Here is a 576,716-nt window from a genome sequence, read left to right as displayed (position 1 = left end):
TAGTTTCCATTACATCGCAAGGAAGGGCCGTTTACTTTCATGATCTCATCTGATTCTCACAACATCTCTGTGAAGTAGTTTCAAATTATGTCACAGCTACTTACTAGCTGTGTGACCCTGGGCAAGTCACTTAACACTTCTATCCTCACCTATAAAATGAAGAGTTGGAATAGAAGGCTTCTAAGGTCACTTCCCACCCTGAATCCATGTCCTTTTGAACTATTATCATCCTCATTTTACAGATGAAGAAACAGAAATTCAGAAAAAGGTTAAAGGACTTGGAAAATGAGCATCTTTCTCATTTTCTAGATGAGGAAATTGAGGCTCATAGAGTTTAAATGACTTCTCCAAGTGTACAAAGCTCATGCGCCACAGAACCAGAACAGAAACCCAATTTGGATCACTTTCTACTAGTTATCAAACGAACTCGCTGTGCTGCCTGCTGAAATAAGAGTGGGCTCTGTCCAGGCTCCAGCTGGACCACCTCAAGGAGCCCCCTATTCTCCTAACAAGGCTGATTCTAAGGGAGAGACAAGCTACCAGTCACCAAAACCATTTGCTGCTTTCCTGCCCTAGTTCTGGGAGAGAATGGCCCCCTCAGATTGCAGGAGGATGGAGTTGGAACTTCGGAGATCCTTTTTTTTTTTAAACAGATGCTTAACTTGTGATTTTAATAAAGAAAATTCAAACTGCACTAAAATTAAATGAACATAACTCCACTCACACTGAGATTATTAAAAAAAAAAAACAAATCTGAGAATGAAGGTAGTGGTAAAATTATTGCTTTCAAAGTTCAGAGTCGGCACAAATCACACAGAGTATGTTCACACAAAAAGAACCTCAGAAAGTTACAAACTAACTCCTTATCTTTTCCTTTTGAAACTCTTATGTTTTCAAAGCTACTATTTCATAGGCTTTACATCCAAAGTGACATCACGTTGTTTGGATTTCTCAATTTTTATGTACAATGCTAAGGCAAAAATCCAAAGGATACTGGCATAGACACACAGGTATGACTTAAAGCTTGCAAGATAAATAGTTGGGAGACCATTTAGTCCAACCCCCTCATTTTTCAGGGGAGAAAACTGAGGCTCAGAGGGGAAAAGGGACTTGCCCAACATTACACAGCTCAAAGACCCAAGCTGGGACTTAAATCCAACCAAGTCTTCCCACTTAAAGACAAGTTTTATTTCCACTGTATCAGATCATAAGCAGGAAATCAGGGCTTTTTGGCCCTTGGAGAACCCTAGCCTGTGATAAGGTAATGGGTCTTGATAACTAACTGGAAAGTATATTTAAAGTAGTGGAGAGAAGCAAAGAAAAACAAGGAAATCCACACTTCTGGCCAACCTACACAATTCAGCCACTCCAGGGAATTTCCTTAACGACTTCCTCCAGGCAGCCCCTAGTGCATAGAGCTAGGAGACAAAGCCAAGAAGTAGACTTCCTCTTTTGTCTTTGCTTCCGTCACTGTCACGGTGATAGTGGGAATATCCTTCAGATATCCCTAAGGTTCTCGGGCACAGAAAATTTGCTGGCCATAGAACATAGGATCTAGGGCTGAGAGGTGCCTTAAAGATGGTCTAGTAAAGGGGTTCTTAACCCCTTAACTTTTTGTCATGGACTGCTCTTGCAGTCTGGTGAAGCACATGGACCCCTCCTCAGAATCACGTTATTAAATGAATAAAATAAAATGCATAGGATTACAAAGGAAACTAATTATATTGAAATACAGTTATCAAAGTATTTTTTTTAAATTGACAGACCCCCCCCCAAGTTAAGACTCTTCCCTCCTCAACCCTCTTGCCCCCATCTAGACCAACCTTCTTATCTTACAAGTAAGGAAACTGAACAGACCTAGGATTCAAATTCAGACTCTCTGACTCAAATCCACTGGTTCTTGTTAATACAATTGCCCCTACATGGAATGCTCTTTCCTACCATGATGGCTGCTTCCCAGTTATCTAATTCCTACCCATTCATCAAAGCCCAGGTCAAGTCTCACGCCTTCCAAGACCTCTCTGATGTCTCCAGCCCACACTGATCATCTCCTTTAGCATCTGAGTTTGAGCCTGGATCATTCATATGGCTCTTATAGGTGCTACCTTCTTAGCACAGAATCTTAGAGCTGTAAGATTTCCTAGAAGGCTCCAGTCCAATCTATACCTGAAGCAATAATCTCTGCCACAGCAAGCGGTTGTCTGTCTTCTACTTGAACAACTCCAATGATAGAGAACGCCTTGATCTAGCTTCCATTTGAATACCTCCAGTAATTGGAGAGGTCACTACGTACTAACACAACCCAGTCTATATTTCAAAGGGAAGCCAGGTGTGATTCAGGGGTGGGGAACCAACGGCCTTGAGGCCACATGTGGCCCTCTAGGTCCTCAAGTGGGGCCCTTTGACGTAATCCAAACTTCAAGAACAAATCTCCTTAACGAAAGGATTTGTTCTGTAACATTTGAATTCAGTCAAAAGGCTGCACTCAAGGACCTAGAAGGCCGCAGGCTTCCCACCCCTATGTGCCACCACTGAACTCACTATGTGTCCTTGGCCAAATCACCAGTTCTCCAAGTTTCAACTTCACCCTCTTGGAATCCTCCCATCCAGTCAAGTCTCAGCTCAAGTATCGTGGCCTACATGCAGCCCTCCCTGATCCCCTAGTTAGTGCTCTCTCCCCTTCCCCCCAAATTATTTTGTGTTTGCTTTGTATCGATCTTGTATTTACTTTTCTTTATACGTGTTGTTTTCCACCAATAAAATATAAAATCCTTGAGTTCAGTACCTTTTGATTCTTGTCTTTATATCAGGGAGTTAGGTATGGCAGTGGATAGAATGCTAGAGCTGGAATTAGGACAACTGAATTAAAATCCAGCACCTCCTACTTATATGCCCCTGGGCAAGTCACTTAACCTCTGTCCGCCTCAGTTTCTTCATCTGTAAAAGGAGGATAATAATGGCATCTCCCTCCCAAGTCTGTGGTGAAGATTAAATGAGATGATATTTGTATAGGACTTTATAAATCTTAAAAGTACAATAAAAATGCTAGCCATTATCATATCACGAGGGCAGCTAGGTGGCACGGTGGATAGAGTGCTAGACTGGGAGTCTGGAAGACCTACGTTCAAATTCGACCTCAGACACTTACTAGCTGTGTGACCCTGGGCAAGTCACTTAACCCTGTTTGCCTCAGTTTCCTCATCTGTATAATGAGCTGGAGAAGGAAATGGCAAACCACTCCAGTACCTTTGCCCAGAAAACCCCAAATGGGGTCACGAAGAGTCAGACACAACTGAAAAACAACTAAACAACATTATATCACCAGGACCCCAAATAGTTCCTGGCATATAGGGAACAGCTGCCTGTTGTACTGAATTGAAATGTTTCCCTTGGAGACTTGTTGTAAGGACACTGAAGGTGTTAGAGGAATGTGAGGTATAGTATTATTTTTTTTTTTAGTGAGGCAATTTTTTAAGTGACTTGCCCAGAGTCACACAACTAGGAATTATTATGTCTCTGAGGTCAGATTTGAACTCAGGTCCTCCTGACTCCAGGGCTGATGCTCTATCCACTGCGCCAACTAGCTGCCCCTACAGTATTATTATATTGGGCAGCCTTGATCCCAAAGCTCTTTCCCTACAACTTATTCCCATTGGTCCTTGTTTGGTTTTCTGGGGCCACACAGAACAAATCTGCTCCCTCTGTCCTATGACAATCCTTCTGTTATTGAAGACAGATTAAACATTTCTGTTCTTTAGTATGAATGTCCCTGGTTCCTTCGTCTAATGCTTACATACTGGGGTTTCCAATCTCTTCATCATCATTATACTCCATCTTGTTAATGTGGCCTTGGAACCAAAGTCAATAATCCATATGTGGCCTGACTAGGGCAGGTGCCAGTCTAGACACTTCTGTTAACGAAGTCTAAAATGTACTTAGCTTATTTTTGTTGTCATGTCAAACCGTTGACCCCCAAACTAGATTATCACTTTCTCGAGACGAAGAGCTCTGTCGTATGCTTACATATGTATGTCTGTATGTATCCTAGTTCCTAGCACACACTTACTCTTCTCCTCATACACATTATTAGTGGTGTTTGCTTTTCTCCTCATATACATCGTAAGTGAAGTCCTTTAGGCCACTTCTTGAACAAAAGTCACTGCTGGCACAACACTGTATGTACCCACCATACACCTTTCCATTGGCTTATAGGTCATCTGCAATTGGTATTCTTCCCAGATTAGGGTACCTTGAGATTCATAGCCATGTATTATCACAACACTGAGGAGAGGTATTTCTTTGTTCTATATTCTACAGCCCCTTCCAACTCTGACATTCCGTATTTGGTGTTCCAGTGTCCCTTCTAACTCCAACATTTTGTATTTTATGTTCAAAAATGCCTTCCACCTCTGACATTTTTTTACTATGTACTAAGGTTCCTTGAGACTCAGGCATTCTATGTCTGAATGTGTTTTCCAGCTTTAACATTCTATGGTCTAGGGTCCCTTCTGTCTCTGACATTTTATGCCCTATGTTCTAAGGTCCTTGCCAGATTTTATGTTCTGTGTTCTTCTTCTAAGGGCCACTCATTCTAATTATGGCATCCTGTGTTTTAAAGTCTCTTCCAGCTCTGACATTCAGTGTTCTATATCCTACACTCTTTTACAATGATGGCATTCCACATTCTATGCTCTAATGTCCCTTTCAACTGTGTTCTATGTTCAACAGTCCCATTTGACTCTGAGACTCTTTGCTTTATATTCTAAGATCTCTGCTCTGATATTCGGTTTTGTAAGGTTTATTCCCACTCTGGCGTTCTGGTTCTGTATTCCTTCCAGCTTCTGGATTCTATGTCCAATTTGCTAATGTCCCTTCCCACCTTGTCTTCCTAGATTCTAAGTTCTAAGTTCCTTTCCAGACCTGATATATTCTATGTTCTAAGATTCCTTCTAACTCTGATTTTCTATGTTTCATATTCTAACATCCCCTGCAGCACTGACACCTGCGTTCTAAGACCCTGCCAGCTCTAACATTCTATAGACTATATTCTAAGGCTATTCTATATCCTTTCTAGCTTTGTGTTTTAGGACTCTAAGGGTCTCTTTCCAACTTATCTTTATCTTCCCCAATTGCTCCTGCTTTTGGCCAGGGGCTCCTCCAGGGAGAACAAAGATCCCTTGTGACCTAAGTGCCATAGTGTTTAGGGAACATATCTCGAAGTTTCTCACGGTTCTCCAAATGGTGGCAAGGTGCCCACAGGCAGGCAAGGTATTGCTCATAATTGAAAAGAAAAAAAAAGGCAATGTCCGCTCCAGCGTGTAATCTCCCGTTGGCAGCTGGATTTTAAAATCCCTTTGTTTTTTTCTTTCTGCTCACGTCGCCCCTGGCGGATCTGAGCAAGAGGGCTGGATGACGGGCATTTCATTTTTCATTTTTATTTTAGGGAAGGAGCTCGGAAGCATTTGTTTTGGCAACATGTAAGTATATAAATGTTCTTTGTCCTCCTCAACTCTACTCCTCCCCCCCTTCCCTCCACTTTGCTTAATTTAGACTCCTAACCTCTCTCTCATGGCCAGAAGCATCAGTGTCCTTCCTGACCCCCAACTTCCTTCTTCCTCCCTGGTGAAGGGGGCTATTAGCCCCCACCTGTGCAGCCTTCCCAGAAGGTCATCCTGGCCTTGACCTCTCCCCTGCCAGATCCTCATTCAAGGTTTAATCACTTCCCCTCCTAACTCCCCATCCTGCTCTCCTTGGCCCTATTTCTGAATTTATCCTGCCTCCCTCCGGGGACCCTAGGACACATGAATGAAGTCTGAACTCTGAAAGCAGGGGGAGTGGATGGTAGCAGGTAGTGGGCTGACACCATGACTTCCAATAAAAAAACAACAGGGAAAAGAGACCCTTCCTCAGAAGGCATGTGACAGAGTAGAAAAAGGGATAGATTTGGAATCAAGAGGGCTGAAGTTGGAATTCTATCTCTGCTACTTATTTTACTGCCCTGTAACTTTCAGCTTATCCCTTCCTCTCTCAAAGTCTCAGTTTCCTCATCTAGGAGAATCTCAAGAGCTAGTGCTCAAGCTCCCACTCCCACTGGCAGCCAGGTCCCCTCAGTGTAGTTTGACAACTACCAAAGTGTCTAGGGGTAACCCTGGGGGGCTGGCTTTCTCATCCTGTCACTCATGAACCCCCACTAGTACCCTTGGCCTTGACAGTTGGCAAGAAATAATTAGATGTTAGAAAGGACATTCACCAAGATAGTATAATAAAAAGAGTTTGCACAAAACATTTCCCCCAAAGAGTCTAGGGACAGCAACACAAGTGTACACAAAATCCAGGGGAAGAGCAGGCTTAAATGTGGAGCATCTGATGGCAGTAAGGCGCACCTATAGAGAAGATGTGTGGCCAAAGGATAAATTCACAACTCTTGGTTACTGGAAGTCCTTTCTTTTTGTTTTTGGTTGGGTTTTTTTGGGCTAGACAATGGGGATAAGTGACTTACCCAGGGTCACACAGCTAGTGAGTGTTATACGTCTGAGGCCAAATTTGAACTCAGGTCCTCCTGACTCCAGGGCCAGTGTTCTATCTACTGTGCCACTTAGCTGCCCTGGAAGTCCTTTCTTGAGTCCACGGCTGGCATTCTTCTCTTGTAGAAGGGATGGCATTCCTTAAAGCTGTTTCTTCCCTTGGATGGCTATCTTTCTATATCTGTCTTCGTTTTGCTTGTCCTCAGTGAGGCTCTCTTTGCTCCCAGGAATAGCCTTTCTTTTTTTGGAACTGTTTGCCCTGGTATGGGTTTTGGTTCTCATCTAGATGCCTTGTCTCCTACTGACTCTTCTTTCCAATGACATGGTCAATGGAGGGTGAGGAAAGAAAGAAAAAGAAATTTTCTCTTCCCTTCTCCCAAGAATAATTCCTTCTTAGAGTTCTGAACCTGGAGTCCTTCATCAATGGACTGCTAAAATTTTTCACATTATTTAAAATCTCTAGGGGCATAAATTAGCCTTTTTGATTAGCCAAAACTGACTTCTCCTCACCCCAATTAAAGAGAAATCTACACCTGATAAAGGGACCACAGAGTATAGGTATATTGGTGTTCGGTGTTTCAATCCTGTCCAACTTTTTTGGAAAAGATACTCATTTGCCATTTCCTCATCCAGCTCATTTTACAGATGAGGAAACTGAGGCAAACAGGGCTAAGTAACTTGCCCAGGGTCATACAGCTAGTAAGTATCTAAGACTGGATTTGAATTCAGGAAGGTGTCTTCCTGACTCCAGGTCCTATGCTGTATCCACTGTACCACCTAGCTACTTTAGTATGGATATAGAGACATATAAAAAAAATTTGTCAATTGATGGATTGAGGCAGGGGTGTTGAATCTTCTCTTTTATGTAAGAACCACAAATCATAATACTTTATGTTACAGTGACCAAGATGCTAAATGATCTAGAAGGCTGAGGTGGGCAAAATGGGCCTGAGGAAGATCTGGCTCAGGTCCCAGCACATAAAACAGGTTATAATTATATCAGATTACCTACCAACTCAGGGAGGCTGGAGGGGAAGGAGGAACAGAATTTGAATCTCAAAACTTTTTTTAAAATGTTTAAAATTGTTTTTACACGTAATTGGGGGAAATAAAATATTATTTTTTAAATTAATTTATGTTGATTTATCAACAATCACTTCCATATGTTTGAGTCTAAAATTTTTCTCCCCCTCCCTCTCCACCTTCCTCCCCAAGATGGCGCATAATAAAATAGTATTTAAAACAAAAAAAGTCAGATTATACAGCTGGTATAGGGTGTTTAAGGGAAGCGGAGAGGATATTCTCTCCTCTCTCCTACACTGACTATTAGGAGATATAAGATTCATTTCTGAGTATCAGAGACTAGGACAGACTAGACATAGCCATGGTAAAGTCCTGGCTAAAACAGATTTGGATAAAGGGATGGTAATTAGAGGAATCATACGTACTGCTGAGAGATAAAAGGAAATTAGACTCTAGAGGAGAGGGGAGAGAAGAGAGGAAGTATATACTCTGCCACTCAGCTCACAAGGAGGGGCCTGGTAGGGATTTAGGAGCTGGAGCAACAACAGAAGATGCACCAGCAAAGCCAGAGCAGGACTATAGGAAATGGAAAAGTGGGAGCAAAAGAAGCTTCAGCACGGAGGGAGAGACCCAGACTTTCCCAAATGTGAATTGGGATGATAGAATGGAATGCTCTGGCATTCTAAGGGATGGAATACACTGATTAAGTTAGATGCTTTGCCCAGGGAGAATGTTCCCCCATGAACACGCAGCTGTTGGAACTGAACTTTAACCGGTCTGGTTATTTTCAAGATGGCCTAAAGTTATGACTTTGGTCAGTAGCTGCCATGCCTTAGGAACATAAAATTTTAGAAAAATAGAATTTCAGAGCATGGAATCTTAGAGCGTTGGAATTTTAGAATCACAGATCTTTATGTAACAAGTATGCTGTGGCTCCCTCTCCCAGAGCCAAGCATGCTGCCTACATCTGGCCCTCAAGGTTCTTAACTGGGCAAATCCCTCCCACAGGGTCTCACCCCTTCTCTGCCCCACCACCAACACCCCCTGCCCATCCCATTCCTGCCTCAGGAACTTTTACTTTCTGTTGGTTACAGGTGAATTATTGGTTTGCATCAAAGATTTCCACATTGAGCACCCCTATACCCTGTGATCGAGTGACAGATCCAGAACCCACTATAGCCCCACCCTGCCAAAAAAAATCTGCAAAATGCAATCGTGGATAGGGCTTTAGACTTAAAGTAAGGAAATGAGTTCTTATTAAGTACCTACTATGTACCAGACACTATGCTAAGTGCTTTACAAATATTATCTCACTTGATACTTACAACAACAGTTGAGGAAACTGAGGCAGATAGCGACTAGGTGACTTGCCCAGGGTCACACAGTTAGGAAGTATCTGAGGCTAGATCTGAACTCCTCAAGTCTCCTGACTCTACTCCCAGAGCTTTATCATTGTGCTGCCTAGATGCCTCTGACCTGGGTTCAAATTCTGCTTCAAACACTAATTGTTTGATTTCACTAGGGAAGTCACCTAATCTCTTTGCTTTAGTTTCCAAATCCATAAAATGAAGGAGTTGAGCTCTATGGCTTCCAAGATCCTTCCCACCTCTAAAACTATGACTCTATGATCCATTGTTACTCACGTGGCCATGAGTCATGGAACACTCTGAAGTCTTGAAACTGAGGATCACTCAAAAGGTAGTGGATAGGTGACTTGCAGAAATGGCATAAAGCGTATAATCAAAGAAATACATGAATGAAAAAGAAGAGCTAGTTACATAGTGAGGGTAAAAGATAACCAATGGATAGCCCATGAGCCCCATTAGTGTCCTGATAATATCAAGACAAAACAAAGAAGTCCCCAGAATGGTGGGCACGCTTCCTGCTTAGAGGAGTAAATGGTTTTTTAATTCATTGAATTCCACCTTGTTAAAGGCTATGACATGTTTCTTTAGCAGTTTTCTGTCAATAGTTTTAAAGTTTATAATAAAAAATTTAAGGTCCTGAGGTCAGAGATTGGGTCACAACCAGAACTCTAACTGACATTCACAAGAACACCTTAAGGTTTGCAAAACACTTTTCCAAACATTGCCTCATTTGATGCTCACAACAGCCCACAGAGGTAGGTGCTATAGAATTATTATCCTGATTTTATATGTGAGAAAATATACTCAGACATTAAACAACTGGGCCAGTGTCACACAACTCTCAGACAGTTTAGGTGGGTAGAATTTGGACTTGGAGTCAGGAAGACCCGAGTTCAAATACAACTTCTGACCTTTTCTAGCTTTATGACCCTAGGTAAGTCACTTAACTTTTGTCTGCCTCAGTTCCCTTATCTGTAAAATAGGAATAATAAAGCACCTACCTCCCAGGATTGCTGTGAGGATCAAATGAGATAATATTTCCAAAGCATTTCAGTAGCCTTAAAGTGCTATATAAATGCTATCTATAATAAATATACATAATTATTATTAATATTATTAACATATAAATATTATTAATACCAAACCATACATATATATTATATGTAAATGTTGTAAGTCAGAGGCAGGATTTGAATCCAGGCCTTTTTCAATTCCAAGCCAGAATGATATTCCCCTATGCCAAGCTGCTTCTTAATGGGTATGAACATGGAAGACAGACACATAGAAAATATGCTTGTCTCAAGCTAAAGCATCTCATGCCTCTGGCCTTGCTGAGCAATTGATGTCCTCTGGTGATGCCGTCAAGTAAACTGTTACCTCTGCTAAATGTGAATCTATCTACTTGCACTTATCTGTCCATAGGGAGCTTCCACTGCTGGATATTTCTTCTATGCAGGTCTGGGCAATTTTCCATCGTGCCTTCCAAAAACAGAAAGAGAGCCATCTTCAAGACCTTAACCCTTTCATGTCTGAAACTCCTACCCTGGGGCCCTGTTGTCTTAAGTGACAGTTGTTTCATTCCTCCATATCATTTAGGCCTACAATCCAGCCATGCCTCACTTTCTAGATGTTTACACATTAACACAATACTTGGCACACAGTAGACACTTACATGTTTTTTCACTTATTCTAAGATGACAAGTTTCAGAACAGCTCCCTACTTGTGCTGGTGAAGTGAGTTTGTACTCACCAGAAGTAGTTGCTTATACCAAAGAAATCATAGGCCCTAGGACTTCCCCTTCTGCCTACTAAATGAGGATAATAATACTGACACTACCCAGAGTTTTACTGAGAGAAGTCAACTTTGTGAGGTGGTAGTCCAAAGAACTAATGATTAGTGATGCCACCTTCAAAAAAGGCACAATATTTATGGGGGGAGGGGAAAGGGTAGGTAATAGCTCTGCCGTGGTCTGTTCTGGCCGTTTCATACCTGATACATTGTGTCTAGGAACCACATTTTAGGAAGGACATTGATAAGACAGTGAATGTCCAGCAGACCAGGATGGTGAAAGGCCTTGACATTATACCATATAAGGATCAAGTCACAGAGGCATAGAGTGGGAGCTGGAATTGGAAGGGTTTAGCCTGGAGGAGACAAGACTTAGGGAGGCCATGACAACTGGCTTCAATTATTGGAAGGGCTGTCCTGCGGAAGAGGGATGCAGCGGTGGAGAACCTGTGGCCTCAAGGTCACAAGTGGGTTATTCTAGGTGATGCAGCAGATAAGAGGCACTGGGCCTGGACTCAGAAAGACTTGAATTCAAATCCAGCTTTAGATACTTATAAGCTATGTGAGCCTAAGGAAGTCGCTTAACCTTAGGTCTGTCTCAGTTTCTTCATTTGTAAAATGGAGCTAATAATAATTCTTGCTTCTCCAGGTTGTTAGGAGATATTCGTAAAGTGCAAACCTTAAAGCGCTATGTGAATGTTATTATTAGTTGTTATTATTATCATTATTACTGTGAGTCAATATACCCAGAGTATATAGAAAGCTAGCTTCGGAGTCAGGAAGACTTAGGTGCAAGTCCAATCTCTGACATGCCATGGTCAGGTCATTTTGCCTCAATGCCCCAGAGCAACTCCCTAAGACTACAAGCTGCAGAGACGGTCCTGGTCCTCCTTGGCAGAGGGAGTTTCTGGTCTGGAGCTCCCTACAACAATGAAATAATAAGTCTGATTAAAATAAATTATTATTGTTGTCATCCACATAGGCAGGGGTGTGATGCAGGGACCTGCCGGAGTCCTTTCAGACTGGCTGGCTCTAATTGTTCAGTTTTTAATGGGAGCATTCACATCGCAGAAATTGGCAAACACTGCACACCAGGGTTTGACTGATTGTTTTGTTAATTGTCGAGATTTAAGAGAGCAATGGGGAGAATGTCAATGATGCAGATTAAAGTTAAAAGTGTTGCATGAATACCGTTTTTCTTTTCTGGAAAGCCAGTGGTTAAACACTGACCAGCACATTGGTCTCACTTGCTCCTCAAAACAACTCTGTGAGGTGTGTCAATCATCTTCATCATCATTATTAAAATTATTATCATCCCTTCTTATATATGAGGAATTTGAAGCTAAGAGAGGTTCAATCATTCTCGCAGGGCCACACCGCTAAGGCAGGATTTGAACACCTCATTCTGAGAATCATAGTTTACCCACATACCCCTGGACTGTGATATAAGAAAAAGAACATTACATGAGGTAGGAGACAATGGGTGTGGAAAATACAATTATTTTTCATAAAAACATGTTATTTATGTTGACATGCAATGGGTTTATTATTATGCTAACTAATTCCTAAATAAATATTTTTTAAAATATATTAGTTTTCATTTCTAACATGGTACAATAGATATAACCCACATATGAAACTCTTTGGGGTCCTCAATAACTTTTTTTCAAGGCAGTTAGGGTTAAGTGACTTGCCCAGGGTCATACAGCTAGTAAGTATTGTGTCTGAGGCTGAATTTGAACTCAGGTCCTCCTGACTCTACAGCTGGTGCTCTATCCATTGTGCCACCTAGCTGCCCTCTTCAATAACTTTTAAGAGTGTGAAAGGGTCCTCGTCTCATATGAAAAAATTCAAATCCTCATGCCCTTCAGAAGCAGTAAATAGACCACTCAAGGTCAAATGCCTTGAAATTCCTTTTTAAAAAATTTTTAATAAAATTAAATTGTTTTCGATCAGCAAAAATTCATTATCCACTCCAACTGAAAAAGAAAGAAAAATAAACCCCCTGATACACATATATGTAGTCAAGCAAAATAAATTTCTGCTATGCCTAAGGGCTATAAAAATGTGCATGCGCTTTGACCCAGCAATAGCACTGCTAGGTATGTATCCCAAAGAGATTATAAAAATGGGAAAAGAACTCACATATACAAAAATATTCATAGCAGCTCTTTTTGTGGTGGCAAAGAATTGGAAATTGAGAGGATGCCCATCAATTGGGGAATGGCTGAACAAGTTGTGATATATGAATGTAATGGAATACTATTGGGCTATAAATTGATGAGCAAGTGGACTTCAGAAAAACCTGGAAAGACTTGTATGGATTGATGATGAGTGAAGTGAGCAGAACCAGGAGAACATTGTGCAATGACTAATGTTGATAGACTTAGCCTTTCTCAGCAAAGCAAGGATCTAAGACATCTCCAAAGGTCTCGTGATAGAAAATGCTATCCATATCCAAAGAAGGAACTATGGAGTTTGAATGCAGATCAAAGCATACTATTTGCTCTTTTTTTTTCCTTCTGTTTTGGTTTGTTTCCTCTTTCTTGTGGTTCCCTCTATTGGTTCTAATTCTTCATTACAACATCACTAATGTGAAAATATGTTTGACAGGAATGTATATGTAGAGCCTATATCAGATTGCATGCTGTCTTAGGGAGGGAAGCAGGGAAGAAGGGGGAGAAAAATTTAAAACTCAAAAGCTTATGGAAGTGATTGTTGATAAATCAAAATAAATTAATAAAAATAAATAAATAAATTTCTGCATTGGGCCAAGTCCAAAAAATTATGCCTCATTCTGCATTCCTAGTCTTTCACCTTTGTATAAGAAGATTAGTAGCATGTTTCATCATTAGTCCTCTGGAATCATGGAATCATCATTACACTGGTCAGAGTTAATAATATTGTCATTACATAAATTGTTCTCCTGGTTCTGCTCACCTCTGAATCAGTTCATACAGGTCTTCCCAGGTTTCCCTGAAGCCGTATCCTACATCATTTCTTATAGCACAATAATATTCCAACACATTTATATACTATACTTGTCAGGTATTTCTAAATTGGTGGAGACTCCCTCGGTTTCTAACTCTTTGTCACCACATAAAGATCACTGAATATTTTTGCACATCCTCAGAGTTTGTTTTCTTAGGACTAATACCTTCCTTACTATGGCCACCTTCTAATCCCTGCTTCTCCTTTTTCCTCTTTCCCTCCTATTTCTCTGTTAAGCAAAACCTGTTGCTAGGCCCAATTCTGTGTGTGTTTTTCTCCCCTTTGACCAGATGAGATGAGAATGAGATTCCAGTGTCAGCTACCTCCCCCGCCCCTTCTTTCTTGTTTGTGTAGATTTCTAATTGTATACCTGAATTATGCGAAATAATCTTTTCCATAATTTTCTTCTTCCTTTCCTTCCCTAGTTATTTTCTTTCTCCCCTCCCTTTCTGTCCTTCTATTAAGATCATTACTTGATCAGTCAGTCAATAAATATTTATTAAACTCCTACTATGTCCCATGTACTGTGCTAAGCACTGGGGATATAAAAAGAGGCAAAACAGAGTCCTTCCCTTCAAGGAGCTCACAATCTAGTGGGGAGAAAATAAGCTACATACAGGATAAATAAGAAATAATTAATGCAAGGAAGGCACTAGAACTACAAACAGTTGGGAAAGACGTCCTATAAAAGATGAGATTTTAGTTGGAACTTGAAGGAAGCCAATGAGGTGAAGATGAGGAGGGAGAGCACTCCAGGCATGGGTGGATGGCCAGAGAAAATGCCTTGAGCTAAAAGATGGAGTGTCTTGTTCTTGGAATGGCCAGCAGGCCAGAGTCACTGGATTGAAGAAAATACAGCAATGGGGAAGGTGTAAGAATACTGCAAAAGTAGGGGAGGGTTAGGTTTTAAATGCCAAACTGAAGGTTTTATATTTGATCCTGGAGGCAATAGGCAGATATTAGAGTTTATTGGGGGTGGGAGGAAGGAGAGAAGTAACATTGGGGAGTGACATCTCTTGAATCCTGTGTTTGTACTTCAATTTTCCATCAGGAATGTTTGGAAGTCCTCTATTTCATTAAACATTTATTTTTTCCCTTACAGGATTATATTCAGCTTGTCATTGCCTTCTGGAACACTGTATTCCAAGGTCTTTCCTCCTACATAACGATTGGTGCTAAGTCATTTATGAGGGCAGGTAGGTGGTTAGAGTGCTAGGTCTGAAATCAGGAAGACTCATCTTCCTGAGTTCAAATCTAGATTCAGATAATTACTAGGTTTCTGATCCTGAGCAAGTCACTTAACCTGGTTTGTCTCAGTTTCCTCTTCTGTACAATGAGCTGGAGAACAAAATGGCAAATCAGGCTAGTATTCTTGCCAAGAAAACTCCAAATGGGGTTACAAAGAATTGCGTGTGACTGAAATGACTTAATAACAACAACAACAACAACAACAACAATAAAGTCATGTATAATACTGATTGTGACACCTCAGTACTAGATTCTTTTTTTCAGGCTACTTGCAGTATTTTTTTTTCTTTGACCTAGAAGCTCTACATTTTGACTATAGTCTTTCTGACAGATTAAATTTTGGAGATTCTTTGAGGTGACTGACTGATGGATTCTTTCTATTTCTACTTTGTCCTCTAGTTCTAAGAGATCTGAGCAGGTTTCTTTATTGAAATTTAGTATTTCTTGATTTCATTTCTTGAAATAAGATGTCTAGGCTTTTGTTTGGTTTTTTTTTGGTCATGGCTTTAAGGTAGTCCCATGATTCTTAATTTCTTCTTCTCAATCTATTTTCCAAGTCAGTTGTTTTTATTATTAAATGTCTTACATTTTCTTCTGTTCCTTCAGTCTTTTGACTTTGTTTTTAATATTTCATGCTGTCTCCATTGAGCCATTAGTTCTATTTAGTTCATTCTAATTTTTAGGAAGTTTGTTGCCTGGGCAAATTTCTATAGCTCTTGTGCCAAGCTATTATTTCCCTTTGTAATTCTTTCTTTCATAGCTTGGATTTTTTTTCCAATTTTTTTCCTCTAGTGCTCTCAAAAAAAATGTTTAATTCTTTCTTTTAAACTCTTGCTTCTAAACTCTTGCTTCATCCTCTCCAGGAATTCTAGTTGAATTTGTGGCCAACTTTATTTTGAAGTCATATACTTTTTTCTAGATTTGTTTCTTGAGCACCCCATCAGCATACTAGCTTTTTGTGGCAGGATTCTTTTCGTATTTACTATTCTTCCAGCTTACTTCCTGACTTTAGATTGTGTTAGGGCCAGGCTCTCCACACTTATGAAGAAAATATATGAGCTCGTCTGGATACTGTTTTCTTTAACCCTTGAATGTTGCATTGTTCTAAGATCTTAGGGATAGTTCAGGCTGGGAACCTATAAGTTTTCAGTGCTCCCGAAGTAGTTAGATCCAGGGCAAAATCTAATTCTTCCCTTTCCCAATGAGATCTCTGCTAGTTCCTGACCTGGTTCAGGGCCGAGCAATATGCTTAGCCTGTTTGAACTTCCAGTAGACTGCTGCTGAATTCAGCTACTATCTGCCAGCTGGAAAGCTCTGCTGATTCAGAAGGACAGAAATGCAGGTTCACTTTTGGTCTGGAATTCCTGCCCTGGTTATTCCACTACAGGGTTCTTTACCCTGGAATGCCACCCATAGGCACAGGTCTCCTCCTTAGTTTTCCTGGGATCTGTGACCCAGAACTGGGCAGTGAGCAACAGAATTGTCAGTTGACACATGTGCCTGCTCCAAGTGCAATTTTAAGCCCTTCTGTGCCACATCTGGGACCTCCTGTCACCCTGGTGCACAGTCTCTTCCCATGCTGAATTGCTCCTCGTGGAGGCCCCTGGCCAGATTCAATCTCTAGTGTCTTCAGACCTCTTTCGCTATGCTGCCTTGGGCTGGAAAAATGACTCATTGTGATTTTTTTTCTTGGATTTCCTGATCAGGATTTTGTCTGGTTAATTTTCTATATTGGTTTAGAGGAGTTACTTTATTTTTAGAGGAAAGCTCACTGTACTTCCTCCACCATCTTGACTCTGCCCCCTCCCCCCCAATGCCTTGTGATTTCAACAAGTGGACTGGGAGATTCAATTGAATTGGGTTATCCTAATCAACATCCTCCTCCAACCTACTACAATTGAAACTAACCTTGGAGTCTATATTCCCTCTCTGTTGGCTTTTTTTTTAAGTTGTGATTTCATCTGCGTGAGAAATTTCTGCTGTGGAAACTCCCTATGTATATCAGCAACTTATTTGTAATTTAGACTTGTAAATTATCTGCGGACACTGAGAGATTAAGTTATTGCTTATGGTCACAAAGCTAGTATTCCTCAAAGGTAGAACTCGAACCCAAACCCTTCCTGATCCACAGAACAGCACTCCCCTCACTACATCCTGATGTCTTATTCTGGCTTTCTGAAACTTGGAAAACAACAAGGGGAAGAGAAGAGGAGGAAATGTTTTGGAAAAAGCAAAAAATTTGTCTGGCTGACTATGTGAGCTAGTCTGAATGATTTGGTTGAATTTAATTGTTTGTCAAATTGAAGCACCATATGTACCAATCTAGTAGTAACCATTTAATTATCTGAAGAAAATTAGAACTAGGAATGGAGGTAAGTTCTATGTTTTTGTGACCAGGAAGGGCTGGACCTACTTTATGAAGAGGTCAAAGTTGAAAAATGACCTATGAAGAGGGGAAAATGTATGTAGAAATCTGGCAGTTTCACATCTGGTGATCCACTAACTAAGTCATACAACAAATATGAAAAAGTGTGCATTAATCATCAGCCATTTGGAGCTACGAAGGAAGTGAGTTTAGTAGGGGTTTTATAGGCCTATTTAGATATAGAAAAGGTTATTAGAGCTGTATAAAGAGAAATATGCTGATTTTCAAGTGGGAACAGAAAACAAGGCTTTGAAAATAGAAATAAATATAATTTTGAAACAAAAGTATAAAGTTAAAAAGTTATCAGTCACCTACTGAAAACAAAATGAAATATGAAAACACTAAGAAAGATTGACTGACTTGCAACAGAGCCAGTATAAGTTGCAAAAAAAAAAAATTGCAACAATTGGAGATTCAAAAAACTGAATGGGAAAACCAAATCAGTTAATGAAAACAGAATAGAAGGACTTGAATTAGCAAGCAAGCAAGCATTTATTAAGCTCCCACTGTGTGCTTACATACAATGTCCAGGCACTGAGCTAGGTATTGGATGAAACAATCCCTTCTTCCAGTGAGCTTGTATTCTAACAGGGATGACAAGTACATATAAAAATATATGCAGCATAAACACAAAGTTGACAGATACAAATAGATACAAAGGTATGAGATACAAGACAGTTTGGGAGAGAGGGTACTAGCAGTAAGGATGGAATGGGGTTTAGGATAGACTTTGTATAAAAGATGGTACTTGAGCACAGCATGGACTATTTTGGGGATGATAGTGCGGGTGGGGGGGAAGGTTGGATTAGAAAAGTCCAGAATTAATTTGATGAGCTCCCTAAGCAACCTGAGATTATAGGGTGGGAGTCTTTGTTTGGAGGCAGCTGAGGGGCACCTCCCCATGGATTGGGGGGCATACACCATGACAGCACATAGGGATCTCTGGAGGACTGGCTGACTGGAACCTCTCAATGGTCCATAAAAGGGCAGCATCCGCGCTTCTCTAATATGTTCTTGCATTAGCAAGTAGGGCTCCCAGAAGGCCAAATGCTACTGCTACTCTTAGGGTTTCAGAAGTAATCCTTAGGGGCTGGGTTTCCAGTATGATTCCTCCCTTTCCACACTGGCATGTCCCTATTAACAATTAGTCAGACTACATTAGCTTTTAGAGAAGGGATTTATTGAGAAGGTACAAGATCAAAGGGTACAAAGCTGGAGTGTAAGCTCTCCTTACACACACACACACACACACACACACACACACACACACACACACACACACACGAAGTTCCTAGGTAGAATGGGTTCACCCCTAACATTCCTATTAGTGAGGCACATGTTTTAAGAATACCTGTGGCAAAGGGTACCTCCTGCTTCCTGGGCTTCGAAATCTCTTTCCCCTTTCTTTAGAGTCCTCATAAAGTTTCTCTTGCTGACACAGCAAACGGAGAACCAGCCCTGCAGTCAGGAAGACCTGAGTTCAAATCGAGTCTCAGACACTTAATAGCTGTGTGACTCTGGGCAAGTTACTTAAACCCCTGTTTGCCTCAGTTTCCTCTTCTGTGAAGTGGGGGTAATAATAGCATCTACTTCCCAGAGTTGTTGTAAGGATCAGATGAGACAATATCTGTGAAGTACTTCGTGAACCTTAAAGTTCTAGTTTTTAATTATCACATTAATTATTAAAAAGCACTTAGTACAGTGACTGGCATAGAGTAAGTAGTATGATGATATAGCTCTTGCTGGACAGGTAGCCCAGCTGAGCTCTAAGGGTTTGCATTTCAGGTAAGAGTTGGCACTGCTCTCCATTCTATCCAAGTGTAGACACTGTCATAAGCCACTATCACTTTGGAGGATACTTTAGCTGCCATTCAGCTTTAATTGCTTAGCAGAGTGCATGGCACATAGTAGAAGCTTAATAAATGCTCGTTAACTGATTGACTGACCATTAATGGAACCTCTGGATTTCCCAAATGTACTCCATTTCTTAGGATACTTGCTTGCTTAAGATCAGAAAGCAATACAGGTGGGAGCAAGGCAACCAGCCCTCCCCTACTTAGGAGGTAGACCAAAGTAGCCCTCTCTCATCAAAGGCAAAAAGGAAAGATTGAGGAAGGGGAAGGTCACCTCCTTGAGTACACCAAGTTCCAGGTAAGCAGCCAAGTACAGCTGTCTCAGCAATATGTCATCCATGGCCGACAGGAAACAGTCTCTACCTAAGCTTCTTCTCATAGTTGAACTGGAAGCAGGCAGAGAATATTTGCACATATTAGACCAGTTCACCTCCGTTATATAAACAAGCTGATGAACTAGCTCATTCTTGTTCTTCCTCTTGCCTTCCTCAGTTAGAAGCCCAAGCTAAAGCTCATGGCCCTGGAACCTCAAGATGCTGAACTCACATGAACTAGATCTTATTTTGGGATCTACAGGGTCTCAAAGTCCTTTTGCTCTTTGTAGAGACCTCATAAAGTTCATTGATGATCACAGCATCTGTGCTTACCCTACCTAGTAAGTACCTCACAGGGCATGGCATCTCTGCTGGACAGATCTATCCACTGAAATCCCTGGACTTGTTCCCCAATAGGCAGCTATTGTTTCTTCTACTTCCATCTTCCGGTTCAGTTAAAATCTTTGGCTGGGCTATTGCTACAACCTTTCAGAAAGAATGAAGATTTAGCCTAGGAACAGAAGAAGCCTCTCTAGTTCTGCTTCTGTTAAGGACTTGGCTCTGAGACTTCATATATCCCAGGTAGGAGGTAGGAGTGGAGAAATACAGCCTTTCCTTTGGACAAGGCTTCCTGATTCAGGACTGGATCCCTGTCAGTAAGAGATCTGGCACTAAGTTATGGTGACCACCTGCGACATTGTCTAAATCTTCAGCTTTGATGGCTAGACCAAAATCAGGTGATAGTCACTTGCCCAAAAATCACTGAGCACTAGCTAATATATACAAACACTAGATATTATCATAAAGATCATCATTACTATTAGATCAACAGGTCTGGGGTTCAAGTTTCTCTTGTTTATTTCTACATAGAACTTTAAGGTTTGTGAAGTGTTTTACACATATTAAATCATTCGATAATAGTATTTGAGCACTGAATATTAGGTATATTTGTCTGAGGGGTTCAGTATCATTCTGGCAAATGAGTAATTTGATTTTATATTTGCCATTTTATGTTCGATCAATTTAAATTCTAATTTGAAATAGATTATATATACTAATCTAATTGGATCTACTTGAAAATGTATCTAGTTTGTAATATTAGTTGGGGACAATTCCTATCCTTGCCATTTTTGATCTTTGCTGAGGTTGGTCATTGGTATGCAGTGATGCCACCCATACCTTTGAAGCTGTGCATTAATGTGGATACCCATTTGACTGTGAGCTCTTTGAGGGCAGGAACTGTCTTTTACCTTTCTTTGTATCCCTGATGCTTAGCACAGAGTATGGTACATAGTAGGTGCTTAATAAATGTTTATTGATTAACTTTGGTGTGGTTTCTGAATGCAACCAACACAGCATACTAAAACTGGGAGATACAGGCATAGAGTGTTTTAACTAGATAATTTGGAGATGTATTCAGCTGTTTTCCTAAAAATAAATTGTTAGGAACAAGCTTTTGCTTTGTAATCAAATAAAAATGATAGCACTAAGTAAATCTTTAAAATTTAAGAAGGCTACCTCTAGAGATGATGTCACACAGATCATGAAGAACCACGGGGCTAGACTGTGCACAGACACAGTAAAATTCTCAAGGATTTGTGTTTCTCATGGCCTTAAAAAGAACTCCCACCCAGGATTTACATGAGTCCAAGAGGAAAAGAAGATGGAAGGAGCATGGTTCTGAGAGTCCACACTTGCAGGGATTTGAGAGGTGGGAGATGAAATAATGATGGGTGCTGTCCCACTTTGGGGTTACAACCAGGAGACAGTGAGAACAGAGAGAGCAGACAGACATGAGGTGCTGATCAGACAAAAAGCAAAGAGCAGGCAAGATTCAACAGCAGACTCACTGACTCAGGCTGGTCTGTTACCTCAGGTTTGAGATTAGAATGAAATAAGACCCCCTTGGAACATCTGACAGTTAACAAAAGGTACTCAACCCTAACAGGGAAAGGATATTCAGCAAGGATTCAGCACCGATTCAGCTGAATACAGGTTGCCTGAGCTGAAGTTGATCATACTTCTGGTCTGCTGGAGGTCAGAAGCCTGAGGAAGGAGCCAGGCAGCTACTCAAGCCCTGGCTTTTGTATTTAGAGCACCAGGGATCTATGTCAACTGTCCTGAGCCAATTAGTCTTAAGTATACTTTCAGAAGCTTTTTAAAAAAAGACATTCATTGTTCCCTCCCACCATATGGTGTGATGATCAGAATAGAAATGGAAAGTGTGTCCAGGACTGGATCAGAATGCATCCACAATTGTTGGTGAGAGAGACACAGAGCGAAATCTGGTCCATAGCTCCTTTCACCGCCTTCTTTTCCAGAGATAGTGATGGGGAAGTTTTCACACAGAATTTAAATTCCAATCCCCTTTCTTCAATACTCCCCTCAGACTGGCTAGGAGAAGGTATAAAGAGCAAAGAAAAAAATTCAATCCCAGCTATACTCTCTATAGCTAGCCATTGTTTTAATGTCTGTTTGCATTTTCTGTGTTCTTTGATACTGCTAATAAATAATACAGCCATTAATATTGATTTGTATATTCCCCTAAATTTGAGGGTTTGAGATAAAGAAAGGGGAAGCAAAAAGTGGGAGCTAATGTCAAGGGGAGAGAGAGAGGGGGAGAGAGACAGGGGGGGAAAGAGAGAGAGAGAGAGAGAGAGAGAGAGAGAAGAGAGAGAGAGGGAGAGAGAGAGAGAGAGGAGAGAGAGAATTATATTTTATGGGCTAACTTCTGATACAGATTCCAGAGCATACCCACTAGAATGCCTCTGAACTTAGAGAAAAAGCTAGCAAGGAGCCTATGAGAGAATGGTGTGTTTATTTATGAGTGTATCTTTTCCACAGAGCTATTAGCTCAGGATCAAGCAACTCCCTGTACCCTATACATATGTCCACAGAGCCCTCTGTATAAATCTATGTAAATATAAGCCATTGTTGTTATTATCGTACTCCGCTTTAATCATTTCATTTTGGTGCTTCACTTATAAGTTCTTGGCATTATAGTTTGGGGGAAAATATCACAAAGCTAAACTATTCATGTTTGGGAAAGGATAGTAACTGGTGATATCAGAAATGTGAAATCCATCCTACATACTTGGGATGGGATCTTCTCAGAGGATCTGAGTGCTATGATTGCTGTTTTAATGGCAGTAATATTACAGATTTTAAGAATTTGTCTCGAATTGATATAGACCATGCAAGAGCTATAGGCTTTTACAGTCTTGGTTTCTGACTAATGAAGCTACAATAAATTTATATTGGAAACCCAAGGGAAGTTATGCATTCAATTTATTTATATATTGTGCCCTGATTCTTGGAACATGTTCTGGCATTAATGGAATTGTTTAAACTAGAAGATGCTACAATGGCTATTCCTTTTTCTAAGACTGACTTGTTTGTTATCTGTTTGGATTTTGTGCCTGTTTGTATCAAATTTGAATTGCGGTATTCTTTGGATAAAATAGACTAATAAGAAATGAGAGATAGTAATTCTCTCCTACTTTGAACTTGGAGGCTGAGGAGGGCAGCCTTGTAGGACACTCCTGAATAAGGAGACCCTTAGTTCTTCTTAGTGCATTACTACAAGAATGTTCTCAAAGACGCAGTTGATAGAGAAGAAACTGGGCATCTGGATAAATTTCTAAAGGACTACTTAAAAATTGAGACTGTTGTAATGTACTATTTGTAACATCTTGTTAAGAACACTACCAGTGAAGGAAATCAGGTAGTATAATGGATACAGTGCTGGGCCTAAAGTCAGGAAGACATCTTCCTGAGTTCAAATCCAGCCTCAGATACTTACTAGCTATGTTACCCTAGACAAGCCATTTAACCCTGTTTGCCTCAATTTCCTCATCTGCAAAATGAGGTGGAGTAGGAAATAGCAAACCACTCCAATATCTTTGCCAAGAAAATCCCAAATAGGGTCACAAGGAGTTTGCACACTGACTGAAAAATTGCTAAACAGCAACATCAGAGTCTGAAGCCAGTGTGATCTGGGACTACTTGGAGGTAGCATTGGGGGTAACAGGAAGACAGACAGAGAAGAAGTTTCTAGGCAACCTCCCTCTCCCTAACCCACCCCCAAAAACCAGTGGGATCTGTGGACCTTGCCAAAGTCCCAGTAGGAGACAAGCTAGTTCCTAGCACAGAAATGTCCAAAGAGATGCAGTTGAGACAGAAGCACTCCATTGCGTAGAGTGAAGGTAGAAATGTCCCTCAAGAGAGCAAAGGTGATAAAAGTTGTCATACTGGACCAAGTACATAGAGAGGAGGTTAGTGTTGCAGTTAAAACAATTGTGAAGTCATGGAAAGATATACAAAGTATCTGAAGGAAGGAAAGATAGAAAAGACATGGAAATTTTTTTCAGACCTTATGAATACATCCATCTTAACCAAATTTAAAATAGTGCATCAAGTCCTGTGATTATCTCCCATTAAACATAGGTCCAGTTCCTACATAGTTGTTTGCATGTTGTCTCCTCCATCAGAAGGGAGCTCATTGAGAGCAAGGACTGTTTTTGCCTTTCTTTGTATCCCCCTGTGCCTGGCAACACAGGAGGTGCTTAAAAAATGCTTATTGAATTGACTTAATTGATCTATGTGTCTTCTCTCTCCAGTACAAATTTTTATGAGGGTTGTCTACACATTAATCAAAAGCATCCATTGATAAGGGTGTTTGTTAGTAGAAAACAAAGCAGGCTTTTTCATAAGCAATATTAAAGAGGTAGTTAGGGAGCACAGTGGGTACAGTGCTGGACCTGGAGTCAAGGAAGACCTGAGTTTGAATTCTGCTCCAGATCTGTATTGGCTGTGTGACCCTGGGTAAGTCACTTCACCACTCTGTGCCTCAGTTTCCTCATCTGTAAAATGGGGATAATAGCACCTACCTCCTGGGTTTGTTGTGAGGATCAAATGAGATAATATTTGTAAAGTGTTTTAGAAACCTTAAAGTGCTATGGAAGTTCCATTCGGATAACACTCTTTATTAATTTCAATAGCTAATTATCCATAACTTCAAGATGAGGAAGGTCCTAGGTAGCACTTTCTCACAGCAGTCTTAGAGAGGTGCATAGAGCCCGGGGGGGGGGGGGGCAGGGGCGGTCCCCAAACCGGCTGGGGTCAGAAGCGGCACTTCAACCCAGCTCTTGGCGGCTCCCCATCCGCTAAGCCACACTGGCCTTCCTCTACCATAGGACGAGACTCCTAAGACCTTAGCATTGCAAAGATGCCGGGATGCTCCATCTCCGGAAGTCCCTGCGCTAGAGCAGGGAGCGGGGCGAGGCGGGCTCGCGCTGGGCGGGGCGGGGCTCCCGAGAGTCCCGCCCACTCCTCCCCGCGGGGGCCCGCGGGCCGGGAGCGGCGCCTGGACAAGGACCCGGAATCGGAACCAGGATCCGGAGCCGGAGTGCAGCCGGAGCCGGAGCGCAGCCGGAGCCGGAGCGGAGCGGGCTATGGGGCCGCGCGTGCTGCTGGTGCGCATGGGCCGGCTACCCTACGCCGAGGCGCTGGGCCTGCAGGAGCGTTGGCTGCGGCGGCTGCAGGCGGCACGGGGGCCCGGCGCCGAGGCGGGCGCGCTGCTGCTCGGGGAGCCCGCGGGGCCCGCCTACACGGCCGGCCTGCGGGGCGGGCTGGAGCCCGGCGAGGAGGCGCGGCTGCGGGCGCTGGGCGCCGACGTGCGGCGCACGGGCCGCGGCGGCCTCGCTACCTTCCACGGACCCGGCCAGCTGCTGGCCCATCCGGTGCTGGACCTGCGGCCCCTGGGCCTCCGCCTGCGCACGCACGTGGCGGCGCTGGAGGCCTGCGCCGTGGGCCTGTGCCGCCGCCTTGGCCTCCCGGCCGCCTTCGCCCGGCCCCCGCCCTACACCGGCGTCTGGCTGGGGGACCGCAAAATCTGTGCCATCGGTGGGTGACCCGGGAGGGGAGCCGTGCGGGGGGAGGGGAGGGTGGTGCGGGTGCGGGGACCCTGCGGGAGGAGGGGGCGTGGAGGAGCGATCACCCACCTTCACTTTTACATAGAAGGAAACTGAGGGCCAGAAACGTGGAGTGGACCTCCTTTAGGTCACTGAGGCCCAAAGTAGCAGAGACCAGGGATTTGAACCCAGGTTGTTAACGCATCCGGCGTTTTTGTACCACACTGCATAGGGACTGGCGGCCTGGAACCGAGGCACGTTGGGAGCAGACCCTTGGGACTCTTGGAAAGACGGAGGGGATGTCATGGGGCAGGGTGTGCAGGACAGGCCCGGGGCAAGGACCAGGTGGAGGGGCCTCCTGGGCCCCTCGTCACCTTGGGATTACCTGCTTCAGTGAGCAGAGGACTGGGGAACTAAAACCTCCTTCCTGATCTCCTCTGTTGTGAGTACTTAATCCTCAATTTATTGCAGCTTGGGTCACTGGATAGAGAGTTGGCCTTTGAACCTGGAAGACCGGTTTTCAGGTCCCCAAGGTGACACGTGGGGCAGCTAGGTGTCACAGTGTATAGAGCACCAGCCCTGGAGTCAGGAGGACCTGAGTTCAAAATTGACCTCAAACACTAGCTGTATAGAAGTTTCCTCATCTGAGAGTTCCTATACCAGTGAAATATCAGTCCCTGTTCTTATCACTTTGTAGAGACTGAGGCTGAAAGAGATTGAGTGACTGGCCAGATCATAAGTGTCTTGAGGCAGAATCTGAACTCAAGATTTCAAGTCTCACTCCATCTACTTTGCCATGATGCAAGATTTGGCAGCTTGTACATGTCGAGAGTAAGGGAAAGAGTTGTAAACATTCTTTTGCAAGTCAGGTATTCAGCATTGTGGTCATATTTTCCCCCAGAAATGATGATATGTAAAAACTAAAGACTTTGTTAGCCTACAATTCACTTGAGCTAAAGCATTACTAGTATTGTCAAGAGCACATATTGAGGAGTCAAGACCTGGGTTTTAGCCTCCACTCTTATCGTTGGTGAGTGTTGTGACCTTGGATAAGTCAAATTCCCTCTCTGTGCCTCTGTGACCTCTTCACTGAAATGGGTAGATCAAGTTTGAAATAAGAAGGGATACATTTCACCCTCTTCCATAGGGATTAGGGTCCAGAGTAGATACCATTAAGCACCCGGAAACTTGTTAACTCTCTTCATCTGCCTAGGAGACCCAAAGAACCAGAAAGGACCTTAGAGCATCGGTGTCAGATCTGGAAACGAATACTACACAGGACTCTTCTGTACAGGGATGTTATGTCTATGATTAGCTTCCTGTGGCCTAAGAGAAGAATATGGTTTCCTTTTCTCCTTCACTTCCTGATATACCCATATATCTGAAGCTGAGAGGGTTTACTAATATGCAGGATAACAGAATCTAAAAGCTTTCCACTGACTGGAACATCAGTCCAAAGGTAACAGGACAAAACTTAATAGACATCAGTGTAAAGTCCTGTACTTGGGTTCAAGAAATCAATTGCAAAAATAGAAGATGGGCAAAGAAAGGCTCAATAAGAGTTCATATGAAGAGGACCTGGGGGTTTTCATAGTCTTCAAGCCTAATAAGAGTTAACACAGAGATGTGGCAGCCCAAGGGACATATGAATAGAGACATGGTATCCAAGATGAGGGAGGTGATCAGTGACCATTCCACCATCCTCCACCCTGGTCAAATTCCAAATAGAGTATTTTTTGTTGTTGTTCTCGGCATCACATTTTAGGAAGGAAATTTGCAAACTCTGAAGCAGGGTGACCAGGAAGGAACTAGGGATCGTGCCATACAAGGATTGGTTGACAGAACTGAGGGTGTTTGCCCTGGAAAAGGGAAGGTGAGGGTCACCAAGTGGGTAAGGGATTGTACTTGTTCTTGTCCTCAGAAAACAGATCCACTGACAGTGAGCTTAAGGTGAGGAAGGGCAGATATCTGCTTAAAACAAGGAAAACCTTCCTGAACACTAGAGCTATCCTAAAATGGAATGGGCTACTTTGGGAGGTAGTGAATTTACTGTCATTAGAGAAGCTGAATCATCAGTTGTTGGAGAGGCCAATGAGAGCGTTTCTATATTAGCTGGGGTATTAAAACCTGATAATCTGCGAAGCCTTAATGAAAGCTTGGATTCTCTGATTTCAGGGGTCCGATGTGGAAGGCACATTACATCCCATGGTCTGGCTCTGAACTGCTCCACAGATCTGACGTGGTTTGAGCACATTGTCCCCTGTGGCCTGATGGGAATGGGAGTCACCTCCCTCACTGAAGAACTCCAGAGGCAGGTCACTGTGGAGGAGGCCACAGACCCCTTTCTGGAAGCCTTTGAAGAGGCTTTCCAGTGCACACTGACATTGCACAACGAAGATAGTGATTGACAGACCTTTCCGAAGGGGCCAGTCCCAGGAATCCAGCATCAGTCTAACTGCTGGCCAGCCTGAGAGGTGGCCTAGGAATGGACAGAGATTATTTGTAACGAGCACTGGACTTGGGAGTCAGAAGGCCAAGATTCAGATCTGGGCACTGACATTTAACCAGCTGTATCACTTTCTCTCTCTGGGCCTTAGTTTCCCCATCTGTAAAATAGGGGAAAGTCATATTTGCACTGCCTACCTCACAAGGCTGTTGTGAGGAATGAGTTTTATTTTAGAGGAAGGAACTGAGAGAGATGGTTTCATATCCCTGCTCTGACCCAGTAGGCATACTTATGGGTTAGGTGCTTCATCTGTGAGCATTTGTTCCCTTGAAAGAGGGTAATAATGGTTGTACTGCCTACCTCACCAGATTACTGTGAAGAAAGTGCTTTGTAAGTCTTAAAGGGCTATAAAATGAGGTAATATATATTTAAAACCTTATTAAAGCTATATAAAAGTGAGAGATTTTCATTTAATGACCTCATGCTGGCATATGTCATACTAATAAGGGAAGACAGAGCATTAAGTAGAGTTAGAAAGGGGGGGATGGGTACGCCTCACACCCACCTGGGGTCAAGGTAGCTGGTGGGAGGATGGAGTAATCCAGTGTTTAATAAGTGGGTCTTAATTGATTAGAATAATGGGAGGAAGCTGGAAGAGATCTTAGAAATCAAGTAGTCCTGGTCTCTTCTTTTTACAGATGGGGAAACCTAAGCCCAGATAGATTGAGGGACTTTTCCAAAGATACACAATTAGTCAGTGGGAGATCTGGAGCTTAGTAACAGTTTCCCCCAATTTCCATTTCAGGGATTTATCTTTCCTGTTTCTTAGCACCAACTTCAAGTATCCAACACAGTGCCTTGCTCAGTAAGTATTTGTTGCCTGAATGATAGTGGGTGAACTAAGGGCATATCCCCTGGGCCATAGCTTCCTCATCTAAAGAGCTAGTACCATTCCCCTACCTCATGGAGCTGCTTATCATGTCATGGATGCATAGCCAAAAAAACAAATTCACCGAATCCTGAAATTGTAAGGGCCTTTGGAGGTCATCTAATCCTCCCCCCAATTCCAGGACTATTCAGGGGTGCTCATCGTAACCCTTTGGTTCCTGTCAGAAATTCAGTATTTGGCCCCTCCAACGCAGTAGCTGTCTCCTGTAAAATGAAGGGTTTGGATTAGATATTTAAAATTCACTCCAGCTCCCAGCCTTTGTTCTCTAGTTTACGTGGGCCTCTGACTCTCTGTGATCTGTGCTGTAAAGGCTTTATCCTTCATAAAGTTCAGGGCCTGGTGCCTGAGTTCTTTTAGCTCAGGGATTTACTTTTACCAGCTAAGGGGTATAAAGGCCTCATAGCTGATTGGCACACTGAAGTGACTAAAGCAATTCGAATGAAAGTCATCGAGAAATAAGAGGCATTTGGGAAAGAGAGCTGGCCTTGGGAGTCAGAAAGACCTTAGCTCAAGTCCTGTATAGTATGACCTGAGACAAATCACTTAATCCCTCAGTCCCTTCATAGAATACAATTTGAAGATCAGTTTCTGATCTTAATTGGTAGATCTGATTTCCTCAGAGGTTCCCTATATCAATCAATCAGTTGCAGAACAGTGGCTGATCTTAATTAGCAGATAGAGTTTCTCCCTCAAGAGTTCCTTCCTTATGTCAATCAATCAACAAGGCATTAGTAAGCATCTACTGTGTGCCAGGCACTGTGCTACATCAGCAGAAAACAGGTTCTGTCCCTTCCCCTTTAAAAAAAAAAAAAGCATTGACCTACCATTCAGAAGACCCAGGCCCAGCTACAACACCTACCAGCAATGCAAACACTCTGGGCAAGTCATTATCTCTTCTTTTACTGATTTGTGAACTGAGGATTGTGTGCCACACTCTCCACCTCACGGTCTGGTTGAGGACAAGTTTGAGAGAAGGTCAGTAACAATAAAAGACACCGTGGGCTAGCATGTGACTAAGTGCCCAGTGTCTGGGAGACAGTTGGTGAACCCTAGAATCCCAGGGTATCTGAGCTGAAAAGGAAGTCGGACACTGTGCTTCCTTAGACTTCAGTGCCCATCTTTGTAGGGCTTTGCAACCCAAAGAGCTCAGAGCTTCAGTGACTCACAAGTTCCTAAGATTTAGACGGGGAAAGGGCCCTTAGAAATCTCATCCAAATCTCATTCACTTTCATCTTGCAGAAGCGCAGAGAAGAAAAAGAACCTCATAATGTTGGTACCTAAGGGACCGTGCATCAAGTCTACCCCATACTTGAACATTGCCCCCAGCCCAAGAGTGCATTCCCCTCTAAATTATCTTGTATTCACTTTTTATAGGCTCTCCCTCTCCACCCCTCTCTGTATAACTTGTGTAATATATGTTTCATATATTTATATACACGTACATCCCTAATACCCCGCCCCCACCAATAGAACATAAGCTGTTTAAGGGTAGACAGAGTCTCTTTAATCTTTGTATCCTTAGCACCTAACCTGGTACATAGTAGTTACTTAACAGATAATTGTTGATTGATTAAATAAGCATATTTACTACCCAACAAGTGCCCTTTCAAGCTGGAAGAACTTGGTAAGGGGAAACCCATTAGGAGGCAGCTGGGTGGTGCAATGAATATAAGGATGGGATTTAAAAGTCAGAAAGACCTAAGTTCAAATTCTGCCTCAGACACATTTTATCTGTGTGACTCTAAGAAAAGGAAACAGGCTGGAAAGTTAAATGTAAAATGGAGATAATAATCTAGGCTTCTAGATGGCTCAGTGCATTGAGCACTGAGCCTTGGACATAGGAAAACCTGAGTTCAAATTTGGCCTCAGACACTTACTAGCTTTGTGATCCTGGGCAAGTCACTTAACCTTTGATTGCCTTAATACACTGGAGAAGGAAATGGCAAACCATTCCAGTATCTTTGCGGAGAAAACCTTGTGTACAGTATCGGTGTGCTATGGTCCACAATGTCGTGAAGAATCAGCCACAACTGAAGGGCAATGACAAAGTTGTAAGAATCCAATGAGATAACACGTAGGGTGCTTTGCAAACCTGAAAGTGCTTTGTAAATGCTAGTTATCGTTATTATTGTTACACATGGGAACCCTAGACTTGGGTCCTACCCAATGCAGGAACCTTCTCTGACTGCCGCCCCATGACTGAGGATCTTGCAATCTCTATTCTAACACTCAGAGTAAGGGTCTCACTGCCTCCTGAAGCAGCCTCTTTCACTGTGGGATAGCTCTGATTGTTAAGAAATCCTTACACTGAGACAAAAATGTGCCTCACACGTCTGCCCCACCCTCAAAAAAAAGAATCAGTTGGAGATTAACCAATCCACCTATACTTACTAATACCTATATTTGTGCTGGGCACTGTGCTAGGTCCTGTGAATACAATGTTGAAAACCCCAGGAGCTTGGAGGGGAGACAACAAAAATATGGTGGTTTCTTATATGAAATGGGAGAGGAATCTTTTTCCTCCCCACTCTTCCAGCTAATAAAGGCTGCAATGAAATAAATACTCAGTCATTTCTATTTGGGAACATAGTCACAAGTTCCTAATCTAAAAGGGAGGTAGTCCTTGCCTTTGGGACAAAATACATGGCATCAATCAGTTGAAAATGCTGGGCATCAGAGGATCTGAGTTCAAATCCTGACTCTGGCACTTGTAATTGGACTAGGTGACCTCCAAAGTCCTTTCCAGATCTAAGTCTGTGAACCAGCTTAGGTCATGCTGAGGGGATGGTCCCGCAAGAGAAGGTCAGTGATTTTGAGCAACCTTGAATTTCCAGCAGTGCTGATCCAAAGCAGGACTCCTTATCCCTCAACACTGAGAAATCCTGGCTAATGTCCTACTGGATAATCTGTCATTCCCATCAGTACCAATGTCAGCCCCAGGCGCCCTGCTATCACTGGGAAGAATTATGGGAGGCTACATTCCTTTCCAGAAAGGAAATGTCCCCCATCAAAGACACCCGGATTAATGGCTCAGTTTCCAAACCTTTGTTGACTTTGGCAGGCTCAGAATTTGGGCTCAGCTCCGCTAAATGGCTTTTGTTGACTCACTCTCAGACCATCATAGCCAGAAGGGCTCTTTGAACCCAGAACGTGGTATGTTAGAGCCAGGAGGGACCTTAGGACAGAGAATGTTTGAACAGGGAGTGGAGACCACATAGTCACAGATTTTAAGCGTGCGTAGATCTACAGCTAGAAGGGACCAAACCTCTCATGCTTCAAATTATGAACTGAGAAAGCATTGTTAAACAAGATCATTCCCATATGTAAAGGCCAGAAGAAAGGATTGTTTGAGAAAACATGAGTACATTAGATACAGTTTGGTATAAGTAGCTGTGCATGTATGTGTATGTTATGTATAGGGATCATATATGAAAACAAATCTTATACACAGCTTCATATATACGTATATGGATTATATATGAACACCTGAGTCTATTGTGTGTGTGTGTGTGTATGAAAATAATCACAGGAGGGAATGAGCATTTATTAATCACCTGCTACATGCCAGGCGCTGTGCTAAGCACTTAAAGAATATCATTCATTTCTCATAATAAGGTAGGTGCTATGATGATTTCCATTCTATAGTTGCGGAAACTGAGATAGACAAAGGTTAAGTGGCTTGCCCAGGACGGTGTCTGAGTCCAAATTAGAACTCATGTCTTCCTGACTCGAGGCCCAGCAAACTATCTACAGTACCACCTAGCTGCCACACACACATGTTTATACACGTATGTGTGTGCGTGTGTTACATGTACATGCGTGTTTATCAATTTAACTTGATAATAGTAGTGCTCTGTGTGACTGTACCTTTCTGAATTTCCCTCTTCTGTGTATTTTTCAAATGTTTCATTCATGCTTTTTTCTTTCTTTACTGCCCCATATGTGGCCACATACACACAAATAAACACACCTCTCGTAACAGCTATGGTTGAGCAGAACAACATGTGTTGTATTGGTAGTACCTGAGAAATGTGTGTCTCATTTTGCACCTACAGTCCATCGCTTCATCCTCATCGGTCTTCTGGAATCCATACAGTTACGGCATTGATTAGATTTCTTAAATCTTTCAAAGGTGTTTTGTGGTCATTGTGTAAAGGGTCCTGGTTCTCAGTTCACTGTATCACTTCGTAGAATAATAATACTTCCTACGAAGGTGGCTGCCCAGGTGGGAGGCCAACTGCCTACCTCCCACACATCCATCTGTTGCAGCAAAAGCCTGATGTTCACAGTCAACTGAAAACTGATCAGGAAATCCAATGAGAAACTACAAGATCTGACTTCTTCCACCCCAGGATTTCTACAAAAAGGCAGCCAGAATCCCATAGGCAAAAGGAAAAGGGTCACCTCCAACCAATCCAGCCCCAAAGTAGGGTGGTCTCCCTGCTTGACCAGATCCTGCAGAGCTCTGAGGCCGAGACAGCAGGAGTGGAGGGTTCCCCTGAGAAAGCCCCACCATGGGGAACTCAGAATCCCTGGAGAGTGACAGTGGGAAGGACAATGATCAGACCAGCCAAGGTGTAGGAGCTCTGAGGTCCCTAACACTTTCCTAAGAGTCCAGAGAGGGCCCTGAGGATCCAGCACTCCCAACTTGAAAGATCCGGGGAGAGTGGGACCTAACTGTGTAAGGTGGAGGTCAGTGAAAGAAGCTAGGGGACCTCTCAGAATGAAGATTGACAACTCCACCAAAAGTGCAGCAGGGAATAGAGCCTGGCTCCAGCACAAAGCCCCAGTTCAGAAGCTAAAGCAATGCTGGTCAATATCAAAAACCATTGAAAACCTAGAGCTCCCCAGTAACAATAACTTGCATTTCCATCGCGTGTTAAGGTTTGCAAAGCTCTTTACGTGTCATCCCTTACAACAAAACTCTGTCAAGTGGGTGCTATTATTTTCTCCACTTTACAGATGAGGTAACAGTCAGGTTAAAGTAGTCACTTAACTAGGAAGTATCTGAGGCAGTATTTGAACTCAGGACTATCTGGACTCCAAGTCTGGCACTTAGTTTACTATGCCTGCCTCTAATACAATTAACACTCTCATTTTACAAATGAAAAAACTGAAGCCCAGATAGGAGAGTAAGAGACATAAGGGGGCAGGAATAGTAAGAGAACTATGGAAACAGTAGAGTAAGAACAAGAGAGTAGAGAGATTGAGAGGCAGAGGTTGGTGAGTGTGAAAGAACAGAGTGAAAAGATAGGGGAAATCGGAAGGAAGGAATCAGATGGGAAAATGAGAGACTGAGCAGGATAAGAGACAGATGAGGGAGAATGAGAGATGAGAATAAAAAATGGAAAATAAAAGATAGGCTAGTGAGAAACAGATGGATCTGGGGGAATGAGAGAGATGTGAAAGGCAGTGGTGGAAGGATGTAGTATAGCAGACAAAGGGAGTAAGAGCCAAGACTCAGGGGAGAATAAGAGAGAGAGAAGAATCAAAGAGATAGGGGTAGGGGAAGGAGAGAATGAGAGACAAAGTCAGAGGGCCATAGAAGCAGGAGAATAAAGAAATGGTTGATGCTCATAGACCACGCTCAAGATGGGCTTAGACTGGGTGACCAGTAGAAACTAGAAGGCTGTGGACTCCCACTGAGTTACAGTTAAAAATAAACAGACTTGGCCCTGCTACTTCCTCCCATGACTCATTTTTCACCTCCTGGGAAGAGCTAGGCTGAAGTCTCCAATCCCAGTAGCTCCTTACTCAGGCGTCACTTGCAATGGACCAACTGTCCTTCTAGACCTAATTTCAACCCACACCCATCCCCCCCCTGCCCTTATCATGGTGCCTTAGCACCTGTACAAACATACCTTGAAGCATTTGATGGTATTCAGTTTTAATCTCAGCCTCCCCCTTCATAATGACAGTTCCCCCCTTTAGAATAACCCACATTTACATGTCTTCTGGCTTTCTTGCTGTTCCTCATATATACTCCCATCTCCCTTCTCAGTGCCTCTATACTGACTGACTCCCATTCCTAGAAAGTACTGCCTTCCCCTCTGCCTCTTATAATCACTTGTTTCCTTCCAAGCTCAGCTCAAGCCTCACTTTCTACACTGAGGTCTTTCCTGACTCCCTAGCTTCCAGTGCCTGCCCTAACTCAATGATCTTGTATTTTTGTGATTATTTTGTATATTCTTCTACATATATAGACATACATATGTGTGTGTATGTATACATCTTATCTTCCCCAGTGAAATGTAAACTCCTTGAGGCCAGGGACTTTCTTTTTTGTCTTTATATCTCCAGTGTCTAAAACAGTGCCAGACGTAAATTAGATGCTTAATAAAAGTGTGTTGATTGATTTAATCCCAGTTTTACAGAGGAAGAAACTGAGGTTCAGAAAAGGCAAGCAAACTAATAAACTGAAGGGCAGGGATTCATTCCCCAATATTTTGCTGACATTTTTTCCCCTATACTGTCCTTTCTCCCTGGTGACGAGGTTGGTTGCAAAGACTAGGTTGGTAGCAGATTCTTATTGCATTCCAATGTTAGTAAAAGGTTCCCATCTTTTGCCGTCCCTGGCTGAAGATCTGCCTCCCACACCACCGTATGACCACAAGTCCGTTCTGCCAATGGAATGAGATGGTAAGGATGGAGCAGGGGTGTGCTGGAAGCAGCTCAAACCACCTCTCCAGAGTCCATTGTTAAATTTTTAATGTGAGCATTTCTACCTCAGATTCAGCAAACTCTACAAACCAGGGCTCGATTTATTATTTTATTGTCTAGACTTTAGAAAGTGATGGAGAAAATGTTAATAATGCAGATTAAACTTAAAAGTGCCTTGCATATATTTTTTTTAGAGAGCTAGGTGTTAAATATTTACCAGCATACCCCTGGAGGAAAGACGACTAATCCTGCCACCCCCTTAAATACTCACCATTCCAGGATCCCTGTATCCTCCCCACCCTCTCAGTCTAATAGTACTTACTTAGGAAGAAAAATAGATTAAGATAGAAAAGTTCATCAATTTAAGACCTTAGAGACTTTTTAGTCCAATTCCTTTATTTTGCCCAATGAGGAAACAGAGGAACAGAAAGGCTAAGTGACTTGCCCAACATCCCACAGCTAATAAATAGCAGAGCCAAGATTTGAACTGAGGTCATGTGACTCTAAATCAAGTACACTTTCCACTGTACTGTGCCCCTTCTCAGCCAAACTCCTACAACAGCTTGGCTGAATTCTCTGCCTTGGGCTTCTCCTCTGCCTGTTCACTTCTCAACCTCCAACACTGCCCACTGTCCAAGATTACTAATGGACTTTTTTTCCCAATTTTGAATTCTCTTCCTCCAATCCTTCCTCCACCCACTGAGAAGGCGAAAAATATGATGCCAGTTATTCATATGAAGTCACACAAGCCATTTCCACATCAGCCATGGGAGAGGGGGCAGAGCAAGAAAAATAGTAAGAGAGAAAGAATCTATACTTGGAGTACATCTGGGTATCCTTTCTATTTCCACTTCTTTGCCACCACAAAAAGAACTGCTATAATTTGGGTCCTTTTCCTTTTTCTTTGATCTGTTTAAGATATAGACCTAGTAGTGGTAGGTCACAGGACATGCACAGTTTTATAGCATTTGGGGACATAGTTCCAAAATACTTTCCAGAATGTTTGGACTAGTTAACAATTCCACCAACAGTGCATTGGTGTACCTATTTTCGCAATCCTCTCTAGTAGTTGTCATTTTCCTTTTCACCTTAGCCAATTTGATGGCTGTGAGGTGGTACATCAGAGTTGTTTTAATTTGCATTTCTCTAATTCTTAGCCATTTAGAGGATTTTTTTTCCAAATAACTATTGATAGCTTTGATTTCTTCTTCTCAAAACTAACTGTTGATATCCTTTGACCATTTATCAATTGGAGAATGGCTCTTATTTTTATAAGTTTGGCTCAATTCCCTATATATTTGAGAAATGAGACCATTATCAGAAAAACTTGCTGTAAAATTTCCCCCCAGTTTCTTGTTTCCATTCTAATTTTGGCTGCACTGGTTTTGTTTGTGCAAAACCTTTTTAATTTAATGTAATCAAAATTAACCTCTTTACCTCCCAGAATATTCTCTGTCTCTTATTTGGTCATGAACTCTTCCCCTAACCATAGATCTGACAGGTAATTTTTTCCATGCTACCCTTATTTGCTCATGATATCACCCTTTATGTCTAAATCATGTACCCGTTTTGAGTTTTCCTTAGTATATGGTGTGAGATGTGGGCATATGCCTAGTTTCTGCCAGACTGCTTTCTAGTTTTCCCAGAAATTTTTGTCAAATAATGAGTTCTTGCCCCAATATCTGTGATCTTTGGGTTTACAAACACCAGGACACTATGCTCTAAATTGTGTATTATGTTCCTAGTCTATTCCATTGATCAACCACTCTCTTTCTTATCCAGTACTAAATTGTTTTGATGATTACCATTTTGCCAATAGGCTCTTTTTAAAAAATTTATTTCATGTTTAATTTATGAAGTAAAAGAAGCATTTCTATAACATAGTATAATTAAAAAAAAAAGATGATTACACATGAAACTGCAAATCTACTATCCATGACTTGCTATTCCTTTCAAACATACAACAAAATTAATACATAAATTTCTTTTTTCCTTTTTTTCTTCCCTCCCCACCCTCGTCCTAGAAATGGCTACCATTAGACGCAAATAGGTGTGTGTGTATATATGTGTATATATATATATATATATATATATATATATATATATATATGTGTGTGTGTGTGTGTGTGTGTGTATATATATATACACATATATATACATATATATAATATGTAAAATTATTCTATATATACTTCTGTTTATCCATTCTTTCTCTAGATATAGATAATGTTTTTCTCATATGTCCCTTATAGTTAATTTAGGTATTTATAATAAGCAAAATAACTTATTTGCTCAAATTCTTTCTTGAATCAATATTGCTGTTACTGTAATCAATGTTCTCTTGGTTCTGCTCATTTCACTCTTCATTATTTCATTCAAGTTTTTCCATGTTTTTCTAAAATCGTTGAGCTCAAGACTCACCATGGAAAATGCTATCCACATCCAGAGAAAGGACTATGGAGTCTGAATGCAGACTGAAGCATACTATTTGATCTCTTTTTTTCTTTTGTTGTTTTGTTTTGTTTCTTCTTTCTTGTGGTTCCTCCCATCAGTTCTAATACTTCTTTTCAACATGACTAATGTGAAAAAAAAAAATCTCATCTTCAGCAGAGGTGCTGAAGCCGTTCCTGGTTCCCTTCAATGCTAATGTCTTCCTTCTGAAATTAGCTCCAATTTATCCTGGATGTATCTTGTTTGTATATAGTTTTTTGTTTGTTGCTTCTCCCATGTATACCTTTCTTTGTATGAGGTGCTTAGTATATGATTTTTTTTGTTATCTTTACTTAAATAAATAAATAAAATCATTGAGCTCATATTTCCTATAGCACAGTAGTATTCCATCATAATTAGATGCCACAACTTGTTCAGCCATTTTTTTTATCAATAGGCTCTTTTTAAGAAAAAAAAATTTGTTTATGTCTTTTGTTATCACATCACCAACATTTCTCAACACGTCCCACTTTTTCCTCCCTTAAAGAACCATATCTTATAACAAAGAAGAAAAAGAGGAAGAAAAAAAAGACCCAGTTCAGCAAAACTAAACAACGTATAATATACACTTATACTTTGTTCCATACCCATAGTTCCCTGCCAGTGAGGTGGCTGAGTGGATAGAGCACAAGACTTGGAATCAGGAAGACATGAGTTCAAATCCCTTTTCAGACATTCAAAATCCCTTAACTTCTCTATCTGCCTAAATTTCCTTATCTGTAAAATGAAGATGATAATAATAGCACCTATGTCCTGGGGTTATTGTGAATATAAAATGAGATGAAAACCTGTAAGTGCCAGTTATTGTTACTACCTCTGGTAGGTGCCTTCTTATGTCAATGAACTCCTAATTGCCAAATCCAATAGCTTTTTAAAAAAATTACCTTAATTTTTTTCAATCTGTAACAATCCATTTTCTCTCCCTCCCACCTCACCCCACCCCACCCCCAATTGAAAAAGAAAGAGAAACAAAATCCGTGTTACAAAAATGTATAGCAAAGCAAAACTAATTTCCTGTTTGGTCATGTCCAAAATAAAGTCTCATTCTAAACTGAGTCCTTCACCTCTCTCTTGGGCAGCATGTTTCGTAATTAGTCCTCTGGAACCATGTTTGGTCACTGCATGAGAGTCCCCAAGTCATTCAGTCCAGTGGCTCCTTGTCAGACTTCATCCTTCTTGACTTCTCTGCAGTTTTCGTCAGTTCTGAATGTTCCCTCCACCCTCACCTTTCCAAACAGCTATCGCACCTGTCCTCCTCCAAGGCTGACAGCTCTTTCTCCATCTGTGATCATCTGTAATTGGCCATGTCCTAACCCCTGGGCATAGATGTATCCCAGAGAGCCCTGGGTTCTCTTACCTTCCCTTTCTATATCCTTTCTACTGGGAGTCACATCAACTCCCACACATTCAATTTTTGCAAATGACTGCCATCCCTAAACCCTTTCCTGAAGCCACAATAGGAATGTCCCCATACACATCTCAGACTCCACGTTTCCAAACTAAACTCCTCACTTCACCCCCACACTCACTCTGTCTCCATGCTTCCTTGTTTCTGTTGAAGGCAACACCCATCTTCCAGTAACCCAAGATCACGACAAAAACTGTCATCCTCTACTCTTCTCTTTTCTTCACCGGCCCCCGTATCCAGATGTCGGAGTTTTATTGATTCTACCTCCTTAACAATCCCATACCCATCCCCCTGTCTGCATTCACACAGCTACCACCCTTGGGCAGATCCCCTTTATTTCTTTCCTGGATAATTTTTAAAGCCTCATGACCAGTGTCCTAGCTCTTAGTATCTCTTCTTTCCAACCCTCAAACCTCCAATCAAAACTATCTCCTCCTTCCAGCATCACATAGCACTTAGTTCTTGTTTAACCCTCTCATAGTCTTTTCTGTTCTACAATTATTTAGCTAGTGTGAGCTTTAAAGTTTGTAAAGTGCTTTACTTATATCTCATTTGATCCTGACAATCTTCCTTCTGAGAGAAATTAAGCAGCTTGGCCAGCCTCACGTACCTAGCGTCTGAAGCATCATTGGAACTCAGGGCTTTCTAACTCCAAGTCCATGCTCTGGATACTATGCTACCAAGGCTGCCTGCTCCGTTGGTCATTCCACACACTTTCCCCCACCCCTCAACACCTCCAGACCGTAAGCTCTAGGAAGGCAGGGGCTGTGTCATATCTAAACTTGGGATCCTAACCTCTGAACCACGTAGCTATCTAATGTGGTTGTTGAATGAATGATGAAACACATTTGCAAACAGTCTTGAACTGTTTTGACATTTGTGCCTGTTTATAAATCATGCCTCCTCAATGTGATTCTAAGTTCCTTCAAAGACAGAAATTTGGTCTTCCCTCAGTGCCCCTACAGGAATCCCGTCTCCCCTTACCACATCTAGCACAGGGATGGCTACACAGGTGGTGTTCTATAAAGGCTTGCTGGACTGAGTTGAAATGTCCAATAGAAGACAGAAGAAGTCAGGAACTGGAAATGAAAAAAGGTTCATATTGAGCTCTTCAGGAAGCCAAATACTCAACCAGATTCATTACAAGAACTGAAGGACAGCTAGGTGGCACAGTGGATAGAGTACCAGTCCTGGAGTCAGGAGGGCCTGAGTTCAAATTCAGCCTCAGACACAAAACATTCACTAGCTGTGTGAGCCTGGGCAAGTCACTTAACCCCATTGCCTAGCCAAAAAGGAAAAAAAAAAAAAGAACTGAAGAAACATGGAAGGAAAAACCTAAAGGAAGGGCCAAAGGACCCTGGCTTTCTCAGCCCGAAGAAGAAAAGACTGAGTAATGATGGTAATGATCTCTCTGTCTATAAGGGACGAAAGAGACAGAGGAAGGAGGTGTTACTAGGTACACTGTAATAGTATACAAAAAAAAATTGGTTCGTTTGAATTAACCATGTCGTCTGCTTGGACTGGGGACTGCTTGAGAGTGACACCTGGGGACACCTAGCTCTCCTGAGAGGAGAGAACTGTTTCCCCTCAAGGCAAGGGACTCATTGAGGTCAGGAATTCATTATCCTCACTATTTCCACCTAGGAGGCGCTCAGCACAGGACTCTGCCCCACGCTTGCTCTGTTCATATCCCTGACTGGGTTTCTTTCTCTGCTGAGTTTCTCTTCTTGGACTTTGGTGATTAGGATCTCCAGCATGTTAGGTATTAGGAAAAAGGCCTTCCTCCACATTGGTCTATTTAAGCCTGTTCTTAATGACAATGAAAAAGGCATGTTCCTGAGTGAACCATGGAGGGATTGAAGGTTTAATCATTACCAGCACTGGACAATTTCTACACAGCTTCCCTCTCCTGCCTGCTTCTGGCTTCCTGACCCAGTCTCCCCAGGGCCCCCTGGATATCCCAGATGCCCCAGTCCCTGAAGCCAAGCCGAATGAGAGTGAGACTGACTTTTCAACCTCTAAAAAGTTATTCTGAGCAAGATCCTGACCTGGCTGACCCCCCCCCCCCACCTCCAGACAGGAGCATGGAAAATTATAGCAGGGAGCCATATCCAGATGGAACATAGAATGTCAGAGCCGGCAGGGACTTTGCTGATCATCTAATCCAACCAACTCATTGTTATGTAGATGGAGAAACTAGAACTTGCCCAAGGTCAAAGACTGAGACAAGTTAGGACTCAAGTCTTCTGACTTTTGTACCTCCACCTTGGCCTGGGATTCAGGTTTTGGGGCAACAGAAAGCATTTGAGTTAGATCTCCTCTTAATAGTATTTTATTTTTTCCAATTATATGTAAAGATAGTTTTCAACATTCACTTTTAAGATTTTGAACTCCAAATCTTTTCTTCTCTCCCCTTCCCCCTCCCCAAGATGGCATGCAATCTGATATAGGCTATACATGTACTAAACATTTATACATGTATCAAACATTTCCACATTAGTCATGTTGTGAAAGAAGAATCAGAACAAAAGGGGGAAAACTACGAGAAAAAAAAAAGTAAAAATACTATGTTTCAATCTGTATTCAGATTCCATAGTTCTTTCTCTGGATGTGGATAGCATTTTCCATCATGAGTTGTTTGGAATTGTCTTAGATCATTGCATTGAGAAGAGCTAAGTCTATCAAAGTTGATCATCTCATAATGTTGCTGTTATTGTATACCATGTTTTCTTGGATCTGCTCACTTCACTCAGCATCAGTTCATGTAAGTCTTTCCAGGTTTTTCTGAGGTCCACCTGCTCATCATTTCCTATGGAACAATAGTACTCCATTACATTCATATACTGCAACTTATTCAGCCATTCCTCAGTTGATGGGCATCTCCTCAGTTTCCAATTCTTTGTCACCACTATAAATATTTTTGCACATGTGGGTCCTTTTCCACTTTTTTATGATCTCTTTGGGATACAGACCTAGTAGTAGTATTGATGAATCAAAGAGTTTACACAGATTTATAGCCCTTTGGGCATAATTCCAAATTGCTCTCCAGAATGGTTGGATCAATTCATAACTCCAATGCTTTAGTGTTTCAATTTTCCCGCATCTTCTCCAACATTTATCATTTTCCTTTTTTGTCATAGTAGTCAATCTGCTAGGTGAGAGGTGATACCTCAGAGTTGTTTTAATTTGTATTTCTCTGATCAGTAATGATTTAGAGCCTTTTTTCATATGACTATAGATAACTTTAATTTCTTCATCTGAAAATTGGCTGTTCATATCCTTTGACCATTTATCAGTTGGGAAATGACTTGAATTCTTATAAATTTTTCTCAGTTCTCTATATAATTGAGAAATTGGGCCTTTATCAGAAATTGGTAGTAAATTGTTTTTACTACAGTAAAAATTGTTTCTCAGCTTTCTGCTTTCCTTCTAATCTTGGTTGCACTTGGCTTTGTTTGTGCAAATTTTAAAAAAATTTAATGTAATAAAAATTATCCATTTTGCTTTTCATAATATTCTCTATCTTTTGTTCGGTCACAAAGTCTTCCCTTCTCCATAGAACTGACAAGTAAACTATTCCTTGCTCTCCTAATTTGCTTATGGTATTTCCCTTTATGTCTAAATCATGTACCTGTTTTGACTTTATCAGGAAGGACTCTTGAATGAGGAAGATTGGCAGGTATTGGAGAGGGGTGAGCCTTTGGGAATCTGAAAAACCTAATATGATCTTGGGCTTCATTAAGGAAAGCATAGAGGGAGTTGCTGGCCACTTGGCAACCCATCAGCACATGTTAATTAAACTTTTTATCTTGCCAAAAAAAAAAGGCATAATATCCAGAACAAAGGAGGTAGATTTAAAACCAGTGGTCAGTGGAAAGAGTGATTTTGAGTCAAAGAGCCTAATTCTAAATTCAAACTTTGCAACTTACTAGTTGTGTGACATTGGATAAATTAATGTTGGAGTTAGACTAAATATTTGAGGTCCAGCCCCAAATCTTCCATCCTATGTTAATTCCACCGTCCACTGCCCTGATCAGAAAACATCTGGAGTATTGTGTGCTGCTCTGTTTTTGGTTTGGGTTTTTTTGTTGTTTTGTTTTGTTTTTTAAGGCAGTTGGGGTTAAGTGACTTGCCCAAGGTCACACAGCTAGTAAGTGTCAAGTGTTTGGTCTGAGGTCAGATTTGAACTCAGGTCTTCCTGAGTTCAGGGCCAGTACTCTATCCACTGCGCCGCCTAGCTGCCCTTGTGTGCTGCTTTGGGGACACATTTTGCCACATTTTAGGAAAGGCATTGACAAACTGGGAGTGTATCCAAAAGGGTGTGAATGAGATGGTGAGAAGACATGAGGCCACACCATAAAAGGATAGGAATGAGGATATTTATCCTTGAGAAGAGAAGATTTAGGGGAAACATGATAGTATTTGAAGTATTTGAAGACTGCCTTGGAGAAAAGAGATTAGACTTGTTTTGCTTGGCCCCAGAGGCTAGAAATAGGAACCCTGAGTGAAGGGTGCCAGGGCAGATTTCAGTTGGATGTAAGAAAGTTCCTCCTAAAGGTAATGGGCTGCCTTGGGAAGTAGTGGTGTCCTGCTAGTGAAGAGCTTCCAGAAGAGGCTGGAGGACTTGTCAGGGATTTTGTAGAGTGGAATCCTGACCAGCTGCTATGGGGAGGGGGTGGAAAGGAAGGGAACAAGCTTTTATTAAGTGCCTACTATGTGCCAGGCATGGTACTAAGCACTTTATATGTGTTGTCTCATTTGGTTCTCTCAACAACCCTGGGATTAACCCCATTGTTGAAGAAACTGAGGCAGAGGTTAAGTAATTTTTCCTGGAAGAGTTATGAGCTCAGGACTCTCCTAGACTTTCTCTACAATGTCCCAGAAACCTCTTCACCCTGGAAGCTTGCTCCACTCCTGTACTTCACAAAAGTACCCCTCTCCCCTGTTGACTCTCCATCTGATTAGCTGTTTCTTCCTGAACCTTCATTGAAGGTCCTGACCTGCTGGGGGGGGGGGTGGAATTAAGTCACCTGGTTGCCAATAAAAAAAAAACAACAACCCTGAATTAAGTTCTAATCCAGGCTCTGATGCAGATTTCCTAAAGGAACTTCTGAAAATAATTTCCCCTGTATTTATCTTCAGTTTCCTTATTTGTAAAATTGAAATAGATTATTTCATATAGAGATTATGATAGATAAATAGACAGAGATGGAGATAGATAGATAGATAGATAGATAGATAGATAGATAGATAGATAGATAGATAGATAGATAGATAGATGGATGGATGGATGGATGGATGGATGGATGGAAGGTTCCCTTCTAGCTCTTAAAGGCCACAATTTCTAACTCTGGGGAGTGTTCCCTACCCTCTCCCATCCTAACCCCAAACTGGCCTCCAGGTCACATGAGGTGGGAGGTGGCAGGGGAGGGAAGGAAGGGGAGGGCCAGGGATTCCTAACTCTACTGTTACCCTAGAAATGTCTAAGGAAGCTGAGGCCCAGATGAGAGGGTAAGAAGGGAGTTGATTGAGTGCTAAGCTTTCTGGCTCTGGCCAGAAAACAAGCCCAGCCCTGCACTTCCCCACCACCCACCCACCCTAACAAACCCATTGAAATGGGCGCTGGTTCTCTTTGAGATTGGCATAGGGAACCAGCGGGCATCTTGGAGGGAGGAGGGTGTGAGCAATGGGCTCAGCGGGATGGGACGGGGCGGGACGGGGCGAGACGGGGCGGGGCGGTCAAGAAACCAGAGGAGAAAAAAGACGTTCTGAAGAGTCTTGAGCGCAGAGCAGCTGTGGGTGAAGCTGGGGAACTCAGAGGATGCAGAGAAAATACCTAGAGGTGCTCTTGGAAAGAACTCTGAGGAAATTGCAGTGAAAGAGCCACGAGGGGCGCTCAGGAAGAAAGAAGGCTGGCTTAAAGAGATCGATCCCGGCCCAAGAGTTCTAGAGGAGACGCTTGCTGGGAGGAGATTGGGGATCCAATGCAGAGAGAGCCCCGAGGGCAATCACGGCGGCAGAGAACCCCAGCGTGGGGAGCGGATCGAGCGAGGAAATAGATAGCTGAGCGGAGATCTACCTATCAGAGACCCACCCCCCACCCCCCCAGCGATGGATCACACTGGAGAGACCCTGGAGGGCGATCACTTGGAGCTAACCCTGAGGAGTATGGCACGAGGAGAACTCTGAAGGCGATCACTGAGGGACAGGGACGCTTTCCTAACACTGGGGGACTTGGAGGGGGTGGAAGAGAGAATCTCGTGGAGAGCACTTACAAGGGCTTCGCGCGGGGTCGAACTTGGTTTGGGAAAGCGTGGGGTCCCCGAGGGCAGCGCTGGCACAGAGCACCTCTCGCTGAGCAGCAGCGAAGAAGGAGGAGGAAACAGGAGGCTGACCCACGTGGGCCGGGGGGCACAGGTAAGGCAGCAGTCTGAACGACCAGGGGCGTGAGCCTGGCTCCCGGACTCACAGTATGCGGCCACGCGACTCCTCTCCGAATTCTGGTCAGCTCCCGCAGGTGTGAGGTCAGGCGAGGTCAGGAGCTGGGGACCTAGGCACAGGCACACTGATGGGCGCAGAAACAGGGAAAACAGAGCGAGGTTGCTCTAGAGAAGCCTGTCCTGATTTCTGCCTCCCCCTTCCCTTTCTCTGTCCTCTACTGCAAGCACAGGCTGGAGGCTCGGGATGGTTTCCCCTCTCCTTGCTGTGGTAGAAGAGATCTGGGCTAGAAGCCAGGAGACCTAGGTTCCTCCACTAATTTGCTCTATGATCTTGAGTAAGTTACTCAAACCCGCTCTTCCTCTTTGAGGAGAAGGAGTGGGGGGGTGGGGAGAATAGGGGAAATAGGCATTTACATAGAGCCTACTATGTGCCGGGCATTATGCTAAGCCTTTTTACAAATACTGCTTCCTTTGCTCCTTGCAACGACCCCATGAGGAAGGTGTATATCCCCACTTTAGAGCTGAGGAAACTGAAGCAGCCGTTAAGTGGCTTGTTTGCCCACATCCAGTGTCAGACGCTAGCAGTGTAACCCAGGTCAAGTCATAGCCTCAGTTTCCTCAGTTGTAAAATGAGGATAAAAATAGTGCCTACCTCCCAGAGTTGTTGTGAGGATCAAATAAGATAATACTCGTTAAAAGCTTAGCACAGTGCCTGGCACATAGTAGGCACTATATAAAGACTTATTCCCTTCCCCCTTATTAGTTATATGACTAATAAGTGTCTGAGGCTGAATTTAAAATGTCTTCCTGTCTCCAGGCTCAATGTTCTATCCACCTAGCTACTCTTTGAATACCTTTCTCCTTCCTTCCCAAGACAGGAAAAAAAGGATTCCCAATTCTGCCTTGTTTCCTGGGAGGAAGAATGTGAAGAGAAAGCAGGTATTGAGTATCTACTAGGAGAAATCACAGAACGGTAAGTCACAGCTAGAAGGGACCTTAGAGCATATCTAGTCCCTACTTCTCCCCACATCCTCATTACACAAATGGAGAAACCGAGGCGCTAAAATGGAAAATGTCTTATCCCAGGTTACACAGCAAGCCAGTGACAATCAGGATTTAGAACCCAGGTTTCCTGACAGCCAGTCCAGGCCACTAACACTGTCTGCACTGGGATGTTTAAACTCATTAAATCACCAGCTAAATTCTTCAGCATCCCTGTCCTTTTGTCACACCCTTACCCCACCTCATAGGACTCCATCCAGTCTGAATGCCTTTGAAAGAGGAAAGAACTTTAAAAAAAAAAAGGGAGAGGGAGGTGTTGACTGACAGGAGCAAACACCTTGAGATTCTCTGGGCCTCTTTCACTTGGGCAGATATTTCTACTCCTCAAAGCTCTTTCCCAATACCTCCTCTTGTTTGATTTTCACCACAGCCCCCTACATTACTGCCTCTCTTAAGTTAACAAGTCATTTAATGTCTCAGAGCCTCAGTTTTCTCAAGAAGGGAGGCTGATAAGAACTTGGGCTCAGTGTCATTGAATGACTTGCCCAAGGTCACAAACTCATTAAGTGGCACAGCTAAGTCTTAAACCCAGATCTTTTGACTCAAAGTCCAGCTCAGAACTCTTTCCACTACACACCTTGCTGTTCCTCAAAATTAACTGTCCCCATTTTACAGGTAAGGAAATTGTGTTAGAGGGGGACCATAGTGCCTGAGAGTTGGAAGGCCCACAGGGGTTTCCAGTCCAAACCCCTAGATTAACAAGACAAGTCACTCAGCTGCCCCTTGAAGTGCTTTGCCTAAAGTCCTACACACACACACACACACACACACACACACACACACACACACGCACCCCAAGTCACTTGGCAGAACTAAGGTTAGGACCCAAGTTTTCTGACTTTAAGACCCTTTCCACTGAACCAGGTTACATGAGGAATATGACTATATGACAATATAAAGAATATGAAGAGGAAAACAGATGCTGTCACTTGGGGAGGATAGAGTCCGAGGCCCTTTCTTGATTGGGAAGGAAAGGGGGAAAAAAGATTGAAGGGAGCTCAGGACAGAAGATGAAAATGTGGAAATTAACCTGAGAAAGGAGAAAACATGGTACGAAAGGAAGACCATAGGCTCTCTGTTAAAGAGTGGCTTGAGGTAGATGGGTGAGTGTGCCTGCCCAACCCCCAGTCCTTAGGCACACACTAGAGGGTGTTACTAGTAACTTGGACCCAGAATGTTTACCTTTTGCATTAAATGTCTGAAGCACATTATTACCCTGCTGAGCCCCAAAAGCCACTTAAAAATTCACTTCCTGGGATTAACCCTACCCTCTGAGCAGCTCTTTACCTTTTTTTCGGATATCTCACTAACTTTTCCTGATATCCATCAACCAATCAGCAAGCAATTATTAAACACCTACTCTGAGCCAGGCATGTAGAGCACTGGACAAAGACCAAAACAGCTTGCTGTCAAGGAAAACACACACACACACACACACACACACACACATACACACACCCCTATACATATATAATGTGTGTGTGCGTGCCTTATATATTTAAACACTTTGTTGTTCAGCCATATCTGACTCTTCATGACCCCATTTGGGATTTTCTTGGCAGAGATACCAGAGTGGTTTGCCATTTCCTTCACCAGCTCATTTTACAGACAAGGAAACAGAGGCAAACAGGGTTAAGTGACTTGCCCAGTGTCTGAGGCTGGATTTGAACTGGGGTCTTCCTGACTCTTGGCCTGGTATTCTATTCACTGTGCCACCTAGTTGCCCCAATTTTTGAACAAACATGTATGCATACACATTTGTGTATATAAACATATACACACATATTTATTTATACACGTTTGTGTGTAACTGGACCTGGAATTCCATTGGCATAGGGAACTCCCAGGCGAGGAAACTCCCTCTACCAATGTAGATAGGCATCTTCTTTATAATGTATAGGCCTAGGAAATTTCCTAGGGAACTAAGAGGTTAAGGCTTTTGCCCAGGGTCACACAAGCAGTATGTCAAAGGCAGGACTTGCACCCAGGGCTTCCTGACTCTAAAGTCAACTTTTTTTTCTTTTTTCTTTTTGAATTCAATTTTATTTTATTTTCAGTTCCAGATGTTTTCCCTCTCCCACCTATTGAGAAATCAAGAAATATAAAACCATGAAATTGTGTAAAGCAAATTTCTGCACTATCCATTTTTTTTTAAATGAAAGAAAGAGAAAAAAGTATGCTCCAATCAAATTATAAGTCCATCAGTTCTCTTTCTGGAGGTGGATTGCATTTTTCATCATGAGCCCCTTTGGAACTGTGGTGGGTCATTGTAATTAATGATCAGGATCACTAAGTCTTTCACAGTTGATTATCTTTACAATATTGCTGTTCCTGTATAAATTGTTCTCCTGGTTCTGTTCACATCACTTTGCATCAATTCATATAAATCTTCCCCAGTTTTTCTGAAACCTTCTCCATCATTTCTTATGGCACAATAGTATCCCATTGAAATCTTATACCACAACTTGTCCAGCCATTCTCCAGTCAATAGGCATTCCTTCAGTTTCCAATTCTTTGCCACCACAAAAAGAGCTGCTATAAATATTTGTATGTATACGTTCTTTTTCTTTTTCTTTGATCTCTTTGGGGGTACATATACCTAACAGCAGAATCACTAGATTAAAAGAATGTACAGTTTAGTAACTTTGGGGGCATAGTTCCGAATTGCCCACCAACCCTGCATTAGTGCACCTATTTTCCCACATTCCCCTCCAGTATTTGCCATTTTCCTTTTCTATCACCTCAGTCAATTTGATGGCTGTGAGGTGGTACCTCAAAATTGTTTTAATTTTAATTTCTCTGATTATTAATGACAGAGCAATTTTTCATATGACGATTGAGAACTTTGATTTTTTTTCCTCTGAAACTGTGAGTTCATATGCTTTGACCATTTATCAATTGGGGAATGGCTCTTATTCTTATAAATTTGGCTCTGTTCCCTATATATTTGAGAAATCAGATTTTTATCAGAGAAACTTCCTGCAAGGATTTTCCCCCAATTTCCTACTTTTATTCTAATTTTAGCTGCACTGCTTTTGTTTGTGTAAAAAAAATTTCCACTTTATATAATCAAAATTATTTTACTTCCTATAACCTTTTCTATCTTTTAAGGTCAACTTTCTTCTTTTTTTTTAGGCAAGGGGGGTTAAGTGACTTGCCCAGGGTCACACAGCTAATAAGTGACCAGTGTTTGGTCTGAGGCAGAATTTGAACTCAGGTCCTCCTGACTTCAGGGCTGGTGCTCTATCCACTGTGCCACCTAGCTGCCCCTCAACTTTTTATTTACTATTTCACCACTACAATCTGGCTCCTACCTCTAAAATTAGATACTATATAGTACAGTTACCACTGCCCAATCTACCAGTAACTACTTACATTGATTAAGTACAAACGGATTAAATGGTGAGTTCTGTGGAGCCTCCAAATGACCTGGAGTTTTCTCCCTTTCCATGCCTTTTCTCTAAGCATGAATTGCCTTCCTTCCCCCTGTTTCCCTGTTGAATTCCTTCTAGTCCTTTAAACCTCAGCTCATGAGCTACCTCCTCCAGGAAGCCTTCTCTGTCCTCCCTAGTTAGTGATGACCTTTCTCTTTCTTGGATCTCTTCGCACCTCCCCAACATGCTTATCCTGCATAATGCTTTACCTATGTTTATGTTTGATTCCATAGGACAGACTGAGCTCCATTAGGACAGAGATTTCACCTTATTAAAACTTCCGCCTCCCTAGCCCATAGGCTGCTTGGTTGTCTTCCTACCTCAAATCTCTTCCCAATCTAGTCCATCCTCCACTCAGCTCCCAGATTGCTCTTCTAAAATGGAGGTCTGACTATGTCACCTCCCCTATTCAGTAAATTCCAGTGGCTCCCTATTACCTCCAGAATAAAAAATGAAATCCTCTGTTTGGCTTTTAAAGCTCTTCAAAACCTGGCCCTTCTACCTTTCCAGTCTTCTTATAATTTTGTTGTCGAGTCATTTCAATCATGTCCAACTCCTAGTTACCCTATTTAAGTGAAGTGGTTTGCCATTTCCTTTTTACAGATTCATTTTACAGATGAGAAACTGAGGCAAACAGGGTTCATTTTACAGATGAGGAAACTGAGGCAAATAGGGTTCAGTGACTTGCCTAGGATCACATAGCTAGTAGTGTCTGTGGGTTGAGTTTGAACTCAGGTCTTCCTGACTCCAGGCCCAGTGCTCTATCCACTGTGCCACCTAGCTTCCTTCATACTTTTACCCTCCTCCACACACATTCTTAGATCCAATGACACTGACCTCTTTGCTTTTCCTTACACCAGGCACTCCATACTGTCTCCCTCCTTGTCTTTGCCTCCTCGTTTCCCTAGTTTCCTTCGAGTTTTAGCTAAAATCCCACCTCCTGCAAGAAGCCTTTCCTAGTCCTCCTTAATCTTAGTCCATTCCCTTTAAGATTACTCCCTGTGTACTCAGTATAGTCCTCGTTTGTACTAAGTTGCTTGCATATTGCCCCCCACCCGTTAGACTATAAGCTCCTTGAGGGCAGGGACTGTATTTTGCCTTTTTTGTATCCCTGGTGTTTGGCACAGTTCCTGGCACATAGTAGGTGCTTAATAAATGCTAGTTGCCTGCTAGCCCAATGCTTTGTACACAGTAAGTACATAGTAAGTGTCTGATTGAATGGGTTCAGACAGTTTATTTGGTAGGCACTCAAACAGAGAGGAAGGAGAAGCAGAGGGGGATATAGTGGAAAGAACCCAGGACTTGGAAGTCAGAAGACCTCAGTTTGGTATTGACTTGTTGGGTGACCCTAGGCATATTCCTTCCCCTGGCTGGCCCTCACTTTCCCCATTTGTAAAAGGAGGGGTCTGGATTAGATATGATCCTAGGATGAGATAGAACTGGATTAGATCTTGAAAGCTGTTGAGGCTTTGGATATAGTGTCAGGAGAGGGAAAGACACCCCCCCCGAAGTCACTCCGGGAATGGGGCACTTTGTGAGCAAAGCAACTACAGTGACCGTGGGATGTTTAGGGGATGGTGAATAGGGGTGTAGCAATAGGGAGGAAGGGAAAGGGAGAAGTGTTGGTTCCTTCATGTTAGATCAAGACTGGAAAGAAGCCACAGAAAAGGGAAGTAGCAATGGGGTGAGAGGCCTTGTGGAGGATCACAGGGCTCCTTCCTTCCTGACACTGGACGAAGTTGTTGTTGGGCCCCCAGCAGTGGGGCAGGGCAGCAAATCCCTGATGCTGCACAGAGAGCTGTGGGGCTGGACACACAGTGCGTGTGGCCCTGCCTTTAAATAGGACACCCCAAATCAATGACCTCTTCCAAGAAGACTTTCCAGACTAATTCTGTGAGGCTCCATAGTTTTTCTCCCTGGAGTCTGGCTGTCATAGGAATCCTCTTTAGAAGGCTTGGTAATTCTTTCCACCTTCATGCTTATTATATGTCTCCTTCAGGTTAGGGCAGAAACTGACTCCCCAAGATGGGGAGTGGGGCTCCTCAAGGACCATGTGTTCCCCCTCCAACCCTCAGATTCTCTGAGGGTAGAGGTTATCTCCCTGTTCATACAGGGGTTTCCTGAAGGCAAAATCTGTGTCTTTCTCCAAGACAGCAGGGAGAGGAAGGTCCCTATCAGCAAGAGAGTGTGAAAGAAAAGGAACCTGTCTTTAGAGAGGTAGCCTTCGCTGCCCAGCTGAACTGTGCAGTGAGTAGAGTGCTTCACCGGAGTCAGCAAGGTCTGAGTTCAACGCCTGCCTCAGATACTTCCTAGCTATGTAACCCCGGGAGTCACTTTACCTGTCTCAGCCTCAGTTTCCTCATTTGCAAAAGGGAGCTACTAATAGTGCTGACTTCACAGGGTGGTTGTGAAGCTCAAATGAGATGGGGCAACTAGGTGGCACAGTGGATAGAGCGCCGGCCCTGAGTTCAAATTCAACCTTAGACACTTGACACTAGCTGTCTGACCCTAGGCGGGTCACTTAATTGCCTTACCAAAAAAAAAAAATCAAATGAGATAACGTGTAAAGTACTATACAAATGCTAGCTATTGCTACTGCAGTATCATTGAGGTTGGGTTCTCAGTGTACACCCTCCCCCTGCCACCACCACAGTTCTTTATTCTTTCTGTCATTCAATAACGAAGTCAGGTTCTGTCATTTTAACCTCTACTAATTGGGGGTCACAAACACGCCTGTCTGGCTGAATAGAGAGGTTCTAACATCTCAGAGCTGGTGGGGGGGGGAGAGAGGGAGAGAGAGGGAGAGAGAGGGAGAGAGAGACAGAGAGAGAGAGAGAGAGAGAGAGAGAGAGAGAGAGAGAGAGAGAGAGAGAGAGAGAGAGAGAGAGCCCACAGGTATGAAAACAGGGCCCAGAACCAGTCTGAAGTGACTGAGCTGGAGTTGGGTTTCATAGACAGATCATCTAGACTACCCTTTTGTTTTACAGAGGAAGAAACTGAGGCCCAGCACAGGGAAGGGACTTGCTCAAGGCCACCAAAACTTGTAAGTATCCTATAGGGCACTTTAACATAATAATAGCTAGCACTGATACAGCCTTTAAGGCCTGCAAAAATCTCCATGTGTTAACTCATTTGATTCTCACTAGGACCCTGGGAGGTAAGTGCTCTTATTATCCTCATTTCACAGATGAGAAAACCAAGGCAAATAGAAATTAAATGACATATCCAGGGTTACACAGCTATTAAGTGTCTGAGGTGGGATTCCAACTGAGGTCTTCCAAACTCCCAACATCTATACTTTATCTTATACCACCTAGTTGCCTCCCCTTCGACCTAGATCTCCTCATATGGAGGCCGGTGCTCTTTGCATTCTGATACCCTGCTACCTGGGCCTGGGGTGGAAGGGAACTTTAGAGATACCTCCCCAGGACTCTTCACAGAGCCCCCATCCCTCCTCAGTCTTCATCCCTCTGTTTGCCCCATGGCCTGATCTTCTCTGGACTTTCCTTCAGCATTCTTCTCTCCTTCTGCCCACCTCTGTTCCTGTTTAGGTCAGGCCTTTCTAGAACCCAGTTCTTCCAAGTACCATTCCTTGAAGACTACACTCAGCCCTCATACCTCCTCCACAGCCTCTCACAGTCTTAGAACACATAGAACTACAGAACAGGGGTCATCCCTTGCCCTAGGGCATAGAACATGAAAGCAGACAGAATGTTTCTGGACCCCAGAAGGTCAGAGCTGGGAGAGACCTTAGAGCACAGAATGGCAGAACTAGGAGGGACCCTAGAACACAGAATGTCAGAGCTGAGAGGGACCTTAGATCATAGAATATCAGAGCTGGAACAGAGCTTAGAACACAAAATGTCTGATCTGGAAAGGCCCTTAGAACACAGAACATTAGGAGTTGAAGAGAATATAGAACAATGAATTCAGAGCTGAGAGGGCTCTTCAGATCTAATACAAACTCTCATTTTACCAAGAAGGGAATTGAGGCGACAAGATTTGTATGGAGGACTCCTGAACTTCTAGCTCAAAGGTCTTCCAGTTGCTTCTCTCCCCTTCCTCACAAGGTCCATGGTCTCTTGTTGCCATTACAATTTTATTCCTCTTATTCTTCTTAAAGACTTGTTCTTGACTTCATGAGTTCCCCATGAAACCACAAATACCCCCAGAAAATTGGATTGCCTTTTAAAGTGTTATCTCATTTGATCCTCACAACAACCTGGGGAGGTGGGTACTATTATTATCCCCACTTTACAGTTGAGGAAACTGAGGCAGACAGATTAAGTCACTTGCCCTGGGTCACACAGCTAGTAAGTGTCTGAGATTGGATTTGAATCCGGGTCTTCCTAATTCCAGAAACAGCACTCTAGCTACTGCACCACCCAGCAGCCTCCAGAGAAGAGAAATCTAAGGAATAGGGTCTGGGAAGGGTTTCTAAAGAGTCAAGGGGAGTGAGAGGGTGCCAGATATATACTGCTTTGTTTTTAATAGTTCATTTCTGGGACCTGTCTAGGTTCTTCCAGCACCAAATTGATTCAGCCGAGCCCATGTAAGGAAGTAGGGTAGCAGAAATGGCAAAGCCCATAGCCTGGGGCAACTGTGACCCAGTCAAGGCTCTGACACTTGGTGTGTGACCTTGGACAAAGTCCTCTCCCCTCCCTAGCCCTTAGCTTCCCCAACTACAAAATGAGGGAATTCATCTGAATGACTTCTGAGGTCCTTTCCAGCCCTGAAATTCTGTGATTCTAGCAAAGCCCTGGAGGTGCTGACATTCTGTGTTGTAATAAGGTCTTTTCCATCCCTAGCATCTTTGATTTTATGAAATCCTCTGCTATACCAGCCTGGGTTTGAGGCTATGGTCTGTGTTTTGGTGTTTTGGGTTCCCACCCCCATCATTTTTCTGTCTTTTCCCTCTCCACCCTCCCTCCTCTCTCCCTGCTAGGCTTTATAAATACTAGCTACTATTATTAGGAGACTGAGACTCAGAAAAGGGAAGTGAATTGTAAATTTGCACAGCTAGTTAAATGTGGAATCTGGAACTCAAACTCTGGTCTCGTGGTTCCAAATCAAGCACACTCAGCTTAGCTCCTATCTTTTCTTCCTGCAGCCCAGCCAAAGTGGTATACCAACTATAGGGTGCCGACTTTGAAGGACTATGTCAGTTGTGATTGAAGGAGGAAATAATCTAGTCTGGCATCTGATAGGACCCTATAATGTGGCCCTAATTGGGTTGCTCCCAACTTCGTACTTGGAAGCAGGGGATGTGAAGGAAGGGTTCATCAGTATTTATGGAAGATGAGGACAGTTTTGACCTGTAGCTTTGCTAGAGAATATGCCTTTGGCTTAATACATTTGGGATTATGTGGCTTCAGCTAATCAGTAGCACTAACACTCCAGAGTAGAAGGCTCCCCCATCTTTCCTTCCTACCTAAATGACAGCCAGGAGGTTATAAGAATATAGTCTGTGGAGGCACCCTTGGCAGGTGGGGAAGGAGCCGCCTATGGCTCCTGCCGCTGGGGACTCCCTAATCTTAGAAAAAGCCCCTGCTCTTAGGAGACTTCCTGGTCTGAGGGGGAGACAAGGGCTATGTTCCCTTGGACTTGGGGAACTGCTGGTTGGAAAGGGAAGACAGGACATGCCAGGGTCCTGAGAACTCTGACACAGATTATTGTTGTTTAGTCATTATCTGTCCTGTCCAACTCTTTGTGACCCCATGTGGGGTTTTCTTGGCAAAGATACTGGGGTGCTTTGCCATTCCCTTCTCTAGCTCATTTTATAGATGAGGAAACTGAAGCAAACAGGGTTAAGTGACTTGCCCAGGGTCACATAGCTCGTAAGTGTCTAAGGACAGATTTGAACTCACCAAGAATAGTCTTCCTGACTCCAGGCTAGCTCTCTATCCACTGTGCCACCTAGCTACCCATTCTAGCACAGTTATACCCAAGTGAAGAGAGAAGGGCTCAGAACTGATTACCAGGGATGCAGTCTTTCTTACCCTGTAACAGCACCTAACAAGGTCTCAGGCAGCTTACTGCACAACCTGAGGCTGAAGACTTTTCCCAGGGACACACTCAGCTCTGGGAGAGGATGGCAGACATACTCTGGAACCAGGATCTCTGGCACCCCAATATTTTGCCACAAAGAGGGTCCCCCTAGCTTTTTTTGGCTTTCAAGTACCATTCCTTGAAGACTACACTCAGCCCTCATACCTCCTCCACAGCCTCTCAAAGTCATAGAACACAAAGAACCGAAGACAAGGGTCATCCCTTGCCCTAGAACATAGAACATGAAAGCAGACAGAATGCTTCTGGACCACAGAAGGTCAGAGCTGGGAGGGATCTTAGAGCATAGAATAGCAGAACCAGGAGGGACCCTAGAACACAGAATGTCAGAGCTGAGAGGGACCTTAGATCATAGAATATCAGAGCTGGAACAGAGCTTGGAACAGAAATGAGGAAACTGAGGCCCATACAGGAAGAAAGTTTTGCCCAAGGTCACACAAACCTCAGACTGACCAAAGTCTAGAAACTAATATTAATCCTTTTTGAAATACTATATTCCCCTCAATTTAAAAAGTTGTAAATATTGTACATTGTAAATGTTAACCAGAATTAAGAATATGCCATAATCAATACCTTGCCCCTAATCAATCTGTCAATCAGTCTTTTTTTAATTCCCCCAGGGTGGCCAGCCCCTTTCTTGGCTACCTCGGAGAAGACGGAGTAAAAAGAGACACAGATACTAATTCGGGGCAGTTTCCAGTACTTTGCTGGGTCTCAGAGAAGACTCACATAACTGAAACAGAATACACTAGGTACAATACTGTGGGGTTCAGACTCTAGCAAGGGTTCTTAACCTGGAATGGTTGAATTTGTTTGAAAAAATATTCTTATACCCACATTTCAATAGAATTGATTTCCTTTGGGACTACACAGGATTCTATGTATTTTATTTTAGCTTTTTAAAGCATGGTGATGCAGAGAAGGGGTCCATAGAATTTATCAGACTGCTCAAGGTATCTGGACAGAGACGTCAACAAGCATTTTATTAAGTGCTTACTGTATCCCCATGGGACACTTTGAACTAAGTGTATCACACACATCCCTAACTCAGTTTGTCCAAGACAGAACTCATTATCTTTCCCCCAAAAGCCACCAGACCTCAGAACTTCCCTATTTCTGTCTAGGAAACTACCCTAGTTTACCATGGAAAGTCAACCCCCCCCCCCAATCCCAAGAGCCAGCACAGTCAACAAGTCAAGTCAATAAGCATTGATAAAGAGTTTTCCAGTGCCAGGCTTTTGCTAAACACTGGAAATACAAGCAGATAGATAGTCTCTGCCCTCAAGATGTTTGCATTCTAAGGGGGGGAAAGCCACTTATAAAAAGAAACAGAAAATTGGAGCGGTTTGAGGAGGGTGAAAGTAGGTAATTTCAAGGTCCTTGTAGAGGCCAAAGTGGATCCCAAAGAGGAATGAAGGAGGGAACATGGCTGGTCTGGGCAAGTTCCTTAAAATGGAGGTTCTCAGAGAAACAAAACAAAGTTAACAACTTCCAACCTGGGGGCTGTAGAAGGCGATGAAAGGAGAGAGCTCTGTGGGTTAGAAAGGCTTCCTGGAAGAGGTGGGACTGAATTTGGACCTTTAAGGAAGGGGGAAGGGAACGAATGTTTATCAGTACCTACTATGTGCCAGGCACTCTACTAAGCACTTTACCTATATTATCTCATTTGATCCTCACTACAACCCTGGGAGGTAGGTGCTATTATTATCTCCATTTTACAGTTGGAGAAACTGAGGTGGACAAAAGTTAAGTGACTTGCTCAGGGTCACACAGCTAGGAAGTATCTGAGGCTAGAACTGAATTCTGTTCTTCCTGATGACAAGTCCAGTGCTCTATTCACTGAGCCACCCAGGTAAGGTTAGGTATGGTTTCAAATAAAGAAGAGAAAGAAATCTCTCTCTCTCTCTCTCTCTCTCATCAGTTGGTGAGCTCAGCATCCTCTTCCTACCCTGCTGCTGAGGCCTCCTAGGACCATGGAGACTCCCAATGGGACAGAGCCTTGGTATGAGAGCCTGCAGGCCGTTCTGAGAGCCCTGAATGCCACACTACACAGGAGCCTTCCTTGTCGGCCGGGACCAGGCCCAGGACCCCTGCTGGGTAACCAGACCCAAGCTCCCCAGACTGGCCGAGATGACCATTCCTACATGTACATCCTCTTTGTCATGTTTCTCTTTGCTGCCACAGTCGGCAGCCTCATCCTGGGCTACACACGCTCCCGCAAGGTGGACAAGCGCAGCGATCCCTATCATGTCTACATCAAGAATCGAGTGTCAATGATCTGATGCTGTGGGGATGGCAAGGAGGTGGACCCAGGCCCGCTGAGACTGGCTAAGTCCTGAGGCCCCAGCTGGCAAGTGGGATGCCAACGTTCCAGCCGTTCAGATTCTGAGGTTGAATCTGGCTGTACCAAAGATCATCCTAGGATTTAGAGCTAGGTCTACAACAGCTCCAACCCCCTCACTTTACGGATTGTGGAAACTGAAGCCCAGAGAGGGAAAGTGGTTTACCTTAGATCACACAAGTGACTCAGTCCCTCAGTGCTCCCATGTGTAATTCAGTTCACCAAACACTTACTGCTCTGTTCACAGTGCTGTGGTAAGACACAGCAAAGAATACAACGCAGTCCGTGTTGCCTTGTACCTTATACTCTGGTGAAAGAGACATGTGCACAGATAATCATAATACAAAGTAGAATATGCTAAGGACCATAATGAAAGTACAGACACAGGGCTGGATGGGCAGAGGTGCTCAAAAGGAGAGAACATTTCTCACTAGGTGGTGATCAACGTTGACATCTGGGTGGAGGAGGGGTGGGGGGTGGAGGACCAGGGAAGACTTCCTGGAAGAAGAGGCAGCATTTGAAATGTGTGTGTGTGTGTGTGTGTGTGTGTGTGTGTGTGTGTGTGTTTGTGTGTGTGTATCAGGCAAAGCAATCATAGAAAGTGACGTCTGGCCCACAAAAGGAAGCCATGCCATGATGCTGCAGCATAGGAGACTCAGGAAAACCAGTTGAAAGACCTGATAGCAGTCTACTCTGGGAGTCAACTGCTGCGATCAAGCATTTTCCTAGCAACAATGAGCAAAAAGGAGTGTATGAAAGAGAGTGATCTCGAGGGCAGCCAAATCTTCACTGGGAAGCCCAGAGTATGATTGAGATGAATTGTGGACATAAGAGATAGAAACAAGGCTGAGGAATTTGGGGATCTCTCCCAGCAGTGGCTGCCTTAGGCTCTGGGGTCAGCATTTCCTCATTGTGAGTTAATGTTCATTCCTTGTTAACTTCCGTGAGTTTCACAGCTCAAAGTTTGGATACCATCTGGATGTCCCAGGAAGATAGGGGTGCCTGATTAGCTCTATTTGTCTGTATCTGGGTAGCAAAAGTGAGCCAGGGGCATGGCACATACTGTTCTAATGACAATAAATGACCTCTGCTGATTTAGCTGGTCCTAAGAATGTCAGTCTGAAGCTCTCCCTCTCCTTCATGATTAAAGATTAATTTAAAGGAAGAGCCTGGCATTTGTAGAGGATTTCAAAACAGAGCTATTGAGAGAGGTGAAGGAAGTTCAGGTAAAGGGAACAGTTGGTAAGCAGGGCACAGAAAAGGGAAAGGATGAAACTTTGGTTCACCCCATCTGGTTAAGACGTAGAGTATATGACGGGGAGCAGTACAAGAAAGCACTGATAAGATAGGTCAGACTTCAAGGCTCAAAAGACTTTGAATGCCACAGTAAAGAGTCTGAACTTTGCCCTGTGGGCTATTTGGAGCTACAGGAGAGAGATGGGTTCTTAAAAGCTGTACTTTGGGAAGATGAGCATCAGGGTGTGAAAGAAGAGAAGGACAATAGACAATCATATACCTCACTCCAGAGTTTTAGAAATCCCAGCATGGGCCTCAAGAGCAAGTAGCTGAGATAACCAGTAGGCACACTGAGCCAGATGCCTTGGCCACCACCTCCACTGTTCCATCCTCGGGAATGGAAAGGGCATGTTCCTACCCACCAGGCTTCCAGATGTCGCCTTTGACCATCCAGCAAGAAATCGGTCAGAAGGATAGGGGACTGATGCCTGGGGGATGGACTGAGTCAATGGAAAAGAGAAGATCGGGGGGCACAAGGGGAGGCAGAGAGGAGAGAGTCAGTGGACTGGGCTCCTGGAATATCTTCTTCCATTGAAAATAATAACAATCCCTCAAGTCTGTGTAATGCTTCATTCTTTTCAAATCTATTTTCATGCGCCTTATCACTGGATCCATAGAAACTCCCTGCAAGTAAGTAGTGCGCAGGGGGTTATTCATCCTATTTGATAGATAGACAAACTAAGTCAAAGTGAGTACCCAAGATATTTTCCCAAGAATATACTAGGATTAGAATGTGGGTCACCTGACTCCTCGGTAGAGTTTAGGCTGCATAAATAGAAGCCCAGTTTCATGCTCAAGGAGGTAGTAGTTTCATTGTCTTCTGTCCAGCTCAAGACCCCATTCTGATGTATTGTTTTCAGTTTCAGGCCACCTTTAAGGACATTGGCAAACTGGAGCATATGCAGAGAAGGGTGACCATGGAAAAGGAGTCAGAGACTGTACCTTTTGAGTATTGGTGGAAGAAACCAGGGATGGTTCTGCAAGAAGCAATGTGCTATGGAAAATAAAGCACAAAATCTGGAGTTGGCAAGACCTGGGTTCAAATCCTGCCTCTGATACCCACTTAGCTGTGTGACATCTCTCCTCAGTTTTTAAAATCTTGATTTTTCTTATCTGTAAAATAGGGAATCATCACTGGGTTGTCATAAAACTCAAGTGAGATGTCTGTACAGCACCTTACAAATTTTAAAACACTATATATGGTGTCTAAAAAAATCTTAATGCAATTGAGGTTTTAAATTACACTAAGATATTTTAGGACACCCCGTATAAATGTGAGTTCACAGGATCATAGAGTGAAGGTTGGCAGGAACTTTGAACAGCATCTAGTCCAAGCCCCTCATGTTGTAGATGAAGAACTGAGACTCAGAAATAGCAAGTAATTATATTCAGCCTAGAGAAGAGTTAGGGGAACATGATAACTGTCTTCAGTGCTTAACACTGTCTTATACATACAAGGCACTTGAGACATGCTTTCTGATTTGACTTCGGGTATTTGAGAAATTATCACAGGGCAGGGGAAGCAATCCTGTTCTATACAGTCCCAGAGAGCAGAACTTGGGGCTGTTGGGAGGAGAGCTACAGGGAGAGAAATTTCTACTCCCGGGCAAGTGGAGCTGCTAGACCACCACCACCCACACACCTTCAGCTCCTGTCACTCCCCATACACCGGCATGCATGTGTAGCTACATATTCAGAAAGTTGCCAGTTCACATTTTCATAGCATTTTAAGGCTTGCAAAGCACTTTCCTCATAATATCCCAATGAGGGAGTGAAACTGCTTACTAAGCCCATTTTGCAGAAGTTAAATGACCTCACCCAAGATCACATGCCTAATAAATGGCGGAACTGGAATTCAAAGCTTAAAGATTTCTTGAAGCTAAGTCTAGTGTTCCTATGCTTTGTTCAATGATAAGATTTAGAGCTAGCAGGGACCTTAAAATCATCTAATTCAACCCCCTCATTTCACTGATGAGGAAACTGATGCCCAGAGAATAATAATAGCTAGCAGTTATGTAGCACTTTACCTATGTTAACTCATTTTATCTTCACTACCACCCTGGAAGGTAGCTGCTATTATTATCCCCATTGTACAGTTGAAGAAACTGAGGCATACAGAAGTGAAATGATTTGCCCAAGCTCTCGCTGCTGGTAAGTACCTGAGGCTGAACTCGTTTCCAGACCCAGCACTCTGCACTATGGCGCCATCTAGTAGCCAGAGAGATTGCATGACTTCTCCAAGGCTACACAGGTAAATAGAACATCCAGGATTCAAACTTGGGATATATATATATATATATATATATATAGATAGATATATATAGATAGATAGATAGATAGATAGATAGATAGATAGATAGATAGATATAGATATAGATATAGATATATATATAGATATATATATAGATATATGAACAAAAGTTATTTCCCAATAAGGAAAAGGTCAAAGGTTATAAACAGTTTTCCAAATAAAAATTGCAAACTATTAGCAATCATATGAAAGAATGATCCGACTCAATAATAGAAGTGCAAATCGAAACAATACTGAGGTTTCACCTCACAACCTTCAAATTGGCAAAGATGACAAAAATTGGGAAGGGTATGGGAAGTATGGAAAGATTGGCTCACAAATCCATTGTCTGAGCTGTGAATCAGTACAACCATTTTGGAAATCAATTTGGAATCATGCAAATAAAGTGAATAAAATGCCCTTTGACCCAGAGATTTCACTACTAGGCTTATACCCCAAAGAAGCCATTGGTAAGAAGAAAGTCCCCACATACACCAAAATATTTATAGCAGCACTTTTTTGTGATAGCAAAGAATTAGAAACAAAGTAAATGCCCAATGACTAGGGCATAGCTAAACAAATTGTGGTACATGAATGTAATGGAATATTACTATGCTGTAAGAAATATGATGAATACAGAGAAGTATGGAAAGATCTTTATGAATTGATGCAAAGTGAAGTAAGCAGAGCCAGGAAAACAATATACACAATGATTACAACAATGTACATGGAAAGAACAACCACAAAATAATCTAAAGTGAATATTACAAAATTACAAAAAAAAGCATGGTTCAAAAGAAAAGATGAGAAACCCCCATCTTACTCTTTTGTAGAAGTGGAAGGTCTATGAGTATGGTACATATTTTCAGACTTTTTCAATCTATTGATTAGTTTTGCTGTGTTTTTTTGTTTTAAAAAATATTATTTCTTATATGGAATGGCTCCCTGGGAGATCGAGGGGAGAGATACTGGGGGAAATTTTGGTAATGTAAAAAAAAACATCAATTAAATGTTTTTAATTTTTAAAATGGTATCTCAATGAAAAAAAAAAATACAGGATTTTATATTTGATCCTGGAGGTAAAAGGGAGCCACTAAACTTTATTGAGGAGGAAGTGGAGGGGAGGGAGCAGGGTGAGGGGGGCACATTTTGACCTAGTCAAAACTGCCCTTTGAGAAATTCACTTTTACTCATGATGGAAAATGCTATCCACATCCAGAGAAAGAGCCATGGAGTCTGAATGCAGATGGAAGCATACTATTTTCTCTTTATTTCTTTTTTTTGTTTTTTTCTTTCTCATGGTTTTTCCCTTTTGTACTGATTCTTCTTTCACAACATGACTAATATGTAAATATGTTTAATATGATTGTACATATATAGCCTATATCAGATTGCATGCCATCTTGGGGAGGGGAGAGGGGAGGGAAAGGGAAAAATTTAGAACTCAAACACTTATAAAAGTGAATGCTAAAAACTAAGAAGAAAGAAAGAAATTTTAAAAAAAGAAATTCACTTTTTTGATGGAGCAGAGAGACCAAACAGAAAGCTATTGAAATAATCCAGGCCAATGGTAGCCAGCCTTCTGGTGATGTGCCTCTCAATTTTAGCCCAAGCACTAAATCTCTTGCTGGACTTGTATGTGAAGCCCTTCCAGTCTGAGAGGACTGGCCAGCACTTGTGCTCTGCTGACATAACCTACAGGAGTGTAGGGCAGGCTTCGGGTGCCAAGGGAGCATCTGTATTACTGTTAGGTTCAAAATAAAATTGATCTGACACATAGGGAAGTGGAGCTGAAAGACCATCACTACACATAGTCCTGCAGCCCAGCCATGACACATATCCACGTCCCCTAATATTTTTACAAATCACTTTTATATTATTTAACACCATTAGTCATCAATATTAGCTCAGCAGTAGTACCTTCTTCTGGAAGATAAAGAGCAATTCTAATTTGGGGGGAAGGGTAGAAAGTGGGGGCAGGGGTGGGGCTGGGAAAAGAGAAGAAAAGACCTAGAATGAGGTATGTGCTGGAACCAGCTAGAACTGGCTCATTAGAGCCAATTGTTAAGTTTTCAGTGTGAGCATTTACACCTTGGAAATCAGCCAAGGCTACAAGTGAGGGCTTGATTTACTGTTTTGTTGATTTCTAGACTGAAAAAAAGTGATGGTGACAAAGATGATTTTAATTAGACCCCTATTTTTCTCCAATCAGTGTTAATTAGTTCAGTGTGATTCCATAGGGGTAATGATTGTTAGCAATTATTAGTGATATACTTATCTAGTAATATACATTTGGTCAATTTAGTCAACTAATATTAATATAAGAATAATATGTATTAATGCATACTTTACATATATAATGTAGAGATAATTAGATTCTTTCTTATAGTAGACCTCAAACTTTAAAACCTATGAATCCACCATTCACAATTTACTTAGCAGTTATGAAGTCATTTGCCTAACCACAAGATGGGTAATGACCAAACTGAGTGTGGATTAGATGTCTTGATGTGATATGGAAAGTCCCCCAACTTATTTTTGTATATCCAGACCACCCTCTCTTACCCAATGTGAGCAGGGGACCATCTTATGTCCACTTAGTCAGTGGAGATGACCCTTGCCTTGCCCATCCTGTAACCACCCATGTTGGTGCACCATTTCTGGCCCTTCTGGAGGGTCAAAAACAGTCTATCAACCAATTAGACTTTGCATTTTACTTTGCCTCTTCTAAATGTCTGGGTATCAAGATCTACAAAGGTTAGGCTCCAGGGGAAGGAGGTATCTCAGATGGTGAGGAAAATCTGAGGTGTCACTCATTGAAGGGGTCCAGTCCCTTTAATAAATGGTTAATGGCTTGGCGCTCTGCCTCAATGGTTTTTCTTGCAAATTGTACAATTTTGAACCCCACAATGGAGAAAATGTTAATAATGCAGGTTAAATTGAAAAGTGTGTCAAACATGCATGTTTTTCAGAAAGCCTGTTAAACTTTTACCAACACACACCTGCCTATAATCCCAGCCAGCACTGGTAAAGTAGCTAAGATGTTACTGAATTAGCTTCACAAAACTCGGCATGTCCAAACTGGAACTCATCCCTCGTCTTGCTCATCTTTCCAACTTCCTTATTTCTGTTGATAACCCCAGCATATCTCCAGTCCTCCACACTCAGAAATTGTGATTTCTCTCATTCCCTTCCTACCTTCATCCAACCAGTCACCAAGTCTTGGAGATTCTACAGTTTGTCTTGTCAGAGATAGGTTCTCTAACCAGTAAGCCAAACATCTCACAATTTAACCAACTTTTAATAGTTGAAATGAGTGAAGGGCAGCAATCTGGTGTAGTGGATAGAGAATAGACATTGGACTTAGCAAGCCCTGAATTGAAGTCCTGTCTCTGATACATGGTAAACCATGTGACCCTTAAGTAAGTTACTAAACTTCTGTTTTTTAGGTAACTGTTTAAGATGACAAGTTACAGACCACTTGCTGGTCTACCTAGGTGGGAGAGTTTCCACACAGATTCCTCACACTGATGAAATCATAAGTTTAGACAAAAAAGAAGAAGAAGAAGAAGAAGAAGAAGAAGAAGAAGAAGAAGAAGAAGAAGAAGAAGAAGAAGGAGAAGAAGAAAGAAAAGAAAAGAAAACTAACATGATCAGATAATGTTATATAGTCAAAAGAGTAACTGAGTTTGAAGTCAAAAGACCTGTGCTATAATCTTGGCTCTGCCACATGTGAGCAAGGCACCTAATATTTCTGTCTTTAGAAGGTTGGACTAGTTCACGGTTTTTTGGGTCACGGATCCCTTTGTCTGTACTGTGAAGTCTATGGATCCCTTCTCAGAATCATGCTTTTAAGTGTATAAAATAAAGTATGGAGGATTGCAAAAGAAACCAATTATATTGAAATAGTTATAAAAAAAATTTTAATCCAAGTTAAAGACCTTTGATTTAGATGATCTCTATTGCTTACAAAAAATCCTTTTCCACACAACTTTATGAAGTAGGTACCGCAAATATTATTAATCAAATCAATAAATAAACATTTATTAAGTGCCTACTATGAAGCAAGCACTATACTAAGAATGGGGATACAAAAAGAGGCAAGAAGACAGTCCCTGCCCTCAGGGAATTTATAATTTAATGTTACAATCTAAACTTATTATCCCCATTTTAGGAGAAAACTGAGACTTGTCAAAGCTGAAAGGACAGAGTTGGAATGAGAGAAATCACAGCTGACTTCTGAACATGAAGGGTTGGAGATATGCTGGGGCTATCTACAGAAATAAGGAAGACAAAAAGATGAGCAAGAAGGGAGACAGTGATCCATGAACCCAGGTTTTTCTGGCACTAAGTCTAGTGTTCCTTCCCTTATGCCACACTGCTGACTATGGTCAGGACCCTGTGAGTAGGGTCCTGAGTTCATTGAACATTTAGGGAAGGGGTGAAACACCCATATGCCCTCATTCTCCTATCTGGGTTCAGGAAATGTGGACTCATTATTCCCCTCTTCCTTTTTCTTCATTCCTAAACTCTGTTCAAAACGACTGGTCTTTTTGTCTGATGTCAGAGTGCCCTCTTCTGGTCTATCCCAGGAACGTGGTTAATGGGGCTTAGGAGCTAGAGAGGGTCAGGAGGCAGGCAGGCCAGAGTTATCCTTTACGGGCCAGGGTGAGTCTGTGCCCTTAAAGGATGAGTTGAAGGAGCTAGATATGTTTAGCCTGGATTAGAAACAATTTAGAAGGGTTCAGATCACAGTAACCTGGAGAAGACTCAAGGTTGACATAGTAGTTGTCTTCAGGTATTTGAAGGGCTATTATGCAGAGGGTTTGGAATCGAGGTCCCATTTTTAAAATCCTGGCTCTGTCACTTTCCATCCATGTGACTTTGGGGAAGTCACTCAACCACACTGGGCCTGTTTATTCATCTGTAAAATAAAAGTGTTGGACTAGATGTTCTCTGAGGGCATGTCTCCCCCATTAGAATGTGTTGCCTGCAGCAAGTGAGGCATATCAAAGGGGAGCGCATGAAATGAAGAGATGTGGGCCAGGCGAGTCAGTGAAGACTGAGCCGTTTATTCGTCTGAGAGTCACAGTTTAAATAGTAAAAGCTGCAGAGTTACTAACAATCACCCCCGAGGCCTTCCCAAGATCTTCCCCTAGCCCTCCTGCATGACATCTATTGTGCACACCTGCTTGTTATCAAGGTTCAAGGATCGGTCAGAATGTTCTGAGATCTCCCTATGCGTGGAAGAATGGTGAGCCAAACATCCTGAGTAGTGAGCCCTTAAGGGTAGGAAAAGGAAAGAGTCAAACTCTGACCTAAATTCCTTATCCCATTTTAGACTCCTCAGATCTGACCCTCTACAAGAATGTAAACTCCTTGAGGGCAGGGATTGTGGTTTTGCACTTCTTTTTATCCCCAGTGCAGTGCCTGGCATGTAGTAAGTGCTTAATAAATGTTTGTAGGTGGTTGACTGACAGTTGACTCTAAAGTCAAGGCCACTTCCAGCCCTAAATTCATGATCCCACAATCTATGATTAGAATTGTTCCATTTGAAAAAAAAAAATTTAAAGAATTGTTCATTTGGCCCCATAAGGCAGAATTAGAAGCAAAGAAGAGAAATTGCAAGAGGCAAATTTTGGCTCAATGACAATAAAAACTCCCTAACAATTAGAGCTATCTAATAGTGCAATGAGATGCCTGAAGAGGTGGTGAGGTCCCTTCCTTGGAGGTCTCCAAGTTGACCACTTGTTGATTATGTTATAGTGGGGATTCCTTTCATATATATATATATATATATATATATATATACATATATATGGGTGGGACTAGATGGACACTAGTGTCCTTTCCAAGTCTCAAATTCTGTTCTCAAAGTGTGTGAAGGTCTATCATATGAATGTGGGATTAACCTTTATTCATTCATTTATTCATTTATTTATTTATTTTGCTTGTTCTCCTTGAAGGCAGGACTAGGAGTGACAGGTGAAAGTTACAGAGGCAGATGCCTTCTCAGTGCAAGAAAGAACTTTGTACCAGGGAGAGCTATCCAAAAGTAGGGTGGGATTCATCGAGAGGCAGTACATACTTCTTCGATGTAGGGCCATCTACAAAGGGAGGAAGAGATGACCACTTGCTGGAAATAGTAATGGAGTGGACTTCATTTTTAGTAGGGGTTGGACTAGTTGGCCTCTTGTGATTCTGTGATATTCATTTCTCTAAGAGAAGCCTGGGAATCTTTCTAACCCTAAAGAGAACTTGTTTTTCATTGGAGGTATTCAAGCAGCAGACCAGAGACTTTGAGAACTAGAAGGACCATCTAGTCCCTGCATTTTACAGATGAGGAAGCTAAGGCCTAGAAAAAGGGAAGTTCTTGCCCAAAGTCACACAGGTGTTACCTGTGCATGGTAGGCCTGGGACTTAAACCCAGTTCTTCAGGCTCCAAATCCAGGCATGGCTCCCTAAAAGGGAGACTACAGAGAGGATTCCGAAAGTGAGAGGGAGGTTGAGAATGCTCTAGGACATCTCTGACATTCTTGGGTTACATGAGTCCATTCAGTCTGCAGACATTTACCAGAGCCCCTACTTGCCCAACCCAAGACTTGGTGCTATCATTGGGAAGATAGGAGAAGACTCAGGCTCTGACCTCCAGGAAGTTACTTCTGAGATGAGTCCAACCAGGTGTAGCAGTCCTACAAGGAAGCCCCTCCTCCACACATTCAGTAGTACCTTCACATGGACTTTGAGGAGAAGAAATGGAGATGCCAAATGGCCTGCAGGACATAGGCAGAGGCGAATACAAAGCCTGGTAGGGGAACATATTCACAGAAGGCATGGCATTTGTAAGAGATATTAAAATGGGGCAGCTAAGTGGCACAGTGGATAGAGCACCAGCCCTGAAGTCAGGAGGACCTGAGTTCAAATCTGGCCTCAGACCAAACACTTGACACTTACTAGCTGTGTGACCCTGGGCAAGTCACTTAACCCAAATTGCCTAAAAAAAAGAATTTAAAAAAAGAGATATTAAAATGATAACAGAGCTTCAACAGGGAAGAACAAACCCATAGATGTTGCTATTGCTAGTTTAGCATTGACGAACCACCGCAAGGTCCAAAGAAGCTAGAACCCTTTCCCCTCCACATCCTATATATACTCAGGTATTCATTTTGGAGTAGGTTTAGTACCTTCTTCCCCAGCCAACATGAGGTAGGCCTAGGATGAAGCTGGCCCTTAGACATGATTGACCTCAGCTTTCCTGATGCAGGTTCCTGGTCATCTAGGGGCAGAAAAATCTTAGCTACTTGGAGTCTAGACCTCTTAGACTTGGAGAGTACCTAATTCTACATGGAGCAGCAAGGTGATGCAGTAGATAGAGCATCTAGCCTGCGATCAGGAAGACTTGAGTTCAAATCCACATTTACTAGCCTAAAAACACTACAGTGACCCTGGGCAAGTGACTTAACCCTGTGTTTGTTTCCTCATCTGTAAAATGAGCTGGAAAAAGAAATGGCAAACCATTCCAGTATCTTTGCTAAAAAGAAAAACAAAACCCAAATGGGGTCACAAAGCATCAGATATGATTGAAATAACTGAACAACAACTACAGCAAAAAAGACTACATGAATCACCACACCCTGAAGATTTGCTGATTAGACACTTTTCTGTGAGTAGGGAACAAGGCTGTGTTCGGCAAAGCTTAAGATAAATATCACTGCATCCTTAAAGCATAAGCTTGCTGTGTTGGGGCAAAGTAAACCTCCGTTGTTAAATGTTCAATTGCTTGAGGGTCTCATTTTGTCCCCAAAATCAAACCTGAACTGAGAGTGTTGGTATTAGAGCTGTAGCTCCAATACCCCTATACTAGTAATTTGGGGGGAAATTGCTTAAGATTCAGGTTATGTTTAGGGTCTCGTTCTCCCCAAACTGAGAATTAAGGAGATTGTCATTGCACAATATGAATCAGGGTAGGGGGCAGGTAAATTATTTATCTACACAAAGAAATACTAAGTGTTAAAGAATCAGCAACTTCTAACTATCATCACAATCTGCTGGAAGGCAGATATTTAAACCTCACCAGAAGGTAAAGCAATTTTTGGATTGCTAATCATCCATTTTACATTTTATTTCAGTACTTGCACTGTCCAAACAATTCCTGGTATATCTGCTAGTAAATCTTCCTGCTGCACGGGTTTGGGCCAGTCCTCTTCTTGTCTGTGGTCTTCCTCTCCAAGAGCACTGGAGTAGTTCGTTTCGAGGGACAACTTCCTGCCTCCATTCAGCTCCAAATTCCAACCATTCAAACTTATAAAATCACCTCCAATCCTGTACATGTTCAACTCATTCTTCAAACACGAAAGAAGCAAAGAAAGCCAAGGGTCTTGGCAAAATCTCAGCCTAGTTGAAGCCCCCTGCTCTACCTGCCTTGTGGGTGAGGTTGCCATACCAGGGTGGAGAAGGACCTGTCCTTCCCCACCCTTCTTTGGAGTCATATGATGCTACCCAGAGAGTCACAGTCAAAAAGGTCCCATCTGAAAGCTGCCTTTCTTTTAACTGCTGTAGCACCTCACACCTATGCCATTCACAATGTAGGAGGACTGCTTTATTTGGCCTCACAGATTGACTTAAGCAAAGACCTGGGTGAGGAAACTTGCAAGAAATTGGTACTTGAGAAACTAGTACAAACAAGACCTTTATTATTGTATAGCATAACAAGCAGGCAAAAAAAGCATATACATGTATATTATACGGCAATATAGATAGACAGGCTAGGTACTGACCTGGGCAGCCCCCGGCATATATCCATCATCAACATGGAGAGGAGTCATAAAATGAGTAATAGAGAAATATAAGGATAAAAGGTTGAAACACCAAAGATTTCAAGAGGAAGAAAATTCAGTTAAAAACCTAGAGCACAAACAGATAAATCAACAGATGGGAACAGACAGAGAAAATGACCAAAGTCTGGAGATGGAGAGTCTTGTGAGAGGAACAACGAGGAGGCCAGTGCCCAGTGGGTCTAATCTGGAGGAGAAGCATGTACTAGGAAGAAATTTTCTCAAAAGAAGGGAAATAGGAGCTCCTGGAGACAGCTGGTACCAGAAAGGTTGAGGGGGTGGGGGGATGAACCAAGAGGTCAGATGCCATAGCTAATGGGAAGAATGATCCTGGTCAGAGTAGGGGCTAGAATTGGCTAGCATAATTTGGCATATTATATACTTTTTATCATGGGACACTGTTTCTATCCATATGACTGCTTTCATGCATTGATAATGTGAGCGAGACAGAACAGAGAAGAAAGTTGAGGGGATGATGGGACAAGATCTATATAGGCAATAGAAGTTTGTAGAAGAGAAAACTCAAAATTGGTACTTGGGAAGCTTTAATTCCATGAGAAATATAAAGAGATTATAGAAAGAATAAATAAGGATATAGACTACAAATCAGAGAATAAAAGTTCAGATGACAAAAAGGGAAGAAAATTAATGAAGAGAAAAAAGCAAAGAAATTCTTCTGCAAATAGGTACAAAACCACACACAACACACACACACACACCCCTAACAAACAAACCAAGTTGAAACCCAAGTCAAAATCTCTCAATTTCCAGTCCACTGCTCTTTCTGTTACACCACCTGCTTTCTTTCTTTTTCTTTCTTCTAACCAACCCCCTGCCCCACCTCCTACCCATCCCACCCAGAAAGGCTCTCAGGTAGCTACATTGACTCATATTTCAGTCTCTATTGTACACTTTTCAGAAAGAAGTTTGTCCTGGGCTCTCCAAGGCCCTGTAGTAACCCTATCATCCCATCAAACTCTACCTTCCCTGCCTTCAGTGGAAGAATTGGTAGAAGAACCTAGATTTCCAGATTCCAAAGTCAGTACTCTTCCAAAATCACACTACCACACAGGATTGCTTACAGGGTCTAGGATGTTGAACTGGGAGAAGAGAAGACTGTCTTAAAGGGAACATAGTAGGTATTTTCAAGTATTTAAAGCATTATCCTTAGACAGAGGAAGCAGATTATTCTATGTGAGCCCAGAGGGCAGAACTAGAACTAATATAAGCTCAGTATGAGAAATGATTCCTTAATAACCCAATCTTGGAAAAACTAATGTCATCTTATATTACATTAAGAGAGATATAGCATCTAGGACTAGGGAGGGAGGTCATTGGCCACTGTACTTGGCCATATATGGAATATCGTGTTCAGTTCTGGCCACCACATTTTAGGAAGGATGCCAGCAAGCTGTAGAGTATCCAGAGAAGTACAACCCAAACAATACAAAGTCTTCAGATTTATGCTATATGAAGATAAGTTGAAGGAACTGAGGATGTTCAGTCAGAAGAAAAGAAGAGTGAGTGATAAAATAGTCTGGAATTATGTGAGAAAAGTCACTAAGCTGTTCAGACCGTCTGACTCTGTGATCCAACTACTGCACATACATGTCAAAGAGGACAAAGATAGAAAGAAAGGTACCACACATCACAAAACAGTCATAGTTTGTGACAGCACAAAACTAGAAATAAAGTTGGTGTCCTTCATCGGTGAATGGCTAAACAAGTTGTGATATAATGGAACACTATTGGGCCCTAAGCAATGATGAATATGAAGAATTTGGAGATGTTTGGAAGGATTTGTGTGACTTGATGCACGATGAAAGGAGCAGAACCAAGAAAACAGTTTATGCAATAAGCACACTAATGAAAAGAAAAAAAAATCTAAAGACACCAAAATTCAGATCAAAGCAATGATCAATCTTTATTCTAAAGGACCAATGATGCAACATACATCTCTCTTCTCAGTAGAGAGGTGATAGACCACAGATGTGGAAGGAGCCACATGCCATTTGATATAGTTAATGTATTGGTTTGTTTTGCTTAACTGTAATTCTTTGTTATGAAAGAGAGTCTATGAGAGTGAGAGAGAGTTTGGAAATGAAAGCTATACTTTATTTTTAAGTATCAGTAAGACTCTTTTTAATTTCAGGGGAGGGAGGGGAGATATAACTGGTGTCCACTGCTACGTGGAGGGAGGCTGAAACATTCTATTTGGCCTCAGAAGGCAGAACCAAGAGCAGTGGGTAGGAGGTGCAGAGAGGTAGTCTAGGTTGGAGAAGGAAATGGCAAACCACTCCAGTATTTTGGCCAAGAAAACTCCATGAACAGTATTGACATGCTATGGTCCATCAGTTCATAAAGAGTTGGACACAAGTGAATGATTGAACACCACCAACAAGTTCAGATTTGAAGTAAGGAAAGACTTCCTAACAGAGCTACCCAAATATGAAATGGGCTGCCTTTGGAGAGATTGAGTCCTCTGTCACTGTAGGTGTTTAAGCAACAGCTGGATGGCCGCTTGCTGGGTATGTGGTAGAGAATCCTTGCTCAGGTAAAGATTATCCTTAGACAGAGGAAGCAGATTATTCTATGTGACCCCAGAGGGCAGAACTAGGACTAATATAAGCTCAGTATGAGGAATGATTCCTTAATAACCCAATCTTGGAAGTACCTTCCAACGCGGAGATTCTGTGGTTCTGCATCCCACAACGGAATGGGATACTCCCCCATCACTAGAGGTGCCCAAGCAGAGCCTGGATGATCTTTGATATGGGAAGTTATAGAGTGGATTCCTATATTAGAAGGAAAATTGGACCAAATGCTCTCTAACGTCCCTTTCAGCCCAGGGATTCTGGGATTCTCTGACTCCCACGGTCAGGCAGTGAACTAGTGGTAGAACTGAGATAAGGTAGAGCCTCCTATTTCCTGGTCCAGAACCCTTTGCACTGTTCCGAATATACCTTGAAAAGAGTTGTGAGTCTATCACCATGTAAAAACTTGATATGAAGGTATGACTATGGGTGGGGCCAACCTAAGGGCCCTTGAGAGTAAGGAGAGTCCTGCCCTAGGGGAAGCTTGTATGCAATCCAGAAGCTGGTCAAATAAGCCCAATAAAAACTGTCCAAATGAACTATGAGAATATTTATGTGATGTACAGTCCACATCTATCACTTCCAAAAAGTTCTCCCTAATTAATAATTAATCTCCCTGTTTTTTCTTCTTTTCCCTGAGCCCTGTCTTATGCACAAGATCCCCAGATCATTGCTTTTTTTTCTATAGAAATAGACAGAAATCTCATCTCTTCAATTCTATTACCAGCCACACATGGGAAGGGTCTTGTGTCTTTTCTCTGTTCCCCAGCAGAGCTAGAAGAATAGTTGGCCATGAATATAATATGATATAATGAGCCCCACAAATCTTCCCCTACACACACACACACACACACACACACACACACACACACACACACACACACACCATTCCTCTCCCACCTCTCATGGCTACAGTTACTCCTTGGAGTTAAGGCATGAAAGGATTTAAGATTGTGGGCTCTGTAACCAGGAGATGATAGATGCATATTACCAAAATTGAGATGGAAAGAATTAAAGTCAACTTATCTAATAGACTGTTATAACTTAGTTGGGTAGTGGATAGAATGCTGTACCTGAAGTCAGGAAGTCTTGAGTTTGAATCTGGTCTCATGTACTTACTAGCTATGTGACCCTAAGCGAGTCACTTAACCTCTGCTTCCTTTAGTTTCCTCATCTGTAAAATAGAGATAATACTAACACCTACTACATATGTTTGTCTCGAGGATGGAATGAGATATTTGTAAAGTACCCTGAAAACCTTAAAGCCCTATATAAATGCTAGCTATCATCATTATCATCATCATCATCATTATTATAGTCCTATAGGAAACCTGGGTTCAAAGTCCCTAGGTCCACACAGACCTCTCTCAAGTGGGCTTGGACACAATTTGTTCCTAATTTTCTTGTCTATGATAATAGCTTTAAAAACACATTCCTATGGAATCATCTTGCAAGGAAGAGAATGGAAGAATGAAAGTATCAGCTTTGTTAGTCAGTTGTATCTGACTTTGTGATCCCATTTGGGATTTTCTTGGCAAAGATACTGGAATGGTTTGCCATTTCCTTCTCCAGATCATTTGACAGATGAGGAAACTGAGGCAAACAGGGTTAAATGACTTGCTCAGAGTCACACAAGTAGTAAGAGTCTGAGGTGAGATTTGAACTCAGAAAGATGAGTCTTCCTGACTCCAGGCGTGGCATTCTGTGCACTGCACCACTTAGCTAGTGAAATGATCAGCACAGAGATCCAAATGAATTGACAAAGAGTGATAGACATAGGCTGTGATGGAGAAAAGGGGTGATGGGTCAGGAGAGTGCTGGAGCCAGATGTACTAGTTCAGGAGATCTCATTGTTCAATTTTCAGTGTGAGTATTTATACCTCCAAAATCGGCTAATGCTACAAGTCAGGGTTTGATTTATTATTTTGTTGATTGCCTAGACTTAAGAAAGTGATAGAGAAAATGTTAATAAGGTAGTTAAACTTAAATGTGTAAACATTCCCCCTCCCAAAAGCCAGTTGTTAAACATTTACCAGAATACCACTAATGAAAAATCATACAGAAACTCAGAATCATAGAATTCAGATCATAGAATCATAGATTCATAGGTGAAAGGAATCTTAGAGGTTGTCTAGTCCATCCCCCCAACCCATTTTACAGATGAGAAACCTGAGGCCCAAAGAAGTGAAGGCCATCCAGCCTCTGTTGAAGATCTCCAGTAATGGGAAGCTCATCACTCCCTTTCCACAATTCCTACTCCAATCATCCTATTCTACTTTCGGACAGCTACAAGCTTTCAGATTGGGCCTCAGACACTTACTAGCTTTGTGACCCTGGGCAAGTGACTTTACTCGGTTTGCCTCAGTTTTCTCATCTGTAAAATGAGCTGGAGAAGGAAATGGCAAACCACTCCAGTACTTTTGCCAAGAAAACCCCAAGTGGGGTCACAGAGAGTCAGACATGATTGAAAACAACTGAACAACAACACAAAAACTGTTAGAAAAACTTTTCCTTACATTGATCCTAAATCTGCCTCTCTGTAGCTTTCCCACAACGTTCTTAGTTCTGCCCTCTGGGGCTAAGAAGAACGAGCCTAAGTCTTCTTCACAGCCTGCCCTCACCCCCAGTGTTTTCTTTAGGAGAAATATCCCTGGATCATTTGACCTATTCTCACAGTCCAGTTTTTCCATGTTCTTTCCCAAGATCTAGGAATCTCAGAGGTGGATGGAACCTCAGAGGGCGTCTAGTCCAACCTATGAACCTGAATCCCCACATTGTATCCCCACATGGTCATCCAACCTTCCATTGAACATGTGCAGTGATGAGGAGTCCACCAGCTCCGGAGGCAGCCCACTGGAGTGCTCTCTGGGGAAGCTCTGATGCTTAGAAAAGTTTTTTTTTTTTTCCCCAGCATTTAGTCAGTGTGATAAAGACCAGGAACCACACAGACAAGGGTAAGACATTCCCCACCCCCACCCCCACTCTCAGTAAAGCCAGACTTTCTCCAACGTCCAGTGAGTACATGTGGCCACTAGAGGGCACAATGGTACAAGTCTCTAGCCCTGGACGTCAGCTTCAGACTCCTCAAGGCTGAGCATCTTGTTCCATTGGTAGTGAAACTGTCAATTCAGAGTAGGCTTCCAAGTGCCCCATTGTTTTGGGCTACTGGTCTCCACTTGTTTGTTTCTCTCGAGCTGAATATGACCAAAATAGAACTCATTATCTCTACCCCCAAACTCACCCCTCTTCTAAATTTTATTGATTTTGTCAAAGATGCCACCATCCTCCCAGTCACCCACATTCACAGCCTTGGTGCCATCACTTTCCTTTGTCCATCACATCCAGCCGATTGATGAATCACATCCATTCTACCTCCACACCACGTCTCATATTGGTCACCTCTCACTCATACAGCTCTAGGTGAGCCCTTCCTCACCTGTCACCTCGACTATTGCGACAGCTTTTTAATTGGTCTTCCTGTCTCAAGTATTTCATCACTCTAATCCATCCTACACATTGCTTCCAAAGTAATTTTCCTTAAGTGCAGAACTGACAAAGATAATCCCCTACTGTGTGCCAGACACTGTGTAGGTTCTAGAATAAAAAAAAAACAACAACAAATGAAATCGTCTCTGCCTTCAAAGAGTTGGCATTCAAATAAGGGAGATAACATGCATGTAAGTGCGTGTATAATACCTGTATATATATATATATGTATATATATATGTGTGTGTGTGTGTGTGTGTATACACACACATATATATATATACATACATACACACACACACAAATAAATTCATGGTAATTAGGGGGGTGGGAGTGGGATCAAGGAAGACTTCATATAGAAGGTGGCATTTGAGTTGAGCCTCGGAGGAAATTGGACATTCTAAGAGGCAGAGGTGATAAGGGTATGAATTCCAAGCATGGGAGACAACAGAGATGAGAGATGGAATTCCATTTGTGAAGAACAGCAAGAAGGGCAGTTGCCTGAACAGTATGGCTCATGAAACATAAAAATATATAATAAAGCCAAACAGGTAGGTTGGTCCCAGGTTGATTCTTAATAAGTGATTATTGATTGCTTGTCTTTATTCCTTCCTGTCTCTATCACCACTTGTCAACACCACCTATTTCCTGGTCTTGCTTACTGCTTATTTCTATCGCTACCTGTCTCCATATGACTCAGTCATCTTGTCTTCTTGTTCTGTTGCCACCTGTCTTTCTGGCTTTGTCATTACTTCTCTATCACTGCCTAGGGGCAGCTAGGTGGTGGATTGGATAGCACACTTGGCCTGGAGTCAGAAAAACCTGAGTTCAAAGCCAGCCTCAGACACTTACTAGCTGTGTGGTTCTGGGCAAATCACTTAACTCTCTATCTGCTTCAGTTTCCTAATTTATAAAATGGGGATAATAACACTACCTACCTCAAAAGATTGTTGTGAGAATCAAATGAGATAATAATTATAAAGTGCTTAGCACAGTGCCTGGCATACAATAAGTACATATAAATGTTAGTTATTGTTATTATTATTTCTTTGTCCCCACCGGTCTCTGTCAGTGCACAACTTCACCAAACATCTCAATAACTACATTGTCCTGGGAACCTCCCTGGCTTGGCACCATTTTACCATTGATACCATTACAAATGGACCTTTAAGCCCATCATTCTTCTAGTTTCTGGACATTTGCCCTTGACCTAGAACTGGAATAGATTAGTGGAAAGAAGGAAGAAGACTGGTGTCATGGCCAGACTCCAGGAACTTCAGGAATTCTGGGTAAACTCCCTTGGACAACAGGTGCGCTCTCTCCCCCCAAGTTTCTTGAGTTACTGCCCCCTGTAGATGGGGCCAAAAGGCAAGTCACACTCTTTGTCCATGGCTAGGTGACTCCTCAAAGCTATTTCTCAGTGGAAGGTGAAACCCTACACTAAATGTCTGGGAAATTTAGTTACTTAGATGCCTTAGGGATGATTCCCTGCCCAAACACAGACTCATCCTACAAAGCAAACAACTGTCAATTATTAAACTGTTTAGAGTGATCTGATTTTGGTGCTTCAATTTTCTTAAAATAGGAACCACCCACAATATCATCCCTGTCCTTCTAGGCTCAGCTCAAGTTTTGCCTCATAGAAACTTTGCTTAATCCCATCAGCCCACAGGGATCTCACAGAATTCTTATTATCTGGGCCTCCTAATCTTAGGTTTCTGTTTCAGATGTATATATGTCATAATATATACATATGTGTGTATATATGTATGTGTGTATATACACATATATATGTATATACACACATACATATATGCATATACATACCTGTACATATATACATGTGTGTGTGTATCTATGTCATATCCTCTCTTCCTCATTGGTAGACAGCCTATTTCGTATCTATTACTGTCTCTATAGGCCCAGGACAAGAACTTGTGTGCAGAGTCTTTACTACTTTTGGGTCAATAGAGCACTTTTCCCATGTACTGGCCATGTCTTTAGGGCTTCATTTCCCATGATTCTTGGGGCTGAGGAAGTATTACTCATAGGACTACATTTCCCAGAGGGATATGCATTTGGCCATCACATGGTGACATCACCAATTGAAGCCTCCATGTCCTGTGCCAAGAATGATTTTAACTACTTGATTCTTTTATTTATACTATTTCAAGTTCTCATGCATTTCATGATTTTGCTATTTTATTCATGTATTTTCTGTTTCTATAGAAGGCAGCATGGTCTAGTAGAAAGAGCTCTGGATCTAAAGTCAACATAGTCCTGGGTTTGGAACCTGATCTAGTCTTTACTAACTGTGTAACTATAAGCAAGTCACTTAATATTTCTGAGCCTTAATTTCCTCATTCGTAAAAGGGGAGGAGTAGTATTTACCTCCTCATGGGGCTGTCATGAGGTCAAACAAAATAATTTATGTCAGTCATGCCCTTTGTAAACCTAAAGGGGCTACAGAAAGGTCAGCTGTTATTATATGCTTTGATCAACTGGAAACCACAAAAGGTTCAGGAGTGACTCATGAATGTAGTGTTTAAGGGTCATTTAATATATAACAGCCTATATGAGATGGCATCAATCCCACAGCTTCTCTGCTAGAATGAAGATGCCCTACTATACTATGAAGTGCCTACTATGTGCCAGGTACTGTGCTAAGCACTTTACAAATATGATCTCATTTTACTCACAGGACTCAGATGCCCCACACATGAATTAGGAGAAACAATGAGAGCTTAGTAGAGCCTTCACACGTTGGCTTAGAGAACAATCTTTTTCAAGACCATCATTATCCCTCTTCTTTTTTCTGCTTTGTCTTGATGAATCTGAGGCTTAGCAACATCCCTTCCTCACCCTCAAGGCCTCAGCTTGACCAAGGTTTATACTTCCCCTTCCAGTGACTGAGGCCCATTAGCATCCTTGGCTCCAAATTCTCCATACTCACATCCTACACTTGGGCATTCCGTCTTGGGCTTTGAATCTTCCCACGTGTGAGTTAAAGTACAACATAATAAAGGCCTTCTTGATCAGGCAGGCCAGTAACATATAAAACGTGAAGGTCCCCTTCTTATGAATGAATGAATGAATGAATGAAGACTCTTCAAGTCTACCTACCCACAAAATTTTAATCATCTTCTCCTTAGGGAGAACCCAGCCTGAGGAAAGAGACATGAAGCCCTACATCTCAAAGAAAGAAGAGACAAGGCCCATGCCCTTTAAACAGGGTCCTATAATGAGAGTTTAGACATTGAAACAGAAACAGTCTCTTTCGCCTGACTAAAAGGGCTCTTGAGAGCTCTCTGAAGACCTTGAACTTGATCTGGCAACCAAGCTGGGTGGCCCTAGGGCCAACTCCACCCTTCCCCTCCCCTATCCTTTTCCTGCCAAGGCACTGGTAGAGTTGAGCAGCTGAACACCTGTTCAGGCTTCTGGATGAAGTTCAAAAGTCTTAGCAGGGGAGGAGGGGAGCATGAGCAAGGAGAGGAAAAAAGGATAGGGAAGGGAGGAGAAATGAGAATGGAAGTTCAGCACCTGTAATCCATCCAGGAACCTACAGATAAACCAAATTGTAGAAAGTCAGAGTTGGAAGGGGCCTTAGAACATAGAATACAAGGCTAGGGAGGGTGCAGGGAACACAAAACATGGACTATCAGAGGTAGAAGATCATCTAGTCTAACCCCCTCATTTTACCTATGGGGAAACTGAGGCCCAGTTTCTAAGATTCCATAATATTACAGATAGATACTGCTTGACCAGGGCTGAGGATCACAGAACCACTGTCTCCTTTGTTCTGCACACCATGACAGTCAAAGCAGCTTAGCTTTTTTTTGGCTGCCATGTCTTAATGTAGACTCAAGGGGGCATCTAGGTGACACAGAGCACCAGCCCTGGAGTCAGGAGGATCTGAGTTCAAATCTAACCTCAGACACTTGACACTTACTAGATGTGTGACCCTGAGCAAATCACTTAACCCTATTACCTAGCCAAAAAAACAAAAACAAAAAAACCTTAATATGGACTCATTTGGAGCTGGCAGTCCACAGAACCCCCCAGATCTTTTTTCATAGGAATCAATGTCTAGCCAAACCTTTCTCTTTTGTTTTTCTGAAATTGATTTCTAAAAACTAAGTGTTAAACTTTATATTTACTCTTTTTTTTTCTTTGGCCCTCCCTCCCTTCTTCTTTCTTCTTTCTTTTTCTTTTCTTCCCCCCTCCTTCCTCTCTTTTTTCTTTTTCACTCTTCTTCTTTTTCTTTCCTTCCTTCCTATGTGTCTCCCTATCTTTCTCAAATTGGAAGTGCAGGGGCTATTCACAGACCAGTGACTGGCATGGGAAATTTGACCTGCCCCACTTCTCAGACCTTCCAGCTTGCTTTTCCTTAGGCAACCTGGTACCCATCACCTGCCAGTCCTGGGGGCTCACTATGCCAAATGTAGAACATATACCCAATTTGTTTAGTCTATTGCAGCTGAGAACTCAAGAAATCCACCAGCATCAGCCTCCTCAGAAGCTAAGATTATTGGTACGTGTCACCACACTCAGGCCTCCAACATGTTTCAAAGATCACCAACAGGGACTCAACAATCACATTTGCCAATTCATTCAATATCACATGATTTAATTCTTCTGGGCCTAGTGAGCTCATCGAATGTAGCCAAATGTTCCCTGGCCATCTCCTCAGTTATTTGGGTTTCTATTTTTTTAATTTGTCCTTTGTAGTCCAAAGATGTTTCTTCTTGGAAAAGGAAAGAATGGGGTTAGGAACTGGACTAGAGTACTCCCAGATAAGGAAACTCCCTCCACCAATGCAGGTTAGCACTTTCTTTATAATTTATAAATTTGGAGAGGTGCCTAAAACACTGAGGAATTAAATGATTTTTTCAGGGTCACCCAGCCAGTATGTCGGTCTTAAACTCAGGCCTTCCAACTCCATTTGTCTACACATACTTCCTCTTTTCTCTCAGAAAAAAAAATGTATAAGCACAATAAGAGTTTAGTAGTTCCCTCTCCTCACTATCTTCCTTTATTGTCATGCCACCTACCCTAGGAGTGGTCCTAGCCCTTTTTGGATATTTTGGATATTTGGATAATTAAGAAAAAACTGTTTTTGTTTTCCTTAGCATCTACCACTAACTTCAGTTAAGGCCCATAGAGCAGCTTTACTCCTGCAGAATTTTTATAGAGTTGTGTTACTCTTTTATAGTATCTTTTGTATTCAGACAATTTGGGGGGGTTAGGCAATGGGGTTAAGTGACTTGCCTAGGGTCACACAGCTAGTGAGTACTATGTGTCTGAGGCCTGATTTGAACTCAGGTCCTCCTGAATCCAGTGCCGGTGCTCTATCCACTGTGCCACCTAGCTGCCCCCAGTATTCAGACAATTTGATGATATATTAATTTCTATATTCATCCTCAGCAACTAGGTGGCATAGTGCATAGAGTACTGGCCTGGAGTCAGGAAAACTCATCTTCCTGAGTTCAAATCCGACCTCAGACACTTATTAGCTGTGTAACCCTGGGCAACCCCGTTTGCCTCAGTTTCTTCATCTGTAAAACGAGCTGCAGAAGGAAATGACAAACCACTCCAGTATTTTTGTCAAAAAAAAAAAGCCCAAATGGAGTCACAAACAGTCAGACATGACTCAACAAATTTATCAACTGTTTAAATTTGGCTGGGAGGGGCGGTGCTAGGCAATGGGGCTAAGTGACTTGCCTAGGGTCATGCAGCTAGTAAGTGTTATGTGTCTGAGGCTGGAATTGAATTCAAGTACTCCTGAATCCAGGGCTGGTGCGCTATCCACTGCGCCACCTAGCTGCCCCTCAACTGCTTAAATTTTAACAAAGAGAAAGGGCCAGAAAATGTCTGGATTGTTAAAGCCATCAGGATAATAGCAGGATGCTACCATGGTTCTGTACCTGATTTGTTCTCATCTAATTCCTCCTTCTGGTCAATTCCTCTATAATCCAACACTACAACAATATTGCTTCGGTTTCTACCTCCCATTAGTCTTTACCCAAATGTTCTCTACCATGTTTTCCCCCTCAGGATCTTGGATTTCCTCACATGAGTATATATTCTTAAATACAGTCCTATGCTACCTCTCTTTAAGTATGTGTGTGTGTGTGTGTGTGTGTGTGTGTGTGCGCGCGCGCATGTATATGTATAAAATGATTTTGTTATTTTTAAACATTGCATACCCTTCCAGAAGTAAATTAAAGTTGAATCTAATCCCACCAAGTCTGACTGAGTGACAAGATCAAAGCTGTCTTCTTGTATTAGGATGACCCTATTTGTTACCTGGGCAGCGAGGTGGTACAGTGGACAGAATGCCAGGCTGGAGTCAGGAATTCAAATTTGACCTCAGATAATTACTAGCTGTGTGACTCTGGGCAGGTCACTTAATTTTATTTGCCTCAATCCCTTGTCTCTAAAATGGGGTACCCTGGAGAAGAAAATGGCAAACCACTCTAGTATTTTTGCCAAGAAAACCTCATAGATAGTGTGGTGCGTGGGGTCACACAGAGTCAGACACCACTGAATGATTGAACAACAATTTGTTGCCTATATTTTGTATATTTGTATATAGACATCTGAGGACATGAGTTTAATTAACCACTTTTTCCCTGGATGATGTCTGCCATGAATTTCTGGTCCTGTCTTCTGCTACTATATCTCCTGTGTTGGATCTGCTATAATCTATGGTATTAAACTTGTTAGATTTACACAGACGGGTTTCTTCTTTCCTCTTTTCTTTTTCAGTTTAAAGTTCCCTTCCCTTTTCTTCTCTTCTCTTCTTTCTCTCTCTATCTCTCTCTTTCCTCTTTTTGTCTCTGTCTCTCCGTTTCTAATTCTTTGTCTCTGTCTCTGTTTCTGTCTGTCTAGCTGTCGGTCTGTCTGTCTCCCTTTTTCTCCCACCCCCAAACTGGGATTCCCTTAACTCTGCCAGGCTAGAAGTGAAGTGGCTATTCAGAGGCCAATCATACTACTGATGGGCATGGGAACTACTCCATTTCCAACGTGGGCCTGCTCACTCCTCCTTAGGTATCCTGGTAGCCCTCTACACTCATGGGCTCACCATATTGGTACTAGACTTAGTGTGGACATCCAATCAGCTTAGTGTGCTGCAATGCAGAGCTCCCAAGCTCAAATAATCCACCAGTATCGCCCATCTGGTAGCAGGGATTGCAAGTATGAGGCCCACCATGCCCAACTAAAACTCTCTTAATTAGATGTCTAAGACTCCAGGCAAATATGTTTTTTAAACCAGCTCTTGTTAGGTACCTTATTGCCAAGAGCCCATATTTAGTATATTTTAAGCCACAATTCAGAAATCAAAATCCTATTCTCAGATGCCACCTTTAAAAAAAAAGTTATTTTAATTCTTTTTTTTTAAATCACAAAAAAAATCAGTCATTTTTCATGATGCTTCCCCTACAATGAATCTTCCTTTGTAATGAAGAAAAAAAGAATGAAGTAAAACTAACGGATAGTTACTGTATCTGACAACATATGCAACATTCTGCACCCTTAGTTCCTCACCGCTCTACTGAGAAGAGGAAAGTATGTCTCATTATGCATACTCTGGGATTACTACTGGCCTTTACCATTACCCAGAGCTCAGCTCTGTCTTAGTATTCTTTTCACTTACATCACTGTAGTCACCTCGTATCTTGTTCTCCTGGCTCTACTCACTGCATCAGTTCGTCCAAGTCTTCCCAGGACCCTCTGATTTTCTACTCATCAGATTCCATTTTAGCCAACTGTTCAGTCCTCCCCCCCCCGCCCCTTTTATTTATTTATTTATTTTGCTTTTCTCTTCTGAATTCCCCATTGTTAATCAACCTTGTCCACTTAATCAACATTCCATCATATCCCAAACATATGTCCTGAGAAGTCAGCAGAACTCTCTGTTATTTAGGTCAGGGGAATAAACAGCTACCTCAATGTCTCTCAGCTGGGAGTCACCAACCACTAATACTCTCCATTCCTTCCTCTAGCCTTTATTAGATGATATCTCTATTGACACGCTCTGGGGAGCCACCAAAAAAAAAACCCGTTCCTTGGAGCTCAAGAAGTTGCTTCTTCATGAAATGGTCTAATAGTCCACACTTCTTTAGGAAGAGTTTCATACCCTCACCCTCTGATGCCAACTCCCATGCTCTTGCCACTACTCACCCTGTCCTCCCCAAACACAATAAAACTTCCCATTAATCACTTGGAGGGATGCCTTGAGGTAAGGGAAGGTCTATATTGACATGACAGGCCAGGGAAGGAAAGCTTTCTAGAGCAAGTTTGAGTTGGACGTTAAAGGAGAAAACTAAATTCGAAAGGTGGAGGGGGAGGTACAGGAAACAGGGTGGGCAAAGGAATGGAGATGGGAGAGTGAATGATGAGTCCAGGGGACAGAAAGTGAGCAGCTTCAGTGGAGATCTGATCAGAAAGGTAGGGCAAGGCTAGAATGACGGGGAAAGTAGATGGAACTTGACTCAGTAGGTAATAGGGAACCAATGAAAGGTTTTGAGCAGAGGCCAGAGGAGTCTGATTTGTGAGTAAAAAGGATTATTCTGTCAGCAGCATTAAGATGAGAAGGGAAAGAGAATGGAGGTGAGAACAGGGGTTCTTAGGAAGCCGTTTAGGAAGCTAGCGGTAAATAGGGCTCGTGTTAGAGTAAAGGCAGTTGGAATAGAGAGGGAAGTTGGGTCTGAGAGATATGGAGATATAGTGTACAGGATTTAAGAACAGCCTGCGTCTGAGAGGGGAGCGAGAGAGAACTGTCAGAGCTTGCCCCAAGAATGAAGGAGGGCTATATGGCATGCTCTGATTCTGGGGTAGTGACACACGTATCCCACTGCGTGTTGGTGAATAAGAGGGATGGAATGTGGTGGAAGGAGGGAAAGAAGACCTACCTAAAACTCTCCAGTCAGTCAACAAGCATTAATTAAGCACCTACTATGTGCCAGACACTATGCTAAGCGCTAGGAACACAAGAATGGCAAAAGATAGTCCCTGTTCTCAAGGAGCTCACAGTCTAATGGGAGAGAAAACATGCAAACAACTAGGTGCATTGAAGATATACCCAGGATAAAGTGGAAAAAACTAACAGCTCTGGCACTGGCACCTCCAGGAGTTTTGTGTGCTCTGATGCTCCGCGGCCAGGGCCTTTCCCACCCTACCAAGGCTGCATCTTGTCTCACAAAGCCTAGGATTCTGTGAACGACAAGCTGAAGGCTCCAGCTTCCTCGAGCGCAGGAACTACGTCGGAAAAATTCACAGAGCATTCTAGGGAGCTGGGCGCGTGAAAAGAGGGTGACGTCATGAGCAGCCAATCAGGAGGAAGCTCTGCAGTCCCTAAGCCATTTGATCCCGGCTCTTCCTCAGAGGGAGAAAGGATCAGGTTTATGCGTCTCTGCATCTGAACTGAGGACTGTGGCTGCCCCAGGCCAGCCTACTAACGGCTAGCTTGTTACTGCTTGGAGTCCCAGGAGGATTGAATTACTAGAATGGTTAGAGAGAAAGCTCAGAGGAGAGGGAAAAGGTTGCCTCCCAGGAGAGCCCCGAGGGCTAAATAAATAATGTCCGAGAACCTGATGAGGAGATACAACCTATTCAGTTAGTGACCATTCACTTTCCCTCCCTGGGCTCCCCTTTCCTTTTCGGACAAATGATAAGAGGTTCCCTGAGGGGGAGAGGCGGAATAACATGGGGAGTTAAAGAACTGGCTTTGAAGGCAGTGAGATATGGGTTCAAAATCTGGGTGTGTCTCTAATATATACTGCCTGTGTGAACTTGGGCAAATCCTGTAAACTCCCAGTGCCCTAGGTAGCTCTGTAAGAATACAAATTTCAGAGGAACTATCACTTTGTCCTCTTAGAGGAAATTTCCTAACCCGAGAGTTCCCTATACCAGTGAAATCACAGCCTTAAGTCTAGTTCCTATCACTATTGCTATTACCACTAAGGGGAGTAACAATGGAAAGACGAAGTCTGGATTTTCCTCAGCCTAGCTCAGAGGGTACTGCAGGCCTGTTTGGAACCCTATCGTGAGTAGCTGTGGGGCTATCTTACTACTCGTGTAACCTTGGCTAAGTCTCTTCACCATTTGGGCCCCAGTAGCGTCATTTATAAAATAGGGATAAAGATATGTTACCTGTCCAAAAGAATGGACAGGGCTGGACCAAATAATCTCTTAAAGTGTGTCCAACTTTAAAAGAAGCAAAAAAAGCAAAGGATTTGAACAATCCCAGCCCTGCTACTTGCTACTTGGCCCTTTGAATCTCTAAGGTCCCTTCAGGTTTAAATCCTGAGATCTGTGACTTTTGAAAAACAAATGTGTCAGTCTCTGTATTTATTCATCTCCAGGACCTAACACTATGCCTGACACATTAGTAGACACCAAATAAACATTCATGGAATTGAATAGTAATGCTCATATATCTGAAGTGCTTTAAGGGTTACTTAAGGCATAGGGGGGTGAAGGGACTTGCCCAAAGTCACAGAGCTGGTATCTGACAGAGAAGGGATCTGTACCCTAGCACATTGAGTTCTAGCAGTTTTCTCTGCTGTGAGTCTATTCTTCCTCATTTACCTGTCTCTGTTAATGGCCCTACCACTCTCTAACTGCAAAGGCTTCAAACCGTGACAAACCACCTCTTACTCATTTTTTTTTTCACTCTTCCCTTATTTCTTATGTTTCCTTGAGTATCCGACATGCCCCAACTTGGTAGCACTCAACCAATCAATGTTGAAAGAAGGAAGAAAGGAAATAATGAAGAAATGAGTAAACAAGAGCATTGAATCCCTGAAGGAAAGCATGGGTAGAATGGGGAAGTAGTAGCATGGCACTGACAGGAAGAAAGAGAACAAAGACAAACCACCTGGAAACACAGGATTCCATTCAAGGAACCCAGAAGACAGAAAAGCTTATGGGGCTAGACATAGTGGAAAAAGCAGAGACCGTTAGAGCAAGAAGGGATCTCAGGCAAAGAAGGATGGTCAGAGCAGAAAGGGGACTGAATATATACACTATTAAAGCTAGAAGGGACCTTAGAACATAGATTGTTGCTGGGCATGGTGGTATATGCCTGCAATCCCTGCTACTGGAAAAGCTGAGATTGGTGGATCTCCTGGGCTCAGGAGTTCTGAGTTGCTTTAGGACTAAGGCTGATTGGATATTTGCACTGTCTGGCACTCATCTGATTGTGTGCCTGGGATGGGAATGGGGGCAACAGATTGATTAGGAGGGGATAACAGACCCCAGGCTGGAAACAAAATAGATCAAAGCTGGGGCAGCTAAGTGGCGCAGTGAATAGAGCACTGGCCTTGAATTCAGAAAGACCTGAGTTCAAATGTGCCCTCAGACACTTGACACTTACTAACTATGTGACCCTGAGCAAGTCACTTCACCTCATTGCCTGCCAGAAAAAAAGTCAAAGCTCCAGTGCTAGGATCAAGCCATGGGCTGCCAATACACTTCCAGCCTGGGTGAGAAAAGATCCACTTTCAGGCAAAAAGCAGACAAACAAAAAACACAGAAACATCAGACCTAGGAGGGGCCCTAAAACATAGAATCAGAGTTGGGAGAGGCCCTGGAACTCCGAATGTCAGAGCCTGAAAGGATCCTAGAGGTCATCTACTCTAACATCCCACTTAGGATAGGAAACCTTTCTTCATTTCAAGACTATTATGCAAGGGATGAGAGGAAAGAAATTCATGTTGAAAATATGAATTTTCAGGATTTGTACAAGAGAGTCAAGTAACAAAATCAGATGCTTTCGTTTCCAGGAATATTTTGTGTCTCTATATTTGCCTGAGAAAGGGTGAAAAAGAACTGAAATTCATTACATTAACCCTACTTAAAAACCAAACCAAAGCAAATCTCACCCTGCCCCTGTTTTGAATAATCGTTAAATATAATCATTATAGATGGAGTGTGATGTTTGTATATGTGCATACGGTATGTATATGTGGACATACAAACATGTACATGCAAAAATGTGTGTCTGTAAGTGTATATGAATGTGCATGTGTATGTTAATGCACATGTGCATTGTGTGTATGTATACATATGTGTGTGAATATGCGTATGTATGTGTATATGTATATCTTCTGTGATATTATATGTCAGCTCAATGGGTTCAAGGGGAAAAGCCCAGAATGCAAAGCTAAAGGGTTAAGATTAAGAAATACCTGTGAGGTGCATTATAAACTATAAAGTGTCATAGAAAAACTATTGATATTCCTGGAGTGGTGCTTTAGTTCTCCATCGAAGGGTAGAGGGGACCCTTGGTTCTCACAGGCTATATATGAGCAGAGTCTATGCTCTGGAAGGCCCTTCCAAGCTCTAAAGACTTCCTGGATAGACCTTGAAATAAGGTCTAGGAGGTAGCCTGGATAAGGATACTCATCCCTAGAAATGTGACCACCAGGAAATGACTTTTATTTTTAAAGACAGACCAACATGACTAATGTGGAAATATGTTTAATACGATTGTACATGTGTAACCTATATCAGATTGCGTGCCGTCTTGGGGGGGAGGGGAAAAATTTGGAACTCAAAATCTTATAAAAGTGAATGTTGAAAACTAAAAATTAATTAATTTTTTAAAAGAGCAACTCATAAAGCCATTTCCTAAAGAAGCCATGATCTGTATTAGTGAAGCAAGGACACACCTTGATGAAATTGAGGATCTTTTAAAGTACTGTTATTGTGAATGTTTAAAATACTGTTGTTGTGATGTTAGTAATACTAACATCATACATCTGCCTGCTAATCTCCCTCCACCTTGCAGCCAACCCCATAGAGCCTTTCCTCTGCTCGGGACAGTAAGTGCCTTCTTCATCAATAATAACTACATCTAATGCTTGCTTAAATAGGGGAGAGGGGTCTTTGGCTTAATCTTCCAGCAGATTCCATGAGGTAGATTTTACTTCCCTTTCACACTCTGTCTCTGGCAGCAGCAGCTCCTGGGGAGCCACACCTATGCAGCCTTTCTGGCAGATTTGTGTTGAATTACCAAAGCATCCCCTTCCCCCAGTCTTCTGTGACACTGAGTTATAGTCTTTTTGAGGTGGAAAGGCCGGTAGTACAGAGAATACAGAATATCAGAGCTGACAACACAGCATCCCTGGCCATTCTCTCCAGCACTTTCTGCATCTTCACCCATTCCCTCCGAGTTACTGGTTGAAGTGGGGGAGTTGGAATTCTCCTTGCTCTGGGTCCTTATTCTAGACATCCCCATCTCTCAGTAATTTCTCCTCCATTGAAGTTCTTTCAATCCATATCTACCACCCAATCAAAATTCTAGTAGCTGTGGTCTACCAAACTTCAGGATACTCCCCTTTTTCCCTCAATGAGTTCAGTGCCTGGCTCACAATAAATCTCTCCTCCCAACTCCTGCCAGGAGACTTCAACATACATATTGATACTCCCACAAACAACCTAACCTCCCAAATCCTCAGTTTACTCATTTCACATAACCTACTCCTCCACCCCACTTCAGCCACGCACTGAGATGGTCACACTCTTGATTTTGCCATCACCCACAAATGAACCACTTCGGTGTTTATGAACTCTAAAATTCTCTCATTTTAACATAGTCTATTGTCTTTCCATCTCTCTCTGCCTTGCCATCCCAAATCTTTTTTTTTGTGTGTGCTTAATGTGACTTAAATCCCTCAAACTCTTAGTTCTGTCCCAGGTCATCACCCTTCTTTTTCTCCATCTTCATCTCTCATCATTCAGATGTCTTCTGCTACTATCTCCAAGTGATTCCATTCCATCCCATCTTCTCTAGCAGATTGCTCCCTCTAATCCCCACTCTCACCTTCAAACTATCCCTGTCTACTGACTGCTTCCTTACAGCCTACAAACATACCCACATCCTCCACTCCTATCTTCAAAAATATCCTTCCATGACCTGTCTGTCCCTGCCAACTATCATCCTGTATCTCTCCTCCTTTTTGTGACTAAACTCCTTGAGAACCTCATCTTCCATAGGAGCCTCCACTTCCTTTCCTCTCATCCTTTTCTTAACTCTTTACAATCTGGCTTCCAACTTCATTATTCAACTGAAACTTCTCTCTCAGAAGTTACCAGTGATATCTTAACTGTCAAATCTGTGGGCCTTTTCACGATCCTCATTCTCCTTGACCTCTCTGCAGCCTTTGACATTCCTTGGAGTATCCAAGGAGAGTTCGACGCTCTGGAGTCTTCTTTCTTAGATCCTGTGACACTTTTTTAATTTGGTTCTCCTTTTACCTATCTGACCACTCCTCCTTAGTCTCCTTTGCTGGATCTTCATCCAGGTCGCACCCAGTAACAATGGGTGTCCCCCAGAGCTCTATCCTTGGCCCTCTACTCTCCCTATATATTATTTCCCTTGGTGATCTCATTAACTAGATTCAATTATCATCTCTATGTTGATGATTTTCAGATCAACTTATCCAGCCCTACTCTCTCTCCTAACTTCCAGACTCTTATCTCCAACTGCCTATTGGATGTCTCGAACAGAATGTCCTTTTCAAAGTCCTTCATGCCCTAGCCTTCTCCCACCTTTCCAGTACTTACATCTTACTAATTCCCAAGTACACTGTGATCTGGTGACACTGTCCTCCTTGCTATTCACACAATATTCTCTATCTTTTGATGCCAATATTTTTATTGGTTGTCTGCCATGCTTAGAATTCTCTCCTTTCTCATCCCTGTCTCCTGGCATCCCTGGCTTCCCTCAAGTGCTGGCTAAAATCCCACCTCTTACAAGAAGTCTTTCTTTATTACTTAATGCTAGTGCCTTCTCTCTATTGATTGTCTCCAATTTATCCTGCATATATAATACATGTATATGTATGTGTATATATATATAATGTGTGTGAGTGTGTGTATATATATATATCTATATACATATGTATGTATATGTATATGTATATGTGTGTATATATATATCATACATATGTATGTATATGTATATGTATATGTGTGTATATATATCTTATTTGTACATAGCTGTTTTCACATTAGACTGTGAGTCCCTTGAGGGCAGGGACTGTCTGTTTATCTTTCTTTGTATCTCCAGCACTCAAGAGCTTGGTAAATGTTTGTTGATTTGACTTGACTTGAAAGAAACCTAGAATGTAGAATATCAGAGCTTGAACAGATTTTGGAATATAGGATGTCAGAGGAGGAAAGGGCCTTAGATCATAAAATAAATGCTGTCAGAGCTTAAAGAGACATTAGAGCTCATCTAGTACAATTTCCTCAGGCCTACAAACCCTTCTTGCTACTAATCAAATGCAGAAACAAACCTGACCCCACCAGACAGTCATCATCTCTAATCCAGCCCTGGTCCAAAAGTGGTTTCTAGTAATAGGAGTAGGCTCTGTCTATTAATTTCAATGGAGTAGAGACTCACAAGTTAGTGAGCTTAGGTGGAATATAGACTTGGAAAATATCTTCATCTGAAGGGACCATAGCATTCAATTAGTCTAGTCTTCTCATTTTGCAGATGGCGAACTGAGACTCATTGAAGAAAACGGATTTGCCAGAAGTCAAACAGTTAAGTCAGCAAAAGATTGAGGACCCCAGTTCAGATCTCATAATTCCCAATCCAAGTCTCCTTCTCTCATGTCTCACTGCCATATGCTCTGGATTCAATTTGTAATGAGAATTTTAAAAATTTTATTTCTTTTTATTAATTTTTATTATTTGGGAGCCATTTCTCTTGCAACTTATGGTCAACTAAAAGCCTATATTGTATCAATATTGACCTTACCTGACCAAAACCTGTCCCAGGAGATGTGAAAATTTACTTAAGACCTTAAACATACTTAGACAAGGAGTCTGAGGAAGAATCTCAACTATCCCTGGCTCTTTGGCAATATGTAAATCTTTCTCCTTAATTGACCTATTTGTTTAATCAGTAGTCTTAGTCTACCTAGGTTTGTTTATGTATGAGATTAGCACTGTTGGTTCAACTTTTATGACATTGAAGGACTCATAGGATTATGTATCTGTCTTTTCCTAAATGTTTATGGTTTAAGAGGTGTGTATAAGATTGTAACATATAAAAGAATTATTTCTCTGTCATTCTGATGTAATTTTGCCTAGAAGAGGTCTTGTTAGAACCCTAAAGATTGTTCAATTTTATTGCTTTCTCCAGGGCCTGAACCTATACTTGAGCATAATAATAAAACCTAGGTTTTTATCTCTATAATTTCTGCATTGTGGTAAATACATTTTGGTGCAGTTACTTACTACATGAGCTCAGAGAGGGGATAATCCTTCCATAATAGATTCTCTTCCCTCCTCCCTTTCCTCTTCCCTCTCTCTAAATAAACATTAACCTTCTGAGCCCCTGTTGCCTCCACTAGAAAAATGAAATACTGGGCTGGCACACCACTTCCCTCCCAGGATTATTGTTAGAATCAATAGCCAAAGCTCATATCTCCATAGCACTTCATAGTTTACAAAATGCTTGCCTCAGAACAGCACTGTGGGGAAGGGAACATATAGTTATTATTATCACTTTCAAGTAGATGAGGGAAACTGAGGCTCAGAGAGGTTTCATAACTTGTCCAGGGTCAATAATAATAATAATAATAATAATAATAATAATAATAGCATTTATAGAGTGCTAGAAGGTTTACAAAGCACTTTTATCAATATTATCTCATTTTTTCTTTGCAACAACCCTGGAAGTGAAGTACTATTATTATCTTTATTTTACAGATGAGGAAACTGAAGCTGACAATGGTCAAATGATTTGCCTATGGTCACACAGCTGGTAAGTGTCTAAAGCCAGATTTGAACTGGGGTCTTCATGACTCCAGGTCTACTGGGTCTAGCTACTGTGCCTCCTAACTGCCTCTAAAAGTTAGTAGTAAAGCTAGTGACTGGCTGTGACAGGATCTGAACCCAGTTCTCTTAACTCTAAATTCAACACACCATGCCCTGCTTCAGTAAACTTTAAAGCAGCATAGAAATGTGACTTGTTATCATCATCGTTATAATTATATGTTTAATATTAACACCATGGGGAAGCGAGTTTTTGCTGTTTTGGGAGGGTGCCAGTGGCAGATGTCAGCTTTCCCTTTCCCCCCTCGGGGGTGTTCATTGCTTTCTTGAGGCTTCTCTCCGAACCTCAGAGCAATGTTCATGTTTTGGCTCCAGTTAGAGGGAAGAGATGATGGGAGATGGAAAGGTGGGATAGAAAGCCATCTGTTTTCCTCTAGTCTTGAAAGGACTCTGAGAGAAATGCCAACTGAGGGGGATGGACCACCTTGCTTGAGTACTGAAATTAGGAAAGGGAATGGAATTCAATAGTTCTGCCTTAAGTCTAAGGAGGAGAGGAGGTAAGAGATAGCTGGTGAGATGGTTGAGAAAGGAAGCCTCCATTTACCCTGGAGGAACACCTTTCCATTGAAGATGTGGCTGTGGGAGCTTGACTAAGAAAAGACCTGGAAATGAGTTAACTTGCCCAGAGGCACGTTGGGCTGAGCCAGGACTTGGTAGGAGAAATGTGATGCTTCCCCTCGGATGGAAAAGAGGAGACAGAAGAAATTAGAAACAATGACAGAACCAGAGGCATCAAGAAGGACACTGTCAGTTGGTCAACAAACGTTTATTAAGCACCTAAGCTGTGCTGAGCTCTGGGGATACAAAGAAAGGCAAAAGACAGCCTCAAGGTGTTTACTGTCTAATAGGAGAAAACATGCAACCAACTGTGTATAAACACTCTGTGTACAGCATAAAGGAAAAACTGACGAAGAGAAGGTGCTAGAATTAAGGGGGATCAGAAAAGACTTCCTGTAGAAGAGGGGATTTTAACCAGGATTTAAAGAAGCCAGGAGGTGGAGATGAGGAGAGAGAGCAGTCTGGATATGGGGGATGGCCCATAAAAATGCCTGGAGTTGGGAGATTGAGCATCTGCTATGAAAAGATTTGAACTCAGGTCTCTTAATACAACACACCATGCCCTACTTCAGCGAACTTTAAAGCAGCATAGATATATGATGTATTATCACCATAATATCATATCAATATGCTTGATATGAACACAATGAGGATGTGAGTTTTTGCTGTTATGGGAGTTTTTGCTGTGTGGGAGGTACAAGTAACAGCAATGAAACTCACTGGGGAGGGGAATGGAGTTGTTAAGGTGTAAGAAAACCAGAAAAGTGAGGGTGGGGTGGGAAGGACAGCAGGTTATGAAGGGCTTTGAATGGTAAACAGAGATTTTATAAGTGGTCTTGGAGGTGACAGGGAACTTTATTGAGTTGGGGGGTGACATGGTCAGACTCGCCCTTTAGGAAGATCCCTTTGACATCTAAGCAGAGAATGGACTGGAGTGGGGCAGGGAAACAAACCACCAGGCATGAAGTGATAGGGGCCTAGGCCAGGGTGGGAATAGTGTTGGAGGAGAGGTGTGGGAATATGCAGGAGATGCTGTCATTGTTGCTTCAGGCATTGTACAGTCGTTCAGTCATGCCCAGCTCTTGGTTACAAGTCCATGGGGTTTTCTCGGCAAAGATACTGGAATGGTTTGCCATTTTCTTCTCCAGTGTTTCCTCATTTTACAGATGAGGAACTGAGGCAAATAGAGATTAAATGAGTTGCCCAGGGTCACACAGCTAGTAAGTGTCTGAAGCAAATATTAGGAAGATAAAAATGACAGACCTTGACAACAGATTGGATGGGGAGGGGTGAGAGAGAGGAGAGTTGAGGGAGCTTCCTATCTTATTTAATTACTTATACTTTACAGTTACTGCTATTGTCTTAGTAGACCAAAATGCACCCTAAAAAAGTTCCTTCAACATGCAAGATTTCTGATTATTCATGTCAAGTGAAGCATGAAGCAAAGAGCTGTAGGCTCACTAGTGTGAGGGAGGTGGGCTGCTCCCAGAGGGAGGGAAGGACATAAATGATACTGAAACTCCACCTGGATTAAAGATACTGAAATTGCACTTGCAAATGGGTCCTGTGATTTCCCTCAGGAGGTAAGAATTTTGTCAAGTACAGCATCATGACAAACCTGAGGGGAGGCAAATGGGACTCGTTGGTAGGACTCTCCTATTGTTTTGCTAAGGATTCAAATAGAAGTCTTTTCTGCGTATATTATTGTCTTTAATAAATATGTTCTGTATTTAATGTCTTTATTAACATCTTGAATACTTGCTGGGGAACTGAGGTCCCTTTTGGGGGAAGTAAAACAAGTCAGATTCTAATGTTCCCAGAGGAAATCCTGGATGGGGACATAAGCCATTGAGATCATGATGGAGAGGGCATCAAGACTATACTTGGGCCTATCTTGCCCAAGGACAGCACCTAATACTTGGGTTATATTAATGGTCTTCTCTTCTTGCATGGCAAAAGTAGGATAATTTTCTGGAATGACTTTCTATTTCCATCCATGACTTTAGCGGTGTCTCAGCTGATGGGCAGCAATAAAAATTCAGATCTATATAACACTTAGTGATTTCAAAGGGCTCTGAATACATTATCTCATTTTATAGATTTGGAAATCAAGCCCTAGAGACTTGGCTGAGAGGCAACTGATTTGGTATAAGAAGAAAAAAAAACTTCTTAACAATCAGAGTTGTCCAAAAACCTTGAGAAGAAGTAAGTTCCCCATCTTCTAGATGACTAGCTAGTTAGCTGTTGTCTTTTGTTCTCAAAGAGGACCAAAATGACATCACTATGTTAGACTCAAGTTACAGTGTGTTCAACTGTGACTGATCAGACCAACATGAGCTCTGAATGCTCTACCACAGGTCGGGCACAAGTAGTCCATGTGAACACTTGGGGTGAATTCTCTAAATTCGTGCATCTTGTGTTTCTTTTGAGCTACTTCAATTCTGCTTTGCTATTAGAGCACAGAACCTTCTGTGATGTGGGCATGTCATGCTGAGTGGTCCTGTGCCAGTCTTTCCCATGTCACACTTGTTAGGGGAAACATATAGATGGGATTCCTTTCCAGGTACAGATTAGACTGGACAAACCCAGAAAGTCATTTTCAGCTCTGATAGTCTACAAAAGTCATGCAGCTAATGAAAGAGCTGGAACTCAAATTCAGGTCTTTGGATTTCACATAGGGTGGTCTTTTCAGTCTATGGCATTTTGTCTTGTTTAATTCCTTATTACTTTTCAGGGAGGATGGTGAAGAGTAAGTGTTATTATTGTTGCTGTTTTTGTCTTAGTAAAACACAATGCACTCTTAAAAGACCTCCTTCAACATACATAAAGACATAAAGACTCTGGTGATGTCTGATTATTCTCATTAAGAGAAGTCTAAAAAGAAGAGAGGTAGGCTTATCACTATGTTCATCGCTGTCAGGGAGGTTGTCCTGCATAAGGCCCAAATGGAAGGATTCCCTATAGGTGGTGAGGTCTTCTACACATGCCTATTTTTGGACAGCATTTGTGCTGTGTGCAGCAAACCCCAGAGTTTCCATGGCCTCCTCAGAAAAGAAAGTAACAAGCATTTATTAAGTATCTACCATGGTAAGCACTTTACTTTTTTATGTTATTTTATTTTGCTTTTTAGGCAATTGGGGTTAAGTGACTTGCCCAAGGTCACACAGCTAGTAAGTGCCAAGTGTTTGGTCTGAGGCCAGATTTGAACTCAGGTCCTCCTGACTTCAGGGCTGGTGCTCTATCCACTGCGCCACTTAGCTGCCCCTAAGCACTTTACAAATATTATCAGGTAGTTAGGTGGTACAGAGGATAGAGTACCAGGCCTGAGTTCAAATTTGACTTCAGACACTTACTAGCTATGTGACCCTGGACAAGTCCCTTAACCCTGTTTGCCTCAGTTTCCTCATCTGTAAAATGAGCTGGAGAAGGAAATAGCAAACCACTCCAGGATCTTTGCCAAGAAAATCCCAAATTGGGTCATGAAGAGTCACATATGATTGAAACGTTATCTCAACTGATCTTCACAACAGCCCTGGGAGGCAGGTAGTATTGTTATCCCCATTTTATAGTTGAAGAAACTGAGGCAAACAGGTTAAGTGATTTACCCAGGGTCACATGGCTCCTAAGTATCTGAGGCTGATTTTGCTCAAGTCTTCCTGACTCCAGGCCCAGCACTCCATCCACTGTGCCACCTAGCTCCCTCTAGGTGAGGCAACAAGATTCATGATTCTTCCAAATGGCCTAACCATAGGATCGTAGAAGGAGAGCTGGAAAGGACTTTAGAGGTCACAAAGTCCAACCATCAGGTTTTACAGATGAGAAAAGTGAGACCAGAGAAGCAAAGTGACTTGCCTAGAGTCTAGAGCAGAATTTGAACCCAGGCCTTCCTGATTTCAGGTCTAGCACTGTCTCCAGCATCCTTATTGTCCAGACTGTGACATGCAGTGGGCTGGCTAGTCCATTCAGTTGGCTGTTAGTACCACATATCCGGGACAGGGATTACCAGCGAACAGGCTGCTGTATCCAGGATGTAACAGAAGGAAGAAAGCAGGCTGGATTACATTTGAGAAATACCACAGTGCTTTGAATTATTTTAGGCCGCCCCTCTGCCAAGCCTCTGATAATAACAATAATGGCTAGCATTTATATAGCACTTTAAGGTTTACTTTACACATAGCAATATACATATATAACCTCCTTTGATCCTCACAACAGCCCTGTGACGTACGGTAGATGCTATTATTATCCTCATTTTACTAATGAAACAGCCAAGGCTGTTTGAACTCAGGTCCTACTGACTCTGAGTCTAGTGTTTAAAAAACAAAACCCCTCATTTTTTACAGTAATATTCTTCCTCTATGGTAAAAAAAAAAAAACCTTCAATGCCACATCTCTGAGCCCAAAGAGGAATGGACAAATGCTTGGTGGAAGTAAGTAGGCCACAGCACATCTCCAAGATTGACCTATCCTCTGGAAGTAGCATAAGACAAGTAATCAAGAAAATGTATCATTAGGAAAGCACGTGGGCTGATCGTGTGGTAAAGGTAAAGGTTAGCAAATGCTGTGCTTGTAGGTAACCCACAGGTACCCATCTAATGTGAAAAGATAGAGCAATGGTTCTTAACCCAAGGTCTGCCAGCTTTTTAAAAAAATATATATTTTAATAAGTATATTTCAATATGATTAACCTGCTTTGAAATCTATTTTATTTTATATATTAAAAAGATGATCCTCAGAAGGGGTCCATAGGCTTCACCAGACTTACCAGTGGAGTCTATGACACAAAAGAAGATGAAGAATTCCTAGGCTAAAGGATGGGTCTCAGAACATTGAGTAGATCCCACATGAAAAGCTGGGCATAGGTTTGGTACAAAGAGTGGAGAAAATACTCAGATCAGTTAGGTCACAAATCTTCTGAATTTTTGAAGGGTAGCTCTTGCTTTTACTTCTCTCTAGGTCAGTATTTTTCAGGGTATGGAATCTCCAACCCCCTGGGTAGAGGAGGGGAAATAGGGAGACTCTTGGGAGACATTGAGTCCTGGACAGGATATTGGCAAAACCTTCTTAAGCCAGACACACACACCCCCATCACCTTCTTCATTGTCCTCATTATTCCTCTCCACAGTTAGTTCATGCTGATCAGTTATATTTACAAGAGCCCCACATGGAATGATAAAAGAAATGATTTTTCTCCCTTGTATTAATAACTAATCATTGTATTGAGGCCAAGGTTTTTCTCTTTTTTTTTACTTCCTCAACCAGAAATCAACTTGTGTGGGAAATCTTTCAGAAAGATTTATCCAGCCAGGATGGCTGAGATCTAATCAGAGGCAGTAAAAGATTCTAAATTTAGGCTAATAAGCGCATCTCTGCTCATTGTGTTTGTTCAGACAGGTCTGGGAATATATTGATCCTCCATTTTTTCAGATACATGCTATGGAAATTGATAAAGTCTCTTTGACTAAGACTTGGGTGATCCAAGACCCTCATTGTCGTATTCATTCTCTCATTAACTGTTAACCAATCAGAGTTGATGGCCACCCTCAGGAACACCTACTCTTCCAAGGGCATATAAAGCTGTGAGCCCATGAGGGGTCTTTGGTCTAAGAAAGATGGCCAGATGATCATCCTTTGTTAATAAACATGCTGGCCTTTTTAATAAAATAATTAAATTACCCAGAAATTACGTCTCTTGAATTTTTTAAATGCCACAGTCGACAGCTAATAAACCCCATTGGTTTATCAATCATTGTCCTTTGCTCAGTTGAGGTCTGGCTGTCTTCCTCTTCCTTTACTTGTCAGAGGAAAGCCCATTTCTGTGCTCTGTCCTCTACTAACATGTATATGCAGGTGAAATCTGATCAGAATGGCCATCCTGACCAGGCCTGAGCAGTACAAACAAGTTTCAGCATTGCTGACAAAAGGAGAGAGAACTGTTGTTTGAACTTGTTAGAAATGGAGGAGTGGCATGTTCAGAGAATATCAGAGGTAGCATAAACTTGCAGCAGCATCAATTCAGAGCTAACCCCTTCATTTTAAAGATGTAGAAACTGAAGCCAACAGAGGTAAAGGCATTTGCCAAGAGTCGCAAAGACATTAAGTAACTGAGTCAGGACCTGAACCTGATCTTCTAGCTCTCAGTTCAGAAGCACTTCCACTTCACCACGATGAAAGGACCTTAGAAATCATTTTGTCCAACCCCCTTATTTGCAGATAAGGAAACAGACCCAGAGAGTTCATAGGACCTAGGCAGCTAGTGAATTGAGCACTAGACTTGGAGTCAGGAAGACCCGAATTCCAATCCTGCCTGAGATATATTTACTAGCTGGGTAACCTTAGATAAGTCACTTGTCTTTTCTCAGCCTCAGTTTCTTCTTTTATAAAATGCAAATAATAATGGTACCTGCCTCACAGGCTTGTTGTGAGAATCAAATGAGGTGACATTTATAAAGAGTTATGAAAATGTTAGCTATAATTAGTACTTCCACTAAGGCCCTTTCCAACTGTAGAATTCTGTGAAACCCCCAGAAGCCCATGTTCAGGCAGTTATAGAAACAGTCTCAGGGGTGGGGAACCTGCTGCCTCGAGACCACATGTGGCCCTGTAGGTCCTCCAATGCGGCCCTTTGACTGAATCCAAACCTCATAGAACAGTAATTTGGATTCACTCAAAGGGCCACACTGGAGGACCTGGAGGGCCTCATGTGGCCTCAAGGCCACAGGTTCCCCACCCCTGGTCTTGGTCATGCACTTTTCAGGACATATAGGAAGCTCTCAGGAAATGATGGACATGAGGAGGGGGTTTTCTGTGTGTTTTACTCTTCTATAAAGGAGGGGCGCCTAAGACAGTAGATGGTATCCCTGCAACAATGGAGGCCAGAGAAGGATAAAATGGAATTGAATGGCATGTAGATATAATGACTAAGCTCTGTCAGGGAAGAGAGGTGGAGAATTCTGGGTGTGGAATGCTGCGTTTGTTCTCAGACACAGTTAATAAATAGCTAGTTTTTTGAGAGGGAATTTTTTCTTTAATCATTGTTGCAAAGGATGATTTCCTGGGAAAGGGGGTTGGGAGGGATATATTTGGAAAATGAATGTGGTGTAAAAACAAAAGGCATCCATAAAACGTTAAGAAAAACAACATCGCTGGGCCTGGTGTCAGCTGCTTAGAAATGTGGATGCCATCCAACCTCTGGCTCTCAGGAGCCCACAGGAAGGAGAATACCCTAATGGAAGAGAACATCAGAAACCTTTAGGGAGGATATTAACAATTTAGCACTTCTGGGTCAGGTGGGAATGTTCATTTCATTCACAGAAGAGAGCAGGGCCATCTCAGAGGTGCCAAGCTGGAGATTAATCACTACTGGATCCAGCTGGGAGGGATGCTGCTGTCTGGCAGGCAGCTTGCTCTATACTTCTTATTTGGTGCCTCAGGTAAGCAAGGAAGGGATTATCATCCCCATTTTACAGATGAAAAAGTGAGGCTCTGAAAGGTTTAAGCTTAGTGATTGTTGGAGTTGGGACTCTGACCCAGGTTTCTTGGTCCTATGTTCTGGCCTCTTTTCCATTTTACTGCAGACATTCTAATATTCCATAATCCTAGGAAACTAGAAAGAAAAATGCAGGTATTTCTCAATTGATATGACAGATTTGTTCCATAAAATCCATCAAAAACATTTATTAAACACTGACTATATTCCAGGCACTGTTTTAGGTGTTGGGGATACAAAGACAAAAGCAAAACAGTCCCTGACCTCAAGGAGCCTACATTCTTCAATCTAGGGAGACAATATACACATATATAGCTATATACAAAACATGTACAAAGCAGAGGTCACTTTAGAGGAGAAGGCTCTAAAAGCTGGGAGACCAGGAAAGACCTTATATGGAAGGTGATACTTCAGTTGATTCTTGAAGGAAACCAGGGGTTTGAAGAGGTAGAGGAAAAGCTTCCTAGGCATGGGAAACAGCCTGTACAAAGGCGTGGAAATGGGAGATTTAGTGTCATAGATGAGAAATAGCAAATAAGACTAGATTGGCTAAACCATAGAGTGCATAGAAGGCAGTAATGGATAGGAAGGTTGGAAGGCAAAAATGAGGCCATGTTGTGAAGAGCTTTAAATGCCAATTAGCAGAATTTATATTTGCCCTTAGAGTCACTTTATTAAGTAGTGGGGTGAGGTGATATGGTCGGATCTGTGCTTTGAATAAAATAAAATCAGTTTATATATACTGGATTGTACTTTGAATTAAATACAAGGGCTGGAATCCTCTAGATACAGCATGGGCTAGTAGAAAGGGTTTAGGACTTGGTGTCCATACACCCAGACTATATTAGTGGTTCTATCATTGACTCAATCTATGACCATAAACAAGCCATTTAACTCTTCAGAGCCATTTGTATCCTAAATGAAATTAATAATACCCTCCCAGTCTCTCAGAGATCAAATAAGACTGTAAAGTTCTAAAAATGTTTTGAAAAATATAAAGCATTCTCTCTCTCTCTTTCTCTCTGTCTCTCTCTCTCCAACATGGCTAATATGGAAATTCTTCACATATATGATGGATATCACATTGTTTGCCTTCTCAAAGGGTAGGGGAGGGACTTGAGGAAGGGATAAGATTTGGAATTAAATTTTTTTTTAAAAGTGAATGTTTAAAGCATAGGAAAGAAAATACAAAGCTCAGTGCAAATATAAGGTATTTTGTGTTAGATTAAAAGAATCCCAGAAGTTGGAAGAACCTCAGTAGGTTTCCAGTCTAATCTGTCTCTAAGCAGGAATCTCTTCCATCATCTTCCTGACTTGTGATTGTCCATTCAGTTTGAAGACCTCCAGACACAAAGGCAGGATGGGGTACTGGCAAGAATCCTGGCCTGAAGGCCTAGACATTAGGGTTTGTTCAAAGTCCCTACTCTGCCATTAACTAACTGTGAGCTTGGGCAGTGCCTTTCCTTTCTCTGGTTCTCATTTTCCTGATCTGTAAAACAAGGGGTTTAGACTAGATGCTCTTCAATGTCCCTTCCAGCTCTGACATTGTAAGTATGGCTAAAATCAAATTATTAGAATACTCCATCAGGTGCCTAATACCTGCCTCATTCTGTAACTAGATAAGTGAAAAAAAAAATACGTTAGGTATTTACTACGTGCCAAGCACTGTGTTAAGTGACAGGGATACAAATACATAAATGAAACTGTCTCTCCCCTCAAGGAGCTTATATCCTAATAATCAATAAATAAACATTTATTAAGCACCTACTCTGTGCCAGGCACTGTGCTAGGTCCTTATTCTCAAGGAGCTCACAGTCTAATGAGGGACACAACGTGCATATAACTGTGTAAAAATAGGCTACATGCAGAACAAATTGGAGATAATCAAATGAGGGGTGTAGAGAGCACAAACTGGTCATGGTGGCCAGAGTGAAAGGGTGTTTTGGTGAGGGAAGCCAAAGGAAATGCGTGATCATGCCCTTTCTAGAAGCAATAGCAGTGTTGATTTGATGTTCTCAGGGCAAGATATGGAAGGAGGAAGAGGGGGGGAAGAGGGTGGGGGAGGGGTGGGGTGATGTAATGGCATAGCAGGAACAGGCCTAGAAAGAATGGTTGGGTCAGGGATCCAGAGTTGGCTAAATATATTGGGCCCTGTAAGGCACTCACTAATTAATCCAATGCAGCCCTAGAGCCCGAAGTAACTCATCTCTTCCAGGATGTGGTCTCTGGCGATCTTAGGATGAGACAGAGACAATGGTCTCCGAGTTTTCTTCCAGCTCTGAAAACACACTCTAGTTTGATGAACTATGTATGATATATGCAGGTAGGTGACACAAGCTGTGGTAAGATGGGGCCTCATTCTCAGAATTCAAAAAAAACCAGCCATGGGGCAGTCATAGAGAAATAGAGGATTGACCTGGGAGTCAGAAGACCAGTATTAGTCACTTCCACTCCGTTGGCCTTAGTTTCCCCCAATGCAAAATAAGAGAATGAGACTAAATGCTTTCCCAGGGTTTCTTCTACCTTGTACACACTTTGTTCTAATGGCCCTTCCAGCTATGACCACTTATGATTCAAGCGGCCCGTTCTGGTGATGGGAATCCTCTTCCATTGAAAAGAATCTGCCTCCTTGGAATTTCTGCATATCATAGGCAAAGCATCCTATTATGAATTCTTTTTGCAAAGCAAATAAGTCCTCATCTAATATATCCTTTAGACTCAGCTATGTCTTCATTCTCCTATTTTCCTTAGAGATATTCCCCATGTATCAGAGGTGAGAAACTCATGAAACTACAGTCTCAGAGAGGGAGAAGGAACCTCAGAGGTCATCTAATCCAACCTCTATCTGAACTTCATGTATCTGAACCTATACCCCTCTTCACAATCCAGGCAAGTGATTACTGAGCCTCTGACTGAAGCTCTTAGGGATGGAGAACTAGAGTATTGTATCTACCTTCTAACTCAGGAGTCCTTAATCTGGACTCCACAGGAAGTAGGAGGGGTATACATCTTTTTTTTTTTAAGGCAATTGGGGTTAAGTGACTTGCCCAGGGTAACACAGCTAGTAAGTGTCAAGTGTTTGGTCTGGGGCTGGATTTGAACTCAGGGCCGGTGCTCTATCCACTGTGCCATCTAGCTGCCCCAAAAAAAATACATCTTTATTTTCACTAATCTTCTACTGAAATTTAGCATTTCCTTCAATTATGAATATAAACAACAAATATTATTCTAGTAGACTTCTCCAAACTGCCAGAAAGATCCATGATACAAAAAAGGTTCAGAATTACTGTTCAAATTACTCCTCGGGACTCCTGTCTCTTCCTCTTCAATCCATCCTCCCCATCCCTGCCCAAGTAATTCTTAATTCACTCTTACAATCATCTCACTCCTCCACACAAAAAACCTTCAATGATTACTTGAATAGAGCTCCCAGCTCTGGCACTCAAGGCTGTTCAAAGCTGTCAGTAATCCCTCTCTGACCTCTGCATTCAGCCCTAGGTCTTACTAGTAGTTCTTCATGGAGTCTGTTTCTGACAAACTGGAGCACTCTCCATTCCTATCATGCCCTCTATTACCTCTGTGTCTTTGCTCGTGTCTTATTTTACCTATTCTATCTCCTCTCTTCCTCCCTCCTCTGCCCATTTTAATCTGTTGAAACCCTGTCCTTCCTTCAAGGCCCAGATCAAATTTATATCATGAAGCTTTTTTCATTTCAGGTGAAAACAAATTTAAGGGCCCGACTCAAATTTCTTCAATTTTTTTTGTTTATTGCAAATGTAATCAATCAACACAAACATTTGAAAATACACACACACACATACAAAAGAAAAGATTGTGTGAACAGCAATTTGCTTGAACTTCTTAGCACTTATCTAATCTTCTTTGTTTTTTTCCCATTACCAGATTGTGGAGGGGTAGCTAGGGTAACAGAGCTGGAGTCAGGAGAGTCTAGCAACAAATCCCTAATTTGGACATAACAGCTGCATGATCTGGAGCAAGGCACTTAATGACCACAACTATAATAATAGCCTACTTTAATATAGCCCTTTATGAACAGCTTCAGGTAACTCCCTGAGACAACTACTAAATTATAGACTCGTTGGCTTAACGACATTGTAGATTGTTAGTAGTCCCTTTGATGGAGGGAAAGGCAGGCAGGCAGCTTTCTATTGCTTCCCCAGGAAGGCGTGCAAAGTATCCATATGAAATGAATTACTTCCTCCTAAAGCAGCCTCTGGCATGGGGGGGACAGCTTTTATTGTTAGGAAGGAGGGATAGGGAAGTGATCAATCCCAACCCTCTACCCACTGTTTCAGAAATGTCAGGCCACAGAGGAGAAGCTGCTTCTGAACACACAGCCTGCCTGCCAGTCCCATCCAACCTCCTTATGCTCCCAGTGAGTGAATGCTGGCCCAGCTTGCATCAGGGAGATAGCCTGACCGCACCTCTATCTCTCCCACGTGATCATGATTTCAAAGGGCACACTCCTACTTCCCCTCAGTTGTCCTACTTCTTTAAACCTCAGGGCAGATGATTTTATGATGATTGCAGTCAATTCAGTTTCATTAAATAAGCATTTGTGATTCTCTTCCTATTGGCCAGGCAATATGCTCAGTGCACAAAAAACGAAAGGTCCAGAACTCCAGGAACTTACATTTTGTTGAAAAGAGCTTACAATCGACTTCTTGGTTGCAGTTCCCCTTGGACTTGGATAATCCCAAAGTCAAAAATATAAAAAACAAAACAGGCAATACACACAGTGGTTATAAGTGCAGCTGCGGCTTCATCTTCCTGTGGATGAAAGACCAAAGTGGCAGGCTAGATATCACATTATAACTAAGTCAGGGCAGTCTGGGTTTTGCCTCATGGTGCTGAACTTAGAGAGCACTAAAATGAGAGGGAGCTGTCAGCAGTGTGGAATCGATGGAATTTAGAATCTAGTTAGCAAGAAGAAGGGGTTAAAATAAAAAGCCTCTGAATGGGATAAATGTCTATTTAGCCCTGTCCTTCTCTTCCCACAGCAGAGGTCTTCCTAGCAGCAGATCTTCTGTTGATGTGAACTAGAAACCAGAATCTCTATCTCTCTTCCCTGTTTCTCCTTTCTGCTAAGGGTATGTGCTTTGGGGCACTTGCCTCAGGTTCAAAAATCCCTAGTTATTGTTCTATACAGTGTGATTTATGTAACATAGTCTACCTATCTGTCATTCTGTCTATTGTTCTATCATTATATTATTCTACCTATATTATTATTTATATTATTCTACCTATCTGCCTATCTCTCTCTCTACCATCTAGAGCTATCTATCTATCTATCGTCTATCTTTTTGTAAGGGGTATGTTACCCACGTAAAATGTGTATGTCAACATGAGCTGCTTAAAAGTAGCTCATGGGGAAACATAGATAGGTATCTCTGGAATTTTACCCATCCCTCTCCAGGGAGACTTTAATTCCTGCCTAGAGAAGAGCAGGAGAAGGGTCAACAGGCTGACCTGATCAAGAGTGGCCACTGATCAAGAGGCTGCTCTGTCTTCCTCTGAGAGAGAAGAACTGGTTAGAATTATATTATTTTTTTAATTTTAAATTTATTTATTTTTACTTTTCAACATTTACTTCCACAAGATTTTGAGTTTCAAATTTTCACCCCATCTTGCCCTTCCCCCCACCCCCAAGATGGCATGCATTCTGAATATCTCTTCCCCTAGTCTGCCCTCCCTTCTATCTCTCCCCCCCCTTCTCTTATCCCCCTCCCCTTCCACTTTCCTATAGGGCAGGATAGATTTCTGTACCCCATTTCTTGTATTTCTTATTTCTCAGTTGCATGTGAAAACATTTTTTTAAACATGTGTTTTTAAAACTTTGGGTTCCAAATGTTCTCCCTTCCTCCCTCCCCACCCACACTCTCATTGAAAAGGCAAGCAACTCAATATAGGTTATACATGTGCAATTATGCAAAACACTTCCATAGTAGTCATGTTGCACTATTTCCCTTAATCCGATCCCACCCCCTCCATTTATTCTATTCTTTCTTTTGACCCTGTCCCTCCTCAGAAGTGTTTGCTTCTGATTACCCCCTTTCACAATCTGCCCTCTTCTCCATCATTCCTCTGCTCTCTCATCCCTTTCTCCCCCTATTTTCCTGTAGGATAAGACATATTTCCATACCCAAGTGAGTGTGTATGTTATTCCCTCCTTAAGCCAAATCCTATAAGAATAAGATTTACTCATTCCCTCTTGCCTTTCCCTCTCTCCCCTCCACTGTAAGAGCCTTTCCTTTTCTGTTTTTTTTGTGAAATAAATTAGCCCATTCTACCTCTCCCTTTCTCCTTCTCCCAGTATAATCCTCTTTCACCCCTTAATTTTATTATCCAGATATGACCCTTTCATCTTCAACTCACCCTGTGCCCTCTATCTATATCTATATATGGGTGTATATATATATATATATATATATATATATATATATATATATATACATATATATATATATGTATATAGGTATATATATGTATATATATATATATATATATATATATATATATATACATGCATATATATAATTTTTCCCTCTGAAGAGGTCTAGGACTTTGGGGCCCTATCTTAAAGAATTCAACTCAAATCTTCTTCAGCCAGAGGAAAAGTTTATTAGTGATAAAACATATGGGCCAGGTGACACCCATAAAGACGAGTGGGCATGAGAGGTTCTCAGCCTTTTGAGTATGAGATTCTCAGCCCCCGAATGAGGGCCAGGGTAGATCTTATATACTTTTGGTGACCAGGGAAGGGTCTGGGAAAATGGTCTGGGTGAGAATTCTCAGAGATTGGAATGTCTAAGAGATTGAATAGACAATGGGACTAGATAATGAAGGAACTGAAAGGTATCTGAATGACATTAAAAGGTAGTCTAAGGCTTTCAAAGGGAGATGAGGGGCTTGGGTCTGTAGACAAAGGGGAGCCAGATTTCCTTTGGTGCAAGGGGCAAAGACTTCAGCTTGGGCCACACCCCCATCACCTCCAATTACCCTAATACTGACAAAGCTCTTATGAGTTATAAATATCATCTTTCCATGCAGGAATGTAAACAGTTCAACCTTAATAAGTCTCTTATGATTTCTCTTTCCTGTTTACCTCTTCATGTTCCACTTGAGTCTTGTATTTGAAAGCCAAATTTTCTATTCAGCTCTGGTCTTTTCATCAAGAATGCTTGAAAGTCCCCTATTTCACTGAATGACAATTTTTTCCCCTGAAGGATTATACTCAGTTTTGCTGGGTAGGTGATTCTTGGTTGTAATCCTATCTCCTTTGCCCTCCGGAATATTATATTCCATGCCCTCCGGTTCCTTAATGTAGAAGTTACTAAATCTTGTGTTATCCTGATTGTGTTTCCACCATACTTGAATTGTTTCTTTCTGGGTGCTTGCAATATTTTCTCCTTGACCTGGGAACTCTGGAATTTGGCTACAATATTCCTAGGGGTTTTCCTTTGGGGATCTCTTTCAGGGGGAGATCTGTGGATTCTTTCCATTTCTATTTTGCCCTCTGGTTCTAAAATATCAGGGCATTTTTCCTTGATAATTTCTTGAAAGATGATGTCTAGGCTCTTTTTTTGATCATGGCTTTCAGATAGTCTGATAATTTTAAAATTCTCTCTCCTGGATCTATTTTCCAGGTCAATTGTTTTTCCAATGAGATATTTCACATTGTTTTCTAATTTTTCATTCTTTTGGATTTGTTTTATAGTGTCTTGATTTCTCATAAAGTCACTATCTTCCAATTGCTCTATTCTAATTTTTAAGGAAGAATTTTCTTTAGTAAGCTTTTAGACTTCCTTTTCCATTTGGCCAATTTTGCTTTTTAGGGCATTCTTCTCCTCATTGGCTTTTTGGACCTCTTTTGCCATTTGGGTTAGGCTATTTTTTAAGGTGTTATTTTCTTCAGTATTTTTGGGGTCTCCTTTAGCAAGCTGTTGACTTGGTTTTCATGATTTTCTTGCATCACTCTCATTTCTCTTCCCAGCTTTTCCTCTACTTCTCTTACTTGCTTCTCAAAATCCCCTTTGAATTCTTCCAAGGCCTGGGACTGATTCATATTTTTCTTGGAGGCTTTGCATGTAGGAGCTTTGACTTTGTTGTCTTCTTCTGGTTGCATGTTTTAATCTTCTTTGTTACCAAAAAAAGATTCTGTGGTCTGACACTTCTTGTGAGGTTTGCTTATGATCCCAGCCAATTACTTGAGTTTTAAACTCTTTACTAAACGTAGAGGTCTGCTTCCAATGTGCAGAGTATACTGTCCCAAGCTTTGGGAGTTTGTACAGCTGTTTTCAGAGATACTTCTAGGGACCTGTAAATTTTCAGTTCTTCCAAGGTGGTATGATAAGGGGTGAGGTGTTTACTCCTTTCCTGGCCTGTGCTCTGGTCTATGAGTGACCACAAGCAGTCTTTTCTATCATGGAACTGTGAGGAGAATTTTCTCTGCACCACCACTACAAGCTCTACCACACTAGCACTCTTCCTTGCCCCAGGACCGCCACCCAGAACTGTGACCCAGATCCAAGCATGGGCAAAGCAAGAGATTCCTGCTTCAGCACTGGCAAAGAGATCCCTGCAATTGCCCTCTGATCAGCCACTCAATTCCCCCTCAGTCTGCAGGCATGAAGCTCAGGAAGTAACTGCTGTACACTTAGGATCTGGGGGGCTGAAACCTAGCTTCTCTCTCACCGCAGAAACAGACTTTTCCCACTGACCTTTTAAGTTGTCTTTGGCATTCATGGGTTAAGAGGTCTGGAAACCGCCACAGCTGCCCATGATTCAGCCCTCTGAGGCCTGCTTCAGGTTTGCTGTGGCCTGGGCGCCTACGCCAAACTGCACTCTTCTCCCACCCCAGCATGATATACCTTTCCAATCAACCATCCAGGTTGTCTTGGGCTGGAAATTTGTTTCATTCCATCTTTTTGTGGGTTCTGCTGCTTTAGAATTTATTTAGAGCCATTTTTTATAGGTATTTGGAGGGTTTTGGGGGGAGAGCTCAAGCAAGTCACTGCTTTCACTCTGCCATCTTGGCTCTGCCTCCCCTAGAATTATATTATTTGTACCCTACCAGTTCTACTCCTGATTTCTTCAACAGCTTCTGCTACTGTCTCATCCTAGAACTTTCCTCAGCACTTAGGGACTCCTTGACCTAGGGAAACAATGCACTGTTGGTGAAGAATAATTTGGAATCATGCCCAAAGGGCTATAAAACCATACATACCCTTGGACCCAACAATACTATTAGGGTTATACCCCCAAAGAGATAAAAGGAAAAGGAAAATGACCCTTATATACAAAAACATTATAGCAGCTCTTTTTTTTTGTGGTAGCAAAGAATTAGAAAATGGGGTGATGTCCGTTAATTAGGGAATTGCTGAACAAGTTATGGTATATGTATGTAATGGAATACTATTGTGCCAAAAATGATGAAGGGGACAGTTGCAGAAAAACATGAGAAAACTTATATGTACTGATGCAAAGTGAAATGAACACAACACAATAGTAACAGCAATAGTAACAGATATGTTTTTACTTATTTCATTAAATATTTCCCAATTACATGTAAAAAAAATGTTTTAACATTCATTTTCTAACATTTTGCATTGCAAATTCTCTTCCTCCCTCCCATCACCATCCTTGAGAAAGTAAGCAATTTGATATCAGTTACACATGTGACATCACACAAAACCTATTTCCATATTAGTCATGTTACAAAAAATAAAAAAAAAACCACTGTGAATAAAATGAAAAATAAAGAAAGTAAAAAAGTACACTTCAATCTGCACTTAAGGGTCCATCAATTCTCTCTAGAAGTGGTAGCATTTTTCATCATGGGTCCTTTAGAATTGTCTTGGATCATTGTCTTGATCAGAGTAGCTAAGTCTTTCATAGTTGATTATTGTTACAAATTTCTTTTATGGTGTACATTGTTCTTTTTTTTTTTTAAACGTGGCTGATGTGGAAATAGGTTTTCCATGCCTTCCTGTGTATAATGAATATCATATTTCTTGCCTTCTCAATGGGTAGGGGAGGGCATATAGGGAGAAAAGGAATCAGGAACTGAAAAGAAAAAAATGAAATTAAAAATATATTATATATATAAACCCCTTGAGGACAGAGACTGGTTTTGCTTATATTTGTATCCCCACCTCTTGGCACAGTATCCAGCACTTAATAAATATTTGTTTCTTTTCTTCTTTCCCATAAATATTACTGATTTAGAGTCACTATTTTTAGGTTAAAAATCAATAAAGCTGCCAATTTCTCTAGTCACTGTCACTTAAAGGAAGAGGAGACTCCAAGGTAACAAGACAAGCTTGACTCCTTCCCATCAAATACTAGTTACACAAAATACCATCACAAATAATGAGTAGTGAATAAGCCCATTTATCCAAGCAGATAGCAAACAGAAATTAGAGAAATTATACAGATTAGAATATAATAGACAATAAATGAGAGTGAATAAATTCTTTAGATGGGAATGAACTGAGATCTTGCCCAGTCAAGAGAAAGGTCCCAATTGTACCCAAGGGGAAATTCTCTGAAGTTTCTAGAGAGGCAAACTGGAAATCAGGGGCATGTTGAGATGCCAGTCCTCTACAGGTCTGCCTTCCAAAGTTTGTCTCTCTTAAAGCAGAAGTGAAGAATGTCCCTTATCTCTCACACAAACTCTTCCCCTCACACAGTCATGTAGCACTGACTCATCATTTGCTCCACCACTTAGGAAGGTCTTACATGCCAAATGCTGTAGGCTTGAAACCTGGGTTACATTTCTAAGTCTCCACCTAGACTGTAATCTTCATGGGGTAGGGATGGCTTATCCAAACTTCACAGTATTTCTCAATGCCCAGTAAGTAGTGGATAGAGTACTAGAATTGGAGTTAAGATACCAGAACTGGAATGCCACTTGCTAGTCAGAAGTTACTTTCTCTCTCTGGAATTTAGTTTCCTCACCTGAAACTGGTAGAGCTAGTAATAGTATCCCAATTTTACAAGCAGGGAAACTGGGAATCAGAGAGAAGTTCTGCCTTACCCAAGGTCACACAGCTAGTGAGTGCCAGAGCCAGAACTCTGATCTCACTTATGATTCAAAATTCAAGGCTCTGATTCATGTCAACCATGAGCAGAACACTGTGCTCGGGACTGGAGAAGACAACAGAGAAAAGCAAGGCAAGGTCACTGACCCAATGGACCTTAGAAGAGAAGACCTCAGCAGGGAACCCGATACATAGAGACAACTACAATACAAAATAGAGCATGATAAGTATGTGTGGAGTGGTACAAATATCCTCCCAAAAAAGGTCATATCAGCTACCAGCTTTGCCACCAACTGTATGACTTGGGGTGGGGAAGAGGCAAGTTGGGTGGTGCAGTAGATAGAGCACTAGGCTGGGAATCAGGAGTACATGGTAGATTTGCAGTTTCATGCACAATCATCTTTTTTATTGTACTGTGTCATAGAAATGCTTGTTTTGTTCCATGAAATGAAAATAAAATAAATTTTTAAAAAAGACTCATCTCTGTGAGTTCAAATTTGGCTTCAGACACTTACTAGCTGTGTGATCCTAGGCAAGTCACTTAACCATGGTTGCCTCAGTTTTCGCATCTGTAACATAAGCTGGAGAGGGAAATGGCAAACCACTCCAGTATCTTTGCCAAGAAAACCTGAAGTGAGGTCAGGACGAGTCCAACATGACTGAACAGCAACAGCAACAGCATGTGATTTTGGGCTGGGCATTTCCTGTCTCTGAGGCTCTGTTTCCTCTACTGGTGGGAGGAGGAGGTGGTGAGGTGCATTCTGTGGTCTCTTCTGCCTCTAAGATCCCACATCTTTCTACCTATCCATAGCTCACCCATCCTTCAAGAACTAGCTCAAGTCCTGCCTCCTTCAAGAAGGCTTTTTGATGTCTACAATTTTTTGAGAGAGAGCATGGGGTTGTGAAAGGAACCCTGGGCACACAGAACTGAGAGACTCAGAGTTGGTATTTTACCTCTGACATTAATCAGCTGTTTGACCACAGGAGAGTCAGTCAGTCAGTCCATAAACACTAATTAAGCACCTACTATGTGCCAGGCACTGTGCTAAGTGCTGGGTATACCAACACCAACATCACCAACAACAAGATAGTCTGTGTGCTCAAGGTGCAGTCTGAAAGGGGAAGACAAACCATGAAAGGAACCTGGAAAGGGGTGAGGGGAGAGGGAGGAGAATGGACCCTGCACAGGGCATGTTGGAAGGTTCTAGAGAGCAGTGCAGCTGGTGGAAAACAGGGAGACAAACTACACTGCCAGCTCTTAACTTTTCTGAGCAAGACGAACTTGTTATTCACAATTTACTGTCATGTTACAATATCAATTAATGCACAATTAACTGAAATGTATGTATTAATGTTAACAAGAGACTAATCAAAACTCTATTTATTTCTGTGAGCCTTTCTGGACTCTTTTCTTTGGCGTTTTATATTGGATTTTGTTTTGGCCACAAATCTTCACGTGACATCATCTTTAGGAAGAGACTGAAACATTATTTCCACTCATCCAGGGAGACAGAGCCAAATGCGCCAGGCATTTTCACAGCTACAGTGGAGCACAAGCGGAGCTGTATCCATGGCAACTGTGGTGGGTACCCTAGATACGCAGTCACAGAATCACAGAATTGGAAGGAATGTCAGAGAGCAACACATTCATCCCATATTTTAACAAGAGTCCTCTCTACGCACACCCTACAAGTAGTCCATTCAGTCTGTACTTAAAGACCCTTCAACATGGAGAACCCATTACCTCCTGAGGCAGCCCAATCTATTTATGGATGGCTCTAGTTCTATCAATCAGTTAGCAAGTATTTAAATGCCTATTGTGAGCCAAGAACTGGGTTAGGTCCCACAAATACAAATACAAAAATTGTTAGGAAGGTTACCCTTACATTAGGGGTTCTTAACCAGGGCTCTTAACTAAGACCTTGTTGTATTTTTTTTAAAAATTCAAACATTTTGATAATGACTATTTCATTATAATTTGATTCCTTAACAATTCTATGTATATTATTTTATGCATTTAAAAAACATGATTCTCAAAGGGGTCCATAGGCTTCACCAGACTGCTGCCAAAAGGGTTTGCTTGGGGGCAGCTAGGTGGCACAGTGGCTAGAGCACCGGCCCTGGATTCAGGAGGACGTGAGTTGAAATCCAGCCTCAGACAAATCACACTAGCTGCGTGACCCTGGGCAAGTCACTTAACCCCCATTGCCTAACCCAAAACAAACAAACAAAAAAGGTTTGTTCTCTCTCTGTCCGAACCGAATAAGTCTAATCTTTCTTTCATGTATGGAAGCATATTGAAACTCCTTTTTAGTTCCTCTAGAACTATTAAGAAATATCATTTAGCCAGCCCAAAACCTTTTGCAGGCTTTTCCCTTTAGGAAAGCGGGAAGAACAAAAGCTTTCCTTTGAAATGGAATAAAGGTGGTAAATCAAACTTAATACTTATCTTGATAAAATTATTGCCTTCCCACCACTGAAGTGAATGACTCTCTAGCTCACTTAAATCTAGTGTCTTTTCTTTTGATTTTTTTTTTTAGGCAATTGGGGTTAAGTGACTTGCCCAGGGTCACACAGCTAGTAAGTGTCAAGTGTTTGGTCTGAGGCCTGATTTGAACTCAGGTCCTCCTGAATGTAGGGCCGGTGCTCTATCCATTGCATGACCTAGCTGCCCCTTTTTCTTTTGAAATTTAAGGTTAATTATGATTACAGGAAGGAGTTTTTTGCTCCTTAAGAGTAGTCCAAGAAGGAAATGAGTAGTTCTGGAATGTTAAGCTAAAACTGTATTTTAACATACTATGACCTTTTCCTTTTTCTTCTAAGGAGTTTGTGTTCTTCACTTGGTAGGCCTTATGTGGTAACATGTACTTAACCATACTGAAGGAAAATTAGCCTGACAGTGTAAGAAGGATGGATTGGAGGAGGGAAAGAGGAGAGGCGGGAAGACTTGTTAGGAGGCTCTTGCAGTAGTCCAGGCAGGTCATAGAATCACAGGTTTAGAGCTAGAAGAAGACCTTAGAGGTCCACTAGATCAACTCCTTCATTAAAAAAAAAAATTTGTTGATATCTTTTGTTTGTTTTTTACGTAGTCTAATTTTCCCTCTGTATTCCTCTATGTTGTGCTTGAAAGGGATGGCGGAAAAAGCCTGGTCCTTAAAGAACAAGCTATGGTAAATATGATTAGGATGGGGCGATGGGAGGATGAAGGCAATTAGCCCAGCATGGCCGGCGGACAGCATGAGGACCTCTGGCTGGATACGAAGAAAAGAAATAAAGATAAACTACAGCCCATTCATTATTCTGCCTGACACAGTATGTAAAGTTAACTCGCCTCAGGCCCCTTTCCTGATAAGGATTTGCCAAATAGTTTACGTATGCCTAAAGCAAAAGATCAGGATGGTAAAAGAGGACAGAAAACAAAGCCAGCTGAATCTCCCAAAGGCACAATCCTAGAGGAATATATTCATTATGTAAGAAGCCTTAAAGGCTATTAACGGGTCAACAACACACATGAAATCACATGTAGCCAGCCACAAGTAAACAGAGAATTATAATGAAATGAGTGGAAGTCAGGAATATTATCTAGCCCGACATGCCTGTCCACATCTGTTTGACCATGGAGGGGCCTCAGGGCTCTTTCCCTGGCCCTATTCTGTCCAACATTTTTATCAGTGGCTTCATTGAAAGCATAGATGCCACTCTTACCACTTTTGCAGATAGAGTGATAAGTAGCATTCTGTGTAAGAGGTGGTGTAATGTGGATAGGGGATAAAGGCCTGGATTTGGCGTCAGAGGACCTGGGTTTGAATCTCCATTCTGTCTCTTGCTACCTGGGCCTCAGTTTCCTCATCAGTTAAATGAGGGGTCTAGATTAGATGGTCTCTAAATTCTAACATCCTGTGATCCTGAAAATTGAGAAAGATGGAAGGGAAGAGGAGAATAAACACTTATATAGCACCTACTATGTGCCAGGCACTGTGGTAAGTGCTTTTTACAGGAATTACTTCATTGGATCCTCACGACAACTCTGTGACGTAGGTTCTATTATTATTCCCATTTTGTAGCATAGGAAACTGAGGCAAACAGAGGTTAAGTGACTTGCCCAGGGTCACACAGCTAGGAAGTGTCAGAAGTCAAATTTGAACTCAGGTCTTTCTGACTTTAGGCCCAGTGCTAGAGAATAATAACAGCAACAACAATAATATTGTAGTGTCTGCTATGTGCCAGGCACTTAACAAATATACAATTTTATTCTCACAATAAACCTAGGAGGTAGATACTATTATCTTCATTTTATAGTTAAGGATTTTGAGGCAGACAAAGCTTAAGTGACTTGCCCAGTGTCACACTGCTAGTAAGTATCTAAGGCTGTGCTGGAATTCAGATCTTCCTTATTCCAGGCCCAGTGCTTATCTAAACTAGCTGCCTAAACTAGACTTGGATTGAGGGAAGGGGTTCAGATTATGGCTCTGATATTTGTTAGTTGTATGACTCTGGGTAAATCACTTACTTTTTTTCCCTCACTTGTAAAGTGAGACTTAGGGAGAATAGGATAAAAGGTCATAGGGCTTAGAATTGGATTTTTTCTTTTTGACCCCCAAGGGGAAAACATAGGGTTGTGCTGATAAATGTTTAATAATCAACTCTCTGGAGGAAATCAATGTACCCATGACACACTTTTCGAACTAATCTGCATTATTCACATTTTTCCATCACTTCCTCAAGTTTAGACAATCAACAAAACAATAATTCAAGCTTTGACTGGTAGCATTTGCTGATTTCTGGGTATAAATCACTCTGAAAATTTAATGATCAGCTCTCACCATCTATTCAAGCTTGTTCTAGCACGCCCCCGAAAGAATCAGGACCTATGTGGACAAATCATAAGGAGAGAGATTTCAGCTCATCCTAAGGAAAAACATCCTGACAGTCAGAGATGTCAGAATGGAGTAGGGTACCCCTAAAGAACATGGGTACCTCATGAGAGATGTTTAAGCAGAGACCGGATGACCACTTGTTGATTGCACAGTGGGGAAAAGCACTGGACCTGGGAAGATCTGAGTAAAATCCCACCTCAGATACTTGCTGTGTGACCCTAGGCAAGTCACTTAACCCTTGTCTGCCTCAGTTTCCTCATCTATAAAATAGGATTAATAATAGCACCCACCTCACAGGATTGTTGTAAGGATCAAATGAGATAACATGTGTACAGCACTTTACAAACCTTAAAGTGCTATAAAAATGCTAGATAACTACTATTGTTGTTATTAAGATTGTTTCGTTGTTGTAGTATCTGAGGTTCCAATTCCTGGATTCTGGAATTATATGAAAACATAGAGACAAAGTCAAGAGTTTAAGCAGGATGGCATTTTGTCCAATTCATAATGAAATTAAGATGCTGGAGGGTCAAAGGACATCCTAAATTTAGGTCAACTCCTAAATTTGACTGGTAGAAATTCTTTATTATAGGATATGATTCAGTATTTTTAAAAGAATAGTCATTTTCCTGATCGAATTAGATTCTAAAAACATTTGCTGAAGCCTGCATACTTTTAGAATACAACGTCCCTAGCATATTTATCTCTCACCAAAACAATCTTTTAAAAAAAAGGATTGTTGAGACAGCTGGGTGGCTCCATGGATAGAGCACTGGGCCTGGAGTCAGGAAGACCAGAATTCAAATTCTGCCTCCAATACTTACCAGCTATATAACTCTGGGCAAGTTATTTAACCTCTGTCTACCTTAATTTCCTCAACTATAAAATAGAAATAATAATAAGCACCTACCTCCCAGGGTTGATGTGAATATCAAATGTGATAATATTTGTAAAGTACTTAGTACAATGTCTGGCAAACAGTAGGAGGTCCTATGCCAAATGCATATAGAAATTCTGTTTCATTCAACTAATTATCCATGTCTCAGCTGTCTTCAGATGACTGGAAGTCAGAACAAATGGCTAATAAAGGACTAAGAAAAGTGATTTGAGCCAAAAAGCAATAAAAGAATCCTAAAAAAAAAAAACCAAAACCTCATGTTCGAGTCAGCAGAAGGCACCTTGCTGCTGAAACAATGGCAGAAGTTGGAGTTGATCGATGGAGAGTTGTTCTGGACTATGGCTGATCCCATTCAGAGAACCAGGAAGTAGCTAGTGCTACCCAGAGCTTACTGCCCAATAGTTACCAATGCCTTATATAATAACTTTAGACGTAAGGGTCAGAAAAAAGACCCTGGAACTGGTAAGAAATGCATTTACAAGCCTAGGATGTCCCTGAGATGTCTAATGTCACTGAGAAGTCTGAAATTTGTGCCAGATGCATATAATGAGAAGCATTACCCATTCTGCATATCCAGAGAATGTAAATGCCAGCAAATATTTGGAACTTCTCTGTATTGATTTCCCAATTCTGGAAGAAAATAGTAAAAATCTAAGTCATACCTTAGTGGTGATTGACCATTTCATCATCTATGCCCAAGCAAACCCAACCAGAAACCAGAAAGCATCTACCATTAGCAAAGCTTTGTGGGAAAAGAGATTCCCTGCCAGGATCTACTCTGACCAAAGTAAAGATTTGAGAGCAAGCTACTCAAGGAAATATACAGTCTGAACATTTTTTTTTTTTTATATGATTTTCTTTTATTATTATTATTATTATTTCTTTTTTAAATTTTCTTTTTTTATATAAATTTATTTATTTTTAGTTTTCAACATTCCCTTCCACAAGTTTTTGAGTTCCAAATTTTCACCCCATCTCCCCCCTCCCCCCACCCCAAGATGTCATGCATTGTGAATATCCCTTCCCCTACTCTGTCCTCTCTTCTATCTCTCTCCCCTTCTCTTATCCCCTTCCCCTTCTATTTTCCTGTAGGGCAGGATAGACTTCTGTACCCCATTTCCTATATTTCCCAGTAGTATGTGAAAACATTTTTTTTAAACATATGTTTTTAAAACTTTAGGTTTCAAATTTTCTCTCTTCCTCCCTCCCCACCCACCCTCATTGAAAAGGCAAGCAACTCAATATAAGTTGTACATGTGCAGTTATGCAAAATGCGTCCATAGTAGACATGTTGTGAAAAACTAACTCTATTTCCCTTAATCCTATCCTGCCCTCCCATTTATTCTATTCTTTCTTTTGACCTTGTCTCTCCTCAGAAGTATTTACTTCTGATTAACCCCTTTCCCAATCTGCCCTCCTCTCTATCATCCCCCTGCTCTCTTGTCCCCTTTCCCCCCTATTTTCCTGTAGGGTAAGACAGATTTCCATACCCAATTGAATGTGTATGTTATTCCCTCCTTAAGCCAAATCCTATGAGAATAAGATTCACTCATTCCCTCTCACCTTCCCCTGTTTCCCCTTCCACTGTAAGAGACTTTTCTGGGTTTTTTTGTGGGATAATTTACCCCATTCTACCTCACCCTTTCTTCTTCTCCAAGTATAATCCTCTCTCATCCTTTAATTTTATTCTCCAGATATAACCCCTTAATCTTCAGCTCACCCTGTGCCCTCTATCTATCTATCTACATATACATACATATAATTTTTTTCCTCCAACTACCCTGATACTGACAAAGGTCTCATGAGTTATAAATATCATCTTTCCATGCACGAATGTAAACAGTTCTTAATAAGTCTCTTATGATTTCTCTTTCCTGTTTACCTCTTCATGTTCCACTTGAGTCCTGTATTTGAAAGTCAAATTTTCTATTCAGCTCTGGTCTTTTCATCAAGAATGCTTGAAAGTCCTCTATTTCACTGAATGACCATTTTTTCCCCTGAAGGATTGTACTCAGTTTTGCTGGGTGATTCTTGGTTGTAATCCTATCTCCTTTGCTCTCTGGAATATTATATTCCATGCCCTATGGTCCCTTAATGTAGAAGCTGCTAAATCTTGTGTTATCCTGATTGTGTTTCCACCATACTTGAACTGTTTCCTTCTGGCAGCTTGTATTTTCTCCTTGACCTGGGAACTCTGGAATTTGGCTACAATATTCCTAGGAGTTTTCCTTTGGGGATCTCTTTCAGGAGGAGATCTGTGGATTCTTTCCATTTCTATTTTGCCCTCTGGTTCTACTATATCAGGGCATTTTTCCTTGATAATTTCTTGAAAGATGATGTCTAGGCTCTTCTTTTGATCATGGCTTTCAGAGAGTCCAATAATTTTTAAATTCTCTCTCCTGGATCTATTTTCCAGGTCAGTTGTTTTTCCAATGAGATATTTCACACTGTTTTCTAATTTTTCATTCTTTTGGATTTGTTCTACTGTGTCATGATTTCTCATAAAGTCACTATCTTCCAGTTGCTCTATTCTAATTTTTAAGGAAGTATTTTCTTCAGTAAGCTTTTGGACTTCCTTTTCCATCTGGCCAATTTTTCTTTTTAGGGCATTTTTCTCCTCATTGGCTTTTTGGACCTCTTTTGCCATTTGGGTTAGGCTATTTTTTAAGGTGTTATTTTCTTCAGTATTTTTTTGGGTCTCCTTTAGCATCACTCTCAGTTTTTCCTCTACTTCTCTAACTTGCTTCTCAAAATCCCTTTTGAGCTCTTCCAAGGCCTGGGACTCATTCATATTTTTCTTGGAGGCTTTGGATGTAGGGGCTTTGACTTTGTTGTCTTCTTCTGGTTGTATATTTTGGTCTTCTTTTTCACCAAAGTAAGATAATATAGTCTGACTCTTTTTGCGCTGCTTGCTCATGATCCCAGCCAATTACTTGAGTTTTAAACTCTTTGTTAAGCTACAAATCTGCTTCCAATGTGGAGAGTGTACTGTCCCAAGCTTCGGGGTTTGTACAGCTGTTTTCAGAGATACTTGTAGGGACCTGTAAATTTTCAGTTCTTCCAAGGTGGTATGATAAGGGGTGAGGTGTTTACTCCTTTCCTGGCCTGTGACCACAAGTACTTCTTTCTGTCGTGTAACTGTGAGGAGGGGTTTCTCTCCAAAGTCACTACAAGCTCCACCATGCCAGCGCTCCTCCTCACCCCAGCACCACTGCCCAGAACTGTGACCCAGATCCAAACATGGGCAAAGCAAGAGATTCCTGCCTCAGCACTGGCAAAGAGATCCCTGCAATCCCTCTCTGATCAGCCACTGGATTCCCCCTCAGTCTGTGGGCCGGAAGCTCAGGAAGCAGTAGCCCCCCCCCCCGGGCCACGCTCTTGGGGAATGGAGCTAAAACCCCGCCTTCCTTTCTCAGGCACCGACAGAAACAGACTTTTCCTACTGACCTTCTAATTTGTCTTTGGCATTGGTGGATTGAGGAGTCTGGAAACCTCCACAGATGCCCGAGATTCAGTCCTTTGAGGCCTGCTCCAGGTTTGCTGCAGCCTGCGCACCCACGCTGAGGCCTGTGCACCCACGAGGCGCTGCGCTGCGCTCCCAGCCCGGCACAATACACCTTTCTGATCAATCATCCAGGTTGTCTTGGGCTGGAAATTTGTTTCACTCTGTCTTTTTGTGGGTTCTGCTGCTTCAGAATTTGTTAAGAGCCATTTTTTATGAGTATTTGGAGGGGTTTGGAGGAGAGCTCAAGCAAGTCACTGCTTTCACTCCGCCATCTTGGCTCAACCTCTCTGAACATTTCGAATACATGCTGTTAACCATGTTGCGAACCCTGAGACCGGAACAAAAAGCTTACAGTCATTTCTGGTACAGGCATACAATTCCACCAGCCTTTATTTATTTGCTCGTGTTTGGGCAAGAACCATGTCTACCTATTAATGTATTTTAGAACTTGAGGTGACGCAAATTCAAGCATTTGATACTTCTCTCAGGTGAGGAAGATGAAAGAAGCCTACCAACTAGTCATAGTTTCGTCTCTGAAGAGCCATGACCGAAACAAAAGATGTTATGATGTTAGAATATATTGTTAAGACCTTCACCAAGGAGATAGAATTCTGTTGAGAAACCTTGGCATTTGAAGGTCACATGACCTAGAATTCAAAATTAGCTAACCAATGAAAAGCCAATCCACATAAAGTTATTGAGAGATATGCCTATTTATAAAATTGCCCCAGAGAATGAAGGAAACTCTATTAAGACCATTCACTGAAATCATTTCTTACTCATTGGAGAGTTAGTTGGACTTTCTGATGAGCAGGTGCAAAAAAAAAAAAAAAAGAGACTGTCCACCAATTTATAGAGACTATCTGAATCAGATGGGTTACTGAAAGTGATGTCTCCCATAAAAGAAGCTATGTGTATTATTATAGGCTAGATAGATATGTGTATTATTATAGGGCTAGAGGACGGAAGCCCAAGGCAACTCCTTTCTTGCCTAGAATTGCTACAGAGATTCCTAGAATGTAGATAAAAACCACAGAGCACAAACATACTGATAGACAACTGGTTCCTGCAGTCAGTCAGCCCAGGTAGGATAAACAAGTCTGTACTTATCCTGATGGTTCCCGGCATCCCATATCACCTACAAGATCGGGTTTAGGAGCAGATAGATAAGCTGGTCATAAGGGAACTAGAACCATCAAACCAGTCACCTGACTAACTTATGATGTTAATGGTGACTCTGAAGAAATTGTCACACATGTATGCAAATGACAATACTGATTGACCACGTGAAGTGTGCTTTGCGTGTATTTGCATATATTTACTGGTATACATGTTACTTACTGCACACTGAGTGTGCTTGTTTATCATTTTGCTTTGATATCCGTGCTATTGCAGTATGTTAAGTTGCTTTGTTGTTCTTGTATATATGCTAATCCTTATAGTTGAGCTGAATTTTTTGTAGACCCAGCGCTTAGTGTTATTATTGCAGCTTGCTGGCTTTGGTTTGTTAGATATGTTCTGCTCTGTTGTTTGGGATTGATTACTGGGTACTGTGGACATGCAGGAGCTGGGCATATACTATGTCCTGCGTGTAACTTAGGCATATTGTCACTGCAGTATCTTAAGGGGTCATTTATTAGTACCTTGTCTATTAGACGAATTCTTAATACACATTTGTTTTCTTTTGTTTTCAAAGGTAACACAAGTTGGTTCCCAGGAAACAATTCTGAAATTAATCAGGAAAATAATCACCCTTTTTGTTTTAAAGCACTGCTATTTGTGTTTATGCTGTTTAGTTATAGGTTTCAAGATCACCTGGACCGATTTTTGTAAGGGACTGTGAGGGTTGGGGAGGGGGGGGGCCGGGGCAACAACAACAACCGTTCAGCCTGGGGAGGAACAGAACACTTCCACCTGCCTGAGTTGGACAGTTCCCTTAAGGACAGCCCTGTGAAGCTCCATGCTACATGTCTGGGACAGAGGGACACATGACTCTTGGTTGGCTGAGAGACCTGACTTGATAATGCTGCATACCTGTATGGAGGCAAATGCTTTGTAAGAGGAGTTGGAGAGAGGCAATCATGAGATTTAAGTTTGAACCTTTGAATGGTGAATGGGATATCAACTCAGAGCTACAGACATGGTGGAAAGGTAGCCCCCAACATGTCCTTCGACTTCCAGTGCCTGCCACTCTAGAGACTGCTAAAAGCCGATTCTCTCCTAGTGAGATTGTTCTCTGTCATTAGGAGATGAGATCTTATCTCACTTCTTCTTCTTTTTTTTGGGGGGGGCAATTGGGGTTAAGTGACTTGCCCAGGGTCACACAGCTAGTAAGTGTCAAGTGTTTGGTCTGAGGCCAGATTTGAACTCAGGTCCTCCTGACTTCAGGGCTGATGCTCTATCCACTGGGCCACATAGCTGCCCCCTTATCTCACTTCTAAAGAGCTCATCTTCCCCTGTGTATTCTTTCACCTACTATAATAACAGCAATAACAACGACAATAAGAGCTCTAGTATTTACATAGTGCTTTAAGATTTGCAAAGCAAATTTGATCCTCACAGTAATCCTGTGAGGTGGGTGCTATCATTACCACAGTTCTACAGTAAGGTAACTGAGACCTAGAGAGGTTTACTGACTTTCCCGGGTTCATATAGCTAGGAATGGATCGAGGCAGGATTTGAATTTGGGTCTTCCTGGATGGACGTGGTCAAGCATGCTATTTATTGCATCACATACTTATGATTTGTATAATATTTATGGTTTCTGTTTACTATTTACTTTGATAAGGAGGTCCACTAGCTATTCATGATGTCTTTATTGAACCAATGTTTGACAGAAGGAAGCTAAGATAGTAAGAGTAAGTTGACTGTTACCCTCTTCTTGAGAGCAATCAGGGAAAGCAGCTTTTATTTTGAACCCCTATTGTGCCCCTACACTACAGATATCTGATGTGTGGTAGACAGATATAATTCTAGTCTGATACCCCTTTTGGAGATAGGAGAATAAAAGTGAGATCACTCAGTCATGTTGATCCTGGATCCTATCTGCCCTTCCTGCTAGGTTTCTGGCAATGCTCTGATCTTATAATCTGCAAAGTTGGAAACTGTATTTTTCCCTTGGGGATGGATGGACCAAATCCAAGATTGAATATCTATTTATAACATACATGGACCAGGAATATGCATGTATATTAGATGCCTACCTACACACATATACATATGTATAAGCTCAGTTGGCATATATATATATACATACATATATATATATATATATATATATATATACACACACACATATATATATATATATTACACACATGTATACACACACACACCTCTATCCCTTCTTCTCTGTGATTATGCCAACTGAACTATGGATGGGTAGAATTAAATCCCTACCATTGCAGATAAATTAGAGAGTAATGGAAAGATTCATTTTATTAACTGATGAAGAGTTAAGTAAGCAGAACCAGAAAACACTATGTGTGATGACTGCAACAAAGTACAAAGAAACAAAACAAAACTGACCACTCTTGATTCTAGAAAAGAGGTAAGAATATGCACTTCCCTTCCTTCTCTGCAGAACTGGAGGTTCATGAGCATGGAATATATACGTGTGTGTGTGTGTGTGTGTGTGTGTATCAGATATGATGTACTATTTTAAACTATTTTATTAATGTTTTATCTTCACGTTACATTTATTTCTCAATATCACCCTCCCCAGAGAACCATCCTTTGTAATAAATAAAAAAGAAAGAAAAGAAAAAGCAGTTCCATAAAACCAATCAATTTTTAAAAAGTTGCTGTGGCCAAAAAAAAAAATCAGTCAAGAAGCATTTATTAAATAATTATTATGTGCCAGACGCTGTGCTGAGTGCTGGGGATATGAGGAAAGGCAAAAAATAAAGTCACCTCAAGGAGCTCACATTCTAATGGGAGAGCAGTATGCAAAGAACCATGTACAAATAGACATATGCAGAATAAATTAGAAATAATCAACAGACCAAAGATACTAGAATTAAGGGGTATCTGGAAAGGCTTCTTGTAGAAGAAGCTGAGAATTGAAGGAAGCTCACAGAGAGGTGAGGAAGGAAAGGGTCCCAGGCATAGAGGACAGCCAGTGAAAATGCCGGGAGATGGAGTGTTTTGTGTAAGGAGCAAGGAGGCCAGTGTCACTGGATCTTAAGTATGTGGAGGAGAGTACACTTATCCCTTCCACGTCATGACTTTTCCCATTGAGATTTCAATATATTGTGGGTCAGCATAAAAAATTAAACGGGAATTTTGGGGGAGTTTTGCAGAAACCTCATACCAAGGCTAGCAGATGACACAGAAAAAGTTTAGAAACTCAGAAATGCATAAGGTATATGTATAGTATTGTATAATATCAACATATTTTATCTTTTAATACCATAATAATTCAGACTTCTTCTCTGATACAAAGGGGTACAAAAATTTTACACGGATTTTCCAGATTTGGCGATAATTGTGAAGTGTAAGAAGACTGGAAAGGTAGGAAAGGACTAGGTTACAAATGGAATTAAAAGCAAAACAGTTGATTTTACGTTTGATCCTGGAGTTTATCCCTCATGACAGTTCCTAAAATTTTATAAAGCTGACTATTCAGAGCTTCCAGTCTACATCACAAATATACTCATAAATTCAGAGGGAAATAAATTATTGATGTTGCAATTTACTGACTTTGTCTGTTGTCCACTAATAATCTCCTCTTCCTCATGATGTAGGTAAACAGTTGATTCTTGTCTGACTTAAGGCTTGCTAGCAAGGCAGTGGAGGAAAAGCAGCAGTCAGGCAGACAATAAACTTTTATCAAGTGCCTGCTATGTGCCAGAGACTGTGCTAAGCCATGGGGATACAAAGAAAGACAAAAGACATTCCCTACCCTCAAGGAGTTCACAATCCAGTGGGGGAGATATCAAGCAAACAACACATCAGCTATATACAGGATAAATAAGAAATAATTAACAGAAGGAAGGAAGGCAGATTGGGAAAGGCTTCTTGTACAAGGTGGGGTTTTGGTGGTGGTGGTGGTGGTGGTGGTGGTATCCATCCTTCCTTCTCGAAGAGGACCAGTGATGTTGAGAGGGCTTGGGAGCTAATTGGATTTAAGAGAGGCAGGGCTGTGCACAGTCATCAGCCTCACTCTCTCCTCCAGAGTCACTGAAGTCCAGTGGCAAAACAAAATCAAGACAAGTGGCCAGTGCCCAAGATGCCAGGTGGGGTTTTGGCTAGGACTTGAAGGAAGCCAGGGAAGCCAGGAGGTAGAAATGAAGAGGGATAATATTCTAGGCATGGGGGTCAGCCAGAGAAAATGCCCAGAGTCAAGAGATGAGTGTCTTGTTCATGGAACAGTAAGGAGGCCAGTATCACTGGGTTGAAGAAAATGTGTGACAGGGTTATAATGTGTAGGAACTTTGGAAATGTGTGCGAGGGGGTAGGTTACGAGGGACTTTGAATGTCAAACGGAGGATTTTGCATTTGATTCTGGAGGTGATGAGTCACTGCAGTTTATTGAGTAGGGGGGTGATACAGTCAGACCTGCATTCTAGGAAGATCACATTGGTGGCTGGATGGAAGAGAGATTAGAGTGGGGAGACACTTTTGTCGGGCAGATCACCCAGCCATTTATTGCAATAGTCCAGGTGTGAGGTGATAAGGGCCTGTGCCAGAGTGATGGTAGTATCAGAGGACAAAACAGGGAGATAGGTATATTTGAGAGACATTGCAAAAATGAAATCAACAGGCCTTTGCAACATCTTTCAAATATACCTACCTGCCTTTGCAACAGATTGGATTTGAGGGGTGAGAGATAGTGGGAGTCAAGGATGACACCTAGGTTGTGAGGCTGGGAGCCTGGCAGAATGGTGGTGCCCTCTACAATACAAGAGAAGTTTGGGATAGGGGAGAATTTAGAGGCCTTTTTGGAGGGATTTCCACCTTCTTCCACAGAGAGTGACTGACTTCCCCAGGGTCATGTCGCTACTCGGTGTCAGAGGTGGAATTTGAACACAGGTCTTGCTGATTTCATATTCAACCCTCTCTATTCACTGTACCAGACTCCTTCATGCAAACAATAAGATAACAGACCCCATCTTCATAGAGCTCATGCTTATCAGGAATCTAAGATAGACACACATAACTGTGAGACACAATACTGTGTACGTGCATTAGAGAGATACATAGCCAAGGGCTACATGAGGTCTAAGGGGAAAGAGTCATTTCCAACAAAGTACAAATATGGGAAGCACAGAGTCAGGTGCAAAGAAAGTGCTTGATAAATGCTCTTCCTTTCTTCCTTCCTCCTTTCCTACCTCCCTCCTTTCCTACTTCCTTCCTTCTTTCCTCCCTTACCTCAAGTCATTTCCCACTCCAATCCATCCTCCATTTAGCCGCCAAAGTGATTTTCCTAAAGAGTAGGTCTGACCATATCAACCCCCTACTCAATAAACTCCAGTGGTTCCCTATTAACTCAAATACAAATTGATCAGGGATTCAAATCAAATACAAAACTCTCTGTTTGGTGCTGATTTCCAAGACCCCTTCTAACACTAACATTCTTTATGTTAAATTTTTTTTCAGCTCTAAAAATCTATGATTCTATCATGCCCTAGGTCAGTCAGTCAGTCAGTCAACAAGCCTTTATTAAGTGCTTACCAAGTGCCAGGAACTGTGCTGAGCACTGGGGATACAAAGAAAGGCAAGTGACAGCCCCTGGCATCAAGGAACCCAAGTTGTCATTTAAATAAAGGACTCAGTCTCTTGTAAATTGATAAGTACGTATAAGATAGTAACAGAAGAGATGGAAGAAACTGTGAAGATGCCAGCAGCGGGGAGGGGTGAGGAGAGGGGGACTGGGAAAGTCCTACTGCAGAAGGTGAGATTTGTACTGACGCTTGAAGGAAACCAGGGAAATCTGAGCATCTTCCTTCAGCATCAACCTGCCTACTCCAGACTCCCAAAGTAATTCTTCCAGCTCTCTATCCCTAGCTAGAAGTTCTATAGCCATGCCCCCCACCCCGAAGCTCTCCATCCAACCTCTGCCCTCTCTCTCTGGGCAGCCGCCAAAGTAATTGCTTCTCCTCATGGGTTTTCTCGTTGCCATGGTAACCAAGGCAGGCCCAGAGAGAGGCCAAACAGGTGCAAAATCCGAGTTGGCTGCAGAAGCTTTACTGGCCTCGTTGATTCCTTTTCATCTTGAATGCCTATAATAAATAGGCTACAGTTGTTGCAGTTGGGAATAATTGCTTGTTTGACCTGATTAGTGGAAGAAAGGGGAAAAAATGGGCTCAGCTACTCTTGAGGAGGCTCATGGCCAGTCTTGAAGATCACTTCTCTTTTTCACTGATTTAGTTTTTTAAAACGACAAAACACAATCACAGAAAAGTCAGAGTTGTGTTCTTAGAACACAAAATGTCAGAGAGGGGAAGGGCCTTAGAACACAGAATGTCAGAGCTGGGAGGGCTCTTGGAACACAGAATGTCAGAGCTGGGAGGTTCTTTAGAACACAGAATGTCTGAAATGGGAGGGATCTTAGAACACAAGATGTCTAAAATAGGAGGGATCTTAGAACACAGAATGTCAGAAAGTGGAGGGTCCTTAGGATACAGAATATCAGAGCTGGAAAGAGCCTTAGAACATAATATCCCATACTTTCTAGCACCTTAAAATTTACAAAGGACTTCCCTCAAATAACTCTTTAAGGCAAGTTATGTAATAAGTATTATCCCCATTTTATAGATGCGGAAACAGGTTTAGGGAGATAAATGTCTTGTTTATGGTAACAGAGGGAGTAACTATGTCAGAGCAATGATTCAAACCAGGCTTTTCTTGATTCCACATCCTGTTTTCTTTCTATCATGAAGCCTCTGCCACAAGGACATTTTTTTTTCTCCCTCTACCAGTGCACCTCTCTCCCCCAACTTATAGCCTCAGAGAGAGCTGCCTGGGGCACTGGGGCTTAAGTACCTTGCCTAGGAGCGGATAATCCATATGTGTCAGAAGTGAGACTTGAATCTAGGTCTGCCTGACTTCCAGGCTGGCTCTTTATTAACTATTCCAACAGTATCTCTCCAAGAGATTTAAAACAGTGGATAATGTTAGATCAGAATGATTCCTTAGAGATTACCTATTTCATGGGCTCTTAACCTGGAATCTATCAACATGGGGGGTTTTTATATTAGTTTTTAAATTTAATTTTTTTAAAAATTGTGGTAACTTTCAAAATAATTTGTTTCCTTTGAAATCCTATGTATTTTATGTATTTAAAGCGTTAATCAGAATGAGTACGCAGGCTTCATCAGACATTTGCCAAAGGGGTCTATCTCACACACACACACACACACACACACACACAGCTCAGAGCCCCCCATCAAGTACAAACCCCTTCATTTTTTAAGGGGAGAAAATGAAGCTCGAGCAGGAGAATGAAACTTCTCCAAAGTCCCACAGCTAGTCAAAGGCAGGACTCATAATCGAAGCCCAAATGTCTGACTCCAGATCTAGCTTTTCCCAGTGCGATAAAAGACATCACAAGTGGGCTCTTAGGGAATTCAATACAATTCCACCCTTTAGAATCTTTAGACACAGGGACTCCATTTCCCTAATGGCAGGGTTGAATTAAGATAAGAGCTGGAAGCCTCTCCCCACCTCCCTACACAGACAGATCCCTCATTCTGCTGAGTCATTTAGAGCCGGCTATGGACACACTATACCATTTCTCCTCTTGCATAGTGAGTAAATTTCACAGGCATGAGGAAAGTAAAGGCCTTTGTCTCTAGGATTCTAAAAGGGAGACCATATGAGCATGGCATATCATTTCTCTGAAAAGCTTAGATCTCAGAAGGAAGTCAAAAGGATAAATTGTTGAAAATACCTCAGCAGCACAACTCCCAGATCTCTCTTACGCACCCTAGCATATAAGCTGCTTCAACAGGCTACACACATTTCTGTCTCTGCACATTTACTTACATCACTTGCCTGCTCCCCACGCCCCAAATGTTCCTCCTCTTCCTCATTGCCTGCTTATTGCCTGTTTCTAGTGAGGTAGGGAAGTAGCACAAAAGGTATCAAGCTCCCTGTGGGTAGAGGTATGCAACACAGCTTGGACAACCAGGGAGGATAGAGGGTAAGTATATCAGAGGAGAATTCATTCTTCAGGTAAGAGATGTACTGGGTAGCCTTTGAGATACTTCCTACCATTAGGATCCTATACTTTTTTTAAAAAATTAAAAAATAAAAGATTCTATACTTTCTGTCAAAAGACTAGCTCGAGCACCATTCTTCCATGAAGGGCTTCTTTGACCATACTATCCATAGCCATCTCTGCTTCCTCAACTCACAACAGTCGCTGACAAAATGCTTGTTGACTGAGTGATTGATCGTATCATTCCCACCCCACCCCTCCTTCAGAAGCACAGAAAACTGATCACTGTCTTTTACTGTGTACATCTTGAAGTGCTTTTCAATTTCTTGCTTCACAGAAAACATTAACTATACTTAGCTTAACACATATGTTGTAACATATTTAGGCCTTGCTGCTTAAATAAAAGAAATCATTTCAACAGTTTATCTAGGAGGCCGTTTCATCTGATGTCCTCCAAGCACTACAGATGAATGTGATAGAGAGATTACTCCCCTCCCATTTATACCTTCATTGATCAACATTCAGTAGTATCCTTTCTTCAGTCCAAGGTCAGCTACACATTTCTTTATTTCTTTTTTTAAATAGTATTTTATTTTTTCCAATTACCTGTAAAGATAGTTTTCAACATTCATTTTTTATAAGATTTTGAGTTTCAATTTTTTCTCCCTCCCTCCCATCCCCCTCCCCAAGACAGCAAGCAACCTGATACAGATTATAATGTGCAATCATGCAAACATATTTCCACATCAGTCATATCGTGAAAGAAGAAACAGAACAAAAGGGAAAAGCCACAAAAAAAGTGAAAAGAGTGTTCAACTGCACATTTCTTGCCAACAATCATCAAGTGTCCAAGATGATTTTCATCATCCTGTTGCTATAGATATCTGCATAATGGGTTTCTTAGTTATCACCAGAAAATGAGTTGGGGCTTGTGGGCAATCATCATGGAAAGCAAGCCACAGGTCATCCTCCAACATAATTTTGGCTGGGATTTCCTTTACAAGTTGTGTCTCTCCCTGGCTGGACAATCTGAGCTTTGATGATCTTATCTGCCATCACAGCCCCTCTCCCCACCACCCCACCTGTAGCAGCTCCACTTCCTCTCATCTACTGCCTTTTGACATCTCTGGTTTTGTCTTATATGAGCTCCATAAGGGCAGAGGCCATGTCTTATCATTGGGTTTTAGAGCAGAAAGGGACTTAAGAGATCATCTAGTCCAATCCTTTCATTTACAAACAGAGAAACTGAGACTCAGAGGAAGGGAAATGACTTTCCCAAGTCATCTACAGAACCGTAACTGTAGCTGAACTGAGACTCGAATCTGTGTCTCCTGAATTGAGATTCAGCCCTTTCCCCACTATAGTTAACATTTTTTATCTCCTCTAGCACAGTGGTGCAGGGTTTGATACATAGTAGTATTGTTGAATTTAATCCTTTAATGGTTATTTTGCTATGTAGGTCTATTTTTTTTCTCTCACAACAGTATATCTCAGGTAGTGAGTAAGAGCCCATGGTCAAACCCAGTTCCAAATATAGTGGTTGTATCACTGATTCTAAGAAGCTTAGGGGCAGCTAGATGGTACACTGAATAGAATACTGAGCCTGAAGATAGGAAGACTTGAGTTCAAATCCAGCCTCAGATACTTACTAGCTGTGTGACCCTGAACAAGTCACTTCACTCTGCCTCAGTTTCTTCATCTGTAAAATGAAATGGAGAAAGAAATGGCAAACCACTCCAGGATCTTTGCCAAGAAAACCCCAAATGGGGTCCATAAAGAGTTAGACATGACTGAAAAACAAGGTTCTAAGCTTCTTGACTACAGTGACCTTGTTATTAAATACTTTTTTTAATCACCCATAGATCCTGGTCTTATGCTACATACATAGTAGGCAGTCAAATATTTGCTATATAAAATAGCTGTTATTGTTTGGCACCTTTGCAAGATAAGATGCTATCTGATTATTTTTAAAGTTTTATTGATATGTTTTGTTATTATATTACAAACATCTACAGATTACTGGCATTCTATAAATCTCTCATAACAAAGTAAAACAATTAAATAAAGCCAACAGTATGATGACTTCATCTGAAAGCGCATGCAGCATTCTAAACCTTCAGCCCCTTCCCCAACTTCTCTATTTTTAATTGTTTTTTAATGAACAGAAATCTATTTCCTCTCCCTCCCACCTCCCACCCTATTGAAAAAAAGGAGAAAAGAAAAGCAAATTCTTTGTATAAAAAACACATAGTTGAGCAAAATACATTCCCTCATTGGCTGTATGCAAAAGTAGGCATGATCCATCTTGCATTCTAAAACTATTACCTCTCCCAGCAGGTGGAGGGCATGTTTCATCATTGGTCCTCTGGAATCATGGATGGTCATGGTATTGATTATATTGCTTTTCAAAGCTGTATATAGTTACAATGTTGTTTTTGTTGTAAACATTATTCTCCTGGTTCTGCTCATTTCACTCTGATTAGTAAAATACATGACTGTGGGCAGTTAGTTGCTAGAACAGATCTTAGTTGCTAGAAGAGACCACGTAGCCCAATGTGGTGAATCTACTGAATAACAAATTGAGGCTTAGAAAGGGGAGGGGATTTGTTTGAGGTCACACAGCTTTTATTGCCACAGAGCTAGGACTGGAACCCAGATCTCTAAAGTCCTAGGTCAGGAATCTTCCTATGATGACGCTCTGCTTTTGCAAGAGTATATTTATCAGGTTCTGAACAACATCAGTTGCCAGTCTTTGGCTGTTTCCCTAATCATCAATATCTCCAACTGGTCTTTGGCAAGGAAATTCAAACAGGAAGAAACAGAAATAAACTTAGTTCATTTCTCATTACTCATTCTGACACATGAGGAAAGAATTCACATTTGTTAGCTAAAATTAGGATTTGGGAATATCTGTGCATTTCATTATATGTGTTATAACTGTCATCTTGCACTATTATTATGGAAAATTGAAATTTAGAGGTCAAGAGGGATAGAGATGGCTAGATTGATGGAGATAACAATAATATTACCTAATAGCACTTTAAGGTTTATTAAATTATTTTCATAAAACACAGAAAAGTGGGTAGAGAAGATCCTGGAGCATTGTAAACAGCACCAGGTTTGGATTCAAATGTCCTAGGTTTTAATCTAATATCTGCTACTCAGATAACTTCTCCAGGCCTCTGTCTTCTCATTTGCAAAATTAGAAAATTGGACTAGAATCTCTAAGACCGCTTTCAGCTCTAAATCTGTGATCTAGTGCAGCTATTGACTTCATTTTACGAATGAAGAAATTGAGGCTCAGAAAAGCTAAGTGGTTTGTCAAAGGTCACATAAAGGAGGATGATAGATAGGAGATAGACAGATAAATAGATAGATAGATAGATAGATAGATAGATAGATAGATAGATAGATAGATAGATAGATAGATAGGTGGGAAATGGATAAATAGGAGAGAGAGACAGAAAAGACAGAGACAGAGAGAGAGAGAGAGAGAGAGAGAGAGAGAGAGAGAGAGAGAGAGAGAGAGAGAGAAACAGAGACACGGATAGAGAGGAAAGGAAGGTAACATGGTGTAACTATTGGACCTGGTTTGAATACGGGCTGTTACTCACTAGCTGAGATATACCTTTAGGCATGTCACTTCTACTCTTCTGAGCCTCATATAAGATTGAGGCTCAATAAGATTGAGCTAAATAATCTCTGAATATCCCTTCTAGCTCCTATAAAATAGCTAGACAGACCTTCTGATCCAAGAACATAGCCCGTTCCAAGTTCATACCAATTGTGAAAACTAGTCCTTTTTCTATGACAAAGTTCAAAGGAAAACATGTTTTATTAGATTAAATCCTTGCCTTTCAAGATGGCATGTTTCTTCTTTAAAAAAATACACGAAACAGAGCAGAAGGGAATTCAGAAGAGGACATAGACAATTGGGACAGTTTTATTACTATCATGTTAAATTTAATATTCACTTACAAAAAAAGTTCACAAAGTTGCAAAATAGTTCACAGTTTCATATGTATTCATGTTTTTCTGTTTGTTATATATTAAAGTGCTCGTGGTTATTGATATTTAAGTCTTGATGAAAAAAAAAAGAGAAATGTGGTATTTGTAATGATCTTCTTCCCATGGCTTAGAGTCCAGAGTGAGTCACTTGCTTCTGATTCTAGTGGCACCTCCTGGAGGCACCAGGCTGGAGACATCACATCACCATTACAAACCATGGCATCCCTCCAAGAGCCCAGAGATGGCTTCTGTGGATTCTGTTTTCCTTTGTCCATAACTCAGTACCCTGGCTACATAATCTCCTGGAGGGAAAACATTGCCTTTCAACAGGAGAGATATCTATTAAATCTTGAGCTTCAAGGGGGTGGAGTAAGTAGAATAATACTCAGGATAAAGAATAGAATAAGGAGTAAAGCTTTGAACCAGGCTGCTTTATTCTCTTATGGACAGTGAGGCTGCATGTTAATTAACAGAAGATTCACAAAATTGAAAGACTATTATTCTAAAACCCAAACTTTCTCCAAAGTTCTTTCTGTCCTTTGAGATTATGAAGCCTAATCTGCTGAATTAGCAGAGAAACAAATTGAAACTCACAAAGGATTGCTTTAGGTCCCGAAGCTTTTTTTCAAGAGAGCTGGGACATATCCCTTCCAGTACTCTACATTCCAGCCAAAAATATCCCATGAATATGCCCCATATTGTCTTTCCTCCTTTGCCTTTGCTCAGGCTATTTTCTAGGCCTGGAATAGCCATTTTCTTCATCTTTACCTGTTGAATTCCTCCCCATTTTTAAAACCCAACTCAAACACCACGTCTTCCAGGAACTCTTCCTTAATCCTCTAGTCAGAAACAACCTTTTCTTGGGATGTTGTGTAGAACTCTGGTTGTACCTCTCTAATGTATTTATCATGTAATAGGATATACTAGTCATGGTCTTTATGTCTTAGTCATTCCTAGACTACAAATTCCATGATGGTAAAGAGTCCAAGGGTGTGCTGGAGCCAGGTCTAGATGGATCTAGAGAATGGACTGTAAATTTTCTTTGTGAACATTTATACTTTGGAAATCAGCAGAAGCTAGAAATCAACAAATTTATTGTTTTGTTGATTGATTAGACAAGAAAGTGATGGAGAAAATGTTGGTAGTACAAGTAAAACTTGACAGTATGTCATGTGTACATTTTCTTCCCAAATGTTAAAAAATTACCAGCATACTCTTAATAAAGATAGTTGCTCACCTAACCTTTGAATGTCTAATCTAAACTTTGAATTTCCACTGCCCTCCACTAATACAATAAATAACATGCTCTGTATAGAGCAAATATTTACTGCTTGTTGAAAGAAAGTCCTGCCATAGAAGGCTAATATGAATTGATGCAGAGTGAAATAAACAGAGCCAGAATAAGGTATCTGCAATGTTTAAAATGATATACATGGAAGGAACAACTGCAAAAGTGAAACTAGAGGGGCAGCTAGGTGGTGCAGTAGATAGAGAACCGGCCTTGGAGTCAGGAGGACCTGAGTTCAAATCTGGCCTCAGATACATAACACTTACTAGCTGTGTGACCGTGGGCAAGTCACTTAACCCCATTGCCTAGCCAAAAAAAAAAAGTGAAATTGTATTTTATATAATTATAATGGGCAAGCTTGGTCTCCAAGAAGGAGAGAAAATGTATCTTCCTTTCTGTCTTTGCAGAGGTGGGAGAGTATGGGTGTGGACTTTGGAATACTCCGTCAGATATTGTTGATGGGGTGTTTAGTTCGGATAAACTCTTTTTTTAAAAAAATTCTTTGTTAAAAGGGATGGCTTTCCAAAATGGATAATTTTGATTATATTGAATTGAAAAGTTTTTGCACAAACAAAGCCAATGCAACTAAGATTAGAAGGAAGGTAGAAAACTGGGAAATAATTTTTACAACCAGTCTCTCTGATAAAGGCCTCATTTCTAAAATATATAGAGAATTAAGACAAATTTATAAGAACACAAGTCATTCCCCAATTGATAAATGGTCAAAGGATATGAACAGACAGTTCTCAGATGAAGAAATTAAAGCCATCTATAGTTATATGAAAAAATGCTCTAAATCATTATTGATTAGAGAAATGCAAATCAAAACAACTTTGAGGTACCACATCACACCTATCAGATTGGCCAACGTGACAAAACAGGAAAATGATAAATGTTGGAGAAGATGTGGGAAAATTGGAACACTAATGCATTGTTGGTGGAGTTGTGAAATGATCCAGCCATTTTAAAATGGAGAACAATTTGGAACTATGCCCAAAGGGCTACAAAAATGTGCATACCCTTTGATCTAGCAATAGCACTTCTAGGGCTATATCCCAAAGAGATCATAGAGATGGGAAAGGGACACACATGTACAAAAATATTCATAGCAGCTCTTTTTGGGGTGGCAAAGAATTGGAAATTGAGAGGATGCCCATCCATTGGGGAATGGCTGAGCAAGTTGTGGTATATGAATGTAATGGAATACTATTGTGCTATAAGAAATGATGAACAGGCTGACTTCAGAAAAACCTGGAAAGACTTGTATGGTCTGATGCTGAGTGAAGTGAGCAGAACCAAGAGGACTTTGTACACAATAACAGCCACGTTATGCAATGACTAAGATTGTTAAACTGAACCCTTCTCAGCATTATGAGGATCTAAGACATCTCCAGAGGCCTCGGGATGGAAAATGCTGTCCACATCCAAAGAAAGACCTATGGAAGTCGAATTGCTCTCACTTATTTTTACCTTCTGTTGAGTTTCGTTTCATCTTTCTGATGGTTCCTCGTATTGGTTTTAATTTTTACTTACAACTTCACTAATGTGAAAATATGTTTAATGGGTATGTAAATGTAAAGCCTAATATCAGATTGTGCACCCATCTCGGGGGGGGGGGGATGTGGGGAGGAAAGGGGAGAAAAATTTTCAACTCAAAAGCACATGGAAGTGATTGTTGATAAATCAAAATAAATTAATTTTTTAAAAAAGGGATGGCTTTCTCAGTAGGGAAGGGGTTAAAATTAGAATCTATTCAGGGGATAAATGCAGAAATAAAGATCATATAGAAACAAAAGACATACATTTTTTAAAAATTTCAAGTCTCACCATGATGTTTCTTTATTACAAATCTGTTAAAAGTCACATATGCTTATACCCATCTCTGCCACACTCCAGGAATATCTTCTCAAAAGGAAGTAGGAAGAGCTTTGAAACATGATTCAGACAAGTTATGTGAGAAAATCTGCCTGTGGCCTCTCCTCCCAGCTCTATCCATGCTGGTTTTATCCCTAGGAAGGGAGGGGGCGTTGGAGCCCAGGCCTCTGCTTTACCCCAGGATGCCTTTTTTCTCAGGTCAGGTCTCACTGGTCAGCCAGCAATTACCACCACTTCATCTGCCCATGACTCAGGTGCCTCTTTCACAGACACACTCACTGAATCCTGTCACTCTGAATTCACCCATTGACTTTCTCTAAGTTGCCTTTATCATTGCATTCCCACTATCCTGTTCCGTATACATGCTGACTCTCACTCACACTCCTGTTCCCTCTATCTATATACCACTTCTGTCTAATATTAAACTCCAGATCTTAGGACACAAGCCTTCCTCTATCAGCACACCCAGGCTGGTGTGTAAGCACCAAGAACAAACAGCAGCTCTAAGGCTTTTTCCCTGGTGTTTTTGCATAGGAAGTACTGGAAGCCTTGTGTCCCTACAACCTCTGGCTCAACAGCTCTTCCTCCTTTCCCTGTATCCTCAATGTCTGATGCTTTTACAGCAAGGAAATAATAATGGATTTTTTTTTTGGCTAGGCAATGGGGTTAAGTGACTTGCCCAGGGTCACACAGCTGGTACATGTTAAGTGTCTGAGGCTGCATTTGAACTCAGGTCCTCCTGACTCCAGGGCCAGTGCTTTATCCACTGCACCACCTAGCTGCCCCTGATGATCCTGGTTGGTTTTTTTTAATTATTTATTTTTAGTTTTCAACATTTACTTCCACAAGATTTTGAGTTTCAAATTTTCACCCCATCTCGCCCCTCCCCCCACCCCAAGATGGCATGCATTCTGAATGTTCCTTCCGCTAGTCTGCCCTCCCTTCTATCTCTCCCCCCCTTCTCTTATCCCCTTCCCCTTCTACTTTCCTGTAGGGCAGGATAGATTTCTGTACCCCATTTCCTGTATTTCTTATTTCCCAGGTGCATCTGATAACTTTTTTTTGAAACATGTATTTTTAAAACTTTGGGTTACAAATTTTCTCCCTTCCTCCCTCCCCACCCACCCTCACTGAAAAGGCAAGCAATTCAATATAGGTTATACATGTGCAATTATGCAAAACTTTTCCATAGTAGTCATGTTGTGAAAAACTAGCTCCATTTCCCTTAATCCTATGCTGCCCTCCCATTTATTCTATTCTTTTTTTTGACCCTGTCCCTCCTCAGAAGTGTTTGCTTCTGATTACCCCCTTTCACAATCTGCCCTTCTGTCTATCATTCCCTTGCTCTCTTGTCCCCTTCTCCCCCTATTTTCCTGTAGGGTAAGAAAGATTTCCATACCCAACTGAGTGTGTATATTATTCCCTCCTTAAGCCAAATCCTATGAGAATAAGATTCACTTATTCCCTCTCACCTTCCACTGTTTCCCCTCCACTGTAAGAGCCTTTTCTTTTCTGTTTTTCGTGAGATAATTTACCCCATTCTACCTCTCCCTTTCTCCTTCTCCCAGGATAATCCTCTCTCACCCCTTAATTTTATTCTCCAGATATGACCTGTTCATCTTCAACTCACCCTGTGCCCTCTATCTATGTATCTGTCTATATATCTACCTATGTATCTATGTATCTATCTATACATATAATTTTTTCCCTCCAACTATCCTAATACTGACAAAGGTCTCATGAGTTATAAATATCATCTTTCCATGCAGGAATGTAAATAGTTCAACCTTAATAAGTCTGTTATGATTTCTCTTTCCTGTTTATCTCTTCACATTCCTCTTGAGTCTTGTATTTGAAAGTCAAATTTTCTATTCAGCTCTGATCTTTTCATCAAGAATGCTTGAAAGTCCTCTATTTCACTGAATGACAATTTTTTTCCCCTGAAGGATTATACTCAGTTTTGCTGGGTAGGTGATTCTTGGTTGTAATCCTATCTCCTTTGCTCTCTGGAATATTATATTCCATGCCCTATGGTCCCTTAATGTAGAAGCTGCTAAATCTTTTGTTATCCTGATCGTGTTTCCACAATACTTGAATTGTTTCTTTCTGTCTGCTTGTAATATTTTCTCCTTGACCTGGGAACTCTGGAATTTGGCTACAATATTCCTAGGAGTTACCCTTTGGGGATCTCTTTTTTTTTTTTTAGTTTATTTATTTATTTTTAAGCATGGGTTTTTAAAACTTTGAGCTCCAAATTTTCTCCCTTCGTCCCTCCCCACCCACCCTCATTGAAAAGACAAGCAACTCAATATAGGTTGTACATGTGCAGTTATGCAAAACACTTCCTTAGTAGACATGCTGTGAAAAACTAACTCTATTTCCCTTAATCCTATCCTGCCCTCCCATCTATTCTATTCTTTCTTTTGACCCTGTTCCTCCTCAGAAGTATTTACTTCTGATTACCCCCTTTCCCAATCTGCCCTCCTCTCTATCATCCCCCTGCTCTCTTGTCCCCTTCTCCCCCTATTTTCCTGTGGGGTAAGACAGATTTCCATACCCAATTGAATGTGTATGTTATTCCCTCCTTAAGCCAAATCCTATGAGAATAAGATTCACTCATTCCATCTTACCTTCCCCTGTTTCCCCTCCACTGTGAGAGACTTTTCTGGGTTTTTTTTTTTGTGAGATAATTTACCCCATTCTACCTCTCCCTTTCTTCTCTGAGTATCATCCTCTCTCATCCCTTAATTTTATTCTCCACATATGACCCCTTAATCTTCAACTCACCCTGTGCCCTCTATCAATCTGTCTATATATACATACATACAATTTTTTTCCTGCAACTACCCTAATACTGACAAAGTTACATGAGTTACAAATATCATCTTTCCATGCAGGAATGTAAACAGTTCAATCTTAATAAGTCTCTTATGATTTCTCTTTCCTGTGCACCTCTTCATGCTCCACTTGAGTCCTGTATTTGAAAGTCAAATTTTCTGTTTAGCTCTGGTCTTTTCATCAAGAATGCTTGAAAGTCCTCTATTTCACTGAATGACCATTTTTTCCCCTGAAGGATTATACTCGGTTTTGCTGGGTAGGTGATTCTTGGTTGTAATCCTATCTCCTTTGCCCTCCAGAATATTATATTCCATGCCCTGTGGTCCTTTAATGTAGAAGTTGCTAAATCTTGTGTTATCCTGATCGTGTTTCCACAGTACTTGAATTGTTTCCTTCTGGCAGCTTGTAATACTTTCTCCTTGACCTGGGAACTCTGGAATTTGGCTACAATATTCCTAGGAGTTTTCCTTTGGGGATCTCTTTCAGGAGGAGATCTGTGGATTCTTTCCATTTCTATTTTGCCCTCTGGTTCTACTATATCAGGGCAGTTTCCTTGATAATTTCTTGAAAGATGATGTCCAGGCTCTTTTTTTTGATCATGGCTTTCAGATAGTCCAGTAATTTTAAAATTATCTCTCCTGGATCTATTTTCCAGGTCAGTTGTTTTTCCAATGAGATATTTCACATTGTTTTCTAATTTTTCATTCTTTTGGATTTGTTTTTATAGTGTCTTGATTTCTCATAAAGTCACTAGCTCCCAATTGCTGTATTCTAATTGTTATAAATATCTTTTTTCCATGCAGGAATGTAAACAGTTCAGCCTTAATAAGTCTGTTATGATTTCTCTTTCCTGTTTACCTCTTCATGTTCCACTTGAGTCTTGTATTTGAAAGCCAAATTTTCTATTCAGCTCTGGTCTTTTCATCAAGAATGCTTGAAAGTCCTCTATTTCACTGAATGACAATTTTTTCCCCTGAAGGATTATACTCAGTTTTGCTGGGTAGGTGATTCTTGGTTGTAATCCTATCTCCTTTGCTCTCTGGAATATTATATTCCATGCCCTCCGGTTCCTTAATGTAGAAGCTACTAAATCTTGTATTATCCTGATTGTGTTTCCACCATACTTGAACTGTTTCTTTCTGAGTGCTTGCAATATTTTCTCCTTGACCTGGGAACTCTGGAATTTGGCTACAATATTCCTAGGGGTTTTCCTTTGGGGATCTCTTTCAGGGGGAGATCTGTGGATTCTTTCCATTTCTATTTTGCCCTCTGGTTCTAAAATATCAGGGCATTTTTCCTTGATAATTTCTTGAAAGATGATGTCTAGGCTCTTTTTTTGATCATGGCTTTCAGATAGTCTGATAATTTTAAAATTCTCTCTCCTGGATCTATTTTCCAGGTCAATTGTTTTTCCAGTGAGATATTTCACATTGTTTTCTAATTTTTCATTCTTTTGGATTTGTTTTATAGTGTCTTGATTTCTCATAAAGTCACTATCTTCCAATTGCTCTATTCTAATTTTTAAGGAAGAATTTTCTTTAGTAAGCTTTTGGACTTCCTTTTCCATTTGGCCAATTTTGCTTTTTAGGGCATTCTTCTCCTCATCGGCTTTTTGGACCTCTTTTGCCATTTGGGTTAGGCTATTTTTAAGGTATTATTTTCTTCAGTATTTTTGGGGTCTCCTTTAGCAAGCTGTTGACTTGGTTTTCATGATTTTCTTCCATCACTCTCATTTCTCTTCCCAGCTTTTCCTCTACTTCTCTTACTTGCTTCTCAAAATCCCCTTTGAATTCTTCCAAGGCCTGGGACTGATTCATATTTTTCTTGGAGGCTTTGCATGTAGGAGCTTTGACTTTGTTGTCTTCTTCTGGTTGTATGTTTTAATCTTCTTTGTTACCAAAAAAAGATTCTATGGTCTGACACTTCTTGTGAGGTTTGCTTATGATCCCAGCCAATTACTTGAGTTTTAAACTCTTTACTAAACGTAGAGGTCTGCTTCCAATGTGCAGAGTGTACTGTCCCAAGCTTTGGGAGTTTGTACAGCTGTTTTCAGAGATACTTCTAGGGACCTGTAAGTTTTCAGTTCTTCCAAGGTGGTATGATAAGGGGTGAGGTGTTTACTCCTTTCCTGGCCTGTGCTCTGGTCTATGAGTGACCACAAGCAGTCTTTTCTATCTTGGAACTGTGAAGAAGGTTTTCTCTGTACTGCCACTACAAGCTTCACCATGCCAGCACTCCTCCTCGCACTGGGACTGCAGCCTAGAACTGTGACCCAGATCCAAGCATGGGCAAAGCAAGCGATTCCTGCCTCAGCTCTGGCAAAGAGATCCCTGCAATCCCCCTCTGATCAGCCACCCAACTCCCACTCAGTCTATGGGCTGGGAGCTCAGGAGGCTGCACTTGGGAACTGAGGTTGAGACCTAGCTTCTCTCTTCCCGCAAAAACAGACTTTTCCCACTGACCTTCTAAGTTGTCTTTGCCATTCATGGGTGGAGAGGTCTGGAAACCCCCACAGCTCCCTGTGATTCAGCCCTCTGAGGCCTGCTCCAAGTTCTCTGAGGCTTGTGCGCCCACACCAAATTGCGCTCTTCTCCCAGCCTGGCATGATATATCTTTCCAATCAACCATCCAGGTTGTCTTGGGCTGGAAATTTGTTTCATTCTTTCTTTTTGTAGATTCTGCTGCTTTAGAATTTGTACAGAGTCATTTTTTATAGGTATTTGGAGAGGTTTGGGGGGAGAGCTCAAGCAAGTCACTGCTTTCACTCTGCCATCTTGGCTCTGCTCCCTGATCCTGGATTTTTAATGACCATGCCAGATTCCTACCAAGCTGCAAAAGCCTTATAAAGTCTCAGCAACTGACTATTATCCAAAGATCACCCAATAGAGGTGGAGAGGGGCTCATCTCTAGCAGAATGGCCCTTGAGCAATAGATTGGCCACAACCATTTGTAAGTACCATCTATTAAGGAACAAGGGGCTACAATCTGGGTTAGTGGAGGGATATGGAGTGTATCTGTGCCTAGCAGCAAGAAGATCAGTTTAGAGGTATTTTGAATCAGATTACTTAAAAACCACAGCAAGCCAGCAAAGCTCACTAAAGTATTTTTGTTGTTTTTGTTGTTACAAATTGGAATACCAGAATACACACAATTAAGAATTATACCTTCCTTAGAATAACCCTGTGGAGGAGGTAACATAATGGCTATCACTCCCATTTTATATATGAGAAACTCGAAGCTGAAGGAGGATGAAGCACCTGCTCGAGGTTGTACACAGCTAGTAAATAGCAGAACTGGGATTCAAATCCAGGTCTTTTGACCAGAGATCCAGTATTCTTCCTGCTCTGCCTTTGTTTATCATCTTTTATTTTTCTTAGTTGTCTTTTCTTAAAGCCTTCCAGATAAAAGCCCTGAAGTGGTAATTTGCACTTGACAATAACAGAGATCTCACCTTACTCAGCACCTGATGGGTGCAGATCATTCCCAAACATATATATCAACTCAAGCGACCTTCACAGTAATGCTATGGAGGAGAGAGTCCAAGGGTTTTTTGTTTGTTTACTTGTTTGCTTTGTCCAGACCTATGATTTCACTGCTGTACCTAACAGTCTTAGAAAGATGCTTGGGATTCTGAGAAGTAAAGTACTTCCCCATGGTCAAAGAGCCAGCAATACCAGAGGAGGGCTCAAATTCAGGCCTGACTCCAAGGGTGGCCCTCTTTCCTTCATGTCATGCTGAGCACAAGGATTATTATCCCTATTTTGCAGATGTAGAAACCAAAGCTCAGAACGTGAAGTGACTACTCAGCTATTAAATAAAAAGACTAGGACCTCAAAGTCAGTGCTTCCTCCAGTCTAACACTACCCCACCCCCACTCAGATCCTGATTGGGGGGGGAGAAAGAGAATAGGGAGGAAAATTTGAACTTCAAATTCAACAAATTTTGGTGTCTACTGGGTGTGCTCCAATCTGGGGGATGTATATCATTTAGATAATACAGAGTCCCTGCTTTTATGCTGTTTATAGTCCAATAGAAGAAGCCTTCTCTGTATCATTGTTAAGACAAGGCCTTACTAACAGAAATGGCAGGGATTTGGGTGGGGCAGGAGTGGGAAGAAAAGAGAGCAAACTGCAAGTATTAAAACTGTAGCTGGCCATATTAAAAGCTAATTTTATTCTTTTTGGAAGCTGACCAGAGGGTGCTGGATCACAGAAAAAGAGGCTAGGGTAAGTAGTTTCCATCTTGAAAAGCTTTGTCATAACTATGTACATCCATAGAGAGTTAGAAGGATGGAGTAGTCAGTAGTTACTAAATACTTATTAAGCATCTACAATGTGCCAGGCATTTGAAAAAAAAACCTATAAAAGCATTTGTTAAATAAGATATTAAAGTTATTCCTCATTTTCTTTTGGTGGTTTTTTCATGCATTTTTATGATTTTTAGGCAATTAGGGTTAAGCGACTTGCCCAGGGTCACACAGCTATTAAGTGTCAAATGTTTGGTCTGAGGGTGGATTTGAATGCAGGTTCTGACTTTGGGGCCAGTGCTCTAGCCACTGTACCACCTAGCTGCCCCTTTTTCATGCATTTTTTAAAATGACTTGGGGCTATAAAAGTTGAAAGTGACTCCATAATGCACCAGGGGGTAATGGAAAGAACATTAAACCTGAAAGTAGGAGAACTGGCTTTAAATCTCAGCACTGACATTTAAAAAGCTGTGCTACTTCGGACTAGTTCCCCATCTATCCAACAATGCTTATAGCCTCTAAGTAACACACCTGTGGTGAGGAAAGTCCTTCCTAAGCCTTAAAATGCTATCAAAATAGGAGCTATGGCAATTTCCCCCTCAATTTTCCATAATAAATGTGGTCCCCCCAAAGGTTATGTACCACTCAAATACAAATTCTGTTCAAGTCTTTTTGTAATGTGCAGAAATCATTCCTGTTTTTCCTCGGTTTTGCAAATTTGGTTTTGCATAGCTAGAATCAGAACTATAACTGTCAGCCTTTGTGGCCAGGATAAATGTAAGTTAAAGCACTCTAGTATCAGTTGGGGGACAAGAACTACACAGGCCAGCAAAGCTCACCCAGTTTTTGGCTGCTGGTGGGGAGGAAGCCATCTTATACATTGTTTTTGTTCAGTTGTTTCCAGCTGTGTCTGACTCTCTGTGACCCCATTTGAGTTTTCTTGGCAAAGATACTGGAGTGGTTTGATATTTCCTTCTCCAGCTCATTTTACAGATGAGGAAACTGAGGCAAACAGGGTGAAGTGACTTGCCCAGGGTCACACAGCTAGTAGTTTGTGATTTCCTTCTCCAGCCCATTTTACAAATGAGGAAACTGAGGCAAATAGGGTAAAGTGATTTGCCCAGGGTCACCCTATATATAGTCACTCATTATTTTAACTAAGTATTCTTGCTGTTTACGCAATGTAGTTGTTTCTTTGCTGCTGAAGGCCTGAAAGTGCTGCTCTCAGTATCCCTCTAAATTTTAGAGAGATGGGGTAAAGCCTTAGGCACTCCTTGATGATCTAGCTGTGGTTTTCTTCAAGTAGAACATATCCGTAATTAAAGTAACATGTTCTTGCCTGAGGTGAAATCCCATTTCCTTCTGCGAATTTTCTCAGGAAGGGCTTACCCAATGCTTCCAAACCACTTTTTATTTTTATTTTTTTCTATTAGCAACCAGTCATCTGACATTAAACAACTTTAACCTTACTAAAGATAGAAATTTTTAAAACATTAATATAGTTTTATTTCATTAAGTACTTCCCAATTACATTAAAATTTTTTAATTCACTTTTTAAAATTTTGAGTACCAATTCAGTCCCTCCCTCTCTCCCCTCTCCTATCCCATGAGAAAGCAAGCAATATATTGAGTATACATGTGAAGTCATGCAAAATATATTTCCACATTACCCATGCTGTAAAAGAAAACACTAAAAAAATAAAAGAAAGAAAGAAAGAAAAAAATCCTTCAATCTGTACAACAGTTGTCCTCTGGAGAGAATAGTATGTTTCATCATGGGTCCTTTGGAATTGTCTTGGATCACTGTCTTCATCAGAGTAACTAAGTTAATGATATATAAAACAACCAAATAACTTTAGTCTTTTTTTTACTCTCACTTAACAGTTTCACTCTCTTCTTAGAGTTATCAATACTGCCTCTACTCTTTTCCCTCAGCAAACCTAACTTCACAAGATCCTCATTTATTTTTTCTAATGCACCACCACTTAGTTCACGTCACTCCCCTACTCAAAAACCTTCGATGAATCTCGATGACCGAATGATAAAGTGGAGAGTCCTGTTCTTAGCAGGCAAGGCTTTCTAGGAGCTATCTCTGACCTCCCACACCAGTTTTATCTCTCTAATGTAGATTCCTTTCCTTGTATTCTATATTTTCTGAGCCATATTCTTATCCTGTTCTCTCCTGTTTCTGTCACTGCCCTTCTGGCATATATGCCTAGTATGGATTCCTCTCTCCCCATGCCCCAACTCTGCCCCGTACTACTTGAATCATGGGATCATAGAATTATAGGCAGCTAAGTGGCACAGTGGATGCAGTGCTTGACCCAAGTTCAAAACCTTCCTCAGACACTCACTGGTTGTGTCACACTGGGCAAGTCACTGAACCAGCCTCAGTTTCTTAATCTATAAAATGGGAATAGTAACAGCACCGATTTCCCAAGGTTTTTGTGAGGATCAAATAAGATAATATTTGTAAAGTGTTTTGCAAACCCTTAAAGGTCTGTATAAATGACAGCTATTATTGTGTAAAGTTGGAAAGAACCTTAAAAATCATCCAGTCCGAGCTCTTTGTTTTACAAAGCAGTAAACTGAGGCCAAGAAAGTTTAAGTGGCTTTCTCACATTCTTACATCTAGTATGTAACAGAATGGGATTCGAATTCACCCCTCCCTTTTCTATCTATTGATGCCTTTCTCTTCCTTCAAGGACCAACTCAGGTGTCACGACACCCTTATTGATTCTCCCTGCTGAAAGTGATCTCTCCCTCCTCAGATGTCTTATAATATTTTTCCTGGATCCCACCTTTGTGTTTATGCTCCCTGGATAACACTTTTTTTTCATATACACAGAATTAGATTGTCAGCTCCTTGAGAGGAGGGTCTGTCTTATATGTTCTGGCTCACCTGACCTACTTACTCTGTCCCAAATTCTACAATCTCTCTCCCGATTTTGTTCAGGATGTTCCCTCTGTCTGGAATGCATTCCTTCTTCATCTCCTCCTATCAGAATCCTTAACTTTCCTTCAAGGCTCAACTCAGCTTCCATCTCCTACCCTAAACCTTTCCTGATCTTCTTCCTCAAATTATCTGGTGTTAAATGTCTGACCATATAACACATATCTGCAGAAATGCTTTATATCTATCTACATAATTTATATGTATAACTATATCAGCAATATATATATATGTATTATATATATGCATAAATGCTTGATTCCACCCCGATCCCAACCCATAAATTAAAAATTTTATGAGAGTGTAGACTATGCTATGTTTGTCTTTGTAACCCAATGCTATCTACATAACAGATACTTAATAAATGTTTATTAAACTGAATCTTTACATTTCTAAGGCCAAGAGGACAAGGTCTTACATATCATAGGAGTTTAATAAATGTAAACTGAATTGAATATGATGATTACTTGCAAGTATTTCCTGGTGCTAGAATCCACTCTAAACCTCCAGATTTTTAAAAAAAAATCTTTCAGAAAATTCCAGGAGAAATTCAACCTTCCTCGATATTGGCAAGAACCCTCACAACACTCCCTCTTCTGGATATCTTTAGACAGTTTGTACTTGGCTCTGAGAAGCTCTGGGTCCCTTTGGCTGCATTCCAGTTCTTAAACAATAGCTCCTTGCTCCTGGGCAGAGCCTTGTTACTTAGCATGCTTTGAGATCTTGCTGATAGGAGAGTAAAGGCTGTTCTTTTCCATCAGGGATAAATCAAGGTTGGCTTTTTCCCCATTCCACGAACAGGCGTGCTTTATAGGGTCCCACCTCCAAATGTTGGCTTAAGTTCCTTGGGCAGTAGTTCCAGAACTGAAAGGGATAAATCTCTTCTGATCCATAAGAGACAGCACAAGGTGGCAGGTATTTTAGAAAGTTGGAAGGTATTTTAGAAAGTGCCCAATTCATCCTTCTCTCTGGGAAGAGTTTAAAATGTGGCACAGAGAGGTGAAGGGACACAGAGGAAGGTCACAGAGCTAGTAAAAGGCACTCAGACAGTGCCTCAGACCCAGCTGGGTCTTCTGACTCAAAATCCATTGCTTTTCCCTCCAAGATTGCCTTTTTCTAGGAGATAGATGAGTGCTCCAGACCTTTTGTGATAATGATTTGTTTTCTTAAACTCTCTGAGGTAACAGAAGGACTCTTATTTTAAAATATGTTTACTAGATAATGAGGGGGGAATGGAGAAGAGGAAAGAATACCGAATTTCAAGTCAGGAGAAACCTGACTTGAAAATCCCACCTGTGACACTCTCTGTTACTCAGTTTCCTTATCCACAATATGGTTATAATATAATACTCCCCTTACAGGGTTACTATAATGACCATATGAGGTTTGAACTTTGCCAACTTCAAAATGCTTTGTGAATTCCAATTATTATTAATAAAAACAAAATGAGGCAGATTTTTGCTTCTGTATAAGAAAATATTTTCTAATAATTAGAGGAGGACTGCCACAGGAAATATCAAATTCTCTGTCACTGGAAGTGTTGGATGACCATTTGTCAAAGACATAGTGAAGGATATTTCTGTATCAGGTATGGGAGCTTGAACTATATGACCTGTAAGGTTCCTTCTTATTCTGAGATTCTGCATTCAAGTGAAAGGCATTGATTCCCAAGATTGCATTTTGTATCTCTCAGGTACTAGCCATATGTTTCTTTCCATATGCTAGCAGTTCGGAAGTTATTATGGTAAATAGCACTTTAAAGAGAAATATAATAATACTTGGCACTTATATAGTACCTTTCATCTATGAACCTCAAAGCCTTCTAAAACCATTTATTAAGGTTCCCCACAGGAAGAACCATTACTATGGTCACTCAGAACAGAATGATGATTAGGATAGGATTGGAAAGGATGTAGCCAAATTCACAAAGCCTTTCTTAAGGACTAACTCAAAAGAAAAGACTTCCCCTCCATATCTATCAGTTCTGTTCCATCTCAATTAAACAAACATTAAGTACTTACTATGTACAGAGTGCTGCACTCTACCTGGTGCTGAAAGACATGCAACAAAGATTAAAACCAATATTCCTGCCCTTAAAGTCTGGTAGGGATATCACATATGTAAATAAATATATTTAGGTACTTAGATGGGTGTGTGATCACCTATGTGTGTGTAAACATTTCACATGTGTGAATTATATTCCTTTTTACCCTATCATTCCTTACTGTGTCCATCTACAAATCTTCCCTAGGGAATTCACCCAATACTCTGATAATCTTGCTTTCGTTCTTTCGATTTCTTGAGAGGGACTAATGTAATATTTAGTTGATTTGTTGTCTTTCCTTCTTGATGCACCTCCAGCAGCATGGCATGGTGAGAATATTGATGGATTTGGAATCGGAGGACTTGGGTTTGAATGCTGGCAAAGTCACTTGGGTAATCTTGGATAACTTATTTAAACTCACTAGACCTCCTTTTCTCGCTTATAAAATGAAGGGGTGTGGGCAGCTAGGTGGCACAGTGGATAGAACATCAGCCCTGAAGTCAGGAGTACCCGAGTTCAAATCCGGCCTCAGACCAAACACTTACTTAGCTGTGTGACCCTGGGCAAGTCACTTAACTCCAATTACCTTAAAAAAAATTAAATAAAAGGAAGGGGAATTGGACTGGATGGTTTGTCTCATGATCCTTTTCCAATCACACATCTTTTTGAAGTGGCATCACTTCTTAAAGGAAGCCATCTCTAGTAACATACCACTGCCCACTGCCATTTGACTCACTTGTAATTTGGATTCTTCGGATGTCATGTGGCTATCTAGTGCCATTGGGAGAATATTAGTGTTAAGATGGGCTTTTACAGCAGTGAGTAACTTAGATTTGCTAAAAAACAAACACACACATACAAAAAAAAAGAAAAAACCCTAAACACAAACCTATCATTTCCCACAATGCACTGCAGCTTGATTTCTTCCTCTTATACTCAGTCGAGTTCATTGTCTTCAGTGCTTGTCAAAGATACATGTAACAATGTCCTCTTAACAGGCCTCCTAACCGCTGTGCTTTCCCCTCTAATTCACCTTTCATACCCCAGTCAGAGTAATCTTTCTTGCGCATAGATCTTTTCATGTCATTCCTTTGCTTAGAAATCTTCAGCAGCTCTCTACAGTTGACCAACTAAAATTCAGATTCTTTTGTGTGGCATTCGAAGCCCTTCATGATCTGGCAGGCCGGGTGTCTAGTCTTCTCTGTTATTGCTCTGCTCTATGCTCCAGTCAGAGATGTTAAACATGTGGCTCCTGAGCAGCATGTAGCTGGCAACATTCCCACATGTGGTCCCAAACCAGATTAAAATGTAATTGGGATACAGTTAACAAAATACATAAAAATATAATAAATCATAGATAATGTTATTGTGTGATTTCCTAAGTCAATATGTGACCACAGGGATCTTTATGTATGGTTTAGGGCCCCTCCCCACCATTTCTATTTGAGTTTGACATCACTGCATCTAGCCCACCCGGAAGACTTTCTGTCGCCAGAATATGCAAAGATTTCTGATTCTCTACTTATGTTCTCCCTATTCCCTAGGCCTGGAATGTCTTTCCTCCCTTTCTTGGCCTATTTCATTCCTGACATTCTTTAAAGCCCAACTGAAATGCTCCATCTGCAAGGAAGCCTCCCCAAACTTCCATTTTAGTAACTTCCTTTCCTCATCTCATCCCATAGAGCAATTTGCCCTTCTCTAATGCACTTAGCACGGAGGCACTTACCATGTCAGACTATAGATTAGAGCTGTCTCTGTTTATGTCTTTGCCTGCTTCTGGCCTATAAACTCCATGAGAGATAGGAAAGGGCTGCAGATTGCACCCATGACTTCACTGGTAGTGGTATTCATCAGGTGAGGAGACTTCCTGTCCCGATGAAGGTGGCATCTTCACTGCAACGTGCAGTCTTAGAGATTTGCCTGGAGCAGTGCTTCTTAAACTTTTTCCACTCATGACCCCTTTTCCTGTTTCCACAGTGTTCATTGGTGTTGCATGGCCTGAGGACACGGGCAGTGCAAAGTGCCATGTTGTGCGTTCAGAAAAGGCTGCAGTGAAGTTGCTCAATGCAACACAGGCAAGTGCTGCCACAAACACCTGGGATTCATTACGAGTTTGATTTTGAATTAATTTTTGGTCGTTGCATGTCCGGAAACTGTTGCCAAATGGGGTCGTGACCCACAGTTTAAGAAGTGCTGGCTTAGAACACTGAGGAGCCGCCGAATGACTTGCCTAAGGGCACGTGGTTGGTATGTGTTAGAGGCAAGGCTTACTCCCACCTCCCAGTTTCAAAGCCAGTTCTCTAACCATTACTGCAAGCTGCCTCTCATGAGGGTAGGAACCAAGTCATATCAATTGGATTTTCCCTTGTTCCTAGCATAGTGTTTTGCACACACTACGGATAGGTTCTTAAGAAATATCTGATGAATGAATGAGTGCATGGACTAATTCAATGGATTCCCTGTTCAAGTGCCTAATGTGGGCAGTATTTGGTTTTTGTATGCTTTGTCTTTCCAGCATAAAGGGATTGTGGTCTAGTTGGAAGGGCACTAGATTTGGAGTTAAATTACCCGAGTTTCAGTCTAGGCTCAGCTATTTACTGCTTGTCTGATCTTGGAAATCCTCTCTTCCCTCTGGACCTCAATTTCCCCTTCTGTAAAGTGATAGGGTTGGATTATATCATATCTTTGATCCCTTCCAGCTCTGATGTTCTGTTTTAAGGTTTCTACAATTTTGGCATTCTATGACTGATAATTACAGATTTCACTGAGGACTTTCTCTCGCTGTCTAATCCTGTCTTAATGCTTGTATTATGTCATTTGTTAATAATAATAATAATAATAATACCATTTCTATTTTTGCTTTAAAGTTTATAAGACACTTTACATATATTATCTTATTTGGTCTTCACAACAACCGTGTGAGGTATTAATATTATTGTCCCCATTCTACAGATGAAGAAATTGAGGCCAAGAGTAGTTAAGGGACTTGCCCTTAGTAAGTGCTAGTAAGTGATGGAAGGCAGAATTTAGACTTCAGTGTAATGGATTCCAAGTTTGGCATGGCATGCTAACCCACCTAACTGCTCCTAAGAGCAGATCCATTAGTACAAAATAATAAATAAGAAGGGAATGAAGAGAAGCAGTGTGGAGTAGTGGATGGAGCCTTAGAGTCAGAAAGACTTGGGGTTAAGTGCTGCCAATGCAAACTGAGGAATATAGATCAAGTCGCTTCAGCTCTTCTTTCCCCTAGGCAAATCTCAAACTATAAATTACAGATAAATTCTACATTAGTGGAAGGAGTTTTCACAACCTGTAGAGCTGCACTCAGGTCCAGGATTGATCCAAAGTGCACTCCCCCCAATCCCAGCTGAGGCTATCTCTGGGGAATGCTCCAGGTTGTTGGATTTAAAACAAACAAACATGTTTCATTACATATATTTGTGCGTATATTACCTAAGGGCAGCTAGAGCCAGAAGACCTGGGTTCAAGTGCCTTCTCCGATTCATACTGACCGCGCAATCATTTAACCTTCCTCTCAGGGCCCCAAGCAACTCTCTAAGATGTAGAACAGTTGTCGATCTTCATTGGAAGACGAACTTTCTTTATAGGAAGCTCCCTCCAGTGAACAAAAATTTCCCCTCTCCAATTTCCACTCCCCCCCCAAAAAAAAACCCCACACTCTGTCTAGGCATATTTACATGTACTGGAATGTAAACTCTTTGAGGGCAGAAACTGATTCGTTCTGGTTTTGCTTCTTTTTGCATCTCCAGCACCTAGCACAGTCCCTGGACAAAAAAAAAAAACCGGAGCTTAGAAAATTTTTATTGAATTGCACTGAAAGGAAGCCGAGGTAAGGGACGAAGGGAGGTCGCAACCCCGGCTCTAGCCCGCTTCGTCTACCTCGCACCAGGCGTGGCCCGGGAGGGAACCCGCTTCCACCACACTGCAACTGCACGCGACTCGGAATTGGAGCCCAGAAGGAGAAGCAGAGGCTGCCGGGAGTGGTAGTCCCTCTGGCCGTGCCTGAAGCGGCTTCCACCAAGGCCAGGGAAGAAAAAGAACGACATTTCCCATGAGACCTTGGGAGGCCTCTCCCTCTCCCCCAGCTCCTCCCCAGGCTCGTGCCCCGAAATCGGAGCTCGACGGGTGCCCTCGAATAGCGGGTCACGACCGGGTGCGGGAGGCAATCTCCTCCTGGGCGAAAGGAAGCGGAGAGACACAGGACGGGTCGGAGCGAGGGGAGGGCAGGAACCCTCTCCTTAACGACTCCTCTTCTCCCCCTCTCTGCTCCCTCGAGCACCGCGAAGGGAATCGAGGACGCGACTCGTTGCGGAGGCGCCGGGGGCGCGGGCGCGTGTCCGCGCGAGGGGGCGGGGTTGGGCCGGAGGTGGCGCGCGCGGGTGGGCGGGGCCTGGGCTGCGCGTGCGGCGGTACGACCCAGACATCTGAGGCCCGCTGTTGTTCCCGGCTCACGCCGCAGCCTCCGCGGCCACCGCCCCCGCCCCGACAGTTCGTCAGTGGGTCAGTCCGGGAGGGAGAGAGGGAGGAAGAGGAGCTGGGGAGCGGCCGGTGTCGCCGCGTCAGTTCCCCGAGCTCTGCCGCTGCGGCAGGTGCCCCAGCCGCCCGCTGCCGGGTGCCCTGCGGGGAGGCAGGGGCGCCCGCAGCCCGCTGAGCAGCCGCGCCGCCGCTCCCGCCGCTCCCTCCGCCCGCTCCGCCTCTGCAGTTGCAGCCATGGGGGACGGCGCCGGGGGGAGACATGAACTCTAACCTGCCTTGTGCCCCCTACCTCACCGGGGACCCGCAGCTGGACACGGCCGTGGGCCAGTGGCTCCGCTGGGACAAGGTGGGTATCGGCACGCCCCGCCTCTGCTCTTCCTCCTCCGACCCCCTCCAAAATACCCTCTGTTGCCCCCTCCCCCGCTGTACCTCCTAGTGCCCACCTCCTCTCACGTACCTCCTACCGCCCCTTCCTCGACTCTCAGGTACCCCACATCATCCCCTCCCGACCCCCAGGTACCCTCCATCGTCCCCCCCACGTAGCTCCTGTTAATTCCTTCTAGACTTTGTTACCCTTAGCATTTTCTGCCGACCCCCAAGTGCGCTCCATTGTGCCTCCCTTCCCGCGTTATCTCCTACCGCCCCTTTCTCGACTCTCGGTGCCTTCATGATCTCCTCCCGGCTCCTAGGTATTCTCCATTGCCACCTTCCATCTCTCTCCCAGGTATTGTCCTCCTCCTGACTCTCAGGTAACCCCCGTTTTCGCCTCCTCCCTCTTATGTACTCCTGATGCCCCCCTTCCCGACTTCCAAGTACCCCCATTTCCCGCTCCTGACTCCCAGGAACCTCTATTGCCCCTACCTCCTCACTCTGAGGTATCTCCTATTCCTACCCTTCCAATCCCCCATGTGTCTCCTATTTATTGCACCCCACTTCCCCGTTCACAAATACCCCTCGTCTCCCTTCCCGACTCCCAGGTATTCCCCATTAACTCCCTCCTACGGTCTCCCAAGGACCCCTCAATGTCCCCTCCTAACTCCCAAGGACCCCTGTTGCATCCTTCCTCTCGACTACCAAATAACCCTCTTTCTCTTGTTCCCTTTCCGAGTCTCAAATATCCTCCTATTCCATTTTAATACCCTCTTCTTTCTCTTGTCCTTATCCTCCGGCTTATTTCTCCTTGAATAAGACCCCACCCCACCCCACCCTCCTAGTTGTTCGCGTGGGGGTAGGGCGGAGGGCACAGTGGGCTGCAGAGAATAGAGGACACGCCTTTTGCCCCTCTGCGTGGGACATCTGCAGTCTCTCTCTTCGCAGTGCAGTGGATTAAAAAAAAAATCCTGTCATCCCTTACCAAAACATTCATTCTAAACCGTGTCCCTCATTCTATGATGCCTTTTCTACTTCTTTCTTCCACTGTATTTTCCCCAGTAACATTGAAAGTATTTTTGTGTGTGTGTTTAAGTGGGGGTGGGGGGAAGGTCCTTTGGGAAGAGACTGAAGGAGGCACATTTTTGGACAATTCTAACCGCTATTCCAGCTTAGTTCTCTTATCTTGTGTTACCATGTTTCATCACCAGGTAGTTCTTAATCTCTACTCCTCAGCCTCAGGTCCAGTTCTGTCAATAGTGTGAGTTTTCCTCATTCTTTTTCCTCTCTCCCTGGCTAGCAAATATTTATCAGACAGTATATTCACATTAACCTAAAAATATTACCATTCCCGGTTGGGGGGGTGGTGGTGACGCTTCTTATTCTAAGTATCCCTCCCTTGTTTTGAAGGGACCAGAATCAGGTTACAGAGAAATATATGGGATCCAGTATGTGAGAAAGCTATCATGTTAATTTGCAGATATTTCACATGTGGTCAGTGTTTCTCTAATTGAATTGAGCTTGGAAGAGGCTGATGATAGACCTAAAGCAGGATGTAAAGATCAGTAGACAGTGAGCTAGGACTAAGAGAAAAATTAATATTCTAGTAATCACTTTTGTTAGATAACTGAAAAGATTTTTTAAAAGGATTAGTCCAGATTACTTGGAATTGTTAACACCTAGCACCTAGTGCTTCAGTAAATGAAGAAAATGGGGAAAGTGTATCTGCTTTGTGTACTTTCACAAGGTCAAATGCTTTTGGGAAGTTTTATTCCTGTCTTCTAAGCATCTTCAGTTGTCCTGAATCAGAGCTAGCAAATCTGGTTCTTTCCTGTTGCCTAATGTGATCAGGCTTATGGATCATTTTTGGTGAAGTTAGGTGTGTGAAATTTGTGGGATGAAGTAATTGTGTAGAAAAACTTGCTTATTTCAAGCAGCTAGGTGGGGTGTAGTGGATAGAGTGCCAGACTCCAAGTCAGGGAGTCTTCAAGTCAACAAGGATTTATTAAGCACCCACTGTATGCCAGGCACTGAATTGAAATCTTGCCTCAAACACTTACCAGCTTTGTACAAATTATTTAACCTGTCTAATCCTCAGCTTCCCCATCTGTAAAATTGGGATAATAATAGCAACCACTTCACAGAATTGCTGGGAGGATGAAATGAGATGATAATATGTTAAGTGCTTTGCAAATCTTAAAATTACTTTATGAAGATTAGCAGTTATTATTACTATTATTATTATCTCAGGAAGGCTTAAGTGACTTAAATGTAATTTTCACCAGCATTTATTAAATGTTTATTGTGCAAGGTACTATGGCAGGCTACAAATGAAATGAAAATGACTAACGTTAAAGCACTTACAGTCTAAATGAGAGGAAAGGATCACGTAACAGATCTAAGATGTTACAGTGCAAACTATTAAAATATAGATATAAGAAAAAAACAATGACCAGTTCTTGAGTTGCTTCTTTTTTTGCATATCTTCTTGGCCAGTTACTTAATTGTAAGCAAAGACTAATGCTTGGTTAAAGTTGTAACCTTAGGGAAAGTGAGTTTGTAGCTTTGGGGTATGGAATTCAAACAGATTAATTTATTCATGAATATAATTAAGGAAAAAGGTTTTACCAAACAGTTAGCCTACTATATCACTCTTTTAAACAACTGAGTGTGAAATGTGTAATTAAGTACATATTGAGTACATCCTGTATGCAAGGCACTGTGCTGGGCTGTGTAAGAAATACAAAGATTTATAAGCATCTGTCTTCTAGAAATTTAATATTTAATTTTGGAGACAAGTGGTATACATGTAAAAAGTTCACCAATAACTGATCTTTAGGAGGGTTTTTCCTTTTTTTTCCTTTTTTTTTTACCTCGAAAGAGCCTTTAGAGACCATCTAGTCGTAGAAGAAATTAAAGCTTTGTTGTTGTTGAGCCATTTCAGTCACATCTGATTCTTCTTGATCTCGTTTGGGATTTTCTTGACAGAGATACTGGAGCAGTTTGTCATTTCCTTCTCCAGCTCCTTTTACAGATGAGCAACTGAGACAAATTCAGGAGTAAGTGACTTGCCCAGGGTCAAACAGCCAGTAAGTGTCTGAGGCTGGATTTGAACTCAGGAAGATGATTCTTCCTGACCCCAGGTCCAGCACTCTATCCACTATGCCACCTAGCTGCCCCAGTGAAAGCTTAGAAAGATTTTAAAAAACAACAAATTTAACCACGGTCATACAACTATTAAGTGGAAGAACTGGAATCTCTTTTTTTTTATTCTAGGCCAGGGTTCTTTGCACCAAGCCAAGAATTATCTAAAATTGTTCTCCTAAATTGGTCAGACTTTTTTATTTACCTGTTCTTGGCATTCAGGCAGTAAACTATAAGGACTGAGCGGAAAGAATATTCAGTTCAATGCAGTAGTTGTCTCAGTATCCTTGGCAACAATTTTTAAAAATAATTTTCTTTTTTCTAAAAAATAAAGTACACAAACATTTTATGAACCTTTTGTGAACTGATATTTTCTTTTTACAGAAGAAAAATGGAATTCTTTCTTTCAAAAATTCTTGGGGCAGAGATCCGGTCTTAGAGGTGGAAGGACCTGAGTTCAAATGTGGCCTCAGACACTTGACACTTAACCCCAATTGCCTCACTAAAAAAGAAGGCAAAAAAATTAAAAAAAAATTCTGTTCCTTCCATTTCTTCATCCTTTTATACTTTATAAGTCACTTTTTGTATCTCCAGGGCTTAGCACTGTACCTGGCAAATAATAATAATCATAAATAATAAAATAGGCACTTAATAAATGTTTATTGACTGACCTTTTATTTGAAAATCTTCTCTTTGAGAGGCATCATGGTGTCAAGAACTAGCACTTGGTATCAGAAGATTTGAGCTCAAGACAGTCTATGACATTAGCTTTTGTGATTTTGAGCAAGTCACATAACTTCTGTCAGTATTATTTTGCTCATGTGTGAAGTAAAGGTTACACTTGTGCCGCTTACATCACAATGTTGTGAGGCAAATGGCTTATAAACTTTAAAGTGCTGTGTAACTTGAGCTGATTTTATAAAGAGATGAAACTGTATCGATTTGCAACTATATGGTTTCAGCAGTTCCCTCGTCTCCCTCACCAGTTGCAAGGTAAAAGTACCAGTATCCTTGTGTCTTTTCTGTTTTGGGTATTTTTGACCCCTTGTTTCCTTTCCCAAAGCTTTTTGATTTTCCCCCAAACCCACCCCTGATTCCTTCCCTCACCTCTCTTGGATTTGTCTTACTGTCTCTTTGATCTAGAGTATAGATCTTCACTTGGGGTCTGTGAACTTCTTTTTAAACATAGATAGATAGATATAGACATAGCTGGAGAGTAGAGACTGAGAACTACCTGGTGAAAATCTTAGTAATGGAGAGCTACGTATTTCAGTATAATACATTTTCTTAGTAATCTTAATAATTGTGTTTTATGCATTGAAAAACATGATTTTGACAAGAAGTCCACAGGCTTTACCAGTCTGCCACGGCACAAAAGGACCATGATGTAAAAGAGATTAAGAACCCCTGGTCTAGAGGATTATTTTCCCTATTCTCGATATGCCTTTATTTTTAAAAAATCTATTTCAGGGGAGTAACTAATAAAACTTTATTTAGTATATACAGTATCTATATTTTTTGGTATCACAAAAGTGACTGTGGGATTACTACACAACAGTGTTAAGGATCTTCAGTTAATTTAGCTTTATCCTTCCTTGTGGGGAAGGTGCTTCTTTATTTTTCATGTAGATTTTCCAAGTCTAGTCTCAATTTTTGTTAGAGAAATTTTTCCTAAGTAGTTTGTTACATAGTTAGTAGCTGTCAACATTAACTGCTAATTAGTACTGAGGTTGCTGCCCTCTGGTTGAGAGTTACTGAACTGAATAGAGCAAATGATTAATGCTGTAGACCAAGTGCACACCAAAAAGATACTGTATTAAATCCTCTACTAGTGCTTTTAAGAAAACAAAAAATCTTTAAAATGTTCTTACCAACAGTGAAAAACTGGGACCAGTAATAACCATTGCCTTAAGAATATGTGAAAATTACCTTGCTGGGTCAATTCCCGTTATTCTCAGCTATTAAACTGCTGTAACTGTCTTTGAGCTTTCTAAGTAGAAAATATATTTCATTTGAATTGTTACAGCTCCTTCAGAAATTTTTCAACGAATACTTATTTTTCTTGATATATTTCTCAAGTTCTTAAGAGCAAAAGCTGAAGATTCTTTTTGTTTCTGAAGGAGAACTGAAGTGTATATTCATAGGATCATAGGTCTTAGAACTGGAAGGGACCTTGAGGTCATTAAGTCCAACTCCCTGCTTTCAGGCATGTAAAGTATTATTTTAATTTTACAGATGAAGCATCTTAACCAGAGAAGTTAAATAACTTTGCTAAGGTCACGCAGTAGTGTTTTTAAACACATACACACCCAAGAAATAGCTCACTTAGGTATACATTCTGGGGAGAAGAAGGTTAGCTCATTGATCACTTGATTTATTTTTTTAAAATTATTTAAATTTTAAAGATGTATTTTATTGATACTTTTGTGTTTACATTACATTAATTTCTGAATATATTCTTCCTCCCCCTCACTGAGCAAAATTCCTTGTAACAAAGATTTAAAAGAAGAAGAAAAGCAGGTCAGCAAAACCAACCAGCATATCAGCCATATCTGACAGTATGTGCAGTGGGCTACACCCTTAGTGGCCCTCACCTGCACATAAGGGAGGGAGGTGCATTTTCTCAATTCTTCCCCTGGGGCTGTTTGGTTATTAAAATTACCTTTCAGTTTCCTTTTTCGGTCCTCCATTTATGTTGTTCTAAATCATTATATATATTGTTTTTCCTGGCGTGGCTTACTTTACTTTATATCAGTCTATAAAAGCCTCTCCATACTTCTCTAAATTCTTCACATTTGTCATTTATTGCAGCAGTAATAATAAATACATTCATATATATGGGAAAGAGAAGAGAATAAGCAATTAGTAACTACCTAGTATATGCCAGCATTGTGCTAAGCACTTTACAAATATTATTTCATTTGATCCTCATAACAGTCCTTTGAAGTAGTTGTTATTATTTTCCTCATTTTACAGTTGAGGAAACTGAGGCAGACAGAGGTTAAGTGACAGGGTCACTTGACCAAGGTCACATGGCCAGTAAGTGTCTGAGTTCACATTTGAACTCCAGTCTTCCCAATCCCAGGCCTGATGCTTTGTACACACGACAAACAGCCTACAATACTACAATTTGTTTAATTATTCTCCATTTGGTGGGCAGCTGCTTTGTTTCCAGGTCTTTGCTTTCATAAAAAGTACTGCTGTGATTATTTTGGTGCATATGAGACTTTTCTTTTTGTCATTGTACTTTTTGTAGACAGTAATTCAGTTTTACAACCATTCAAGCACTTACAATTTGCCAAGGGACTATTCTAAATACTAGGGATACAGTGACAAAAACAAACCAAAAAATCCCATTCTGTCTTTAAGGAACTTACCTTCTACTGGAGGATCCAACATTCAAACAGATAAATGTAAATTAAAGAAGAAAGGATAGCTAACAACTGGGAAATAGGAGAGTCTTCCCATACATAGGCTGTGGGAGTCTTGAATTCAGTTGAATTCAGTTCAACAAGCCTCTATTTAAGCACCTCCAATTTCTAAGGAACTGTGCTAGGCACTGAGGGTATGAAGATAAACACATCTGACCTTAAGGAGTTTGTATTTTAATCCAAGACAACATGTTCATAGATAAGTAAATATAAAATACATTTCAGCTAGTGGGGCAGACTACTGCAACAAGGTCTAGGGGAGATCTGGAAAGGTAGCATTTGAGCTGAACCTTGAAGAAATTAATCATCCTAAGGCAAAAGTGAGGAGAAGGATGTTTTCCATATATGAGGGACAGCATAGGTAAAGACATGGATGTGGCAGTTAAGATGTCTTAAACAGAGGACAGAATGTGGGACAGTTAAAAAATAAATTTAAATAAAAAATATGGGACAGGTTTTTTGGGAGGCCTGAAATGATTCTTTAAAAAATTTTATTTTCAACTCCAGATTCTCTCACTCCACCCCCTTCCCACTCATTGAGAAGGCAAGAAATATGATATCCATTATAGAAATTGTCACGTAAAACATTTCCACATTAGCCATGTTGTAAAATAAAGAAGCAAGAAAAATAAAGAGAAAAAAATTATGCTTCAGTCTGCACTCAGAATCCATCAGTTTTCTGTCTGGAGGCAAATAGTATTTTTCATCATGAGTCCTTTGGAATTGTTGTGGAACATTGTATTGATCAGATAACTAAGTCTTTTACAGTTGAACATTGTTACAATATTGCTGTTGTTGAATACAGTGTCTTGGTTCTACTAACTTCACTGCATCAGTTCATACGTCTTCCCAGGTTTTTCTGAAACCATCCTGTTCGTTATTTATTATAGCACAATACTATTTCGTCACATTCATATACTATAATTTGTTCAGCCAAACATAGGGCAGTTTGGCTGGACCACAGAATATGTGAGTGTATAATAATGTGAAATCAGTCTGGGAAAGAGACTGAAACCAGGTTGTGAAGGGCTGTATTTGTTATATAGTGGAGTTGATGTTTTATCCTAGATCCAGTAGGGAGCTACTGCAGCTTCTTCAGAAGAGAAGTGACATAGATCCCTGCTTGAGCATTTAGCAGCTGTGTTGAGGCTGGATTGGGGAAGAGGAAAGGAATAAAGCAGGGAGACCAATTAGCAGGCTGGTGAAAAGTGATGAGAGCCTGAATTATAGTAGTGGCTTTGTTAGTTGAGATAGTAGGAGGGATGTGAGAGATGTTATGGAGGTACAATCAGCATGAGTTAGGCGTAAGTGGAGTAAGGAACATTAAAGGAATTGAGGATGACTGAAGTTTCAAACCCGGGTGACTGGAAGCATAAGGGTACCCTGTTATAGAAATAGGAGAATGAGGAAGAAGGGTGGGTTTGGGGAATAAGATGAATCACAGAAATTGAGTTGGAAGGACCTCAGAGGCCATCTAGTCCAACCCATACCTGAAAGGAATCCCAAAATGAGTTCCATTTTGGGTATGTGGAGCTTGAAATGCTTATGGGACATCTGAGTGGAGCTATCCAGCAGGCACGTGGTGATGCAGAATGAGTTCAGGAGAGAGACTAAGGCTGAACATACAGATCTAGGTGCCATCTTCACAAATTATATTTGAAGGGGAAACTGAGCATTTTTAGAGGCACAAAATAGGAGGGAATACATTTCCATCATAATGAAGCAGCTATAAAGGCTTGGGATGAAATGAAAAATTCAGTAAGTATGCCATTTTGGCTAGGACATATGGAGTGTGTGAAGGGAATAATAATAATAATAATAATAATAATAATAAGGTGAAAAGAGTCCAGAAAAATAGGCTTGTGCTAGATTGAAAAGGACTTTAAATATCAAGCTAAAGAGTTTGTATTTTTACCTAGAGTCAGTAGAGAGACACTGAAAATTTTGAGCAGAGGACTGACATGGTCAGAGATAATGGATTTATCAGTGGAGGACCTAGATTGGAGTTCCAGCTCTACCACTTACCACTCATGACAGTCAGTCCACAAGTATTTATTAAGCACTTACTTTGTGCCAGGCACTGTACTAAGCAAGCTTTGGGGATACAAAGAAGGGTAAAAGACACTCCCTAAGTCAAGGAGTTCACAGTCTAATGGGGGAGAGTATGTAAACAGCTAAGTCCTGGCAAACTGTGTACAAGATAAATTGGAAATAATCAACAGAAGGAAGGCAATAGAATTAAGAGAGATTAGGAAAGGCTTCCTGTGGAAGATGGGACTTTAGCTGGGGCTTGAAGGAGGCCAGGGAAGCCAGGCATCAGATATAAGGTGAGAGAGCCTTCCAGGCCTGGGGGACAACCAAAGAAAAAGCCCAAAGCTGAGAGAATGGAGTGCCCTGTTCTTGGAAGAGTCAGGAAGGCCAGTGCCTCTGGTTCTCAGGCTAAGTGGTATGGTGTGAGGTGTAAGAAGACTGCATGCAGGAGGCAGCTAATGAAGGATTTTGAATGCCAAGTGGGGAATTTGATATTTGATCCTGGAGGTGAGGAGACGCTAGAGTTTATTGAATGAGTAGGGGGCAGGAAGACATGGTCAACAGAGACAAGTTCCTGAACCTCTCTGGACCTCACTTTATTCTTTTGTAAAATGAGGCAATTGGAGTAGATTATATCTTAGCACCAAGCTCAAAATCTATGATCCTGTGATTCATACTTCTCTGAATTCCTTATATTGATTGTTTCTCTCTTTCTTTTTCTGTCTCTCTTCTTTCTTTTCTTTTTTTCCTTTTCTTTCCATCAGATGTGTAATTTCTTTGATGTAGGGAACTCCTTGAGCTTCCTGTTCCTGTACAAATGCAGATCAGGACTGACTGAAATTTGTAGTTATAGAGAAGTGCCTGGAGCACTGAGGTTAAGTGATTTGCCCAAAGTCACACAGCCCATGTGTATGTGTTAGAGGCAGTTCTTTAACCCACATCTTCTCAATTCTAAGGCCAACTCTTTATCTACTATGCCATTGCTGCCTCTTCATTATTTCTTATTTTTTGGTAAATAATTTTTCTTTAAATACTTTGTTGGTACATTTTCTACATTTTTCAGTATATTCCTCATCACTACTTGTTTGTATCCCTTAAAACAAAGAATAAAAAAGAGGAGAAAAAAAGTTTAGCAAAACTAGTCCATGTTAAAAATAAATCTGACACTATATAGAACCTTCTGTACTCATAATCCCCCACTTTGATAGAATTCCTTTTTTTACCATTTTGTTATTCTGGTAGTTGTGTATGTTGTTTTCCTGGTTCTGCTTACTTTGCATCATTTCATGTGAATCTTACCATGCTTCTCTGTTTTCACCATAGCCATTGTTCCTTACAATGCAACTAGTGGGCATCTTACTTTGTTTCTAGTTTTTGCTACTGTAAAAAAAATGCTGCTTTGAAGATTTTTTTTTTGCTTTGAAAGACCTTGGCATATATGCCTAATGAATCTTTTATATTTCAAATTCCTATGTAGGTATTTAATAAAATTTGTTGAATTGCATAGAAGGAAAAATAACAGGATTTGTGACCGATTGAATGTAAAGGATGAAAGAGAAGGGTCAGTCAGTTATTTTAAGAATAGAAATGATTTGAAAAGAGCCAATTAGGAGATTAATAGGAGGGGGGGGTGTTTGGTTTTAGATGTTATTTAACACTGTGACTTCCTAGGGTTGCTGTTGTTCAGTCATTTTTCAGTCATGTCCAACTCTTCAGGACTCCATTTAGGGATTTTCTTTGAAAAGATACTGGAGTGGTTTGCCATTTCCTTCTCCAGCTCATTTTACAGATGAGGAAACTGAGGCAAACAGGGTTAAAAGACTTGCCTGTAGTCACAGAGCTAGTCTGAGCCCAGATTCGAATTTGGGAAGATGAGTCTTCCCAACCCCAGGACCAGCACTATCCCCTGTGCCACCTAGCTGCCCCATCCTAGTAGAAATGCCTTAATTCCAAATTCATTTAAGAGTTCCTTCTTCACTTTTATAATGGCATTTATAGTTTCACATCCAGACTCAAGCATAATTAATATTTCAAGGGTCTCTTTTCTCAGTATGGGTACCCTGTCCACCAAAACAGATTGAATTCTTTTTTTCTCAGATGGGCTTAGTGAGTTGTTGTAACTGGAAAAAAAATTGCCTTGTAACCTGGTAATGAACTTCTCTACACTTTACTAGGGTGTTTCTCAGACAACATACACAGTCTGTTGGCAGACCTGCTTTCCTTAAAAATTTGCTTCATTCAAGTCCATGTGAGAAGTTTCCTGGATTATCCTAATAGCTTTATTACTGTTCTTCCTGGCTTTAGTCTCTTTCTAAATCATAACTCTGAGCCTGCCATTTACTTGCTCAAAAACAGAATCATAGAATCTCAGAGCTGGTGGAGAGCATGGAAGCTGAACCCTTTCCTCAACGTGACTCACTTCTGCAACATCCCTGACAACTTTCAATGGTTTTCCATTCCTTCTCAAATTCCAGACTCGTTAACCTGGCATTTAAGATTCTCTAACCTGATTCCAGCTTTCTCTCACATTATACCCTTTCCTTCTACTATCCCGCCAAAAAGTACTAATTGTCGTTTCTGGTTTTGTCCAGCTCTTTCTTGTCTCAGGGCATTTACTCATATTGTTCCTTGGCCTTGGAGTATGCACTATTCTTCTTCTCCCTCAAATATGACACATAACTCCCCATTTCTGCCTAGTGATCTTCAAAAGCCTAGCTCTAATGCTGTTGACCTTGCAGAAAGAAGGCTGGATTTGAACTCTGAAGACTTGGTACTCAGTCCTACCTTGCCTACTTGTTCAAGTTACATACTGTCTTAGAGCCTGTTTCTATAGCCATAAAATGGAGTTAATTTCACTGTTTCCCACACAAGGTTGTTATGAGGAAATAATTTGTAAAGCTTAAAGTGAGCAGTTGGTACTGACTAGGAAGCTAGTATTTCCTTTCCCTCAAACTGCAGTGTCTTACTGCCTGGATCTTGTATTCCTCCCAAGTACTTATTTTGTATTCTATTTTTGTGTGTCTTATCTCCTCTACTAGTTTATAAGCTGGCACCATGTTGTAATTGTATCAGCTAGTATGGTTCCTTGAACATAGGGCAGATGGTTAATAAACGTTTAGATCGAATTATCTGTGTTGTGACTATTTCCTTATTAAGCCTTTCTCTTTTAAAATAGGAAGTATTTTCCTATCAATTTCCATTTCAGATCAGAAATTGAAGTTGAAAATAAGAACATGGAAACTTAAAATACCAGAAATCATAATAATGTATGTGTGATATAGCAGGTGTCCTAAGAAGGATATGGGAGACAGAGAGAAGAATATTGGGTTCATTTGTTTCCTCTTATGCTTCATCATCTTGATTATTCAGACTCCATCTCTCACAGAGGAACAAGAAGGCTTTTCTCCTTAAGTGTTTCTTTTTTGTATGTGAGACCAGTATGGTACAATGGAAACAGAGCAGGATTTGTTGTAAGAACTATGCTTGAATCCCAACTCAGGTACTTACCTACCTCTGTGACCTTGGACAAGTCACTTAACATTTCTGGTCCCTAGCTTCCTTAACTATCAAATGAGGGGACTGGACTAGATGACCTCTAAGGTTACTTTCTGCTTTAAACTATAATCCTACAAAGAGTATTTTTAAAAAAATATTTTAATTAAGCCTTCATATATCATCCAGCTTTCTGCATTTTAAAAGTCAGTCCCAGAACTGTGACTATGTCAGTTGACCTCATATTCAATGAAGGTACAGTAACATTTGTCATTGCTGGACAAAGATAAGAATACAGGTGTTCCTTAGAAGTATTTATTAAGTAAGTAGACTTATCTGTTTAACAAGGCTTTTTTGCTTAAGTTATTAAAGTAGGTTTGAATTCCCTTGTTGTACTCCAACAAATAGGAGAGATAGTGGTAAAGAATGGTCAGCCTGAAATTGAAATTTTCCTATGTATAATTAAGAAATCATTGTTTATTTGTATAATGAAAATCATAAAATCTTCCAACTGGAATACTTCATCCTAATCCATACTTGAGGTATAAAGCTCCTTATAAATCGCCAATAAGTTTTTCTGTAGTTTCTTTTTGAGACACCTACATTGTGTAATATCTACCCGAGTGGGGAACTTGCACCCTTGCAGTCCACATGTGGCCCTCTGCGCCCTAAGTGCGACCCTTTGACTGAATCCAAACTTCACAGAACAAATCCCCTTAATAAAAACTTGGACACAATCAAAACCCAAAAACCTCGAAGGCCACAGGATCACCGCCCCTGGATGCTGGACTTAGAATTAGGGAGACTTGAATTCAAATTCTGCCTCAGACATTTATTAAATGTGTGACCCAAAGCAAGGTCATTTAACCCCTCTGTCTTCAGGTTAGATAATCACTTGTTAAGGGTGATTTAAAAGGAATTCTTATCCAGATACTAGTTGTACTAGATGGCCTCCAAGTTCCCTTCTCATTTTCTGATTCTGTAGATAGTCTACTAAGACAGATGTTAAAACTATTCAGATTAACATTCGTTCCCTAAGGGAAAAGACTTCTGAAATGTCCATCTTAAATCTCCAAAGTCAACTTTTGTGACTTAGAAAAAGTGAAGCTTGAGCTTCGCAAAAGAATTTTAATTTAAAAAAGGGTGCAGACCATACATATTTCTGTCAAAGAAATGTGTTAACGTTATTATGTCACCACAAATTACAGGTTATAAATGTTAGTCCGTGTGACAAGAGTTCTTTATGGCATGTACTCATCTGAAGCAATCAGCAAAAACAGAACGTATCTGGATAACAGATTCCTTTTATAAAAAAAGCCATTTTTGGTGATAGGCTGTCAAGCACATTAATATGTAATATACTTTAAAATTCTTCAATATAAATCTTTTCAGAATGTGCTTGGGTCAGAATAGACTCTTTGGAAGTAATCTCTGAAGGGTACTCCCTAGAATGATTCCCTCTTGATCACTATAAACCTTGCCAGTTCTAGGTATCCAACTTGTTTCTTTTCCTCTAGCCTTGGGAATCCCAGAGGCTCAAGAATAAATGTGAGACAGTTTGTCTAGGTTCGAACTGGGCAAGAGTTGGGGTGGGGAAGAGAAGTGGCGTTGTCTGCTGTTTGATGGAGTTTTGTCTCCTGGGAAAAACATGTTGTTTTGTTGAGTCACTTGTCCAGGAAAATCCTACCCCTAGACCTCTTGAAAAATATAGCCTGAGCATAAATCTACTGAAAGAAGAAAGGAAATGGTTAGGGAAAATAGGCTAAATGTATAGAATGTCTAAAACTGAACTAATGTTATTTTTCCCCTAAACTTGTTTTTCATCAATAGTATCGCCATTCAACTAGTAATTCATGCTTGGTAACCTCTGAGCTTCTCCTTTTTGTATCTATTTAGTTACTGACTTCTGTTCTGGCCATGCAGAAGTAAGATTAACAGTATCTCTAGTATCTCTTTAATCTGTTCCCTCTTTACCTTTCATATTGACCTTGTGGTAATTCAGACCCTCATTAACTTTACCCTGGACTATCATAATCTTCTGTCTGATCTCTGCTTCTAATCTTTGCCTTCTCTGTTCCACTTAATACTTTGCAGCCAGATTAATTTTCCTAAGACATAGTTCTGCACATCATTCCACATCTCATAAACCTTCAGAGGCTCCTCCTTCGCTTCCAACAGAAAGTCTGAATTACTTAAACATAGTCAGAGTCCTCTGTAGACTGGCTCCAACCTACCCTTCCAGCCTTTTCATATCATTTCCTTTTGTGTACATTTTCAGGGTCCAAATAAATTGAGACTACTTACAGCCCCTTGAACATATCCTGTGCTTTTCTACCTCTTAATGTTTTTGTTCATGCTATTCCCTATGTGTAAATTGTCCTCCCATTCTATCTCTGGTTGCTGATGGTTCAAATGAAACCTTCCTTGACTCCTTTTTTCCTCCAACCTGCAACTGGATGTGAACTCTTTCTCTCATCAATCAGATAGTGAATGTGAATTTACTAAGCACCTACTATGTGCAAAGAAAAAAAAATGAACCTATCCTTGCCCTCAAGCAGCTTATAGTCTTTTGAATTCAGACTATAGACTTCTCATTCTAATGTGTATTATTGTATTACACACACACACACACACACACACACACATATACACATACACATATAGGTTTTATCAATCTATAAAATCCTTGTATTTATCCTTGTATCTTCCCTAGGGCCCAGCCCAGCATATAGCACATAGAAAATACTTAATAAACGTTTGCTTGACTATTTAAGTCAATATTTCAAGACAATATGAAAATTAATTCCATTTAAAAAAATTATGTCACCAAACAGTAAAGAATTGTATCTTGCCCTTCCGCATCTAAGACAGCTATAATCAGCTACTAAATTGCAAAGAAGAAATGTATCCACAGTATTATAAGCATAAAATTCAAGCCATATGCCGTGAATGTTTTAGCTTTCATGATGGGAGAGGGCAGGGGACAGAATCAGGTTATTCTTTTGTTGTTGTTGTTGTTGTTTTTTAATATAAATTTATTTATTTTTAGTTTTCAATATTCACTTCCACAAGTTTTTGAGTTCCAAATTTCTCACCCCATCTCCCCACCCCAAGATGGCATGCATTCTGAACACCCCTTCCCCTGGTCTGCCTTCTCTTCTATCTCTCCCCCCTCCCTTCTCTTATCCCCTTCCCCAGGTTATTCTTCTTGACATTAGCATGGTACCATCATAAAAATTTTTTTTTTGAAAATGTGAGTTCTTGGTTCTTTGCTAATTATTATATGACATTAAACAAATTTAGAACCTTACCATTGGAAAGAAATTTAGAGGACATTTAGTTCACTTTCTCACCCAAAACATAAATCTCCCTTACAGCATCACTTTTAAGTTTTTCTTTTTGATTATGGACTTAACAATTATCAATAAGCACAAACATTATAACATACAAGAACATACCTAATTCCTCAACCAGATAAGGATAAAGCACAAAAAGAGAACTATAAATTGATTTTCACTAACATTGATTAAATTTTTTTAAAGTAAAATTCTGTCAAACAGATTATAGCAATTCATCCAAGGAATTCATTAATACCAAAATGGATTTATAACAGGGAGATGGCAAAGTTGTCTAAACAGTAGGAAGACAGTCAATATAATGAATCATATTAAAAATAAAAACCATCCAAAACCACGTGATTATCTCAATGGATGCAGAAAAGGCCTTTGATAAAATACACTACTCATTTGTGCTAAAAAACCCTACAAAGCATAGGCGTAGAGGGATATATCTGTCTAAAACAAGAAAATAAGAATTATATGTACGGGGGATATACTAGAACCTTTCCCAGTAAGTACTAGAGTAAGGATGAGTAATGAAGTGATAAAACTATCTTAATTTTGCTGGTAACATGACAGTTTACTTAGAAAGTCCTAGGAAAAATCAATAAGGATACTGATTGAAACAATATTTTCAGTAAAGTTGTAGGCTACAAAGTAAATGCTCAAAAATCAATAGCATTTCTGTATGATAGTAACAATCTAAGAGACAGTAATAGAAAGGTAGATCCCATTTAAAATAACTACACAATGTGTAAAATACTTGGATATCTACCTACCAAAGCACACAAAATACTTGGATAGCTACAATTACAAAGTGCCCCTTAAAAAACCTGAAAAGACTTATATGGTCTGATGCTGAGTGAAGTGAGCAGAACCAAGAGGACTTTGTACACAATAACAGCCACGTTATGCAATAACTAAGATTGTTAAACTGAACCTTTCTCAGCATTATGAGGATCTAAGACATTTCCAGAGGCCTTGGGATGGATAATGCTGTTCACATTCAAAGAAAGAACTACGGAAGTCGAATTGCTATCACTTATTTTTACCTTCTGTTGAGTTTTGTTTCATCTTTCTGATGGTTCCTCGTATTGATTTTAATTTTTGCTTACAACTTCACTAATGTGAAAATATGTTTAATGGGTAAGTAAATGTAAAGCCTATATCAGATTGTGCACCGTCTTGGGGAAGGTGGCGGGGGGGAGGAAAAGGGAGAAAAATTTTCAACTCAAAAGCATATGGAAAAAATTTTAAAAAATTTAAATTAAAAAAATAGTAATAAAAAACAAAAAACAAACAAACAAAAAAAAACAAAGTGCCCCTTAAAAAAATAAAGAGCAATTTAAATAGCTGAAGGAATATTCAGTGCATGTGGCTAGGCTGTACCAATATAATAAAAATGACAATATTGCCAAAGGTAATTTACACTTTTTCATGGTAACCTACTAGATCACTTTACTTTGTGTAGCACTAACTCTGAAGCATCAACTTCCCTTAAAATTTAGTATTTGCTAAATAATTATTCAGTTTTTCCTAAAATATAAAAATAGGTAAGTCCTTATTCACAGGCTATATATCTTAACTGCTTCCTTGATCTTACCTCAAGTTCATATATAAAATCTTATTTATAAGAGGGTCCAGCTTTTAACATAGTAAGATGAATTGAGTGGTTGATGGTGAAATTCTGGTCACTTTGAGCTGTAGAGGTTTATATAATCAATAATTGGTACTCATTGTGTTTTTAATTTTTCTAAGGACTTATGTTTTCTAAATATTTTATCAATGCTTTTGTTTTTTACATAAGTCATTGCCCTCCCCCCTGCCATATTATGCACTCCCTTGTGTTCATTATTGTTGCTGACTAACAACAATATAAAGTATGTTTAAGGATTTATTGTGTGTCAGGCTCTGGCTTGGACTGGGGATACAAATACAAATAAGCAAGGTAGCCCCTGGCCTCATAAATCCTATGTTCTAATGAGTGAGGACAGCCCTTAAAGGGTATCTGGGAAGAAAATGGGGGTGCCAGGAAGTGTCTTGGAGTCCTGGTTCCAAGCAAAATAAGAGGAAAGCTCCCCTATCTGAGCCAAGGAACCAAGGAGCAGAGTTATGATTTTGGAGGAGAAAAGGATGATGGTCAGAGTGTAGGCATTGTCTTGAGGATATGCATTTATTAAGAGCTTATCTGCACCATGCTAAGCCCTGGAATTACAAAGAGAAAGTATTCACATTAGTCATTTCTTGCTGCATAATAATCTTCCATTTCATTTATGTCCTGCCTCTGATGCATCATGGCTGTGTGATTCTAAGTTATATAACATCTCAGTGCTCAAGGCTAGTCTTTAAGACTATGGATTGTTAAGGAGGTGCTATTGACCTGTATTGGGAGTTTGCTATATCAGTTAAATCAGAGGTATCGTTGTCATCATCATCATCCTAGTAATGACATTCGTATGGCACTCTAAGGTTTGCAAAGTGTTTTACATATGTGTGTGTTATTATATTGGGTCCTCACAACAGCCCTGAGTTAGGTTTTCTCATTATCCCCATTTTACAGATAAGATAACTGAGGCTGAGAGAGGTTAAGTGACTTGTCCAGGGTCACATAGTTTCTGAGGTGGGATTTGAACTCGGGTTTTCCTGATCTATATTAAGCACTCTTATCTACTGTGCCATCTATTCCTGGCTTACATGTATATATGAGTTTTGCAGTTAAAATGTCCAAATATCCTATTTTTATATTTATAATGAACTAGGTATCATGGTAGTACCTTTAGAAGGATTTACCAGTTTATCATTCTGCTCATGTTTTTTCACACAGATTAAATTTTATGTGTTTTTTTATAGAATCCCAAGACAAAAGAACAGATTGAAAATCTGTTACGGAACGGAATGAACAAGGAGCTAAGAGATCGCCTTTGCTGCAGGATGACTTTTGGCACTGCTGGGCTACGTTCTGCCATGGGAGCAGGATTTTGCTATATTAATGACCTTACAGTGATCCAGTCAACACAGGTGTGCATTTAAATATCTCATGTACACAGATTTTTTCAAATTCCTTTATTTTTTAATTTTTTTTGCTTAATACATCAGATGGTGATTATCTGTTCATTTTCTTTATTTGAAGGAAGGTCTTCTACAGTATGAATTACATATGAACTTGTGACCTTTGGGCATTCCTGCGGCTCTTTTTGGAAGCCGTCTGTGTACCTTAAAGGTCACAGTCTGGCTCTACATATGGGTATCCTTCTGGTTATTCTGAGAGGGTAATAGCTCAGTTACTTAGCAACCATATGTGGGTTGAAGACAGGAAGTGAATTATTGTGTTTTAAATTAATACAAAGGGAGTGAGAAAGTATCCAAGTTGGCATCTGGTTAGTAGTTAAAAAATCAGACCCCAGGGATCTGACAGATTTGATGCTTTATCACTTTCCCAAGGGAACCAAAATATTGTATCCTGCCAGTAAAGTATTCAGGGATCATATGATCATAGATTTAGAGCTGAAAGGGATCTTGGAGGTCAACTAGTACCTACAAATGAGGTAATTGAGACCCAGAAGGGAAGGATGAATAAATTGCCTTGTGACGCCAAAGAGATGGTAGCCTTAAAGTAGTAGGGGAGGAAGACTGGACAAACACCAGCCCTCTTCCTCTGTCCTTTCGAATCTTCTCAGAGCTTTCAGCCTTATTTTGTATAGTACTTACTGTTGATAGTATATGATTAACATAGACAAAGTATTAGGGACTTCTGAACTGTAACTGATTTTATAATATTCTTTGCTACCCCAAAAGGCAGCTCCGTATTAATGGTTTTATAAATAACATAGCTTTTGTAGTAATAGTTTTTGCAAGTGTGATATGGTATTTTCCTCCACTTAAGACTCATAATTACAAATGAGTAGGAAAATAATCTTATAGGATTAAATAACTTTTTTTTTCAGTTACTTGATTAGAAGATGAGGATCATCTCTCTCCCACCTACCCCCATGGCTATCTAGCAGATAAAACAGTGGGGCTAATACCTTATTGGGGCATGGATCTGATCCATGGCTCTTAAAGGATAGATCAGTGGAATATAAATTTTGATATCTTTCTACCAACCTGTAAAAGTTTAGACTATTACCTCACTGATAGATTGATTTAAGAACTAGCTTTACTAAATTCAGAAAAGCTCATTACTGGGTGATAAATTTTTTTAGCCACTGTAAATCAGAAATAGTCTACTAAGGCATGGAGGTGTTGTAATCTGTGTTGGCTGAGGAAATAGTCACATAAAAATATTATGGATACTTAAAATAAATACTGAAAAGTATGCCATAAACTTGTAAACTATAAAGTGCTTTCCCTATAAGGCTTAAGTAGTATAAGGGTTTTTATCCTCATTTTATGGATGGAGAAACTCAGAGAGAGAAATTTCCTTATAATCGTTCATATATATATACGTGCACACACACACACACATACACATATAAGTGTTGAAGACTAGACTCAAACTCAGGTGGTCTGACCCCAAGTTCAGTTCTTTCCATTGTATAACTTTGCTACTTTTCCAAATTTCAGTTAATCAATTATTTATTAAATTTCTCTCATGTGCCTACCTAGTACCTACCTAAATGTCTATCTTGTCCCAAAGAAGTTACAAAGGACGCACTATATTTTTAATAGTGTTTTATAGTTTTATAGTACTTTCTTGTCCATTGTCTCGTTTGAGACAGAGAACAAACCTGTGAGAAAGATAGTAGTGCTGGACTTTAAATTAGAGGACTTGGGTTCAAATCCCAAATCTTCTACTTATTTCCTTTGTGACCTTGGGCCAGACATTTAATCTTCTTGGGCCTCTATTTCCTCATCTGTAAAATGGTGTCGAACTAGATGAGCTCTGAGTCTATGATTCTGTGATATCATTTTTACTTTACAAGCCAGGGAACTGAGGTTGAGAGAGGTTATGACTAGACCAAGATCGTGTAGCTGTTACATGATAAATCCAAAATTAGGTCCTCTGGGCCCAATCAGGTTTCCTGATTTTTGTCCCATAATTTTTTTCTTCTAGTCCAGTGTTCTTCTGACGCCCAGTCCAATGCTTTTCCCACTATGCTTTCTAACCTCCTAAGCCACTGAGCTCTGGGTAAGGAATGGTCTTCACATTTACAGTCTACTTGCGAGATGAGACATATACATTATAGACAGTACAAGACTGTAGATAACCAAGTATGTAATCATGTGTTATGGACTACAGGAGTCAGAGTAAAGAACAATGACTAAGGTGGGTTTGTTAGGAAGGCTTCATGGAAGAGGCAGAACTTGAGTTGGACCTTGAAGACAGAGTAAGATTTGGGCATTTAGGAAGGGCCCTTGAAGCTGAGGAAGATTTGGGGGGATTATTAGGAAGCCAGACTAGGTGGAGCATAGGCAACCTAATTGTTGCTGTGGATCTTGTTAAGGAGCGTTGAAGTTGGGCAAAGTCCTATGACTAAGACTTGAATGCTTGGATGCTGAGTATGCACTGAGTCTTTCAGGCACTAGCAAGCCATTGAATGTTTTAAGTAGGGAAGCAGTAGATGCAATTTTAGGATGGCAGATCTGGCAGAGTTGGGCAACAGTTTGGTTGTTGCAACAATGTCAACCTAAGGTGATGGCAATAGAGATGTAGAGGAAACGATAGATGCCAGAAACATATCTTAAAGGAAGAATTGATAGAGAACAGACTAGTATACATAGAGGGATTTTAAAAAAGGGGATGACTCTCCTTTTAACTCAGAGGACCAGAAAAGTGGTGGTGTCATTGGAAATAGGAAGGTTGTTAGAAAGATTTGCAGGGAATGTCCAAGTTTGAACATTTTGACCCTCTATAAGTAGAGAAGGGAATAATTGGAGAGAGGGTAGCAGTTGGGAACTAATTAACTGGTTTTAACTTTTGCTGTGAATTACTTTAGCTTTTAATTACATTTATACTTTTTTAAACCCCTGTTTTCCTATTTTGTGAGGTTTTAAATTAATAGGCTATAAATTGGATCTGTATTTTTTTATGAAGAAATTTTATGTATTTTGTTAGATGCTTTCTTAACATCTGTTTTTTGCCATTACGTGTGTGGAAAGCTAAAGGTAGTAAATGAATCATCACCTTGCCTCTGTATATCAAATAATAGCCTCTTTAGGGGTACTGAAGTTAAAGAGGGAAGCTGGTTCCCTGGAAACACACAAATTGGAAACCAAATACACCAGTAATTGAATTGAAGTCTGTGAAGTGAAGGCATTAGCTATGAGCTAACCTTTTAATGCTTTATCTGCTCTAGGGGATGTACAAATACCTTGAGAGATGTTTTTCAGACTTAAAGCAGAGAGGCTTTGTTGTCGGCTATGACACCAGGGGTCAGGTGACCAGCAGCTGCAGCAGTCAAAGGTACACCATACATACTTCGAAAAATATAAATGTCGAGCTGGATTAAGATGGAAAACAATATAACATTTATCCAGCTGCATGAATGATCTTAAGTAGGATCCCTGAAACATGAGATTATTAAAAATATGATCATGAGTTGCTGAACTGTATTTAAGAGTCAAGAATTCCAGAGCAAACATAACAAGAAACTAACTTTTGTAACTGCAATAAGTTTGTTAAAAGTAACAATTTTTATAATTTTATAGTTTACATTGTATTGGTCTCATTTTAACTTTAGGTTAAGGGTGTCAGAGCTGGAGAAAATAAGCCAGTTCTACATTTTACCCTATTTAACTTTGCTGTGGTGTGTTAATGAAAGACTTGTATGTAGACTAATCTTTTAATTTAATTTTATTTATTATTATTATTTTTATTTTTATTTTTTTTGGTGAGGCAGTTGGGGTTAAGTGACTTGCCCAGAGTCACACAGCTAGTGAGTGTAATGTGTCTGAGGCTGGATTTGAATTCAGGTCCTCCTGACTCCAGGGCTGGAGTCCACTGCGCCACCTAGTTGCCCCTAGATTAATCTTTTTGTGGTCTGCTGTGAAGTCTTAATTTTTAAGAGGCAAATTATATAGATTTTGTATTCTCTACATCTTTTGTTTTGTCTTCTTGGTTTTTCTTGTCCTTTGGCCACTTCATTGACTTTTAGAATCATTAGCTGAAAGAGAGAAAAGAGTATGTTCTCCTACTAGGTTAGCAGTGTTGGATTTTTTTTTTAATATGAAAGTTAAATTGGATTTTGTGGCCTAGATAATCAGCTACTGATTTTTAAAAATTGGCTGCTTGATACTGTGTATTACCTTGTACATTTTAATGCAAAGTAGCATGTATATTCTTCAAAAGTTAAGTCTCTGAAAAGAATAGCAAAATAGGAGACTAAATGCAATATTTTCTTTGCAGACTTGCAAAATTAACTGCCGCAGTTTTGCTGTCCAAAGGAGTGCCTGTATATTTGTTTTCAAGATATGTTCCTACACCTTTTGTGGTAAGTGTGCTGTGTAAATAGCTGCACAGTTTGATTGTCTTCTTAACCTCATCAACAAATATTCAAATACTTGAGTTATTCTTTTATTTATAATATTGTGTTAGGTGCTGTGGGAAATATGACATAACAGATTGTAGCTTGGAAAAGTTTCTTACAACTAACTAAAAGTCCAAAAATAGAATAGACTACAACTCATTTGATACTTAGTATATCATAACATGTTGCTTGTGATTTTTAAATAGCCAATTCAGTTTTCAACCCACGTTCTAAGATTAGTAGGTCCAGAAATCATGTTTGTCATTTTACTTGGCATTTCTTAGTTCCAGAATAGTTGCTTATTGACTGCCAGATGGCACGCAAAATCCTTTCATCTCAGCCCCCAGCACCTGAGTGGTGTGACTGGTCTCTCTGGGTCTGATAAGTTAGTGAAGATTTTTAGAAAAATTTACAGATCATAGAATTTTTAGAGCTGAAAAGAGACCTGGAAGATCATTAGCATAGTGAAATGTCAAGGGGGTTAGCAATAGGTTAGCAATAGCAAGTAGGGTGAGGACAATGTTTAGGTAGCTAATGGGGAGAGTTTTCCCTGAAGGAAGTTTGATGAACTCAGTGAATTGGGCAGGAGGGTCTGTGATTGCAGATCATGGTAAGGGTAAACTGGAGAGTCAGAAGAGTGACAGGGGCAACTGGGTGGTGCAGTGGATAGAGCACCAGCCCTGAATTCGGAAGGACCTGAGTTCAAATGTGGGCTCAGACTCTTGACACTTAATAGCTGCGTGACCCTGGGCAGGTCACTTAACCCCATTGCAGCCAAAAAAGAAGAAAAGTGACATATAAAGAAGCTGTGGTCAGAAAGGTAAACATTAAATATAACCTCTTAGAAAAAGATCAGAGCTGAGGTGAAGTGGAAATGAAAATCAGTGGAGTCACAGATTAGAAAAAACAGGGTGGTGTTCTGTGGGTCATCATTTTGGATTTTGAAATCAGCAAGAATTATAACAGGTATGGAGAAGAAAAGGTAGAAATGGGTCCTGGACTGAGTTAGATGATGGTGTCAGCCCTGAAAACAGATGACCAAAGAGCCAAGCAGCTCTGCAACTGCTGCTGACTGAAAAAACAAAGCCAGAGAGCGCACACGGGTTATCAGAACCATAGTTAACTCTAACAATAAAATACAACAAAGTAAAACCAAAGAGCTAACAGCGGTTCTAAGCAAAAAGCTTTCTTTATTCCTTTGGAGGAGGGAAACTAGACACATGTGCAAGGGTCTCCTCTAGTAGGAGATCCACTTTAGTGTGGGCAAATCTCAACACTTATACCAGTGTATAAGTAATTGAATTGAAGTCTGGCTATGCAGTGAACTGTAACCCTGACTGTGGAGGGGTAACAGCAACAGTGAGACGTTTGATTCATAGCAGGACTTCATGACTGGAACATGGGTATTACAGGTCCTTGTCCTAACTCAGGGACCGCCTGATGCTGGTGAGGTACAATTCTGGGATTTTGCTGTGACTGAGATCACCCAAAGGGTGAGCACAGAGGGTTGTTGTTATGCCAAGCTCAGGACACAGCTTGCTTGCTGGGCCTTAGCTCTGGAAAACAGGGTGTCTCCTTATAGTAAAAAGAGAGGAGTTATCTTGGCATGGGGATCCTGACAGTGGTGACAAGGATTTGGAAAGGATGATGTTATTGAATGGTATATACTTTAAATGTTGAAAATCAAAATGGTGGGGCCTAAGGGTCTCAAAGGAAGGCTGTGAGGATAAAGGAACAGACCAAATTGTCTTTTATTTTCATGGAGAGAAGAGGAAGTTTGTGAAGCATGACATGAGCAGCAGGGGGTTCAAGAAAGACTTCATGTAAACTTTGATGCTTGAGCTGAGCCTCGAAGGGACTTTAAGAGGTGGAGATGAGGAGGAGTGCATTTCAGGCGTGGGGGACAGCCAGGACAAAAGCACAGCGGTGGGAAGTGGAGTGTCATATGTCAGGAACACTGAGAACATCAGTTTGGCCATACTGTAGAGCTTGTGAAAGGGAGTAATATGCAGTAAGACTGAAAGTTATGTTGGGGTCAGATTGTGAAGGACTTTGAATGCCAAATAGAGAAGCTGACGCTTTATCCTAGAAGCAATAGGAAACCATGAGAATTTATCGAGTAGTGAGGTAAACAGTCAGGTCTGTGCTTAAGGAAAATCCCTTTGGCAAGTGGATGGAGAGGAGAGTAAATTGGAGAAGTGAAAGACTTGAAGCAGGGAGACCAATTAAGAGGATATTGCAGGGTCTTACCTCTCTCAACTCTCACCTGTGGCTCCAAGAAGCTGTAGCATATGCAGCAGCTACACTCTGGTAAAACTGTCTCAACAGATAAATTAAAGCAGGTTGAGGGTGACTGACAGGCCTCAAACCCATTAGTGAGTTAGGGGGAGTGTCTACCCCAAGCATATGAAGACCTCCCCCCAGTGGAATGAGCAGATGAGCACAGTTTGTCCCACTGGCCATGAAGGCGCCTGAAACAGGTGCAGTGGAGTGCTTAGAGCTTGGGGAGACATCAGAGATGCCAGAGTCACCCGCTGCATCCGCCATGCCAGTCATCTTGACTTTTGTCCTGCTGCTGGACTTTGATGACTCCCGAAGAGAGAGTGAGGCTGACAACTTTGGGCAACTCTGCCTCACACACAAGTCAAGACATCACCCCAGGATGTCACTGGTCCTCTTGGAAAATAAAAGATAAGCAGCAACAACAACGACGACGACAGCTCAGCTCGGTAGTAGCTCTTGTTGCTTCTCGTCTCTCCGCAGTGACCCTCGTGCCCCAGTAACCATGTGAAAAGGACCCACGGGTTGCATTGCTCTTGCTACCGCTCATTCCTGTATCGGAGTCTTCCAGCATGGAAAAGCTGACAATTAGGGACAGAGGGCCCTCTCAAACTATGTTGCCTTCACCAGCAAAAGCATTTAATAAGTGATGCCTCAGAGAATCAAGTTGCAGTGAGCCCCACCATTGCAGTTTTTCATGCAGGAATTTAATTGATTGCAGATTGGTGATGCATTTGTATAGTCAGATATGAAGCATTGTCCTTTCATGGGCAGGCAGGTCCACGTAGAGCATAAAGGGGAAACTAAAAACTTGTATCCAGAAGTATCTTCTGTGCCAAGGTAAAAGAAATTGCCAAGTTTTACCTTGGAAAGAATGTTACAAATGCTTTGGTCTTGGTAGCACCCACTTCAGTGACTTCCTAACCCCAGGCCACCAGAGGTGCTGGGAATATTGTTGTCTCGTTGTGCTTCAGACCATCAGTGAGCCAGTTGCTGCTGCTGTTGCTGTGGCTTGGACAGAAAGGTTGGTGCCAAGATAAATATGTTGGTCTTTGACCTTGGAGGTAATTGAAGTCGAGTCCACAGCTTGGGACATCCATTTAGGTGGACAGAACTTTGATAACCGCTTTCTCAACTATTTCATTGTTTGGTTCAGGCACAGGCATATCAGTGAGAACAAGAGGGCTGTCTGCCAGCTGTACAATGCTTATGAATGTACATAGTGCACCCTCTCTTCCAGTACTCAAACAAGGTCTGAGATTGATACCCACTGTGAATGCCTCGACTTCTGTACCTCTGTCATCCGTGCCTATTTTGAAGAACTGAATGCTGACCTCTTGTGTGGCACACTGGACCCCACGAAAAAAGCCTTAAGGGATGCCAAAGTAGACAGGTCAGAGATCCTTGTTATCATCTAGGTTCATGGTTCCATTAGCAACCTCAAGATCCAGAAACTTCTGCAGGATTTTTTTTAATAACAATGAGCTGAACAAGAGTGTCTCTCTTTTACCATTTGGCCTGTTCTATTTTTTAAGGTGTTATTTTCTTCAGTATTTTTTATGCCTCTTTTATCAAGCTGTTGACTCTTTTTTTAAATGATTTTCTTTCATCATTGTCATTTCTTTTTCCAATTTTTCATCTGCCTCTCTTATTTGGTTTTTAAAATCCTTTTTGAGCCCTTTCAGGAATTCTTTTTGGGCCTGAGACCAATTCACATATGTATTTGAGGCTTTGGATTTAGTAGTTTTTGACTTTCTTGTCTTCTGAGTTTGTGTTTTGATCTTCCCTGTCACCATAATAACTTTCTATGGTCAGGATCTTTTTTGTTGTTTGCTCATTTTTCCAGCCTATTTCTTGACTTTTAGCTTTATATTAAAATTGGATTCTGTTCCTGGGGAGTAGTTGGCATCATCCCAAGCTTCAAGTTGTTTGTACACCTGTTTCAGAGCTAGTTCTGGAGGTTTGTAAGCTTTCAGTTCTTCCAAGGTGTCATGATCTAAAAAGAGATATGTTAACTACTCTCTTGGCTTTTGCTCTGGTCTGTGAGCAATTACAAGCATTCTTTTAGCCTGTGAACTGTGATCAGGGCTGGTGTGCTAGTGCTCCTCTTCACCCTGGGGCAATGACCTGAATCTGGATCTGAATCTGTGTGATATAACAGAGTCCTGCACCCAGTGACAGCAAAGGGACTCTTATGATCTCCTTTTAACAAGTTTTTGACCTTACCATACCTTACCAGAGACAAGAGCTCCGGAGGCAGCCAATGCAGCCACTGACTCAGTCACCCCGTAGGCCTGCTGCTGGTTTGCTAGGGCAAAGCCTGTGCTGGAGTGTGCTTTACTCTCACCCTGTGTGATAGAATTTTATTGCAGCCTTCTAAGTTGTCTTGGGCTGGAAAATTGTTTCACCTTGTCCTTTTGTAGGGTCTGCTGCTCCAAAATTTGTTTTGAGGCATCATTTAAAGTTGTTTGGAGGAGAATTTGGGAGAGCTCAGGTGAGTCTCTGCCTTTTTGCCATTATCTTGGCTCCACCCTCTAATTTTTTTCAGTGAACAAAAATCTTTTTTCTCTCCTTCCTTTGGAAAGAAAAGGAAAGGGAAAAAACCCTCATAACAAATTTGCATAGTCAAACAAACCAAGTTCTCACATTGGCCATTTCCAAAATGTATATGTCTCAGTCTTCATCTTGAGCACATCACCTCTATCAGAAGATAGATAGTTAGCATCATCTGGAATTGTGATTCGTCATTGCATTGATCAGAGATCTTAAGTCTTTCAAAGTTATCTTTACAATGTTGAAGTTACTATGTAACTTGCTTTCCTGGTTTTGCTTACTTCACTCCATAGCAGTTCATAATATCTTCCTAAGTTTCTGTGAAGCTGTCCCTTTCATAATTTCTTATAGCACAATAGTATTTCATTATATTTATATACCATACTTGCTTTGTTCAGCCATGTCCCAATTGATGGAAATTCCCTCCCCCTTAATTTCCAATTCTTTGCCACCACAAAAAGGCTCTACAAATATTTTGGTACACACGGATAAAATAGACTTTGATATGTAGCATCACATTTATTGGACTTTCATATGCCGTGCTTACTTGGGCAGTCTTCTCTACTTTGGATTTTGCCCCTGAAACCACCCTGTACTCTGTACCAGGTCCGAGCCTCCACCACATTTCCAGGCCATTTAAATTACATGTCACCATGCACTTATCCCACTTAACCTCTCCTTTACTTGTTTTTTTTCCCCCCATTAGAATGCAAACTCTGGCTGTTGCTACTACAGGTTGCACATGGTCTTGGTGGCAGCAGGAACAGGGAGGAGGAAGAGGAAGGGGAGAGAATAGCCACTTGCATATATTCAACCCACACAGCCATGTAGGCACACACCATAGGCACTTTGGCTTTATGCATTGAGGGTGGTATTGGTCTTCTCAGCACCCTTAAGTCAGTCCAGACGCTTGACTCTTTTCTCAGTCCAGACACTTAACTCTTTCTTTAGACCTCTGCTTCTGTTCCACCCTGCTTTCATCCTTGCCCTCCTTCAACCCTATCTACTCCATGCAGCCAGATACCAAGAGAAAAATGAATATGGACAGTCAGTGTATGAGCAGAGCTAAGATGATGGAGTAGCAGGAAGATATATAGTTGAGATTTCCACTACACTTCCTCCATACAGATCTGGAAAGTGCACCAGATCCAGTCTTAATTGGTAAATTTTTAAAAATCACAGTTATTTTTCTAGCACAGTTCATTAAAGGAAGATATATGGAGAGGTCCATGGACACTTGTCTAGTCAGGAACAGCAGTCCAGAGCATGCTAGTACAGGGAGGAGCCAAGCATTAGGGCAGGAAGAAATCTCAGACCCATACAAAGCAGGGTGACCTTGTGCAGTGTACAGGGACAGATATCAACTGGCAGCTTTTTCTCTCAATGTCTGCCCAGTTCTGTGTCACAGATCCGAGGTAGACTGAGGAGGGGATCTGTACGTAGGGGTGGCATTCTAGGGTGAAGTGCAGTCAAGGGCCCTAGGCTGTGTACTGAGTGAGGAACACAGATAGAAAAATGCAGCTGCTATGCAGTTCTAACCCCATGATAAAAAGTAGATGTGTCTCAGTTGCAGGCTCTATCCCAGTCGAAAGCCTGCAGTGAAATAACCAAGGCAGGAAGCCCAGACAAAAGGGGAATCTGCAGTTCTGCCACTAAACCAGCAGAGCTTTCCACCTGGCTGGTAGTAGTTGAGTCCAGCTGCAGTCCACTGCAGTGATTTTCAAAATTTTGGTCTCAGGACCCCTTTACATTATTTTTTAAAAGAATAATATTTTATTTTTTCCAATCACATGTAAAAACAATTTTTGACATTCATTAAATGGCAAGCAATTTGATCTGGGTTATTACATGTGTAATCGTGCAAAGCATATTTCCATATTAGTCATGTTGTGAAAGAAAACACAGACCAAAAGAAAGAAAGAAAAGGCTTTGATCTGTATTCAGATTCCATCAGTTCTCTTTTTGGAGATGGATAGCATTTTTCATCATGAGTCCTTTGAAATTGTTTTGGATCATTGTATTACCGAGAATAGCTAAGTCATTCATAGTTGATCGTCATACAAAATTGCTATTATTGTTTACAGTGTTCTTCTGTCTCTGCTCCCTTCACTTTGCATCAGTTCATGTAAATCTTTACAAGTTTTTCTGGAAGCATCCTGCTCATCATTTCTTGTATCACAATGGCGTTCCATCACAATCATATACCACAGTTTGTTCAGCTGTTCCCCAATTGATAGGTATCCTTTCAATTTCAAATTCTTCGCCAGAAAGAGCTCCTGTAAATATTTTTGTACAAATGGGTTCTTTTTCCTTTTTTTATATACATACATACATATATGTATATGTATACACACACACACATATCTCTTTGATACAGACCTAGTATTGGTATTGCTGTGTCACTGGCATAGTTCCAAATTACTTTCCAGAATGATTGGATCAGTTTACAGTTCCACCAACAGTGCATTAGTGTCTCAGTTTTCCCCCATGCCCTCCAACATTTATCATTTTCCTTTTCTGTTATATGAGCCCATCTGATAGGTGTGAGGTGGTACCTCAGAGTTGTTTTAATTTGAATTTCTCTGATCAGTAGTGATTTTTCATATGACTATAGATATCTTTGATTTCTTCCTCTGAAAACTGCCTGTTCATATATGTCCTTTGATATCAACTGGGGAATGACTTGTATTCTTATAAAGTTGAATCAGTTCTCTGTATATTTGAAAAATGAGGCATTTATTAGAGACACTTGCTGTAAAAATTGCCTTTAAGCTTTTTGCTTTCTTTCTAATCTTGGTTGCATTAGTTTCATTTGTGCAAAAAAGTTTTTAATTTAATATAATCAAAAATAATTTATGTCTCCTAATGCTCTCTATCTCATGTTTAGACTGACATTTTCCCCTTATCCACATATTTGATGACTAAACTGTTACATGCTCTCCTAATTTGCTTATGGTATCACTCTTTATATCTAAATCATGTACCCATTTTGACCTTATCTTGGTATATGGTGAGATGTTGGCCTATACCTGGTTTCTGCCAAACTGTTTTCCAGTTTTCCCAGCAGTTTTTGTCAAATAGTGAGTTCTTGTCCCAAAAGCTTGGATCTTTGGTTTTATGAAATACTAGATCACTATAGTAATTTACTTCTGTGTATTGTGTACCTAATTTATTACATTGATCCACAACTCTTATTTTTTAGCAAGTATCAGATTGTTTTGATGATTAGTGTTTTATAATACAATTTGAAGTCTGGTGTGGCTAGGCCACCTTCCTTCACACTTTTTTTTTTCGTCAATTCCTTTGGTATTCTTGACCTTTTGTTCTTCTAGATGAATTTTGTTATTATTTTTTCTAGCTGTATAAAATACTTATTTGGAAGTTTGATTGGTATGGCACTGAATAAATAAATAAATTTTGATAAAATTGACATTTTTATTATGTTGGCTTGGCCTAGCTGTGAGCAATTAATATTTTCCCAGTTGTTCAGATCTGACTTTGTGTGAAAAGTTTTATAATTGTGTTCATATAGATCTTGGGTTTGTCTGGACAGGTAGACTCCCAACTATTTTATATTTTCTACAGTTATTTAAAATGGAATTTCTCTATCTCTTGCTGCTGGGCTTTGTTGGTCAAATAAAGAAATGTTGATGATTTATGTGGCTTTATTTTATATCCTGCAACTTTGCTAAAGTTGTTAATTGTTGCAGCTAGTTTTTTAGTTGATTCTTTAAATTATTCTGTCGTATTGCAAAGAGTGATAGTTTTCTTTCCTTGTTGCATATTCTAATTCCTTCAGTTTCTGTTTTTATTGCTATAGCTAGCATATCTAGTACAATATTGAATAATAGTGGTGACAATGGACATCCTTACTTTATCCCTGATCCTATTGGGAAGCCTTCTAGCTTATCCCTGTCATAAATAATGCTTGCTGATGGTTTTAGATAGATACTACATATTTTAAGGAAAGCTCCATTTGTTCCTATGCTTTCTAGTGTTTTTAATATGAATGGGTACTGTATTTTGTCAAAAACTTTTTCTGTATCTATTGAAATAATCATATGATTTCTGTTGGTTTTGTTATTGATTTGGTCAGTTATGCTCATTGTTTTTCTGATATTGAACCACCCTGCATTCCTGTATAAATCCCATCTGGTCATAGTGCATGATCTTTGTGATACTAGTATTTTATTTAAAATTTTTGCATCAATATTCATTAGGGAAATTGGTCTATAGTTTTCTTTCTCTGTTTTTGCTCCTCCTGATTTAGGTATTAGCACCACATTTGTGTCATAAAAGGTATTTGGCAGGACTCCTTCTTTGCCTGTTTTTACAAATAGTTTATATAGTATTGGAATTAATTGTTCTTTAAATGTTTGGTACAATTCACTTGTGAATCTGTCTGGTCTTTGGGATTTTTTTTAGGGAGCTCATTGATGGCTTGTTCAATTTCTTTTTCTTATATAGGATTATTTAAGTATTGTATTTCCTCTTCTGTTAATCTGGGCAATTTATGTTTTTGTAAATATTCATCCGTTTCACTTAGGTAGTTATATTGGCATATAATTGAGCAAAATAGCTCTAATAATTGCTTTAATTTCATCTTTACTGATGGTGAATTCACCCTTTTTATTTTTTGATATTTGTAATTTGGTTTTCTTTTTTTTAAATTAAATTAAACACTCCTTTACATTCTTAAAAATTATTGAGAATACCAAAGAATTTTGTTAATGTAGGTTATATTTATCATGTATTAAAATTAAAATATCTTAGTGTTATTACGAAAATAAAGTAATTTTGATCTCACAGATCTCCTGACTGGGCTTAGGGGCCCCCAGGATTGCCCAGACCACACTTTGAGAGCTGCTGCTCTGCTGGAACCACAGCAAGGGGCGATCCCATGGATGTACTGCTCAGACCCAAACTCAGGTCAGGAACTTGCAGATCTCAGATCAGGAAGTCAAAAATCAGAGTTTGCCCTGAATCAGACAACTCTGGGAGCACCTGAAAGCCTTCAGGTTCTCACGTTGAGCTGTCCCTGAGATCCTGGAGTAACCTAACACTCAGAACCCTCAAGAAAGCAGTGCAAGGACCCAGGAGGACAAAAACTCAGCTCAGATATTCCCTCCAGAATGTACAGAGCCCAGCCCTGATTTGTGAAATCAGGACATAGGCAGTAAGATTGAGGAAACAAACAAAAAGAATCTTACCATAAAGAGCTATTGTGGTGATAGGTATACTCAAGACACAAAACCAGAAGAAGAGAATAGCTCCAAAATATCTGCAAGCAAAGCCTGAACTCAAAAGATAATGTGGGCACAAGTTCAACTAGAATTCCTGGAAGAGATTAAAACAAGACTTTTTTTAGAGAAGAGTTTTAATTTTTTTTTAAATAAATGAAATAAGAACTAGAAGAAAAGAATTAGAAAAGAAATGAGCATCATGAAAGAAAGAATTAAAAATGGATCTAACATATTGGCACAAGATGTACAAAAGCTTGTCCAAACGACAAACTCTCTGAAAATTAGACATATAGAAATTAATGATTTTATGAGGCAATAAGAAATATTAAAGGCAAAAAAACTAAAAAAAAAAATTAGAAGAAAATGTAATGTATCTCATAGCATAAACAGTTGACCTAGAATTAATTGATAGATTGAGAAGAAATTTAAGAATAGTACACCAGAAAGAGAGTCTAGAAATCATTTCAAAAAATCATGAAAGAAAACTGCCTAGATCCCTTAGAAACAAAGGGCAAAATGGCAATAGAAATATTAGAGCCAAAATTCAGAGTTTCGAGGTCAAAGAAAAAATACTGCAGGCAACCAGAAAGAAAGAATTCAAGTACTGAAGAGCCAGTCAGGATCACACATGATTTAGCAGCCACCATCTTAAAGGAGTGGAGAGCTTGGAATACAGTGTTCCAGAAGGCAAAGCATATAGACTTAACAACAAAGAATAACTTACGCAGCAAAATTGGGTAAAATCCTATAGGGGGAAAAAATGGACCTTTAATGAAACAGGGGACTTCCAAGAATTCTTGATGAAAAGACCAGAAACTTTGAAGCTGAAACACCGGAGTCAAGAGAAACATTAAAAGGTAAACATGAGTGAACATCATAAAGGATTAAATAAGGATAAACTGGGCATGTTCTAATGTGAGGAGATGATATATGTATCTCCTTAGAACCCTATCATCAGGGATTGTAATGGAAGTCTAATTAAGCAGAAGATCTGGGAGTGGTTTTGTTATGTTTTGATGATCTTAAAAGAATGATGGAAGGAGAGGGGAAGAGGAATACATTGGGGGAAGGGGAAACAGGAGAGGGAGGGAGGGTGGGGAAAATTAACTCATATAATTGAGTAGAAATTTATGTAAAAAGTATTTGTATAAAAAATAGAAATCTATATAAACAAGGACAAAAGTGGGGAGGGAGTGAGCAGCACTTTAACCTTACCCTTATCTGAACTGGTTAAAGGGAAGAATACATACATACCTACACACAGTCAGGGACAGAAATACATTTCACTCAACAGAGAAAAGGAGGGGAAGGAAAGATGGAGATAAGAGGGAAAGCAGATCAAAGGAGGGGTTCATTCTAAGGAAAACAAACTCTTCAGTATGTACAAAAATAGTTAAAACAGCTTTTTTTGTTGTGGCAAAGACTGCCCATCAGGTGGGTATAGCTGAACATGAAAGTGATAGAATGCTATTGTTGCATGAGAAATGATTAAGGGCATGGTTTCAGAGAAACTTGGAAAGACTTGAACAGATGCTGAGTGTAGTGAAGTGAGCAGAACAAGTGGAACAGATTATACAATAACAGTTTTGTAAAAGCAAACAACTTTGAAAGGCTTTTGAATTCCGATCAAAGAAATAACCAGCCACAATTTCAAATGACAAATGCTGAGGCATGCTGTCTACCTTCTACTGAAAGAGATGATGAACTCAGAGTACATTTTTTTTAACCTGGCCAACAAAGGATTTTGTTTTGTTTGTCAATGTATATATGTAACAAGGTTTTTTTTTCCTCGATAGAGAAAGACAGAGGTGGGAGGAGATAAGGTAGATTTTCTTTGATTAAAAAAAATAAGATTTAATTAAAGAAAAAGGAATATTAGCTCCTTGAGGGTAGGTACTATCTTGTTTGCTTGCATTTATTTGCCCAGTGCTTAGTAGAGTGCCTAGAACGTATTAAGTGCTTAATAAGTGCTTTATCAATTATCTTGTATTTGTACTGTCATCACATTTATTGGTGTTAAAATTTTCACATTCACTCGGTCATTTAAGTTTTTTATGAGTCAATGTCTTTTATTTATTGTATCATTTTTACTACTCTTTTTAATGCATTTTGATATGTAATATAAAGTGTCTAGAGTACTGAGCCTAGAATCAGGAAGACCTGTTTTCAAATGTGGCCTCAGACATTTGTTTCCTGTGTGACCTTGGGCAAGTCACTTAACCTCTGTCTGCTTCAATTTCCTCATCTGCAAAATGGGGAGAATAATAGTACCTCCCTTCTAGGGTTGTTATTATTGTTATTGTTGTTTTTGGAGGCAGTTGGGGTTAAGTGACTTGCCCAGGATCACACAGCTACTAAGTGTCAAGTGTTTGAGGCAGGATTTGAACTCAGGTCCTCCTGACTCCAGGGCCCAGGGTTGTGAGAGTAAAATTCGATAATATCTGTAAAACACTTTACAAATCTTAAAGGTGTCTGTAAATGCTAGTAATTTTTATTATTAGCTATTATTATAGTATATAATAAGTCAGCGGGTATTTATTAAGCACCTGTTATGTGCTTAATACACTGCAGATACCAAGACAATAAAAACATTCCAAATTATTCTTAAATCAAAATTTAATAACAAAATAATTAATTTGACTTAAGATTGTTTCTTTTTCAGCCCTATGCTGTTCAAGAACTGAAAGCAGTTGCAGGTGTGATGATTACTGCCTCCCATAACCGTAAGGAAGATAATGGATACAAGGTAAACCTTGGGGATCCAGACATTTTTAACATAATTAATGTGATGTGTGATGCAATCAAGATCCTAATGATCTTGATATTATAGAGTGTTGAGCTAAAACCAGTAGGATGACATTTAACAGGAATGGTATAAAGGCCTGCATTTAAGTTTACAACTTAAACATCCAAATAGAGGATGAGGAAGATCCAGCTGGATAGCAGTTATAAAGCAAAAATGATGGTGAGGTGAAAGGAAAAAAATGTAAAAACAACATTAAAAAGGATAATACAGATCCTAGATAGATAGATAGATAGATAGATAGATAGATAGATAGATAGATAGATAGATAGATAGACAGACTAGACTAATTAGAGCACACCAAGAGTATATTTTTGGGCACCATATTGTAGAAGAGACATTGACAAATTAGTGAGTGCTCAGAGGATAGTAAAAGCCATGTCCTATTTTTGCAAAAGGCCATGGGTCACTTAAAGGTCACCTAAAGAATTTCTGGCTGCTAAATAGATCATAAACCCTTGTTTCTACCTCAAGAACTGCACAGATATGGTTTTCATTAAATAGGAAATAAGACGATAATAAAAGAAAATCTAACTACCCTTAATGAATTCAAGTCTTCTGGCCCAGATGAACTACATCTTTGGTTATTGACAGAATTGGCTGATGTGATTGCTAAGCCACAGTCCGTCATATTTGAAAGATTGTGCAGAATAGGAGAGATGCCACAGTACTAGCAAAGGATAAAAGGAAGAAGAAAAAGGGGGAGGAGGAGGATGACTATAAGCCAATTTTCCTGGGAAAGTTCTAGAACAGATTATTAAGAGATAATTAGTAAATATTTAGAAAATCAGGGTTCCAAAGATTCAGCAAGTAGTCATACTAGACTAATTTCCTTTTTTGACAGGCTTATTAAACTGGTATGTTGGAAGATTGTTGTACCTATACTTTACGTAGATTTTAGAAACACATTTAGTAAAGTTTCTCATACTTTTCTTTTGGAAAGGATGGAAAGATTTGGGTTAGACAGTAGTATAGTTTGATAGATTCAGAATGGTTGAAATGCTTGATTTAGAGTGGTGGTGTGGTGGCTACTTGTCAGGAGTTCTTCAGTGGAATGCCACAGGGATCTCTGTTTGACCCTGTACCATTTAACATTTTTACCTATATTTTATCAGTGATTTTGATTAAGGCATATAACTCAAAGCTGAAGAGAGCTAACACTCTTGATGACAGTTTACGAAAAGACCTTCATAGGCTAGAGCATTGGGCTGAATCTGATAAGAGGAAATTCATTTGGAATAAATGTAAAATCTTATACTTCACAAGTATAAGACAAGGGAGGAATGCTTAGAAAAGAAGACCTGAGTGTAGTAGATTATAAACTCAAACTGAGTCAGCAGTGTGATGTGGAGGACAAATGAGGACTCAAGGGCAGGCTCAGGCTGAATTAAGAGGCAGAGCTTCCCAGGTAGAAACCCTTTACTCTTGCCCTGCTCACAGTACATTTGGAATATTGTGTTCAACTCTGTATGTAACAGTTTAGAAAGCATATTGATAAGCCACTTCCAGAGGATGGGAACTAGAATGTTGAAAGGCACTGAGTCAATTCAGATAAGAATTGGTTGAAGGAAAGGGGGTTATTTGGCCTGCAGAGGAGAAGCTTTGAGAGTACACAGATGCTGTGCTCAAATACTTGAAGGGCTGTCATGTACAAAAGGATTAAACTTACTTTGGCAGCAAAGGGCAAAACCCAGAGTAGTGAATGGAGATTGCAGAGAGGTAAATTTAGGTTTAGGCAGCTAGGTACAGTGGATAGAGTGTGGGGCATGGAGTCAGGAAGACTTGAAATCAAATCTGGCCCCAGACACTTCCTAACTGTTTGATCCTGGCCAAGTCAGTTACCCCTGTTTGCCTCAGTTTCCTCATCTGTGAAATGAGCGGGGAAGGAAACAGCAAACCACTCCATTATCTTTGCTAAGAAAACCCCAAATAGGGTCACGAAGAGTTGGACACGACTGAAACAACTAAGTAACAACAAAATTCAGATTTGGTGTCAGGAGAGATTACTAAGAGTTAGAACTATCCAAAAATGGAATAGAATGCTTTGGGAAGTATTGGGTTTCCTCTCACTGTTGTTCTTCAGAGAAAAGCTGGATAACCACTTGTCTAGTATGTCATAATGTTGATTCATTTTTGACTGGGGTCTCATCTAAACCTGACATTTTGTTTTTTTCGTTTTGAACTTTGTCAGTTGAAAAACAGTTGAAAAGTTATGAATGTTTAGCCTGGAAAAGAGAAGATTAAAAAGAAACTAAAAAGGATTGATTGAATTAATTCAGGCAATCACCTTGTATTTATTGTGTGTTTACTGTGTGCCAGTCACTGTACTAAGTTCTAGGAATAGAAGTGTGTGGGACAGAGACCACCTACCCAAATTAAAAACCAGAGTCTTGACAAAAGTTTGCAAGAAGGAGAAATCTCTTTATTGACTTTCTGAAGAAAGGGCACCCCCTTACTGCCTAAGTTGCCCCAAGAGTGCAGGTGCTCTTTGTTTAAGGCAAGATTATATAGACCCTAATGCAGCAGCCCACCCTAACCCCCTTCCCGTCGGCTCATTGGCTGAGCCTCAGGTGTACAATCTATTCGTGTAAAAACTACCCCAGTAACAGAGAGAACAAAGAGGTATAGAAATTATGTTAGCGTGTTCCCCTTTTCAGGGCCTCACAGTTTCAGCAGCCTTTTGCCCAAGGTCATATAACTAGCTAGAGGATAAGATAGACAGGATGTTCTTATGGCTCAGGAATTTCTGCTAACACTATCTAAGAGTAGGGGAGGGAGAAGGCTAGGGGAGGGGGTCTTGTATTCTGAGGGGTCTTCACTTAGTGTTGGTACACGTGTACCACTCAAAAGCAACAATACCAGAACCATTAACAGGAACTAATGACCCTTTGAGGAGGCTTCACTTCTGAGAGATCATCTCTCACAGAAAGAAAGGCAAAAATTATTCAAAATTATTGCTAATGATTAAGTATTTAGTATGCAGAGCCTTCTGGTAGGCACTGGATAAAGGTACAAAGTTTAGATAATACATGGCCCCTGCTTTTTATGGAGCTTAGTGTTGGGTGACAAGGGGGGCAGTGCCACCCATACACAAATAAGTGTGAATAATACATAAGTGCATGAGAGATGTGTTACGTAAGTTCCAAGGATAGAGTTCATTCCTGACTGAGGAGATGAAGAAAACTTTGTAGAGAAAGGGGAGGCTTTGAGTTGGGCTTTAAAGCAGAGGTTGGCCAACCTCTGGCCTCAGGGCCAATTTTTGTATGGCCTCAGAGCTAAGAATGATTTTTTTAGAGTTTTAGATACAGTAAAGCCAGTGGTTAGGAATTCACCAACCAAAGAGGAGGGCAGAGCAACTGGCAAAAAGTAGGAGTTCCATGTACTGGGTACCACAGGAACAAAAGCACTATTGCTGTGGTAAACTTGTATAGGAGTCCTGGGATCAGCTCTGTAGAGCTGGGAAGCACTTTCTGAGAAGGACCATTTAGTCTCACCATAGTCTTTGGCTATGAGTCTTAGAAAATTGAGACCCAGAGAAGTTCAGTGACTTACCCAAGGTCCCTGAATGGCAGTCAGGATTCACACTCAGGCTCCATGTTCAGGATCTTTGCTTAGAGAAAATACAAATGTATGGGAATTCCTCTTGTACTGGGAAATCTCTTTTTGATACAAACCCTTTTGGAGTTTCAGTTTATTGTATTTCCAAATAAACACACAATTCCACAATCAGCATCTCCAGAGCTTAGACTAAAATTCATGGAACAGTTGTGATTCATCACTTAGCTTTTGGTACATCCTGTAGACTTCTTTGCCTAAACTAATCATTCTCTTCCAGGATGAAGATAGGTAATGACTTTTATTAGATTCATGTGTTTCCAATCTAATTCTGGTTGCCACTTGTATCCATTTTTCGAGAGCTTTGAGTTCCTTCTTAAGTTGCCCCAGTTTTCTCTCAGGCTTTTTGTAAGAATAACATAAAAAGATTTTGGTGCAAGACATTGTTTGGGAATTAATAGTTAAAGAAGGATTTTTTCATTCAAATTAGACCAAGGAATTTAGACTAAAATACTTTTTTAATACTGTTTTGTAATGTGTTGCCTATAGAGGAAATGGGAAGCATCAGTATGCCTCCACATGGAGTGAGAAATGAGTCAGTGGTAAGATAGAAAAGGGGGGAAGAAGTCTCAAGGAAGAAAGTCTGAAAATTAGATGATCACTATATTTGTCAAGCAGAAAGAAGTACAGGCTTGTTTTGTGATGTTTCAAATGAAAGAATTAGAACCAATGAATAGAAGTTACAGGTATCCAAACAAACTCAAGAAACTAAAGGGCTGAACGTGAAATGATGTGTTTCTTGCAGGTATTCAAATAATTATATGTGTTCAAGAAGACCTGTATGTGATCACCTGTTAGGAGTTCTGTAGTGGGGATTCCTACATAGGAAGTTTAACTAAATGAATTAGAAGAGATGTTAGAGATAATCTTATTTAACACCTTTCTTCCCTAGCCTTATGTGTGTAGAATTGAGTGTCTGAAGATGTGACTTGATTTGTGGTGATGAATTGTTTTTAATTGTTTTCCTGTAGATTCTACTTTTGTAAAAGAATGGTCATTGCTGTAATCAGCGTTTATTGGAATGATCCCATGTGAAAGGTCACCTAATAGTCTGTTAGCTCAGTATATTTTTATATAAAGCTAAATTCCCATTGTAACTAATGAAAGGACCCTTTAGGTAAATCAGATAATAATTATAATTATGTTCTCCATCACATAAGGCTTAACCTTAGCGTTTAATGCTCTCCAGTCTGGTTCAGGCCTATCTTTCTAGCCTTAATTTACATACTCCACTTTCTAGCCAAATTGGACTACCAGTTGTCCTTAATTTCATCCAGCTTCCAATTTTAAATTCTGTGATTCTTGTTTCTTATATCTCCATTTGGGTTTATTGTCCCCCATTCCCAAAGTTGTATATCTTATCTGTTGAAATCCTTATCAAAAATAGGAGCTTCCTCCTCCCTGGAAACTTACCCCAAGCCTCCTAGCTAAAAATAATGTTACCTTCCTTAACTTTTCTTAGCATACTTCTCTCATCTTGATTCTTTATCATAGATCATACTAATTTATGTAAATGCCACATCTACCCATTTGATTTTTAAGCTCCCTGGGGAAAGATACATATTTTTTTTTATTTTGTAGCCCTATGCTTTGCACATAGTAGGTTTTTTAATGAATGTTTATTGAATTGTTCTTAACTCATCTAGGTATACTGGGAAACAGGTGCTCAGATTACATCTCCTCATGATAAAGAGATCCTGAAATGTATAGAAGAAAGTGTTGAGCCCTGGATTGATTCCTGGAATGAAAATCTGGTGGATACTAGCCCCCTGAAGCAAGATCCTCTGCAGGATATTTGTACGCGTTACATGGAAGATCTGAAAAAGATTTGTTTTCACAGGTACTTTCTTAGGAAAATGTGATAACCTCACTTTAAGGCAGGGCAGAAGAAATATGGGTAGGTTGAGCAGTAACAGAATCAACCTTAGGCAGAGCCAAAGAGAGAAAACGGACACAATCTGTGTTGGGGGAGGTAAGGCAGGAGCACAGCAGGGAGGAGACAGGTAATAAAACAGGAAAAAAGAGGGGGGGAAAAATCAAGAGTACTTCCTCCTACCTTCCTCAAGCTTCCTTTTTGACATGAAAAACAGAGGAGTTCATTGCCACTCCCAAGGCAGCTGGTGTGTTGTGCAAACTTGGGCAAGTTATTCTCTAGATGTTTGTAGTCTGGCAATTTTGTAGTCATTCTTCTGTGTCTTTTTGCTGGGAGGGGAGTAGGGCACAGGCTCGTATGTATTTGTTATACTGAAATCATTTTTAAAGGGTAGGTAGTCTATATAAGATGAAATTTTCTTTTATAATTATTGCTATTAAAATTGGTTTTTCAGCTATCACTGAAAATCACTGAGAAGCTACCTTTTTTGGGGGCAGCATACATTTTTCATTTTCCCCAGTTCCCCAAAGAGCTCCCTACAAAGTAGAGTTTTAAAAGTATTATTCTTGTTTCATTTTCTCTTATTTCTCCCCAGCAAGCTATTATATGTTATCTGTTGTTATTTTTAATAAACGTTTTTTCCTTTGCTAAACAAGGTCTCAAATAATCATCTCTTTTGAAATGAAATTAAATTAGTTGAATACCAGTACTTATATTTGAATGTTCTTAACTATAAAATGTTTGCTGAGTGTATGAAGAAACGACTTGTTCTTTTGTTCTGAATAATAATAACCCACCTTTCTATAATATTGCAATTTATAAACTGCTTTCTCACAACAACTCTGTAAAGTAGGTAGTGCAAAAATCATTTCTATTTTATGAAAGAGGAAACAGGCTTAGAGAGGAAAGCGACTTGTTCATGATCACACAATAAGTAGGAGAGGTGGGCCTGTCTTATATAGCACCACCTCTTAGGTATGTGAGGCTGTATATGTAGTGTTGTCAACTTGTATGATTTCCCTGGTACTAAGGGTTACTCTCAGTCATTCTCAAAATATATGTGGAATCTTGCTAATATGGGCCAATCATGGCCACTAGGAGCTCTGGACCAGACCAGAAGTTGGTATAGAAGGATCCAGTATAGTAGCAGAAGGCTTCATGGGTTGAAATATAGGAGCTCTGTGTTGCCTAGATGGAGAGAACCCATATCTGGTTTGTCCCAGGCAAGATAGTTTCATGTGGAGACAAGGCCAGATTCTTATAAGATGGGCATGGGAACCAGCCTAATTTAATAGTTTGGTACTGGCCACTTAGTGCCCACAAAAGGGTATCTTAGGATACTAGTTACTGTTATTAAAATTCCTAAGCATATTTTCTTAATTGCTAATAAAAACCTTTCTGAAAATCTACTTATATTTTTGGATGAGCTGAGGAAGATTAGTTGTTCTGAATAAGATCTAGCGGTCTTAGCAGACTGCAAGAGGAGGCAGCAGTGTCATATGGTAAGCCAAAAATCTCAAAGGATTTTAGGTTGCATTAAGAAAGGCAGAGCTTTGGGGCGCAGTGATAGAAATTGTCCTCTGCTTGTTCTCCTCAGACCTCACCTGTAATGTTGTTCAGGGCCCCAGACAGTCTCAAGAAAGGTGACTAGAATGGTGAAAGAAATCGAGTCTGTCATATAAGGATCAATGGAAGAAATGGGTGTGTTTAAACTAAAGGAGAGAGGACTCAGGGGAGACATAGTGTCTGTCTTCAAGTATTTGATGGGCTTTCATGGGATGAAGGATTAGACTTGTTCTGTTTGGCCCCAGAGGGCAAAACCAGGAGCAGTAGGTAGAAGTTAGAGACAAATTTAGACTTGATGTCAGGAAAATCTTCTTAATAATTTGGGCTAACTTAACAAAAGGTCAAGAATAGCAAAGGAATTATTGGAGAAAATATAAAGGAAGGAGCTTTAGCAGTACCAGATCTTAAACTGTACCATAAGGTGGAAATCATCAAAACTATCTGGTACTGGCTAAGAAATAGAAAGGTATATCAGTGGAAGAGAGTAGACATGTTATACACAGAAGTAAATGACTGTAGTAACCTCATGTTTGATAATGCAAAGATCTAAGCTTTTAGGATAAGAACTCACATTTGGTAACAATTGCTAGGAGAACTGAGAAGCAGTGTGGCAAAAATTAGGTATAGACCAATATCTTACATCATTTTACCAAGATAAGATCAAAATGGACACATGACCTAGACATATAGGGATATATCGTAATTACTGACTCAGTTTTTTTTTTTTAAGGCAATTGGGGTTAAGTGACTTGCCCAGGGTCACACAGCTAGTAAGTGTCAAATGTCTGGTCTGAGGCTGGATTTGAACTCAGGTCCTCCTGACTTCAGGGCGGGTGCTCTATCTACTGCACCACCTAGCTGCCCCTGATATATCATAATTAGAGGAGCATGGAACATATTACCATCAGATTTATTTATACCTATCAGAATAATAAGAGAAAAGTTTATGAATAAACAAGAGATAGCATTATGGGATGTAAAATGGATAATTTTGATTACATTTAATTAAAAAAGATTTTGTACAAATAAAACTAATGTAACCGGGACTAGAAGGAAAGCAGAAAATTGGGGAAAATATTTTATAAAAAGCCTGTTTCTCAGATAAAGGCTTCACATCTCAAATATATAGAAAAACTGAGTCAAATTTATAAGAATGTGAGTCATTCCCCACTTGATAAATGGTCAATTTTTGGAAGGCAGTTTTTGAAAGAAGAAATCAGAACTATATTTATAGTCACATAAAAATGATCTAAATCAAGAGTGGGGCACCTGCAGCCTCGAGGTCATATGTGGCCTTCTAGGTCCTTGGGTGAAGCCTTTTGACTGAGTCTAAGTTTTATAGAACAAATCCTTCTATTAAGGGGATTTGTTCTGTGAAATTTGGATTCAGTCAAAGGGCCACACTTGAGGACCTAGAGGGCCACATGTGGTCTTGAGGCCGCAGGTTTCTCGAGAACCCCTGCTCTAAATCATTCTCGATTAGACAAATGCTTTTTTTTTTTTAGGCAATTGGGTTTAAGTGACTTGCCCAGGGTCACACAGCTAAGTAAGTGTCAGGTGTTTGGTCTGAGGCCGCATTTGAACTCGGGTCCTCCTGACTTCAGGGTGGGTACTCTATCTGCTGCGCCACCTAGCTACCCTCAAAGAGAAGGCTGTACTATGGGGTTTTTTGTTTTGTTTTGCTTTTTTGCTTGGAAATGAGGTTAAGTGACTTGCCCAGGGTCACACAGCTAGTAAGTGTCAAGTGTCTGAGGCCAGATTTTGAACTTGAGTCCCCCTGAGTCCAAGGCCAGTGCTCTATCCACTGCGCCACCTAGCTGCCCCAGACAAATGTATTAAAACAACTCTGAGGTTCTCATCTCACACCTATCAGATTGGCTAAAATGAGAGAAAACGAAAGTGTTTGAAGGGATGTGGAAAAATTGGGACTCTTTTTACACTGTTGGTGAAATTATTAACTGACCATTTTGGGGAGCAATTTGGAGTTATGCCTAAAGAGTTATAAAACTGTGTGTACCCTTTGACCCAGCAATACATTATTAGGTCTGTTTCTCAAGGTGATCAGGGGAAAAGAAAACTAACCTATATGTCCTAAAATATGTATAGCAGGTTCTTTGTGGTGGCAAAGAACTGGAAATTGAGGGGATGCCCATCAATTGAACAAGTTGTAGTATATGAATTTGTGACGGAATACTACTGTGCTATAAGAAATGACAAGCAGAAATGCTGAAAACAAAAAACAAATAAATTTATTTTAAAAAATATCAAGCAGGTTTGTTTTAGAAAAACATGGAAAGACTTACATGAAATAATGCAAAGTGAAGTGAGCAGAACCGAGAGTATACAGTACATACTCTTGTATACAGTATTGTTTGAAGAGTAGCTATGAATGACTAAGCTATTCTGAGCAATATGATCATTCAAATCAACTGCGAAGGACTTACAAAGGAAAATGCAGTCTATCGCCAGAGAAAGAGAAAGAACATATGGATGTATTATATAGTTCCACATATATATCTATATTAAATGTTGGCCTTCTCTAATAAGAGGTTGGGAAGGAAGGAAGGAGACAACTTCAAACACAAAATGTAGCAAAAAAAATTAAAAATAATAGAGTTGCCATGAGATATTATGGGTTCAGCCTCCTTGATGGTCTAATTGACCACTTGTTAGATATGTTTTATTAGAAATTCCTTTTATGTGTGACTTGAACTATATGCCCACAGAGATCCCTTCTAGCTCTCAAATTCTGAGATTCTGTGATCAAAGTTGACTATATATGTAAGTTTTTGTAAGGTGGTAGTGAGAAACAAAAGGGGAATGCCATGCCATTGGGGCTGGGAGAGAGTCTCAGCCAGTAGTTTGGACATTATAGAATACATGAGCAGAAAAGAAAGCTAGTTTGTTTTGCTTCTTACAAGGAGTTTGGGCCCATTTTGTCAAAACTAGCATGGTATCGCAGTGTACCTATGACCTTAATGACTTTCAACATCACTAGGCTTTCTAGGCTTAGAGAGGAAGGAGATCAGACGGGAAATTTTTGTTCTTTTAATTGAATACCATGGTTTATTGTTTTCACCTTAAATTTCTGCCCAGGCAGCTAGGTGGCGAAGTGGATAGAGCACCGGCCTTGGACTCAGGGGGACTCAAGTTCAAAATCTGGCCTTAGACACTTGACACTTACTAGCTGTGTGACCGTGGGCAAGTCACTTAACCCCATTTCCAAGCAAAAAACCAAACCAAAACAAAAAAAACCCCATAGTACAGCCTTCTCTTTGGGGGTAGCTAGGTGGCGCAGCAGATAGAGCACCCGCCCTGAAGTCAGGAGGACCTGAGTTCAAATGTGACCTCAGACCAAACACTTGATACTTACTTAGCTGTGTGACCCTGGGCAAGTCACTTAACCCCAATTGCCTAAAACCAAAAGAAAGAAAGAAAGAAAGAAAGATTTCTGCCCAGAATACAGAATTTATTAACTACATTTTCTTAGATCGTTGACATTTTCCATTATATTATAATTAAAAGTATTTGTAGTACTGATTGAATTCTGGTTTTACTTTTCAGAGAGCTGAACTTGCAGACAAGCTTGAAATTTGTCCATACATCATTTCATGGAGTTGGTCATGATTATGTGCAATTGGCTTTTAAAGTGTTTGGATTTAAACCTCCAATTCCAGTACCAGAGCAACAGGATCCAGACCCAGACTTTTCTACTGTCAAATGTCCAAATCCTGAAGAAGGAGAATCTGTGCTGGTATCTATGTATTGTAATACCTGATTGAATTATTTATGTAACTCCATTAAATTGGAAAGAATCCTGAAATAGCACAGTTAGAATAGATTTCCGCAAGCTTAGGTCCCTTCTGGTCCTAAATTTATGATCTTATCATCTAGTTCATTCCCTGAATTTTACAGTTTGGAAAACTGAGGTCCAGAGAGGGACAGGTATTTGCCTCAAGTTACACAGCTAGTAAATACTGGAGCCATAACTTTAACCCAGATCTTACTCTAAACCCGGTGCTTTTCTCATTCTTCCAGGCTGCCTTTGTCATTTGCAAGTCAGAGGACGATTAAGTTTTTAAGGGTTAGAAAAGCAGAAATCATTTTTGTATCTTTTTAAAATTTTAAAGGAATTTGTGTCCTGTATTAATGCTAGATAAGTATATGAAAGTATAATTCCTAGGGAAATCTGGGATCTTAATTTTGAATTTTGGTAAACTCTGGTCTTCTAAAACTAGAGAACTTTAGAGGGGGTTAATATTTCAATGTATTACATACTCTTGAGAATTAGCATAAATTGGACTTCTTCAGTGTAACCCGGCTTTTTGGGTGCTTGTCCCAGGAGCTGTCTCTGAGATTGGCTGAGAAAGAAAATGCCAGAGTAGTGGTAGCCACGGATCCTGACGCAGACAGACTAGCAGTGGCTGAACTGCAAGGGGAGTAAGTATCTGATAAAGGCTTAAATGTTTGCTTTGACTGTTCTTTTGTCTTAGAGCAATATCATCATTTTCCCAATGGCACTATTACCTGTCATAGCTTGGCTTTTTCGGTAACAGCTTAAAAAAAAAAAAGAGGCAATCTGTTTTCTAAGCTATCCTACTTGGTGTTTAAGTTAAATTTTTTTTCTTGTTACCATTGTAGGTCTTAATATGCTTTAATTTTTTTTAATATAAAATTCAAAGGAATTTGGTTTTGATGAATTTTTCCCTTCTCTGTGCAGTGGCCGTTGGAAAGTTTTCACAGGCAATGAGTTAGCAGCGTTGTTTGGGTGGTGGATGTTTGATTGCTGGAAGGAAAATAAGTCACAGAATGCTGATGTGAAGAACATTTACATGTTAGCCACTACAGTCTCCTCCAAAATTTTGAAGGCAATTGCACATAAAGAAGGATTTCAGTTTGAAGTAAGAGCTAGATAGTGTTTTTGTGTTTATTTTTACAACTAGAAGTTAAAGGAATTTTTACAAATACTGATTTCCATTGATTTAACTTATAATTCAAAAAAATGCTATTTTTAAGTTTGTATTTGTAGATTTATAGAGTTTTAGCAGTAGAGAGGACCTTAAAAACATTGAATCCAACCTCCTTATTTTACAGATGATTCTGAAAAGTGACTTGCTCAAGGTCACACAGCTAATTAGTAACAGATCCTTTGACTTCTAGCTTGGAATATTCTTTCTAGTCACTTACAGTAGTTGTGACTCCATGACATCAGAAAAACCAGTAGAAAACTGAATATTTTTTTCACCTAGTTGTTTTGGTATTTTTGCAGATAGATTTAAGAAACTTAAATTTTTAAAAGTAATTAAATAGCTTACAAAGAACCAGTAATTTTGAAAATCGACATCATTGCTTCCTCTGATAATTACTGGGGTTAAATGAGGAATCTTTCTTTGTATTTTTAGTTAGTAAGCTGAAATCTAGAGTTAGATTGTGTACATATTACTATTTTTAATTGTCTTTAATAATTTATGTTGTACTTTGCATTTAGCTATAAAGTGGTGGTTTTATTCTACTCCATTCCATGCCAGTTGAAAAGCAATCTTAGTACTAAAGATGAACTGATAACTCTTACAGGTTATTTCATTTATTATTCTACTAGGTCCCTAAATTATAGAGTAGTATAAGTTGTTCATTGTAAATGTTCATAAAAGTAGTCAAGCACATGTGCTGATATTGGGACGCTATCACAGTAACTAGCCATGTCATCTTTATACATGAGCACAGTATGCATGCATATTGCTACATATGTGTTATTTTTTTCACACACGTATGCATCATAGAAAAATCACTTAGTATACTATTTTATATTTCAGGAAACATTGCCAGGTTTTAAATGGATTGGAAGTAGAATAAAAGAACTCATGGAAAATGGGAAAGAAGTCCTTTTTGCATTTGAAGAGTCTATTGGTATGTATCAGAATACTAGAGAGACTTCCAGCCACCATTGCTACTCTAGTCTTGCTTGGCACTCATAACCTCATACATGTATTACCATGTGCTTTATTAATAGGTATTTCTGCTTCTTTTGAAACATAGTACGTTAGCACTGGAAAAGACCATAGAGATGATTTAATTCTACGTGTATCTTTCTACATTCCTTCCTTTTGGGAAAAAGCCAGTTCCTTATTGAGTGAAATCTAGATGAGTATGTATTTGGCATGCTGTAGAAGGAATTCATTCGTGCTTTCGGTAGAAGTTGGACCTTTGGTCTACTCCAGCTGTACTTTTCTTGGAATTGATGAAAATATGAAACTCTTCTTACAGTATTCTCCAAATACAGTTATTCACCTTCTGGTATAAGTAACTTAGGAGTCAGAAGTCCTGGATGTAAGTTATAACTCCAGCCCTTACTGGCCATGTGAAACTTACTCAAGTCAATTCTTTTCTTTTGATCTTGGTTTTCTTATCTATAAAATAAGCAGTTTGGACTTGTTGATATTCCAAGGCCCCTTTCACCTTCAGATCTTATGATCTACTACTTCAGTACCTCCATTAACAGGAAATTCACCATCTCATAAGGCAGCTCATCTAATTTTCAGATAGCTTTACTTATTAGAAAATTCTGATTTCTTAATGTAGTAATAATTATCTTAAAACAGTCAACAAGCAGATTTCAATGTGGAATCATGTAGAGAAGGAATTTTTGTCTGCTAGTTTCTAATTTTGATTTGTAACCATCTTTTATTTTTCTTTAAAAGAAATGATTAACTATTTTTTAAAGGCATAAAATACATTTACTTTGCAGGTTTCATCAGGTGTTAAATGGCATTGAGTTTATTTTGTCTTTAAAAATATAAAACTGATAGAAACACAAGAAATCTGTTTTCTCTTGAAAAAAATTTTTTTTTCTGAAGCTCTTTTTTGCTTCCCAGGGTTTCTGTGTGGGACTTTCGTTTTGGATAAAGATGGAGTAAGTGCAGCTGCTGTTGTTGCTGAAATGGCGGCTTACTTAGAAACCAGGAATTTAACATTGGCACAACAGCTTACTAAAGTTTATGAAAGGTAAATTCTGTTGTTGTGGATCTAACATTCTGTAGTCTTGCTTTTTTTTATGTTTAGAGTTTTAATTGAATTAACACTGACTTGTTGGTTGTTCTTTGTAAATATCAAAGATCCTAGGAACAGGAGTCTGCTTGGTTGTCATGTTAGACTCCAGTTTTCCCTAGATAGTGATATGATTATATATCACATATCTAAAAATATAGCAGATTGGCTGGACATTAGAATGTTGGGCATTCAGTAGATGTAAGATCCTTAAGAGCAGGGACTCTTTTTTGTTTTATCGTGTTGTGTTTTGTCCTTGTATTCTTCAGTGCCTTGCATGTATTAAGTCCTTAATAAATGTTGTTTAGAACTGAATCTAGGGGCCGCTAGGTGGTGAAGTGGATAGAGCACCGGCCTTGGAGTCAGGAGGATCTGAGTTCAGATTACTGCCTCAGACACATGATACTCACCAGCTGTGTGACCCTGGTCAAGTCACTTAACCCTGATTGCCTTGCCAGTTATTGTTGTTATTACTTGCTAATTTTTCCAGTCTATTTCTTGATTTTTGACTATATGTTATAGTTGAACTCTGCTTACCTCAGAGATTGGGAGAGAGGATAACTGTGCTGAGCTACAGGCTTTTATGTCTTGCTGTTTTAATAGTTAGGTCTAGGGGCCTATAAGTTTTCATTGTTTTGAGGTGATATGATCTGGGAAGAAGTGTACTCAGTGTCTGTGTCTGCAGTTTGGTCCTTACCCAGGTAGGGCTCCTGTTCCTTTATGACAAGTGCTCCTCTCTGTCTTGGAACTGTGACCTGGAACTTGGAAGTGGGCAGTGGAGTTGCCAAATGGTACCTGGTCTTGAGCCAGGTGCTAGCACAGGGGTCCCCTGTAATCTCTTTCTGACCATATGTTTAATCCCCTTATTATCTCGGCACTGAGCACTCCTTTACCACTGTTGCAGCTGCCACCACCCCTTTCAGGGTCCACAGTTGGTGGACTTCGGCTATGTCAGGCTCCCAGCTAGCCTGCACACCAGTGTCTGCCAGTGTCTCTTTCTGTCCTGCTAGTTGTCCTGAGCTAGAAAAATGACTTACTTTAACTTTTTGTTGGTTGTTTCCTTTGAAATCCAATTTGACATGCTTTTAAAAGTTTTTTAAAGGGAAATGTTGAAAGAGCTTGGGAACACTGCTCACCTCTGCCATCTTGGCCCCACCCCCACCCCACTCCCAGTGTCTTTTGAAGATATTCTAGAAATCATGTATCAAGAAATCATGAAAGAAAACTACACAGATCTCTTAGAATCAGGAGACAAAGTGACCGTAGAAAGAATCCATTTGTTCCCACCTGAAAGAAACTAAAAAATGCAACTCCTCAGGAACATCATAGCCAAAATTTAGAGCTTTTAGGTCAAAGAAAAATACTGTAGGCAGCCAGAAAGAAAAAATTCAAGTACTTGATCCAGCCATTCTGGAGAGCAATTTGGAACTATGCCTAAAGGCCTATAAAACTGTGTACACCCTTTGACTCAGCAATACCATTTCTAGATCTGTATCCCAGAGAGATCATACAAGTGGGAAAAGGACCCATATGTACAAAAATAATTATAGCAGCTCTTTCTGTGGTGGCAAAGAGTTGGAAATTGAGGGGATACCTATCAGTTGGGGAATGGCTGAACAAGTTGTGGTATATAAATGTAATGGAATACTATTGTGCTATAAGAAGTGATAAGCAGGCAGACTTCAGAAAAACCTGGAAAGACTTGAATTAACTGATGCTGAGTGAAGTGAGCATAACCAGGAGAACATTGTACACAGTAACAGCTACACTGTGCGATGACTAACTTTGATAGACTTAGCCCTTCTCAGCAATGCAAGGATCCAAGACAGCTCCAGAGGACTCATGGAAAATGCTGTGCACATCCAGAAAAAGAACTATGGAGTCTGAATGCAGATTGAAGCATATTATTTTCTCTCTTTTTTTTGTTCTTTTTTTTGTTTCTTCTTTCTCGTGGTTTCTCCTGTTGGTTTTAATTCTTCTTTACAACATGACTAATGTGAAAATAGGTTCAATATGAATGTATGTGTAGAGTCTATATCAAATTACACACCATCTTGCTGTGAGAGGAGGGGAGAGATGGGGAGAAAATTTGGAACTCAAAATCTTATGGAAGTGGATTTTGAAAATTAAAAATAAATTATTTTTTTAAAAAAAGGAATTCAGGTACTAAGGAGCCACAGTCAAGATCACATATGATTTAGCAGTCACAATTATAAAGAAATATATATAGAATATAATATTCCAAAATGCAAAGGTTATAAACATAAAACAAAAAATAACTTACCCAGCAAAACTGAGTACAGTTCTATAGGGGAAGAAATGGACCTTTAATGAAATAGGGGACTCCCAAGCATTCCTGAGAAAAAGTTCAGAGTTCAGTAGAAACTTTGAATTTGAAACACAGGAGTCAAAAAAAACATAAGAAGATAAACATGAGTAAACAATCACAAGTGACTAAACAAGGATAAACTCTTTATGTTCTAATATGGGAAGATGATACATATGTCTCCAGTAAATATTATCATCATTAGGGATCATAGTGGCAGTCTAATTAGACAGAGGATCTGGGAATAGTTTTGTTATATTTTGATAATCTCAAAAGAAAAATGGAAAGGGAGAAGGATGGGGAAAAGTATCTCACATAGTCCAAGTGTGCAGATAGAAGACCATACCAAAAAAGGAGGAAGAGACAGGGAGAACAAGTGACATTTGAACCTCACTTTCATCTGATCTGGTCAAAGGAGAGAAGAATACACATAAAGGTGGGTACAGAAGTCCATTTCAATCAACAGGGAAACTGGAAGAAAAGGGAGGGGCAGGGGAACAGAAACAAATTGTACCAAAGAGCACAGGTGATGAATATCCTCCCCTCTCACCACCTTCTTTCCAAAAAGTGGGCAGTAAACAAGAGAAGGAAAAGTATAAGAAAAAAGGATGTGTGGAAATACACAATTAACAGTCATAGCTATGAATGGGATGAACTCACTTATACAATGGAGGAGGATAGAAGAATGGATTAGAAAGCAGAATTCAACAGCATGTTGTCTATAAGAAACAAATTTGAAATAAAAAGTTAAAATTAGGGGCTTCAGCAAAATCTGTTGGGCTTCAGCTGATATAGTGACTTAAGAACCTTGATCAATCTAATGATTAACCACAGTTCAGAGATCTGACATAACATGATATCAGCCTCCTGAAAGAGTGGTGATAGATTCAAGAGTGTAGAATTAGTTATACCTTTTTTGACCTGGTCAGTGTGAAAACTTGTTTTGACCCTGCACGTGTCTTTAAAACTTGGGAGGAAGAGAAAATTAATGCTTATTAATTGATAAAAAATAAAATCAAACAAAAGTTATATTAAAAAACAAACTGGATGAACCACAGATATATCAAACTCAATTTTTCCAAAGCAGTTCATTTTCCTACTAAACTAGAAAGTCTTAAGCTTTTTTGTGCAGTGAATGCCTTTGGTAGTCTGGTGAAACCTACAGATCCCTTCTCAGAATATGTTTTTTGTTGTATAAAATAAAATGATGATGTGGCCTTACTCCTTAATAAGGCTAACCGCTCTACCTGATCAAATGATTCCATCCCATCCTCTCTCCTGTAGCACATTGCCCCCCTGTCATCCTCACTCTGTCACTTATTTTCGATCTTTCCTTGTCTATTGACTCCTTCCCTATTGCCTACAAACATGCCTATGTTTCCTCCATCTTCAAAACACCCTCACTTGATCCTTCTGTTCCTTGCTAACCATCATCCTATATCTCTTCTGCCCTTCATAGCTAAACTCCTTGAAAAGGCCAACTACAATAAGTTGCTCCCACTTTCTCTCCTCTCTCAACCTCTTGTAAGTCTGGCTTCTGACCTTATCATTCCTCTGAAATTGTTTTCTCCAAGGTTACCCATGATCTCTTAATTGCCAAGTCCAGTGGCCTTTTCTCAATCCTCATTCTCCTTGACTTTTCTGCAGTCTTTGACACTGTTGATCACCCTCTCCTTCTTGATAATCTCTTTTCTCCGTCTTTTTGGGATACCACTCTCCTGGTTCTCCTTCTACCTATCAGACTGATCCTCATCTAGATCATGCCCTCTAACCATATGTGTCCTGCAGGCCCTCTTCTCCCTCTGTACTACACTTGGTGATCTATCAGCACCCATGGATTTAATTACCAGCTCTTAATTCTTGTATCTGTCTATCCTTACCCAGTGTCTCTGCTGACCTCAGATCTCAAATCTTCAACTGCCTTTCAGACAGATGTCTCCAGCTAGATGTCAGGTAGACATTGTCAACCAGATGGAACTGGCCTCTAACCTGTGGCTGACTGGAGCCAAACAGAGCAGGCTAGAGACGGGAGAGTCAGGAATCAAACAGTTTAATTTCAACGTGAGGGAAATGGTTTGCAAACAGGGACACGTGTACTGGAGCCCTGCCCCTGATGGGGAGGGGGACCCGAGGCAGTGTAGGAAGCGCTCAATACTTACAGCAGTGGTTGTGTGGTGTAGCCTTGACAGGGAGAGGTAACAGGAGCAATGTAACAAGTTTGATTCATAGCTGGCCTTCATGACTGGAACACGGTCGAAGCTTGTCTGAGCTCAGAGAACTCCTGGTGCTGGTCAAAGCAATACAATAATTATGCAATTTTGCCACAAGGTGAGATCATCCAGAGGGTGAGCACAAAATACTGTTGTTATACCAAGCTCAGAGCACAGATTGCTTGCTGAGCCTTAGCTCTAGAAAATAAGGTATCTCCTAATATCTCGATATTTCCCCCTTTTGTCCAAAGGGAGGGGGTCCAAAAGAACCCCTACCCTTCTGGCCAGTATAGGAGAGACAGATATAAGCCAAGCTGCTACAAGAGGCCAGTTGGACCAAGATGAGCATTTTTATCTCAGGAAGTCGGTTCCTTGAGGGGAAACCTCTTGGCAAAGTATGTACCAGGTAACACTGCTAGCCATTGTTTGCTTGCAAGCAGAAAAGTCCAGGAGGGGGGGAACCAAGAATGTAGAGAGAGAAAATGCCAGCACATGCTTGAGTCAGGGACTTGATGGTTGGGCATGTAACAAAGGGGAAGAGGAGAAAAAACTAAGACAGTAGACTTAGCCCTCGTCCAGAATCTTGGGACATCTATCTATCTGGATGTTGGCTGCTTCTGGGTCCATACTAATGAACCTTGAGGTTCCTGGAGGGTACTGCCATTCACTCAGGAGCAGGGGCTTTCTTCAGATGACTCAAGAGTACCCACCCATGAGTTTAACAGCTGTGGAAGTAGTCAGAAGGACCTAATAGGGGCCCTTAAGAAGATGCATGGGTTGACAATTGTGAGAAAACTCCTTGTATCAGTCCCTGGATCTGAGTTTATGGTCAGCATAACAGAGGTCCTTGGTTAAGGATCTCTAAAAAGCACAGAGAGATGGTCCATTTCCCAGCCATGCAAGGCTAGGTTCAAACATGCAATGAAGTTTTTCATAAATTCGTTATCATAATTACATTAAGTCAGGTCACATCACAGTACTTGGAGGCTTACAATGGACTGGGTCTGAGAAGGGAGATTTACATGTCACCAAGGTAACCAAGAAAACTTAAAACAAAATATCTTAAAAGACTAAAGCAATACAATAGTTATCACCAATATTAATTAACATCAAGTCTCCTTGTATCCTAGTAACCCATTCTCAACATCCATTTAACCAGCACATTTTGAGTCCCAGATGTCTCATGTAGTTATGTGGTCCTTTTTCTTGGACAATATACTTATTCTTAGAACAGCTCTGAAAGGGGCTCTGCTCATCTGGTTCCAAATCTAGAGGTTCCTAGATAATTCTGAAATGTCATTTGCTGTTTCTACCCTTACTTAAATCCTGTGCCTGATATAAGAATCTTTTAAAAATTTATGAGTATCCAGCCATAAAAGGAGCTCTTCTCCCTTTTAAAGTTATCAGATGTATACTTTAATAATGGAAATAATTTCATTTTATCATTATCAATACAATTTATGTGTAAAATCCTTAATCCAGTTTTGAGAACTTATTACTAAAACATACTAAAAGCCTGAATTTCCATGATAAATCAGTTTGAAAGCCAACCATATGCATATGTATATAGTACTTAGAGAAAACAGTCTAATCCTGTTGCTTTTCTCAAAATTTGCTGTTCCATTTATTTAGAAAACTTCTTACATCTTTGTCTTATTCTTATCTAATTATGTCTAAAACAGAACTTAGTATCTTTTCCCCTAAAACCTCTCCACCTCCTCCCTGTTACTGCAGAGGGTAACACCATTCTCCCAGTCCATCGGGCTTACAACCTAGGAGTTTTCTCTGTTTAGCCTCTGTCTGGGGATGTTCTCCCTCCTCATCCTGTCTACTGCTTTCCCTGGCTTCCTTTTAGGCACAGCTAAAATGCTGTCTTCTACAGTAAGCCTTTCCCAGCCTTTCCTAATTCTAGTACTTTTCCTTTGTTACTTAATTTTTATTTATCCTATTTATAAGTTCTTTCTTTCTGTCTCTCTCTCTCCTCTCGCTCTCTGTCTCTTTCTCTCCTTCTCTCTGTATTCGTTTGCTTGTTGTCTCCTCCATTAAAATGTGAGCTCTTTGAGGTGAAGGACTGGCTTTGGTCTCTTTTTGTATCTTCAGTCCTTAGTACAGTGCCTGGCACATAGTAGGTGCTTAATAAATGTCTAGTGATTAACTGACTAAAATATGTAGACTAACAAAATAAACCAATTATGTTGAAATAGTTACAAAAATATTTTTAAAAATATCTACAAGAGCAGATAGGTGGCACAGTGGATAGAGCTTTGGCCTTGGAGTTGGGAGGATCTGAGTTCTAATCTGGTCTCAGACACACTTGACGCTTACTAGCTATGTGACCCTGGGCAAGTCGCTTAACCCTGATTGCCTGACCAAAAAGAAAAAAAAAATCTACAGACCACAGATTAAGAAACCCTGTCCTAAACTTACACATCTTCTGAACTTCCTATTTCTGTCAAGAACAATATGATTTTTCTAGTTTTCCAGATTCATAATTTCAGCATTATCATTCATTCCTCATCCTCCTTCACTCCACATATCCAGTCATTTGCAAAACTTTATCATTTCTACCTTCACAATATCTTTTACATCTGTTTCCTCTTTATTCAGACAGCAACCATTTCCATTCTGACCTTCATTACCTCTCATCTGGACTATATTGGAATGGCTTCCTAAATGGTTTCCCTGCTTCAAATCTCTCTGCACTCTAATCTATCCTCCATACATCTGCCAAGGTGATATTTTTTTAAGCCAAGATCTGACTATGTCATTCATTCATTCAGTAAACATTTATTAAATGCCTATTATATGCCAGGCCCTGGATCGCTGCCTTGGCATGGTTGGGGGCCTTGCATAGCTCAGTAAAACTATGAGCTGTGCTGTGCAGGGTTACCTAAGAGATTATAGTGGAGAGTTCCGACAAAAGGTGATCCATTGGAGAATAACAGGCTCGTTTTCAGAGAGGCAGAGGAACTAGAGACCAAATTGCCAACGTTCACTGAATTATGGAAAAAGCAAGGGAGTTCCAGAAAAAACATCTACTTCTGCTTTGTTGACTACACTAAAGTTCTTGACTGTGTGTATCACAACAAAATGAGGCAAGTCCTCAAAGAAGTAGGAGTAGCAGATCATCCTACTTATCTCCCAAGGAGCCTGTATGCGAGTCAAGAAGCAACAGTTAGAACCAAACATGGAGCAGCTGATAGGTTTAAGATTGGAAAAGGAGTATGATGAGGCTACATATTGTCACCTTATTTATTTAACTTATGTGTAGAGTGTATCATGCAGAATGCCTGGCTGGATGAAGTAAAAGCTGGAATTAATATTATCAAGAGAGCTGTTAGCAATCTCAGGCAGATGATCCCACTCTGATGGCAAAAAGTGAAGAAGAATTAAGAAGCCTTTTGATGAGGGTGAAAAAGTAGAGTGTAAAAGCTGGCTTGAAGCTTTACATTAAAAAAAAAACAACACAGAGATCTTGGCAGCTGACCCCATTACTTTCTCACAAATAGAGGGAGAAGAAATGGAAGCAGTGTCAGATTTTCTGTTCTTGGTTTCAGAGATCGCTGTAAATGATCATTGCAGCTGTGAAATTAAGATGTTTACTCCTCGAAAGAAAAGTTATGGCAAATCTAGACAGCATACTGAAAAGCAGAGATATCACCTTGCCAACAAAGGTCCATGTAGTCAAAGCTATGTTTGTTTTTTTCAGTAGTAATGTAGACTGTAAGAAAAGCTAAATACTGCAGAATCAATGCTTTCAAATTGTGGTACTGGAGAAGACTTTTGAGAATCTCTTAGATAGCAAGGAGATCAAATCAGTTAATACTTAAATTAATTCAGGATATTCCCTGGAAGTTCAAATGCTGAAGCTGAAGCTTAAATATTTTGGCCTCATAATGAGAAGATAGGATTTATTGAAATAGATCCTGATGTTGGGAAAGATTGAAGGCAAAAGGAAAAAGGGACAACAGAGGATGAGATGGTTAGATAGGGTCATGGAAACAGTGAGCACGAGCTTGGCCAGACTTCAAGAGATAGTGGAATATAGAAGGGCCTGGCATGCTATGGTCCATGGGGTCTGTGGGAAAGGTCTGTGGGAATTCTGAGGAGGACTTCCAAGATCTTGTGGATAGTCCCTCAACCAATCAGAAAGTGCCCCAAACATTCTGCAAAACAACTAGTTCCTTAAGAAAGAGCCCTGAAGGCTAAACCAGTTGCAACCCATGGGGTCAAGGATGGGGCACAGGCTTTGCTTAATAAGCTTATTGAATATTAATTGACACACCCCAAGGGCAGAAAGAGCCACCATTTTTTAACATGGCATGGGATGTATAATCCAAGAGAGGTGAAGATGACAAGGAATAACCTGGAGGAACATGGGATGGGCAGTTCAGGAAGAGTGTAACCCAATTGAGCTGCTCAAATGGGAGGAGTATGGATTTTACTAACCATTTAAAAATTGACTCTGTTTCTGTACCAGCTCGCATGTGCCACTAGGGTGCAGTGTGCCCGCTTCTCGGGAAAAGTGTAATAAAGGCTTTCCTTCACGTACTCCTGTAGTAGATTTTTGTTTCAGATTTTTCTAACAGGGTCACAAAAGAGTCAGACACGACTGAAAAACATCAAAAGTGCCAGATGCTGTGATAAGTGTTAGAGTTACAAAGAAAGGCAAAAAACAGTATCTTCCCAAAAGGAGCTCTCAATGGAACAGGGAAAGACAGCACATAAAAAGAAGTGAAAGATGAGCAGGGAGTGCAGAGAAGGTACTTGACTGGGGATGGAAGGGAGGTGAAGTCCAAAAGACTGCAGCTGTTTGGACGTGAAAAGATGGCTACCCTAGGTGACCTCCTTAAATTAAGGATCTGGGAAGAGCTCTCCAATGTCCACCCTCCAGTCTGTCCAGTCAGTGAGAGGGAGGGGCCCCAACTCACTTTAACTCTAATACTTCCCTATTTATTACCTCTAGAATAAAATAACAAAATCCTTTCTTTGGCATTCAAAATCCTCCACAAGTTGGCCTGACTTATCTTTCCACTCTCGTGTATTACTCCCCTCTTCACTCTCTGTAGTCCAGCCAAACTGACCTGCTCTCTCTGTTCCTTATATATGATGCGTCATTGCCCATCTTCGTACCTCTGCACTGCCCATATCCCATGACTGGAATGTCCTTCCATTTCATTTTCACTTCAAAGACTCCCTCATTTCCTTAAAGATCTAACTACATTCTATCTACCTGATGCCTTTCTCTTTTATTTATTTATTTATTTATTTAATTATTTTTAGACATTTGGGGTTAAGTGACTTGCCCAGGGTCACACAGCTAGTAAGTGTCAAATGTTTGGTCTGAGGCTGGATTTGAACTCAGGTCCTCCTGACTTCAGGGCCGGTCCTCTATCCACTGCACCACCTGGCTGCCCCTACCTGATGCCTTTCTTGATCTCCCCTTCCCCACTAATTTGTATTTAAATGGCCTTGCATTTATTTTGTATTTATTCATTATGTATTTATTAAATGTAAACATTGTCTACCTTACATTCTATGTAAGGTAATTAAGAGAAGGGATTGTTTCATTTTTTTGTCTTTGTACTGTTATATAGTAGGACCTTAGTAAACACTTGTTGATTTGTTAAGTTTCTGCAATGTTCTAGGCACATTTTTTTTTAGGCATTTACTTTATAAATACCAAAAGAAAACAGTTCCTGTCCTCAGGGAGCTTATGTTCTATTAGCTGGGATCATCATATACTTAGATAAATATTAGATTCAAAGATGTTCCCCCTCCCCACTGGTCAGTTTCCCTTTGTGCAAAATGTGGTTGAAACAATCTATTTTCTCATTTATGATTGCCTTTTTCTCTTATTTGATCAAGAATTTTTCTCCTAATTGTTGATGTGAAAGTTATCTCTTTCCATCCTCATCTGATTTTTTTAAAATGATGTGACCTTTTAAATTTAGGTTGTATATCCATTTAGAACTTAATGTAGTATATAGGGTAAAATGCTTGTTTAAACTCAAATTCTGATTTTTTTTGTTTTATCTAGGTATGGATATCATATTTCAAAGACATCCTATTTCTTATGTTATGATCCACCTACTATCAAAAATATATTTGAAAGGCTTCGCAATTTTCATTCTCCAAAAGAATATCCAAGATATTGTGGGGCATTTGACATATTGCACATACGAGATATTACCACTGGATATGACAGTAGCCAACTTAATCAGAAATCGGTAAGTGATGTGAAGTTTCTTGAAGTATTTCTGGCAATCTTGAAGGCAGTATAGTATAATGGAAAGAAAGAGTGATGGATTTGGAGTTAGGGGACTTGGACTTTAAAAATAATAGCACTATTATTTTTTTAATTTTTTAACATTTTTATTTAAAGTTTTGAGTTCCAAATTCTATCCCTCCCTCCTTCCTTTCCCTTCTTTCTCCCTAAAATGGTAAGCAGTCAGATATAGGTTATACATATACAGCTGTGTAAAACATTTTCATATTAGTCATTTTGTACAAGAAGACTTGAATGAAAGAAAAAATGAAACAAAAAAATGAAAAACAACATGCTTCAGTTTGTATTCAATTAATATGAGTTCTTTCTCTGGAGGCAGATAGTATGCTTCATCATTAGTCCTTTGGGATTGTCTTGGATCATTGTATTGCTAAGAATAGCTGAGTCATTCACAGTTGTTCTTCGAAAAATATTGCTGTTACTGTATACAACCTTCTCCTGGTTCTGTTCACTTTACTGTGCATCAGTTCATGTAAGTCTTTCCAGGTTTTCCTGAAATCTGCCTGTTCCTCATTTCTTATGGAGCAATAGTATTCCATAAGAGTCATATACCACAGCTTGTTTAGCCATTCCTCAGTGGGCATGCCTTTGATTTCCAATTCTCAGCCACCACAAAAAGAGCTGCTATAAATATTTTGGTACAAACAGGTCCTTTTCCATTTCTTCTGGATGTTGTTGGGATGTAGAATTAGCAGTGGTATTGCTGGATCAAAGGATATACACTGTTTTGTAGCCCTTTGGGCATAGTTACAGATTGCTCACCAGAATGGTTGAATCAGTTCACAACTCCATCATATCCTCTCCAACAATTATCATTTTTCTTTTCTGTCACATTAGCCACTCTAATAGGTGTGAGGTGGTATCTCAGAGTTGTTTTAATTTGCATTTCTCTGATCAGTAATGATTTGGAGCATTTTTCATATGACTATAGATAACTTTGATTTCTTTGTCTGAAAACTGCCTGCTCGCATTCTTTGACCATTTATCAATTGGGGAATGGCTTGTATTTTTATAAATTTGACTCGGTTCTTTATATATTTGAGAAATGAGGCCTTTATTAGAGATATTCATTGCAAAAATTTATTCCAGGTTTTCTGCTTTCCTTATAATTTTGGTTGCATTGGTTTTGTTTGTGCAAAAACTTTTAAATTTTATATCATCAAAATTATTTATTTTATATTTTGTGATGCTCTCTATATCTTCTTTGGTCCTAAATTCTTCCCTTATCCATAAATCTGACAGATAAACTATTCCATACTCTCTTAATTTGCTTATGGTATCACCCTTTATGTGTAAATCATGTTCCCATTTTGACCTTATCTTGGTATATGGTGTGAGATATTAGTTTATACCTAGTTTCTGCCATACTATTTTCCAGTTTTCCTGGCAGTTTTTATCAAATAATGAGTTTTTGTTCCAAAAACTTAGATCTTTGGGTTTATCATATACTAGATTACTGTGGTCATTTACTATAGTGTAATTTGTACCTAACTTATTCCATTGATCCACCACTCTATTTCTTAGCCAATACAAGATTGTTTTGATAGCTACCACTTTATAATATAGTTTGATGGCTAGACCACCTTCTTTCACATTTTTTTATTGATTCCCTTGATATCCTTGAGCTTTTGTTCTTTCAGATGAATTTTGTTATTATCTGTTTTAGCTCTATAAAATAATTTTTTATAGTTTGATTGATATGGCAAGAATAAATAGATTAATTTAGGTCGAATTGTCTTTTTTACTATATTGGCTTAGCCTACTCATGAGCAATTAATATTTTTCCATTTGGTTAAATCTGACTTTATTTGTGTGAGAAGTGTTTTATTGTTGTGTTCATATAGTTCCTGGATTTATCTTGGCAGGTAGACTCCCAAGTATTTTATATTATCTACAGTTATTTTAAATGGAATTTCTCTTTCTGTCTCGTGCTGCTGGACTTTGTTGATGATATATAGAAATGCTAATAAGTTATGTGAGTTTATTTTATATCCTGCAACTTTGCTAAAGTTAATAATTTCAAGTAGTTTTTTAGTTGATTCCCTAGGATTTCTAAATACAACATCCTGTCATCTGCAAAGGGTGATAGTTTTGTTTCCTCATTGTCTATTCTAATTTCTTTTTCTTCTCTTATTGGTATAGCTAACATTTCTAGTGCAATATTAAATAATAGAGGTGATAATGGACATCCTTGCTTCACCCCTGATTGTACTGGGAAGGCTTCTAGCTTATCTCCATTACAGATAATGCTTGCTGACGATTTTAGATAAATATTACTTAGCATTTTAAGGTAAACTCCATTTATTCCTGTGCTTTCTAGTGTTTTTAATAGGAATGGATGCTGTATTTTGTCAAGGACTTTTTCTGCCTCTATTGAGATAATCATATGATTTCTGTTCGGTTGTCATTGATATGGTCAGTTATGCTGATAGTTTTCCTAATATTGAACCAGCCCTAGTTTCCTGGTATAAATCCCACTTGGTCATAGTGTATGATCCATTGCTGTAATTTCTTTGCCAGATTTCTATCTACTACACCATATTGCCTCATTTGTTTTTTAATTTAAAAAAGGTTTTCTTGATATCTTTTGTTTTTGCTTTACAGCCTACTACCACTACATGCTACTTCATTTTATAAAGAGGAAACTAAGACCCAGGGAAGTTAAGTGACTTGCCTGAGGACACACAAGTAGTGGGAATCAGAGGTGGTTCAAACACAATTTGAATCCAGATCCTCTAACTCTAGAGCTTATCATGCTCTTTCAACTGTGCCATGGTATCTCCATTAATTTAATGTGATAGTACCAGTGTGACCCTGCTTGCTTATGCCTTCTTTTGTACTTTGTTCTGCACTTTTCTGTTCTTTTCAATGTTTCATTGATGTTATTTTCTGTTTTTGGCATTACTGTCATTACCCTTTCCACTTTCTCCCACAACTTTTCAGAACCTTCCCCCCAAATAAAACCCTTCCTTGTAATAAATGATTACAGGTAAGCAAAAGAAATTGTATTATGTTGTTTGTGTCTGAAAGTGTATGTTTCTTCAAATTTGGCCTCAGACACTTGATACATACTAGCTGTGTTTCCCTGGGTAAGTCACTTAACCCTGATTGCCTCACCAAGAAAAAAAAATGAAAGTATATGTCTCAGAATCTACACCTATAGTCATTCATTACCTCTCCATATCTATCATATAAGTCTTCTCATGCTTCTCTGACTTATTCAATTTCACCATTTCTTATGGTACAGTAATATCCTATACATATATGTCCAGTAATTTACTTAGCCATTTCCAATTGATGGAGATCTACTACAAAAATTATTTTCAAAAATATAGACAGAAGGCACTCTACCAAGCTCATTTTATAAAGCAATCATAGTTATGATACCTAAACCATGGAGAGATAAAGCAGAGAAAGAGAAAAGTAAACCAGTTTCACTAGTGAATGTTGATGTAAAAAATAAGGAGACTACAGCAATAAATCCTGAAAATAATCATTGTGACCACATTGGAGTCATATCAAGGAAACAAAGAAGGTTCAGCATTAAGAAAGCAATTGGCATAACTAAACAAATATGCCACAAAGATAACAAAAACCACATGATTATTTCAGTAGACACATAAAAACCTTTTATGCAGCATAGTACTTATTTATGTCAAGAACTCTAAAGAGCATAAGCATAGAAAGACTTTTTTTTCTAATATGATCAGTGTTTCTGGAGAAACACTAAAAGCTTTAACCGTGCAAACGAGTAAAGCAAGGATGCCCCCTATTTGACATAGTTCTAGAAATATGAGCTTTAGCAGTACAAGAAGATGAAATCAAAGACATAAATATTAACAAAGGAACGATAAAATTATCCTATTTTGCAAATAATGTGACTGCGTACTTAGAAAACCCCAGAGAACCGGTGAAGAATCTAACTGAGATGATAGCTTCAGCTGGGTATAAGAATACAAAGTAAATACACAAAATTATCCACATTTCTGAAGAATACTAACAAAAACTAGGAAGAGACAGTGAGACTCCATTTAAAATAAGTAAGTTTGCATACGGTATTTGGAAATTAACCTACCAAGACAAAAACAAGATTTATATAAATACAACTATAAAGAGGCAGTATGGGATAGTAGATAGTCTCAGAGTCAGAAAGACCTAAGTTGTAAGTACTGCCTCTCTCACATAACAATTCTTTGAGCCATGGCAAATCTCTTAATCTCATAGTGCAACTCCCAAAAGCCAGAAGTTAGAGAGAAAGTGCCTATATGCATTAGAGGGGTAGAGGGCTTTTCCTCACCAGTGAATTCTTATACCATTAAAATCACAAATCCAAGCCTTATCTCTGTCACTGTAAGTATGAAACATGTTTTTAGAAATAAAGGGAGACTTAATAATTGATGCACTTTAGAATTCATAAAGCACTGTATTTATGTTACCTTGTTTGGTTCTTACAACAGCTCAGTAAGAGATGCTGTCACCTCCATCTTATATTGGAAGAGATTGTATAAGATGTTCCTGGGATCACCCAGCTAATAAATGCCTAAAGCAGGATTCACTCTCAGGTCTTATTAACTCCAACTTCAGAACAGAAAAAGAAGACTGTGTATGAAATTGCATATCCCACCACACACAACTTTTTAAAAAGTGTATACTCGGTTCAGCACGTTCATCCCTGAGTTATCTCCTTTTTCAGTATTGCCTTCAGACTAGCCACTGTGTCACCGGTTTTGACTGCATAACTTTTTTTTTCCCACACAAAAAGCATTTAAACAATTAAATCAATGAAGGTAGAATCACTGTGTCAAAGAAGATTGTCATGCAAATTGGGCAAAAATGAGTAAAAGTAGAAATAATAATATTCATGTGTTGATCATGAAATATTATTGTGCAGTAACAAATAATCCAGAGAAACATGGAAAGATTTGTAAGAACTGATGTCTGAATGAAATAAGCAGAACCAAAAGAACAGTCCACATAATGACTACAGTAAGATCAATTCAAAGGTCACCAAAAAAACCTCTTGAGTAATTGAGCTTAATGAAACATACCACCCCCCTTCATGTCAGGTGGGGAAGGGGGTATGGTAGGCAGAACTACTGCTATGACAGTATTGTCAGATTTATATCAGATTTTTTTTTCTCATGAGGAAGAGTTCACACTGGAAGAGGCATTGAAATATCTGTGACATAAAGGGAAAAGAAAACAAAACGTTTTAAAATAAAACCAAAAAGATGAACTTCTGAAGACACAAAGAACATTATAATGAGAAAATGGGAAGTTGTTTGAAGAGACTGAGATGGTTGGATGTACAGGAAAGTCATCAGCTTGGAGTTTTAAAAATCACGCAGAAAACTGAATCAAGGACAGGTAACAGAGGTGAATGAAAAGTGTGGCCCCGTTATGTAAGAACCTCCTCAGACATGCTAACACTCAGCTGAGGCTGTCCGGAAAACTTAAAAACAACACAAAGAGGAAAAGAACTATTATCAAGGTAGAAACCAGATAATTGGAGAAGATGGAACTATTTAACTCTCATTTTGCTTCTATTTCTTTTACCAAGAAGTGTGATCTTTGGCCTGGCTAATTGGGAGCTAATATTAATGCTATACCTACTTCACTTTGATGTATTCAAGTCTTTTAGCTCCAGATGTACTACCTCCCTAGGTCCTGAAAGAACTGATGGATGTTAGTGCTGAGCTATTGTCAGTGATTTGTGAAAGTTAATAGAGAATGGGAGAGGTACTGAAGGATTAGAGAAGGGTAAGAGTTCTAAATTTCAAAAAAAAACCCCACCTATTCAGTGTGCAAATATACCGGTAAACAACTTAAATTCCTTTCAGAATTACAGAATGTAATATTAAAAAGCTAATAACATTTGGGAGAGGGGAAGCAGTTATTCCCTCTGTTGATTATCTCTAATTTATCCTGTACTTAGCTTATTTATACATGTTGTTTATATGTTGTCTCCCCTATCAGACTGTGATTTTCTTGAGAGCAGTGACTGTCTTTTGCCTTTCTTTGTATCCTCAGAGTTTAGCACACTGCTTGACACATAGTGGGTACTTAGTAAATGTTTATTAAATGATTTACAAAGACCCAGCAGTGGCTTCATCAAGAATGGGGCACGACAAACTTAACCTTAACTCCTTTTTCATAGGATTATTATGTTGGTAGATCAGAAAATGGTGCTGACGTGATTTACCTAGATTTTAAACAAAGCACTTGACAAGGTTCTTCATGATTTTTCATGTGGAAAAGATGGAGATGTGGACTAGATGAAAAAGTTAATTAAATCTTAATTACATTAAGAGAAATTAGGATTTAAGCAGGTGATAGTCCTACTCTATTCATTTATAAGCTGGAGAATGTCTAGAGGGAGGACAGCTGAAGGTAAAGGTCATTAAAATCATGAATGCTATATGACAAACCTTTGAAGAACTAGAAATTTTTAGCCTGGAAAAGACTTGGTGTGGAATAGATCTGGTAAAGGGGTGGGATTATGGCTATCTTTGCTATTTAAAGGGCTGTGATGGGGATGAAAGATTAGACTTGTTCCTCTTGGTTCAGAAGGATAAACTAGGAACAGGGGTTAGAAATTGCAAAGCAATAGGCTTAAGCCTGATAACAAAAGAAAACTTAACCATTAGAACTATACAGAAATGGATAACCTGCCTCATAAGTGAATGGGTTTCTCCTTCACCAAAAGTTTTCAAGCAAATTCTTGATTATCACTTTTTAGAGACACTGTAAAAGGAATTCTTGTTCAGATAACCAGTCAGATTAGGTGGATTTGAATGTCCCTTCCAACTGTGAGATTCTGTTGTATTCCTTGTAGACATCTTAGGAAACTGAGACCAGGTGACTTGCTTAAAGTCAGGCAATAAGCCCCAGAACTGGGACTTGAACCTAGTATTTAGTTTCCAACTCTGTACTTGTTTATACTAAACCACACTGCTGTTTAGGTAGATTTATGCTGGGCTTACCTTAATTCTCTGTTCAGTTTATAGACATCAGTTCATCTAATTTTCCCCTGAGAAAATTAGTTTCTCAAAAACAGGAGCTTCATTTTTCTTGAATTAAGAAATTTCAGAAGGCATAGTGTTGTACAACCTAAGAGTTGATGACACGTGTTGTTTGGGACTTAGAACCAAATGTACTCTAGCATAAAGCCCCTGTGTTTGTGCATGTACTTTGAATTTGCTTTTATGATGATGTTGAGGTGATCCTTTGTCCTGGAAGGCAGTACCAGCAGTGGAAGCTCTAGAAGGACCTACCATGCTAACACGACTTCAGGTACAGGATTGGTGACAGATTTTCTGTTGTCAGAGTGACCTAGTTAGCTGAGTACACAAAGGCTTACCACTAGAGGATTTCCTAACAGTTGATTTTTTTTTTTTGCCACAGAATTCCATACTGTGGCCACAATTATAAAATATCCCTTAGTACTATATGAATGACCCTATTCTGCTTCTCAGGTGATTATTGTAATATGGGGGGGAGGGGTACAGAAACTCCCATAGCTCTTAAATGATCTACAGGAATTAATTTGATTAATTGTATATTCAATGTGAGATTTATGTGTAATTGCCATTTAGTTAATAGTAGATTATAGAAACTGAATCATGTACTTATTGACATTCTTGCTATAAATGAAGCCAGGTAACATGAATTTGCAGTCAAATGGAAAAGCAGCTCTCCTCTGAGAGTCAAGTTAAAAGGTGGGAAGAGTTGGCTTCATGGTGTGCCCAAAAGCCACAAGGGACATCATCATTTGATGGGACTTGGTCTTCTCAGCTTTCAGTGGTCATGATAAGCAAAAGCAAACACACCACCATGAAAAACATTTTGGAAAATATGATTCAGAATCAAAAAATGAAAGATACTTAAGGTTTGTAAACTATTCAGAAGCCTCATGTCTGAATGTCATGACTAATTCAAGAAAATTAGAAAGTGTTTGATATGTTTATCACCTTCAGTATCCTTTTTCACTCATATTCAACTTCTCCCTATCAACTGGTTTTCTTCCCCTACTGCTTTAAAACATGCCAAAGTCTCCTCCATCCTTAAAAAGACCTTCATTTAGACTCTGTTGTGCCCTCACATTATGATCCTAAATCTCTCTTCCCCTTTTCAACTAAACTCCTAGAAAAAAATTGCCTATGCTTGCTGCCTCCACTTCCCTCTCCCCTGTTCAACCCTTTGCAGTCCAGCTTCTGACTTATCATTCAACTGAAACTGTTCTTCCCACTGTTGGCCACTTTTTCCTCCTGGATATTCTTTATTCTCTGGGTTTTCATAAAACCGCTGTCTCCTGGTTTTCTTCCTACCTTTCTGACTGTTCCTTCCCAGTCTCCTTTGCTGGCTCATCATTTACATCATGCACCTAACTATTGATGCTCCCTAAGGTTCTGTCCAAGGTCCTCTTCTCTCTCCACATTCTCAGTAACTTCACTAGTTCCTGTAGGCTTAATTATCATTTGTATTCCAGTGACTCCCAGATCTATATATCTATTCCCAGTCTCTTGCCAAATTTTCAGTCCCACATCAACAATTGCCTATTAAACATTTCAAAAAACTTAACATGTCTAAAACTGAAATCATTGTCTTTCCCTTTAAGCTCTCCTATCTTCCAGATTTCCCAGTTTCTGTTGAAGGCTCTACCAGGTTTGAAATCTCAACATTGTCCTGGACTCTTCACTCTCTGTTACTCCACATATCTAATCATTCGCCAGATCTTGCTGCCTCTATTTTGACATCTTTCGAATTCCAGCCCCTTCTCTCTGCTCACACAGCTGCTACCTCAGATCACTCTCTTCACCCTCCTAGATTATTGCATCAGTCTCCTGACTGTTCCCCCTGCTTCACGTCTTTCCCCATGCCAGGCCATTCTATACTTTGCTACCAAAGAAATCCACCTTAAATTCAGATCTGATCATGTGACTTCTACTCAGCCAACTCCATTGGCTTGTTTATAGGATAAAACATAAACTCGTCTGTTGAGGTTTTAAAGCCCTTCACAACCGAAGCCCAACTGACCTTCCCATTTTCACTGGACATTACTCTGCGCCCCTCCCCCCATTCTTTGATCCAGTCAGATGTTCCTTATACAGAATATTCCATCTCTAGGCTATGTACCTTTGCACTGGTAATATGCCTTCGTTCTTGGAAAATGTTGCCTCCTTACTTCTGCCTCATAAAGTCTTTAATCTGCATGAAACCTTTTCCACTCTCTCCTCTAACTATTAGTTCTCCCTACCCCCAACTACCTTGTATTTAATTATTTTTTGTAATATTTATTAACTTGGTATTGATGCTCTATGCATTTTGTATGTACTTGTCTCCTCCATTACAATATAAGCTCATTGAAAGGGATTGTTTCATTCTTTACATTTTATCTCCAGTGCCTAGTATTTAATGGCTGTTGCTGCTAACAACTTGCAACCAATAAATATGTGTTGGTTAATTCAACATTATAGAAAATGAATTTTACTATCTTAGGCAAAAAATAACATGTCATAGATAACAGCAGTCATTGCAGAATCAGTTGTCTTTGTGTAGTCACATTATCAACCAGTTAGAGCAAATGTCAAAGTAAATGCTAAATTTATGCTAAAAGCATAAAGATGAGAAGACATATTCGTTTATAACAGCTTCAAGTTGAGCAAATTGTCAGAAATGGAGAGTGAACAGAAGTAAAGAAACTGACTGTAGAAAGATATAGCTGATGCAAAACGGTTAATATAAGAGACCAAAACTGTATAGGCTAGCAGGCATTTGATCTGTTTGTCAAATGGAGAGATTTGGCAGCCAAGACTGATACCAGTTCAGAGTACAAGCTCACTTGGAAAACATTAATCAAGAAGAATAAAGATCATGAACAGCCTTGTTTCATAAAATAGCAAAAAGCTGCTGAGTAAAGAATGAGGCTGCATGTAGAGTGTGGTAGGAGATCCAGCAAAACCGGATTACTGGAAGAGTATTTGAAGGTGAAACCTGAAAGAGGAAAAATAAATATGAAATAGAACTGGTCTATCAGCATGTCTACTCATCTCTCTTCGTCAGTGATGATCATGTAAACCTAAATTTGGACTCTACTACCTTAGTGCCCCATGAGGTATGTGAGAAGGATGGCTGGATGAATGAATCAGGTTATCCAGGAGAATGTTCCTGAAAAGAATGGAAGGTATGCTTCAAAGGGAAAACAAAGAATCCAGAAAAATAAAGGGGGAAGTTATATCATGGGTACCAGTAGAGTACTACCTATTGCTGACAGTGGCTTTTGAATGAGACACAGCCTGTAAGACATGACCAAGGACATGTATGAGATGGTTTAGTTTAGCTGTGTAGTAAGAGAATAACGGACAGAGGGCCACACTGGTACCCTCAAGATGTTAAAAGAATTAAATAAAGGTCCCCAGTGCCCTGAGTTAGATCCTCTATGGAGGACATGGACCAGAATTTCATAGGCTAAAAGGCATGGTAATGTTTTGATCTGTACTGTGGAGTTATTACACTAACAGATTCACGTATCTAGCAAAATATAAAGGCATGGCAAGGTTTTGATCTGTACTGTGGAGTGAATACACTAACAGATTACACTAGCAAAATATAAAGCATTAATACACATGAGATAGAAGATAGTGATATTAATATAGCTTATTGACAGTTCAGTTAGCAAATATTCTTTCCACTCAAGCATGTCACAGAGAAGGAAGTTTTAAATTTGGGGAAACAATGATGCCTTTGAAAAGGCATATTTTTAAATACGCATTCATTCTTTAGTAAAATTCTTTTCTTTCCAAACTCAGGGGCCACCTCCTCTAAGAAAGCATGCCTAATTGTATACTCCACTTCCCCAATTGAAAGAATCATTCTCTCCTGGCCTCTTTCTTAGTAGATTGCTTGTACTCCTCTATCCATTTGGTCACATTCTAATTTGATTCTAATATGATTAGAATTCATTTTCCTTTTACCACTGGGCTTCTAGTGGTAAACTTCTTGAGGACAGTGACTGTATCTTGTTCCATCTTTTTATCCCCAGCCCCAAACACAAAAACCTGGGACGAGGTAAGCATTTAATAAATGTTAGGCGACTTGAGTAATTCTGTTGATTCGGGTGAAGTGTAGTGTATGAGGATGAGAAGAAAGGATACTTATTAGGGGTTCACCTGTTGTTACTTTTATACATAGGTGCTGCCCGTGAGTAAAAACAGCCAGATGATCACATTCACCTTTCAAAATGGCTGTGTTGCTACGCTACGGACAAGCGGAACTGAGCCAAAGATAAAGTATTATGCCGAGATGTGTGCGTCCCCTGACCAGAGGTGAGGTGAATCTTAATGTGAGGGCATTTATGACTGCCTACGCATGAGAAGTTAACTCTGTATCTCTTAGCACACAAAAATCAGTAACTTTCTATTTGCCAACAACTGAAGTTTAAACTGAGTTTAAAACTGTAGAGTTTACTCACTTCACAGTTTTAAAAGTTTTTTTCTTGTATCTGTGAGGTCAGCAGTGCAAATATTGTTATCTTCATTTTACAGATGAAGAAACTGAGGTGCTAAGAGGTTGTAATTTTCTCAAGCCAGGATTTGGTAAAACCAGAGTCAGATCATCTGACTGCATCCGTTGTTCCTTTTACCATATCAGGCTCTTGTCTTAACAGTCAACAAGCGTTTACTAATCATTTACTTTGTGCCAAGCATAATGCTAGTCTATAGGGTGTAAATATGAGTGTGAAAGAGTTCCTGCCCTAAAGGAGGTTACATTATACTGGGCACACCAATAAACACTCAAATCTTTCTCATTATTTGGCAGTTACACTTTGTCTACTTATCATGAAGATTTCAGATTTCACCAAATTATTCTATAATACCTGAACTGAATGTTCTTCAAAGGCTGTGTACTAGAGAATAGTGCTAATTCCAGGATCCCAGTTTATTCAGGTTCTTGTTATCTTTATTTTGCATCATTAAATTACCTGGCCTAGAAAAATTCTTTTGCTTTATTCCAGCTAAAACCTTTTTCACCTACCAAGGTTCTTTGGTCATTATAGAAACCCACTTTTTTCCCCGCAACAGAAAGTCAAGTATTCCTTAACCTAGTACTTCTTCAGAGTCAATGTGTTATCAGTTAATTTATTTGTATCTCAGTTTTCTCATTTTTGATATGCACAATAGTAATACTTATACTAACTACCTCATAGAAATATTGTGATGAAACTTTTTATAAAGAAATTTACATTTAAAAAGTAATAAATAACTTTTAAAAGTAATAAATAACAATTGTGTAGTTATGAGCTGTTATTATTTCAGCAGGTATAAGCATATTTGGATTTTTTTTTAATTTGGGAAGGATTTTTAATTTAATTTTTACTTTTAAGGCTGTCAGTTATTCTGTTAGATTCCTCTTCTGAAGCCTCATCTTGCAAGGTTCTTGAAGGCTGTGCCAGGAGAGCAAAATCTTTGGCAGGTCCCATGAAACTAGAAAGGTTTTGAGCATGGGCTTAGCAATGGACTATATATTATTATCTGAAGGCCAGACAGTGTGCAGAAAGGCACATCCCCAAAGGGTTGTCCATCAGATGAGTTTTTTTGGCCATGGCAACTCACTGAACAGTCTTCTGAGGGCATTTGCCTACAGTTCCTAACATGGATGAAATCCTGGACCCTTGAAGTATTGGGATAACATTTTGACTTATAGAGTATCTAAACTTTTATATTTTTTTCCCTCAGTGATATTGCTTTACTAGAAGAAGAACTGAAGAAACTCATTGACGCTCTGATTGAGAATTTTCTGGAGCCCAGTAAGAATGGACTGATCTGGCGATCTGCTTAGACATCTTCTAGGCTGTTGCTCTACAAATGGCTGTGTGCACTGTCACGTGGAACAAAAGATCTAAGACCTACATCTAACCTTGTTCTTATGTACATTTGTCTATTTCAGAACTCACTCCTTTAAGACCTATAATGAAGCAGATCTTCTTTGTCACTTGATTAACCAAGTTGCGTAACTTTAAAAGAGACTAAAATTTGAAAGCAGGTGAAATAATTGAGATTTTCAGTTATTTTGACCAAAAGTCATATACACTGAGCATTAAAAACATCCTTTCTCCAGCCTTCGACTTGAAGAGCTCTGTAGAGGTCATACAGAAGTGAATTTTCCTCTTGTAATTTGATTAGGTTTTGGGAGTTTTTTTGGTGTCTTCCATGTCTAGTACAGTTCAGACAAAAATTAGCTAAATGTTCCAAATATTGTTTGTGGTTGTCAAGTTATTTAGGGGAATAAAGCATCATGTTGGTGAGAATGCAGCGCAGCTTCTTTAGTACCCCTCTGGCACTATTAGGGGTCTTCATTTACAAGTATGTTAAAGTAGAATAGTTACAATATCTAGATTAGTACAAGATGTGTTCTGGCATACGATTTTAGCACCTTTATTTCAGGTGCTCTTTATGAGTTGTACTTTTCCAGTGTGCATCTTAAAAATGTTAATGTTTATCAAACAATAGTGGCAACTCTCTTGGGAAACTTTGCTTTTGACAACTCTCTCAGTGCCTTCCAAGGGCTTTGGTGTGAGCTGAGATAATGTCCCCACAGATTCTAGTTATATTTTCCTTCCCAAACAGGGGCCATTGAACATGAAAGTGTGTGTGTGTGTGTGTATGTGTGTTGTATATATATATATATATATATATATATAGTGGTCAGCACCTTGCCTTTTTGTACAATTCTTCCAGATGGCAAAGGTGCTTGAACTACTTTGTCAGATAGCTAGGGTGTTTTTAAAAATATCACATAGGATCTTCATGAGAAGCAAGTCTGAAACCATGTACTACTGTTGTTAAGGATTTCCATGTTAAAATTCAGTGTCGCTATTTGTAAGGAGAATTGTGATAGAGAGATGGAGCTTCAAATTTCAATTGAAAATAAATTAACTTCACTTAAGAACCAGATCTTTTCAAGCAGGTTCATCTGCTGTGATAAAGATCATTCTGTGAATGAGGTTTTTGAATAGTGTGTTAATTTATTATGGCTTCCTTGAAATTTACTCGTTTTCCAAGATTGCTTAAAAAATCAGTGTGGAGAAAGTTGTCCTAATCCAGACCAATTATTATTTAATATTTTATTTCATCCCTTTTTTTTAACACTACTATTCAGCCAACACACGGAATTTTAAAGTAATTTTTAAACTTTATTTCCTCTTCATAATTATCTCTCAGAGGTTTTATAGGCATGGAGTATTTAAGTGGGAAGATGACAGGGACTCTTATGTCCTCTTTCTTGGTGACCACGTTGGGCACCTCCAGATATTTCTGACTTAGTTTTCAAATATAGTTAGAGAGGAGTCTTTAGTCCTCAGTTGGTTACTTAAAAATAAGTCACTACTCTGTCATCTTGGACAGCAAGTTTTCTTCCTGTGTGGTTTCAGTATTTAAATACTGAACAGCATGGAAATATCATATATCACAACGTAGTTCATACCCTTTAAAAGCTGACATTTAGGTCTTAATGCTGAACCAAATACAGATGGGTGAAGTATTATGAAACAATACTACTAGACAATTATCAAAAATTCTTTAAACATTTACTTTAGAATCAGGTTGATTTCTCCAGCCTTGCTGATGAGGAGACAGTTTGCTTTCATTCCATAGAGCTATATCTTTCCAAAATTGCCTTTGGTTAGTTGATTTGGCACTCTTGTGAAAAACTTTCAAAAGGAAAAAAACTTCAAAAAGGAAAAAAACTTCCATTTTACTGATTAGTTTGTTTAGTGCCCCCTTGGACCTCTCGCAGTTACACTTTGTAGGATAGTTATCTCATAAAGAATGCAGAGTAGCAAGGGTAAAAGTTCCTTGGATGTTAAGGCTCTCAAGTAAGAGGAAACAGCTGATAGGATTTCAGTGACCCCAACACATGTCACTAACCAACCAGTCTAGTCAAGTAAAATTATAGTTCCAGTTGGAAGTTGTTATGTCTGTTCACTTTTAATTGAGCTCAGTTACATTTAAAAACTGGTTTTGGTTGGGTTTTTTTGTGTGTGTGTGTGAAAAAAATTGTTCATTTGTTTTCCCCTTACCTCTCCCCAACCCTGTCCTTGAAGCTAGATCATGGATGACTTGCGTAAAGGCAAGTAACCAGATATAAAGAGAACCACATTTTTGTGTATAATTGATGTTGACAAAGGCTTTGCACTAAATAGGAAAAAACTCGTAAATTTTTGTTTGGCTCTATGAATGTATATTGTAATGTAGGAGATTGTTGCACAGAAACCCACATGATCAATATTATTTTTTGGTAGTAAAAATCTGTGTTTAAGTGTCTACAAAATAGAATGAAACTAAAAAAGATGGGTTGTCTCCTTCGGTCATTAAAGCCACATTGTATATTTCATTCTGATACGAAGAGAACAATTTTATTTGGCCACTCACAAGTACACAACATTGAATTCAAGGTGAAAAATCTTTGCTGCTTGGATTATTATTTTCAAAATTGAATATTTTCAGCTTTTTTTGCTTTATCTTCTTTATAAGACCTGTTATTTTTATGTGTAGGAGATGTCCTGATGTGGAAATCTGCCCCCCCGCCCCCCCCGGAATAATCAACAATGCATATATGGCTTAGTCTTAGAAAGTTGCCTGGGACATAAAGAGGTTAAGTGACTTGCTTGTGGTCACACAGCTGATTTGTGGCAGAGGCAGAACTTTACCAGGTCTTCCAAACTAGCACACTATGCTGCCTCCAGATATATTTAACTTACACAAATCTTTGAAAATGCTCTCAAAGAATATAGATGCAGAGATAACAAAAGACCAGTATGATTACCAGCTTTGTATATTTGGAGGACTGACATTAAAAATAGTGATTAGATATGTTCGTGTAGACTGAGGTTGAGACCTAGAACTAGTGTATGGAATTAACAGGGAGGTCACATTTGGCCTACTAGAAGGAAGAATTTCCTGATGATTTTACCTGTCAAATATTGCAGTGCTGTGCCCTTTGAAGGAGTAAGGTGTTTATGCAGAGGTTGGATAACCCCTCGTCCTGTATGTTGTGGAAGAAATTCATGTGTCACATGAAGGGTTGATCTGAGGTCCCATCTGGTCCTAAAACTCTTTGTAGATGTACAGCTGGCTAAAGTGTCAGGTCTAAGCAATGGCAGGCTCAGCTATACAGACCCAGGACTTTGGCCCAATGTTTTTAACATTTTCTCTTACAACACAGAAGATAGAATAGGGGTAGGTTTGCATTAGTTTGTGGAAGATGTAAAGTTTTTAGGCTTCCCAGAAACTTAGGAAAGAGGGTTAGAGTCCTAAGTTGGGGGCCATAATTTTTTATAAATTAATTTAAAAATATTAATTGGAGAAGTTACTAGAAACAAATGTGAGCCCATCAGGCCAGTTTAGAGAGGGATGTGCACTTGTGGAAGAAAAGTAAGTAGTTATAACACAAAAACAAGATGAAAACGAGACATTGTGTGTAAACAGAGCATAAAAATATTGATTTGGGAGATTAGGTAAATACATGCACATATAGGTATTTACATACCCCAAAATCCACCAATAAGAGGCTACACTCATGGTTTTTTCAAGCCAGATTTGTGGAGAAAAGTCAAGATTATGTTTAGACCAGTACAAAATCACAGTAATAGAAGGAAGTTGAATAGTAATAGTTACAGAATCTGAGGTGGAAAAGAATTTCCAAGGGCCGCTAGTTCAACATGTACCCCCAAAAATCTCTTCTTTAACATCCCCAACAAGTGACCATCTAGCCCAGGACTTTTTAACCTCTTTTGTGACCTGGACCCCTTTGGCAGCCTGGTGAAACCTATGGACATCTCAGAATGATACTTTTAAATGCATAAAATGAAATACGTTCAATTACAAAGGAAATCAATCATATTGAAATATGATTTATTTGTGTATGTATTATATTTTGAACTAAGGTGATGGACTTTAGGTTAAGAGCCTTTGATTTAGCCCCTGGACACTTCCAGTGAGGAGGAACCTATGTTAATTTACGTTAATTTACATTTTCTCTATAGTTTACCAAGTATTTTGCTCACAACAACTTTGTGACTCTAACTTATCTCCATTTCTAAAATGAAAAAACTTGAGGACAGGTGATGTGACTTGCCCTAGAGTTCTAATGGAGAAACTAAAAGCAAACCTACCTTTTACTTTAAAGAGCCAATATCAGTAAGATAAAGGACAGAGAGTGGGAGAGAATTCCTCTCTTGTACTTGGTGGACCTGATTATTATGTCAAGCTCCATCCAGGCACCACAACAGAATAAAGAACTTGGAAAGGATGATTAATATAGGAGGAAGATAATTAAAAAATAAATGGACTTGGAATTAAGACCCATGAGAAAAGGTTAAAGGAATCCCGATCCTCCAACTTCAGAGAAGACTGAAGGATAATTTAATTGGTCCTCAAAAGTAAAGCAACACTTGAACTGAGAAAGCTGTTCTCCATTTCCAGGGAACACAGAGTTAGAGGAAACAAGGTAAAGGCGAAGTAGCAGGCAGGCTATGTGACCTGGGCAAATGAGTCTCCCCATATTTAAAATGAGAGATTTGGATTAGATAATTTCTCAGGTCCTTTTCATTCCTAGGAGTCTGAGTTAAGGTCTGAGAGGTTTAAGTTAAGGTGGAGGAACTTCCTAACAAGGATTGTTGAATATTTGGAAAGTGTGAAGAGAACATGACAGACTCTTGAAGGCTTTAAAAAGCAAGCCACATTTTCTTCTGATTTGAGATTTCCTGGAGATGGGAATGTGGATTCCTCATACTGATGTCTTAAATTTCTTCAAGCATTTTTGGTGGATTTAAGCAAAAGTTTAAGTGTTTTAAAGCCCAAATAAATCGATAATTGAGTTTCATTCTGAATTTAGAAGAAGATAATATTGCAAGTATTTTCCCAAGGTTGAGTAAGAAAGGCAGAAACAAGTATAGTAAAGATATTCTTAGACTTCACTTTTCATTCCTCCTGCCAGAATGGCCTGAACACAGTCCTTTCCATTTTAAGGAGTGCCTGGAGCTTTTTGTTTTGTTTGTTTTTACACATGAAATATTTACTATATAGATGTAGGACCTTTGGCAAATCCAGAAGGTTTGAGAAATTGGAGACTTGGGGGTATGTTATTTCAGGAAATGGATCTTTGTTTCTTAAGCAGATAGTATGTATTTCTGGAATATGTAATGATCAATGAAATGACATCATTTTTAGCTAGAGGACATAATTTTGAAAATTAATTGCTCTGTGAAATGTAACTAACAGTGTTTGCTACAAATGTTTCCTGTTCGTGTTGATGATACTTAAAACATCCGTATGATTCCATTTGGAAAAGTTTCCTTTTTCTGCTTTCTACCCCTTTTCTTCCCTCCGTTCTGTTTTGTGACTGTGAAAAGCTATCATCCTATTACCTTACTGATGGAGTTCATTTGTGGATTGTTTGTTTTGTTACCACCAAAAAGAAATGTGGGGGTGAAAAATTGAATGTTCAGAACTCATTTGGGTTTGTCTGAATACAGTTAATTTATTATGAATCTTTTGAAATTCATGTTTTTGGGGATGGTTTTGAGAAGCTGATGGGGAAAACAGTTGTTTTCACCCAGACTAATGACTATTTGAACATTTGATTTTGTTAGGTTTTTTTTCACTGCTGTTCATCCAAAGATTTTAAGATATTCATAATAAGCCTTTGTTCTTTGTCTCAAAGTGTTGGACAGCTAGAAAAAGCCAGAAGTCAGAGAATTGTTCTGTCTGCCTATCTGAACAACACAGCTATACTCATAACCCCTGTCTGTCTTAGTTTTCAAAAAATAATATTTACTTCAAAAGTCACGTCTTTGTTATCTTGGTCAGCAAGCTTTCTTCCTCTTTCTAGTTTCAGTACTAGAAGCAGGGTGGCATAATGGAAAAGCATTGGACAGGGGCGGGGAACCTGCGGCCTTGAGGCCGCCTGTGGCCTTTTGGGTCATCAAGTGTAACCTTTGACTGAATCCGAACTTCACAGAACAAATCCTTTTATTAAGGGGATTCAGTCAAAGGGCTGTACTTGAGGACCTAGAGGGCCACATGTGGCCTTGAGGCTGCAGGTTCCCCACCCCTGCGTTGATCTATGAGCCTCAAAACATGGATGGGTTCTTGTCTTGACTCTAACTTGCAATATGACCATGGTCAGGTCTCTTCACCTCTTGGGCCTGTTTCCTCATTTGCAAATGAGAGGGGCAGACACCTCTTAAGGAATCCTCCTAGTTCTGTTACCAGTATCCCCATGGCATTTAATATTAAAGTCGCATAAAGTTATTGAATCACATAAGGTACCACATCAGAAACACACACATATATAGCCTCGCCCTGTAGGCTCCGTGGTTTTTTAGGTGTAGCTTGAATCTACTTAACAGTAGTTTGATGAGTTTATCTATTAATTAGCTTCCTAATCCTTTACCATTATTTAACTGATTGTAATAACATTTGTAGAAATTAAGAACAATCAGGATTCTCTTTGCTAAATTTATTCAAATGATATTTGCTAAGCACCCACAGATCTATACTTTCTTTTTTTGTGCAGAGAATAGAGTATTCCTGTCAATGCATGATAGATAGAACCAGGATTATCATCCTTGTTTTTTATCATTGAAGAACTGAGGCTTAAAGAAATAAAATAAAACTTAGAAATAAAATTTTTAAAAAGTCGTAGAGAAAACTGGGCTACAGTCACCCTGCTGAAGTTCAGTGTCAGAGCCCCGAGCCCTGGTTTCTGGGCTCCAAGTCTATTGTTCCTTCCATCATACCATGCTGCCTTTCTGTTCCTATTTGGATGATGGCACACTGTCTTTAGTTCCTACCGTGCAGCTCTAATAATTGAATGGCTTACATTTATATAGTGTTTTATTGTTTACAAAGTACTTTATACACACGATCTTCTCTTATTATTTCAGTAACTTTATTATATCAATAACTATGAAAATAGGCAGGACAAATATCTTCATTTTACATATTGAGAAACTGAGACTCAGAAAGACAAAGTAGACTTCTCGCTGGACAATCTTGGGCAAGTACTAGAAGGGGGATTTGGTTGGTCCTTTGACTCTAAGTCCAAGGATTTTCCGTTGTAATACCTCCTACCTCCCAGTTGCAGCAGCTTCTGGGAGAGAGCTTTGTCTCAGTTTGTGCAACTGAAGGAACTCAAGTTTAGTGTCAGAGGTTCTGCATACACCCAAAGTATCATCTGAGAAGCCTACTCAGAAGCTGAGGGGTAAGAGTATGAGTGTGGTTGTTTGGCTTAGAAATGTCTTGGTGACCAGAGAAAAGTGGCTTGTATAGATCTGCATAATGTTCAAAGACTTTTTCCTGAGTAAATTGTGGTGGAAAGATATCAGTTACCGAGAGACCTGGGTTCTAGTCCTGGCCCTGTTTTATGGCCTTGGACAGATCAGTTCTCCCCTCTGGGCCTCACTTTCCTTCATTGTGAAATAAGAGAAGTATACCGTGTCCATCTCATCACCAACATTCAGTAAGAGATATCTTCACACGCCTACAAACCACATTTTAAGGGTGAAGTAGGTAAAGGTTTGGGGCAGCTAGGTGTTGCAGTGGATAGTGCACCGGCCCTAGGTTCAGGACCTGAGTTCAAATCCAGCCTCAGACACATAACGCTTACTAGCTGTGTGACCCTGGGCAAGTCATTTAACCCCATTGCCTAAGCAAAAAAATTAAAATTAAAAAAACATTGTTGTGAAGGCTCAGTTGCTAATGGAATTCTAGAATTGATCCCATAAAGAATTCCCTTCTTAAGTCTGCTAGCATACCCTCCCAAGGCAGTCAAAACTTTTTGAACCTCATATATTTTAACCTAGTTATAGAAAGAGTTGTGTCTGATAAGATGTGCACAAACTGACAGGGGTGAAGTATGGGTGATGTTTACAGCACCCTGAACGTTCTTCCAGGCATAGTCTCACACACACCCCCTTGTGTTATTCTGTTGAAGGCTGGAGGATTACATGCTCTGTTACAAACGAAGCATTATTTTCCTTATTAGATGTGTGACGATAAGGTTTGCACCCAGGGGTCTGAATTTAGAATTGTGACTTTGGTTAAGCCACCTTAACTCCATCAGGTCAATACCTTCTTTGTTGCAGATAATTTTCCTATTGTGAGACCGGGGTGTGTTATAAATACTGCTTGTGAAAATTTGCACTTTTTCCTAAACATTTGTGTATGGATTATTTTCGTGGTTTTAGCTAGATAAAGTGTTGTTAGTAATAAACTGTTCATAATAAATTTCCTTGTTTGAGTTCTTTGTTCTGATTTGTTTGGGTTTTGTTGACATTAACTTATTAAATATTTGCATCTTCCCAGGTGATGCAATTGTAGGGTACTGAAGATCTGCTTAAAACACTCACGAACGTATTCTCAAACCTCCTTTGGGGTTTGAGATAGCATAGGGTTTCTAGCATAGTGTCAGGAAATCCTTAATAGGGCACAGCTATATAGTGCGTTGTAGTTTAACAACCCTGTGAGGTAAATAAGACAATAAGATTATCCCTTTTCTACAGGCAAGGAAATTGAAATTCAGAGAAGCGGCAGCCCCAGTGAGTGGCAGAGCCAGAATTCAAACTCAGATCTTTCCATCTTTCCACTACAGTAAAGCTGTCTCAGGAATAAGAATGACTTTTAAAGTTCTGTATGTCTATAGCAAGTGTGTGGGACAGCGACCCCAACCCAAATTAAACTCAGAGACCTCATGGTGGAAAGTAAAGGTTACCTTTATTACAATCTCGCGAGATGGCTGTCTGCTCCTTCGATACACGTGGAGAGAGAGAGAGAGAGAGCCGGCAACAGAGGCCGCCTTATAAAAGCAAATCTCCGCCCACCGCCCAAACAAGCCTCCATCCACCACTATCCCTTACCCCCTTACCTGGGGGTGGGCTTACATTCTAAGCTTGAAAGTTTCTTCTATCCTCTTAACTGGGAGGTGAGGCTTACATTCTAGGCCCGAAATTCAAAGACAAGGAAAGAGGCTGGAAGCTCAGGTTGGGGGTGGAGCAGGGCTTATTCTTTCTGTTAAGTGCTTAAAAACGGGGTCTAAGTGGGGGAGGATTTTGAAAGTAATAGTATCAAGAATTATTTGACCCTTTGAGGAGCCTTCACTTCTGAGAGTTCATTTTTCACACTACCTTCTGAACTCATTACCTTAATCACACTGAGAAGTCTTCCCTGGGACATCCCATTCACAAGGAATTAGTACTCGGGAAGCTTGGGTTCTAGCCCTACCTTTGCTACTAACTAGCTGTGATGTCTGGTACTAATCATTTCATTTGGTTGGGCTTCAATTCCCTGCTTTATAAAATAAAATTGGAGTCAGGGTCTCTAAGACCCATTAGAACTGTAATATTCTGTATAAACCCTTCCTTTCCAACTGACTGCACTTACTTGCAATTTTCAATACCAGTCAGACCTCAAGAAATCAAAGACCAGGATGCATCTAAATGTACAACTCATAATTGACTATTTATGTGAATGCTAATAATCTCCAATCTCTTAACTGACTGGGGAAAACAGTTCCATAAGCAAGGGACTGTTGGGAAGGGAAGGGAAGACTGGAGTTGGCCAAGACCGAGGCAATAATCTGAAAAGCAAGCTGACATCTTAGTCAACAAAATCTATTCTGAGAACTCAATGCTTGTAGCCTGTGAGAACAGCCGTGAGAGCTGGGGAACAGCTTCTGCTGCTAAATGCCAAAGTTACACTGCCAGTAGCTAATGATTTCTCTCTATTCTCAGGCAAGCATAAGCAGATCCATCCTCTAACCAACTTGTCACTAGGCTGGTCAAGGGAGTCTTTAGAATTTGAATATTCCCTGCTGGTGTCTTTACCTTAGCTCGATTTTGAGATTCCCCGGGGGACGTTAGTCCCTACCCTGACCATTTCCTCATTACTATCAAGTGTGACCAGTCCACTACACGGAATCACAGAATGTTCCCATTAGAAGGCATCTTGGAGATCATCTCAGTCCGGGGGCTTTTAACTTTGTGTGTGTCATAGACCCCCATGGCACTCTGGTGAAGCCTATGGATCCCTTCTCAGAATCACATTTTTAAATACATGAAGTAAAATGCAGAAGATTACAAAGGAAACCAATTTTATTGAAAGACTTGTCCCCCCAAAAAAACTCTTTTTATTAAGTTTGCAGGCCCCAAGTTAAGCACCCCTGAAGTCCCATCCTCTCTTTTTACTGGAAGAGGAAATTGAGCCTCGGAGGGAAAGCTGCTTGCCCAAGGTTACCCAATTAATAAACACCAGAGCTGGGGTTCAGAGGCACGTCTTCAGTCTCCTTGTGCCTTGTTCTCTCTGCTGCCTTCCTAAGGACCATCCCTCTTGGGCCTTGCGAACTTTTAAGTATTCCAGATTTTCTCAGGAACTGATCCGTGGGAGCTCAGCCTTGGTTCCCGGACATTGTCCTTTCCTATTCTATAACTTCCCAATCTCTGAATTCCAGCCTGAGGCACCAAGGTTTAAAGCCCTTCCTAGGCTTCTGCCTTGGCTTCTTGGGGTCTGCCACACCCAATCTAATTACTTGTTTTCCTCCTCCTAACAGTGCCACTATCACCAGGTCCCCAAATCAAGCAGGGATTTCCTTCCCTGCCCATCACACTTGACCACAAGAGAGCATTTTCTAGAGTTAATATGCAAGAGAAAAGAGAATCTATAAATTTAGAAAGAGCGTACCAGGTTGAGGTAGTTGGAAATGTGTTAAAAGAAGACTGTTCACATTGAAAGCTGAGTCTTCTTATGCCATGTTTAACTACTACCCAGGCCAAGATTAGCTGATTCTTTTTAGGCTTGGAACATCCATCTTCCTTTTGTGGCTCAAACATAATGCCATTTTCCAGACCAGGACTTCCCTGCTGATAGGAGCATACCATATTCCTTTCTACAAGCCAAGATACTCTCAGCCTATCAGAAAGATCCTAATAGTGGTGTGGTAGGTTTTGGGATATCCTAGCCATACAGACCCAATGGTTGCCTTTTTTCTTCCCCCCAAGCCCATCTTTGCCCAAAGAAGGGCAAAAATTTAAAAAAAAAAAGATAGCCACTGTTCCCATTCCCTAAAATATAGACTACATCATGTTCCAAAGAACATAATGACTGTCAAATCCTATTGTAGTTTTTTCCTCATTATTCAGACCTTCAATAAAGAATCCATGAATTTGTCAATATGAGTACTCCCTTCACTGATATAAAGCTGTGGTGTCAAATTCAGATAAAAATGGGACCACTAATTCATACATAAAATCCCGGTGGGTAGCATATTGACTTAGTTTTCAAATGTAATATTATTTAGTTCTATTGTAATTTTTATTTTGTTAAATATTTCCCAGTTACATTTTAGTCTGTTCCGCAGATGGTTTTCATGAGCTGCTTCGGCCACACCATAGAGTGGTGGCCAACACGTTCTGATGATGAAATGTACTGTACAGGGCTGTTCTTGAGACCGCAGTCCATCACTCAAAGACTTTCCAGATTGGTAGGACCTGCCATTGTTTATGCTCCATTGGTATAGCTTTGGAGAGCCCAGGATCACCTCCATACCCTCACGAAAAGGTTCTGCCAGCTCGGTTCCCTTCCAGTAGCCACGAAGGGAGCCACTGCTCGGGATCCCATGCTCCTACTTAGGGGCCTGAAGGGAATTCACCTAACCATTCTGCCTTTGCTAACTTGTGTGTGTGTGTGGGGGGGGTCCCCTATGACCTGGAGTACTCCTAAGACATATGACTATTATATTTCTGGGACCTAGGACTAAGTGGGGGAAGGGGAAAGTTATAGGAAGGCAAATTTAGGTTTACTTAAAATAGAAAATTTCTCTCAATAATGGAATGGGCTAGGTTGAGGAGGGTATTTGACGGTGGTCAAGCATAAGCAGGTTGGGGGATTTTTGTGCTGAGACTAGAAAGGAACATACAAGTAATGCTGAAGGTGGAAAGAGCTATGTGTATGTAGATCACTTTAGCTGGAGTGAAGTCTTGCAATTTGGAAAGTAGAAAATGGACAGTAAAAGACAAACATTTACTGTAATTGAGCTGACTTCCTAGATTCCTGCTGCCACCTGGTGGACAAAACCACCTATCAATGTCTCAGGCTCAAGATCAGAGGCAGGCATCTTTAGGAGACAACTGTTCTTTCTGTTTCTCTCTGGCTCTGTCTATTCTCTCTCTGTTTCTCTCTCTATCTCTCCATGCCCCACCCCCCCATCCTTTTTTTTTTAAGTGGAAGAAAGAGACCCAGAGAAGGAAAACAATCTGTGAAAGGTCAAGTAGTAGGTTTGTAAAAGACTCCAAGTGTTAGGACTTCTCTGGTTCTTTTCAACTTCATCTGTCATCCATTGACAAATATGTGAGTATTCTATGTAGTGTTATAGCCACTGAAAACAAATGAAAGGGAGTAATTTCATGCATGTTAAAGAGACCTCCCCAAATGAGGGTAAATTAGTCCCCATCCCTGGGCCTCAGCTTTCCTCTTGTTTTTTTTTTTTTTAAGGTTGAATGAGATCTATTCAGCAAACGTGTGCAGAACTTTCTTGTACTCAGCACTGGAGGAAATATGAAGGCAGAGACTGTTTTTTATCTTTGTATCTTTCCTCCCTAGTACAGGGCTTTACACACAGTAGACACTGTATAGCTACTGAGTTAAATTAAAATTGAGACATTTGTCTTCTCTAAGCCTATATTCCTCATCTGTACAAATGGGGATATTTATACTACCTGCCTCTCAAGGTTATGCTAGAAGATTTACAAAGTTCCAGAGGGAGGTTCAGAAGATAGGAAGGACAAGTCTGGAATTAACATGAATTTGCTATACATGCTTTTAAAAATGCAAGCTATATGTAATAGAGAATTATGGCTTCATATACAACCCTCTTTTTCTTTTCTTTCTTTTAAATATCTGGAAATACTAAAGTTTTGTATTTGCCAAGTACAAAAACTGGAACAAGTTAAAATAAAAAAAATTTAACAAAGTTCTTTGGAAATATTGTTATTATTATCTTTCTTGATAGAGTTTAAGAACTTAGGGCAGGGACCATATCTATTCATCTTATTCTGTCCCCCAAGGCCAAGCTCTGGGCTCTATACCCAATGTTTCTCATCAAAGATTTGTTGAATAAGTGAAGCACTTTATTATATGCTATCTTTTGATGTCCTTTGAGTTGTAGGCATACCCTAAGACTATGGACAGGTCCATAGGCCTGAGTTTCAGTAAAATTAGGGAGCTGCCCAACACTACAGAGTGTTAGTGGCAAAACCCAGAGGTCCAGATTTCCAATGTAGTAATGATAACAGCTCACATCACAAGCCATAAAGTGCTATGGAATGGGGGCGTGGGGGGGAGGAGTCTTATTTAATTTGATCTTTACATCAGTGAATAAATATTAAGTTTCTGCTATGTGCCAGACACTCTGTGTGTGTGTGTGTGTGTGTGTGTGAGTGATTTGGGGAGATTACTGGGAAAGACCTCATGTTTAAGGGAGTAGCTCCTGAGCTGAGTCTAAAAGGGAGCTAGTGAGGTATAGTAAAAGTATTATTCCCATTTTATAGATGAATAAATTGAGGCTTAGGCAAAGTAACTTCCCCAAGGTCAAATGACTAATGTCAGTTGGGATGGGGACCTAGGCCTTACTCCAAATGTAGTGCTCTTTCCACTATACTACCTGACTCCCAGTACTTTTTAGGAGATCAGTTTCAGGTCTGCACAGCAGAACTGTAAATGCTTAATGGCAGACAATAGTCTTTTTATGTCTTGCTTTTCCCTGTATTAGCAATACTGACCACAAGGCACGGGCTCAGTAAAGAAAAAATTAAATCACCTCATCTAGAAATAGGTCCCAGGTAGCAGTCTTCGTTGTTAAGCAAAAGACAAATGGTGTGGGCTTCAGTGAAACATGGTCGGGCAGTTCTCCTATAATACTACAAAAGTGTAGCCATGGGAAACTGAGGAAATAAGAGAAAAGAAATTGTCAGGAATACCATAAATTCTAAAACTCCACCAGGGGGCACCCTTGGAGTTAGAATGCTAGAACCAGAGTATTGTCAATCTGACAACCCTCTCCAAGAGCTGCTTTCTTCCCCATCTATTCCCTGCAAGATTTTTTTTTCTTTCTCCAGAACAGGTGTTATCAGTGCTATCTTCTAGGCAGTTAGGTGGCACAGTGGTGAATAGAGCATTAGGCCTGGAGTCAGGAAGACTCTTTGTGAGTTCAAATCTGGCCTCAGAAACTTACTAGCTGTGACCCTGGTCAAGTCACTCAACCTGGGGCAACTAGGCGCAGTGAATAAAGCACTGGCCCTGAAGTCAGGAGGACCTGAGTTCAAATCCGGCCTCAGACCAAGCACTTGTCACTTACTAGTTGTGTGACCCTGGGGTAAGTCACTTAACCCCAATTGCTTAAAAAAAAGTCACTCAACCCTATTTGCCTCAGTTTCCTCATCCGTAAAATGAGCTGAAAAGGAAATGGCAAACTACTCCACTATCTTTGCCAAGAAAATCTCAAACAGGGTCACAAAGTCAGACATGACTTAATCACAAAGTGCTATCTTTTCCCTCATGCTGGTCTTTTTACTTAGAAATGGTGATGTTCGGGGCAGCTAAGTGGCGCAGTGGATGGAGCACTGGCCCTGGAGTTAGGAGGACCTGAGTTCAAATGTGGCCTCAGACACTGGACACTAGCTGTGTGACCCTAGGCAAGTCACTTAACCCTTATTGCCTCACCCAGAAAAAAAAAAGCGATGTGGTACTGTCAAAAGAGTTCTGGATGTGAAGTCAGAAGACCTGGGTTGGCATTCAGGTCCTACCACTTGTGCAACATTGAGCAAGTTACTTCTCTCCAGGCATTTTCCTCATCTGTAAAATGACAAGGTTGGAGTAGTTGCTTCCTCCAGTTTTAAATCCTAAGATTCCTCTGATCTTCTGACAGGAAGGAGTATAAGGTGGATAAGATGGAGCTACTTGAGCTCGGTTCTTGGAGTTCTCACCGGAGAAGAAAAAAAAAAAGCACCCAGGCAAGATCCTGACACTAGCAAAGAAGGTGGCTTCTAACTAGCAGCTTTCCCCTGAGGAAGTACGTAGGAAAGAAGCCAGAACATGACAAAAAAGACCTGGCACCTAGCCCTGGCTATGCTTCTGACTCTTATGTGTGACTTTAAGCAGGTTCCTTCGCCTCTGCCTCAGTTTCCACCTCTGTAAAAATGAAGGGTTTGGATTAGATGGTCTCTAAGGGTCTTTCTAGCTCTGATGTTACATGAGTCTGTTGTTTGCTGGTGGTCCATAGCAGTCCTGTCCACTGAAGACTGAAAAAAATTAAATATGCTACTAGGGTAGGCTAAAGGCACTGCAAAGAAAGTTCTTTTTGTCCTGTACCTAAGACTTATTTCCTATGGATGCCAGTCCTGTCTAAGAGAGAGGCTTACCACCAGAAAGCGTGCAGGATCACTGTCAGAACTGGAGGGAACCTTGAAACAACAAATGCTGTCGTACAGACAGATGCAGACTTGGAGCTTGGACCTTACAGGTTATGTAGTCTAATCTTCCCATGTCAAAGATGAGGAAACTGAGGCTCTGAAAAGTTAAGTCACATGCCCAAAGTTTCAAAAGTAGTAAGTGGCAAAGCCAGGACTCACACCCTGCTTCTTTGACTCCAAACTTAATGCTCTTTTCTACTGTCATTTATATATAATTAAGGTTTAGAAAGCTTTCTTTCTTTATAACCCTTTTCAGGAGGCAGATACTCCACGTATAACTTGTCCCCATTTTACAGGTAAGAACAGAGAAGCTCCAGATTGCAAGTGACTGATTTCATGGACACACAGCTAGCAAATGTTAGAAGTAGGATTAGAACCTAGGTCTCTTTCTGACTCCAAATCTAGTGCCTTGCACCACACTGCCTGTGTGGCACTGGAGACAGAACAGTCTGGAACAACTCCTTAAATGGAATTTAGGATGTCAGATGGGAAAGGGACCTTAGCACAAATAATGTCAGGCCTCAATGTCAGGCCTAGAAGGAACCTTAAGAGATCATTTATTCCAACCCCCTTATTTTTACCTAGTAGGAAAATGAAGCCTGGGTGGAAGAAAGGATTTGTCCGGGGCTAGACAATGAGCTGGCTGCAGAGTTGGGACCAGAATTCAGATCTTTTGTATCCCAGCCAAGGCTCCTTCTTCTACACTCTGCAATTTCGGAGTTGAGGTTTAAGAGGTAGTGGGAGAGGGAGAAAGCATAATGGGAAAAGGGAGAAGGGGGCATAGCCAGGTGGGAGGGTAAAGTAAAAGTGATGGAAACTCAGGAGAAAAGAAGGGTGTGGAGCAGAGAGAAAAAAGAAAAGAGAAAGAGTTGAAGAAAGATAAGGGGGAAGAAAACAGGGAAGGAGCTGAGGGAAGAGTGGTATAGGGGAGAGAATGAGAGGGAAAACAAGAAGATAAATGTATAAGAAGTGTGGGAGGGAACAGGCAGAGGGGGGAAGCGGGACTAGAGGGGAAGGGGCAGAGCTATATGGTAAGAGGAAGGGAAGGGGGAAGGGAACTAAGGAGGGAAGGAAGAAAGAGAGCAGAGAAAGGGAGAAAACAGACCGCAAGAAAAGGGAGGATGAATTTATAAAGTGGTGGAGGTGAAAAAGCAGAGAGAATAAGAACAAGGGAAGGTGTGAAAAGAGAGGCAGGAGATGGGAACAAAGCTGTAGAAGGAAAGTGAAGGGAACTGTAGAGGGAAGGAGGGACTGGAGCAAAGAAAGGGGAGGAGAAGAGAGGGGAAAGAAAGAGGCAAGGGGCAGCGGAGGAGAGATGTGAGGAGGGAGGCGAGGAGGAGGGAGCCTGGGCGTGTGAAGGGGTACGGAGGGAGGAAAGAGAGTGCTGGGAAGACAGTGCAGCCCCTGGCGGGATGGGCCCCCCGGCGGCGCTGGTGCTGCTGGTGCTGCCGGTGCTGCGGGCCCTGGAGCTGGGGGCCGGGGCCGGAGCTGGGGTGCGGGGCAAGGAGGCGGGGATAGGTCCGGGCCGGGGCCGCGGCGAAGACAAGTTCTCGGCCCTGCAGAGCGTGGAGCGGGCGCTGGGTCCGGAGCGGGAGCTGCTGCGGCTGCTGGAAGGCTACGTGCGGGGTGAGGAGGCCCGTCTGCGGGACCTGCGCAGGTAGGAGGTGCCGGGTGGGCTGGCTGGGGTGGGTGAGTGAGTGAGTGAGTGAGTGAGTGAGTGAGTGAGTGAGTGAGTGAGTATGTGTGTGTGTCTGTGTGTGTATCTGTGTCTGTGTGTCTGTGTGTCTGTGTGCCTGTGCGCCCCTGTGTGCGCCTGTGTGTGAAAGCGAGCGGGATCCTGACCCACCGGCACTGTGGCTACTTATGACAGTCCGTGTGTGTGACACTGTATATTTGTGTGAGACAGAACACTTTGGACAGTAACTCACTGACCCCGTGGCTACTTATGACACTTCAAGTGTGTGATCCTGACTGGGTGTATCTGGGTGTGTGATATATGAGTATCAAATGAGGCTGTGTATGTATTTTGTCACCTTGAGACACTATAGAAAAACTAGCTGTTACTATTATTGAGCTAGAGTGTGTATTTTTGAGACTGACCCTGAGTGAGACAGGGGATGTTATAAGGAAACTCTATGTGACTCCTGAGTTACAATATGTGACATTGTAGAAAGCCTTGTGCTGTGAGGTAGCATGGGTGGCATGTAAAGTGGACTGGGCTCCTATTTGAACTGAGACATTGTGAGACACAGGGACACTCAGACCATATAAGCGCAGATGATGGGCTGTGAGCTCTTACAGGACTGAGGCATTTAGCCAATTCTGCATAAAGACCTTAGAGGCAGTGTGGTACAGTAGATAAAGAGCAAGAAAAACAGTCAGAAAGACCTGGCTTCAAAGCCCATATCTGACTTATTATTGCCTGAGTGACCCTGGGCCAGTCACTTAACCAATTAGTGCCCCAGGAAATTTTCTAAAGCTATTAAGACACAAAGAAGTTACAGATCTGATCTGCCTTGGTATAATGAGTTTCCTTACTGGGAGATCCCTGCTCTGATGAAATTACAGGTCTAGACCAAAACCTAATTTTGCACGTAACAGGTGTTTGTTTAATACCTGAAGAAATATCTCCCCATAGTACTCAAGGAAGGGGTTTTAAATGGAATTGAACTGAATGGAGACACTGTGCAGGACTGGTGTGTATTGTGAAGGATGGTGTGTTAATATTTACTCTGCGTGCCAGTGATACTGAATAAGTGTGTGACATTGTATGGGTCACACTGAATGAGTCAGTGTTGCCCTGTGTGAATGTATAGCACTGTGAGTTATGCAGACTGAGTGGGGCCAGAAACATCTTAAATGAGACAGTGTGATACTGGAGGGTCATGGCTGTGACCTTGTCACCAGTGCCTGATGACTCCTGACTCCTGTGACTTGGAATGATTGTGCTTTATTCTATGGCTGAGAGAGACACAAACACAGACAGAGATTGAGACACATGAGATGAAGAGAGAGATTCTATTTGTGATTCAGTGAACAGCTGAACATTGGTGTCCAACCAAATATGACTGCACATATGAAGAATGATGGTTTTTTTTGGTCAGTTAGCCAGTATGTATGTGTGACAGTTTATCTATATGCATAAAATATGCATGAGCATGTGCCTTAAAAAATAAATGATAATGGCGGTTTTGATGATGATGTAATGGTGGGGGAATCTAGAGAATATTTTTTTCTTCCATATTCCTATAAGCTTTACTTTCATCAATTTTTTTGAAATAGAATATGTGTCCAGTATTTTGTGGACCCAAATACAGAAAGAGCCAAAAAACATACTCTGATTCCCAAAGTTAGAGCAATGGAAAGGAATACTAAATCTGGTCCCATAATACTAATACTAAACTACTCCAACTTCTGCCCTTGGGCAAGTAAGTTACTGCCTCCCTGGTCCTCGGTCTTCCTATCTGTAAAAAGAAGAGGGTGGACTAAATGGTGTCTTAGGTCCCTCCCATCTTGATATTCTGTGATCAAATGAGATAATGTATGTTAAGCATCTGCAAACCTCAAAGTACTATAGAACTGTGAGCTTGTCTTCTAAAGACCTGTCTAGCTCAGACATCCTGTGTTTTAAGGTTCATCCCGTTAGATTGTGAGCACCTGGAGGGCAGGGACTGTCTTTTGCCTCTTTTTGTATCCCTTGTGCTTAGACTAGTGTCTGGCACATCGTAGGCTCTTAATAAATGTTTATTGATTGATTGATTGATTGAGCCCAACTCTAATAGTCTATATGCTAAATTCCCTCCCCCACCCCACCTCTTTTCTGACGTTCTGTGATTCTCTGGGGAATCAAAGCTCCTGCATAACTAGGCTATTTGTATTCCCAGTGTAGTCTGAGCTTCTCCTGCTGGTGCCCAGCTACGAGTCCCATTGCTACCAGTATCAACTTGTACAAACTTTTAATAGGCACCTGCCTTTTGTAAGGCACTCTGTTGAGTGCTGCTGGGAGAGAGAGACAGAGAGAGAGACAGAGAGAGAAGTAAGACATAGTTCCTGCGTTTAAGGATCAGCATCATGTCAGGGAAGGAGCGCTGGATTTGGAATTAGGAGACCTGGGTTCCGATCCTGGCCCGGCCCCTTTTTACTTGTGATCCTGGGCAAATCACTTAACCATTGTGGTCTTCATTTCCTCGTCTGTAAAAAGAAGGAGTTGGACTGGATGACCCCTGGGGTGACTCCCAACTCTGAATCTCTTTTCTTATGGTCCAAATGGGAAGCCAGTTCATACTAGCTTTTGAGAGCCTGATTGTTAAATTTTCAGTGTGAACATTTGCACCTTGTGTTCAGTTGTTTCAGTCAGGTCCGACTCTTTGTGACTCCATTTTGGGGATTTTCTTGGCAAAGACACTGGAGTGGTTTGTCATTTCCTTCTTCAGCTCATTTTACAAATGAGAAACTGAGGCAAACAGACTTGCCCAGGGTCACACAGCTGGATCTGAATTTAGGAAGATGAAGCAAGCCCAGTTCTCTATCTGCACCACCCAGCTGCTCTTTGGAAATTGGAAATTATACAAATCAGGGCTTGATTCATTGTTTTGTTAATTGTTGAATCTAGACTTTAGACTTAAGAAAGGGATGGGGGAAAATGTTTATAATACAGCCTAAACTTAAAAGTTTCTGGTGCGTACATTCCCTCCCTTCCCAAGAGCTTGTTATTAAACATTTACCAGCACACCCATGGACATACATAACTACAGTACAAACAAGAGTTAGTAAGTGGTGACACAAAATACACAGAAAGTGCATATTTGCTTCTAAATCCCCTAGATTGTAAACTCCTTGATAGCAGAATGTGTCATATCAATTCTTGTATTCTCAGTGATGAGTATATTAGTCAACAAACATTTATTAAGTGCTTACTGTCATGCCAGACACTGTGCTAAAGAGTGCCAGACACAGTGCTTAAGAGGTCCACACTTACTGCCTTCGCCAGCTCATCCCCCACTTACAGAATCACATCCCAGCTGGAAGGGAAGGAACCTCAGAGGCCAGATCCAGTCCACCACAAGCATGAAAAAGGATTACCAGTGTACCTTACGGATGGGTCTCCAGTCGTCACAACCTCCTTAGGCAGCCCGTTCCACTTTTGTATAGCTCCAGTCATTAGGAAGATTTTCCTTAAATCTAGCTGGTATCCGTCTCTTAGCAACTTCTACTCATTACCCTTAGTTCTGGCTCTGGAGCCAAACAATGAGTCTATTCCCTCTTCCCTTCACATGTCACACCCTAAATCTTCCTTTCTCTAGGCTAAACCTCAGTTGTTTCATTCAGTCCCCAGATGACATGATCTTGAGGACCCTCATCCTTACTGGTCAGCCTCCTCTATACATGCTGCAGCTTGCCAGTATCCTTCCCAAAATGGCGCTCTCAGCCTGAACACAAGACTCAGGATGAAGGGCCCAGCCAGATTGTCCTATCTGCTCTCCCTACTCCTAGACACTGGCTATCTCAATGCCATCTAAGATTGTGTCAGGGTTTTTGGCTGCCATATTGCCCTTTTGACTCATATGGAGCTTTTAGTCCACTGAAATCCCCCAACCATTTCCACATGACTTAATGTCTAGCCATACCTCTTCATCTTGTAGTTAATAAGTTGGTGTTCTGAAACCAAATGTGAGATTTTACATTTGGATGTCAGAGCCTGGATCCAAAAAGATGTTGGCAGGCTGAAAGATTGGGCTGAATTTAAAAAATTAAAACTAAATATAGGGGCAGCCAGGTGCCACAGTGGATACAGCACCGGTCCTAGAGTCAGCATGGACCCGAGTTCAAATGTGACCTCAGACCCTTGACACTTACTAGCTTTGTGACCCTGGGCAAGTCACTTAACCCCATTGCCTACCAAAAAAAAGAGAGAGAGAGAGAGAGAGAGAGAGAGAGAGAGAGAGAGAGAGAAAACTAAATATAGCTCCAGAGTTAGGAGCTCAGGAAGCCAATTTGGGTTCAATATCTATGTATATAGTCTAAAATAGTCTCTCTATATAATAATATATACAATTATATGTGTACACACAAAAAACAAGTCCCTAGCAATGAGAATTATCCTAAAGCACAGTGGGAGAAGTAGTGGTTTCCCCATCACTAGAGGTCTTCAAAGGGAAGGTGGATGACCACTTGTTGGGGATACTCTAGAGAGGATACTTGCTTAGGCATAGATTGGACAGCATGGTCTCTGAGGTGCATTCCAACTCTTCAGATTTTATGAATCATCCTAAAATATCATTTAATGAAATAAAGTCACCTCTGGCAGGATTAGTTGCCCTCTGAGGGCCTTTCCAACTGTGATCCTCTTTGGTTTCTAACTGGGGAGTAGGGTTTGGAGACGTGGGAGATCAGGGAAGGCTTCATGGAATAGGGGGCATTTCAGTTGGGTCTCGAAGGCAAAGTAGAATTTTATCTGTTCTACACCTGTAAACAACATCACATACATCATGACAGAATCTGTCCCTGTCATGTCACAGAGAGGGGACGGTGCCCTGACTATTGGTACTGTATCTTTGCTGTGACCTTGCTCCAGGTTCAATCATAGAACAAATTCCTTTCTGTTTAAGACTGCTCTATTCCATCTACAACTCGGTAAGAATTTGGAGGCCTCTATTTCCTCCATAGAGGGACATAATACCAAAAGCAATGTATTTAGGGTCAGAAAAGTAGGTTTTAATCCTGGCTCTGATACTTACATCCATGACCTTGTTCGAGTCACTTAACCTTAGGTCCTCAGTTTACCCATTTGTAAGATGGTAGAATGATACTAGATCAGAAGTATCCTGTGTGGCCATGGATCATCACTTCCATTCTCTGAGCCTCCATAAATGTGGGGTTGGTCAGGATTCTTAACCTAGAGTCTATAAACTTATTTTTTAAAAATTGATAACTTATTTCAATATAATTGGTTTCCTTTATAATCCTATGTGTTTTATTTTATGCACTTAAAGACATTTTTCTGAGAAAGGGTCCATTGGCTTCAACAGAATGACAGAGGGGTCCATGACAAAAAATAAATAAGAACCCTTGGCAATCTCTAAGGCTCCTCCCAGTATTTGGGAGTACTATTTTTCAGTAGGGGCCTAGATGCATAAATCCATATTTGTGGGGGTAATGAGAATCTAATTATGTAACTAATTACATTCAGCTTCTGTCCCAGATTTGAACAGATACAGACTCACTTGCATAGACAACAAAATGAGATAAGCGAGGTATGTGAAAAAACTTTACAAACCTTAATGCATATATACATTAACATATACGCATGTGAGTGTATGTGTATATACACACACACACATGCACAGACACAGAGAAGAAGAGAGGGGGAGAGGGGAAGGCAGAGAGGAGAGGGAGAAGAGAAGGGGGAAGGGGGAAGAGAGGAAGAGTGGGAGGGAGAGAGAAAAGGCAAAAAGAGAGAGAGAGGACAGAGAGAAAGAAGAAAAGAGGAGAGAGAGAGAGAGAGAGGGAGGAGGAGAGAGAGAGAGAGGGAGGAGGACAGAGAGAAGAAAAGAGAGGAGAGGAGAGAAGAGGAAAGGAAAGCAGAGGAGAGGAGAGGAGAGAAGAGAAGAGAAAAGAGAAGAGAAGAGAGAAGAGAGATGTAAAAAAAAGAGACGAGAGAGAGGAGAGAGATAGAAAGAAGAAAAGAGAAGAGGACAGAGGAGGAAGAAGGAGGCAAAGAAGAGAGAGAATTAGTTGCCGGAGGAGATACAAAATTTAGAGAAAACCCTGATTCTGGCCCCAAAGGGTTCATGGTCTAGTTGAAAGAAGAATTCTTAGTGCTGCCTAATCAGATGAAACATTTTTGTTCCCCAGCTCCGAGAGAGCTTCTTTTGACTTGAGAGAAGCATGCTGGCTACTCTGGGTGTAGAAGACAGCTAGTATTTCTTCCAACTCTAATGATCTATGGTTCTGTGGCTTCTTAGACTAAGAAATGAAATATTTACTGAGATGGCTATAATGTCTTCCATTAATAAAAACCATGCCCATTATCACTGGAAGGTGAGTTCCAGATTAAGCCCTGAAATTAGTGTTATAGTTGGAGAATCTGTAAAACACCTGGAGTAACTTCTTTTGGTTATTCAGAATTCTGTGACAGGGGCCTTAGTTTGGCATATTCCCAGATGGTGTTCGTTCCATGAAGCCGTAGGGTCCCACATGGGATGATACAGGTTACACAAGAAAGCATCAAAATGATGTGTAGGTGTTAATTTGTTCAACAAACATTGTGAAATGTCTTTCTGTATTTCCTGTGAAGACTCAAAATTTAGATAAGAAATAGCCTTCATGGAGGCTGACCCCCATGTTATCATGGAGCTCAAGCTATCTAGTAGGAAGATCAGATTCAACTACAGATAAGTATAATACAATTTCACAGAAGCACAAAGTGCTCTATTAGGTCTAAGAGGAATGGTGGTTACCACCCAGAGATCAGGGGAGGCTTCCTAAAGGAGATGGTGTTTGAGTTAGGTAGGAATTCCCTAGGTGAAGAGGGGCATGTTCTGGGCATAAGAAGCATTGTAAGCAAATGTAAAGAGGAGAAAAAACATCTTGGCTCATTTGGGAAATAGAGAGATACTGGAGTGTACAGTACAGAGAGATAAATAATTAGAGATAAGTCTATAGAAGAAAGGGGTTCCAGATTGTGGAAGGCCTCGAGTGCCCAACAAAGTTTAAGCTTTACTTGGTATGCACTAGGGAGCTACTGAAGATTTTTGAGCAGAAGAGTAACTAGATCTACATACAAAGAAGATTATTCTGGCAACAGGATGAAGAATGGACTGGAGGGAGGCTGGAGAAGTGTGATGAAAGGAAGATATATTAGGGGGGGTTTGTAATAATCAAGGGAAATGCTATGCTTTTTGGCCCTGGGAGTAGAGAGAAAGGAACAGATGTGAGCCATATCAAGGAGGTGAATCAATAGGAATTAGTGACAGCTTGGATACAAGACATGGGAGGAAAGGATCACAGTTGTCAGCTCCTAGGTTTCAAATATGGGAGTCTAGGCAAAAGGTGGTTCCAAAAATGTATAAAAAATTCTTTACTTGTGGCAATTTTTCGGTATGAAAGTGGACTTTAATTTCCTCTATTTCACTCTGAAATTTCCCAGTCCCTCCATTATCCCTTTGTATATAGAGATACTTTCAGCCCCTCCCACTTAGAACATCATTGTATTCCAAAACCCAGATTATTCTATGGTTGAATGAGTTTGAGAAATATTGCATTGGCTGGGCCAAGACAAAGCCAGTGGTTTCCCCCCGGTCTGAGAACCAAATGAGAAACAGCTTGGATGGAAGCTGCCCATGTGCTGAGGCTGTCCAAATGTCCTAGGGCCGAGGCAGAGATTGGGTTACAGGTTTTATGTGCAAATTCTTTAAAGAAAAGATCTGACTTTCCACTTTCAGCAGTATTTGTCAGCAGGGGAAAAAATGCTTTTAAGAAGTTATGAGATTTGAATCCGGCATCCAGGACTGGGGCCCCCAGGCATCCAGCCAACATCTAAACTTCTCGACTGGCCTCAGGTATCAGAGGATTGCTTCTTTCTTTGTGTGACAGCAAAACCCTATGTGGTGGAGTTGGGGTGGAATTGATGAGCCTAGATGGAAGCCAGAGTGCTTGGAAGGAACGAGGGAATTCGCAGTGGGACTTGAGGCTTCTCAGGGAGCAGGAAGAAATAATGTCAGAGTGTTGTAATGTCTCTGATTCACAGCAAGTCATCATCCCGAGGCTTCTCCCTGCTCCCGCTGCGTCTCACTTTCCTCTTCTGGAGATGATCCTGGAGGCCTGGCTGGATATCTGGCCAACATCAGACCTGGGCCATTGAAGAAAATTTTTTGGCCCAGTAGTCATGCAGGAGATGAGGGATAGAAATTGCTGACCATTTCCACCCATTCTCAGGACCTCTGGACACCTCCCCATACACACCCAAGGGACAGCAATGGCTACAAATCACAAATCGTATTCTCTGGCCCTTTATGGCTTACAAAATACTTTTCTCATGACAAGTTAGTGAGGTAGGGTGTATTATAAACCTCATTTTACAGAAAAGGAAACTGAGGCTGAGAGAATTCAAATGACTTTGCTCAAGTTTGTACAAGTAGTTAGTGTTGGGAGCAAGAGATGATCCCAGGTCTGGCTTCTAGGTCAGTGGTCTTTCCAAAATAATAATAATAACCAACTGATGTTTACATAGACTTTGTGGTTTGCAAAACATCATACACACACACACACACACACACACACACACACATGCATATTCATCTGATCTTCACAACCACCCTATGAAGTAAGTGCTACAGGATTTGTGATTTCATTGGTTTAAGGAACTCCCAGTAAGGAAACTCCCTCTACCAATCAATATGATAGAGAATCAGGCAAATGGGTAGTATAGGAGACAGAGTGCTGGACTTGAAATCAGAAAGACCTGAGTTCAACCCTTGCCTCAGACATTTACCTACTAGCTATGTGATCCTGGGCAAGTCTAAAGCTCTCCGAGACTCAGTTTCCTTATCTGTAAAATGAGAGAGCTGGAATCCATGGTTTCTAAGGTGCTTTTCCCACCTCAGCTCTAACCGTGAGTTGCCAAGGGACAGGAGGGGGCAGCCAGAGGTTAAGTGACTTGTCCAAGGCACATAGTAGGTGTTAAGAATCAGCTGTTCCTGATTCTGTGGCCTGGCTTTCTCTATTCATTACGCCATGCTAGTTCTCAGTACTTTAGGTGTTATTGGCACCATCTCATGGAAGAAGAAACTAAACCTTAGGGAGGTAAAAGTGATTTGTGCTCGGCCCCACACTGGGCCAGGTGTCAAAGCCAGGATTTGAACGAGTGTCTTCCTGACTTACTCAGAATTCTATTCACTACGCCACACTGCCCTTTAAGTTCAAGTCATGGAGCAGCTATGTGGCAGAGTGGATAGAGCTCCAGCCTTGGAATCAGAAGGACCCGAGTTCAGATCTAGCCTTTGACACTTACTAGCTGTGTCACCCTGCGCAAGTCACTTAACCCTGATTGCCTAACAAATAAATAAGGAAAATAAAGTTCAAGTCACTTTATTTTAACATTAGACCCACACATTTCAATAATGTATGGATATGTGAGTTCATCCATATGAATACTACTTCCAGTAACATGAATGACAGCCCCTCCATGCCTTATAGTTAGTTTAATGTGTTTCTGTAGTTTTTTTAAAAAAGTTATCACCTTGTGACCATCCCACTGGGGGAGGGCCTTGAATGCCAGGAAAAATCAACTTTATTTGATAAGTAGTAGTATTTATATGGCACTTTAAGATCTGCCAGGCCTTCACACAGTGACCTGCATATTTGTTGTTCAGTTGTTTGAGTCATGTCCAAGTCTTTGTGACCCCATTTGGGGTTTTCTTGGCAAAGATACTGCACATAGTAATCTCTTAATAAAGGCTTGTTGACTTAATTTATGTCACCTGTTTTGAGCTTCACAACAACCCAATGAGGTGAGTGCTATCTATCATTATTCCCATTTTACGTATGAAGAAACAGGCTGAGAAGTAAAATGACTTGCCCAAGGCCACTTAAGTGTCTGAGTTAGGATTGGAGCTCAGATCTTCCTGACTCTAGGCCCAGTGCTTTATTTGCTGCACTATCTAGCTGCCTCTCTAGTCTTCTTAAGTTCTCCACAGACCACTTCCAGACTTGCGTAAGGGTCTAAGCTGGGTCTCAGCTGAAATCGAACTGTTTACCCTCCCTGGAAGTATTTTGAGCTGCAGTATCTCTGACTCCTACTTTCCTGTCTTGAAGCTTCAGTTCTTGATACAAGGCATACCCCGTGTCAGTTCTAATTTGGGCCTAATGTTAGCTCCTTCACCTCCTTCACACGTCCCATCCATCCAACTATCCACCCTGGCTGTCTTCTTGCCCTCTTCCCCCACTGCTCCCTTCACCTTCTTGTTCTGGAAGCTATAGTCAACTCAATATTACTGATGCTTCAGAAAAGGGCAGCTCTAATTATCAGGAAGATTTTCCTTGTGTGGAGCTGAGATCTATTTAATTAATTAATCAATAAACATTTATTAAGCACATACTATGTGCCAGGCACTATACTCCTTCCCATGTCTTCTAGACCTACTTTCTGACAGTCCTTCAAATATCTGGAAACTGCTGTCATGTCTCTCCTAAGTATTTTCTTTTCCCGGATAAATATCCCCCAGTTTGCCATTTTACCTATGAAGGAATAGGCTGAGAGGTTCGGTGACTAGCCCAGGGTCATCTGCTCTGGTACAACATGATCTCCAGACCTGAACACCCACAGGATTGCCAGTGCCCTTCCCAAAATGTGGCATCCAGATGAGAAATAGCAGCAAAGTGCTATGGACCTTCCCTTTGCCCCCATTACATATTATTATATCTGTCTTTGTAAGTCAGGGATTCCCAACCTGGACTATGAGAAGCTTGTCAAACGCTACGGGGAAATTCTAGTAAATAAGCATATTGTCTTTTGAAATGAATCTCTTTATTTTATTTCTTATGTCCATGGTAAACTCCATAATTTATTTCTCTTCATATTGAAAAAGGGGTATAGGAAGGTGTACTGGAAGGCCAGGGGTACAGGAACTGAAACAGATGGAGGTTCCCAAGAGTAAGTGTCATGTCCCCCACCCGACCCTATTCCTAGCCCCTAGCCCATGGCTTAGCATATTTTTTTTTTCTACAGGGATGGTCAGGTGATTTCATTGGTGAAGGGTACTCCTAGTTAGGAAATTCCTTCCTCCAGTGCAGATCAGTACCCTACTTACCACTTATAGTCTTAGAGAGCTGAAGAGAGGTTAAGTGACTTGCCCAGGGTCACACAATCACTATGAGCCAGACGCAAGATGTGAACCTAAGTCTTCCTGATTCTAATGGCATCTCTCTAGCCTTCATTGACCGGCTCATAACAGGAGCTTAATAAATATCTATTGAATTATATTGGATTGAATACTTCAGAAAGGATCTGAGCAGGACAGGGGACATTGGGATGTCCCATCACCTCACTCACTCTGGACACTGTGACATGCCATTGGTAGTAGAGTTGACGTGAGAACTCACAGTCCCTGTATTTTAGGCCTGTATTCAGACCTCCCAGATCTGTCCTTCCACCTGTCCCCTGTCCCTTGCCAGATGTCTTTGAGTTTCCATGCTCTCCTGTTCAGAGCAGAACATGGCTTGGAATTTATTTTTGCCTTATTGTGGTTAAAGCCTCAAAAAATCAGGCAGTTCCTCCCTTAGGGAAGCAATCATGATGGATGTGGGGAGAAGTCACTGTTCTCCTGTCTTGCAGATTCTACAACAAGGTCCTCTCTTTGCACAAGGGGTCAGCCACCCCTGTGGGTAACCCACTGCTGGCCTATACCCTTATTAAGCGGCTACAGTCTGATTGGAGGAATGTTGTCTACAGCTTGGAAGCCAGTGAGAACATACGAGGTACTGAGCGGGAATGAGCAGAGGTTGGGAAGGATTCTGTTGATTAACGGACATAAAACCGGGAAGGCCGCTCTACTCTGTCTCGGTCCCATCCCAGATCCATGACTTCCAGGGTCCTCTGACTACTAACCCAGGCCCGTACGAGAGAAGAGTCAGGGCTCAGAATGCTCTGCTCTTTGCTGTGACCAATACCTCAGGCAACTTGAAGCACAGCCCAGTGCATGAATGAGATTTTCCCCAAGGATGCATGCTGTCCAAGGGAACACAAGCGTAGACAAAGGGAAAGAGCTCAGGGAACTAGACTCCCTGGAGTGACCTTGTTTTGCCAAGAAGAGGAAACCCCTCTTTCTCTTTTTCTCCTTTCTGTCAGCAAACTCACCTCAGCCAAAAGAGCACTGTGACCAACCACCAGAGAACTTACGTTCAAGCATGCTGCTCACCTCTACATAGAGAGGTGACAGAATCAGAATACAGATGGGGGCGTGTGTTTTTAAAAACACAGACAATTTGGGATTTGTTTTGCTTGACTATACGTGTTTGTGACAGGGGTTTTGTTTTTCTTGCTTTCCCAGAGTGGAGAAGGGAGGAAGAAAATGTGGATCTGAAAACAAAATAAAATTGACTTGTTTTTTTAAAAAAGCCAATTTAGGGAAGATCAGGGGAGAGGATTGGGCTCCCTCTGCTTTTGTCAGCATCGAAGGCGCCCTCTCTGGGGTTATTGGGAGCAGCTCCTGGCTTACTGCCTGCACAAGGAAATTGTTCTGCCTCTCTTGTTTTGATAACATCATTTTTTGAGATCTTGGGGAGAAAAAAAAGAACAAATTGTCTCCGACAGCTCTCGCCATTCCCCTCCCTGCTTTGGGTTGGGGGAAGGGAGACGTCTAAACAATAGCTAGCTAAATAAATTGGGTGGATGGGATCGACCCAGTTCCCAAAGCCTGTGAGTAGATAGAAAGATTCTTTTTTTTGGCCGAGATGAGCCTGGGATTGGACAGTGGACCAGTGAGCTTGATCTTGTGTTCAGGAGAAAGAATCACAGGGTGGCGTGGGACTGGGCAGTGGAAGAGGTGATGGATTTGGAGTCAGAGGAAAATGGGTTCTCATCTTGGCTTTGTCATTATTTGGGGGCAGATTACTTCAGGTTTTGGGGCCTCAGTTTCTTTATTGGGTAAAATAATTATATGACCTTCTGGCTCTAAATCTTTTAGTCTGTGTCATTTTCTTGGTGGGGCCATAAGGGAGCTATTGGCCTAATAAGAAAAAATATGTAGAAAGGATCATGTATTTAAGGTTAGAATAGGCCTCGAACCCAATCTAATAATAATAATAATAGCAAATACTTATATAGCACTTACTACGTGCCAGGCATTGTACTAAGCACTTTATAATTATTATCCCATTTAATCCTTACAACAGCCTGGGAGGTAAGTACGATTACTATCACCATTTTACAGTTGAGGAAACTGAGGCAAACAGGGTTAAATGACTTGTCCAGGGTCACACAATCAGTAAGTGTCTGAGGTCAAATTTGAACTCAGGTCTTTCTTGACTCCAAGCCCAGTGCTGTATCCACAGTACCACGTAACTGCCCTCATTTTACAAATGAGGAAACTGAGGCTCAGAGAGATGGAGTCACTTGCCCAAGGTCACACAAGTATTAGGTGGCAGAGTTAGTGTTTGAACCCAAGTCTTCTCAGTACTTTTCCCTGGCACCATGCTACCTCTCATGAATTGCTGGTGCCAAAAAATTCACCCCTCTAGTGATGAGCTTCTCCATACTTAGCTGAGCTGGTGCTAGGTGACAGGCCCAGGATCTAGCACCAGGCCTGTAAAAGAAGCCTTTCTAACTCTCCATGTCCTCCTGGCTTAGCGTGTGTGAACCCAGGGTCACCCTTATGCAATGGGGAAGCGTGGGAGAGGGTGGGGAGAATGCAAGTAGAGGGTACTGTAAGTGACCATCTAACTCTAGTTCAGCCTAGATTGTCTTCCCTTGTAGGGTTGGGAAGAGAAGAGGAGGGATAGGGAGAAAGCCCTGGGCATGATCCACCCCCATATCCTCCCTTAGTGAGATCCTCCTCATAGTAACATCCTCGTTGGTGCCTGGATAGAAATACAAAACTTAGCAACCATGACTCATAAAGAGCACTCTTCACAACAACCCAATGGGGTAGGGTGAGCAAAGGTTATTATTTGCTTCCATCTGTAAAATGGGGTTAATAATAGCACCACCTCCAGGGTTGTTGTGAGGATCAAATGACTTAGCATATGTAAAGTGTTTTAAAAATCTGAAAGTGCTATAAAGGATATCCCCCAAAGTCTTAGAGTCATGTTATGCTTTAATGGCTATTTAAAAGCTATTAAGTTTTCATAGCTCACAATGACACTAAGACTTTTGGAATACCCTGCATAAATGCTAGCAATTGTTACAGGTGGGGGAACTGAGGTATAAATTAGTTCTGTGACTTACCCAGCATCAACCAATTTGTAGGTGCCAGAGCCGGAATTCCATCCCAGGTCTTCTTTCCACTATCCCAAGCTGCTGCCTCTCCTACTTGATCAGAGACACTGAACCTTTATTTCTAATTTTGGCTGTTTACTGATTGCTAATAAGTATTCATGGCACATTTTGCAAGAGGCAACACGGCACCATGAATAGAAAGTCAGATTTGGAGTCAGGAAGACAAGGTTTTGCCTCCTGCCTCTGATATTTACTACCTATGTGATCATGGGTAAGTTCCTCCATTTCCTCATCTGTAAAATGGAGATAACGTACCTCCAGCAGCAGTATGGAACTGACTCATATAGAAAGCCGATTAAATTTTCAGCATGAGCATTTATACCTTGGAAACATACAAATACTACAAATCAGGACTTAAGAAAGTGATAAAGACAATGTTAATAATGCAGGATAAACTTAATTGTTTTTTGCCTTCTAGGGAACTGGTTGTTAACATTTACTAATAACTACCTCTCAGGGTTGTCTTAAGGCTCAAACGAGATAATGTATGTAAAGCACTTTGCAAACTTTAAGCCACTAAGTGTCAGAATGATTAATGTGATTGTGATATTCAACATTTTTTATCTGCTAGTGTCCACTGGAATTCCTCGGACCCATCCTCTGGTTTCTCGCCAGCACCAATGACTCCCCCATCTGCTCCATACTTCCCTTTGTCACATGGGAGTGCAGCTTTGAAACCCATCAGGGCTCTCTTGTCCATATCTAATGCTGCCCCTTCCCCTCCCCGAGCCATTCCCGGGTGATTGCCTTGCAGGCTGCTGGCCTCTTTCCTTCTCAGGCTTCTCCTCATCTTCCTGACCACCGAATATGGATGTCCCCCTTCTCTTCTCTTCCTGCTCTTTCTCTCTTGGCAGTCTCCTCCGCTCCCTTGACTTCTATACAGCTGATTCCCAAATTGATTCTTCTGGTCTTGGCCTCTGTTTTGGACCCCAGATCCATATTTCTTAGTCATTTCAGTCAGGCCTGACCCTTCTTGAACCCATTTAGAGTTTTCTTGGCAAAGATGCCAGAGTGGTTTTCCATTTCCTTCTCCAGTTCATTTTACAGATGAGGAAACTGAGGCAAACAGGGTTAAATGACTTGCGCAGGGTCGTACAACTAGTAAATGTCTGAGGTCAGATTTGAACTCAGGTCCTCCTGACTCCAGGCCTGGCTCTCTATCCATTGTACCACCTTCCCACCTGAATTTAGGTTCAGAGATAGAAGGGACCAGCTTCTTCATTTTACAGGAAGCTGTATGAAGAAGCTGAGATGTAGGTCACAAGGTCACACAGGTGGTAAGTATCAGAAGTAGGATCTGAACCCAGGTCCTCTGACTCCAGGGCTCTTTCTGCTATACCATGCTGCCCCCCCCACCTCCACAACATGAAAAAAGCTAAGTTTATCATCTTTTTTCCTACATCTGCTTCTCATTCTATCTCTCCATCTGTAACCTTGGGGTTATCCTTGATTCGAACCCTCCTCCCTCACCTCTCATATTCAATAACTTATCAAGTCCTAGCTGTTTCTACTTTGAAATACCTCTTGTATTCATCCTCTCCTCTCTAATTTCCACACTGACTCTAGAACAGGCCCCCATTACTACCTATGTGGACTATTGAAATAACTTCCTAATGGGTCTTCCCTGAGCTTACCATTCTCATCCCTCCACCAATCCATCCTTCATATCCCTTTCAGACTAATTTTCCCCATGCATGGACCAAGGCATGTCATTCCTCTGCTCAGGAATCTTGAGTCGCTTCCTGGTGCCTTATTTTAAAGTTCAAACTGCTTTCTTTACCTGGTGTTGGAGACCCTCCATGATAACACCCTCCATAACTACCTACCTATTTTCCCACATTACTCACCTCCACATAATCCAGTCCTCTAAATACCCCAGGCAGCCTCCCGCCTCAATGCTTTTGCTCATGCTGTAAATACCCTATACTAGGGGTGAGGAACCAGTGACCTTGAGGCCACACATGGCTTTCTAGGTCCTGCAGTGTGGCCCTTTGACTGAATCCAAACTTCACAAACAAACCTGTCCTCCAAACCTAGTCATCCTTTAAAGCCAAACCTAAGGGTCTTGTCTCCCAGAAGGGTCCTGGTTTCCTTCCTGTTCTCCCCTCCTTGCATGACCTTCCCCCCAGACCTTACATAGCACATCCCTGACAACTGTTTAATGCACTCATTATGTAATGTTGCCTTATAACATTATCTGGGTTTGTGTCTGACTAGACCATGAGCTTCATGAGAGCAGGGACTTGAGTTGATGCCCCCCAGTGCCTAACACCATGCACAGTAAACATTGATTAAATGTTGGTTGAATTTTTAAATAATACAGTAGTACAGTAAAATATGGTAATGGCACAAAAGGGGTAGTGGGAACTTGGCCTGTCATGTTATTGGCATAGGAAACTCCCAGGTGAGGAAACTCCATCTTCCGATGCAGTTTGGCATCTCCTTGATGGCTTCTAGTCTTAGGAAGGCCCTGAGAAGTTAAGACACTTGCCTACAGTATTACAGCCAGCATGTGTTAAAGGTGGGCCTTGAAGCCAGGTCTCCCCTGCCCTGAGAGCAGCTCTCCAGCTACTGGATTGTGCTTCCTCTCAATTGCACAAAAGATATATAAAATATGAAATGACACAATATAATGCAACTGTGATGGTGATGGGGGCGATTGGCTGCAAGGCATTTCTGATGGAAAGGAGACAGATTGTGATGGAACAGGGAGGAGAGGAACATTACGAAAGGGGCAGGTATTTGATCCTCCTACATTGAACAGTGAAAAAACGCTCCTGCCATAAGTCAGGGGAATTCTTGAGCTTTCTAATCACACACACACACACACACATACACACACACACATTCTCTTTAGAAAGTAGACACTGATCAAAAAAATATTTAGGAGGAAGTTAGGGAACCGGAGGACCATGTTGCATTATAGTGAACTGAACTTTTGAGGTCTTAGGGACAGCTTTCTTAAGACTTGACATCCTAGAACTGGAATAGTGGTATAGTGGGATCCAGTTTTAGTGCTAAACAATTCCAGACATCTTTGTAAGCTTCAAGGACTGATTCTGTAGCTTACTAGCTTTGTAGTCATACTAGTATATAGTCGTGCTGGTCATGCTGACATACATTGTGAAAGTAATTTCACTTTGTGCCTCAGTTTCCTCATCTTTAAAATGAAGGTGTTGGACTAGATGAGGTTTCTTATGGCTCTAAAGCTGTGTTCTAAGGCTCCTCCCAACTCTAAGATTCTGTAGTTTAAAGTCCCTCCCATGTCTAACATTCTAGTTTTAAGATCTCTGACATTCTGTGTTCTAGGGTTCCCTCCCCCCCAGCTCTGTATGGTCAAAGTTCTGACATTCTTTGTTCTATTCTATGTTCTAAGGGCCTTCCCAGCTCTGACATTTTATGTTCTAAGGCCCCTTCCAACTCTGACATTCTGTGTTCTAGGGTTCCCCCCAGCTCTGTATGGTCTAAAGTTCTGACACTCTATGTTCTATTCTATGTTCTAAGGCCCCTCCCAACTCTGATGTTCGATGTTTGAATGTCTCTCCCAGCTCTAAGATTCTATAATTTAAAGTCCCTCCCAAATCTGACATTCTCTGTAGTGCTGACATTCCATGAATCTCTTTGGGTGGGAATCACATTCTGTTCACATGCAGTAGGTGCTCAATAAATGTCAGATGAATGAATGCATATTTTTTATGACTTCGCAGCCTTGAAGGACGGCTATGTGAAAGTGGAGCAGGACCTCCCAGCCTTTGAGGACCTGGAAGGGGCGGCCCGGGCCCTGATGCGTTTACAGGATGTATATATGCTGAGTGTGAAAGGACTAGCACATGGGGCTTTTCAGAGAGTCACCGGCTCTGATGTCACCGACTTATACAGGCCCAGCCAGGTTTTTTCCCTCTCAGCAGATGACTGCTTCCATGTGGGTAAGGTAAAGGAAGGCTGCTGACAAATGAACAGGCCCCCAGGAGGGTACCCATAATGGGAATGGGAGTAGGGACTAGATACTAGGAGGATCAGTTGAAAAAACTGGGAGAGAGGCAGCTAGGTGGAACAGTGGGTAGAGCACCAGCCCTGGAGTCAGGAGGAGCTGACTTCAAATCCAGTCATGGTCACTTACTAGCTGTGTGATTCTGGGCAAGTCACTTAACCTCAGTTGCTTTGGAAGAAGAAGAAAAGAAAGAACTGGGAGGAGTTGACTTAAAGAAAAGAAAATTTGGGAGGAACATGATGTCTGTCCTCAAGTGTTTGAAGAGCTGCCAAGGCTTAGACTTCCTCTGTTTAGCTTCAGAGGACAGAACTATGGGCAGTTGAGGGGAGTTAGAGGGAGGTAAATTCTAATTCAATGGAAAGAAAAAATATTCCTAACAATGGCAATTAGGGACTGGACTTCCCCAAGGGTTTCCCATTAGCCAAACCCTAGGTTTGGCTGGGGAGAGTTTAATGTGATCCAAACACTTCTTCTTCTCTCTCTGGAAGGCTGGGTCCTGCAACCATAGCAGAGACTTGAGCAGAGGAGTGGCCTGATGGAATCTATGCATGAGGAAGATGATTCAGGCAGTGGTATGCAGGATGAGACACTTTCATAAATATCTGCACCAAAGGGTGGTTCAGACTCACTGCAGCCAGTCACCCAATGCATCCTCAGCCAGTGAGATTTAGGGAGATGCTGTTCTTCATAACGAGATGTTCTCCATGTTGAAGGGTACGCCTCAGTTGGGATGTCCCCCAGGCCCCTCAGTGGGCACATCTACACCCTCCTTTGGAAGAGTCAAAGACCCACACAAAGGCTCACCACACCATACACTCACCACATTGAACTGTTGTTCAGGAAAGTCAGGAATCAGAGCTCAGATGGGCATGCTTGGGGCTAGTTTCAATCCAAAGCAGGATTTCTGTGCCCTCCGCTATGGCTATAACATATGTGACACCAGCGGGAAGGGAGCTCTCAATAACCAAAGCCAGATGTTCTCCTTTCAGCGGGTCATTTCCTAGAAGCCACTTGGAAATGTTGCTGATTTAAAGTTTCCTTGGCAGAACAATCTATGTACAGTCGCTTTTTATTAGTTATACTTCACTTCCCACCCTGCCCACGGCCAGGGAAATTGAGGCACAGAGCCTCAATCACACTTTGAGTCAGTAGCAGAGGTAAGATAGGAGCTAAAAAATAGCTCCCAGTTCTGTAACATTTAATTAGGTTTATAAAAAGGATTCTCTCCAACTTACCCTTTGAGGTAGACAGTCCAAGCCTAATTTCCATTGAAGAAGAAGAGATTTTAGACTCAAAAAACCTGTGCAGGGTTACAGAACTAAGATGTGTTGGAGCTGGACTTAAACCCAAGTGCTGTCGCCATTACATCATGCAGTCTATTCATTAATTAATCTATTCTTTAATTAATCTGTTCATCTAGAGCACCTCCAACGATTACTCTGACTGGAGGGGGACCCTTGCGTGTCTCTTCCTTGGTAATTCCCACAGTCTCTGCCTTAGTCCAAACCTTTGTTATCACCTGCCCAGACAATGGCAATGGCCTCCTAACATCTATCCTCCACTCTCTCTCTGCTCAAAACCATCCTGCTTGGTCATCACTTATCTGCTCAAGTCTCTGCTATGGTTCCCCATTGCTTACCAAATCAAGTTTCTACTTTCCCTTATGTTTCTGGCCTTTCCTGATCTGGAGCTGAGCCTTATCCCAGCTTTATGTCTCCTCCTGTCCTTAATGTTCTAGAGAATCTGAACTGCCATTGTCTCCTATTTCCATCTGGAGCACTCTGACCCCTGTGCCTTTGCCCATTCCTTTTGTAAGCTAAGAATATTCTCCTTCAGTTTCTGGAGGTTGAAATCCTATCGATCCTTCAAGATTCAGTTCTGATGACTCCTCCACCAAGAAGCCTTCCCTGGTCCTCCTCCCAGACAGAAATGATCTTGCCTTCCCAGGATCTCATTTAATACATGGTTTCCATTTCCCTTGCATACTTTATGATCTATAGGGTGTCCCAAAAGTCTAATAATAATTTTCTTTTTCTTTTTTGTTGTTGTTCATTTGTCCGGGGGAAGGGAGTAGGAAAGAGAAAATATATGCTTGTTAATTAGAAATATATATAAGTGAATGTGTTACCATATACTAGATGATATTATGTGTAATATATGCCATATGATAAATATAATATTATTATAAAAATAATAGCTGGGATTTATAGGAAAGAAGGGAAAAAGCGTTTATTAAATGATTACTATGTGCTAAGCACTTTACAAATATTATCCCATTTGATCATCACAGCAACCCTGGGAAGTAGGGGGCTATTATTATCGCCATTTTACTGTTGAGGAAACTGAGACAGACAGAGGTTAAATGACTTGTCCAAGGTCACACAGCTAATAAGTGTGATTTGAGCTCAGGTCTTCATGACTATAGATGGAGCCCAGCCCTCTTATCCACTGGGCCACCACGCTGCCACACTCCTCATCATTTCAAGAATTTGTGGTGGTGTAGGTGTGGGTACTCACTCCAACCATGAAGGTTTCCTCTATTATTCCCAAACTTACGAGATGGTCTTTGAGCCCCGTGCTGGCTTGAAATATTCACCCCCTACCATGGTGGCAAACCTGGTTATGAGGCTCTCTTAACTTAGTAATGCTGGTCTTCAGAAAATAGTCTTTTACCGGGCCTATACTCAAAGCTTTTCTAGCTCGGTAGGACCCTACCAAAGTACGCCATCAACTAGGGGCAGGACCTTTGAGGGTAGAAGCTCACTTCTATGCCACAGAGGTGCATCCAAGTAATATTTTAGTCAAGGCTGAATGAGGCTTTAAAAAAATATTTATAAAATGCTCAAGATGTATTTTTCATTTGATTCTCACAATAAAAGAAAGTAGTACAAATAGTATTATGTGCTTTTCCTGATAAGTAAACTGAGGCTTAGAGAATCAGGTGATTTGTGCAATATAAAACCAACTACCAACAAACATAAACTTTTTTTTTTGGTGAGGCAATCAAGGTTAAGTGACTTGCCCAATGTCACACAGCTAGGAAGTGTCAAGTGAAACATAAACATTTTTAAGTAGAAGATCCAGTACTCAGACCTAGATCTTCTGACTCCCAAGGTCAGTGTCCTTTCCAGTACCATGAATCCTTTCTCATAGGCTTTGACTTGCAAACTGGTGATGATACAATATTCCCAGTGGAAATCCAGAGTCTCCCTTATCTCTTGAGGCCTCTATATTGTTTTCTTACTTGGTAGAGGGGGTGGAGGAAGGGGAAGTGGGAGATGAGGTCTTCATTGTGACTTTTCTGCTTCCCCACAGGTGGCCTATGACATGGGCGATTACTACCATGCCATCACATGGCTGGAAGTGGCCGTCAGCCTCTTCCGAGGTTCCTATGGGGAGTGGAATACAGAGGATGAGGGGAGCCTAGAAGATGCTCTGGACTACTTGGCTTTTGCTTATTTCCAGGTAGGAGCATAGGTGGGACAGAGGGAGTCAGACTATTAGGTTGTAAGGCAACTCAGGGGTCATCTAGTACAACCTTTATCTGAAGCATGAGCTCCAAAGGGGCAGGGACAACATCTGAATTAAACTTGTTTTTAAATTCTGAACTCAACAAACAACATAGGCATTTCCATATGCATAGTAGACCAAAAAAAGAAGATCGTACACCAAGCTGCAGATCTCTATTATGTACAACTTGCTTTTATGTTTAAGTATATAGTAAATTCAACCTGTAGCTTTCAAAGTTGTACTGGTCCCTCCTGATTTTTCCTTCTGTTCTCTTCTCTGCTTAAAAAAGAAGTAGCTCAATGACCTTTTCCTTTCTTTTTTCCTTCCCTTTCCCTTCCCCACCCTACCCCCTCCTCGCAATGGAAAAAGAAAAAGAAAAAAGAAAAATAAAGCCCTTGTAACAAGTCAAGAAAAACAAATTCCCATGTTGGCTTAGTCCAAAAATGTTTGTCTGATTCTTCATCTTGAATCTATCAACCCTCTGTTAAGAGGTAGGGAGCATGCTTCATTATTAAAGTTCTGGAATCAGAGCTGGTCTTTGCATTGACCAGCTGTCAAGTCTTTCAAAGTTATTTTTCTCTATAATGTTGTGTTATCATATAAATGGTTCTCCTGTTTCTTCTGACTTCATTCTGCATCAGTTCATAGAGGTCCTCATGTATTTCTCTGAAATTGTCAATTTCATAATTTCTCATAGTACAATAATATTCCATTACATTCATGTATCATAATTAGCTTAGCAATTCCCCAATAGATGGAATCCCACCCCCACCTCATTCCCAGCCTGCCTAGGTTGAGTTTTTTGCTACTACCAAAATCGCTGCTTAGCTAAATTTTGTATCTTCCCTCAGACCCTAGCACAATGCATTCATTGTATACAGATTGGTTGAATGAATGAATATATTTATTCATTCAGTCAGTGTGTATACTCTTCTGACTCTGCTTTCTTCCCTTTGCATTATGTCAGTCAGTCGATAAACATTTATTAAACACCTACTTTTTATATGTCTCATGTTTATTTTTAAAAAATAAAAGTAAGTATTCCACTGCAAATCTACTTTTCTATCTTTGACCTCTTTGGGTTATATATCCAAAAGTGGTATTGTTGGGTCAAAGGTTACAAACAGTTTAGTTAATTTTTGAAACGTAATTCAAAATTTTTTTCAGGATGCTCCACCAACATTATATAATCTGTCTGTCTTCCCAAAGTGCCTCCAACACTGACTACATCCATCTCTTATCATTTTTGACAATTTGATGAATGTTCAGTGATACTTCAGAGTTTTTTAAATTTACATTTCTCTTATTAATGATTTACAATATATTTTCATGCAGTTATTGATAATTTCTATTTATTCTTTTGAAAATTATTGACTGAATATTGACTGAAAAAATGACTGAAGGATGAGTGTATCTTAACATGTCCTAGAATAAGGAAAAAATCCTGATATTTGCAACTGGGGTAGAATATCGCAACTGGGCACATATATCTTTGTTTCATCCTTTATTTGATATCAATATACATGTGGTTTGAACATGGAATAGTGGATAAAGAGTTGACCTTTGACTCAGGAAGATCTGCATTCAAGATTTGCCTCCTACACACATCACCTGGGTAAACCCTTAGCAAGTCATTAGCTTCTATGTGTCCCAGGCAACTCTTGAAGACTATAAGTGGCAGGACGGTTGTTGATCTTCATTGACAGAGAAAATTTCTTCATTGGGAGCTCCCTACATTGATAAGGTAACAGGACTGGACAAACAAATAAAAGCACACGTGTGTGTATATACACATATATGTGTGTTGTATACATACCTATATACATATATACGATATATAGACTAACACATACATACATATACATAAACACAATACAGATGCATGTTTATAACACATGCATACACACAACTATATTACACATATATGTATATATAGTAAATTTCCATAAGTATTTCTTTCCCTCAGATCTTTTCACTTTACATTATTTCATATTAGTTTTGTCATATGTTCAAACTAGAACAGAAGGTATATAACAAGTATTCTTTTGTAACAAATTGGACTTATAATTACAAATGGAGATTTAACTGGGTTGCCCAAGAACATATCTCCTTTTTTCTTAAGAAAGAGTACCCTAATCCTGGGGAACTGCTAAGGCACATGCCCTCCTCTATTCCTTGGAGATGTGGGGACTCCAGATATGGAACATGGTATATCAAACAAATGTGATCTCTGCCTCCGTTGGCTTTATTTGAATTTTGTTGTTGTTTTTACAAGGAAGGGTTGGGGTAGGAGGACAGGATGTTGTTAAAGGAAAATATTTGCAGTGTGAAAACAAAAGGCCACAATAGAATTTAAAATGAGTTATTTAAAACAAATTTTAGAAGAGAGAAAATGTATCCTGATTTTTTTTTCAAATGTGGTCTTTAAATACTATTTGGCAAAGGATGAACAGCCCTGGGACTGTCCAAAATATCCCACATCCTGATCTTTGCAGCAGGGTGTGGAAGGGGGAAGCAGCTCACCAACACCAGTTCCTTTGACCTGCGGAGTTTGCTGAGGTCAGGGCTTCATTTCACCCTTGACCAGGCTCAGGGAGGCTGGAATGGCAAGAACAAAATGTTAAGACAAATCCAGACAGGACTGCTTTCAGTTCCAGGAAAGTGGGTGGGAAGCTCTCTACTTGTATGATACCATTATGGAAATATTTCTTTTCTCATGCACAAATTCCTTGCTTCTTTTGTAGATGTGAGGAAATATCAAGTCTAGGAATGTTCAGTCCAGAGAAGATGCAGGAGAGAGAGGAGAGCTGTCTTCAGTTATTTGAAGAGCTGGTTGTGGAAGAGAGATGGGTTTGTTCTGCTCGGCCCAGGGGGGCTGACAAACAAGCAAACTGGTGAAGGTTGTGAAGAGGGAGATTTAGGTTCAAAGCGAGGATAACTAAAAAGTAGAGTTATCTGCAAAATGGAATGGGCTATCTTGGGAAGCAGGAAATTCTCCCTCAGTGGAAATTCCTTCTCACTTTAGTCTTCAACGAAGGGCTGAATGACCCCTTGTCAGGGATGCTGTAGAGAGAATTCCTATTGGACGTGGGTTGAATTAAATGCTCTTTGAGGTCGAGTGCTAAGATTCTGTAATTCTCAGAGCGTCCCATTTTTAGAGAACAGATTTTTAGTCTTACTCAGAGGCTTAAAAAAAAGACTAAGAAAAGAATAGTCCCTAATGTGTGACTTTGCTCACTTTAAGATCTCAAGGCAGTTTAAAAATATAGATCTTACTCATTTTATATTGAACTCCCCTAAAGCCCTTTGACAATATATTTAACATTCTGCCCCAATAGTCCCCCAACTTTTTGCCTTGAGGAGATGGCTAAGTGGCATTGCAGATAGATCGTTGGGGCTCGATTCAGGAAGACCTGAGTTCAAATGTGGCCTCAGATATTTACAAGCTGTATGACCCTGGGCAAGTCATTTAAATCTCAATTTCCTCCACTGTAAAATGGGGGTGACAATGGCACCTACCTCCCAAGATTGTTGTGAAGATCAGGTGAGGTAATATTATTTTACCTCAGTTTCCTGAACTGTAAAATGGGGATAATAATCACACCTACCTCCCAGGGTTGTTGTGAGTGTCAAATGAGATAAGATTTGTGAAGTGCTTAGCACAGAGCCTGGCACATAGTAGGTATTATATCTATTCTCTAGGATCATTTTTTTTAACTTTCCAAGTGTTTAGCTTCCTTCTGATGAACTTTTCATTTGCAGTGTTGTAGTTATTGTGTATCTTGTTCTTTCCTTCTGCAGAAGTTCAAAATCGTATGGTTTCTATGAGTTCCTCCTAGTCATCCTTTCTCATGGCATGACAGTATTCCATTACATTCATGTACCACAGCTTGTTTAGTGATTCCCCCATTAACAGGTTCCCATTCTGTTTCTAATTCCTTACACCACAAAGAATGTCACTGTAATGTTTTGATGAATATTGGACCTTCGTCTCTATCTTTGACTTCCTTGGGAGTATATGCTCATCAGACTGATTGCTGGCTCAAAGGCTGTGGACAATTTAGTCAATTTTCTCATATACTTCCAAACTGATGCCAACTCCGAATAGTTGGAACAATTCATGCTCCACCAAAAGTGTATTAATGTGGTCTTCCCATTGCAACACCAACACTATTTCTGAGTTGCTTTTTTTTGGTCATCTTTGCCATTTTTCAGGGTATGGTTTGGAGCTTGTTTTCAAATGTCACTCACTGTTTTTGCAATTCTTTTGAAGACTTCTTTAGCTATGGAAATAAAGACAAATGTGAGACAGTTCCTGCCCTTGGGGAGCTTACATTTTATTGGGAGAAACAACTTTCACACATACAAGTAAATGTAAACTATAAACAAATTAGCCTAGGAGTTTCCCAAAGGACTCTGGTCTTATCCAAACCAGTACTGATCCTTCGAAAGAACCCCTAAAAATGTTCAGCTTCTCCTTTTGGCTTAACTCTTGAAAACTGTTCATATCCTTTAACTACTTATCTACGGGAAGTCAGTCTTGTCATGCTATCTTTGTCAATTCCCATAGATTATGGAGCTCAGACTTTTCTCCATTATGTCTGAAGCAAATGTTTTAACCACTCTGTAGTTTCTGTTCTTATTCTTGCCTTCATTTGTTTTATTCATGCAAAAAGGCTTAAGTTGTTTTTTTTTTCTTTTTGGGTAATTGAAATGGATTTATTTTGTGTTTTATGGTCTCCTTGGTCCTTTCTTTGGTTAAGAACTCTCCCCTAAGTAATAGTTGTGAAAAATATGTTCTCTTGTCCTAATTATTTTTATGATGTGCTTTTTTTATATTCAGGTTGTATATCCATTTTAAGTTTGTTGTGGTACAGGGTGTTAAGACATTGCTCTAGAAAATTCCTTTTTTAAAAAAACTTAATAGATTTTATTGACAACTTTTGTTTTTATATCAGTAATTTCTAGATAGAGCCTTAATTTCCTCTACCTTCACTCTAGAACAAAGAAAAACAATTAAGCAAAAAAAATGAAACAAAAACCTGACATAGTGACCCTGTCAGACAATGTATGCAACATTCTACCCCCGTAGTTCCCCACCTCTCTGCCAGGAGAGGAGAGGTATGGGCCTAACCCTAATTTCTGCCAAACAGTTTTCCAGCTCTCCCAACAGTTCTTGCCCAGGAGGACAACTCAATTGTTTATTTGTACAGTGTGACCTTGAGAAATAGTATGGATGGGGGGCAGCTAGGTGGCGCAGTGGATAGAGCACTGGCCCTGAAGTCAGGAGGACCTGAGTTCAAATCTGGCCTCAGACCAAACACTTGACACTAGCTGTGTGACCCTGGGCAAGTAACTTAACCCTAATTGCCTAAAAGAGAGAGAGAGAGAGAGAGAGAGAGAGAGAGAGAGAGAGAGAGAGAGAGAGAGAGAGAGAAATAGTATGGATGGCATAGGAGAAAGAACACTGGTTCTGGAGTCAGAGAACCTGAATTCAAATTCAGCTTCTGACACTACCTGTATGACCTGCACTATAAAATGAGGGGCTGGACCTGATTGCCTCTGAGACTCATTCCATTTATAGATCTAGGACCCTAGAAGAGTGGTGAGAAGTTCTCATGTAAATGGGGAAACAGAAGCAGTGGCTTTCCCAGGACCACACATTGAGGTGCTGGCAAGTCCTGGATTAGAACAAACAACGTCTGAGGTTCTAGTCTATGCTGTTCATCTCAATGAGCTTCCTTGTTTACCTGTGGTGAGAAGTACATTGGAGGTGTTTTCTTAGAAGAGATAGCGTGATGTAGGGGAAAGAATGCTGGTCTTAGAAGTTCAAATACTGGCTTGACACTCATGTGCTGCCTCATTCTGGGCACTCAGTTCCCTCATCTGTGAAATGGGAATAACAATACTTATCTCCTTCACAGGATACTGGTTAAAGTGTTTTGTAAACCATACAACAGTACAAAAAATTATTACTGGTATTTGGCATGCCTGGGCCATTCTAACTAACCATATTCTTTCCTCTTTGTCGTAGGCAGGAAATGTTTCTTACGCCCTCAGTCTCTCCAGAGAGTTCCTTCGCTACAGTACGTAATGACAACAAAAAGCTACGGGTTTACGGGAAATTTTCTGTTCTTGGAGGAAGCTGTCTGGGGAAGTAGTGAGCTCCCTGTCACTGGAGTTACTCGATGAGGCTGAGTGTATGTCAGGGATATTGTAATCGGAATCCATGTGTGAGGTTGGGACTTTTGACTTCAGAGTAGAAAGCTCACTGATGAGGAAACTCCCTCTACCGGTGTGGATTATTTCCTTCTCTACAGTTTACAATTTAAGAGGAAGCCCAGGGCACTGAGAGTGACTTGCTTAGGGTCACACAGTCAGAATATGTCAAAAGTGGGATTTGAACTCAGGTCTGCTTGGGTCTGAGGCCACTTCTCTAACTATTTTAGCATTCTGTCTTTAAAGAATTGATGTAGGTAGTGATACAAATAAACTCACATGTAACATCATTTTTAACACACAGTGTTTGTAACAACCTCATTGTGAGGCAGGCATGGAAGGCATCATCATTGCTCCCTTCTTACTGATTCACATTCTAGTAAGAAAGGAGGGACCCTAGAGATCACCTAATACAATGCCCTTATTTTGCAGAGGAGGAAATTAAGGCCTGGGGGTTAACTGATTCACTGGGGCTCACAAGCAGGCAGTGACAGAGGCAGGATCTGAGCAGTTCCAGATCCCCACCTTCTCTCCACTTCTCCAAGTTAAGTTAGCTGACAGAGGTAACACAGTGACTGGTAGAGCTGGGACTGAGCTGGGCTTTCTGGCCCCAAGTACGCACTCTTTCCTCTATCCCACACTAATGCAATCTCCCGTAGCTTTCCATTCTAGGATTCCAGGATTCTTGGCTATCTTTCACTTCCACAAACATAATTCAGGCATCACAGATAGCAATTCTTTAATTTTTCTATTGCAGAGGCATGTTCTTAGTTTTCTGAATGTGTTCATTCCAAGTATGTACCTGCATGACAACAGATTGGGGCATAGGGCTTTTTTTTTTTAGTTGGTAATTGTTAAGGAAGGAAGTTCCCCTTTTTCCTTCCGTGTACTCCAGTAGTCAGACCTCAGTGTTGGCTGAGGTATGAAGCAAGTTTTGGGGGTGGGGTAGGGTGGAGAGGAGAACACGAGCCAAATTCAGAGACCAGAGATTTGGAAGCAGATCTGGAACTGAGAAGCATCAATGGGAACTGTGTGTGAAGGAGAAAAACTCCACAAGATCCACTCTGTTTACCTAAGGATATCGATTTTTCCTCTGAATCCCACCCATCTTCCTGTGTTTCTGTGCCATGAATTGGCCAGCTGTGGAGTTCAGCTCCAAGCTCTCCAAACGAGGATGGGCCCTCACTGGCACCACCTCAAGATTCCTTGGAATGGAGATGGAAGAACATTGGACTTAGAGTCAAGAGACTTGGGTCCGAGGCCCAACTGGGACATTTCCTAACCCTATGAGGCAGGAGGGTAGAGGGGAAAAACTTTATCTCTAGAATCAGGGAAACTGGGAGCAAATCTTGCCTCTGGTACTTACTGTTTGACTTTGGGCAAGTCACTTAACCTGTCTAAGCCTATTTCCTCCCTTGTAAAATGGTGACAAGCTCTTCTAACTTGAAATCATGTGGCCTTCAATCTCAGTTTCTTTACCTGTAAAAAGGAGAACACTAACACCTGCTTTTCCTGCCTCTTAGGGTTGTTGTGAGGAAGGTGATAGAGATACGGGAGCTATTGGTATTTATTACCTAATGGAGCCCCCGAAAGGTAGCATGCCTTAAGAAGTGACGAGCCTGCCTTGCAGTCAGTAGGACCTGGGTTCAAGGATCATCTCTGACACACAGGTTCAAGGCTCACATATATAGATAGACATAGAAACATATCTGGTGGCACAGGGGATAGAGTGCTGGGCCCCAAGGCAGGATGCATCTTTTTAAGTTCAAATCCGGCCTCAAACACTTACTAGCTGTGTGACCCTGGGCAAGTCCCTTAACCCTCTTTGCCTCAATTTCCTCATCTTTAAAATGAGGTGGAGAAGGAAATGACAAACCACTGTAGTATCTTTGCAGAGAAAATCCCAAATAAGGTCATGAAGAGTCAGACATGACAAAAAAAACTGAACATGAGACGTATTTATACCTGGGAGCGATGCATATTTATTATCTAAGTAAACCTCTGAAAGGTGGCATGCCATAAGGGTTATGAGCCTGCCTTGGAGTCAAAAAGACTTGAGTTCAAGTCCCATCTCTAACACATTCTGGCTATGTGACCCAGGGTGAGCCCCTAAACCAGTGCTTCCAGGCAACTCTCTTAGATTCCAGAGAAGACGCTGGCCTGCAGCCGCAGAGGGAGTTTTCTGTCTAGGGAGTTTACTACAGCTATGAGGTCTCTGGGCTTCAGTTTCCTCATCTTTAAAATGAGGTGGTTGGATTACATGTTTTCTAGAACCCCTATTTAGCTCTAGCAGCTAGGTGGCACATTGGGTACATGCTGGGCCGGTAGTAAGAAAGATTCAAGTTCAAATCCATCCTGACCCTGGACAAGTCACTTAACTTCTATGTCTCTCTTTCTTTACCTGTAAAATGGAGATAATAATAACCCCTTACCTCCCAGGGTTGCTGTGGGGATCAAATGAGATAATAATAATAAATCACTTAGCACAGTGTTTGGCATATAGTAAACAGCGTATAATTGTTAGCTATTGTTATTATTATTATGTTTTCTCATCTGTAAAATGGGATCACAATACCTCATCGGAGTTTTATGAGGAAAGTGCTTTGCAGACATTAAAGCGCATTTAGAAACATGCGCTATTATTATTGTTTGGGGAAAAAAACCAAACAAGTCTTCTCTGTTCCCCTTGGACATTTTGGTTCATACTTCTAGTATCAGCTTTCCTCTCAGACCTTCCTTAATGTGATAGGATCTCATTCTGATCACCACTGTTGGTGACTATTATTTTAAATTGGCTCCTGTTTCTATAATGCCTTAAAGTTTAGCAAGCCCTTTCCTAACAGTTGGGAGTACAAGGATTGTTGTTCCCTTCCCCCCTCCCCCAGGTTACAGATGTGTATTTGACAGATGCTGTGACTTGGAAGTGACTTGTCTATGTGGAAGTCTCATCCTTTTACTAGACTGTGAGCTCCAGTGAAGATAGGCACTAATTATGTGTAATCTAAACTTCCAGTCTTCCTAAGCACCTAGCGTTGTGCTGGGCATGGAATATGTGCTTAATAAATATTTGTTGAATGAGAAAACAGACTCAGAGAAGTTGGCTGACTTAGCTTGTTAGGTCTACAAGGGATAGTAGAAATCTCAAAGTGGAATCCCTTCTTTTTCCATTGAGGAAGCTGAGGATTAGAGAGCAGGGGAGCCTTACTTACCCAATGGCAAGCAGCAAATTAGTGGCAGAGGGAGGACAAGCCGTAAGATCTCTGGACACTTAATTCAATGCATCAGAAACAAAAAACAAAACAGAACAGAACAAAAAAAACAACTATGCTATACTTTCTGGCCATGTGTCTGATTAAAATATAACTAATAAATTGAGAAGGCAGAAATTGAACCCAGGGTCCTCTGACTCCAAATCTAGGGTCCTTTCCACTCTATCTCACTGCCATGAGAGTTGTACTTATTCAATATTTCTTACAACCACTTCATGAAGCAGTGTTTTCTTTTTAGAGATACAGAGGCAGAGAGAATATTTCTATTGCTGCTTTTATTAATAATATTTAAAGTAGTTCCCCTTTAGATCATTTAGCTCAGGGGTCAGCAAACTATATGAGATTGCCAGAGCCTGCATCCTTAAATCCTCAGAAGGTAAAAGAGGTCCTGTTGACCAGCCCCACTATGCACCAAGAATATAGGTTAGGGCTACAGGGGATCATGCAGTGGATAGAACACCAGGCCTGGATAAGAAGACTCCTCTTCCTGAGTTCAAATCTGCCCTCAGATACTTACTAGCTATGTGACTCTGGGAAAGTCACTTAAGCCTATTTGCCTCAGTTTCCTCATCTATAAAATGAGCTGGAGAAGGAAATGGCAAGCCTCTCCAGTATCTTTGCCAAGAAAACTCCAAATGGGTCACAAAGAGTCAGACACAACCGAACAATGAAAACAGGAGATCCATGCACAGCTGCCCTGATCTCATTTTATGTAACATCATTTGTCCCTTCTAACTCTAAACCTATGCTCCTAGAAATCCAAGAGTTCTGCAGTGCTCAGACCCTGAAACTCAGGTTCTAGACTTTCCTGGAGTTTTGTGTGTGTGACAATGGAAAGGGAACTATTTGGAGGCAGAAGATCTGGGTTTGAATTCTGGTTCTGCTATATACTTCCTATGTAACCATGGCTAATTATAATAGCTAACATTTATATAGTGCTTACTACGAGCCAGGTACTGTGCTAAATGCTTTATAATTATGTACTCATTTGATCTTCACAACAACCCTGGGAGGTACGTGCTATTATTATCCCCATTACAGATGAGGAAACTGAGGCAGGCAGAGGCTAAGTGACTTGCCAAGGATCACACAGCTAGTCAGTGTGCGAGGACAGATTTGAACTCAAATCTTCCTGATTCCAGCCCTGGCACTCTATCTCTTGCAATTAACCTAACTGGCTCTCAATTTTCTCATCAGTAAACTGAAGGAGCTGGAGTAGGTGACTAATAAAGTCTCTTCTGGCTCTAGATCTGTGGTCCTATAATGCAATCCTCTGTTGATGCCTGGATTTAGAAATAAGAAACACCCAGACACACATGCATATAGGCAGATCCAGATTTATGAGGCTTAGCCTAGCCCTTACCTAATACCTTAGTTCATATGTAATCTAATGCTGGGGAAGAAGTTACCTGCAAAAGGAGTGTCTAGACATAGAATCTTTGGTTCAAAGAATATTACAGCTGAAAAGGACCTTAGAGATCATTTGATCAATTCCCCTCATTTTACAAAGTAAACTCTTAAAATGAAATTTTATTGGTATAAATGTAAAGTCCTACACTTGGGTTCAAAAAATCGACCATACAAGCAAAGGACGAAGAGGTATGTCTAGGCAACCATTCCTATCAAAAAGCTATAGAAGTGTTCATGGACCACAAATTCAGTATGAGTCAACAATCTGTCAATATGGCAGCAGCGGAAGCTAGCTTTATCTTGGGCTGCATTCAAAGGCATATAAAGATGATAGTTCTGTTGTCCTTTGACCTGATTTTTAAAAAAAACACCATAGGGGGAATGGGGTACAGTTCTGGTGCCACATTTTAGGAAGAATGTTGACAAACTGGAGGACACCCAGAGGGATCTGACCAGGATGAGAAGGGGTCCGGAGACCATAGTATTGGTTGAAGGAAATTGGAATTGTGCAAGTTGGAGAAAAGAAGACTTGGAGACAGGGACATGATGTCTACTCTCATATATTTGAAGGGATATCATGAGGATAAGGAATTCATTTTTTGGCTTCACCTCAAGAGTACAGAACTAGGAGGAAGGTGTGGGAGCTATAGGGGGGCAGACTTGGAGTGAAAGGTCCTGGGATCCAATCCTGTTTCTGCCATTTACTACCTGTGTGACCTTGGGCAAATCCTTTCACCTTTCTAGGCCTGCTTCCTAACTGTAAAATTATGGAATTCTACTAGAAGACCTCGAAATTCACTTAGATCTCCAAATCTATGATCCTAGGATCTTTGCTAGATGGATGGATAGATGGACAGATGGTGGGTAGATGGATAGATGGACAGATGGTGGGTAGATGGATGGATAGATGGAGAGAGAGAGAGAGGGAGAGAGAGAGAGAGAGATGTATGGATAGGTAGCTAGATGGATAGATGGATGGATAGACAGATGGATAGATAGATGTATGGATAGGAAGGTAGACAGATAGATGGATAGATGGATAGACAGGTAGATAGATAGATAGATAGATAGATAGATAGATAGATAGATAGATAGATAGATAGATAGATAGAGATAGAGCCCCTTGAAAAACCTTAAAGCACTATAGAAATGGCAGTGATGGCTATTATAATTTCCTGTAATGGCTTCTTTCAGATCCAAATAACAAGAGGATGGCCAGGAACATCCTGAAATATGAAAGGCTGTTGGCAGAGAAATCCAATATGACAGGACCTGAGGTGCCCATCAAGAGACCTAATGTCCCCCACCTGCAGACTAGGGACACCTACGAGGGACTGTGCCAGACCTTGGGTTCCCAGGTACCCCTCTTCAGAATGGAAATGGGAGGCTACAGGATTCCAGATGAACTTCTGTTCAAAAAAGTAAAAGCAGAGACAAGACAGAGAAATGAAATGATACAAACCAATGTATGTAACATAGCAGCTAAAAAAAAAAACTAATGAGATCTTAGGTAGTGTTAAGAGCAGCATGTCCATGGGAAGACAAGGGATTATCATCTTCGGTTCTGTGTTTCCTATAATAAAAAGGAGATTGACAAATTGGAGAATGTCCACAAGGCTCAGGCTCATTTGCTTTATCCTATTAGAAATCCTTCCTAATCCTCTTCACTATTAGTACTCATCTCTCCCCAAATTATGGTATATGTGTATGCATACATATATGTATGTATGTATGTATGTATATGTATATACTTATCTGGTTACCTGTTAAATCCCAGCAATAGAATATAAGCTCCTTGGGAGCAGGGACTGGATTTTTGTTTGTTTTGTCTCTGTCTGTAGTGCCTAGCTAGTGCCTTACATATGCTTACTAAATATTTGTTAAATTGACTTAGATTGGAACATGCTGTCTCAGGAGGTAGTGAGTTTCCTGTTGCTAGAGATCTTTAAGCAGAGGCTTAATGACTACTTTTTGGTGAGGATATAGAGGAGATTTCTGCTTAGTCAGTCAGTCAGTCATCAAGCATTTATTAAGCACCTAGTATGTGCCAGGCACTATGCTAAGTGCTAGGGATACAAAGAATAGCAAAAACAGGCCCTGCCCTCAAGGAGCTCTCATTCTAATGGAGCAGACAGCCTGCAAACGACTATGAACAGGAAGATGTATAAGGTGTAAATGGGAGGTAATTCCAGAGGGAAGGCACTAATAATGGCAGGGTCGGAAGTAGACTGGCGTATGAGATTCTTTCCATTTCTTGTGCTCCATGATTTTGTGACCAAGTCCTAGAAAGGGAAGCAGGACTCAGGATGAACAGATAAGGCCTAATAGTATAGGGGCAGAGCTGGTCAGCGCAGACCGAGGCTCCACACCCCAGTTTTCAGAGGCCTCACACTCTTGGTGCTGCGGGTCTTGTTCCTGGGCCCTTTCTTCTCTCACACTGGTTCCCTTCTTTCCCTCCCAGCCCACCCACTACCAGATCCCAAGCCTTTACTGTGCCTACGAGACCAATGCCAGCCCCTACCTGCTGCTCCAGCCTGTGCGGAAGGAGGTGCTCCACTTGGAGCCCTACATTGTCCTCTACCATGACTTTGTCAGTGACTCCGAGGCCCAGAAGATTAGGGGGTTTGCAGCTCCCTGGGTGAGTGTCCCCGGGGTTTGGCAGGAGCACAGGCTTGGGGCTTAGGGAAGGAGTGGCTTGAGCTTAGAGAGCCATAATGGGGGAAGGACACTGATAATGGAGGTGTCCAGAGGAGGGCATCCAGAATGGTGAAGGGCCTTGGGTTCATCCCATAGCAGGATCAATTGAAGGAACTGGGCATGTTTAACCTAGAGAAGAGAAGGCTAGGTGAATGGTGGGAGGGGGGTGGGGGATGGGGGAGGGCCATGTGATAACGATCTTCAAGTATTTGAAGGCTATCACATTGGAAGAGGGATTTGTTTAGTCCTCCTCAGCCCCATAGGACAGAACTGGGAGTACCTGGGGGACGGTACCAAGATGCAGACACAAACGTAAGCTTGTTGGCAGGACAAACTTCCTAACAACTAGAGCTGTCTCAATGAGAGATGGAGATAGTGAGATGTCCTTCCATAGAGGTCATCCAAAGAAAGAGTGGATGACATTGTAGCAAGAATTCTATTCCCGGCATACATTGGACTAGATGACTTCTGAGGTCCCTTCTCACTGAAATTCTGTGAACGTGAAGTACAGCTTATATATGTATAAATATTCATGCATATATGTATATCTGGATACACACATATACTTGGGTATAGCTAACATTTATAGAGCACCTACTATGTGCCAGGCACTGTGCTGAGCACCTTACAAATATTATCTCAATTGATTTTTGCAACAACTCTGGGAGGTAGGTGTTCTTATTGTCCCCATTTTACAGATGAGGAAACAGAGGTTAAGTGACTTGCCAGGGTCACAGCTAGTGTCTGAGGCTAGATTTGAACTTAAGTCTTCCTGACTCCAAGCTAGTGCTCTATCCACTGTACCACCTATTATAATCCACATGACATATTATATATGATTATAATATAGAATAAATAGATGACATAATTATAAATATATAACATATAATACATATTTCTTAAAAAAACAAACTGCATAATAGAGATTCAGTTTCTAATATAAACCACTTTCTTATTTTTTTGTATATTAAAATGTTTGTTTTTATTGAAAATTAAGTTCATAATGAAAAAAAAATATATGCATCCATATATCCTTTCACTTCCTCTACCCAGAGAGCCATTGCTTGTAACAAAAAGGAAAAAGAAAAAAAATTGCTTAGCAAAACTAAGCAATCCACCCTCTGGATCTGACAGCATGTGCAGGATTCTATAAGCTGGAGTCCCCCACCTCTGCGGGAGGAGGAAAGAGCTTTTTCCTCATTTCTTCTACAGGGACAAGCTTGGTCATTACAATTTCATAATTACATTCAAGAAACAAATGCACACTGTGTGCAGAGTCCTATTCTTATGCTTAGGGAGATACAAAGTCTAGCTAACATGTGGTCCCTGCCCTCATGGAGCTTTTGGTCTATTAGGGAAATACCACCCCCATCTCCACCTATTGACATTCTTTTGCTTCTTCAAGGCTCAGCTCAGGTACCATCTCCTGCATGTAGAGTTCATTGTCAACCACCCCCACCCCTCAGCCATTAATGATTCCTCTCCCCAGATCTGTCAAACTACTCCAACCTCTCCTATAGACTTCCTCATTTTCTAACTGGTATTATAGTTATTTGCACGCATATCACTCCTCTCCTGGATTTTGAGTTTCTTGTTTCCCCTGTAGAATGTATTGTACATGAATACACGAATGAATGAATGAATATTATTAAGCACCTAGTATATGCCAACCATTGGGGATACAAATATGAAAGTAACAAAGTCTCTGCTCTGAAGGAACTCACATTCTAATTAGGGAATATAATACATATAAGAAAATTCAACTTTAGGGGCAATAGAAAAATCCAGAAGTGTCAAGAGTTCTAGAGAGTGTAGAGGAAGGGCCAATGGTGAGGCCCCAGTGGACTGGTAGGCATAGTAGAACGCCTGGTAGTCAATGGCAGGGCTGTGTTCTTCCAGCTTCCTGGAGTGATTAGAGATGGTGATGCTTTGATCCTCTGGTTACGTCAGCAGCCACGTCAGCTCTGTGGGGCAAGGGCCTAGAGTGGACTACCCTAGAACTACTGAGAAGGGGAAAGGAGGCTTGAGTGTCTGAGTGGAGCAGGGATTCTGGGTTCCCCTTCACAGGGTGGGAATGGGAGAAAGGAGAGGCAGTGTCCAGGGACTGTTTCATTTTTCATCTTTGTATCTCCAGTGCCTAGCACATAATGAAGGCTTAATAAATGCTTGCTGATTTATTGAGAATGGGGATTGTGTCATTTTTTTTTAAATCTCCACGTCCTTATTATCTAGTACCAGGCTTTGCACATAGTTAGTATTGAATACATTTTTTTAAAGTTTCTTGAGTTGGATTATTGTTCCCATTTTACAGATGAAGAAACTGAGGTCAGGGAGGCAACATGACTTGCCCAGATTCATTCAGCTTGCTATTGGCAGAGCCAAGATGGGAGCCCAGGTCTTTAGACTTCCTGCCTTGTGTTCTCTCAACTGCTCCGCACTGCTGTCTTTCTGACTTAGCTACCATGTGCCCAGCACTGTGCTAAGTAAGCATCATTTGCTGCTAGGTGTTATGGGAATGGGATGAGAAATGGTGTTACTGGTGGTGAGTCAGCAGATATAGGCAGGGAAGTGCAGTATCCAGGGCATCTTAAATAGGAGGGTTTGGAGATAATGATCTGCTCTTAATTTAAAAGGAACCTAAGAAATGAAGACCAGTCCTGAAAGTGCTTTAAGCTGGAGAGAGAGAAGCATTCATTAAATGATCTCATAAGGATTGGGTTCCTTGGCATTTTAACATTGATGCTGAGGGTCAGAGGTCACTTGGAGAAACATTTTGAAGCTATATTAATATTAAACACATAAACCACCCAAGAAGAGAGAACATGAGACGCTATGGGCCTGTGTATATGAACCCATCAAATCTGACTGAAATTGCATTGTGTTCACTTTATGTGTACTTAGTACTGATTTATTTGTGGAATGTTGTTTCCCTGTTAGAATGTAAGCTCCTTGAGGGCAGGAATAATTGTTTTCGGTCTTATTCCTAGCACTTTGTTTAGTGTCTGGCACATAGTAGGGGCTTCATAGATGCTTCTTGAATTGAGTTGAAATGTCATGGGATTTGGAGCTAAAAGGAGCCTTCAGGAGCGTCTCAGGCTAACTGCCTTATTGTACAGAGGAGGAAACTGAGGCCTAGAGAAAATTGGCTTGTTTAAGGTAGCTCCAGTAATAAGATTTCTACAGTGTTTCACAGTTCACAAAACTGTGTCCTCTAAATGGTAGTTCCAGGATTATTATCCCCATTTGACAGATGAGGCTCAGAGTAATCAATGACTTGGTTGGGGTTCATGCCTACCAGTAATGTGGGGGCTGGAATTTGAAGCCAGCTGTCTCCTGACCGCTGTGCCATGGCCACCTCTGTGATGCTGTGATATATGCACGTCTCCAGAGGCACATGCTCAGCTTCCCTTTGCATGGTGACTTCTTCTTTCTGCTTTCCCCCTTCTTCTCCACGTCAGCTGCAGCGGTCGGTGGTGGCCTCCGGGGAGAAGCAGCAACAAGTGGAATACCGTATCAGCAAGAGGTAAGGGAGCTTGACATGGTCCAGGTCTTCCCCTGTGGGGGCCTTCCATCCCTCTGACATGCCCTCTTGGGAGCCAGCCTGGTGGTCAGGGAGCTCTGGGACTGATGAAAATAATGTCAAATTTCTTTAGCGTATTAGGACCTGGGAAGCAGTTCGTATTCGTTGATTCACTTAATTTTCACAAAAGCCCTCTAAGGTAGATGCTCTGGAAATTATTTCCCATTTTACAGAAGAGGAAACTGAGGCATAGAGACATGAAATGACTTGCCCATGATCACACAGATAGTAAGTGGTCAGTGGGACTCCTAGATCATAGATCATATACAGAAGAGGGCTTAATGGTTATTGAGTCTAATCTAGAAGTTCCCAAACTTTTTCCTTTCAGGCTACCCTTAGTGCCTTTATTAAGACATGCTTTTTCATGGTGATGCCTAGGTCAAAAGAAATATCTAACAGTTCTGTTTATAAAACGGTTAGGTAAAAAATAATTAAATATCCTGCACCTTTATGAGTTCACTGAATGACATACAGTTTGGGAATCTTGAGCCTTATCCTCTCATGTCTAAGAATTCCCATGATCTAGCCCTCTGTGTCCCTTTGGGTCAGGAAAAATCAATATCTTTTCAGGGCAGTCCAGTGGTTTTTCTTAAAATTATTTTTATTTATTTTGCTAAATGTTTCCCAATCAACACATAAAAAAATTTAACTTTTTTTTTTTTAATTTTGAGTTCCAAATTCTTTCCCTGCCTTCTTCCCCTTACCATCTCTGGGCTGAGAACTCCTGAAGCTGCTGCTGCTGCTCCTGCAGCCACTCTTGCTGATACCACATGTGTGTGCTCCTGTGACAGGCCTCCACTGTGTCGTCACATTCTTCTCCTGCTGACCTCAATTTTTCTTTTTTTTTTTTTCCTTTTTGGCAATTGGGGTTAAGTGACTTGCGCAGGGTCACACAGCTAGTAAGTGTCAAGTGTTTGGTCTGAGGTCAGATTTGAACTCAGGTCCTCCTGACTTCAGAGCTGGTGCTCTATCCACTGCGCCACCTAGCTGCCCCTAGGATCAGTTCTTAATATATTTGAGAAATGAGGCCTTTTTGAGAGAAATTTGTTATAAAATTCCCCCTCAGTTTCCTGTTTTCCTTCTAATTGTGGCTGCATTAATTTTGTTTATGCAAAAGCATAATAATTTCATGTAATCAAAATTATCTATTTTACTTTTTGTAATCTTCTGTTTCTTGTTTGGTCATAAACTCTTTTTTTATCCACAGATCTGAGAGGTACATTTCCCCATGCTCCCTTAATTTACTTATGATATCACTCTTTATGTCTAAATCATTTACCCATTTTGACCTTATCTTGATTTATGGTATGAGGTGGTGGTCTGTGCCTAGTTTCTGTCAAACTGCCTTCTAGTTTTCCAAGCAATTTTTGTCAAATGTTGAGTTCTTACCCCCAAAGTTTGCATCTTTGGGTTTGTCAAAAACTAGATCACTATGGTCACTTACTACTGTGTATACCTAATCTATTCCACTGATCCACCACTCTATTTCTTCTAATACCAGATTGTTTTGATAATTACCATTTTGTAATATAGTTTGAAATCTGGAACTGCTAGGCCACCTTAGTTAACATTTTTTTTCTTCAATTCCCTTGATATTCTTGACCTTTTATTCTTCCAGATGAATTTTTTTACTATTTTTCTTAGCTCTACAAATTAGTTTTTTGGTAGTTTGATTGGTATGGCACTAAATAAGAAAATTAATTTGGGTAGAACTGTCATTTTTATTATATTTCATCAGCCTACCTGTAAGCAACTAATATTTCTCCAGTTGTTTAGATCTGTCTTAATTGTGTGAAAAGTGTTTTGTAACTGTGTTCATATAATCCCTGGGTTTGTCTTGGCAGATAAACTCTTTAGTATTTTATATTGTCTGCAGTTATTTTAAGTGGAATTCCCTTTCTATCTCTTCCTACTGGGTTTTCTGGGTAGTATATAGAAATGCTGATGACTTACATGGATTTATCTGATATACAGCAACTTTGCTGGAGCTGTTGTTTCAATGAGTGTTTTAGTTGATTCTCTGTTCTCAAAAGTAGGTCTGTGGGTAGAGGGGAAAGGAAGACAGCTGGACCTTTCAAGTACGCCTTTGTGGCTCCACACAGGCCAGGTCATTCATTTGTAATTTATCTTTCTGAGGTTCCATTTCTATTTCTTGATTCATCCTCTGGATGGTTTTGTAGACATTCAGGCAAGAAGCTCAGATACCTACCCCTGGGTATGGTGAGGAGTTCATGGGGGTTGGGAGTGGGGCTGCCATGAGATCCTCATTCTTCTCATCTTCCCAATGCAAGTGGCCCTTACCTCTTCTCTACCTCCCTCCCCTCATCCCTAGTGTTGCCCAGAATTCTGGGGCTATCACTTTCCCTCTTTAAGATTGTTTCTTCATCTTAAAATCCATCATCTCATTTGATTCTCACATACAGCTTTCTTCTTTTAAAGCAGGAATTCTCCACCTCAGCACAGTGGACAGATTTTAGGAGGTTCATGTTCTTTGCAGGGAGAAGAGGGTGGAAATGACATTTTTATTTTCACTAACCTCTTAACTAAAATTAGCATTGGCATCAGTTATGAATGTAGGCAACAAAAAATTTGATTCTGAGAAGGGGTCCACAGGCTAATTCTCCACAGTGCCAAAGGTGCTACAAAAAGGTAGCTTTAAAGTTCACCCTATCCAGCCCAGATCCTTGTTGCTTTCATCTCAGGACATCCAAATTCCTCTTCCTGCCCCCCAGTATGTTCAGTACCTGGCTCACAATCTTCTTTTCCACTCCATTTCCTCCCCCTTTAAATAACCTGGACTTAAAGTTCTACAAAGTTCCTCCTCCCATCCCATGACCTCTGTCTTCTCTCTATCTCAACAAGCATACCTTAGACTCTTTCTCCTCCAACCAAGTCTGCCCCAGATGCCAAAATTCCTAATTATGACTCTACCATACTGCCCTTACCAGTAGCAGCAGAGAGAGGGAACATAGAGCTGGGACATAGCCTTAGAATACTGAATTTTAGAACATTGAAAAGAATGTCAGTTCCAGGAAGGACCTTGGAGACCATCCATCTGGTCAAACCCTTTCACTTTCCAGAGAAGGAAACTGAAGATCAGAGAAAGGTGATTTGGCTAAAGTCACACAAATACAAAGAGAGAAGATGAGGACCCAAACCCAGGCCTCTTGACTCCCTGGCTCAGTGCCCTTTCCCCTGCAAGGAAGGCCTTCCTCGATCAGTAGATCAAAAGGCATATATTAAGGTGCCTACTGTGTGCCAGTCACAGTGTTAGCCCTAGGGATGTGAAGAAAAATATGAAACAGTTGTTCCCCTCAAGGGATTTCATTTTAATGGGGGAGATTACAAGTACGTATATAAGATATATATATATACATATATATATATACATATATATATATATGTATGTATAAATATACCATGTATAAGTATGTATAGAATACATAGAAAGTTGATACTTTGGAGGGGCAAGTATTAGCAGCTTATCAGGATCTCAAAAGATCTCACATGGGAGGAGAGGCTACCAGGAAGGAAACCAGGGATTCCACAAGGCAGAGATGAGGAGGGAGAACATTAAAGGCATGAGGGAGGATTACCCAGCCCCTTTTGCCTAAGAAACTAGGGAAATGGTTATAAGGAAAGAGTGAGAAGAGATTATCAACTGAGAATGAAGTCTCTTTGATTAGTGGAGCCTGCCTACAGGGAGCTTGCTGCATAGAAGGGCCTGGAATTTCTGATGGGTCAATGTGCTGTGTGTTTCAGTGCCTGGCTGAAGGACACTGTGGACCCGATGTTGGTATCCCTAGACCGCCGCATTGCAGCCCTCACAGGTCTTAATGTACAGCCCCCCTATGCTGAGCACCTGCAGGTGGTGAACTATGGAATTGGAGGACACTATGAACCTCACTTTGATCATGCAACGGTAAGTAGCAGGGTGCAATGGGACTCACACTCTTTGGAGGGAAACAGAGGGGAGGGTGTGTTTTCCTGAAACATCTCAAGCTGCAGAGCTCACTCACACAGGAGATAATGAAATCTTAAGGCAATATATAGAACCATAAAAGAAAAAACAGAAGATCAGAACTGGAAAGGGCCCCAAGACAGGCCACTTAGCCTAGCCCTCTTATCTTGGAGACGAGAAAATGGAGACCCACTGAGAAGTGGGTCAGTGGCACAGCCTGGCCTAGAACCCAAGGCTCAGAAACACAGAATCTTAGAACTTTGAGGGTCAGAAGGCCCCTGAGAGGCCATCTAATCTAATCTGTTCCCATAAAGAAATCCACTCTGCAACAATCCTCAACAAATGGCTGTCCAGTCTCGCTCAGGGTCACACAGGAAACAGTGGGAGAGCCAGGATTCAAACCTGGCTGTCTTCTAGATGGCCTGTAAATTCATCTGAGCATTTGCTGAGAGAACTTCCTAAGGGAAGATTAGCTAAGAGCTCGCTAAGCTAAGAAGGGACAGTTATGCCCCCGGGCACTAGCTGTGCCCTTTACATTTTCATCTTCATGTAGGTCTGATGAATTATTATTGTCTGCATTATTTTCTGCTGTCTTTGACTCTTCCATTGCAGTCACCAAGTAGCCCTCTGTACCGAATGAACTCCGGGAACCGGGTTGCAACCTTCATGATCTATGTGAGTGTGGAGGAATCAGAGGCTTCTTCTAGTAGAACATTTGTTGATTATTGTACTTGAGGACACATTTGATAGTGGTCAGCCACTCATCATACTCATTCCTATTCAGAGCCATGACTAGCAATTTTCATGCTCTGGGAGAGTAGCATGAAAATCTCCTTGAAATCAGCTTTTCAAGACAAATTCAGGTATTGGGGGCTGGGGACCCATACAGTAGAGTGGAGCAGATTGGGCCAGACGGGAAGAATGTCTGGGTTGCTGAATGATAACTCCAACTGCTCTCTAAATTCTGTTGTCCTGCCTGGGGTAAAGCCCAGATCTTCCTGGGTCATTCATTTGCTCCGAGTGCTTTAAGGTTTAGAGAGCACCTAAGTCATAAGATGATTGTGGGATAAGTCTTGACCACTTTAACACCCCCATTTTACAGCCTAAGAAACCAAAGCTTAAAGAGGGAAGTCATTTGCCCATGGTCACCCATCTAGTCGGTGTCAAAGCTAGGTCTGCATCAATGTCTTCTTGGTGTCCGGTGATATTTCAACTATATCATTTTGCTTCTCATTTTAGGGCTTATGAAATGCCTTCCTCACAGAGACCCTGTGAAGGAAGCAGTGCCTGCCAGGATTATTAGTCCCATTTTACAGAGGAGGAAACTGAGGCTCAAAGACAGGAAATTATTTCAGTTCCAGAGGTAGCTAGGTGGTGCAATGGATAGAATGCCAGGCCTGGAGTCAGAAAGACCTGAGTTCAAATTTGGCCTCAGACACTTACTAGCTGTGTGACCTTGGGCAAGTCACTTAACCTCTGTCTGCCTCAGTTTTCCCAACTGTAAAATGGGGCTGATAATGGTATCTATCTCCCAGCGTTGTTGTTAGGATCATATGAGATGTTTGCAAAGCACTTAGTATAATGCCTGGCACTTAGTAAGTACTATATAAATGTTAGCTGTTATTATTAAATGAGACATTCGATTTTTTTAAAGAATGTTTTTATTTTTCTCAGTTACATGTAAAACAATTTTTAACACTTGTTTTTTACAATTTTTGAGTTCCAAATTCCTTCCCTTCCTCCTCCTCCCTTTCTTCTTTCCCCCACTTTGAGAAGATAAGCAATTTGACATAGATTATACCTCTGCAGTCATGCGAAACATTTCCATGTTAGCCATTTTACAAAAGAAAACAAGGACCAAAAAAAAAAAGTAAAAAAATGCTTCTTTCTGCGTTCAGACTTCATCAGTTCTTTCTCTGGAGGAGGATAGCATTTTTCATCATCAAGTTGTTCAAAACTGTCTTGGATCATTGTATTGCTAAGAATAGCTAAATCTTAAATAAGATAATTTTTACAGCATTTAGCAGTGGCTAGCATATAGTAGGGGCTATATCAATGCTTAATTCCCTTCCTTTCTTACCTTCCAGAACCTACAGTGAAATTTCAGACATGTATACAAATCACTTACGGCCTTCTTGGGGGTTTCATCTTACATCCTTATTTTTCTTATTTTCTTTTCTTCTTATCTTGTTTATATATTTGAACATTGGTAATTGTCTGTGACAGTCAATTAATAGCTTAATAAATGTATTATTATAAATTATATGTAAATATAAAATTTATATTTAAAAGGGAGGCTTATGGTATTATGCAGATTAAGGAATTTTAAAAGTTTTTCTATCATTGCACAGAGTCCAAATATAGTGGCTTTTTTTTTTTGCTTTTTTTTTGGTGAGGCAGTTGGGGTTAAGTGACTTGCCCAGAGTCATACAGCTAGTGAGTGTTACGCGTCTGAGGCCGGATTTGAACCCAGGTTCTCCTGACTCCAGGGCCGGTGCTCTATCCACTGCACCACCTAGCTGTTCCTATAGTGGCTTATTTAAACAAGTAGCTATTCCTGGTTACATGGCTCCTTAAGGTTTGCAAGGTACTTCCTCTACAACAACCTGATGAGGTAAATAGTACTTCAGTTTGCCGATGAGGATCCTGAGGTTCAGATAGGGTAAGTTACTTGCCTGTGGTCCCATAACTATTAAGTGTTAAAGGCTGAATTTGATCTCACATCTAGCTCCAAGCTCCTAGTTCTACATGACACTGCCTCTTAAGAAAGCCCTGATCATCCTACTAGATTGGTTGCATTTTATAATTAAATGACTACTGATTAAAAAAATGAAAATAGAATAATAAAAGGGTATAGGAGAGATTTTGGAATCCCTCTCAGGGTTGTCATGAGAAACGAGAGAGAAGGGATATAAAGGTATATAAAAGTGTGAATGGGGTGGCTAGGTGGCATAGTGGATAGTGTGCTGGGCCTGAAGTCAGAAAGACTCATCTTTGTGAGTTCAAATCCGGCCTCAGATGCTGAGTGTCCCCTGGGTAAGTCACTTCACCCTGTTTGCCTCAGTTCCTCATCTGTTAAATGAGCCGGAGAAGGAAATGGCAAACTACTCCAGGAACTTTGCCAAGAAAACCCCAAATGGGGTCACAGAGAGTCAGACATGACTGAACAACAAAAGTGTGAATGTAAACTCATACATTCTGACCATCTAGATGGGACCTGAAAATGACAGACATCAAAGCAGGATAAGGTATATGCCAAAGGGAATGTGGGAAAATTATTACACTGGGGCAATGACTTATGTAGTAAAGCAGGCATGGAATCCCATGGAGTTTATAGAGCTTGGGCCAGGAGCCCAGGGTAGGGCTGAGTTAGAGTAGTAGGGATAGAACTGAGCATTGTAAGGGCAAGGCCACAGACAAAGGGGGCAGGTAGTTTATGTATTTGTCTGACTCTGTATCTCTCTCTCTACCTGCCTACTTACCTCTACATTTATCTATTTATCCATTCATTCCTCCATCCACTCATCTATATATCTATTTATTGCCCAGACTGATTTTCCATGCACAGGGACTGGCTTAGTGCTTCCAAATATAGAAATTGCTTAGGGAACACTTCCTATCAATTCTCCAGGAAGCAGAACCAGGGATGATTCCTGAGGTGGAAGGAAAGGGAACAAACATTTATGCAGCACCTGCTATGTGCCAGGCACTATACTAAGGGCATTACAAATCTTATCTCATTTGATCCTCACGACAACCCTGGGAGGTAAGTGCTATTATTATCCCCATTTATGTTGAAGAGACTGAGGCAGATAGCAATTACAGTAACTTGCCCAGGGTCACACAACCAGTAAGTGTCTGAGGCCAAATTTGAATTGAGGTCTTCTTAATTTGAGGCCCAGGGCTCTATCCACTGTGTCACCTGGCTGGGAAGACAACATCTGTAGGTAGGGCCTGGTGAAGTGTTTGAGCCAAGTATTTCACCATTCTTGATTCAGGCTGAGCATGATCAGAGGTTATCTGAAAATCTCCACCTTTCCACATCCAGGAACGTGAGTTTTAGCACACAAAAAAGTGTGTGTGTGAGAGAGAGAGAGAGAGACAGACAGACAGACAGACAGATAGAGGCAGAGGCAGAGACAGAGACAGAGAAGGGGGTGCAGGCAGAAACAGAAAGGGAAAGGGAGAGAGAAAAATAGGAAGAGACAGAGATAGGGACAAAGAGGGAGAGGGATGGAGAGGAAGAAGGAGAGACAAAGAGAGAGATATAAGGAGGAAGAAGAGGAGGAAGAGATGATGGGAGAGAAGAAGGAGAGAATTGAGAGGGACTCAGCCTAGTAGCATGATAGACAGAGGCTTGGGGTCAGGAAGAACTGGATTTAAAACCTGCCCCTGACCCTTACTCCTTGTAGAAACATGGGTAAATCACCACCCTATTTGAGCTTCAGGCAGCTTTCTAAGACTATAAAGAACCGACAGGTTGCAGTGTGCACTGGTGGAGGATGTTCCCATATCCAAGAAGTCACAGGTCCTTAATACTTCTCTTTCATTTCCTCCACTGATCTGTGACCTCCGTTGATATGGGTCCTTGGACTCCTGCCTGTATCTGGCATGACTTCATGCCTTGGGTAAGAGTTGCATCCTCTACATCAGGTACAGAGTTGACTAGTCTCCCAGGGCCACAGCAGCCAGGAGTCACAGAAGCCCTGCCTCTCTTGAGTCACATATTTCTCTCCAGGGTTAGGAAGAGGGTGAGTCGGCTAAGGATGAGCCTAGAGGTAGCTGAACCACAAAGCTTCAAGGAGTAGGGCAGGTGGCCTCCTCCTCTCCACTTTTCTCTCCCTTTGCCTTTTAGCTCAGCTCGGTGGAAGCTGGAGGGTCTACAGCCTTCATCTATGCCAACTTCAGTGTCCCCGTTGTGAAGGTAAGTATGGCCTGATTGGCTTGGATCAACAGGACTGCAGTTCTAGGGCCTATCGGGGAAGGCTCCACATCCCACTATTACCCTGGGAAGAGACCCCCCCAACGTGGGTTTGCAGCATGCGTGACTTAAGAGGGAGGAGTAACAAGTTATAACAAGCTGTTTCACCTCCATGTCGGCAAAATCCCCACTCATTTATCATCATAAAATTGCAGAACTGGCCTATTTTAGGACTAGAAAGGGTCTTGCTGGCAAGACAGAAGGCAGAAAATGTGGGTTTGAAACCCAGCTCTGGTATTCACTAGCTGTGTGGCTTTGGGGAGGCCCTTTCTCCTTTCTGGGCCTCAGCTTCAGCGTCTGTAGATGAGCCAGTAGGCCCAGATGGTCTTGAAGGCCCCTGCATCTCTCTCCCCTGTGGTCCCAAGTGCCTTCCTTTCCCTGGACCTCAAATTCCTCCTCTAAAAAGTGAGGTTAAAATAACCCCTTCTCTCCTTCTGTCTGAGAGCTGTTTGTGAAGCTCAAGTGAAAGACTACTTATCTAAACCCCCAACAAATTACCAAGGCTAATAGGAGGCCCAGAGAGGGACAGGGACAGGCCCAAGGTCACACAATAAGTTATTAGAGCTTGTACTAAAATTCTATTTCCCACCTCAGGGCTATTTCCGTTATATCAGTGTCTCCTGGGGCCATATCTCAGTTCTGCTCTTATTCAATTTAATTCAGTTCAATTCAATTCAGTTTGATTCAATTCACTGTAGTTTGAAATCTGGAGATGGAGGACCTGGGTTCTAATGCTGGTGTGCCACTTATTTCTACATGTGTGACCTTGGACAAGTCACTTCTCTGGATCTCATTTTCTTCATCTATAATAACATGGAGTTTGACTAAATGATTCTTAAGAGTCTCTTCTAGCTTTAAAATTATCCCATTAAATTAATCATTTCAATACATTTATTAAGTACCTAGGCTAGGGGTAGGGAACTGCAGAAATCCCCCTAAGGGGATTTGTTCTGTGAAGTTTGAATTCAGTTAAAGGGCTGCACATGAGGACATAGAAGTCCACATGTGGCCTCAAGGCCGCAGGTTACCCACCCCTGGACCCTTGTACTCAGGGCTGGAGTCAGTTAGTCAATAAATATTTATTAAGTCCCTACCAGTGTGAGGCACTGTGCTAAATGCTGGGAATACAAAGAGAGTCCAAAGACAGTCCTCCCTCTCAACAATGGGCATTTCTGGTTTGGTGTTTCTGTTTGTGCCATGGAATGTGTTTGTTTACGTATGCATCTGGAGGGGGGATTGCTTGTTGGTGTGCATGCATGTGTGTGTGGGCAGGGACAGGCCTGAGTCTATAGAAGGTCACTCTGCCCTGGGGCTGTGCCCTTTTCTTTACAGAATGCAGCCCTGTTTTGGTGGAACCTTCACAGGAGTGGTGAGGGTGATGGAGACACATTACATGCTGGCTGCCCTGTCCTGGTTGGAGACAAGTGGGGTAAGACCTTTCCTGGATAGGGAGGGGGATGTTTGGACAGGGAATGCACAATCCTCTTTGAACCAAGACCAGGAGGGAATGAGAACCCTGGTGTAGTAGGCGAGAAATTTGTGTTTCAATTTAGTCTCTGCCACATACCAATTATGTGGCCCAGGGAAAGTCACTTACTTCTACTAGCTAATACTCATATAGTGATTTAAAGCTTGCAAAATAATTTACATGTATTATGCCATTTCATTTCTGGGCCTCAGTTTCCTCTTTTGTAAAATGGATTGGCCTAGATGACCTCTAAGGATTCTCTAAGTTATAAATCCTATAATTCTTCTTATTATTTTTTATTTTATTCTTCTTCTTCTTATTTTTTGGTGAGGCAATCGGAGTTAAGTGATTTGCCCAAGGTTACACATATAGTAAGTGTCAAGTGTCTGAGGCCAGATTTGAATTCAGGTCCTCCTGACTCCAAGGCCAGAGCTTTATCCACTGCAGCACCTAGCTGCCCCCCATAAATCCTATAATTCTATGAACTAAATTGAATTTAATTGAGTTGTTCCTCCTCCTGTTCTCTCCTAGTGGCCAACAAGTGGATCCATGAGTATGGGCAGGAGTTCCGCAGACCATGCAGCTCAAAGCCTGAAGACTAATCTGAGTGCAGAGGCCTCCTCCTGGGAGCTAGAAACCAAGATCTGAGCTGGGGAATTTGGCAGTGTGTGTGGTAGAGGGTGGGGGAGTCATCCAGGAGGAGTCCCATTGGAAGAGTGAAGGTCAGCGATGGATTCTGGCAGATGGGATGAGAAGCAAAGACCACAATGATCTCCAACTCCCTTTCCCTTAGAATTTACACTTGGAGCTCCACTTTAGGGCTGAGACAGAGGAGCACGGTGAGAACAAAAGGGAGATGGGGAGAGGGAAGCCATTGTTGGCTTCAGTGCCCATTGCTGGGCACACTAGACCCTGAGGCTTGGTCCAGGGTGGAGCTCTGTAGGCTGATTTAGTCTGTTTGATTTAGTATGAGCTGAGTGAGGGCTCAGAACCTGATTTGGGTAAGGAGGCTAGGTGAGGAGAGAGGAGGAGGCTTCGGCGCTGAGTCAGGGGAAATGTCTTTCTAGACTTCTTGGTAGAGATGTGGGAAACTGAACTGCTCTCACCACTCCTGTTCATGCACAGCTGTGACGACAGCCACCCTCAGGGCAGGTTGGCTGTGGTTCGCATGGCTCCCCGCCCTGGTCCTGCGCAGATGCCGCCTGAAGCCAGAGGCCTAGAGCAAAGGCAGCATCACCCTTTTGTGGGTATCATGGGAGGGAGCTCAGAATCACATCTTGCTTGAACGGGAATTCACACTACAACATCCCTGACTAGTGCTCCTCCAGTCTCCTCTGGAAGACCTTCAATAATGGGGAAAACTAACTACCTCATGAGGCAGCACACTCACTTTGAGACAGCTCAAACCATTCTTCCTTCTTTGGAGCTAAAATTCATCTCTGCCACCCACTGCTCCTAGAATATCAGAGGTGCCCAGCAGAACTTGCCTAATCCTTCTCACACATAATAGCTCTTCAAATACTTGGAGATGCCCTGTCTCCCTTGTCCTCTCTTCTCCAGGCAAAACATTGTGAGTTCTTTCCAATGGCCCTTACACGGCATGACTTTGAGCCCACTCACCATTCTGGTTGCCTTCCTCTGGACCTACTCAAGTGATCTGAGGTCCTTCCTGAAATGTGGTCTCAGAAGAGGGCACAGTGTCTCAGAAGGCACCTGACAGGGTAGCCAGTTCAGTGGGACTATCAGCTCCTTCACTCTGGGGCCTCTGTCTCTATGAATGGAGGCCAAGCTCACATGAACTTTGGGGCTATCACTCTTTTTTTTTTTTAAATATATATTGAGCTTGTAGTCTCCTAAAAGATCACAGCAGAGAGATTGAGAAACATCAGCAAGCCCAGGAGACACTGGTTTGTACCACACCTAGCCCTCAGGGCATCAACTCAGTCACCTCCACCTTAGCACTAGACCACAACAGATCCTAAATCCAAACAAGATCCAAGGCAGACAAAAGCTGACACTTTTCCACCACCAGGAGATGGGCCTGCTTCTCAGCCTGCTGACTCCGATTAGTAATCTCAGGGGCTCAGCTCTCTGAGCAGAGGTGCCCTTCCAGGAGGGAAACTCACTGACAACTCTTCCTTCTCTTCTCTCCCCTGCTATTCCCTGGGCCATTGGCCTAGAATAAATAATGAACATTTTACTAATATTTTAAACATAAACAGTGCCTTTCTTCCAAGGACCAAATGCATTTGTCAGTGGCAGGCACATATTAAGTCCTCACTGGATGCAGAGCCCCACAGGGAACCCACAAGATGACACATTCCCTGCTTTTGAGGAATTCCAAGTTTCTCTGGAGAGATAGCACATACACAGACTTAGATCTTAATGCTGGAAGGGCCCTTAGGATAAAGGAACACTGAATATCAGAACTGGAAGGGACCTTATGCCATAGAATACAACATCGGAGTTGGCCTAGACCTTAAAAAATATTAGAACTGAGAATGTCAGAGCTGGATCGAACCTTAAATTACAGAATATTGGAGCTAGAAGCAACTTTGGAACATAGAATTTTAGAGCTAGAAGAGGGCCTATAGGTTATCTGGTTCAATGCCCTCATTTTACAGATGAGGAAACTGAGACCTAAAGAGAGGGACTTGGGGGGGGGCAGCTAGGTGGCGCAGTGGATAGAGCACTGGTCCTGAAGTCACGAGGACCTGAGTTCAAATCCAGCCTCAGACCAAACACTTTACATGTACTAGCTGTGTGACTTTGGGCAAGTCACTTAACCCCGATTGCCTCACTAAAAAAAAAAAAAGAGAGAGAGGGACTTGCTCAAGATCCCATGAATTAGTGTCAGAGGCAACTTGTCCACTACCAATTTTTCTCTTCCAGCTCAGACACTCACTGAGACTGCCTTGCTCTACCCTGGAGCACCCATCTGTGGTTAGTGGTTTGAGCGCACCTGATAATTCTCCAAACACAATCATTGATTGTGGGAACATGGGGTTCACTAGAGTGTTGGGGAATGGGGAGTGTTGGTTCTGGAGACCCAGGCAGCCTCTCCAAACAGGCTCAGGAGGAACCAGAGCCAAGAGCCACACAAACCATCCTTTCATGGAACCCTTTGAAAGGGAGCCCTGTTAGGGGGCCAGCAACCAGCTACCTGAACCCCAGAGGAGAGTCACTGTGTTTGTACATGATCAATGGGAATGGGTCAGGACTGCATTTAGAAGTATGTAGTCTTATATTTGAATATTACAAGGGTATATAACTTTATTCTTGGGGACACTCCCTCTACTAAAACAAATCAGTCCTTTTACACCTTAGTAGATAGTTTTATGAGTTGTGGTGGCTGAAAAAAATGCCATTCCCTAGTGGTTACTCTTCCAGTGATGAGCTTCTCTGCAATTAGCTAGGCTAGTTCTCAGACAAGATACACAATTCACTGCTTGGCTGTCACTCAAAACCTTTCCGTCCTTGGTTGAACCTGCCTTGATTGGAGTCTCAGCCTTTGAGAGCTCAGGGTCAACTTCATGAGGCATCAAGAATGATAGAGGAGGAGGAGGTAGGTTCTCACTGTTGTATGCCCCCAATTTCCAGAATCTAATTCTGACTTGGGTCTTCTTTGAACCTGTTTCTTCCTCTTTAAAATTAGGAAACTGAACCAGGTGATATCTAGAGGGTTTTTCCGGCTCTAACATCCTCTTTTATGTTCTAGGGCCTTATGACATTCCTTATTCTAAGGTTCTTTCCAGTTCTCATATTTTGAGATTTTGTGATTTAAGCTGGGAACTAAAATAACAGAAATTATTCCAACAGGAAGAGATTCTACCTACACAATTTATCGCACATCCATCCTCATTACTCACATGGTTACTAACCTCATTTAGGGTCTCACTTTTACCTGGATTACTGCAATGGCCTCCTAATTGGACTGCCTGCCTCTTTCTTCCAATCCATCCTCTATAAAGTTGCCAAATGATATGCCTACAGCACATGACTGACCATGTTACTACTCTACTCAAGAAACTAGAGTGGCTCCCTCTTGCCTCTAGGATAAAATACAAATTCCCTTTGAAAATTTTTCACCACTTTGCTGAAATCTACCTTCCTAGTCCATTATACATTTACCTCAGCACATTGAAGGGTTTGGCCAAATTGGCCTTTTTTCTGTTCTGCATATATGAAATTCCATCTCCCACCTCCATGTCTTTGCATAGGCTCCCTGCCTCCTTCCCCCAAGCTGGAAATATACTTCATCCTCACCTTTCCCTCACAGAATCCTTAGCTTCCTTCAAAGCTCAGCTTAAGGAAGTCTATCCTCATCCCCTAAGTTGTTAGTGCCCTTCTTTGGGAAATTACTTTGTATACATATTGCATTTTTTTTCTGTGTTCTTGCAGTTATCCCTCAATAGAATGTAATCTCCTTGAGGGCAGAGATGGTTTCGTTTCTGTCTTTGCATTTCTAACACCTAGCATGGTAACTGCTTTATAAATACTTACTGAACTGAAGGAAAGGACATTCCAGGCACAGGGGATGGCAACTTTGATTATGACTCATTCTGTTTGGCTAGTGCTTTAGGTACTATTTATACAAGAGAATCATATGAGGTAAAAATGCAAAGATACGTTGCAGCCAGATTATGGAAGGCCTCGAATGCTAGAGTGATGGCTGGACTTCATATTGTGGGCTATAGGAAACTACTGAAGAGAAGTTGGTGGGGGACCATGATTAAATCCAAAGGATGAAGTGCTAACGTTGAGACTGACATTTTCAGACACGTGGGGCATTAGGTGGGGCAGATTTTTTGGCAAGGGCAGAGAGGTTTTTCCATAGTAGAGCACTGGATTTGGGGTCAGAACACCTGGGTTCCAAGCCTTGGCTCTGCCAATTATTGTATTACATGACTGTCACTTCTCCTTTCTGGGCTTTGGCCAATATAATCTCTAGGATCCCTTCTTGTATGAGGCCATACTTGTGTGTTTTAAGTCCAGGTTTGGACATCTACCAAGCTGTGTGTTCATGAATGTCTTCCCACTAGGACTATATTGCTCAAGAATACACGTAACCCTAAGTGGACAAAATCCTAGGTTAGGTTTTAGTAGCAGCTCATCCTTGCCTTCCACTGCCAAGCCTAATGCACTGTATGACCTTGGGCAAGTCATACAATAGCAGAATCTCAGGCAGAAGGGATTTCAGAGGCTATCTTGCTTAAGGTGAGAAAGATAAGAGGTTGGGAGTAGAGGAAAAGGCTGGTTGCAACTGCTATAGGGAAGCAGACTGGTTTTATGGAAGGATGAGAGTTAGTCATCACAGAGATGGGGAATCAAGGGATGAGGTTTAAAAGGCCTGGGGTAAGTCTTCTCCCTAACCCCATTTCCCAGGGAGTAACAGTAGCTCTCATTTTTTCAATACTTTAAGATTTACTAAGTACTTGTCTCCCAAAGATCCTGTGAGACAGGTAGAAAAAGGCTTAAGGACCAGCTACCCAAACTCAGGCTTTCTACGAGGCATCTTTTAGGTCTTTGGTCTAACACCCAAATGAGACATCTGTTTCCATGTTCTTGATATCCCCTTGTGGTAACTTGGGTAACTACAGAAGAGCTGGATATCTTGGCCAAATCAAAAGGACACCCTCAAAGTTGAGTCTCCACCGTTAATCTAGGTAGGCCCAACTTTCCAATCGCCTTTGAATCCCTGTTCATCAAGCAATGTGATGTTAGTACAGTAAAGCTGTGGTATAGAGACTTGGATTTAAGAGCCCTGCCTCTTACGACTTCCTGGCTGTGAGACCTAAGCATTAGACTTCAGATTTCCCCTGGTAAAATGAGGGTGTGGGTTAGACTAATCACTATGGTTCCTTCCAGGTCTAAAGAGCTTTTCTGTTCCATGATCTTCCTAGCTTTTGATGTTGTGAGACTCCTTTCAATTTCGACACAGTGAGCTTGGTGGGTAGTGTGCTCGTTATAATAGACCACTCTCTATAGAGCCATTCTCTCAGGTTGGGTAGCTGCTCAGATAACTATTCCACATGCAGAGGGCCTGGGGCTCACTTTAGTTTCTGGGACATTGTACTGGGCACTTTCCATAATGAGACCTTGTGTGGCTGAATAAGAATTCAGCTGACTTGTTCTGGGCCTGGGATAATGTAGGGAATGAAAGTAGACAGGCCTTTGATAACTTAGGTCGGATACTGAGCAAAGCTTCCTGCCCAATGTGCCAGGCTGTGACTGAACTTAGGGAGACAAGGTAGCTGTGGAGAGACCATTTCATCCAATGACAGGCAACATGGCATAGCGTAGGAGTTTTTATCCTTGGATCTGTGAACATGTTTGTTTTTATATTGATAACTATATTTTGATACAATTGGTTTCCTTTGTAATCCTATGTATTTTTTATGCATTTAAAAACATTCTGAGAAGGGGTGCACAGACTTCACCAGACTGACAAAGAGGGCCACAACACAGACCTGGCATATTGGAAGGAACACTGGATTTGTCAAGACATCCTGGGGTTTCAGTCCTGGCTTTGACATTTAACTGTAACCCTCCTGTATATAATGGGGATAATATTTCTACCACTTACCCCACAGATAGATGTCTCACGCAGGATCCAGAAAGAGGGCATTTGTATAAATCAACAGAAATGTCATCCATTACTAAAATTAAGAGCATGTCAGACTCAGAAGAAATCTAAACTCTACTGTATCCAGTTTTTTCATTTTACAGAGATGGATACCAAGGCCTAAGGGATCTATATTTACCTCTGGTCAAATAGCCAGGGGCAGGGCTGGAAATGGAACTAGGCTATACAGAAAGTTAGAATGGGGCTGGAGGCAGGGCATGAGCAGCTGGGTCTACAATCTAAGTCTCCTGATTTCTAGGCCAGTATATTCTTCTTTTCTGCTAGGAACTCTGGAGCCAGCTGAGAGGAAAGCTAGGTGGGATGAAAGACAGACACAAAGTGATTCTAATGAAGATAGCCTTTTACAACTGTTCAGAAGATGCATTGGACCTTGGTTGGGGCCCAATTCAAGGACATACTCCAGACATTTCTCTGCCACCCACTATGGAAGGATGACTTGAAGAGAAAGACAGAGACAACTTCATCCAGATAGGCTGGGAATATTTATTTTCTTTAAACAAGATCATAAATACCAAAGGAACAAAGAGGGTCCCAGCTGCCTGACTGTGTAGTAGGACAGAGTGGTTTGAGGAGAGGAACAGGGTAGGGCAGGAGCAGCACCTAAGACACAGAATAGGCATGGCTTTTGGGGACCTCCCCCAACACTAGGGTAACATGACATCTCCCCTTGTGGTGGAGGAAGTGAAAAGGGGTCAGCTGTGCTGCTTCTATAAAAGGAAACCCATGGAAACTACTCAGGCTATGAAGAGGTGGATTTGGGAAAGGCAAACACACACTTTGCACCACACCACAGCTCAATGGTTTACAACGAATGGGCTTAATCCTGGCAACTCCCTGGATAGGATGCACTCATTCAAGCAAGGCCAGTCAGTGGCAGATAGGGTGGCATTGGGGAGGCAGGAAAACCAGCCAGAGCTCAGTGTGTGGTGTAGGGAGTCTGTTGAGAGGACAATACAGTCTGGGTCTATCTGAGAGACAGGATAGTATGGTACCCATTGTATGGGTTGAGTAGAAGGTGATGGCATAATGTGCTTGTATTGGGCCCTACCTGGTTTCCCTGGCAGGCTCTGGTACATGTAGCATCCTCCCTCCCTGATCCCATGTCCCTGAACCACACTGGGATTGTGCCTAAGTCTGGGTCACTGTCACCCCTGGGGCAGAAGCACATAACAGCCTCTAGAGTGTGCTGAAAGGGTCAAACCATGGAGAAAAAATAGTAACCTGATTATTTTATTTGAAGGAAAAAAGGCTCCTTACCCCTAAACATGGCTATGAAGTAATTTTCATGTATATTTTGGATGTCTAGGGCTAGGCCAAAGAAAAATTCCCTTCATTACCCTTATCCTTCCCATTGCCACCCCAAGAGTGGCAAAGACAGTTCCCAGCATTGAACTAGGCCATCCCTTGTTTCCCCAAGAGGTGCCTGGCAGGGCCCAATTAGTCTCCCCAAGACTGAAAGCAAGAAGCTCAGTTAGGGGCTTCAGCTTCAGCTCAAAATGTGGCACCTCTACTCTACTACTGGTCGTTTTGGTTTTGGGAATATGGCCCCTTTTGGGAGGGGGTAGTGGGGTGGGATGGGATAGGATGGGATGGGGAGGAGACGAAAGCTTTGGGGCCCAGAAGAAGTTTGGAACTGGGGAGATGGATGCACATTAGGGGTCTTGAACAAAGTGTTTTGTCAAGAACATGAGTAGACATTTTACATGTGTTGGGGACACTAGTTCTATCAATGAGCTGATGTCTCATGGCTGGGCTGGGGACAAGGTGAGGAAGATACAGCTACATCACAGTGGCCTCTGGTGTGGTGTATTTACAATGAATCTTGGTGCTGAAGGACGTCAGGACACTAACAGCCAGGGAAGACACTGCCCAAAAGAAAGGAGAGAAGGGAATAACAAGGGTTATCATTTACATTTGCCTCCATACTCTCTGCCCACCCACCCTTCAAGGCTCAACTTAATTTCTATTTTTTCTAGGATGCCCTTCTTGACCACCCTGGCCCATAGTTGAGATTTCCTTTTCAATAACCTAAAGGATTTAAGACGCCTTGTCCTATAATGTTTCAAGTGTGAATGTCACCTAGACTATTAAGCTATAAAACTCCATTAAAACCGTGTTCCCCGTAGCACAGTGCTGAACACAGTAGGCCCTTAATGTCCGTTGAATCTCCCCAATAAGACTGGGAGCTACCTATGGGCAGGGTCTCCTTCTTCATGAAGAACAAGGTTGGGCAAATGGTGGGGCGTATAGAGAAGAGACATTCCTACTTGTGACTGACAGTTCTAGAATGGCTGCTCAACCAGAGAAGTTTGGGACTCTTCGTCAGAAATCCACAGATAGTTACTATCTTTCATATCCAAGCGTGGATCAGTTCAGTTAGGAGAAGGTTTTCATACAAATGTGAATTAACCAATTCAGACAAAGTGGTTAAGGAACTGAAAACATAAGTTTGTATTCTTTACTCCTTGTTCAGGTAAGTGATTACTGGCAAAGCTATTAAGATTCACAGCTCACATTACTTGGCTTCAGACCTTCCTCTTTCATGTGCCTTTCCTCAGATCAGGAATTTCTCAAAGGCAGTAGCCATGACTTTTGTTTTTAGATAAAGCATTAGAAATATGGACCTTAGATTCCCTTCTTCCCTCTGTATTTCCAGCATTCTGTATTATGAGAAATGCAGAGGACAAAAACTCCCTGCCTTTAAGGAAGCATAATATAACACAAAAAGCACTGGATATGGGATCAGAAGACTCAGGTTTAAGTTCTAGCTTTGCCATTTACTAAATGTAAGACCTTTATTCAAATCAGCTTCTCTTGCTAGCTACAGTTTCCTTATCTAGAAAATGGAAATAGTAATAGTTAAAAAACCTATCTCACAAAGTATAAGGATCAAATGAGATAATATATGTAAAATGCTGTGTAAACCATAATCTAAGTTGTTAAGAAGACTATAGACAGACCCATGCTAGACTAAAAGTAATAAAGTAGCAAGATAAAGGATGGAAAATGATTCCAGGGACAAGGCTTGGACTGTGATGACCCAGATGTCTCTATAAGTCCCATAATAGGCAGTAGCCAGTGGGACCAACTCTAAGTTTGGGGATACATAGCTGAGCATTCTTTCTATAAATTTTAATTCTTGACTGTTGACCTTTTAAAAAACTTTTATTTAACATTTAAAAATATTTTAACAGTTAAGCAAAACGGACAAAGCCACCATGCCTAGCAGTGTATATAACATTCTACATCCCAAGTGCTCTGTTTCTCTACTAAGAGAAGGGATATATATTTCAACTACAATCATCAATTCTTAACTCTCCTTTTCACTCCCACTCCCACATTCTAAATCAGGGTTGAAAGGTTCTGCATAGGATGTCTAGGCTGGATCATGTCTCCATTCTTGCGGTGGGGTTGGGTAAGTAAAAAGACAAGAACCTGCTACTGGAAGATGCTATCTCTCTGAAGCCCTGATAGCCAAGGATGGAGGCATCTGGCTCTACCTCTCCTCACCTGCCTAATGGTTCACTGGAAGAGTACAAGTTTGAGATTCAGAAGACCTGGGTTCAAATCCTGACTCTGTTACTTCATGTGTGATCTTGGACAAGCTCTTAGTCCCTCTGGACCTTAGTATACTCATCTATAAAAATGAGGATGTTAGACCATATGATTTCTAAGATCTCTTAAGATCATGTAATACCTTTGATTCATATTATTTCTTTAGTAGTCTTTGAATTCTGTGCCCTATGAGCAGGTCCTGAACACAGAAGTTGCTATTAGTAATCATCTGTTGGGTAACCCTGTGCTCTGAATCCTGACACTTTCCCCCAATACTCTCAGAGCCTGCTCCTCTCCCCCTTTTATACCCAAAGACTGTGCAATGCTTCACCTGGGATAGACTCAGCTTGGGCACACTCTTCCTGACCAAAGTGGCCCCCAAGCTCCTCCACAGCTCACAGCTTCCCCTATACCCATGCGTCACCTCTTGCACTCATTGGGATGATGCCATGGGCCATCAGGTCCACCCAGGTCAGGTTCAAGGGGGTGGGGCAAGTGTTACCACTAAATGTCCAGCAGAGCAGCAGGTAGATGGGTGGGAAACCCCATCTCTCTTCCTCAGTCCCCTGCAGCTATTCAGCAGGTTGAATGGGCTCTGCTCAACACAAGTAGGCATGCTCTTAAGGAACAACAACAGCAACAGCTAGAAATGCTGAACCTGACACCATGTGCAAGTATCCAGGCAATAAACATGAATCTATTTACCTTTCATGTTTTCAGTCTTTGCTAACTGCCAAGGCTATTTCTATTTGGAAGAGAGGTACAGCTCCCACACAGTTCCCCTGCTGCTCTTTCTGCCTTCCATCATTCCCCTCAGTTTGCCAAGAGTCAGACTCAGAAGCACAGGCACTCATAGTCAGAGAGGGCTCAGAGGCCAGCTGGACCAACCTTGTCTGGACGCAGAGTCTGTTTCCTCTGTAATATACCTAACAAGTATTCACTGGGCCTTACATCAAGAGGGTACCAGTGGAGATTTGTGTCTGTCTACCAACTGTCCCATAACACATGACCAGCTCATTTTCTCTTCTACTACAGCATGTAATTCCTTTATATTTTTCCTTCCTGTTCTTCAGAATTCCTCATTGGTTACAGCCTACTCTCACCGACCATGCGCCTTCTCATTGCCATCTGTTTAATACCCATCCTCATTCTTGTTATATTCCATGTTTTGCTGCCATACTGCAAAGCTGGTAGAATGCTGATATTAAAAAGATGGGCCTTGGCTTTCATAGGAAGCTTGGGGACATTAATAAGCTCTGAAATTTATTAAGGGCAATTCTTCTCACTCTCTTCTTCCTACTGAACTCTGTTCAAACCCCTCAATTCAACTAGTTATTAACACAAACATTATTAATAAATTTTCTGTCTTGTCTTCATTTTTTAAGAAAAGCACTATTCCTGGATTGTTATTAACTGTTAGAAGTGAGAAATATTTGAAGAATGAGATTTCTCCAAGAAAGAAGAAGCAATTGCTCTAAGGGGGTAACTGAGGCCTGAGGAGATGTTAGTGCTAAGTCTGGCCCATCTGTCTTACCACTGAAATCCACCAATGGGCTCTGTAAACCTGTGACGAATCAAGAAAGTTGCAACAGCTTCGGCTACCTGGAAAAGGGAGAGAGACAGATCATTGGAAAAACTCAGATTAATCAAGACACTTGGCTCAAAGAACTGGAGGCTCTAAGCCTTTCTCTGCTAGAATGCAAGATCAAATATTGGGTGAAATGCAGATACGCAGAGAAATCAGGGCCTTTTTCACCTAAGAAGCTCTAAGTTATGTAGGACTCAGTGTACCTGAGCTAACATGAGCTCTCTCAAATGGGCTGCAGAGAACATAAGCTGAGAACATGATAGGAGTGACTTGTATGAGCATACTACATGTCATCTGTTACTGAGGAAGCATAGGCAAAAACTAAAAATTATCTGGCTCACAGATCTAGATCTGGAAGCAACCTCAAAATCCATCTAATCCAATCTCCTCATTTAAAAGATGAGGAAACTGAGTGTTCAGGCGGTTAAATGATTTTTTTAAGTCACACAGTTACCCTGACTCTAGCAATCTTTCCACTGTACCACACAGACTCCCTTTCAACAGTATGCACTGCAGCTAGCTCATTTTACAATAGAGAAAAGTGTAGCCCAGAGAGGTTAAGTGATTTGACTGAGGTCAAAAAAACAAGCATGTTACAGGTGCCAGGACTTGAACCTCCTACTTATGGCTCCAAGAGGGGTTATTCTTTATATACAATATGTACTTTCACATCAACTTTTAAGTATAAACTATTCCAAATCTGTCCCAAAGCCCACTCTAATCTTATTCCCCACTTACCCATATCTCATCTCTCTCTATTTTCCACAAAAACTCTGTATTACAAAAATACAACAAACACTGGAAAAAATGACCATGAATATATATGTTTGGGCAATCATTAACCGTTAACCTAGAGCAGGGTCTCGAGGGACAGATACTGCAACCCATAAAAGAGATAAGTATACAAAATGGCCATCATTCCTACAGGGCCTCCTTTACTTCCACAGGGATATCAGGAGGGCAGAGTAGCAAAAAAGGGGCAGAGTGCTAATAGCTACATAGTTTTTTTTTGATATCTAAAAGCATTAATCTGACTGGCACTACAAATATGAGCTCTTTTCCAGTGACCAGCGAATGGATTCACCACTGGAAGAATTGAACCACATCCCCATCCACATCTCCCTGTCATAAAGGAAGAGTAGGTCCTTGGAGGAAAATAAAGGAGTTGCCACCACAGTTTGCTTCACTGTGCGCACAAATGCAATAAGAAACATTTCATGGAACACTTGGTCATGTTGCCTTTTGGTGTTTATGATGAGTGGAGGGGACAACCATGAAGACAGTGACAACTTATGTCATCATCTGTTGCAAAGATGAAAAAAAGAAATTCTATAAGATATTACCAAGTCCTCCAAAGTGAAACACATACCTTTAACACACGTACTTAGAGACAGCTACAAACGTGAGAATTGGGGCGGGGGTAAGGACAGCAATAAATACATTGGAAAATATGGAGACAGAGAATGATAAGTACAGAGAATTCTATTCTTGGACCCACAAGACTGGGTTTTGACTCATGTGACAGTGAGTCACTGAACCGGACTCAGCTTCACTTTCCTCACCTGTAAAATGGGGAGAATATCCACCTAAAATAGCCCCATACTACTCTCTGATATGTGTAGGTGTGTGCTCATCTCAAGGGATGAGGACTGGACCTGTCAGTTTGTGGATGCAGGGACCTGCTGGTCATTCCTCAGCAACTCTGCACCTTCTGGTCTGTGGGAAACACTGAGAGCACTGAAAGGAGAACTGACTTGCCCACAGCCACAGAACCAGGAAGGGTCAGAGGCAGGACTTGAACCTAGGGCTTCCAGAATTTACAGCTAGCTTTCTGTCTACTATACTTTGTTTCTTCTCTTTAAGATCTATAAATGTCTATCTATATTTGTGTGTGTTAGTAGAGAGATTCCCACACTGACGAAATCATACCCTTCCTATGCAAATATACATATTTATACACACACACACACACCCCCCTGCATTATCTATGAAAAAACCTAATGACTATCAAAGTAAACCAAAGATGTTTGAGTCATTTCGCATTTAGCTGTCTATGTCACTGACAAGTCAACACCAAATTAGAAGAAACCATAAAGATGAAAAGACATTGTTGATAGCTACAATAGCTCTATTATGACCTACTGATTCTGAAAAAAAGGGAGAATGGATAAAAGTAAAGACACTGACTTTGGTTACCACATTTCTCTAAGTTTAACTACTATAAAATAGCTGCCACAACAGTAGAGGCCAAAAGAACCCAGAAATAACTCCACCAGAAAACATATGCTTTCCTTATTCAGTGGAGAAAAATGACAGCCACAAGCAACACTGGTTTAGAGTAAGCTGATTTAAAAAAAAAATTAGGATCATGGTAAATCAGTTCACAAAATAGAGAAAAACTGCAGAGGAAGAAAATACATGTATGTATGTGGAAAGCTTGGCATGAGCCCCAACTAACACAGATCATCTCAAGAGTATTTATAGGTAAAACCAAAACACAGACAACAAATAAACAGAAATGGAATAGATCTGCTATCTTTTCTACAGTAAACTCTTTTCATTACCAATTACCACCACTCAATTGGACTCAATATACAGTATTTTATAAAAAGAAATGGAAATTGCAGAGAAGAGTAAGAAGTTGGGCTGGATAAGATCAAATATATACGGAAGAAATCTATGCACCAGGGATTGATTTCCAAGATATCTTAGAGGGAAGATTATAAAAGAATGGGAAAAAAAAAACACACCCAAACCACAGATAGTGACTAAAGCAACTGTCAACCTATATGTTTACTCTCCCATTACTAAAGTCTTTATGAGAATAATACACACACACACACACAGTGGGCATCCTTAATTCACAATTAACTTGGAGGTATGGATAATATGAAATATTATTAAAAATATTATTTTTAAAAAAGCATCTGACTCCATAGAACGAAGTGTTGCCACATAGGCTTTCCATAAAATAAGCCTTTCCCATAAAATAAGCTTTCATACATGCAGTTAAGATCATATTGTATAAGTCATTGATAAATGTAATCACAGACACTGCTCAAATGATCCTCTCATGAACAGTATCAACCTAAGCAAAAAACAGGAAGAAGGACAGTCATTAAGTATTCACTAGTGTCATAGATGTCTGAATCCCAAATGGAAGAATCCCTTTAGAGGGTGAAGTTCCTCAGATGCTCCTATTTGTAGATATTATGATGCTATTGGCATCAAACCCTAGAACAGCCGAGGGCCACTTCAACGAAATCCACAGACACTAAAGAATAAACAAGCCACACAGGAAACACCAAATGGAGACAGATTACACAAAGCTCCTGTACCTTCCTCTTTCCACTCCCACCCACTGCCTCCAGCCTTTTTGGTCCTTACCTTTAATTTCACTGGCAGAGAGAATTCCCATATGAAAATCTCCTTATACTAATGCAGATAAACAACTTGTCTATAACTTATAGATTTAGGGAAGCATCTGGAGCACTGAGAGATTAAGTGTTTTCTTCTGGCTTTCCTCTTACCTGTCTGACCACTCCTTTTCAGTTTCCTTTCTTGCATTTTCTTCCAGCTCATGCCCACTAACTGCGTGTCCTTCAAGGCTCTGTCCTGGGTCCTTGTCTCTTTCCTTTAACTGTCTTGCTTGGTGATATTGTCAGCTCCCATGGTCTCAATTACCATCTCTATCCAGCTGATTCCCTGATCTATATATCCAGTCTTAGCCTCTATGCTGAGCTACAGCCCTATGTCACCAACTGCCTTTTGGAAATTTTGAACTTATAGGTAGTTCAAATTCAATATGCTGAAAACAGAACTCAGTATCTTTCTCTCAAAATTCTCCCTGCTTCCCCCCTCCTTTTTTACTCACTCTTGAGGGTAGCATCACCCTCCCAGTCACCTAGACTACTATAATCCTCAACTCCTTTTACATATCCCAATCTGTTGTCAAATCTTGTTGTGATCTTCACTACACCTATCGTAGAAGTACCTTTGTCTAATTCATATAGCCACAACCCTGCTATACAGTCCTCTCACCTGGACCATTGCAACAGTCTTCTAGTTGGTCACTCTGCTCTTCCTAAAGTGCAGCTCTGACCATGTCACCCTACTCTTCCCCTTTAGTAAACTCCAGTGATCCCCCATTAACTCAAGTATCAATTATAAAATCCTATGTTTGGCATTTAGAATCCTTCATAACTTGGCCCTTATCTTTCCAGTCTTCTAACAAGTACTCCCTTAAATAAAATCCACGAACCACTTCCTTGCAGAGGGCACTACCTCCTACTGCACCTTTTCTCTGGTTGTTCCTCATGCCAGATATGTTTCCTCTTCACCTCCTCCTCTTGGCCTCCTTGGTTTCCTTCAAGACTGGGGTCAAATCTCATCCTCTACAAGAGATCTTTCCTACCTTGCCCCCCCCTTCCCTGCTGGTCTCCTCTCCCTATGTTTTCATTCAAGATTACCTTCCATTTACATAGTAGGTATAATTATTTGTGTTTTGTTCTTCAAATGTATGTGAATTCCTTCAGGACAGGGATGTGCTTTTGCTTTTCCTTGTATTCCTAATACTCAGCACAGTACCTGACACATAATGAACACTTAAAAAATGCTTGTTAACTGATGGGACTGCCTTGATCACAGTGACACAGCTAGTGTGAATCAGAAGCAAGTCTTGAATCTTTATCTTCTTGATTTCAAAGCCAGCCTCTATCTATTGTGCCATAATGCATTTGAAAATGTACATTTTAAAAATTATGTCATGCAGCTGAAAAGACAGCCTATTATGTTATTCCATAACTACATCTATCTTGGACATGCACCACAGATGGACAATATGTCAAGTCCAGAATTGAAAGGGAAGAGGAAAGCAGTTTGGAGTGTATTCTAAATCATGGAACACTAACATTTCAGAACTAACGTTTTTGGTGACCAGGAGGGCAATGGAAAATGACACATGGTAGGTCTAAGTGGGCTACAGCATATTATCAATGACGAATTACACATTGAAAGTGTGTGTGTGGCAGAGGGGAGGGGGCGGCGGAGCATTTATTACACACATACTATGTCCCAGGTACTATGCTAAGCACTTTACCATCTCACTTGATTGGATCAGTGGTCTAAAGCATATCATTAAGGATATGTATGACTGGAGAAGTAGGTAGGCTGATTATCTAGCAAGAGTTAGTGATACCAGATGTGGACAACTTGAGTACTATACTAATTAGCATCTATGAAATACCAAAAGACCCAAAGGACTGCTCCCTCCTTGAGGAATTTATAGAAGTACAAGAGTTGTTACTCCTTCATTTTCAAGAGAATTAATGACACCATGGTGATGTCTTGACATGTGCATTAATTGGATTTAAGTAAGGCAGAGTTGCACAAAGTCATAGCTGAAGTCCAGTGGCAAGACAAAAGTCAGGATGACTAGTGATGAGTTACAGTGGTATCTTTGATGTCTGATCAAGCTCTAAACACCCCATAGCACCTGCTTCAACAAATTATTCCCAACAAATATATGCCCATTCCACCAGGGGAAGTCTTCACATGTTTGGGGTAGACATCCTCCTAACTCACCGAAAGGTCTGAAGTCTACTGGCAGCCCTCAACATGGTTTAGCCCATCTGTCAAGATGGGTTTTACTGGGAAGTGGCTGCTGAACATGCTATAGCTTCTTGGAGCCACAGTTAACAGTTGGGTGTGGTGGGCACAAAAGGTGGATAAGCAGCTTGAAAAGGGTTCAGCAAGTCCTCACACCAGAGGTGCTAGTCCTTCTTGATCTCCCCAAGACCAAACAGTAGGACAGGATGAAATGGCGTAGATGGGTTGTAACCTGTTCCAATAGAGGGAGTACTTCTATTGGTCAGAACATGGATCCATGGAAATATAAAAGCAGCAGTGAGAAACAATATTAATATCTTAGCTTTAAAACAGACTAAAGTGAAAAGAAAAGAAATAGTACCCAGAATGTGGGATGCCCTGGTCAGACCCCATGTGTAGTATTGTGTCCAGTTCTATGCAGCACATGTTACGAAGGCCATCTGAAAAATTGGAGTGCATCCAGAAGTGAGAGAGTAGAGTGGTAAGGGAATCTGATACTATGTCATGTGAGGATCAGCTTAGGGAACTGGGGATCCTTATAATCAGGAGAAGATAAGACTTGGAAAGGACATGATAAACTTTATTCAAATATCAAAAGGGATGCCCCAGAGGGCAGAAATGGCCAGGCTAGTGGTGAGGAAGTTATAGAGAGGCAGATTTTGGCTGACTAGAACTTCCTAATAATCACAGCTGTCCTATAACAGAATGCGCTGCCTTGAGAAGAAGTTCCACTACTAAACAAGTTCAAGAAAAGGCTTAATGAACTCTAAAATAAGATGTTTTAGAAGCATTCTTATGCTTATTCCCATGTGGTGCCTAACAGAACTCCCTGGCTTCAGACAGAAGCAAACACTAACCAGACACTGATTAAAGCTGTGATGCTGAGAGATATCAATATCCATAGCTGAACCTCTTACGGCTACTATCCTGTATTTTCTTCTAAACCACCTAAGATCTGGGTCCTTGAAGTCCTTAGGATCCAAAGAAGTCCTAAGTGTATCTCAGTCTGCCTGAGTCTCTGAGCAGCTACAATCAACTGGTTTTGCTTCCTAGAGCAATCTGGTTTCATACTACTAGCGAACTGATTTGAGGAGCTGAAACAGTAGGTGCTGGAATCCCTGAAGTGGTTTTCTGTCTTTAACTCTGGAGGCAAGAATAGGTTTAACTGCACTTCAAGAACCAGGTGGCCCTGGCCCCTCCAAGTCCCAAATCTCCTTTATCCATGACATCTCACTCCCAAGGCATTCTAAGTCTAAAATGAGTAAATTCAAGGAGCAAGCTGTTGATTCACTCTCACCTTGTCAGGAGCATCTTCATGAACTGCATGGCCACACTGAGGAAGTACCTGCATCTGAAACTTTCCTGAAGAAAAATAAAATCAGTATTATCTCAGTTATGTCTTCTCCCTGCCCACCCACTTTCCTTCTTTCCACTGCCTTTGAAGCACCTTCTTCTAGCACGGCAGGCCATTTCAACAGCTTCCTTGTTCCCCTTTACTTTGTGTCCTAGTCATGAGGCCTATGATTACTGTAAACATAGCAAAGCCATCACCCTATTTTAGTTTTTATTAACAAACACTATTATAGTGTTTTAAGGTTTACAAAATGCTTTTCTCACAACACTCTGTGAAGCAGGTAGTTGAAGCTAAGAGTGGTTAAATGATTTGCCCTGGGTCAAATAACTGGTAAGTAATAGAGCTCAGGTCTCTCATGACTCCAAAGCTATTGCTCTTTCCACTACATCATGCTGCCTCTAAAGTTGTCAAAGGATTTTTCAAAATACACCAGAGAATGGTAAAAGTACTAGATTCAATCAGACAATCTGGGTTTGAATCATTTAATTCATGGAACACTAGCACTTCAGAACTAAAGTTTTTGGTGACTAGGAGAGCAATGGAAAGTGACACATGGTAGGTCTAAGTGGGCTATAGCATATTATCAATGATGAATTGCACATTGAAAGTGTGTGTGTGGCAGGAGGGAGGGAGCAGCGGGGGGGATACTTTAATAATTTATCCTAGGTCCTCTTTTTCTTATCTCTCTATATCCTTCTCTTAGTGTTTTCATCAGTTCTCATGGGTTCAATGGTCATTTCTAGACAGATAATTCCAAAATCTTTATATCTAGTTTTATCCTCTTAAAATCAACTACAGCTGCATTGTAGACAACTCCATGGAGATGCTGTATAGGTTTCTCAAATTCACCATGTTCAAAAGAGAATTCATGTTTTCTCCCTCAATGCATTCCTCTTCTAACTTTCTTCTTTCTGGTGAAGACAATATGCTTTCTTGCCATCCAGTTTTGCAACCTTGTCATTCTCCATCCTTCTCTTTACCTCATCTACTTCCACAACACATCTCATATCCAATTCCTTCTTTCAGTCCTACAAGTCATGAACCTGGTTTAGGCCCTCATAGCCTTTTGCCTAGACTAATGCAATACTCTCTTTTAACTAAAATATTGGCCTCCAATCTCTCCCCTCTCCACAGTATCCAAAAAATTAATTTTCCTTTCATGTCACTCCTCTGCTGAAGAAGCTTCAGTGGAGGTGGAGCTAGGCGGAGCAGTAGATAGAGCATCAGTTCTGGAGTCAGGTGGATCCGAGTTCAAATACAGCCTCAGACACTAGCTCTGTGACCAGGGTCACAGGGCAAGTCACTTAATCCCAACTGCCTCCAAAATAAAACAAAAGAAAAAGAAAACAAGAAGCTTCAGTGGTTCTTTATTGCTTCTAGAATACAAAATCCAAGGTGTAATATTTTAAGTTGTTCACAATCTATCCACAGACTACCCTTTTAGACTGATTTCACATTTACCCATCTTCATGTATTCCATACTCCTCCCAGAGTTGTTATCCCTAAACTCAGCATGCCACTACATACCTTTGCACAGGCTGTCCCTTGTAACTACAGTCTATAACTTCTTTATCTCTGCTTCTTAGAATCCTTAGCTTCCCTGAAGGGTAATTTTAGGTGTCATCTCCTACAGGAAGTGTTTCCTGATTCCTTTAGCTCTAGTCCCCTCTCCTACTTCATTATTTCACTTATCTTTATAAAAGTTATCCCTCAAAATTGGAACACTAACGCACTGTTGGTGGAGCTTTGAACTAATCCAACCATTCTGGAGAGTAATTTGGAACTATGCCCAAAGGGCTATAAAAATGTGTATACTCTTTGACCCAGCAATAGCACTTCTAGGGCTGTATCCCAAAGAGATCATTAAATTGGGAAAATGACCCACATGTGCAAAACTATTTATAGCAGCTCTTTTTGTGGTAGCAAAGAATTGCAAATTAAGGGGATGCCCATCAAATGGGGAATGGCTGAACAAGTTATGGTATATGAATGTAATGGAATACTATTGTACTATGTACTATAAGAAATGATGAGCAAGCAGACTCCAGAGAAACCTGGAAAGACTTATATGATCTCATGCTGAGTGAAGTGAACAGAACCAGAGAAGTGAGAAGAACCAGAAGAACACTGTACACAGTAATAGCCACATTGTGCGATGACTAATTTTCATAAACTTGCCTCTTTTCAGCAATGCAAGGATCTAAGACAACTCCAAAAGACTCATGATGGAAAATGCCATCCACATCCAAATAAAGAACTATGGAGTCTGAATGTAGAGTGAAGCATAACATTTGTACCTCTTTTTTTCCTTTTGGTTGCTTTGTTTTGTTTCTTCTTTCCCGTAGTTCCTCCCATTGGTTCTAATACTTCTTTACAACATGACTAATGTGAAAATATGTTTAATATGAATGTCTATGTACAGCCTATATCAGATTGCACACCATCTTGGGGAGGGGGGAGGAGAGAAAGGGAGAGAAAATTGAAAACTGAAAAGCTTATGGAAGCGAATGATGAAAACAAAATTAATTAATTAAAAAAAATTTTTTTTTTGAAAAAGAGCACTGAAGAGGTCCCAAGTGGAAAAAATTTAAGAAGCCTGTAGAGGGAGATCTGGAATATGGTATAACCTTCAGGCAAGACAGTCTTGCTACAGAACAGTGCTGTATCTTTCTAGATGTCTAACTGATAATAACATTTTTGCTTAGAATACTCAATCATATCTAATAAAATCTATACACCAGAATAAAAAAAAAGTTGTCCCTCCCTACCCCACCACAGACTGTTAGTTTCTTGAGGGCAGAAACTGCCTTGCGCAAAGCTGGTATTTGATGAATTGGAAATGGTGACTTGATCAGTATGTTGTAGAGGGGATTCTTATTCAGGTTCAGGTTACTAGATGGTCTCTAGTACAACACTTGAGATTCTATGATTTTGTAAAAAACATACAGACCCATTGTCTAAACCTGGCTTTGGCTTGGATAATCTTTCTGCAGTATAGGAACTGAATTGGAACCAGGGAGAAGAGGGGTGAGGTGGGAGCAAAAGTTCAGATTTGGCTCTTGAGATCTGATAAACAGCTGAGATGAACAAAGAGATTGCACAGATGTATCCAAAAGAACAAGCTGTGCCATCTGGGAAGGGTGCATGCTATCAAGGGAATCAACTATGACCCAGGTGTTCTTTTGTGTCAAAAACTGCTGTGGCCCCAGAGGCTAGCATGTTTCTACCTCCACATGAACACACAAAGGAAAGAAAAAGGAGAGACTGAATGAGTTGATGGATAAAAATGACCCAGGGCCAGCTGTTCATCTTCATTGCCTTATATTATTTCCTTTCAGTTAAACTGTAATGAACCTCCAAAATCTCGCTATGAAGCTGACACTGCCCCGATAACAACACATCTTGTGCTCTTTGCAGAATGGGAGCCCAGGACTAGATAGAGAAACTTGCTATGGAATGGTAGGAAAAAACTCTGACAAGAGTTTATAAAGGCTATACTGGGGAAAAGGGGAGATCAATGAAATGACAGAGACATGGCTCCAGGTAGATGGGATGATAATAGTTGATGGCAGGGAAAAGGCAGAGCAGCTTTGGCTTTTTCTGTCAAGAACATTGATTTATGGACTGGTAATGACAGAACAAACATAGATGGTAGGGAGCTAATATTCAAGTTAACTAGGGAGCTGGTGAAAAAGCACCTGGCTGTCCTTGATGGGTTCAAATAAAATGGCCCACATTATACTGGAAAAAAAAATCAGCTGGCTTTTAGATACTGAAAAGCTGGTACAAATGACCACTATGCCAGTACTGACAATATCTAAAAGATCATGGAGGGTAAAAATGTTCTGGTTTTCAAAAAAGAAGAAAATGGAACCTGCCAATCATAAACATGTGAGTTTGACTTCAAATCCCAGCAAAATTCTAGAATGTATTACTAGAGAACTAGTTAGTGAACGTCTCTAAGAGGAAGTGGTGATCACAAAGAGCCAACATGAGTTCACCAAGAACAGTGGTAGGGGCAAACTAAGCTTATTTCCTTTTTTGCAGGGTTACTAAAATACAAGAATGCTATAGATATATTTTACCCATATCTTGATAAAATATCCAATAAAGTATATCAGGCTATTCTTGTGGAAAACTTGGAAAGATGTGGCGTAAACAATTGTACAATTAGATAAATTCTAACTAGCGGAATGACTGGTCCCAAAGAATGGTCATTAACAGTCTACATTAATTAGGAAAGACATTTCCAGTGGAGTGCCCTGGAATCTCTGTATGACCTAGTGTTATTTAACATTTTTATGAGTGACCTGGGTGCTAATGTGCCCTTATGAAATTTGTAAAGGACACCAAAAATGGAAGGGATAGTTAACAGACTGGATGACAAACTCAAAAGCCAAAAACATTTTTTACAGGCAAGAATAATATAAAATTTAATAGGGATAAGTGTAAGGTTTTACACTGAAGTTTTTAAAAAATGACTTCATAAATATAAGATGGTGGTGTGGGTGATTAGATAGCAATTTGTCTGAAAAAGATATGGGAGGGGAGGGGTGTATTGGACTGAAAGCTAAATATGAATACAGCACTTAGAATGGTGCCTGGCACAAAGTAGGCATCTAATAAAGCACTCTTGTAACTGCTCTTAGTTTCCTGCGCTGCCAAATCACTCCTATCATGTGTGTGTATTCAGGGTCTTTGTCTCATCTCTCTCTATACTCTGTTGGTAACCTCATAAGCTCACATGGGTTCAATTATCATCTCTATTCCAATGACGCTCAGATCTATACATGCAAACCTATGTCTCCAAAGGACCAGTTTAGCATTACCAACTGCCTATAGGGCAATATGAATTGAAGGTTCCTTAGGCATCTCTAACACAACATATCCCAAAAGAGTATTCACTATTTCTCCCCTAAAACCTCTTCTAAACATACCTCTTCCTGCCAAAGGTACTACCATGATTCCAGTAACTCTAATTTGCAAACTCAGTGTTATCCTTGATTCTTTCCTCTCACCCACTCCACGCATCCAATCAGTTGGCAAATTTTGTCATTTTTACCTGCACAACAATTCTCATATTCATCCTCTTCTCTCCACTCTCATACTCACCATTCAATTTCATGCCCTCATCACCTCTCATCTGGATTATTGCAATAGCCTTCTAATTGGTCTCCATGTTTCAAATCCCTTCCTTCTCCAATCTACCTTCCACATTGGCAAAGGGATTTTCTTTAAGTGAAGGTCTAACTATGTTACTCCATTACTCAATAAAGTCCAGTGATTTCCTTTTTCCTCTAGGATCAATTATAAACTCCTCTGTGGGTCATTTAAAGGCATTTATGAAATGGCTTCATTCTACCTTTTCAGCATTATTACACATTATTATACTCCTTTATATACACTATAGTCCAGCCAAAGTGGATTTCTCACCTCTTCTTACACTTGACAATCCATTTCCTGTCTTTGTGCCTTTGCACTGTTTGTCTTTCCCACAATGCCTGTAGTGTGCTCCTTTCCTTCTTACTTCTTACCTCACAAAATCCCTAGTTTTCTTTGAGGCTCAGCTCAAGCACCACTTTGTATGTAATGTACATAAAAATCTTTCCTGATCCCTCAGCTGCTGGTCTCTCCCCTCAAAGTATTCTGTATGTATCTTGTGTATGTGTATATATGTATGTATATGTAAGTGTACAGATTGTATCTCCAGCTATACTATAAGCTCCCCGAGGGCAAGGATAGTTTCATTTTTATCTTTGTATCTGTAGTGAGTATCTACCAGAGAGGCTGGCATATAATAAGCACTTAAGAAATGCCTGATTGAAGAACTTACCTTGCATCTGGCCAATTGTGAGATCTTTATCTAGCCTGTCAACACCTAGAACAAAGAAGAAAGATCATGAAGGGTTTATTTAGGAGGATATCCTCTGAAACTGGCTTAAATAATGATCTATATGCCCACAGGCAAGCCACTTAATTCTTCTGGGACTCAATTTCTTCATCTGTAAAGAAGAAGTTTGTATTAGATGACCTCTAAGGTCTCTTTCTGCTCTAAGTCTATGATGTAACTCTGTTGACTGAACATGAGACCACACAGAAATCTCACGGATGGCAAGGACCACACTGGCCACCTAGTTCCACCACATCTGAATAGAAATCCCTTCTAAAACGCTCTCAAGAGGTCATCCAGCTTCTTGCTGACTGGGGAACTCATTTCTTACTGAGACAACTCATTCCATATTAGACTATCTATGATTATTTGATAGCGCTACAATTTTATACCATTAGTCTAAATTCTGAACTCCTGTACCATATCAGTTAAATCTAATCTTTTTTTTACATGCCAGTGCTTCAAAAACTTGAAGACAACTATTATACTCCTCCATTAATTTCTCTTCCTTTGCTAAACATCTCTAATTTCTTCAATTAATTCTCATAAGGCCAGGTTTTCCTTCACCATCCTGGCAGATGCTATTATGTTAATGTTCTGCCTAAAAGTGGTACCCAAAATGAAATACATTATTCCAAGTGTCTAATCAAGTAAAAAATAACAGTATTATCAAAATTTTCTGCTCAACCATACCGATACAATCAATTTCTCAATTCAAGCCAATGTCTTTTCAGACTTGAAATGGCATTCTCAAAATTCATTTTTCCTTTAAGCTCAAATGTCACCATCTACAAGTAGCCTTTCCTGGTGCTCATGCTCCAATCCCTTCCCTACTAGGGTCTTTTCTTCTAAGGTTACCTTGCAGCTATTTTACATATATCTAAATAGACCTACACATGCATATGTTGTGCCCCCCCCATTAAAACGTAAGCTCTTTGGGAGCAGGGACTATTTTACTTATATCTTTGGATCCGCAACGCCTAGCATAAGAGTAGTTGCTTAATAAATGCTTGTGATTGATTTAAGCTCATAGTATTTACATTCTCAAAAAGTTTGTATCTCTCAAAGAAGCCTGTCATTTTATCTACATAGAATTAAAACGGAAAGGGAAAGTCTCTGTGCTATAAAAGTCAGGCAGGAGAAAGTTCTGTGAATTGCTGAATTTCCAAACCATTCAAAATCTGGCATAATTGGTTTTCTTTCTTCTCAAGCTCAGAATGTATTCCCATCTAACCTCCAATTCTTCCTTCAAGATTCAATAAGCAGGAAGTCTTTCCTGATGCCTACAACTGCTTAGGACCCTTTCTCCCAAACTACCTTGTGATTTAACTGTGTGAAGGGAATTATAACTTTCATATCAATTGATAATTTGATAACGTGATAAACTGATAAACTGATAATGAATATACTAATAATTTACATTCCTCAGAACTCCCATTTCACCAGATGATTATGGCTTGGGAGTCAGAAGCTTATAATGCAGCTTGAAATGATTGATCAAATCCCTGACAACACTCTCACAATCACTACATTCCTGTACCTGTATACCTTAAGTGAAGCGAATCAAAGACTGTAGAATCTGTTCCTGTCACAGAACTATGCCCCAAGTAATGATTATGCCCCAAGTAATGATCTCCAAGGACTTGAAACAATACTGTTCCCACAGGACTCTAGAACACCTGTATCATGGACCTGTGGGCTTGTCATGGAAAACCACTCAGGCCCTGGAAATGACTGTTTGTAATCTTCCTTCCCCTTCGCTTCCCACTTGTGATTTATGTATATAATCTCTGCCTTCACTACAGCAAGGTGGAATTCTGATCAGGAGAATTCCTGATTTGCAAATCTGTTCCTCATCATGAAACTATTTAATTAAACTGCTACTTGATTATTGGCACCTTGTCTCTGGCCTGCTCTATCTCGTCATTCCAGGTTAAAGACTGGCTCAGTAAAATTCTGTTACCAACTACTTTTATTTATTTGTATTTATTCTCTACACTTATTCTGCACATACTCATAGATGTATCTGTTGCCTTTCCCATTTGAATAAAAGCTCCTTGAGAGCTGGGATCACTTCAGTTTTGTATCTGTATCCCTAGTGCATACCATGATGTGTGGCATACAGTAGGCATTTAATAAATGCTTTCTGACTGTAAACTAAGGTCTTTGTGCACTTTGACCAAATTCAATTCCTTGGGACCTAACATCATGATGATTTCTTTTCTACCTCCATCTGAAGACAACTTTTTGATTCCCTGATGCTTTCTGATGACATTCCCACCAATCAATGTCTAAGCTTGAGACAGACACCAGGGTTTAATAAAGAAGAAAATGCAATGCAGGGGTGCCAATAGTAGCTCACACCAAGGTGATGGAATACTGTATCTTAGTTTTTGAGATTCTGATCACTCCAGACAGGCCCAGATCAATTCAACTTCCCAGAACCTGAAAATGAACCAGATTCCACTTCACTGGATTCTATGTCCTTTCTCATGCGGCAGTGGGTAATAATATACAAAAAACATCAGCTGGGCTACTCCCCAATAGACAAATGGTCAAAGGATATGAATAAACAAGTCTCAAAAGAATAATTACAAACTATTAAGCATATGAAAGAATGATCCAAATTAATAATGATAAAAGAATGTAAATCAAAACAACCCAAGATTTCATCTCATACCATGCAAACTGGCGACCATGACGAAAGATGAGAATAATCAATGTTGAAGGGATTTTGGGAAGCTAGGCATCTTATTGCATTGTTGGTGTAGCTATGAATCATCAAATATTTTGGAAAGCAATTTGGAATAGGCAAATAAAGTGAATCCACACCCTTGGACCCAGAGATTTTACTATTACTAGGTTTGTACCCTAAGGAAGCCACTGATAAAAACAAAGTCCCCATATACACAAAAAAATTTATAGCAACACTTTTTGTGGTAGCAAAGAGTTGGAAAAAGTAGATGACCACTGATTGGGGAATGATTAAACAAATTATGGAACATGAATGTAACAGAATATTATTCATATTAGACTGCGAGTTCCTTGAGAGTAGGGCCTGGTTTTTTTTTTGGGGGGAATGGGGGGTTCCTTTCTTTGTATTTCCAGTTCTTATTACAGTGCCTGGTACTTAGTAGGCACTTAATAAATGCTTGTTGATTGACTTATTGTGCTATAAGAAATGGCAAATATGATGAATACAGAGATGCATGGAAAGATTTACATGAAATGATGAAAAATAAAGTATTTAGAGCTAAGAAAACAATATCCACAATGACTAAGACAATGTAAATGGGAAGAACAATCACAAAATAATCAAAAGGTGAAATATTTTCAACCTTTTTCAATGTACTGAAGTTCTGCTGATTTTTTTTCCTTTAAAAATGTTACTTGTGTTATGGAAGAAAAAGAAAATATCAGTTAGGGTGTGAGATCATCAAAATAGGGGAAAATTTTATGTGTTTCTGAGGAGGTGGGAGTTAAGAGAGTGGAATTCCCATTACCTTCATTATTAAAGGCACTATCTTTTTGGTAAACTGCTTTAATAAACACCATCCCAAATAGCATATTCACAAATAAACACCCACTTACCTGCCAGAAGCAGCAGCTTAGGAATAGGGCAGCTAAGGAAGAGATTGGATAAGCCTCTGAACCAACCATCCCAGTACTTTTCTGTTTTTGCCAGTTCAATTCTCCAGGTGTATGGATGGTCCTTCTTGGTCTAAAAGGAAAGAGAAAAAGTTGGGCCATTGACTACAAGCAGAGAAAAAGAGCAATAATTAGATTTAATTCAACAAAGATTTATTAGTATATATTACTATATATAAGGCATTGTATTGGGGATATAAGGATGACAAATGACACAATTCTCACCCTTCGGGAATTTTGAGCTCTAACAGGGTGGGTATAAATTATTTACCCAAATTAGCATGATTCATGGTAGAATGTGATGGGGCAGAGAGAGATCTAGGCAAAGTACTCAAGGAAAATTTAAAGAGAGAGAAACCATCAAGGGTAACAAACTTCCCTGGGAAAAAATGAAGGAATAACAGGATTCAGAAATTATGATACATCCTGGCATTTCAGAGATGTGGGCAGGAAGAAAAGAATCATCTTTTTTTTTTGAGAGAAATTATTATTTTAAAAAAATTTTTTTTATTAATTTATTTTGACTTATCAACAATCACTTCCTTAGGCTTTTGAGTTTTAAATTTTTCTCTCTAAGATGGCATTCAATCTGATCTAGGCTATACATATACATTCCTATTAAACATATTTTCACATCAGTGGAAGAATTAGAAACAATAGGATGAACCACCAGAAAGAGGAAACAAAACAGAAGAAAAAAAAATATCAAACAGTATGCTTCTATCTTGCATTCAAACTCTACAATTCTTTCTTTGGATGTGGATAGCATTTTCCATCATGAGACCTTTGGAGATGTCTTCGATCCTTGCATTGCTGAGAAGGGCTAAGTCTATCAACATTAAGCATCCCACAAAGTGGCTGTTACTGTGTACGACGTTTTCCTGGTTCTGCTCCCTCCACTCAGCATCAGTTCATACATGTCTTTTCAGGTTTTTCTGAAGTCTGCCTGTTCATCATTTCTTATAGCACAAGAGTATTCCATTACATTCATATACCACAACTTGTTCAGCCATTCCCCAACTGATGGGCATCCCCTCAATTTCTAATTCTTTGCCATCACAAAAAGAGGGGCTATAAATATTTTTGTACATGTGGGTCCTTTTCCCATTTGTATGATCTCTTTGGGATATAGCCCTAGAAGTGCTATTGCTGGGTCAAAGGGTATGCACATTTTTATAGCCCTTTGGGCACAGTTCCAAATTGTTCTCCAAAATGGTTGGATCATTTCACAATTCCACCAACAATGTATTAGTGTTCCAATTTTCCCACATCTTCTCCAACATTTATCATTTTCCTGTTTTGTCACGTTGGCCAATCTTATGGGTGTGATGTGGTACCTCAGAGTTGTTTTGAGAACCATCTACTTTTAAGTTTGGATCCCTAGATAACCCCTTAAATGTTCATTTAGCAAGTTGGTGGTACCACACAAGGAAAAAAATTCTATTAATATCAGAAATATGAAGTTTGGATAAGACACTATCCCCTCGGCCTCATGCAGTACTTGGACATCTTAATGTAGGACCTATAAAGGGGGAAGGGAATAAGCATTCATTAAGTGCCTACTATATGTCAGGCACTGTGCTAATTAAGAGCTTTACACGTTTTTCCTCATTTAATCCTCACAACAACCCTGGGAGGTAGATGCTGTTATCACCCCCATTTCACAGTTGAGGAAATGAAGCAAAGGTTAAGTGACTTACCCAGGATCACATATCTGGTACATGTCTGAGGTCACATTTCTACTCAGGTCTTCCTGATTTTAGGCCCAGGATTCTGTATACTATGGTATCACCTCGCTGCCTCAGCTATAGTGCAAGTCTGGAAGACCTGGGTTCAAATTCTGTGTTAGACAGTAGGTCTGTGGCCCTATGCAAGTCATTTTATTATAGGCTTTGACCTTCAGTTTCCTATCTGCAAAATGCAGACTAAACTAACACCTATGGCTCAAAGAGATGTTATGAAGTCAATCTAACTGGGGACATTAGGAAGAGTTTCATGTCAAAGTGCATCTTGAAGGAAGAGAGGGACTCTTATGAGGTAAAGACGAGAAGAGAGTACATTTCAGGAATGTGGGATAGTCAGTGCAAAAGCATGGAAACAGGAGATGGTGTGACACGTGTGAGGAACAGAGAGAAGGCCAGTTTGGCTGGAATAAAGAGAACTTCATCAAAACCTATGGATTTAATTATTACCTCCATACATATGACTCTTAGCTCTCTCTATATAGCCCTAATACCATATATATGAGATATTATTAGGGGAATGAGAAATGCAGAAAACCATAGTATACACAATCAGACAAATGTATATTAAGGTCTTATGTTTTGTGAACAAAATACATATGAGATCCAAAGGTGGAGGCTGTTACTGACAGGCAGATTAAATTAAATTTTATGTAGGGAGTGGCACGTGAGCCGGGCTTTAACGAATGGCCAGAAAATTAATTGTGAAAAGTAGGAGGGAGGATATTACAAGCATAGGGAATAGCATGAGATGTTCTCAATTTCTCATTCTAAAAATCAGAATGAAATGATGTTATACTTCTTAGTGGGTATTAAGACATCTAGGGAGTAATAACCGAGTCAGCTGATTTGAAAATATTTGTAAACAAAGCAAAACCATCATGCTAGTCTTGTATATAAAAAGTCATTTATGTTGACTTCAGAATGTCATGTGAGAACTGTGTTTGTCAGTGAACTACTTACCATTTGCATTTATTCTGTTTAAATAAAGTTGGAATTATTTATGCATCACTAAATAGATCAAGACACTATCAAAAGAATAAGTATCACTGAATGTCTAATTTGTTTTTACCATTATGCTAAGGGCTTTAGGGTATCCAAGCAGCATATCTTTAAAAAGTTAATGATATAGCTGGGGGAACAAGACCCATGCACCAGAGGCAGATAATACAAGAGAACACACATGATGTGTTCATAAAGTAAGGAGAACCATTTTTGTGTAGAGCTAATGGAAATCAGTTTCCTCTTGACTAACATAATGATGGGAGCAAATGTGAAATGGTGAAGAGAGTGCTGGAGTAGATGTCAAGGGACCTGGGTTTGAGTCACCAGACAATGACTAACCCTGTGAGCTTGGCCAAGTCACTTCACCTTCTAGAGGCTGCACTTGCATTAAATACCTCACAGGGTGAAAAAAAAATCACTTTGCAAAATTTAAGGTGCTTTCTACAAATATGCTTTATTACTAATAGTAATCCCTGTGGAGATGGCCCGGCAATCACTAGCAGCAGTCACAGCTGCTAAAGACCATCCCAAGTTTTCTCCATAGTCCCTGGCTCTGTCAAATGGTTCAACATCAGAAACTGATGATTTTATCACCATTACAGAGGAGGCTTGATAATCTACTTTGTCACTGTACCCTAAGGTCCACATGACCTTTCTGTATGATTTGCAGCTAAAACTGTCCATATCTGTGGTCTCCCCAGTTAGAACATGAGTTCTCTGAGAGTGGGGACTGTCCTACTTCTGTTTGTGTCCTAGTGTTTAGCATCTTGCTTTGCACAAAGTAAGAGCTTTGTTTTTAAAAATTACTTAATTTCCTATTCAGGGTACAGTGAAAAACACACTGGGTATAGAGTCACAAGGCCTGGGACAACCTCTCTGAGCCTCAGTTTTCTTTTCTGTTCATTAGGGGTAAAAAATATCTGTGCAACTTCATAGGGTTCACCTATGAAACTGCTTTGTGAACTTTAAAGCACCCCTGAAATGTGAATTATTATTACTAAATGCTTTATAGCCACATGTTTTATAATCAATCTGGTGCTAGTCAGAATGGAAAGATCAATATGAATGGAAGCAAGGCAGGAATCATTCATGGACTGGGCTTTGAAAGTAGGATTTTGAAAAGTGGGATTTGGCTATATAAAGAAGAGAGGAGAGGGAACTGTAGATGGGGAGGAGAACATGAACAAATGAAGAGAAGTAAGGACTAGTAAAAGGAACACCCAAGGGATCACTGGAGAGTTTCTATTTGGGGAGTCACATATTTTCAGTGTTTGACAATCCTTTCATTCTACAAAATATAGATTCTCTCTAAGGTGCTTGTGCTTCACTGCAAATTCTCCTCTGAAGAATGAATAACTAGTAGTGGTGTGGCAGAGAGGAAAGATTTCTGGAGGAAGGAAAGATTCAGTTTCTAATGCTGCTTCCAACATGTAAGGTGTGTGACCTTGTGCAAATTATTCCACCTTTCTGAACCTTGGGCTCCTTATGCATAATAGAAGGATGATAATACCTGTAGTAAAGTGGTTATGAGAATCAAATGAAATAATGTGTGTAAAGTTCTATATAAATATCCCTTATTATTAACAGGCAGGCAGAATGGTAGTCTTACCTCTAATACATAACAATGGCAGTGGCAGGGGACTTAGTGCCCCAGGCAACCCTCTAAGACTATTAGTGGCAGAGGAGGTACAAATCTATATTGTTATACAGAGTTTCCTCACTGGGAGTTATGTCAATGAAATTATAGGTTCAGTCCAAAGAAAACTATTAATATTAATCCAATTATATATAGGAAGAAAAGGTGTATCAACCACCAACTCACATCCAACTTTGTGAATGTTGCTAAATATGATGGCCTTTCTCATTTCTCCCCCTTCTTGACTTCTAAGCAGCAGTGAACACAATTGACTGCCTCCCTCCCGCATAGTCCATACTCCTTAGGTTTTCTCCTACTTGTCCTCCTCAGTCTCTTTTACTAAATCATCATCCATCCTCCCCTCCTCCTGCCAAGCACTGGTTTTGCAAGGCTCTTTTTCCAGGGCCCTAGTCTCTTCTTTCTCTACACTCTCTCCTAGTAATCTCATAAACTCTTATGGGTTTCTCTCTATATAGATGACTCCCAGACCTATAATCAGCCCAAGTTTCTCTTCTCAATTCCAATTTCACATTGCCAAATGTCTGTCAAACATTTCCAAGTGGATGTCCCACAGGCATCTCAAACTCAATGAGTTCAAAAGAAAACTCACTGATTTTCCCCAAAAAAATCTACCTTTCTATCAATTTCCTATATCTGACAAAAACACTACCTTCCTTCTAGTCACCCAGGTTTACAACCTTGGAGTAATACTTGGTTCTTTCCTTATCTTCATTCCTCATATCTGATCCGCTGCCAAGTCATGTTACCTCTATCTTTACATCTCTCATATCAGTTTCCTTCTTTTTACTGTCATCTCTGCCCTGGACTACTGGAATAGCCTTCTAACAGGACTCACTACCTCCAGTCTCTCTCTTCTCCAATCTGACCTCCACGAAACTCTCAAAATAATATTACTAAAGTACTGTTGACCATATCACTATGCTGCTCAAGGAACCTTTGCTGTCTCCCTGTTGCCACGAGAATAAAATAAAACTCCTCAGCTTCCACAGCCTGCCCCAATCTGGCTATAACCAACCTTTCCAGGAAGGTTTTAGTTCCTTTGTTCTACTTACTAACCCTAACTTGGTATTTCATCTCTCATCTTTGCACATTTGTACAATCTGTCCTCTATGCCAGGAACACAGCCCCCTCTACTATGACTTTGGGTAAATCATGGCATCATTTTGAACCTGTTTCCTCATCTGTAAAATGGAGGTAATAATCTTTGTATAATATACTTCACATGAGTGTTATGAGATAATGAGTGCAAAATGATATCTAAATGTAAACAATTATTACCTCAGTATCATCTTCCTTCTTTCTTTTATTAACAGATTCACTTCCTTCTTCATCTTCCTCTTCTTCCTCTATGATCCCTTCCACCAGGGTTTTAGAGACTTCAGGACTCAGAGTCCCTTCACATCTAAATTAAAAAAAAAAAAGGTGGTAAGTCACACACAATACCTCACATGTTATTTCCACAGTATTCAATTTTTTTTTAAATTAAAAATATTGGCCATGCTTTACAATACTCTAAGGAGAATGAGAAAAAAGTTACAGATACAAAAGGAGTAGATGGAAGCTTTAAAAGATCAGCATTTTGACATAAATATATGCTGGATTTTTTTCTTATTCCTTAGTATATTGGAGATACATTTTAGGAACAAAAATAAAGACATTTAAGGGAGTTGGGGAAGGGTGAAGTGACAGGCTATGGAAATGAAAAGACTGGTACTCTGAGCATGACCTTGGTTCAAATCCTATCACCAATGCTTATTAATTACATGACTATGGCTAAGTCATATCCTCTTCTCTCTCTTGTGGAAAGGCCAAAGTCTTCCCCAATTTGTGCTTTTCAAAAGGGCAGCTAATAAAAGACAACCCCTTATTTGCAAAGGAATGCTTGTGATGTATGTGGAACTCTTTGAAAAAAGGAAGGTACCATGGGGAACACTGGTATTCCTATTATTATCAATAATAAGGACTTAGAAATGGCTTCTGGTCATAAAGACAGAGAGAAAATAGATTCTTCAGACAAGAGAAAATCAGGGCAGTTAGACACAAGGACTCAAGCATAAGGCAAAAGCCCAATTCAGAGAAGCAAATTGTGGCTAATCCACACTAAGTAACTAGTACAACATTTTAACACTCCTCTGCATGAGAATGGGTTTTCAGAGCCCATTTTGGTGCTCATTAGGCTGAAGAGGAAGAATGGAAAACAACATAAAGTGTAAATAAAGCACAGTGAATTGGGGTCACTAAAAGAGGCAAATGAATCTGTGTTCTTTTTTATTATTATATTTTATTTCAATCAGCAAAAATTTATCTTTATCACCTTCCTACCCAAACTACCCTCCCCTCTACCCCCAACATTGAGAACAAAAGAAAAAACCTATTATAAACCTGTATAGTCAACCAAAACAAATTTCCACATTGGCCAGATGTAAAAAATCTTTGTCTCAGGCTAGCATGTTTTGTCATTAGTCCTCTGGAATCAGAGTTTGTCATTATGCTGATAAGAGTTTCTAATCTTTCAAAGTTGTTTACATTTACCATACTGTTGTCATTGCATAAACTGTTGTTCTGGTGTTGTGCACTTCACTCTATATCAGTATATACAAATCTTCCCAGGTTTCTCTGAAACTACTCCCTTCATCACCTTATTTTAAACAGCACAACAGTACTCCATCACATTTACATACCATAACTTATTCAGCCATTCACCAATTTATGGGCATCCCCCTCAGATTCCGATTCTTTATTATGTCAAAGAGTTATATTTTTGTACATCCTTAGAATTTGTTTTGCTTAGGATTAATCCCTCCCTAAATCTGTTCTCCCTCTAAAATCCTCTTGCCTCTTTCTCTATTTTCCTGCTGAGTGAAATATATTTCTATACCCAAATGTGTGTATGTGTGTGTATTCTTTCTTCTGACTAGTTCAAATGAGTAAGGTTCCACTATCAGCCACTAACCCCATCTCCTCCTCCATGTTTGTAAAGATGTTTACTTGTGCACCCTGATTGTGTGAGGTAATTTTCCCTTACCTTTCTTTCTCTCTCCCCTCTTCCAATATAGTCCTCTTCCTCTCTCTTTTCTCATCCTTTCTTTTTTCCTCTCATCCTTTTCTTAAAAACATCAAGACACAACAGAACCACTCCCAAGCTTTGTCTAATTGGACTCTCTCTACGACCCTCAATGGTAGGGTTCTGAAGGGACAGATGCATCATGTCTTCATATTTGAAGGTATGTAGTTTATTCTTGTTTAGTCATTTATCATCATACATTCATGTTTACATTTTTATGTTTCTCTTCACTACTGTGTTTGAACTTCAAAGTTTCTATGCAACTCTGATCTTTTCATCTGGAATGCTCAGAAGTCTTCTATTTCATTAAAGATCCATTTTTTCCTCTTGTACCATTAGATTCAGTTTTGGTGGGTAAGTTATTCTTGGCTATAAGCTCATTTCATGCCTTCTGGAATATCCCATTCCAATTTCTCCACTCCTTTTTAGTGGAGACTGCTAAATTGTGCGTGAACCTGACTGTGGCTCCTGAGTACTTGAATTTTTTTTCTTTCTGGCTGCTTCCTGGGAGTTTTCATTTTGAGATTTCTTTCAGGACATGATTGGTGAATCCTTTCCATTACAACCCTGCTCTCTGGTTCCAAGAAGTTTTCTTTTAAGATTTCATGAAACAGGATGTCTAGGCTTTTTTGTCATGGGTTTCAGATAGTCCACTGATTCTTAATTTTTTTTCTCCTTGATTTGTTTTCCTGATCAGTTGCTTTTGCTATGATATATCTTACATTTTCTTCTATATTTTCAGTCTTTTGATTTTAATACTTCTTGTTACCTCATAGAGTCACTAGCTTCTATTTGGGCCATTCTAAATTTCAGAAAGATAGTTACTTGAGAAAGATTTTGTACCTGTGTGCCAAGCTGTTAATTCTCTTTACAATTCTCTTCTCTGTTTCCAAGTTACGTGACCAAAAAAATGTAGGACTAAAGATTGTTTTCTGATCCCTACAGCCTCTCAAACCTCTCCAAAACAGATTCTATGCACCAAAGTTAAAGCAATTTCAGTCACGTCCATGGTCTAAGACACTGGGGGAAAAAAAAGTTGAACGCTCCCCCCCACCAACAAACAACATGCTCTAAAACAACTACCCTGAGCTCATTCAGCAACCCAACAGGGAAAACATTAACAAAAGAAGGAAATATGACAACCAGATCTAGAAAATTAGTTCAGGCATCCAAGAATAAATACTGCAAAACGAAGGAAATGATCCAAAGCTTGATGAGAAAGCAGACCCTGTGGAATGTGAGAACATGCAACTATGGCTTACTGACCCTGAGTGGTTCACAAAAGAAATAAGAATTGAAAACAGAATTTATGGCCTGCACAGCAAAAAACAGTGGGCAGAATAGAAAAACTGGAATCTGCAATGGCAACTCTCATGAAAAAACAACAGTGAGAACAACAGACTGGGAATACAAATACACTGAAGTGAAGGACAATCCAGAAGAAAAGCAAAAAATAAATATACTAAAAGTGAAAAACAATCTAGAAGAAAAACAAAAAATAACACACTAAAAGAAAACAGGTTCACTATTCAAATAAAATATACTGATTTTTTTTTTTTTGGTGAGGCAATTAGTGTTGAGTGACTTGCCCATAGTCACACAGCTAGTAAGTGTTATGGGTCTGAGACCGGATTTGAACTCGGGTCCTCCTGACTCCAGGGCTGGAGCTCTATCCATTGTGCCACCTAGCTGCCCCAAAACATACTGATCTTGAAGACAGAATATGTAGAGACAATCTAAGGATCACAGGTCTCCAAGAACACAACTAGATGAAAAACATGAACTCTATGCCACAAGAAATAAACAAGAGAACTGGCCAAAACTTTTGAACACAGAAAATGAAATATCAATTGAAAGAACTCATAGATTACCTCCAGAAAAAATCCAATTCTTTCTTCTCTTTCATTTCTTTTCCAATTTTTTCCTTAGTGTTCTCATCTCATTTATAAACATTTTAAAACTTTTTCTTCAACTCTTGTTTCATCTCTTCCAGGAATACTAGATGTTGTACCTAAGTTGTGTTTTTCTCTGAGACTTTGTTTATAGTTGTTTTGGTGTTGTTCTCTTCCTTTGGGTTTGTGTCTTGAGCTTCCTGGCTACCATACTAATTCTTTGTGGTGGGATTAATTTTTTGCTTGTTCATTCTTCCAGTCTACTTCCAGATTTTGGATCTAATGTTAGGGCTGAGCTCTGTGCACTTCTGGAATGAAGATCTGGGATTGGTCCTGTTGCTGCTTTCTTCGGGTAGCGAATGCTGTTTTTCAGACAGGTTAGGGACCTGCAAGCTTTCAGTGCTCTCAAAGTGGTCTGATTCAGGGCAATTTCTGATTGCTGCTCCCCAATTCGAGTTCCACAAGTTCCTGACCTGGGTTTTGGCCTGAGCAACAGCAAATGCTACTAGACTCAGTCTCTACCAAACCAGCTGGAAAGATCTATTGTTTCAGAGTGACGGAATTTTAGGTAGTCTGGGATTCCTTTGGTCTGGGATTTCTGCCATAGCTATTCCTCTGCAAGGTGGAACCAAGAACTCACCCTGCTGCTAGGGTCTGAGACACATCATTGCTGCTGGCTTCTGAATTTCCTCCTTTCTGGGTATTTTACACAAAGCCAATTTAGCTGGAAATCAGTACCCAACCCCACCCCCACTCCCACCCCCAGTTTCCTTTCTCAATCTGCCCTGGATCTGAGACCCAGAACTGGACTTCTGGTGACAAAGTTGCCAGTTGGCACCTGTCCCTGGTACAGTATCCCAGCAGAGATTTGGTGGTGCTCCTGCATGGCCTGGGATGTCCTCTTGCCTTGGTGTTCAGCCTCTCCTTAGGTGCTGGAGTGCTCCTGGCCCAGCCTGTCCCCAGTGTCTATAGACCTCTCTATCTTTCTATGCTTAGCTGTGCTGGACAAATGACTCAATGTGACTTTTTCTGGATTTCCCCATTAGGATTCAATCTAGTGAATTTTCTAGATCTATATGAGGAATTTTTTGGAGGGGAAGAGTTTGGTTATATTGCTTCTAACTCCACCATCTTGGTTCTGCTCTCTCTCTCCCCCAGCTCTGCTCTTTTTGAAGTTTATACTATCTCCCACAGGTGGAGGGACAATGCACACAGAAAGACCTGGAATACCAGCTTGTTAAGATAAAAATCTCAGGATTCAGCTATGTTTATTGCTGTCTGTCTGGGTTAGTTCCTGATGACATGTACAGAAGCAGTGTGATATAGTTCAGAGGTGTCAAACTTGAGGCCTACAAGGCAATGTGGCTAGCAAACCAGATTAAAATGTAATAGGTAAACATTTAACAAAATTAAAAAATATAATACAACATAGATAATGTTAATTTGTGGTTTTTCTCAGTCAAGGACCCATTTTTTTTGAGTTTGATACCACTGGTAAAGTGGAAAGACTACTCTATTTAGCAATGGAAGTGCTGGGTTCATGTCCCAGTTCTACCACTTACTTCCGTGGACAAGCCACCTCACCTTTCTGTTTGTTTAGTCATTTTCAAGATCAGCATAATGATCCTAACTCACAGAGTCGTTCCAAGGAAAGTATTTTGTAAGCTGTGAAATGCTCCAGAACCGAGAACTATTAAGTATTCTACACCAAACTGCCTCCCTACAACATTAGCAAAAGTCAAAGCAACAAAAATATTCCCCAATGAACTAACCACTTGTAAAATTAATCCCCACTCAAAATATCCCTCCTGGTTAACAATATCATCTATTCTGGCCCACCCTGCCAATATCTTCATAGGCCAATCTTTGGTTTTTAAAGGAGGCGCTTCAAAAAGGAACGATTTGAATATCAAAGGATTAAGAATTTCAAAAAAGTGATAAAGCCCAAAAATATTTTTGTGGCAATGACTCCTCCTTATCATGCTGCTAAAAAAGGCAGATGTGAAGTCATGATGTAGTGTCATACAATTTGGGAGAAATTATGCCAAAAACATTAAAACAATATATTCTTTGTTCATTCTAAGAATTAGCATATACTTATAATTATCACCTAAATTCTGTAAAAAAAATAAAATAAATTCACTTTCATACTTTTTATTTTCATTTTCTAAGATAAAGTCTCAATGGAACCTTTTCAACTATGAACTATGAAATGCTGATTCTGTTTTCAACTGATTCATTAAGTGCCCTTTTCCCATTACCACTTATCCCTAGAGAAAGAAGACTTCCTGTACTATATTTCATGTGACTTAGTATTATCATCATGTTGGCACAGCATGTTACCACCATACAAGGTCATTGCCTTCCTTTTTAACCACACCATTGCCCCAAATTCTTTTCCTGACAAAGGACTTTCACAAGATAAACTAAGAAATTTGGGGCTCTCAAAAGAGAGCCTAAAAAGATGAAAAAGGCTGCAAGGAGCTAGGATCCAATTCTACAAAATGATGAAGGCCATAGACAGGGTAAACATAGGCTCACTCACCAAATCCAGGATACTAGAACTAAGGACATCCATTGCAGCAGAAACAAAGCAGGATCATGGTATTTAAAGCTAGAAGGGACCTTTGAGATCATCTAGTTCAACTCCTAATTTTAGAGAGAGGGGGAAACTGATTTGCCTAAGGTAGTTTTAGGGCAAATTAAAGGAGACAAGGATAAACATTTAGCACTGTTCATCCAGAGACTATGTAAGAAAATAACTAAGTCCAAGAAGGATTTGGATAAAGTACATAGGCTAAATCCACAATGCATAGTTAAAGAATGTTGCTGCAACACATCCCTAAACGGCAAGATTGTTTTAGCAAGCAGCTACCAGGCTTATTTATTGACTCTATGCTGTTGATATCTTCAGAGACAAAATATGGATTGAACCATAGGTACTGAGTAGTGTGTTGTAGAAGAATAAAGCAGACAAAAAATGTGAGCAGACTCCAGTTTCCTGAAGTGCTATTTAGAAAACAGCTAACACTTTTGCCTAATATACATAAATCAGCCAATTATTATTTTTTTCTATAAAAATATACAGGCAGAGGAAGTGGTTTCTGCCAATGCCAGTTGGCACCTTCTCTGTACGTCTTACAGAGCTGTCTAGACCATGCAGATGTTAAATGACTTGTCCAAGGTCATACAACCAGTACAGGTCAGTGGAAGAACTTGAAAAAAGGTTTTCTTGGTTCCAAAGCCAGCTCTCTATCCACTACACCATATTGCCCCTTATAAAAATGTAATGTTATTTAAATAATGGTATAAGTATTACACATTAATTCTTCATATCTACATGCTAGAATTAAGAAAGCACTTATGTAGATTCCAGAATACCAATGAGGAAGCATGTTACCTCCTCCTGACAAAGAAATGATGGACTCAAGATGGAGAAAAAGACATATATTTTTAGATATGGCCAATATGGGAGTATGTTTTGCATGTCTCTGCATATTTGTTATGAGGTTTTACCCTCATTTTTCAGGGGGAAGAAACGGAAGAAGGAAGACTAGGAAGGAAGGAAGGGAGGAAGGAGGGAAGGAAGGGTGGGTCACTGAAGTGTTTTTTAAAATGCACATAAGAGAACAAAAGGAAGGCCAAAAGGGATCATACACAAGCATTAAAACTTTGAAAATTACATGTGAAATTTATTATGCAAGGTATACCAAAAGTCTTAATGCAGTTTAAAGCTATTAAAGCCATATATAGGTACCATATTATTTACACATACACACAAACTTAATATTTAAGCATAAATTATTAACCTTCCTGATTGCTTTTCACCACTATTTTAGCTACACTAGAACTCAAATTAAAGCATCCAGCCAGTGAAAAATACCTGAAATTTATATTGTGCTTTAAAATTTACAAATTCCTGTGCATACGTAATCTCATTTGATCCTCATAATAACCCTGTTGGGTTAGTATTACAAGTAGTATTATCACTATTTTATAGATGAGGAGCCTCAAATAGATACAGTGATTAAGCACAGTCACACAGCTAGTATCCAAGGCAGGATGATCCTGTAATCAAACCAGGATGATCAAATCTAGCTATTCTTGACTTTGAGTTCAGTGTCTCTCTACTATACCATGCTGTGCTATTCTTATCCCCATTTTAGATTAGAAAAAGGCGATCAGACACAGAAAAGCATCCAAGTTCACACAGCAGGTGGTAGAGCAAGGTCTGGGGCTCAGGTCCTTTAAAACTTGTGTCCTCTCCATTCCATCATTTTCATTAGTTGGAAGTGGGTTACTCCTACACCAGTTTAAACCTTTCGAGCTTTAGTTTAGTTTAAAACTGAGAAGGAAAATGGATAGTTGGCAAATGCCCAGACCTAGTTTAAGCATCTAACTGTCAGAAAAAAACAAGACCTACTGTTTGACTTGGCCAACCATTGAAACTCGTGCAGATTCAAGATTCCGTATCTGGCCACTCTTTACACTAGAAAGAAATAGAAGAGGAGAGAAAATGTTACTCAGCAGTTTACTTTGCCACTTAGTTTGAATAAGGTAACATTAGTGATTTTTCAGAGGTCGTTAGAGAATGAGATCTGCTCCCCTTGCAGTTAGGACTGGGTGTGGGTAAGTATAACTAGGGTGTGGGTAAGTATAACTATGTGTAAAAGGAAAAAGAGAGAAATATGACTAGTCTTCACAATATGAACATTATCTCAGATAGGAAATTTTTGAAATGTACATAGAATTTCCCACAGAGCGTTTAGTATTTATGGAGCCAACACAATAAAACATGAACCCACTATGAATGGTGGCTAGTACATGCCTTATATTTCCCTAATTTGAATTTAAAGAGTAGTCATATTGGCTATTGGCCATGAATAATACCCAGAGAACCAGGAGAATGGAGAAGCATTGTCATGTCCCTTTGTACCCTCAAGAATTGAAACAGTTCGCCAATCTAGACTGGAAATAATATAGCGTTTGAAAGAAGTGAACTGGTGTATTATTTGGTTTATACATTAACATTCCCCATTGCCAACAACTCACTTCCCCAAAACATACCTACATGTATGCATGCAATTATGCTTACCATGCCCAACTTTTTCCTAAATGCTATTTCTATACTAAGCCTTGCTAGTGTGACTCAAGGATGAACAGCCTTCAAGATAACATGTTTTCCTGAGTTAAACTGCTTTGCCCTACTTTTTCCTACTTTCTTTTCCTTCTTTCAAAGCTGGTCCTGTTATTTGTTTTGCCCTCCTCTTTATATGGATTTATAAAGCTCTCCATTACCCACTGTGAGGAATATATTATATGTATGTATGTATGTATGTATGTATGTATATGTGTGTGTGTGTGTATATATATATATATATATATATATATATACACATATATGATAATCATATTTCTGGCTATATTATTTGTGGGATAAATTTAACGGATATGAGGTACAATCTAAAAGTTGTCTAGAAATCTTTTTGTCTAGACTAAAGAGTCTGTGATTTTTCAGAACTGCTAGCTTCTTACAATGAGATACCAAATTAAATGCTTGTTCCTTAGTGCCCCATCTATTGAGAGACAAAAGCCAAATTGCTTGGAAGCAGCAATTTGGAATTTCAACTGTGGTGCTAACCACTGAGGTTGATAAAAAGGAATGTTCTCATCCAGGTGGGATCCTAAGTGGAAATTCAAGGTGGCAGTTACCTCCATTCTATGGCATTCTCCAGGGACTTGAAGGTTTTAGGGCGACCTCGTAAGAAATTTTGCATGCTGTTTAAAGCATCCATTGCTGTACCTAGACATCAAACCAAAATAATAACAGGCATTTCAAGGCATTGATAATAACTAATAATAAGTAACTCAGTTAATAACATTCTAAAGTACTGATAATAACTAACTCAATTAATTCTATGGATAGAAGCAAGCTTTTTGGAAAAACAACTGCTCTGACAGGTCTGTGGAAAGTCCCTGGGTTCCATATATGCTCTTGGCAGGATAATAAGTACTTATACTTATAGACTGCCTCAATGTTTACAAAGCCATTTACTCATAACAACCTTGTAAAATAAGTAGCACAAGTATTACCTTCATTTTATAAATAAGAAAACTGAGGAACACACTTATAACAAATGACCAAATCGACACATTAAAATAGGCCCAACTACACTCACCCTTTAACTTCATATGTGTCAAAAGCCTATGAGCAACTTAACTTACCTTCAACAACATCAATCATGCAGAGACCCAGTAAACTTGGCACCAAATTGGATGAAGCTGTATGGACTGCAATGGCACCTCCCATGCTGTGGCCGATCAGCATGATAGGAGGCGGAAGATCTCCATACATAGCTTCAACAACATTCCCTACATCCCTGACAAAAAGAAAAATAGGTAATGAAAGAACAAAGGAAAGTGAGAAGAATTCTCCAAGTAATCATGTTAACTGCTTTTCCCCTACTTCCCTCCTATTTAATCTGTGACAACAGAAGTTCTACTTCCTAGAAGTAACTATAAAGCTCCATTGACCTGTCCTGGATACTTACCTTTATATAAACTGCCTAACATGAGACTGAGGCACAGCATGTAGTTTAAGAATTTTGGTTTGAATTTCATTTCAATTCATAAACTCCAACATATATTTATTAAATGCTTACAGTTTAGAGAACATTGTGCTAGACACTGGAGAGAAATGAAAATTATTTGACACACATATAAGTACATTAGAGGGGTACAAAGTGTTATATGAGATCCAACTGAGGATATGGGAGGCAAAGTTGGGGGAAGATCACTAACTTTGTGTGAATTTTAGCAAGTCACCTGGTCTCAATATAACATGATGGTATGGACTAGAATCAGGAGTGGAAAACCTATGGCCTCAAGGCCATGTATGGCCCTCTAGGTCCTCAAGTTCAACCCTTTTACTGAATCCAAACTTCACAAAACAAATCTCCTTAATAAAAGGTTCTTTTCCACTCTAACATTTTAGCAATACTATCCAAATCCAAATCAATTAGTAAATATTTATTAAAGCCTTACTACGGGCCAAACAAACCCTTTGATGGGGAGTAAAGGTAGATGTAAAATAGTCCCTGCCCTGAAGCTTACAAACAACTGGAGGAAAATCAAAAGTAATACCAAAAACTTACAATCATAAAGTGTTTAAAGATTTGCAAAGTACTTTCTGCATAACAACCCTGTGAAATAGGATGTGTAAGTATTCTTGTTCTCATTCTATACAAGGGGAAATTTGAGGCTGTAACAGGCTAAGTGACTTGCCCATGGTCACTTAAGTGTTTGAAAAGAGATCTGAGCCTAGATCTCCTGACTCCAAATTAAGTACTTTTTTTTTTAAACTATAGAAGAGCCATAATGTTCTTCTATGTGTTCCTGTGGGGCAATCCAGCTAAGTAAGTCCCTTTAGAAAGATACTTTTTCTACTGAAAGAATAATATGTATACAGTATAACAACTGTATACAAGAGGGAAGAATAGGGTTACAGTAGTAAAACAAACATTGGAGTGTGATCCTGAAGAGCTAGGTTTTAGAAAAATCACAGAATTTGAGGGTTCAAGTCTCAGCGGCCATCAAGTCCCGACTCATACAAAAAGGAATCTCTAGGGGCAGGTAGGTGGCACAGTGGATAGAGCACCAGCCCTGAAGTCAGGAGGACCTGAGTTCAAATCTGGCCTCAGACCAAATACTTGACACTTACTAGCTGTGTGACCCTGCGCAAGTCACCTAACCCTAATTGCCCCCGCCCCAAAAAAATTTTTAAAAAAGGAATCTTTATTATAATATATTCAACAGTTCAATCTCTGCCTAAGGACCTCTTGAGAATAAAACCACCACATTCTGAGGATGTCCTCTCTACTTCTGGACAGGTCAAATTGTTAAGACCTTTTTCCTGTCATCAAATAGCCTTTTTGCAACATCCACTCATCACTTCTGGTTCTGTTCTCTAGGTCCAAATGTGTGGGGTCCTTCTCCATGTAATAGTCCTTCAAAGACCTAGAGAGAGCTGTTATATTCCCCTGGGCTAAATGTCCCTGGTTGCTTCAATTTTCAAAGAACGTGGACTCAGGCCCCCTTACTCCCTTGGCTGTTGTCCTCTGGATACTCTCCATCTTATCTCTTTCCTTAAATGTGGTGCCCACCACATTGGAAATATGGGAAATAATTCCAATAAAGAGAAAGGATGGAAAGAATGAAAAGACCAATGTAGGTGCACGGGGAATTTGACAAAGAACTTGGATGTTAAAAAGAAATGTACATCAAATGGAAGCAAAGCTCTAGATAACAGAATATGAAAATACAATTTTGGCAGATGGCTCTCAGTAAGATAAACAGTCTAACTTTTCTTTAAGGCAAAGCTGCTGGAACACTAGTGGATAAGATTCTAGATGGCTGGGAGGAGAACACACTCCAAGCACTAAGTGAACAGTTCAGAAGAATCCGAGACCTGATAAACAACACATTCATTCTTTGCTCTGCATTTGGAAGAAGGTACTGAGGTCCACTGAGAACGTGCTCTGGGACTTCTCCGAAGACTTATCTGATCTGGAGTATCAGAGAAGCCTACTGTGAATAAGTCTTCAGTCCTCTCTGACACATCCAACTTTTCAAGCATGGCCTTTTTCATCTCTGAAAAAATTCAAGTTCTACTTATCTCCATCAACAGGAGAAAAATTATGATATTTATAAAAGTTAGGACTAACTCTAGGCTATAAGATTTTTAAAGTACTTAACTAATACCACCACTCTAGGCACACCAAGAAGGTGAGTGATTCTTAGTGCTTAGCATGGTGCCTGGCATTTAGTAGGCAATTAATAAATGTTTGCTGATTGACTGATTCTCTTTGCAGACTTTATAGCAAAGTGAGACCAAAAGCAGAGAAAAACCAAAGAAAATATCTCTATTTTGTGCTATTAGCAAATTTTAATTTCAACTCGATTCAACAAATACTGCGACAAGCAAAGTTGCATACAGTACCTGTACACAACATTATATTTAACTTTTTAATGCATTCATGATATAATTTATATTGGAAATATTTTTTTTTGTATATATGTCATCAATTAACCCACAAGTATTTATTGAGGACCTTCTATGTTCCAGGCACTATGCTAGGCACTAGGGTTACAAACACAATGAATAAAATAATCTCTACTTGCAAGAAGTTTATAAGTACATATAAGTATATGAAGAATAAATAAAAATAAATACAAAGTAATTGACAATAGGATAGTTTTAGAGGGAGAGCACTAGCAGTTGGGGGGAATCAGGAAAGGCTTCATGTAGAAATTTGGTGCTTATGCTTCATCTTGAAGAAAGAAAAGGATTCTCTAAGGCAGAGGTGAGGTAATACAGTCTAGGCATGGGAGATGGAAAGTGCAAAGGCATGGAGACAAGAGATGAAATGTCATGTGTAAGGAACAAAAAGAAGGGCAGTTTGAATTTCAGTGCAAAAGGGGAATACAATTCAATCAGGCTGGAAAAATACATTGGAATGAGATTGTGAAGGGTTTTAAAAGACAAACAAATGAGTTTGTATTTTATTCTAGATGAATTAAAAAGCCCCTGATGTTGACTGAGTTGCAAAGTGAAATGATGAGATCTATATGTAAGGAAATTCACCTTGTCAGCAACATGTAAAATAGACTGGAGTGGGGAGATGCTTGAGACAGAAGGAATTATTAGGAGATGTTATAATTACTAAGGCAAGAGGTAATTGAGGGCTTGAACTAAGGTGGTGGTTGTATGAGTAAAGTAAGGGTCAGATATGAAAGATGTTGCAGAGGTAGAAATGCAAGATTTGGGAACCAACTTGAAATGTAGGGTGAGGGAGAAGTGAGACATTTATAAAGGTTATAAACAAGATCCTTAAGCTCCTAGAGGGTAAATCCTATAGTTTATTTATCTCTATTTCCTTTAATATTAGCCTAATACACTATAAATAGCAGGCTCTTATTAAAATTTTAGAAAATTAAATAAACAAACTACTGACCACCTAAATTGAAAAGTTCACTGTTCCTCATTACTGTAAAAATCAGCAAAACTAAGTGAAGGAGAAAAGTTATCAACTTACTTTGCCATAGTTTCTGCAGACAGATCTTCAGAATTCTTGACTTTTGTCTCACCTAAGAGCAAAAAACAAATAAAAAAACCCCATACATTTAAAATGTTTTCTAAGGGTGTTATAAAAGTGAAAATGTTTCTCTTTGAAATGTTGGCTCTAAAGTAACAAAAGAGTGACTCTCTAAATTCACATAATGGGAAAGAGCAACTTTCTAAGTCATAGATGTAGCTTTTTGATAATAAATGAGAAATTTATACTAGACTTGCCCAGACCAATAAGATTTCCATATTACTAATACAACATATGGACTTTTTATTTGCAACTTAACTTCCACTCGGGAAAATAATAACTCAATTATCAAGTAAAATATTTTCTAAAATGAATATTACAAAAAGAAAGCTATTAATAAAGACTAGCACTTTCAATAAACCACAAAACTGGATGGTCTAGGTCTAGGCTATTTGGTAACTGATGCAATCTATAACAATCTGTTCAGAGCACAATGCACCACACCAAATAACCAATGCTTAATTAAGTAGTCTGCTTACCATGACTCCTCAGATCCAAAGCTACAATCCGACACTGAATTCTGCTAATGATTGCTGCCTGGAAAAAGAAAAAAGACAGGTAATTTGCAAGATGCATCAGAGGACCTCAGATAACATTTTAATCTTAATGATTACAGGAAGTGATTTCAATTAATGATACTGAAAAGAACTGTAGTTTCATTTTTTTTTGGTGTATGTGCCTGTTTTGTCCAACTTCAAAGACTTTCTCCCCACATGAATGTGGAAGCCTCTACTTACTGCCAATATATGTTTTACTGGTGAAGTTAATGCTTTTCCTTTTTTTAACTATGTGTCTTTCCTCCTGAATTCACTAAAATACTATTCTGATTCCTCATTATGGTGTGGCAGTGATCCTAAGTTCTTGAAGGCTGTGCTAGTGTAATAAAAATTCTAATTGGTACTACATCAAGCTGCAAACTCATGAACATGGTCTACTAAGGTACAAACAAGTTGATATCTTCTTATATATTTAGATGTATGTGTATATGTATAGTGACATACACATGGTCAAACCACAAATCTTTTGCAGTACTGAAGTAGAAAATGTTTTGCCAACTTTAGAATGGGAAACTCCCTAAATAGGAACTGTAGGGACTAATGCTATATGCTGGTTCAAAAAGCAATAAAAAGCTGGCAATCAAGTCAGAAGACTTGATATGTTTCTATGTGTATGAACAAAACACATACACATATGGAAGAGTATTAAGAGGGAAGATAACAACACTGCTTCAGTCAAAGGCAAAACAAACTTATCAATCCTGAAAAAAGGGGCCAAAAAAACCCAAAACAGCACATCAAAGAATTAATCTAAGGGGAAAGGATGGTACACTTTAGCTTGATTCTCGGATAAACAGGGAATAGCTGAACAAATTGTGGTAAACAAACATAAAGGAAAATTACTGCGTTATAAGAAATGATGAAACTACATCAGAGAATTTTGAACAGATGCAGTGTGAAGTGAGCAGAAGCAGAACAAGTTTTATGAGGAACACAACATTGTAAAAAAAAAACAACTTTCAAAGATTTATGAAATTTGATCAACACCATGACTAAGAAATGTGTCACCCAACTCCTATCAGAGAGGTGATAGACAAGAAACACGGAAAGAGACAGACATTTTTAGACACGGCCATTGTGTGGATTCATCTTGCTTGACAAGGATTTGTTTGTTACAAACAGCAGCATGCTGGTAAATGATTAAAAACTGGCTCGCTGGAAAAAAATACTGTGCACACCACAGACTTGTAAGTATTATACGAATTAACATTTTCTCCAACACTTTCTTAGCTCTAGACTACCAACAAAACAGTAAATCAAGTTTTGACTTGCAGCATTCGCTGTGAGGTGCAAACACTAACACTGAAAATTTAATAATCTGGCTCAGAGCCAGAAGGAGATGTTTCCAGCACAGTACAGGAAGGGTCATTCCATCCATTGCTTTCTCTCAGAATTGATTTATTCCAGTTGGGGGCAGGGGTCAGAAGAAGCAGAGGATTAGCAACAGTGATGGGAAAAAAAAAGTACCACTGTAACATCTTTAAAAATGCACAGAACAGAAATAAGAATAGACAAAACAGGACAGTTTTAACAATAATGTGTATGATTTATACTACAACTTTTTTTAAAAAAAGCAAGAAACATAAAATGGATATTTATGGTATCACATAGAATTCTCTTCATGTCCTGTTGTGTTTTATGTATAGAAATACTCTGGGGTGGAGGGAGATTGATTAAATTTAGAATCATTTAAAAAAAAAAAGGAAAAGAATTACAGATTTTAAAATCCAGGAGTAAATTTAAAGAATATCTCGTTCAACCTCATTTTACAGATGAGAAAATTGAGGCACAGAGAGATTAACTTTAACATTAACCCAAGGTGTTACAGTTAGTACAAAAACTGGAGCCAAAATCTAGCTTTTTAGCTAGAGCAGAAAGTACAAATCCATTTTCGTTACGGCATGACACTTTTTAGGTTGATGTACAATACAAAGATTGGGATCAATTTGTATTTCTAATTCCTTAGCTAGTAAACAAATATTTTTCTTTCTTAAAGCAATATATCTTGCTATTTCTTGCTAATAGCTAATTTACATTAGTTATTTCACACATCATGGCAATTCTAAAACTCAATGTCAAAAATAAAGGAATTAAAGGTAGTTTTTAAATGCTGGAAAAGCAACTAAATAGTCAAAATATTGGGTCAGCTTAGCTAAAGACTACTCTACACAATTTTGAAAGATTTAAAAAGAAAAAAAGAAGAGTCATTAAAGTATTTTTTTAAAAAAGGCACAAAAGAGGACAGATGGTCAGAAAGAATCAAAGGCAAGAATAGGGCATCTTTGAAAGTTACATGCTGAGCATAGCAGTATCAGATGTTAAACTACATTACAAAGCAGTAATCATGAAAACAATCTGGTACCGGCTAAGAAATACAGTGGTGGATCGTGGAACAGGTTAGGTATATAATACTGTACACAGCAGTAAGTGACCATAGTAATCTAGAGTTTGACAGAGAAGGGAGATTAAGAAAGACTTCTTATAGAAAGTAGGATTTTAACTGTGACCTGAAGGAAACCAGAGAAGCCAGGAGAAAGAGATGAAGAGGGAAAGCGAGTTCCACACATGAGTGACAATCTGTGAAAATGCCCAAAGTCTGAGGATGGATGGTCTTCCTGTTACTGTTGTCTTGTTTATGTTAACAATCTAATATAATCTCTTGTCCTGTTTTCTACACTGTTTTTCACATGGGAAAGAACAGCAACCTTCTAATGCAATGAAATACATAGTTTTTGTGAAAAGATGGTAGACAACATAGTAAAGCAGAAAAAGCACTATCTTGGCAGTCAGAAAACAAGATCTACTACAAGCTTATTATATGATTTCTGGGCATCTATTTCATTTTAAGATGGGCTCTAAAATATTATATCTTCTGTAACCTATTTATCAATGAAAAACTATTTCATTTTAGGCTTACAAATGTTTGAGGTGACTGAGGGTTTTGGAAATACGATTAAGTAGGTTGTCATTCTACTTCTAGCTGCACGGCATTTTATATTTTCAAAGCACTTTCACAAATAGTAATACCTCTACTACAGCCAATGGAGAGAAGCATTTTCTGGACACCATGCCACTGGGGAGAAGAACAAGGACCCAACCTAGCATGTCTGCTGAGTGGTAAGCAGGGGAGGGGTATAGTGGAAAGAGTAGTAGATTTACAGGTCAAATAAGGGTTTGAATTTAGATGCTACCACTAACTAGCCTGTAGCTAAGTCACACTCCTTCAGTCTCAGTTTCCTTATCTAGAAATAGGGAGAGATAATATAATTTTACTACCTCCCTTACAGGATTGTTAAAAGAAAAGAACTTTGTAAAACTTAAGGAGCTAACTAAATTTCTGGCAGCTGATAATGGTGCCTAAATAATATGATCCAGATAGTCAATTACAACTATCTATAGGAATGATCCAAATAGGAAAGGCAATCACTATCAGTATGTGAGTAGTAATTATCTATGTCAAAGTAATGACACTATTACTCAACATTTAGAAAATCACTGAGGAGTCTAGTCTAATTCTTTATGTTTGCCAACTTTAATCTTCCCCACTTTTAGGGTTCCTGAATGTTTAAGACAAACGCATAAAAACAGTAGGTCCGATGACTGTAAACTTGGACTAGATAAAGACTCCCGGAGCATGCTTAAAACATTCAAAGAGTCATAGTACAACAACCCCATATCTATGTAATGGTTCAAGAAAAAAACTGCTTGGTTTTTAAGCAATCTTGTGACCCATTTGGGTTACCTATTTCTCAATCCCCTACCATCTATAGATTAGGGTTGTTGTTTTTTTTTTAAACCATACTTCTCATAATTCAGAGTATGTTCCCAAATAAAAGGCAAAGGAGCAGCTGGGTGGCACAGTGGATAGGGCACCGGCCCTGAAGTCAGGAGGACCTGAGTTCAAACCTGGCCTCAGACCAAACACTTGACACTTTAGCTGTGTGACCCTGGGCAAGTCACTTAACCCCAATTGCCTAAAACAAACAAACAAACAAACAAAAAAACTAAACCAAATAAAAGGCAAATCAGTGATGTGAATATGACATACCAATTAAGACACAACATTCTTTCCTTTCTTCAGCTGCAGATTTTAATCTACTATTTGAGCCTCACATCAAGACAGAACCATGTCAACAAGGCTAGACTGGTAAGACCTCAGGTCAGTTTAGAACAGAATTTGGCAACTGATACCACACTAATCATTTTGGGAATATGACTCTTACCAGGCTAGGACAAATAGAGTCTTTACTGATGCAAAAAGTGAATAGAAGTGATGCTGTTTTAAGATTATTACTTGGGCTACATATGCAGGATAGGTTGCAAAGGAAAGAAACCAGTACAGGGACCTGTAGTGGGCTGTTGAACCAGTAAGAGATTTTGCCTATCTAGCTCTCAGGAGAACATCAGGCTAGTTCACTGCCAGGTAAGGCAAAGAAGTTCTCAAGGCTCCTGGTGCAAAGGGCTAACAGTAATCAGGAATATATCTGCATTTTATCATCACTTCTCCTTGCCAGCCCAGAGAAAAGGGAAGAGGAAGTCGTGCTAAGAGAAGCCAAGGATTCTCTGAAAAAGGATAAAATGGTAGGAGTGGAAGAATAAAAATGAATCACTGTACCAGAAATCCTGGAGGCAGGTAGCCATGAAAGCTTCTTCTCCCCCATACTGAGTCATATATCTATCAAGTGCCTACAATGTTCAAAGAAATGAGCTAGGTTTTCCTCACTCAAGAAGTCTTTATTTAGTCGTCTATTTGGTTAGATAAAACTAGATTTAAGTCAGAATAACTAGGTTCAAATCTTAGTTCTATTAATTACTACCTTTGTGAGTATGGGGAAGTAATTTCCTCTGTCTAGCCTTCTTTATAATCTACAAAACAAGGTGGTTAGGGTTAGATTATCTCTGATTGCCTTCTAGCTCCGAAATTTTATATTCTAAGGTCCCTTCTTATTCTAATATTCCACCATCATAAGTTTAAAATATAACATGGCATTTGGTAAGCACTATCAAAGCACTGCAGAGATTTTAGAAGTAAACATGACATTTGGTTGGGGGACCAGACTAGGCTGGTTAAGGACATTTGAGCTAGGCCTTGAAGGGTGATTAAGATTCTGACAGGCAGAAACTGGTGAAGGAGAGCATTAAAGATAGTGGGAAAAGTATGACCAAAGTATTAAGGCAGGTAGCATATGATGTATTAACAGAATAAGGAGCAGTTCAGTTTGACTGGTGTAGAGTATGTGCCAAAATGGTAGTGGGATATGAAGTTGGATAAGTAGTCGGTTTGACAAGCATTTCTTCACCCTACTATGGATAAAGAGAAAAGCAAACAGACAAATAAACAAAAATGCAGTTTCTGTTTTCAAGAAGTTAACAGTCTAGGGCAACTAGGTGGCACAGTGGATAAAGCACCGGCCCTGAAGTCAGGAGGACCTGAGTTCAAATCCAGCCTCAGACCATACACTTGACACTTACTAGCTGTGTGACCCTAGGCAAGTCACTTAACCCCAAATACCTAAAAAGGGGGGGGGGGAAGCAGCTCACAGTCTGAGGATACTGTGTTCTATTATTTATAAATCATTATGCTAGGCACTCTGGAGGAAAAAAAAATAACATTAGTTACACCAGGCATGAGCCACTTCAATCAATTAATCAATTTGGAAAATATTCTGTGACCTTAAGTGCTATTAAAATATAAGCTATTATTATTAATCAAATAGGGTAGCTGAGCCCCTCCTCCCCATACCAACTTAGATAACAGGTGACCCTAGAATCACAAATGCTCTGAATTTACCCAATCCTCTAGTCTTCTAAAATCCAGAAACCATACCTCTTAGAAAATAGTGTGGTATAGTGGATAAGGCATTGGCATGGTAGCCAAAGAGCTGGGTTTTAGTTCACCCTTAGCCACAATTAGATTTGTGTCTTTAGTAAGTCACTTTACATCTCTGAGCCTGTTTCCTTTGTCATTAAAAAAAGGCAGAAGGGGAAAACTAAATGATGCTTAGGATATTCCAGCTCTAAAACTCTATGATCCCCGAACTCCCTGTCCTCCACTGTACAAGCTGAGAGGAAAGATAATTATCTGAGTCAAGTTCACCTAGGACAAAGGACAAATCTGCCCAAAATTATTCTCATTCTTACCAGGGTTTTATATAACTGATGTCAATACAATTCAGTGCTCTCTTCCTAACAGCTCACTAATGACATCAACTTCTATTGTCAGCAACTTACTTACAGTGAACACAGCCCAGGAGAGGGCAGAATGGCCTCCTCCATGCAGCAGCAGCAAGACTGGGCCCTCTGAACCACTCTTATAAATTCGAAAAGTGTATGAACAGTTAAAGATAATTTATTTCTACCTTTGGTTGTGTTTCTTTATACCCTTACCCACATCTAACTTTACAAATTACAGTTCAAAGATCACATTAAAGAAAGAATTTAAAAACTCCGGCTGTTGAGATATTGTCCAGTTCAAAAAGACTAAACAAAAATAACTTGTTCTCATTTGAAACTTTAACTGCGCAGAGGATTCTGATTTCTATAAGCCAGAGTCTCATTTATTCACAAAAAGCCTTTGAAACCTTTTCTCTGGTACTTTTCTGAAGAGATACAATAAGCTTTGGAATTTAACGCCGACTTCTTTCTTTTCTTTTTTTTTAAACAAATTTTATTTATTATTTTATTTTCCCCTAGTTACATGTAAAAACAATTTCCAATTTCTCTGTCCTAGACAAGTCTGGAGATATTGGTTTGGATTTATCAGTGACATTTATCATAGTGCATCTGTACTCTAGGGAACAAATTCAAGGGAATAAACACAAGAAGAAGGTATTACGAAAACACAAAAGGATATATCTTTGCCAGTTTCATTCTCTACCACCACATCTTCCATGGATTCAAAGTACTGGTTCCAGGAAACAGGGGAAAAGTCTCGCTTTCTTCCAGGGCTGAAAAACAAACATTTCAGGTAAAATATTAACATGTGGAGAACTATTCTTTCAGTAACAAATGTTGTTTTAATTGTTTTGTTGTAATCAATGTATATATTGTTTTGCTAGTTCTACTTATTTTACTTAACTTTATATTTACTTAGTTCATATAAGTCTTCCCATGCTTCTGTATCTTCACATTCAGTTTCTTATGGTACAGTAATATTTCACGACATTCATGTACCACAATGTCTTTAGCCATTCCCCAATCCATAGACATTTACTCCGTTTCCAATTCTTTTCTTGTAGAAAAAACATTGCTATAAATATCTTAGTGTAGGGGCAGCTAGGTGGCAGTGGATAGTGCTCCAGCCTTGGAGTCAGGAGAACCTGAGTTCAAATCTGACCTCAGACACTTAACACTTACCAGCAGTGTGGCCCTGGGACCCATAAACACTTAACCCCGACTGCCTTACCAAAAAACAAAACAAAACAAAAAAACACCAAACCACAAATATAGATATCTTAGTATGTACAGGACCTTTCTTTATATCACTGCTGTGTTTGGGCAAAAAGTATACTGGACTGCATTTTTACGAAGCTGAGTCCTCTCATAACAACTTGAAAAACCTTATGCAGTTCATCACTCATATTTCTCAAAACAAACAACTGTCTAGCATGTAACATGTCCAAATTGTATCATATTTCTAATGTAGTGCTTAGACTTGTTTTATCCTGACCATGAGTGTTCAATACAATTCACCTATATACAATTTTCATTTTTAGAAATTAAACATTGAAAACATTATTGATATGGCACTGCCATTACAGATAAATTTTCCCTGATTGATTTCTACAAAATATCATACATAGGTAATTAAAAGTGTTTTTAACTATGTGTTGCTGTATCTACTTGCAATACAAAAAGGGAAAATTTTTCTCCATTAGTTGATCAAAAAGGTCTTCACATGTATATACAATTCTCTGTACCGCCATATTATCTACAAGTGGAACCATTAGAAGATGCTTTGTATATGACTCTAACTGTATCCATATCTACACTAATATTCCCCCAACTGAATATGGCTTTTTACACTTTAGCAATTTTGTGAGCAACTTTGTAAAGGTTCAAATGATTCTTTTTGTCAAAGACACTTTTTAAAAATTGTTTTTAAAAACCACATACACACTTTCTGAATGCACCCTTTAAAGTTGTCATTTCAAAAGGTTTCATGCTCTCTGGAGTTAAAGCATCCTTAGAAAGAAAACAAAGTGGTCTTTCTTCTCCTCCATCAGTAATAGTACTTGTCATAGGGGGCAGCTAAGTGGCGCAGTGGATAGAGCACTGGCCCTGGATTCAGGAGGACCTGAGTTCAAATCCAGCCTCAGACACATTAACACTTACTAGCTGTGTGACTCTGGGCAAGTCACTTAACCCTGTTGCCTAACCAAAACAAAAGCTAAGCAAACAAACAAAAAATAGTACTTGTCATATCCTGAAAACTGGCAACGCTGACAGAAAATGAGAAGAATCAATTTTGAAGGGGTTGAATAAAGGTAGATGCACTAATACATTGCTGATGGAGCTGTGAATTGATCCAAATGCTCTGGGAAGCAATTTGGAATTATGTGGAAGAAGTGAATAAAACATCTCTGTCCTAAAACTCAGAGACCCAACTGTTAGCATACCTCAAGGAGATCCAAGGTGGAAGGAAGGACCCATAACACCATAATACTACAGCAGCATTTTCAGCAGTAGCACAAAACTAGAAACATCCCTCTCTGAGGAGGGATGAAGTTAAAAGCCCAATTTATTACGCAATTGCAACTCCGAGTGTCTTATGGAATAGGATACCTTATATCAAAGCAGGAGTTCACTATTTATCTCTAATCCTGGCCACAAAGTCCCTCCTCTGTTCCCTCATCGGCTGAGCACTCCAGAGTGTGCAACTTTCCGGCACGCCTATTACACATCTACTCCTTGACATGTCACTCCTCCTTCTTCATACATCCCATGTTCAGAAAATGGTGTCTTAGCCCCTCCTGGCGGTGGAGAAGCTAATATTTATAACTCTATTAAGCATGTGCACTCTAAGCAATGCTTAACCTTCTCCTACTCACTAACTTCTATCAGCAAAACAAGATAAGACCAGCTTTATCCTATTTTACCTAGTTACTGTTAGCAGTTGTTTCAATTTTATGGAACCTTTTGTTCTGATTAACTTTTATCAACAAAACATGAGACCTACTGTATTCTGTAGCTATTTGCTCCAAATTTATGGGAACAAACATTTTTGTTATATCTCTCAGCCATTAATAAGGAAATGGCTACACAAATTGTGGCGCATAAATGTAAAGCAATATTACTGCTCTGCAAGCAATGTTGAATATGATAAATGCAGAAAAGGGTGGGATGACAATATCTGATGCAAAATGAAGTAGAACCAGGGAACAAAAATATGACTACATCCATATAAATGGAAAGAACAACAAAACAATCAAAACTGAATTCTATGAAATTATAATTACCTTGATAGACTTAGCCCTACTCAACAATGCAAGGATCTAAGACATCTCCAAAGGTCTCATGATGGAAAATGCTATCCACATCCAAAAAAGAACTATGGAGTTTGAATGCAGATCAAAGCATACTATTTGGTATTTTTTCCTTGTTTTGTTTTCTCTTTCTTGTGCTTCCTCCTATAGATTCAAATTCTTCCTTACAACCTCACTATATGTGAAAATATGTTTAATAGGAATGTATATGTATAGCCTATATCAGATTGCTCGCCATCTTGGGGAGGATGGGGGAGTGGGAGAAAAATTTAAAACTCAAAAGCTTATGGAAGTGATTGTTGATAAATCAAAAATTAATTTTAAAAATTACCAAAAAAGAAATTAAAAATTAATTTTTTTTAAAAAGAAAGAAATTTTAAAATTAATTTTTTTAAAAAAGAAATTATAATTACCAGGATGGAGATAATTTGGAAATGTGGGTAATGTAAAAATTAAGACTCTCAATAAAAATGTATTTTTAAAAATAACAGTACTTGTGAATCCTAAAGAAAAACATAGTGCTTACTAGCTGTGTGACCTTGGGCAAGTCACTTAACCCCAATTGCCTAAAAGCCCCCCCCAAAATATATAGTGGATCCTATTTTCTGTATTTGAGCTTTTTACTTTGTCTTTCTGCATTTTTTCTACTTAAACTGTGCCTGTTGTATTTGTTTATAATAGTTTTAGCTGCTCCAGTGGATTTTTTCTTCAAACCACTTATGTATTTAACCATAAAAGGGATGTCATTTCATTTTTTAAAAACAGGAACAAAATTTTAAAGTTAAAGTTAATTTAAATTTAATTGTGGAAAATTCCAAACTATTATCTATAACCACTGTCGAATTATTTCAATTTTTAAACCAGCTTATTATAGTACACTTACTGAAATGAACAATAATGAGAAACAAAACAGACATTATGAAACCTTTAACTTCTTCACAAATACTGTTTAATTTTGACTTCAAAGACTTCACTATTTAAATGTAGCAAGTAGCATTATGAAAGAACTCCCCTGTCGTGAATGAAAGCTGACTGATGGTGACATGCTTATACTTTGTGATTCAATATATTACAACTCAAATTTGATATTTCTTACATACAATCATATTAAATGATTTCTGCGCTGCATTTATTGTCTGTTGGGATAAATTTGCTACATTCATCAAACATTTATTGACTTTGATTTGAAGCTTATTTTAATTTTTTTAAAGTGCATATTTAAGAAGTTCTTGAAAACATTCAATACTTTTTTTGCCACTGCTTTGCACTGTCTTGAGAGGATCTTATTGACAATTCTTCCTCCACACTCCATAAGGAGAGATGAAGAGCTCACAGTTTGGGAAACAATGAATCAGTTGAACTCTAAAGTCCCTTTCAGCTCTTAACATTCTGGAATCTATTTAGTAAACATTTATTAAACATGTACTATTTGAAAGGTACTTGGCTTGGTCTCAATAGGCATACTGTAGAACTTAACAGGTATATAGTCAGTCAACAAGCATTTATTAAGTGCTTACTATGTGTCATGTAGTGTAGTAAGTGCTGGGAATACAAAGAAAGGCAAAAATCAGTATGTGTTCTCAAAGAGCTCATAGCCTAACACGGAGAGACAGCATGCAAACAGCTATGCACACACACACACAGGATATACAGAGAATAAATTGGAGATAATCAACAAAGGGAAGGCATTAGCATTAAGGGACATCAGGAAACATTTCTTTCAGGTTTTATTGAAGATCATACATAAAATATTTACAAATCAAGAAGTATTTAATCCTTATCTTCCTCTTCATCCTGGTTAATGCAGAAAAGTAAATAGTAAGAGCTGCTAACATTTATATAGTGCAAAATGCTTTACACATATTATCTTATTTGAACCTCCCAATAACCATGTGATGAAATGCTCTTTTTATAGACTACAAATCTGAAGCTGAGAGAAGGTAAGTGACTTGCCCAGGAACACATGGACAGAGAAGCATCTGAGGGAGAATTTTAAAGTCAATCCAAACCCAGCGCTCTATCCATAAACATAAGGTAATCTTAAAAGGGAAAAAAACAACTATCAACTAGCTTCTGGGGTTCAGGGAAGGCAGCAAAAGGAATACCTGAGCTGAGCTTTAAAGTTAAGGATTTTTAGAAGCAGAGTTAAAGAGGGGATGTATTTCAGGCTGAGTAGGGAGGAGCAAATAATAGTGAATACTAGGTGTTAATTGACTGTAATTAGCACTGAAATGATAGAAATGAACTGTCAGTTTATATATATCTGACAAAAAGAACCCTGGTTTTTGTTAAAGATCCTTATGAAAGGATTTCTTCCCTCATCCCTTACAGCTTCACACTTGTATTTGTTCAAGTAAAACAAAGGCTTTTAGCATCTAAAAATTCAATTAAGTTAGAAACGGGGTGTGCAGGAGAGAAGCTAGGAATACTCTACATCAAGTCTGGGCAATTCTCTGGTGCCTGAATTTCATTTATTCTTCACTCACATTTCTTAAAGACAACAGCTATATTTATAAAAGAGCTTTATTTAATGTCTTTGTGGGTTTCAAATTCAACAGTTATATAATTCCACCTTTGCTTGGACCACAGAAACTCTATGGGTTGTAATTGGCATCATTTAAAGAGAAATTCCTTCCAAAATAACTAAAATCACTAACTCTAGAACATTACTACACTGTCCCTTTTTTATTTCCTTAGTGTGGGGGGACAATTTAACATACACTATTTTTTAAAATTTAATTTTGTTTTATGTTCCAAATGCTCCCCTCCCCCCATCAAGAAAACAAGAAAAAATAAAACTCATTACAAATATGTAGAGATGTGCAAAACAAATTTTCACATTAAGTCCTATAGCACATACTCTTAATTGCCAGATCTAAATAGCCTTTTCTCAGTTCTCATAATTCTTGATCCCTCTGCAGCCTTTGATTTTATTAATCACCCTCTTATCCTCCATACTCTCTTCTCTTTTGGTTTTTATGACACTGCTTTCTCCTGCTTGTTCTCCTACCTACTACTACTTCTTACTCTCCTTTGCTAGATCTTCATTCACATTGTATCAGCAAATTATGGGTGTTGCTCTCTTCTGTCTCTTTACTATTTCACTTGGTGATCTCAGCTCCCATGGATTCATTCACCTTTATGCAGATGATTCTCAGATGTATACATCCAACCCTAACCTTTCTCCTCATCTCCAGGCTCCATCTACCTATTGGGCATCTTGAACTGGATGGAGATAAAAGACTCACTCGTGGTGAGCTTATATCCTCAACTCACTTAGGTACTGATGTAGAAAGACCAGTAAGTCACAAGAGAATTGGAACCTTTCAGCATATAAATAGACTAAATTATAATGTTGCAGAAGTGTTTACACATTTGGCTTGATACAAATTCATTGTTTAATTATATATAATGTTGCTTTGTATTTTTTGATGTATATATTCAGGGTTATGTATGTACTGTGCCTTCCCTCTATGATTACCTTCAATTTAACCAGGATGTGTCTTACTTGTACATAGTTATTTGCATACTGTCTTCCTCAGTAGATTGTGAGGAATGACCTTAAGGTCAAGATGGTTTTTGCCTTTCTTTGTATTTCCAGCACTTAACACAGTGCCTGGCACTTAAATTCACTAATTTAGTTATTACTATTGCTAGTGTTGTATTGTTCCTTCTCTCCCCTTTTGAGGCAGCTGTAAAGTACAATGACATATGTATTACATATGCTATTAACATGGATTTGATGTACTCCAAATAATTACCAGGAACTGAACATTTTTGCTAAGAGGTGAAATGTAGCACTAACTTCAACAGCCTTTCCCATAGAAACTATAGATACTGTATCTTTAAGAACCAATAAAATAGGGGCAGCTAGGTGGCCACAGTGGACAGAGCACCGGCCCTGGAGTCAGGAAGACCCAAGTTCAAATGTGATCTCAAGGGGCAGCTAGGTGGCGCAGTGGATAGAGCACTGGCCCTTAAGTCAGGAGGACCTGAGTTCAAATTTGACCTCAGACCAAACACTTACTAGCTGTGTGACCCTGGGCAAGTCACTTAACCCCAATTGCCTAAAAATAAATAAATAAATAAATAAATGAAAATGAAAGAATGAAAATAAAAAACAAATGCGACCTCAAACACTTGATACTTACTAGCTATGTGACCCTGGGCAAATCACTTAACCCCACTGCCTAACCAAAAAAAAAAAAGAAAAAAAAGAACCAATAAAATGTTTAACTATAATTTATCCCAGAGATAATGTAATGGTTTGAGAAAAATCATGATGATAAAGACGGAAAGGACTAAAAACTTCCTGAGAGAATTGTTTTAACTAATATCTTGCAAAGAAACATGAAAAGAAATCTCGATATCTTAGTATCTGGAGATGGCTGAATGGTGGATTTATTTTGAAAATTGAGAAATCAGCAGTAGCACCGGTGGGTACAGGTGACTTTGGCTATGATCTATCTCAAAGATGACACATTGTATATAATTATTTGTCTCTGTTTTATTGCTTGGTACACTGTTAATAAACTGTATAGCTAGTAATCTTGATGTCTATTTAAGTCCAGTAGATTGAGGGGTTGATAGAGATGAGTAAAACTTAATATAAAGAAGTCCATCCAGTTAAGTAATATTTAATAAACTAATTGGGTGGGAGCTTAGGACAGACTGATTAATGAGACAGTGATTTTAACAGTTTATGAGGAAATGTAAGAACATACCCCTTGATTGCCTTAGAACCCAGGTTAAGAACAAATAATAAAAAAGAGCCAGAAACAGAAAGGTAAAGACCCCACCCTTGCTACATATGAGGTGATATGGACTTGGGTGACCTACAGTGATGGCTATGGAACTATAGAGAAAGGATTTCTGGTCAAGAAGAATACCTGAATGGGAGACAGATGGTTCAGTTCCTATAAACTCACTACAGCAAAACCCTTGAGTTAGGACCAAACTTTATAATGTTCAAAAAATCCAATGAGAAACTACAGTAAGTGAATTCGTCCACCCCAGAATTGAACAAGATGGTCAGCTAGAAGTCTGAGGGGATTAGGAAAGGGGGCCAGTCAACTATTACCCAGCATGACCAGAGCTCTGTAGCCTACAGGGTTCTATGTCCAGAGGCAGCAAAAACAAAAGGTTGCCTCCACCCCACCAAAGAAAACCTCAGTGTGTATGGTCAGAAAGCCTCGGTGTGAGGACCTTCCCTGCAATTAACACACAACATTACAGTTCTCAGGCCAAACCACCACAGGCCCAGAGTGGTCCTGAGACTCCAGAAAAGGCTCTGAAAATCCAGCACTCTGAACCTCAAAGAGCCAGAGAGGTCTAAACCCAGGAGTTGGAGTCAGTGCAAGAACTTAGGGTGATACCAAGCAAAGCTGATCATCCTACCCAAAAGCATAGCAAGAGCACTCAGCCCTGATGCAAAGCTCCAATTCAGGAAATAACTGGAGAGAAATGAGTAAATGAAAGAAAACATCAACCAGGATAAAAAATATATATATATTGCAAATCTAAAGACCTCTCGAAGGGAGAGAGTAACTGTATAACAACTGCAAGTTAGGACTCAAAGGAAAAAATGGACTTTTCTCAAGGACTCCATGAATACCAAGAAGAAAGTAAGCAAGGGGTAAATAATAAAATGAAAACTCTTAAATGAAAGAATTAGGAGGGGAATCATTTACTTAGAAGAAAAAGTGGTAGACTCTTGAAAACCAGAGTAGAACAAACAAATCAATGACCATTATACACCAAGAAATATCAGAACAAAATCAAAAGACTGGTAAGATAGAAGAAAATGTAAAATATCTGATATCAAAAATTAATCTGGAGAACAGATCAAGGGGACATTATTTAAGAAACAGTGGATGCTTTGAAAATCACGATTTAAAATAAAAAAGTCTGGACACTATGTTCCAAAAAATAATAGAGTTGACCTTGGAATCAGAAAGATTAAAGTTCAAGTCCTGTCTCTAATACTGTTCTCCTTATTGTCTCCAACACTGCCTATTAGGCTGTAATGGGAAGTCAGAAATTACTTCTCTAGTGTAGTATGTAGCTCTAGGGAGAAAAAAAAAAGTCTATTGTATTTCATAAAAATTAGCTCTTAATCCATAAAGAAACTGGACCAGCAACATTCTACCTTCTTTTGATCATAAAGGAAGGTAATACTAAGAACTGGCATTGGTTGCGTGTTTCTTCAGATTTAAGGAGGAAGTCCAGTGAAGGTTGATTTTCTGAAATCTGATAAAAGTTCTTTTTGGAAATGGTAAGAAGATGGTAGCTACTCAATGAAGGAAGGATAACCAGCACCTGCAGTCAATTTAACAAATGGCTACTATACACAAGGCACTATGCTAGGAATACAAAGAGAGGAATAAAGTAGTTGCTACCTAGGGACTAGGAGTGAAGGGAAGAACTGGCCAGTTAGATTGGATTTGCAAAACATGAAAAAGAAACAAATTTTGGCAAAGATGCTATAAGAGAATTGTCGAAGTAAATACCCACCTTAAAAAGGAAATACAGCATAATGAAAAGAACATAGAATTTGGAATTATCAGATCGAAGCTCAAATCCCAGATGTGTGTCCCTTCTCTTCAATTTAGTTTCTTCATCTATAAAGAGGGCTTTGACTAGATTTCTAAGATCTCTTCCAGTTCTAGATACTATGAAATAGGTAGTATAAGTATTATTTTCCCTCTATATCATTACCAATTAAGTAATAGTATGGTGTCTAGACCTAAGGGGGTAAGAGTCCCATATTGTACTCTGCTCACTTTTATGGGAGAGAAAAGAAACTTTGCTCTCAAACTTTCAGGTGACTCTCTTCAAGATCAGAAGGCAAGTAAATGGCAGTCTAGTACTCTTTCCTCTATATTATGTTCTCGGTCTAAGGAAGAGAAAAGACACTACTTAAGATAAAAAAATTTCGCTCTTGGGAAACACTGGAACAGAGAAGGCAAAGTCAAATATAGACATTAAGGGGGTGTAATAAATGTAGATGTAGCTTTGTAACTCTACCAACAAAAACTAAAAATTGAACTGCAAAACCCTGGGCAGAAAACCTATCCTATAGATAGCTATTTTAGTAAATCCAACAAAAATTATGAGATGACTAAAGAATGGCAAATACAATGACCAAAACGAGCTTGTTGGGAGGGCAGTGGAGAAGAAGTAAAGGGAAAAAAAGGAGAAGAGACAATATTGCACTGATATGCATCATGCAATTCCAGCCAAATAACAAGCTTAGTAGGTTTCGAGAAAATCACAATCACTCTTCACATCCTCATAGGTTTGCAGTTAGAAGGGATCAAAGGTCATCTAGTCCAACCCCACTCATGTATGGGATAAAGGGGGTAAAATATTCTTGAGAGATCAACTGAAAAGGGCTAATTGCCTTTGAAGCTTTGCATCCAAACTCTTTATATCAATTAATAAATAATAATATAATAATCAGTAATAAAAACAGTCTACGCCAATCGTTCTTAACCTATTTTGTGTCATGGACCCCTTTGGCAGTCTGGTGAAGCCTGTGGGCCACTTCTCAGAATAATGTTTTTAAATGCCTAAAATAAAGTACATAGGGTTACAGAAAACAACCAACTATATTGAAATACAAAAATGTTTTTTAAAGCTTTTGGACTGCAGTTTAAGACCCCTGGTCTACTCTAACAAGATTGTTCTTGAGAAATCCTTACGTATGAAACATAACATAACAAATGAACAATTTACACCAGAAAGATTCTAAGAGCCTGTGTTAAAAAAAAACCTTGTCCTTTCTAGGCAAGTCACTTAACCTCTCTGAACCTCAGTTTCTTCATTTGTAAAACAAGGACTGGATCTCTTCAAGGTACCTTCCAATTCTAAATCCTATGTAGAAGACACTGTGAAATGAATCTTACAAAGGAAACCCCATGCCCTTTTCTACCTTGTTTTGGTCCTGGCTTCTAAACAGTAAAACTTTCAACTACATATTCATCTGCATCAGTGTGGTATATTGAAAAAGGAACTGAACTAATAATCAGGGTAACTGAGTTCTAGTTCAGTCTCTGCCACTAACTCACCACATGACCTTGAAAGGTAGAGCATCCAGAACCAAAGAGGTAAATGCCAATCAATCAGTTAAAAAGTATTTATTAAGCACCACACTCTAGGGATACAAACACAATGAATTAAATGATTCCTACTTTCAAAGAACTTACATTGTACAGGACAGAGTAGTGGATATAAAAATCTATACAGAATAATTATAAAGTTAATAAAAACAAATGTTTACAAAGGAATTTGGAAGGCACTAGCAGCCGATGGCAGAAGCAACTTCATGTAGAAGTACACAAAATACAATTGCCCAGTTATATCAGGCCTGCACAACCTGCAACCTGCAGGCTGTAAGCAGCACAGGCATGCCAAAGGATTTTGGGGGCAGCCTGAGAAAAATGCAGAGGATGTTTTCCTCTACATTTTTCGCAGGCTGCCTGAAATCCTCTGACTGGCTGAAAGTGACCTGTGGGCCACAGGTTGTGAAGGCCTGCATTATACTCTGTCCTTCTCACACTATATCTAGAGTACTGTGTATAGTTCTGGGCCTCATATTTCAAGGACAGAGATAAATTGGAAAGCATCCAGAGTAAGCAACAGGATAATGACGGACCTCAAGTTCAAGCTATCCAAGGATCAGCTGAAGGTGTTTAGCCTGAAGAAGAGAAACTTAGGGAAAAACTACTAGAATGTAAGCCTCTTGAGGGCAAGGATTGTCTGGCTTACTTGGATATGTATCTGAAACATTTGGCACATAGTAAGCACTTAATAAATGCCTTATCTCTCTATCTAGTAAGCAATATAATCACTGCCTTTAAGTATTAGAAGGATTGGCATGTGAAAAGGGGATTAAGACTTTTTCTGCTTAGTCCAAATGGACAGAACTAAGTCATAGACTGAATTTTTTAAGAATCTGGAGGGCAGGGACTGTCATATTTCATCCTTTTATCCCCAGGACAAGACTGTGTTCCATTCAATACCTGCTGCTTGACTGTGATTTAAGAGGATGAGGGTGATTTGTTTCTTAAGACTTTAAACAGTTAAAGTAACATCTGACACACTTAAAAGACCTAGATTCTACCCTTTTCTTTTATTGCCCATCAAACAGGATGCTTCTTTCGATAATTTTGTGTAACAACCAATAAAACAGCAACGTTATTACTGCACGCCACATGAGGCTTTGGAGTAGAGTAGATCAAAGAAGCTATTAAAATACAAAGTCTTCTTAAAAACCAGGGATAGAAAGAATATTCTTTACTCTGATAACAATTGTTAGCTTCATTAAAATGAAAGCTATTTCTGCAAATGACTGAAAAATCAACCTACTTAACGAAAGCTACTTTTAAACAGGCACTTCCATCTTTCCATGGAACGTCCAGTCTGTTGAATCAAACTATATCAAAATATATTTTTCATGAAGGCGGATAAACACAAATTGCTCAAGCCACAGGAAAAGTGTACAGTTCTGCCTTAAAGTTAGAAAAATCCATTCTCTCTCTCTCTCTCTCTCTCTCTCCCCAACCCCCATTCACAATGGCAAAAGAAATCAACTAACTGCTGTTGGGAAAAAACATTGGATTTGTATTTACACAATTTTTTAGATATTTTCTCCCCCACAAGCTCCTTAAGAGCAGGGACTGTCATTTGCCTTTCTTTGTATAACCAGTGCTTTGCATATTGATTTGCCTAAACTCACAGAGTACAAAATGTGGAGTCAGGAAGACCTGAATTGAAATTCTATATCAGACATTTACTAACTGTGTGGCCCAGGGCAAATAATTTAACCACTCTATGCCTTAGTTTCCTCATCTGTAAAATGGGGGATGATAATAATAGTATCTGCCTTACAGAGTTTGTGAGGATCAAAATGAGTTAACATATATAAAAGTTCTTGGCAAAACTTAAAACGCTACATAACTATGTATTATACATATCCTAAATATTCAATGTGCACACGCTTGCACACACACACCCACGCGCGCACACACACCCCTAACTTAGCTCCAGAGTCAGGACTCAAATCCAAGTGTTCTAATTCCAAGTCTAGTTTGTATACTAGTAGATAAGATATGGAAGCCAGTAGTACACTAAAATTACATAAGTAGTAAGAGCAATTGCAAGCTCTACGTATGGCCTAAAGCATTCAAGAAATTATTTTTTTCAACACAACCTAGCATGATACCTTCAAAATGTAATTCAGTAAATATTTCTTGAGTACCTACTCTTTAGAGAAAACTAGGTGGTAGGTAAGAGTGTTGGATTTGGATTCAGAAAGACCTGAGTTCAAATGCTGCCTCAAGACTGTTACTATCTGTAACCCTCAGCAAGACATTAACCTTTAGGCCTCATTTTCCTCATTTATGATGATATTATCATCAATGGGGATAATAATAGCACCTAAATCACAAGGTTGCTGGAAGAATCAAATGAAATAACAAATGTAAAGTGCTTTGCAAATCTTAAAGCTCTATATAAATATTAGCTATTATTCTTATTACTACTATATACAGAGGCCTGTACTGAGTGCTGATGGGATACAAAGACAAATGAGAAATGATATCCTTAGATTTATGCTTGGGTTTACGTGTCTAGGGAAAAGGGGAATAAGATAAAGACACAACTAAAGTAATAAAATGCTTAAAAAGTTCATGGGAAAAAAGCAATCACTTCAGGCCGAACAAAGTAGATATTTGCCTTAAACTAGTAGTTCATACGTATCACAAATAACAAATTTGCTATTTGGCAGCTAGGTGGCACACTGGGTCTGGCTTAGAAGACATCTTCCTTAGTTCAAATCTGGCTTAGACACTTATTAGCTGTGTGATCCTGGGCTTAATCCTCTTTGCCTTAGTTTCCTCATCTGTAAAATGAACTGGAGAAGGAAATGGCAAACCACTCTGGTATCTTTGCCAGAGGTCATGAAGAATTGGACATGACTGAACAAAGGTAGCTAGCTGAAACTCAATTCAACAAATATGTATCTAAAAAGTGTTTACTATGTATACAGCTCTCTGCCTGCTGGTAAGGATACAAAGTTGAAAAAAATAGAATGAAAACAGAGGGGTCCATCTCTCATAGAGGAAGCACTAATATATACCCAAATAACTATAAACTGATCTTATTAACAAAATGATACCTCATGGAATATCAGTGGAAATTATTTTTGTATAATTATGTGAATGTACCTCTATAATGGGCTTGCCAAGAGAAGCTTTGAACTTTAAACTTATTCAGTAATAAACACCTAATACTCAACTAGTTTTTCTTCTGACTTAAGAGATCCCTTCACCCTTGTAGAAGCAAATAATATTGCATTTATACAGAATGTAGGAAAAATGAGGGGTTCCACATTAGAGTATGCTGTAGATAATTAAAACTTAGCCCTTTCTTCAGCTGGCCCAGGTTTGTTTAAGTATTTTGTGAAGAAATCTTTCCAAACTTATCGCACATTTTCTGTATTCTTAAATAGTGTTACTGGGTATAATTCAAACTATTCCTGATGATTCTGTGTTATCATGTGAACATCCATTACTGGATGACTTTGTAATATAGTCTTGTGTATACTTTAGTTTTCCTGTCTCTTTTTTCCATTTTACGCCATGAGCTGTCATGGTGCGTGTTCTGTGATACATGCCTACTGCCCTATTTTGCTATACCAAATAACGAAGTTTGTTAAGAATTATTTTTAATTTAATTTTTTTTTAAAGAGTGACTAAGAGTGAGCTTTAGACATTATCTTGGTTATTCAAATGTATGGCTTTAGTATAGAGGCAACTGCTAGGGTGCTCCAGTCACCGAGGGTGCCAAAAAGTGTCTGCTCCAGATGAGTGGGATACAGGGCATCTGATATATTATAATATACCAACTGAACACTCAAACATTGACAATAAAGATAAGTAAGAAAACATTGTATAAAGACAACTAAAAAGCAATTCCAGAGAACAAAATGGACACGTTGTAGGTTTGGCATGGGAAAGTATGAAAAATAATATAACTGCATTTGCTGTTGTTTTTGGTCTGAAGGTTTATAGGCATCATTAACCAGAAAAGAAAAATCTTTAAATTACTTCTAGGCTAACACTTTAGTACCAAGAATTTTTTTTTTGTAATTGAGTTATAAACTTCCCTGCAAAAATATCCTATCAATGTACCTTCTGTATTTACAGGTCTAATCCAGTAGAGTTCAGTTATTGAATTACCTAGGACTCAAGAAAGTTACATTTCAGCTAATTTAATAGAACAATTTGTACATGAAGGATTATTCTATTTGTTTGACCACCATTTGAAAAGATTAGGCTACATTAGGTAGAATAATCTTATTCTAAGGTAGTGGGAATGAAGTTAAAGGAATTGGTAACCACAGAAAAAGTAGGAGCAAAGCCTTTGATTCAATTCCTAACTCAATCTGTGACCTGGGGTAAATTACACTTCCATTTCTGTTTTCCTGACTGCACAAGTAATATAATAGTGCTGTTTCTGCTTGCTGAAATCATTCTCTTCCTACAAGATCCAGCTTTGGGGGCTACCTAATCTAAGAAGTTTTCTGGATCTCCCCAGTTTAGTCACTATGTTGTGACTATACCATCCACAGTTCTAGGACCATAAAGACAGAGAACAATTGAGGAGTGGCCAACAGTTACTAAAAAGCTAATTCTTATTTCAAAGAGCAGTGATAACATACTAAAATACAACAGGATATGAATTAGCAGCAAACATTTATATAGTACTTTAAGATTTGTAAAGTTTGCCTCAATAATGCTGTTGAGTTGGATTCAAGAATTATCCCTATTTTATAGATGAAGAAACTGAACTTCAGAGGGATTAAATGATTTGTTCATGGATATAATCAGTGAGGGTTTCCCTGGCTTCCTTCAAGACTCAGCTCAAATCCCACATTCTGCAAGAGACCTTTCCTGGCATCCCCAAGTCTCTTTCCTCTAAGATAACCTCTGCTTACATTGTATATATCTTGTATGCACACAGTTATTTGCAAGTTGTTTTCCTCATTAGAAGGTGAGCTTCTTTAGAGAACGAACCCAGCTTTTGCCTTTCTTTTTATCCCTAGCGCTTAAACATACTGTTTAGCACATAGTAAGGCTTAATAATGTTTGTTGATGGTAAAAGTCAGCATTCTAATCTGGATCTCTCCTGAGTCAAAGTCTTGCTTCTTTAGTCAGCTCTTTTGACAAGAATAATTTACATAGAACTCTCATGGAATCTATGGAAATCTGTGGAAATTCTTATCAGGTTAGGTAGAACCTTTTAATATTTCTCTCTGAAGAAACAAAACAAAATCCCAAATGAACTAAATTTGGCTTTTTATTTATCTATTGCCCTCACTTTTACCGACCCTCAATAGCAATAAAGTTTTCATTCATTAAATTCAATAAGCATTTAAGTTCCTACTACATATAAAGAGTCATACTAGATTCTGGAAGAGAACCAAAACCAGATACAATGAGGTCATTTACCTTCATAGAACTTATGGGACATATGTGCCCAGTAGATATGGCACACATACACGACTATAATACAAATAAATGGTAAATGCACTCCAGAGGTCTTATGAAAGAGAAAAGAAGGAAAGGTCTGGGGTGGATAGGAGGCTGGTGAAGATAAGTGCTAGAAAGAATCAGACAGACTTCAAAGAATGAGTAGAAATTTTTTTCCAAGGAGGAAAAATTTTTAGCAATACAAAACAATAATAACATTAATACCCAATATTTATATAGTGCTTACTGTATGCCAGGCACTGTGCTAAGTGTTTTACAATTATTATCCTATTTGGTCCTCACAACCTGGGAAGTGGGTGCTAGTATTATCCCCATTTTACAGATGAGGAAATTAAGGCAGAGGTTAAGAGATTTGCCTAGTGTCACATAGCTAACATCTGAAACCGGATTGGAACTTGGGTCTGCCTGACTCCAGGTTTGCATTATATCCACTAAACCACCTCCAAAGCCAAGGTTAGAAATAGAAATGACTAAATAGAACACTAAATAGATAATGAAAATAAGATTTCTCAGCTCACAATGGTAAAAGATTTTATTAAAACTTGAATGTAAGGAGGCAATAGAGAATAGTTTGGTGAGGAACAAACTGTCAAGTTCCATAATTTCACGGAAACAAGGCAGTAAAGGAGTAAAGTATGAGCAGTGAAGAGAAATGGCAAGGCAAATAGAAAATAAGAGAGGAGTACAGTAGGCATGGAACGACTAGAAAAAACTTGGCACTGCATAAAAATGAATGCCTTGTAGTAAACAATGAAGCCTCACTAACCCTACAAGATAAATGGGAGGGTGAAAAGCCAAAGTCTGAGTAATAGCACATCTGAAAAGGAATGTAGTTTGAACACTTTCATCTACATATAGCATGACTCCACCTAAATCACTACATGTTCCCAAGATGCTTTTATGGGGAGAGGGTAGCTGGGTATAGTACAGAAGATCCCAAAAAACTTGATGCAGTTTTAAGCTATTAAAGCTTAATAACTTAATAAAGCTATTATAGCTTAAAATTACACTAAAACTTTTGGGACATACACCCTGTAGAAAGTACACTGAACTTAGGAATGATGAGATCTAGATTCTTTGTCCAGGTTCTGCTACTAATGTGTTTGTTATGTGATCTCAGGCAAATCATTTCCTTTGACTGGATCTTCTATTTCCTTATATGTAAAATACTGTGTTTTGACTCAATCTCTAAGCTCATTATATAAGACAAAGAGGAGCAGAAACTGGCCCTGTGATTTCAGTGTTATCAGGAAGGACAGTTGCAGAGAAGGTGCTGACCTGCATTAGGATAGGAGAGAGTGGATCAAAATATTTCTTATTAGTTTAGTTTTGCCTGAGGCGTGCCTGTCACAGTAAAGGAATATTATCAAAGAAACAAAAATGAGTGACAAACAGGAACAAGAAGGCCTCAGTACCATGGTATAGATCAAAACTAGAGGTCAAACAAATGTTTACTCTAAGTTCCCACTGGAAATCCACAATTATAGGCAAAACCATTCATCTCTTTCCAATATCACTATCCAATCAGCAACAAATTAAAAAGTATATTCCCTTAGAGGCAAAAGAAGCTAAGTTCCAAAAGCAAACACATTTTATAAAGAATTTTTGAGCAAGTAAATATCCATATAATCCGTGGTCTTTTAAAATTTTTATTTTGGAATTTTTTCCCCAAGTCTCTTTCAGGGGACTTGTTCTGACACAGGAAGAACTCTTAACTGTAACTAGAGATGACTATGGTAAATACAACCTATTAACCTTTATGTCAATACTGGGGCAAGCTCAATGTATTTAATATCCTTATATTATAGTGAAAGTGTCTGCCTTTGTCTAAGAACAGAACCAGAGTTTAAGAAAAAAATAAATCAAACATCAACTTTAATAATAGCTTACATTTCTGAAAGTTGTAAGAAATTAACACCTAAGAAACAGAGGCAATAACAGCTTCTACAGTTTCTGCATCATTGTTAATCTCTAATCTTCCCACCCACTCTAAAAGTTTAATTCCTAAAAGGCCAAGATTTCTCTTTAATAATTCCTAACCCTTTCCCTCAACTAGTTCAATTGTGAGCACACATCCTTTAAACTTCTTCCTTAACCTCCTAGAGTTTAGTACCTCTTTTCTTCTTTAAGTCTTATGATTCCAATAATTCTTTAAGATCAGGTATCCCACTGCCCTCAACATCTATTCTTTTTATCATTTGTTCCTCACCTACTCTATTCTCGTTTACTTCTCCAAAACGCCAAGCTCACCGAATCACATTCCCTACTCTCTATCCATAATACAGTCCACACAACCAAGGACCTAATACTCTCCACCATCTAAACTTCAAAGCCCACTCCTCCCCCAGTCAATACAGCCCCATCTCACCTCCCAATCTGACCTCTCAGACTTACACCTCCGCACTCTTCATTCTCTCTATAACTTGAGTCAAGTTCCTTTCAGACCTTTTCATGGCCGTTCCTATTCTCTGAGTAGTCTCCTTTTTTACTCTTGCCTTTCTACCTTCCCACAAGGCAGTCTGCTTTCACTCGGTTCCCAGGGCTCCCACTCCCATGCTCGCTTCCCACCACGGGCCCACCTGGGCCCCTCACGGTCATCTATTATTACCGGCCTCCCCTCCTCATTCGGCTTCCCTGCTCCCCACCTCTCTCATTCCCACCTGCCCCGCCCCTTCCCTTTCTGAGGACCGGACTCCCCCATCACCCGTCCCTTCCCCAACTACCCCTCTGGTAGCCCCCATCACCTGTCCCTTCTCCAACGTCCCCTCGGGTCGCCCCCCGCCATCGCCATCACCTATCACTTCTCCAAAGCCCTCTCGAGTCACCCTGCCCCTTCACCCCCCCTCCCAAGTCTCCTCGAGTAGGCCCCCCCCCAGTCTCTCTCACTCGCCCCTTCCACCTAAGGCCCCCTCGGGTCGCCCTTCCCTCCCAACCGTCCCTTTAGTCCAGGAGACCCAGGTCTCTTTTGGGCCCCGGCCCAGCCCTGGTGCGGAGCGATGGGAGGCACGTACCCCATGCGCAGCTTGGCTCCGCTCTGGCCGCCCCCGCCGCCCGGCAGGGGTGGGCGGGAGGGCAGGCGGCCCAGGTGCATGGTCTTCTCCAAGGCCGACATGAAAGGAGAGGAAGGCAGTAGGGAGGCCGAGGCCGCCGCGTGTCCCGTCCTGCGCCGTGTCGCGCCCAAGCGTCGCCTCTGGGACTAGTCCACTTAGACGAAGGCTAAGCGGCTGCAGCACTCAAATTGCTCCGCTTACCGTAGCCCTCGGACAGCCCCTGGACGCCGGCGGCGCCTCCTCCCGCCCACCAGAGCCCAAACCCCACCCCTTATTGCCTAGCCTAGCCACTCCTCGGCTCTCGTCTCCTCAGCGACCTGGCCGGAAGTGCGCAACTCGCTCTCCTGCGGAGGAGCCTGGGTAGCAAAGGCGGCCCCGGCGCGAGGGGGCGGGGTCCGCGTAGCCAATGAAGTCCTCCGAGAACGGTCGCTGCCACGCCTGCGCATTGCTAATATGAACCCGGCTGAAGGAGGAGGGGCGGTGGCCCGAGGAGTACGGATCCGTTACCAGAAAGAGAGCGGGTAGCAATGCATCCTGGGCTTTGTAGTTCTCCTGGGAAAAAACAGCCCTAACGCGCCTTCCTTACCCGCTCTGGGGAGCTACGACAGTTGGTAGAGAGAGACAGCCGCCTGTGACTTCCCTGAGTTTCCCAGGAGGCCCTGCGGCGGCGGCGGTTGCGAGGGAACGCGCGCGCGGAGCGGCTGGGTGAGTCTTGGCGGGACGCTACAGCTACCCTGGCGGAGTGGGAGGAGGACGCGGCGAAAGAGCTGTTGCGGGGTCTGCGGCTCCGGCGCCAGCGCCTCAGGGACTGAGAGCACCGCCTCGCTATGAAGCAGCGGAAGGGCCCGGCAGTTGGGGGCGGCCGTAGCCGCAAGAAGAAAGGTATCCCCAGGGGAGGGTCCCGAGCGGGGGCAGCCCTGGGGAAAGCGTGGAACCGGGGGTCGGGAGGAGGAGGAGGAGGCTGTGGGGGGTGCAAGGGGTGCTGCGGAGAGGTTGGAAGGAAAGGGACTCAGGACTTCCAGGAGAGAAGGATGGACGGCCAAGGGTGGCTTGGGGAAAATGGGAAAGACAAACCTGAGCAGGTATGAGGAGTGCTGCAGATCAGGAAACCCGGGAAATGTGGCACCCCCAAGGAAATGTGAGAGAACATCATCCTTACGAGAGGGGGTGGGGAAGAGGAAAAAGGAAAGTCAGCCTCAGGGCATGGGTTTACAGGCTTCTTAGCCCTGACTGGGAGTCGTTCCACGTCCAGTTTTTCTGTGACCCCTTTGAACTCTTTCAGCCTCAGTTTTCTGATTGACACGTCTGTATAGTCTCTATTGACAAAAATGGCCAGAAAGGAAGAGTTCCTTTAGAAAGCCAAAGATTTGAACCTACATAGATTTCAGATGAGAAAGATTTTAGTCTAAAAATAATTTTACCTTATAGATCATGACCATTTGAGAATGTAGGGGAGAAAGAGTCTTCAGTATCTGTAATGTAATGTTCTGTCACCTCCACTCTACCTTGTCAAAATTCACTTATCTGTGCAGATGTTGTGTCTCCTCCTCTTCCCCCCCCAGCAGTCTACACAAGGGTTTTTTTATACATATCCTTATATCTCCAGCACATAATAGTGGTTATTGAATTTGACACTAAAAAAGCCCGGAGAGTGTGAAAATAAATTATTGAATCTGCAGTGTCATACTGAGAGGGGATTTAAATACTAGAGATTTTAAATGGAAGTTGCCAGGTGTAGTACCATAAAGTGCTCAATAAAAATCACAACTTTTCTGAGTTGGTAGAAACCTCAGAGGTTTTCCAAGCCAACATACATATCTGAATAGGAATCCCCTCACAACATTCTCAACAATTAATCTGGCTTTCACTTGACTCTGTCCAGTGATGAGAAACTTCTTAACCTCGCTAGGCAGCCTGGTGCACTTTGGGATAGCTCTAATTTTCATAATGATTTGTTTTGTTTTTACATTGAACCCAAATCTGCCTCTCTGGACTTTCCACCAATGTTCCTATGTTAATACTAGAAGGAACCTGAGAAATCATCTCACCTAACTCCCTCATATTATATAGATAATGGGCCAAAGAGAAAATTCAGTGGCTTGCCGCACTGATGAAGTTGAGACTTGAACACAGATCTTCTGACTCTCAAATGTAGTGTTGTTTTCTCTATATCAAGGGAGTTGTTGGCAGAAATTAATGTTCTCCAGTTATTACATAGTCTTATTTGCTTACCTATTCCAAATTCTGATTTATCATTCTTGTCCTTTGCACAGGCCTAAGTGATATTTCACCATCCACGAGTCTACCACCTCTGGTTGAAGGTCAACTTCGATGTTTTCTGAGACTGACCATTAGTAAAATACTCTGGATGGTTGTGAAGCCTCCAACTCCTGTTCTTATCCGAGTAAGATGGTGGGGGGAGACATCAGACGGAACTATATTTTGTCCCAGGGATGCTTCCCTAATTGAACAAAGAGCTGTGAGAACAACAGCCCGTTATGCAATTCGTTGTGGACCAAAGCAATTTACCTCTTATCTAACAGGTATGTTTCTATCATCCAAACTTTCCCTCTTAGGAGTTCACCATGGCAATTTGTTTTATACATTTGCTTATCGTATACTGTTACCTGTTTACATGTATATCTCCTTACCAGAATATAATTTTCATGAGGTAAAAACATTGGCTTACCTAAACCTTCTGTCTTCCAAAGTACCCAGCACAGTACTTTATTACTGAGTAGGAACTTTGTGTTTGTTAAGAAGAATATTATAAATAGGACTTTTTTTTATTGTACTCAAGGGGCAATGGAATGTAATGGTTATAAATAGATTGAGACATATATTATTTACAGTCTTTGTGAAAGTATACCAGAAATGGTGTAAACAGTGTCATCAAAGACATGACTGACTGGAGAAGGAAGAAGTCTGGTCGTGTAGTGAAAGTAAGGGATAAGAATGAATAGCCTGAGTGTTGCATTGGTACTCATGAAACAGTAATAAGTCTAGGAGACCTCTAAACCATAGGACATATCTTTTGTGGAGGAGGGATTTAAAGAAAGACATAGACATGCATCAGATGAAAATGTGGAGGAGTTGTGATCTGTGTTGCTTTATGAGGTGTTTTCCTAGATCCAATGATGTATTTTTCATTAAGGTTAAGCCTTTAATCAAATGTGTTTTTCATATGAGGGGTGGGGAAGCAGTAAGGGGAAATTCAACTCTGAAATTTGAAGGATATTTTGTCCTTAACTTGAGTTTATAAATTCTGTCTTATCCATCTCCATGACACAGATATGTGCCTGTACCAGGGGTGGGGAACCTTTGGCGTTGAGGCCACATGTGGCCATCTAGGTCCTTAAGTGCAGCCTTTTGACTAAATACAAACTTCACAAAACAAATCCCCTTAATAAAAGGATTTGTTCTGTAAAACTTGGACTCAGTCCAAGGCCTTGAGGCTGCAGGTTCCCCATCCCAGGCCCACATGGTCTTCCTCAAGATTATAGTGGCAGAAATTGCCAAAACTGCTATGTATTTGGTGGAGCAATGACAGTTTGGCTAATTCTTATTGTACTGGCAAATGTTATTGCTGCATCTGTATGATTATGGGCAAGTCCTCTGGGGACCTCAGTTTTCTCATCTGCAAAATGAGGTTGTTGGCCTAGACACAGATTCTTATAGTTAGAAGGTTATCATAGAATGGTAGAGTATTAGAGCAGGAAGGGACCCTAATCCACCCTAACATCACAAAGATGAGGAAATTTAGCTCTAAGATGTGCTCTAATAAGGGATTTCCAGCTTGAATGGATCAATGTCACCTTGGACTTAGAGTATTTTAATTTTCCTTCTCATAACTAGACCTGTGCATAGTGCCCCAGGTTATTTTGTCAGTTATCTGTCTGGATTCCCTGGTTTGCAACTGTTGAGAAAGATGCAGAAAGTAGATTTCCCCATATAGCCTTGGACTTCAGAAATCCCTGCCAGACCCTACCTCCATGTCCTCTTCTGTTTGGCCTGCTCAGAGTGCACTGAAGTCCAAGGCTATATGCAAAGTTTCTTGTTTCTGTTCCTAATCTATCACTAATCAGTAGCTGAAATTTAGCATTATCTTTCATTATCTTTTTCCAATTTAATATTTTTTCCCCCAATTATGTGTAAAAACAATTTCAACATTCCTTTTTTCAAATTTTGAGTTCCTAGGGCAGCTAGGTGGCACAGTGGATAAAGCTCTGGCCTTGGAGTCAGGAGGATTTGAGTTCAAATCTGGCCTCAGACACTTGACACTTACTAGCTATGTGACTTTGGGTGAGTCACTTAACCTCAATTGCATCACCCCCCAAAAAAATTTGAGTTCCAAATTCTCTCCCTCCCTCCCCTCTCCGCTTTATTGAGAAAGCAAGCAACCTGACATAGGTGATACATGTACAATCATGTAAAACACATTTCCATGTAAGTCATGCTATGAAAGAAAACACAGATGAAAAAACATCACCAAAAATAAAGAAACACTATCTTCAATCTGCTTTCAGGCTCTACCAGTTCTTTTTCTGGAGATGGACAGTACATTTCATCACATGTCCTTCAAAATTGTCTTGGATCATTGTATTGCTGAGAATAGCTAAGTTATTCACAGAAAATCATCTCACAATATTGCTATTACTGTGTACAGTGTTCTCCTGGTTTTGCTCGTTTCACTTTGCATCAGTTCTTTCCAGGTTTTTCTGAGAGCATCCTGCTAGTCATTTCTTATAGCATATCACAGTCATATACAAGAACTGGTTCAGCCATTCCCCAAGTGATGGACATCCCCTCAATTTCCAATTCTTTGCCACCACTAAGATGCTTCAAATGTTTTTGTCCATATTTTGTTTTTTATCTCTTTGAGATATAGACCTTGTAGTGGTATTGCTGGGTTAAAGGATATGCATGGTTTTATAACCCTTTGGGCATAGTTCCAAATTGCTCTCCAGAATGGTTGAATCAATATACCACTTAACTAATAGAACATTAGTGTTTTAATTTTCCTACATCTCCCCCAACATTTATTTTTTCCTTTTTTTAGTCATATTAGCCAATCTGGTAGGTGTGCGGTGGTAGCTCAGAGGTGTTTTAATTTGCATTTCTTTAATCAATAGTGATTTAGAACATTTTTTTCATGTAATTATAAATAGTTTTGATTACTTTGTCTGAAAAATGCCTGTTCATATCCTTTGACCATTTATCAATTGAGGAATGACTCATTTCTATAAATTTGACTCAGTTTTCTATGTATTTGAGAAATGAGGTCTTTATCAGAGAAACCTGTCGTAAAAAAATTTTTTTTACAATAATGATTACTATTTCCTTCCATCCTATTTTCCTCCTGTTCATCTTGTTCTCCCTCTCCTTTCATCCTGTCCATTCTCAAAAATGTTTTGCTTCTTCCTTTTACCTCCCCCAATCTGCACTCCCTTCTATCCAGCCTCTCCCTCCAACTTCCCCCCTCTTCCCCTCCACTGTAAAATCTGTTTTGAGCCTCTTTTATATTAGATAATTTACCCCATTCTATCTCTCCCTTTACCCCTCTCCCAGTACATTCTTCTTTCTCACCTCTTAATTCTGTTTTTTCTGATAATCATCCCATCATATTCAACTAACTCCTGTGCCCTCTATGCATACTCCTAACTGTCCTAATAAGGAAAAAGTTTTTAGGAGTTACAAGTATCATTTTCTCATGTAGGGATGTAAACAGTTTAACTTTATTGAATCCCTTATGATTTCCCTTTCCTGTTTACCTTTTTATGCTTCTTTTAAGTCTTGTATTTGAAAGTCAAATTTTCTATTCAGCTTTGGCCTTTTCATCAGGAATACTTTGAAGTCCTTGATTTTATTGAATCCCCTGAAGGATTATACTCAGTTTTGCTAGGTAGGTGATTCTTGATTGTAATCCTAGATCTTTTTCCTTCTGGAATATCCAGATATTGCCGAATCTTGTGTTATCCTGATTGTGGCTCTATGATATGTGAATTGCTTCTTTTTGGCTATTTGCAATATTTTCTCCTTGACCTGGAAGCTCTGAAATTTGGCTGTAATATTCCTGGGAGTTTTCATTTTGGGATCTCTTTCTGGAGGTGATTGGTTGATTCTTTCAATTTCTGTTTTACCCTCTGGTTCAAAAATATCAGGACAGTTTCCTTGACAATTTCTTGAAAGATGTCTAGGCTCTTATTTTGATCATGGCTTTCAGGTAGTCCAGTAATTCTTAAATTATCTCTCCTGGATCTGCTTTTCAAGTCAGTTATTTTTCCAGTGAGATATTTCATATTTTCTTCTATTTGTTCATTATTTTGATTTTTTAAAATTGTTTCTTGATGTCTCATAAAATCCCTTCCCCAGTTCTAATTTTTTAAGGCATTATTTTCTTCAATGAGCTTTTATACCTCCTTTTCCATTTGGGTAATTCTACTTTTTAAGTTCTTCAGTGCATGTTTATGCCTCTTTTTCCATTTGGCCAGTTCTGCTTTTCAAGGCATTCTTCTGTTCATTGGATTTTTGTGCCTCAGTTTGGCCTATTCTGTTTTTTAAGGTGTTGTTTCCTTCAGTATTTTTTTGTGCCCCTTTACCAAGCTGTTGACTCCTTTTTCATGATTTTCTTACATGACTCTCATTTCTCTTCCGAATTTTTCCTCTACCTCTCTTACTTGATTTTAAAATCCTTTTTTGAACTCTTCCATGGCCTGGGGCCAATTCATATTTTTCTTTGTGACTTTGGACATAGGAGTTTTGATTTTGTTTTCTTCTTCTGAGTTTGTGTTTTGGTCTGCCTTGTCGCCATAGTAGCTTTCTCTAGTCAGGATCTTTTTCTGCTCTTTGCACATTTTGTAACCTGTTTCTTGAGTTTTATACTCTGCTAAAGTGGGACCCTGCTTTTGGAGAGAAAGGGGCACCGTTCCCAATGTTCAGGTTTTTTTGTGCAGCTATTTTCAGAGGTAATTCTTGGGACCTGTAAGTTTTCAGTTTGTATTGTGCACTTGTCTGTGAGTGACCACAAGCACTCTTTTCTACCCTAGAACTGTGACCAGGGTCCCTGCTCCCAAGTGGCCACAAGCTCTGGTATGCTAGTAGTGTTCCTCCTTACCCTGGGACTGAGACCCATGACTGCAGCCCAGATCCAGGTATGGCCAATGCAACCGAGTCCCGTCCCTGGTGCTGGCAAATCTAATAAACTTCTGACTAGTTGTCCAACCCCCTTACTGTCTGTCGTCAGTTATATTTAAACATTTATCTTGGGAAGGTGTCCATAAGCTTTAGCAGCCTGCCAAAGCAGTATGTAACACAAAGAAAGGTCCAGAACCCCTGCTCTGGAGCTTTTAGTGACCTGCAAGCCCAATATGAATCAACAGGGGGATACGGCCACCAAGAAAGGAGTTGTGATCTTAGACTGCTTTAATAGGCATTGTATCCAGAAAACAAAGCAGCTGCTAGTCCTGTTCTTCTGGGAGTGATGGGTAGAAGTTGCAGGGAAATACATTTCACTTTTATGTGAGCAAAATTTCCCAACAGGTGGAACTGTTAGAGAGTCTGTGGGATTCTGGAAAGGGTACTGACTCAAGAGGACCTTAGAGGACCCTGGTTGAAATTTCTCTCATCACTTAGCACCTTTGTGATTTTGGTCAAGTTGAATAACTTCTCTGGGCCTCAGTTTCCTGTCTGCAAAATGAAAAGCCAGACCTGGTGGCCTCTGAGGGCCTAAATCTATGATCCTAAGTGAGATAGAATCCTAATTATCCTTTAAACCTTAGTGTAAGTGCCACCTGTATAAGATTGGCATGAGTACTGCTCACCTTCCCTTGGCTCCCTCTGCCCACAGCCTCATCTGATCTCATAGAACTGCTTATTCTATACTTTTGTCATGTGATTTATATTATATTTATGTATGCACATCATATTTTCTGTTGGGAATAAGGTCTTTGAAGCCACTAACCCTGTCTGATTTGTTATTTCTCACAAAGTCTAACACATTATCATTGCACAGAGGAAGTACTTAGTAAATATTTGTTGCATGAGTGAAAGAAAAAGATCAGATTTGGAACAGACCTCGGAGGCCATCTAGTGTCCAATAGACACCTGAGGAGGACAGAATTCCTTTGGCAACATACCTAACTAGTATTCAGCTACTGCTTGAAAATTTAGAAGAGAGGGAAAATTCACTGCCTCTTAAAGTATTTCATTCCATTTTAGATATCTCTTATTATGAAGTTTTTCCTTGCATGAACCCTAAATTTGCCTCACTGAAACTTATGCTCAAGTGCTCCCTAATTCTAGTCTGAGGCCAATCAGAGCAAACCTAATCCTTCTCCCCTCAAAATAGCCCTTCAAGATGGCTATTATACTTTCCTGACTCTTTTCTTTACTAGGTTAAACATCTCCAGTTTCTTAGTCACTTCTAATATGGCATGATCTCAAAGCTTCTCGACATCCTGCTCCTCCTCATTTGGAAGTTGTCTGGTTTATTGTTTTCCCCAAAATACGGTGCCCAGAACTGAACACATTACTCCATATGTGGTCTGAGTGGGGCAGATTACAGTGGTTACCTCTTTATTACTGTACATTATCTTTCCTAAGGCAGCTTAAGACTGAATCAGATTTTTTTGGCTGCTATATCATACTGTTTGCTGTTATTAGCTTTGCATTCTACTAAAATCTTCTTTTATAAATTAACTTATTTTTTGTTTTATTTTATTAGTATTATTTTTTGCAAGGCAATGGGGATTAAGTGACTTGCCCAGCGTCACACAGCTAGTAAGTGTCAAGTGTCTAGTCTGAGACCAGATTTGAACTCAGGTCCTCCCGATTCCAGGGCTGGTGCTCTATCCACTGCCCCACCTAGCAGCCCCTAGATTAACTTATTATAGCAATGATTCCCCACATTGTACTTGAAAAAAAAATTTTTTTGAACCCACATGTAAGACTATTATATTTGACTCAGTGTTTTAGCTTGCCAAAATATCTTGGCTTCCAGTTTTGTCTTCTAGTTTGTTAACTGCCCTCTGTGCTTTTATCCAACAGTTAAAATGAAAAAGCATAGCAGTACTCCACTGAAGACTGCCTTGCAAGGTGATATTGGCACAGTTATCTGAAGTAGTAAAAAGAACACAGAACAAGGAATCAAGAAACCTGGGTTCTAGTTCCAGCTTTGATTAAATTGATGCATGTCATTGGAAAGTTAGTGTCCTGAGATACTCTCTGGGCATCATTTTCTCTGTCTTTATATTGAACAGCGTAAACCAGATGGTTTCCGAGGTCTGGTAAAGTTTTAGCTTGTGATTATATTTTTCTAGTCAGGATAGGGCTAATGGGATAGGTAGAACACAAGCTAGTCCTTGAAGGATAGGTAGTTAGTATTTAGAGTAGAAAAAGAGGGAAATTGGACATAATCTGATGTTCACTTTCGATTTTGGGAAAGCAGATTTCAAGGGGTTCAGAGAAAAGTTAGATAGGATGTCATGGACTAAAATGCTTTAGGTCAAGTCATCCTAGGAGGGAAGAGAAATGACCAAGGATGAAACTCTGAAGATGCAAAAGGAAATAATTCTAATGAGGAAAAATCAGATTTGTCTGAAAAGATTGAGATAGATACACAGAGAGCTCAGCAACCAACTTAGATTTATTTTTAAATGGACAGAAAATGGGAGCGGGTTCACGTAACAAAAAATGAATGAGTGATATAAACATTGTCAGGAATGCTAAAGCTCAGAATAAACTGATGCTTTGAGGGCTGCTAAGGACAACAAAATAATGTTGTTATTTTTTAGCTTTGTGTGGAGAAAAAAGAGGATCAAAGAAGAGATAGGGCTTATGCCACCACTCTGGTACAAGTCTTCATCACCTCATACTTGAACTATTGCAATAGTCTGATGGTTGGTCACCCTTCCTCAAGTTTCTCCTCTCTCCAATCCATTCCACCTCAGCTGTTAGAGTGATCTTCCTAAAGCACTGTTCTATCCATGTCATACTACCCACAGCCCCCACTAATCAATTAACTCTAGCAGCTCTCTGTCACCTCCAGGGTCAAATATAAGATTTTGTGTTTGGCTTTTAAAGCCCTTCAGAGCCAGGCCCCTTCCAGCCCTTCCTTCTTCTTACAGTTCACTCCTCTCCACATACTCTATAGTCTAGTCACACTGCCTTCCTTGTTGTCTCTCCCACTCTATTTCCTTATGCTGGATATTTTCTCTGGCTGATCCTCAGGCATGGAATGCACTTCCTCTCAGCCTCTTGGTGCCTCTGGCCTCAGGTCTTTGCTAAACTCCCACCTCTTGCAAGAAATCTTTCCCTGAACCCCTTAATGTGAGTGCCTTCCCTATGCTGATTATCTCCACTTTGTTGTGCATATATGTTGTTATATGATTATTTGCATGTAATCTCCCCGAATAGATTGTGAGTTCCACTAGGGCAGGAACTATCCTTTTTTTTTTTTCTTTGTGTCCTCAACGTTTGCCTAACCCTATGCCTGGCTCAAAAAAGGTGCTCATTCAGACAGTAACAGCTGACAGCAGAGAAGACAGAACTGCTTAATTCTTACTTTGTTTCTGTTTTCTCTGCAAAGGACAATACAAAATAAAAGTAACATTTAGAGAGTCAAGACCCAGGATTAGTAAGGAACTCCTGCCTAGTTGTCCTTGATAAATTCAGATCACCTCACCCAGATTTCCTTCCTGCTCATTTCCTGAAAGAGGTGACAGCCATCTCACCAACTGCCAGCTAGCTGTCTTCCACAGAGCAGGCATGGCCGAATCAGCCAGGCACTCGGGGGGAGAGGCAGCATGTACAAGGCAAGGCAAGGTACCACCACCACTACCCTGGCCACTATCTCTCTTCATATACTAATAAGGGCAGCACAGGATCTTGAACCCAACACCCTTGGGAATGAATAACAGTGCTTCCAGCCCAGTGCACCTAGACATCATCCTGGGAAGCAGCCAATGTGAGTATGAATAGCTCCTGCAGGTGCTGCAGCCATAGCTTCTGAAGACCCAGAAAAGAAAGTTCTTGCCAGCAAAGTCCTTGGCAGTGTCAGATGGCTCACCATCAGAAATTGAAATGATTTTATCATTGGAAATAACATTAAAGAACAGGCATTACTATTTGCTTTGCTGCTGCACCCTAAGGACTTTTCTGCCTCCCTTACAGGGGAAGCCTTCCGTATGTGTTGTCTCCTCCATTAGAATGTGAGCTTCTTGAGAACAGGGACTATGCTATATCCTTTAACCTCAGCTTTGCATTAGGAAAGGCCTAATAAAGAGTGTCATTCATTCATTCAGATGTCATTGCTGAGCCCCTGACAGTGATCATAGAAATATAGATAGGTAAGAGACTTCTGGGAGAAGAACTGAGAGTAGAGTAGAGGGAGAATAAAGGGACAGTAGAGAAAGCACTACAGTTGAACTCTCCCAACATTCCCCTCCAAATAACTTTAAAATAACGTCTCAAATAAAAAAGGTTGGAGTAAGATTTTTTTTCCAGCCCAAGACAACTTAGGAGGTTGGAAGGAGAGGCATGTGATACTGGAATAGGGACTAGCCCAGAGCACATTTGATGAAAACACCAGCTGTGGGACTTGGTAGTGGTGAAAACAGCAGCAGCTGCTTTGGAAGCTCTGAGCCTGAGATGGTTGAGGATTGGATAGCGGGTCAGAAAGAGATTACAGGGGACCCCTGTGCTAACACTGGGCACTCTGTGGCAACTCCATTGCCCATACTTCCAGGTTGCAGTTCTGCAGGTCACAAGGGAGCAGGGGTCCCTCCTGGATAAGGACCAAAGCACAGACTAGGAGAGTAGTGACCACACCTCTCTCTAAGGTCACACTACACTGGTAGCACTAAAAACTTCCAAACACTTAGAACTAGCTTTGAAAACAGCAGCATGAAAAAAACCTGAAGCTAAGGTTAGTGCCTCTTCTGCCTGTCCCTCCAGGTGAGAAAAGCCTAACTTTAATGTAAAGTTCAAAGTCGGGAAAGAGTCTGGAAAAATGAGCAAACAAACAAAAAAAGGACCTGACCATAAAAAGCTTCGAAGGTGACAGGGAAAATCAAGACACATATTAGGAAGAAGGCTGTTAACAATGTGAAAACAGCTACAAGCAAAGCCTCAAAGGGGGAAAATGCAAACTGGACACAAGCCTGAGTGGGATTTAGACCACTTACTCAAATAAAAACTCAGAGCAGGTAGAAAACAGAAGTTTTATTCCAGCAAGTCTCCAGTGAGAGTTGAGCGTCACCTACCCAGGGCAGACTGGAGTAGTGAGGCCCAGCACAAACATCAGCAAGCAGTTATATAGTCTTAGGCAAACCACTCCAAAAAGCCCCCCTCCCCACTTGTTTGTCTCAATCTCCTTATCCTCATTGGCTGAGGCAAGAGACCTCACAGTCTATATTTAGAACCCAAGAGATACATTTTGCTGCTTGGGAGCTAGAAGATTGCCTTATTTGGTAAAGTTAAGGTACAAAACAAAAGACGGGGTGGTTACAAAACAAGGGAGTGGGTGGGCAGCTGGTGCTCAGCCCTGTTCCCCAAAAACTAAAGTGAAACTTAGGCCTAGATCATGCTGAAGCCTTATTACATTTTGGAGCATAGCTTACACTTCACATGAGAAACTTTCACTTGTCCCACACAAGCCCAACAAAAATTCCTAGAAGAGAACTAATTTTTTTTTTAGGCAATTGGGGTTAAGTGACTTGCCCAGGGTCACACAGCTAGTAAGTGTCAAGTGTTTGGTCTGAGGTCAAATTTGAACTCAGGTCCTCTTGACTTCAGGGCTGATACTGTATCCACTGTGCCACCCCAAAGAAAAATAATTTTGAAAAGCAAATAAGAGTGATAGAAAAAAATTTGAAAAGAAATAAGGGCTATACATGAAAACTACGAAAAGATGATTAACTGTTTAGTAAAAGAGACATAAAAAATGCTGACAAAAAGAACTCCTTAAAAACCGAAATTGATCAAATAGGAAGAGGGATATAAAAGCTCACTGTAGAAAATAGTCGCTTAAAAATTAGAATTGGGCAAATGGAAGCTAATGACTGCATAAGGCATCTTTTTTGGGGGGGTAAGGCAACTGGGGTTAAGTGACTTACCCAAGGTCACACAGCTGGTAAGTGTCAAGTGTCTGAGGCTGGAATTGAACTTGGGTCCTCCTGACTCCAAGGCCAGAGCTCTATCCACTGTGCCGCATAGCTGCCTCTATTTTTTCTTTTTTTTTTCATAAGACATCAAGCAACAATAAAACAAAGTCAAAAATGGAAAGAAAAAAAAGAAGAAGAAAATAGGAATTGGAAAAAAAACTAACCTGGAAAATAGATTGAGGAGAAATAATTTAAAATTATTGGACTACATGAAAGCCATGGTCAAAAGAAGAGCCTAGACATATTTCAAGAAATTATAAAGGAAAACTGCCCCAACATCTGAGAACAAGAGAGTAAAATAGAGATTGAAAGAATTGATCACCTCTTGAAAGGAATCACAAAATGAAAACTCCCAGGAATATTATAGCCAATTTCCAGAGCTTCCAGGTCTAACAAAAAATATTGAAAATAGGAAAAAAAAATAAAACCAAACAGGGTTGCACAGTTTTTAGCAGCTACCATATTGAAGGATTGGAGGCCCTTGTCATACGATATTCTGGAAGTCAAAGAGCTAGTATTGGAACCAAGAATAAACTACCCAGCAAAACTGAGTATAATCTTTTAGGGGAGAAAATGGATATTTAAATAGAGAACTTTCAAGCATTCCTGATAAGAAAGACCAGAAATGAATAGAAAATTAGATTTTCAAATACAGGATTCAAGAGAATCATAAAAAGATAAACATGGAAGAGAAATCATAAGGGACTCGATAAGGTTGATCTGTTTACATTCCTATATGGGAAGATGAAACGTGTAATTCCTAAGAACTTTGTCATTAAAGCTGTTAGAAGGAGTCTACGTAGATAGAAGGCATGAGCATGATTCAATTATGTTGGATTTTTTTTTTTAATGGAGGAACGGTTAAAAGGAAATTATCACATAAAAGAGGTGTACAAAGAACAGTTTTTGCAGTGGAGGGGAAAATGGGGGGAGGGTAAGTAGATAATACTTAAACCTCACTCTCATCTGAACTGGTTCAAAGAGGCAAGAAAATACACACACACACACACAACACACACACACATACACATACATACACACACACATACCCACGCATACATACACACGCACAAACCCACACACTCAGTGGGATTTAGAAAGCTGTCTTCCCCAACAAGAAAGTAGAAGGGGAAAGGGATGAAAGAAAGGGGGGAGATGATATGGGAGAAGGTGGATTAAGAGAGGCCATGGTCAGAAGCCAAACAAATTTCTGAGGATGGACAGCATAAAAAGAGAGAAAGAAAGATAACCAGAAGAAAATAGATTGGAGGTAAATACACAGTTATCATAACTGGGATGAACCCATCCATAAAATGGAAGCAGATAGCAAAATGGATTAGAAACCAGAATCCTACAATATGTTGTTTACAAGAAACACACTTGAAATATAAAGACATACACAGAGTTAAAATAAGGAGCAGGTGACAGAATCTATTATGCCTTAGCTGCAGTTTTAAAAAGGCAGGGAGAAGAGCAATCATGATCTCAGACAAAGCAAAAGCAAAAATAGACCTAATTAAAAGAGATAATCAAGGAAACTATGTTTTGCTAAAATATAAACATTGGAGTCACATTGACACTAAACATATACCTCAAATGGCATAGCATCCAAATTCTTACAGGAGAAGTTAGGTGAGTTAGAGGAGGAAATAGACAGTAAAACTCTATTAGTGGGAGACCTTAATTTTCCTCTCATGGAGCTAAATAAAATAAAATAACCATAAAACAAACAAGTTAAGGAGGTGCAAAGTATGCCAGAAAAGTTAGATATGATAGGCCTTGGAGAAAATTCACTGGGAATAGAAATGCATGTAACTTTTTCTCAGCTGTACATCGTACTTTTATAAAAATTGACCATATGAAGGATATGAACAGACAGTTCTCAGATGAAGAAATTAAAGCCATTTATAGTCATATGAAAAAATGCTCTAAATCATTATTAATTAGAGAAATGCAAATCAAAACAACTCTGAGGTACCACATCACATCTATCAGATTGGCCAATGTGACAAAACAGGAAAATGATAAATGTTGGAGAAGATGTGGGAAAATTAGAACACTAATGCATTGTTGGTGGAGTTGTAAAATGATTCAACCATTTTGTAGAACAATTTGGAACTATGCCCAAAGGGCTATAAAAATGTGCATACCCTTTGACCCAGCAATAACACTTCTAGGGCTATATCCCAAAGAGATCATACAAATGGGAAAAGGACCCACATGTACGAAATTATTCATAGCAGCTCTTTTTGTGGTGGCAAAGAATTGGAAATTGAGAGGATGCCCATCCATTGGGGAATGGCTGAGCAAGTTGTGGTATATGAATGTAATGGAATACTGTTGTGCTGTAAGAAATGATGAACAGGCTGACTTGAGAAAAACCTGGAAAGACTTGTATGATCTGATGCTGAGTGAAATGAGCAGAACCAAGAGAACACTGTATACAATAACAGCCATGTTGTGGGATGACAGATATTGATAAACTTAACCCTTCCTAGCAATACAAGGATCTAAGACATCTCCAGAGGCCTTGTGATGGAAAATGCTATCCACATCCAAAGAAAGAACTATGAAAGTTGAATTGCTGTTTTTTTCCTCTTCTGTTGAGTTTTGTTTTCTCTTTCTGATGGTTCCTCCTATTGGTTTTAATTTTTACTTACAACACCACTAGTGTGAAAATATGTTTAATAGGAATGTAAATGTATAGCCTATATCAGATTGTGCGCTGTCTTGGGGAGGGTGGTGGGGAGGAAGGGGGAGAAAAATTTTAAACTCAAAAGCATATGGAAGTGATTATTGATAAATCAAAATAAATTAATAAAATAAAAAATAAAAATTGACCATGTGTTATAGCATAAAACTTCATAAACAAATGCAGACATATTAAATATACCCCTTTTGGACCACAGTGCAATGAAAATCATGTTCAATAAAGAGCTGTGGGAACATAGATTAAATATTAATTGGAAACGAATCCTAAAGAATGAGTGGGTCAAAGAATAAATCATAAGAACAGTTAGTAATTTCATTAAAGATAGTGTGACAACATACCAAAATTTGTGTAATGCAGCGAAAGCAGTACTTAGAAAATTTATATCTCTAAATGCATACATCAGTAAAAGAAAAAGAGCAGATCAACAAATTGGGCATGCAACTAAAAAAATTTAGAAAATGAACAAATTAAAAATCCCAAATAAACACCAAAGTTTTTACTTTGTCTTGTGTCAAGCTGTGTCAAGGAAATCCTGAAAATCAAAGAAGAGATTAATAAAATTGAAAGTTAAAAAAAATTGAACTAATAAATAAAACTAGGAGCTGGTTTTATGGAAGAAAAAGCTGATAAAATCGATAAACTATTGATTAATTTAAATTTTAAAAAAAGAAACAGGAAAACCAAATTACTAGTATCAGAAACAAAGCACCACCAATAAAGATGCAATTATTAAGAGCTATTTTGCCCACTTACATGCTAGTAAAACTGATCATCTAAGTAAAGTGAATGAATATTTTTTTAAATTGCCCAGATTCACAGAAGAGGAAATAAAATACTTAAATAACCCTATCTTAGAAAAAGAAATTGAACGAGCTATAAATGAGCTCCCTAAGAAAAAACTCCCAGGATCAGATGAATTTACAAGTGAATTGTACTAAACATTCAAAGAACAATTCCAATACTATATAAACTTTGAAAAAGTAGATAAAAGATTCTTATCAAATTTCTTCAATGACACAAATATGGTTTTGGTAACTAAACCAAGAAGAGGAAAAACAGAGAAAGAAATCTATAAACCAGTTTCCCTAATGAACACTGAGGTAAAACATTTTTAAATAAATACTAGCAAGGAGATTACAGCAATATACCACAGGGCAGTTTGGTAGAAATTAGCCATAGAACAACATCTCACCCCATATATGAAGATAAGGTCAAAATGGATGTGTTATCTGTATTTAAAAAGTCATATCATAAGTAAATTAGGGGAACGTGGAAAATTTTGTGTGTTAGATCTATGGACAAGGGAAGAGTTTATGACGAAACAAAAGAAAGCATTATGGGAAGTAGAATGGATGATTTTGGTTACATGTAGTTAAAAAGATTTTGCAGAAACATGTCAGTGCAGCCAAAATTAAAAGGAAAGCAGGAAGATGGGAGAAATGGGAGAGTTTTACTGTAAGTTTCTTTGATAAAGCCCTTATTTCTCAAATATGTAGGGAACTGAACCAAATCTATAAAAATATGAGCCATTCCCCAATTGATAAGTGATCAAAGGATATGAAGAGGCATTTTTCAGAAGAAGAAATAAAATTATCAATAGTCGTATGGGAAAATGCTCTGTTTGATCAGAAAAATACAAATTAAAACAATCCTGAGATACCACGTCAGATTGGCTAATGTGACAGAAATGTTAATTGACAAATTTGGGTGGGTGGGGGAATGTGGGAAAATAGAGTCTCCAATGCACTTTTGGTGGAGTTGTGAACTGGTTCAACCATTCTGGAGGATAATTTGGAACTGTTTCCAAAGAGCTCTAAAACTGTGCATATCCTTTGACCTAGCAACACCTCCACTAAGTCTGTATCCCAAAGAGCAAAGGAAAAGGAAAAGGACCTATATGTACAAAAATATTTATAGTAGCTCTTTTTGTGGTGGTAAAGAATTGGAAATTGAGGGAATTCTCATTAATTGATGAATGATTGAAAAGGCTATGCTATATGAATGTGATGGAATACTGTCGTGCTATAAGAAATGACAAGTAGGATGGCTTCAGAAAAACCTCGGAAAACTGATACAAAGTGAAGTGAGCGGAACCAGAAGAACATTGTACTATAACAATATTGTAATGAGGATCAGGACTTAGCTGCTGTAATCAATACAATGACCCAAGACAAATTCCAAAGGAATCTTGATGAAAAATGCTTTCTACCTCCAGAGAGAGAATTAGTGAACTCCTAAGTGAAGATTGAAATATGCTTTTTTCATTTTCTTTTCCTGCCCTTTTTTTGTGTGATAGGGCTAATGTAGAAATACATTTTGCATGAATTCACATGGATAATTGATATTATATTACTTACCTTCATGATGGTATAGATTCCTAGATAGAGAAAGGAGGAGAATTTAGAACTCAAAATGTTTTTTAAAAATGTAAAAAATGAATAATTTTTTTTAAAGGAGAGAAAACAAGATGGGTATCACAAGATTAGTGAAAGGCAAATTTTGCAGTTTTCAAAAAATGAGAGAACAAAGCATGAACACTATATAGGCCAATGAGCTTATCTTCTGTTCCTGAAGAAATTCTAAGAGAGACCATTAAGGGGATAGTTGGTAAATAACTAGAAAAGGAAGCAGTCCTCACAAAAGGCTAGCCTGACTTCAAGCAGAATAGAATCCCTCCATAAAAAGCTATTATGGTAACAGATGCTCAAGACACAGACCCAAAAGAAAAGAATGACTTGAAAACATCAAAGAGCAAAGGCTCAGAGGAAAACACAGCTTGGGTACAAATTTATCTAAAATTTCTGGAAGCGATAAAGCAAGAGTTGAAAAAAAGAAATGCTTTTATCAATGAAATAAGAGCACTTGAGGGAAAAATTGAAAAGATAGCCATGGCGAAAGAATTGAAAAGGGAATTTACAGCTTGACACAAGACATACAAAATCTTGTATAATTAACAAACTTCTGAAAATTATTTGTTGTTCAGTTGTTCCTAATTCTTCATGACCGTATGTGGGGTTATCTTGGCAAAGATACTGAAGTGCTTTTGCATTTCCTTCTCCAGCTCACTTTTACAGATGAGGAAACTGAGGCAAACCAGGGTTAAGTAACTTGCCCAGGATCACACACCTAGTGAGTGTCTGAGGCTGAATTTGAACTCAGTTCTTCTTGACTCCAGGCCTGGCACATTATCCACTGCAACACATAGCTGCTCTGTTGAAAATTATAATAAACCTGTTAGAAGCCAATGACTCCATGAAACGATAAGAAATAACCCCACTGTACTCTGCCATTGTCAAACTTTATAATACTGTGTTTATTTCTGGGTACTGTGATTTTAAAAGAACATTGAGAAGCTGGTGAGTTTATAGAGGAAAGCAGCTAGGATGAAGGGCCTTAAATCCATGTCCTACCAGATTTGGTTGAAGAAAGAGCTTAATTATGTGGAGGAGGGATTAGACTTGTTCTATTTGACCCTAGAAGGCAAAACCAGGAGTAATGGGTGTAGTTTGGCTTAAGGTCTGGAAAAAGTTCCAGACAATTTTGAGTTCTGTCCAAAAGTGGAATATCTTGCCTTGAGTTGTGATATGTTCCTCTTTGCTAGAGGTGTTCAGGCAGAGGCTGAGTGGCTACCTTTAGAGTGTGTTATAGTGGAGATTCCTTGGTATATGAATTAAACTAGTTGACTTCTGAAGGCCCTTCCAACTCTGCTTCTGGTAATTTTGTGGTTTTTGTGGGAGAGTGGAGGGCATTTTATTTAATTTAATCTCTTTTTTTCAGTGGAGGTGAGTTGGTAGAGAAAATAAAGGCTAATTAATTTTAAGAAGTAGAATAAAATTAATTCTATTATAAACAAATATAAAAGGAGGCACTTGAACTTGTCCACTTGAGCTTCCTGCCTTCAGTCTTTGAATCTGTGCTCTCAGGAGCCTAGGAAGAGCCTGGGCCTTAGGTAGGAACCTTGGTTTTAGATATATCTCTTTCCTGCCAATGTTGAGAGGGAAGAGAGAAACATGGTGTGTGAGCCAGTCACAGAGGCAGCTAACTCGGTTTGATTTTTAAGGATGGTCTGACACAGGGAGAGAAGAGTGACACTGATGCCCTAGGCCAAGTTTGCAGCTGTAGCGTTCACCTTCACCCAAGCTGGTTAGAACATCGTCATCAACAGGAACACGGGTTTTCTTGTGTACTCATGAAGACCATGTTAGATAAGGGTAAGAAGAACAGTCATGAAGGCACCTGCCTCTCCTCGATTTTTGTAAGGATCAAATGAAATACTTTTTTGAAGTGCTTAATACAGTTCCTAGAACATAGTAGGCACTTGATAAATGCTTGTTTGTTCTGCAGTTCAAGAAGGTAAGTACAAGTATGGCAAATTCTCAGAATGCTAAAGACCTAAAATAGAGTGCATACAAAAGTTATAGGTGTTTGAGTCTAATTTAAGGTGTTTCAATATTTCTTAACAGAAAGTTGCAAAATACATAGATGAACACCTAAATGTGCATATTGTGCACAACTCCAAAATTATAATAACTTGTATTTATATTGTGCTTTGAAGTTTTGTTGTTTAATTGTTTTCAGTCATGTCTACATTTTGTAAGCCCATTTGGGATTTTCTTGGCAAAGATACTGGAGTGGTTTGCCATTTCCTTCTCCAGCTCATTTCACAGAGAAGGAAACTGAGGCAAACAGGGTTAGTTGACTTGCTCAGAGTCACACATCAAGTAAATGTCTGAGATAAGATTTGAACTCAGGTCTTCCTAACTCCAGGCCTGCCAGTCTATCCATCAGTTATGCACCACCTAACTGCTTTAAAGTTTACAAAGCATTTTCCTCATAATGGCCTTACAAGATAGATAGTACACATACTGTCTCCATTTTAAGTTAAGTGACCAGCTCAGGGTCCTATAGGTAGCTAGGTGGCATAGTGGATAGAGCACTGGACCTAGAATCAGGAAGATCTGAGTTCAAATTCAGCTTCAGACACTAATTATATGACCCTAGACGAGTCACTTATCCTTTGTTTGCTTCAGTTTCCTCATATGCAAAATGGAGATAATAATAGCACATATTTCTCTGGATTGTTTTGAGGATTAAATTAATTAATATTTGTAAAATGCTTGGCAAACCTAAAGAGCTATATAAATGCTTACAATGCACTTTACAAATACTAATTCATTTTATTCTCACAATAACCCTGAGGGGTAGGTATTATTATCCCCATTTTACAGATTAGGAAACTAAGGCAGAACATCACACAGCATGTCTGAAGTCAAATTTTAACTCGGGTCTTCCTGCCTCCAAGTCTAATGCTGTATTCATTCTGCCACCTGGCTGTTTATTATTGTTGTTGTAAAGATAGGATGGGATAATACATAATTTTGCAAACCTTAAAAGTGCTATATAAATGTAAGCCATTATTACCATTATTTGTTATTATTATCTGACTCTGCCATCCTTTCAAATTAGTGTTTCATACCTGTTCTTTTCACAGAGCTGTAGAAAGGTTCCTCTGCAAATATTATTATCATCATTATTATATAGATAGTAATTATGAGAGCTGGGGCTCAAACCTACTACTTCTAGTTCTAAGATAGTGATTTCTTCACTACAACACAATAATGAAATTGAAATATGAATCTTCCAACTGCAAGAAACAATGGTCATATGCAAAGAGATTGTGAAAATGGTCTTTTCTAAGATTAGCCTCTGACCTCTACCCCTCAGGATTTTTCAGTGGGCACGATAATGTGCAGTACAGTGGGAAGTTGGAGAAGCAACCTCAAGAAAATTAAGGAAGGGCTTCTTTGAGTTAAAGAAATTATTTTCTTCAAAAAAAACCCAACACTAATAATGGGCAGCTAGGTGGCGCAGTGGATAGAGCACCGGCCCTGAAGTCAGGAGGACCTGAGTTCAAATCCAGCTCAGACCAACCACTTGACACTTACTAGCTGTGTGACCCTGGGCAAGTCACTCAACCCCAATTGCCTAAAAAAACCAAACCAAAAAAACACTAGTAACAATAGCTATAATAATAAGATTATTTTACTGGATTGTCCTCCCTATGTTCTACCTCTAGTCTGTCCCTTCCCACCCCCCCACCTTCCCCCCCCAAAAAAGAAATTCTGTCTGTAATAATCTGTGACAGGAAAATCTCTCAATAAAGTATCTTTGTTTGCTATTAGATATGGCTGTCCTTGTCTTGGAGGTCATCTCGAAACCTGATCACCTCCCTGTGGGTAGAGTTCAGATCAGTGGATTATCGAAGTTGTCTCCGACTTATCCAATCAGTGGATTTTTTACAGTTGTCTCACCAACATCTAAGAAGCTTGGAGAGATCCAGGTAACAGTATTTCTGTTATTTATACTTCTGTTGCACAGAGTAAATTCTCTTATTAAAAAAATGTTCAGAAAATTCAGTGGAGAAAAATAATACAAAAGTGGTATTTTATTATGGGAAAAAATATTTAATTCATTCAGAGGAACAAGATCAAGAATCTGAAGGGATATAATAAAAGAGAGAGACACTGAGGCCTAGTACTTCTGGTGTTTAAAATACAATGTAAAATAGTGATCATCAAAACTGTGGCTTTGGTTAAATCCTGGAAAAGTTTATCAGTGGGATTCATGAGGTAAGCAAGACAACAAGACCCAGAACCAACAAAGTAGCCTGGCATTCAACAACTCAAAAACAACTACAAGAGTAAGAATTCCCTATTTGACAAAAACTTCTGGGAAAACCAGAAAGCAATTTGGCAGTATTTAAGTTTAGACCATTTGTCTACACTTTATACTGTATTAAATTCCAAGTAGATATGCGACTTAAGTAGATGAGAATTTGGGAGACTAGGGGCAATGGATGGAAGATACAGAGGGGTCTGAAAATTGAGGCTTGATGTTAGTTATCTAACTAACGCTTAGCTCTACAGAAGTAGGGTGAGCTACTTTGGATGCTGGATTTTTTCCTCATTTTTAGGCAAGGATTGGATTACTTATGGTTATTTTGCATGGGTTGAATTAGGTCCTTTCAACTTTTAAATATTGTGATTTTGTGAAAATCTTTGTCTTTGCAACTTCTTCTATTGCTTCTAGTTCTCCCCTCTGAAACAAAATAAAGCTAGTCTTCATCTCTCTTCTACATGCTAACTCTTCAGATACTTGAAAACAGTAGCTGTCCTCCCTGATCAATCAGTCAAGATTCATTAAGCACCCACTGTGTGCCAAGCACTGTGCTAAGTGCTGAACCAGAGTCTTCTCAAGGCATCCCCATTTCTTTCAGCTGATCCTTGAGGAGCATATTTTTGACACTGTCACAGTGATTGTTCTCTGGATATGCTTCAGCTTGACACTAATAGTTCAGATTGAGTGTGACCTAGGAAGTGAACAGTGGAGGCGATGGGAGATGGGATTTCTGGACCCCTAAAAGAAAAGACCATGTCTTTAGGACCTGGACCCCCAGCCCCCTGAACCCAGATCTCTGGCGCTTGCCTGAGGCATCTCCCATTCCAGTAATCCTTTCAATTTTCCTTTCATTGTGGGCCCCCCCTGTTGTTCTCTGTTACCTCTGACCCAGCCTAGCCCTTCACTTTCTAGATCACCCAAGGGTATTACCCACTCTTAATCCCATCTAGACCCCATTACCTCTGGCTAGTGGCCACTCCTTGATCCCATCTAAATCTTCCCACAATCTTTTTCCCTATAAAAAAAGGTCAGTCTTGCCCCAGATTCTTAAAATCCCACCCCCTTCTATTGGACACAATAAACCTTGTCTCTGCCTGAAAGAAGGCTTGAGTGGTTGAATTCTTTCAAGGCAGACCTGTACCCTTTGCCCTGTCATTTTGGGGTTCTTAGCACCCTAAGACCGCAACAATGGCATCATCTTCCTGATGTTATGGGCTTCTTCAAGAAAGAAGGACAAGGGGGCAGCTAGGTGGCACAGTGGATAGAGCACCGGCCCTGGAGTCAGGAGGACCTGAGTTCAAATCCGGCCTCAGACACATAATACTTTCTAGCTTTGTGACTCTGGGCAAGTCACTTAACCCCAATTGTCTCACTAAAAAAAAATTTAAAAAAAAGGAAAGAAGGACAAACCACAACCTGTGAGTAGTCCAAGCTGCCCCACAGGGGGTCCCAACTGGCCAGTTCCACTTGGGTGACTCCTCTTCTCTCTTCCCTTCCCCTTCCCATCCCTTCTTCTCCTCTCATTCCGTGGTATCATGTCCTTACCTCAGGGTACTCCGCCCAAAGGAAGGTAAATTTTGGAGGCTGAAAACTAACTAGATACCTTGGGGTTTACTGGCTGTGCCTTACAACCAATTCATTTTAGCTCTCATTGACTGGCCAACAATAGATCCCTTCCTAAGCACCACTTAATGGTTATTGTTTGGGCTATCTATTTATTGATCGGAGATCCTAGAAAAGTGCTGAGAGGAGAGCGTTTTCAGGTGAGGGAATTAGGGAAGGTTTCATGGAGGGTGCTAGTTTCAAAGTGAGGAAAAGAATTAGAATATCCGTATGGGAAATAGCTTTTACAAATATACAAAGTCTAGAAAGGAACAGGACAAAATTGGGAAGTAGTACTATCCTACTTTGTCTTTGTGTGAAGGGGAGTAGTATGAAATAAGGAGAAATCTAGAATTAGGATATTTTTGCTTGGAAAGACCTTAGAGGTCATCTAGTCTAATACCCTCATTTTACAGATGTGGAAACAGTAATAGAAACCTGAAGGAACTTTGCCCAAGGTTAGAAGATAAGGCTGATGATCCTTGGAAGTGCAGAGCTGATGGGCTTAGCCCCTCCTTGGTAATGTGTCAAAGAAAAAAAAGTGCTATATTCTGTGATTTAGGTACAAGCCTGCTACAAATCTAATTCAGTTATCTAATTTAATATTAAGTTAATATCTAAGCATTTCCAGTTTCAAGAAAGAGAAATGCACAAACTGGCATCATTCTCTGTCCCCTAGTTCCCTTAAACAAGTTTCTGTACCCTAACATGATTTGATATAGCATCTATAAGATTCTTTAACAAGAAAAACAACAACAAAAACAACAAATACAGTTCGGGGTTAACATTCCAGAATAGTCACTGCTCATTTCCTTCCTTGAACACTCCCTTCAAAGATTGAAAAGGATCTTCCTACTTGAAATATCAATATTATCCTTCTTCAATAGAGAAGAGTCTTTGTTTAACACTCTTTTTGTTAGGGATGGAGAAAGAGGAGAGACTGTCCTTAGGGGGTCTAGAGCCCACTCACTTAATGGATGGAGAAGGCAGTGTTCTCTACAAGACTCCATTGTTCTTCATTCTAAATTTTGGTTGCCACTCTCAGTGCTTTTCCCTGAGAAAGGCCTTTTGTCCTTAACCATCTTCATGCTAGGACATTTGGTAAAGGTTTTAGACCAGAGAAATATTATTTCTTAATGTTTTTAGAGAAGAGCAAAGGAGGCTTTAATATGTTCCTACTGGGTTCTCAGCACTCCATCTGCTGTCTCTGTGCTTCTGTACTGAGTGCTTCTCATTTCCCTCATGAACTTCCTCCTTATCTCCTTACCTCTGCCTGTTACATTCTCCGTAAGGTCTTTCCACATATCACTGGCCCCTTCCCCCCGAAAGAAATTACTGGGACAACTGGGTGGCGAAGTGGATAGAGCACCAGCCCTGGAGTCAGGAGGACCTGAGTTCAAATCCAGCCTCAGATACTTGACACTAGCTGTGTGACCCTGGGGAAGTCACTTTGCCCTGATTGCCTTGCAACCAAAAAAACCAAAACAAAATAGAGATGGTTATATCCTTGTAACTATCTAAGGCAGAGCTATAAAAACTGGACTAAATGATCTCTGCAGTCCCTTTAAGCCCAAAATTTAAAAGGGGGCAGCTAAGTGGCGCAGTGAATAGAGTACTGGCCGTGGAGTCAGGAAGACCTGATTGCCTTGCCAAAAAGAAGAAAGAAAGAAAGAAAGAGAGAGAGAGAGAGACAGACAGAAAGAAAGAGAGAGAGATAAAGAAAGAGAGAGAAAGAAATTACCTTGGTCTTTTTGTGTATTTGTCCATACTTACATGTATTGTCTCCCTTAGCAGTCATCAACTCCTTAAGGACACAAATTCTCACATTTCTCTTCATATCCCTAGTACCAAGAATAATAGGCACCTCCGCTTCTTCCTTCCTCCCTCTCTTCATTCTGGTTTCCAACTTCATCATTCCACTGAAACTGCTCTCTCCAAAGTCACCAACAATCTCTTAATTGCTAAATCCAACAGCCTTTTCTCAAACTTCATTTTTCTTGACCTCTGCAGCCTTTGGCACTGGGAATTATCTTCCTTGATACTCTCTTCTCTCTATATTTTTTGGGACACTGCTCTTTCCTGGTTTCCTTCCTACATTTCTTGCCAGTCCCTCTTAGTCTTTGCTGGATCTTCATCTGTATTATGTTCATTAACTGTGGGTATCTCATAGGGCTCTGTTCTGATTTCTGTTCTCTTCTCCCTCTCTGTCCTCCCTTTTCTGTTTGGTAATCTTATTAGCTTCCATGGATTCAATTATTACATCTGTGCAATTGGTTCTCAAGTCTTCTTATCCAGTCTTGACCTCCAGTCTCCCATCTTGATCAATCAGTTAATCATTAAGCCTTACAGGTCAATCAATAAACATTTCCATCTGGCTATTGGGCCTCTTGAAGTGATGGTCCCTCAGACATCTTCAACTCAACATGTCTAAAATTGAAATCATTATATTTTTTCCCCAATCCCTCCACTCTTCCTAATTTTCTTATTACTGTTGAGGTCACCATCCTCTCAGTCACTCATGTTTACAACCTAGGTGTCATCCTTGACTCCTCACTCATAGCCCCATATTGAATCCATTTCCAGGTCTTGTTGAATCTACCTTAGTACTATCTCTCATATAAGTCCCTTCTCTTCTTTGACACTGTCACCACCCTGCTGTAGGTCTTCAACACCTCATGCCTGGACTATTGCATTAACCTACTGGTGACTCTGCCTCCCCCAGATCTCTCCCCACTCCAGTCTCTCCTCTCCTTAGCTGTCAGATTGACCTAGTGAAGATCTGACTAAGTGGCCACTTATATTCAGTAGACTCCAGTGATCCTCTAAGATTAAATATAAAGTCCTCTGACATTCAAAGCAAGTAATAACTTGGCCCCTTCCAACCTTTCCAGTTTTCTTACACCTTACTTCCCTACATGTACTATGTAATCTAATTGCTGTTCCTCATACCAGACACCATTTCCTTTTCCATTTTCACTCTCTATCTCCTGTGCCTTCTTCTCTTCATAAACATCTTCTGCCCTCCCTCCCTGGTTTCCTTCAGCTAAAAATTCCACCTTTTGCAAGAAGCCTTTCCTGATTCCCCCTTAATGCTAATACCTTCCTACTGTTAATTTTCTCCAATTTATCCTGTCTTTGTTTGTACATAGTTTATTGCATGTTGTTTCATTTTTAAACTGTGAATTTCTTGAGAGTAGGAACTGCCTTTTGACTTTCTTCATGTCTCCAGCCTTTAGAACAGTACCTGATACATAGTAGGTGCTTATTGAATGCTTATTGACTCACCAACTTAGTAAATGCTTAATAAATCATATTGATTAATTGATTACCTAGACTGATAAAATCATGGCTAAGTTGTGTTGGGGGTTTTTTGTTTTTTGTTTTTCAGATATTGCTTGCATTAGAACCTTTGTCAGCAACTTTTGACAACTGCAGTTCTTTCACCACTGACATGAGTGGAGATGCACTGTTACTGGATCAGGGATTCAGAGAAAATATTGAACCCAGCAGATCTCAGCTTTCTGGGATTGCACGGACTCATACACTTCCTGTGACCAATACTGGTGGGAAAGAGTCATTAATGAGTAGTAGAGCCACTCCTCCCAGGTAATTTCCATTTGTAATGCATGTCAAGTCATCTATAAACTGCCTTCTCCGCTCCTAATACCCTCATAATTTCTGCTTTTCATTTACAATTTGGTGTGGAGGACAAGAAAGGAGAGAAACAGTAATAGTTTAGCTACTGTTATGAAAAAGGAAGTGAAGTTTTAGTTTTGTTTTCAGTGAAACCTGACTTCCCTCTTTCTATTGATGGTACAATACCACCATTCTCCTTAGTCACACAGGTTCCTGTGCTCAGAGCCATCTTTGATTCTTCCTTCTTTCTCACTCCCCTTCTAATGAGTCATTAGGACATACTGATTCTACCTCCACAACAACTTTTGTATCTTTGCCTCCTGCCTCTACTTCATTCCCATAGCTACCACCCTAGGCCATGGACAACACCCTAATTGGTATTCTCTCTTCATTCCATCCTGTATATGTTACTATTCATCTTTTTAATTTCTTTAATTTGTTTTAATTAATAAAAACCTTATTTTCTCTCCCTCCAATCCCATTGGGAAAAACAAAAATTAAACATTCATAATTAAGCAAAACAAATAATAATATTCCATTACATTTGTACACCATAATTTGTTAAGCCATTCCCTAATAGATGGATGTCATCTTATTTTCCAGGTCTTTGCCACCACAATAAGAGCTGCTGTAAATATTTTTGTATATATGAGTCTTTCTTTCATTGTTCTTTTTGGAGTGAAGGCCTAGTAGTGGTATTGCTGGGGCTAAAAGTATGCATAGTTTAGTAACTTTTTAGGGACAAAATTCCAAATTGCTTTCCAGAATGTTTGGACCAATTAATACCTCCACCAGCAGTTCAGTAATGTTCCTGTTTTCCTTCAAGTTCTCCAACAATTTGTCATTTTCCTCTTTTGTCAGCTTCACCAATCTATTGGGTATGAGGTAGAACCTCAGAATTGCTTCAATTTGCATTTCTTTAATATCAGAATCATCTTAGAGGACAGCTCTGATCACTTCACTCCTCTCCACAAGACTTCAGTGGCTCCTCATTGCCTACCAAATCAATTCTAAACTCTTTAGACTGACATTCAGATCCCTCTATGATCTTCTGCTCACCCAATTTTCCAAACTGAGCTTCTATTATTCCTAGTCATATACTCTACTTTCTAGCCAAACTGAACCTTTCTTTGAACTCAAGCCTTCCCTTAATCCTTGAAAATATTCTCCTTTGTTTTTCTCTCTTATATTCTTGCTCATGTTCAAGGCCTGGCTCCAGTACCGCCTTGTCCCTGATCCTAACAGTTAACCATTATTTCTAAGTGGAATTAGTCTCCTGTCTTGGAGCCCTCATAGAAATTCCTTAGAGTTCCCTAGTCTCCTTCCTCAGCATCTCTCCCCTATTCCCAGTGATCTTATGGCTACAGTTGGCATCACTCAGCAGCATTCTCTGTACTCTTGGGCACTGGCTAACGAATAAGTTATGCTTTTCCCTTCAGCACTTAACATTATCTTTCATTCTCCCTGCTAAGCCCAAACACACTCTGCTTCCAGACATCTCTATTTCAAGGACACTATTGTCCTTCTAGTCTCACATTTACAGCCTTAGTGCTATTCTTGATTCCTCATTTCCCTCATTCCACATATCAAATCATTTACCAAATACTGGTATTTCTGCCTACACAAACATCTCTCTTATATATCCATAGTTCCTTATCTCCACTCACACAGCCAATATCTTATCGCAGACCTTCATCATCTCTTGCATGAAATGTTGCAGTAGTCTCCTAAATGGTTTCCCTGCCTTAAACTCTCCTCTACACACATGTGCTTTTCCTAAAAAACAAGTCTAACCATATCACTACCCTATTCAGAAAACTTCAATGCATCCTGTTGCCTCTAGTATCAAATATTATTTCATATTTATCTTATCCTTTAATTCATATTTTTGCGTAAGATTTTTTATTAATATGGTAGTACATGAATAGGCAGGTAGGTAGCACAGTGGATAAAACGCTGGGCCTGGAGTTAGGAGGACTTGAGTTCCAATCTGACCTTAGACACTTAACTAGCTGTGTGACCCTTGGCAAGTCATTTAACTCTATTTGCCTCCATTCGCCATTTATAAAATGAGCTGGAGAAGGAAATGGCAAAGCACTCTAGTGTCTTTGCCAAGAAAACCCCTAATAGGAAAATGGAGAGTCAGACACAACTGAAATGACTCAACAACAACAACAAAGAGTACATGTATGTAATTTATGAATAAGTAAATATATACTTATTGTGGGTGCATGCGCAAAAATATTGTTTATTGTGGATTCATACTCAAAAGTTTTGGTGGGTTTTTTACTGATGGAATGTGAAATTTTAAAAAATTTGGAGACCACTGGGTTGAAGAATGTATAGATTGGAATTGGTTGCATAAGCAAACCCAAAGAGTCGTCTTTAACAGTTTAATATTAACTCAAGGTGCATCATTTATGTGATATGACAATCAAGAAAGCTAACATATTTTTGGACTATCTTAATAGAGGCATTGCTTTCAGTAATAGGGAAGTGATAGTCTTGCTATATACTCTGCCATGGTCCAACCACATCTGAAGTATTATCTTCAGGTACAAAGCACTTTACAGATATCTATTTTATTTGATCCTCACAATCACGCGGCAAGGTAGGGGCTATTACTATATCCCATTTTACAGTTGGAAATTAAGGCAGATAGTTGAAGTATAAGTGTTTGAGGTGAGATTTCAACTCAGATCTTCCTGATGCCAGGCCCAGTGCTCTATCACAATGCCATCAAGCTGCCTCTTAGGGACAGATTCTGATAAGCAGTAGTGCCCTGAGAAAAATAATTACAACTTAACTATTTATGTTAACTTTATGGGATTTATTATTATTTTTAAATGAATGAATACATATTTTTAAGATTTTTTCACTCTTAATTTCTAATACAATAAAAACCAATAGATTATAACCACATAAATGAAGCTCTTTGAGATCCTTGGCAATATTTATGAATGTAAAATGGTCCTGAGACCAAAAAGTTTGATAACCACTAGCCTACAGAATACTCAGGGAGAACATGATAGCTGTCATTCCATATTTGTAGAGATGTTATATGGAACAGTGATTAGATTTATTCAGGCCCAAGGTGGCAGAACTAGTAGCAATGGGTAGATATTACAAGGAGGCACATTTAGGATTGATGTAGCAATTCAACCTGTCCGGAAGTGGAATGGACTGCTTGAAGAGGTTGTGGATTTTCCCTCACTGAAGAACTTTACAAAAACATTGAATAAAAACTTATCTTGGGTATGTTATAGAGAAAAGGTTTTTTTAGATACGCATTGAATTAGGTGGCCACTACGATCCTTTCCAGACCTGTACTGTCATTGCATTTTACCACATCCCTCTTAGGATATAAGGAAAATGCTTTGTAAACCTTAAGATTCCCTTGAAAACCTGAGTGATCTACCTTGTGGGGTTTTGTGAGGAATCTCAAAGTGCTAAGTGACCTATTGTTAGATACATACTACTCTTTAGTGCTAGTAGACTATGAGCTCCATGTGGGCCATTGACAGTTTGTACCTGCCCCTAACAAATGTATATTTGAGTGGAGAGAAGATGTATTCATGTGACATACCCAGACAATGTTATTCAGTTGGACTTTGCATTGTCCAATGACAGGTTCTTTTTCTTTCCTTAATTTGAAACAGGGGAAAGGACCACTTGTACTTTCCAGAGAACTCTGTAGTGGATTCTTTCTTGGGACCACAGCCTCATCATAATTCCAAGCAGCTTTTAGAAGACAAAACAGTAGAACAAGAATCTATAAAGAAGCAGGTATCTTGTCCCGCCATCCCAGTACATGATACTCACAGTAGGAGAGCTGCAGAGAGTCACAGTGATTCACAGGTTCATCCTTTGAACAACCCCCCCACAAAGGACCTTCTCTCAGGTAGGTAATTCCCTGTTTCCCCCCTTTCTACTATTTCTTACTGACTGTGTGATCCTGGGAAAACTACTTAATTCCTTTAGGCCTCAATTTCTTCTTCTATAAAATTGGGATAATGATCATAGTAGCTACCTCATAGGACCTTTGTTATTTAAACAAAATAATAATTTATAAGATACTTTGTAAACTAAAGCTCTATATCAAAATGAATGTGCTACAAATAACCCTGAAAACCCCAAGTCAGTTTTTTTTAAAATGAATCTTACTTTTTTTAATAGACATTAAAATAATAATTTTAGAGGATTTTACTGAAAAGAGTCTGCCAAAATTTTGTGTAAAATGAATGGTTCTGCCATTGTGGAAAAGTTCAAGAACCATTGCTTTACATAACTATCAGATACAAGTATAAAAGCCTTGCTTCCACACAATTTAGTTAATACCAATACCGGAAATAGATGGCCCAAGCCAAGAGGGAGGAAGTGTCATATTCATAAAATGTGGTGTGGTAAAAGAGACCTTAGAACACAGAATATAAGAATGTGAAACACAGAATGTTGGACATGGATGCAGTGTTAAGCATGTGTAGAAGAAAGGATGATGAGAAGAAGTAGGTGAATTTGAGTTTTTCAAATATATTTACAGATTGGGAGGTAACACTGGTCATAAAGAGTATTCAATTTGGATTTGGAAAACCTAGATTTCATTTTGGGCACTACTTCTTAGTGTGTCTAGTAGTTGATTTAAGACACTTTACCTAAGATTCCTGACTGTAAATAGAAATTATAATGGTTGCAGTACATAGCAGTCTGGGTTTTGTAAGCTTTGTATACAAATGTGGAATAACTGGTTGAATAGGGGTAATCAAGGGATTGACTAGCATCTCTTAATTATTGATTTTTACTGGAAACTAGGAAAATTAGCATTCAGAGTACTACAGAAGAGGAATTTGTAGGCCACCGCAACTAGGAGTAGAGGACTGGTGGAGGTTGAGGAAAGGAGCAATTTGTAGAGAAAATTGGTAGACACACTAAAGTGAACCACATATAACAGAATCTCATTTTTAGCTGACGTAGGTGAGTTAAGATTTGCCTGTGTTTCAGTTATAAGAAAACAACAATTAGGTGTGCACCAAGTAGCCAATTGATCTTCCTACTAAAACAGAAGGTAAAAGGGCTTTACATCCTTTCCTTAATAAGGGGCGGTAATTGGGCAGGCTAGAAGAACTATCCAAGCAGAAAACAAACAAACAAAAAAAGTAAGGTAAATGAGAATTCAAGCTAGGACCATAAGTGTTAGTAGGTTGAAAGGCAACGCAAAAGCAGGAAAGGTCTTGGAAGGTACGTGGAGCTACATAGCATGGATAAGGTCCTTCCCATGGTAGATGGGTCTGAAAAGGAAACAACTTGTCATGAATACAAAGACCCATATCCACTATTAAGAGCAAAGTCTTTAATTATTGACCTCAGAAAGAAAAAACAGCCATCGTGGTGCTAGGCAGCCATGTTCTAGAACTGTATAACAATAGGATTGGCTGTCTAGGCTAGTAGTGATTTCCTTTTACTGGAAGTCTTTAGAATCTCAGTGACCACTTCTTGGAATCTTATAAAGGGATCAGCAAGTTGTTGGAATAAGTGACTTCTGAAATCCCTTCTAATTTTAAACAGTTAAGCTAAACAAGCATTTATTAAGCTAGGGATTCAAAGACAAAATCCAAATAGTCTCTACCTCAAGGAGAGTAACAACATGTACACTGATAGTAAATATGAAATATTTACAAATTAAATGCAAAGTAATTTGGTGAAGAGTGCCATACTAATTATTGGGGGGAAATCAGGAAAGAATTTTTCTAGGAGGTAGCATTTCAGCTCAGAATTCCAAAAGATAGAGAGGAGAAGGGAGAATACTCTAGGCATAGGGGACAGAGCTTGTTCAGGTGTGAAGTATGCAGTATCTTATATGGAGTATAGTATGGAGCAGGGCTCGGGAACCTGCTGTGCCTCAAAGCCACATGTGGCCTTCTAGGTCCTCGGGTGTAGCATTTTGACCGAGTCCAAGTTTTACAGAACAAATCCTTATTAAGGGGATTTCTTCTGTGATGTTTGGATTCAGTCAAAGGGCCACGCTTGAGGATCAAGAGGACCACATCCTTGAGGCCTCAGGTTCCCCACTCCTGGATAGGGTATAACAAGCGGTCTATTTTTGTTGCATTGTAGAGGCCATGAGATTGAATAACGTGAAATTAGTTCAGGAAAATAGATTGGAGACAGATTGTGGAGGGCTTCAGACACCAAACAGAAAATTAAGGGGATTAGGATAGGAAGTGGTTGATTGTGGGAATTGAGTGAACCACAATGACTCCCATCTTGTCACTCAATTATGGAGCTAGCTCAGTTTCCTTTCTATTTAATTGTGGGAGTTGGGAGAAAATCTTACTGTATGGTTTGAAGCTAGCCCTGCACAGTGGGAAGCTAGACCACCTCTCCCTGATGCTTATAGACCAGAAATTCAGTTGGACTCAGAGATTGATGCAAGGAGTTTTCTTATAATTATATGTTTCAGGCAGCCCACCTGTCTTATCTGAAAACTGGCCCTGTGCAGATCAATCACTGACTGTTTCTATGTTTCTTTGATTGTTTGGACACTTAGTGGGGAGTGGGACACCTCCTTTTCTGATTTCAGAGAATTGCACTTATTTACTCTCCCTGTCCCAACTTGGAACATCCCTAATCTTTCATCCAATTAGAAATCAGATTGCCTAATGTTGTATTGTTTCCTTTTAATTAATTGGCTTTATTTGATTGATTGTTTTTAATGTATAAAAGTCTGTCTCCCCCTGTATTTGGGGTCCACCTGTAAGCTGAGGAAGGGTCCTGGTCCCAATTTGTTTGGCAGTTGGCATGCATTGTTTAATAAATCGATGTGCTTGAAAGAGTGAACCTTTCTTTCCTCAATCATTTCATCTCTTCACCCACTATACAGAGCAGCTTGTATTTTGTTGTGGATGCAGTAGGAGCAACTAAAACTTTTGAAGAAGAAAATGATGTGCTCATAGGTATGCTTTGAGAATATGTTTGCCAGTTATGTGGGGGGTGGGGTGAGAAGGGAGAAACTTGAAGGAGGGAGGTCAGATTGGGAAGTTTTTGCAGTAATTGAGCTGAGAGATGATGAGGGTCTGAACTAGGGTGGAGATGAATCAGTGAAGAAAAGAGGACAGATGAGAAGATATTGTGGAGGTAACCTAAAGGACTTGATGATTGATGGGATACAGAAGTGAGTGAAAATGAACAATCAAACAGGTAGTTCTCAGATGGAGAAATTAAAGCCATCTATAGTTTTATGAAAAAATGCTCTAAATCACTATTGATTAGAGAAATGCAAATCAAAACAACTCTTGAGGTAGCACAGCATACCTGTCAGATCGGCCAACATGACAAAACAGGAAAATGATAAATGTTGGAGAAGATGTGGGAAAATTGGAACACTACTAATGCATTGGTGGAGTTGTAAAATAATCCACCCATTTTGGAGAGCAATTTGGAACTATGCCCAGAGGGCGATAAAAATGTACATACCCTTTGACCCAGCAATAGCACTTCTAGGGCTGTATCCCAGAGAGATCATACAAATGGGAAAAGGGCCCACATGTAAAAAAATATTTATAGCAGCTCTTTCTGTAGTGGCAAAGAATTGGAAATTGAGGAGATGCCCATCAGTTGGGGAATGGCTGAACAAATTGTGGTATATGAATGTAATGGAATACTGTTGTGCTATAAGAAATGATGAGCAAGCCGACTTCAGAAAAACCTGGAAAGACATGTATGGACTGATGCTAACTGAAGCGAGCGGAACCGGGAGAATGTTGTACATAGTAACAGTCATGTTGTGTGATGGCTGACTAGGATCTAAGACATCTCCAAAAGTCTCATGATGGATATTGCTATCCATATCCAGAGAAAGAACTATGGAGTTAGAATGCAGATCAAAGCATACTGTTTGCTCTTTTTTTTTCTTTTGTTTTGTCTCTTCTTTCTTGTGGATCCTCCTACTGGTTCTAATTCTTCTTTACAACATGACTAATTAATAATTATCCATATTTCATCTCTTGATAGGACTGGGTGGTGCAGTGGCTAGAGTACTTGGCACTTGGCCTAGAGTCAGCAAAACTTGAATTCAAGTCCAGTCACAGACATTTACTAGCTATGTGACCCTGGGCAAGTCAATTGACCTCTATTTTAGTTTCCTCAACTGTAAAATGGGTATAATAACAATAGGACCTACTTCCCAAGGTTTTTGTGAGGATTAAATGAGATGACCTATGCAAAGCAGTTAACACACAGTGCCTGTTACAAAGTAGGTGCTTAATAAATGCTTGTTCACTCACCTTGGTTGAAAAGCTATAGAATGCAGAATGAGATGTTTTCTGCCACAGCTAATGTGTACATTTGTTTTGCTTGTCTGTATTTGTTTGTTACAAAGGAAGCAATTTGGGGTGTGGACAATTATCAGTGTGGGGAGGGAGGATAGTAATGATGGTGCCAACAAAAAGTAGTCCAGAAAGAGACAAACAGGGCAGTTTTGGAATTACTGTGTCAAATTTTATACGTATACACACAGATATACACCTATACACACACATATACATACGCATATGTATTAGAATTGTATATAATAGAAACTCATGGTTTACTATACAGTTCTTATTTTCTTCTTGTTTGTATATGGAAATGATTATGTCTGTTAATGTTAAGTTTGTAATTTAATAATAGAAAAGAGTCGAACAGTGATAGGATGAAGGGACAAGGGATTCAAAAGTACAGGGAAATTTAAAGTTGTTGGATTAACTATAGTATCAAGATTTTGAATTCTTTAAGTCTGTGATTTATAGTTCTGTAATTTTAGAGCTGTAAGGGATCTTAGAGATCACATTGACCAGTCCCTTCATTTTAGAGGGGATGAAAGTGAAGCCCAGAAATTATTGCCCAGTAATTTGCGCAAGATAAGACAATAAACAATTGGCAGAAACGTGACTTAAACCTAGAGCTCGATTACATGAATAATATAATAATGTAAAGCTTTTTTTATAGAGCTTTAAGTTTTGCAAAGTGTTTTCTTTACCACCATATGAGCCAGACAATATGCAATGTTATCATCTCCATTTTACAGATGAGGATACAGAGGCTCTGAGAAATTAAGTGATTTGTTCATGATTATACAGCTAATAAGTATTTGAAGTATCTTTGATCCTGTTTCCTGTGTGCTCTTTCCATATCAACTATATCCATGATGCCTTTATTATATGTACTACAGTTGCTGTTATTTAATTTCTGGATTCTGAATTTTTTCTCTTTCTGTCCCTTTAGCCCTTTTGGAGCAAGGCAATAAACTCCGCAATGCCATGGTAGTTTCAACAATGCAGTCCTGTCCAGATGCTAATATATTGACAGAAGTTCCTCCTTTTCTGAAAAAACAGTCTGTCAAATCATTAGCTCAGTAAGTTTCAAGTGGAAATATCATCAGCTTATCAATTCTCAGTAATTGTCATCATACTAATGAATGAAAAAAATTTTTTAAATCTTAGTGTCAAGCTGTCATCTGGGATTGGCCCAGTGATGGCTGAGACTGTGCACACAGTTGAAGATCCCCTCCTCCCTTCAACTCAAAGTATCTTTGGTGAACATGACCCTCAAGTTGATGCCAAGGCAATACAGCTACTTCTGGGCAGGTAAAAAACACAGTTTTGTAACATAAAGCATTTTCAATTCAATACAAAAAGATAAACTTTTATTATGTTTTATGTGCAAGGTCCTAGGCATAAAGAGATTTTAAAAAGATAAGATTTTAAAGAGCCCCTGCTTTCTCGGAGCTGATAGTCTATCAGTATGTATATTAGTATCATGAAGATGAGAATGTTACATGGTAGCTTCCACCTTTTGAAGGTCTTCAAGACCCAAATCAAGCACCACCTTCTGCTTGGAGCCTTTCTGTATCCCTGTAGCTACAGGTTTTTTTTCCCTTGCAAAACTACCTTCTAAATTTCATGACGTTAAGGACTATTTCATTATTGTCTGTGTATTCCCACCACCTAATACAGTGCCTGGCACATAGTCTGCATTTAATCAGTGCTTATTGAGTGATTGATTGATTAATTGATTCTTTTTTTCAGGGTTTTTTTTATTTAGTAGCTTTATTTAAATTTTTAAATTAAACTTTATTTTTCAGTCATTGAAAATCTGCCTTCTCTTATTCCCACCTCCCCACTGAAAAATAAAGAAATACAAGACCCATTACAAACATATATAATTAAGCAAAACAAATTCCTATATAGGCCATGTCCCCACCTCCCAATAAATAAATAAATATCATACACGCATACACACACACACACACACACACACACACACACACACACACACAGATATTTCAGTCTGCACTCTGTGTTCATTACCTTTCTGTCAGGAGGTAGGTAGCATGTTTCACCATGAGTCCTCTGGAATTGTGGTTAGTCATTCCATTGACCAGAGCTCCTAAATCTTTGAAAGTTGTTTGTCTTTACAATATTATCAGTATTGTATAAATTGTACTCCTGATTCTGTTCGTACAGATCTTCCCAGGTTTCTCTGAAACCATCCCCTTCATCACTCCTTACAGTACAATAGTATTCTATCACATTTATCTACCACAACTTCTGCAGTCATTCTCCAATTAATGGGCCTCCCCTCAAGTTTCCAATTCTTTGCCATCACAGTAAGAGTTGCTACTATGAGTAATTCTGTAAATGTGGGTCCTTTTCCTCTTTCTTTGATGTGTTTGGGGTAAAGACCTACTAATGGTGTCACCAGGTCAAAGGATATGCACAGTTTAATAAATTTTTTTGGCATAGTTCCTAATTGTTGATAATGGTTTGACCATAACTTCACCAGTAGTGAATTAATGTACCTGTTTTCCCACATTCCTCCAACATTTGTCATTTTCATTTTGTTTCAACTGCTAATCTGTGGAATCTCAAAGTTATTTTCATTTGCTTTTTCTTATTATTGGTAATTTAGGACTTTTTTTATGGCTATAGATAGTTTGGATTTCTTCCTTTAAAAACTGCTTCTTCATCTCTTTTGACTATTTGTCAATTGGAGAATAGCTCTTATTCTTTTAAATTTGAATTCGTTCTCTGTATATCTTAGGAAGACCAGAGAAACTTACTGTAAAGATTTTTTTCTCATTTACCTACTTCTCTTATAACTAATTCCATTGGTTTTATTTGTGCAAAAGATTTTATTCTTTATGTAATCAAATTTTTTTTTGTGATCCTTATTTTGTTTGATCATGAATTCTTCCCCTTTTTGTAGATCTGACAGGTATTTTCTTCCATGCTTCTCTAATTTGCTTAGGATGTCACCCTTTGTGTCTAAGTCATGTGCCTATCTGGAGCTTGCCTTAGTGCAGAATACGGTGTTAACTGTTGATATATATCTAGTTTCTGCCACACTTTACAATTTTCCTAACAGTTTTTGTCAGTTAGTAAGTTCTTATTGCAGTAGCTAGGATCTTTGGATTTATTAAACACTAGGGTACTGTGCTCATTTGCTTCTGTATATTCTATTCCAAATCTCTTCCACTAATCTGATCTGTTTCTTAGCCAGCACCAAAATATTTTGATAATTACTGCTTTGTAATATAGTTTGAGATCTGGTACTGCTAGGGCCCATTCTCTTTTATTATTTTCTTTGAGATTCTTAATCTTCTGTTTCTTCAGATGAATTTTGTTACTGCTTTTTTCTATCTCTGCAATGTAATCCTTTTGTAGTTTGATTGGTATGGCACTGAATAAGTAAATTAATTTATTCATTATTATCATTTTTATTGCGTTGTGTGATCCTGATTGTGAACTGTATTTGAATTCTTTCTTTCTGGCTTCTTGTACTATTTTTTTCTTTGACCTGAAACCCCTGGATTTGGCTTCTTATTAAACTTCTTCCTGTGCACAAGAAAAAGAATGAGAAGGAATTGAATTGAATCAGTCAGTCAGCAACACCTGGGACACATGATCTATTTTCTTCTTTTATCATATGCCAATTTTCTGGTTGTGTTGTTGTTGTTTTGATTCTCATTTCTCTTTTCATTAGGGATCTGGAGCATTTTTCATGTGAATATGAATAGTTTGTAACTCTTTTGAGAACTATTTATTCAAAACTTTTGACCACTTAACTATTGGGAAATGGTTTCTGTAAGTTGTCTATATGTCTTGGATATCAGTCCCTTATCAGATATTAATACAAAGATGTTTTCCCAGTGGACTAACTTCTTTTCTAACCATAGTTGAAACTTAAGAATTTTGACAGGTGAAATATCGTTATTGGCAAGAAGATAGAATTATAGAGTCTGAAAACTTGGTTCCAAGTCTAGAGTTCATAGCTTACTTGCTATGTGATCTTGGACAAGTCACCCATAATCTGTAATCATTATCCCTATCATGCCTTCTTCACTAAGTTGTAGAGATTATGTTAAATAATGAGTTCTATAGTTCTTGGTAAATACAAAATGCCATGGTTGTGAGTATTTATTAGTTATAACTAGTAGGGGGGGAAAGCCATTATTTAACTATTAAAAACAGACCTCAAGAAAGTCTTCTCTTAAGGCAATTCTCTTTTCTTTGTTTTTTCTCCACAGTGCTGACAAGTCTCCTAGACATTACTGGGATGGCCTAGGTTCCCCTCCTGAATCCCTCTCACCTGGAAGTGATGCATACTGTAGCAGTGAGCTTAATGATCCTCAATATGATTTAAGTCTGCTGGAGAGCTTGTTTTATATGACATCAGTAAGTTCATTGCACTAGGGAAAATTCTTCTCAGATACCTCTCTATTTTCGATAGAGCACTAATAACCTCTGAGAGATACCTGAGTTCAAGTTCCAACTCTGACAGTGTGACCAATAGTCGTTTAGCCACACTGTTCATCAGTAAAATGTGTATAATGCTCTTATTATTTATTTCAGAAGCTTACTGTGGAGACACTATTGGAGTTTGAGTTGTTATTACTATTATACCCATAAATTCTCAACTGCATTGGTTGAATGTAATATTTGCTGTATTGTTTTGTGGCTAGAAGATTAGATACTTAATGATATGAAGTCATGGAGTCATCTACTATTAAGAGTCAGAAAGTACATTATAGATTATCTCCCTCATTTTATAAATGAAGAAACAGACCTAGAAAGGTGAAGTGACTTGCCCAAGCACCTTGCCCAAGATGCTTAGTGGCAGAGTTAGGATTCTCTCTTGCCTTCTGGTTCGGTTCTTCCATTTCACCATTGTTTTCTGAAAAGTAGAGTAGGTCATAGGATCTCTTTTGTCGAAGATATTTAAGAATGCATAAATTAATGTAGCAACTTAAGTGAAAGTCATTTCGTAACAGGGCAGATAACAAGATGATCTTTGGAAATTACTTTCCACCACTATTTCTATAATTTCCTTTTGTTTTCTGGTCTATAACTAGGATATTTATTCAGTTCCCTAGTGTAGACTTAGAACTGCTTTTTAAGAAAGCGTAGATAACTGAAGCTCTGGGATTACTGAAGTACTGGAAGATTTGTTTTTGAAGATAACTCTTTTTGAAATATATATGTAAGGGAAGTCACCTTGGAGGTCCTCTAATCTAGTCTATATCTGAACAGAATCCGCTTTATGCCATCTCCAACAAGTGACCATCCCTTGGTCAGACATCTAGTAATAAAGAACTCAGTCTGTGACAACTCATTCCATTATTGAGTAGCTATCCTTTTTAGGATGTCTTAAGATAATATTTGACTCCTTGTAATTTCCATCCAGGGATCATATTTCTGCCATCTGAGACTAAGTAGAAGAAATGAACCCTTTCTCCCATGTGGCTGCCCTTCAGATACTGGAAAACAGGCCTCACATTTTTTTTGTTACTTTCTTATATAAATTTATTTATTTTTAGTTTTCAGTATTCACTTCCACAAGTTTTTGAGTTATTCACTTCCACAAGTTTTTGAGTTCCAAATTTCTCACCCCTCCCCCACCCCAAGATGACATGCATTCTGAATACCCCTTCCCCTGGTCTGCCTTCTCTTCTATCTCTCCCCCCTCCCCCTTCTATTTTCCTGTAGAGCAAGATAGACTTCTGTACCCCCATTTCCTGTATTTCTTATTTCCCCGTTGCATGTGAAAACATTTTTTTTAAAACATGTGTTTTTAAAACATTGAGTTTCAGATTTTCTCCCTTCCTCCCTCCCCACCCACCCTCATTGAAAAGGCAAGCAACTCAATATAGGTTGTACATGTGCAGTTATGCAAAACACTTCCTTAGTAGACATGTTGTGAAAAACTAACTCTATTTCCCTTAATCCTATCCTGCCCTCCCATCTATTCTATTCTTTCTTTTGACCCTGTCCCTCCTCAGAAGTATTTACTTCTGATTAACCGCTTTCCCAACCTACCCTCCTCTCTATCACCGCCCTGCTCTCTTGTCTCCTTCTCCCCCTCTTTTCCTGTAGGGTAAGACAGATTTCCATACCCAAATGAATGTGTATGTTATTCCCTTCTTAAGCCAAATCCTATGAGAATAAGGTTCCCTCATTCCCTCTCACCTTCCCCTGTTTCCCCTTCACTGTGAGAGACTTTTCTTTTCGGTTTTTTTTTTGTGTGAGATGATTTACCCCATTCTACCTCTCCCTTTCTTCTCCGAGTATCATCCTCTCTCATCCCTTAATTTTATTCTCCAGATATGACCCCTTAATCTTCAACTCACCCTGTGCCCTCCATCTATCTATCTATCTATTTATCTATATATGCATACAATTTTTTTCCTTCAACTACCCTAATACTGACAAAGTTCTCATGAGTTACAAATATCATCTTTCCATGCAGGAATGTAAACAGTTCAATCTTAATAAGTCTCTTATGATTTCTCTTTCCTGTTTACCTCTTCATGTTCCACTGGAGTCCTGTATTTGAAAGTCAAATTTTCTGTTTAGCTCTGGTCTTTTCATCAGGAATGCTTGAAAGTCCTCTATTTCACTGAATGACCATTTTTTCCCCTGAAGGATTATACTCAGTTTTGCTGGGTAGGTGATTCTTGGTTGTAATCCTATCTCCTTTGCCCTCCGGAATATTATATTCCATGCCCTGCGGTCCCTTAATGTAGAAGCTGCTAAATCTTGTGTTATCCTGATTGTGTTTCCACAGTACTTGAATTGTTTCCTTCTGGCAGCTTGTAATATTTTCTCCTTGACCTGGGAACTCTGGAATTTGGCTATAATATTCCTAGGAGTTTTCCTTTGGGGATCTCTTTCAGGAGGAGATCTGTGGATTCTTTCAATTTCTATTTTGCCCTCTGGTTCTAATATATCAGGGCAGTTTTCCTTGATAATTTCTTGAAAGATGATGTCTAGGCTCTTTTTTTGATCATGGCTTTCAGATAGTCCAATAATTTTTAAATTCTCTCTCCTGGATCTATTTTCCAGGTCAGTTGTTTTTCCAATGAGATATTTCACATTGTTTTCTAATTTTTCATTCTTTTGGATTTGTTTTACTGTGTCTTGATTTCTCATAAAGTCACTGTCTTCCAATTGCTCTATTCTAATTTTTAAGGAAGTATTTTCTTCAGTAATCTTTTGGACTTCCTTTTCCATTTGGCCAATTTTTCTTTTTAGGGCATTTTTCTCCTCATTGGCTTTTTGGACCTCTTTTGCCATTTGGGTTAGGCTGTTTTTTAAGGTGTTATTTTCTTCAGTATTTTTTTGGGTCTCCTTTAGCAAGCTGTTGACTTGTTTTTCATGATTTTCTTGCATCACTCTCATTTCTCTTCCCAGTTTTTCCTCTACTTCCCTTACTTGCTTCTCAAAATCCCTTTTGAGCTCTTCCAAGGCCTGGGACTGATTCATATTTTTCTTGGAGGCTTTGGATGTAGGAGCTTTGACTTTGTTGTCTTCTTCTGGTTGTATATTTTGATCTTTTTCACCAAAGTAAGATAATATAGTCTGACTCTTTTTGCCCCTGCTTGCTCATGATCCCAGCCAACTACTTGAGTTTTAAACTCTTTGTTAAGGTAAGAGTCTGCTTCCAATGTGGAGAGTGTCCTGTCCCAAGCTTCAGGGGTTTGTGTAGCTGTTTTCAGAGATACTTGTAGGGACCTGTAAATTTTCAGTTCTTCCAAGGTGGTATGATAAGGGGCGAGGTGTTTGCTCCTTTCCTGGCCTGTGACCACAAGTATTCCTTTCTGTCCCATAACTGTGAGGAGGGGTTCCTCTCCACAGCCACTCCAAGCTCCACCACGCCAGCGCTCCTCCTCACCCCAGCACCACCTCCCAGAACTGTGACCCAGATCCACACACGGGCAAAGCAAGAGATTCCTGCCTCAGCACTGGCAAAGAGATCCCTGCAGTCCCTCTCTGATCAGCCACTGGATTCCCCCTCAGTCTGTGGGCCGGAAGCTCAGGAAGCAGCTGCCCCCCCCCGGGCCACACTCTTGGGAAATGGAGCTGAAACCCCAGCTTTCTCTCTGACCACCGACAGAAACAGACTTTTCCCACTGACCTTCTAAGGTGTCTTTGGCATTCGTGGATTGAGGAGTTTGGAAGCCTCCACAGCTGCCCCCGATTCAGTCCTCTGAGGCCTGCTCCAGGTTTGCTATGGCCTGCGCACCCATGCTGCGCTGCGCTCCCAGCCAGGCGCGATATACCTTTCTGATCAGTCATGCAGGTTGTCTTGGGCTGGAAATTTGTTTCACTCTGTCTTTTTGTGGGTTCTGCTGCTTCAGAATTTGTTTAGAGCCATTTTTTATGAGTATTTGGAGGGGTTTGGGGGAGAGCTCAAGCAAGTCACTGCTTTCACTCTGCCATCTTGGCTCCGCCCCCCAGGCCTCACATTTTCCAGGCTAAATATCTTCAGTTCTGTCAACTGTCCATCATATGACATAGCTTTAAGACTTACATATATATATATATATACATATATATATATATATATATATATGTATCTCCTGAGTACCGAACTCTGGATATGCTCTACCTTATCAAAGTCTCTTTTAAAACTTCATAGACTTCCTCTTTTAACATCAGCTCTTGATTCCATATGACTCCTTTGCTGAGATCATTGTGTGCTTAGGCAGAAGCTAGATCACCACCTGTGGAAGAGGTATGGAGGACATTCAGACTTTGAGTAGGATTTGTACTAGGTAACTTCTGAGGTCCGTCCCTTCCTCTTTAGATTCTGTGATTCGATGTGTGCAGCTTCATGTTTACCTTCAGGATGAAATATTTGAGCCTTTGCTCTAAACTTGAGTTTTGGTTCCCTCTCTTATTCTGGGACCATAATATTATAAAATGTTAGTGCTAAAGGGAACAACAGGAATTATCTAGTCCAACCTTAGCTTTTTCTGTTTTATGAAAGTGATCCCGAAGTAGAAGACAAAAACAACCCTATAATTGAATTACTCAACTGTAAAGCCTAGAAAAGGGGAAATGACTAAGGTCATACAACTTTTAGTAAAGTTTCAACTTAAACCTTAGTCTGCTAATGCCCAGTCCAGTGCTCTTTCCACTAGGTCAGGCTGCTGATTGTGGAGAATAGAAGCTGGCTGTTCTGTTAGGCTAGGTGTGAGATAAGAAGATCCTGAATAAGAGTGATGGTAGTGAGAATGGAAGGGAAGAGTTATTCTTGCATGATACAGTGCTTTGAACATAGTACATGTTGGAGATGGAAAAAAGACAGTATTTGGTGACTAGTGTTTTGTAACTGGACAGATATGGAAAGTGGGTGTTAATGTACATTCATTGTTTGACAGACATTTATTGACTACCAACTATGTGCAGAGTTCATTACTAGGCTCTTGGGGAGATAGAAGGCTTATGTAAGGCAAAATTGTTCCCTGCACAGAATTTGTAGTTTCATATAGGTGTTCTTAACCTTGAATCCACTGGTCTTTGAATAGATTTCAGAAGGTACATGAACTTGAATAGGAAAAAATTACATCTTTATGTCAGTATAATTGGTTCCCTTTGTAATCTACATATTTTGTTTTATGCATTTAAAAATGTTACTCTGAGAAGGTTGTGCATAGGCTTCACTAGACTATCAAAGGGTCCATGACACAAGAGTTTTAAGAACCCCTGTTATAGTAGGAAGATAAAACAAACAAAAGTAACTGTTATGTACATTATATGATAAATGCATCAGAGAGATACAAAACAATGCCACGTGTGGTGTGAGGGGAAAGATCCATAATGACTGAGGAGGTAAAGCAGTACTTTCTACAGGAGGTGGCTTTTCCTTTGGATCTCAGAGAATGAGGAGAAAAAGACTTCCAGGAATAGGGAACAGCATGACTAAGGTAAGAAATATATAAGGCATGTCAAGAAGCAGGTGGTCTCAGTGCATTGTATAGATGAGGAAGCTGCCTCAGAGATGGAGTAACTTGATGACACCCACACAGCTGGTCATTGTTGAAGCAGAGATTTGTACCCAGCTCTCTTGATCCCAGGTCCAGAATTCTTCATACTGTACTACTTTTACTCTGATGCTCAATAGAACATTGCCTTTATACTTGATTGGTTCATTCTAAGAGGCACTTCCCCTCCTTCAGGGGCATGTTTAGGAGTCCTGGACTTAAAGCATCTGTTATTTCTTTCACCATGTATTGTGAGGACACCACTTTTGACAGTGAAGTGGTGTGCCCCAGTGAGAATGAGTTTTTAATGGAGATGCCTATTTTGGAAATTTATTCTCATGAACTGAATGTGTAGGCATTAAAATATAATCTAAGGACTGATTTAAATAGCAAATCACAATGTGTAATGGAAATCCCTTGGGTTGTTGAGGCATCTTTTTTGCTTTTGTAAAATATCCACGAGTGAAAAGTTTAACAGCCTCTGGGGAAATTGTTGGCCCCAAATTGGTTAACTTCTCATGTTTCTTTTTTGTTTTTTTTCCTAATATTCATTTGAAGAAAGCTGATTCCATTGTGAGTGATGTTCACAGTGAAGATGATGACAGAATACCACCTGAGAAAATAGTCCAGTCAAGAAATATTGCCCAGCATTCCAAGGACGGTAAATTTGGGTCATCATAGTCAAAAGAAGACAGCAGTGGGAAAGAAACCTAAGTAAGCCTCTCTATGAACATTTCTATAATAACTGACAAGATCTACATACCATTAGCTAGCCATGTGACCTTGGGAATATCCCTTTCCCTTTCTCATCCTCAGTTTCTTCATGTGTAAAATGGGGGTGATAATAATAGCACCTACCATATAGGGTTGTTGTTAGGATCAAATGACATAACACAAAAAGTGCTTATTGAAACCTTAAAGTGTTACATAGATGTTATTACTAGTAGTAGTACTAATAGCAATAGCAGGATTGAACTAGAATCTCAGGGGTAGGTAACCTGTGGCCTTGAGGCCACATGTGGCCTTCTAGGTCCTTAAGTGCAGCCTTTTGACTGAATCCAAGTTTTACAGAACAAATCTTTTTGTTAAGGGGGTTTGTTCTGTGAAGTTTGGATTCAGTCAAAGGGCTACACTTGAGGACCTCAAGGGCCACATGTAGCCTTGAGGCCAAAGGTTCCCCACCCCTGAATTAGATAATAGTTAAAGGTCCTCTTCAGATGTAGTTCTCTATAGTTAAAAGACAGCTTAGTAAAGTAGAAAGAGTTCAGGACTTTGAGTCTGGAGACCTGAATTCAAATCCTCTTTCTCAGAATTTACTAAGCATGGAAGGAAATACAAAGTACAACACTCAAAGAACACAGATATTATGGAGAGAGACAAAGAAATTATTGTAATACAAAATATTATATAATCATAACATTAAAACAGAATGCCCTTGAGGTATGAAGGAAAAGATTATTACCAACCAGAGAGTTTAGTCATAATTCTTGTACTACTTATCCTGTAGAGTTTTGAAGAAAGCTCTTTGTAGAGTGCTTTAAGTTTCAGGCTGACATTAACAAGGTCTTTTGGATCAGAGATTTAAAGCTGGAAGTGACATCAGAGGCCATCTGCTCCAATCTCTTTTTATAAATGTGAAAACTTAATCCCAGGGAGCTAAATGACTAGCCCAAGGTCACACAGAAAATGAACCTCAGAAACTAGTCCTGAACCTGGTCCTCTGGGTCCATAGTCAGTGGAATAGTTCCACTCTGCCCATTGCATCATATAAAATACTATAAAAAAGGTAAGTTATTGACAGTATTAAGGTTTTGTAAAAGGTTTTCTCCTCTGGTGTCTTCTAACATGCTAAAGCAAAAAGTGAGATACTCTGTCTTAATTGTGTAGGCAAAAAACTTATTTCTGTAATAGCCCTGGTAAAGGACTAACTAGTCTCTTTACCTATGTCAGAAGTCAGGGAGTAAAGGCCATTAGAAGTTCAAGCAGTAGTTCAAGTCATTATTGGCCATCCAGTTTGTCTGAATGACCTTCTAGAGAGAAGTTTACAGAGTGTACTAGATTTTGGTAACTTCAGTGCTCAAAGGATCCATGAATTCATCAATACTCTGTTCATTGATGTAGCTCATAGCACCTCTTCTCATTAGTAGACAATCTTCATGAATTGCTGTGGATAAAAACATTGATTATCTGTTAGTCACTTAATACATTTTTGTTGATTTATTTGTTTGTTTATTTTAATCAGGGTGCAGTAGTTACAATAATAATAATAACCCAATTCTCTGAACTCTTTTCAGAAGTTCTGCTCTGCAACCAACATGCTCAGAGAGTCCCAGGAAAACTGAAGTAATCACACTGAGTTTAGATAGACTGGCCCTGTTGGGTCGAATACGCTCAGCCAGAGTTGTCATTGAAGCCCTGGGAGTACCCCCAGAGAGTCCCCAGATGACTCCAGGCAAAACAAGCATACCAGCCAGACCGCCTATATCAACTTCAGCCAGAAAGCGGTATGCTTGGATTCCTCTCTCTTCCCTCCTACTTATTTCCCTCTCCTTCCTATGGCTTCCCTAGTGAAGCTGAAGCTGAAGATTTTGGAGGACATCTGTACTTTGCTCTAATACAAATAGGGAGGCCAAAGAAGGAATAGAGGGCCAGGCTAACCAAAAGGATAGTGCTAGAGCACTTAGTGATTTGCCAGAATTGACACTTATTCAACACACATTTATTAAATACCTATTATGTGCAAAACACAAAGGAGGTAAGACATGGTACGTGCCAATAGGGAGTTTGTTTAACTTTGTAAAACATATTCACTAGTAAACTACAATAAAAATAAAAGGTAAGTGTCTAAGAAAGGTGCAAGGTGCTTTGAGACCTCTGCAAAGGGAAAGATTAACTCAGACTTAGGAGATATGAGAATGGAGAAATGGCATTTGAGCTGGATCTTGAAAAATGGATAGTCTTTTAGCAAGTTAACATAGGAAGCAGGAGAGAAAGGCATTTCAGGTATTGTAACAGTATTAGCAAACATGAAAAGTGCGTGATATTCTGTAGTACAGCGAGAATCGCTCTTTAATGACTAAACTGAAAACACAAGTTTCCTACCAGTTATGAAGGATCTTGAATGCCAGGTTGATCGAGGAGTTTGGACTTTAAAGTGGAAACAGTAAGGTGCCACTAAAGAATTTTGGGTAGGCTACCAATGATATAATCAGAAAAATTACATAGATTTGACATACTGTTTTTGAAAGGTTGCCATGCAAACATATTATGTTATTCATTTAGTTCTGGGTCCTGTATTTAAACTAACAGGTCTTGAATTAAACCAAGATCTAGAGTTAGAAAAGAAGTAATTTTCATTTGCTAAAAATTTATTCAGTACTTATTATGTGCAAAGCATTGTGCTAAAATCTGAGGATTTTGTTGTTGTTCAGCTGTGTCCTACTCTTCACGACCCCCATTTAGGGTTTTGTTTTTTTTTTTGCAAAGATACTGGAGTGGTTTGCCATTTCTTTCTCCAGCTCATTTTACAGGTGAGGAAACTGAGGCAAACAAGATTAAGTGACTTAAGCAAATAAGTGTCTGAGGCTAGATTTGAGTTCAGGTCTTCCTGACTCCAGGGCTGGCACTCTATCCACTGTACCACCTAACTGCCCCTGAAATCTGATGTCAGAAAGATGCAAATAATAATTCCAGCCTCAAGGGCCTTATAGTATAATACAGGAGAGAAGATGTGTTCACAAATATAATACAAGGGAAAATGTGATAGGGGAAAGCAAGTTGTGTCCTCTGGAGATCTTCCTGCTGCAATTAGATGACAACCACTGGTCAGGGATATAGGGGCCTTTCTGTTGGATTAGACTAGATGACCTGTGACATCTTTCTGTAATTTTGTGAGTGCACTAGTAGTATCTTAGTAGGGAGAGATCACTGTCAGTGGAGGAGATCCATGAAGGCTTAATGAACAAGATGCAGTCTAAGCTGGGCTTTATCAGGAAAGAAAGACTTTAGTTTCAAGTAATTGATCAGTTAGTCTGAAAGGCTGCCCTAGCTTTAAGAGTTCTAGAAATTCTTATGAGTATTGTAACTTTATTAGTATTAGTTTAAAGCCTTCCTTGATCTTCTGCTTCAGAGAAAAACAAACTTTCCCTTCTCAAATAGTATTTAATCATGTCCTATGTTGTATTATAACTTTGTATCCAAGCCTTTTCTCCTCTTTTAGTCTGAATACCCTGAGGATTCAGAGTCTCCCTTCTGTGTCTCTCTGTCTCCACTACCACATAACACAGTGCTCTGAATATGATAGGCATTTGAAAAATGTATGTTGTTGGCTCAGATTCCTAAAATCTAGCCTCTGCTCAGATTCTTAGAATCTAGCCAATACCTCACAGTCTCTCAGATTCCTCAAAAGTCTGGCTAATATGTCTTTGGCTGGAAAAAGAAAAGAAAAGAAAAATGTGTGTTGCATTATTTTGGGGAATAGTGTAAAAGATATGCAACACTTTTTTACATGCATCTAACAGAGGTTACGTCAGCTATCCTCTGAGGTCTCTTTTAGGTCTGGGATTCTATAGTTCTTTGATTCTTAATCTTTTAAAGTCAGCAGGCATTCATTATGCACTTAATATGTGCCAGGCTAAACATGAGTAATATAAAGATAGGTAAAAAATTGTTACTGTTTTTAAGGAGTTCACAATCAGATGAGTGAGACAATCTATAAACAACTGTGTACAAACAAAATATATACAGAATAAATTGGAAATCATCTCAGAGGGAAGGCACTAAGATTAAGGACAACTGGGAAAGGCTTCTTGCAGAAGTTGGAATTTTAGCTGGGACTTAAAGGAAGCCAGGGAAGCCAGAAGGTGGAGATGAGATAGAGCATTCCAGGCATGGGAACAGCTAGGGAAAATGCCTGGAGTCAGAGATAATGTCATTTACAAGGAACAGCAAAGAAGAACAGTGTCATTGGATCACATGCAGGAGAGTAAAATGTAAGAAGTCTGGAAAGAAGGGAAAATGACAGCTGCTAAAGGGCTTTAAGAGCCAAAGCATTCTGTATTTCTTCCTGGAAGAAATAGGGAGCCACTCCTGTTTATGGAATAGGGAAAGGGTGTGGTCAGATCTGTACTTTAGCAACTGAGTGAAGGAATTACTGGAGTGGAAAGAGACTTGAGGCAGAGAAACCAACCAGCAGGCTATTGCAGTAGTTCAAGCATGAGATGCTGAGAGACTACACTAGGGTGGTTGCTATGTCAGAGGAGAGAAGGGGGCATATATGACAGATAAGGTTGCAAAAGTAGAAACGACATGATTTGATGATGAACTGGGTATGTGAGGTGAGTGCAAATGAGGAATGAGAAGCAGATTTGGGAGGAAAATTAATAAGTTCAGTTTTGGAAAGTGCTGTGGACTTGAAATGTGCTAAGAAATTATTTATTTGCCTTATTGTATTGATACAAATAATGTTCATACTTTTTTACCCATTTCTGTGTTATACAAAATCTGAGTGTGTTTTTGGTTTCAGATAAAGAATGTTTATTGTCCAAACTGTCACTTGCATCTAGATGAATAACCTTTTGAGTTTGTCCTTCAGTATATAAATATTGAATAGGTTCTGCATATGGTTTATGAACTGGGACCCAGAATTGAATAGGAGAAAGAGAAAGGTCTGAATTGCCTTTGGGAAATTGCATAGCAATTGGAGTGATCCCAGACTGTCACAAAAGCTCATCCCCTTACACCAAAAAAATCATCTTTTTTAATGCCACTACTCTTCCAGTGATGCTATGTGGCTATAGATCATGGAACACCTTAATCTTCACAGAACTAAAATAGCAAGTGAAGTCAAAAGGTGCTATAGATATTACTAATGGTAACTTGTACACTGAAAGAGACATAAATGTTTAGGATATATATGATCAAAAATGGAGTTGGACTGGTCATATCGCGAAAGTGAGAGGTAGTAACCCAGTTACTGCTCTGGTTTCAGTCAGTTGATCAACAAGGATTTATTATGTGCCAGACATGTGCTAGGTGTTAGAAATACAAGTACAAAGAACGAAATAATCTCTACTGTCAAAGGACTTGCACTATTATGGGAAAGCCAACAAGTACATACAAAAATACACATAACAGACATATAAAGTTAAATATATGCAAAGTAATTAAAGAGAAAGGGCATTTGCAATAGGAGAGAAATTAGAGAAGGCCTTGTGTGAAAGATGGTGCTTAAGGAAGAGAGGGACTCTGAGGTGGAGGTAAGGAAGGAGCATGGTCTGTGTCATCGGAGATAGTGAATGCGATTGGACGGAAACAGAAATGGAGTGTTGTGTGTATGAGGAATAGAGATAAGGCCCATTTGGCTGGATTGCAGAGTATGGGAGGGACAGTAATGCCAGAAAGGTCAGATTGTGAAGGACTTTAAAGGCTAAACAGAAAAGTTTATGTTATTCTAAAAGAGTCTGTTTAGTACGGGAAAGACATGATCAGATATGCACTTAAAGAAAATTACTTTGACAGTATGTTGGATGGCCTAGAGCAGGAGAAACTTGAAGAAGAAAGGCCAATGAGGAGGATGTTTAATAACCTAGACAAGAAGTGAGGAAGGCCTGCTCTAAGGCAGAAATTGTGTGAGGAGAGAGAAGGAATTGTTGTGGGAGAGAAATGGCCAGACTTGGCAACTGAGTGGGTGTGTGGGTTGGGGAGGGAGAGTAATGAGGACTTCAGTATAGTGTCAGGTTAGGAACATGGGAAACTGAAAGGATGGTGGTGTTTTTTAACAGAAGAACATTTGGAAGAGGGAAGAGTTTACAGGGGAAAAGAATAAGTTCAGTTTTGGTTGTGCTAAGTTTAAGATATCTATGGGAATTCTAGTTTCTGATAGGAATTTGATAATGCAGGACTGAAGCTCAGGAGAGAGACTAGACCTGGACACACATAGAAATGTACTCACAGAAGATGTAAAAACTCGGAGGTCATCTTGCAGAGTGGGAAAAAGGACCTCTTTGGAGGATTTATGAGAGGTATATACTAACTATTCACTGTATGAGAAGGTGCTTATGGTACGGTTTAGACTATACCTGTGGAGGGAATATATGCAGTGATAAGGTTATGAATCCAATAAAATAATAAAATTAGGAACATTATTAAAGCATTTTTATTTAAATTGGAGGAAATGTAAAAGCAAACACAGTAAATCTGTACATTTTTTATGGTTATTTTGTTTGCCTCCACCAAAGTCTTCTAGTGCTTCATGACAATGTTGAGTATACAATGACTGCTCAAATTCTAGTAGATCCTACTGAGCTGGAAAGATGTCACATGTTCTGGTGACAAAATACATTCCTCTTTTGAGGGCCATCTCAATTCAGAGAGCCTTATCATCAGAAAGTTGACTAACTATCAGGGAGAGAGGTGAGATTTGGACCAGAATTTCTCTGGTTCCAAATCTAGTACTCTTTCCATTGCACCATGACTAGTGGTTTTTTTTGTTTTTGTTTTTTACCACAGCAACTCATGATAAACTGAATAACATGAGAAAATGTTTAGAAAGCACAGGGTAAATTTCAGTCTGGCTAAATCTTCATAAAGCACAAGCAAGTAGCAGAAGAAATACTGATATATCTGTGGCATAATTTCCTACTTTATATGCTTAACTGTTCAGTTGACATCATCCCTGTATGTTTGGACTCCCAATGAGGGCTACAGCAGTAGAGCAGTAAGTAGGATTGCATTGGGGACATCTTTAGTGTTTCAAATAATCTTAAGCTCCCACTTGATGGTACAGCCCATCTTTTTAACATCAGCATTTTCACAGTAACTCTGCATATGAAAAAGAGGTTGTAGTGTAGTGGAAAGAGAGGAGAACTTGGACTTAAGACACTGGCCAGCTGTGTGACCGTGGCAAGTCACTTAACTTTTCTAAACCTCAGTTACTTATATGAAATGGGAATAAAAGCAGATGTAAGAGTAATGCCCCTAATGCCTAGCAATTAACACTCAGGGTTGTGAGGATTAAATGAGATAAGGTATAATAAAAATGCTTTATGTAAAAAAAGCCATTATGTAAATGTTAGCTCTTATTAAGGCCATGACATATAGGTTGTCACAATAAATTGACATTGATTAAATGTCTGTTCTGTGCCAGGCATCATCTTAGAAGAATCAGAATTAAAAATGGTGAGTGTAAGTAGTGTAACTTCTTCACAACCCTCCAACCTGTATAAAACCTGCAAGATGAAGTGAATACAACTGAATCCACAGAAGAAAGACTACATGACAGGGTAAAATCTTTTGTGAATTAACACTGGAGAACCATACCAGCCTCCACAAATCCAATGCAAGAGCACAAGGAAATTTGTGGGTTTGTGTGAGGCCCAACCTCCAGTTAGGGACTTACTTTTATAGTAAGTCTATCTGAACATCCATGGTATCCCTTCATCTTATCACCTGCTTCCCCTCCCCACAAGCAGCATGTGCTGATTCCCTCCAATCACATAAAACAAAGGAAAGGAATAGACTAGGAATTGGGTAGGCTGAAAATGTACTAGAGTAGGAGCTTCTCTCCTCACCACCCAACTTGGAATACAGAGAATGCTAGAACATAGAGGATGTAGAAGAGACTATGAGATAAAGTAGTGCCAGATTTTGGAGAACCTTAGATGTTAGGCTGAAGAGTTCAAACTTTGCTAGGAATATTTGGGGGGGGGGAACAGTGGCAGTGGCTAGGCAGTGGAGTTGAGTGACTTGCCCAGAGTCACACAGCTAGTAAGTGTCAAGTGTCTGAGGCCAGATTTGAGTTCACGTCCTCCCGACTCCAGGGCTGGTGCTCTATCCACTGTGCCACCTAGCTGCTCCCCACTAGGAATACTTTTTGAGCAAAAGAATTTAGAAGACTAAATCTTTTCGAAGGGAAAAAAAAATTCAGCAGGAGGTGAAATATGGATCAGCTAGGGGAGATGATTGAAGCAGAAAAGGTTTCTATAGTATGTGGTGCTAGTAAGAATAGAAAAGAGAGGAGAAAGGTCAGAGCCATCTTAAAGGTTGAATTAACAGGACTTGGCAACTGGGTAAATGTAATTTTTTGTTGAGTAAACATTTGAAGGTTAAATAAAATCTCTCACATTAGGATCAGTTTATATTCTGACAAAGCCTAGTCTATCCTAGTTTTTTGAGTACCACTTATGCTTATTTGAGTACCACTTATGTATAGTCCTTTGTTTGGCATTTAAGGATCTTTACAACCTGGCTGCCTTCCTATCTTTCTACTTCTTTATTGGCTTTCCTGTATTCTGTGACCCAGTGATACTAATCTATTTGCTAATCCATGCAAACAGTACTCCACCTTCCATTTCCATGCCATTGCCTTGCCTGCCCCTCATGCCTGGAATGCTCTCCCTCCCAAACTCTGGCTCTTGGTTTTCTCAGCTTCATTCAAGACTCAGCTCATATACCATATTACACAAGAGGCTTTTTGTGGTTCCTCCAGCCAATTAAATATTCTTCCCCTCTAAGATTACCATTCTCATATTCTATATGTATCTTATATGTACCCATTTATTTACATGAATGAATAAAGCATCTATACACTGTAAACACAAGTAGAAAAAAATGAGACAGCTAGGTTCTGAAGGAATTGATGCTTCAGTTGGGGGAGGCAGCACATGTGAAAAACCACATAGCCCATAGAAAGGTCCAAAAGTCCTAAAGGTACATTAGCAAGTCACATGTCTAAAGGACATAGCAGCAGGACCAGGTGGTAAGGCCTGAAGACTTCAGGTCAAAGAGGTAGACATGATTTTCTGCCATCTTTACTGGAGATTCATAGTAAGTGACTTAGAATATATCTTAGTGTGGTTTGAACATACATGATTGCCCCATTAAGGTCTTCCCATGGGTATCCCTGATGGGGGGGGGCACGGCGAGTGAAGGGCACCCATATGGCTTGGGAAGACAGGTAGGAGAAGAGCAAAGGAAGGGTACCCCTATGAAAAGTTCTTCCCTTCAGACCACCCTAAATGGGGCCTGGGATGGTGGGGGAGAGGCAAAGGTATGGGACAGGAAGTGGAAAAGATTCCCTTTCTGACTGTTAGGGCTGAGAATATAGGCAAAGGAAAGGGACCCTTGAGAGTGGTTCTTTCTACTGGTATTAGGTCTGGGCAGCCTGGAGTCATCAGGTGTAAACACAGGGACTGTTTTTTCCTTTCATTGTATCTCTAGCTCTTAGCAGCATGCCTAGTACATAGTAAGCATTTAAAATATGTTTGTTGATTGGTAGAATCTCTCAGATCCCACTCCCTGAGAGCAAGTGTGGCAAACGCTATAATCCAATAACACTGCTAAGATATTTGACATTTTACAGGGCCTTCATATGATCCTGGTCCAGTTATGAACTCACAGTAATTTCTGAAACAACTGGGTACTAAGAGGGACTTGGGAGTGAAGGTACAGAGGGAGAGGTTTAAATTTTATTTTATTTTATTTTATTTTATTTTTTAATAAGCATTTTTTTCTCTTTCTCTTCTCCGCCCAAGAAAAAGAAAGAAAATCCTATGTGTAGTAAAACAAAGCAAGTTAAAACATTGTCCAAAAATGGATGTCCGTTCTGCACCTTGAATTCAGAAGATGGCCAGGATAGATTATTGCACTGATCAAGGTCTGAGAGGAATTTTGAAAGCCCTACCTTAATTACCCCATTCTCCAGCCACCCAGTGATAATCTAGGAAGCTCTGAATCTTGAACAGGGAGTTGAGATCTGGTCTTGATCCCTGTTTCTTCTCTTTGCTACTATGTAAGGGATATGTGATTTCATCTATATGGGTATCTTCTCTACCAACACACCTTGTAGCCTTACCACACCTTAGGTGATCTTTGAGAGTTCCTGTGGATGAAAAATGTTATCAGCTCAAGCACCTGGGTTTATGAGCTTCTCTGCTTGTTAGCGCGTACTTAGACACCATATATATGAAGACTGTGGCAACAGAATTTAATTTCTGACAGATCATATCAGCCTAGAAAGGATTTGAATATGAACCCAGTGGGCATGACTGTGTCTGAAGGCCAGTTTAGCCAGCATTGAAGGGTTGCCTAATAGGAGCTAAATTGTTTTGGCACTAACAATTCATTAAAGCATCTACCAAGACAGAAAGAAATAGAGATGCATCACTAGAGGTATTTCCTACAGAGCTGAAGTCTCAAAGGAAATATTTGAGTATATGAAATTATACAAAGTGCTCTCACAACAGCAACACAGTGAAGTAAATAAGTGTTAAGTGCAGCTGGTGGTACAGTGGAGAGAGTGTAGGGCCTAGAGTCAGGAAGACCTGAGTTCATAACTTCCCTCATATACTCTGTGACCTAGGGCAAGGCACATCACTTTTGTTTGCCTCAGTTTCCCAACTGTAAAATGGAGATAATAGTAGGGCCTACCTCCCAATCAAATGAGATAATATCTATAAAGTGCTTAGCACATGCTTGGCACATAGTAGGCATCTAATAAACGCTTATTCCCTTTCTCTTCCCTGATATAATCAAGAGCTTAAGGTTTTTAAATTTAGAAAAAAATAGGAGTTTGGGGTTTTTAATCACTTTTTTTTTTTAGCACTTTCTTTGTGGAATACCACTTTCCTATTGATGCCTCCAGAAGTGACGCAGAAGAGATTTCAGTGACCACAGAAATTATCCGACTAGCTTCCACTAAAATCACAGGGGGAGGTGAGGATTATATCTCCTTTCTTTTCTGTAGAGGGTTTGAACTTGGAAGAAATTCTGCAGCTGAGACTCTTATTTGACTTTATGACAACCCTTTGAAAATGCCTTAGCTAAAAAAATATTGGGAAAACTGAAAAGCAGTCGAATAGAAATTAGTTGTAGACCAACATCTTGCACCATGTAACAAGACAAGCTCCAAATAGGTACCTGACTTATACATGAAAAGTGACGTTATAATCAGATTAATGGAGCAGAGAAGAAATTATGCGCCAGATCTATGAAGAGGGGGAGACATTCTGACAAGATTATAGAGGGTAAAATGGACAATTTTGATAATATGAAATTTAAAAGTTTTTGCACAAACAAAACCAATGCAGCTAAAATTAGAAGCAGGGTAAATGAGGGGGGAAATTATAAAAATAATATCCATTTCTCATTTGATAAATGACATTTTTTTTAGAGGAAGAAGTACAAGCCATCATTGGCCATGTTTTTAAAAAAGAAAAAAAGGGAGCTCTAAATCACTAATAACTAGAGAAATGCAAATTAAGACAACTCTTGAGTTCTGCCTCCTATCAGATTGGTTAAGGACCTGTGAGAAAATAGGTGTATTAATGCACTGTTGGTGGAGCTGTGAACTGCTCAAGCCATTCTGAAAAGCAATTTGGAACTATGCCAAAATATTAAATTGTGCATGTCCTCTGACTTAGTAAAGTTGTTACTGTATCATAAAGAGATCAAAGAAAGGGGGAGAGGATCCATATGTACAAAGTTATTCATAGCAATAGCTGTTTTTGTGGTAGCAAAGAATTGGAAACTGAGGGGGTGCCTATCAACTGGGGAATGACTGAAAAAGTTGTGATACATGAATGTGATGGAATACTGTTGTGCTGAACAGAACGATGAAGGAGGTGGCTTCAGAAAAATCTGAGAAGCCTCGTATAAACTGATTGCAGAATGAAGGGAGCCGAACCAGAACAGCTTATACAATAACAGTATTGTAAAGACAAAACATTTTTTTTAAGGCAGTTGGGGTTAAGTGACTTGCCCAGGGCCACACAGCTAGTAAATGTCAAGTGTTTTGTACTGAGGCCACATTTGAACTCAGGTCCTCTGACTTCAGGGCCAGTGCTCTGTCCACTACGCCACCTAGCTGCCCCAAGACAAAACATCTTTGAAAAACTTGGTAGCTCTGGTCAGCAGAATGACTGACCCCAGTCCTAGAGGATTTAGGATGAAACCTGCTGCCCGTCTCCTGCCTGAGTGAGGGAGTTGGGGCAGAAAGAGACATAATCTTCTTGGATGTGACCAATGTAGGCATTTATTTTGCTCAACTAGATTTGTTTGTCATGAAGGTTTTGTTTTTCATGCTTTCTTTTTGGTGAGTAGAACAGAGGGGAGAAGTGGAAGAGAGAAAAGGCAGATCTTCTTGAAAATAAAATTTAATTGAAAAACAAAAAGAAAGAAAAATACCTGGCTACCTAAGTCCAATCTCTAGTCAGCCACTTGATCCATTAGAAAGAGAACTGCTCCAAGCCAGAAGAACAGCTTTCCAGTTACTTTTTTTTTTTACCTTATACAAGTCACTTTACATCCTTGAGCCACAGCTTTGACAATTTTAAGATGAGAGAGTTCAACCAGATGATTTCTAGAATCACTGGAATTAGAGTTTGAAGACCTGGATTCATCTCTTGACTACCTCACATGAGCTGTGTGGTCTTGGTCTATCCAAATGAGAAGACTGGACCACATAAACTTTAATGTTCCTTCTAGCTCTAAAATTCTATCCTCTTGTTTCTAAAGGCCTTCCTATATCCATAGAAATACTCCCCAGCCTTAGTTTAAAGATGAAATATCTGGGAAAAAGTAACATGAGTTCTGAGTGAACATAGTAATATGGGACAAAGTGAATATGGCTTAAGGAATAATTTGTTGTTGTTTTTCAGTCACATCTAACTCTTCATGACCGTTTGGGGTTTTCTTGGCTTGCCATTTCTTTCTCCAGCTCATTTTACAGATGAGGAAACTGAGCAAACAAGGTTAAGTGACTTGCCCAAGGTCACACAGCCAGTAAATGTCTGAGGCCAGCTGGATTCGAACTTGGGTCTTCCTGACTCCAGGAAGTGGCTCTATCCACTGTACCACCTAGTTGTTCTTCAAAGGAGTAAAGGAGCAAGCAGTGAAGTATATTATGATCCTAGATACCAGGGGAGACACAACAATAAATAAAACATGGCTATCCAAAAGAATTTTCAATCTTTAAAGACTGACAAAATAAGAATACAATTATGATATAAATGAGTATATGATAAGGATATGACTTAATTGCAAACGCTCTTACTCAGGAGAGTGGTTCCAATACCTCCAGTTAGGAGGCTGTTAAGAGTAATTCAGGCAAGATATGATGAGTTCCTGAACTAGGATAGTAGCCATGTGAGTAGAGAAAAGAGGAGGCAGATGAGAAGATGTTACACAGGCAGAAATTACTAAATTTGATAACTGGTTGGATATGGGAATGAGCAAGAGGGAGGATTTAAATGTGACTCCGAGGTTGTAAATCTGGGTGATGGTGCCCTTGACAATAATAGAGAAGTTTGGAAAGAGATTGGATTTGGAGAGAGAATGAGTTCTGATATTGACATGTTGGACACCTGAGTTTGAGATGTCTAGATGATACCCAATTCAAAATGTCCAACAAGCATTTGATAATATGGGACATGATATTAGATTAGAGAAATAACAAGTGTGAAAGCACTTGTAGGACCAAACAGAACAAATAAAATCCCTCCTTCATGTAATGGCCTTCAAGTACTTGAAGACAGCTATAATGTCCCTGCTAAGTCTCCACTGCAAAACATGCCCCAGGACATGCACAACATTTTCTGTATGCAGCATTACATATCTTGCCTCTTTGCTGTGTGCAAGTGGTCCCCAGCCTGAAGTGCTCTCCCCCTCACTTCTGCTTCACAGAGTCCCAAGGCTTCCTTCAGAGCACAGCTCAGGTGCAGCCTGTCTCTTAAAAGGCCATTTTTGATCCCCTTAGTTACCAGTATCTCACCTTCTTGAAATTATGTTGTTACATAGATACGTATTTTTTCATCCAGTAGAGCATAAGCTCCTTAAGGGAGTAGTACTTATTACTCCCATACATTTTTGTCTCACTATTGCTGGCATTTAGAACACTTAGTATATGCTTTCTAAAGTTGTTATATATATTGACTTGATCTTTCAGGATGGGAGGTATTTCACCCAGCACAGATGGGCTTGAGGTTGAAAAGACATTAGAGACCTAAATAAAGTTATGGGGGTGGAAAACACAGCATGTGTGCAAGGAGAGGTAAACAGTCAAGTTTAGCAGAATCTCTCTGACCTCACCTTTGTCCTCTTTAAAATAAGAGACTTGTTCCAGTAGGAAAAGTGCTGGATTTGGAGTCAGAGAACCCCGGTTCAGATACCACTTATCACCTGTGTGACCTTATGGGTTGGACTAGATGGCCTTTGTGGTCTTATGAACATTAGACTTGAACCAAATCTGTGGTCTTATGAACCTTAGACTTGAAAGGGAATTGGGAGTGAGGAGTATTTGATAATGCCAGAAAGGTCTTAGATCTAGATCAGGGTCCACAGACTACATGGCCAAATCTGGCCTGCCACTTGGTTATGTATGGTCTTTGAGCAGTGGCTGGGATTTAAGATGCAGTTTGTAGACCTTTGGGCCGCATCATAGAGAGCTTTGAATATTAGGCTGAGAAATTTGGGCTTGATCCCATAGGCTACAGGACTCAGTTAAGGAGTTCAGGGCAAGGGAGTACTATGTCGTAGCTGGGCTTTAGGAAAATGAATCTGGCATTGATACACGGAGCGGATTAGAAGTGCAACATGGATTGAGGAGAAAAGTAGGGAACTTCATTTCTGATACAGGGAATCACATGCCCATACCCTATTTATTTGTTTATTCATTTCCATTTCAGTGGTGAAGTTTCAGCAACGACACGTGTTCCCTGTACGTTTTGATGGAGCAATGATAGAACACTGGTGGAAATCTGATCTCACTTTCAAAATATACGTGAAGAAAAGCACACAGAAAAAGGTACTTCAACTGAAGCTATTCTTTCATCTCTCTCTCTCCTCCCATACCCACTCAGACTGTTTAGAGGTTTTTTTTAATTCTTCTCAGAAATTTCCAGTAAAACTAACACATGGAGAAACCCTTACCTTAAAAAATAAATAAATTGGTATGTCACTTGTTTGTCACAAACCTTCTCAAATCTCTACAGCTAAAAATTTTTTCTTCCTCAAAAATTTTTGTAGTACATTTCCTGGATTTCTGCTTACCATATTCTATGTGAAATATTAGTGTCATAGATTTATTACTGAAAGGGATATCAGAGGTCATTAAGTCTATTTATTTTATAGGAATAGAAACTGAGGCCTGAAGAGATCAAGTAACTTGTCTTGTGTCAAACCTGTAGGAAATGCCATAAAGCCAAGATTTGAACCCAAGTCAAGTCTACTGCTCTTTCAGATACCATGCTGCCTTTCAAATATATGTACATATTGTATCTCCCATCCACACCTCCAGAAAAAACTAATAAAACTGTACATTCCTTAAAGAAGAGCTTATGTTATTTTTCATCTTTGTAAACTAAGCCTATGACCTTACTCATCATAGTCACTTAATGTTGTTGAATTGTTGAAAGGCATATCATTAGTGATTGCCTTTGGGAATTTGTTGGGAAGATCATGGAATATATACAGAAACAGGGAACATGAGGGAGATGGGTAAATTTTGGAGAGAAAATTGAATTTAGTTTGGTATATAGTGTGTTTCCTTATATCACTGCAATAAGTTTGTGGACTAAAAAAAAAATTCAGTTTCTTCTCCTAGTCTTTTTATTCACTTATAAATGTAACAGATCCTCCCCTGACCTTTAGAAGTTTAACATAGCTTTTCTTTCCTCCCTGTTTCAGGCAGAGTTAATTGGTTCAGCAGTGCTTCCTCTGCAAGAGGTCATTTGCTCACAGCTGCTGTCTTTCAGTAGCCAGCTGCCAATGGAGGAGAAAAGCCAGGCATCATTTGGACCTCTCAAGGTACATAAATGTTATCATAGATGTTCTGCATACTGCCTAGGATTAATGCCTTTTACCACATATGTTCCCAACCTTCATTACCAGCAATTTTTCTTTCCCCTACTCTGCGTCATTTCCATGCAAACTCCCAGCTTCTGGTCCCCTAATTCTTGTGACTCAATGTCTCTACTTGATGTATGATTTCCTTTTATTGCTACTACTCATCTTTATCCAACTTAACCCTACACATCTTCAGTCTCTGTTCTATTCTAACCTCTTTTTATGCCCTCTGAAATCCTATTCAATTGTTAACAAACTCCCACTCATTCTAGATCTCTTTCTCTCACATTTTTTCTATCTTTTTTGTGCTCATGGAAGCCTAGCCCTTTGAATGAATATTGAGTGGTTACCATATGCCAAAACTTTGCTAAGTTCTGGACTACAGATAGAAAAAGATAAGATGTGCTCAGGAAGGTCACACCGTGATTAGGAAAGATTGCACACATAGAAGGACTCAACTGTAAAGCCTATGCAAACACCAGAGGTCTTTTTCTAGAAAATAAATCATCTGTCATCACTCCCTCCCTTATTGTTCCTTTTCTCATTCTCTACAATATGCTGGTTCAGGAAGAGGAATTAATAAACTGCTTACCCCCCACTGCTTCTTTTAAACCCATCCTAAGTTTCTATTACCCAGCAGTCTCACCTTTTTTAAGGTTCACTGCATCTATCTCTACACCTTATTTGAATCCTTGTTGCTGTGATTTGCCTGTGACCATGTTACACTTCTTCCTTTTTCATGAAGTTCAATACCTAGCTCACAGTTTTTCTCTGTGACTTAACCTTTGTCTGTATCCTTGGTATCCAGTCATATCACTGTCCCTTTGAACATCCTGGCCTTCCAGTTCTTGCCTGTCATGACCTGAATCTCCATTTTACTCCTGTCATGCTTTATACCTTATTCTTACCCAAAACTGGTTCATCTATATACTCCTGAGCTTTGCATTTTCACTCTCTAAAAATAATCTCATGACTTTCCATCTCTCCTTCCTTCCTAAACATATTCTTCATCCTCTCTGCAATCTCCACCTCACTTTGTTTTCCTAGTTTGTTATCAGCTCTTATCTCATTTGCCTCCATTCATATCCTTCATCCTATAGCTAACCAGTTCAGATATTCACCAGTGCTTGGCACATAATAGGCTGTTAATAAATGCTAGTTGACTGACTGCACTGCCTTCCACTTTTAAGTCCCTTGACTCTTCATCCTTCTGCTATTCATGTCATACCATTCATCAGCCCTGGGTCATCTCCATCAACTGCCTTCCACATTCTTCCTCCTGAGCTGCTGAATATTGATGGAGGAGGCTGATTAATTCAGGTTATATAAGTTTAATTAGGCCCGCACTTCTATACAACAGTCCTTTTATCTTTTCCTGATTGATTGATATGCTCCCCACTGTGACTGTTTAAAACTTTTCTTTCTTCCCTCCAGCCCCAGACACCATTTTCGGCTTTTCTCAATCCCTCTAGCAGATGACCTTGCCTCTTATTTACTTGACAAAATCAAGATCATCCTTTGTGAGCTCCTTCATCTTTCCTGCTCACACCTTAAACCCCTTCCCAAGCATTTTCACTTTTCTTTCCCTTCTTTGTTTTAGTCTTAGAGGATGAAGAGGTCTTTCTACTTTTCAAGGCTAATGGCTCTATTTATTCCCTTGATTTCTTTCCCTCCTATTCCCTTCAGAAACTTCCCCAAGAATAATTTCCCTCAATTTTCAATATTTCATCATCCACTGACCCCTTCCCCATTACCTACTAAAATACCCAGGTCCCCCTCCTGAAAAAAATATTTACTTGACTATAGTTCCCTCTAGTGATTATTATGTATATCTTCCCTCTTTCAATCCAGAATTCACCCTCTTACTCTTCCTGTCTCAGTGATATCTAATCGTCTAAGAACAACTTCCATCATTTCCCAGTCTCACCTGTCCATTCCTTCATTCCCATCTACCTCAACTCTACTGTTCCAGGGCCCTACTCTAAGTCTGCCCACCCGTCTACTTTACCCTCTGTAATTTCTGTTCCATAATTAGCAAACTTCTTTTCATGTTATATCACTTGCTCTCTTGTTGCTTCCATCTTCCAGCACTCATTGAGACCTGGCTCCTCTGGATAACTCTGCATCCCTGGCCACCCTTTCAATACTGGCTGTACTTTCTCTCATACCCCCTCAGAGTCAGGATGCTCTTCTCCTCATTGCCACTTCCAGGCTTTCCTTCCACCATCTCTCAGTAGCCTGAGGCTACTCTCCTTTGAGGCTCATGTTGTTCAAATTTATCATTCTATCCAAATTCTGATAGCTATTATCTGCCAATCCCCTTGCTGACTCATAGCTCTGCCCCTCTCTCTCTCTCTCTCTCTCTCTCTCTTTTTCTCTCTCCCTCCCTCTCTCTCCCTCCCCCCCCTTCTCCCTCTCCCTCTCTTTCTCTCTGCCCCATCTTTTGTTCTCGTGTTAGGGGACTTCAGTATACAGGTTAATAATCCCTCAAGTCCCTCACTTCCTTTGTTCAGATCCCATGGCCCATTCCTCTACTTCACCTCAGCTACTTGTAGGAATGGCCATACACATGATCCACAAGGGTTCAATTCCATGTTGAAGAACTCTGAAATTCCTTTATCCAGTCACTATCTTTTATCTTTCCATCTCTCCCTGTGCCTTCCCATCCTGTTCTTGGCCCTCACTATGACTTGCGAACCTTCCACCTCAGTTCTTTTCTGAGCCATCATCCCTCCTCTACCTATACTCTTTCCTCCCTAGTCTCAAACCCTTGGTGAACAGTTCAACTCTACACAGTGGCTCTACTCTGAAATCCATATTCCTTTGTCATCTTGCTAGTCATACTTTACCAGTCCCCAACTGTGGATTACTCTCACGTCCTTCTCAATTGCTCCTTAAGAAAACTAGCAGATCTACTACAAATTTATTCTATGGAATCTCACCTGAGCCCTTGCTATAATAAGGTCTTTTACTTTTACTCCCTAAGTGATTCCTTTTCTCACTCACTATAGTGGCTATTCAGACCTCTTCTTTGCTCAAGCCTCTCCCATAATCCCCTCTTCTACCCTTTTAGCTAAAGACCTTGTCTAATACTTTAGCAAAAAGAAAAAAATTTGAAGCCATTCATTTCACAAGAGTTCTTCTTCCCTTCTCCTCATTTCACATTTTCTCCTCAGCTCACATTCTCTATGATATCATCCCTCCACATCTCCTCTTTCATGCCAGTCTCTGATGAAGAGGTACCCTTCTGTTTGTCATGGCCAACTCCTCTTACATGCACCTTGATCCCATTCCAAGATGCCTACAGCTTGAAAAACTTTTCACTAGATCTTACCTTGCCCCCATCTATTATCCTATATCTTTCCTCCTCTTCTCAGCTAAACTCTGTGAAAAAGTTATCTTTAGCTGTACCTCCATTCCTGTCCTCCCAGTCTCTTCTAAACCTTCTGCAATCTGGCTGCTGACTATATCATTCAACAAAAATTTTTTTCTCCAAAGTTATCAGTTATTTCTTAATTGCCAAAGTTAATGGGCCTTTCTCCATCCTCATTCTTTTCTTGGTCCTTCTCTGTAACATTTAATAGTAATTAACAATTTTATATAATTTTAAGGATTGCAAAGTTGCTTTACATGTTATTGAATTTGAAACTGTTGACTACTTCTCCTCTTACATATTCTCTCTTCTATTGGTTTTTCTGCCTCTGCACTCTCTTGGTTTTCTCTCTGTCTGACTGTTGCCTCTCAGTCTCCTTTACTGTACCTTCATCTAAGTCACATTCATTTAGCGTATGCACTAGGACTCTGTCCTAGACTCCCTTCTTGTTTCTCTCTCTCTGCTCTCACTTGATGAATGCATCAGAGCTACAGATCCAACCCTATTCCTTCTCCTGGGCTACAGTCCTACATCACCATCTGCCTTTTGGATTTCTCAAACTGGATATCTTATAAATATCTCCAAACTCACCATATTCTAAACAGAATTCATCTTTCTCCCCCAGATTTTTCCACCTTCCAAATATTACATACTTTTGAGGGCAGTGCTATCATCCTCCCAGTCAGCCAGACTTACATCCTCATTGCCATCCTCAATTTCTCTCCCTCATCCTAAAAATCCAGTCTGTTGCCAAATCTCGTTTCTGTTTTCACATCTTCTCATGTGTATGCCCCCATCACTTGTGTATGTATCCCCCTTCATCCACACAAACAGCCCCAGTTTATGTTTTCATCACCTCACCCCAATTGGTCACCCTGAGGCAAGCCTCTGCCTACCTTACTAAGTTCTCCTCACAAGTGCTAGGCTTACATGTGACCATGTAAGTCCCCTACTCAATAAACCCTAACTCCCTGTTAGCCCTAGATCAATTATAAATTCCTCTTTTTGACCTTTAAAGTGCTTAATGATAATAGCAATGGCTAATATTTATGTAAGTCTTTAACATTTACAAATTGCTTTACATGTCTTTACAATGCTTTACAATTGCTTTACTATGCTTTATATGCATTATCATGTCCATGTCAGGATTTGAAATCAAATCTTTCTGGCTCAAAGTCCTGCTTTCTTTCTGCTATGCTGCCTAATTGCTTGGCTTTTTCCTGTGTTTTCATTCTTATGACATATTACTCCCTGCCACACACTTTTCAGTATAACCATACTGGCCTACTCGCTATTCCTTACACACAGTGCCTACCTACCTTTTAGTGGCTTTCCATTATTCCTGGAATTATTTTCCTCCTCACCTATACATCTCTGACTCCTTGGCCTCTCTCCAGATTCAGCTTAAGTATCATCTTTTGTAGGAGTCTTTGCCCAGTCCCCTCAACTACTAGTATAGCTCTGAGCTTATTTGCCATCTACTCTGTGTGTATTTTGTATGTCCCTAGCTGTTTACAGTTTGTCTCCCACATTAGAATGTAATGTCTTTGAGGGTAGAGTGTTTTGCTTTTTCTTTGCATACCCCATCTTAGTACAGTGCTTAGCACATAGTAAGTGCTCATGAAATGCTTGTTAATTGATATACTTTCTACTTGGGTGATTTCATCTGCTTCCTTGGGTTTAATTATCATTTTTACATAGTAATTCCCAAATCTAAATATACGGATTAAATCTTTCTTCTGAATTCATTCCTTCATTGTCAGCTGCATGTGGAACATCTTCATGTGGATATCCCCTAAAGCATCTCTAACTCAAGATATCCAAACTTGAACTCATGTCTTTTTTCCCTAATCCCATACCTTTACCAGACTTATAACTCTTTTCTATTCTAGGCTCAATCATATTCCCATTTACTTAGGTTCATAACCTCAGAGTAATGTCTTTCTTCTCTCTCAACTTCTCCCCTCACTCTATATCCAGTCAGTTGTTGATTTTCTTTCAGTTCTACCTCTACAGTATCTCCTGCATACATCCTCTACTCTTCACCCACAAGCTCACTATTCTGGTTCAGGATGTTGTTACTTTTCATCTGAGCTATTATAATAACCTTTTTATTAATCTTTGTCATCAATGTCTTTTCTCTCAATCCATCTTCCATACTCCTGCCAAGATAATCTTCCTAGCTCCTTTGGAGTTGTCTTGGATCGAGGTGCTATTCAGAGTAGCTAAATCTGTCGCAGTCGGATCTTTAGTTACAGTAGTGCTGTTGCTAAGTACAGTGTTCTCCTGGATCTGCTCACTTCACTTTGCATCAGTTCATATAAGTCTTCCCAGGTTTTTCTAAAACCATCCTGCCTCTGGAACATACTGTGTAGGAGGGATGACCTGGGCAGACATAAGCTTTAAGAAAATCACTTTGGCATTTGACTGGACTATGGCTTAGAGTGGAGAGAGATGTGAGACAGAAATACAGATTAGAAGGTTATTACTGAAGTCCAGGTGAGAAGCCATCAGAGCCTGAATTAGGGTGGTGGTTGTATGAGTGGAGGGAAGAAGATAGATATTATGAAGGTCAAAGCAATAAGATTTGGCAATGGATTTACACATGTGGAGTAAGTGTGAGCAAGGAGCTGAGGATAACCTTGAGATTTTGAGCCTGGTCAGCTGGGAGTGTAGAGCACTTAGTAGTGATTGAGAGATGCAGAAGAGAGGAGGCTTTAGGGGGAACATAATGACTTCTCTTTTGAGATGCCTGTGGAACACTCAGTTTGAGATGTCCCAAAGGCAGTTGGTAATGTGCTGGACAGTAATCTAGGAAAGCAACCAGGGCTGAATATTTCATCTCATTCATTTCATTCATTCCTCATACCACCCTAATTTAGGCCCTCATAGCGTCTTACCTAGACTTCTGTAATAACCTTCTAATTTGTATTTCTGTCTCACATCTCTCTCCACTCTAAGCCATAGTCCAGTCAAATGCCAAAGTGATTTTCTTAAAGCTTAGGTCTGCCCAGGTCATCTCTCCTACACAGTACGTTACAGAGGCAGGATGGTTTTAGAAAAACCTGAGAAGACTTATATGAACTGATGCAAAGTGAAGTGAGCAGATCCAGGAGAACATTAGACATAGTACAACAATATTGTAACAATGAAACCGCTTATATGGAGATGATAATTGAACCTGTGAAAGTTAATGAGATCGCCCATTGAGATGATCCTCCCCAGTTCCTAATCTTTTCTCTCCCTCCCAAAATTATGTAGTATTTCATTTACCTATGTACATATTCTATTCCCTGCCCTTCTGTCCAGGAAAGTGTAATTTCTTCAAAGGCACAGATGCTTCATTTTTGGTTTTGTATTCTGCCCACATAGCGTAGTTCCTTGCTTAGAATAGGCACTTAATAAATAGTGGATTGTTAAAGTTGCTGTAGAAATTCATCCTGATATACAGATCATTTGAGACTGAGGCATTTTTTCCTATTAGTATGTGACCTCAGAATTTTTAGAGGTAGCCAGTTTGGTACAGTGAATCACAGTATGGGCCTGGAACTCAATAAGATCTGAGTGAAAATCTGACCTCAGATACTTGCTAGGTATGTGACCCTGGACAAGTGACTTAACCTCTGCGTGCCTCAGTTTTCCCAACTGTAAAATAAGGATGGTAGCGCCTATATCCCATGGTTATTGTGAGTATCAGATTGAGATAATATGCCTCACACATAGGCACATAATAAATACTTGTTTTCTTCCTTCCTTAAGGTGGTAGGGGATTATGAAATGAGCCCTGAATTTCCAGCAAGAAGACTTGGCTCAGCCACTTTCTCCTTTGACCTTTATCTGTCAAATGGACATAATATTTACATTGCCTACCTGACAGTGTTTTTGTGAGAATCACATGAGATAATCTATATCTATTTTTGGGGGGGGGGGGCTAGGCAGTGGGGTTAAGTGACTTGCCTAGAGTCACACAGCTAGTGTTATGTGTCTGAGACCTTATTTGAACTCAGTTCCTCCTGAATCCAGGGCCAGTGCTCTATCCACTGTGCCACCTAGCTGCCCCAAGATAATCTATATCAAGTGATGTTCCGCTATCAAGTGCTTTGTAAACAGACCCTGCTATTCCAAGGCATTATTGGGGATGTTTCCTTAGCTCAGATTTACTCTTGCCTTCTGTCTACTTCATGTACCATCTCCAGGAAGAGCCCCCTGTTTACTTGAGTACTTCTCCATCCTCTGAGATTCTTTAGGTGCAGCTGCATGTAATATATCCCACAGAGAAAAAGGGACTTGCCCAGTCACACAGCTTGTTAGGGTCAAGAGCTGGGAGGGGAGCCCAAGCCCAGGGCTTTTTTAATGCACTATTTAAAGTTAAACTTTCTGGACATTTTCCTGCCAGCTGCCTTTTTTTTTAAGCCTGATTCTAGCATGTTCATAACTTATCCATGACTCAATTCAATTCAGCAAGAATTTATTAAACATCTGTTATGTTCAAGGGACAGGGATACAGTGACAAAAGGAAAAATTGTCACAACTCTCAGGGAGTTTATAGTCGACTGAGAGGACACAGCATAGGTACAAGATAATTGTAAGAGACAGTTATGCCAACTGCAGAAGATTTCCTGGAGAGGTTCACACAGCAGCTGAACCTTAGCAGAAGCTAACAATTGATTCTAAGAGGTCAAAGTGAGGAAGGAGCACCATTGAGCATAGAGGGCTCCTTGGGCCAAGGCTTGGATGTAAGAGATGGAATTAGGAGTTTGGCAAAGAGCAGGAGGCCAGTTTGTCTCATCCCTATAAAAACCATGAAGAGAAGTATAGGAAATAAATCCAGAAAGGGAGTCCAGAGGCAGATTATGTGGGACTTTAAATGTGAAACTCAGGAGTTCATATTTTTCCTAAAGACACTAGTAGGGAGCCACTGAATATTTAGCGAGAGAGTAAGACCTATTCTTTAGGAAGATTATTTTGACAGATGTGTAAAGCTTGCATGCCTTGGAGAGGGAAGTTGAAAGGACGAGGAGTCTTGTTGAAATTTTCTGGGCTCTGAACTAGTCTGTTTAGTTAAGAGGACAGATTTGAGAGATGTTGTGGAGGTAGAATTGATGAGACTTGGTGATCTTGCCCACCTGTTATCTAGTGGAAAGAGCTCTGGGCAAGGAGTCATAAAAGATTTCCACTTATTAGTTCTGTGACCTTGGCAAGCCACAGAGCTTCACTTCCTTCAAAATGGGGCTAATATACCTGATATGTCTACCTGAGATGATTAATAAGGCAAGTGTATGAGAAAGCATCTTTCTTAGTTGTAAGACATGTAAGCTCTGAAATGGCTTAATTTGATACAAAGGAAAGGGAATTCACTGCACTTGGAGTCAGGAGGCCAAATTCCAATATCCACTTAATTACTACTTTAAAAAAAAGAGGTATTGCTGTCTCTTGTTTTTTGCTTCACTTATATTTCCCACTCTGTTTCCCCTATCCCTCCCCAAGAGCCATCCTTTATAATAATAAAAAAAATAAAAATAAAAAGTTTAGCAAAATTAACCAACATATTTTTTAAAAGTTGGACATTCCCAAAGAGAGAGGCATGTGTCTTCTGTCTCTTCTCGGGGCCAGCTTGGTTATTGGAATTTCATGACATTCACTTCTTGTTGTTGTTTTGCTGCTCTTTCTGATTATATTGTTTTCCTGCTTCTACTTGCTTCATCTTGCTCTTAACTTTGTTACCCTAGGGCGGATCACTTCTTTTTTCAAACCTCCTTTTTAAAAGTGGAGTAATACTTGCATCCTCTGAATCACAGGATCTTTTGAGAATCTGCTGAGAATGGGAATGTAAGGCCCCTTTGGATATGTGATATAAAAAGAATGTGGGAGGGAGGGAGATGGGGGGAGACCTTTATTCAAACTCTTGGTAGAGGAAGAGTGCTGCCCCCTGAGGCACCTAAGCTCTGGAGGAAGAACTCTGCATTGTAGATGAGTCCATTTACCCCTACTGCCTCCTTTTGATGGTTCTTAGTTCTCTCTTGGGTTCTTTATTCATCACTTTTTGCTCTGTTTTTGATAGTTCTGGGGCTTTGCTGTTGCGAATCCTGGCCCCTAAAGGTGAAGCAACGTGTGGCTGGGTGTGTGAGGAGAGCCCTGGGCGTGGAGGACTGTCCCAGGCCGTGAACCACTGCCCTGTCACTCTGTGGCTGAGTTGTCCCTTGTCGTGGGTCTCAGTATTCCCATCTGTCATTTGAGGAGTGGACATTCTCCACTAGGTAACACCTAGTGTTAGGTCTCTCTGACCCCAAGTACCATTGTAATTGAGGCATGGAACAAGGTTGAGAGCCCAGGACAGGACAGGCTGCTTGGGCTAATGAAGCTCCTTCTCCGTCAGTTTTACATGTCATTCAAGTAAATCAGCTCTTTCAGATTGTTTATCTTTATCTTCGATAGGGCTCAGACTCACTGGAAATGATCTGTAAAGGAGATCACACTACTTGTTACATAGGAAGTCTTCCCCCAAATCAGCTTTTCCCCTTCTTATTAATGTGCTCTTTAAAGTAACCTTACCAATAAAGACTAAAAGCTACCACTTTATGCAGATTACTAGCTCAGCATCCCATCAACCCATTCCCTTCCTTCCAGCCCTGATATTCCCTGTCCTAAGATTCCCCCTAGTTCCAAAATATCTGAGGTCCTAGCTGATATCATGACACTTCTGGGAGTCAGCTCTCTCCCTCTACCTTACAGGTCTCAGTACAGCTTGCAGTTGATAACAAAGATGTTAGTGGCACAAGCTCTAAGTCATTCATTGGTACCCAGCAGCCTCCGATGTGTGTTCTTACAAGCCCAGCCAAACAGTTCCCAGGAGCAGGTCAAAGTGCTATCCAAGGCAAAAACCCTCAAGCCTGGACTCAAGTTAATGAAGATGCTTCAAAGCAAAAACAATACTTAGGACACTGGGGCCCAGATGATCCAGCTGGTCCCACTGGGCAGAAGCCTTCAACACCCAGGGCTTTGTCACCCTCCAACAGTACAGGAATACCGACAGACAAATCAGCAGAAGAAAAACCTTTGTTATTACATGTCTTGTTGATGGTGCCTGATGGAAAAGATTTTGTTACTGGAACATCTGAAAAGCGGCAAACATGCAACATATATTTAAACTGTAAACTCTTTAGTACAGAGGAGGTAACAAGATCTGCTGTCATATGGGGCACAACACAGCCAGCCTTTAACTTCACCCAGGTAAACATTCCATTCATCATTCAGTAACCATATTAAATACTCTCTCTGTGCAGTTTCCACTGTATTCCTCCAGTAACCTAGCATCATGTGGACATGACCCTAGCTTCTTAAAGGCTCTCCCAGTACAGTACAAATTCTGGTAGGTTTTATCAGACTGGAGATATTCTGACCTCAGTCCCGAGAATGGACTGTTTCTGTTGTCTTAGGACCAACTGAATTAAGTGTTGAAAAGTGTGATACTAAAGGGTTGGCTAACCCAAACACCAGCCCTCTTACCACCATCCCACACTGTCATTCTCTAAATTACAAGTTGAGTTTAACTAAAAGGGAGGAAAAAGAAGAAACAATTCCAGAAAGATAAGGTGACACAATATTTTGAATCTGAACCAGGTGAATTTGGTTTTGAATCTACAGTTTAGTATTGAGTTCCTGACTCCCCAGTCCAGTGTTCTTTCTACTATGAACCGCTGAATTCCTGCATATTTGTTCTCACATATTCTTTGACAACATTCTCCAATAGGTAACACCTGTCTCTTTGACCCCCAAGTACCTGGAAAGACTCAAGAACAACGTAATGGTAATTGAGGCATGGAACAAGGTTCGGAGCCCAGGACAGGACAAGCTGCTGGGGCTGGTGAAGCTTCCTCTCCATCAGTTTTACATGTCATTCAAGTAAATCAACTTTTTCAGATTTTTTTTTTAATTTTTGTCTTCCATGAAGCTCAAACTTAATGGGAATGATTTGCAAAGGAGAACAAGACCAAACTGTTTTTCTTTTTTTAATTAATTAATTAATTAGTTTTATTTATTTATTTTGAATTATCAATAATCATTTCCATAAGCTTTTGAGTTTTAAATTTTTCTCCCCCTCCCTTTTTCTCCCTCCCCAAGACAGCGCGCAGTGTGATGTTATAAGGGAGAATTAAACCAATAGGAGGAACTAAGAAAGAGAAGACAAAACAAGAAAAAACAGAGCAAATAGTCTGCTTCGATCTGCATTCAGACTCCATAGTTCTTTATCTGAATGTGGATAGCATTTTCTATCATGAGACTTTTGGAGATGTCTTAGATCCTTGCATTGTTTTTGGTGGGGGGGGTTGTTTTGTTTTTTTGTGAGGCAGTTCGGGATTAAGTGACTTGCCAAGAGTCACACAGCTAGTGAGTGTTATATGTCTGAGGCCGATTTGAACTCAGGTCCTCCTGACTACAGGACTGGTGCTCTATCCACTGCGCCACCTAGCTGCTCCATCAGGCTACTTTTCACCTAAGAAGTCTTTCCCCCAGATCAACTTCTCCCCTTCTCACTGATGTGCTCTTTAAAGTAGTCTTTAACAGTTACCAGCCCAACAACCTTTCAAGCATTATACCATTATACAGACAAAGTGAAACTCAGATAAAGTGGCTTGCCTCAAGTCACTGATACAGCCAGGACTCATTCCCAGGTCTTGCGATTGTAAGATGCTTAGTGCTTTTTTCAGGACGCAATACTTACTCCCAGTTACCTAGAAAGACTCCAGATGTTGGCTTTACAGCTAGCTAGAACAAAACCTGAGAGATTGCCTTGTAGCCAAGGACAGAAGCTAGGAGCTTAGCAGCACCCAAGTTGAGATGCCAACTCCTCTCTCCACCAGATCCCTTCACTAATGTATGCCTCAGCTCCTCCTCTATAGAATGTAGAGTGGGGAGTGGGGAGGTCCTCCCAGGGGAAAAGTACTAGTGACAACCTTGAAAGCTACATGTTGAATTTTTATAGACTTAAATACAAGAGAAAGCTTTATATAAGAGATTTGTAGCTTTATGTAAAGTCTTATTTTTCAGTTCTTTGTACATGGAAATGATATTTTATTTGGTTAAGAATAAAAATAAATTTTAAATAAGACCTCAATAACTCTATAAAAATTGGAGCTACTAAAAAAAGAAAAACTCTGGATTTGGAGTCAAAGAAAAGGCCTGAGTTTGAATCCTCCCCCTGACACTTAGTGTCTTTGTGACCTTGATCAAGTCTCTTCATGTTCCAGGACCTTGGTTTCCACCTCTGTAAAATGAGGGCTTCTGTGGTTCCCTTCTAGCACTAAACCCATGATCCTATAACAAAACTATCTCTGAGACTTCTTCTAGTTCTAAATCTAATAATGCTAAATAAAAATGCAAACAAGTTCACTGACTTGCCCCCAGGTTATGCTGTTGCTGACTACCAGAGCCAAGGTTTGAAACCAAATCATCTCGGGTGTTTCCCCTGTACCATGCTGTATTTGGTGGGGAGATTAGCTACTGTTAGGAACTTCAGTTTCTTTAGTTAGTGTTACTTTCACAAGAGCAGACATTCTTGTCAAACCAGAGATAAATAAGAAATATGACAACTATATATCCTAGAGAAAACAGTGATTAATGATCACTATAAGCTAACTCCTAGTTTCTGCCCTCTTCAGAGACTCCAAGATTTCTCACCTACTCCTTGAAGCTCAGTACCCAGTGGTTGCAGTTGACAGCTACACACCTGTGATAGATGTATTCACAGGACATCAGAATGGAAGCCTTCGGGTATTTTTAGCTATGGGCTCTGCTAATCAGATAACAGCCCTGCAGAGGTTGAAGAATGAAGATGGACCAGTCCCTTCCTACAACACCAGGCCTACTCATTTTCTGGACCAGCCACCTACATCTCTTGTTATGGTAGTAGCCAGCTACTTTAATGGGGAAGTTAAACACAGTGAATGAGTACCATAATCCCCTTTTTTCAGTACTATTTCAAACTAAAGCCCACTTTGATAAGCCATGAACCTGTTTCTTGGTATAATAGCTATGAAATAATAATAGTAAAAATGAATCTTTTCTATATGCAGTTTGCCACAATCTTATGCTATAGGTTGTTCAAGATTATCATCCCAATTTTAAAGATGAGAAACTGAGGCTCAGAAACTTTGTGACTTATAAGCCAGATTCTAAACCCAGTGTCATAAATCGAAGTCCATTTCTTTCCTCTCTACTATCTAATTCAGAATACTTCAATAGCATTTCATGGTGGTTTTTTTTTCTTATAAGAAATTTCACATCCATTATCCCATTCAATTCTCATAATTAGTTCCATGAGAGAGATCAGGCAGAAAAATTCTGTCGCCATAAATTCTCTGTCCTCCCATTTAATGACTTCTATTTCTATACCATTCTATGTAAGACTTTCTATTTACCTCATTTTAACCTCGTAATCACACTGTAAGATAGGTAGTTCAAGTGTTTTCCCCATTTTACAGCTGAGAAAACCAAAACTCAGAATGATTAGCTGATTCAGCAGAAGTAAAGCTTAGTCAGTAGAAAAAGCTGGGATGAAAACACAAGTCCTCAGACTCCAAGTCGGATCTTCTTTCTGCTTCATTACATTACCCAAGTAGAAGAACAAAGCTAGCACTCATGTTTACCAGGTCTGTGATCAGTGAATTAGACCATCATTATGTCTCTCTCGTGACTTTGAGTGGACCTCTAGTACCTTGAATGCTTGAAATTTGTATGATGACTGCAGCAGGTGTCCATAAATTATAATGCTTAACTCCCTCTCCTAATTAGTAAAATGACACATAACCCAACAGAAACTTGTGCTGCTGACAGGTGAAACCTACAGATAGGATCCCCTTTTGTTTTATTGGGATATTGTTACCTTAATTGTATTGTTTTACATGCTAGAATCTTGGTCAAAATCTTAAGATCACTCGGTTTAAACCATGCCCTGATTCAGTAATTCCCTTACAAGTCATTAGCCAACCTCTACTTGAAGACTTCCTACAGATAAGAGCTCAATGAGACAGTGTATTCCTCTTTTGAATAATGCTGATTATTAAGAAGTTCTCCCTAATATTGACTGCAGTCTGCTTCCTATAACTCTCCTCTTCCCAGCTGGTCCTGGTCACAACCTAACTAAATTTTTGTGTAAAGCATTATCACAGCTTGGCTGCAAGGTGATCAGTTTTTTGGTCAAGAGCAACTCTAGGAGGCCCATCTAAATAAAAGAGAGCTTATTGTGGGTGTCAATGGAGGGAGTACTGTCACACACACAAAATCATATGTCCTTCAAGTGTTTTGAGTTATAAATGTTTTCATTCACATTTTTGTAACACTTTGAGGTTTACAGATAAATTCCTAACATTAGTTTTTGAGATCAGTGGTATACTGTTTTCACTTCATTTTGTAGCTGAGAAACATAGACTAAGAGAGGGAAAGTGAATTAGTTCATTCATTGTTAACAAAGCTAACAGGCACTGAAGCTAGGATGAGAATACTTATCTCTAATCTAAGTCATGCACTTCTGCTATACTGCATCATTTATTTTTGGTTTTTTGTTGGGGTTTTTTTTGGGGGGGGTTAGGCAATGGGGTTAAGTGACTTGCCCAGGGTCACACAGCTAGTATACTGCATCATTTATTACATGAAGGTCTTTGCTTCATGCTGAGTATAATAGAAATATAAATATGATATGGGCCCTACATAAGGGTCTTAGAGTGTAGAAGAGTATCTAGATAAGGAAGGGTACAAGTATATATAACAGAACGTATTGCCTAAGTAAACATAAAATAGGTGCATGCAAAGCGTTATGGTGTTTCACAAGAAGGAAAGGAAGGTGGCATTTGAGGCACTTAAAGGATGGGTTTGGCAAGTGAGTATTTCCCCAGCCAATTTTAGTTAATTCTATATCTTATTTTCCACAAGGTTACATTAATTGCCCAGCATAAATCTTGGTTAGATTCTTATAGGGCTCTTGCCTTTTTTTCATCACCACATTCTCTCCAGCACTTCTGCTATCTCAAAAAGCTTTGATTGCTTTGGAAGCAAATGTCAGGAGTCTTACCAGTCATGATAGGTTTTATAATCCATCCTTCCCCTAGAAATTACATAGGCACTTAACTAAGTCAATATACTTCCTCTGCTCAAAATGTGTGTCTTTACATGAAAAACAAAGTGCCTATTTTTGTTGTTGTTGTTGCTGTGAATTACCCTTTTTTCTTCATATGTTTTCAATCCGTGGTTCTTATAGCATTAGAAAAAACAAGATGGTTGTTTAAGTTATTTTTCTCATCCTATAAGAATGTTTCTGTTTCTCCTTAGCAGAGAGATGGTCAGGGAGATGGACTGATAGAGCACCAATTTGAGATCCATGTGGACAAAGTTAAAGGACTCATCCCGCTCCAGTCGACAGTCTGGGGAGAAGCAGACTGTTACGTTCAATACTGCTTTCCTGTTCAAGACTCAAAGGACAGTACATTAAAAGGAACTAAGTTACCTGAAAGTGGTAAGTGTGGTGTATCGTACAAACTTTTCCTCATTCATTCTCTAGTTTAAATGTCTTTGTGTAAGTATCTCCATTCTGTGGTATGGGGGCTTGAAGATGAGGCAGGATTTCAGAGATGCAAAAGAAATGGAATAAGACAAATGCTCGATAACATAGAATATAATAAATGTCCTGACTTAGATATAATAATTTCCAAAGTGCCATGGAGTTCAGAGAAAGGGAAAATTACTTTCATTTTGAAAAATGAGAGATAGCTTTTTAGAAGAGATAACAGGTGAACTTTCATTACTCAGATTTGCTTAGAGGCAAAATGACTGTCTTAGAGCCTTGCATCCAACCTCAAAACAAAATATTATGCCTTTATTTTCACTCCTACTGTGACAAATACAGAGGAATTTTTTTTAAAAGACTTTACATTCAGATGTTGATGTTCTAGTGTTAGGAAGGAGGGAGAGTGACCTATGGGCTGATAGATAAGTGCCACTGGATTGCATGATAAATTTGGATAGAGTGAATCTCAAAAGAGGAGAGGTTTCTGAGTGATGGCATTTAACTTTCTTCTCTTGAGCTCCAGATATGATTATTTACCACGTCAGCTACATAATTTAATATGCTTTATAGCTTGCCATAGAATGTTAGACTTGAAGGGCCATAAAGAAAGAATATCAGAGTTATAAACAACCTTCAAACTTAAAATGTCAGTGCTAGAAAGGACAGAATGTCAGAGCTAGAAGAGATGTTAAAATTTAGAATATTAATACAAGGCAGGACCTTAGAGATCTTGAAGTCGAGCCTCCTCATTTTACAGAGGACCCACAGAGGTGCAGTGGCTTGATAAGAATTACCATTATTCATTGTCTCCCTCCCCATAGGACCTGGCCTGGAGCTGCCATGTATTTGGTATTCCCAAAAGAGTTATTCAGCTGTATCACATTGAATTCTTCTTCTTTTCCAAAGGAATTACTCTAAAGCCTTTTCGTTCAGCAACCACACTGTGCGTCCCTGACCCTATCTTCAACCACAAATACCTTCATTCCCTCTTGCTTCCACCGGAAGTCCCAGTGCAGAGACTTTTGCTCAGTGCCTTCTCAGTGTGCGGGCTGGTACCTGGAGGAGGAGTCCAGTTTGAAATCTGGTGCAGGTAATAATAATAATAATAATTCACCTTGCTATCACACCTCACAACAACCTTATGGGCGATTACTGTGTTATGAATCCCATTTTACAGAAGAGGAAACTATGGCTCAGAGATTAAATGGCTACTAAAGGTTATAAAACTTGTAAGTGGCAGAGACATGCCCCAAACTCAGGTCCATTATAACTACAGTACAGAAACATGTTTTCCTTGTTCCTGGGAGGATACCTCAGAATTCTTATCTTAGAAAAGAATGAAAATAGTCATCATCATTATCTCACATTTATTTTTATGGTTACAGACTTCCAACAAAGGGCCCCTCCAGTTATTCTTCTCGTTCTGGAAGTGACTATGATTTCCCAGATATTATACCAAGAGTCTAAAGTTGACATTCTGTCAAAATGAAAGGGCTTCAAATAGTCACAGTGACAGAATATGTGTCTTTGAAATAAGAACCAACCTGGTTAGCTAAGTGTGATGAGATTTCTCATAATAGGATTGGTGTCACAGGATAAATTTTTCAACCATAGTAAGAAGACCATCAATCTGCTGAAGCATGAAGGTTTTGTGACCTGCATTGATTCAATTCATTGTACATTTATTACGTGCCAGGCTCCGTGCGAAGCACTGGGGATGCAAAAAGAGGTAAAAGACAGTCCTGCCGTCATAGAGCTTAAACTCTAATGGGAGTCAAGACAACATGCAAACAAATTTGTACAAAGCAAGCTATGTACAGGATAAATTGGAAATAATTAACAGAGGGAAGGCCGCAGAATTAAGAAGGATTGGGGAAGTCTTTCTGTAGGAGGTGGGATTTTAGTTGCAACTGAAAGGAAGCCAGGGAAGTCAGTCGTTAGAGTGGAGGAGAAAGAGCATTCCAGGCATGGGGGACAGCCAGACAAAGTGCTCGGAGCCAAGAGATGGAGTATCCTGTTCATGGAACAGTTAGGAGGCCAGTGTCCCTGGATCAAAGAGTACGTATTGGATTGTAAAGTATAAGAAGACTGGAAAGGCAGGAGGGAGCTAGAGTATGAAGAACAGAGCGTTTTGATTTGCTCCTAGAAGCAAGAGAAAGCCATTGGAGTCTGTTGAAGGGTAATATGTTCAGATTTCATTTTAAGGAAATCACTTAAGTGTATAAATGGAGAAGAGATGGGAATGAGGAGAGACTTGAGGCAGGAAGTCCCACCAGAATGCTGTTGTTGTAATCCAAGTATAAGGTGATGAGGAGTAGCTCATAGAAGTGAGTAGGTTGAGGAAATAACAAATAATTATGAGGTTAAGTTGAAAAAACTTGGGGTATTTACCCTCAAGAAGAGAAGACATTTATTATAAAAATATCATAAGAATGGAGTTACAGGTCCCAGAGGGGAGAACTAGTACCAGTTAGTGAAAGTTGAAAAAATAAGTTGCCAGGAGACAAAGCGAGTTTCCCATTTATTGGAGGTCTTCAGACAGTCTGGATGACCACTTCTCAGAGGACATTCTGTTTTCAGAGGTGCTTAGTACAAAAGGTAGGCAAAGATGAATAATACCATCTCTTTCCTCACAGGGTTTACAGTCACAGGTAAGGATATATTTGTATACTAATAAAGTTGATTATGGTATAAGTACTTGAGAGATACACAGAGCTACAACTTTATCATGATCGAAACAATCCCTAAGTTTTTAATACTTTATATTTCTATAATACTTTATATTTTTAAAGCCCTCCATTTTAACTCATTTTAAGCTAGCAACATATTTCTGAAACAATCAGCAGGCATTTATTAAATATCTACTATGTGCCATGTACTGTGCCAGCCATTGGCAATACAAATACAAAGAATGAAACCATTTCTGCTCACAAAGCTTTCATTCCAACAGTCTTAATAGACCTGTAGGGGGCTGCCTCATAGGTAATAAGAGCTCCACGTCAACAGATATATTCAGATAGGACCGAGAGAACCACTTTAGGATTTTTCAAGTTGGTTTCGGACTGGATAACCATTGAAGTTCCTTATAACTCTGAATTGTTTGTAAATTTTTCCTGAGAATAGTTTCTCTTTAGCATCTTAAATACCTGTATAACAGTGTGGCAAACACTTTCTTGTATAGGCTAGCTCTGGTCCTGATTTTGCCATTTTTTGGTAGAATACAAAATAGTCGAGGCCATGTTTTTCCTTGAGTTACAGAAATATATACACCCTATATCATAGAAGAAGTATAAACCATTAGATCTGAAAGGGACCTTAGAGTGTAGAACATTAGCACTAATAGGGAAATTAGAATGCTGCATGTTAAGAGTTGGAAGAGACATAGAACAGAGAATGTTAGAGCAAAAATGAACATTAAAGCACACTCAGTCCTTATTTAGCAGAAGAGTAAGCTGAGGCCAGGTGTAGAAAGGGAATGTGACTTATCAAGGTCATGCAACAAGTTAATGGCAGATAACTAAACTAAAACCCAGTTTTGTGATTGTCCCATCACAGCCCATTGTTGAGCCCATTATTAACTTAAAACCCATTTATAAGCTATGACTTATAAAGTCTACCTTATTCCATTACATTCATATACCACAACTTGTTCAGCCATTCCCCGTTTGATGAACACCGCCTCAGTTTCCAATTCTTTTCCACCGCAAAAAGACCTTCTGTAAATATTTTTGTACATGTGGGTCCTTTTCATCTTTCTTTGATTTCTTTGGGATATAGACCCGATAGTAGCAACACTAGGTCAAAGACCCAGTTTAATGACTTTTGGGACATAGTGCCAAATTACCTCCTAGAATTTCTGGGCCATTTCACAAGCTTACCAGCATTGCATTAATGTACCTGGTTTTTCCAAAACCTCTCCAGCATGTTTCATTTTGCTCCAGTCTGACTCATATCAGTTTATTTTACCAAAGAGGGGAAAAAAAAACCTTTTCATTGTATTTAGGATCAGATCTATTGGAGTAATGTATTATAATATTTCATGTAATTTGTAAGAAAAGTGTATCCCAAACCAACATAATGACATTATGCAGTAAGAGCTCTCTGTAACAGATATAATATGTTACACATACTCAAGAGTAATGTAGGCAATTATTTGTAGCTTGGAGTTTATGTGTAAATTGTTACAGGTCACAACAGAATTTATCTTAAAGAAGCAAACTTAAATACTCATTTGTGGTATTAACAAGATGACATCACACAGTTTCAACGACACTCAGATGTGAGACCTTAACAGTTGCAAATCTATAAACAAGTGACTTTAGTTTCTTATTGCTACATTCTTGGAGCAAACAGCTCTATATTCTCTCAAGTAGCACATATATAATAGAACTTGCTACAATTTGAGGCCTTAATTTCTTTTTTTGTCATGGATCCCTTTGGTCGTCTGGTAAAGCTTATGAACTCCTCAGAAAAATGTTTTTAAGAGCATTAAAAAAATACATAGGATTACAAAAGAAACCAGTTATATTGATATATAGTTATCAAAATATTTGAAAAACAAGTTCATGGAGCCCAGATTAAAAACCCCTGTTCTGGATCATGATAGTTATTTGTGTATATGACATCCCCTTCTTTTTTTTTTTTTGCTGTAAATTCCTGAGGTCAAGGACTATGTCCTGTTTTAATCTTTTTATCTCTAGCATTTTTGTACATTGTACAAAATATCCTTTGTATATTTTATGTGCTCAAGAAATGTTTGTTGAAGTTTTAAATTGTTCATGTTGCCCAAGTTAATTCAGTAATTCAGTCATCTACTTGTTGTCGTTCCCATTATATTACTATAGATAACAAGTGTATATTTGTATTATTGAATTCCTTTGTCTTGAATTTGGTGAAGGTCCTTGAATCTTCTTTGATCAGTAATCCTACAGTAAAATGCTCAATAAACATTTATTAATCACATTCTGTGTACAGTTTCCCTTTGTGGCACTGAATAATAAGGTATTGACATAGGAAAAGGCAGGGCAAGAACAGAAGAAAGGGAAGTAGTAGTCCAATTTGACTGAGACAAAAAAAGGAAGAAACGTTTGAAGAAGGAGGAAGACATCTTGAAATAGGAGGTTAAAGGAAGATTGTGGCAGGCCTAGAATGCCAGATCAGGAATTTATACTTTTTTTAATGCGTTGGGAAACAAAGGTTTTTTTGTTCAGGAGAGTGATGACAGAGTCATGCATTACAACAGTTACTTGGCTATCAAGGGGACCATGGATTAATTAGAGGACATGAGACTAAAGACATAAAGACTATGATATTTGTTGTCTTGATAGTAGCCAAAATGAACAGATTTAACAGTTAACCAAACTTGAATCTTACATGATCAAAATGATAACATAGATACATTCCTTCTGAAGTTCTGTATTTATTTACTTACAGGTACTATTACCCCAACGTCAGAGAACAGATGGTTGCCAGAGGCTCATTGCCATTGTCCCGACTGTGTGCCGTGGTGACCATGCAGCATCACAAGAATGTGGGACTACAGACCTTTAACCTGCCTTTATTCCCCAGATCAGAAAACAAGAATGAATTCCAGACCCAGATAGCAGGTAATTGAAAAAGAGTTTTGTATTTCCTTTCAAAGGTAGTATTTGTTTTTGGTTTGTTTCTCTTTTTTTTTTTAACCCTTCTTCCTCTCAGTGTAGTTCTCAGTTTATCTGACTTAAATTTCTTGCTATTTTAATAAGTTTCTATTAAGATATCAAGATTTCAAAGTTAGAAAGGACTTATAACTCCTTCTCAAATCATTGGTTACCTTCTCAGCATCCTCAATAAGTGTTTTTTTTTCTGTCTGAACAACTTTAGTCATGAGGAGACTTTCCAAGACTGCCCATTATATTTTCATACAGCTCTGATTTTCAGAAAGTTTTTCATTAAATTAAACAGAAATGTCACTTTTATGACTTATGCTCCTTGCTCCTGGTTCTGCGTTTTGGAGCCAAGCAAAACATGTTTAATCTTTTTTATATATATAATAATAGTAGTAGATAGGCTTTATATAGTGCTGTTATCTCATTTTATGTTCTAGCAACCCTGGGTGATAGGCACTTCCCATTTTACAGATGAAGAAACTGAGCCAGACCTGTGTTAAGTGACTTGCCTCTTGTCACACAGTGAGTGTCTGAGGCAGGATTTGAACTCATATCTTCCTGACACCAAGTCCAGGGCTCTGGCCACCTAACTGCCTCATGAAAGCACTTTATTTTTTTTTTAATGGTAGAATGATTAGATTCTTTTTTTTTTAATTAATTTATTTTGATGTATCAGCAATCACTTCCGTAAGCTTTTGAGTTTTTAATTTTTTCCCCCTCCCTCCCTATCTCTTTTCCCAAGATGGCATGCAATCTAATATAGGCTATACATATATATTCTTATTAAATATATTTTCATATTAGTGATGTTGTAAGTAAGAATTAGAACTAATAGGAGGAACCATCAGAAGGAGGAAACAAAACACAACAAAAGAAAAAAAATAGCAAGTAATATGCTTTGATCTGCATTCGTACTCCATAGTTCTTTCTTTGGATGTGGATAGCATTTTCCATCATGATGAAAGCACTTTAGACTGGATTTCAGCCAGTCTTTGACTTTTCTGCAGAGTTTTTAAAAAATTTTTTAACATTTTTATTTAAAGTTTTGAGTTCCAAATTCTGTCCCTCCCTCTCTCCCTTCCTTCCCCCCTCCTTGAGACAGTAAGTAATCAGATGTAAGTTATACATGCGCAATTATATAAAACATTTACATATTAGTCATTTTGTACATGAAAACTTGGATAAAAGAAAAAAAAATGAAAGAAAGTGAAAAATAGCATGCTTCAGTCTGTATTTAGTCGATATCAGTTCTTTCTCTGGAGGCAGATATTATGTTTCATCATTAGTCCTTTGGGATTGTCTTGGATCATTTTATTGCTGAGAATAGTTAAGTCATTCACAGTTCTTTACTGTACAATATTGCTGTTACTGTGTACATCATTCTCCTGGTTCTGTTCACTTCACTATGTATCAGTTCATGTAAGTTTTTTCAGATTTTTAAAAATCATCCTGCTTGGCATTTATTATAGCAAAATAATATTCCATTACAATCACACACAGCTTGTTTAGCCATTCCACAATTGATGGACACCCCTTTGATTTCCAGTTCTTAGCCAGCAGAAAAGGAGCTGCTATAAATATTTTTGTACAAATTGGTCCTTTTCCCTTTTTTTGGATGTCTTAGATGGGATGTAGACCTAGCAAGGTATTGCTGGATCAGAGGGTATGCACAGTTTTATAGTTCTTTGGGCATAGTTCCAGATTGCTCTCCAGAATGGTTGGATCAGTTCACAACGCCACCAACAGTTTCTGCAGCGTTTTTAACAACATTGACTATCTGCTTTTCCTGAATCCTCTGACCTTCTTTGGCTTCCATGATACTGCTGTCTACTGTTTTTTTTCTTACCTCTCTTATCATTCTCAGCCTTTTTTTGTGCATCATCCTCTTCCTATCTCCTAAAACACGGGTTATCCCTCCTATTTTGCCTCACCTTTTTGCCCCCTAGGGATCTCATCTGCTTCTGTGTGTTCAATTATCAATTCACCTAAAGAGATGGTTCCATATCTATAAATCTAGCTCCAGTCTCTCCCCCAAACTCAAGTTCCAGAGCTTAAACACCCTGATAGACAGCTCCACTTGGATGGTTTTACTGGAACCTCCAGCTCATCAGGTCCAAAAGTGAACTAATCATCTTTTTCCAAACCGAACCTTCTCTTCAAACTTTGTCTTTCTGTCTTTCTAATCAGCCAGGCTTGGAATCTAAGAGTCTTCTTTGACTCTTCTTTATCCTTCAGTTCACCCCCTCCCCTAGACAGCCAGTCAGTTGCCAAGTCCTATAGATTATACTTCCATAACTCCATTATATCCATTTCCTCTTCTCTTCTCATACTGTAATGTGGCTAGTATGGCCACTTTTGTAGTTCAGGATCTCCCCACCACCCCATTATCTCACCTGGACCGTTGTTAAGAGCCTCCTAGCTAATCTCCTTGCCCACCCATCCTTCACAGAGCTGCCAAAATAATCTTTCTAAGTCACTAGTCTGATGCATCTACTTCTGTTCAAAATTTTCTGTTGCCTGTAAAATTAAATATTCTTTTGGTTGGCGTTTAAAGCATTTATGACATTTCCAATCTTAGTTCACCTTATTCCCAGTCATGTATTCTAAGATCCTGGCAAAGTGTTTATTTTCCAAAATGACCTGACATCTACCACATCACTCACACTATTCCCATATGCCTGGAATGGACACTGTCTTCATTTTCATCTTTTTATGTCTTTCCCTTAAAGATTCAGTTCAAGGGCTTTCTCCTTCCTGAAGCCTTCTGTGATGTCCTCAGTGGAGTCCCCAAAATAAAACTGTACTTTTCCTCCTCAAATTTGCATTACATACTTTTTCCAGATCTCTCCCTTCCTGCCATTATTCTCTATCTTGTATTATACTTATTATTATACGTGTCCTTTTTATAAATTGTATGCTTCTCAAAAAGCAAGGCTTGTGTGTGGTTTTCTCTTTGTGTTCCAGTTGTAATTACAATTCCTTAGACATAATACATATCTTATGGTATTTATTGAATTAAATGGCATCTTGTACTTATGCAGCTAAATGCTTTCACCTCAATGCCAGATGACGTTTCTCTGTATTAAATTTCATCTTTTAGGTCCCAACCCATTTGTATGATTTGGGCTTCTGATTCTGTTCTCCATCGGGTCCCCATCCCTTTCTACTGCTCTTAATTCATCCAGCTGACATGAATGAAATAGTAAGCTAAATATCCTTGAGCAAGTTTTTTTCTCTCTGCAAGAAGATTTTTAGGGTGTGTTTCCAGCTTACTTCCTCCTGCTTAGTCTTACCAGTTTTTAGTTTTCTTGTTTTGGTATTCTTACTCCATGGTATTGTGGGGTATCCTAGAGGTGTTTTTTTTTTCCATTGTATCTTAAGTTTTTACTGAGGCTGAATTTTTTTTTTTTACCATTCCTTTTTACTAGATTTTGAGTTCCAGATTTTTCTTTTTTTTCCCCCAGATTTCTCTCTGTCCCTCCCTCCCCTCAGCCCTCTGAAAATGGTAGGCAGTTTTATATAGTTTATACATATGCTATCATGTAAACGTATTTCTATATTCACCACAGTTGTGGAAGAAGAAACAGATCAAAACAAAAAAAGCCACAAGAAAGGATAAAGTAAGTGAAAAAATATGCTTCAGTCTGCACTCAGAGTCCATTGCTTCTTTATCTGGATATGGGCAGCATTTTCCTTCATGAGTTCTTTGAACTTGTCTTGGATCGTTGTGTTGCTGAAAAGAGCTGAGTCACTCATAGTTGATCATCACATGATGTCGCTGATACTGAGTACAGTGTTTTCCTGGCTCTGCTAATTTCACTTTGCATTTGTTCATACAAGTCTTTCCAGATTTCCCTCTACTTTGTTTGAGAATCTCTGCTTCAAGTGTATTACTTGTAAGCAACATATTGTAGAATATGTTATTCTGCTATCTGCTTCCATTTTATGGGAGAGTTCATCCCATTCACATTCACCGTTATGATTACTACCTGTGTATTTCCCTCCATCCTATTATTCCTCTTTTTTGTCCTCTCCTTTCACGCATTTCCCACATCACCAATGTTTTGCTTCTGTCTACCACCTTCCCTGATCTGCCCTCCACTCTTAGTCTCCACCCCCTCTTTATTTAATCTCCTCCCCTACTACTTCCCTGGCAGTTAAGCTTGATTTTTATATTCCTCTGATTGGGTATATTATTCCTTCTTTGTGCCAGTATTGATGAGAATAAGGTTCAAGCAATGCTCATCACCCCACCCTCCGGCTTCTTCCCCTCCACCACAGTAGATCTTTCTTACCTCTTTATGTGAGATAATATACCTCATTCTGCCTCTACCATATGCACCCATTTTACTCCTCTTTCTCATCCCTTTTTTTTTATATTATTCCCTCAAATACACCTTATACCTATACCCTCTGTCTATGTGTATTCCTTCTATTTGTAATGTTAGTGATAAAATTTTTAAGAGTTACAAGTGTCTTCCTGTGTAGGGATGTAAACAGTTTAGCTCTATTAAATCTATTTTCCCTTTTTACTTGTTTATGCTTCTCTTGGGTCTTGCTACTAGAGGTCAAATTTTTTATTTAATTCTGGTCTTCTCCTTATAAAGGCTTGAAATCCTTCTATTTCGTTGAATGACCATTTTACCCTTTGATGTATTATGCTTAATTTTGCCAGGTAAGTGATTTTTGGTTGTAGTCTTAGCTCTTTTGCCCTCCAGAATATCATTTTCCATGACCTCCATTCCTTTACTGTTGCAGCTGCCAAGTCCTGTGTGATACTGATTGTGACTCCCTAATACTTGAATTGTTTCTTTCTGGCCCCTTGCGGTATTTTTTCCTTGACCTAAGGCTGAATATTTTTTCCTGGTGATTATTTACATTGTGTTTGGAGGAAGAACATTTTAAACAGTGAAGTCATAGGTGTGAAAATAATCAAGTTATGTATGAGAAATGGTAAGGAAACTTCCAGAGAGCATAGTAAATGTGTTCCATGACTGTAAGCATAGTGAACTCTGATTAGTAGTCTATAGGAAGCCCCTCACTGAGAACCAGCCAAACTTGAATTAAAAAGGATGAAGGCAGGACAGCCAGTCTTCCTCCTGTTGGCCCAGGAGAACTTGCCTTCCATAAATTCTAAGTCCTATCTTTAGCTGTTTCTGTAGTTGATTTTATGAGCTGTGTTGCTATAGCAATTTCTCTGTAGACACCAGTCTCCTCCCTCCTTTTGGGAAATGCTACTATACTTGACTCCTTTTTTTCCCTTTTCCCTTCCAGAGACTCATTGTTTGAAATGGAAAAATCATTTCCACAGCTACTGAAATACCCTGGGTTTTGTAGGTTAGTCTCCAGAAACCCTGCAGCAAAGTGCCCTTGGAATACCTGAATTCTACTCCCATTCCTGCCACTAACTTACTCTGTGACTTTGGGCAAGTCTCTTGTCCTCTCTAGATCTCAGTTTTCATCCTGTACTGGATGGTGGATGTGTGGGGAGGTGTGTGTGTGTGTGTGTGTGTGTGTGTGTGTGTGTGTGTACATATATATACACATATATGTGTGTGTGTGTGTGTGTGTGTGTGTGTGTATATAATATATATATATATTTTTCTTCCAGCTCCAACATTACATGTTAATAAGAACTTCTTGCCCTAACAATTTATGTTGTCAGAATCAGAAAACTTCAGAGGAAGGGAACACAGAGGTCTTCTAATCTAACATATATCTGAGTAATTCTTGTTAAGCTCTCTTGCACTGTCCTTAATTTCACAGTCTATAAAATGAAATGGTTGGATTATATGTTCTCTAAAATCTCTTCTGGCTTTGACATTCTCTGTTTTACATTTTAGTAAAACCTACTAAAGATACAAGCTAAAATTTGGTTGTTTTTTAGTGGGTTCCTTCTAGTTCTAACCTTCCATTTTCTGTGTTCTAAGACCCCTTGTAGCTTAAACATGTGATGACCAGAGCCCATGAGTGGTTTACTTGTCACCTTTGTTTTCAGGTCTGCTAGATGTGAGCCTAAGGTACAGGCACACAGCGAGGACATCAGAGGGAGTCATTGCGGCTCGAGCTGTGTCCATCTCAGTGCACATTCACAGAGCCAGTGGTTTACAAGCAGCAGCAAGGTAAGGCTCTTTTTTAAGAATTAGAATGGGTTTCAGAAAAACCTGGAAAGACTTGTATGGTCTGATGCTGAGTGAAATGAGCAGAACCAAGAGAACGTTGTACACAATAACAGCCACGTTGTGCGATGACTTATATTGATAAACTTAACCCTTCCCAGCAATACAAGGATCTAAGACATCTCCAGAGGCCTCGTGATGGAAAATGCTGTCCACATCCAAAGAAAGAACTATGAAAGTTGAATTGCTATCTTTTTTTTCTCTTCTGTTGAACTTTGTTTCCTCTTTCTGATGGTTCCTCCTATTGGTTTTAATTTTTATTTACAGCACCACTAATATGAAAATATGTTTAATAAGAATGTAAATGTATAGCCTATATCAGATTGTGCGCTGTCTTGGGGAGGAAGAAGGAGAAAAATTTTAAACTCAAAAGCATGTGGAGGTGATTATTGATAAATCAAAATAAATAAATAAATAAATAAATCTTACCTGCAAAAAAAAAGAATTAGAATGGGTGCTGGTTCAGATCAACTTTCTTTGGTTCTGAAGTTAAAAGTCAAGAAATTAGCAAGCATATTCCTTGCTTTTTTCATCTTGTAAAATGCTCAGTGAGCTTATCAGCAAAAGCTGTTATCTAACTGACATCCTATATCTAACCTGTCTTAAAAGTGTAGGCTACAAATAAATCCTTCTAATTTATCTTTGATTATCTTTGATTAGTCCTTGTTCTTCTTGAGATACCTGACACCCACAGAGTTTTACTCAGTACTCCTGTTCATCCCCCAAGGATTTGCTATTCTAAGAGATTGGACTCAGTATTTGACATAGGACTGTCCAGATTTGTGTTGGCTCAATTCTTATCAGTAGCTGACCCTTCTAGTAACCTGGCTAGCCTGCTGTACTTACCCAACTGCTTCTCCATTCAGCTAGCACTTACTACATGCCCACTACACGGCAGACCTTTTGCTAGGTTGGGGGACAAAGACAAGAAGGAATCCTCAAGGCACGTACATTTTACAAGAGAGATACATGTACACAGATCAGCAAATGCAAGATGTCAGTACAATAAATACAAGTACCTTTTGTGGAAGTATTACTAACAACTGAGAGATCTTAAAAATGCCTTTTCTGTGAGAGGTGGCACCTGAGCTGAGCTTTGAAAGGCACTGGTTGTTCCGAAAGGTAGAAGTGAGTGGGGAGAGTATCATAGGCATGGGAGACAGCCCAGCGCCAAAGATGGTATATTATATGTGGAGAAGAACAATTAGGTCAGCTTGGCAAGAGCATAGAGTGTGTGATGTGCAAAGTAATCTGCAGTTAGCTTGGATAGTTAGGCTAGAACCAAACTGTGAAACATGCCAAAAAGAGGAGTTTATTTTTTGTCCTAGGGACAATAGAAAGCCAGTGAATCAAAGGAGGGACATGGTCAGATCTCTGCTTTGGGTATTTCAGTTTGATAGCTCTATGGAGGATGGATTGGAGAGAAGAAAGACTGGAAGCAGGGAAACCAATTAGGAAGTGGTTGAAGTTGTCCAGGGTAAAGGTTAGGAGGGCCTGAACTAGGATGATAGCCACATGAATGGAAAGGAGAGGCAGAAATGAAAGAAGTTATGGAAGTAGAGCCTACAAGATGTGGCAGCTGATGGGGATTAGGTGCTGAGTGTGAATAAAGAGAAGAATCAAGTATAACTCAGTGATTGAAATAATAGTGATGTCTTCGATAAATGTAGAGGAACTAGGATGAGGAATAGTTTCAAGGAGGAAAGATGAGTCCTGTTTTGGAAATGGTAAATTTGAGATACCTTTCAAATATCCATTTGGAGATGTCTAGCAGGCAAGCAGAAGAGAGATGAGAGCTGGACATGCAATCTGAGAGTGACCTACCAAGAAATGGTAGTTGAATTCTTGGGTGGGGGCAAAGATGGTATCACTGAAAGAATAGAAATAAAGAAGGCCCAGGACAGAGTCATCCAGTGTGGGACATGGATGAAGAGTCTATAAAGGATCTGGAGAAGGATTAGCCAGACAGGTAGGAGGAAAGTTATGAGAGAGCAATGTCACAAAAACCCAGAGAGGACGAATATCCTGAAGGGGAGGCTGGCCAACAATGTCAGAAGCTGCAGAAGGACCAGGGAGAGTGAGATCTGAGAAGAAGTCACAGGCTTTAACAATAAATAAATCACTGTGTGTGTTGTGTGTGCCACATACAAACCAGAGCAATCCCCACTAGGGAACCAGTCTCCTAGGGACATAAATGGCAAACCCTCCTTTCATGTGGATCAGTGCCTGAAAAATCACCTATGCTGTTGCCCAAGGGCAAGATTGAACTGACCATTGGATACAGAAGAACTAGGACAGTAATATGGCACAGTGGATAGAATACTGGTCCCAGAGTCAGGAAAACCTGAACTCAAATCTAGCCTCAAACACTTACTGGTTGTGTGACCCTGGGCAAGTCACTTAAGCCTCTGTTTACCTCAGTTTCCACATCTGTAAGATGGGGGATCATACTAGCACCTACCTCCCAGGGTTATTGTGACGATTAAATAAAATAATCTTGTTGAGTGCTATATCTGTCAAAGATGTCAACAGTATTCACTCAAAAAGGTCCCTGCTTTGCAGTAGTCCTGGTGTCCTCCCCCACCCCACCTCTTGGGAAAGATGTGAAGGGAGGAGAAGAGAAAGAATGTGTGGCAGGAAGAGGGATGATGTTGAAGCTCAGGAAATCTCCTTGCCTTTGAGGATACCAGCCTCACCTATACCACCAATCCACCTGGCTGGGAAGAAGAAAAGCCACAAAGCTTCCCTGACTGCAGCACTGTGAGAAGTGGTCCAGGCTTTGAGGAGCTGAACTTCTGTCATTAAAGAACTGAGGAAATGTGCTTATATAAAACTCCAAAGATTGTTGCAAACCAGTTTTCAATCACCTGTCTTCAGTTCCCCTTATAATGAATGATGCTGATGGATGGCGAGAAATATTTTGGGATCCAAATTCTCCAATAATCTATAGTTAGATGAAAGAAGAAATAAACAGCATGACGGAAGACACGTTGTTGAAATTTAGGTATTGTTAATTGTATTACTCCTCAGTATGAAAAACCAGTGTGTATTGACAAAGGTGCTATTCCATTTACTCCTAGTGTAACAAAAATTAAACCTAGAACAGAAACCAGGTGTACACAGTTTAAAGCACAAAGTAGTGAAGAACTTATAAAATTGGCTAAACAATTTGATGAAAACATGGTGGACCTAGATGTAAAACAGGAACAACACAAAGAGACTCATGATTTTGTCCAGTTTCAGAAGAGACTTCAATTATAAAGATGCACAGATACAGGATCTGCAGTCAGGGTCTGATGAAGTTCTTGAAATAAATATTGCTGTGACAATAAAAGGGCACTCCAATATCTCTCAGGAAGAACATTATAAAAATGACAATAATTTTGACCCAAATGCTGAAGCAGCCCTTACTGCTCTTTTTAATGGTTCAACTCAGAAATGTAATGGACAGCTAAGCCAAGGTCTGTCAAATGTTTCTTTTACTACTTGTCATAATATCCATGACAAAAATAACACTGTGAAAGAGGAGATGGATAATTCTACTGAAAGTGTGGTCACTGAGAAACACATGAGTAAAATTTCATATCAACAAAATGTGACCCCAGTATCAGTTACTTCTGCAGCAGACTTCTTTATAATGGCACAGTCAAGTGTAACTTCCTCTATTGCAAAGTCAGTAGGCTTCAGTAAGCCTAAGGAGATATATAGTGGTATTGATTTTGATGTTGATGATGATGATGATGATGACTGGGAATACATGCTATCTGATGGTTCTTTTGTTATGGAAGTTTCTCAAGCCTCTTAACTTTAACTACTTCTGAAATTTCTCAGCCAGCTGTTCAGAAAGATACTTGCGGGCTTACAGCCAGTAAAAATACTCAGACTAGGAGAGGTTTAGCCTTGGCAAAAAGTCTTTCAAAAAATTTACCAACATCTTCCTTCAGAGACAGATAACAAAGATTTACCAAATCCTACAAAAACTCTTTATTTCCTCCTAAACCTAATAAGGAGCTCATGCGAATGGTTTACACCTGGAGTGACATGAAATTTGAGAGAAATTTCAGTAAGCCAAGTTTCTCCAGCAAAATTACTGGTTATTCTAAGCTTTCATTTGCATCTAATATTCAAAAAGAAAAGATTACTTACCCTAAATATGGACCAAATAGGAAAATTTCTGCAAAGAAGTTTACTTTGTTCACAAGGCATACCAATCATCAGCTACAAACTAGAGGAAATGGAGAAAATCTACTTAGTTATTATTGGTCATTTAATTTTCTGCTGAAACAAATCCTCATAACTTTATAAGAATATCTCATGAAATAATTTTTGTAACTTAAATCAAAAATGTTGTACCAAAGCAATGTTCTGTATTTGATAACTGGAATGGCTAAGCTTACTACAGAAGTTATCAAAGCATGTCATGAGTTAGAGAAGTCTTAGAATGCAGATGATGATGACAAGGCGTGTAACCACCTAGAAAAGCTGATCTAGTAACAGGACTTGAAGAAAGACAGCCATGGTTTCGGAAATAAGCAAAAGGGCAATATAATTGCTATTTGGGTATGGAAACTAATTCAGTTATATAAGGATACCAGTTAATGCAACATAAACATTTGAACACAAACAGTATTTCTGCATGTGGAACCTCATTAAGAGAAATTATACAAACCAAAAAGTTAACATGTAAAGGAGGGTACAAATTATGGACACTGTATATACTACAGGTATTAAAAATCAGAATAAAGAGTACAAGTACCCACATTACCAGAACAGTAATCAGTATGTTTCTTGGGAAAATACTAATGTTCCAGCAGGAGTGAATAAGTCCAAGAACAAGTTCTTGGAGGAAATTTAAGTTTGGGAATAAGTTCAGGCCATACAAGTACAGAAAATCCTCTTCATTCAAGAAATTTATACAATCAGAATTTTTCTCATAGTATAGTAACAACCCAGACTCATTTCCATGTTAACAAAACATCAATTCCAGGGGCAGCTAGGTGATGTAGTGGATAGAGCACCGGCCCTGAAGTCAGGAGTACCTGAGTTCAAATCCGTCCTCAGACCAAACACTTGACACTTACTAGCTGTGTGACCCTGGACAAGTCACTTAACCCCAGTTGCCTTAAAAAAAAAACAATTCCAATATCTTCTGATTACTTTTTCACAAAAATTAAAAATCCTCAGACTTTTATTTTAGTCACAGAAGTATACTATTAGGAAGCATACCTGACACCAAAATTTTACAACATTCCGAGAAAAGCAAAACTCATTTTTGTCAGTACTTTGCTTGGGAAGGCTGTACCACAGTAAATTTTGAAAGGACAATTTTCTGAATCCTATAAACTACCTACAAGAGAGGAAGAAGGAAAAAAATAGAAAGTATTCCGCAGAAGAGTTAGAGAAAGAAGCAAAAAAGTCTATTTTCGAGAATGTCTAAAGCATGGACATCATTTATGAGTATAATACATACTTAATTTAATTTTCTGAATGAAAAAATCAGTTTGAAAGAGAAGTCATGTTAAAGACTATTTTACATCTATCCTCGATAGGAAATGTTATTTTGCTTTTTTGTTTTCTCTGTGAGAAAGTTGATACTGAATCATAAAGTATAGCCTTCTATCTTCTTATTTAAATAATGTTTAAAATTTTAAACAAATTTTTCCTCCCTAATATGTACATATGGTAGTTAAGAAAAGATTCGCAAGGTCCAGAAATGTTATAAGATTTAAAGTTTTTATGTATATCTTAATTATATGCTTTAAGTCTGTAAGGAGAATTAATCATTTTAAAACTGATTGTGGAGAATCATCTCTGAGAGAGGTTTCATGAAACAGGAAGCCTTTTTCCTATTACAGAACTTGGATCTTAGCAATGTGATAAATATTTGGTTTTCTGATTTATCTTTCAGCATCTGATTTGTTTAGTATCTTTAATAAATTCTCAAATTTTGATCATACTTATATTGAGGGTAATAGAAAAAAAGAACTTAATTCCATCATAACTTAATTAGTAAATATTTTCAATGTGGGAGGCCACCCAGGTGATACAGTGGATCAAGTACCAGGCCTGAAGTCAGGAAGACTTACTTTCCTGAGTTCAAATCCAGCCTCAGCCACTTACTAGCTGTATGACCCTGAGCAAGTCACTTAACCCTGTTTGCCTCAGTTCCTCGTCTATAAAATGAGCTGCAGGAGGAAATGGCACATCACTCCAGTATCTTGGCCAAGAAAAAACCCCAAATGGGATCACAAAGAGTCGGACACAGCTAAACTACTAAACAGCAATAATTTTCAATTTCAAGCTTGGGGGGAATATTATGAATTCCATCCAACATGGAGTATATCAGCTATCCTTTACTGATGTAAAGTAATCAATTTTCCCATATCCCCATACTAATTTCAGGGTACTGGCTACCTCCAAACTCATCATATCTTACCAGAAAAATAAAGTCATATTACCCATGTATCTCAACTGCCTGTGGATATCTAGAAATACAGTATTGGAGCCTAGAGCCAGGGCAGGACCTAGGAAAAATATGAAATAAGCACCTCTTTTGTAAGTGATTTTAGTCCCTTACAGTGTCCTTGCCTTCTTAGATAGACTATAAGAACCAGGAAGTTCAGAGAAGGTGTTTAAACATATAATGGGCAGAGTAAACAAAAGGCAACAAGGGCCAAGCTGCAGCATTTCAGGTATGATCAGCCTATATTATAGACACTTGGAATGGTTGGTTTTCCCATGACCTCACCACTTGTGTAGATCATATGGGATCTTTAGAGTAAGGAGAATTTGATTATTCTTCTAATCAACTGTATTCCTAAATTACCTCAGGGCAATTGGAATGAACCTTCATTTTAGAGTAATCCTTTCTCCCCAAACTCAGTCTTCCCCTAAGAGCCACTTCCTGGCAGATTCCAGTGCGGCCTATTCAGGGGGCAAGCCCAACCCAAACCCAGAAAGTTCAGTGGCATAAACATCACTGTGGTTCTGGATGTGCCTTTCTTCATGGAATCAGCAACATTTCTCACCATTCAAATTGGGAAAAGGGTGGGGTTGGGGGGGAGTTGCCCTCTCATTTTCCTGTGCCTTGAAATCCAGGTTACTGTTGGATTCTAATCTCAAAAGGAGTTTGTGTGTATGCACATGCAATTACCACTTTAAGGAACTTTATAAATGTAGATTTTCTATAATTATTTTAAATGGTCTGAGTGTAGACAGAGCCATTTAAATCACAGATTTTCAGAGTGGGAAGTTTTTATTGTATATCTAGTTTAACCCTTCAGCAAGATCAAGTGGTCATCCATTGAGGAAACCTCTACTTTTTGATAGATCTAAATGTTATGTAATTTCCCTTACATGAAGCCAGAATCTCTCTTTCTGCAATTTCTACACCTTGCTCCTAGTTCTTCCCTGGAAGGGTAGATAGAACAAGTCTAATCCCTTTTCTTCCTGACAGCCTTTTAGATAAAGACAGCTGTCATGTCCTCCCTTTCTTCCCTTCTCCAGGATAAATATCCCTAGTTATTTCAATCAGTCCTCATATTTCATGATATTCAGACCTCTCCCTGTTAATGTTTGTCCTCTGGATTCACTCCATTTTATCAGTGTTTTTCTTTAATCATGGCACTCAGAACTGAACCTAGTATTCCAGAAGTGGTCTGAATCCCTTTTTAGCTATCACAAGTAGCTGGTCCGTGTGTTGTAGTAGGGATTTCTGTTCAGGAACAGGTAGGGCTAGATGACCTCAGAAGTCCCCTTACCTCTCAAGATTCCATGAGCGTGATGGGTAGATTTAGCAGCACTGCACTATGACATGCTAACAAGTAATTTCCTTCTTGGAATTGAATTCTGCTTTTTCTGACTTCAAGTCCAGCACTCTGCCTTCCTGAGGCAGATGAGGAAACAGTATGTTTGGCTTGGTATCTTTGTAACTTGCTCAAAGTCAAGCACCTAGTAAGAGGCATAGGCAGGACACTGGTCTTCTGATTCCAAAACCAGTTCTCTTTTCACTAAACAGATAATCAGTTCATCAAGAATATATGTCAGAATATAAACTGATTCATTCATTGGATACTTAATAAATATTTGTCAGATATCTGTAGCATGCAAGGCATTTTCCAAATAGATTTAAAGGTGAACTAAGACATAAATCCTGCCATTATGGAGCTTCGCTCTTTCCTCCACTAAGTTAAGTGAGAGGATGTATACCTGTATTGCCATATGTAACACAAATTGAATATTGTCAGTGCAAAGGAAAGCAAGCAAGCTTGCTTTCTCAGTGGCACGTTTTAGGAAGGACATAGATGGAAACACCTCTTGACAAAATGTCAAGCATCCAGATGAATGAAAGGACTGTGGAGATCATGCTATCTACAAAGATTGGTTGAAAGAGCTGAGGATATCCTTTTTAGAAAATGGGAAGACTTAGAAGGAAGCAAACAACTCTTTTAGGTACTTGAAAGGTTCTCATGCAAAAGGAGGGATTAGACGTATCCTGCTTGGCCCCAGAGTGCAGAGGCCACAGATGGAAGGTAAAGAAACAGATTTCAACTCAATGTAAAGAAAAGCTTACTTCAGTCAGCTTCCCCACAAGTGCTGAGTAGTTACTGTTATTAATATTCTTAATGGTAATGGATAGTCAAGTCAGCAAGCATTTATTAAGTACTTACCACATTCCAGGCACTGTGCTAAGTGCTAGGGACACAAAGAAAGGCAAAAAATCATGGTTCCTGTCTCAAGGAACTAATATTCTAATGGAGGAGGCAATATGCAAACAACTATGCATAGCCTATCCTATTACCTAAGTTGGAGGTAATTGCAGAGTGAGAGAAATTATTATTTGTATTTAATTATAATTTATATTTAATTATAATATTATTATTATTTTTATATTAATAACCAGTTATTCAATTAGGATTGTGGTTTTTCCTTTCTATTTCCTCATTCAGGGACCAGCCTCTGTAGGCCAGTCAGTCAGTCAGTCAGTCTGTTAAGGGCATTGCTAATAGAGGAGATTGTCCAGATCCCTCTAGGTACATGCTCTGTGATCTTGGGTAAGACCCCACTCAACTAGAAGACCTTACAAATGGAATCTAATCTGAGTGAATTCTTGCCCTTAGGAAATGAGCCCCTACCCTTAGAACCCTCCATTAGAATTTAGGGTACTCAGCTTATGAAGGAGAAAACCAACTAGAGTAGTCTGGGCAGAGATGGATTCCATTGTCTAGATTGCTGGAGGCAGCTGAGTCTCATGATCAAGTCATGTTCTTAGCAGGAGGAGCTGAAGACTTTTGGCCCACCTCCTCATTAATATGTCTACCCCTCATTAATTGTTCACCAAGTCAGGGTTGATTTTCACCTCTTAGAGGCACCTTCTTTTCCAAAGGTATTTAAGCATTCAGGGATCTCCATGGTTTTGTCTTTGGCTACTGAGAGAGATCACTGACCATCAGTTTATTGATTATTTGCTAGTCTAATTAATAAATTGATTACTAATTACCCAGAAACTCCATTTCTCAGGCTTTTCATTCATCACAAGAGGAAAGGCTGTAGCATTGGGAAGCACTAGAAAGATCTCTTGCAAAAAGTATAATTTGATCTTAGTTTTGAAAGAAGCCTGGAGGCAAAAACAGGGAGAAAGAGCGTCCCAGGCATTGAGGATAGCCAGTGAAAAGTCACAAATGGAGTGTTGTGTACAAGCACAACAAGAAGGGCCAGCGTTGCTGGATCACAGATTACATGGATAGGTGTAAAATGTAAGAAGAATGGAAGGTTAGGAAAGGGCCAGGTCATGAAGAGCTTTAGAAACCAGAGGATTTTATATTTGATCCTAAAGGCAATAGGGAGCCATTGGCATTTGTTGACTAGAGGAGGGACATGGTCAGACCTGTAACCTTGGAAAGATCACTTTGGCAGCTGAGTGGAGGGCAGAATGGAGTAAGGAGAAACTTGAGGCCGGGAATTCAGCCAGAAGACTATTGCAATATTAGAGGCATGCCTTGATGAGGGAGGGTCTATATCAGGGTGACATCTTGGTCAAAAGGGCTTGAAATCCAGAAGAGCTTGGCTCACATTTCATGCACTTACTATCTCTGTGACCACGGACAAGGGAATTAAACTCTCTTAGCCTCAGTTTCCTCATTGCTAAAAAAATGAAGGGGAGCTAGACTCAATAGCCTAAAGTTCCATCCAGCATTAAATATATGATCTTATATCAGCAGATTTACTAATTGCTTTTATTATGTGCCAGACTCTGCGCTAGGAGATGAGGAAAGAAGAAAAACTAAAAATAGTCCCAACTCCGGGTTTTTCACCTGCCTTTGGGACTGGCGTTTATATTTTATCCTAGAGGCGCTAAGAAGCCAATGGAGCTTTCTGAGCAGGGAATAAAATTGTTGAGCCTGTGCTTTAGGAATATCACTTTGTCAATTGTATGGGGAATGAATTGGGGAGAAAAGAGACTTGCAACTGGGAGACCAATTAGAAGAGTACTGTAATAATCCAAATGAGAAGTGATGAGCGCCTGACCTAGAGTGAATAGAGAGAGGGGGTGAGGTGAGGAGGTAGAAAACAGCAAAATTTAGCAAGTAATGAGATATGCAGAGTAAGTGAGAGTGAGGCCTTGAAGATGACACTGAAGTTATAAATCTAGATGACTAGAAGGATGTTGGTTCCCTCAGTAATATTAAGGATATTCAAAACAGGAGTAGGTTTGGTAAGATAATCACTTCTCTTTTGGGCTTACCGAGTTTGACAGACCTTTGGCATTCCAGTTTGAAATGTACAGTAGACAATTTGTGATATTGATTTTGAAATCATGAGGGGAGACTAGAGGGCTAAGATAAAGAGCTGTGGGAGTCATCATACCTACAGATAATAATTGAACCTATGGCAGCTGATGAGGTCACCAAGGAAGAAAAGGAACCTCAAATTCATTTATGTTAAATCCTTCTGATGCTAATTCTAGCAAATGGGTTATACTGCAGAGGATGGACTTTTACCAGCAATAAAGACAGGAGGTACATATCAAGACCTCTTTTTATCACCTCTCTAAATCTCAACTTGATGGGTTAGATATCTAGTCCAATTTCCAAGTTCATTGTAAGCTCGTTCTACGATATCTTATAGTTGAATATCTCAACAAGCCAAAAAACTCATTTCTTCATAAGGCAACCCATTGCATTTCAGTATATTCCTAATTTTAAGACATTTCCCCCTATGTTCAGCATCCTCACATCTGACGGCTGAGCTTGTAGGTAGCTGTCATTTTTCAGATCTCCTGGCTTAGGATTCCCTTACAATAGTTCTCTGACTATTGTAGACTTTCTTATTCAGGCAGCACTATTACAACTCCTTATCACTCATCACTGTCACCAGCTCTGCCTTAAAGAGAGCAGTCATAGGTTCATTAAGTCTTCTCTTAGAATGTATTTTCTGGGTAAGCTAGAGCCTGACATTAACCCCTATTCTCTTTTCTCCCCTCAGAGTCATAGCTAAGCAGGAGTCTTCTTTGCAATACAGTGCAACAGTAGGTGTTAATACTTCAGTCACCACACATCTCTCCTTCCTGCCCAAGGGAGAGCAACGCCAGACGCACCCTGTGGCTCATACCTTCTGCCCTGAATTCTCCCACCACATGGAGTTCCCTTGCAATCTGGTGACACAACATAGCAGTGGTGAAGCCTGTTTTCTGGCAGAGCTGTTAGAGTTTGCTGAGGTCACTTTCTCTTTGTATCACCAAGACACAAAGCCCGGTGAGTCCAAATAATGTTATTACTTTATGTTCATGTAAATTCACATACCTAATTTGTGAATTCAAAGGACTTGAACTCTAGAATCCAAAGCCAACAGTCATTTACCACATCAGTCAGTCAAGTCACTCAGCAAGTATTTATTAAGCACTTACTAACAAGAAGAAAAAAGTTAAGGACTTGCATATAATTTTTGAAAAAAGTTCTATATTAGACGCAGTGGCTAGAGCTCCAGCCTTGGAGTCAGGAGGACCTGGGTTCAAATCCGGCCTGAGACACTTGACACTTGATGCATAGTACCTATGTGACCCTGGGCAAGTCACTTAACCCTGATTGCCTCACCAAAAAGCAAAAAAAAAAAAGATATTAAATATTTAGATCTCTGGAAATTACAATTGTTAGAAATAAAAAGGAATACCAATATTTTCTCATCTCTGTGGTACCTTTACAAAAATTTGCCATATGCTAATACATAAAAACCTTATAAATAAATGCAGAAATATTAAATATATTATCTCCTCAACACAATACAAGGAAAATTATAACTAATAAAGGGTATTTGAACAAAGGACACAAAATGAAATGGAGAGTAAATAACTTAATCTTAAAGAATATGTGGGTCAAAGAACAAATTATAGAAATAGATAATTTCATCAATGAAAATTGCAACATACCAACAGTTTTTGGGATAAAGCCATAGCAAATCTTAGGGGAAAAGTGTATTTCTCTAAACACTTTCATCAATAAAAGAGAAAGAATTGATTGATGAATTTGTGCATAAAACAAAAGCAATGAGAAAAGTAATGTAAGAAACCCTACTAAACACAAAAATAGAAATTATGAAAATCAAAGGGACAAAAATTGAAAACAAAAAAATTAGTAGTAGTTTTTTAAAATAAATTTGTTTTTAACATTCTCTTTTTAAAATTATTTATTTTTAGTTTTCAACATTCACTTTTATAAGATTCTGAGTTCTAAATTTTTCTCCCTCCCCAAGACAGCATGCAATCTGATATAGACTATATATGTACAATCATATTAAACATATTTCCATATTAGTCATATTGTAAAGAAGAATCAGAAGCAAAGGGAAGTACCATGAGATGGGGGGGAAAATAGTATGCTTCCATCTGCATTCAGACTCCATAATTCTTTCTCTAGATGGGGCTAGCATTTTCCATCCTGAGTCTTTTGGAATTGTCTTCGATCATTGTATTGCTGAGAAGAGCTAAATCTATCAAAGTTGGTCATCACACAATGTTGCTGCTACTGTATATAATGTTCTCTTGGTTCTGCTCACCTTTTTCAGCATCAGTTCATGTAAGTCTTTCCACATTTTTCTGAAATCCACCTACTTATTATTTCTTATAGCACAGTAGTATTCCATTACATTCATATGCCACAACTTGTTCAGCCATTCCCCAGGTGATAGACATCTCCTCAATTTCCAGTTCTTTGTCACCAAAAGAACTGTTTTAAATATTTTTGTACATATAGGTCCTTTTCCTTTTTCTTTGATCTTTTTTGGGATACACACCTAGTAGTGGTATTGCAGGGTCAAAGGGTATGCAGTTTAAAAGCCTTTTGGGTGTAGTTCCAAATTGCTTTTCAGAATGTTTGAACCAGTTCATAATTCCACAGACCAATGCCTTAGTGTCCCAATTTTTCCACATCCCCTCCAGCATTTGTCATTTTCTTTTTCTTCCATGTTAGCCAATCTGATAGGTGTGAGGTGGTAACTCAGAATTGTTTTAATTTGCATTTCTCTAATCCATAATGATTTACAGCATCTTTTTTTCATGTGACTAGATAGCTTTGGTTTCTTATTCTGAAAACTGCCTGTTCACATCCTTTGACATTTACCAATTGAAGAATGGCTTTTATTCTTATAAATTTGACTCAGTTCCCTATACATTTGAGAAATGATGCCATTATCAGAGAAACTTGATGTAGAAAAAAAATTCCCAGTTTTATGCTTTCCTTCTAATCTTGGCTGCATTAATTTTGTTTGTGCAAAAACTTTTTAATTTCATGTAATCAAAATTTTCCATTTCATCTCCCATGATCATCTCTGTCTCTTCTTTGGTCATAAATTCTTCCCTTACCCATGGAATTGACAAGTAAAATTTTCCATTCTCCCCTAATTTGCTTATGATATCATCCATTATGTCTAAATCATGCACCCATTTTGACCTTAGTTTGTTTTACAGTGTGAGATGTTGGTCTATACCTGTTTCTGCCAAACTGCTTTCCAGTTTTCCCAGCAGTTTTTGTCAGATGGTGAGTTCTTGTCCCAAAAGCTTGGATCTTTAGATTTAAAACTAAAGTTGTTTAAAAAAATATGCCAAATAATAATTTTGATTACATTAAGTTAGAAAGGTTTTGCACAAACAAAGCCAGTGCAACGAAGTAGAAGGAAAGCAGCAAGCTGGGAAACAAATACTTACAGCCAGTGTTTCTGATAAAGGCCTCATTTCTCAAATATATAGAGAACTGAGTCATATTTATAAGAATACCAGTCAGTCCCCAATTGATAAATAGTCAAAAGATATGAACAGTTTTTAGATGAAGAAATTAAAGCTATCTATATTCGTATGAAAAAATGCTCTAAATCACTATTGATTGGAGAAATGCAGATTAAAAGAACTCTGAGGTACCACCTCACACCTATCAGATTGGCTAATATGACAGAAAAGTAAAATTATAAATGTGGGAAAATTGGGACACTAATGCATTGTTTGTGGAGTTGTGAATTAATCCAGTCTTTCTGGAGAGCAATTTGGAACTATGCCCAAAGGGCAACCAAACTGTGCATGCCCTTTGATCCAGCAATAGCACTACTAGGTCTATATCCCAAAGAGATCATAAAAAAGGGAACAGGGCCCACATGTACAAAAATATTTATAGCATCTCTTTTTTGTGGCGGCAAAGAATTGGAAATTGAGGGGATGCCCATCAATTGAAAATGGATGAACGAGTTGTGGTGTATGAAGGTAATGGAATAATACTATTCCATAAGAAATTATGAGCAAGCGGATTTCAGAAAAACCTGCAAAGACTTACATGAACTTTTGTTGAATGAAGTGAGCAGAACCAGGAGAACACTGTACACAGTAACAGCAACAACTTTGATAGACTTAGCTCTTCTCAGCAATGCAGGGATCTAAGAAAACTCCAAAAGACTCATAATGGAAAATGCTCTCCATATCCAGAGAAAGAACTTTGGAGTCTGAATGCAGATGGAAGTATACTATTTTCACTTTTGTGTTTGTTTCTTTGTTCTCTGTTCTCAAACTGGAATCTGGTTTACTACAAGTAAAAGCTTTGGTCCAACCGACTCTTGAGTTATTTTTAATTTTGTTAACCTTGATTTTATAGGTAGTCAATTAGATCACATTCAGCCTTTAAGAGAGTATCTCCTTGGAGTAGTCAGAATTCCAATGAAAGATTTGCTCATCAAAAGGTCAGGTGAGTAACTTGATTGTTCATCAGATCTTTGGATCACTGAGCTAGTGAGTACTTTGAATAGCTGACTCATTTTGTGACCATGGACTATTCACTTTCCCTTTCTGTGCTTCCATTTCCTACTCTGTCAAATTTGGGATTTGAACTAGACTTCAGGTTCTTTCCAGCTCTAAAATTTTATGTTCTAATGTTAAGTTTCCTTCTAACACTAACATTCCATTGGCCCTGTAAGTCTGAGTACCCCCAGAGAGAAGAATATGCATCCCATGATAGTGACTTACTTCTTTCGCCTAAAATCTTTTTATGCATACCCTTTACAATGGACCTGGCCCTAAGAAGTTCTCTCTTTAAATATCAGCTACTCACCCCCTGAATAGATTCCTTGGCTATGACATCTATCATTGTATATGGCTATTTTCAAACAAATAGAACCTTCTATTTCATTTTCTTCAGTTGATGATAGTAATACTTGATGTCATTATCATGCTTTGAATTATTTCAAGGAGTGTAGTGGTATATAAACAAGCACTTTAGCTGAGAATTGAGAAGCCAGGGTTCTAATCCAGGAACTGGTAGTTGTGTAACATTGGACATTTCAACTCAACAGACATTCAGGACCTGCTGTGTGCTAGGCACTTGCAAGTTCGCATCTTGAGGCCTTTAATTCATAGACTTAATGGAACTCTAGATCTGTAAGGGATTGTAGAAGTCATTTTGAGGCTCAGAGTATAGAGTCACGTAATTAGTAGCAGAGCTGAGAATAGAATGTAGGCTTGTAAATGCTCTTATGGTGTTCTTTTTAATATACCAGGCAGCTAAATCTATAAAGTGAACCAATCTGAGTTCTGAAAGAGCCTTTCTAGCTCTGGCTTCCTTTGTTCCATAGTCTTAGTTCCATATTTCCATAGTTTTAGCTCTGACATTCTGTGCATTTGTTTATTTTCACATACTTAATCTGATAGAATAACCTTATGAGGTAAACAAAATAAAAATTAATGTATCCATCTTATAAATTGAGGTAGATTTTCTAACTTACCCCCTAAGTTATGCAACCAATTCTAGCTTAGCTAGGACTAGAACTTGGTTCTACTGAATCCCAGCCTTTTTTCTTCCTACTAGTTCCTGCTGTCTCTCTAAAAATATGTTTTCCAGTGACGTTATCTCTGTCTGGTCTTTGTCCATGTTTCCTGTTAGATCTTGAGGAAAATAGAAACAGCATCCCTCCATAATTGTCTTCTCTCATAAGGGATTACAGGGTGGTATCCAGTCATCTTGCCTGAGGACCTGGCTCCAGCACAAAATACAGACATCATGCAAATGATTGTGGGTGGCCTGGAGCTGTCAGTTTCCTTTGCTCATTCTGGAGACAGAGAACGGGTCTTGGAAGCTGCTAAACTTCTGGGCTGGAGTTTTGAGGAAGGCCCTGCTGACCTCCTCACAGATGTTGGGGAGTGGCCAGCTACCATCACCGTCTCCACCCCAAGGGCATGGCTGCCGACTCATTGTATGTTACTGGCTGGCCAGACACATATCCACAAGGCCACCCACTGCTACCTTCGCTATAAGTTATATGACCAAGCAGGCTTCTGGACCCCACTCAGAAAACCAAAGTTAACCACAGATGAGAAACAAGTCACAGTGACATTCACAACGACAAAAAAAGCAGATGTTAACATGGGACCATCACTGCTTTGGTACTTCAGGGAAGAAAAACTGGAAATCCAGGTGTGGCGGTCATATGGGAATGACAGTGTGGAGAGGCCCCACCTGACAGACACTTTGATTGGTTCAGCTTATGTGGATCTTTCCAGGCTCAGTATGAGGACAGCAAAGACACTGACTGTTAGCGGTGAGTAGTCATTTTGATGATGCAATGGAGCAGCGTAGTGTAATAAACTGGATATGGAATCAGAAGACCCTGGGTTCAAGTCCCAGCCTTGCTATTTATTAGATGTATGACCATAGGCAATTCCTTCCCTCACCATGAACCACAGTTTTCTCCTTTTTGAAATAGGAGGGTGGAATAGATGGTCTCTATAGTTCCTTACAGCTCTAACACTATGGATTCTCTTTCAGTGGTAATAATACAGTGACATGTCTATTAATAAAAAGACAACTTCTTTAACACACTTTTTTGTCAGAAAATTGTTTATCAGAGGTAGGAATAGAACCAGTATAAGGATATGTTCTAGGAAGCAAATATCTTCTCATCTACATCTTGTTAAAGTATTCATTTTCCTTCTTCCCTCTCTTCAGTGGAAGGTGAATAACAGCTCTCTGGGCTTCTTATCCACATGAATGGCACTTTCCCTACCCTGAGACAATTTCCTGTCCAGGGATAAGGCTAGACAAAGCTATGCCTATTCAAATCCCCAATAATCAGGTTAAGGAAATCGCTAGAATGTGTGGTCCAACCCCAAGAAGCCAGTAGGAAGAAATGAAATCAGACTTAATTCTACCCATTACCTTCTCATAGACTTCTTCATTTACATAATTATACTTCTGTTTTATCTTTGTTCACCATCATTCAAGAGTAGCTCATACTCAGAAAGTCTCTAAAGTCTTTCAAAGTTTATAAAAACATTTTCCTTGAAAACATCTTGTTAGGTTCAAAATAATAACAACTTGGATTTCTTTAAGGCTTACTTGGCTATCCCTAATTTACTTACTGCACATGAGGCAGGATGATTAGAGTTTGTGTACTGGTTTTCAGTCAGGGCTCAGGCAAGTCACTTAACCTTGCTACGCATCAGTTTCCTCAGCTGTAAAATGTCTGGTAAGGGGAGAGGGAAAGGTTAATTAGGTGATCTCTAACGTTCTAATTCTTTATCCTTTGTGCTATACATTTTGCATAAAGTGATTGCCACATTTGCTGGGTAGCTCAGTGAATAGAGTACTGGACCTAGAGTCAGAAAGACCTGAGTCCAGCCTCAGATACTTGCTAGCTGGGTGACCCTAGGCAAATCACTTAACCTCTTTCTGACTCAGATACCTCCGCTGTAAAATGGGAATAATAATAGCACCTATCTCTCAGGGTGGTTGTGAGGATCAAATTACATATTTGTAAAGTGCCTAGCATAGTGCTCAGCACAGATATTAGCTATTATTATTGTATGTAGTCTCCTACAAGGTAAGAAAAAAGTTATTTATTCATAGTCTTTGCCTGGCATAGTACTCCTAACTAGTCCCATCCCCAGTGATGAGGAGTCTGTAACTTTCCCTGACCCCCTCCATGACAAGGTCAATTTTGTTCCCAAATGAATTGTTATTTAGGCTATTTGAATGAATGTGTATGTTGTTTTTTTGTTGGTTTGTTTGCTTTAATTTTTTCAAGTGCGTTTATCTGTATTACCTCACACAGCAGTCTTGTTTGTGACAGCAAAGTCACAGTACCTGACTGTGATGAATTTCCTGGGGTTAATAATACTTAAACTGTCTTCCTCGTGGGGCTATTGTGAAGAAAGGGCTTTATAAACTATAAAGTACTGTAGAAATATAAACTTTTTTTCAATATTATGAATACTGTTAATACTACTACTTCGGGGGGGGGTGATAAACGGGAGGGCAGATTGGGGAAAAGGGTAATCAGAATGCATGCCATCATGGGGTGGGGGAATGGGAGAGCTGGGGAGAAAATTTGGAACTCAAAATTTTGTGGAAGTGAATGTTGAAAACTATAAATAAATAAATAATTTTTTTAAGAAGTGCTGCTACTTCTAAACCTATTCAGTTCCTTCAGTGGGTAGATTTGAATTGGGGAACATCCAGTTGGGTACAGCCCAGTGTGATGAAAAGATGTCCTGAAATTCTGGCAGCTAGAAGCCCTGGCCCTGGAAGTTGTAGAGATTATTAATAAGGTCATTAATAACAAAAGCAATAAAACAAAATATCCAAATCCCCGCCCTGGACTTCTGACCTTGAGTCTCACATGTCCAGCTGCCTTTTAGACATTTCGAGTTGGATGTCCAGGAGATATCCTAAACTCATTATATCCAAAACAGAATTCGTCTTTCCTCCTAAAGCCTCCTCCCCCTTGTACACTCCCTGTTACTGTAAAGGCCAACACCATCCTCTCAGTCTCATCCTTCATTCCTCACTATCTCTCACCCCCCATGGCCAGCCTGTCGCCAAGACCTGTTGATGCATCTTTGCAACATGTCTCAGATACACCCTCTTGTCCCCTCTCAGACTGCTACCACTCTGGTCTTCTGGTGAGTGTGCCTACCTCAAGTCTCTCTCCACTCCAATCCATCCTTCATTCAGCCAGTAAAACGATTTTACTAAAGCTCAGATCTGATCGTGTCAGTAAACTCAAGTAGCTTCCTGTTACCTCCAGGATCAGATACAAAATCATCCATTTGGCATTCAGAGCCCTTCATAACCTAGTCCCCTCCAACCTTTCCGGTCTTCTTATACCTTACTCGCTACCATAAACTTTTCAATCCAGTGAAGCTGACCTTCTGACTTTGCATGAAGAAGACACTCCACCTCTCAGGATTTTCTTTGGCCATCTCCCATACCTGGAATGTTCTCCTTCCTCTGCTCTAACTACTGACCTCTCTAGCTTCCTTTAGGTCTTCACTACAATCCCACTTTCTGCAGGAAGCCCTTTCCAACCCTTCTTAATTCTCATGCCTTCTCTCTGTTAACTATTTCCTATTTATCCTGTAGATAGCTTGCTTGGTATATATGTATTTGCATGTTGTCTCTCCTATTAGATTGTAAGCTCCTTAAGTGCAGAGACTATCTTTTGCCTCTTCTTACATGCCCAGCGTTTAGCACAGTGCCTGGCGTATAGTAAGTGCTTAATGAATATTTACTGAGGAAGTAATAAGCCAATTCAACATTAAGTTTGAATGTGTCCAGCACTGTATTAGGAATTCCAAGATAAAAATGGAATAGTCCTTGCCCTCAAGGACTTTCTACTTACATTCTACTTAGAGAAAACAACTTCTGTGCAGATGAGTATATACAAAGTAATTTGGGGCATCATGGGGTGACCTAACAACTGGGAGAATCAGGAAATACCTCTTAGAAGAAATTATATTCAAGTTGCTTCATGAACGGAACAGGGGTCCTTGGTGAGGAGGGAGTACTTTTCAGGCATGGGGCAAGGCCTAAACAAAGGTACAGAGAAGGGAGGTAGGGAATAGTAACAACTCCCACTTGGTCGTTGAATTTAGTTAAATTAAACTGAATTTCTATAACATTTTTACGGTTTACAGGGTGTTTTCTTTGCAACTCACAGCACTATGAGGTAGGTAAGAGAAGTATTATCATTCCCATTTTATAGACGACAAAGCAGAGTCAGAATGGACATTCAGCTAGTAAGCTTCATACCTAGCATTTGAACCGGGATCTCCAGATTCCCAAGTCCATTTAGCTTTTTGCTTCTACCTGATGTGCCTCTCAGAGTTAAAGTTTACATGAGATATAATCCTTACCTTCATGGAGCTTATATTCTCATATAGGGTAAGAGACATGTAGGGATGATGATGAAATATGGTAAGATAATGGGCCACTTGAGGCTGGGGAGAATCATAACTGATGGTGTTCCTGAAGAAGGCAGCTTTGGAGTTAGTGGGGTTTTTTTGTTTGTCTTTGGTTTTGTTTTAAGGATAGAAATTCAATAGAAAACACCAGACTTTGTAGCTGCTTGTACAAAACAGTGGAAAATTGAGGTAAAGTGCTTCTTCTGTGCAGAAAAGGTAAAAATTTAATCTTTGTGCTCCTCTAAAAATCTGACAAGACTTCCTTTGTGCCTGACCGGGATCTTTCCTTCTCTTGTAGGTGTTTATCCTGTGTTTGGGCGCGGTGCTTTAGACTTGTCAGGGGCAGCAGTGCGAGTTCATGTTGTTGTCACTGCAGAAAAGTCTGCTTCTTTTCCTCCTGAGCCAGCTCACCCACCTAACTATACTGAAGACAGCAGCAACAGTGACTCAGAAAGGATTCCCTGCCAAGAGGACCCTGAAGAGCCTGAAAACCAGAGTGACCCCAAGAAACCTTCTTGTTCCCAGGGCCCCCGGGCAAAGACTCCCCCTACAGAAGCATGCACAGTGGATCTGGAAGGCACATTTGCTGTCAGTGTCTTAGTGGAAAGAGCAATGCACTTAAGTTTAAAAGGTATTTTTAGTTTTCTTAACTCAGTCCATTCAGACTTCTGATGCCTAGAATCTTAGAGATTTATCTCATCTGACACATACCTGGGCAGTCCCCTCTCAGACTTCCTGATAAATGGTGTTGCTGATAAAATTCCCTCTTAAGAAATCCCATTCTACCTGTGGACTGATCTGATAGGAAGCTTTTCTCTAAGTTGAATAGTGAGTATAGTTCACATTTGTGTGCCATTTTAAGGTTTACAGAGTACTTTCTTCTCAACAGCCTTGTGAAGCAGGTAGGTACTCGTTTTATAGATGAGAATATGGAGATTGTCAGAACTCCAGTGACTTATTTTCTCAAGGTCATTTACAAAGATAGTAAATGTCAATCTGAGACTTAATCTTTTGACTCCAAGTCCAAAGTTCTTTACCCTGGACACAACAGATATGCTTTACTCTTTTCTGCCCTCTTGGATAGAACACCTACTTCTTCCATATGATAACCCTTCACATACTTGAAGAGAGCTGTCTTGTCCCCAAATATCCTTGTCTTTAGATTTAACACTCCAGGTTCTTTCAAATAATCCTTATATGATTTGTCTTCTGTCTCTCTTAGAGACATCTAAGGGGTGCAGTAGATAGAATGCTGGGCCTACAGGAAGAACTGAGTTCAAATCTAGCCTCAGATACCAGCCGTGTGACCTTGGGCAACTCACTTAACCTCTGCCTCATTTTCCTCAACTGTAAAATGGAGATAACAGTAACACCTACCTCAGACGATTGTTATGAGGTTCAAATGATATAATAGTTGTAAAGCACTTAGCACAATGCCTGGCACATTGTAGGCACCTAATAAATGCTTCTTACCTTCTCACCACCCCAGTTGCCCTTCTTTGGATGCCTTCCTTTATATTAATTTCCTCCTTGAGCACAGTATTCCAAATGGAATCTGAATGGAGCAGTCAAGAGCAAAACTTACTACCTCCCTCGTTCTGGAAATTGCTACTATTAATGCAACTTAAGGTTATGCTAGGTTTTTTGGCTCCTGTATCTCACTTTAATTTGTCCTCCTCAGGAATCATTTCAGTCATTGCTCAATCTTTAAGGACAGTTAACGCTAGAATTTCCGTACTGTTAAAACCTAGGATTGTTGCAAAGTCAAAAGATACTCATATATCTATAGTCTCTCAGCATTATTTTAAACACATATTATCAGCCAATTAGACGAGACTATGCAAGTAAACCATCCATCATATAAAGAAACATCTCCACACATCTGTGACTAATCATCAACAAGATATTAACACCAAAGGCAGCAGAGATTCAAATGTTTACAAAAAGATTAGCTCCAGCTCCAGCCCTCAGAGGTGTTTTCATCCTAACAGAGACATAGACTGATAATGAATCAAAATACATAGGGAAGGGGACCTGGAATTTCATAGGTAGGGAACTCCGATGAGGAGCTTCCTCTACCAATGCAGGTCAATGTCTTCTGTCAGGTATTCAGTGTCTTACCCAAAGTCACAGAGCCAGTTTGTGTCAGAGGCAGAATTTGAACCCAAGTCATTATAGCTCTGAGGTCAACTCTCTTAGCTCCACTCTTATTCCTCATCAAAATATATGTTGATGTACATATCGTCATCATCAACACATTTATAGGTAGTAGATTTAGAAAAGACCTTCGACATCATCTAACCTAGTCTCCCAGGTTAGAAATCCCATTCTGTATCCTTGACAGGTCGCTTTCCAATCTCTATTTGAACACGTCCAGTGATAGGGAACTCCTGTCCCCAAAGGTAATCCATTCCAGTGTCGAACAGCTTTAATTGTCGGACATTCTTCCCTATATTTGTTTGAAATAAACAAATCTACTTCCTCTTCCTCATGACAACTTTTAAGACTATAATCCCCATTTAAACTATGATATTCAATTTTTAAAATATATTTAGGCAATCATTATGTGCAGTTGGCTGTTCTGGCTGCTGAGAGATAAAAGGATAGGATCCCCGTAAGTATGACGGATACACAGATAAATATATTAATTAGAATAGAGTAAGTACATAAAAAGAGCACAAAGGTGCAATGAGATTAGATGATAAAGAGAGCATTGCCAACTGGAGTCATCAGTATTTGAAAACAGTCTTGAAGTACAGGTAGAGGATGTCCTAGGAAGAGGTGGGAGAAAGGACATTCTGGTCATAGGGAAAAGCCTAAGCAAAGGCTTGAGGATTGGAAAATATGGGAAATGTATGAAAATTGTATATAAGATTAGTTTAGCCAGAGTATAGATTAAATATAGGGAATCATAGGAGGAGAGAATGCTGGGAATACAAAATAAAAATCAAATTGCACTGGTATGCAGATGGCAAGCAAAGGACGTAACAATGGAAAGTTATTTAGCAAAGAAGTCATGTGACTAGATGACTTTCTCAGCATCCTACAAGGATCATATGATGCTTATAAAGTGTTCTGAAACCATAAGGCAGTTGGGAAACATGAACTGTTATTGATATTATCCTCTCTAAAATTCTGAGGTGCCTTGTCCTAGGTTCTCGAGGCTCTGCCAGAGGAACATGAACAGGCAGGTTCCACCAAACTAGAAAGGTTTAAAGTATGGGCCTGATATGACACTATGGATGATTTGAGAGCCAAACTAACTAATTGCAGATTTATAGTACTAAAGAGTTGACCACCCTTAGGTAAATGTTCTATATAACAATTTATCTGCTAGGATTTTGGTAGGGGGCAGGGAGTGAGATCTGCATTAATGGAGATAAGGCCTACACGGTAAAATCACTTAACTTTTGAATTAGTGTTATATGATCAGTGCACTAGGAAATTTACCCTGAAAAATAATTTTTTTATAAAGTGAAGTGTCTGTGAAGCACATAATCATCCACTAATTTCTCTATTTTAAAGCAGGAAGTTTGGATCTTCATATACTAAGTTTGTTTAAAATAGTACAAGCCCATATTTTGATCCAACATGCATAAAACAGACTTTCCCTCTTTTATGTTGCAGTTGAAATCTCAGCGTAATCACCGTAATAAAACAATGTTGTGTTTTGCAATAGACTTCTTTCCTTATACAAAATATGACTGTTTCAAGGTCCAGAATGTATTGGGCCTGTAAGCTTAGGAAGAAGCACTGTAAGTTTGTAATAGAGAGAGGAACCAGTACAGATTCCGTTCCGTTCACACCTTAGCCTATATGATTGTTCATGCCTTTCCATAAATCCTCTATAGAGGATTTCTGCCATGTGCTAGATGTGCCCATGATTCTTTTAATGTTTCACGGATACTAGTAGTGCATAGACCATCCATATGTTATGCCTTATGCCCAGTCTCCTTTTTTTCCAGTCATCCCATTCTTGGTAATGTACTTTATGCCACTTCTCACCGCAGTTCATTGTTAAGAATATGTTAAAGTCTGATTATACCCATTTTGTATCATTCCATTGTTCTTTGGGTCACCTACAATGTTTTTCTTTTGAAATTATGAAGTTCTGTGAATTACAGGCAAATAGCATCAGCAGGAGGAGAATAAGATCATCATCATCATTGCTGTGGCTAACAATAATAATAATAACAATTTGCTTTGAACCACAGGAATTTGTTTATTCGGGCATGGATAAGCTGTGATCTATATTGCTAGAGATTTCACATAGGATCATTGACGTATTTGTATTATTTTCATGTTTAGCAGCTATTCCTGGGCTATTGCCAAGTGCTTTTCAGATCATGACCTTGCTCAGCAGCACCTTGTTTTATTGTTACCAGCCAGGGGGAGAGCACCACAGTTCATACAGATGAGCACCCGTGGCTTCTTTGTCATCTACTCTTAGGATTCTTCCTGTTTTTGGCAGTAGGGTGTGGGAGGTGGTTGGTTTTTAGATTTAGCTCAGAGCTAGATTTAAAAAACAAAACAGAAAACAAGCTTCCCTCTCAAGCCATAATAGATGTTTGGCTTCAAGGCCTTCAGCAAAGATTATCAACCCCAGAGATTTTGTTTGTGAGAGAGAGTATTCTTAGCAAAGTCAAGTTCCAGGTGAGCCTCTAAAAGAAATAAGGCAACACTAATAAAACAGCACTAATATGCCTGTTACTGTTGTATATAAAGCCAGCAGAAGACTATATAAGAATTCCCTCACCTGTGAAAAGTTATATTTGGCAGTGTTTATTCATTCATTTAGCAAACATTTACAAAGCGCATACTGTGCTCAGAGAACTATGATAGGTACTGGGGGAAATGCAAATTTAGTTTAGACAAAGACCCTACCCTCAAGGAAACCACATACCATTTTGTCTTTATATCTCATGCACCTAGCACAGCTCCTTACACATAGAATGTTTTTGTTAAATGTAATAAAATTGTATAGTCTGTAGTTTAGTAAGAAGATGTGACACAAACACAGATAGCTATAGTACGCAATAAAGTGTATTAGAGAGGTGTGAAACAATTCTGAATACAGTCTGAGGGAGATCGAACCTAATTAGGAAATAAGGGAGGTTTTCCTGAAGGGCGTGGCATTTGGGTTAAACGTTAAAGGTTAGATAGCAATGCAGGTATTAACTGCCTACTATGTGCCTAGCACTGGAGATACAGATACAAAGAAATAACTGAAATAGTCTGTGTCCTCAAGAACATTGGAAAGACAACATGTATATCTACATAGGCAAATAGAAAGCAGACACGTAAACTAAGTAAGAAAGGTAATAGCAGCTAGGAGGTCTAAGAAAGGTTTAAGAAAGGCTTCATGGAGAAGGTGGCATTTCAGTTAAGTCTTAAATGAGACCCTGATTCTAAGAAGCAGACAGAGGTGAGGACCACCATTTCAGGCATGAGGAACAGCCGATGCAGGAGGGAGACAAGAGATGGAATATCATATATAAGAAATAGCATGTGCACTAGTATAGCTGGATTGTATAGTGAAGTAATATGAAGGTGAGTAATATGTAAGAAATCTGAAAAGGCGGACAAGTTATGAAAAGCTTTAAATAACAAGCTGAAAAGAATATGTTTGATTCTAGAAGTAATGGGGAGCCATGGGAGTTTACTCAGTAACCTGGGAGGAGGTGGTGATGTGCTCATACATGTACGTTAGGAAAGTCACCTTGGCAGATACATGGAAGATATTGGACAGGGGAGAGATTTGAGATCAATTAGAAAGCTACTGCAGTGATTTTGTTGGTATAGGGAATTCACAGTGAGGAAACTCCCTCTACCAATGCAGATTGGTAACTCTTCTTCAATTTCTAGTCTTAGAGAATTGCCTGAAGCACTGAGAGATTTAAATGACTTGCCCGAGGTCACTCTGAAAGTATGTTTCAGAAGAAGGACTTATACCTAGGTTATCCTGACTCCATAACCAGCTCTCTATCCACTATACAGTGGCTCTCAAAGTGTGATTCTTGGATCCCTGAGGGTACCCAAGACCCTTTCAGGGGGTTCTCAGATCAAAACTTTGAATATAAATACTTAGATGTTATTTGCCTATTAAAATACTCCCCTCTTTTCCAACTACATATATGTATGAGGCCTGATTTTCTTTATACACTTCAATTATAACAAAGTATCCCAACAAATTGAATGCAAAAGCAGATATGAGAATTTTGGTGTCTTCTAGTAAGCCAGACATTAAAGAGATTTGCAAACATATGTAAAATTATGCCATTCTTCTCACTAATTTTTTAAATAGTTATTTTTTCATAAATTACGTATGTTATATATTAACATGTAATGGATTTATTCCTATTTTAATTAATATCTTAATGTGTTGGTTTTAATTTCTAATATGATGAATAATGATAAAATACAAACAAGAGCTCTTTAGATGGGTCCTCAGTAATTTTTAAGAGTATAAAGGGGTCAGAGCAACTAGATGGCACAGTAGATAGAGCACCAGCCCTAGATTCAGGAGGACCTGAGTTCAAATCTGGTCTCAGGCATATAACACTTACTAGCTGTGTGACCCTAGGCAAGTCACTTAACCCCATCGCCGAGACAAAAATATATATATGTGTATATCTATAGATATATAGATATACACACACACACACGTGTATATATATATATATATATATATATATATATATATATATATATACACACACACACACACATACACACACACACACACAACACACACACACACACACACACACACACACACACACACACATATACATGCACTCATACCCTCCATGGCTGCCTCTCAACATAAGTATGATTTGGTATGATGTAAATTTAAACTGCTATAGTGGTGACATTGGTGGTGATGATTTAGTAATTCTATTAATCATATTTCTTCTATTTCAGGAAGCCCCCTGACTGAACGGAATGTCACAGCACCCAGTTGTTGTGTGTCATTTGCTGCTGCCGATGTAAGATCCCCAATATATACACATGTGATTGAGAATACAGATTCACCTGTTTGGGACTTTCAGCAGGAAACCAGGTATAAGCAGCCAACACCCAGTAATCCTGTTCGTGTGCAAGGAACTTTATCCAGTGCTCTGCACATAGTTGAACCATAGAACCTCAGAGATAGAAGGGGCCTTCACCTAGTAATGTAGGTGATGTAGGATGACAAGTGATGTACGCTCAAAAATTATTTGATTCCATGAAAAAGCTTTCCCTCCTGTCATAAAACAGTCTGAAAGAAAACTAAAAATTCCCTGTATTCCTTTGTCTTCCATGTTCAAATCATCAATCTGATCTTTTAGAATGCAGGGTTCTACTAAAGTACTCCTCAATGCTTCCTCATAACATGGAAGTGTGGGTTCTCAGAACTATGCAAGGGAGCACAGTTCCTGGCAGGTCCTGAGTATAGGCCTTGTAATGGGTTATATGTCTTTCATAGAAGAACCAGCCTACTTTGTTTGGAGAGTCTCATCACCAAAGAGTTGGCCACAGGTGATGATGGTTTTGACCACTACAATTTACAGATACCATCTACTAATGGTATCATAATTATCATATTATAAGTTATTAAAGTAGAGGGAGTACCTATGCCAGTGAGATCACAAGTGCTTGAAATATTAAAGTTTAAGTTTGCCCCAGGAGACCAGGCATATCTCTGAGGTGTAAAAATTTTGCCATAACTCTTGTCAGAAACAAGATGATGACCTAATTGACCTACAGGTGATAGAGTAAGTTTCAGGCCTTACTTTCATATTGTCCTTTGTCTCACTCCAGTCAGGCCATTATACATAAAAAGAGCAGTCAGAAGCACTGTTGCAAACTACCTTTTTGATGGCACTTTCTTCTTCAAATGTCATTCTTGGAGAGTAGAAAGAAAAAAAGTTTCAGAGCTACAGTCTCCAACAATAGCCTCATCTTGGCCAGTTCCCTTCAGTAATACCTCTTTCTTGGTAGTGTGATTAACTCAGACCAGTTCTTCAAGACATATGGTGTCACAGTGGATAGAGTGCTGGGTCTGGAATCAGAAAAGTCTGAGTTTAAATCCATCCTCAGACACTAACTGTTTAACCCTGAGCCAAGTTACTTATCCTGTCTGCCTCAGTTTCTCAACTGTAAAATGTTGTAATAACAGCACCCACTTCCCATAGTGGTTGAGAGGATCTAATGAGATAATGTTTGTAAAAAGCACCTAGCACAGTGTCTGGAACGTGGCAGGTGCTATGTAAATTGTGCCTTATTTCATTCCATTTCCATTTCTCTCCCACTGCTCACAGTCAGTAAGCATTTGTAAAGTGCTATGTGCCAGGTACTGTGCTAAGCTTTGAAGATACACAGAAAAGGAAAAACAAATACTGGACATCAAGAAATATATATTCTAATGGCAAAACAATATGTAAATAAATACATACTAGATACATTACAAAGCAGATGAACAGTACCCTTAGAGGAGAAGGTTATAACAACTAGGAGGAAGGCAAGAAAGTCTTCCTGCAGAAAATATCTTTGAGCTGGCCCCAGGAGTGCTAAGAGGCAAAAGTGAAATCATGGGGACATTCTCAGTGCAGGAGACAACCAATGCATAGGCATAGATACAGGAAATGAAGTGTTATATTCAAGGAAGAACAAATTGGCCAATTGAGTTAGATTGTGGAATTCATAGAGAGGGATAAAGTATAAGAAAACTGGGAAGGTAAGCAGGGACCAGGTTGTGAAGAGCCAGGCAAAGACTTATATTTGATTCCAAAGATAATAGGGAGCCACAGAGCTCATTGAGTCAGGCCTGTCATTTAAGAAAATCATTTTGGAGCTTTGTGGAAGGAAAGTAGGGAAAATCTTGAAATAGAGAGCAATTAGAAGTCTATTGCAGTTGTCCACATGAGAAATGAGAAAGATCTCAATTAGAGTGGTGGCTATGTGACTGGAAAGAACAGGCTTGATGTGAAAGATATTGTAGAGGTAAAAAAATAACAAGATTTGGTAACCTATTGGATATTGTGGGATGAGTGAAAGCAAAGAGTCAAGAATGACAGGCCTTGAGGTGACTGGGAAGACAGCAGTGCCATCAACAATATAGGGAAATTCTGAAGGGGCGTAGTTAGGGGGGAAAGATAATTAATTTTTTTTTTGATCCGTTACATTTGTAATGCTTGTGGGACATTCAGTTCAAAATGTCCAATAGGCAGTTGGTGATATGGGACTAGAGCTCCAGAGAATAATTAGAACTAGTTACATAGATCTGGGAATCATTTGTGTAGTTAATAACTGAACCTAGAGGAGCTAATGAGATCTCCAAGTGATAGAACACAGAGAAAAAAGACCCCAAGACAGGACTTTGGCACTCACATTTAGTGGACATTACATAGATGGTGATCCAGCAAAGGAGACTAAAAAGGAATGGTCATATAGGAGAAGAATCTAAAGAGAGCAGTTATAGAAACCTAGAAAGGAGAGATTATCCAGGCATGATAAATATTTGCAAATACTGCAGAAAGATTAAGAAGGATAAGTACTAAGAAAAAAACATTAGATTGGGCAATTAAGAGATCTTTGCTGACTTTATTTTTTTTTCCCAATTACATGTAAAAATGATTTTTAACATTGTTTTAAAAAATTTTTTGAGTTCCAAATTCTCTTACTCCCTCCTTCTCCTCCCCACCTCATTGAGAAGGCAAGCAATTTAAGTTATGTGCAGTCATCCAAACATATGTCCATCTTAGTCATGTTGTGAAAGAAAAAACAGAATAGGGAAAAGTCACAAAAAAAGTGAAAACAGTATGCTTTGATCTGCATTCAGACTCCATCAATTCTTTCTCTGGAGATGGATAGCATTTTCCATCATGAGTCCTTCAGAATTATCTTGGATCATTGTATTGCTGAGAACAACCAAGTCATTCACAGATAATCAACATACAGTATTGCTGTTACTGTATACAATGTTCTCCTTGTTCTGCTTATTTTATTTGCATCAGTTCATGTAAGTCTTTCCAGGTGTTTCTGACAGCAACCTTCTCATAATTTCTTGTAGCACAATAGTATTCTATCGCAATCATATACAACAACTTGTTCAGCCATTCTCCAATAGACATCCCCACAATTTCTAATTCTTTGCTACCACTCAAAGAGCTGCTATAAATATTTTTGCACATACAGGTCCTTTTCCTTTTTGTTTATCTCTTTGGGATATAGACCTAGTAGTGGTATTGCTTGGTCAAAGGATGTGCATGGTTTTGTAACCCTTTGGGCATAGTTCCAAATTGCTCTACAGAATGGTTGAATCAGAACACTATCACTTCCAGAGGTGACTTTAGAGAGAACAATTTCAGTTGAATGATGTGATTAGAAGTCAGATTGCACAGTGTTTAGAAGAGAGTGAAAGCAAAAGAAATGGAAACACTCATTGTAGATGGCTTTCTCAAGGAGTTTAACCTTGGAAGGGAGGAGGGATTAAGAATGATGCATAATGGAGCTCTTTGGAGTCAGTGACAAGTCTGACTTTTGCAAAGCACAGGCATAGTGGCATCTTCCTTGCACTGAACAACAATATAAAGATGCCCATCATGGATTTAAGGATTTGGAAGGATTCTATGGGCGAAGTGAATGATGCAGTGAAAACTGCAGTAGGTTTGGATACCTCCACACTGGGCAGTTGACTATTTCCAGAGGTGACCCATTTCTGTTTCAGACAGTCCTCATTATTAGAAATTTCTTTATTATGCTGTAAAAGACATTTGTGAATTAGTTGGTGAATTTGTTGAGGTGACTTAAGTTCTTTTCCAATTTTGAGATCCTGTGATTCTTTGATTTCTTTATAAGTTCCACATTTTCTTATATTAGGCTTTCCTAAAACAGGACCTTCCTTGCTTTTGTGCAAGAAAAAAGTGCTGTTATAGGGGTTGAAGTTGTTTTGTTTGGTTTTTTTATTATGTTGCAGTGTGACTATTTGTTAAATGTTCAAAGATAATCATTGAAGTTTGCTGTCATTAACTGTCATGTCCTTCTCCATTCCCAAAGGATTCAGTTCAGTAGAGGAGATAAGACATGCAAATAACTATGATACGAGAGAGAATATGATACGTGTACAGGGAAAATCCAGACAAATATTGTGACATATTTGAGGGGGAAAGAAAAAGCTTCTTGTTTCCTAACGTGAGGTGGAAGATATCTAGCAGGATGTCATGGAAGAAGTGTAATACCTAAGCTGGGTCATGAAAGAAAGGAGAAGACAGTAGAATAGCAAGTAAGCTTTGCTGAGCCACTGAGCAAGTGAAGAGTAGTATAAGATATGACTGGAAGATAATTTGAAATTGTATTGTAAAGAGTTATAGGTCAGGATCAGAAATTTACAGTTTATCAGAAGTTTATTGAGTAGGCAATAGGTTGAAAATGACACAAGAGCAGTGCGACACTACTTGGGTGTCAGATAAGGAATGGGCTCGGGAGAGGAACGACTAGCAGTAGGAAGCTAAAATTTGAGTCTGGCAGATACCATTAGAAGAAATATAAACAGTATTCCAGGGAGCTGGTGCATAGCATCATAGATTTAGAGCTGGGAGGGGTGTTAGAGTTAATCTTGTCCAGCCTCATTGTACAACTATTAACTGAACGTCTAGAGAGGGTAAAGGACCTACTCAAAGGTAGTAGTCCAGCCAGAGGTCAAACCAAGGCTCTCTGACTCCAAATTCAGTACTGTCTCCATTGTACCAGCAGCTTCCTGGTTTATGTACACATGACATGAGTATTTTTTTATCCTACAGGTTATCCAAAGAACTTCTACTGGACTGCCAACAAACCCTGGTCTTCAAAGTTTGGCATAAAGCAGGTATCAGCTCTCTTCTTGTCTTGAAGCTATCCCTTAAGGGAAACTAGTTGAGTATCTGTTAAATCATCTGGTCAACAGTCTGAAAGTCATTTTCCTTTTTTAACCAGAAGAAGCTCTCTTAGAGAGTATGATATTCAGAAGAAAAGGAACATATTAAGAGTGAATTATGAGGAAGGGGAAGTTGTTTAGTGTCCTCCAGTAGAATAAAAGAATCTCATTGTTGGAAAGATCTTAAATGACATCTAATATGAACCAATTCTGCTTGGAATTGTACAGCCACAGACTCAGAATGTCAGAGCCAAAAAGGACTTCACACTATAATCAGTCAGTCTATCAATAAACATTTATTAAGCACCTGCTATGTGCCAGGAATAGTGCTAAGTGCTAGGGATACAAAAAGAGGCAAAAGAGAGTCCCCGCCCTCAAGGGGCTCATAATCTAATGAGAGAGGCAACATGCAAACAAATATATACAAGCAAATTTTGTACAGGATAAATGGGGAATAATTAACAGACAGAAAGCACTAGAATTAAGAGGGGTTGGGACAGGCTTCCTGTAAAAGTCCTGTTGGGACTTGAAGGAAGCCGGTAGACCAAGATGAGGAGGGAGAACATAACAGGCATGGGGGACAGTCATAGAAAATGCCTGGAGCCAAGAGATAAGAGTGTCTTGTTTGCAGAACAGCAAGGAGGCCAATGTCACTGAATTGAAGAGTATCTTTCTGAGAGTAAGGTGTAAGAAGACTAGAAAGGTAGGAGGGGATTGGGTTATGAAGCGCTTTGAACATCAAATGGAAGATTTTGCATTTGATCGTGGAACCACTGGAGTTTATTGAGCAAGGGATATGACATAGTCAGACCTGCACTTTATAAAAATCACTTTAGCAGCAGAATGGAGGATGGTTTGGAGTGAGGAAAGACCTAAAGCAAGCAGACTCACCAGCAGGCTATCACAGTGATCCAAACATGAGGTAAGGAGGGCCTGAACCAGGGTGGTGGCAGTATCAGAGAAGAGAAGGAGGTATATTCTAGAAATGTTTCAAAGGTTGAAATTAACAGGCCTTGGCAACAGATTGGATATGGGAGGTGAAAGACACTGAGGAGTCAAGCCTGAGGACTGGGAAGATGATGGTGTTCTCTTCATCAACAGGGAAGTTCAGAACTGGGGCAGAATTTAGGGGGAAAGATAATGAGTTCAGTTTTGGATATGTTGAGTTAAGATGTCTACTGGACATCCAGTTCAAGATGTCTGAAAGGCAGTTGGAGATATAAGACTGGAGGTTAGCAAAGAGGCTGGGGCAAGATAGGTAGTTTTGAGAATCTTCAGAATAGAAATGGTAATTAAATCCATGATTGTTGATGAGATGTCCAAGTGAAGTAGTATAAAGGGAAAGAGAAGAGGGCCAAGACAAAACTCTATGGGACACCTGGGTTGGAGAACGTGCTAGATGAGGATTCAGCAAAGGAGACTGAATAGGAGCGATCAGATAGGTAGGAAGAAAACCAGGAAAGAGTGGTGTCTGAAAAACCTAGAGTGAAGAGATTATCAAGGAGAAGAGGGCGATCACCAGTGTCAGAGGCTTCAGAGAGTTTAAGAATAATGACATTTGAGAAAAGGCCATTGGATTTGGCAATTAAAAAAATCATTGGTGACTTTGAAGAGAGCAGTTTTGGTGAAATGATGAGATTAGAAGCTGGATTGCAAGAGGTTAAGAAGAGAGTGAGAAGACAGTGGAGGCACCTGTTGTAGATGGCCTTGACAAGTAGTTTAGCCACAAGGGGCAAAAGAGAAATAGTTGGAAGCAGGATTGGAAGGATCAAGTGAAGATTTTTTGAGGATAGGGAACACATGAGTATGTCTGTAGGCAGTAGGGAAGGAACTAGGAAACAAAAGAAGATGGAAGATAAATGACAGCTCATCAATTGGGGAATGGCTGAACAAATTGTAGCATATAATTGTGATGGAGTACTATTGTGCCCTAAGAAATAACAAGGGGGAATGGTTTTGGAAAAACATGCCAAGACCTGTATGAACTGACGCAAAGTGAAGAAAGAACTGGGAGAGCATTGTGTATAGTCATTGTAATGATGATCAACTGTGAAAGATTTGGCTACCCTGATCAATACAGTGATCCAAGAGAAATCCAAAAGACTCATGATGAAAAAATGCTATCCACCTCCAGAGAACTGATGAACTCTGAGTGCAAAATGAAATGTAATTTTCTTGCTTTATTTTTTTCTCTTTTTGCAATGTATGGCTAATATGGAAATGTTTTACATGTTTTCACATGTATAATTGACATTATATTGCTTGCCTTCTTGGTAGGTGGGAGAGGGGTGAGAGGGAAGGAAAGAATTTGAAACTCAAAATTTAAAAAGAAAAAAGAATGTTAAAATAATAAGTCCAAAAAAAATGATAGGGTAGGTATACTAAAGGGGGCAATCTGTTGGTAGACACATGATGGAATGGGACATTTTGGAATAGGATTTCAACATAAGATATCAAAAGTGGAAGGGCCCTTAACTATGGAAGAGATCGAGATCTCTTATTATCCATCATCCATCCCTTCTTCCTAAAAACATATCCAGATTTTTCTCAGTCTCCTCGCAACCAAAATCCAACAGTCGTCTCCCCTGTTGACTCTGTTTCTTCACCTCCCACTCACTTCTCAGACCGTTGTGTTCTGGTTTCCTATACCACCGCTCTTCAGAACTACCTTCTCAAAGGTTACCAATGGTCTCTTATTTTTGTTTTTTAATAATTATATTTTATTTTAGCATTCATTTTTTAAAATTTTAAAATTCCTTCCTCTTTCTCCTCCCTTTCCCATTGAGAAGACAAGCAACATTATATCAGTTATACATGTGAAATCATGAAAAACATTTCCATATTAGTCATTTTGGAGGGAAAAACAATAAAAAAACAGGAACATAAAGTTAAAAGTATGCTTCAGTGAAGTACTCATACTTAATCAGTTCCCTCTCTGAACATAGATAACTGGTATTCTGTCTTTTATCTCCTTGAAGTATATATTCCCAGAAGTGCTATTGTTGGATCAAAGAGAACATAACCTTGACTGTTTTTTTGGTTTATAGATAGTTCCAAATTTATTTCCTAGGCATCATTACCAAGTCACACTAAAGTTTTGTGGAAGTAGAAGAACAAAGTAGTCTTTAAAGAAATCAAAGATAGGGGCAGTTAGGTAGTGCAGTTGATAGAGCACTGGCCCTAGATTCAGGAGGACCTGAGTTCAAATCCAGCCTCAGACACATAACACTTACTAGCTGTGTGACCCTGGGCAAATCGCTTAACCCCATTGTCTAGCCCCCCCCCCAAAAAAAAAGAAGAAAAAAGAAATCAAAGATGACTTAGAAGTAAAGCTGTTGATTGTTCATCTTTGAGCCATGTCAGTATAAACAAAATGACCATACAAGCAAAATAAATTTATGGATTTAGTGCTATACTAATCTAACTACTTTACAAAGCTATATAAAACAGTAACAATTCATTTGGAGGCATAAAAGGTCTGGAATTTCAAGGTAAATAATGAAAAATATAAAAATAGAGGGAATAGCCTTTCTAGACCTCAAGTTATATTATAAAGCAGTAACTACTGAAACTACTTAATATTGATTAAAAGAAAAGTAGACCAGTGAAACAAATGTTCAATAAATCAAAGACCATAAACTATTTGGAAGAAGATTCCTTATTTGAAAAGATCTAATGGGAATGTTGGAAAGCAGGCTGGCAAAATTTAGATGTGAATTGGTCTGATTATTCTGAAAAGCAATTTAGAATTATGCTTTTAAAAAACTGACTAAAATGCTTGTATATACTCTTTGATCCATTGGTGGGCATATACTCTAAAAAAACATAAAGAAAGGTGTCATAAATACCAAAGTATTCGCATAGCATAACTTTTTCATGGTATCACAAAAAGGACTAGAAACATTGGTTATCCATTCATTGGGGAATTGTGGTACACAAGTGTAATATTAGTTTGTAGTAAGAAATGACAGATGTGAATTCAGGGAAACGTGGGAAGAATTTTCTTAATTAATACATAAGATCATAGATTTAGAGTGGGAAGGAGCCTCAGTAGTCTTTATGTCACAAATGAGGCAGCTGTGGCCCAGAGAAGTTGAGTGATTAGGCTAGCATCACTCAGAGAGCAAGTAGCAGATCTGGGATTGAACCAGCTCCTCTGACTCAGAATCTAGTGGTCTTTCCCACTGGATCACGCTGCCTTCCTTTCTTGCATTACAAAATGCCTCATGAGCATCATTACCTTTTGGATGTTCTGTCAGCACCTGTACACTCCAAATTTTTAATTGTTTAACATTTTGTACAATTTATTCCCTCAAGAACCATCTAGAACACACTTCCCGAGAACATCCTCCAAAGTCATGTGCTTATTGAATCTATTCATCCTCACCCAAACCTGTAATCCATCACCTCATTTCTGGCCTCAGGGTCTTGTTCTCCCTTTACATTTCAACCATTCCCTGTCCTTCACCCTTGAATCGCCAACCTTCTTATCCTACTGCCATTCATGCCCTGCCAGTCCTCAACTTTGTATCACTCCGACCTTCTCTGCATTTCTTTTACCTCTGGAAATGGAACTATCAGCCTCTCATTCTGGACAGTATGCCTATGTTAATGTAGCATAAATCAGTCGCCTTTTTTACTATCCTTCCCTGACTGGGCTGCCTTCTGAACTTCCTTCAGCATTTGAGAAAAATGTCTCAATAGCCCTTTCTTGTTTTGGCATCATTAGTGCTTCCTCCCTCCCCCAGTCCCCTTTACTGCTGCCAGTACAGCTGCTTGAATATAGGGACCTCTCAGCCACTTTCCAAGCCATCTCCCTTTGTCAACACCCATAGCTATTGCTTCTCAACAGTAGGAGATTTCTCCATAGAGTTCTCTGCTTTCCCTACTATTAAAGAGCACAGAATTTAACATTTACTAAATATCCACAGTGTACAAGGCTCTATATGTTGATATAGTATAGATAAAGCTAGACCTGCTAGGCGTGTTCTTTTTGGTAGGCACTGTTATGCAGTGGGACAAGTAATAATAAGAATAACTTCCACTTGTATAATACTTTATGGTTTACAAAGCACTTCTCACAATAACTCTTTGAGATAGATATTATGACTATTGTTCCCACTGTATAGAAATGCAACCTAAGTCTCAGAGAAAGTGACTTGCAGAGTGTCATACAGTCTGGTCAGTGGACTTCTGAGCGTCAAGCTTGATCTTTCTGACTCTTAGGCCAGTGATCTTTAAAAGACCAAAGAATTGAGGCTAGAAAGAAGAATCAGGATTTCCTTTTTGCTGTGATCACAGAATTTCAAAGAAAGAATCTCAATGACCATTTAGTCCCAACGCTTTCACAAAAAGGCATCCCTACTGTAATATGCCCAAGAAGTGCTAGACTTTGCTTGAAGACCTCTAGTGAAGAAGAACTCACTACCTCTGTGGCAGACCATTCTTTTTAATGGATGGCTCTAAATGTTAACCTGTTTTCCTTTCATTCAGCCTAAATTGGCATTTTCTAGATGCTGCTACTAATTCTGCCCTCTAACTTAGCAGAAGAAATCTAGTCCCTGTTTCATGGGACAGTCTTTAAAATATTTGAGGATAGCTATCCTGTCTTCCCAACCTTCTTTTCTCCAGGTTAAAAATTCCTGTTTCCTTCAACCAGTCTTTATATGATGTAGATTTAAACCTCTTCACCATTCTGGTTTCCCTTCTGGGGAGACATTGATAAAACAATCAATGAACTTCTAAAGTGTGACATTTAGAGCTGAACATAGTGGTCTAGGGCTGAGTACAGCAGAATCATCCCCTTTCCTAATGGTAGAAGCTTATACCTCTCTTAATACAGCCCTTTATGTTTTGGGCTGCCATCCAACTTTTGACTTATTGAAATGCCTGCAATCAGATAGTAAAGAGCAAAGGATAATGACTAGGAAAGACAACATAGGTGAGTGGAAAGAACGTTGGATTTGGATTCAGAGGACCAGGGATCAAATCTAGTCTCTGCTACTTACTAACCTTTTTAACTTTAGGTAAATTGCTTAACCATTCTGGGTTTCAGTTTCCTCATCTAATAAATATATGTTAGATGATCTTTGAGGTCCTTTCCAGCTCTAAATCTATGCTCTGTAAGGGTACCTTGGTACATAAAATATCAGAGCTGGTAGGGAGTGTCATAGCTAGAAGGCATCTTCAAGACTATTTGAGCCAAAGGTTCTTAACGTAGGGTCTATGAACTTGGTTTTTTAAAATATATTTCAGTGTCAAGTCAGTAGAATTTATTAGATAGTACCTGCCCTCAAGGAACTTACATTGTAATGAAAGAAGACAAGAGCTGAAAAGTTATCATAGAAATGAGGAGTACAGAGGGAAGTCCAAAGCAGAGGGGAAAGAAAGATGGTTGTCCTGGGCCCTTCTTCAAAATGGAAATTTCAGGAGGAACTTGCCAGTTGGAAAAGAGGGCTTCAGGCTGCAGAGTCCAAGGGGTGTTCTAGGGGGAGAAGGAGGGGAGTAACTTCCAGAGTGAGAAGGGAGCTAAAGCATGATGGCAGAGTCGAGTCAGAACCAGAGCCAGGAGAGGATTGGTTTTAATTCTAACGCATTTAAGAACACACTGATAAGAGATCCATGATGTAATAAAGGTTAAATACCCTTGATTTGCTCCAGCCACAGTTTACAAAAAAAAGAAACTAAGAATTAGGAATGGAAGTGATTAACTTATACAGCTATGGCAAAACAGAAACACACAATCACATCTTTTAAGACTTCAGTCCCAGTGTTCTTTCTACTATGTTTCTTCACAACCACACTTGTGAGGAAGGTAGGACCAAGATGATAATCCTTATCTTTTAGAATAAGAAACTTAAGGTATAGATTGTTTAATGACAAAACAAGAACAAATTTCCTTCTGACATAGAACAAAGAAAGTCAGAACTAGGAAGGACATTAGATCATAAAATATTAGAGCTGGAATTGACCTTGGAGAATGTTAAGAAGTTGAATAGCCCTTAGAGTTCAAACACCTCAAGCCTCTTGTTGCACAGAATAAGAGCAAATCCACACACACATCTTCTGTAGCTTCTGCCTGTGGCAGTAGTTTTTCAGAGTTCTGCTTACAGAATAACATTCTGAAACTGCCTCTAAGAAGTTGACTGAGAAAAGGGTCTTCCAGAGGGATTGAGACACCCAGAGATTTGAGTGTGCGTTCTGGTTTCCTCTTCACAAAGCCAACAAGACTCAGGATTTTGCCGGTTTTTTCCTGCTTAAAAGAAAGAGGGGTTGATAACAGAAAAAGAAGTCTTTGCTTGCCCATCTCTCATTTTAAGTCTGTCTTCCATCCTTTGAAGTCCCTGAACCTACTTACTTGAAACATCTGGTCTTATTAACTGTAGTTCACCTATCCATATTACCCCTCTCCTCTCTGTTTCTGCCATAGATGTGGAACGGGTGATCGGCTTTGCTTCTGTGGACCTCTCACCTCTTCTCTCTGGATTCCAGTTTGTTTGTGGCTGGTACAACATTGCAGACTTCAGTGGACAATGCCAGGGGCAGATTAAAGTTGCTATCTCCCCCCTGGAAAGCATCATTCATCTCAAAGAAGAAAGGCTAGCTAGGCAAGGGGCCAAGGTACCTGGCTTATCATTATGTAACCTGTTTCCTCACAGAAACCAGTTATGGTATTTACTGATTGTGACTCCTGCCATGTGTCCTTTAGGGAGGAGGAAATGCATATCAATTTCTAGGAATGAATCCTCCTAAGCAGTCAATCAGTAAATCAAGAATTCATTAAGTGGCTAATATGATATCATTCCCCACCCCAAAAAAATTGTTCCTTCCCTCAAGGAGATACTTATAGACTCTCCAAATCTCAAATCTGGAAGATATCTTAGAATATGGGAGGTTAGAGCTGGAAGATGCCTTACAGATCAATTTTTCTGATTTTCCTGAGAGTAAACTGTGAGCCAGAGAGATCAAGTGATCACATATAGTGTGACACATAGCTTTATACCCAGTTCTACTGGGTGCTCTGGGGGTGAGGAGTTGGGAAAACATCATAGGGAGCTATATTAATTATATCAAGTTAAGGAGATGACTGTCTCACATGTGAAAAAAAATGATGATTCTGTTTGTTTTTTTAAGAGGAGTTTTATCTTATTTCTCCTTCTTTTAGCAGATTCCAAAGTATAGTCCATTTTCCTTCTCTACTTCTGCATTTCCCAGTTGCATGGGAAGATATACCTTGGGTCAACCAGCCCATGGCTGTTCAAAAGATATTAATGTGTCTTCTCCTAAGAGGTGAGTGAAATGTGTTGTTAACAAAGTGTAGGAGAATTTGGAGTCACTCTTTGTTATTCCTTTGTGAAAAGAAAAATATAAAGACAGATTAACTGACCTGTTATATAATCCATTCAACTCTGTGGTTTTAGGGAGGAGGGGCCTTGCAAATTTGCAAACTTAGTGAACTATAGAATTCCACATTTCAGAGCCAAAGACTGCCCTCTTTCCTATCTGTTCTGGTTTAGCTCCACATCTAAAAACAGTCAGCAGCTGTGTTTTAAATACCTCTCATGACCTTTCCCCTCCAAAAACCCAGGCATCAAGCCAGTTTGTGAAAATGAATGCATCTATCCACTCAGCATTAGACACTTAGTCAGGACTAAGGCATGTTTTGCCCATTAAAAGAGTAGGAAGCCACATTCATTTCATTATATCAGCAGCTCAAGAATAGACCCATCTACCTTTCTTTCTAGCCATTTTCCACTTACCTCAGGATAGGCATAATTTTTCACGAGAACAGAATGTCAACCAGAAAGAATCTTAGAATGTAGAATGTCAGAGCTGCAATAGGTTTCTCATCTCCTTGCCCAGTGCTCTTTACACCTGGCATCTACCTGTTACCACAGGAGTCTTTCCAGAGCCCTTCTACTTTATACCACAAAGGAAGGAGCATTTCTCCCACCTCACCTTTCTGAGCCTCAGTTTCCTGACTTTAACATGCAAACTAACATTTGTGGTCTCTACATCACTGGATTGTTAGAAAAACTAAACCTTCAGGTGTGATTTAGTGTGAGAAATGATTATTTCTCTCTTGTATTAATAACTAATTATCCAAATTAGACAAAAGCTTTTTCTACTTTTCTAATTCTTCATCCAGAAATCAACCAGTGTGAGAAATCTCTCTCAAAGATTTACTCAGGCCAAGATCTAATCAGACAGTAAAAGGAATTCTAAATTTAGGCTGTTGGATGCGTTCCTGCTCATTGTGTTATTTCAAACAAGTCTGGAAAAGTGTTGATTGTCCCTTTTGTCAAACAGGTGATGTAGAAATCAATAAGTCTCTTTGACCAAGATTTGGGTGATCCAAGTCATATGCACCAAGACCCCCATTGTAATATAGCCCAGCCTCTCATTGTAATATTCATTTTCTCATTATTTGTTAAACAGTCAAACTTAATTGCCATCCTCAGGAACACCTACTCTTCCAAGAGTATCTAAACGGTGAGCCCACCACTGTGAGGGGTCTTTGGTCTAAGAGAGACAGCCAGATGACCATCCTTTTATTAATAAACATGCTGGCCTTATTAATAAAATGATAAATTACCCAGAAACTATGTCTCTCAAACTTTTCAAATGCCACATTTAGTTTGTTATTGCCTAGTAGTTTTCGTTTTGGTTGAAGTTCTTTGCTTAAAAAAATAAAAATCCAAAAAGTCTCTTTGCCTCCTGAAAGCCAAACCAACTTTTTTTTTCTATGAGATGCCATAAGCATCACATCTTTGTCCACCTTGCCCTGTATGAAGATTGGTGTATTATGATGGTGATGGTGATTGTGATGATGATGATGATATGATGATGATGATGATGATGAGAAAAGCATCCATTGAAAGCACCGTTGATTGGCCTCAGTCTCCCAAGAGACCAAGAACCTCATCTCCTATCTTCTACTGAATGAGGTGTGCGGAGTACCAAAATAAACAAAATAACCTCCTCTGACATTACAGAGCTTACATTTCCTGGAAGAATGCAACACATACACAAGTAAATAAATACAGGATAATTTGAGGAAAACACTAACAACTGGGAGAAGGGAGAAATCTTCATGTAGAAGATGGCACCAGAGCTGAGCCTCAGAGAAAGATGGGAAGTTGAAATAAAGAGGAATCCCATTTCAGGAATGAGGAAAACCTGTGAAATGGCATAGAGCTTGGAACTATAATACCAGTTTTGAAGCAGCTAAGATGTCAAGTTAGCTACAGCTTGGAAAACAGTATATGAAAGGGATGTAATATGAAACAGATCTGAAGAGTTAGGTGGGAGCTAGATTGCAAAGGGCTTTAGAAATGCTTGGCTCCATATTTTGTGTTCTATCCTAGAGGCAATATAAAATGGAGTTACCGAGAGTGAGCAGGAGAGTGTTACGGTCAGACGTGTATTTTAGAAATATTAACTTTGCAGCTATGGGGAGAATATATTGAAAAAAGGGAAGAACCTAAAAGTACTGAGACCAGTTAGAAGGCTATTGGAACAATCCAAACGAGGTGATACTGGCCTAAACTAGTAATAGTTTAGTGGCTGTGTATGTAATGGGAATAGGAAGAGTGGCTGTGTATGTAATTGGAGAGGAAAAGACAGATAAAAGAGGTTTTATGGGGGTAAAACTGGAAAGGTTTGACAACTGATTGTTTTATACATGTTGAGTTTGAAATGTTTATAGGACATACATGTAGAGATATCCAGCGGGCAGCTGGAAATACGGGATCATAGTTAAGGAAAGAAATTAGGGTTGGATATAAATTTGGGAATCATCTTCACAGATATTAAACTTATTGAAGCTGATATGGTCAGTCAGTAAACATTTATTAAGCACCTACTATGTGCTGAGCTCTGGGGGATACAAAGAGGCAAAAGATAGACCCTGTTCTCAAGGAGCTTCCAATCTAATGGGGGATACAACAAGCAAACAAATATATACCAGCAAGCTATATGTAGAGAGAAATGAGAAATAATTAAGAGAGTACTAGAATTAAAAGAGGTTGAGAAAAGCTCCCTGTGGAAGACAGAATTTTATTTGGGATTTAAAGGAAGCCAGGAGGTAGAGATGAGGAGGGAAAGCATTCCAGGCATGGGGAACAGCCAGAGAAAGTGCCTGGAGCTGAGGGATAGAATGTCTTGCTTGAAGAACATCCAGGAAGACAGAAGGTGTAGAAAGGAGAGCCCAGGACAGAACCTTACAGGGGCTATGCATGCTTAATGGGGGGAGGATGATGCTTCAACAAAGGAAAACTACAAAGTGGCTGCTTGAGTAGGAGAACAGAAAGAACAGTGTGGTAGAAGCCATCTAGAAAAGTGTATGTAGGAGGATGGGATGGTCAGAAGTAACCAAAAGGTTTATTTGGACTGAGAAGAACCCAATGGATTTAGCAGTTTTGAGATTGTTGATAATTTTGAGGCAAGTAATTCCTTAGGGCCTCGTGTTTCTCTTGGAGCAGGTGATCTCCAAGGTCTTATCTGTCTCTAACATTCAGTGTTCCAAGGGCCTTTCCAGTTCTGATGTTTCTGTTAGAATTTAACATTCTCTGTTCTGTTCACTGTTAACATCCTACTATATTAGATGGATGAAGGGTAAATTAAATTTTGGAACCAAGTAAGTACCTGATTAGGTTTGAGATGAGGGAGTGATAGATATGAGAGTTCTGTGTTCATCCTCAGTAAGGAAGTCATCTGAATAAATTTACAAATTTAATTTTATGGTTTTTATTTGATTTTTGATTTGGTCTTATTGTCTTTTACAGGAATAGTGATTTGGGCATCATTTTTTATTGTTTTTACATTAACTTCAACCCTATTCCTATTAAGACAAAAAAAATTATAAATCGATATAATAATTTTTTATGAACATAATTTAATGAGTAACAGAATCACTTCATTTGCAGCTAAACTCAAAAAGAGACTTCAGTAATTCAAATATCTAGAATAACTGACCTGTTATTACTATCTCTTAATGTACTTTCCTCCCTGTCACTCCTGTTTCTTTGCCTTTACCGTGTGTGTGTGTGTGTGTGTGTGTGTGTGTGTGTGTGTTTCTCCTTTTACCTATTTGTAGTTAGCATATATAGTGAGACAGAACAACACAGTGACAGAGAGTACTGGATTTAACATCAGTTAGCACCTCTTCCATAACATGCATTCAGTTGAGAATTACCTGAACAAAGTGTGATTTATGAATGGGATGGAATGTTATTGTGCCATACAAAATGAAGAAGGAGGTGGTTTCAGAGAAACCTGGAAAAGTCTATATGAAGGTGAGCAGAGCCAAGAGAAGAGTTTATACAGTAACAGCAACCTTGTAAAAACAAATCATTTTGAAGAACTTAACTGTAATCAATAAAATGACCAACCAAGGTTCCAAAGGATGAATGATGAAACATGCTACCCTCCTCCTGACAGAGAATGGATGGACTTGGAGGACAGTATGAAACATTCATTCTGAGACAAATCCAGTGTGGAATTTATTTGACTGAACTGCACAAATTTTTTAGAAAAGTTTTGTTTTCCTTTTTTCTCAATAGGGAGGGGAGGAACAAAGAAAAAAAAAAGAGGATTTTTGAAGCACATTTTTGAAATGCACTGAAGAAGGAACAGAACGAGCAGGAAAATTTTGAAAGTAACATGATGAACATATTACATACTTTAAAAGAAAAGCAAGATGTACATAATAGATACACAGTTTTACTTGCTGCAAATATTTTTATTGATCTAATCTTTTTATACTGGTTACGTTGGTTTTATTATACAGAATGTATTCAGTCAGATTGTAACCCTCTCTCTTTTACAGTGTATATGGAAATTTTCGTTTTGACTGACGTCTATAAAGTTCAGAAGGGGGAGGGGAAAGAATTGAAAGGAACTTTAGAAATTGTCTAGTTCAATGCCCAGAATTTTACAGTGGAGGAAACTGAGACCTAGAGAGGTTAAGTGACTTGCCTAAGGAGTCACTTAGAGGTAGGAATGGCAAAGTTATCAATTAGAAATCAGGGGGCAACTAGGTGGCGCAATGGGTAGAGCACTGGCCCTGAAGTAAGGAGGACCTGAGTTCAAATCCGGCCTCAGACTAAACACTTGACACTTGCTAGCTGTGTGACCTTGGGCAAGTCACTTAACCCCAATTGCCAAAAAAGGGGGGAGGGAACAATTAGAAATCAGGTCTTCTGACTAAATCTAGTGCTGCTTTTTTATCTTTACCACATCACGCTGTCCTATAAGCCCTCCTGGTTTCCTTTCAAATTCTGTTACCTGGTCACACTCTTTATATCTTGTGGTTCATCTTCTCTTCTAGTAGGGAAAGAAATACAGACAGAGCTGGCAAGCTGTTCCCATTATCCAAAGGAGGATTGAGATGTTATCTCAGAGTTTTTCAGATTTAGATTTCTTTGATTATTAAGGGGATGACACTTTTTGAATAATAATTTGTCATTTGTTTATCCTTGCACAAATTGGTATTAGGAAATAATTTTTCCCTTGAATATTTGTGTTTCTTTATACAATTTAAATGACAAGGTTTTTTTGTTTTACTTGCTACAAATATTTTTCCACTGTTATTTTTCTTTTTATGCTGGTTATGTTGTTTTTGTTGTAAAGAAATTTTTTTTTATGAAGTCAAACTTACCCATTTTGCTTCCTGTAATTTTTTCTTTTTAATAGATAAGAATTTTATTTCCCTAACTGTAATTGAACTAAATATATTATTCCCTTTTTTTACATTTTTTTAGTTCTTTTTTCAGTATGCAATCTATATTTTTCATCATTGTACCATCTACTTAGGTATATTTTATGTTTGTGTACAAATTGTTTTTTCCCAAAGGAAGCATTTAATGATATATTAATTTTTTTCAGAAGGGGATCTTTGAGAAGCCAGGCATCTCGTCATGAAGAGCATATGCAGAATGTTCGCCGATTTCATGAATCCTTGCAGCAAGCTGAAGGGATTATTCAGAATGACAGCCAAGTGGGCTCACTAGCTTTTTCATCCCATAATTCACTCCTGACCTCTCTCAGGTGAGGATTTCTTTTAAAAAATTATCTGGAATATTTGGCTTTGTTATTTTGTTATTGGACTTACTCTCCAAGGAAATCAAGACAAAAAGAAAGGCCCTGTGTTCACTGGAATATTTTAGCATAATTTGGTAGCAAAGAATTGAAAACAAAGTGGGTGCCCATCAGTTGGTGACTGGTGGAACTGTGGCATGTAAATGTAATGGTATGTTATTGTGGTAAAATTACAATACAAAAAATTCAGAGAAACATGAGAAAAGTGGTATAAATTGATGCAGTGGGACATAAACAGAACCAGGAGAACATTTTTATGTGCCGTAACTGTAAGAATATAAACTAAAAGAAACCAGACTCTCAATAAATGAAATGATTGAACATGAACCTGTGGAGCAAGTATGGAGCCATTAATGCCCTTCTCTCAGTGGATGGGTCTGGACTGTCAAAATGTTGCCCCACACACTCATGTGATTGGTTGGCGGTGTTTTACATAAATTAACCAGGGGTCATTGTAGTCACTCAGTAAGCATTTATTAAGTACCTTCTATGTTCAACACCATGCTTAGTGTTGGGAATACAAAAAAAGGCAAAAGACATGCCCTTATGATGAAATTTTCTTATACCAGTTTCCTTGTCATATATTTGTAATAGTGATGATAATAACGACAGTAATAAATACCTTATACTTAATATAACACATTATAGTTCATAAGTCATGTTCCATATACATTATCAGGTTTGGAACCTATAGGTAATAACATCTTTATTTTGTAGATTTCTTTATTTATAGAAAGACTCAGATTAAGTTATTTTCTCAGTCATTTGGCTAGTAAGTGGAGATACCACTGATGTCCTGGTTTTATTTATTTATTTGTTTGTTTGTTTGTTTTTTGGGTGAGACAGTTGGGGTTAAGTGACTTGCCCAGGGTCACACAGCTAGTAAGTGTCAAGTGTCTAAGACCAGATTTGAACTCAGTCCTCCAGACTCCAAGGCCAGAGCTCTATCCACTGTGCCACCTAGCTGCCCCCTGATTTTTTTTCCCAGCATACTAACAGTGCCTCAGATAGTGAAAAAGGTGATTTGCTGGGATTCTTTCTAGTCTCACAATACTGGGATTGAAACCGTGGGGCAAATTCTCCCTTTGAGCTCTAAGAGTACCACGGTGCATCTCAAAGTTACTGCCCTCCTATAGCCTTAAAAAAAAGGCATAAACCAGATCTCAAGGCTGGAAGCTTGTTACCACCCAGAAGTCTGTGTGCACCCCGCCACTGATGAGGGGCATGGCACTGGGACAGTGATTGAATCCCACTGTGAAGTGGAGGGATTGATCTATGTGAACTCCAAGAGACTTTCAAATTTGTGAAGTAGAGAATATAAGATGCTGTATTCAAGTGCCTGGTGGAGGTTCTGTTGACTGTGAATCCTATGAGAAATGAGTATAGGCTGGAATGATTGTGGAAAGTCTTCTCTGGAGTTGGACCTTAAAGGATGGAGCAGCATTTAGACTGGTGGACAAGGAGGGTGGTGATGAGACATTCCAGATTTAGGGAACAGCATTGAGGGATAGAGATAGTTGTGAGCATAGCAGGCATATAGGGATGGGGATATTGAGAATACTGTCCCAGCTGGGATCAAGGTCTCTTGTTGAGGAGGACAAAGAAGGGAGATTATTGGTAGATTACTAGAGATCTGATAGGGGTAGTTTTTGCAGGGTCTTGCATACTTGTTCATTCATCAAACATTTATTAAATCCCTACCATGTGTAGAGAGCCCTGTGTTATACGCTGGAGAAGACACAGAGTTTAGATAAAATACAGTTCCTGACATCCTAGAGCTCACATTCTGGTAGGACAATGATGACAATGATGATAGCTAACAGTTATATAGTGCTTTAAGACTTGCAATGCATGTACCTTTCTATATATTATCTCATTTGAACCTCACAACAACTGTTTAGAGCTATGTACCATAGGTATTATTATCCTCATTTTTTAGATAGTGAAATACACATGGAAAGGTTAAATGTCTTGCCCATAGACACACAGTTAATAAATATCACAGATGAGATTTGAACTGAGACCTGTCCTGGCTCCAAATCTAGAAATCTTTCCACTGCCCCAAGCTGCCTTTTAATAAGAGGCAAACATAAATAATTAACAATGTGCAATATTATATGTAATATACAGTATCACATATTACATGCATGAGTGGTACAAAGTGCTTTGTGATGGTCATTATTGATGGGCTAATCAAGGAAGGCTTCTTATTCCTGACATTTGACTTGGTCTTTTAAATGATGCTTAGGTTAGGAATTTGGACTTTATGCTATAAGCAGGAATGATTGAAAAGCATTTATGAAGTGCTTATTATGTGCAAAGCCATATGCTTAGTGATGGGGATACAAATACAGGACACGGGCTACAGGACAGCCCCTGCTGTCAGGCTCACATTTAGTACAACCATTCACTGGTGACCTTTGAGCGTAGAAAGGAAATGACCAAAGCAACTGATCTTTGTAGGACATAACATGGGGGACAAGACTAGAACAAGGGAGACTAACTACAATACTGCCTTGTTAATGTAGATATAAAATTGGGAGTGCCTAGACAGGGTGAAGAACAACCAATGAGTAGAAGTTAGAGTGAGGAGCCTTCTGCCAGTTGGAACTAGTTCTTTCATAAGGTGGTGAGCTTCCAGTTACTTAAGGTCTTTTTTTTTTTTTTTGCTAGGCAATTGAGGTTAAAGGACTTGCCCAGGGTCACATGGGTACTAAGTGTCCAGTGTCTGAGGTCAGTTTAAGCTCAGGTCCTCCTGACTCCAAGGCCAGAGCTCTATCCAGTGTACCACCTAGCTGCCCCTCTTAAGGTCTTTCAAGCAGAGGTTGGATGGCCACTTGTTTGAGACGTAAATGCAATTCCTGTTCAGGCACAGGTTGAATGAAATGATATCTGAGGTTCCTTCCAGCTGTGAGATTATAAGATTCAATGTCCTCTTTCTCATTCTTCTCTCCTCTTTCTCCATCTCACAGGAAAAACTTAAATGAACTGGATCAGATTCAGAAGTACTTCAACCAGAAATTAACCAAGTCTTACCCTCAGCTCACCTTCAGCCACTCAACCCAGCCACCCCAGGAGAGCAGTGACAGTCATCAGGATGTTGAGACAAGGAGCCCAGACTTAGGGAGCCACCACATTTTAGAAAAATCAAATTACTTGGTATCTCAAGTCAGTGCCCTGATTACTGGTAAGAAGCTGGTGGCCCTCGTGGTGATTTCATGTTACTGAGATAAGCCCATCTGTGTGAGAAGGGAAGAGAAAAGGGTGGGGGGAGCTTTAAGGGATAGGAGAGAGCCAAATATCCAGATATTTGCAATTTAACTAGAACAACAAAAAGGAGTAAAAAACTTTCCTCCGTCTAGGAGAGACCTAAGTCACGAGGTAAAGCATAGTAGTTCAGTAGAAAGAATGTTGGGCTTAGGAGTGTGGGGGCATGGATAATAAGATCCTGAGATTTTATTATGGAGAGATCTTTGAGCTTGTCTAATCCAACCCTCATCAATTTGCAGGTAAGGAAAATGAGAATGAGAGTAAGTAGCTTGTCCCAGATCACAGAGATATGAAGTAGGAGAAGGGGGATTCATTCCCAGGTGCAAAAATTACAAAAGTTCAGAGCTGGAAAGAATGTCAGTGACCATCTAATGCAGTCTATACCTGAAAAAAAGAAATCCCTCTAGACCATCTCACAAGTAGTGGTCCAGACTTTGCATCGACTTCCCGAAAGGAGAATCTGTGACCATCTGAAGTAGCCTATTGCACCTGGAGAGAGTTCTTATTTGTTAGGAAGCACTTCCTTTCAAATCTGCCTTGGCAGCTCCCCCTAGGAGAAAGGCTTCTAGCTTTTGGCCTCTAGGCCCAGGCACAATAAGTCTAAGACATCTTCTCTGGGACATAAACCCTTTATGTTCTTCTAGACAGCTCTCATGCCTCTGCCAAAGCCTTTTCTTCTCTAGCTAACATCTTCATTTTATTGTCCTGAGCTTTCACTGACAGCATGCTTAGTTCCTTCCAGATATTTTATAATACTCCTGAGCCTGGATCCAAAAGTTGGCTTTACAGTTTAGAAAAGCACGAGGTAAAAGAAACAGGCCTGTGCTGGGAGTCAGTGGACTTGGGTTCTGGTCTTAGTTCTGTCACTGGCTCACTGCATGACATTAAGCCAGTTATGTCCTTCTCTGTGCCTTAGCTTCCTCCTTTCCTCTGCCTCATACAGAATGAAATACATGGAATGAATGAAACATTTATTAAGCATCTACTTTGTGCAAAGCACTTGGGGATACAAATAAAAAAGTAAAACAGTCCCTGCTTTCAAGGATCTTGCGTTCTTCCTGTGTAAAATGGGGATGATATTCCTGGCCCTACCTCATTCACAAGGCTCTTTTTAAGGAGCAAAAAAATAATAATTGGGAATGCACTCTATCAGTGAATCAGAGGTTTCACTATTTACTTGTTCCCCTGCTCTGCCTAGAGACAATTCATTCACTAAGTCAGCAGATATTGATTGAACACCTCCTATGCGCACAGACCAGTGCCTGCCATCGGGGTTTGCAGTGAACTTTCTGTGCTCTTACCTACCCTTTCCCCATCAAACCTGCAACTGACATTTCTTCAAGAATCATTCCTTTGTCTTTTTAGCGGAGGTGGAGTTTTCCTGTTTTATTTTCAGGCCATAATTGGCATTTCAAATATTCCACTCAATTCAGCAAACATTAATGAAGTCCCTATTCTGAAAGGCCATGTTACTCAACATTGAGGATATGGAGATAAAAAATAACACAGAACCTGCAGTCAGGGAGCTTTACACCCTTATGGGAGGATGGCGGCTGACTTGAAGCTTGAAGATGATTTCTTACACCAGGAAGCCATTTCAGATCTAGGTGCACCATTCATTCCACTGTGCTCTACTTTCTCTGTTAGAATAACACTTCATATTTATAGTGCACTTTACTACCTATCTCACAAGACTATTTGAGGAAGTCACTTTTTAAACTATAAAACACTATTACAATGGGAGGAGCTAAGTTTGTATGACCTGATGCTGTTGTCCGATCATTAACTATGTTTCTTTGTTACAAGAGAAGATTCAGTCTGAACTGAAGATTGGAGGTCTTTTCCAGAAATTACTCTATCATAAAGACACAAGGTGTCACTACAACTTTTTTTTAAAAGGAAGAAATAAACACTGTGGTCATACATTTTGACATGCATTAATTATCTCTTCTTATCCTGACCGCAGCTCTTTGAGGCAGATACTATAGGCTTTTCCAATCCCATTTCACAGAGGGGAAATCTGAAGTTTAGAGAAACCAAGGGATTTGCCTAGTGACACCTCACTGCTAGTAAACCAGGGTTCCAGCTGAGCTCTGTATCTGTAGTATGAAAATAGATAAAAACTTGTTCCTTTGATATTAGGCATACTAAAGGACTAGAAATGTTACCAGATTGAATATGTCTTTGGTTCATGGGGTTCACTAACCTATAAGGTTTGTTCTGACTATGTGAATTAGTGAGTAACATTGGTAGCAGTTGGTAACTTGGGAAAATAGTAATTATGAGGATTCCATGGGGAATACTAAGATTTTGAGCTGGAAGGGACCTTAGAGATCATCTAGTTCAGTTCCTAATTTTACAAATGAGGAAACAGGCACAAAGAGGCCGAAGTTACTTGCCCAGGTCATATAGATAGTATGTGAGAGCCAGAATTCAAACTCAGGTCTTCTGACTGCATTTTTTTATATTTATTGTTGTTCAGATCTGCAGACTCTAACCAAGGATTCTTCATCATTGTCGAATATTCATCAGGTAGGGAGTGAAAACCCTGAAGGCAAGAGTCTCCTAAGGATTCATAGAGAAGAGGATAAAGAAGAGAGAAATGCTCTACCCCAGGACCAGCTCTCTCCTGTCTCTTTTGAAACACCACCACTTGGAAAGGAAACACTGGATAAATTCCTAAACCAAGAAGCAACAGAAAATAACCTTCCATTGGCCTTGAAAGTGATTGAGATTGAAGAGGATTCTGAGGTAGCCCGAACCTCCAGTGATGAAGACTATGAAGAAGATTTCGTACAGCCCAGAACCCTCAACGAAATTACAACCATGACAGATAAGACCAGTCCTTGGTCTAGTATTGCATCAGAAGAAGATGTGGCAGTTGACCTTCTGCCAAGAGAGGTAAAGAAAGATGACCTTTGTACCTCAGCTTCAAAACACTCCCCCAGAGAAGATGAGAGTGGTGAAAATAATTCCCACCCCCAGATGTGGCAGGACAGCTGCCTACATCCACCCAGCAGGACCCAGTCTTCCCCTGATCCTATAGCAGAAACAGACAGTGTCTGCAGATTGAGTACAGATATGGTTACACATCAAAAGAACTACAAAGTAACAGGTTTATCTCAAGGAGATACTAGTAAGGGCAGGAGCTTGTCCCTGGTCCTCGAAACAGCACAGGAAGAGAAGCTGGAGTCCAGTGAGTCAAGTGACTCTTCAGACAATGGAGATTTTGCTCTTGATCAAACTGCCTTAGTTCCCCAAGCTGGAACCTCCTGTTTAGATAAGAGCTGTGGAAACAAGGACAGCAACCATGATGAGAAGCTGTCTGCAAAGTTGTCATCATCCAGAAGTAGTGAAAAGCCTGAAGTCCTCTTGGCAGAGTCAGAGAAATCCCCAAAGCAAAGCCTCCTACTGTATCCTTTTGGTGTCTTCTCTGGTAACTTGTCCATTTAACTGACCCTCAAGTTTATCTGTGGCAGGGGTTTTTCCTGGACCCCTTGGGCAATCTAGGGAGGCCTGTAGATCTCTTCTCAGAATCATCTTTTTAAATGCATTAAGTAAGATACATGGGATTATAAAAGGAAACCAACCAAAATAGTTACCCAAAAGAAATTTTTTTTAACTAGTTCGCAGAACCAAGATTAAGAAACCTTGATCTAGTGGGTGGTTGTTAGCATAGTCCTCCTTTAAGGGAATCACTTCTGAGGGAATTGAATTTTATGACCTCTGACATCCATTCCACCTATAAGAGTCTGTCTGTGATTCTGTGATTCCAGTCAGGGCCAAAAAAAAATGAATGTAAAAAGTGAGTCACCAGCATCCTATGATTTCAGAGAATTTAGAACTGAAGAGAATCCAGCGTCCTCATCTTACAGAGGAGGGCATTGAGGCCGAGGGAGGTTTGTTGACCTGCTGACAGTCACACAGCCGTTCACAGTGCTCCGATTCCAGCCCCCAACCTCATACTTGCCACTGCCACACTGGCATCAGGAAGGTATCCCCAAGTATTTCCTTCACCCCTCCTGCTAAGTGGGCCTGTCCTAGAGACCTAGGATTTGTCTTCACCCAAGGTGATAACTAAGACACCACTCCCAAGAAGGAAGAGGACCTTATGGGTTCACAGCAGGTTTGTGTTCATTCATTTCGGTAGACACTTAAGCACTGCTTTTGGGCAGGGAGCTGGTTTTGGCTCTGATGGAGAGCGTTCTTGAGCTTATTGTTTAATATTTTTAATTTGTATCTCCAGCCTAGCACAGTGCCTGGAACAAAATAAATACCTAATAAATTCTTGTTTGATTGAATTAGGATAGAAAGTACACAAACTGATACAAAGTAGAGTGAAATTAAGTGAAAAAGAGTGGTAGGCAAAGTTATAGGAAAAATCAGAGCAGAAAAAAAATTTACTTTCTTTGCAGCAGGGGAGAATTGAAGTACAGAAAGATTTCCTAGAAGAAGATGACTCCCAGATGACCTAGACTGTGGAAGAGGGCAGGATGATCAAGGAACTGGACCAAAAGACAGCCTCTCAAGGCCCTTCCTATAACAGGGGATTACTTGGTGAACAATTTGGGATCGTTGAAAGTAAGAGGCTTCTTTCCAAATGCAGTCCTACCCAGCTTATTCCCATTTGATTCTGGGCCCAGCTCATTATCCAGCTAAAATACCTGTTCAAAGTACTGATATCTATCCTGATAGTCCAGCTCAAGTGGCTGCCCACCTCATTGCATGTCACAATCTAAGAATATGTGTTCTTCATCTCCATGTTTCTCGTGTATGGTTCACTGAGCCAGTCTTTGGAGCTGCTATGGAATCCTACTGAGAGTGTCTTGTACTTTTATGGTGTTTAGGGGATTCCATCAATACCATGTCATTCATGAACAAGAATATCTGGAGAACTTCACAGGCTGTAGAGAATCCCTTTCCTATTTTATCTTTGTGCAGAGGATTCTCTATGATATTGACAACACCTGTGGCAAGCAAATGTTACCTCACATGGTACTGGAAATTAGAGAATTATCAAGCAAAGTTATTCTGTGGTTACTTCTATGAGGAAGCCGTAACATTTGAATTGAAGACCAATTTAAAGCTGCAATTTGCTTTACTGAATCAATTTTTTTTATAATTAACAACCAAGACAATGATATATTTTCCACATATGTCAACTAATTGTGTGACTGAGAAGATATATTCTGCTATAGAAAACTCTGTGAAAGCCTACCTATTCCCATCTTATATCTTCATTAGGGATATCCTGATTAAGTGCAAAAACTAGTATCAGAAATTTTTTATAGAGTTTTTTAGAAGGAGGCATGTGGGTCAGTAGTCCTTTCCAGCTCAGATTCTGTGGTATTTTCTGCATGTGTGAACGAGGCTAGACAGAAGCCCATGTGAAAAAGACCTTCATGTTTTAGTAGAACAGAATCTTAAGTCTTTCCCCTCTCTCTCTAGCCCTCTAGATGATCTCTAAGATCCCTTCAGTTCCAAATCTTGTGGCCATATGAATAAATAGCATGAGTCAAGACACAGAGGGGCATGAATAAATGCCTGACTTAACAGGAGTAACAGATATGTTAGGAAGAGTGAATGTCTGGACATACTTTTCCCTCACTCCTTCCTTCAGACCAGAGCCATTGGTAGTCCCTAATTTCTTCCTTTCACCCCAGCACTTGGAGGAATCAATGAGGATGCTCTCTCTCTCTGCAGCTTCACCATCAATCACAGCCCATCAGGTAAGAGCAAAGCAAAGTTCTTACCCGGAGAGACAATATTCACTTGCTTCTTTGGTAAACATCAGTGTGACAAGTGAGCGTGCCCCTTGCAGTCTACCTAAAATGGTGCCCATCCGTCATCAGGTAAGAAGTGAGCACCTTCCTCGTATCTAGCCCCATGTTTGCCATGTTTGGGGATACAAGATAAGTTTAAAACTTGTTCTCTGCCTGTCCTTATGGCACTTATATTTCAGTGGGGGACATAGATATGAAGACCTGTAAGTTTCATTGGCCATAAGCTTAACATGAGTTAAGCATTGTAACTCAGAAGCCACTGCTTTTATCTTAGACTACAAAAATTAGGTTGAGTGCTCAGGAAAGGGACGTAACAGCTTCATTATCCTCTGACCTGGTAAGATCACACCTGGCATACTCTGTTCTTGGCACCATGTTTTAGGAAGTGGGGGATACTTTAGGAAGTATCTGATAGTTCTCTTCCAATATCTATCATGGGACAGAATAAATAGATGTGTTTCTGCTTGTCCCCAGAGAGCAGAAGTAGATGAGCATTGCCCAGAAGTAGAGTGATGTAAAGAAAAACTTCCTAACGTGCCTCCTATTAGAAAGTAAACTCTGTGAAGGAGTTTTCTTTGTTATGCTACGTCTTGTCTAAATTGTCTGACTTTCCCAGCACCAAGCCCAGTGCTCTGTATATAGTTAATGATGTCAAGTGGCTGTCTGGAGCACCATAGATCTAGAGTTGGAAAGGATCTTGTGATCATGCATCAGTCAGCAAAATGCTGCCTGTGTGCCATGGACTGTGTAGATTCTGGGGATATAGACAAAAATTAAAAGTCTCTGCCTTGGAGGAATTTGCATTCTTCTATCAGGAGAGAAAACATGTACATGGTTAGGAGTATATACAAAACAAATGCCAGGTGCCTGGGCAGGAGAGGAGGCTCCTCATGGGGTGGGGCCTTACTTGTGTCGGAGATGGCTGAACTTTGAAGGTAACTAGGGATTCAGAGGTGGATGTGAGGAGAGAGAGACAGGAGGTTGAGGCCTGGGTGTGAGGAAGAGCAGGAGAACCATTCTCAGCTACACCCGAGAATGGCTGAAGAAGTGTGATGTCCTGGGCTTCCAGCAGCTGCAGTACATTATTAAACCCTGGAAGCTGAAAACCGTGCCCAGACTTTTGAGACACCCTGTATAATGAAGCTAAGAAGATAAATTGGAGCTAGATTATGAAAGGCTTTAAAGTCCAAACAGAGAAGTTTGTATTTGTCCCTAGAGGTAATAGAGAGCCCCTGAAGTTTACTGAATGAGAGAAATCTGGGACTGACATGGTCAGACCTGTACTTCAGGAATGTCACTCTCACATCTGTGGGTATCATGGACTGGAGAGGAGAGAGCCTTGAGGCACGGAGACCAATTAGAAGGCCATTGCAGTAGTGTAGGTAAGAGGGAATGAAGGCCTGAACTATGGTAGAGGCTGTGGGGCAGACAAGAGAAGGACAAAGACTGCTTAGATATGTGAGATGAAGGAGATGGTCATTTATGAGTCCCTGCCTTTTGTTCAGGTCGTATTCCTTATCTCCTCACCAGAATGTCTGATCACTCTGTTTCCTGTGCCCCCTGCCCCCCAATCTTCTCTGTAATTTTAGATCCAGCTCAAGCCTCACGTTTTCCAAGGAGCTTTAGAATCACAGAATTTCAAATATGGAGGGTACTCTGAAAGAAAACCTAAATACAATTCTTTTTTTTTTTTTTTGGCAGTTGGGGTTAAGTGACTTGCCCAGGGTCACACAGCTAGTAAGTGTCAAGTGTTTGGTCTGAGGCCAGATTTGAACTCAGGTCCTCCTGACTTCAGGACCGGTGCTCTATCCACTGAGCCACCTCGCTGCCCCCTAAATACAATTCTGACAAATGGCCATTCATTGTTTCCTTGGAGATCTCCACTGAAGGGAAACTCCTTCTCCTGTATTATCCCTTTGGGGCAGCTCAGTTTACCTTATTTAAAGCTAAAACTTCTTTATGTAACTTCCATCTTCTGCTTCCGGTGCTGCCCTCTGGGGCTGAGCAGAACACTCAAACAACAAACCTGGTAACTCATGATGGTCATGTTCATGCAGACTGCCTAGCCACACTTCCTCCAAACCTCTGCTTGGTATATTTGATTTTGAAATGAAGTGAAGGATTTAAAATTTATTACTAACAAAATTTCACTGAAAACATTACCTTGCCTCTCAAGCCCTTCTCCCTTCTGAAATTCCCTGTTACTGTTGAGAGTAAATACCATTCTCGTATCCACCCAGGCTCCCAACCTAGGCATCACCCTCAAGTCCTCACTTTCTCTCAACCCCCTCCTGTTCAAATCTCTCGTTATTACCTTTGTAACAACGCTACCATATGCCCCCTTTCCTTCTTTGATACTGCTACTACCCTGAACTGTGGGTTGATTTCTCTTCCTCAGTCTCTTCCCCACTCCAATCCCTCTATCTCAGCTGTCAAAGTGATCTTCCTAAAGTGTAGGTCTGACCATGACACACACCCCTCCCCATTTATTTTATTTTATTTCATTTTTTATTTTTGTGAGGCAATTGGGGTTAAGTGACTTGCCCAGAGTCACACAGCTAGTAAGTGTTATATGTCTGAGGCTGGATTTAAACTCAGGTCCTCCTGGCTCCAAGGCCAGAGCTCTATACGCTGTGCCACCTAGGTGCCACCTAGCTGCCCCCCCATTTAGTAAATTCCAGTGGCTCCCTATCACCTTCAAGACAAATAGAAAATCCTCTGTTTGGCTTTTAAAGTCCTTTAGATGACTTGACCACTTTCTACTTTTCTAGTCTTTTTACTTACATCTTACTCCCCCTTCCCTTCCACATACTCTGAGGTCCATTGATATTGGCTTCCTTGATGTTCCAACTCCATAAATTTTCACTGGCTGCCCCCATGGCTGGAATACTCTCCTGCCTCATCTCTGCCTCCTACCTTCAAGTCTCACTCAAATCCCATATCAGAAGCCTACCCTCATGCCCCTTAATGCTAATTCGTTCCCTTTATTATTTCCAGTTTATCCTGTGCAGATACTGTCTGTATGTAGTTGTTTTCATGTTGTCTCCCTCACTGAATTGTAAAGTTCCTTGAGGACAAGGAAGGTCTTTCTTTGTATCCCCAGTGCTTAGTTCAGCTCCTGGCACGTAGGAGGAGTTAAGTACTTTTTGACTGACTTTATTAAATTCAGTACAATGTTCTAGCCTGTCAAGATACTTTTGGATCCTGATCCTGTTTGCCTAACTGGATGAGAGTCTTGAATGGTTAAAAGGTTAAAATGGAAAGGTTAAAATTTTAGTTCTCCACGTTCCACATCTCCAGCTACACCTCCTCCTTCCACAGGGGCTGGTGAGTTGTTTTCATTCCCTCTTTCCTTCCCAGGAGTCCCTCGTCTCCACAGGGGACGGAGGTGCCAACGAGGGGAAAGGTGAGCCAGGCACGGCTATGTTTAGATTTCATAAATAAAGCTCAGAACCCTTCCTGAGAGCTCAGTTCCTTGTTTACTTGGTTTCAGCCCCTGACTCTTAAGTCAGCATTTGTGCAGCTCCAGAAACAACTCTGAGAGAAAGAGAAAACCATCCAAGTCACATGAGGAACCGAGACAGGGAACTGGGGAATAAGGCAAAGGCCAATCTAGAGCAGCTACAGTCAGGCACTGACCATGGACCCAGTGCCAGGGAGGGAAGCAGTGCAGAGGGTGTCACGTGGGGTAGATTAGCTGCCCATTCATCGGGGAAGGGGGAGGGAGTGGTGAAGTTTAGAGCAAGGAAACCAGGAATTTCCTTGTCACTGCCCTTGGCCCTCGATTCTCATTTCTGGCCGTCTGTCTGTGGTTCCCAGGAGAGAAGGGCCGAGGGTAGCTAAAAAATTAAGGCCACCAATGTATAAGTTTCGTCTTCTCGACTATACATGTTTCTGACAGGGGTTTGTTTTTCTTTTCTTCCTCATTCTCCTTCCCTACCCCACCCCCATTTGAGAAAGCAAGTATCTGAAATAAAATAAAATTTAATTTTTAGAAAATGAATTTAAATACACAAGTTACACTTGTAGGATAGTGGGGGTGTGGGGACTGAATTTGGAATTACAGTTTCTTATCTTAATTCTGCCACTTATTTCCTATGTGACCTTAAGTAAAAGTTGTTCCCTTCTCCAGGCCTCAGTTTCCTCATCTATTAAACTTGGTGATCACCAAGACCCCTTCTAGCTCTAAATCCTATTGGTGATACTATGTCAAAGCTTAGTGGAACCTTAGAACATAGAATAGTAGAGCTGATGGACCTTTGAGTACAACCCTTTCATTTTGGAGGTGAAAAAGTTGAGGCACAGAATAGATTTTCTCTAAACCCCCATAGTGAATCACAGATGGAGCTGAGAACAGAACTGAGGACTTTAATGCATTCCTTCCCTTCAAATTCCTCCCCATGGAAGAGATTTTGCCCCAGAACTATAATCTTTTGACCTGACCTTGACATTTTGTTTTTCTGTGGAATAGTTGGGAGCTCTCAGATGGAAAGCAGGGTCAGGACTAGGGAAGAAAAAATGCAAAAACAATTTCTTTATTGTCTGAGCTACATAAACATCTCAGCCAAGAGCCACCTGGTCACATTGTTCCCTTGGGGAGACAGCAGATCTCTCTCTGGTGACCCTGCCAAACAACAATACTATAATACTAATTATCTCATACAGTTTTACAAGGTCAGAGGAGTGACAGATGGCAGACCCAGGATGGTGCAGTGGATAGCACCAGGGGCCTGGAGTCAGGAAGACCTGAGTTCAAATGTGGTCTCAGACCATTGGCAAGTCATTTTACCTTTGCTTCAGTTTCCTCATAAAATGGGGATAACAATAGCCCATACCTCCTCGTGTTAGTGTGAGAATCAAATGAGATCAAGTTGTTATTACTTCCAGACACAGTGCCCTGTCTGCCACACTCCACTGGTGCTACAGGAACAATGTCAGGAGGCTTATGTTTATTTGCACTTTGAAGTTTACACAGGTATTTCTTCACACCCTTTTTGATAGGAGTGAGGAGATTTTTGTACAAGGGCAGCTGAATAGTCTGTCGAAAGTCAGCCATTCAGGTCTGCAGCAAAGGCAGGAAGCCTGGGGCTTGGAACACCCAGTCTGGCCCCTCCCTCTGTAGACATGTACAGCAGATTTGGGCTAACTCTCCTAACAAACTCAAAAGCAATTTCCATTCCCCTAGATTTTTAATCCCTTTTAGAACAGTAGAAACTCAGTACTGGTCTGGTGTGGTCTCTGTTGTGGTCCATGGGATTTTGTATGGATCGGGGCCCGGTGCTATGCCCAGATTTGGGACCAGCAGGAAGCCCCTTGAACTGGGGGTGAGGGGGAACCAGTAGGGGTGATGCTGCCTTGCTCAGACTCTGGAAGGCTAGAAGAACCAGCAGTGTTCCTGTACTTCTATGGCAGCCCTTCATCTACTAAGCAATGAGAAATACTAGACATAGATTATAGGGTGTCATAGTCAGGTGGTACCTTTGAATATAGAATAGAATAAGGCTCCAGCCTTAGAGCTGCTAGGAGGGATTTTAGAAGAACAGAGTATCAGAGGTGTAAGAGACTCTAGAAATTATCTAGTCCCACCTCTTCCTCTCTCAAAGGAGTAAACTAAGGCCCAGAGAAGGGAAGGAATTTGCCCAGGGAAACACAACAAATCTTTGACCTTGCACTAGAACTAATTCCTAGACACCAGGGGTTTTTCCTACTACCTTAACCCTATCTATGAAGGATAAAGATAATGCTTCTTACTTCTTGAAAACCAAGGCTTTAATTAGCTCATCCTATATTCAAGAACAAAAAAATTTAAACAAGTCTGTTAATGATTCCTGCAACCCACCTTCTCTTCTGAGTGCCTGTGCCATAAGTATTCCCGCACCTTTCCTTTATAACCAAACTCTCTTCTTTCCTTCCAGGTAGGAAGTGTGTCTACAAAGAGCATCCATTACCAAAGGCCTGGCCGGCCCAGACCAAACCCACCCCCACCAGATCTGCCCAGAAAAGAGGCACAGAGGATCGCCAAGATCTTCTCTGCCCAGTATTCCCAAAAGGACTAGACTGTGCCCAACCCCTCATCCCCTTCCTTAACGCACCCCAAGCATGACTACAAAGGAGAGGACAGATGGCTACCCCCCAGGAATGAAGCCTGCCTTTGGCAACCACTCTGCCACATACCAGGCAAGGAATCTCCAGGTCAAGGATCCCAGCCCTCCCTCATGAGGCTGGGGGGGATGACAATCTGGAATGTGTGTACCACACAGCTCCTCCTTTGTGAACAAGAATCAGATTGGGAGGCCTCCCACAGAACTCTTCTTCATGGAGTGACCACGGCAGTGAGCCCATTCAGGATGGGACCTCTGTCCTTTAGATGCTATACTCACCCACAGCTCGCAGTCTGCTTAGACTTTACTGAAAGGGGTAGGAATGGGATCATTTTGTTAGACTTTTTTTTTTTTAACTAGATTGTGTGAACCGCTGGGGAAAGGGGAAAATCACCTACATGGAAGTTCTTTTTAGGAAATTGTCTTAAATCATAAACCATGCTTTTAACTTATTGTTTGGACTCAAAGGAGCCTCAACCTGTCTCAATAAAGCCCTTTGTACTTGTGTCCTGGGCACTTCTGTTCCCAGAAATAGATTCTGGTTTTTCTTAAGAGTATGTTGAATTTGGGGCCCTCACCACTGAGATCACGGATCTAGGTTCCACATCAAAGCAATGCCCACAGAATCAAGAGGTTCTGCAAGGAGAAAGACTTAAGCCAGATGCCACTGCCACCAGGGTTTGGAGTGCCTAATAACAGTGCCCATTTCTCTAACAGTTTACAGAGTGTTTTCCTCACAACAACCCTCAGGTAAGGTAGGTATCAATGTATGAATTATTAACCCCATTTAACGAAGAAAAAAAAATAGCCTGCTAATACACAGTGGAGCCAGAATTCAAATTCAAGGTTCCCGATTCCAAGGAGTTGGAATATAAAGTTGTAAAGATCTTCCTGTCCTACCACACTGCCTTCTGCTGTCCTCTTTCTGTCCTCTCTGTGTCTGGCCAGCCACAGGAACTTGCTTTTCATGGATGCCCTCTTCACATTTTATTTAGCTGAGACTAAGGTGAGATTTTCTAATAATAACTAAAGGAAACAGGATAAGAAAGTCTGCCTCGGAAGTCAGGAAAACCTAAGTTCAAACCCTACCTCTGACATAAACTGTTTGATCAAGGGTGGCTTCTGTATTTCCAGTGGGAAGAGTACATGTACAACATTTCAGAGTAAATAGGAACTTGAGCACTTCTCTAGTCTAATCCATAACCAAAAAAGAATCACCCCTACAACACACTGAGCAAGTGGTCACTCTGCCTATCCTGAAGCTCTCTGATGAGAGGGGGTTTCATATGTTGTGCAGAGATGATAAAGCAGCAATACAGTGAATGGCTTGCTCATGCTGCTTAAATATACCAAATTGATAGCTGGCTGGCCCTGGACTGTTTGAGATTGTAAGCCTTGGTCCTTTCTAGCCATTAGTTCCAAGTGAGGCTGAGCACCGCCTTGCTGGCTCGTGGGCTGGAATGGCAGCTCTCCCCACACACTCTTCATGCTGAACTCCTGCCTCTGTTTGGGCTTGAACTCACTAGTTGGTTTTAGAAGTGCTTGCTGCAGTAGAAGGTAGTCTCGCTGATATTTCTATTTCCTTCCCCACCTAGGTGACCTCTCCCCAGTAATCATTCCTGCTTATAAAGTGGGATATCGGGGCAGCTAGGTGGCGCAGTGGATAGAGCTCTGGAGTCAGGAGGACCCATGTCCAAATCCAGCCTCATACACATAACACTTACTGGCTGTGTTGACTCTGGGCAAGTCACTTAACCCCAAATGCCTCACAAAAAAAATGAAAAGTTTTTAAAAATGGGATATTACTGAGGCAAAAGCATAATATATTTGTAAAGGTATAATTTAAAAATAAAAGTTATTTTCAGTTGGCATAGTAGAACAGCAGTCTTGAAGTCAAATTCTGAATTCAGTCCTACCTTTGGCACAAGTTGTGTGACTACACAAATCATTTAACTTCTTTGGGCCTAGGCAGTTCTAAGACTACAGATTCCATGTGAGTTGGCATCCGCATTTGGTGGAAGGAGTTTCCTTAGCTAGAGTACCCTATACCAATGAAATCATGGATATTGGGTGGATCCCCTTTGCTGGATTATGAGATGACATGGTATAGATAGGCTGCAGTATGCCCTGTTGGAAGAAGCATCCACAGAGAAGATGATGGAGCCATCAAAGTATTAAAGCCTTCTCATGACTCATAATAATATACAACCGGTTGCCCTCCCAAACTCACAAACAACCTAGTCAAGGAGTGAAGAACCTGTGGCCTCAAAGCCACGTGTCCCTTTAGGTCCTCAGGTACAGCCCTTTGACTGAATCCAAAAAAAAAGATTTGTTCTGTGAAGTTTGGTTTCAGTCAAAGGGCCATGCCTAAGGACCTAGAGGGCCACACGTGGCCTCAAAGCCACAGGTTCCCCACCTCTGACCTAGTTTTTTGTGAAACCTATTCCTTTGCCTTTTCAGAGTTCATGAAGGGAGGATAATAGAGATAAGATACAGAAAGATCTGAAGTTGAAAGGCATCCTAGAGATCACTTCATTCATACCTCTCATCTCATTTTACGTAACAGAAAATTTAGGCCTCAAGCAGGAAAGGACTGCCCAAAGTGAGAACACTATTACATGGTAGAGGTGACATTTGAACTCGGGCATCCTGACTCTCAAATCCATTCTTTCCGTTGCACCAAAGAGGAGTAACAATGTTATACAATCCATGTTAAATTCCAAAAAAGGGTCATCCTTTGGAGGGCTATAGGAGCTCAGAGGATGAAGAGAGATTTCTAGGCTAGAGTAGTTAGAGAAAACTTTCTAGGGTCTGGGGACTGAAAATCCAGTGGGGGAAAAGGTCATTATTTTCCCCAAAATATGGCTTTTATAAAAGAAAGCAAAGCCTATGCTTTGACTTTAATACTGCTAAAGATCACATCTCTGTGAATCCTCCCCATACCAATGCAGATTCCAGCCCCTTGTGCCTTATTAGACAATTACATCGATTGCCACGGCTAGAAAAATCCATCCAACGGCCAGTGCACTTCTAAGGAGTGTCTCTGCAGTTAGGCTGGCACTCAGACAATAGACACAGTCTGTTGCAAGACCCATATTTGAAATTTTTCCAGCTCGTTAAGACCTGCTAAAGCTTGTCCACTGGCATGGGCTTCAGGAGGTTAAGGAGAATGGTGTCTGAGTGTAAGATGTGGATTTCTCAACCACAGCTTGAGATACAAAAACAGTGGCCTCCTGGCCAGGAGTTGAATACACTTTACAAGGACTGGTTACAATATATATATTCACTAGAGTTTTGTAAATCTGATTCTAATCCAGAGAGCTCTCACCGACAGGAGAGGAGGAAAGACCTATATGTTCACCAAACAGGCTGTGTCCCACATGACAGCTATCACATAGGAAGAAGAAAAGCAGTTGAGATGGGCAAAAATTCACAGAAGATAAAATCCAAGGAAGGGACTAGCACTAAAATCCATGGCCTTTTAATGTCCTTACACAGATGAACAAAGTATGAGCAACAAGCATGGCACATTAGCAATCCCACTGCAAAGAGACACGTTTGAGACTTGGTGGGATGAAGTGTGTATCTAGAATGGTACTCTGGAAAGGTACACCTTAACAACTTAGGAAAAAAGGGAAAAAAGGGAAGTGAGGAGGGGAGAAGAGCACTGGAATATTAAAAAGACAGCCTGGTGAAAAAATTCAAAACGCATAGGACGGGAGCAGGCAAAGAACAATGAAAGCAGGAGAGGAGTCAGGAGTCAAGCAGGAAGAAACAGGTGAGTTCAGAAAAAAAAAATCACAAATGGCCAAATGGTGATGGGGAACTTGAATTATCAAGAAATCTGATGGAGCTCATCACAAAGCAGAAGAGCTCGTAGTTTCTTGGCTTGACTTAATTCTAATTTACTTCTTTAAATGGTGAAGGAACGTCAATTCTGGTTATGGTTCTCGACAACAAGGAGGAACTTGTTGCTGAGGTAGAAGTGACAACCAGCTTGGGGGGAAATGATTACTCCTTGGAATCTGTGATAGAGAGGAAAGTTGCATGTATTCTGACATGAACCCTAAATTTTGAAAGAGCAGATTTCACAAGGTTCAGAAGAAGAATAGTCGTGTTCCACGGATTAAAATTCTACAGTGGAGATCTGCTCAGGGTGGGTGGTACACTCCAGCTTAAAACCCTGAAGATGGAAAGAAATCATTTGAATGAGGAGGAAAAAGGAAAGTTGCATAGAGATTGATGTGAATGCACAAGGAACTCCTCAATTAAATTAGACGTTATTTAATAATATTTAATAAGATGTGTACAGAAGGCAGCAACAAGGACATCAGCTAATGGACAATGAATACAGAATGAGCCACAGCTGGTGAAGAAAGCTAAACACAACAAAGGGAAAAGGGTGTGCAGAGAAGGCATCCAACCAATACACCAGGTGGGCAGGATGGTGTTAAAATGGTGGGCAGAAGGTGTGATTATCCAATTCTTAACTTTGCTTGATGAAGCAAGAATAAGGAGGTGATATTCAAGTCAGGTAAGGAAATGAGAAGAGAACACCCAGATGACCTTGATGAGTTCAAGTCACCCGGCCCAGGTGAACCACATCCCAGGGTACTGAAGAATGTCACTGCTAAGCCACCACCAGTCATCTTTAAGAGATCAAGGAGAATGGGGAAAATATCCCAGGACTGCAGAAGAGCAAATGGGTGAACCAATTTTTTAATAGGAGGAGAAAACAAAGTCTATAAGCTATAAGCCAAAGAACTTGACACCTGGGAAATGTTTACTGAAGGAATACTCACTGAACCTCTAGAAAGGCACTAGACATCTCATATAAAGACACGTGATCACAAAGAGCTAGCAGGTCATTCAAGACCAACCTCACCTCCTTTTTTTGACATGATTACTAAACTTGTAGAGCAGTAGAATGCTGAACATATAACAACTTAGATTTTAGCAAAGTTTTTGACAGTCTAATGTTATTCTGATAGGAGAGGTAAATAAACATTAGCTAGATGATAGAACTGTGATGTGAATTTGTCCAGACCCAAAGAGCAGCTTTGAAGGAGGGTTTTAATAGAGTTACCTCTCAGATCTGTACTTGGCCTTGTGCCAACAATTTTATCAGTGACTCAGATAAAAGCATGGCTAACTGGTTTATTGAATTTTCAGATGTCTCAATGCAGGTGGGATTAGCTAACACATTGGATGACAGAGTCCAGAAACAAAAAGATTTTGACAGGCTGGAACACTGGGCCAAATTTACTAAGATGAAATATAATAGGGAACCACAACACATTCTAAGTGGATATGTGACCTTTAATATTAAAGATCACACTATTAAAAAATTAGAAGAGAAACAGATCATGTACCTCTCACAGCTATGGGTAAGAGATGTATTCTTAACTAAATAAGAGATAGAGTCAATTACAAAAGATAAAAAGATAACTTTGATTACCTGAAACTCTATCAAATTTTTCTGATAAGGGATTTGTATCCAGTGTGTGTGTGTGTGTGTGGAGAGAGAGACAGAGAGAAATGGCCATTCCTCCATAAATGGTCGAAGGATATGAACAAACATCTCAAAAGAACTGCAAAGTAAGAGAAATGCAAATCAAAATAATTCTGAGGTTTCAGCTCACACCACACAAATTGACAAAAATGGCAACAGTCAAGTTGGAGGAGTTATAGGAAGACAGGCACGCTAATATATTGTTGGTGGAGCTGTGAAATGGTACAACCATTTTGAAAAGCAAAGCAATTCAAAATAAATTACTAAAATTCCCATACCTTTTGAACTAGAGACTCCATTACTGGGTTTATACCCCAAGGAAGCCATTTATAAGAGAAAAGTCTCCCTATCTTCCAAAATATTTATAGCAGCACCTTTTCTGATAGCCAAGAATTGGAAACAAAGTAGATGTCCATCAATTGGGGAATGGCTAAACAAATTATAGTATATGGGTGTAATGCAGTATTACTGTGCTGTAAGAAATTGCATGTGATGAATATAGAGAAGCATGAACTGATGCAGAATGAAGTAAGCAAAACCAAGAGAATAACATATGCTAACTACAATAATGTAAATTGAAAGAATGACACACCAAAACATTAAAAGTCAATGTAACAAAATTTTAAAGATCATGTGGAATAACTATCAGGAAGGGGACAGAGGAGGCATCAGTGGGATACTATGCTGATGTAAGAAATAATAAAAATTATGTTTTTTAAAAGATGAAAAATATCAGGGATAAAACTAAATCTGTGTTCAAAAAAATCAGCTTTACAGGTATAAGATGGCAAAGGTATGGCTAAATAGCAGTTCATCTGAAAAAGACTTATACTGTGGGTTTTTAGTAGATTGCAAACTCACTTTGAATCCACAATGTGATCGATTGATTGCAATGGAACAAAAATTAGTGCAATCTTAAGTAACTGGACTAATATTCTGAATTCTGTCCTAGTCAGACCTTACATGGTATTGAGTGTCACCTGGTTTAGAAAGAACCAATGATAAACTAAAAACAATAAGGAGAGGGTTCACAGGGACCTGACTTCAAATATGACCTCAGACACGACATTTACTAGCTGTATGACCCTGGGCAAATCACAACCCCAATTGACTTGCATAAAAAAAAAGAAGAAGAAAAAGAGGGCTCACCAGGATAGGGAAGAGCCCCATGTGGCTTTGTGACTATGCCACAGGACATGATTTTAAGGTATTGGGGATCTTTATCTTGGAAAATAGACTTGTAGGGACATAATAACTATGAAAGAAGGATTACACTTGTTCTGCTTGGCCCCACCAATTCTTCTCCACCCCAGCCTCCAACCCAAGTGTCACGGGCTGCCTCTAGCCAATGCCTGGCACTTGCCTAAACTCAGCCTGACTGACCACACGTTGTCTTCCATACCATGGACTGTGATCTCCATGAGGGCAGGGACCAAGCACTACTAACCTGTGTATCTCCTCCAAAATATATAGCATGATGTTTTCTGCACACTGCACATCAGGCTAAAAGGAGCTTCTGAGGACAGCAACCTGTATCTGAAATATAAACCCCTTCCACAGCATTCTTGGCAAATGGCCATCCAACCTATACTTGAAGCCCTCCAGTGATAAGCAACTCACTACCAGCCAAAACAGGAGGAAGGGAGAACCTAGGTGGGGGGTTATTTGTACATAAACCTCATCCCTCGGTACATAGCAAGTTCTTTGAGAACGGAGGTTTGTTTTTCATCCCTGTATCCCCAGCACTAAGAACAGAACACTGAATACAACAGGTACTTAATAAATGTTTGTTAAATTAACTGAACAAAAAAGTAAATGTTCTGTTCTTCCAGCCAAGAAATTGATTTTTCCCCAATTGAGCCCCGATGGCCCTGGTCCCCAAACACTCAGATAATAATGACAGGCCCAAATTCTATCACTCTCTAGTTTATAAAACACATTTCCCATCACAGCCCTGTGAAGGAAATGGTACAAGTATTATTATCTCCAATTTACAAATTTTAAAAAAAATTGTTTCAGACAGAAGTGACTTACAGTCACACAGCTACCAAATTTCAGCTGTGAACTTGAACCCAGGTCTCCTGATTACAAGCCCCATGCTCTTTCCATGAATCAACATGGCCCCTGCTCCTCTTCCCTCCTGTTGTCTTCCCCCTCCCTGCCCCGCTCCCATTCAGACATATTTCCCCCCTACGCCCAACCCAGCTCCTTGTGACAAGAAGCCAGTGTCAGCAGGTGCCAGGCAGTGCAGGAGAGGCTCTGCTCTGAAACGTCCTGACCATCCCCACTTCTTCCTCCTCACCGCCTGTCATCAGATGATTGCGGCTGTCACCTGGCTCTTGGAGGATAAGGTTGCCAGAGTCTATAAATATAGGCCCCAGCCCACCCACAGGCCCCCAGAGACGGACAGATGGCAGAGAGCACAGAGCAGAGCACTGCTGCTGTTGCCCCAGGAAATGGTCCCCATCCACCCAGACTGCACCCAGGTAAGAACCACCTAGGGGTTATTAATCTTACTCTCTCTGGCAGAGGCTTGGGCTAAGGCCCATAGTCTGGAAACTCCTAGAATTGGGAGGGCCCTTAAAGATTGAATCCAATAGCTCAGTTTGACAGAGGAAAAGGAGACCCAGAGAGGAAATGTGACCTGCCCAAGGTTATGTCTGGAGAGGATAGCAGAAAGTGATCTCAGACCCAAATGTGTAGGACTCTGAGGCTCTTTCGCCGCTGTCTCTCTGTCCTGGTGTCCTGTGTTGCTATTAACAGTAGGGAGGTGCTAGAATTCACTGGCCTCTATGGCCATGGGTTGGAGAAGTGACTATCCCAGAGCCACAGAGCCCTAAGTAGGGGGACCTGCCCTGTCCACTCTGAAAGGTCCCAGGAGGGACCTAAGCCCCCAGATCTAGCCCTAGGCCTAGACTCCCAAGGCCATCCTGGCTGGCTCACAGAATTACACAATGTTACAGGAGCCTTAGAGAATGCCAATTCCACCTGAAAGGTTCAGAAAAGGGAAGTGACCACAGTTCATGGCAGAGCCACCTATTAACTTCTGGACTAGTTAACTCTTGTGTGTCCAAGTCCAGGATTCTTCCTAGGTGCACCAAGCCGTTCTCAAAGGATGGTCTCCCTGAGCTAACCACTAAGGGTGACAGCTCTGTGATCCCAGAGCACATGGGGGTGGGGGTGGGGAGTAGCTAAAGTGAGAGCACAGGAGGACAAGGGGAAACAGGGACCTGATGCCACTTGTCCTTGAATGCCCCTGAATGCTGCTAACCAAGCCACGTCCCTGGGCAGGCTGGGCTGCAAGTAAAATCAAGGCAGCATAAGGGAGTGCCCTGGGGCTTAGGGTTTAAATAATTATAGTAGTAGTAGTAATCACAATGGGCATTTCTACAGAGCTTTGAGATGCAGTTTTTTCTTATATTTCTTGTTCAATTGTGTCCAACTCTTTGTGACCTCATATGGGATTTTCTTAGCAAAAAAAAAAACACTGGAGTGGTTTGCCATTTCCTTCTCCATCTCATTTTACAGATGGGGAAACTGAGGCAATCAGGATTAAGTGACTTGCTTAGGGTCACACAGCTAGTGAGTATGTGAGGCCAGATTTGAACTCAGGAAGATGAGTCTTCCTCAGAGTCACTGAGCTGGGTTATTCCCCCCATTTTACAGAAGTAGAAACAAGGAATGAGAGAAGTGCTTAGCACAAGGTCACCACCAGCTAGTTAATAGCAGGGCCAAGTTTCCCACAGAGGTCCTGGGTCCCCATTCCCAGGCTTAAGCCTCCTAACCTGGCTGTGGTGGTGAGGGGAGACAAGTGATTAGGGCCCATCAGTCAACAGTGAATCCACCTACAAGCCTAGAAATGAAAGGCAGACCTGGTTCGTGCCTATGAAGAGATGGTTTGACTGAGGAAACCCAGACATGAGAAAGCATACAGAGCAATTAAGTATAAAATTAAAGGGGTGGGGCACAGAATGCCTGGCTTCTACATGGGCAGCCTGGGCTCTGGCACCACTCTGCAACAAAGGCAAGGGCAGATCCCTTTCCCTCTCTAGACCTCAGTTTCTTCTTCTGTAAGATGAGGAGCTTGGACTGGCTCCCCAAAGACCCGTGTAGCTTGTGCACTCTCTAACCCAGAGGCCAGGGAGATGTCCCTAAGCCAGGCCACGAGCTAAGTTTCTCTGAGATTTCAGGGCCCTGCTGAGCCATTCCTCTAGTGACCAGGAAAAGGTCCTCCCCTCCCCATGAAGAAATGGTCATCAGATTTAGGGTGTAACTGATCCCACCTGTTGTGAGGCAGAGCCTCCCAGGCCAAGAAAGGATCTCAAAGGGAACCATCCTGGCCCTCTTCAGACAGATGCCAAGGCTCAAGGCTGGGCCTCAGGCACCCTGAACCCAGTCAGCTTCCCAGGGCCCTAATGCCTTCTCTTGGAGCCATGCTAGAGCCTTTGCCTTCACCCTGCAGGCTTTCAGCTGTCCCTTTCACATTCACTAAACTTCTCTGATATAGGGAATCGGCCCAGGATAGTGGATAGGGGATAGGATAGGGGATCGAAGACTCCTCATGTTCCCCACTCCCCTTCACCCGTCATTCACCACCATCACTGTATTCCTGCTGCCTGGGTCTAGCACCCATTTTCCTCTTTCCCTTCTCCCCATTGTTTCCACATGTTCTAGACTTAAAGAGACAAACATACACTCATGCAGAAATAATACAGCAACTGAACAAAGGTCGTTAGATGTATACATATAAGAGAACTCTGTTATCTTTAATTAGCGGGCTCTAAACTTCTGGACCCTTCGACAAAGATACATTTCACTAGGCTATCCTGATTCCCACTCAGGACCAGTTGCTCCACCCTAGGCTATCCTGATTCCCACTCAGGACCAGTTGCTCCACCCTAGGCTCCAGGGAAGAATCTAAACTTAGGGTTCAGCCATCTGGACACTGAAGAGAGCAGCTTCATTGGTCCATTTTTCCAATCCCAGGCACACTTTGTGCCAATCAGAAAGCCTCCTGATAGTTTGCTAGGCTTGTGGTGCTCTACACGTGGCAGTAAGTAATCCCTGAGTTAATGAGTTATCACATTCTACCTTCTTCTAATGAGGGACAAACACATATGAAAAGAGGAAAATTGAAATAGTTCCCATCATCTCACAGTCAGAGCTATCCAAAAGTGGAATGTGCTGATGTAATCCCTGCTAACAGAACAAGTAGGGCCAGGCAACTGACGTAAACAAAAGTGAGCTCACTGGAAGCTTGGAACCAGAGGTTGGATGGCTCCTTTGCGGTGAATGTGAGGAAGACATTCCTCTATTGAGGAGCTGGACTCTGCACTCCCGGGGCCTGCTCCAGCTGCATGGATCACAATTGGAATAGTTCGGCCAGATACTCAGGTCATACCCAACACTGACAACACACTGTCCTACTGAAGGGCAGCCAGGGAAAGCACAGGTGTGTCCTGCCTGGGCCTGAAAGACAAGGGCAGAACTTAGACTGATTTGTCCTAGGCCAGGCTAGAAAAGCCTCCCCTATTTGTTGATACCTTTTGTTTCACAGCACCTTCATTTCCAAATATATCTCTCCCCCAACCCACCCAGAAAGGTGGGCAGGGGAGAGCCATCACTTCTACCAAAGAATAAAAAAGTCAAGGGAAAAAGTAGTTAAGCAAAACCAGCTGACACATCACCAAACCGGACTCTGAAGACCTAAAGCTAGAAGGGTTCTTAGGGACTGGCCAGCCCAACCTCTTCACTTCATAGATGAACACATAGAGCAAGTCAGTCTAAGAGGGAGCTCCAAGTCCCTTAGGCTTCAGCTGATAGGCCAAGGTTGTGGCAAGGCAGCTAGAAGACCCGTACAGATCAGCCCCTGGGCTTAGCCTGGTCTCTGCTCCTTTTACCACTCGCTCATAGATCTTGGAGGTTTGGAAGGGATTTTGGAAATGAGAAACTAGGGGAGCCCAGAACTCCACAGTTATTAAGCAAATAATAACTTGCCCATTCATGGATGATAACTAGGATAAAGTCTAGTCTTCAGAGATGAAAATTGGGAGGCATAGGGAATATTCACCATAAACTAAAGTGAGGACCCTCATAGAGACCCAAGCTCAATGAGTAGGAAGTTGAGTCCAAGAAAAGATTTAATGAAAAGCATTAGCTAGCCCAGAGGACCCTGCTCTATTTAACGATCTTGGCACCTGGGGCAAATAATGTCCTATTAAAGACAGAAAGGCATGTTAACCTAGGCTCTGGAAAAGAACAGATAGTCCCCTCTATAAAGGAAAAAAGTTGGTTTTTTTAACCTTAGGGCTATTGTTGGTTCTAGACTGAAGCAAGGATTGCTAATCTTCTAGCAGGGCTATTTTTTAAAAGCTATTGGCTTTGAATCAAAAGAACACGGAGGAACACACTTTCCTCATGAGGAAGAGATAACCCTATAGCCAAAGGCTACAGCTGAAGCCAAGAAACAAGGCACAGGGAGATGCTTCATAGCCATGTTCCCAATGGGGCCACGCCTGGTAGGCAGCAGTAGTTAAGCGGCCATCGGAGCAGCATCTGCTTCCAGATGAATGCATAAAGTAGAGATCAGGAGGGCACAGGTCCAGGAAAACCAGTGCAGTGACCTCACTAAAACCTAGCAGTCTTGCTGTATCAAAGGCCCGAGTTATCTCTCTCCACACACAGGCTCTGGCTATAAATGTTCCATATATAGATATAGAGATAGAGATAGAATGTGTGTGTATATATATCTATATATATGTACATATATATATTAAATTTATGTATACATTATTATATAATTTATATATTATCCATAAATGTACCTATATAAATGTATATGTATATATGCAATAGATGTACTATACACATATTGTATATACATATATGTGCACTGCATACATGTATACATACATGCATGCATACAATGTATACACATATGTATAATGCATGTATGTATATGTGTATTGCATATACATTTATATATACACATGAATGTATGCCTATGTGTATGCCTCTCCACACATTCCTTGTGTGTACCCACACTGCCCACTGATGTGCATATCCGTGGGAAAATGTATCCCAATCTAATAAGGGAATTTTTCATTGCTGTTTTTATTATTATACCTCTTTGCCTTGAACTATGCCCTCTGGCTGACTATTGAAGGTAACAAGTGAGTGAGGGCTCATAAATTATGATTTTTGTGGGGAAGGGACCCCCTATACAAGTTGGGTATTCCACAGGTGCTGGAGTATGGGAATTAATCTGAGATTGCCATCTTGGATGCCCTTAACATTATAGGGATTCAATGGAGAAAATTTAGTATATTTTCTTATATTTTTAGGCTGTAATTAGGCAGGCTGTTTTCCAATGTCTTCCTTTACTAGTCAGACCAGTTGCTTTAAGATAACTTCAGCATGGTTGAATAATTAGGTACTAAGATCTCTTGTATTAATGTGTCAATTATGAGTATGGGAGCTGACATGATGAGCATACTGATGTTGAACACTGGTTCACAGTAAAACTTCTGGAGCCACATAAACGAAGGATGACTAGATAGAGGATTTTTTTCTGTCTTAAGCAATAAAGTTATTGAAAGCATTCAGGGAAATGGAGACAGGCATAATCCTATGTATTTTCTATAATTACCTGAAGAAATAGATTATTCTTTTAATCAATAGATTATTCTTAAATCCCAGGACATAACCTTAAGATACACTCACAGTTAGGGGGCAGGATATGATTGATGATCCGGCAAAGGAGACTGAGAAAGAGTAGTAAGAGAAGTAGAAAGAAACAGAAATTTTATGAAAACCTAGAGAAAATTGAGTATCCAGGAAGAAAAGGTGGTCAGCAGTGTCAAGTGTTGCAGAAAGGTCAAGAAGGATGAGGATTAAGAAAAAGCCAACCATCCGATTTGGCAATTAGAAGATTATGGGTAACTTTGGAGAGGATAGTGAATGATGAGATTAGAAGCCATATTGCAAAAGGCTGAGAAGAAGGAAGTAAAGCCACCAAGAATAGATAACTTTTTTTCCTAGAAGTCTTGCTATAAAGAAAAGAGAGATACAAGTTGATAGTTCGAGGGGATGACAGGGTCAAGGGAAAGTTTTTTCAGGATGGGGAGACTTGGAGATATCTGTAGTTCCAAGGAAAGAATCAATAGATAATAGTGAAAGTGAATATTAGAGGGACAGGAAAGAGGTCTAAGGGAGCAATGTTCTGAAGGAGATGGGAGGCATTGGTTCCTAGTTGGGTAGGTCTGTGCATGTTGGTAGAATGATCAGTCACCATTAGGATGTGCTCGTGTTTTTACTTTAAAAAGTTGATGTGAGAGGGCAGCTAGGTGGTACAGTGGATAGAGCACCAGCCCTGAAGTCAGGAGGACCTGAGTTCAAATCCGGCCTCAGACCAAACACTTGACACTTACTAGCTGTGTGACCCTGGGCAAGTCACTTAACCCCAATTGCCCAAAAAAAAAAAGTTGATGTGAACAAGTGCAGAAGATTTGCTAGTACTTATGTTTATTTCACGACTTTCCTTTGAATACAATGGGCAGAAGTTTCCCACTTTTGAGAGACATTCACTGCCACTTTGGGGCAGTAATATCTGTTTCTTGCTCTCTCCAATGTCCGCTCTTGATTCAAATGTCCAAAATCATTATGTAATGCCTTCATGGCATAGAGTAAAAATGCCTGAGGTAGTACCATCTGTGAGGGTACAATCTGGTAGAGTGTCCCACTGTTGAGCTCCAGCTTCTTTCATTGCTTCAACAATAAGATGTCCTCAAGGGAATGAAACTTGAATCATTAAGGGCCACTCCCTTGATTCTTGGCTTATGAAACTCCTCAAATCTGTTCTTGCCACCAGTTATACAAGTACAAACGGAGCAAAATAGATTGGTTTAGTCAAACACAGTTCCTGTACACTGGTGGCATACCTCCTGGTAGGAGTCACAAGCTCTTCCATTTGCCCATCCATTTCACTATTGTCCAGGTCCCTAGGTATTACTTCACTCTTTCTGTTCATATCACAGCTTGGCATCACATGAGAGCACCTATGTATTCATATGAATGTTCCTGAGCCAATAGCATATATTGAACTCATAGCTGGGTAGCACTGCTACCCATCTAAACTAGCATTGTTCAAAATGTAGGTCAGTGTATTGTTGCCCATTTATACTTGAAACTGAGCTCCATGCATACAGACTTTGAATTTCTAAATGATAGCCAAGAGATAGAGTGCCAAGTTTCCCTGTCAGTAAGTGCTTTACTGGCAAAGGCAACCAGTGACCATCACTCTTTTGGTACAGGACTTCTCTCAAGCCTTCTAAGCTAGCTTTAGTATACAACACAAAGGGCTTGCTTACATCTACATAGGCCAATTCGCATGAAGCACTTGACTAATTCATTAAAATCTTGTTAACATGGAACCAAGATGGCAGAGTAGAGGAAGTTTACAGCCCAGCTCTTCCAACAATCCCCTCCAAACAACTTTAAAATAACACCTCAAATTAAATTCTGGAGCAGCTGGGCCAAGAGACATTTTTCTAGCCCAAGACAACTCAGGAGGTTAGAAGGAGAGGTCTGTGACACTGGGTTGGAGGCTGGCCTGGAGTGGGGCAACACCAGCTGTGGACCCTGGAGGTGACTGCAACAGCAGCAACAGCTTCAGGAACTGTCAGCCCAGATACAGTAAGGAGATTGGAAACTGATCAGAAAGAAATTACAGGGGACCCCCTGTAGAACCAGACTGTGTTTGGCAACTTCATTGCCCATACCCACTTTCAGGTCACAGTTCCAGGCTGGAGAGGAATGCTTTCAGTCACAAAGGAGCAGGGGCCTTGAGGAGCTATAGCATTTGGAGCTACAGGGAATCCAGGGCCCTTCCTGAGTAAGGATCAAAGCACAGACCAAGAGAATAGTGACCACATCTCTCCTCAGATCATGCCACCTTGGAAGCACCAAAAACTTCCAAACTCTCAGAACTAGCTCTGAAAACAGCAGTGCAAAGAAGCAAAAAAGTGCCCCCTCCACCCAAGTGAGGTTGAAAGTTAAGAAGCAGGCTGGGAAAATGAGCAAAAACAAAAACAAGCCAAAAAATGGGAAGAAAAAAAAACTCTGAGCAGAAAAATCTACTGTGGTGACAAGGAAGATCAAGACGCAGAGCAGGAAGATCACAATGTAAAAAGAGCTACAAGCAAAGCCTCAAAGAAAAAAAATACAAATTGGACACAACAAGAACTCCTGGACAAGCTAAAGAAAGAGCAAAGAAATTATTTTTAAAAATCAAATAAGAGTGGTAGAGGGAAAAATGGAAAAAGAAATGAGAACAATGCAAGAAAATTATGAACAGACAAAGAACAGATTGGTAAAAAAGGCACAAAAAGTACACCTCAAATAAGAAAATAACATTGTAAAAAATAGAATTGGCCAAATGGGAAAAGAGGTAGGAAACTTCACTGATGAAAATAACAATTTAAAAAAAAGCAGAATTGTCCAAATGGAAAAAGACATACAAAAGCTCACTGAAGAAAATAATTCCTGGGGGCAGCTAGGTAGCACAGTGGATAGAGCTCTGGCCTTGGAGTCAGGAGCACCTGAGTTCAAATCTGGCCTCAGACAGTTGACGTTTACTAGCTGTGTGACCATGGGCAAGTCACTTAACCCTGATCGCCTTACCAAAAAGTAAAACAGAACAAAACAAATGACAACAACAACAAAAAAAACAAAGAAAATAATTCCTTAAAAGTTAAGATTGGGCAAGTGGAAGCTAATGACTCCATGAGAAATCAAGAAACAATAAAACAAAGTCAAATAGAAGAAAATGTGAAATATCTCACTATTAAAGACAACTGAGCTAGAAAATATATCAAGATACTAATATACTATAATAAATTACAAAAAAGACATTTTTAGGGGGGAAACTTATGAAGATTTGTATGAGCTGATGATAAGTGAAGTGAGAAGAATGAGGATATTTTACACAGTAACAGCAATATTGTAATAATGGTCAACTTCATTATTCTGGTCAATACAATGATCCATGACAATACCAAACTACTCATGATGAAAAATACCATTCACTTCCAAAGAGAGAACTGATGAATTCTGAGTGCCAATGGAAAAATGTTTTCTTTTCCTTTATTTTTTGCATTTTTTTCTTTTGCCATGTGGCTAAGGTGAAAATATGTTTTGCATTAATTCCTATGTTTAACAGGTATCATATTTCTTGCCTTCTCAATTGGTGTGGGAGGGGATGGAAGGAGAGAGGCAACTTGGAACTGAAAATAACTTTTAAAAATAAATTTGACTTGATTTTAATATAAAAAATAAAACAGATCAAGGAGAGATAATTTAAGAATTATTGGAAAACCATGATCAAAAAAAGAATGTAGACATCATATTTCAAGAAATTATAAAGGAAAACTGCTCAAATATCTTAGGATCAAAGGGTAAAATGGAAATTGAAAGAATACACCAAGCACCCCCTAAAAGAGATCCCAAAATATAAACTCCCAGGAATATTGTAGATAAATTCCAAAACTCTCAGGTCAAAGAGAAAATACTTCAAGCAATCAGAAAGAAACCATTCAAATGCCATGGAACCACAGTCAAGATCACATAACATTTAGCAGCTACCACATTAAAGGAATGGAGGTCTTAGAATATGAAATTCTGGAAAGCAAAGAAGCTGGGATTACAACCAAGAATAACCCATCTCCCAAAATTGAATATAATCTACTTTGGGGGGGGGGAATAGATATTTAATGAAATGGAAGACTTTCAAGCACTCCTGATGAAAAGCCAGAGCTGAATGGGAAATTTTACATTTAAACATAAAACTCAAGAGAAGCATAAAAGGGTAAACATGAAAGAGAAATCATAAGGCAAGGTTAATCTGTTAACATTCCTATGTGGGAAGAAATCCTATAACTCCTAAGAACTTTATCATCATGAGATGAGTTAAGAGTCTCCATAGACAGAGGGCACATGCATTGAGATCATCTCAAAAAAAATGGAGGGGTGAAAAAGAGGGATTCACTGGAAGAAGAGAGAAGAGGGAGGAAGAAAGGGGGAAATTATTTCACATAAAAGAAACATGCAAGAGCTTTTACAGTGGAGGGGAAAATGTGAGGAGAATAGTCAATGCTTGAATCTCACTCATCTGAACTGGTTCAAAGAGGGAAGAACACACAACACACACACACACACACACACACACACACACACACACATTCATTTTGTGATAGAAATCTATCTTACCCAACAGGGAAGTAGAAAGAGAAAGGAATAAGAAAGGGGAGGGTGATCAGAAAAAGTGGAGGCAGTGTTCAGAAGGAAAACAGACTTTTGCAGAGGGATAGGATAAACAGAGAGAGAAAAGGATAAACAGAAGAAAATAGGATGAAAGGAAATACATAGTCATTAATCATAACTGAATATGAATGGGATTAATTAATTATTAGGAAAAATAGGTAGGGAAGGAGTCCTACCAAATTCCTTTTATAACACAAATATTATTTTGGTACCCAAACCAAGGAGAGCAAAAACAGAAAAAAAAAAACCCTATAGGCCAATTTCTCTAATCAATACTGAATCAAAAATATTAAATAAAATACGAGCAAGGAATTTACAGCAATGTATCAAAAGGATCATACATTATAATCAGGTGGGATTTATACCAGGAATGCAAAGCTAGTTCAATATTAAGAAAACTATCAGCATAATTGACCATTGTTAATAACAGAAACAACAAAAATCATATGGTTATCTCAAAAGATACAGAAAAGGCTTTTGACAAAATACCCAGCCATTCCTATTAAGAACACTAGAAAGCATAGGAATAAATGGAGCCTTTCTTGAAATGATAAGTAATATCTATCTAAAACCAAGAGCAATCATTATCTGTAATAAACAAGGTCTTCCCAATAAGATCAGAGTTGAAGCAAGGATCTCCATTATCACCATTATTCAAAATTGGTTAGAAATACTAGTTACAACTATGAGACAAGAAAAAGAAATTGAAGGAATAAGAATAGGCAATGAGGAAACAAAATTATCACTCTTTGCAGATGATATGATGGTATATTTAGAGAACCCTAGAGAATCAATTAAAAACTAGTTGAAACAATTAACAACTTCAGTAAAGTTGCAGGATATAAAATAAACCCACATAAATCAGCATTTCCATGTATTGCCAACAAAACACAGCAGGAAGAGATAGAGAAAGTCCATTTAATACAACTGCAGACATTATAAACTACTTGGGAGTCTACCTGCCAAGACAAACCCAGGGACTTTATGAATACAAAACACTTTCCACATAAATAAAGACAGATCTAAACAATTGGATAAATATTAATTGCTCATGGATAGGCTGAGCCAGTATAATAAAAATTATAATTCCATCTAAATTAATTTATTATATTCAGTGCCAAACCAATCAAACTACCAAAATGAAAACAAAATTCTTCTGGAAGAACAAAAGGTCAAGAATATCAAGGGAATCAATAAAAAAAGAAGTGTGGAAAGACAGTGGCCTTACAACACCAGGTTTCAAACTATATTCAAAGCAGTAATCACCAAAACAATCTGGTACTGGCTAAGAAATAGAGTGGTAGATCAGTTGACTAGATTAGATACACAATATACAGTAGTAAATGACCATAGTAATCTAGTATTTGATAAACCCAAAGATCCAAGCTTTTTGGACAAGAACTTAACATTTGACAAAAAGTGCTGGGAAAACTGCAAAGCAGTTTGGCAGAAACGAGGCATAGACCAACATCTCACACTGAATATCAAGATAAAGTCAAAATGGGTACATGATTTGGACATAAAAGGTGATGTCATAAGTAAATTAGGTAAGCATGGAAAAAATTTACCTATTAGGTCTATGGACAAGGGAAGAGTTTATGACCAAACAAGAAATAGAGAAGATCACAGGAAATAAAATTGATTGTTTTGATTATATGAAATAAAAAAGGTTTTGCCCAAACAAAACCAATTCAGCCAAAATTAGAAGGAAAGCAGAAAGCTGGGGGTGAGGGGGAAATTATAGTAAGTTTCTCTAATAAGTTCTCATTTCTAAAATGTCTAGGGAACTGAGTCAAATTTATAAAAAGAGGAGCCATTCCCCAATTAATAAATGGTCAAGGGATATGAACAGGCAGATTTCAGAGAAAGAAATTAAAGCTATCAAGAGTTACATGAACAAAGACTCTAAATCTCCATTGATTAGAGAAATGCAAATTAACACAACCGAGGTACCAACTCACAACTATCAGATTAGCTAACATGACACAAAAGGAAAATTAGAAATGCTGGAGGTGATGTGGAAAAACTGAGACACTAGTGCACTGTTGGTAGAATTGTGAACTAATCCAACCATTCAGGAGAACAATTTGGAACTATACCTAAAGGGCTATATAATTGTGCATACCCTTTGACTCAGTAATACCACTACTAGATCTGTATCCCAAAGAAATTAAGGATAAAGGAGACGAACCTGTAAGTACAAAAATATTTATAGCAGCTCTTTTTTTTGTGGTGGCAAAGAATTAGAAATTTAAGGTATAATCATCAATTGGGGAATGGCTGAACAAGTTATGGCATATGAATGTGATGGACTACTATTGTGCTATAAGAAATGACCAGTACAGGGGTAGCTAGGTGGCGCAGTGAATAGAGCACTGTCCCTGAAGTCAGGTCAAATCTGGCTTCAGACCAAACACTTGACACTTACTAGCTGTATGACCCTGGGCAAGTCACTTAACCCCAATTGCCTAAAAGGAAAAAAAAAAAAGAAAGAAATGACTAGTACGATGGTTCCAGAAAAACCTGGGAAGACTTATATGAACTGATACAAAGTGAAGTGAGCAGAACCAAGAGATCATTGTAGAAAAAACAATATTGTAATGATGATCAACTATGAAAGACTTAGCTACTCTAATAAATACAGTGAACCCAGAAAATTCCAAAGGACCCATGATGAAAAATGTTATCCACCTCCAGAGAGAGAACTGACAAACTGACTGCAGATTGAAGCATACTTTTTTAAACTTTATTTTTCTTGCTTTTTTTCTATAGCTAATATGGAAATATGTTTTGCATTATTTCACATGTATAATTGATATATTCTTTGCCTTCTCAATGGGTTGGGGAGGGATGGGAGGAAGAAAACTTGGAATTAAAAAAAATTTTAATGTTACAATCTTGTTAACATTTCTCATTCCACTGATTTCCAAATAGCTTCAGAGAATTTAGGTCAAACTGACCTTTTTTCTCTTCTGCTCCTCACTGGGTATCATGTCTCCTATCAGTTGAGGAGCTCTGCTTCAAAGGGGCATGGCCTATAGGAGCAGAACTGAAGGGAGTTCTCCTCCCCATCCACCTTGATGCCCTCTGATACAGGTGCATTGAGAAGCAAGGATCACGGCTGCTCCATGTCTGACTGGCCAGAACTCTCCAATGGCTTTTACACTGTGTTCGGGTTTAACCACTCAACAGCTTCCAGAATTTGGCCACTTTTCAGCCCAGTCAATCCCAAACTTACACTTCATAAAGGGAGGATCAGGTGTTAATACCCTTGCCAATACAGTAACATCTTATAATCTGTCATTATATCCCTTTCATAATGCTAAGCCCAGGAGGCAAGGCCACCTGCCTCTCTTACCTGCCTGGCTATGTTCCTGACTTTTCATACACAGATATAAGCAACCAAACCTCAGGAGGCTTTAAGTTCACCTTGAGTTCAGCAGAAGAACCACGACTAGAAGCAAAGTCAACTTCCAGGCACTGCGCTTTCTTATGCACTACTTTTTCTACCTCCCTGGGCCTCAGGTTTCCTATCTATTAAAAGAGGAAGTTAGACTAAATGGGGACTAAGGTCCTTACTTTCTCTGGGGATCTAAAATCAAACATTAGCAAGGAATGGTCATCATCTTTCTTTCTGGTAACTCTTGTAACCTCCCTCAGACGCCCAAGGACAAGTCTACTAAGCTGCCATTCTCCTCTGAGAACACGTTGGACACTGTACAAACCCACTAGATGTTGTCTGGGGCCATGGTTGGACTAAAGCCCACAGATGTACCTCCCACAACTGCTGTCAAGGTCCTAGGGGCTGGCACTGCTGCCTGCTTTGCTGACATCTTCACCTACCCATTGGACACAGCCAAAGTTCGTCTCCAGGTAGGTGGCCCCTTCAGTGAGGGCTGTCACTCAGTTTGATGGAGTGAATTGAGTTTTAAAGTACACTATGCCCTCCCAGCTCACAGACTGTCTCAGGGCTGGAATGGACCTCCAAGGCCATCTAGTCCAAACCCTGCCGAAGCAGGACTCTCCTCTATACCATCTCAGTCATGTGGTCATTTGATCTCTGACTGAAGACATCAAATGATGAGGAATTCACTCTCTCCCATGTCAGCCCATTCCACTTTGGCGCAGTTCTCATTGGTAGGAAATTTTCCTTATAGTGAACCAAAATCTGTCTCACTGCAACTTTCTTCACCCCCATTTCTCTAATTCTGCCCTCTGGACCAGGTAGAATAAGCTCATTTCCTCACCAGTAAAGTAAGAAGCTTGGACTAGATGAATGCCAAGGTCTCTTTCCACTTCTAGATTCTGTGATTCTGAGACTAATTGATATTCTACATGACAGGCCTTCGAATATGTAAAGGCACCTATCATGTCCCCCCTAAGTCACCACCAGGCTAAACCTCTCCATTTCCCTCACCTAGTCCTCATATGGGTTTGCCCTCAGTCCTTTCATCATCCTGATCACCCTTTCCCTGACTCCTCACCCCTCTCTTCTGCCCTTCAGATCCAAGGAGAATCCCAGACAGAGCAGGCAATTCAGAATGTGCGATACCGGGGAGTACTGGGTACCATCAGGACCATGGTGAAGACCGAGGGCCCCACCAGCCTCTACAATGGCCTGGTGGCTGGGCTGCAGCGCCAAATGAGCTTTGCCTCCATCCGAATTGGCCTCTATGACTCTGTCAAGCAGTTCTACACGCCCAAAGGAGCAGAAAGTGAGTGCTGGAGTCAGAGAGAAGATGAATCTTAGACCCAGGAGGCAACAGGCCAGGATAGAGGGAGGCGGCCAGTGTGAAAGGCAGAACTGTCTTGATTTCCCATGCCAGCCAATGTAACAAACATCGGTGAAGCACCTCACATGTGCAAAGACCCCTATGTTCCTTGCTAGGGATCCGATGACAAAGTGAAACATATCAAATGCCTCCTTGGGGAGCCTACATTCTGCTGGGGGGATGCACCAGGCAAACAAACTGCTTATATATGAAAACTTGAGAGGAAGGAAAATCACAGAATCTGCACAGATAGAATCTGATCACTGGCTCTAAAATCAAGATGACTCAAGGCCAAATCCCAGCTTTCTCTTACTTTCTCTTACTTAATCAAGTTTTCTGGGCCTGTTTCTTTATCCATGAAGAAAAATGCTGGGACTACTAAACTCTATTTCAATCTATAATCCTAATCTTATGATCCTAAAGTTTGAAAAAAGAGAGATTGAAAGTAGGTTCAAATTCTGTCTCCAATGCTTGTTAGTTGTCTGATCCTGACCAAGCTACTCTCCTTGAGCCTCAGTTTACACATCTGTAAAATGGGTATAATGATTCTTAGCCACTCTGCCTCATAGAGTGATTATATTTTGTAAAGAATAATGCACTATAGGGGCAGCTAGGTGGCACGGTGGATAAAACACCAGCCCTAAAATCAGGAGAACCTGAATTCAAATCCAGCATCAGGCCAAACACTTGACACTTACTAGCTGTGTGACCCTGGGCAAGTCACTTAATCACAATTGCCTTTAAAAAAAAAACCAAAAGAATGATGCAGTATAGAAATAGGACTGATTATACTAGATCAGGGATCATAAAGTTTCTGTCAGAGACCTGGCAGGATGCTGACTCACCCCTTCCCCTCTTGCTCTTCTCTTCATCTTTTGCCCCACAACAGACTCCAGCATCATCGTTCGGATCCTGGCAGGATGCACAACAGGAGCCATGGCTGTGACCTGTGCTCAACCTACCGATGTGGTGAAGTGCGTTTCCAGGCCAGTGTCCGACTAGGACCAGGAAGCAGCCAAAAATACAGCGGGACAATAGATGCCTACAGGACAATTGCCAGGGAGGAAGGGATCAGGGGCCTGTGGAAAGGTGGGTCTTGGTTCTAGAGTTCCTGGCATTGAGCAGGACTAGTGCTACCCAAAGAATCAGGACCTCCTAAGTGGGTAGAGGAGGCGGTGGATTTAAAGGGTCCTGAAAGTAACATCCCTTACCAAAACAACTATCCCCCATCATCCAGACACAGGGACCATAGTTCCCCTAATAATAAGAATGGCCATGTCTACAGTGCTCTAAGGTTTATAAAGCACTTTTCTCACAACACTCCGAGAGGTAGGTCATACAAGTATTCCCAGTTTAAAAAGGAAGAAACAGGCTCAGAGAGGTGAATCACTTGCCTCCTGTCACACTGCTAGGAAGTGTTGAAGCTAGGATTCAAACACAAGCTTTCTCATACTGAGTTCACTGCTCTTTCCTGAGGTACTGAAAACTTATATTATCTGGAAGAAGGAATATTTAGTCAACAAGGACTTATTAAGCCATTATTCTCCACAGACACCCTTATTTATTAATTTATTACCTAAATTATTTCTAATTTATTATTAATTTATTACTCAGAGACTTGAGTCAGGTCTCTGACTCAGGCCATTCTGTGACCCATGGATGAGATTCAGCTAAAGGCACTGAAGATATTTTGCCTTGAGAAAAAGCTCTGGAGGCTTAGGGAATGGTTGCTATTTTCTAACATCTGAAGGGCTATCCTAGAGTAGAAGGAGCAGATTTGTCTCTCTGGTATCAAGGGGGTAGAATTAAAGTCAGGAGGAGGAAAGCAGAAGAACTTTCAGCACAGCAGAACAGTGAGTGGCAGGTAGAAAGTTCCTTCTCCTCGAGGTCTTCACACAGAGGCTGGAGAACCGACTGCTAGGAAGATCACAGAAGGATTTCTGCACTCGAGGGGAGGTTGGACTAAGTGACTATTCAGGTCTCTTCTAGCACTAAAAACATGCTAGGACTATGATCAAGGTATAGTGGAAAGGATCGGGTGCTTGGAATACCTTTCAGGCAGCTGGGTAGCTTTGGTGTCACAAAGTCCAAAATTCAAATACTGCCTTGGTTACTTATTACTTGCGTGACCCTAAGCAAGTCACTTTGCCTCTCTTTGCCTCAGTTTCCTCAACTACAAAATGGGAATCATAATTGCATCGACTTCACAGAGTTGTTGTGAGGAGCAAATGAGATAATGTATGTAAAGTTGTAGACTTACAAGTGCTTTACAAATACCACTTGTTAATGTAATTAGAAGACCTGGATCCCAGCTCTGCCCCTATGTGACCGAAGGCAAATCCCTTCTCTCTGAATCTATTCCTCACCAGTAAAATAAGGGGGGATTGGACTGTGTGATCTCTAAGAAACTTCCAGGTCTGTCCCTCTTGTTCAAAGGTCTCTTTCAGACCCAGCAAGCTGTGTTTTCCTACAGTGAAGTCCTGTTCTATTGCTCCATTATAGTGTGTTGAGGTCAGTGGGTTCTTGAAAGATTTTCCGGTAGAACACAAACTCTGCAGCTCCTACCAAGCTGGGAAGGCTGCAGTCTAGGGGCATGCCCAAGCGGCTACAGCAAATCATGAAGCTTCTGCTAAGTGCTAGTAGAGAAGTGATGAATGACATGGGTGGAGGGAGGAGTTCCCATGCCTACAAAAATCACAGAACCTTCACATATTAAAATTAAGTTCTTTTCAGCTCTGACATACATTCTAGGGCCTATTGCAGCCTCAAGGCCTCATGTGGCCCTCTAAGTCCTCAAGTGCAGCCCTTTGACTGAATCCAAACTTCACAGAACAAAGAAGTTGGATTCAGTCAAAGGGCTGCACTTGAGGACGTAGAGGGCCACATATGGCCGAAGGTTCCCCACCCCTGTTTCTAAGCTATATATTTGGCACCTACCTCCCAGGATTCTTGGAGGCTCAAATGAAATCCGATGTATGAAGTGCTATGCAAACCTTAAAGCACTGGAGAACTGGGAGAATGTCGTTATTAGTGGTAGTAAGTGTTTCCCCCTGCACCCACCTTTTGATGCTGAATCCCTGCTTATCCTTCAAAGTTCAGCCCAAGTTCTTCCTCCTTAACGAAAGCCTCACCCAATCCTCCCAGGTGATAAACTTCCCTCGTATAGCACTTTATTTCCATTCCTCTAATGTGCTTGCCATGTAATATTACATATTAGCTAGCTAGCTAGCTAGCTATACCTAATAGGGCAGTTAGGTGGCACCATAGTACGTAGATCACTGGGCTTGGAATCAGGAAGAGACATCTTCCTGAGATCAAATCTCAGACATTTACTATCTGTGTGACCCTGAGCAAGTCATTTCACCCTGTTTGCCTCAGTTTCCTCATCTGTAAAGTGAGCTGGAGAAGGAAATGGCAAACCACTCGAGTATCTTTGCCAAGAAAACTCCATATGGGGTTACAAAATGCCAGACACAACTAAAACAACTGAACAACAACCTATATGTAAATATGTAATATATAATAACACATAATATAAACTATAATCCATATAATTATAACATGTAACATAGTGATTTGGGTTTATGTATTATATATAATGTCTCTCACCATTATCTTTCCATGAGGTGAGGGACTGAATTTTATCTGAACTTTCTATCTTTGTCTTTCTGCTCTGCTCACAACAAACACAATAGTGCTTACTGTTTTGTAAGGTCCCTCTGCTCCCAGATCAGACACCCTTTATTCTGTTCCTTTCAAGCTTTGATATTTTGGATTCTAGAATAAATAACCAAGTAGGAAAGAGAACAAACACACTTTTTAAGGATGGCCTAAAGCCTTTTTTTGTGTCCTGGACAACTTGGACAGTTTGGGTGAAACCTATGAATAGATTTCCCCCCCTTCTCAGAATAATGTTTTTACATACACAAAATGCATAGGATTGCAAAGAAAATCAATTATGGTGAAATAATTAAAATGTAATGTTTTATCCCATCCAAGTTCACAGAGTCACTGAAAGCGATCTACAAAACAACTGGGAATCTGTGAACACCACAGTAAAGTTCTGTGCGCCAAAGCACAGCCTTAAACAGTGGGATTTCTATGTGGCTATTCTTTAAAGGGCACTGGTGGGCATGAGACTGGCGGCCTAAAGTTGTGTGAGCCAAGGCTGTAGGGGCAGCTCCCCAGGCCAGGAGCCATTTTCCTATGCATGCATTTGAAGAAAGAATAGTCCCGGCCACAGCATAAGATGCAGATCCCATCATTTTTTGTTCTGGGAGCCTGCAGGAGAAGCTGCAGCATGTAAGACTGGAAATGGCAACTCCCGTTCCCATTCCCTTTCCTCATGATGGCTGGCATATCCAGGGATTTACATCTTTGCTGGGCAGTATCTTAGGGGAAGAGGCAGGACTGGAAGCCAGGGCTCCTTTGCTCACAAAGTCTCTTCTGCCCCAATCAGGCCTCCTCAGCATCTTGTTCAAGTGTAGTGGAAAGAGTCCTGGAATTTGTCCAGAGGAAGGACTCAGGCAGAAGGCTTCGCCTTTGTTGTTCCAGTTCTACCACTAATTCAATAACTTTAAGCAGGCCTCTCAGTTTCCTCATCTACAAAATAAGAGAATTAGACCAGATGGTTTATAAGACAGGGGTTCCTAATCTTTTGTGTGTCATGGATACCTTCAGCAGTCTAGATGCCTTCCCAAAAATAATATTTTTAAAAATTCATAATTAAAGGAAATGCTAAATTTCAATTAGAAATGAGTGAAAATGAATTTGTAATTTTTCCCCTTCCCAATTTTCCCCCCAAATTTCCCCAGATCTGTCCATCAGATCTGTCAATGAACTCTAGGTTACAAACTCCTCCCTGTCCTATAGTTCCTCCTATCTGACACTCTTATGCCTTAACCTTGGACACTGAGGATTTGGCTTAGATATGGGGAAAGACTTTCCAGTATCATTAACCATCTTGTTGCAGGGGGAGAGTTGGGGCATGGGCTTTAAACCCTCGTAGAATCTCATGACTATATTTGAGGTCCTAATCAAAAGCACAGGATTGGATTAAATGACTAATACCCCCTCCCCCAGTCCATCCAGAGGATTCTATTATTGTGTATTTATCGCTTGGCATTTTTGTCTCATCCCCGTACTAGACAGTGGGCTCTGTGAGGTCAGGGACCATGGCTCATCGAAGCTTGCCATTCCTCCCAGAGCCTAGCATCATGCTCTAGTAGGCAATTAATAAAGGTTTATTGAATTGAACTGAATTGAATTGGCTCCTATTCTTGCTGACCCATTCCTTTCCCTCTCTCTAACAGGAACTTTGCCCAACATCACCAGAAATGCTATTGTCAACTGTGCTGAGATGGTGACCTATGATATGATAAAGGAGTCACTGATAGACCACTGCCTGATGTCTGGTAAGGCTCTGGGCTTTTCTACAAACAATACAATTTTCATCTCCCTCACAGACCCACCTCAGACTCCTTCAGTGAACAGAGAATGGGGAAAGAAATAGACACTGCCAACAGGAGGAGTGTCAACCTCGGGGCCACTGGGACCTGCCTCAACTTTTAGAAGGAGTTGATGGCACCATGGTGGGTCCACCAGTACGTCAAACAATCCCAGCACACTGAAAAAAGATCCTGCTGTGGAAGCCACAAGTCCCGCATTCATAATCCTGGCTTTGCACTGATTTGTTCTGTGACTCTGGGCAGGTCACTTTCCCTCTTGGCCTCAGTTTCCTCTTCTACAAAATGAGAGTTGGACTAGAATCAGGGGTTCTTAACCGGGGGGGTTAGGGAGCTGTGAACTTTTAAAACATATTTTGATAACTAATGTTTTAATATAATTGGTTTCCTTTGCAATCCTGTATGTTTATTTTATATTTTTTAATTTTTATTGCATTTATCACTTTATGAGGGCTCCATAGGCTTTACCAGACTGCCAAAGGGATCCATGACACAAAAATGGTTAAATCCCCCTGGACTAGATCTCTGAGGTTCCCTGCCACTCTCACAGTCAGTGGTTCTGTGACTGTCAATATCTGCTGGGCACCTACTCCGTAAGTGCAGCCTCTACGCTCGGCACGCTAAGGTGATGGGGAAGCACGAGCCATTGGTCCTGCCTTCACTGGATCATAGAGTTGGAGTTGGAAGGAACTTTAAGGGTGATCTAGCCCAACCCTCTCATTTTACAGACTAAAAAACCCAGGCCCAGAGATGTTGGATGATTTTCCTAAGATCACACAGGCAGCTGAAACAAGTTCTCTGGCTCAAAATGCAGCATGCCTTCACTGGACCACACAGCATTCCAAAGAGTTTACAGTCTATCTGTAAAACAGAGAATACTTAAGCATTTAACTGCATAATACTCATGGAAAGACCACTGGCCCAAGACTCAGAAGACTTGGGTTGGTGTCCCTCTTTGGGGACTTCTTAGCTGTGTGACCTTGGGCAAGTCACCCTCTCTGTGCCTGTTTCCTTATCTGTGAAATAGATGATATTCTTTGAATTGTTACTTTACAGGGTTGTAAACCTTAAAATGTTATATAAATTCAAATTACTTAGTGAACACACAGTCCAAGCAATTGGAAAAAAGAGAAGAAAGGGAGAGAGAAGGCTAATTGTCAGAGTATCTGTAATAATAGCTGTCATTTATGTGGTATTTTAGAAGATCTTTTTCTGACTCCATGTCCAGAACTCTTTCTTTGCATTACACCATACTGCCTCTTAGCAGTGGCCATAGGGATAGGGCTTTATGATTTACAAAAAATTTATATCCATTTTCTCATTTAATCTATTAGAATTTAGAAAAAAAATCAATTCACACCTTCTTGTATGTGTTCTAGAAACACAAATTCTCTCTTACAATCTGAGACAGTCATGGATAAAGAGGAAAATATAAAGGACACATAGATTGAACCAACACTCAAAGGCACAGCAAAGCATTGAATTTATAGCATGTCAAATCAGGTTAAAATGCCTAATTGGAAGCATGAAAATGTGGAGACTAGCCATGAGACTTGTGCGCTTCAAATGAAATGTTTCAAATATTCTTGAGGAGCCCCCGCTATTGGTGTAGACTCTAAACCTTCCATGCTTTAGTAGATTAGCTTCTTAAGTTGCTATGAATAAGAAAATTCTTCCCCAGTGGGTTAGACCCCTAGGTGAGCCAGATCAATTCTACGCTGTCCTCTTCTCTTGAGTCCCTGGCCTTCTTATCATATTGCTGATTGAGTCCTGCCAATCCCTGGCCTTAGATCAATCCCACCATTGCCACCTTCACTCCTATACACATGCTGCTAAATGTAGGTGGGGAAAAAAATCACACAAACATTCTACTAGTTCCACTACAAATTTATGTTATACAATCTTAACTGGGTCCTCACTGCCACTAGTCAATCCTTCCACACTTCCCTTATCAACTCACTATCCCTTAACTCCTTTATTAATTCCAGTCTCCACAGTGACTCTTCCACACCTTTTCATCCCTTCTCAAACTTCCCGTGGCTTCCCCTCTCCCCACTCTCTCAACTGAGAACCCTGCTTCATAGTTTACTGAAAAAATTAAAGCCATTCCCCAAAACCGCTTTCTTCTCCCTTCTTCCTCATCTCATTTCACTCAGATGAACTCTGCCACTAACTCCTCCTTCCCCCTGTCTCACACAAACTAGTGGCTTTACTCCTTACCAAGTGCCCCAACCCTTCACCTACAAAATAGATCCCATTCTGTCCAGTCTCCTCCAACAGACTACCCTCTCTGTCATCCCCACTTTATCACTTATTTTCAGTCTCTCCCTGTCTACTGGCTCTTTCTCTAATGCCTACAAGCATGCCCATGTCTCCCCTATCCTCAAAAAACCCTCACCTGATCCTTCCATCCTAACTAACCATCTTCCTATATCTCTTCTGTCCCTTGTGGCCAAACTCCTTGAAAAGGCTACCTACAATAGGTGCCTCACTCACTACTTAACTCCTTATGAACTGGCTTCTGACCTTATCATTCCACCAAAACTCTTCTCTCCAAAGTTACCAAGAATCTGACATTCTGTTCTCTCTAGGTTTTTGAGATAGCACTTTCCTGGTTCTCCTATCTATCAGACCATTTTTCCTCAGTCTCCTTTGCTGCATCCTTATCCAGATCATATTCTCTGACTGTGGGTGTCCCACAGGGCTCTGTCCTGTCCTGGGCCCTCTTCTCTTCTCCCTCTATACTACTTCACTTGGTCATCTCATCAGCTCCCATGGATTTAATTATCATCCATATGTTGATGATTCTCAAATTGACCTATCTTGCCCTAACCTGTCTGCTTACCTCCAGTCTCCCATCTCCAATTGCTTTTCAGATATCTTAAACTGGATGTCCAGTAGACATCTTAAACTCAACATGTACAGAATTAAATTCATTATCTTTTCCCCTAAATATTCCCCTACTCTCATCTTTTCCATTATTGACATGGGCAATAACATCCTCCCAGTCCTTCAACCTTGCAACCTAGAAATAACACTAGATTCCTCACTATCTTTCACCCCTCCATATTCAATTTTTGCCAAGGCCTATTTATTTCCATCTTTGTAACATCTTTCAAATATGTCACTTCTCTCCTCTGATACTGCCAGCACCCTGGTACAGGCCCTCGTCACCTCATGCCTCTACTATTGCAATAGCCTGCTGGTGGGTCTGCCTGCCTCAGATCTCTCCCCACTCCAATCCTTCCTCCATTCTGACACCTAAGTGATTTTCCTAAAGTGTAGGTCTAACCATGTCACTCCCCTGCTCAATAAACTCCAGTGACTCTGTTATCTCTAGGATCAAATACAAAATCCTCTGTTTAGTATTCAAAGCCCTTTATAACCTAACCTCCCCTTACCTTTCCAATCATCTTACACCTTACTCTTCACCATATACTCTTCAATCCAGTGTCACTAGCTTTCTTGCTGTTCCACAAACAAGACAATCCATTTCTTGGCTCTGGTCATTTTCTCCAGCTGTTCTCATGCCTGGAAGACCTTCTTTCCTCATCTCTGCCTACTGGTTTCCCTGAAGTTCCAACTAAAATCTCATCTTCTTATTTTTCATTGATTAATTAATTAATTTTTAGTTTTCAACATTCACTTTTATAAGATTTTGAGTTCTAAAATTTCCCCCTCTCTCTCCCTTTCCCCCTCCCCAAGATGGCATGCTATACATGTGCAATCATGTTAAACATATTTCCACATCAGTTATGTCGTGAAAGAAGAATCAGAACAAAAGGGAAAAACCACATAAAATCTCATCTTCTACAGGAAAAATTTCCAAAACCCTCTTAGTTCTAATGTCTTCCTTCCTTCAATTATTTTGTATTTTTCCTGTATATAGTTTGTACATATTTGTTTGCCTGTTATCTCCCCCATTCAACTGTGAGCTCCTTGAGGGGAGGAATTGTCTTCTGCCTCTTTTTGTATCCCTAGTGCTCAGCACAGTCCTGGCAACATTACAAATACTTTAAATGTTTATTGACCAATTGACTGACCTTCAGGAAATCAGCCTGTCCTAACTAGCCCAGTGCTTGGACAATAGCCATACATAGTGAGGGTATGCCTTCCCCTCTTCCCTTCCATCCCCACTGGGTGTGGGCCTCTTAGAACTTTGCTGTTAACACTTTTGAAAACATGAGTCACTTTGATGAAAGAGGAATTAAAAGAGAGTTTGAGTGGAGGATGGGGCAAGGGAGAAAAGGAAAGGAAAGAATAAGCATTTAGAAAGCATCTACTGGTGCCAGGCATTAAGTGCTTTTTTTTTTTAACAAGTATTTCAACAACCCTGAAAGGTAAATGCTATTATTATTCCCATTTTACAGTTGAGTAAATCAAAGCAAATACAGACTAAGTGACTTGGCCAGGACCACACAGCTAGTACATATCTGAAGCTGGATTTGAACTCAGTTCTTCCTAATTCCAAACCCAATGCTGCCTCACATGGGAGTTTCAAATCCATATGAGAGAGAGAGAGAGACAGAGAAACCGAGACAGAGACAGAGATAAAGAGAGAGACAGAGACAGACAGACATACAGAGAGACGGAGAGGCTGCACACATTGAATATAGGCTACTGCATAGAGAGCAGAATGCCACATTCACATTCCTAGGAACTGTCTGAGTTCATCAGCTAGTCAAACCCACTGCTCCTAGCCTCTCATTTTGTACTTAGCCAGGATTAACTACAAGACACAATAGTGAGGTTAAAAAACTTACTTAAACAGAATGGAAGAAAAATAACGGGAATAAAACTAAGCATGGGCATTCTCCGCACTCATTTCTCCGACTCCTCCTGCCACTCTCCAGTCCCAGGACGTGCGAAGCCACTTTTCCTGGCTTCCAGAGCTCGTCGGCAGAATGTTAAGGTGCCATCAGGGCTGGCAGTGGGACGAGGTGCACTAGAGCTCTTGGCACCGGGACCAACGATAGAAACCAAGACCCCAGATTCTCATCACTCTCAGAATGGATCACAGAAACATCAGGCTAAGTGCTCACTCCTACTTCTTCTCTCTCTCCATCTGTCTCACCCTCGTCCTCCTTTTCAGACCCAGCTTCTGCATCTCTCCTCTGCTGCTTCAGTGGATACTCTAGAGATGTCGCTCACATGCAGATGAAATGTAAAGGCAGCAGGGGTTCCGGCACATGTAAACAGAACTTCCTAAGTAGCCATTTAGGTTACTACCTATAGCTTCAACACACATTTATTAAGCACCTACTGCATGTGTGGTCCTAGAAAAGTCCCTGCCCTTGTGGAACTTAAAGTCATGTGAGGGGATGCTGAGAGACACACAAATAAATTAAAGTAAAATAATTAATTCATAAGTGCCTCAGAGTATACAAATGGCTAAGAACAGTCTTTACCAAATGAGGGAATGTCCTAGAGAAGGTAGAATTTGACTTGCGCTTTAAAGGATAGATAGGAATCAACAGATAGAGGTCAAGTAGCCCATCCCAGGCACAGGGAATAGTATGAACAAAGGCACAAAAGCAGACCTACACTGGGCATGCTCAGTGGAGCACTGGCTAAAGCTGGACAAATAAGCTGGTGCCAGGGATGGATTCCTTAATAAGCCAGGTTTGTAAGTCTGAACTCTTTTCATAGGCAGTAAAGAGCCACCAAAAGATTGTTAGCAGAAGAATGGCACAGCCAAATCTATTCCGGTGGAATATTAGGGTGTCAGCACATGAAAGAAGAACAGAAATGGAAAGCCTTGTTAAAAGGCTTGGCCCTGAGGAGCAGAAAAGGAAATAGGCCCCTTCCCTCCTTCACCACAAGCGTGGCAGGCAGCACATATTGTCAGTCTTGGCTAATGTGCTGGTTAACTTTGATGAGCTGCTTTTTCCTCCTCTCTTTTTTTATTTTTTGACACAAGGGAGAAAATGAAGGTGATATATAAAGTGTGTTTAAAGGTGGCTCTCATAATAGTTCAGGTGGTAACATGGGCCCATAAAAAGCTAGTAGGACTAAGGAGAAGGTGAAATAAAAGAAGATACAAAGATATTAGGGAGGTAGAATCAAGTAGTTGGGGTAGCTGAGCAAATATGAGAGAGAGAAAGAAAGGAAGAGTCAAACATTACAGCTCTAGGAATGTGAACGTGGTGAATCAGGTATATAATAAGCCCCACAGAAATAGTGGAGCCAGAAGGAAAATTCAGTGACAACAAACAAGAGAAAATGCCTGATCTTAGGAAACCCCCTTCTTCCTGCCCATCCCACAGCTCTGGGGTCCCCTCAGGAAAGGTGAACCATTTGACAATGTGACCTTTCCCCTTTCTTTGGCAGACAACTTCCCCTGCCACTTTGTCTCAGCCTTTGCAGCCGGCTTCTGCGCCACGGTTGTGGCTTCCCCTGTGGATGTCGTGAAGACCCGATATATAAATTCTCCTCCTGGCCGCTACAGTAGCACCTTGAACTGTATGCTGAAGACTCTGAGGCAGGAAGGCCCTACAGCCTTCTACAAGGGGTGAGCTCTCCCCTCGCTCAATGCTATGGGGATCCTGGCTTCCAGCTTATACATTTGGATGGACAGGACGCTTCAGGAAGAATAGTGTGATGGAGAGAACACTGTGCTTGAAGTCAGGAAACTAGAGCTCCAGTTCTGACTTGACACTCACTAGTTCTGTCATCTTGCACCAGCCCTTTCCTCTTTCTGCGCCCCAGTTTCCTTCTCTATAAAATGATGGGGTTGATGATCACTTAGGAACATGCCAGCTTTGATACTATTTGGCTCCAAGTGGAGTCTCTGTCTTGACCTTGACCTCCCACTATGAATTAACAATAACTGGTTCTATCAGGTGGGGCTCAGGAGATCATAGGTTTTATCACTGTGCAGACCAGTTGACTTTGTCCAGTTCCATAGCCACAGACTGCATCCCTAACCACAGCATTCATCATGCACTCACACATTATTGGTCAGGAGAGGCACCAGTCAATAGAGGGTGGAAGGGTTGTAATGCTACAATGAACCCCCATCACAAGTACCAAACTGAGCACGAGTCAGCACCACCTATGTCACTGATTCACTGCGAGAAATGGGGTAAGTCCTTTGGTCTCTCTGGATATCAGCTCAGTAAAGCCCCAAAGAAGAGCCATTAGTCAGTGTCAACTTGTATGGAGCTTTCTTGTGTCAATCAGTCAATTGACAGCCATTTATTAAGTGCTTACTTTGTGCCAGGCACTGTATGCACCGGGGATTTAAAGAAAGGACAAAAACAGCCCCTATTCTCAAGAAGCTCACATTCTAATGGGAGAGACAACATGCAAATAATTAGGTGCATGGAAGATATCTACAGAGGAGATGAAAGTAATCTGAAAGGAGAAATAACATTAGCACCTGGGAGGATGGGAAAGGCCTCATGCAGAATGCTAAATATGAGCTGAGCCTTGAAGGAAGCCAAGGACACTAGGAGGCAGAAGTGAGGGGGCAGTGTATTCCAGCCCTGAGGCACAACCATTGCAAAGTACAGAGTTTGGAGATGGAGTTTTGTGCTCAAGAACTGCAAGTAGGCTAATGTAGCTAGATCATAGAGTTCATAGAAGGAAGTAAAGTACATGGAACCTGGGAAGGTAGGAAATAACCAGTTTATGAAGAGCTTTAAATGTCAAACAGAAGACTCTATGTTTGATGCTAGAGGCAACAGGGAGTGATTGAAGATCATTGAGCACGGGAGTGACATGGTCAAACCTATATGTTAGAAAATCCTCCTTGGCACCTGAGTGGAGAATGGATTGTAAAGGGAAGAGACTTGAGGAAGGCAGACAAATTAGAACATTATTGCAGTAGTTCAGGTAAGAGCTGATGAAGGCCTGAACTAGAATTGTGGCTTGCATGAAAAACTGGCATTTATAGTTGAGATGATGTAAAGGTAGAAAGGGTCAAGATTTGACAACTGGTCAGATAAGTACAGTAAGAGGGCCTGAAGAAAGAATGACACAAGATTGTAAGCCTGGGTGACTGGGAGGATAGTAATGTCCTAACAGGGTGGTTTAAAAGGGGGGAGGTTTTTGAGGGAAAGACAATGAGTTCTGTTTTAGACATGTTAAGTTTGAGATGCTTATAGGATACACAGTTTGAGATGTCCAAGAAGTAGTTGGAGATGCATGACTATAGTTCAGCAGAGACAAGGGCTACCTATATAGATCTAGGAATCATCTACATAGAGATAATAACTGAATCTAATGAGCTAATGAGATCATGAAGTGAGATAGCATAGAGGGAAAAGAGAAGGGGACCCACTAGAGAGCGTTACAGAATCCATGCTTGGTGGGCATGACATGGATAAAGAGCCAGCAAAGGAGACTGAGGAGAAAGGGTTAGACAGAAGGGAGAACCAAGAAAGAACGAAGGAGACAGTAGCCAGAGAAAAGTGACTGACAGGTGTCACACAGCTGTCCACACAGCTGTCAAACACTGCAGACACGCCAAGGAGAATCCAGAGTGAGGAAAGGTCGTTAGATTTGGCAATTAAGAGATTGCTGGTAACTTGATATTGTGGAGAGAGCAGTTTCATTTGAATGAGGTTGGAAGCCAGAGTACAAATAGGAGATGAAGTGGAAGCTGCGAGTATAGATGACTTTCTCAGGTTGGTTAGCTGAGAGAGAAAATATAGGACAATAACCAGCAGCTCAAGCAAGGATTTTTTAAGGATGGGGAGAAATGGAGTACCTCCATGATCTGTGCTGCTTACCATTTTCATCAACAATTTGGATGGAGTAATAGACGGAATGCTTATCACATTCATAGGTGACACAACACCACCAGAGATGGGTGATACAATGGATGAAAGAGGGAGGATACAAATATATTTCAATAATCTAGAAAACTGGGCTAAATAGAAAAAAAAATTGAAATATAGTCAGAATAGATAGAAGATCTAACCCTTGAGGTCACATATCCATTCAGTTGCAGAATATTTTCATTTCCACCCCCACATCATTTCTCCTAGCTGACGCCTTCTCTCTATTCTCATAAGCATTATCTTAGGCCAGGGGTGGGGAACCTGCAGCCTCAAGGCCACATGTGGCCCTCTAGGTCCTCAAGTGCAACCCTTTGATTTGAACAAATTTGTTTCTGTGAAGTTTGGATTCAGTCAAAGGGCAGCACTTGAGGACCTAGAGGGCCACATGTGGCCTCAAGGCTGCAGGTTCCCCACCCTTGCCTTAGGCCATCATCACCTCTTCCCTACATAGCCTCCTAATTCCCTGCCTCAAGTCTCTCCTCTCTACAATTCATCTTCAACACAGCTGTCAAAATTATTTTCCTAAAGTGCAAGTTTAACTATGTTACTCTCCTACTCAAAAAACTCACGTGCCTCCCTATATCCTGTAGGATAAAATAGCCCTTCATAACCTGGTCTCAACATACCTTTCGTCTTATCATACACATTACTCACCTTCTTTCACTATAAGGTCTAGCCAAGTAGGCTTCTTGCTGTTCCTCACAACCCTTCATCTCCCATCTCCGCCCCTTTGCACTGGCTACCCCACCATGCCTGGAATGCACTCCCTCCTAACTTCCATCATTTAAAAATCTCTATTTTCCTGTAAGGCTCAATCAGTTCAAGGCTTCTCTTGATTCCCCTCCCCCCACTATTGATAATATCTTCCCTATCATCTTCCACTTTTTATCTATTTGAGATTTACTTACATATGTATATTTTGTCTTCTTTTTTTACACTGAGTTCCTTGAGGGCAGGGACTATTTTTGTTTTGGTCTTATATCCTCTACCCCTAACATGGTGCCTAAACTTGCTTAATAAAAAGCAGGTGCTTAATAAAAGCTTTAAGGTTGGTCGATGTGGAAAAGTGATTAAATCTTAGTATAGGGTAAAGCACAGATCTCTGGGCCACTCCAGTAACTTTCAAACCATTAGTAACTAATCTTTAGATCCAGCCACTCAACCAGTTCTGAATCCATCTAACAATCCAATTGTTACTTCTCCATCTTGTCCATGAGGATAGCATAAGAGACTTGGTTAAATGTTTTAGTTCCATCAGGGGAAATTATATCAACAGTCATTCTTATGCCCTCTCATTTGAGAAACCATGTCCAAAAAGGAAATAAAGTTGAACTGGCATGCCCTTCCTTGATGAAGTTTCCTCTTGAAACTTCGTTGTATCACTTTCACACACTGAGGGCTGGGACTGTTTTGTTTTTAATCTTTGTACCTATTCCCAGTGTCTGGCATTGTGACCTAGACATAGCAGCGCTTAATGATTTTTTGTTGAACTGAATTGAAGCCATGTTGACTATCTGTAATCACTGATTCATTTTCTGTTTACTAACTATTCTTTTAATCATAAGTTGTAGAATTTTGCCAAGAATCAAAGTTAAGATTAATGGGCTATCGTCTTTAGACTCTATTCTCTTCCTTTCTTAGAAAGTCAGAACATTTGCCTTTCTCCAGCCATGGGATTCCTTCGCTATTCTCCAGGATGGCTCAGCAGTCATGGCTTCCAATCTTTCAGCACCCTAAGATAGTTTGTCTAGGCCTGATGATGTAAACTCACCAAGGCCAACTAGATGCTCTTTTATGATCCCCTTGCTTATCTTGGTTATCAGCTCTCTATTAGTCATCTTATTCTGTCTTTTTCAGTCCAAAAATCATCCTCCTTGACAGAGGAAAGAGAAGCCAAATAGCAGCTGAGCGACTCTACCTTCTTTTCCTTTTCAGCACATCCTCTACTCCAAACAATGTTTGCTTTACCTCTCTATTGCCCCAGTGGAGCTTTTTAAAATGCTTTTACCTGTGTTAAGCTTTCCTTGCTGGCCTTGGCTCATTCTGGTTTTACACTCATGATCTTGTAGGACCATGCCATGCTTTTCTACTCACCCATTCTCCCACGCCACCCCCCTGCTCTTGAATTCCAACTTCAGTACACATCTTTTAAGAATTCTAAGTTCCCTGGATATCTACGTCTGTTTCTTTAGACAACTATTCATAGAAATTTTTTCTCTGCATCTTCAGAATTTAATCCTTGAGACTTTCCCATCCCCCCTGGGTTAACTTCCACTATAGAATTTTAGGCAATGGGATCCCATCTCTTCTCAGAGCCCTTTAAAACCTCCTCTTCTCGAAACTGAGGATGTTTCCTAGATAGTGTCCAGCTTTTCTCTCCTCTACTATGAAGTCTAGTCTGGAATGTTCATTTCCTCCAAGGTTCTCATCATTCCTACTTCAGCACCCAGTTCTTGTTTGCTGATGAGAATCAGATATAGAATGGCAGTCCCCCCAGAGTTGGTTATTCCATCTTTTGAAGGTATAAACTTTAATTTAGGCAAGTGAGATTCAGAGAAGGTAAGTGCTCTGCTGATGGTTAAACAGCTAATAAATGAGAGAACTAATACTAGCACAGAACTTTTGACTCCAAGACCAATTCTCTTTATAGGATGCTTTCCTCTCTGGGATACAAAGATAGAAGTGACACAAACCCCTATTAAAATGTAGTAGGAGGAAGAGCAAGTACACAAATACTTATAATACATGGAAGAGTAAAAAAAAAAAGTACAAAAGAGAGGTCCAGGAAAATTGTGATGAGAAAATTGAGGAGAGGAGGAATCAGTGCCATGTCCTGACCAGCCAAAAGCATAATACAAGACTTTCTTAGGAACTTTAGAGATATCTGAAGATACAGTTGTTGTCTTCTGATATTTAAAGGACTTAGATGGAAAAGAAGGAACATGTGACTCCAAAGGCATGAACTAGGACCAGCAGAGGGAAGTGACCAGAAGGAAGATTTTTTGATTCAATATAAAAGAACTTTCTAAGTATTTGCATTATCTCACTTAGAAAAACAGGTTCTAGAAGTGAGGTTCCAGGCAATGGATGCATTCACAGATAGGATAGATCACGCTCATCAAGAAGACTGCAAAGGGGATTTCTACATTGAGAATTCTACATTTCTATATTGGGTCAGGCTAGTTGCTCTCTAAGGGTACTTCCAACTCTGAAAGTCTATGCTTAAATACACAAGACTGGAAGAATCCTAGACATTTTTACCAACTTATAATAGTTGTTCAGAAGAACACAAGAACGATCAGTTGTTCAATCAACAGACATGTTTAAAGTGTCTGCTTTATGCAATGTCTTGTGCTATCATCCAGCCCCATTTGACTCAAATGTCTGCTTATTCTTTTCACTCTAGATTCACTCCTTCCTTTCTTCGTTTGGGATCTTGGAATGTGATGATGTTTGTGACATATGAACAATTGAAACGGGCCCTGATGAAACTCCAGATGTCCTGGGAATCTTCATTGTAACCCAAAAGAGAAGATTATTGGAATATGGAAAACATAAGACTGATTATGTAAATATATACGTATATATGAAGACAGAGAGAGACAGAGAGAGAGAGAGAGAGAGAGAGAGAGATAAATATTTATGTTTGCTTGCTGCCAGACCTTAAGAAATACCCTTTCACAGATTGAAACTTGAAAAAATGGAAGAAGAAAAGGTAGATAAGAAGGAAGTTTCCTACCTTGGATACTCTGTCTTAGGAACAGCCTTGTCATACATTGACAAGATAAAATCATAAATTATATTAATTTTTTGAAAAATATCAAGGTTGATGCCTAATATTTAGGCAAGAGAAGATAAGGTCAAGCAGACCTACTTGGGAAAATCAAAAGGTATGGTGGATGTATCCTGGACATTGGTTTAGAAAATTAATTGAGAGCAGTTCAAGAGACTTTAAGCAAAGAAAGAGATGAATAGGTATTTAAGTTTCTACTCACTGGGGAATCTAGGATATAGGTGGCAATTTATCAAAATCACAGAAGCTCAGTGCTGGAAGGAATGTCAAATCACATCTAATCCAACCTGTATCTGAACAGCAATCCCCTCAATAAAGTCCTGGACAAGTTGTACATTGTTTGTCTTTCATCATGGTTCATCATCCACAAGCTTTATTGAACACCCAGGGCGTACTGTGCACTAGGCTCTAGAGATGGAATCTAAACAGAATTCTAGAAAACTGGGATCTTCCTAGCCCAAAGAAGCAATGCTGTGTATTAGCCCTTAGCAAAAGGCTATGGATTTAGGACTAAAGTTCTTCTCCAGTGCTGTGAGAGTAAAGAGAACTCCTGGCTCTTGATGGCTAGCAGGTCCTACCCAACAGAAAAAGTTTCAGTCACAAGCCTGATAATAAACTGCATATCTATCATCCAATAACTAGCCTAGCTAAGGGCAAAGAGGTTCACATCACCGCAACACTAGCTTCCAGAAAGATCTCTTCAGCCAAAGCAATTCATGAAGACAGTTTACTAATCTATGACAAGGTTGGGATATGGCTCAGTAGGCACACACAAATGGGAACACAGCATGTTGAATAAGAATGATAGGGCTATGTTGAGGTGCTTAGTAAAATTTGATGATGATGAGGATGATGATGATTGAAGGAGGAGGTAGAAATAGAGGAGAAAGAGAAGAATTCAGTCGATTGTGTCACTGAAGGTACTGTTTTCAAAGTAAGGAGTAAAGATGGTAGAGTGAAAAAAGTGTTGGACCTGGAGTCAGGGGAGTCCTGAGTCAAATCTAGTTTCTGGCACTATCTACAGACAAGTGAGTTTAGATCTCTCAGATTCAGCTTCTTTAATTGTAAAATGAGGATAATACATATAGTACCTACTTCACAGGATTGTTGTATGGAAAGTGTATAGAAAAGTTTAAAGTTCTAAAGAAGCGGAAATTTTTATTATTGTAGAGGAAATGTTCCATTCACCCTGAGGTTGATGAGACAGGAAGCAGACAGTCATAGCATATCTATGCCTGCTGTGAAGTGGAGAACAAGGCCATCTGTTAGGAATGTCTAGAAGCTGGCTCATCAAACAGCCATGGGATAGGGAGACTGCATGATGCTGTGCACTATGTGCTTCTAGGACTGGCCAGTCCTCTGTTTCAGGGGTAGACTAGAGCTTTGTCACTTGAAGTCACAGAGATCAGGTACCAGGTCCTAGCTGTAACACTTATTAGCTTTAGGATCTTGAGTGAATTACTTTCCCTCTCTGGACCTCAGTTTCATCATCTATGAAATGAGTGGGTTGGACTAGATAATCTCTAAGGTCCTTTCCAGGCTCTAACAATTAATGGGAAGGTGAGGACTGATTTTAGCTTTGTATTCCCAGTGTGTAGCTTACTGCCTTGCATATTAAAGATGCTTAATTGAACTAAGAGAAGACTGTGTCAACCCATAGCATAACCTTGCATTCCGCTTAGCCCCAGAGGGCATAATTAAAGCTAAAGAAGGGCAAATTATAGTGAGATCAATTTTAGCTCAATATAAGGAAGAACTTCCAATAAATAGAGTTGTCTAAATGGACTGCCTCTAGAGGTAGTGAATGCCATGTTAGTGAGGCTATTCAAGGAAAGGCTGGAGAAGAACTTGCTAGAGATGTAAAGAGTTTTCATCAGTCCGGCAGATGAGCTCTGAGGTCTCTTCCAATTCTGAAGTTTTATGATTCTGTGACAATTCCTGTTTAATCTTCTTGCATCAGGTTAGATAGGGTCATGGACTAAAATGAAGACCATATCAGCTTCTTTTTTCTGGGCCTTGGTTTTCTTCCTTTAAGAAAGAGAAGATTTAATCCTATAGGTTCCTTCCAGCTCTAAAATTCTATGATAGTAAAACAACTGGAAGACTTCAAGCCCATTTCATTTCTTTGCTCCTCAAAGGAAAGGTAGAGATAAGAAAAAGACTGGAAGACACTTCAAGATGGTGCTCGGAAGAGGTTTTCCCTGTGTTAAACATTTAGAGGGTTGCCATACTTTCTAGTTTTGGTAGCATTCTCACCTTTTGCTTCTCTCTCTCTCTCTCTCTGTTCTCAGATTTTTGTCCTTGAACAAAAGCAGCAATTCTTTCATCAACAACACATCCCCAAACCAAAGAGGGAAGAAGAAAAAAAGTAGATTTGAGATCTTCCAAATACTCAAATTGACTAATCTAAGCAAAGATAGATTTTTATTATTTCTGCTAGACTTTTTGAATTATTGGGTATCTAGAATGTTCCAAATTTATGGCAAAATTAGACAACCCATTTTTCTTCTGACAAGATTAAGATTGATTTGGTAAACTGATATTGCAAATTAAAACCTCTGGTGTTAGCATTTAAGTTCCTAGAAGGACATGTTTTAAATGGATTTTAAATGGATAACTTGACCAAAAAACACTATTTCTATCCACTGGGGAACTTAAGGCTTGAAATGCATAGACTAAAACCAACACCAAGAGGTGCTGGTAGGAAATATTCCAATAATTCACAAATCTGTCATTTCCTGGTGGTACATGCTCCCTCCACTGATACAGACTGCAACCTCTCCACACCTTAGTAGATGATGTTCACAAGTTTTTACAGACAAAAAGAATTTATCTTCTGATCACCAAGCCTGAAGTGATACCTAAAAATAGCAATTTTGGCACCCAGGGCAACCAGCAGGAAATATACCCTCAAAGATATTTTGTAATTCATGATATAGAAAAATAATAGATGTAATTAAGACAACTTCAGAGTGAAAATTATAGTAGCTCAAAGACGGATATTGTTAACAATGATACCTTTCTGGTAGCTTCCTATTTTAACTAGTTTTTCTTGCTAACTAAATGCTAAGATTAGTCCTTTCTATGCTGCAAAAGAGATATGTGCTCTTAAAATGTAAATGTGATAAAATTTAAATTGTACAATCTTTTAAAATAATCATCACTTTAATTGGCTTGACCTCTAAATGTCAGTGCCCTGAGGCGACAATCCAAATTTAGCAACATTGATCCTCAAATAACACACACACAGAGTGTATTACTAGGCTTATATGCAATCTTTCCAATTTGATGGGCCCAGTCATAGTTTTCACTTGAAGCCTTTGAGGTACCATGATTAAGTGGAGGAAGACGTCAATAGAGAGGAAGGCAACAAGTATTCCCAGAAAAAAAAAAAGGATGGGGGAATATTCTGTACAAAATAGAAAAAATTGAGCCTATTTCATATAGTATAATTATTGTACATACAAAGCATATATCAATGGCATCAAGGTCAGCTACTGCACTGATGGTAACTTCTTCAACTTGAAAAGGCTACAAGCCAAGACCAAAGTGGGGGGAGTGTTGGTGCATGATTTTCTGTTTGCAGATGATTGTGCACTCAATGCAGCCACTGAAGCTAAGATGCAACAAAGTATGGATCAAATTTTGGCCTCAGTTGTATCATTTGGAAAATGAGGGGGTTACACCGCTTGATCTCTGAGGTCTAGTTCAGCTCTAAATCTATGATCCTATGACTTATCATTTTAGTTGGAAGTCTCTGTGGAAGAAAACTATTGATGTTATACTTTGCATTTTAAACACAATATTTATTAAACATTTAACATTTAATATTTAACATTATTTTAAATCTAAGCACCTCTAGTTTGGAAAGAAAAAGTCCAAACTCAAATAATACCTCCATGTTCCTGGATATCCCTTTACCCCAAGGCAATCTGAAGTTACATTTATGGGAATCTTGAACAAGGAAAAAGTTACAATATGATCAAATGCAAATTTGGGTCAACATTCTAGAAGGATAGTCATTTAATCTCCAACTAGAACTATTCCTTTTTACCACTCCTTTAAACAAAGCAGTTCCTTCCCATGATCCATGCCCTAATCTTTTTAATGGAAAAGATTTAATGGAAAATGCTGTTAGTTGAGTCATACTGCCAACCTTTTCACCAGATAGGGATCTCAATACACAACTTTGTTGTTAAGTTTGGTTACTACCATTAATCCATTTTCCTGAGACCTTAGTTTTTTGTTCTTGACCTTCTATTCACTTTCCTAATGGGAGAAGTTCAAAAAGACTTTGTCTGGAGAAATTTTTTTATATTTTCATAGAAACTTAAAAAGGAAGTTTTTAATATGCTTCCACTACTCTCAGGATACTGGGCCCCTCTTTCTTATATCAGTAAACACTTTCCAGACCTAGTGGGGATTCATTCTGCTCATATATAAGCAGTAACAGAAGACCTTTCCAGTGCCAAGTTTCCCAGAGCAAACCTTTATTTTTTCTTGTAATATTCAAGTAATTCAGGCAGGAGTGAATTTGTTTCTGGCTTAGCCTGAATTATCCATATCCAAATGATTAACTTCAATTCTTTAGCAGAGCCTCTGCTTTATAGGAAAACTCAAAGAAAATATATATTTTTTACAAAACAACATTTACTGGAAAGGAATGAATGTGAAGTGTAAAAGTCAATGCTACCTCTATGTATGTGCTATATGCCAGACATAAGATATTATTTATATTTTTTGAAATTTTTATTTAAGGGGGGCGGAGCCAAGATGTCAGAGTGAAAGCAGTGACTTGCTTGAGCTCTTCTCCAAACCCCTCCAAATACTCATAAAAAATGGCTCTAAACAAATTCTGAAGCAGCAGAACCCACAAAAAGACAGAGTGAAACAAATTTCCAGCCCAAGACAACCTGGATGATTGATCAGAAAGGTGTATTGTGCCAGGCTGGGAGCACAGCGCAGCGCGGTGTGGGCGCACAGGCTGCAGCAAACCTGGAGCAGGCCTCAGAGGACTGAATCGTGGGCAGCTGTGGAGGTTTCCAGACTCCTCAATCCACCAATGCCAAAGACAACTTAGAAGGTCAGTGGGAAAATCTGTTTCTTCAGTGCTGAGACAGGAAGGCGGGGTTTTAGCTCCATTCCCCAAAAGCGTGGCCGTAGGCGGGGCAGCTGCTTCCTGAGCTTCTGGCCCATAGACTGAGGGGGAATCCAGTGGCTGATCAGAGAGGGATTGCAGGGATCTCTTTGCCAGTGCTAAGGCAGGAATCTCTTGCTTTGCCTGTGTTTGGATCTGGGTCACAGTTCTAGGTGGTCCTGGGGTGAGGAGGAACACTGGTGCGGTGGAGCTTGTAGTGGCTGTGGAGAGAAACCCCTCCTCACAGTTACAGGACAGAAAGGAGTACTTGTGGTCACAGGCCAGGAAAGGTCACCGGCCTCGCCCCTTATCATACTACCTTGGAAGAACTGAAAATTTACAGGTCCTTACAAGTATCTCTGAAGACAGCTACACAAACCCCTGAAGCTTGAGACAATACATTCTCCACATTGGAAGCAGACTCTTACTTTAACAAAGAGTTTAAAACTCAAGTAGTTGGCTGAGATCATGAGCAAGCAGGGCAAAAAGAGTCAGACTATATTATCTTGTTTTGGTGAAAAAGAAGATCAAAATATGCAACCAGAAGAAGACGACAAAGTCAAAGCTCCTACATCCAAAGCCTCCAAGAAAATATGAATCAGTCCCAGGCCTTGGAAGAGCTCAAAAGGGATTTTGAGAAGCAAGTAAGGGAAGTAGAGGAAAAACTGAGAGTGGTGCAAGAAAATAACGAAAAACAAGTCAACAGCCTGCTAAAGGAGACCCAAAAAAAACTGAAGAAAATAACACCTTAAAAAATAGCCTAACCCAAATGGCAAAAGAGGTCCAAAAAGCCAATGAGGAGAAAAATGCCCTAAAAAGAAAAATTGGCCAAATGGAAAAGGAAGTCCAAAAGATTACTGAAGAAAATACTTCCTTAAAAATTAGAATAGAGCAATTGGAAGACAGTGACTTTATGAGAAATCGACACAGTAGAAACAAATCCAAAAGAATGAAAAATTAGAAAACAATGTGAAATATCTCATTGGAAAAACAACTGACCTGGAAAATAGATCCAGGAGAGAGAATTTAAAAATTATTGGACTATCTGAAAGCCATGATCAAAAAAAGAGCCTAGACATCATCTTTCAAGAAATTATCAAGGAAAACTGCCCTGATATATTAGAACCAGAGGGCAAAATAGAAATTGAAAGAATCCACAGATCTCCTCCTGAAAGAGATCCCCAAAGGAAAACTCCTAGGAATATTGTAGCCAAATTCCAGAGTTCCCAGGTCAAGGAGAAAATATTACAAGCTGCCAGAAGGAAACAGTTCAAGTACTGCGGAAACACAATCAGGATAACAGAAGATTTAGCAGCTTCTACATTAAAGGACCACAGGGCATGGAATATAATATTCTGGAGGGCAAAGGAGATAGGATTACAACCAAGAATCACCTACCCAGCAAAACTGAGTATAATCCTTCAGGGGAAAAAATGGTCATTCAGTGAAATAGAGGACTTTCAAGCATTCTTGATGAAAAGACCAGAGCTGAATAGAAAATTTGACTTTTAAATACAGGACTCAAGTGGAACATGAAGAGGTAAACAGGAAAGAGAAATCATAAGAGACTTATTAAGATTGAACATTCCTGCATAGAAAGATGATATTTATAACTCATGAGATCTTTGTCAGTATTAGGGTAGTTGGAGGAAAAAAATTATATGTATATGTAGATAGATAGATAGAGGGCACAGGGTGAGTTGAAGATTAAGGGGTCATATCTGGAGAATAAAATTAAGGGATGAGAGAGGATATACTGGAGAAGAAGAAAGGGAGAGGTAGAATGGGGTAAATTATCTCACAAAAAAAAAACAGAAAAGAAAAGTGTCTTACAGTGGAGGGGAAATGGGGGAAGGTGAGAGGGAATGAGAGAATCTTATTCTCACAGGATTTGGCTTAAGGAGGGAATAACATACACATTCATTTGGGTATGGAAATCTGTCTTACCCTACAGGAAAATAGGGGGAGAAGGGGAAAGAGAGCAGGGATGATAAGAGGAGGGCAGATTGGGAAAGGGGTAATCAGAAGTAAATACTTCTGAGGAGGGACAGGGTCAAAAGAAAGAATAGAATAAATGGGAGGCAGGATAGGATTAAGGGAAATAGAGTTAGTTTTTCACAACATGTCTACTATGGAGTGTTTTGCATAACTGCACATGTACAACCTATATTGAGTTGCTTGCCTTTTCAATGAGGGTGTGGGAGGAGGAAGGGAGAAAATTTGAAATCTAAAATTTTAAAAACATATGTTTAAAAAAAATGTTTTCACATGCTACTGGGAAATAAGAAATACAGGAAATGGGGTACAGAAGTCTATCCTGCTCTACAGGAAAATAGAAGGGGAAAGGGATAAAAGAAGGGGGGAGAGATAGAAGAGAGGCCAGACTAGGGGAAGGGATATTCAGAATGCATGCCATCTTGGGGTGGGGGGAGGGGGGAGATGGGGTGAAAATTCGGAACTCAAAACCTTGTGGGAGTGAATGTTGAAAGCTAAAAATAAATAAATTTATATTTAAAAAATAAATTTTAATTAAAAAAACACTGAAGCTACATATGTTTATATAGGCCAAAATGATCGGAGTTACAGACAAATTGCTACAGAAATTCAGTGTGTTGTTAACTTTTTTTCAGACTGATTAATAAGATCTATGGTTTTAACAGCTCCACCTACTGTGTAGAGGAAGAAGCAGTGGAGTTGGAAGTCAGAAGGCCTTGGCTTGAAGCCTGGCCCTGCCATTATCATGATCTTGAGCAAGTCACTTCTGAGTTTGTTTCCTTACCCATACACAATATTTGTATCTAATATTTGCACATCTTATAGATGTGATATGAGGATCCAATGAAATGGCAGTGTGCTACAGCGGATAGAGTACTGGATTTGGAGGCAGGAAGACCTGAATTCAAATCCTACCTGAGACATTTGTATCAGCTGCATGACCTTAGGCAATTTACTTAACCTTTGCAAACATCAGTTTCCTCATCTGTAAAATAAGGGGGTTGTCTGAAGTCCCTTCCACTTCTAAACCTCTGATTCTATGAAATAATGTTTGTTAAGCGCTTTGTCATGATAAAGCTCTATACAAATGACAGTTTAATGTCATAGGTACAACTACTATCCGAGCAGCCACATTAGAAGATGGCTAACTCTTCATAAAACACCGAATTTGCGTGGAATGCCCACATCTGTAAACCTTTCGAATGCCCTACAGTTAACTGTTTGCTAGTAATTGCTTAGACTCTGTTAGAGTTAGAAGGGCTTAAGTTTCCACAGGTAGAATACTGCAGAGATTTAAAGAACAAAGGTCCCAGGAGGTGGTACACTGTAGGTGAGCTGGGCTTGACAGATAGGAAGTAAATGGATTGTTCCAAGAAGACCCCAAAATCAAGATAGGGGTCGAGCCAGCTCAGACCAGTTGGGGTCAACCTGAGGACACCTGAAAAATGTTAGTGCGCCTGCTTAATGAACTTCATTACTATTATCTGACACACCCTGCATAAAATTAGAGCCTCATTAACGAGTCACAGGACGTATGACCAAGGGAGGGGGAACATACTTGAGCATATCAAGGGGAAACATGTAAGGAAAGGTGTCACCTGGGAAGGGTTGGACCAATCCCGGCCTGGGAGGTTTTGCACTGAATTCAACTGCATAAAAGCACACTTTCCCTTGCATTCAGGGCCCACCCCTCCTGAAGAGGGGTGGAGCCCGCTTCTGGCCAGAAACATCTAAATCCTCTGGACTTTCTTTGTAATAAATTTTCTTGATACTAACTTTTTGTCAAGCCTATTTCTAACAGTCTCCTTTGACAGTCTGGATAGAGAAAGTAAAACAAAGGATGAAGAGGCTTCTTCTGAAATTTCTACTTTGAGTGGATTGAAAAACTTAAATTTAAGTCACTGTTATATAACACCAATTGGGAAGAAGATGGAAGAACAACATAAAGCAAGGACTATTACATAACTTCATGAGGAACTTGCTCTAACTGGAAAATCCTTCTATTCTTATTTTATTTTCCACAGTATATGCTCCAAATATTTTGCTTTTTTCCCTCCCCCAAGAAAAACCTAACACCCCAAACTTACAGCAGAGGGCAGATTGAAGACTGGAACCATACTTCAGTCCTCCTCCTCTATTCCTCAGAACTTCTCAACTTCATACACACTTTTCCTCTTCTCTAATCACAGAACAATCCCTACTAAATAAGGCTAATTCCTCTACCTGTTTCTTTGACCCTATTCCCTCCTGCCCTACTCCAGCAGACAAACCTTCTCTCTCTGCATTGTCAATTTTTCTTTTACCATTGGCTCCTGCCCATCTGCCTATAAACAGGCACAGGTCTCCCCAGTTAAGAAAAATAAAACCCTTCCATTTCATCCAGCTCCTTACCATTGCATCTCTCTCTTCTCTTTCACCGTAAGCTGTGAATACCCAATGTCTCCAATTCCTCACTTCTCATTTACTCCTTGACCCTTTGCAGCAAGGCTTCTATTCACATCATTCCACTGAAACTGCTCCCTCAAAGGACACCAGTGACCTCCTAACCACTATACTTCCTCACTGTGTGACCCAATGAAAATTACTTAATCTCTCTGAGCGTCAGTTTCCTCATCTGTAAAATGGCAATGATAATAGCACATAGGTTGTTGTGAGGATCAAATAACATAAATACATGTAAAATACTTTGCAAACCTTAAAGTGCTATATAAATGCTATTATCATTTTTTATGTTACTTAGTCCTCATAATCCTTGACCTGAAGTTTTTGGTGCTGCTGACCATTCTCAAATGCATTCACTTTCTCTTCCACTGGCTTCAGAAAAAAAAAAAACTTCTAGTTGTCCTCCCACCTAACAGTTCCTTTACTGCCTCCCACTTCCACTTTCTAAATCCTTTATGTGGATATCTCCCAAGATTTTGTTCTTGAATGAATGAATAAAGCAACAAAAGTATTGTGCTAAGCTCTGAAATTACAAATACAAAAGTAAAACAGTCCCTTTTCTCAAGGAGTTCACATTCTAAGAAGAGACAATGTCATATTTCTCTGCATAATCGTCACAGATTTTATCCCAAATTTTTTGCAAAAAAGTAGGGTGCAATCGTTATGTGAACTTTTTTTTAAAAATTTGTGCCAGTGTTGAGGTTTAGGGATTTAGGGGTGCTGGGACCCCAATATCACAATACGTGCGTGGCTCCTGCCCAAAAGAATTCAACCCAAGCCTTCTTTCAGCCAAAGACAAAGTTTATTAGAACACCAGTCACATTGGGCAGATTCCTAAGGAGTCTGAACATTAATAAACTATTGGCTAGATTATAAGAATCAGAGCATCTTAATGGTGACAAGATGGACCTTATATACAGAAAGACTGTAGGAGGGATCTAGGAGTGGCCAAGTAGCTTGGGGTGACTGGAGGAAGGGTCTAAGGAGATCTGGATGGGAGTGACTAATAAACTGGGATGAACAGAACTCCTGGGACCTGGACCAAGTGGCCAAGGGAGAATGGAGCCCAGCTAGGATTAAGTGTGGGAAATGGCCCAGGGACTTAAGGAGGTAAGACAATAGAGGGCTAAACTAGGTTAAGGGTAACAGAATTGGGATATTGGGTGCAGCCACAATGAAAGGTCAGTTGATGGCATTATAGCCTCAGGGGAATGCCAGAGATGTGGCCATGTGGGAAAGTCCTGGGTTTTTCCTTTTTGAGGTCTAGATCCTATTCTCATCACCAGTATTGCTTAAAAATCATTTATTACTAAACTGTCTTTGGTGCAAGATTAGGATGCAGATGCGTGGAATACTTAAAGAATGTACATTAAAATCGAATACTGACAATGGGCATGTGCTGAGAATTCTAGGGTCCCGGCTCACAATGCACGAGAAATAAATGTATATCCATGTGCCAATGGTGAATACAGTGCGGCTCTGTTAACCTTTTAAGTGGCATGATGAACAGAATTATACCATGAGACTACTTGATAAAAGATTATAAACCAACTTTTGAACTGGAAAAAAAAAACAGGGTGTGATGATTATTCAGTGAAATATGGTACATATGGAAGGCTTCACCTGCAAGGTAGATGGAAAGGTCTCATGGTCCTTAGGTGCACCAGCAAAGCAGATAGTGATGCTTCTTCTTTAATAGTGAGGGCCGATCTTAAAGAGTCTGATATGGGTTTAAGATCCAGGACAGAGTTTGACCTTTGCCCAGGCTTTTACCCAAAGGGCCCAATAATTAAGAAGCACGGCTCTCCAATCTCTCCGGTTAGGAAGTTCCTGAGACATTCCTTCTCACTCTTTGAACCTTAGATTTACATATTCACTCCTCTATACCAGGCCTGGAAAAAGCCTTGGAATTTACAACTCTATCTAGGAACTCTGATTAGGAGGAAATGAATGTTATCACATCCTTGGCAGATGTTTCAGGAGTATCTCACGGGGAGGACTCTTTGAAGTTAGAATGGATTTTCTCTATATATCCTGTACCCTCAGAAAAATAAACTGAGTCAGTTTTTCTTCTCCGCCTGGTCCACTTCTTCATGTCTTATTTCACGCCTTTCCATTTGGTGCACTATCTGGTTGCGGGCAACACTTTAATATCATTTCCACTGATAAAATCTTCTCAATTTCTGGTGTTGAGCCATCTCACAGTGCCAAGGACTTTGATAACTAAAACATCAATAGATGTTGCTATAGCTCCTTCAGGAGCTGTTGCTAGGCTGCCTTTCACACTATTTCCCAGGGAGAGGGTGGTCAAAGGTGATTTGACTTGCCTGGCCCATGCCTGCCCTGTGAGTGGCAATTGGTGGGGATGACCAGGCCTTTCTCCACAAAAGTTGCCTCTTCAGATGATGACTGTGATGTTTGGGTTGAAAGCAGGACCAGTGGTCTGGAGGGTACTGCCACTCCCAGGGCTCCTACACTCATCTGCCCATTGGTGGCAGTTGGCCAACAGCTATTGCTGATGGGAATGAGAAAGGTGGACCCCTTTTTTACAATGATTTCTTCCTTCAATGATGGCTGCAGGGGGTGGGCTAGAAGCAAGTCCCATGGCCTGGGTACACTGCTATTCCCAATGCTCATAGGCTTAGGATCCTAGGTTGACTCTGACAGGGCCTGAGAGATGGTGGTCAAGGAGGTGGTAGTTTGACTTGCCTGGCACATGCTGCCTCCTGTCTTCCCCTTGGGAAGACTTTGTTTCAGTCAGGCCAACTAGCAGGGACTTCAGTGGAGTTGAAGGAAGCAAGGAAGTCAGAAGGTGGAGATGAGAAGGGAGAGAATTCCAGGTATGGGAAATGCCCATCAAAAACGTCCGAAGTCAGGAAATGGATCATTGTATGTGAGGAGCAGCAAGAAGGCCAGTGTCATTGAATCCCAGAGGCCATGGAGGAAAGTAAAGTATAGGACTAGAAAGGTAGGAATGGGCCAGGTGATTAAGAACTTTAAAAACCAGAGGATTTTATAGTTGATCCAAGAGTTAAGAGGGAGCCACTGCAACTTATTGAATAAGGTAAGACATGGTCAGATCTGTGCTTTAGGAAGATCAATTTGGGAGCTGAGTGGAGGATGGATTAGAGTAGGTAGATTTGAGACAGGGAAATCAACCAGCAGGCTAAAGCAACAATCCCAGTGTGAGATGATGAGGACCTGCACTAGGATAGTTGCCGTGTCGGAGAAAAAGAGGTATAGGGGAAAGATGTAGCAAAGGTAGAATCCATAGGGCCTTGGCAACTGATTGGATGGGGTTGTTGAGGTTTAGGGGTGCTGGGACCCCAATATCATAACACGTGGATCTTGTCTGAAAGAATTCGACCCAAGTCTTCTTTCAACCAAGATTTATTAGAACATCTGTCACATTAGGCAGACTCTTCAGG

General features: G+C 40.1%; 7 protein-coding genes and 1 pseudogene across 17 annotated transcripts; 7 read left to right on the top strand and 1 right to left on the bottom strand.

Annotated features, from left to right (window-relative positions):
- The first annotated feature begins 24,746 nt into the window (after window positions 1-24,746).
- LIPT2 (lipoyl(octanoyl) transferase 2) lies at window positions 24,747-32,826 on the top strand. Of its 6 annotated transcripts, none has more exons than XR_002325126.2 (3): window positions 24,747-25,438; window positions 26,660-26,905; window positions 27,622-27,710. XR_002325126.2 is itself a non-coding variant. In XM_078156912.1 (3 exons), the coding sequence occupies exons 1-2, from the start codon at window positions 24,988-24,990 to the stop codon at window positions 25,861-25,863; spliced, it is 636 nt and encodes a 211-aa protein (XP_078013038.1). In that variant the 5' UTR covers window positions 24,893-24,987; the 3' UTR covers window positions 25,864-25,888; window positions 26,660-26,742. The 6 variants fall into 6 exon arrangements, 4 of the variants coding, with proteins under 4 accessions (XP_078013036.1, XP_078013038.1, XP_020845233.1 ...); XR_013487780.1 differs by lacking the exon at window positions 27,622-27,710 and adding an exon at window positions 27,212-27,312; XM_078156912.1 differs by lacking the exon at window positions 27,622-27,710 and adding an exon at window positions 25,679-25,888 and having other exon boundaries at window positions 24,893-25,438; window positions 26,660-26,742.
- Window positions 32,827-45,160: 12,334 nt separating this feature from the next.
- KCNE3 (potassium voltage-gated channel subfamily E regulatory subunit 3) lies at window positions 45,161-60,598 on the top strand. 3 transcript variants are annotated; one of them, XM_020989577.2, is made up of 4 exons: window positions 45,161-45,816; window positions 46,718-46,812; window positions 53,323-53,378; window positions 58,323-60,598. In XM_020989577.2, exon 4 carries the CDS (start codon window positions 58,375-58,377, stop codon window positions 58,681-58,683), a length of 309 nt encoding a protein of 102 aa, XP_020845236.1. In that variant the 5' UTR covers window positions 45,161-45,816; window positions 46,718-46,812; window positions 53,323-53,378; window positions 58,323-58,374; the 3' UTR covers window positions 58,684-60,598. The 3 variants fall into 3 exon arrangements, with proteins under 3 accessions (XP_020845236.1, XP_020845234.1, XP_020845235.1); XM_020989575.2 differs by having other exon boundaries at window positions 46,714-46,812; XM_020989576.2 differs by lacking the exon at window positions 53,323-53,378 and having other exon boundaries at window positions 46,714-46,812.
- Window positions 60,599-155,659: 95,061 nt separating this feature from the next.
- On the top strand, window positions 155,660-237,774 carry PGM2L1 (phosphoglucomutase 2 like 1). 3 transcript variants are annotated; one of them, XM_020989578.2, is made up of 14 exons: window positions 155,660-155,747; window positions 174,057-174,224; window positions 177,503-177,609; window positions 178,552-178,636; window positions 191,411-191,494; window positions 196,813-197,006; window positions 202,170-202,359; window positions 202,948-203,045; window positions 203,326-203,506; window positions 204,419-204,512; window positions 205,478-205,607; window positions 216,226-216,415; window positions 227,665-227,798; window positions 229,209-237,774. In XM_020989578.2, exons 1-14 carry the CDS (start codon window positions 155,661-155,663, stop codon window positions 229,309-229,311), a joined length of 1,845 nt encoding a protein of 614 aa, XP_020845237.1. In that variant the 5' UTR covers window position 155,660; the 3' UTR covers window positions 229,312-237,774. The 3 variants fall into 3 exon arrangements, with proteins under 3 accessions (XP_020845237.1, XP_020845240.1, XP_020845239.1); XM_020989580.2 differs by lacking the exon at window positions 155,660-155,747 and adding an exon at window positions 159,827-159,907; XM_020989581.2 differs by lacking the exons at window positions 227,665-227,798; window positions 229,209-237,774 and adding an exon at window positions 219,079-219,673.
- An 8,506-nt stretch (window positions 237,775-246,280) lies between these two features.
- On the top strand, window positions 246,281-302,456 carry P4HA3 (prolyl 4-hydroxylase subunit alpha 3). Its single transcript, XM_020989583.2, has 13 exons — window positions 246,281-246,650; window positions 258,327-258,469; window positions 264,695-264,918; window positions 268,294-268,443; window positions 274,523-274,574; window positions 280,581-280,744; window positions 281,848-282,024; window positions 285,542-285,606; window positions 289,426-289,585; window positions 290,237-290,299; window positions 294,480-294,548; window positions 295,938-296,034; window positions 296,605-302,456. The coding sequence occupies exons 1-13, from the start codon at window positions 246,406-246,408 to the stop codon at window positions 296,673-296,675; spliced, it is 1,680 nt and encodes a 559-aa protein (XP_020845242.1). The 5' UTR covers window positions 246,281-246,405; the 3' UTR covers window positions 296,676-302,456.
- Window positions 302,457-303,182: 726 nt separating this feature from the next.
- PPME1 (protein phosphatase methylesterase 1) lies at window positions 303,183-370,856 on the bottom strand. Of its 2 annotated transcripts, XM_020989584.2 has the most exons (14): window positions 370,485-370,855; window positions 351,286-351,379; window positions 350,668-350,760; window positions 344,355-344,412; window positions 343,816-343,867; window positions 339,947-340,101; window positions 339,434-339,524; window positions 338,145-338,210; window positions 330,044-330,167; window positions 324,305-324,434; window positions 320,657-320,701; window positions 314,767-314,831; window positions 307,809-307,876; window positions 303,183-304,584 (listed from the first exon to the last, which is right to left on the bottom strand). In XM_020989584.2, the coding sequence occupies exons 1-14, from the start codon at window positions 370,583-370,585 to the stop codon at window positions 304,566-304,568; spliced, it is 1,161 nt and encodes a 386-aa protein (XP_020845243.1). In that variant the 5' UTR covers window positions 370,586-370,855; the 3' UTR covers window positions 303,183-304,565. The 2 variants fall into 2 exon arrangements, with proteins under 2 accessions (XP_020845243.1, XP_020845244.1); XM_020989585.2 differs by lacking the exon at window positions 314,767-314,831 and having other exon boundaries at window positions 370,485-370,856.
- A 139-nt stretch (window positions 370,857-370,995) lies between these two features.
- On the top strand, window positions 370,996-523,602 carry C2CD3 (C2 domain containing 3 centriole elongation regulator). Its single transcript, XM_020989582.2, is given in 34 exon segments — window positions 370,996-371,405; window positions 372,797-373,066; window positions 392,579-392,736; window positions 398,065-398,282; window positions 401,972-402,213; window positions 407,571-407,700; window positions 407,789-407,932; window positions 410,875-411,022; window positions 417,172-417,270; window positions 417,272-417,327; window positions 418,908-419,117; window positions 428,213-428,325; window positions 432,294-432,412; window positions 433,294-433,413; window positions 443,558-444,055; window positions 444,576-444,727; window positions 446,485-446,728; window positions 449,150-449,333; window positions 450,291-450,474; window positions 454,818-454,990; window positions 461,031-461,154; window positions 472,696-472,964; window positions 476,340-476,429; window positions 477,673-478,275; window positions 482,217-482,549; window positions 488,843-488,981; window positions 493,702-493,766; window positions 501,244-501,434; window positions 501,979-502,103; window positions 507,702-507,863; window positions 510,887-511,101; window positions 513,667-514,597; window positions 516,805-516,913; window positions 522,883-523,602. Coding segments are annotated over 34 exon segments (7,014 nt in total). The 5' UTR covers window positions 370,996-371,350; the 3' UTR covers window positions 523,024-523,602.
- On the top strand, window positions 463,838-466,614 carry LOC144454254 (ewing's tumor-associated antigen 1 homolog; annotated as a pseudogene).
- A 10,247-nt stretch (window positions 523,603-533,849) lies between the features above and the next one.
- On the top strand, window positions 533,850-564,048 carry UCP3 (uncoupling protein 3). Its single transcript, XM_078146571.1, is given in 8 exon segments — window positions 533,850-534,032; window positions 544,559-544,771; window positions 545,403-545,613; window positions 546,560-546,643; window positions 546,646-546,759; window positions 550,983-551,084; window positions 557,466-557,646; window positions 563,328-564,048. Coding segments are annotated over 7 exon segments (948 nt in total). The 5' UTR covers window positions 533,850-534,032; window positions 544,559-544,630; the 3' UTR covers window positions 563,443-564,048.
- The last annotated feature ends 12,668 nt before the right edge of the window (window positions 564,049-576,716 follow it).

Source organism: Phascolarctos cinereus, unplaced genomic scaffold (genome assembly GCF_003287225.1).
Source record: "Phascolarctos cinereus isolate Bilbo 61053 unplaced genomic scaffold, phaCin_HiC Scaffold_726;HRSCAF=1367, whole genome shotgun sequence".
NCBI classification, from domain to species: Eukaryota; Metazoa; Chordata; class Mammalia; order Diprotodontia; family Phascolarctidae; genus Phascolarctos; species Phascolarctos cinereus.
Note: the sequence above shows the minus strand (reverse complement) of the source record. Positions and strands in the feature narration are given on the sequence as shown.

Coding starts and splice junctions, on each gene's coding strand:
- PPME1 (XM_020989584.2), bottom strand. CDS start 370,585: ATGTCGGCCTTGGAGAAGACCATGCACCTGGGCCGCCTGCCCTCCCGC. Junction 350,761..351,285: donor AGAATGAAACTGGCAAAGAT/ATATCCTTTTGT, acceptor AACTGTTCATAC/ACTTTTCGAATTTATAAGAG. Junction 339,525..339,946: donor CATGATTGATGTTGTTGAAG/GTAAGTTAAGTT, acceptor TTTGATGTCTAG/GTACAGCAATGGATGCTTTA.
- LIPT2 (XM_078156910.1), top strand. CDS start 24,762: ATGCCGGGATGCTCCATCTCCGGAAGTCCCTGCGCTAGAGCAGGGAGC. Junction 25,439..27,211: donor CCGCAAAATCTGTGCCATCG/GTGGGTGACCCG, acceptor ATCACATTTTAG/GAAGGAAATTTGCAAACTCT.
- PGM2L1 (XM_020989578.2), top strand. CDS start 155,661: ATGAACTCTAACCTGCCTTGTGCCCCCTACCTCACCGGGGACCCGCAG. Junction 204,513..205,477: donor TGCATTTGAAGAGTCTATTG/GTATGTATCAGA, acceptor TTTGCTTCCCAG/GGTTTCTGTGTGGGACTTTC. Junction 227,799..229,208: donor TGTGCGTCCCCTGACCAGAG/GTGAGGTGAATC, acceptor TTTTTCCCTCAG/TGATATTGCTTTACTAGAAG.
- P4HA3 (XM_020989583.2), top strand. CDS start 246,406: ATGGGCCCCCCGGCGGCGCTGGTGCTGCTGGTGCTGCCGGTGCTGCGG. Junction 246,651..258,326: donor CGTCTGCGGGACCTGCGCAG/GTAGGAGGTGCC, acceptor CCTGTCTTGCAG/ATTCTACAACAAGGTCCTCT. Junction 285,607..289,425: donor GAATACCGTATCAGCAAGAG/GTAAGGGAGCTT, acceptor TGTGTGTTTCAG/TGCCTGGCTGAAGGACACTG.
- KCNE3 (XM_020989577.2), top strand. CDS start 58,375: ATGGAGACTCCCAATGGGACAGAGCCTTGGTATGAGAGCCTGCAGGCC.